General features: G+C 40.0%; 2 protein-coding genes and 2 long non-coding RNA genes across 4 annotated transcripts; 2 read left to right on the forward strand and 2 right to left on the reverse strand.

Moving 5' to 3' along the window:
- The first annotated feature begins 150,637 nt into the window (after positions 1 to 150,637).
- PRL (prolactin) lies at positions 150,638 to 156,754 on the forward strand. The gene is made up of 5 exons (XM_074892744.1): positions 150,638 to 150,665; positions 152,157 to 152,338; positions 152,750 to 152,857; positions 154,307 to 154,486; positions 156,441 to 156,754. Exons 1-5 carry the CDS (start codon positions 150,638 to 150,640, stop codon positions 156,630 to 156,632), a joined length of 690 nt encoding a protein of 229 aa, XP_074748845.1. The 3' UTR covers positions 156,633 to 156,754.
- Positions 156,755 to 198,200: 41,446 nt separating this feature from the next.
- Positions 198,201 to 459,408, reverse strand: LOC141944337 (uncharacterized). The gene is made up of 8 exons (XR_012629233.1): positions 459,004 to 459,408; positions 456,478 to 456,785; positions 379,084 to 379,163; positions 319,521 to 319,636; positions 293,130 to 293,198; positions 250,297 to 250,452; positions 241,134 to 241,289; positions 198,201 to 198,471 (listed from the first exon to the last, which is right to left on the reverse strand). It is a non-coding gene; the product is annotated as an uncharacterized LOC141944337 (long non-coding RNA).
- Positions 459,409 to 483,156: 23,748 nt separating this feature from the next.
- On the reverse strand, positions 483,157 to 488,180 carry SOX4 (SRY-box transcription factor 4). Its single transcript, XM_074870796.1, has one exon. The coding sequence runs from the start codon at positions 487,123 to 487,125 to the stop codon at positions 485,815 to 485,817; it is 1,311 nt and encodes a 436-aa protein (XP_074726897.1). The 5' UTR covers positions 487,126 to 488,180; the 3' UTR covers positions 483,157 to 485,814.
- A 26,332-nt stretch (positions 488,181 to 514,512) lies between these two features.
- On the forward strand, positions 514,513 to 534,267 carry LOC141944348 (uncharacterized). Its single transcript, XR_012629236.1, has 4 exons — positions 514,513 to 516,715; positions 529,006 to 529,057; positions 533,273 to 533,479; positions 534,077 to 534,267. It is a non-coding gene; the product is annotated as an uncharacterized LOC141944348 (long non-coding RNA).
- The last annotated feature ends 40,116 nt before the right edge of the window (positions 534,268 to 574,383 follow it).

The raw sequence follows: 574,383 nt of genomic DNA on the forward strand, positions 1-574,383 counted from the left end.
TTTGGCCTTATGCCTCCTTTTTAAGCTTTAGTTTTCCTCAGCTGTGGTGGGATTGCTGGGGTAGCAGTGGGATGCTGACCTGGAAAGAATGAAAATGGTGGAATATGCTTGCCAAGCATATTCCAAAGACAAACTTTGGAAAACCATGTTTTGTTTTTATGTCTATACATTAAATTAATCTCTCCAGTAAGCCAGGTTTGCGCAAGAATGTGATTTTGAGAAGGAGTGGCAATTAAAATTCCTTATGTACTTTCCACCCTTAGAGCTGAGGCCAATGCATCTTAAAAAATAAAAGCAAACCACAAACACATGTGCATACTGCAAGCATCTGATCACCTGACTTCAATCAATTGATATTTATTTATCTGAACCCTGTTTTTCAAAAGTCTTGACTGCCACAAGTGATCTCTCTGATCTCTTTATAGGCATGCCTACCAGACAGATAGACAGACAGACAGAGGGAGGAGGGAAACTTGCTCCTGCTCTGATGGTTACCATGTAGCTTCTCTTTTACCTATGGATCTTTTCTAAAAGCCTCCACCAGCTATTTGAAGGAGGTTCATTACTGGGGGGGAAGAGAAAAGAAACAGAGCTTTTAATGCAATGGTTAGAGAAACAAGTATGAATCTTTTCTCCAGCCTTGTGTCCAATCTATTCCTTTTATTGGCTTTTTACAGTCTTGGACTGCCTATATTCAAAATAACACTTTGAATAGGGCCCCCAGTGCCCCATGACTTTAGTCAAGAACTTAAATCAGACTTAGCCTCCCAGGGACCTTCTTTCTTTCCTGAGAGGAAAAGATTTCCACATGATATGAGGTTTAAAATGTGATTTTTTAATTTTTTTTTTTTTTTAACAGGAGCTGTCTGCTGAATCTCAGTGAGAGTCAGCCACATAACCCTCTTAGGCTCCCTTGGAAATCCCACCCTCAGCCACATAAAGCATTGTATTTTAGCTGAGGAATGAAGTTAGCATTCACATGGCTGTCTGATCCCAGGTTTTGTTATTAGAGGACAAACTTAAAGAACATGGGGACTGAACAGCAGAACAATTAACTGTGGAACATTCTCATTCTGTTAAACAAAATGATTGTGCCCAAGAACAGAGGCAAGAAAGTGAGGTCAGAGCAGAGATGAGAAGCTAAAAGCAAGCTGCTGGAATATGAGCTATTTCCTTCCCGCATTTAAAATGAAAGACCTGAATGTCCTCTTGGGTTTCAGTGAGAAATGGAAGTAGAACCAAAATGGTGGGAAGTAGAACCATGAAAAAAATGAAGGCAAAACTCTATTTTTTTTTCAGTTTTTCTTTTTTTGCACATTTTAGGAGATGATCCTATTCTGTTCTGAGAAATATGTTTTAGCTCTTATGGACTAGTTTGTTCAACACAGTTTGAAGAGGGCAGCTACAAGGTGAAAAAGTAAGACAGAAAAAAATGCAGTCATGTCTAAAAATAATTCTAAATATATAATAAATCTGCAGTCTCAGTTATAGTGTTCAGTTTTATTTAGAGAATTACAAACATGAGTTTAAGGAAACTTGTTTGTACATAAGAAGAAGTATAAATATGCTTATAAAATAAACATAACCTTTAATCTGTTGGGAATACTACTGAAAGCTGTATATGTATGTGTATATATATACACACATATGTGTGTGTGGAGGCGGGAATGATATTCAGACACAGTAATGGAGCAGTATCAGGACTTTCTTCCCTTTGTCAATAGAATCCTCTCTGGGAGGGAAGGTAGCAGCTGTTTAGCAATGTGATGTTACTAATATGAGCACCTTACACATCACAAGGACTTAGGATATGTCCAGATAGTGCAGTAAAGTGAACTTAAAGAACTAGATACAATTAACATTTGAAACTAGGTCTCCCAAAATGTGAAATTTACCTTGGAATGTGAAGAAAGACAAATACCACCTTATTTTGCTCTTTTTCATCATGAAATCCATGCTTAAAGGTTGATTCAGTAAGGATCCAGAAGCACCATCTTCTCTTGAAACTTTAACAGCCTTTTCTTCAGCATCTGGACTGTTACTAACCCAATCCAATTCTACTTAAATATTAAGGTGTAATGAGCTTGTTTGTTGGTTTTGTTTGGTTGTTTCTGTTTTGGTTTGGGTTTTTTTTAATATGGCCTAGCAAAGTAAAACAAGTTAAAGAGCTTTGGCTTAGTTGAGACCTAAGATTATCAGGCTTTAGCTGCACGCAAGCAAATTTAGCAGTGAATAGCAACTTGGCCAAGTCTGGGTTGAGGCTGGGGAAATCATATTTTGGGGAAGAGGCAATCCCCACTCCACAGCCTCTGAAGACTGCAGCTAAAATTAGGCAGTGGCTGATAGCCAGAGAAAGAAGACATATTTTCCCTGTTTTGCAATATATCCAAAAGCCATGTTTTCAGGAAGATTTGCTACTGTTGACTGTAATTTCTGTAAATCTGTCAGACATTCAAGAAAAAACATAGATCTTCCCATTCACCTGTGAACCAGAAGTTGACAACTCGGTCACAGAGATTAATATGTTCTGGCTTGGAAGAATATTTGGGAAATAAGTATCATATCATTGCTCCATTAATGTCAGCTTGAGACAAATACATGGGCAGTTTTCAGCTGTATTTAGGAACACATAGTCTGAATCTCAGGTTTCAAAGGTGGTCTGAATTTCAAGAATAATTACTAGCCAGTCTATAAAAATCAGGCCCCTTTCCACTTTCACATCCCTTGCAATAGACCTCCAAGACCTCACATCCCTTCTGAAAAACCTTAAGTTTTCAAAACCTATACCTACAGAAAGAGAGCCTAGAAATTTAGTCCTTGGTGCCCCAGGCAAGTCTCACACTTGTGGCCAAGTGTGAAAGGCAGAAGGGTGATCAGAGTTCAGACCCATTACCTTCGAGGGGCCAGAGCTCTGAGTCACCAAAACAGTGGCTGAAATAGCATATTTGCACAGTTCCTCTGACGAGAAACCTGGATGTCAGATGGGGAAAATTTTGATTCTCATGGGAAAAAAATTTGATAAACATGTTTCACATTGAGCATGGTCCACCCACACAGACAAATCCGGTTTGCAGCCCTCTGTTAGTTTTCATCCTTATTTAGTAAGAAAACATATATATAAGTGTATCTTTTTCATTTTTTTTTGGGTGAAGCCTCACTTACAGGCTTCCAAAATGACACCACTGAAGAGCAGACCCTAACCTCAATGTTTGGTAAAAAAACACAGGAAAGGCAGCACCTCCCCTGAGGAACAGAGTAGAAGCAGTGAGCAATATTTCCAAACAAGTGGACAAACAAAAACATACAAAGCAGGCCACTACAAATTCAGTGCACCTCTTCTCATTTCTTCTGGTGAATCAAAGCCAAGCCAGAGGCTCATGCAACTACAGGGAAACCGTCCAGATGTTTAGGCCATTTTCCTGTGGCATTTCAGGATGAAAAACTGCAAAGCGCCAACAGTTCTTGCTCTAAGCTCCTCAGTGTTTGTATATTGTTCCACATAAAATAGACACTGACAGCAAAGATCCAGCTGCTTTTTGTTTTGCTACTGCTATTTTGAGGAATGATAAGTCTCCATTTGGGGTGGGAGAAGAGGGATTTCTTTAAGGACAGGTGACAGTGGTGAGGCAGAGATTTTTTTTTTCCCCCACTCTTAATTCACTTTCTTTTTCAAAAGATCTGGGGGTTGTAGTATCAGTGATGGAAGCAACATGGTTGTCGAGCATTTACCAGTATTAGCTGGTATGAGAGAGCCTCCTAGCACGCTCTCAAAGGCTGGCAGCAAAGAATACTCATTATAACTTATTCCTATCCTAAAGCTGAATAACTGTTACAGAACTCTTGGGGAATGTACAAGAAATACCCATATGCAAAATGATAGGTGCCAGAGAGATCATATCCTTCTATCAAAGCTGTATTTATCTTACAATCCTCTTTTTTGATAGAAAGGTCATTTTAATTAGCAAGTGGGGGCAGGGAGTTATTGTTGGTAGCACAGCCCCATATTGATGGTTCCTATATACGTCAGTGCACGAGCATTAACATTGCTCAGATAATCTTGCTGGCAAGCAAAGAAACAACTATCATGTTACTTGAAAGAACTGAAGCTATATTGTATAGCAGTCATTAGTCTCCTTGAATCTGCTCATAATGATGAATGCATCATTCTGCCTGCCTGCAACTTGTGTAACAAACAGCACAGCCAAGTCTTTTCCAGTTCTGTTATTCTGTTTTAAAAAACACTGACATTTTCTTAAACAGACATAATTTACAATTTTAAGTAACACAACAGTGCCTTGGTGTGTAAGGGCCAGCAAGCAAACAAGACTTCTTTCACAGAGATTAAAAAAAAATAAAAAACACAGTCTCGTGCTCTCTGAGGTCACCATGGCTTAAAACTGGGGTGAGGCGGGGAGGAACTAGGACCTTTCTGTGACATATCTTTCACTTTGAAATATGTATTATGCTCCCACAGCAGAAACCCCAAGTGCAAGTAGAGTTAAACGCAATATGTAATCCCTCTGGGGACAAGCAGCTGCCTGTGTCTACACCATCCTACTAAAGCACCTCAGGCAGCAGTTCTGGGGTCTGAGCATCCATGATGTTTTGATCCCTGATTTATACTCCCAGCTTGCCTGAGTTCCCCTGACTGCAGCACCACATGGGAAACATCAGGAACACCCAGCTCTCACAGCACCCACCAAAGTGTCCCCCACACACCATCTGTCCCCCGACATCACCTTGTTGAGCACCACTGCCTGGAGCGTCTTCCACCTGCCAACCTGTATCCCACCAGTCTCCATGGGATGCCCCTCACCACTCACACTTCTAAGCAGAAATCACTTTCCCTTATAGGATGGGCTCAGTTAGGAGGCATGCTCTGCACACCCATCATCTGTGTGCTACCCACCTATACTGGAAAGCACAAGGTGATGCTCATGAACTGACCAGCAAAGTCCTGACATATGGTGAAATATTAGTAAATAACTAATTCCCTTACGATGGGCACCAAACAGAAAACACTGTCCTGCTTATGGCCCTGGCACAGCTGGGCTTCTCCACTGTCTCAGTGCTGCCTGGACAATTCAACTTGTCTCAGTCTAACAGCTGAGGATAGATCACAAGCACATGACATTGCAGACCTCCAGAATAAAAATAATGGTGTACTTGTCAACGCTGAACTGCTGCAGCACAGGTCTAGAGGAGATCAGGGTGCCAGCCAAGGAGGGGATGCACTTTCCTTTTCTGCCTTGTGCAGAAGCTGCTGTAAAGGGCCATGGAGCTGGCCTTTATGTCCAGAACTTCTTGTTCTGTTTTTCCATGTTTGGAGGACAACATGCTTCCCCCTGTGGGAGACTGTAACATGCACCATAATGTAAAACAGTTTTCTGTCACTGGGTGTTCACTGAGGGCATTAGTCTTGAATCACAGCCCCTGCATTAATATGCCTTATGGGAACCATCTTCATAGAATCATAGAACACCAGGTTGGAAGGGGCCTCAAAGACCATCTAGTCCGACCTTTCTTGGCAAAAGCACAGTCTAGACAAGATGGCCCAGCACCCTGCCCAGTTGAATCTTAAAAGTGTGTGATGTTGGGGAAACCACCACTTCTCTGGGAAGATTATTCCTGTGGCTGATTGTCTGCATTGTGAAAAATCTTCCTCTTGTGTCCAGTCGGAATCTCCTCAGGAGTAACTTGTACCCGTTACCCATTGTTGTTTCCATGTGACTCCTTGTAAAAAGGGAGTCTCCATCCCATCTCATCCCTAGTTGTCAGAGCAGTGGGTTCATTTTACCCCCAGGCAGAGCACCTGTCAGCCCACTGTTCCCTCTGTTTCCCTCCCATCTTTGCAAGTTGCACTCTGGACAAGGGAATCAGCATGGCACTGTAGGACACAAGTGATGAGAGGCAGCTGGGTGTCTATAGGATGTGTGTGATCGAGATGAATTAGGTCTGGGGCTTGTGTCTAGAAGGACTCTTCCAGAGGGCTTGTGGTACACAGATGCTTGAAGCAGCCCCTTCTAATGTGAACAAGCTTGCTTGGAGACTCATGAAAAGCTTACAGGGTGGACAGCACATACCCTACATTGCTCTGTAAGGAGGCTCCTTAGGATTAGCCTAGCAGAGTTAGCAGATACGGGCCAGAGATTTTTCACCTGAGCTTGATCCTTCTTCAGCTGAGGTCAGTGATTTACCTTCCACTGGTTTCAAGACACAGGGTCACACATTTAAAATCTAGTTTTCTTCCTTAAGAAGCCGGTGTGAAATTTTCTGAAGCTGATTCACTTTTATTATTGGTGTTCTCCTACCTCCATTCTTCCCTCTTAGAGCTTTGGCACTGGAGAAACTCGGAACAGACCTACAGTTCTTAGGTTACAGCAGTATTATGGCTTTACATAGAATACTGATTGATGTCACAGCTAAATAAACCATCCCATATATAACTGCCTCAAACAAAATAAATAAATAAAAGTCCTTCTTTCCCAGAGGCTTATCAACTCTGGGTTAGTGACATGGGGTCCAGAATCCAAAATCCATCACTAAAAATGCTGGCTCTCTATTCCACCAGCCCCTGGCACTGCAATAGGAAGGAACAGCATCTTGTCAACTGCAGCAGCCTATGACAGGTATGTGACACTACGTTAAATTCATGATGGACTGAAAAGAGCAGGTGACACACAAACTGCAACACTGGTATTGTCAAATAAGTGAGCAGAACCACTCTACAAGGGCAAATCTTCCTCACAAACTCCCAGAGCAGCTAAAGTGAGAAACACAACAGTAAGACATCCTGGAGGGCAGGGAGATGTGCATTAAATACTGTCCCAAACATCTGAGCTCTGCATTCATGACTAAGACTCACTGCATCACAACTAAAGTTTGTTTAAGTCTTGGAGCTTTTTTTGTGTTATTGACATTTAATGGATGTTGGGTCATGAAAATACTCAAAAACCAGCATTGATGGAGGGAAAAAACCCATGTGTTTACATCTCCAAATGAGATCATGAATGTCCTAAGCACTGTGACAAAGGCTGCTGTCAGGAGATGTTTTATGACTGAGCAGAAACAGGAAGCAGGGTGACTCACTCATGACAGCCCATACCTGGACAATTCCAGAAAATTTCACAAATGTGAGTAGTTCGAATAGCTTAGATAAGGATGAGGTAAGAATGCAAGTATGGGGCCTTTATCTAAAAGAAATTCAAGCTGTTAACCTTTTCCAAAACTTCTTGGTCTGGGGTACACTCCCTGTGTATGTTCAGCTTTTTGGTCATGCTTACATTTTGCTGAAGAAGCAAGTTTAATACTATTTTCTTCACTCACTCTTTCCCCATTTTCCAAAACTTCAACCCACATCAGTAAAATAACATGATCCACAGGGGAAATTGTCTTATTTTTCCATTGTCTACAGGCTAAAGAAAATTTGAAATCAAATCTGAAATTAAAAAATTGGCAGAATATGAACTGAAGTCCATATTAACTAGAAACTTCAGCACAAAGTATATTTGTCTGATCAAAGCAATATTCTATATCCCGTGGAAGCTTTTGAAGAATATTTAGAAGTAAAACAAGTGGGAATAATCTCTCTGTGCCAAATTTTGGGCTGTTTTTTAAACACACATCAAGGCAAAGCCATAAAGCAGCCAATTGCCTGTATCTTCTGCCAAAAGCAGCATTCCCTCCCGCTCTCTCCCTCACTTTTTCCCTCCTCCTCCCTCCAAATGAGTGAGATCAAGATCAAAAAAAATGTATCAGGTCCTTGAAGCACTTTTCAAGTTTTCAGGAATATTGCACTCACATGAGTGCTAACTAACACACACACACACACACACACACACACAAGTCCCTTTAGATGTTTCTGCTGCTGTCACCACCAAGGATTAACCACAGGACTGTGGAGGTAGTTAGTGGCATAAAGAGGTGACTGAGGGAAACAAGAGAATTTGGTAGCCAGTGGAAAGCTAAAAAGCAGAAGTGGGGTCACAGAGGGAGGTGAGAGAGCGGGTAGCATTTGCTCTGGATGCCAAAAATGTCTCCCTACAGCTGTGTGCTAATATTATGACTATTATTTTGGCAGAGGCTTTTTTGTTTTCTTTCCCAAGCTGATTCTGCTCCCCTCTTGTGCAGGTATTGAGGTTGTGCTGGGCCAAAAAAGCAAAAGAAACAAGGCCATCAGTTTTAGATTTGCTGTGGTCTATCCAAGATATATAGCACAGGGCAGCAGGGGAAAGCAGGAGACGGGGAGAAAAGGACCATGTTAATGGTCACAACCAGGGTAAGGATCTTTGACTTTTCTAGTAGTTTTCGTTCAGGGTGAAAGGGTGCTAGGGATGAAGAGAAAAAGTTTTAATTCCAGATTGCCTCTGATGTAAATAACTAATGCAAATAACTCAGTGTATCTGATTAGCCTGAAGCTCTCTTTAAAAAGCTTTAGTACTAGAATATTTTATTGGAGGAGGCTATGGTCAGATCCTTCTACACCTCTCTTTCACTCTTCTTTCTTCTATCAAACTACAGTACATATATCATTAAAGACCTTTTATAGCTGTCACTAGGTTACATCAGCTCCAGCCCTCTACACATCACATGCTGAATTAGCAGCCCTCCAAACAGTACTGTCCGTGACAGGCACGGATGCCCAGTGGTGGCAAGGCAGTTTTAGTATCTTAATAGCCTGAAAAATGCTTTTCATACAGTTAAACTTTTGGCCTTGAGCAAAATTATTTCTTAGATACCCCATTCCTTAGAATTATTCCCCTAAATTATTCCTTTATTCCTTAGAAAATAAAGCTCTGTACTCCGAGGTGTTTCTGCATCCCTTCTGTAATTGGTAGTCCCTGAAATATGAAGCTTTCCAAGTACATTTTCTCAAAACTCCCTAGCATAGGGAAACATGACAAAATATAAGGCAGCATGTGTACAAATAAGAGTAGAAGCTGAATTTGTGAGTATCAGGCAAGCATGTTGTGATTTAGATTATTAACATAAAGAGGAGGCATTCAGTCTTAAATTAACATTCCAGTAGCCCCTATTTCCACTTCATATTTCCTTTTTTTTCTCATTCTATTATTTGACATTTATTTTCATTACTTCCCTCTGTAAGCCTGTTACTTTTATCATACATCTTTTTCCTTCTACTTTAAAGTCCTTACAGTATTTCACATACTTCTTCCTCTTTGTAGTGTCTCTTTTCTACTAACCTCCATTTTCTTGTGTCTGAAACAGCTACACTCAATTGTCCTCTTTAGGGCTTCGATCCTGAAAACCATCTTAAATCAGAAAACACTTAAACACATGTTTAGCACTTGGATTAATTTTTACATGAAGTGCAAGGTAAGCATTTACCTGAAGTTAATCAAAGTTCAACTGCTCTGCCAAACAGGTGTAGATTTAAAATATGTATATACATACATGCATATAAGATAAATGTTTTGGTTTGAAACTGAACAGCTTTCCAGGAGGAGAACCGCTGGCTCATGAAAAGTATTTGGCAAATTATAACCTCTGTCTCTGGTACCTAAGACATATTACATTCATCACCATCACTATTCTCAGTGCCTATCAAATAAGACCCTGCACAAGACACATCCTCTCTTCATCCGTGACACACAAGTGGAGTTTCTTTACAAGCTGTTCATTCCTCTGCTTCACTGGACCTCCGTAGAGAGAAGCAGCCACTGTGGTAGGACAGCAGGGGGAAGCAAGACATCCTGGAGTTGCTCTGGTAGAGGGGCAGAGGTGGTGTATCTAGAAGACATCCACCAGCTCAGATGATGCCTGAAGCTCTGCAGAGCACCTAAGCTGACCTGCTTTTGCATGGGCTCAACAGAGATTCTTGCCAAGAACTTGTAGAGGAGGGTGGCATGGCCACAGCCCCATGGCACACCCAGAGATAACCACCCAGAGAGCTCCTTCAAATTGCAGGACGAGCACCTTTACAGCAAAGGGAGATCAGAGGAACTCTCACAGGGTTCCCATCCACTGCTACTCATTATTCTTACTGAAATTTAGGTGTACCCTCAAATACTCATTTTTCCATTCAATTCACATTGCAGCTTTCTCTCAGGTTGCACACAGACATGCCTTTAACAGGGCTTTGTTCCATCTTGACCCGGGCCTCTTGAATTTGTTGGCTGGATGGTCTAAAAGATGGGAGTATTAATTTCAGGAACAGGATAGATATGGCTTTCAAACCAGAGCTGTTTCCCATGCAGGAGGATTTGTGTCTGCTTGTGCTATTGGTCTCTGCCAGAAGTGGGGCTTGACCCACATGGTCCCTCCGCCTTTCTTCCTGGATGAGTTACTTTGCTCCATGCTCAGATCGTTGCTTTTGCTGAACCTGTTCTCAGATGCTCTATTTTCACATTGTATTGGGAGCTTGAACTGTGAATTCTGCTGGGAACAGATTGCCTAAAAATCTGGGCTTTACAAAGCCTATACCCATTTGGGGATTCAGTCGTTAAATCCATTTAGATATGCCAAGGGTACCAAATGTGTTTAGGTACTTTGCTGAACAGAGACTATATTAACGTTAATGAGAACTACTTCCAGAAGAAAGTAATTGTAAAACTGGGAGCCTTTTTGTTTTGTTTTACTTCTAATTTCAGAGCCCGCTCTCAGAGTAAGACCTTGGGTGAGGAAGTGGAAAGGCAATTACTTCCAGTGTACTGGACAAATTTGCCAAAGGAGAGAAACTGAATGTTTGATGCATTCCCCAAGGCTAATGTTCCACAATTATAAAAATATACTACCTCCCCTGTAACTGTGAATATAAAATGAAGCAACTTACCTACCATTAATTAGCTATATTTTGTAGTTTTATGGACACTGAACATGGTGTGCTAATTTACATACATTAGCATATAATTTACATGCTTACTTCAAGGTATTCAGTTTTATTGCCATTACCTTTTGTGGCCTATTTCTCTAATGACTGTAATGGAATACAAAAGAGATTTCTCATTGTGTTTACCCTGTTACCTTATACATGAGTTTCAGAATAATGTGTCACGCTGAGAAGTGGGAATTTTCATGCAAAAGGTTTTTCTTTCAAGTCTGAGCCACTTCATGACCACCCACCCTGCTGAATTTTCTAATGCTGCCTATGTTTCCTTGGCCACTGTGCTTTTTTCACCCACAAAAGGACACACAATATTTTAAAAGTCAGGTACAAGTGTAGAAATTTGCTCCATTGCCTGCACTAAAAAAAGAAAGTCAGACACAAGAATTAATGGGTCCTACTCTGTCTATCAGCACCTAAAGGCACAGAGAAAAATAATCTGCAGCTGGGGAAAGCTGAGCAGGGTCAAAGGGCAGTGCCTGCATCTGCATTCACTGGGAGGCAGAGAGGAAAAATAAAGGGTCTCTTTTTGTTGCAGCTCAGCACTATTTTAGAAAGCACAGATACTAACTTAATTACCACATCTCCCTTTTGCACTAGACCACTGCAGCAGGCTATAAATCAATACTTAAGGTCACATTGCTAAAAGCACTGAAAACCAGTCTTTTTTCTCACTATAGCATGTTGTTTGCTGTTCCTGCATCAGTGTTACGAGAGTTCAATATCGGCTAGGGAACAGGGCTAAAACAATGATTACAAAAGAAATCAGAATTGCAAAAAAGTAAGGTGTGTAAAGCAAACCAGTCCAGCTCATGACAGATACCATGATTGCATCAAACCTTCTGTCCTTTCTGAGCTGAGAGACAGGAGACACATCAGCAGGTGCCCAGGAGTATGAAATATGTTTCACTCTGTGCTGAATTCTTGTTCTGGAGGCTAAGTTGATGGGAGAAGAGAGCTGAAAAATTACAGTTATTTCTGCTGAGTATATCTTTGGCAACTTTACCATACATCTGAAATCAATGATATATGTGCATGCATGACATCTTATTTCAATAATTGTTTGGAAAGGGGATCAGGAGTTGCAAAAATAGATATTTTTTTTTTATTTGCTTTTCTATTATACCTGCTGACCCAGATATTTCACAACCTTTGGAAGAGAAAACAATTCATATGAGATTGGGAAGATATGGAAAAAGCCACTTCCAGCTGAGATACGCTTGGCACAGCACTGAATGGCTTAGCCAGAGGGAGGGGTTTTTTTGTTTGTGTTCACGCTGGCAGTACGCAGCCAATACTAATATCAGACAGATAGAGGACTTGCATCCAGGTGCCCAGGGTACTACAAGAATGAGACACAGGATCCTGTAAATGCCTAATTTAGATGCTAGATCATCTACAGCTTTGCTGCTTACAGACTGATTTTTTTGGAGCTTATAAAAAGTGTAATTGCATTGGGGGGGGGGGGGGGGGGATTAAAGAAGTTGAAATCTATCCAATATTAAAAAACAAATTTCAAGGAAATTTTTGTTTGCAAAACATAAACGGATTTTCACCTAAATTGAAATTTAATTTCCAAAACTTGCATGTTCCTTACAAGGGACTCGGATCCCAGAGGCTGGTAAGCCCATGTCACAGCACACTGCTAACCAGGGTTATTAGTTCAGGTGCGAAGTGGTGCAGATGCATTCAGTTTAGAGCTACAGCTTCAAGATTCCCTGGGTTTCAGCCCAAACACAGCCCCTGGAGGAGGTCTTTCATACAAGTGGGAGAGCATGGAAACCATGTCCAGGAGCTAATCACTTCAGGCATGAACTGTGCAGCTCATCAAGATGTCCTTTGATTTAGAAGGAGAGCCTTAGACAATGCATTTTGGACTCCACAAATCATATCTTCTGATGGGACTTTATGTGAAAAATTTCTGATAAGAAGAGCAAGAGCACGATGTCTTTTTGAGTTGATGGAGGGGATTATTTTTTAGCTTTTTGCACAAGTACAAATAGCTCCAGTAACCTGTAACATGTCTGTCCTGATAGCAAGAGTCCCCAGAGTACCAGAGCCAACTTCCTGAGACATTGTTTGATGAGGATCTGGCCTAGATTCTGACATGCAGAGGATAAAATTGTCCACGCACATCTTCATGTTTAGATGTAAAAGCTAATCTCTTTTCATTCTTTGTCAAGAAGACTCATGCATGGCTAGTGAGCATGTGCTGGATAGGAAGAAGAAGAAGATATTATTTCTCTTTTAAAAAACATTGGTATTCTGATGATAGGCATTACACCAGTTCCTAAACAGTTACAGAGACAGGGCTTCCTTTGAAGGTAGTCTCAGTTACTAATGCACTTTTGGATATATTTAGGTTGGAAAATTTTGAAAGCTTCCAGACCAAATGGATAAGTATTTGTGGTAAAATTTGACAAAGCTTTTATATTACAGTAAAAACAAGTAAAATCCCAATATTCAAAGCTATGCCCAGGGTAAATTTACTGCTTCCTAATTCATTGTTGTACTGTTGATTTGAAATCATCAATTAAGGCCTCTAAGTCCTCTATGATAAAATAATATATGATTCAACTTTTTGGAAGGCTTAAGTAGTGCTGTAGGAAGAAGGAAACCTCAATGTGCTTTAAATCATAGTGGACTAGACAATGCCTAAACATCTGACAGCACAATATTTGTAACATTATTTACTACAGTGACAGTTATGAGCATTCAGAGTGTTACTATATTTATTTAAATTTGATCATTTGCCATAGCTCATCCCAGTCTTCAAGTAACTACAGCTCAGGCCTTAAGAAACAGTTACACAGCTACAAATGGGAAAGTGGCTGGGGATAAAACATTGTGCCAAACTCCAGAAAATAACACACAGGTTTTCAGAAGAAAGCTGCAATACATTGAAAGTAAGATTTAAAGCATGACTTAGGAAAACCTTAAGTGAATATTTTCTACATGACATATAAAACTAAACTTCTTTGATAGTGACTGGTAGTTTTGCATGATACCAGTAGCATGAAAGTGAAAAAGCCAGACTCGGCCTTGATTGTTACTGTTGTCTAAAATTTGCACCATTGCATACACTGCATTTCTGCCACTGAGGAAATCTCTTTTTTTATGCAAAGAGGGGTTGTGCTGATCATTAATCACACACAGGCTTGCTCAAGCAGTGCCACCATAAATACTAAATATGCATAAATTCACAACTGAACCTACACTGACTTTTTTTTCCCCTTTCACAGACTATCATATGCAGAAGTGATGTAGAGAAAGCCAATAACACACAGAATAAAAGCAAAAAGAGCACTTCCTCATATCAAGCAGATTTTGCTTCAGGGATGCCTTAAAAGGGTACTGTTCATCTTGAAATTCTTGAATACTGTAGTTTTCATGCTTAATACAGGTGGATAGTCTTCAGCCATAGTGAGTGTATGTTTTCAGATTTAAAAGAAAAAAATAATCCTATAATTATTTCCATATTACTTGCATACTTCTTTTAAATGCAGCCTCATAAAAGTACATTTCCTTTATATTCACTGTATCATATTTAGATCTACATATGCTATCAGGCTAAAGTGCATGCAGACAGCTGAAAATGCCCTTAATTAAAAATATGGAACATATGTGTGTGTACATATATGCATACATACATATTTCTATGTCTGATATGTATACTACTGGCTTGATTCACTAATGAATAAAGAAGGAGGGAATACTGTTATTGCTAAATATCTGTCTCATCTATATTCCTTCCATGCCTTGATAATTGCACAGTATGAAATTAACAATGCTTCTGCTTACAGGTGTTACAGATGCATATAAATGTTTGTGGATTTTGAGGACTAGAACAAGCAACAAAGATTCAAATAGATAGTATCCACTCCTGGCTCTTCTGTGGATTTTCAGTGTAATCTTGAGAGAAAATCTGCTCCTTGGTTAGGTGATCCATAAAGTGGGATGAGGTTTTTAATCTATGTCATAGTGATGTTATGAGACTTAGTTACTGCAACTAAGGCACTTAAGTGTTTTGCATGATTTTGCAGGAGAGTTTCTGCATGGGATAGCCATTCTATCAGGGTATTAAGGGGTTAAAACAGCACCAAATAAACTACTCACAGGGAACCTGAATCACCAGAAGACTAATTGATTCTAAAAAGTTCAGAAACTGTGCAACGTATTCTTGAGCACCATCTACTGGTACTGCAAATGGTCAAAAACATCCATAAAACCATCAACAAATATGTCGGCCTTCAACAAGTTGAAATTGTACATAGATGTTCTCTGTGTTGTTTTAAGTTACATTGTTCTGTTCATTTGGTGTTTTGTGATTTGATTTGGTTTTCTCTGGGGGGGTGGGAGACTCGAATGTCTAAAAAAATGGAAATACCTTTGCCAAAATGCAAAATACAATGATTTGAGATGTGCTGCCGCAACATCTCCTGACATATGTGGTTGACTTACTTTGTGCCTCAGGCTCAGGTAGATACCTTGGCCCGCCTACATCTCCCACACTCCAGTCCTTCCTTTTCTTCCCTGAGTCAAACTGCAGGAGGTGTACCCTAAGCAAAAAGCACTATGCTAAAGAGGAATGAGCCAGCAGAAGCAATGTCACGTACTAGTCTAGGAAGATAGACAGGCAGACATTTTTAATCTTTGCAGAAACATTGACAGTTTAGGTGGAGGGCGCATAGCCACATATCACCACAATGTCACCCAAATGCAGTCAGACTGTGGCATCACCCACATCTAAGGGTTGGAAAGCCCATACAGTTCAGGCAAATGTAAAGTCAGATCAAACTCTGGTGCAGCATCATTTAGCGCTACAGATTATCCTTTAACCAGAGTAGCTTGTTTCACTCCAGTAGACAGTTTCACCATGCCATGTAAAGCACAGCTTTGCTGACACGGATGCATCCACAGTATGAGTGTTTCAGTAGTTTCACACACCTGTCAAGTGTGCACAGTACAAACAGAGCTGGAGGGGAAGGTGGAAAGCAGAGTCCTTATCAGCCCTGGAGGTGGGATGTGTTTGCCAGCTCACCTGAGCCAGACAAGTTGTCAGCAAGGCCAGAGAGACACTTAAGTAGGGAAGAACTGGGTGTTGCTGCAGATATATTCCTTAAGAGACTATATTCCTTTGCAGATATATTCCTTTTCTTGTGTTAACTGACAAGGCCAGTAAAAGGCAAAGCAGGATGATTTTTACTCAGTGATGCCTTCAGATATTCTGCTTTTAACAAGGGGAAGACAACAGCCCTCTGCTGACCCTCTTCTGGTAATGTTAGGCACTGGACTCTCATACTTTTGCGATATGCCTTCACAATATTTTGGGGATCTTGATTAACTCCCTTCCTCAGAGACCACTGGATTCTCCAGTGGCAGACTTGAATCTATCCAGAGAGGAGTCAGAGGAGAACCAAACAGAAAAGTCAAAAATGAGAACAGTAAGACAAGCTGGAACAAGGCTAGGGAAACAGTTAGAAGGTCTGATTATTCAAGGAGCAAGTTACCATCAGTTCAAGTAATGTGGAATTGAGGGGCTCAAAATATTCATAATATTATTATTCCTCTAGTGTACCAAAAAAGACCAACGTCAAGCAGCTGCTCTATCACTCCAGGACAGTGTATATTCAGTCCTTCATAGCTGAAAGTACAAAACAGGAAATTAGTGGGACTGTCCAGATAAAAATCATAAGTATTCCCAACTTAGTAAAAAATGACTGCCATACTTAAAACTACTTCTTGCACTCTTTATATCAACTTAATCACTCCTTAGAGCTGTAACAAAATCAAAATTCTACTCTTACTTTTGGACGTTATATTTTTCTTAAAGACAGAAAAAAAATACTGGGAAAGAAAATTGGCTTTCCTTCTTTACAAATAATCTAAAAGACCAAGATACAAAGTATTGTGTATGTTTAATAATATACTAATAATATATATGTTTTTCCCTAAAAGATCTCAATCTCTGCTTAGAAGAAACATTTTGAACATCCTGAAGCCGTCTAAAAATTTCCTGCAATCGTAGCAAATTTAGGCAGGATTACTGCAGCAGTATTCAGGCTTTTGATTCTGCTGACAAAGTTTAAATCTCTCCACCTAATATATACCTCCTGTTTCTCCAAGCCACAAGGAACGCTTTCCAAGACCAAATCTCCATAGCAATCCCTCCGGCTTTTTGGTTTAAAGGAATTTTGGCCCATGCCATCAGTTATGAGGGATGGAGAAATTGGTTTACCTGCCAAATGTCTGGCAACACGCGATGATCAGATAAGCACCCCAAAGCCTTGACTCTGATTCCTCACACCTTGAGTCTCTGCACAAGGACCAAGCTCTAATGACCCTGTGGTGAATGCCTTCAACCAGAGTAAGGGCAATTCTCATGATGATCCAGAGCACATTGGTGTAAATAGCTAGTGTTCCTGTTCAGATGCCAAACTGAGGTAAAGCCTGAGGAAAGAAGAGTCCAATTCCAAGTGAATAAAGATGCGTTGCTGTGGTTTCCCTCATTAAAAGAGAAGAAGAAGAGCAGGTTTTAGGCTTTGTAGGGTGGTTTTTTTTTCCCTTTTCCAGTTTGAATACAAATTTCATTTTTACCCTACTGCTTGGTGACTAAGACCATGATCCAGGAAAGAGATACCAGGTTACAATTCCTTCCTCTCCTTCCTGAAGATGAGTATCTTCTTATACTTCAGCATTTCTTTGAATCCATTGACATGTCCTCTCTTTCGTCTGTGGTCTTCTCTCTGTTCACAGCTAGATTCTCATCCTGCTTTCAGCTGTCCTATCAGCAGAAGAGTCTTCTTCCCCTCAGCTTTTTGCGCAGATTTACAAGAGAAATAACATAATCTGACTGTACGTAAATAAATGTTAAATACTACTCTGATAAAGCTATACTCATTTTTTGCTTACCTAGTTTCCAAAAGAGGGAATGGAGAGATGAAGGACAAGCCCAAGAATAATAACAGAAGTGGGGGAAATTTTAAAGAATGTTCTCCTATGTTCCTGCCACCATATCATGCTCATTCATACCAGCAAACATGATTCATCCAGCTTATGCAGCTGCAATTATTTGTAAAAGCATCCCTCCTTTTTCTAGTGTAAAACTCTTCTTCATTTCATCAAGGTATTATCACAGGTTGTTAGTTTGTTTCTGTTTGTTTTTTTCCTGAGTGCGTACACTATGGCTTTTTCAATAACACAGGTGTCCTACCAAGATTTTGTTTTGAAAAGGCATTGTGTACTTCATTAAAGACAAAACAAGTAACTCACCTAGAGTAACACACACGTGCACACATATACAGACACAAATAAATAAATAAATGAGAGTAAGTTTTCTGTAACAGCACCATTTTCCACTGTCTGATTAGACAGTCCAATGCTTTTATCAAGACCTTTTTCTCTCCCTTTGAGCTTTAAATAAATTCTTGTGCTAATTGCAGATAGCAGCAGAATACAGCACCAAGTGTTTTGAAACTGGCATGGATGTGAAAGAGAATAAACAAGCTATGGTAGATCAAACACTGTGGAGTGCTGGTTTTCTGCCACTGTCAGAGTGTATAGTAAAGAGTCCCATGCTATTTTACTGTTTCTGCCCTTGTAATGCATGCCGGATACGTACAATTTATGACAGAGCCATTGCTTCATGAGTTGCACTTCCTTTTAAACTGATGCTGAACTCGTTAGTGGGGGAAATGTGACAGGTTGATAGTGGTTTCTTATCTGCAGGTTAAACATTGTCAGAATAATTCATGGCCAGGCAACTGTTAGAACTGTAGTGTTTTTATAATTAGATCTGGAGTGGACTGTTCACTAAGGATTTGAGCTCCAGCAAACAAGCCCACATCACCATCAGTCTGAAGCTCGTTGCCTTCCCATCCATCAGATTTCAGGGAGGAAACATTCTGAAACTCGATCTGCTGAGCTCAAAGGAAATGTCCCCAGCACTGAAGCTACCAGCACTTTGAAAAGCCAAGGATGACCGTATTTCCAGCCATCGCCACTCAAAAATAATGAGTCAGGCTCCAGAAATAAGATTTACTTAAAAATCATAACACTTTTTTTGGGGTGCAATGTTATTGGTTTTTTATATATATTAGATATGTTTTTTGAAGCTTTTTGACTATCAAGGGCAGAATCTTGATTTCCAGTTCCTTGAGCAAAGGGTACAATTCCTTTGAAATCCTGTGACTCAAAGAGATGGAGAAGACATACTGTGAGACTCGTGACAAAAATCACACAAGCTCACTTTATAAAGGTCACAATCTAAATGAGGACTTTCTAACACAAATTTAATTGCTCTGTTGAGCTATATCAGTTTACATCAACTGAGAATCTAGTTTTGTCCCTGATTTCAACAGTGCATATACTCCAACAACCAGGCAAGTTACCTGTAAGTGGGTATTTTTCTGTGTTCCTCAAGAATAGACTGTACTCTAGTATTCAGTACAAGGGGGTAAAAGCGTATTCAGGTTTGTACAATCTGCATTACAGCTCTCTGTATGTTTGGTGAATTGCATCCCAGATAGGTTTAACCCAAAACCTCACTGTTGGAATTGCCCAGTAGCAATAAGGTCAACTGTTGTTTTAAACACTGCCCCATTTGTCTGTCCATTTACTGCCATACAAATTTCTTGTTTATGCTCTTTCACTATTTTTGTACATTCACAAGACCCATGGAAGGTTCTGGGGCCATGCCTTTAAAAAGTGACACCTACCTCTAGCTCCTGTATAATAAAATACATCATAAATCCTAATTAGAGATCATCCACAGCAACAAACTTGCCTTATATCCTTCCTTCCAACAGATGAGTTGACTTTTTTCTTTCCAAGTTTATTATAAAAATAAAAAATTCAGTGTTTTTAAAAAAGAGAAAAAAAATCACTGTAAATAAATAAGTAAGCAAACACACATGCATTTTTAATAATGCATAAACACTTATTTTAAGAATAATATTCATGGAAGAGCTATGATTGTTATATGCCTAAAATTCCCAAATGGCAAAATATAATTAAAGTAAGAACTGTTGAACAAATAAACCTGTTAAATACACAATATTACCAGGCAAAATGGCTATGCATTTATCACTTTGCCACTGTAATTACACTGACTGCTGCTCTTCATGCATATATTAATATCTCAGTAATGTTATGGAGGATGAGACATAAATTACAAAACACTGACTTAAAGGAAGATTTTTAGCCAGGCAGAGTGCAGTGGTAACAAGTATTACATACTTTTACAAAAAATCTTAACATTGAATCTGATTGTTGGTTTTATTTCAATAGTCATTTCTTGCAGTTCTGAGAAACCCCATCTCCCTAAAATAGTAATTAATGAAGTGCTGGCTTGGAAAGCCTAGCTAGAGTGGGTTTCAGATACTACAGGTCAAGAGACTCAGCCTGGGATTCTGAAAGTAGCTGAAGTGCGAAACTCACAGAAGATATTCAGTTTATCTCAAGAAAAGAAAGGAAAAACACTATGTCATTTCTGTTTTCTGTGTAAATAAAGACTACTATTTTAAGATTGTTCGGATTATTTCAGGAGGTTCTGCCTCATCATCGATTGGCTGGATGTGGCTTTGAGTGGGTGTGCTAGCTATTCACAGCAAAAAAAGGTCAGGAAATTCATTCCCATGGGATGAACTTTTCTGAACCTGGAAGTGAGCAAAGAGACTTGGAAATGACTTTTGACCATTTGGATGAATGATGCCAAAGCTGCCTTCAGCACATTGTAGTTCTTATAACATATGGAGCACTGCCTGTGTTTTGAGACTAGAAGCTGTTAAATACTGTCATTGGGCCTAAGAAATCCCTGGGAATGTGGGGTTTGGTTGAAGAAAGTTAGGGAGAGATTCTCACACAGCATGTCACCTTAAGGACCCACTTACAGAGGGCTTATTAAATGTTAATATTTGACTAGTAGCTGTTAAAACCATATTACAGGCATGAGTAATACATGTTACACAGGGTTATAGACATCTCAGAAGAAAATGTCTAGACTGTTACTATTCCAAAATATCAAGTACATTAGAAAATTTAGGCCACAAAGTCAAGCCTGTGAATATTTAACTGAGCCCTGTTGTGTGTATTTAATCACTCAGTCACATCCTATTTTCTTCATGCTCCCTGCCTCACCCAGAGTACAAGAAAGAAAATGCCTCCACAATGGGAATCAATATTCTTTCCATAGTGCCCCATACACTAACCCCAGAGCAGCAGACAGCACATAAATCTTGTTCTACATACAGCAATATCAATTTCTTCATCGATGCACAGCATTTTAATATTTTCATTGTTCCCAAGTATTAATGGTTCAATCTTTCAAACTTCTTTATGGGAAGAGAGCATAGGATTTTCCTCATTTAATAAATGCAGAGCTAAGGCATATACAGGAGATCAGATGAGTTCTTCATTTCTGAGCTGAAAAACCTAAGATCTAATTTTTCTGGTTCCTTCACTTGTTATATCATTCTATGCATTGACAACTTAAGAAAAATTAAAATTGAACTGTAAGTACTTAACACCTTGCAAAGCTGCCACTGGGTGCCTGAAACAGACACCGCGGAAAAATGGGACACACATGAACAGTTGCCCAAATGCATGTTTATATCCATGGATTTCCCAGAATTGTACAGAAATTGTATACTACTAAGAAGGGTAGAATTGCATTTTGATGGCAAGTATTATGCTGCCTTTGCCAAAAAGTCTTGCAATCTCTTCCTGCCATCTTGCCTCACCCACTATGCCCTTTCCAAATCCTCCTATCAGAGAGGCACAAATGTTCTGGTAAAATCTGTATTCACTAGTCAGTGCTGACTTGTTTCTTGAGCAGATTTATTCAGTCCTATTGAATGACACAGAAGCAATGTAAGACAACTCATGATCACATGCATAAGCAATATGAACCTGTAAAAGGACTCAAATTCAAATTGCATTGACAATTTGAGAGCTGATATCCCTGGCTTCTGACCACATGATCATGCAACCTAAATTAAAATCAAACAAAAATACAAGAAAATTAATTTTAAAATGAATACATAAAACTGCATCAAGTGGAACCATAATGAGACTGCAATCTCTGCCTCCACAACATTGTCTTCTACTGATTAAACAGAGTAACTGACAGCAATGGAAAGCAGGAGGCTGTAATCTATCTTCTGTAATCTGCCCTTAGCAATGGGATGAGGACAAAGCTTGACAGTATATTTCACAACTACTTGCTTAACAACTTGAAGTAATGCTGCAATTCAGGAACCTCATGTGTTTTTCCAAATCCATGGAATTATAAATTATAAAGTATAGAAATCTTTCTGCTCTTCTCTCTCATGGCTCTCCATGCTCCCGTCTCCCTAACATCTATACAATCCATAGTCATCCTTATAGACCTGAGACTGATCTCTGTCCCATCCTGCTCCTATAACCTGGAAGATGCAAGGGTAATTGCAGACAATAAAGCACCTAATGAATATCGAATTTCTGCCAAACTTGTTGAAATTGCAATTCTTTAGACTGAACACGTCGCTACATTTGGACAAATTTTCACATTTTAAGTGACTTCTCCAAAGCACAGAGGTGTTTCACGTCCTTCACATCAGACTTTTTTGGATGAAGCCAATCTACTTTGGTCACTATGGGTTATTCTTTTTATTGGGTTTGAGCAATAGTTGTCTACAGACCAAATGTTCTTGTCATCAAATGAGTGACACAGAGAATATCATTTCAATAATGCCTTTGTTGGGACCATTGGTAACACCTAGATAATTGGGCAGTTCCATACAATGAAGAATACAGGTTGGAAAAATAATAATTTTCTTGGTAAATTACCTGTGTGGTTTTAACAATGTCATTTTCTTTAGCAAATTATAAAGTTCAAAGAGAAAGTTTGTTTTTTTAAAAAAAAAGCCTACTTACTCTTTTTGAAATAGATTTTCATTTTCTTACACTTCATATTGTCTTACTTCAGGAGTGCTCTCACTAAAAGTTGTGAAGGAAGATACTGCATAAGAAACATTATCAAAATCTAATCCTTAATTCCTGTAGACCATTCTTCAGACATATCAGAGTACACAAGGCACCTTTAGTTATCTACAATTTACAGTAGGTTTGCCTGCTGTATGAATTTGACAAGAATACAGTAAAATTTTTGAATAAAAATGGAATTTCCAGATTTGATTTGTGTTACTGTAGATCAAAAAAGAATGTGCCTTCAAAGTCAGATCAGATATTATCTTGTAGAATATTCTGAAAAGTTCCTTCATTTCTGCTAAAATAATAAAATTCCTAGTTTGTAACAGAAAAGAACCCCTATTGTCTCATATTTCAAGCCATGGAAAAGCAGATTTTCAGCTGGCATAAGCTGCAAACATTCTCATGAACTCCAAAAAAGCTACACTGATTTACACCCCTGTGCTTAAGGATAGCCTTGCAGTTTAGAGCAATAACAATTATTATAAAATATGAAGAAAAACAATTTTTTGTAAAGGTGCTCAAAAATTAAATTTAAGGGAAAATTCTCTGGCAGAAATGACACTGTCAGAGAATAGCATAGACCACTGGAATAACAACCATGCTGTCAAAACATAGCCAAAGGAACACAGTTTGAAAAGAGTTAGAGTATCATTATCAATGACATGAAGAAAAAAAGATAAGAGCAGCTTAACTACTGCCTGTCATTGCATGCACCTAGTTCAGCACCCAGCTTAAATAGTATTCAGGCAGCTGCCTGTGGATATACCCAATATTACATGTTAATGTAAAAGTTAAGACTGCCAAGATAACACTTTTTTTCCTTGTTCATTCGCATGGAAACACCAGAGACTATGTTAAACTTCTCTGCATGGTGTGTACTATGATTACAAAATTGAATACTGAGATGTTCAGGGTGGCTCCATGACTGACAGCTGCTCCACGCTCTACAGCATAGTTGGAAAGGGAATACACCCTTCAGGACCAAGCATATGGATGGGACTTCAAGTTCTTCTTAAAAAGACTCTGACCTTTCTCAATGTTAGTCTCATCCACGTATCTTCACCTCCCAGTAGCTGAGATTTCCCACCTCTAGAATGAATATGAAGAGCACTTGTCTACTTGGATAGTACTGAGAAGTAATTTAATATCTACCTGTCACAAGGAAATTCTTGTTCAACACAGAGGGGAAAGACATTTGAAATAACGGGACTGCATTCTAGCCCTGATTTTGTGTTAAACCCATGGGGTAACAATGGGCAAATCCCTTTTATGTTTTCATCTCTTTGCTTTCCCTCCCTCATCTTGTATTGGCTACTAGAGAATTTACAGAGGGACTGTCCCTTATTGCGCACTTGCATCTGTTTCTTTTCCCATGCCTAGTACAGAGGAGTCCTTTAATGGTAACTCTGTTCAGAGCATCTGTCACTGTAATTTGAAGAATTTCTGAATGATTTCATGTAGCTGCAAAATAATTTTCTTTAATGCATTAAATATGTCAGACTGTAACCCCACAAATTCTGAACCGAATGATGAAAGAAACACAGTGTAAAACTGAAATAGATGTCAACTTGATAGGTTACCATGGCTCAAGAGAAATTACAGTCTGTCACTCCAAAAGTCAAATACACAGTGGTTAAATACTAGAAAATGTTTATGAGACAAACAGCAGTATTCAGAGTTCAGATAAAGAGGCTATTCTGAGGCCTGACACAAAATGGAATCTGTTGAAATACTTCAAGCACAGAGAAATCTGAGATAGCATTCTTTCTTTCTCAGGTATGGCAGTCTCTATCGTTTCCCTCAGTAGATGGATTAAAATGATGACAGATGAAGATCCATTGCCAAAGTAAATGAAGGATCACATTTAGATACGTAATTACTTGGTTCTGGGCCATTAAGAAATACAAAAAATGGAAGCTAAAACACAGACTCAAAGACCTAGCCTGGTAATATTAATTTGTTCTTTGACATTTTACCAACTGTCAGAAACTCAAAGTAGAAGTGCATTTCTATCAGTAAAGATCACAATTGTGGTGATGTGCTGACTCTTTCCCATAGTTTTTAGTAAATACCTATTGTATCATACAGCATTCAGCTATAACAGGTGCAAAAATTATCTTCTTCAAGAAACACTGTCTAGTGCGATGTGTGCATATTTTCCAGATCCTCAGTACAATGAAACAGGTAAGTCCTGTTGCAGTGTTGAAGACTTGGCATGAAATTCTAGCCCTACTGAAATAAATGGGATTTATTCCACAAATTTCAGTAGGGCTTGAATTTCACCTCTGGATGACAGAATAACCACTCGAAACTTTATTTGGTTCCTAACCATTCCCTCAAGTCAAATAGGACAAAATGTATTTCTATGATACTCCTCAAAGCCACTGTTTTTGTTTCAACGTGGTGACAGATGCCAGCCATATTGGAAGCTTTTCAAATTGACTCCGAGTGAGACATTAGCTTACTGCCCAGAGAATAAACTTTCCTATTCTATTCGCTGAGTGCATTAGGGAATGTTTCAGACATGTTTTGCAGGACAAACCCTTTTGTTTTGCTAATAGGGCTCATGTACACACTTCCAATGGGAAAACATCTGTTTTACAAATCTGTCTTCCTAGATATAGCTGGATTCAAGCTACAGACTTTGGAACCACATCCAAACATTCCCAAAGTTCAGCAGTGTTTGGACCAGGTGGTTGGACTGAAGTCATTATGGAGAAATAGGCCAGTTTCGAGATTTAAGCTTCCTACACTTTCAGGGACATTTTGGGATTTTGTCTTAGATCCATCTCTGGTTCTTAGTTATGAGCACAGTCATTTAATGCTGCTTTGGGCAGGCAGGCAGCACCTATCCACAGTGACATAAAACAAGTATATGTCAGTCAAAGGAACTGCTCTCATGAAAAACTGAGGCGAGATTAAAAGTGACTCCCTAACTACCTTTAGTTCATCCACCAAAGAAATTCACAAACTTCTGCCTCAGTGTACACCTCAGGCAGATGATACAACAATATTCATAACAAAATCAAGGCTTCATTTTTTATTTTATAAGAAAATGTGTGAGCTAGCATCTAAGGGCTGTCAGTTTTGACATATTGTTGGTTTTGTTTTAATATTTGACTTAGTTTTAAATTTAATAATAAATGGGGAGGTAATTATTCAGTTTTTTGAAAATCTGTAGTTTTGGTTCTGCTTTTTAATAAACTGTCATCCAATAAAAACAAACAAGAAAGAATTCAAAGAAACCTTGAAAATTTGGACCAAGGGACCTCTGTGAACTTTTAAAGTGAGGGATTAAAGTCTTCTGAAACATCTGCTGCTCTATAGTCTTTATCAGGTCAAAAGTTTCAAATGTAGAATCTATTCCTGGAAAACATATAACAGATGTTGCTGTTCATTATCTCATATACAATATGGGAGTATGTAAGAGAGGGAAAACGAAGGAGGCAAAGGCAGAAAAACATCTTCTGAAGCTACCCATGTTCCTTCTGGATACAATACCCAGATTTATGCCAGTGAAGGGCCCCCACTGAAAGTCACAGCTTCTGGTACCTAAATAATTAAAAACCCCACTAAGCAAATGGGCTGTCCAAGCAGAATCAAACAGCCTAAAACACTACCCTGAACTAAGAAATAGTCATAGCCAGTTACAGTCTACAGTCACTGAGCTCCCCAATCAACACCCTAAGAATTAAATATTGCTTCAGATCCTCATTAGGAGAGCCAATAATCAAAATAATGCAAATTATAACATCAGTTATTGTATCTGTGTGTAACACCTGACAGAAGAGAAACCAATAAAAGGTAAGCTCAGAGACCACTGAAGCTGATGAAGCCATAGTTACACAGATCTCTTTCCAAGTGAAGCAGTCTCTGTCCTACTCCCTCCTGCTGTTGATGCCCTTTCACTTCTTCCCCCATGCCACACATGCCAGTACAGCTATGTAACGGTATGGTGAACTGGAGCGGGGGGGAAATTCTGCTAAGAAATACCTTTTTTTTTTTTCCACATCATTCTTTACTCACAGGGAGGGAGAGTGTAGGAAGATGACAGCATGACAGCAAGGAGCAGGTACTGTCTAAAAGGACACCAAACACGAAATGGCAGCCTAAGACTATTTCTATAGCTGCAGTGAGATTTGGGCTGGGCCTTATCTCTGTTAGCAAAGGATTTGCCACACAGCTATCATCTCTCTTTCAGCTTAAAGGAGAGAGCCCAGCCTAGTTCCTTTCTTTACCTCTGCCAGCAGTAAGTGATGCTGTCAATGACCATCCCAGTTTTACCCCAATTTGGGGATTTTCTTCCCCAAATGTAATAGCAACTTGTACTATTTTCTGGATGACATAAAAACCTGTAAGTGGTTCAAATATTCAGGAAAATGTATATGCCATACATGCCATCTACAATGCTGTAGTTCTGTAAAGCTGGGAGAGAGAGGCACTTTGTACATTGCACAAACGAACAGTCAGTACAAGAGCATCTCACCACTGAGTGAGTGCCATTTCATTCTCTTTTAGGGAAGATATATGCTTGTGAGCAAAAGCTCCCACCATAAAAATGCTGTCATTGTAAAATACCCAGGGTATTCTGAAAACTGTGCTCAAGGGCTGGAGGCAAATGCCTCAGAGGCAGGCTAGAGGACTACACAACACATTTTAGCAGAACTACTTTGTTCTGACAAAGAGATGAAAGGAATCTAGGTTTCTTCCAACCTACACAGTAAGACGTCAGTGCTTCTCAGACTGTGGCACAATAAGGCAAGCATGTGGAGCAGGTGGTTCACCTCACTCGTCATGAGTCCAAGATAGATGAGAAGGGAGGCAGCTTTTGAGAGATCTCTTGCAGCCTGGCAGCAGTTCAGTCCGTTCCAGTGCTTCTTGTAAGGATCTGGCAGGATCTAAGCACTTCAGAAAAATCCCTCCCCTTGTCCCCAAGAAAACCCACAAAGTTTCTTTCTGTGTGGACTTTGCCCCATAACTCAAGAGGCTCTGATATATATAACCAGGAGTGAAAGCACAAGATCACTGCTGGTAGAGTTCATTCGGAGCCAGGACTGTTGGCTCATGCTCTAGAAGAAAGCACAAAGTAAGCACAATTTTAAAGAACTAGCAGTCAGGTAGATTTGTGGATGTTTTGCCTAAAAGGAAAATTAACGTAATGTGTTTTTCTTCCCTCAATATTACATGGGACGCTGACATCCCAGAGAAGCCAAGGGTCACTAAAATGTTGGTGTATAGCACCATCCTCACAAGTCTTCAGAGACAAGATAGAGGTATCCTGACTATTCCTCTTTTGATTGCCTTTAGACAGAGGTCTTTAAGTATCAGACAGGACCAGTCTTTTTACATCCCAGTATTTAACCACCTCCCTACTAATGAGAGAAGATCCAAAGAATAGAACAGTAAAAGACATATGGAAGAAATGAGGGCTCTCTCTGTCACTATAAAGGTCCTATTGATGACCTTGGGTTGGCAAGAACAAAAGCTTTCAGACCGCTGGATATTTTGCAATGTTAAAAAAAAGATCAGTGACCCACTCAACAAGTATTTATAAAAAGAAATGGAGCCCACTATCATCATGATTAAAACTAGTCAGCATTTGTGTTGGCAACAAAGAAGCTAAGAATTTAATAGATACAGAAAAGAGACAACCTTCCAGCCTAAGGGACTATACCCAAACTATATTAAATTGATATATCCTAGCCTAAGGAAAAAGGACAGAGTTTGCCCATGCAAGACTTGCACAGTATGTCACACTCAGGAATTATTATGGAAAAACATAGGAGTTTTTGATCTGTTTTTCAAACATAAAGTATGAAAAGACTTTTCTGTTGGTGATAAAAAACCTTCAACTCCATCAGTGTTGCATATTCTACCAGGACTCAAAGTAAGACACCCTGTCCCTTCCCTTTAAAGATTCCCAAGCTAAGGTAAATTGGAAAATTATAAAAACTCTTGTACCCCAGGGAAAAAAAGCAATATTTCCATGCTGTTCACAATGGTTGGGCTCTCTTTACTTAGAAGAGAGGAGAAAAATGGCTCTACCTCAAGTTGCAGGTCCCAAACTGAAAAACTGTTAGCTTGCCAAAAAAGCAGTATGGCTACTACACAGGAAAAAAAGGCATCTCTTTTTTAATGATTTAGTTTTGATTTGAAAGACACCAAAATTAATACAATCTTCCATAAATGAAAACTTCCTGGAACTTGCAGATGTTGAATGAAACTGATGTCCCATGAGTTTTATAACTGAAAATTATGAAAATTCCCAGAAATCACAGGGGAAATTAGAAGTTCCCCAAATCTGCTAATGAAAATGGTAATCTTGATATTGGCAGTGCTCGCAGGGTACTTGTTTCTCAGCCATGTCTACAAGCTATGTCTATATTAGGACTTAGTGTGGACCAATAAGATATTGTAGAAACAGTCAGTGTTGAGAACCCACAGTATAAATATTTCAAGAGTTTTTTCTTGAATACTTACTCCTCTTGTGGATTGAACTCTCATTAGTTATGGAAGGAGGTTATATGTGCTCATCAAATACATCTTTTGATTTAGTTTAATTTGAACAGAATCCAGTTACAGAGCCTGAGACCTCTGTGCAATGGAAAGCACAGCACAAGAAGTACAAGGGTGCAATCTGGAGATTTGCTTCTAGAGGGTATGCTTCAGCCAAACAAAAATGCTCATGTAGATAGCCTTCAAAGAGGATGAGGAATAATTTTGACTAGACAAGGAGGAATAAAAAAGAAGCAGGGTATCCTGGCTGTGTGGATATATGGAGAGGTTCACTTTCCCTGCAGTATTTCGGCCCTTCCATGCCCATCCAAGTGAATCTCAGGGGTACACAGTCCTGCTCAGCTGGGCAAACTCCATGTCTGCTGGAATCAAGGAACCAACAGGCTTCACTGATTTACTAATGTGAGTCTGATCTTACTTCATCACAAATAGTTCTGTAAAGCTAAAAGTAACAGCTGATTTTCCTATACATCCAATCGCATGAGTCTTCATTATGAAATATGACTACAAATATAAGTATGGCAACTGAGGCTGTCCATGTTTTCTAGGTGTTTGCTGGGAGTCCTGACAAACAAAGCAAATCATCCTATTTGATCCAGAGTAGGAATAACTAAGTAATGTAAAAGAATCACAGCTGAGGCCAAGTATTTGGGTCCAATCCAAAGCTTGCAAAATCTAAGTCAAGTCTTTCATGGACTAAGCACATTCTGCCTTTCTTCTCCTGTATCACTGGAGGATGAACAATTAATGATCAGTAGATAATTTATGACTCGATTATGAATCACTTTCTGTCTGACTTGCTCTCCTGAATCATTTCTATTGTAAACTAAACTCTTTGTGGATCATTGTCATTCATGCATTCTCTGGTAATACCAGTCTGAGGTTGATATCTACCCCTGATAACTTGCTATCTGACAAATTAAGGAAGATAACCTTTTTTTTTTTTTTTTTTCCAGACCATGAATATCTGCAGAAATTATGTTCAGTACCTGGACTGTTTTATAAAAACTGAATACATGTATCATATAACAAAATGATCAAGCAACGCAAGGACAACTGCAAAAAAAAAAAGGCATTAGTAACAGAGCCATCTTAAGGCTTCTCAGCAGTATAAGGAAAACTGAACTATGTGGCCCCAAAAGAGGACAAAACTCAGTCTGGGACATCGGCAGATCTTGGTTTTGGGTGGAAAAGTGAAGGTCTTGGGAGGTATAGTTGGAAAACCATGGCTGTGAAACTGGATTTGGATTCCACAGGATGGAGGAAAGAAGAGATGGACCAGAAGGGTCAATGGGATATGGAGGCCTGTATTATAGTTTGCGGGGGAATTTCATACTCGCCTTATCCTATAACTCTGCAGAACTTCACTCAATCTGTCCACAATAGCTGACTCTGGACATGCCAGTGACATGGGATCATAGTTATCCACCAGTGCATGGTAACTGTCATCTTCCACAGGCCCCCAGCTCTCGTCCCTTTCATCATTGCTTCCCCACCTCCCATGATAGGACAGCCAGTCAGTGTCCTTCTCTACCTTGTTGTCACTGAAGGACACACCAAGACATTTCCAAGACTTGTCTGGGCTCAGATTGGAGGAACTCTGTGGCAGAAGTCAGAGGTCATTTGGGGATCACCTCCTCTTGAAGATAGTGGGTATCCCCCCTTGGATGCTGAGTGCACTGTTCCTTGTCTGCATGACTGAAGGGGGAAGGACCAGGTAATGGACTTAGCCTCTGTTGGCAAGACTTGTGTCCTTGTGTCTGTCTTGAAGTTCCCACCATCTGCATGTTTTCGGCCATGGAGAAGAATTTAATAAAGATTCTTTCAAGAGATTACCCCACACAGGTTTTAACGATGACCACAGTGTTTTTTCACCCTGGATTCTCATTCCTTTCCTTCTGCTGAATCTTATCCCAGTTTGCAATTGGACTTCTAGGGAATACAAACTATAGCCATCTAAGGATGGCCCTAAGGGGTTCCGAAATCACTGAATTCTTAATACATGTGACAGAAATATATGCCAGGTTTCCCCTATTAAAATACAAAAGTATTTGTTTTCATCAATTTGACCAGTCTAGATTCCATCATCTGTCCAGAAATGTAATTATAAAACTGATCCTGCATTGTCCATCAGATGTACAACATGTGGCTATGAGAACACAGATGCCCTTGGACTTTCATCTTTCCACTGTCACGCATGTTGTTTTTGCTGTCACACCCCATAGTTTCCCAGACAGGCAAAGCCCAAACTACAGTGGAAATGCTACATTTCTTCTTCACATAAGAATACGCAGAGCCCATAAAGGGAGCGTCAAAATATCATTCCCTGCTGTGCAAGTGTGACAAACATATAGACAGCTTTCTCAACAAACTGAGAAAGTAAGAAAGGCATGTTCAGCATTTGCATAAATTGCAGGGCTCTGTTGACCGCAGAATTTCTTGAGAAAGCATGCAGTTGTAGGCTCGAGTGGGCACTGAATTCTGGCAATCTATATACTACCAGCAAAAATTTCAAAGATGAGAGCTACAAATATTAGAAATACTGTGTTGATGGGTAGGACTTTACACCACTGAACTATTTAATGGGCAAGATTTTGTATGATAACAGCAATGGGAGGGAAGGATAATCCACTGCATAGGATGCTCGCGTGGGATCTCACACCACTGGTCAAGTTGTGACTGGGCAGCCAGCTATCTCCAGTTACCACTGGCAACTGTACAGGTATCAGCTCAGCGTGTTCCAGCTGTAAGACTGTAACTCACCTTATAGTCTTTCCTTAGGGTTTTAATGGCCTATAAATCATGTGTCAGAATCCTAAAGCATGTTTCATCGTTCTCTCAACTAAAATTTCCTCTGTGACCTTTGACAAGATATTTCATTTCAGGCTTACCGCAGATCCACATCTACAAAAAAGGGTCAGCACATTCCTATTTTATAAGAAAGTTCTGTGAAGGTACATACCCAACACAGAACAAGGCACTCAGAAGCCACCATACTAACAGCTGGACAAACCAGGCAAGAAATGTAGCTAAGCACAAGGCAGCTAAACCAGTTTGTTAAATGTTTAGTTGCACATTAAACTTTGATTGTTCATGAGGGCAGATGCACTATGAATTAATAAACAGGTGATACCCTTGTAAGAATTTCAAAAATTGATATAATCTGAGAGTTTACATTAGGACAGACTCAGAGAGATGAGAGACAGGCATGCACACACACACACACGCCACCATGCATTTATTTGCACGTGCAAGTTCAGGTGCATGTGAACAGCTCATTTTTATTTGCAGGTGCAAATTTTTTCCAGTGTTGGGGCTTACAACTCAGGAAATTTTGTGCATTTCACGAGGGTGGAAAAAAGTTTTGATTTCATGGTAAATATTTCATGAAACAAAGACCAGATGTTTGCCTTAGCTCCTGTTTTTACTCTGCCTTACTTTCCCAGCTGGAGTTATTAATTATACCTTTTATTCTCCTACTGCAGCTCTTAACTCTAAAAGATTAAATGGCTTGATTAGCACTGTTTAGCTTTTCCTAGGTGGTTTATTGAATGTCACATTTAACATTCTGGCACCTCACAGATGAAGCTAAATTCTTGCAGCCTTGAAGAAATATGACTATTTTTTTCCCAGAGAGCGAGAGAAGGGCATTTGTTACATATTTATAAACACATCACATTGGACATTTCTATTTATTCTTTAACACACACTCACAAACACACAGCCTGTCCTAGACTGTATGTTATTTATAAATGTTGATACTTAGTTCTTTTGGAAATGCCTCCTAGAAATTTTTTCATAAAAACAATGACTGGGAGGGTTACAGACATTTGTGGAATCCTTGGAGTCAACAGAATATTCTCACATGATTTTTCTAACTCTTCTACCTTCTTGGAAGCATATAGAAAAGAATGCAATGAAGTACACAATTCTTTAGCGGAAAAAGAGCACTTAATTCTTCATCCTGGTGCAGCTTATATGGCTGTACCTATGCTCATGAGACAGAATCAATAAATCACTGTAAGAGATCTTTGACACCACTCCATTAGGGACTGGTTAACATAGTGCCAGGGTTCATGCTTTAAAATTGCCTAACACCCAAATCCTAAAGCTCTCTATTCAATTGAATCTTGAGCCAACCATCAGATGATGGCCATCCCAATGTTTTCCTTGGACTAGTATCTAAAGCCAGAAGACTGGTGTAGGATTGCTGTGAAATAAAAAGCAGCCTTAGCCTTAACAGGCTGTGAGTTAAAGTGCTTGCAAATAGCTTTCTCTCTCTCCCTCCTACCCTTAAAGTCTAGGATTAACATGGCTAGCTACCTAGCAAGCTGAAAGTGCTTTCAAAAACCCATCATTTTAGATCAATTGAATCCATGTTCTTCAACATCTTTTCAGATTCTAATGTTTTAAGGACTTTTTAGAAAATGTTTAAGATTTCTTTAATGTGTTTTCTACCTCCCAGAAAACAGAAAGATGACCAACCAGCTACTTACTCTGAAGAAAGATAGAAGAGATTATGTACACTCCAACTGTTAATAGTAGAACAATAAGAGGTAAAGATTGAACACAAATTCCACCCTATGCCAAGGCAGAGTTCCTACGTAATCACTGAAAGGTGGTCCTGAGCAGATGGAGACAATGTGAGCTTTGTTTGGTCAATTGTTATAATCATATCTTTGAATTCAGAGGCATCTGGTCTTAAAAAACAGATCTTATATTTCTTCCAATTTGCATTCACATACACACAGAGGAGGGGCTATATCTGCATCACAACAGAGTACCAGGGTGAGGGCACTGCATGGAGCTTGCCGGCTGGAGGAGCTCAAACTACGAAGCTGGGAGCAGCAAGGTCAAACTCTGAGTAAATTAGACAGAGACCCCCTTTCATTCTTTGCACCACATACCAAGTACACTGGGCACAGGTCAATAGCAGCACACCCTGTTTACATACATATGCCAGGAGCTCTGGCCATTGGCACAAGTGCAGAAGCAGTTAAGATTCAGAGAAGTTTCTAAACCTGAAATGATTTTTATCTGTCACAGATTACGCCCTCACTCCACTCCCTGCTTTGGTCTCTCATTCTTGTTGGTTTCCCATTCCATTTACTTCCAAAGTGACCACCCCAAACCCTGAACAAATAAAACCAGATGTGGGACTAAAATGCTATTTTGTGTCACTGCAGCAGCCCTTTGTTTTGCCTTGTTTGTTTAGCTCTAGTTTGTAAGAACTTTGGGGCAGAGGCTCTCAATTGGTCTTTGTTTACATCTCATCTGCAAAAGGTCCTCCTCCTTCATTGTGGGCTCTTGTACTCTACCACAATAAAGATGACTATTAATAATATGACCTTCAGCTAGTTGGAATGTATTCAGCAATTTAAGGCATTGACATTGGAGAAATCCTTCTGAATGCCTGAGATCATATAAACCTTCCATTTGTTTTCAGGCCTATCTCCAAGCTGTGGTTAAGTAGCTATCATTTCTAACATTTGCATTCCTCTTACCCCATAGTGCGTGGGGGGGATGGTACTATCATAATTATACCACATTCTTCTGGGTTCTATAACGAGCTATTATTTTGCTAATGGAATATTCAAGCAGTCTGCAGTAATTTATCAAATAGTCCCAAGTCCCATTTTCTCTGTGTGAATCTTTTTGTTCACAGGTAAATTGATGTGTGGGGGGTTATCAAGGCTTTTTTGTAATTCAAATTAACCATTCCACCCCCCTCTCTGAAAAAAGATCGTTAGACACAGAATGTTATTTTTTTTCTAATGATGTTTAGAATTAGAATTGTGCAGGCTTCCTGTGAGTGGCAATTTCTGCATTTTAATTCATTCTTACAGTGTTTTTGCATTTTAACACCTAATTTTGAAAATTTGCCTAAACTAAAGGGGAGCAAAATGTAATTCCATTTCTCCTTACAATTATTGTCTGCTCCACTGTCAGATTAAACTGCCAACAGTGTAGAGTGCCGTTGAATTGGCAATGAGAGAGAAAAAACACCATCCTCTCGATTTATTTTACTTACAGTAAAAAAAAAGCCTAAACCCAAGACCTGGATGTATACATAGACCACACCAAACACACACACACAAACACACATTTCTTCCACTGTGTATTTCTCTGTATAAGAGGAAGAGGGAAGGAGTGTGTATGTATGTGTGTGTATGCACACATGCATGCATGCAGGATAGGAGGGAGAACTGGTACCTAGTAAAAGAACAGTAAGTGCAAATGATTTCTGTGAAAGACAAGATTTCTTACCTTCTCAAAAACTGTCTCTGCCACAGTTCCTCACTAATCTCCTAACTACAGTTAGGAAATTAATGGCTGGCACTATCAGTGGAGAGTTTTGGTGTAGAATCAGAGAATTCTGAAGAGAGGTGAGAATGGAGCTCTGGAGATCGCCTAGTCCAACCCCCTGATTTGAGCAAGATCACAGGTGACAAAACTGAGAGGAGTGGCTGAGACACCTGATGATTGTCAGCAAGAGCAGCTTTCTCAGGACATTGTCTGGTTTTGAATATCATCATGGATGGAGACTCCACAACCCTTCTGGGCAACCTGTTCCAGTGTTTGACCATCCTCACTGTTAAAAAAATGGGGTTTTTTTTATGTTTAAATGGAATTTCCTTTACTTCAGTTTGTGCTCATTGCCCTTCTTCCCATCACTGGGCACCACTATGAAAAGTATGTCTCCATTTCTTTAGTCCTCCCAATCAGGTGTTTATACACATTGATAAGATCTCCCAGAACCTTCTCTCCTCTGGTCTGAACAGTCCCAGCTCTCAGCCTCTCCTTGTATGTCAGATGCTCCAAGCCTTTAATCACCTTTGTGGCATTTTGCTGGACCCACTGCAGTGTGCCCATGTCTCTCTTGCACTGGGGAACCCAGATCTGGACCCAGAACTCCAGATGCATCTCATTAGGGTGAAACAGAGGGGAAGGAACCCCTCACTTGACCTACTTGCGATCCTCTTCCCAATGCAGTCCATGACATTGTTGGCTTTCTTTGCTGCAAGAGCACATTTCTGGATTATGGTCAACTTGGTGCCTTCCAAGACCCCCAGGGCCTTTTTTCCCCAACTAATTTCCAATTGTTAGCCCCAGCCTGGCCTGGTGCATGGAATTATTCCTCCCCAGGGGCAGGACTTGACATTTCCCTTTTGTGAACTTCATGAGGTTCCATTTCTCTAGCCTATTTAGCCTCTTTCCTCCCAGTTTTTTGTCATCTGCAATCTTGCTGAGGGTATGCTCTGTCCCATCATCCAGGTCATTAATGTAGATATGAAATACTGGCTGCAGGATTGATTTCTGGGATATAGCACTAGTGACTGGCCTCCAGCTGAACTGTATCACTGATCACAAACATCTGAGCCCATCAGTTCAACCAGTTTTCAACCCACCTCAGAGTCCACTTCCTTCATTTTCCTCACCTCAGAGTCCACACTTCCTTCATTTTCTATGAAGATGTTAGGGGAAGAAGTATTGCATGCTACAGAGAAAATGAAAAAATCATATGGAGAGATTATTGCCTTTATCTACCTCTATATACATATATATGTATATATATGAGATGTTCTGTCCATCTCATCTTCTTAGATCTTGGTCTTCACCACATATATGACAAGTGGGGTTACACAACTTTTCTTGGGATCTGCCTCTATAAAGTACATTGCACAGGGAGTACTTTGTTTTTTCAAACCACAGAGTTAATTTTCCTTTGCATTTGAACACCATATACTGCCATGAGGTTACATTACACTTAGGGTGTCTAAATACAAGAACCTGTTTACTCCCTCTCTTATAGAAAAAACAGCTCCCACTCATTTATTGTGGAGAGGAAAACAGAACCAGCTAATAAACAGTTTTGAGATTCAGTCCATGAGGCATGAAACCAGAAAATCTACCAGCCATGAGGTTTTTCATCCCATCCCCCGTTATTTTGGGCCAAAATTATATCCTGTAGCCAAGCATTCCTCCCAGTAAAGGTTTATATTAAAACTGACACGTTGCTGGGGAGAGAGAGGGAGGTGCAGTTTTGTTTGTGAATAGCTGTCCTTTTCTAATGAAAATCATTTTGTCACAAAGAATTTCCAATTTGCCCCAGTAGATTATATTTCTGTAGCCTTAGCTCGGGCAGATACTGAGACAGTATTCTCTAAATGTGATGATATGTTCTAGTATCTTTATTAAAAATGCTGTTAACTTCTTAAGTGCTCTGCTAATTGAAATACATAAGAATCAACGAAAGGACTTGAACTTCATCATTTACCACCCAACCAGTCTCTCCAGCCTTTAGTTCATGCCTTCAGAATAAACTGATTCCCTCCCTCACCTGCTGGATAACCATTGCCCGCAGGGCAGCCAGTGAGCCAGCCATTCCGAGAACTTGCATAAGATTCTGCTTCCCTCAGATGTATGCATGTCTACTGCAAAGTCTCTCACAGGGGAACCTTACAGATGGGGTATCCTGACAGTACAGCATGAAAACAAGCAGGTCAAACACTCATTTTTACCTAAATCACACAAATGGTATTAACTGCACTGTGACTGGCAGAGAGAGCTGGGGAGGTGGGCAGGAATTTGCAGGTGAGTTAGGAATTCCTACCGGAAGAAGTATAGCCAACAAGGCAATGTGTAATGCGGGAATTTTAATCCTGAAGCAACATTCTGCTATAAACAAGTGAGTGAATCTCGTAACTCCCTGCATGCAGGCATTTTTTTAATGTCCTTGTTAGAACATACGTTAGATCTTACGCTATTGTAACACATTTTCTTTGAACCGTATCACTCCCATTTATAAATACGTCATCTGAAGTGGTGAAATGCCAGAAGACTGCTCTATTGCCACATCATTCATTGGACATAAATATTCTGAAGTTGAGCATCACTAGCCACATTTTTAGTTGAAGAAAGTTGTGCAATATAAGCATTTGATTAGTAAATAAATAAGGCATAAATGTCTTAGAATGCTGCCTCGGGCCAATAGCAGCTTAGGTTAAATGTGAGCTAAGCTCTCTGTGTTTCCAGTAGATTCCTGGCATTATAGTTAAACCAGAATTCACTTGTTTGCTTAGCCCATATTCTAGAGTGAAGGTTGCCATCACTGAAAACCTGCCGTCTTTCCTTAACACAAAAATCTGAAAAGGTAGTTTGTTGAGGGTTTCCCTCTGGATTTGTATTTGCTTATTCGGAAGTGTGAGGTTTGGTATTGATTTTGCTGGAGCAGACAGGTAAAGCAATGAAACAAAACTAAAGGCCTATATTTTGAAACTGGAGAAATTTAAAAACAGAGGTATGCTTTGTGCACCACAGTAACACTTGTATGAATACAGTAAGTGTCTTGCCACTGTTTTAAAAAGCTACACAAGCCATTATCTATTCTATATCCAAAAAGTTACATTTAATTTATGAATCCTGTAGATGAAGACAGATTTACAGTACATATTTTGCTGGCAAAGATCAGTTGGTCAAAGGTTTCTCCTCTTCATACTATTACCAACAAAACTGTACAAGAAAAAGTTTATATGAAGATATGCTATTAAAAGCATGCTTTGGCTAGCACAACTGCATATACTCAGGGGAGTGCTGGGGAAGCTTGAATAAGTCTTGGCAGTGCTTCAGCTCTGCCTTTGTAAAAGCACTGCAAACGTGAAGGCATTTGCCATCATAACATACTGATACAACTATTCAGACCTAGTACAGATTTGTCCTGAAATGGAACTAAAGACAAGTACAGTTTAGCAAGACAGGAAGATATTACATACAGACAGGAGACATTTGGTGATTCATGGGTGCACATAACCTACCCCAGTGCTTACCAGGGATGATCTTTGCGACATGGAAATCTGTGCACTGAAAATGATGCAAACTCATTTTGCAACAGGCTGATGAACAAAACAGCAGAAAGCAACAGCTTCCAGATCTGCCAAGTAACACTGAAACAGAGCAGCCTGCCTAGAACTGAGCATCCCATTGCTAATCCTGTGAACCAGTCCACTATTTATTTGTAGTGTGACAAAATGGAATAAGGGTTTTGGGGGAGCGGGATACAGGAAGATGATAACTTCATCAGCAATACAATTTTCTTTTTGATACTAATTTATGTTACTGTAAGAGCAAACCAGAGCATAGTATGTGCAACCTCATGATACTGCTGTTTCAGCTGAGTAGAATTCTGCTTTTCAGCAGTTCAGTGGGATCTCCCACATTGTCCAGGGATGAACCCTATCAAATTTGCTTCAATCCTAAACTGTAAATGGGCACATACTCACACTTAGAGGAAGGGTGGTCCAATGGTAAGGACACTATCCCTTGGAGACCAAAGCTACAGTTCCTGCTTTGCCACTTCTGATCTCACAAAAGTCATTAACTGGGTATGGGTGAACACAGGGAGAATAAAATTTCCCCCCCTTACCAGTGGTAGGAAAAGAAGACTAAAAATTGTCAGCTGCTCATACTTACGCATAGGTTAAACTGTTAAAGCTACACTGCCAACTTAGCATGTAATTAATCATATAGGTTTGGGGCCAGACCCAATACTCTGTATTTCTGCCATGGTTGATACAATGGCACCCTGATTTCACTTGTCTCATTCTGCCACAGAATGTATTATTGTCACTTTTACTATAACAGCACACTTTTTTGAGGCAAATAGAGTTCTGCTTCCCAGAAGTATCTCATACATACAATGAAATACGTCTCACAGGAGAGCTGGATGCTCAGCTGCAATGCTCTCTTTTCACCAGATGTTTTTGTGCAATTCCATGTCCAAAAGAAAATTTTCCAAAATAACAACACTTCCACATTGCTGTTCTATGGAATTCAAAGCCTCCCCACCTTTTTCCAGAAGATTTTCCCAGTTCAGCATATTCAGTCAAGAGTTACTCTTTCTATCTTCTATGCTGATGTGAAGTGATTTCATTAATTATTGTGGAAAGGAAGGCTGAAACTGCTTGCCCTGCTAATACCACTGCTTAGACACACAACTTTTAAGAATCCACTCCATTTTTTCAAACCAGTCAGTGGTAAAATAGGGTCAGAAAGTCTTTATTCTCTGAGTACAAGAACAAGTGGAGACCCTAAAAGCTGAAAACATAGTGCATTTTATAACAATTAGGAGCCTTTGTGATTAAGAGACCACACACTGATATATTTGCTAATTTTTGCTCTGCCTCATTGCTCGTGAAAAGGCGTAAATGCTAGCAGAAGGGGAGGGGGCAAAGGAAGGGGACAGATCGAATCTCAATCCCTTGAATGGCAGAGGCTCCACTAGCACTTCCACAGATACGTTGCACAGGCAAACACACTTGACTTCTGTGACTAGCAGGAGTGTCAACAGGGGAGGCAAATCATTTCTGAAGAGAGGCATATCACTCCAATCTTTTTCAGAGGCAGGATACTGCAACACTCAGAGGCTGCTTCCATGGCCCGTTTGTGCAGAAAACAGGACTTCTGTTTTCTGTGAGAGATGGTGAGCCAAGATGACAATCTTCACTAAAACCTACCCAGTTTAAACATTCCCCTGCCCTCCTCTCTTGCTGTTGCCATGGTCTGGTTAATGCAAAACTCAACTGAAAACACACGATACTGAGAAGAATTTAAATGCACACATGTATGCACAGTAACCACAGTTAATGTGGAGGTCTTCCACAAGGTTACTGTCCCATCAGCAATATTGTGGGACAATGGAATTTATAGCTGGTTCGGGTGCAAAAATTCACATTGCCATTTTACATTTGACATCCTAGAAAGCTCAGGAAAGGACAAAAACTTACAGCTTGCCCTTGATCCTGACAAAGAGCTTATATGAGCCCCACCACTGCAGCTGTTTCAACTGAGAAATCTGAATTTTGCTGAAAATCCTTTCCTGCCCTCTTGCCTTCAGAATCAATATGTTGTAGTGAGTTATTTCCTTAAATACTCCTCACGCTATGTACACAACTCGTCTTTGAGGACAACCTTTAGATATACCTGCTGTCTGCAGCGCAGTTAGTAAAAGGACACCTGATGTTTTGTAATGGGCATATGCCATGTGGGCTCTTCTCTAGTATTCTTCATAAAGATATGTTACAATTGCTTCCATTACAAAGGAAAAGAAAATTGTCTTTTGGTCCTTAGTGAGACATATTTGTTCCCTTCCTTCCTTCACTTCCAGGCTGACCTCTCCCCTACAGACAGACATGAAGACAACCTTAAGTGACAATGAGACAATTTTCATTTTGTTGTGAACTGCTTTTTCAATTATTTTTCTCTTCTCTATTTCTCCTGGCTGACCCATACCAGGCTGTTTCTCTGACAGGGGTCCCTAAACTCCAGATTAAAATATGCAGATTATTATCTTTCCTTTCACTTAGACCTGTGTCAGATACATTGTAATTACAAGGAAATGTTTGATTGAGGTTTATATGAAAAAACCATAGTTACTTACTTTTGTCATCTTCCTTAATAAAATAAACCCAATTTGACATGATGTAATTGATGTTCAGGTACAATATAGACCACAGAGTATTTTATATTCACTGAGACAGCTGCTGTTAAAAAAAATCAAACGACAACAACTGAAAATTTCTAACACCCACTACCTTCTACCTTCCACCTCCCACCTTTAAATTAGGATTAAATAAGTTATACTAAAACAATGGAAAGAAAAGCAGGTATAACACACCAAGTTTTGCACTCCCTACAAATAATTCACACTGAAGTATTTAGATTCATATTAATGATCATTGGCTTAAGATTTTACAAAGAAATTATTTCCAAAATCCATGGATATATTCCAGTTTTCAATCACTGTAAAGAAAAACTTGGCTGATATTTTTAAATTACAGAATTATACTACACAAAGAATGTCTCTGTGCAAAGATTTTTTTTCCCCTCCTTTCTAATTCCTCCTGTTTTTTAACTAATTCTAAAAAGCCCATTCAGTAGTATCATCATTAACAATGATTATATAACAGATATCTCTAGGTACACAGAGATTTAAAAATACATAGTGTTGAAGGAGAAATGTACATGGTCAAAGCAAGTTCTTTCCAGATTTTCCAGGGAAATTTGGAGACATGTAGCTCAAAAAAAGAAAAAAGAAAGAAAAAAATAGACTATTTACATAAGCATGAATCATTTTCTGTCCCAGGTACTGTTACAGCATAACATAATAACTGAAAAGCTGGAATTTCATAAATGCAGTCCTATATAATGGATCCAATTTTACCAACACGTGACGTGGAGGGTGCACTGCTTGAAACAAAATGCATGTGTTAGTGGGGACCTGAGTAAGAGAAAATATAGGTTGTTAGCAGTCATGGTAATCTTCCCCAAATACCTGGGGAATTCTGCATTTACAAAGAGGTCCGCTTCTAGCCTGTTACACCTTGCCAGCACTTAGCTAATAAAATAGTCATGAAAAATATGAGTATCTTCATAGGATTTCCTCATATTTCATTTCACCCACTTGTACATCTAAAAATTGAGAAGCTTTCTGAAATTTTTGTAATGTGGTAATTTTGGCAAGATATCATTAAGTGTTTCTAACCTTTCCCTAATGTATTCTAAAGGCCATTTCAAGCAGCTGAGTTGCAGCCTGTTGAGAAATTGTTCCTGCTGACAACTGCATGCTACCACTCTCAGCTGTGATGTGGGCCTGCAGTGTCAGTTCAAACCAATGATAAGTAAAAATACTGCAATGACATGTCACCAGCTCCTTTCGTTAGATTCTGAATGTGCCCATTGTATCAGCTTTTTTCACTTAAAAATTACTAACATTTAGCAGAAGGTGCAATAATTGCTTAAACCACAATGACTTAGTTGCTTGTAATTGTCTAACAAAAAATTGTCTAACGCAAAAAGAGATTCATGTGATTTCAGTGGGTTTGGAGATGAATAAGATACAGCTCAATAATTGTGCCTCTAGGAAAGGATTCAGGTCTCTGTGACAAACTCTCTGTGCAACCGTAACCACATCACATGGGGCCATCTACACAAGATTTACATTTGCCAAAAAACCCCAGCATAAACCCAACTTGGTACTTAAGCACAAATAAGCGTTCCCTAGGTTGTCCAGCTGAATGCTTGAGAGGCTGCAGGCTTTTGTGCTTTAGCCATCAAAGTAAATCACATAATTTTGTGTGTGCCCACAGGCCATTCTGGCCAAGCTGCAAATCTTGCAACCCATCTTCTCCCCATGCCTGGGACTTCACAAATTAGTCTCACGCCATGGCTGTCTTAATGTACAAAAGAACATTTTAATTTGTAATTCTCGTTTTTATCAGGCAGGTAAAACTAGATAATGCAGTTGTTGTTAGAGGAAAAAAAAAGTGAATCAGGGGTTCATACTCAAAGAAGCGAATTGAGTAATTCAGTCCAAAAAACTGTTCCAATATGAAAATCCCAGTTTCATCAACGCACCTTGCTTAGGCCCGCCAAGAAAATGTCTAAATCTGAAAAAAAAAAATTAATGCCTCTATCCTCAGTCTGTCTTTCCAGTTTAAGCAACCTCTCCTTCATGCCACGCCTAGACACATAGCATACTTGCAGTTCGCTATACAAGGAATCTCGATGTCTGGATTACCATATGTATTTGTGAACAGGGTATCCCAAGTCTTTAACCACCATGGGTGTTGCTCCCTGAAACACTCCTGTATTCCCACAATACATGTAACACATACCTTCAATTTCATGCTACAGAAACATTTCAGTAACTGGCAGCAACAAAGCCCTCTCAGTTTTTTCAGAACCTTTGAACAGAAAATAATTACACACAAAAATAATAATGATGTTGTGAGGCCAGGAGGTCACCTTATGATGCCCAAAAGAGAGACAGAACAAAATGCTGTATAACTCTACAGGGAGTTATCCCCAAACAGAGTGTGCACAACCCAGTGTATGCCACCTAACTTTGTTTTTTATTGAGTAGCTTGGGCACAATCTCAGTGATCTTCTTTGTTCTCCTTCCCTTCAATCCTCACTCTATCCACCGTGACCTTCTGGGGAGGCTGGCATTCCTTCCATGAATGATCTGTCAGATAACACCAGCTCTTTCTGCAGCATGGCCAGCTGCCCAGCTGAACCAATCCAGGACCCAGTAATTTAATGTATTTTAGCAAATAGTCAACAGATTGTAAGACTTATTCATTAAAACCACTAAGGATTACAGTCACAGTGGTAAGGTAAAGAAAAAAGATTTAGTATCCTGTTACCAATCCCTCAGCCTGCTACTTCATATAAATAATACTGCCTGGGATTTCTTATTAACTACAGCACTTCTATAAAAAAATCCTTCCTAAAAGTCTGGAAAACCAATTTTAGAGAAAATTCCAATTTAAACTTGGCTACAACTTACTTGTTAGATTAATCTTGCAAACTTTTAATAGGTATATTAATTAGACATCATTAATAACTCCAGTATCATCCATGAATTTCTGTTGTCCCTTAAACTAAATATGATTAACTTCACTCTTTCTCAAGGGTATAATTTTGCAAAAATTAGCAAGCATGAGAGTATAAGCTATTATAGTATTTAAAGTGTCATTTTGTTTATGATTTCATGTGCAGGGCCAGATCAGCCTAAGAAGTACCCAGAATCTCATGCATTTTTACACCAATATCCGTTTGGGATTGATGACAGCAGTCAAGCAGTAAATGGCTTAAAATGCCAAATTTTCAGCCACATTTCCTATATTCTAAGACAAGTTATCTGAAAGAGAACTATCTCACCTCAAATGGATCTCTTTTAAAACATAACAGTGCCTTGAGATACTGCAAAAGTCCTACTGATGCTCTAATAGAAAGTTTTACATTTACATTGTGCAGAATGCAATTGTAAAAAATGCCATTAAAGGTTTCCTTTCATTCCTATAATTTCAGCCATTTAATTAATCTTTAGACTTAAGGCATTGTGAAGACCCTGGGAAATAGAAAACTACACTGTTCCTATGGTTTTTGTCAGATTTTTGTTTTGCTGCTTCATTGAGTGTCTCTTGCTATTACTCCAGCAAATGAAGTGTGTGCTGTACACAGCAGAAGGACAACCCTTCAGCAAACAAGCATAGCCCTCAGGTACCTAGTAGCTACCCAGCCACACATGGTTTCCAGCAGTTCTCACCTCTTACTCTCTCCAAACAGTATTACCAAATAGCTTCATGACTTCTGTCTGCTCTTGAAATACTTACATGTTCTCCACAATCTAGATCACATCTTTTGCATGCTTCATTTCCCAAAGACTTACATTACAAGCACACTATAACCACAGATGCATTGGACATTCTGGGCCCAGTTCTTCTTTCACAGAACCACTTTATGTTTCAAGAAATTAAGTAATTTATGGAAAGTAAAGAAACTGCAAAATACAACATTCCCAGAGCATGAGGTTATTATGCAGGCTGGTACTCATTCAAAAGATGATAAGTCACCTGTTGCCTTTCCTACCAGCACATTCCCCACAATACAGAGAGTACCCTCTCTTTCACACACAGGGATTATTCAGTTCATGATATTGCATTAAATCCTATGCAGTCAGATTTAGAGCTAAATAATCAGGTCCCTCTGAGAGAGAGTTGCCACAACACCATGCATCTTCTCAATTGTCTACACTCCTGTCTGCTCCTTCCATATGACCTAACAGTCCCCAGTGCTTAATCAAATAAAGGTGAACACAGCCACAAAGCATTCACTACTCCCCGTCTGTACAGGACAGATGGTGAATCAAACTTGTGTCACACAACCACTCCCAAAAGGAGAAGTTTTCGGGTGATCAATTGGTGCTTCATCAAATGGACCCCTTGTCCTCCCAGCTCCAACTCTTCTAATTGTTTTTTGTTAAATATCTGAGACAAAGAACTGCTGACCTCAACTTTCAAACTTCAACTTTCAGCATTGATCAACAGAAAATAATGGGTAAACCCTTGACAATACATTTCCATGCTATATCAATTTTTCTTCAGCTGGTGTATCAAGTCACAAGGATGCAACTCTGTCCCCAGAGACCATAGAGGTCTTTGAAGTTCCTTTAAACTAAGAGCAATCCAGAACTTTATGCACTTAAATCATCTTCCCAGTGGTAGGGACACCAGACAGTTGACAGCCAATGTCTAGGAACTTTCATATAATTTTAGCCAATCCACAGCACAGCTTTCAAGCTTTCAGAAAATTAATTCATTCAGGATAATATAGTAAACTCAGAGCTGAGAAAGCAACCATCATATTTGTTGAGTGTGTTATGATTTCATATTGTATTTATATGGTGAGAAAACCAACACTGCATAGCTTTTTTTATTACATTCATTTGCATGAGAAAAGGATACTGGGGAATCAGTGGGCAAAAAGCTAAAGCTAATTTTGGATGAAGCAACATGTAAAGCAAATGCCTTTATATAAAATAAATTAGTGAATAACTAGTACAGCTGTTCAAGTATTTAAGTTGGGAATCAACTGTGAGGAGAATAGAGGGCAAGAGATATCTACATTTTTTTTATGTTGAAACTTTTTTTGTTGTCAGTATTTTTTGCATTGCACAGCTTCACCTAGTGACATCCAGCTGATTTATTATTTTAAAAAGAAGTAACTAATCTTCAAAATCAAGTACCTTCCCTGTTCAGCTCAGTTACACAGGAGAGTGGGGGATACTTCTTCGCCTTTGCTCACAGTGCAAAGCTTCATGTTTTTAGCAAGTTCTCATTTTCTGAGCACCAAAACCCAATCTCCTTGGCAGCTTTCCTTCCTGGTATGAACCTTGTTTTCAGCAGGCAAATGTCTGCCCAGTCAGAATTCACTTTTTTCTTATGCTAATACTGAACCTCTACAAGATGACAACAAGGAGCTTTTTTTGTACCTGCTACATTTTGGGGAAACATAGCCTTGTTTCATGAACCAGGGCCTCAGGCTTGCTTATATTAGTTTACATCATGGAGGAACTTGGCCTAGTAATTCCCAATGTTGGCTCATCATTGCTAAACTATAAATGGATATCTCCTCTTTGGCTGGGTGCCCAGGCAGCTTTCTTTTAAATTCTTAATCCCACTTAAACAACATGTTCTTAATAGAAACAAGTGGTTGTTTCCATACAGTATCTAAGTAACTAAATGAAGCGCAGCTACCACCAATTACCTTCTCTCCAGCATGACTCGCCAAAATGCTGAAGACCAAAGGCTATCTGGCAGTTCTGCTTCTGATGCTGCTACTCCTGCTTTTTCTAGTGAGGTCTTCAGCTTTCTCCCTCAGACAGTCCATAAGATATTCACGTCCTGCATCACCCGTCTTGGTGCAATGAACTCAGGTCAGCCTCAGCTAACCACATTAATCCCACCATTGTATGTACCCTAATCCATTTATGACTCTTGAGCATCTCGGTGCCTTTTATACATCTCCCCCAATATTCAGTTTTCCTCCATAGGTCCTATACTGCTCACCTACTTTATGGGCAGATCTTATTCTCCTTTTTATGGCTACAGAGAGTCTTGTTTTCATTATAACATGTATCCCCATTCTGTCTGCTGTTTCCATTAAAAACTATCCCAAATCTGATCTGGTTTTGTACCAGGACAAAAACAAATAGTACATCAGACAAAGTATGTAACTAGCAAGGAAGAACACAAAAGAAAGATTCTGTTCTGTAGTGGATAACTATATACATCAAGGAGGCTGAAAAACACTTGATGAGAGAAGCCAAAGTATCCCCATTATAAAAGAAATACAGTCCCCTTGTCATAGCTACACCTCCTACCAGCTTGTTCTTTCACTAATAAAGTACATAAATACATATTGGCATTTCTGAGCTACAAAAAACCCCAAAACCTCTTATCCATATTCTTCGTAGGCAATAAAATGTGGGCCCATGTTTCCCCATCTATTTTAAGACTTCCTAATGTAGTTCAGATGTGGAAGCTGGGGGAAAAGAACACACGTATCAGAAACTTTCATTCTTCTCCATAGTACAGCTTTTAGCCACAGTACAGCTTTTAGCCACATTTGTTACAAAGCCCTAACTTGTTTACAACTAAATATTTATTTGTATACTTAAACAACATGGTAAGCCTTGATCACAGTTGCACTGGTGAATTTATGCGGCTACAGCTAGCCAGTACCCCAACTACAAGTCAAGAGAGCCTGATCTGGGACGCTAATTTTCTTCAGAAAGTATAGCCCATCTTTAAACTCATGAATAAGCTTCATCTACTTCCATGGTTAATGGATTGTGTAAATACACACCCCTGAGTGATTTCTTTAATCAGGGCCTTGTTTTCTTTAGAGAGAGGCCCTGAAGCATTCCCATGCAATCAGTTTGTTTCTTTTTTCTCTCAGCTGTGAACATGAAGGACATCCAGGTTTTCTGGCCAAGCACTGCTGCTGGGACCTGGGACACTCTCTGTATAGACACAACAGGGAACATGGCAGGTTCACTGGGAAACTGCAAAAGAGCTACTGCAGGGGTAGAACACAAACTTTTTCTGTTATCTCCTAGTCCAAACAGATTGTCAGAAGCTGATCACCAAACCATAGATATGTTTTTAACAAGAACTCTTATTCCACTTCCAGCACAGTATCTACTCATTCCCTTCTTTGTTACACTAGTCACTGCCTATTGAGCATTATAAGTTGTTTTAAATAATGCAGTTAGCTATCTATTTGCCTGCAAAGAAGTAATGAAAAAAAGCCTTCAGAGATGTGATTAGCTCTAAAGGTCATGTTAAAGTTAGGAGAGAATAGAAAGAGACTTCTACCAGAATGTGGGAGAATATGTGTATATGAAGGCTGCAAATATTTCGGTCGAGTGGATTTTATTTTGCATTCTATCTGGTTTCACTTATATCATAATTGAAGGGAAATGGTGAGAGAAAATAAAGTACTTTCCCATGCTGTGTCTAAAGCTTTTTTCATCATTAAATGTCATCGTGTCTCAAGAGTACCGAAAATACTGGTGAAGGCCATCTTAATTTTGAAAAACAAATATGCATGAGAACTGGTTGTAGCTGGACACAGTTTTGAACTAGAGCAGGTCTGCCATCAGTGTAATTTTATTGTAATGTGCCCTGGAGAGTTTGCATTAGGATCTTCAGGAAAACAAAAACAAAAAAAAAACAAAAAACAAAAAACAAAAAACCCCCAACAGTAAAAGGATTTAAATCCAGCTAAAACATCCCCTCTGTATGGAAGACTGGCCATATCACTTGTTATTGTCATGAGTGAAAATACCACTAGAGGCATAACTATAACTTGCCCCCTGAGAACAGACCCAAGCTCTGCTCTCACTCCAACAGATGCACCTTTCATTTATAAGTGAAAACAGAGTTAGCCCTTAACAGGAGAAGAAAGGAAGGCAAAAAAAGTTCAGAGAAAAGTAAGCAGCTAAAGAAAGCATAAAAGGGAAAAGTGGGCCACAGAAAAACTTGTCTCACTTTTTCTCCAGCTGATGATGCCTGAAATCAGGAATTTTCTCCCATTCCTACTGACTTGTCTGTGATTGCATTAAGAACCTGTCCCCATATATTGAAACATGTCATTCTCATCCCATACGACTCACTATCCAGTCATCAAGTATCTACATCAATGTATATATTTATACCTCATGTATATATCCATATGTCCAGTCCTAATCAAAGCAGGCAGCTTTAATTGTTCTATTTCCATGTATTTTACTGTGACATTTCTATGTTCCTTTTAACTTGGTTCTGGATATTTCTTGTTTGCAATGTAGTTTCTTTTCTAGGCTTTCAAAAACTGGCCAACAGACTCGCTTTCCATAAGACATCCCAGTTCTTTCCTCTCCAGCGAGAACCTGTCAGAGAGGAATATGGGTAGTGGGAGTCAAAGTGTAGCAAAATTGTGGTATTAAAGGAAGGTGAGAGCAAAAGTCTGATAGCTATCAAACTGTAAATGTGAATTCAAACTGATTTAATGGTTCTGTCCTAAATCAGCTATTTGACTCTGCTTGGGGTTTTCAGAGAAATATATATGCCCATTGCCTCAGTTTCCTTGCGAATTGGGACAAACTTTTAGAAACAGCAAATCCTCACTGAAGTATTAAAAACTGACTTTTAAACTCCGATTGGTCACAACAAAGGCCAAGTCAGTTAAGCAATTAAGAGATCATTATTTTATTCATTTTAGAACTCAATCATAATACTCTGCAGAAGATTTTCTTCTGTCAGCACATGCATTGGGACACTATTTTATAAATTGCCACTGTGTTTGGACTTCAGAGGTCTCTATTCCCACCAGAGAAATCTCACAAGATTCCTATTATCTCATTTTCCCTTTTTTTGGCCTTGCACTTTGACCCTGGCATTCTCAAAAGGACACTTGACTTTTTATATTAGGCTTCAACCACAGACTGGTTTTCTAAACAATAAAGTACAGTAACTCCTAGTCCATACTTGTCCAGAGTCAGAGAGGCAGGCTCCACGAGCCAAATATATACAGTGGGAAAGTATAATTTAAAATGTTCCAGACTAAACATTTTAAAATCAGACAAAATAAATATTTCAAAGCACTAACCTGTAAACTATTGCTTGCTGATTCTGGAGCTTGACGTTGTTACTGCTGTAGCTCCTTGTTAAAAGATCATGAATCTTTAATGCTTTCAGACATCCTACTGATAGCAGAAGCAGTGTACATTGGCTCACAAATTATTTGCTGTCCTTCAGCACAACCTACTATATCCAGTGCTATACCATTGAAATCTGGAGTTTCAGTAGTTAATGGAAAGGCTGCCCTTGCTAGGATCAGTTTATCAGCTGATGTCCTACAATTGTGAGACACTGCAATAGTCCCATTTGCTCTGAGAAGGTAAAATAAGATTTTTTTTGCACAGAGCAGATGAGATGTTAATGTTCCAGAAACATATTCTCATCATTTTTCATGAGCTCAGGAAAACTGAACCTCAGAGGCACTAAACTGTCTTCTGGATAGCAACTGCCAGCCCAGGTTGCCTTAGGAGTACCAGGCTTCTTACACTAAGATTCTCCAGTGCCATTTATTAACACTTATGAGTTGCTTACTCCCTGAGCCCTATATGCACTCAAATTAAGAGTATTTGCCCTGTCTGATTTGGTTATTTACTTTTTTAAAGTATAACATTTTAAGCAATAAGTACTTCTAGCTATATGAAGTAAGAATATCAGGCTCAGGATAGTAGTAATAATTCATATTATAGAATTGTATGGATAAGGATGCTGAGACCTGTGGGGATAACCCTGGTATCAGGTAATCACAGAGAGCACAAGAAAGGCACCACCAGCTCAAGGCCACTTGCAGGACAGGTTCACCCTCTACAAGGCATTGCTGCTTCTCCCAGGTACTCAGATTTCCCAACCTCTATGCTTCTACCTCCTTGGACAGCCCAGACTCAGAAAGCAACATAAACATTCTCAGAATATGTATGGCATCTGCTGTATTCATTAGGCTTTCTCTCCAGAGGTTTGGGAGTTTTTTTGGAGGGATGGGAAGGTTGTTAGCTATAGGATTAAACTCAGTAGGGTATTCAGCTCTACAGGCCACTTAATAATTTAGTATCACTCAACCTTCAGCACACAGACCAGACTACATCCTATGCAGAAGTGTTCATGATATCAAATACGAAAGCATTTCAAAATTGTCTAGGGCCCGTACCCCAGGCAAATCACCTGCCTGAGCATTAAAACCCATAGTGCAGATAAGGAAGTATCAAAGCTGGATTTATTATTCCAACCAGAAAAATTAGATTTCTATTTTAAAAAGAAAGAAAAAAACTTCCAGCTCTTGGAACCCAAGGAAAGCTCTGATAAAAATACCTTGCAATTACATTACTGTAGATGTCTGTACCAGATGATTTCATGTTCCAGCAGGAAGATTATCATGCTCTCTGTGTCACAAACAAGTAAGTTGAGAGGTCGCACAAGCTATTTCTAGAGCCTTCAGAAGGATCTGAAGGAGTCAAATTTTTCCACTGACCAATGGGAAGGACATCACTATCCTTCCACTTTGCTTTATCCAGCTTACACAAGGAGAAAACATCTTCTGAAACAAGTGACTCATTAAAACATATGATACTGCTGTCAAAGAGGAACAAGCATTATACACTACTACTATTACTGTCACTTGCAAAATTAAAGACTGAGCAAAATACTTCTCTCAGACAGTAAGACATGAAAGCTTTGATTCATTTCTAGCTTTACTTTGGGATTCTGTTAGCAGGGGATTTATGTATAAAAGTACCACTTTTTTAAAGTTAAATCTGATCACTCATGTAAATTTCCCAAAGTTAAAACAGATTTGCAATTTGGATCTACTACTGTGGTTGACACATTTCTAAGAATGAAACACTCAGGGAGCAGCTGTGCTCTCTGAGTTTAAGACTCAGAGGCAGAAGAGAAGGCCATGAACATGATATCATTGCATGCTGAAGATAATAATTTTGTATCAATTTCAATTAAGTTTTAAATTGAAGCATCCAGCACAATTTGCAGTGGTAAGCCTGTGAAGCTGTGACACTGAGACAAATGCTGTCCATTTTCATGAGACAAGTTAGTAATTTTACAATATTTAATTAGATATTACTAGGGACCAGGTCATAAAGCAAAAAGAGTAGCATGTATTATGGAATTGTCTATAAGCCAACAGACAATCACAGAAGTTTATTTTAACATCCAAAACCATCCTGTAGCATCATTGCTGGGACAGGACATTTTATACTTCATTGCTAGGTGCAAGTGAATGCCATTCAATCTGTGCGCGCGTGTGTGCATGCATGTACTTTAATTTTCTCATGGTACAAAAGCTATTCATTAATGTGATGGTATATGACATGATTGTTAAGAGCCACTAGAAAAAATTATTTGCACTACCCTCATGTTTCCTGTTTTCTGAATCGAGATTTGTATTAACAGATGACATAAATTCCCAGGCTCTGTAACAAAGCAATTAGCTGATATGTGACCACATAGAGTAAGGAAGATTTTAAAAACTATATATGAAGTCTTTTTCAGCTATCAGAAGGAATCAACAACCTGACTCATGTTACCTCTTAAAGTAACTAGAGTTACTAATGTCTTCTTTTATAACAAGTCCCTCTGTGGACATTGTTTCTGGAATAAGAATATCGGCACAGAGTGTTTATACAACCCAGACTCTCACCCCTGGAAAAAGAAAAGAAAAGAAAAGAAAAGAAAAGAAAAGAAAAGAAAAGAAAAGAAAAGAAAAGAAAAGAAAAGAAAAGAAAAGAAAAGAAAAGAAAAGAAAAGAAAAGAAAAGAAAAGAAAAGAAAAGAAAAGAAAAGAAAAGAAAAGAAAAGAAAAGAAAAGAAAAGAAAAGAAAAGAAAAGAAAAGAAAAGAAAAGAAAAGAAAGGAAAAGAAAGGAAAAGAAAGGAAAAGAAAGGAAAAGAAAGGAAAAGAAAGGAAAAGAAAGGAAAAGAAAGGAAAAGAAAGGAAAAGAAAGGAAAAGAAAGGAAAAGAAAGGAAAAGAAAGGAAAAGAGAAGAGAAGAGAAGAGAAGAGAAGAGAAGAGAAGAGAAGAGAAGAGAAGAGAAGAGAAGAGAAGAGAAGAGAAGAGAAAAGAAAAGAAAAGAAAAGAAAAGAAAAGAAAAGAAAAGAAAAGAAAAGAAAAGAAAAGAAAAGAAAAGAAAAGAAAAGAAAAGAAAAGAAAAGAAAAGAAAAGAAAAGAAAATCCTAACACCTCATTGCAGCATTTATTTCAGAGCAGCTATTTTGTAGATTCCAACATATGGACAAGTTCTTGCATCCGTGTACACAGGTTAATGCAATAGACTATTGTGTTGAATGTTGCAGTTTATAAGAATAAGGTCTATGAGTGCAACCAAATAAACAATCATGTGTCGTTAAACATCAGTTTTGCGATCTAATAGTAAGATAATGATAAAAACCAATCCATTAGTTCAATGGATACTTCAGGGGATACTGGCACTTACTTCTCTTAACATACTAATACTTCTCAATAGCAAGTGCTCATGTTATCCTTCTTCCTCACTGGGAAGATTTCTAAGAAGCCCGACTACTCCTGGTGGGAGCAGAACTTACTGCATTTCTTTCTCAAATGCAAGGTATCATTTAAATTATGTATTGTAAATAACTGACAAGAAGAAACATGCTACATGAACTTGTCCATGGTTTTATAAGGAAATGACAAACATGGTTTCCCACTGCACTGCCGAAAGCAAATTAGCCATACACACACCCAGTCAGCTACTGTGGGACTTAAAACACATCCAGCACTGCACTGGAAAATCTAACCCTTAATTCAGAAAATTCCCAAAGGCAAAGGTATACAGTAATGGCTGCACAGTTCAGGAAGGGAAATGCCATCTGCTCTGCCACAAAATATAACACTGCACACCTAGTCAGGTGAAGTATTTGACCTGAATTGTCCTATATACCATGGACAATACAGAATATACGTACACCGTAGAAACAGTCAACACCAAGTCGCTTCCACCAGCATTAAATACAGAGCCTGAACTCCTAGAGGTATTGCTGCAGAGTCACTGATGTTGATTAGACATGACATGGGAATAAAATAGACACACTTTAAAATACTGAATTCTGCTCCTGAACTCATGCTGGTAAGCCTGTACAGCTGCTGTGCAATACCAAGTGAATACACCGGTCTGGATCTGCACCAAAGGAGAGATCTTAACAACATGGTCAGTCAAACAATGTAGATGCTGCAAGGCCCCTTATACTACCTCCATGGTGAAGGAACCAGGTGGAGGGGGCTTAGTTCAAGAGTAAATTATATTTACTTTTAAAAGAACCCGTTTCCACTACAAGGCCAAGAGTGGAAACAAGACTTACATTTTGAAAGATAATACATCATAACTATCTTACATGAATAAAATCACACAGGAGCAACCATACCTGGCATATTAACTTCTGATAGTTCCTTCTGTAATACTTCCACCTTTCTAAAATATTCACAATGTCAGAGGGCTAATCCACCTTTTGTACGTTCTCTCTCTAGATGGTCTGGATTTCCAGCCTGAGAATTTTTCTCCTTTTTCCCTAGAAAAACTGCATTTTAAGAATAAATTACATAATCAATTGTTTCAAAGGCAAATTATTTATTACATTTCAGTGAGATGCAGGAACATATCTGAATAAGTAAAGGATTAATATGACCATATATTCCACATGAGGTAGTAGAATTCCATTTGCTTTCAAAAGTGCTTGTGTGTCTGTTTTCCACGTTCTTCTAATGAATATTTCATATGGGATTTAATGCAATGCAAGGGTAGAGCATAATGTACGTAGGTGTAATGGTTATAGGATAGTGCGTTTCTGCTGAAAAACCAAGTAGATGTGGCCAAAGTGGAAGAAGCAGTGCCCCTGTGGAACTTAAACAGCTCTAGGAAAACTAATGGTTCAGCAAGCTTTAGTAAGTACTGTGAAATTCTCTCCTTTGTTGTTATTGTCAAAATATGCTTGCATGTTCTCTATCAGCCATTTCACTTTGTTGACTGAGATGTTTTGCAGTCCTGAATAAAAAACAAAACCAAAAACCCAACAGTTCTTGTTTATAATTTCACTGCATTCATAAGGTATTCCAGATCATCCCATCAAAACAGAGCACAGCAAACCCTCTATTCTATACACTGTAAAAACAAATTATTACAGCTTTTCAATTAAGGAGCACAAGATCTTCCCAAACTTTTCATAAATATTCAAATTAATTGTAGTTCAGGAACATTTCTTTTGGTTTGCAAAGCATTCTCTGCATCTGCCCTGCAAATCCTTTATTAAGTTGAAGTTAAGGAAAGAGAGAGCTCAAAAGTACCCACCACTGAATGGAAGATGCACAAAATTAGCTGATGTGTCATGCATTCTATTCAGCATCAATTATCTGAAGGAAAGACATTGTCCTTTGTCACTATGGCTTTCTAGGTATGTATTTATTGATCAGAGTATTGACGCCGAAAAGACAGAGACAAGAAAACAACATTGCATGCAACACACCAGGTATTCCAAGACTACAATGTCAGTTTGATGTGGAGGACATTTCATTTTGATGTCATATTTGAAGTATGGTCAGTTTCTGTCTGATTGCTAAGAATGAACTATGTTGCAATTTCAGTGAAAGCCCTCAGGCTTCAGTCATCTACAATTGTGTCTGAAGCTTTCCACAACCCAGCAGATGTTTGGTCTTCCTATTTTTTTATTTTTTTTTTTTTAAATCTGATGAAGAAAAAAAAGCTGTTTCATCTTACTCTTTTAAGGCTGCTCAAAAGTCTTGCTCGTGATATACACAAGATTGCACTAGAAAACACAAGGACAAGTGAAAGTCAAATCTATACCTCATGGATAGGGACTAGACTGTTTCTCTCAGCCATTTGCTACAGTTCACAGTCTAGAGGACTGTAAGGGATGAAGAGTAGGGTTCCTTGCACAAAGCACATGGAATCAACCTCAGCTGCCCTGCTATGAATAATGGGAAATATTGCAGTGAGGTGATGGCAACAGTGGCAATATAGTACTTTGTAGCTCCCACTCTTGAGCGAGGCAGGGAAGGAAAAAATAATTCAGACCTCAAGACATTTCTGTGCTAATATTTTTCCTCTTCTTTTTCATAGACCCAGCATAGTTATAGTAATGATCTATTTCTGCTGGTGCAGCTCACAGTGCCCAAAGCATAAGAGTCAAGTCATCAGCTATCTTAAGTGCATTTAAAAAAAAAAAAAAAAAAAAAAGAGAAAGAGAAACAGTTGCCTTCAATAGATTGTCAACCTAAAGGATTCATTATGCACAGCTTCTCAGAAGACGGTTGCTGTTATGACATTGATGGCACGCATAAACATACAGGTACAGCTAAGAGGTGATGGATGTAGTCAGAATATTGTCCTCCATCATTCCCATTCACCTTTTCTTGTTATTTTATTTATTTTTTTTTATGACAGGAAATTATTTAAAGGCACAGTCCTGTTATCATAATCAAATTATTATATTCTGCTTTCAGGCACTGTGGAGATTTCATGCAGATTCCAAGCATGTTGGTCTGTCTATGCCGAGATTTTATTTTTTTCCTCCAAGCACCCTCTGCTTCAGGACTTCCTCCTTTTCTAGATGCTTTCCTGATCAGGACCTGTACAGGTAACAGTCTATGAGATAGAAAATAATGAAAGAAGATATTCCTTGGGGTCAGATTGTCTGTGCTGTCCTTTCTCCAGAATATTGAAAATGAAGACCAGATTTTCAGTTCTAGCCAAAATTCAGACAGAGGAAGAAAAAGGCTGTGGCAGGGGTATAGACTGTACTATGCTTGCATGTTCTTTACTAACATATGTACATGGTATTTCTTCCTCCTCATTTCTCCTTCCTGTGTATACACAAAAGCAGCTCTGTCTTGCTCAAGCTAATGGGAGTAATACAGTCCTGAATTTATAACTGAGGTTCACAGCAACATCAGCATGAGAACCACTGTACTCTAGTCATAACTGAGCTCAGCTAAGCTGATTCTGCAGGAAAATTTTCCTAAGAATTCAACAGTTTGATCCAGGACTGTAGTCTGTGTCTAGAATGTCAGAGCTTTAACATTTCAGTGCACTAAATGCAGAAACGTTTAAGGTATCTCCTTGAAAAGCAAGATGCCTGCATAAAAGTACTTCACTATACCAAATATTGGAGGAACGAGAATATCAAACTTACTGAAGTTCTGGATCTCTTTGAAAATGCTTTGAAATATTTTGGGGGTTTTATGACTTTTCATACCTAGTCCTGCGATGCTCAATTTTGATCACTATGCCCTTGTAATCTTCAAAAACTGTCATTGGTATTTGAGGGACAGGGAGTAATAGCTTCAGGTTTCCAGCTGCTAGTGGTAAGATAAATTGTTATCAATACTCCTTGAACATAGTTAGGTACCAAGGAATTACAATTTCTCAGAAACCTTGTTGGTCTTATGTTCACATGACAGCCACAAACATCACCGCTATTTTTCTGACTACGCAAACACACAATGGTCAGCTTCCAAAGTCAGCATTTGCCTGTAGTTAACACACACTGGTGTTTCCCAAAACTACAGTCACTGTTTTATGAATACAGAAAAAACCCAAACAATTGTGGTACAGAAGAAATCACGTGACTGTTAAATATTTTAAAATTCACTTTTTATTCACTTGCCCATTGTTCCCCAATGGTCAAAAACATCATTAAGTGCCTACTCCCATTACCAGACTAACTTATCATCAGTTTCAAGAACCATCCAGGTTACACATCTCTTTGCAGAGTATAGTAGAGTCACAGTGAAATGCAGTAATGAACACAAATACAGCTAAAAAAGTTACTTGTATATTTAAAATCAATCACAAGGATGGTGTGTTCCATATCATTTAATCCTAATTCTTTTCTGTTGAGGAAAAAAATAGAAAAATTGTCTGCTAAATTTCTGATTTTAACTGCTTCATAGTAAAAAAAATTAAAATATTAAAAGACCCAGTCTGTATCTTTATTTGTGAGCTTACTTTTAACAGGTTTCCTTCAGAAATAATTCTGGATTATTTAAAGAAATATTGGATCATCTAGCTAAATAAGAAAACCATTTCTACAGAAAAGTTCAACCAAAAAGTTTCTGACAGCTGCAACAAAGTGATAGCAATATGTTTATAAAAATATACCTTTTTTTCTTTTAAACAACGGCAAAAGATATATTTGAACATGCTATTATGGCTTGGCTTTAGCATTCAAGATCAAGGATAACCAACAACAGAAAATTCCAACTAACAACAACAAAAAAATAGATATATACTGTAAGCTAAAAGGGCGGTGATATATTATATAGATGAGATGGTTAGTAAGAGCAGCATTAGAAAACTTCACCAGAACGTAAAAACTAATGATTGGCAAATACTAAGCACCAAAAGGACTTCATGTAAAAGAGGAAAAAACAGGACTTGTTGACAAGTGAAGAGCAGTGAGAGGAGATAAGCCGAACATATTTTTTTTTAATGAGGTGTTAAGTAGATCAGGGAGAGAGGTTGGATAATGACTGTGCTGATGAGTTGGCCAGGGGTGTGAAAAAAGTTGAATAACATGACATTTGGGAAACTCCGGAGAGCAGTGAAATGTGAGATGAGATAGCTTCTGAGAAAAAAGATTAACTACTTGGGCCACTCAGATAACTTTTAGTGATGCTAGCACTGCAAGGACTTGACATCTCGTTAAGGAACACATTAAAACAAAGCATGCACAAATTTAAAGAAAAAAATTCTGCCTTATACCAACTCCCTCACTCCCATAAAAGATTTCTGAAAATGCAAGTACTTTGTTACTCTTCCTACCTTCAGGTCTTAGTTAAGCAGCACAGCTGAATGTAGCTACTCAGCTAAACTATACTGAAGTTAATACAGAAGTGCACTGGACAGTCCTTGTAAGGAAACAGGTATTGATCTGAAAGAGTCCTGGGACAATATCAGATGGCCTAAATGCTCCACAGAAGTAGATCACAATAGCAAAGCAATAAACACGGAGGAAATTACGAGGTTTCTACCTTCTGACCTTTATCAAAATTGTTTCCTCCAGACAGTGGGGGATAGGACATTCAATTAAGCCAGTCTTCACATCATAGCTATCAGCTTCTCAACACAGAAGAATAGGATGTGCTTCTGCGGTTCATCCGTTGGATGTCTGAATACTTTCACGTACCAGGAGTAGCACTGGGCATCTCCTAGCTTTTCTTATGCAATGCCATTCTACTCTATGTCCATAACTCTTGTGTCATTGTGGAGATCTAGGGGGACAGATCTACCACCAAGGCAGTACCACACTTGTTCCCCATGTCAATGGAGCAGGGGAAGAACAAAAAGAACAGGGTGGATTTGCTTCATCGAGTATCAGAATTTAAAAAAAAAATAAAATTAAACCAACCCTGTGGGAACATTTTAATGGGAAATAGAGCAAGCAAGAGTATTGTCAGGTTGTGCAAAAATAAATTTTAAAAGTGTCTAAAATAGCTAGTGGTTGTTTGAAGGAACTTGACAGTGACAAAGGCAGAGGAAGTTTGTGGTGGGTGTTCAAGGAGGGCAAGGAACAGGATATGTTTATGTGCAGAGATGCTAAATATAAACTGCAAGGTGCAGCAGAGATGAAAGAGAGCTCATCAACAGTATCTATAGAAGGTCAGGGTGCAGTATAAAAGCAGGGAAAAAGACATAGGCCACTATTCACACAGAAGATAGCAGAAAGACATTTTATGCCACTTCCCCATGATTTTGCTGGGCCAGTATATAAAAATACATAAAAGCTACCCTTACAATCTGAAGTTTCATTTGTACCAGAGTCAACAACAACACAAGCTGAAGAACTGGTGACCCACACTGCAAAAGTATTACTCTGCATAAACAGTATTTTACAGAATAAATGTGCTATTAAAATCAGTGCAGCAGTATCTGACTCTGGCTGCTCATCAGAAGAGATGAATGGAAATACTAGGATTTCACACTTGTCATTTTTCTCCTGTGATGGAAGTGAGGATGTCTCTGAGTTCTGAGAATGTCATCAAACACTGCCACAAAATTAGAAGAAAGGGTTGTATAAATACATAACATAAAATTTCCTTTAAAACAGAGTCTGAGGTACTACTGGCATGACAACTCGCATCCTACCAAATTTAGGATTGGATATGAAGTTTTGTTTCAAAGAAATTTTTTAAAGTCTCACGGCCTGTGAGTTATACCATTAAAAAAGTATGAGATACGAATTTTCTGCCACTAAAGGGATTTACACATAAATTGTTACACAAAGAATAGGCATGGAAATTCATGAAACAATGTAAAACTACTAAAGAGGGTTCTGACCATATGACTTAGTTCTTTGTTTTCTTTCACAAATGACCAGTTGATAGGCAAAACTGTGTTTATCAGCCTCTCAGTATAGACACTTCCATTCATTACCTGATGCAACTGTGGTTTTAGCTCATCAAGCAACAGGATATTTAATTCATCAGATGATCCATTTCTGACCACAGTTCTTTCCAAGTCCATTTCCTGAGTCTTATTTTTCAGGTAAGAATCCAATGGTCCTTGTTTCAAGTGATTGTGAAAGAGAAATCCATACAGAAAGCTCAAGCATAGACAGTCTGCCCTTAACTGCTTGTTTATCTTGAGCACCACAGCCACATTTAATCTGGAATCAATTGGCATTGATTAAAAATGCAAAGTAATCTCAAAGGGGAAAAAAATAGGGTAGATGGACAGGTATAGAGCAGAGTGGGAATGATGACACACCTCAGATCTAGCTTTAAAGATGTCCTGTGAAGAAAGCGCTAACTGCACAGTGAGCTGGGGAATTGGCAGGATGAACAGACCAATTTTTGTCATTATTTCTGCTACTATACCCATACTGGCAGCTACAAAGTGTTAAAACCTGCTAAAGGAGACTTTCCCACTCTGTGTTCTGACACAGGTCTTTCCACATCAGCTGGAGCTCCAGCACAGTCATGTTCACTCTGGCTCAGGTGGTAGACAAAGGAATCAACAAATTTAAAAGAGAGTGGAGGAAGAGGGAGAGATGCCAAGGAAAAGAAAGAACAAAAACAAACAAACAAACAAACAAAAAGACAAAGAAACAATAGAAGATTTCAATTTCCATTTCAAATAGAAATACTGAATCTTTACCCAGGAAGCATGTCTTTATGGGCCACCTGAAAAGTATATATCTGTTTTATTTGTTTATTATGCTATGCAGTCACTAGGACATTATGTGGCCAGAGGAGATTGCAGCATGAAGTAGATAATGAAGTCCACTAGTTCAGTAATATTCAATCGTTTTTAGGGGTATTTTTTTTCTACTGCTTTTAATCAGAACATAGAGACCAGCAGACGGGCCACCTGCGATGAAAGGCAAGTAGAAAAATTGAGCTTGTCATTGTTCTAAAACTGTTATGCACATATCTGACAGCAACTAACTTAGATCAAAGCAGAGTACAGAGGGGATCAGAAAGCAACAGCCACCAAAGCAGGAAAAGAAGATGTGAAAAGAACTACAAGCTAACTAACCACAGGGACATAAAATTGGTATTGACCAAAGCTGTGAAACAATGGCACCCAGCAGTATCAAAGACATTGTTTTATTTCAGAACTACAGAAGAAATGGAAACGTTAAGGTGTGTCACGAACAGGTTGTAACAAAGTCTAAAGATGTAACACTGAGAGCACCTTGCACAAATACCCAACAGGGGAGATAAGACTTTTTTTGTGTTCTTACCTATATAAAAATTATTTAGCATAAACAAACAGGTTTTGGCACAATAAAAAAGTAGACCTGCCATGAGAAGCATAAGTGGAACTGGAATACCCTTTTGTTTCCCACAGGTTACTGCATTAAACTTCAGGGACTGTTAAACATTAGAAACAGGCATCCTTAACCAGTTTTGTTTTTCCCACTCCTGGCCGCTGTCATCCTAGTAGATCCATATACAGGGAGTGATGTGCATCATTATCTGTATGCCAGTCATACTCACCCCAGGCCAGACAACCCCATCTTATAGAGAGCCCAAGACAGCTGTTAATTGCAAAAACCTTCTCTTGGATATTCCTCAACACTGATCCCTCCATCAGTGGGAAAGTCAGGTAAGTCAAAGGGTTCTCCCCAGACCACCAAACTCAGGTCTAGACAAAACACTGTGGATATGCCATCTCCATGGCTCTCCGGCAGGAAATCTTTAAGGGATTGTCCTATTTTATAAACAATAAGCAAGTTTCAGTCTGGGCTTTAATCCAGCTAAGATAATCACAATTTTCATTTCCTAAACCAAATTGTTTAACTATGTGAAACATAGAAAGCAATGCACATGGTCACATGTCAATGGAAAAACATCAAAGAAAGAGCCCTTTCCTCTGACACTAAAATATAAACTTTACTAGATCAATTGGGGGGAAAAAAAAAGAAAAAATAGTGACATATTCTACTCCTCTCTCTTCTTTTCTTCAAGCTATAAACTCTCTAGCCTTCTCTTACCTCGCTTCCTGCTATCGATTTAGAGAAATTGATAGTAACTCTTCACCAATGTAAGAGGCACAGTGTCATCCGCCTGCCCCAACACACAGCAGAAACAGCATCAGCTGCCTGCTCTACCTTCTCTGCAGCTCAAACAGCAATGAGGGGGCAGCTGAAGAGCAAACAAGATGGATGGAAAATGCCTCTGTGCTGAAGTCTGCAGTACCATGTCAGGAAAAGTTCAAGCAGAGGATGTCAGGGTCAGGGTTTGCTTCTTCCCTGTTACCTGTCCTTCCAAGGGGACAGTTTGTAGTGGGTGGCTGTGTACATGTGTAACTATTAGAAACAGGTACTGTAAATTGTTTCTTTTCTGTCAGATTAATTGCTGTGTGCTTTATTTAGGAGCAACTTAATCACACAGAGCATAAATGCGTGTTCAGCAGCTCAATTTATTCTGAAGTCCTGCTCAGCCTCCTGTGAGGCTACAGTTTCAATCATGAGACGTGTTTCTCTTCAACAGATAAATTTGCCAGACATTCAGTGGAAAAAAGCTTCCATTACAGCACATAGCCAGTCTGCTGAGAACCTGGCATTTGTTGACACTGGCTTCACTGAATTCAGGGACATGGATCCCAACCTCACCAGTTCTTTTAAGACTCCAGTTTTACATTGGCTTTCAGGAAGTATTTGCCAGTAAATCTGAAGTTGAAACAGAAATAGGAAGCTATGTGCTCACAGTGAGAAAGAGGTATAAAATAAAAATGATAGGGCTTTTTAAAAGAAGCTTACACTGAAATTCTTCCCTCTGCATCATGACTACACACCAGGAGGAAAAAATAGAAAAAAAAAAAAAAAACAAAACACAACAAAAAAAACCTGGCGGTTCCCCTCCTGTATGTGAATGTGAAATATGCAGTAACAGTTCTCATTAATTTATATGTTGAGCATGAAATGGCTCCTACACACTGAAAGAATATATAAGTGTACATGACAAGCGTTTTGAAAACTATTACCAAATTATTGCTTTACTAATCAACCAGTGAACTCCAAACTCTATTTGGAGAGCTGGAAATTGCTGCATCTTTTAATTCATCCTTTCCGTACCATCAGAACACAACTGTGTTTGAACATATCCCAGTCTTCCCATCAGAAGTTGATGATGCATCTTGAAAGACCCATCGTGGAAAAATTTCTAACATTTCAACAATAAACTTATATAACTGCTTAAGAATAACACAGGAGTGACATAAAAGTATTACTGTTTATCTGGGTTTTTTTATTTTTAACGTAATTAAATGGCTGTAAACAGTTATACCACAGAAATACAGGTATGTGGTTATTATTATAATCAATTTTATTGACACCTTAAAAAAATATACATGTTGCAGATTTCTGAGAAAGAACGAACCAGTTATTAAAAAGAAAAACTCCTGTTTTAGAAAGATGTGGGCCCATGACAACAGACTCTCAACTAAAGGAATTTATCTTTTAATAAGGTCGTGTGTGCATCACCTTTTGCCACTTTGGAGAGTGTGGTCTCATGTTCCTGGAATTCTCTACATGGCAATGAGCCTCTCACCATTCCCCCATTCACAGCAGAATCAAGGGAGCTGAAGAAATAAATGGTATGTACTGTATTATGTTTAAGATTTGAGTCATTGCTCTTAAGATTTTTATATTCCTAGAGATGTTACTATATTATTAAGAAGACAGATGCTTCACAAAATGTGAAAGGACACTCTTCAAAAACACAGGTTAGAAAGATCACTGCTATTATTACTTTTGCTGAGAGCAATACTTTTCTGTTAAGGAGTGATGCAAATGAACTTTGATATATATTGGTTATTGTTTCAGAGGTATTAGTGAGAGAAGCTGAGAATTGAAACGTTCTTTTATCTTCCTCCTTTATCTTTCACTGGAGTGAAAATGGGATTGACTGGAGTGAAAGTGGGATTGAAATGGTGTTTGTAAAGACTTGAACCTAGAGGAGAGATACTAAAGCAGAGGAAGCTGTATTGTGCAAGCTGTACTGTGGGAGGGCTGATGGGTCACTGAAAATGGAGAACAGTATAAAAGAATGCAGGAAGGTAAGAGCTGAAGGTAAAAACAAATTTGCAGGCTAAAAGAAACAAGCTAGATTAATACTGATGCAATGAAAGGAGAAAGATTAGCATGTAGAGGCAGGCAAACATTGCAAATTAAAAATATGGGAAGTTTCTCCATACAAAATATTAGCTCTCAGGGGACACCTAGTTATAGACACAGATGTGAAGCCTTAATTAGGTTGGTTTCTCTTTCCTGATCCTTGTATAAAAAGTATCCTGGAGATGAAGGCCATGGCCCAATTGTACAAGACCTTAAATATCACATGGCATTCAAAATTGGTGTAAAGAGAAAGCAAAGACAGAAGAAATTAATAGAAGGAGCAAGAGAGTTTATTCCACTGTCTTTGCTCAATGAGAAGCAAGAGAGATAAAAAAGTTAAAGTCCTTTGGAATATGAAACACTGTTCACATGTTAAATATTTAATCTGATCCATTTAGTTATGTTTCCACAAGAACTCTAAAGCCTAGTTTTTAACAAAATCTTAGCTGAATCTTTGAGTGTGAAAAGTTGCATTGAACATCCACAACAAAAAATAAAAGTGTGTGTTTTAAGATTTTCTCATCTGTATGCAGAACTAAATATCTCAAAATATTTTTTTCTTTTGTGGTGTCTCTTCCTATTTGATCCCAGCTATGAAAAAAATACGTATTTATTTAATGCTAAGTTTGAATGTCAAAAAATGCTATTCTCAGGATGTGGCAGTTCATATTTTATCTGAGAAGGTTTCCCTACTTCTGAAGAATATCTGTAAACACAAAACAGAAGAGTAAGGCTAAGAATAAAACAACAGAAAGCATATATGCACCACAGCCAGTAGTACAGAGAAGAGACTTCAGATGCAATGTAGTGTGCCAATCACCAGCACAGCTTTAAAATCAAATAATGCTGCCACATCTCCAGTTCTGCCATCACTTCTCATAAAAAAATTGGTTCAGATATTTTCTATTTCATTTGTATATAGAGTTGCAGCATGAATTCCAGCCAAATGAGGAAAGCGTCATCTGCCTTCCAAGAGACAAATGAAAGCCTGAACACTTCAAAGCTGGCATGTTTTGTTCCCACACCTGAAAGCTAAGTGAAAAATCCCCTTATACAGCACAGTTGACCCACTTCTGCTCAAGGGACTTTAAGCGATAAGAAGCCCAGCATGAAAGACACACCTGTTGGGGTTCTTTTAAGTTCCTTGTCAAAATTCTGACACAGGTATGAATATGCTAAATGTATTATCAAAATATAACAAAGTGGTACAACAGAACACTCTTTTTAATAATGCTTTAAATTTATGTTTATGTTAAGCACCCTCACACACCACCCCCCCACCCCCCACCCCCCCCAAATGAAGACTGCAGTAAATAATTAAACAATGAAACCATTTTGAAGGGCAGATATGCTGTGCATCAAGGCCATGCATTTAAAGAACTAGACAGTTTATAAATCCCAAATAATAAACATCAAATGAATCTCAGTGACTGTGCTGAAGTAGCTACTACTGTCAGCTGCTATTTCATCGTCAGCAGTTCTGTGTTTCTGAGTAGGGTGGAATTTTCTTGGTACAGAATCAAAACTAAATTTTGAACTAATTCAGTGACATAATTTAGAAATACTTAATGCTTCTGGATTTCCAGCTTTTTGTTCCTGATATAACCATTTAACACATTACTTGAATCAGTTAAACACTCTCCTTAAAATGAACAATCGCATTTCTGCTTCTACTCCTGTGCCATCAGAAATCAATGACATGAAACTGAAGTTGCATTTACAAACAAAATATTTCTAAAAGGACTTCACTGCATAAATAGGTGACAGTAACAGAAGTCAGGAATAGGCATTCCGATAGGCAAGGATCTTATCACATATGTAGGACTTTGAACATGTAGACTTACTTAGACTCCTGAGAATTACAAACTAGCCAGTGTAATGCCAGCTGTATAGCTTTTATTTAGTACTATCTTGTAGTCTATTCATTTTAACCAATGCTGAATAGTTTTAGAAAAAAAACAATGGAAATTACCAGTCTCAGCATTTTCTCATCCTAATTTAGAACAAAGAATCAATTACAAATTTATAAATGATCCTATCAAATGCTTTTAGAAAGCTGTTTGAAATCAATCCATAGTCACTCTAGAAACAATATGAGAACATACTTATTCTTCGCAAAATTTGGCTTTTCTGCTTCTAGGTCTAGCAGTAATGCAGGAAGATTGGAAAAAAATAACGAAAACATTTCTTTTGTCACTCTGTGTTCTTACATATTTGAATTTGTATTTGATATACCTTTTAAGTTTGCTTTGAGTTTGCATTTTCTTGCTGCAAAGCTGATCAAGCTAAATCCTTATGTAAAACTCACTTTGACTTCAACAGGGGTTTAGCACAAAGAGAAAATTAAAAACATAGGCCTTAAAGCAGGGGGCAAGAGGTTTGTGTGTACATTATACATATATTTATATATAAATTAATTTGTGCCACTTTTCTGGACTAACACAAAGGTTTACAGGGATGGTCACTAGGCCAGACAGAAAGTGATACATTTTCATAAGCATTTTCAACCTATTAACCTCATGCAATTTTGCACTTCCCCTATAGATGCTGAAGCTATGAAAAGACATAGTGCATGCTGGATAAAGCAAACTTTCAGCATTCACACTCCATTAATTAATTCATCACCTAAAAGCTAAGTATTGATTTTTTAATGGGTCTACAAATCTGTTTAAGCTACTCTGATGTAATTAAGAAGACATGTGTTTACTGTAAATTATCTAACAAGTACAAGGGCTGTGCATTCAGCAATAACAAAAATTTTAGCTCAAAGCAGACAACAGGGAAAACGACTGTTTGAAAATGTTTTTCCTCTAATTGTATAAACTACTGTGATTATTGTCAAGCTAGATTATTAAAAGCCTCCTATAGCACTAAAAATAGAAAGATCTGATACTCCTTCCATTGAAATCAACAAGAGATCTTGTGCAAATTCAATGGTGGGGAGTCAGCTACTTAATTAACGTGGGTGTCCACAGGGGTGGTGAATTAGAAATCTCAAGTTGAGCCTTACAGAAAAGTTACTATAGTGCATGGACTCCTTATAAAATATTCTATACAAAATACTGGCAAAAAGAAGAACAAAGCCATAATTCCCACAGGTGTCATCTGATTATCCAATAAAATTATACTCAGGAAGTCAAACTAACACATGAAATTGATATTAACTTCTTCCATCAGAAGCATGAAGGCTTATGGTTAAATGTATAATGATGTGCAACATATGTCTTGTGCGAGTGTGAGAAAAGCCACAATGACATGTGGACTATATAAACAAGAGTGGGGGAACAACCTAATAAAGAGTACAGACATAGTTTGTTGCAAATACAAGTTCTTACCTTATATTTACACTGCAAAAATGAAATATTCAGAGTGTATCATTATCACTACCAGGGGGGAAAAAAAAAAAAAAAAAGGAAGAAGGAAGATGGGGCAGGGAAGGAGAGGGAGTTGTGATCACAAATATCAAAACAAAAAATTTAAGATTTAATGCTTCAGGGAAGGGGCGGGGAGCAGAAATTATACAAGATAAATCTCTTATTGATACATTAAGAAATCAGTATGGAAAGGTCCATGAGGTCTTGACCTCCAACCAACCTCTGCAACCTCTTCAACCTGAGAAGACATCCTGAAGCTATCTTTGCCTGCAAATCCCTAGCTTTTCAATTATCGTGGCCATGTATACCTCTACAGTTGAAATGCAGAATGCATATTTTATTGTACAGCAGCCTCCAGAGGGAAGGCTTCAACAGTTCTGCTGAGAATAGTTACTAGTATTACTCAGTTTTCAAATGACATCCAACTGTTAATGGGAGAAGGGAGGATATTTGAAGGTACTTATCATGCAGAGATAAAAAGACACCAGAATAATCCAGCTATGTCTTTTGATAACTAATTAGCAGTAGAACTTAGTTAGATTTTTAAAAATAAAAAATGCATCAGAATTTTATTCTTAGTAGCAAAAATGCAGAAATTTCTAAATATTTAATAGCAAAAGCATGAACATATTTTTTTCAATGTCATATTTTGGTTGAAGGAAGGACTTTCCAAATGGTATACTAATTATTTTTTTTGCTTTGCTTTGCAACTGTAATGAAATTTTGCATAATCAGCCTTTTTCACCAGCCTAATGTTCCATGTTTACTGATAGGAGCAAAAGAGGAGCTGATTTTTACATCAGTAGGGCTCACAGGGGATAGACATCTCATCAGAGTCCATTGTCTTGAAGGGTTGGGAAAGATACTAGCTAGCTAAAAAGCAGCTCCAATCTGTGACAATGGAATAGAAGAAAACATGAAGGTAATTATTTTATGCGTGCACAGTGCAAAATGTGAATCAATAATTAAAGAGTTAATTATCTCACCAGTTATGGATACAGGCTGGGGATTAATCCCTGCAAACAGGCCGAGAGACAATTATGCTCCCTGCGTGCAGCGTGAGATAACCAGCCCTTCTTCGGCTGCACAGATGGGGATTCACAAAAGGTGCTATGCTCCCATGAGGTAAATAATTTGGAAATGATCAGTGGCAGCACACTGCAATAACCAGTGGCAATGCAGTAATGTTCTACACCTCTGTACATCCAGACTGAGAATCCTCTAGTAGTGATAACAACATAGTGTTAATGCATCCTTTTGCAGAAAATCAAAATTAGTACTAAGTGTATCGTGATGGCTGTTAAGACAATTAATTTACTCTTTCATCATCATTGTATGCTGAAAGCCTTTCTTTGTGCTATAAAAAGTGAGCCATGGATTTGATCAAATTGTAATAGGTGATATGGAAAATGAGTAATTTTTAAATACTTCAGAATATACTTGTCTGCCCATTTTAAAATCCCAGTGCAAAAGCAGAAAATACAAAAGGGAAAACAGACACAAACTATAGTTGGAATACACCTCAAGAGACTAGCAACAGAAATAATTAATTAATTAATGGCTTCAACTTTTTATCCTTTGCCTGTTTTTGACAACTTCACATATATTCTATAGTGAAACTTTTAGTCTAATTTCCACATGAAATGAGATGTATATACAGCCAGCATCTCTCCCAAGTGTTTTCAACTTATTAGCCTGTTTCAGTTAGACTTGAAGAGGAAAAAAGCCTCAAAGATGATGAAGATGATATCCTCAAAGATGATGGACAAAAATCCATAAGGAAACAGAGCTCATTAGTATCATGGTTTACAGAACTGTTTACTAGAGGATAGGGTGTAGTTGTTGAGATTCAAGCTCTTCTTACTAAAGCCAGAGGCCTGGACTGTCAAACACAGTTCCTACAGCAGCAGACTAGAGCCCACAGCAGAATCTGGTTTTGGCATTATATAACCCTTGAATTAAAAAAAAAAAAAAAAAAAAAAAAAAGTTAAATACAAGCTGGTTTTGCTTTGTATGTGACATTCTATGTATTACTCACTATTGCCAACCTCAAGCTTTTGAAAACCATGAGTCAAGCCACAAAACATCATAAGATTAGCTGTAACATGAGTTACTGAAAAATAAATAAATACATTTGTGTGGTTTATTTGCCTTTTAATGCAGGGTGAGTTCAGGTCATGTTTTTGAAGCTTTACTTCACAAACACCAAGGCTACAGACTCACTTTTTTTTTCCAAGTGGATTTGATCTAAGAAACCATAAGACTTGGTAACACTAACACTTCTCAAACATCATGTGTAGTTATACTGACTGTCAGGGACTTTCACTTGCTCCTTCGCAGTGGTGGTGAAGGCTAGTTCAGTGATTACTGGGATATATAGCTACAGCAAAGCTCCCGGCACATGATGGGTCTATAGAGAGCCTCAACACCAATAGGTCTGTGGAGAGCCAAAGGATATATGAGAACCTAGTGACCAGCGTATCCTGCCACCAAACAAGTACTCACAATCATGGTTTGAACAGATGGACATGCTTATGAGACATCTCACCTCCCCACTAGCTGAGTGTTAGCCATGCAAAGAAACTGCATTAGGCCAAGGGAGTGGAATTTCAGCCACCAGGTCTCTTCCCAAAAACATTTTTCTGCAATTAATCTTCATTCTTCTCAAAATATTTGGGCATTCAGAAAGAAAACATAAGCTTTACCCCTAGAAATTAACTAGGACAAAGTCTAAATATGTAAAGGTAAATTGCATGTTATTGCATCCTGTTCAATTTGTCTGGAAAGTTCTCACCTTCTCATGCAACAAACACAAACCTTCCCTAACTCCTGTAGGCTCCTAACTCTTTTTCTTATGGCTAATTTTAATGACATCAATATACTGCACATAACAGCCAGCTTTTTATATTGCTGCTCCATACTCACACTGTTCAAACTCCACATTTAAACCTGGGACGTTCTAGATATTAACATGCATCACACGGAGCCATTTCTTATTTTCTTCCTCCTGTGCTCCTTCTTGGGTGGTATGAAATAAAAATAGTTTGGGGGGTTATTAAAATTAAAGCTACTCTACAGAGGCAGTTGGGAAATGTCTCAGAAAATTCTTTCTGGTGGGTTTTTATTTTTCTTTGATTATTTTTTGTGGGGGTAATTTCTATTCATCAGAACCAAAACTTTCTGTGGGAATGGACCGCATCTTTTCAGTTACATACAAAGCATCTGCTCAAAGTAAATGAGACTATTGCACACAGTGAGAGCAGCTATTCACACACTGCCCAGGGAAGTTATCTGGAGCATCCCATGGCAAATGTCAACTTCATTCAGAATGGGGATTTTAGCTGAGGCAACATCCTAGACACTGCTTTTTTTTCTAGCCTACAGAGTCATTTAAAATTTCAAAGTGCAACAAGGGAATCTCTGATGTTTGAAAAACTTAGCAGGATAAATTTGCCTTTTTATTTCTCACAAACAGTTGACTTGCAGATTACCAAATTAAGATATTTACCAGCTTTAGGATTTATACAGATATCAGCCATCCCTGCTTCACAAAAATTCAGTACCAAGAGACTGGGTTTTAATTTGGAATAAATATTGTCTCCAGAAACAACATTAAGAAACTGTACCTCTCATGTTGCTCTAGCTCCCAAGTTCTATAACTTGCTTTTTTACTCTCATTTAACTTCCAGTTTCAGGCTTTACCTAGAAACCTCCCATTCTAAATCTTGTAGTTCTCCATTATGTTTTACACCAGGAGTGCTTAACCTGCAGGCTAAACCCTGCATGCCAAAATTATGCAACTAGCCTTTGACACACTGCCTGGCACTCTCTCCCAAGAGCCCTGTGTCCTCTCTACCATCACAGGCATGTGCTGTTTTGTATCAAGGGTGTGTACATATAGGTGGCAGGAGTATATGAGCATGTCACACCATGTAAAAGGCATTAATCTCACTCATCTCCTGTATTTTGTTATGATAGTAAATTCGAGCAGCCCCTACACATGACTTCACATGTATGAACATTCCCATCATACAACCCGATACACTTCAGTTGGTCATGTGGTATCTGGTAATGGGATAACCACATGCTAGGTCCTGATATACTGCATCTGAGGGCTTCCAGGAAAACCAGAGAGATCTGTCAACGTTGTGTTATACAGTTTTCTTTGTGAGAGATTAATAAAATGGAAGGGATAGAAACAGGTGAAATGGATCTAACTTGTGCTTCTATAAAGTAGAATAAGGTCAGCTTATTCTAGAGTGCTTTTAGAAACACACATGCTGTCCATAGGTGAAACAGGCAACCTTCCTTTTCTCATGGGCTATGGCACACTCAGGGAGTAGGGCCTCACAACTTCGGTTACAGGAAATGCAAAGAACTAGAATAAAGCAATTTTAAGGCACTTTAGCAGCCCAGCATTAGTATCACCCATGGCCCTTGTGTTATACAACCATATTCCCTCAGTATCTCCACTACTAAACTCAAAATCTCCATCACAGGACTGCAGCATGGAGCCACCTGGTAGAAAAGGGAAATTCCAATGCGAATGGAGCCTGGGGAGCCTGAAGTGCTGCCAGGGGCACTGCCACAGACACTGAGCTCTTGCATTTTGGCACCATCTTTGTTTTCAGTGTTCCAGCTCCGCTTTTAATGTATAACTTGGTATACAGTGCTGGGTTGTTGGGATGCCATAGCAAAACGATATCAGGAAGACTGCAGAGGCTATTCTTTTAAGCTGATGCAAGCTTCTTCAAAACACCCTCTGCTAAATTCAACCCATTAAAAACACCAAATATTTCTGTTCATTATTTGAAATTAAATTCCAGTTGGTCTAAGAAACTCTATCTGCCTCTGGTTTGTATGTCCAAATCCCTGGTGCTATTGTAATTCTTGTAAACACCACAAATAGGTTTTTACCAAAGTCTGCTGCTGAAGAAATGACAAACCACTGTAGATTCGTAACATGAGTGTGTCATTGCTAACTGCAGTTGCAACACAGACGATACTAAAAAAATAACTGTGGTAAAATTGTATTTTGGAGATCAGTGCAAACAATAAAATCTCCATTTAACAAGCTTCAGTTTCATCTTATTGAGGCATTTAGCTGGACAAAAGGGGTGAGAAGGGAGGGAAGATCACCTTCAGGAAGATTTCATACATGCTAGTGTATTAACTGTATCAACTTTATGACAATTATACATGTTTTTACATGTAATGAAACAAACTGAAATTTGATAACAACAAAAAATAGGCATTTTCATATCAGTAGTTAACAACAAGTATATTGTAGTAGTTTTACACTGTTGTTTCTTACTGTCCTGAGCATTCATATTCATACAGCTGAGCTGTCACGTGTTCACAAATAGGAGCTTCAAATTTTCTTTTAGGTTTTGCATTAGCACATACAAAAGTGATGCCTCAGTATAAAATGATATGCTCCAAGAAGTCAGTGAGAGTCGAGTAGGGTAACAATTCCCTGGGGCTTTGCTACAGCTCCTCCTTTTTGGTTTAAAGCCTTTGATTTGCTTCAACCTGTTATGCATATGTTTTCATACAACTTTACTTCTTTCAGTGCCCTCTTCAGAGAAATATTTCTAGGTCTACTGGTGATTTATAGTAACTTCTTAAAATAAATGCATTTGTTTTCCTTGTTTGCCACTATATTATACTGCTGTGACGGACTCTATTATTTAGCTTCAACCAATTCTTTTTTTATTTGTCCACTTGACTATCACAACATCGCTGGATAGATTTCCTATCTAAAACATATTTCCCTCATTTATCACAGAAGTCTGAATTTAGCTGAATTAATATGGGTGATTTAGCCTTCCCTAAAGGAAATGTATAATACTTTACAGAAATAATGTGGCTTTTTATATAAAAATCCCACTATAAATCATAGAAAACTAACTTGGATATCCTGCTTACCCATGAAAAACAACTAACTCAAAATAGCTTTACCCATAAGCAAATACACATGTGCATGGGCTTCTTTGTCTTTTCTTCACCTGTTTCTGCATGAAAACAGTGTTCATGGGAAGTGCTGGAAGGTCAGACTTGGAAGCACAAATCCTGATTTTATCTACACAGTCAACAAAACAGAGACTTCCATAACTTCTGCCTTTGCAGAATGAGCTTGATGAACAAACAGGCAGTCCCTCCTGCGTGCCCTCTGCTTCCCCCTGAGCCCTCTCCCAACCACCCAGAGTCCATTGCAAGGGGAGCTGCTCACAAGCTTACCTCCAGCTGCAAAACCAGGCCAACTGGCTATTCTGCTCTGATAGCAATTTTTGACTCCTGTTAATTTAGGTTAGTCTTCTGGGGGGAACCTGAATCTTCTCTTTTTCTCTTCTTGAGCTTTCTCTCTGACATTACCCAGTGAGTAAATAGCTATACTGAATCTCAGAGTGCTTAAAACATAGGCTTCCATCTTGAGCCCAAAATACCCTGTCTTTGTTTCAAAATCATGTCAACTTCTACTTCCCTTCAGCATGAGACACCAGCCTCTATCAGCCACTTGCTTGGAAACTGAAAAAACAACAGTTTTATCTTATGCTGCCCTTCACATATTAGAGACTTCCTGTCAACACCAACAGCACTTACGCATTATCTGTTTTCAAATCTCACCTTGAAAATACTCTTTTTTATGATGTGCAAAACAAACAAAACAAAATAAAAAAACCCAAAAGCAAGACAGTTTCAGAGACAGGAAAATAAAAGGCCAGCTAATGGAACATAGAAATATTTAAAATATATAATGGCTATTTCTATTAAAAAAAAAAAAAAGTTGGATGGGCTTAGTAGAAAAGTATGGGGGAAAGAGATATCTTATCAATTTCAAAAATCTTGACTCAATCTTCTCCATCTCTTCTCTGCCCTTCACAAAATGCTAACAATTAGGCTGTATCTTCAATCTCTTTTAGAAATCTTGAATCTCTGAATTTCATGTCTTCCAGCTTTCCTTTACTATAGAAAAGGCTAAGAAGTTAATTTATTTTTCAACGAAAAGCAACATCACAGGACTCCAGGAGGGAAAACTTTAACACAGGCACCAAATACCACAAACCTCACGATGCAAGTAATCAGATTTTCTAGTGCAGGAAAATTAGAAAATGGTCTGTCTCACACTGATGCCTGAGGTAGTTGTTTGCCTCAGCTCACAGGCTCCCTAAAACAGCCTGACCTACATATTCCTCTTCTTTTTTCTAGGCCTCACTGAGAAGACAGACTACTTAGTACTATTGTGAGGTTCACTGGGAGGTTAAAAACATGGAGAGTTATCTTTAAGTATAGAAAGAGCAAAGTTTATTGTGTAAACATTTACACTGTGAACTGACCTTCTGACTTCAACTGCTAAAGAGACCAGGGGGAAATGTTTTGGGGCAGGAGTCCAGGAAGCTGAGTGGAGTGGGAAGAAAAAGAGTGGGCCACAGTTCAACAGGGCAGCAGGGAGAGAGACAGGGAGTGCTTCCTCTGGTCCGTGAAAAGCTTTGGAAAAGGACTGCATGACACTGTGCTCTGAGGTGAGCAGGGGACCAGAGTCGGCGACCCAGAAGTTCCTTCCTGTGTCCTTATCAGGATAGTTTCTTAGAAATCCAGGAAGACAGAGCACCTGGAGCGTGCAGAGATGGAGAGCATCCCAGAGGCATGAGGTAATACTTGCACTATACCATCCTTTGAACTACACACCCACAGTTGGAATCCTCTGAATGACTCCCAGTTCAGGGACCTGAATTCTCCTGAGGTTAAGCTGTGCAGTGGGATCCAGCTGCCTAAACACAGTGTCATTTCAGATGCCCAAGGGCATCTCACTGCCAACCCAGAGAACACGTGTGTGTTTGGGGGTGTGTGGGGGGGTCTTTTCTAGGTGTCACATCTCATCTGTCAGCCCCATGGGAAAGTTTCAGATGCTAGTGTGCCTCAGATGGCACCTGACATATTTACGTTTGAATCTGGAGTTGGTTACAAAGCATACTGACTCCCAGAAGGTTTTGAAAACCTATAGAGTGATATATACTAATATATAAAATACAACCTGTAATACATTAAAGAAATTATTTCTCATATTTACAGAAATCTGAACACTGAGGACCTGCTTCAGTTGTCTGCACATGGCATATAGTGCTAGGACATTTAAGATGTCACAGGGTGTCTCTGACATCCAGATAGGAATAGCATATATTACACAGGACCTGAAAAAATCTACAACAACCTAGCCAGGTAGGAAACTTTAGGGTAACATAAACCATAGTTGATACCTCTGAATGAGCAATTGACTGTTTTTTTTACTGTAGAAATTTGATGCATGTTGGTTAACTTTAACATTAACAGTGACCCCTCACCTATCCCCTAATTTCTGCATGCTTGGTGTGATGGCGTATGTGGTTTGAGATGGGGCTTGGCAAGGTTCTATGCTGGTAGTATACTAGTGGTCTGTAATTTACTGACAACTCAAATGAACTGCCAGCCCCAAACCACTGGATAATTGACATTCCCCAGTCAAAACAAGACAGCAGATTTTATGTAGGTGTGGATGTGGGAACAGTGTGTGGACAGAGGTATGTATAACTTCCCTACTTGTAAAATAAACAACATACCACCACTGTCTATTAAGGACAGTGATGATGAAATGTGTGACATAACTTCTACTTACCCTATCTTAGAATTTTTTCTGTGCACATCAAAGAAAACTCTACAGATACTTCACCGGGTAGCTATAAAAGACCCTGGAAAGTGAAGAAACAGTGAAGTTATAAGAATGCTTTGCCCAAAGCTGAGGCAATGTTGTATGTCCTCAGAGAATGAGCTTACACTGTAATATAAAATTCCAGACACCACTTCTTCACTTTTTCATTCTTGCTTGGGGTTTACATGCAGAGACACATTTTCATGTAGGAAAGAATAAAGATTTTGCTTGGGCAGATAGATTCCATGAGCTATCACACCCCTTTTAATCCCAGTTCACTATGTCTATCTGTATGCTTCATATAGGATATTGTTCCTCCAAAAAGCAGTCACTGGGAAAGAAAAAAACCAGTTACCCAGAACCAAAGTAAAAAGCATTCAGGGTAGAATTGCAGGTGCAAAAGTTCAGTTAAACTTTATTATATATTTCTGTCAACATTTATGAAATTCAGTAGTCTGGAGTCACAGAGACAGCTAGTTTGGATTTTTTTCTAAAATTAATACCTCCAGGTTTCTTTTTCTCATCTATTTTGGGAAATACAGTAGAGATCCTCTGTCAGAGAGTCAAGAATTCAAGCAGAATTACAAGGAATGGGTTTTAAGTGAAGCAAGATCAAGAAGGGAAAAAAACAACGTCATGCTCTTTTGAACTCTGACAAGACAGATGAACCTACAGCTAAGATACTTGAGAGTGAGACTGATGGCTTTCCAGGGCAGATGTCTGACTGCAAGTTCAGGCCATCCATGTCAGAACTTGATGTGAGGTTTAAAGTGCAGAATGATTGAGTTATCTAAGAAAAAGGTATTAGTGAGCCTTCAAGCAGTAAAGGCAAATAATTACAGTACTAAAGTATCCAATACCTTTAATACAGTATGAGATGCCTGCAAGACTTCATGCTTTTCAGCTGTGGAGAGGTTCCCCTCTTCTTTAACCAGACAGTTAAGGCACTACACACTCACTCTGTCATTAGAGAAATGATTTCTTATTAAAATTCCCCTCTCCCTCTCTTCTCTAAAAAAAGTTGAGAAATGTCTGTCTCCTGCTGCTACCCTACATATATCCACTCTCTCTCTCTGGGTAAATTCTTAAAGTGTCCTACATAAGGGATATGAAAAATTGTTATGAATCAGGCCCTAAAAATCTGACAGCAAATCCCATGCTGTAATCCTAGAGGCAGAGTGGAAAAGATTTCTGGAGAATAACTGGAATTTTGCCAAGAATTTTTAAGAGCTTGAATGTCTTGGGGGAATGTATAAAAACAACCTCATGATTCAGCTAACCAAAGCAGTAAAACAAGTTCCCAAAGGCAAGGATCAGCAATTTGAATATATTTGGGTGCTCCCTTTAATTCCTGTGTCTTTTTTTCCTTCTTCTGTCCTTTTTCCAGTTCCTTTCTACTTTGAAGTTAGGAAGGTAGACTTTAGAAGTTACTTTTCCTTCTCACCCAGCCAACAGGGAAGGGTCATAAGTAGGGCAGCCAGTTCCCTCTTCTTTGAAAGCTGTATGACTGTTCTACTTTAGATACACATCCTCCCGCCTAAGCTCCAGCACAGCATGAACCCTATCACAAATTTATAAGCTCCGATTCTGTCCTGTATACTACCTAGTACAGACATGTAACAGTCATCTTAATTATAACTTAAACGTAGAAAGCATGCCATTGTCATCTTCCAAGATTAAAACAGGGCAAAGCATCTATAGCAGCGTCTTATAAAACAGTGTTTAACTTCCAGTACACAAAAGACCACTACTGCACCATTTAAAAATGCTTGTATTCATTGTCTGTTCTGGAAGCAGGATCTCTCCAGTTTGAAGAAGCCTGTCTGACCTCCATGAATAATGAACTATTTAAGAACTTCAAGAAGAATCCTCAAAGAGATCAATCGAGACCAAAGGGAATGACAAGAATACAAGATTAAAGAAGAGTCTCTGATATAATCTTGACAAAGTTGATTTGAGCACCTAAAAGTTTAATAGATTTAACTGACAGTGGCTAAAGCTAACTCACACTTTATGGCTTGCGTGATCCTTCTTGGAAACATTTTAGATACATGTGAGCAGTCTCAAATCATAGCTGTAGAGGGCGATGAGGTCTCCCCTCAGCCTCCTCTTCTCCAGACTAAACAACCCCAGTTCCCTCAGCCGCTCCTCATACGACATGTGCTCCAGACCCTTCACCAGCTTCGTTGCCCTTCTCTGGACACGCTCGAGTAATTCAATGTCCTTTTTGTAGTGAGGGGCCCAAAACGGAACACAGTAATGGAGGTGCAGCCTCACCAGTGCGAGTACAAGGGTAAGATCACTTCCCTGTCCCTGCTGGCCACACTATTTCTGATACAAGCCAGGATACCACTGGCCTTCTTAGCCACCTGGGCACACTGCTGGTTCATGTTCAGCTGGCTGTCAGTCAACACCCCCAGGTCTCTCTCTGACTGGCAGCTTTCCAGCCACTCCTCCCCAAGCCTGTAGCACTCCCTGGTATCAATACAGGCTGGGAGATGAAAGGATTTAGAGCAGCCCTGCAGAGAAGGACTTGGGGGTACAGGTGGATGGAAAGCTGGACATGAGCCAACAATGTGCGCTTGCAGTGCAGAAAGCCAACTGTATCCTGGGCTGCATCAAAAGAAGCATGACCAGCAGGTCGAGGGAGGTGATTCTCCCCCTCTACTCCACTCTTGTGAGACCCCACCTGCAGTACTGTGTCCAGCTCTGGAGTTCTCAGTACAGGAAAGACATGGACCTGTTGGAGTGGGTCCAGAGGAGGGCCACAAAAATGATCAGAGGGATGGAACACCTCTCCAATGAGAAAAGGTTGAGAGAGTGGGGCTGTTCAGCCTGCAGAAGAGAAGGCTCTGGGGACACCTTGTTGTGGCCTTTCAATACTTCAAGGCTTATAAGAAAGATGGGGACAAACCTTTTAGCAGGGCCTGTTGAAATAGGACAAGGGGTAATGGTTTTAAATTAAAAGAGGGTAGATTTAGACTAGATGTAAGGAAGAAGTTTTTTACAACGAGTGTGGTGAAACACTGGAACAGGTTGCCCAGAGAGGTGGTAGATGCCCCATCCGTGGAAACATTCAAACATCTAGTTGAAGATGTCCCTGTTCATTGCAGTGGGTTCGGACTAGATGATCTTTAAATGTCCCTTCCAATGCAAACTATTCTATTATTCTAAGATTTTATGAATCCAGCACTCTGAGGAAGAAGGAAAGCTTAGCATCTGAAAATCCCACCAGTTTAGTAGTGCTCCCATGGAATGAGGAAATACAGTCAAGGAGACTTAAAATAATGACATCATCCATATGCACATGTTAATCTTATGAACAGCAGGACATATACTACTAGGCCTTGCATCCCAAATCTCTAGTTCATTTAAAATTTCTGTCCAGTGCTTGATCTCTAGCTCTCCAAAAATACTGAGCCAGCAGTCAAGAATGGAATTTAACACTGTGCCAGATATAAAGAAAAAGTATCCATGACTCAAAGTCCACAGACAAAGCATTTCTGAGTCACACTGAAAATCAGTCCCAGGAACCAACAAATGTAAACAAACTGTTCCACCAGCCATGTGATGGTCTCAGTGTACAGTAAGTTGCAAAGTGAGGACATACAGTAAAGTATGTGAAAAGTAAGCCTCCCCACTAGAGATTACGCCTCCACAGAACTAACCAAGACAGGGCTATGCACCAACTCAAAGAATTTGAAGATCATAAAACAAAGGACTTAAAATTATCCCATTGTTACCCTTCAGACCACGTTTTAACAAAAAGAACTGGCCTTTTGTCAGTGGAGACACAAATAAACTTCAAAGTGATCAAGAATATGAGAATTCTTTTACAATCAAATGTCTGCTTTATAAACAAAATGGCTAATTTCAATAGCATCTTTCCTTATTTGAGAACAATACTTCACCCCAGCAAAGCACATGAAGGAACACATACTTAACATCCTTTAAAAATACTAATAACCCCACTGGGGAAATTTGGCCTATTCACTGACTTTAAATGATGCACAAATTAAAGCACTTCACCAAATCAAGGTCCCAGTTTTCTGAACCAGACTTCCCAATTGGCAGCAAATGAGCCTGAAGTACAAACAAGAGCTTTCTGTTATCTGTATCATGAAGTGTCAGGTGTTACTTGTATATTTAAGTACAAAAGGCTTGTATTTCATAAGCCCAGCAGCAAAAGCGAGTGCTTTTAAAAAACAAAAAAAAGCAATCAGTCTCATTCTTTTCTTATTTATACCTGCATAAGAAATTGAAGCCATAGGAGTTTCACTGCCACCTGCAATCATTAATATCAGCATAGAAGAATGTTTATTACAAGAACATAATTTAGCAATGAAGTTCAATGTGAACAAAACTAGTGAACCCCAAGCCTCATCATGTGAAAAAAATAACTCTTCTGCAATATATAGTGCTTGCATGTTGTACTTTCAAAGGCACCTCTAAGTATCTTAAGTTTTTCAATTGTTAATTCAAAGAGAAAAAAAGGAGACATTAAGCATGGCAGAATACTCTTTCTCTCCCCCTCTAGGGATGTAAATTTTGACTATGTATAACACACCCTAACTGAAGTCTTCTTAATTGACTTATCAAGTAAAAGGCCCTTCCCTGAGAGTTCTTCATAGACAGGATTGCCAGTGACACCAGCAGGAGTTCCTTGTGTGACACTCTGACATATTTACCTCTCTAACCCTACCCAGAATTCTTTAAGAGACAGCAAGAATTAGACCACTGTACAACACTGGTGCTCCATGAGTGACTGGATCAAGTCCAGCAATGATTTCAAAGCTAGGTGTTTGTCAATGTAGCCTTGCTAAAAGAATGCCAGCAAAGGTATTCTCAATGTCCAACAGTATTCCTAACGTGAAACAACACATGCATTTATATACTGAGATCTCAAAGTAGGTTCTATTAACAGACACAAATATTGCATAATGACTGAAACTATTTTTCCAGTTTTGGCAATGAGGTTACTGAAGTATTCATATCAATAATGAAAGTCTTCTGTAATGCACCTACCCTTCAGTGACAAACAGATCAATGGGATCTAATGGACTGTGACAGGCAACAGGCACTGTCTCCACAAATGCCCGTGAAAAGCCAAGATCTTGCCTTTGGTGAGACATTTGTCAATCTCTTACTAAACTCCTTGAAGTGCACTAGGGAATACAGTGTAGATTAAATCAGTCTGAGATGGGTGCACAGTTGGCTGAAAGCTGTATTTAAAATGTGGTTATCAGCATTCACAGTCAAACAGGACATATTTATTAAATATGACCTCCTGAAGTCCATAGTTTCATTAACAAATGGAGTAAAGAAAACCTTTGAAAACAGCATCAAACATGGTGGGTAACAGGCACTTCTGAGAATAAGACTAGAATGGAAAAGATCTTTGTCCACTGGAGCAATACTCTGAAATACAGATGAGGTCAGAAAGGAGTAGTGCAAACTCCTGCACTTAAATCAGAATTAACAACTCTATAAATAAAATAGGGGGAAAATCCAGCTGATCAGAAGCTTTGCAGAAAAGGATCTGGGGGATTCCAAACTGCATGAGTCAGCTAAGTCAGGCTGTTTCAAAAATATACCATACACCAGTTAAAGATGTAAAAATAGGAGCATTATAAGAAAGGCAAGCTAAGGAATCCTCTCGCTTTTCCTAGCCCCAGAGCTGGGCATTGTGTGAGCTGTAGGAGTGCCCTTCTAGCAGGATGGCAGCCACTGAGTGTCCAGAGGACAACACCATGCACTGTAAAGAGAGAATGGGATTCTTTAGTCTAGAAAAGAAGGCCCTATGAAGAAACATGATTATCTTAAAATATGAGGGCTAGGAAAAAATAATAGCTTTAAACTCCAGTTGTGAAAATGCAGAATAAACATTGGGAAAATGTTTCTAATAGTAAGGTGGTTAAAAAAAAAAAAAAAAAAAAAAAAAAAGATTACATAAGTAAGGGTGAGAACACTGTAAGATCCTTCCTTAGGATCTGGGATAAACAAGTAAGATCTTACGGTCTCTTTCCACTGTTGTGTCTCTGAGTCTATGAGAACAGAATTGTCCTCTGCATCTTTTGTCAAAAAAGCTGTAGAAGAGCTCTTCTGCTAATCTTAGAAGAAGCTAAGATAAAAACTGGCAGACAGGCAGCTTCTCCAAGTCTTTGACTGACTCTGCGTGTGTGTGGTTGTGTGCACTCACATAACTTCCTGTGTGAGCATGTACATACCTCTACACATGCATGTGTGTACATGTAAAAGCCTGTGTTTATACACATTCTTGTGTGAATGAGGTGTCCTTAACTACCTGAAAGTTAGTTTTAAAAACAAAGATTTCCTTCCACTGAGCCTCAACAGCATAAAGGGCTGGAGCATGTAGGGTGGCGAGTATCCAGGAATGCTTTACTGCTGGTATTCTTGCTCATCTTTTTCATCCCAAAGTACAGCAGGTTTAGAGAGGTACAAAAGTAAATGTGAAGAGGCTTTTTTTTTTTTAAAGGGCAGTTGGCATAATTCTTGTTTCGTTTACATCTACATGTAGCACTGAATGCAGCAAAATGACAGCAGTATAAAACTGACTTGAAGAGAGAAACAGATCTTTGTACGATTATAGCAATATATGAAGAGCTATTGATCTGAAGATTTGTTCCACAAGGGTGACTAAGACTATTCAACAAGCATGCTTGATGAGATTTGCACGTAATAGCTAATGGTGAAACCAGAATATGATACAAAATAAACATCCAAGCAATACAGACTATATCTAAACCTGGTGAATGAAGGAGACAATTATCCCCAGTATTCAGACCAAATGGTTTTCATTTACACTTGGCAGATCCTTTTCTCCATTTTGGAATATCTAAGCAAAGTTTTCCTCGGTATTGCATTCCCACTCTATAGTTTCAGTGCTCTGGGTGGCTGCCCAATGAAAAGCTAATCAACTATGTTGCGTTTCACTTAATCATACCAATACATCACCTCTACTCATGACCACACAGCCCAAAGAGTGGCAGCACACAAGAAATCTGAGAGCACACTGAAGTTAGATGGGAGGACATGGAGGAAGTTAGGTAATTTTATTATGAGAACAAAGTTACTTAATTAAATCCCTTTAAAAGTTTATGAGATGGTCTAACAAGGCCAGGAAATAAAGTTTTCTTCAAATGGAATGCAGCAAAGGCAAGCCATATTACTTGCAGGAAGGAGGGAATGGGAATTTACCCAAATTATTTGCAGTATTAAAAAATCCCAGGGATAGGGTTTTTTTAAAGGGGCCCCACTCACTGGAATACCGATATGCCCTCTGTTGTTGCTTCAACAAAGATACAAGCCCAGGGATGGAGGGAGAAGAAAAATCCCAGCTTACACAAGGTCATTAGAAACTTTACATCCTCTCAGCTAAAAATCCCTGAAGATCTTCTCTGCCTTAAATGTGCTTGAGGCTCTCACCATTCCCAGTAGCGGCGATGGCTTCCTCGGCAGCACATGTGTCTCCCCCAGAGGGTGAGTGAGTATGTTCCATTCCCTCAGAGCTCCCCAGGCTCACCCAGGCTGCACATGTGCAACCTGAATGGATACACTCCAGCCCAAGGCTGCTGCAGCTGGCAGAGCCAGAATTTCTCTGTAATGGCTGGAACTGTGACCAAGAACCTGTCTCTCCACCCCTCCCAGTAATCCCCCTGCTAGCAGTATATGGCAGGAAACCATCTCATTCTAATGCAGGAGGGATAAGGGGAAAAACTGAATAGTAAAACCAGGGGAGTGGGGCACAAGAAAAACAGGCATAAAGATATGTCTAGGCAAATATATTACAAACTGGGAGAATGTGGGAAAGAAGGTGGAGAAAATTACTCTCATGAGCTAAGAGGGCTTGACGTTGGAGAAGATGCCTGGCAAGGAAATGGAGACATGACAGAAACAGTTTAGAAGAGAAAGAGAAAAAGGGATCAAGCTGAAAAGGGAATGAGTAGAAATGAGTTTGTGCCCAGCAGATAATGTGCTCCTGCAGAGCCTGAAATGAAGCACAGCATCCCACTTTATTTGACCATTACAAATGATATTATCAAAATACCTTATGCTCATCTAGTGATGATCACTCACACAGGACAACTTACAAATAATTATTCCTTAACTCAAGCAGTAGATTTTGGAGCAATTCACCTAAAACATTACAATTAACCACTCTAGAAGACCACTGGTCTCATTTTCAAAACAAGGAGAAATAGTACATGTCCACAAAGAATACTCAATGAGTATTGCTGAATTTGTAAAGTCAAACACTTAAGAAAAAGGAAATACTAGAATGAAGGTTATATTTATCTTGTCTAAGCCTCTCTTGCAGACACATTAGGACAAACGTACAAAGTTTGCAGACTGCCTTTGTCTTAAGAATCAGGATGCATTAGATCTGAACTAACACACTACTCTTCAATATTTTGGGGTTTTGGGTTTTTTTCCTGGATTTCTTGTTTCCTGCAGTTGACTGTTCTGTCCTTTTTTCTTTCGTGTTCACTGTCTGCTCTTGTAGCAAATGCAGAGGAGGGGCAGAATTCTATGAACAAATCCCTTTTCCTGTAACAGTCTTCATTAATTCCCAAAAATAGTGTGCACCTGTGTCTGTGCTACTGAAAAAAAATAAGCCAGGCACTATTCTTTGGCTGAGAGCAAGTGACAGCACCGATCAGATCTACATGGCTAAACTCTTCTCCTCACCCCCAAAACAGACAGTCTGTACTGAAATTATCTATTAGGAAATGACCTGGGTCCCCAACTTGTGTTCAGGCATTGACCACACCATTGTTCTTTGGCTTGAATAAAAGAAAACTACCAAGGGTGTCATGTTAAAAATTACAGTATGAAGGACTGTAATCCCATGCTTAAACTCATATACTTTCCCTGTTTCATTCAGTAGAATAAGTGTAGCCAATAAGATTAGAATTCCATGCAAGAAGTTTGTGTTATGTAAATAAAAAACATCATCATGTACACACAGGGCAGTATCTTCAGATCTGGTGTTTCCAAATAAATGTACTTGTATTTGGAACTTCAGTAATGTGTTTTTAGTATCATTTGTCTGTGTGTTATGTAATTCATACAGGGACATCAAGCCCTGCATAATAAGTTGGTTGGCAAATCCAGAGAGAGACCAAATAAAAATCTGAAGAAACAAAACAAAAGAAACAACTATAGGACTGGAAATCTAAGTTCTCTTACTAAATAGCATTCAGATTTTATGCCTTAGCATTGAACAAAATGCATACATTATGCACATGTATCACTAATTCCTGAAATAATATGTGCAGCATGGCATATCATTCTTCAGACAAGCAATTGGCAGGTAGTTTTTACAATAGCAAGATGAATTCACAGTATGGGATGTGTTGATTGCTCATGTCAGTCCCTTTGAAATTTTAAAGTGATAGTAATCAGAGCTATAAATCTCTCCTAAGTATAATTAGATTACTATTTATACCTACTGTTGTTAAAACCAGCCTAAGAAATTGCTTTTAGGGCACCATTACTGAAGAAATAATCTCTTTAAAACAATAATCACTGAGTTAAGTACAACTCATATACCTACTTTCTATAATGAGAACACATAATTCAAGTATTTAAGAATACGGAAAGTCTTTTCCTATTTAAAAGTTTGATAATAACATTTTCAGACCTCGAAGTTTATTCACATTATACTGCAGGTCTGGGAGCATCCTCCAATGCTGTAATGAACTGAGAAGAAGGATTAGATATAGTGTCACCTCTGCACAGAAGGCACCCATTGAGGGATGCAAGTTCTGTATTACAGAAAGTGCAGGTTATGACTACTGTAGGGCCCTGTAGGGAGTATTATGATAATGAGGCAATTATGATCAACTGACTAGAACTAGAGTTATCTCCATAGACTTTTTATCTTTTAGGAACATATTAGGAATTCCAAAAGATGGTAAATTTGTATAATCTGGTCCAGTGGTTCACTCTTGCTAATTTACATCTTATTTCCCATGGGAACTGTCTTGACTTTTTCTTGACTTTTTTTTTTTTTTTTTTCTTTTACCACAGAGAGAAGGCATAGCAAATGCAGTCAGTAAAACCTGAAAGTGTCTAGTACCATCTTCTGATTAAACAGATCTCTATAAAGATATTTACATGATTGTAAAATAAAAAGAGATATCTTTAATCCCCAGGTAAAAACATGGCATTCCAGAGCAATGGGGAATTGTTTTCTTTTTCAGAATGTCCCAAGATGTTAAGTGTTCATGGCCAGTCGCCTCACTGTGCAGCTGCAGGTTTGGGACAGAGAAGAGCTTGAAGCTTGCTGGTATTCTGCAGTGAGTACCTTCATTAAACACTAGCAATGGCATGAAGAACACTGATGACAGAAGCTACTTCCAAATCCATGTCTGGAATATCCCAGACAGATAAAAGATCAAGGGGTTATAGTACTAAAATACAAATTAGGATATATTGTTACAGGATCTAGGAGCAAAAGAGGCTATGACTCTCTTGATGGGTATAAACCTCAGCAGACTTTGCTCCTCATTTTTCCAGTGGAGGTTCATGATCTTGTAGTTTGCTTCATGCAAAACAGATTCTTGAACTCAGCAGCCCTCAGAGAGGCTTTGTCCATGACCTACCCATGTGAAGTCAGGGGCAAAACTGCCCCCAAGGTCTCACAGAATTGTAAAGTTAGTTCTCATATGGAACGTCCTCTCTTCCCCTCAAGGAGTCACTTCATTCCCCCATTAATATTTTATGACATGAATCTCAGAAATGGAAAAAGCATATGTTTGGAATGATATGTAGCAATAAGACCCCATTTTTATGTAGTTTTCCATTGCATGATCCAGCTCATGTATTTAAAACAGTTTTGATTCCATTCTCTTCCAATTTTATTTCTCTCTTAAAATATTCAGCTGAAGAATTTTTCTAATAGACGTATGTTATCTTAATTGTTAAGAGGCCTCTATTTAATTCTCTAGATATTGCAAAACATAATATTAGTGAAGTCTAACAACTTATAAAAATCAGAGTTTAAGCATAGTTCTTCAGGTAACATTATTCTCCCACAAGGCACAATCTAGTTTTCCTGTGCTATTGCGCTTTCTATTAACTCAGCATTAGTCATAAAGTAATGGGATGTACATTGAGATTTTGATTTTGTTTACTTTGTTACACATTACTGATATTTAATGGAATGTATCGATTCATGAATTTATCTCAATTATAGGTATCATTTAAACAGCGACACCACCTATTCACAGGTACTGTTTAAGATTTATAAAGGAGTAACAGGGGATGGGTCCTTCACAGTATTAGTCTTGCTCTATGATACTATGCTACTGTGACAAAACATTCTACTTCTGCGCTCATGGATAACAGTGCTGTTGACTTCAGTGTCACAAGAACAGGTATCAAGACATGGAAGACAGATGGAAGACATCTGTTCAACACCCATACCTAGAACTTTCTTTGTAATTCCTAACAATTTCATTTTTCTTAAGGATCCCAAACACAGGCTCTGCTTAAGCATATGAGTGGTCTCATTTAAGAAAATACTTACAAATATTGACCACAACCATCAAGCACATTTTAACACAAGTAACTCCTCCACCAGGTACAAAGCTCCATTCAAAACCACATTCATTAAAATAACCTATATACACTGTTCTGTATTTGCTTCTGTCTATTTGCTAGATACACCATGAATGGTACATGGGTGGAGTGTTACCAATACCCAAGCCTGTTATGCACAAATTACATAGTGCTCAAATGACTTAAAGTCCAGGAGTAAAAGAAGGAAGGGAAGAACCAGGAAAATTTTAAGATATTTCCTATTTCAGATTCACTTAGACTCAGCTGCATATATCTTTTTGGCCATGTTAGCAGCTACCAGTAAGCAACTCTGCCCAAAGGGAAAATGTATTCTAGTTAAAGATTGGCTTATGGCCTCATCAGCCAGGTTTTACAGCTCTTAAAGCACAGCAAGAGCAATGTTTATACTGAACTTGTTGCATAGGGACTTCAGATAGCAGGACAGTAATTTCTTGCATAAGTATTATATTTAGCTGGAGACAGCAGAGTTACGTTAAGAGGAAAGCAGGGACTTCTAAAAATAAAATGTCTAGAAAATAAGATGAAAACAGAGAAATGCTACACTGTCAATTTGAAGTAATACATTTTTTTCTGAAAATGTTCCCAAGACTACAAAATGTTTTATGTGTCCTTTGAGTTTTGAACACCCTAAGTACAGTAGCATATGTCTGTGCTGTTTAACCAAATCCTCCAATGATTGGAACTGCTTCTATTTTTATTTTTTTTGCTGTGTATGTGTGTGTAGAAGGGAATATTATTTATAACCATCTAAGGTCTGGCACAGCATTTTTGAATCAATGCCATTCAACACATCAATGTTACAGTTGTTCTATATTAATCTAATTGTTTTAACAACATTGGAAAGTTTGTTCTTAACTAACATATATATTTACATGTTCTGCAGTTCTAGCCTGTTGGGTAATGAGGTCCTAAAGAAGAATGTTTCAGCACTACCTTTTACACTAATATTAAAAAAAAAAAAAAAAATCACCACAAATACATACCTATTCAAGGACCTCCCAGTATTATTAAAGTTTCCAGGAAGTCTCAGTCTAGCTAAACTGATGTAGGATTTGAAGTGGTAAAACTAAGGAATGTAATTTCTGCAAAGAGAAACACCCTAGGAGATGGTAGAGAAGAAAGATTTCATAGAATTCAAAAATGAGATGGCCAAAAATATTAGAGTAGGTAAATAAAAATGTAACAGTTAAGCCAGCAGGAACTGGGACAGAGTTTACACTGTGTTTCTATTCTGGAAGGCTAGTGTCCTCGTGTCTGGTAGTACTTGCTTGTGTCTCATCAGCAATGTGTTACATCATACCCAATGACCATTTAAAAAAAAAAAAAAATCAGAAGAGACTAAGACACCAGCTGATTAGAGTTTCATTTCTGGAAGAGAGAAGCATTTTTTCAGTGAAGTCATGTTCACTGAATGTGAAGTCAGTTCTCTTCTAAGAATGTACCCCAGTACTGTACCCCTAAGAAAGCTGCACCGTTAGGTACAGAATGTATAACCTCGTGATTTAGTTTTACATGTGTGGGCATGTATGGATATATATGTATACATGTGATCCTGTGTGCATGTGCATGCTTCTTTCCTTTCCTCATTTATTTTTATTTAAAACAATGAAAATATTTGCACATCATCATATCTCTGGACTAACTTTTAGCTCCAAATAGGCGAGTAGCCTTCTGACCACCCACTAGGCTGATGTTACTGGCTTTGATAGGTATAAGATAAATTGGTGCAGCAGTAAACAATAATATTAGGAGACTTCAACAATGCCTATGTAGACTGAGGAAAATTCATATCAGGGCCTGGTGTTGAGACCAAATTTTTAGACACCGCTAATGACCTATTAATGGAGCTGCTAATGAGGAAACCCATAAGAGGGAACCAACAAGAGGAAACCCTTGAACCTGAGCAGTGCTTCAGGCACTTCTGAAACTATCACTCATCTAAGTAATATAGAGCTGCAACTGTAAAGTTTGTGGTTAAAATCAATTGCCAATGGGTTTTCAGCATGCTTCTTCACAGAAATCTGAACATTGAAACCAAAAACCTGCATCCATCTTCTCAAAACTGTTAGAGTAGATATTTAAGCTACAAATCAATAATTTCCGCAAAGGTCAAGCTGATGGCTTCACAGTGGGATTAAGGCCATCATAAAACCAGGCTCAAACTGCCATCAGAGACAAATATCTGAATTTTACTCAAGGATCTAATCACAGCCCATCTCTAATAGAAAAATGATCGAGGAAGTACAAAATGGGACATGAAATTGGACTATCCTATTGTTTCCACATAGAGGTTTCATACTGAAGTGTTAATGATTTCAAACCAACAGACCTCACCAAAGTTTGAAAGTAATAATCTATATACAAGTGTTTATGAAACAGCAACAGCTATTTCAGTTTTCTCTGTACTTCTTACTACTTTACTTCCAATGCACATATATTTTTAATTGCCTAGCTTCTCTGTGTTATCTTTTACTATTCTTAGTCTAGAAAATGTTATTGGATAAGCTTTATAAGTTTAATTGTTCTAATTTAATATTGTGCTTTTTAGCAGAAAATCTAATTTGAAATGGCAAAGGGTTAATTATGGAATTTTCCAAGGGAATGTCCCAAGGAAAAAAAAAGATATGGGCTAAAATCAGTGAAATGTTAATTTTAGAATCTAATTTCTACTTCTAATTTTTCTTTATAAGGTACTCTTATATTAACCCTACATATGGAGAAACATCTCTAAAAATAAACATATGTTTTTAATGTTCCAAATGCCATTCCACACAGAAGCAAAACAGAGCATGTGTTAAACAAGAACCCTAAGAAAACTTTTATTTAATTCAATATATTTACACACCTGATTAAACATGACTATCTAAAGACTTGCATGTGTCATTTTAATTATAAGTAGCTGTAATTATATATAACAAGCTCAAATTCTCTTTATCTTTCATAAGATCAGGCTTCTGAACTCTTCAGTTTAACTCCAGCTATTTGTTTAATAATCTCAGTTTGATGGATTCTAGTGCTTTCAGATTTTATATTAATACTGGAAAGAGGATGGTTTTAGGCAAACTAACATCATACAAGATATAAACCAAATCTCTGTTGCTCAACAAACATGCATACAGGCACAAGCACAAATCCCTGCTGGGAAATAAGTCCCAAACAAAAGTTTTTGCATGTGAAATCTGAATTCAGGACCTGGCATTTTGGGGAGATAGAGTATCAGCTGATGAGATTTGTTTTGAAGAAAACTGTGCATTTAGAGAGGAGAATATTTCAGAGACCGGTCTTTGGCTTCCAAAAGAACCAAAATCCTATTTCTGCACTGACATGCCTAGTGACTGCTGAGGTTTAGGCAGCACCACCTCCCTGGCCACTGACCCTTTCAGAAGTATTCACCAAACTACTATAGCACACAAAGCAAAAAGTGCTTAGGGGAGCACTTCAGCTAGTCTGCCTCTTTTCTCTCTAGTTCCTCATATCTAGTAATTGCTCATTGGTTGCTCTCTCAACTGGCCTATTTTGTTTGTTCAGACTGGAAAAGGAAAATCCCATCTTCTCAGGAGATTGCCAGTGCAATGTAACAATCTGCAGCATTGACTTCTCATGAGATTTTCTAAATTGAGCCAGACATTATGTCCCAGAAAGAAACATTCACTTTAAAGGGCAGTAAATCTGTACAGCAGTCCAGTACTCCTGCATCTGTATTTCTAGTCTCATATACATCTGTAGACAATTAATTTGATCGGCCATATCAACCTTTCTGTTTAGAGGGACCAGCAGGCCTCACTCAATACACAGGAATAAGACACAAGGGAATTAGCTTCATTTTCAACGTTGCCTGTTCACCATATCAGTTTGAAAAAATCAATTTGAATAAATCAGCAAACTGATCAGTTTCCAATTCTACAAAGCGGAAATTACATAATTCTGACACTTGTAAGGCACTCTCAGTTACTTGAATGAAGAGAGGCTGGTTTTAAAATTTGATTTTAAACAAATTTCAAATGGGCCTCAGGAAAATCTTCCAAAGCTTATTGCATGGCAGTGGAAGTTCAACACCTAAATACTTCCGTCATCTTTGCTGAAGTGACTTTTCCTGCCCACACATATGCATGCACTTCAGATAAACTTCTGAAGCCTCTGCACTTTGCTGGCAAGACGTTTCTCATAAAGCTATCAAACAGTCAATTTGTACTCTGTCTATTAAATACATTCGGAAAAAGAAAAGTTTACAACTGGCAAATGGAAATGAGGAATTTTATTCTTCATATATTAAATAAGATGGGAATCCTGGGTCATGTAGCTGCTACACAAATCGAATCTGTCATATGCTGCAACTGTGCAACAGGGCATATGTACTTGTCTCTTCAAGTTGTCAGCTGTCCATCAAATTTGTAAATAGACAGAACTCAGATTATAAATTATTCTACCACCTTTGATTATTTATTTACATATGTGGGGGGAAAATTCAAATTTGTCCAAACACAACTACTAATACATAGTATATGTGTTTCTGCACTATAACTCTGCTGGTAAGGAATTCATTGGGAAACATCTATTTTCTGGTATTTATATTCTTTGGAAAACCCTGCTTGTAATCATATCTTTTAACATCCATCTGTGTGCTTTACTCAACTGGAAGACTAACAATGCACTGTAGTTTATGTCTGGCCTCTAGATGATGCTACAATGCTTTTAACTCTCTGGCATTTAGTAGTATGCTATGTGCAAGCAACTTTGAACTATACTCAAACCATTCAGTACAGTAGCTTAAAAGCAACAGAAAGTGACTCTGTTTACAAAAACCAGAAGCATAGAAGGACTAAGACCTTTTTCTCTAGAAGGTTTCTACTGCAAGTGGATGCAAGAAAAATGTTATTAGAATTGGTTTGCTGCATTCCATAATGAAGACTCTCTGACATCAAGAGTAGATCAGATTTAACTCCTGCAATCTGTAGTAACAGCTCTCGAAATCCTCATCCTGCATCCTCAGATTTCTCCACCACCATAAAGTGCCCTTCATTTCACTTTGACCTTCGGATAACCACTGGTAAAATGTGATGATTATCAAAGATTTCCCTAGTTGCAGAATGTACTTTCCTGGTGAGTCAGCCTAATTGCACAGCATGTTAACTGCCGTGACATTGTCCAGGTGATCCCACCAAGAAACAAGTTCCTCTCACTTTGGGGAGCACTTGTAGCTGCTCCCATCATGCCTGAGTAGACCTTGGCTGTTTCCTAATCCTTCTGTTTCCCATTCCTCAGTGATGACTTCCTGTCCACCTGCTGCCCAGATCTATGAAAGGATACAGGAAGTCTACATTTACGGCTCCAACAGTAAAAACTTGAAAACAAGAGAGCAAGCAGATCACCAAGACAGTAAAAAAAAAAAAAATAAGTTGAGTTTGTTTGGTTTGTTATTGGAGCTTTTTTAGAAAATCAGGTGGGGTACAGCAAACTAGTGAATTTTATCTCAGATGTTTTCTCATTTGGCATCTTGGGAAAGGGCTTAATGTTGTGAGAAGGATGTAATGAAGTTCTGACAGGTGCTAGAATCTTACACTTAAAAAGCTTCCAATTTCTTTTCAAAACTTCACTAGAGCAAGTGAAATCAGTGGCAGGTTCTTTGTTTTAATCCTTAGAAAGGAAGCTACATTTCTTAAATTTATATTTTTCACCTGATGGTTGCTAGTGATTATAAAGCAGTGACTAGCCAATGGTAGTCACACTGCCATGCTCATATCATGTTACGCCACACTGTCGCACAGAAGATCCTGCGTAAATTGTTTGGCAATGGGTGAAATTGGAGACATATTCTCTTTAAGTCATTAACATATTAAGAATTCACAGATACTGCACTCCTAATAATGGATATATTCTGATTTCTTCAGGATACGGGGCTGCAAAAAAACCTATTCATCAGTGTTGTTGATTTTGCAGATGATACCATCTCCTCAAGTCCTGGCAGGAAGTTCAAAGAACTGGTCTGTTGGAAAGGCTGACTTTCAACCTCACATCCAGGTTATTGGTTATGAGGCTGCCTAGATAGCTATGCCTACTTTGCCATGTAGTCTGTTTCCTACCCCAAAGGCCAATGGAATCTCCTGGCTTACACCCTTCTACTCTCCCTGATGAGCTGACTTTTCTGTAGCACATTTCTTGATTAAACTAGCTGTCAGATACACAAACTGGGGCCCCTATAACCTGGAGAAGACAGTAAGATAATTAATTTATCGTATGCCCAAATGTGACTGTTTGTAGTTCACTTATATGAAAGAACGAATTGCCTGGAGGGCGTACTCAGCATCCTTCAGTGGCCTCCAGCCAGATTAGTCCCTGTGAACTGGGGAAGAGGTGGAAAGGAACTTTGCATCTTTTTTTTTTCTCCAGTTTTTCACTCCTAGCTGCTGCCAAAGACCTCAGCCTTTGTGGCCCACAGATAAATATGTCAGTGTCTACAGTTGCGTGGAAGATTATTTATGGGACATGGGGGGGAGGGAGTTCACATTTGCCTTGCATGAGGTAATCAGTTCCTGTGTATACCTCAGGAAACTCTTGCAATTAAGAGGAGATTATCTTATACTTTCAGGGTCTGTCTAAAGTGTCACACAACAGTTTCTCTGAGCATATGGATCTGTAGTTACACACAGTGGTTCATAGATCAGCAAGACAGCAAAGTCTTTCAAAAAGGAGGTGTGGAATAAAATAACAAGAGGACCAGCAGCTGAAGAATAGTCATAGCTACAGCTTCTGACAGCTCTTCAGGCTGGAGAGAGTGTTTCTCATGACAGCCCCTTTAACATTAACCACTTCCATGTCTTGATTAGACAGTGACAGCACATGAAGTGAGGGGAGAATTCTAGCAGGCAGCGCTGAAACAGATGGCACTGCCACAGCACTCCTCCTGCCAGCTGCCTGGGAAGAAGCTCTCTCTACCCTGTGATAAAAATGGCATGAGCTCAGGCAGATTCCCATACCACTCATTCTCTGCATCAGAGAGGAGGCACCTCAGGAACAGTGGATGGAGCATGGCACAGGAACAAGCAAACCTTCAAGCGAGAGGCTCATGAACATCCAGATTCTAGCAAACCTGAAATCCCATGTACTTACTGGAAACCCATGGTGTTTAGGTTCATTTCCAGTTAGAAATATAAAAGGAAGACATAGCAAATTATTACATATATCGGCAAAATTAAAGCCTGGTTTGAAATTGAAAGACAATATGATTTGTTTTTCTCCTTGCTAATGCTCTTCTAAGTATTTCTTTTAAATATCGGCTTATGTTTTCACAGCTGCCCTTTAGTAGATGAAAAAATAGCCCTACCATGCTAGAACAGGAAAGATTTCTGAGACAATAGCATTTGTCCATTTACAAATATTTTTGGTTTCAACATCTTTATACTTCTTTTCCCTTTCAGATATGTTTATTTTGCTTATGTTATCATAATAAAGCACAGCATAATTCAATGCAATCTTCAGGCTATAAGACTGATCACACAAAATAGTTGCCTGGGATTATCATTCAATCCTTGCCACTTTTCTCAGTTTTCAGCAGACACATGAAGAGTACTTTTGGGGTTTTCTGTGTAATATCTCTAGTAGAGGCAACTCCCACACAGTAATTACAGGACAGTAGACGTTATTGAAACACACATTAATACACAGGAGTGAACAGAGTCTACCCAGTGTAAAAGACTAAGGTGTATAAAGGCTTTTCCTGCAAGCAAATGGGGCCAGATAATGAACAGGAAGAGTTTTTCTTTTTTCCACCTGTTGTGTGGAAATGCTTGTTTCACAGAGTTCTCCCATTAAAAAAAAAAAAAAGAAAAAAATCATTCTACAGTAACAACAGCTTTCTATAATAGTGCTAGCATAGCATTTTATGCTATTGTGAAACAGGGCCATTTCATTTCTAAGAATTAGAAAGTCAAGATATACACGGTAGGGAGGTGATTTGTTTCACTTACCTTCCAGCAACATTCATTTCTCTACTCCCGATCTCCAACATTGAATAAAACATCTGAAAGAGAGCCCAAAAAATCCTTAAAGGGCTATGCCAATATGCGCAACCTTGGTTACAGTGCTCATCCTCCACAGCCATGTACAGTCATTGAAATTTTTCTAAGGACACTATGCTGTTTCGGACCATTTGAAAAGGGAATGGAGGTAACAGTTCAGCTCGGGCTTGATGCGTAATCCAGGGGGACAGTGGGCTGTGACCATCTTTACCAGGTTCGTCTTGGAGTGGAACCAACCACAACCATGGCTGCCTGCCTTGTCAGATTTTCCACTGTGGTAACTGGTTGAGGTTTAAGCAGATGCTGGTAGGGGCACAAGGCAAGAGGACCATGAAGTTTGCCAGAATGCAGTTCAGCTGGGAAATTTTTTTGAGCAACTTTGATTCAGCAACATGAGGTTAAACTGGACCAGAGCTTTGAGTCATGGGGATTTTAATCTGGGATGAGAAGCCCTAGAGTTTGTTGTATTACAGAATCATAATCTTTAGGTGAGGCAGTGAAGTTAGCAATAGGCTGAAGGTCAGAGCAGAACGTGCAGCATGTCAAATGATTTAGAGAATAAACAGACTCAGGAAGGGCAAATACACAGGCTCCAGAGGCAACACAATAGACTGACCTTCTCAACTTTCTTTCTTCAGCCTACCACGTCACCAGACGTAAACGCAGGCAAGGAGATAAAATAAATGAAGGATGGATCCCAGCAAGTGGTCAGGTTTTCAGCTACTGGCTGCTCAAGCTGCCTTGTGTAACAGAGTGAAGTGATGAACACACAAACAAGCAGAGTGTTTCTAGCCAGCTGTTTCAGCTTTAGTACCAGCCTGAAAAATATTATCAGATGTATTTTCAAAGGAAATACAAAGGAAGGCAGGGGGAAGGAAAGCTTTAACAAACATTCTGTTGCAGGTATAGATTTCATACAGTTTCTTAGAGAAGACAATGGGCAATAGATTTATTTGACTGTATTGTACAATGTAAAATAGCAATTAGAGCTAAAGAAGGCATTTCAGCTGGCTGTTATCTGCCAACAAAATATAAATCTGGATTACCCAAATTTATCACAAATACATATCAAATTGTCACAGCCAAAAACATTCCCTAAAAGCCAAAACATTTCATTTCAGAATTTTCAAACAGAATATTAAGATTCTAGTCTCAAAAGATTTTGAAAACATTTTACTTTTTATTCAACAGCAAATTAAAATGAAACCAAATGTTTAACCTGGAACAGTCCCTCACACCCTCGATTAAACCAGCAAAACAACAACAACAACAAAAAAGTCAATTATTTGCACAGCTGGACTACTAATTAGGAAATAAAGGCAATACAATTGATGTCTGGCTAGTGACTACCACATCCTACTCCAATGTGGTCTTTAAATGAAATAAAAGCAAAAAAGACTAAAGCAGCTTTGAACAACAGCTCTTTAGTTAAAGGCTGGATCTCCCAACGCAGCTCCACATTAGCTGGAGGCTTATATCGCTAAAATTCTGCTATAAAAGCTCTGTGAACACAAGAGAATTTGTGTAGGTGAAATCACCACCAAGAACTTAATAACTGTCTTTCCCTTGGAGGAATAAATTCAAGCCAAGCACACAAATATAAGAAGTTTCCTTTATATATTTGAGATCCAGAGCCAAGAGGTGCTGCATAAGGGTTTCACTACCCTTGAAAACATTCTCCAGCAATAAAAGGAAATAAAGCAAGAGGAAGGAGCTCCTCTGCCCTTATGCTTAGCTGACCCTGGACTGATGACAGCTTCATTTTCCACTTGGCACAAGATGATTTTGGAATGCCCCCAACTGTATGAGAAGTGCTCCCAAAAATCCTGTGGCCCACTTGTGACCTGAAGCAGAGTCCAGCAGTGTGGGTGAATCAGATCAGTTAGCACCTTGTCAGAATGGGAATAAAACAAAATAAAATAAAACAAAATACAAAAGAGGGAGAGGAAGAGCATGACAATCCCGCACTTTCTGGTTAAAGGATGTGATCAGAGCAGGGCAGCTCACTTGTTCCTTTCCAAACTGAAAACCAGACCCCATTCCCCAGTGGCTTCTTGCACACGGTAAGCTTTCTGTATTTTAAGCAGTATGCTCAAGTTAAAACCAGCTTGTTATTTCCAAGCAAACATTAATTTCAACTGCATAAGTGCCCAGACTGAGATCAATCCTCAGCCTGGCTCTGCTCAGTGACCAAAGCGGTGGGAAAAGGAGGGGTTGGCTGTAGCTAGATCCTGAACTAGCATAGCCTCAAAGACAGTTGGTGCAGTCCAGAATTTACTGTCATTTATGCAACAAGCTGGACTTTACAGCAGTGGTGGTTTGGCAGACCATGACTCTGTTTTGCATTCTCTCTACTGCAAAGGAGTTGTTTTTGCTGTGTTTATAATTGGGGAAGGAGTTCCCTTCTATCTGAGGACATAATGCACCAGTGAATTACATCCAGGACAAGCCCTTCTTGCACTAGAGTAGTGGCAAGGCTGCCAGGCAGAAAGAGCCACTCAGAAATTTTCTAGCACTTAAAAGCAGGAAGCCCAGATCCTATGTACAAGAAGCACTGGTCAAACTACAACACACACGTTATTCTCTTGCACAACAGGAGTGTGTGACATTTAGCAGCCAAAAGACCTTGGTTATCCCTGAAAGGTAGTAAGTAAACATCCTTCTTGCCAGAAGTGGCAAACGCCTAATTGCCGCTGTACAAATGCAGTCAGCAGAAGCTTTCCTTAAATTTGAAGTTACAAATGTATTACTGCCTGAGAGATTCTGAAAGCCTTAGTCATCAGTTTTAGGGCAAGATGCATGCAAGTGGCCTCAGGACATTACAAAGGATTACTGCATGAATAAAACTAATGTAAACTCATTCCTGAGCTGTTTGTTTCTCTCTTGATACAAGATTATTGTGTTTTGGTGTGTTATTTGTTGGATTTTCTTTTTTCTTCTTTGTTTTCATTAAATTACAATAATTTATTACTCATCTCCCTTGAAATATTCCAAATCTTGAGTGTGTTTGTGCCACTGGATGATTTCAGTATATGAGGAATTCACTGTACCAAGACGTCTTTTATCATGCATTCGGGTAGAAAATGTGTTATGGACTAATATCCAGAAAGAGTATTATGGACTAACTAGCTTCACATGCAGCCAGCTTGGGGCTAGTGGTGACAGAGCCATGGATAAACCACTAAGTCCCAACATCCCACACTTCATTCTAGGGAGTGATATACTGCTGTGCTGCATTGCTCAGCACCCCAGTTCCTGAAGTGCAATGTAAGCTCTGCCTTGCTTTTCTCTGGTGTAGTATATTAGTTTGTATTTCAGACCATACAAAATTAGCCTTAATTGCTTCTGGACTTGAAGTGGCCTGGCAAACAGACTCTTACTTTAATAGTGCTGCTCCTGTCAGATTTGAATGGGCACTCCATGTATGAGGCAAATAAGTCATAGCCCATATAAAGTGACTATTGATAATTAAGAGCTCACTACAAGTAACTGAATACACAGACATATACTGAACAGTAAAATCACAGCGACCCAACAGTATTTGCAGTGAGCACACTTAATGTCTGACATCAAGTAGTACCTGAAGCTCTGGCTCTGCTGATATTTTTGCCCAGAGTTCAATACCTTGAATGCTTTTTTGCAGACTGGCCTCAAACCTAATAATAACAGCCCTCCAGAAAACTCCTTATCTAAGGATGGTATTCAGCAGCTGAGACACAGGCATCTAATGCCACTTGTGTGTCATTGGATATCTAAGACACTTGTGGAGATCTGGCAGATAAAGCACAGGAGTGCCTACCCTCATGACCAGGCAACCAGAGGCTGGACAGGACATCTAAGGGCATCTAAAATGGCAACTTGGCCCTACTTTCGGGCACCTGCATTGCTCTCTAATACACCTCATGCACTATTATTATCATTTAGGCTGACCTTCTGCCTTGTAAAACTTCAGTAAACAACTCCTACTTCTAACCCACTTGAGCTAAAACGATATCCAGGTCTACTTTAAAGGTGTTTATAGTGACTGAGCTGCCACAGATAGATTCTATAGGTAATCTGAATTATCTCCAAAGATAATTCAGTCCTTTCCATGTGCCCCTAAATCTTGTCCTAAAAGAGGTCTTTCCCAGTGGAATTCACTATCTCCAAGGAGATACTTCACTTAAAAAAATGTATTGGGTGAAAAATTGGACACAGACTGTAATTTAGTTTCTCAGTTTGTATGTGCTGCCTGAATAGCTTTAAGATGTTACAGCAGTCAGTGTCAATTTATTCCAAAGGATTATAACCATACACTACAAGTCACAGAGATGCCACACTAAAGCCATGTTGCTGTGGGATTCAGAATATTTTGGGCTGGGGATTTACTGGTTTAGTACCTCTTTTGTTAATTTTAAAACTACTGTCATATTTTGAGTCTTACAGAGTAGTGGCTTTGCAAAGTTATGTTCCCTCATAAATTAAACTGCTTAGCAAAAGTGCTTAGTAATGATTTTACATTTTGGCTTAAGCACAAACCTTTTTAATTTGTTGTATTACAGCCTGTACTCCTTGTGGAGCTATCAGCTAATTTAATAGCCTGGTTTGCTGGCTTCCCTTTTAGTTGAGGCTTTTGTATAGTCCTTCAACAGTTTTGATTCTGCCTTCAGGGTTCACAAGAAAAAGGTCATTTTCCTCTGTCACAGAAAAAAGTGACTTTTAAAATGAACAAGGATCATTACGCAAAAAGTAGTCTCTGCACAAATTTTGTCAGATCCTACCCAAAAGGAGCTTTAAAAATAGTGTGGCCCATATGTGAATTTAATGCCCGAAATGACAGTAATACTTCTCAGGGGATTTGTGAGAACAAATTCATTAGTATTTGCACGATGCTTTCAGAACAGCCTTTCTCTTTTGCTTGTTTTGCTGGTTATCTAGAAAGAAGGCTCAGTATGAAAGCATAGGCTTGATCCCTTGGGAATGCAGTACATGTAGCATAAACAAGTGATTTTATGTGCTCAACTATTAAGACACCTTTTAGAGGGGTTTCAAGCCAGCTTTAAAAATCCAGTGTTTCAAATCTGTGTTGTGGTCTGCATATATACACAGATTAAACAAAAGAAAGAGGGGGGGAAAATGTGATTTAATTTCTGAATGTGTATTTGCAGAAAGCTACATTCTCTTAAAACTTTGTTATACCGAAGTGTTCCTACTCTGGGTGAACACTTGAAAAACAGCCTACTACTACACCTAGGGTTGTTCACAGTGTAGGTGCTACATTATTAATCTGCTGGGAGCTAGTAAAATTGATATAAGGCTGTCCTAACTGAAATCGTCCTTGTTTTTATTGGATTGCACCTGCGCTTCAACATCAACTCTATTTTTAGCATTTAATATGACATTAATACAAATAAATCATATAAGGCTTGTTCTTAACAGATTTGCAGCATGCATACATATCACACACCATAACATATTTCCAATTCACATTAATCATAGGAGGATAATACATTGGACAATAAAACACATTTTTGACAGGTTTGTGCAAGTTTAGATTTGCTCAGCCCAGATCTCCTTTTCCTAGAATCATTCTCTACCTGATTTATGTTTCAACACTTTCCTAAGACATCCCTCCATTCTGTAAGATTGTTAAGTACATTGCTGCAATCCAGCTTACTATTCCAAGTGACTGCATGTCTGAATCAAATATTAAACTCCATTTTAGGGCAATTTATGTTCCCAGAAAGCTATATAAAAGCTTTCATTTTCTCTTCATACTTATGCCCTATGAGTCTTGCCATTTTATGGCATTTAAATGAGAGTAACAGAAAATGGAATCTACTCACACAAATCATATAAGAACTGTGCACCCACACTCAAGGCAACACCCCTCTCCCCCCAAAAAAAACCAACAAAAAACCCCCACCAAATCAGCCACCTTATTGTTACAGGTCTCTTTCTCCCACAGGAACCAATTAGTGATGGACCTGATGCAGCATATTCCACAGCAAAATCCACACTTCCAAAGACTGTGTTCCTTTTTTTCCCCCCTCATCTACCTGCTACCCAGCCCACGGCCATTTGCAGAGTTTAGTTACTGCTGCCTTTCTATGTTTCTGCCCTCAAGGTGCAGATACCCAGCTTGGTGACTCAGGGTGCACTGCACAGAGGGGTGCTGAGCTGGGCCATTCACTAAAATCAAAAAATCTATTGGTGTAACATGAAATATGTTTGTTCTCCTCTTCAAGGCACACCTGTCTGTAAACAGTTTACTGTTGCTTATGTAACTGAGATTCTGTATGAGCTTCCTATTCTTTGTCTTGTACCTGTGAACATTAAAAATCAAAAACACTGGGAAGAATACTGGAAGTGTCTCATGCTGGATGTATAAGCAACTTCATATGTACTTGGATAAATCTGAGTGGGTTGGCTGACACAGCATTAAGCAACAAAAGGTTGGATCAGCTCCTAGCCAGGAAAAGTTTACCCTAGCGCCTGCAAGATTTCCTCTCACAATACCTCACCTGGTAGAATTGCTGTTCGTGGATGATAAGGGTCTTGGCTATCATACAGTATATTTTCCATGCAGCAGGATTTTTTTTTTAGCTGAATGTTTGGCTAGGCTCTAGCTTAATAGAGACAATGACCATATTGAATTATTGTTATCAGGGAGAGGAGCTTGCCTATAATTCTGGACCCAAACAGTTGTGTTCTCATCATAGCTCTGCATAGACTACTAAATTTCAATGTTGACCTATTATCAAATACCCTATACTTGGAAATTTGGGTGCTGAATATTCTGATTGAGTTCCAAGTTTTGTGGCCTAGGATTAAGGTTTCTAATGACCATCTCTAAATAAAGCTGAAATCCCGGCTATCTTTGAAGACAGACGACCCGAGTGCCAATCTAAGTACAACTCAGACTTCACTGATTAGTAATTGCCAAGAAACCCTGGCCACACTGACATCAACGACAAAACTGAAACCATAGCTTTTGGCCTCACTTTATTTTATATTTTAGGGTGATATAGAGGCATGACAGTTCAGCATGTCTTATAGGTTCATAACAGGCATCCAAATGCAAAGACCCAGCCTCATTCTTAATATAAAGAATACACTTCTATTTTTATGTGAATTCAAAAGTATTTGTATATGCTTTTTAATCCAAAAATTACTCATACAGTACTGTTGTCACTGAAAGATCATCTCTGGGTTTTAAAGTACTGACTCAGTGTTCAAAACAGGAAAGACAGCAGTCATGTATCTCATTTTGAGGCTATTACTTCATTAGTCTAGGAAGGAGGAACACTGAAGAACCAATTGTCAATCAATGTCTTCCATATCAAGGTTTTTAAAAATGAAAAAAAGTCATCATAAAAATTGAGTATATTTCAGGTTTCCTGAAATGCAGTCATACAGACCAACACAAAGAAGTTCCCCACTGCTCTGAAACAATCAATGTTTATATAAATTACTTTGTGATCCATATTACTCAACTGTATCATTTTATTTTATTGAACACATTAATGTGAAATAAAGACCCACATGTTCATTGTACACAGCCTGAAAACTCTTCCAGCAGAGGAGAAATAAAAAGTAATTAGAAGGATAGCTGACTAAAAGGATTTAAAATTTTATTGAGACCTCTGGCTTATACAAAGTCTGCCTTAAATGTTATTCATCTGAATGTTTCTCTCACCTTGTTCCTTTTTTTCAGAAACAGAATGAATGTAACAGTTTTTAAAGCATGATTAACCCTATATTATCATCAGAAAGAAAGGCAAAAAGAAGTACAATACATATGGCAGCTAAATAGGCTATCATAAAATATTGCCCCAGGACTATATCACACCAATTTAAGTCAGTCAACAGCAAACAAGAAAGTATGCCTTGGATATTTGATCTATCTTTTTCTAATTAAGATGGAGGTGACCTCATTCTTGTTTCCACACACACATGAAATGATTCTAATTTCAGAGTCAAGTAATGATCTCACAAGAGCCAAGAAATGATTGCTTAGGCTTGATATATCCAGGTCAATACACTTTAAAGCTACATGCTATGTTACTATATTATTCATTTTTTAAAATATTTAATGTTCCTTTCATTGACTTGTTATTATGTTAGCAATGTAACTGTGTAATACTATTATCCAATACAGACACGTAGCTTTCTGGAGGTCTTTTTTTTTTTTTTTTAATAAGTTTTTCTAATTATCTCTTCCTGACTTGATTTTGACATACAAGCCTTGAAAGCTTTGGGCCAAGTTTCACCAAATTTTCCCTTGCACCATTGGCTTTGCCAGTTCATATCAATAGATCTGTCAACCCTCCCCTTCCCAGTAAGAAACTGAAAACCAGGGATGTTTAGTACTTTTCAAAATCCGTTCTACAGAGAGAATTTTGTCATGAACAGTTGTATATTCTGCTCCTTTCTAATCAAGATAGGCCTGTCCAGTTTAAAACAACTGTAACTGTATGAGCTTCAATAAGGCCAAATGCCGGGTGCTGCACTTGGGCCACAACAACCCCCAGCAGCGCTACAGGCTTGGGGAGGAGTGGCTGGAGAGCTGCCAGTCAGAGAGGGACCTGGGGGTGTTGATTGACAGCCAGCTGAACATGAGCCAGCAGTGTGCCCAGGTGGCCAAGAAGGCCAGTGGCATCCTGGCTTGCATCAGAAATAGCGTGGCCAGCAGGGACTGGGAAGTGATCTTACCCCTGTACTCGGCACTGGTGAGGCCGCACCTCGATTACTGTGTTCCATTTTGGGCCCCTCACTACAAAAAGGACATTGAATTACTCGAGCGTGTCCAGAGAAGGGCAACGAAGCTGGTGAAGGGTCTGAAGCACATGTCATATGAGGAGCGGCTGAGGGAACTGGGGTTGTTTAATCTGGAGAAGAGGAGGCTGAGGGGAGACCTCATCGCCCTCTACAACTACCTGAAAGGAGGTTGCAGAGAACTGGGGATGAGTCTCTTTAACCAAGTAATGAGCGATAAAACAAGAGGTAATGGCCTCAAGTTGCACCAGGAAAGGTTTAGACTGGATATTAGGAAGCATTTCTTTACAGAACGGGTTGCTAGGTGTTGGAATGGGCTGCCCAGGGAGGTGGTGGAGTCCCCATCCCTGGAGGTGTTTAAGAGTCGGGTCGACATAGCGCTTAGGGATATGGTGTAGTTGGGAGCTGTTAATGTTGGGTTGATGGTTCGACTGGATGATCTTCAAGGTCCTTTCCAACCTAGACGATTCTGTGATTCTGTGAAATCAGCATACAGTGAGGATACTGGTCAGATAAGGTCTAAGTTACAGCAGTAGATTTGTCCTTCACTCTGAAAGAAGGTTACATGTTGACTCCTGAACTGGTAGCACTGTAATACATCACTGGTTTTCCTTGCCTTCCAGTTGAGAAGCTACAAGCCATCAATCAAGTCTCCCAAGAGGCATGGAAAGCAGGCGTACTACTGCTTCTATTTCACAAAGGGATAACTGAGGAAAAATGGTTTTCCCAAAGTCTGAGAGGCCATAACAGGGCTGACAAGAAAACCCAATTCCCAGTCTTTAAACACAGAAACTATCTTCTGATATGGTTCAAGGAAAGGCAAGAAAACAGTGTTGTTCCTAGAAACAGGGACCTTTCTGTAGATTAAGAACTAGGAAAGAACACCAGCCCTTAGAAGCACTGTCCATCTTGAAATTGTATTTGTTTCAGTGAAGAACAGGCCAAAAATATCTTGTCCCCACTACTGATAAGAAATCTTCATCATGGATTGCAAATGTTTGTTGACTTTTGCCCTAATGGTCCAAATTTTCTCATTTCAGTTTGAATCAGCTATTACACTGCCAAGAAGGCAGAATCACATAATTGTTACTTGCAGTAGGGGAAAAAAAGAAAACAAAAAACAACACAACAAAAAAAACCCACAGAAAACCTTGCACAATGAAGGATTTTGAAATGCTATTTCCCATTGTCCCATTCAACCTATTTCAGAGCCAATAGTATGAGAAAGATTTAGAGTGCTGAAGAAACAGGGAGAAGTAGGTGCTGCTTTTAAAGGTTTTTTCAAACATCAGTGTTGTAATTGGAATCAACAGTATAGTCCAGCAATGCTGTCTTGCTGATAAAAAACATGTGTGGAAATATCCTTCTCCAGGAGGACCAGATGTCCAAGCCAGTCAAGGATTTGCAAGAAATTGCCCCCATCTGCCTCTGTATCGCAATTTGCCTAACCTATTGTGCAGCAGCCATTCTCCAGCTTAGCTGTAGCACCCAGAGGAGATCTGCAGCAATTTTTAATAAAGGCCCTTAACAGCTGATGTGGACTGTGGAAAGAGCTTCTTTCTTTCTACTTCTCCATCCCTTTTTTTTTTTCTCTATCACTAGGCTTATACAACTTCCTCAGGGGTCCTTGGAGGAAATAGTTTATTTTCCATACGTTGGACCGCAACAAAATTAGTGCCATTCACACTGATGTGACATGGTTAATCAATGGTCAATCTATGTTCTCAATGAGCTGTCCTTTCACAGATCTGGCTAGAGAGGTCTAAAACACTAGTACTCCCTGATTACTGACACCATCCCTGTACTGACAATTACCATTCACTCAGCCAAGCAGCACGAATAAGCCAGCAACATACCACAGTTATCCCAGACAGCTTTGTCAGCGTGTTTTTTAATAGTGGGATTCTAATAAGAGCTTCAGATAACATTTGCCACTCATTCCAATATCCCATCACTCTCTCTTCTCTACTTGGAGCCTTATTTATGCATGTTGGTGGTGGCATAACCCATGGATAGGACTTTTTCAGCTTGAAAATGAGATACTGTCATATATGTCAGAGAAGATCAAATGAAGCTTTCCAATATACTGCCCCAGAGGTATTAACTTCTTAAAGTGGCTCTCCTTTTCCCAAAGGATTGAAATAATCTGCCCAGAAAACATGAGCCTGGCAGTCAGCTCCAACTGTTTTAGTAGAAGACTGGGGGAGATCCTGGTATTATTTAATAACTGTAGCTTCTGGCAAGGGTTTAATATGCACATTTAAGCACTGTATTTAGCTCCATTTGTCTGCATGCTAGATTGGATCTGAGAGGCACCGAAGTACGGCACAAAATGTGGTTATGTTTCCTCTGAGAAATTCTCACTCCCTCTGGGTCCAGCCTTAACTAAGAATCATTATTTCTCACCTGAGGCAGGTTCTCCTTTGCAAAGCTAACAATTTTACAGTTGTAAATAAAGAAACAGAAATAATCAGTGGTGCAAGTAATACAACAGCAATAGGCCCTTTAACTATCAAAATGTCATCTGAAGGCTGCTGTTTTCTCCACTTGTAGCTCCACAAGGCTATAATTTACTTCAGAAATTTGGTTACAACAGATGAGAGTGGAGGTTTCTCAAAACAAGCCAACTGAATCATTTTCAAATAGCAATCCTAGATACTATTCCACAGACCACATATGGCAAAGAGAACACTAACATGAAAGACAAAAAATCCAGTAACAAAAGGTTTGCCTCTATGAAGCAATTTGTCTCTACACTTAATGACTTTAGGTGTGATATAGGTTACGACTTGGAGTTCAGTAGAGTGTAATGTCATGAAGGAATTCTGTAATGCAGCTATTCCTGTGGTATGATTACCCATTTTTCCACTGTGAGTCTTGCAACAAAAAGAAACACTATTACCTTAAAATGCCCCCAAGAGAATTTTATATCACACCTACAACCTGGTTTAGAAAAGCAGAGCAATAAGTTTTCTGCATAAAACAGTATATCGCAAGTCTAGCAGCAAGAATAAACCTGATTCAGATGGAAACTGGAGTTGTCAGGAAATATCCCATTACTCCATAAATGGGCAGAAGATGACTAAAGTCACCTCTCCCTCCTATGCCTGCTTCTCTTACATGTGCACACAAACATAGAAAAAGTGCTTATGAGAGCTGCTTCAGACAGCTATAATAAATCAGCAAAACTCACTAGGCCTCCCAGCACCACAGAGGCTGATAACTGCTGATCCAGGAGTGTCACTGACAGTGTTCTGTGTACCAGGAACAACAATGCAGAGCATATTTCTAGACTCATAGAATTGCTTTTGATCTGTAGCAGAGCAGTGTTCAGAATCGCCTCACAATGGTGACATCAGTAGAAGATCTGGGCTAAGAAGGCTTCTAAGAGCACAAGAAAATGCATCAGCAACACCAGTCCCAGCTCTAGACTGTGTTCAAGAAAACAGACTTACTAAGTGCAGCCAATGAGGCACCTCTGCAGTGCATTCGTTAGCATCTCCCTGCATAGGAGGCCACAGCAAGCTGAGTGAGGGTTCTTGAGCCTCTTGCCTTTCTGAAGGCAATCAGAGAAGACCACTGGTTTTGAGACCTCCAAACAAGAAAAAAACCACCTCACCCCACCCCCAAAAAAACCCCACCTGAAAATGAAAACAACAAATACAGCTTCAACTAAGTTCCATGCTCAGCTTTGTCTTTTTGGACACTAATGCAAATGAGGAACACTAGAAGAAAGAAATGAGCTGGTTCACATAAAACACATATTACAATAGATGCATCAATAAACACAGGGAAATCATTTTGTTAAGCAAGAAGTCTGGAGAAATGTATGGGTATTGATTAAAGGGTAAGAAAAGTGCTGATCTTTATTTCATTTGTGTATGTGTTTCTTTAATAGCCTTCACACCTGAAAATGACACAAAAATGCATACTGAAAAAAATGTATGTCTGTACTAGCCACTTACTGGCATACTTACAGTTATTGTTAAGGCTCACCTCTTTATCTTCAGATTTTAAAAACAGCCTTAACTAATAAGCATGCAGATATTATTTTTAGAGAAAATGAATCTTATTTATATACAGTTAGTTGCAAATGTGAAAGAGAACATTCATTATTTTCCACATGAACTAAAGACATCTGGATTATTTTATCCTCCTGTCATTGTCTGGCTGTGATATTGTTGAATACATGAGTGTGGGAAGTGCCAGAAATTAATTCAATTCTAGAACTTGTATTATATTAACAAACTGGGAAAAAAAAAAATAAGGAACATAAATCATTATTCCCTTCCCTTTCCCCACCCCCTACTTTAATAAGTGAAATGTCAGGCTTCTTGTTCCTATATCGTTAGAAAGGGTTTAAGCCTTTTTGGTTAGAAGAATTCCACTATAGTTTTGAGGTTTTCTTGTACCCTGAGGTTGGCTGAAAAAAGATGTGTTTTGAAAGGGTTAACTTGTGGAACACACTATAAAAGGCAGCAGTAAAAGCTGCAACTCTGTTCAAAAGGAGACTAGCACTTAGAAGGGAGCAAAAAATAAATAAACCACTATAGAGTAGAAACAGAAGCTTATAGACGCCTTGAAAGAAAACTGACCAAAATATCAGGATGCTATCCTAATTAAACTACACCTTTACTTTATTATTTCCTAACTCTGGTTAGTTTATTTCACCCCAGACGTATGTTTGATTGATTGATTAGCATCAGTCACAATTCTCTCTGCTTCTCTTTGCAGTTTATACCTTCTGTGCACTGATCCTTCAGCTTGATCAGTGTATCTTCCATCAAAACAATCATGTTTAGCCCTCAGCTAATCTGAAGCCAACTTTCAAATGTTTAGCCCACAAGATTATTCCACAGCGATAATATTAGTTATATTGTTTGAACTATAAAAAAAAAAAAAACTACCTTTTTGTTTTTGTATTTTTTTTTCTAACACAGAGAAGTAACCAGATCTAACATGCTCCCTGTTTGCAATTTTCATCCAATAGTTGCTAGGCAATTTTCCTGACAATGAAGTTTTAAGAAAGTAAAGCACAAATCTGCTCAAGGTCAGGTTTATGGTTAACCTTGTCCAGTCTAGTCACAACTGCAGTGACTTTGCAGGGATAATGAAGCAGGAGTTAGCTAGAGTTACCGTTGAGGCAATCCCAAAATACAGACATTCTGACTTTATATCAGAGACAGCAGATTCCTGTGGGCAAGACTCTTCAAAATAAGCAGCAAGAAAGTAACAGCTTCAAGGGTTGGTGAAAATGTATGAAATTTGTGAATTGGTCTCCAGTTTTCTCCCTTTCCTGTGGAAAAGAATGTACAGTTGGGAACGGACTTTGACTAAACAACAGCATTTCTATGTATGTATCCATGTATGAGGGCAAATCAGGAACACTTAAATATTAAGCACTGAGAAATATTTTGCCCTTTATTCAGTACTTTGTTTTGATTTAATAAAGAAATCATCAAATGGATATGATTTAGAAGTTTGCACACCAGAGACACCAGTTTATGTGATCAAAGAAACCAGCCTGCCATGTGCAGTCAGTCCCTGCCCTCACTAGTCCCTGACTTTCCCCCTACGTGACAGGAATTGTCAACTTCTTTCACTAACAGGCATCCACATCATTTCAATGAAAGTCAGTATAGTGAGTGGCTTTAGTCCATCAAAAATTCTGCTTCAGTGTTTTCTGGGTCCAACACAACCTGCTTATTTGACATCTTCCACTTGGCTCTTCCCACAACCTTTAATGTAATCCTACCAGGCTCCTGCCATTGTTCCCTACCCACAATGGCTGCTGTTATGTGCCCATTAAGCTATTTTATTTCCCTTAAAATTCTATCTGACCCAGGAAGGAGCAAAGATAAGATTATTCTCTTTCTCAGCAAGTCTTTTTTTGACCTGCAATACATGATTTGAGAAGAGAATAATCAAAAGGTGGAAGCTGAGGCTTATATGTCAGATTTTCCAAGGTATTTGGGCATGTGAGTTTTATTTCTATTAAAATGAGACTCTCAGAGATGCTCACTCACTGTGTAATAGCTTCATTCCTAGTTTACTAAACACAAGGTTGGTTTAGTTAATTTTGTAAGCCACACCAACGGAATAAAATTGTCACATATTAATCAGCAGTAAAGAGCCAAATAGTAAAATTTCAGGTGATCCAGCCAAGCCTAGGCAGAGACTGTATGCAATTCATTGCAAGTTAGAAACATAAGGAACTTAGGAAAAAAAAAAGCCAGGGAGGAAATAACAATATTCTGAAGACCAAAAGCTAAGTCATAACAATCTGAGAGGAAAATCTGAAAAATCAGTCAGAAAAGAAAAATCTTTGGCTGAATTATTAAAATTCCAGAATTTGTGAGCACAGCAGAAATTATTTTCCTGGTATATTCTGGGCAGGGAGAAATGAAAAGTCAGAGAATGAAAAAAAGAGCAAGTGGAGAGTATGACATAACCCTGTTAGGAACAAAAGGAGCCCCAGCATCCTTGAGTGATCAAAAGTTTTTCTTCTTTGGAAATTTTTTTTAAGAAAAAACCAAAACAACATCTTTTAAGTTCTTTATCACTTTTGGACATTTGTCTTATTCAAAACCCAGACAAGAAGAGAATCCAGAGAAAGATTCTTCCTGATCAACAGAAAACAACATGAGTGTTTGTACGCCAGTGGCAGTATACTTGTAGCAGTCTGAGCTTTGAATTTGCAGAGTGTATGGGAAAGTGTTTTCTGTCCCAGTAAGTCCATGAAAGAATAAAGGAAAGGCAGAGAATTCTCATATATTCTCATTTATATTTTATCCTCACAATTCTAATACTTTTATGTTATCATTGTGAGGATCTCCAGAGCTGCAGGCATTTATTGCTAAGAATGAACAATCAAATTCAGATTATATAAAGGTAACTTGAAAGTTACCTCAATGACTGTCAAGCAGTGTTGAACTTCAGAAGATGCAGTTATTTCATGTCTGGTGGGGATTTGGTTTGTTTATTCAAACTTTTCACTTGTTTATTCAAATATTTCTTTGTGACCTAAAACTAACATCCCAAATTTCTGCAAAAATCCCTATTATACTAGTATTTCTGATTCATCCATAGCCAGGAATTGCTAGAAATCTCACTAAAGAAGAATTTTTCTCCCCTTATGCCCCACCTATGTTTTTTTCAATCAAGTCTATGGAGAACATCCATCAGAAAAGGCAATGGCCTGGAAATGCATAGTCACAAAAGATATAACACTAGTTTTTACAGCTTAGTTCTGCTCCCAGTTTTTAAAAGAATGCCTATGTTTCCTTAATGGTTTGCTCTGGGCATTAACATAGAGTACAGGGACTCAAAAGCATCTCACCTTGCATCTCTGTTGCTCATAAAACACCAGTTTTTCATAGTGACTCATTATTTACAAACCCTCCACAAATAAGTCACAGGTAAAAACCGCAGGTAAACAGACACAGGTAAAAGCAGATAACTGCATATTATGGGGTATTTTTCTAGGCAGAAATAAAATTTGTACATGCCAACAGATGTAATTCAGGAAAAGCTAGCATTATACATATAGACCCCAGTTCAAAAAGTCAGCGCCTAGTTAAAGCAAAATTGGCATGATCTGCATGTCAAAACCATGAATTTTGGAACCACTCTGAAATGGTGTCTTCACAGTGTGAATGAACTTACCTGATCTTTGTATTTAGATGCTGCTTTTCTTAACAGTGACTTATGTCAATTCTTCACATTTCAATTAAGTACAGCTTCTTTCAAAGCAAGTCTATGGTTCTGGTCTTCATTTTAGCCAAAGCTGCAGTGAACCTTAGAGCTATGTGCCCTTCAGTTTTGAGTTTAACTTCTAATCAAAAGCTGAAGAGGTATGACTGGCTCTGGGATTTGAATACAATCCACATGATATCAGTGTGTTCTGACTGAAGATTCAAGTTTTTGGTCTATTTTCCTCCTCCTTGTGCCAAAGTTTTGACACACTGACAAATATCAGGGATACACTGAGGCTCCACATATGGATGAAAACCAGGGACAGATGGGAGAAGGAGTTCCAGTACAAATTGCTGAGCAAGAAATAATGCTTAATAAAATATATTGCATTTATCTATAATAATGTTTTTTTAATTTTCATTTCAAATGAATATACATCAAAAATTGCATTTTATATTTTTCTCTTCATTTATGGTTTTGTTTCCTCACATTGGTTATGAAAATAAAAACTTAACATCGTTGGGTCTTTTTAAAAAAAAAGAGAGCCTTATTGTTGACCTAAGTCACCAATATCTGCATCCATAAGATAGAACATCATAGTAGCTGAGTAATATATATGAAGGGTGTGAGTATATTCCAAACCATTTATATGAATGTGTGTATGTGTATTTTGCATATGGAACAAAATATATCAAGATCTACTCCTTTCAGAGTGGCCATTTACTTAAGGAGCATGATTATAATGGAATAACTCCAAGGGATAAAGAGAGAGCAGAAAAAAAGCCAACTGTACTTTTCAGACTTCTTTCTAGATTTTTCCCTCTTTGGTCAGTGAACTGAATTGAGCATCTGAAATCACATTTCTATCTTTCAGCTTCCATCTAGTGTTTTTATCAAAGGAAGCAGATACTTCATATTGTCCAAAAAGAGATTATTATCTACTCACATGGAAAAATTTCTCTCTTGCTATTTCCCTCAATGTACAGAATTACCTAATTCACTATTTCCATGTCTGAACAGCCCCTTTAATATCATATCCAAGCAAATCAAAAAAGGGTATAACAATCACTCTTTACTCCTTCCCAGCTTATAAGACGCACAGCTTAACTCATTTATAGCACACTTACTTTCGTTTGCATGACATACCAGGTAGCGAGACTGCTCAGAGGGAAAAATTGAAATAAAGAGAATGGATTTGTATGAGAGAGCAGGGGGAGAACTGGCTCTCACTGAAATTCAAAAAATCAAGTACTGTGACAGCTGATGCTGTAACAGGATTGCAAACCCTGGATCGCCATGAGGTTATTCAGTGCATCTGCACTGAATTTCCTGGGTTACTGTAACATATTACAAGGATGTGCTTTGATGTGTCCCACACAAATGTCCTCACCACCACACCCTCTTCCTTTCCCTCCACTCTCCACCTACTCCTGGCCCTAGGACCCTGCGGCCCACAGCAATGTCATGCTGCATGCCTTCCTGCTCACATGAGCAGCAGTTGTCAGAGAAATGAATCCAAAAGAAACAGTCAACAAAAACAGAAACAGCTGTAACAATTTTACATGGCATGGTTCTGATTTCTGGGTATATCCTCCACACACATGCTTTCTTTTCCTCTTTTCTTCTACCTTACCCAAGTATTAAGATTTTGTATGGTATTGTGGAAAAACAGCCATTAGAAAGAGGACAATGAAGCAGAGCAGTTCTGCTCACAGATTCTGTCATTCAGAAATTGGTGTTGCTTAGACACCTTTTTTTTAAAAAAAAAAAAAAAAAAGAAGTGACAAAGGGAAATAGATGGGTAGAGAGAAGAAAAGTGATTAGTGGGTAGAATAAAAGAAGACTACAGGTTCTACAGGAAGGTACAGATTTTTGCAAGCAAGACATCTGACAATGTTTTAAAACCTGCTGTCCCCACATCCTCGATTCTACCCCACTTACACCCTTCGACAGAAGGGCAGGTTGTAGTTATTGGCACTTCTCACACTTTTTTTTTGCGTGAGAAGCATCTAAACAGACTTTACTGAGAGACTGTGCATCAGTGCTGTGTTATTTACAGCAACATAGGGAGCCTCTGAGTCATCCTACTTAGTCTTAGACAATGAACGATGGGACCTAAGCTAGGAGCCATCCTCTGTTACCACTCTTGAAAGATCACTCTCCAGTGAATATAGAAAGAGCCCAGAGCACCTGGGCTTTTAACACAGTGTCTTAGCTGAACTTAGAGGATAGAAAGAAATAGGGGTGATCCAGCTAAAGCATTTAATAAATGTACTTAGTAAACACAAAACTCCTTAAGAAGGAAATAAGTAGTAGGTTTGAAAGATATCAATTAAATACTTTGCAAATCTTGCAATTAACCTGGTGGTTTTCAGCCTAGGAAGACATCACCCTGTCATAGCAGACAGGGTGATTTCTGGATCAGTTATCACAGGCAGGATAGACTATTGGTGGCACAGATTTCAGTTCACAGCAGCCATTTCAGAAAGTACCCACAATACCTGCTCTTCTCTCCAATTGCACTGCAGACATATCGTAAAACTTTATAACTGTCTTGAGTATTTATCTGACATCAGACTGCATAGCAAACTCACAGGATTTATATAAGATCAACTCCCAGTGTAGGAATGTAAAATAAGATAAAAAGATAAATCTAAAACATCCCTACTATATTTTCAGGGTTCTAAGCTAAAGAAAAAAAAAGGTGATTGAACCTGTCTAGCTGATTTGCTTAAAGGTTTTAGCTGATGGAAAAAAAAAATAAATTAGTGAACCGATAGTGTGATAACATGCACCTGTTGTTCCTAAATGTTAAAATACTCTCAAAAGAAACAAAAGATCTAAATTCAGTTCCTCAGTCGTAAATCCACAATCCCCAGCAGACTACCCTAAATACTGTATCATGGGGCATTCTGAGAGGGTTTTTTAAAATAGCCGTTAAAATACCAACCAGCAAGGGTATCACACCTTTCAGCTGAGCACCCACTTTATATTACCCTCTGAATTAATTTTAACACAGTAATACAGCCATATCTTTCAGCCTTACCATCAAGGTACTCTTACAGGAAAGTCCCTCCTTCAAACCTGCATCCTCAACCAGTGGCAGAAAGGACCCGAACCCAGACAATACAACTTGCTTTCTTGACCCCTGGACTTCAGAGGAGAAGAAATGAAAATACCATCTCTTCTTCGGTTAGGAAGCCTTTTACTGTTATTAAAAATGCTTAGAAGCAAAATGAAAAGCTGGACTTTTAGTAGTTATTCTTAAATATATACAAAAGTTTAGTTGAAAGGTATGAGCTTAACACAGGAAGAATTAGGTAAAATGGAAGGATGCTAATATGCCCAAGGACCAGCTAGTTCATTGTAATGATTTCTCAGTGACATTAAAAATCTGTGGAACAGCGAACTGCATACATCACAGTTTGAGTTTGCATAAGTACTCCAAAAACATGGTCTAAACTTTTGTGGTCTGGAATTGTCACAGGAGCAGACTTTCTTTCAGGTCACATTCCATTTCTTTTTCAGTTAGTATCCAGAGTGCTCAAGAGAACAACAGATGAAGAACAAACCAACTCATTTCAACTCCTTCCATTAGGGTCAGTTTAACCTTTAGACAAATATGGGGAATCTCACTTTACCCAAACTTCCAGCAGTATCATTGAGAACTGTGCCTTAGCCTGAAAAAAATGAGAGAAATAAATAGGAGGGCAAGATTCTGCCCATAGATAATTAAGTCACATATGTTTGAATGAAAATGGAATTTGTGTCAATATTCCCAAAACCTGCATTTCACATTAAGTATTTTTTAAACCAAAAATGTCCCTGTTGTGTTTCTTACTTCCAAGGTTTTTTCAGCTGTGTCACTGAAGCCAAATATGGTGTCTCTCAATAAATCAGCCATATTTTAGGTTCTTATAATTGCATTACATTACTTCATCTTTCCTTAAAAATAATACTAATGTGGGCTATTTTCTGTTCAAACCATATGCATGTAGCTAACGAGTTCAATATGTCTGCACTTTGCTGCTATACCCAAGGAGTTTAACAATACAGTGTTCAGGGAGCACAAACACCTGACATGCTAAAACTGACATCTCTTCTCAGGTACTCCACGGCCAACCAGCTACCAGTTACAGATCCTGTGGTATTTACAGAAAGAGTGAGGAATAATGCTGGCATTTCAGCTAAATACTTCCTTTCCCAGTACAGTGTGTCTCAGTGGCCAGCCTATGTGAAGGCTTTGGCCAGGTGCTGAACCATGCTATGCTGGCCTCTGTCTGTTGTGATGTAGTAAATTATTTTATTGACTTATTCATGTATTAAGCAATTAAACAATATTTAATACAACAGAAGAAATTTAGAATAGGCAGTAGGAATTACCTAAAATTAACCTGGAATACAAACTCCTAGCTTAAATGCTTTGTTGATGCAACCATCAGGCACAACCTGCTCACTCGCACAGGTCAAAATAGAGAAGTGATTGCAAGGGTCCCTGGAGTTCCTTTGAACTGTGGTGTCATATTCAAGGCTGACCACAGCACGCTCTGCATCACCACCAGGAGCTCACTTCTGCCAGATGCCAAAACAGAACAAATGGAATTTCATGCTGGTTGTGCTCTGATTTAAAACCACCTCAGAACTCCACAATACAAGCATGCAATACAAGGACAGTGAGAAGAACTGGGCTGCAGGTTGCTGTGAAACATAGGCAGTGCATAAGCAATTCAGATGGGAAGAGATGTCCCAAGAGGAGAACCTAACCTCCAACTGTGGTATCCTGCACGTCTAGGCAAAACAAAGTGCTTTCACAAGGTGGCTACAGCATTCCCTTATTTTTTTTCAGGGTAGTCTCATGAGTTTGGCAGCATGAGATAGGGGACAAATTGTTAGAACAGAAATTGTCACAGATCCTACACTTACTAAGGCCACAGCACTTTTTGGCCTGCACTCTTCACACAATAGTGCAGTCTCATTGGCAGATCCTTTGTGGAGGAGCATCTCTGCAGCCAGGTGTAAATTCTAACATCCTGTGCTGGGGGCATAATTGAATGGCAGCCCTCGGGGGGTCAGTACCCCAGAACATACATTGATAAATACTGTCATACTGTCCAGGCTGTCCTTTGAAAGATATAAAACACATCTCTGGAGCACGTGGCACTAGAGGCTCAAGAAGCTAACCTGGGGATCAGGGAAGAATTTCAGTTCTGGCAAGCCATCACCAATATGACTGCTTTATTTAGCATCTACTAAAATGGAGTGGCCTTTCTCTATACAGCACACAGGTCAGAGCCCAGTAGTAACAATCAATTCCCAGGTATATAAAATGAGCAGAATTCAGCCCAATAATGAATAAGTATGGCAGTCCATGGTTATTTCTTGCACACCAAGTTTGGCAGGTGCATGATCGTACAGTCTATGCTCACTCTCTGGGCCTGGTTTGATCTTTTCTAAAATTGACTGGTGTCATGGTTTAACTTCAGCTGGCAACTAAGCACCATGCAGCTGCTCACTCACTCCCCCCACCCGGTGGGATGGCAGAGAGACTTGGAAGGGTAAAAGTGAAAAAATTAATGAGTTGAGTTAAAGGCAGTTTAATAAGTAAAGCAAAAGCCACACATGCAAGCAAAGCAAAACAAGGAACTCGCTCACCAATTCCCACTGCAGGAAGGTGTCCAGCCATCTCCAGGAAAGCAGGGCTCCATCACACATAATGGTTACTTGAGAATACAAAACACCATCACTCTGAGTGTCTCCCCCTTCCTTCTTCTTCCTTAGATTTATACACTGAGCATGATGTCATATGGTATGGAATATCCCTTGGTTAGGTGAGGTCAGCTGTGCCTACTAACTGGTGAGGTAGTATGAGAAGCAAAAAAGGCCTTGACTCCATGTAAGCACTGCTCAGCAATAACTAAAACATCCCTGTGTTATCAACACTGTTTTCAGCACAAATCCAAAACACAGCCCCATACTAGCTAAGATGAAGAAAATTAACTATCCCAGCCAAAACAGGCACAACTGGCTAAGAGCTAGCCATCCAGTTCAAGCTAGTTATCTAAGATACATCTCTATCAGATGAATGGGGGAAGCAAGAGGAATCTCCACAGAACTCAACCCAGCATGAGAGATGTCTGAGACAAACAGGATGCATTGTCCCCTGGGTGTATCTTGTGAGCATTACAGAAGATAACTAAAACTTCCTCAGACGAGATATCCAAACCCAAAGTTGAAAAAATTAATGTGTAGACAGCAAAATGAAGCTGTGATTGCAAAATAGAAAAGCATAAATTTGCACAAAATACTCTGGCTCACTTGGCTAACTGTAGCATTGAAGAGGTGGCCTTTGGCATGAGCTAGTAACCATATACACAGGTTTCAGGAGCTCTTGTACTTTGCCCATTTTGAAGCCTAGAGTAGCACTCTGACTCCACTACCTTAGTAGCTACTTTATGCCTGTCACCTCCCCAGCCGGCAATCAACACCACCTCACTTTTTAGGCACATGTTCAGGGATGCAGGGAGAAGTTTTTAGTCACTATGCTTTCTTCACAGCTTTCTTAAGCTTTATGGTCAAAACACAAATGAGTATTTTTAAGAAAACTGCTGTAGCCCTCAGTTGTTGATAATTGTGTGGATTTTTGAGCATGTATAATTTCTTAGGCTATTAACCAAAAATAAATATTTCACAGTAAAATATGGATGTTTAGGTAAAATCACGTTCTACAAATGGGTTCTTGAGGCCATCAAATAACAGAGGTTGGAAAAACAGCCTGATGGCTCATGCATGTTCAGATACTCTTTTCACATAAGAATCTAATAAAATGTGAAAGGTGACTCTGTGTATATTCCTGCAAAAGTAACAGTGGCAGGAGGAAAGAGAGATGCTTATTCCTCTCAGGGAGGGCCCCCCAATCTTTAGACTGCTTTTGACCTTAAGTGAAACCTGAGCAGATGAGATCACCGTTGCTACTCTACTGCAGAGAGGAACCAGCTCAGCCTTGGATGACTGTGTCTTACAGAGCTGTCAAGTAGTGGCACTTTGGAAGGATAGTTCAAAGTACTTGAAAAAGATTTTAAACGTCTCACTGAAACACCTTGAGGAATACTCATTAGAGAGGGAGACTTTTAGGAAAGGCCCAGAGATCGCTGTGAGAAAGTCTCCTTTTCAGCTACATGAGACTTGGCAGGTCTGAGCTCAGCTGTGCTCCTATAACTTTCACTGCCAAAGATAATAAATAAATAATATTCATTCTTCCTAAAATGGTAGAGAAATTCACTATTCAACAATGAGCTCCCTTCAAAAACTAAGGAACGACACACAGGGCAAGAAGTCTATAGCTATATTTCAAGTCTTGCTTATGTTCTTCAGGATTGTTCACAGAATCACAGAATCATCTAGGTTGGAAAGGACCTTGAAGATCATCCAGTCGAACCATCAACCCAACATTAACAGTTTCCAACTACACCATATCCCTCAGCGCTATGTCGACCCGACTCTTAAACACCTCCAGGGATGGGGACTCCACCACCTCCCTGGGCAGCCCATTCCAACACCTAGCAACCCGTTCTGTAAAGAAATACTTCCTAATATCCAGTCTAAACCTTTCCTGGTGCAACTTGAGGCCATTACCTCTTGTTTTATCGCTCATTACTTGGTTAAAGAGACTCATCCCCAGTTCTCTGCAACCTCCTTTCAGGTAGTTGTAGAGGGCGATGAGGTCTCCCCTCAGCCTCCTCTTCTCCAGATTAAACAACCCCAGTTCCCTCAGCCGCTCCTCGTATGACATGTGCTTCAGACCCTTCACCAGCTTCGTTGCCCTTCTCTGGACACGCTCGAGTAATTCAATGTCCTTTTTGTAGTGAAGGGCCCAAAATGGAACACAGTAATCGAGGTGCGGCCTCACCAGTGCCGAGTACAGGGGTAAGATCACTTCCCAGTCCCTGCTGGCCACGCTATTTCTGATGCAAGCCAGGATGCCACTGGCCTTCTTGGCCACCTGGGCACACTGCTGGCTCACGTTCAGCCGGCTGTCAATCAACACCCCCAGGTCCCTCTCTGACTGGCAGCTCTCCAGCCACTCCTCCCCAAGCCTGTAGCGCTGCTGGGGGTTGTTGTGGCCAAAGTGCAGCACCCGGCATTTGGCCTTATTGAAGCTCATACAGTTGGCCTTAGCCCATCGCTCCAGCCTGTCCAGATCTCTCTGCAGAGCCTCCCTACCCTCGAGCAGATCAACACTCCCACCCAACTTGGTGTCGTCTGCAAACTTCCTGAGGGTGCACTCGATCCCCTCGTCTAGATCATCAATAAAGATGTTAAACAGGAGTGGCCCCAAAACTGAGCCCTGGGGGACACCACTCGTGACCGGCCGCCAACTGGATTTAACTCCATTCACCACCACTCTTTGGGCCTGGCCATCCAGCCAGTTTTTTACACAGCAAAGCGTGTGCTCATCCAAGCCTCGAGCAGCCAGTTTTGCCAGGAGAATGCTGTGGGAAACAGTGTCAAAGGCCTTACTGAAGTCGAGGTAAACTACATCCACAGCCTTTCCCTCATCCAATAAGCAGGTCACCCTGTCGTAGAAGGAGATCAGGTTTGTCAAGTTCAGTAATCTTCTCTCTCTGACACTGAGAATTTCCTCTCTCCCTCATGGCCATTGAGAATTTCTGAAGTACTTTTACTAACTCTCCCAAGATTATCTATAGCTGTGCCCTGGCTCCTGACAGAATTCCCTCCATTACGCATCACATTAGCCCAAAAGTGTTTATCTTCAGGGCAAGGTATGAAGTTCATCTATTCATTCAGGTTTATGCCAGTGGAATGAATGCAAGGCCTTCACTATGGGTTTGCTTATACAAGGAAAGTAGGGTGTGAATTTACAAGCTACAGTGTGAATTTACACCATGCTGGCTGCTCCCTGCATGTGTACTTTTACATGCAGTTGAGGAAGCCACTTCATACAAAGGAACTCTTAGTGTGCACTCTCAGTGTCCATAGGGGGTTTTAGAGCAGAGCAGCTAATGTAACATCATTCCACATCTTAGTTTACTGCTGGTAATTTACCTGTATACACAAGCCTTTGCGTTGTGAATTTGCCTGATATCCAGAAAGCAATGGCCAACAGGAATACTTTAACAGGAATAAAGGTTACTCAAAGGAAAGTATTTCTTCCCTTAATTAAAAACTGTATTTTTGTTGTTATATGTATACCTAGGTAGCCACTGTTAGAAGTGAAGTTAATTTGCCATCTAAACAAGTTTTACTTAAGAATCAGTTGTTCTGTTTCCACACTTTAGGCGGTATAAAAATATCTGGAATTTCTCCTTACTTATACAGCAGTATTTCTCTACCTAAGGAAAGTGCACGTTCCAAGAATTAGCAAGCAAGCTGACACACAAGATCTCAAACTCATATTCAGTCCTCTGTGAGCTCAGAATAATTAGCTGTTGGCATATCTTAAAACATGCAGGTGCCTGTTGTACCTCTGTGGTCAGATGCCCACCTGATGTAACTTAACAGAGTTACATCTGCCTCAACATCAGTCTGCCAATTTAGATAAGTAAGAGTACAGCCTTGTTTATTTCCCAGAGGGCATAGTAAGGTAAGACATGCATGCTTTTCATGACAACATTTTCTTGCTAGAACTCAAGTAAAAAAGTCTGTTCTCTAAAACAAACTGTATCAGAAAGAAATCATCTCCCACTCCCAGTTAATTCATTCCAAGTTCTTAGTAGGTCAACATCTACTTCAGGGTCTTCCAAGTGCATGTTGTCTCATCTATGTTTGTCTTTGAAATTATAAACTCCTCAGGTTATGCTCTGTGCTTATCTGTGTCTTGTTCCATGCTGATCACATCATCAGAGATTAGCAAATAATTCTTAGTATTAACAATAATAAATAATATGTGGCAAGATGTTCTCACGTTTGCTTTTTGCCTGTGAAGCATGGCACAAGAGAAGATGGCTTGAAATGACCTGGCAAGAAGCAGACTTTTCAGGATACTGAAAGGTCAGGTCCCCAGAGAAAGGACACTTCAACACCCAATCAACACACTACAGGCAACCAAGTCTCATGTCAGCTGTTCAGTTTGGAAGAGTGATATTCGTTCCTTTCCCTGGACTCTTCTGTATGCTGGGCTTTTCCCTCTCTTCTCTGTATGTAGCAAGCCAGCCGGGGTAACTAAAGTGCAGTAAAGTAAAATAAACAGATCTGCAAAGTGCTGAGTCCAGTCATTTTCCCCAGGAGAATCTGTGCAGCTCTGAGGCTTTACTGGGGATTGTAATTAACACCTGACTGAAGCATGTTTATGAACAAAGTTAGGAGGGAGAGAGAGAGATATTTCAGCCTTGAACTGAATGGTTTTGAATTGGCTCAACTTTATGGGCTATTTTGGCAGCAGCCATGATTGAGTGTAACCCTGAAATGAAAAGGAGCTTGGGGCTTCTTGCCACCTCCTCCTCCCACCCTGATCTAGCTCCTAGTACAAAACATGTGTTTCCATTTAACACTGGATAAGAGTCAAACGATGTCTGGATTCTAATTCAAATGTTTATTCTTCTGTGGAATTATTAACATTATTATTCAGTTAGGTGTAGCTTACTTCTACCTCAGACTAATAAAATCCCTTCTTCATTTCTTATAATCACATTGCAGGTCCAGATTCTTGAGAAATGTTCTATTATCTCCTAAATTCAGGCTGTACCCTATTTCTAATTCTCTCTCCTTGTTTATAGATCAAATCCTTCAAGTTCTTCCAGAATTGAAAAGAAAAATCTTCCACTGGCATTAGCAATGAGTTTAACAACAAAAAGTGAGAACACCATGGACTTAGAATCTGTCACTGATTTCCATTATTTTCATACCAGAATGGCTCCATGAGCACACCCACTGCATTCTCTCTGTCTTCTAGGGAGACTCTATGTTTGTGTTTTCCTCTCTGTTTTTGACTGACCTTAACTCAGCTATGTAAACTCAGTCTACATCAGGATCTACTTCTAGATTAGGTTTAGGACAGAATTTGTATTTTTGCTTCAAGACTCACCAAGATGAAGTTGGAATTTAAACTCCAGAGTGCCCGTATTTTACCAGCATTCCTATAATATTTAAAATCACAGAAAACCGCTGTGATTAACAGATTGATTTCCACCATCTTCAATAACTTGCAAAACATGCCTGCTCCCTATATATCATGCTTATAAGGAGTTCCACCCACAAAATTCAGTCTGAGCTCCCCTGATATTCCATAAATTCTAGTCAAGTGTTCTGTAATAAGATGACATGTGCATTGTCTGTTCAAGTACAGCACATAATAAATACACAGCAAACACTGGTGTCAATACTGCTGTGGGAGCAGTAACTCCTATGAGTAACTTCTAAAATCCTGGCTTTAGACCTTGCAGTACACAGGGCTCCAAGTTCTTTCTCTATATGACCAGGAAAAACAAAAACTTCAAAAGAAGCAGGATGCACCACTCAAGTAACACCTGGCTCTATCTGCTTTCTGTTAACAGTTTGTCCCAAGAATACTGTGTAGTTTTGGTAGCATCCTGTTTGTTCCACAAGGCATTGTTTTATTTCCTTTCCTGAAGCTCCTTTGGTGAACTAGCTTTTGTGTCAGATGTCCTAATTTATTCAGCTATTTTCCTATAATTTTACTACAGTTTTGTGTTATTACTGAAGACAAAGTATTTTCTAAAGAAAATATGCCAAAGGACAGTAAAAGTACACAAATACTCTGCCCTTCTGCTCATCAATTTTTAATCCTAGTATATATGGCACAGCTAAATGAGTCATAACATCAAATGAATCAAAAATCTTCCTACAGTAGAAACAGACAGTGCAAAGCACTATCTGCATATAGAGCACTCATAAAAATTAAACCAATAAGAGAATAAAATGTCCTAATAATTCGATCAAATGACAATTTTACTTTAGCATTTCTCCAAGTCACTAAGATTTCCAGGCATTTGGTCAAATGACTGACAATATAATCAGAATGATGGTAAGCAGACTGCCTCTTTTATAAACATCTCTTTAGGCAATCAGTCAAATTACAGAATAATACATTCTGTTTCAAAAAACTAAGATGAAATGCTTGTGGCATTTATATGCCCATTAGCCACAGCACAGGTCTGAGTAATAGAGAACCATTTTCCTTGAGCCTGGTTAAAGGCTACCGATCTACTTGTTATAATTAGTGAGATCTTCAGTCTGGGAAGCTTGGTATTGTAAATTTGTCAAAAGCACGTTAGGCAAGTCCACTCTATCATAGCCACACAACATCAATCAACTCTTGCTTTCTCTTCTCTCTAGATGTGTGTTTCTTTCACTGGCAGTACCGAGGCAAACACATACTGGAAGACCAGCTCTTTAGGACTCTGGTAGCACATATTTTAAAGGACAATTTGCCATGATGAGAAAATCCACATGATTCTCTCACACTTCCTGAGTCTTTAGAGATCTGTTTGGGATTACTTTTGGCATCAGAGCATGGTCATGATTCATTTGAAAGGTACAAAGCCAGGGATCCACAGCTGTGTGGGTCTTCCCACCACACCACCCACACAAACATCCATGAGAAGGCTGAATTTCACACGTGCATTGCTACCTTAGGTAACAGTCTAAAGTCCCACCAGGCACTTGGAACTATTCCCTGGGCCTGCAGGGGAGAGTGTCTTCCTTATTCCCCACCACACAGCTTCTCAGTATTCAGTCCAGCTTTCCAGACTTCACTGCCAACATATTTAACCCTGTAATTCAGTCATCAAAATCACAGTTGGAGACAAAGTTAAACAGTCCACATGCAGGTTTGGTGTGTGTGTGTGTGCATGTGAATTTTGTCAGGCCTTAGTGACAAGCTACCAGCAAGACGACGACATCCTTGATGCTTTGCTTAAGGGGGAGGTGGGGTTTCTCTGTGTTTTTTGGTTTTGCTCCTTAGTACTCCTGAGAACAGTAAGGTTTTGTGAATGAATCAACTACTCCCTTCTTCTGCAGTTTTCCAAAAACACAACCAAAACCACACACCACACTCTACCTTAGTGCTGCTCCCCATGCAACTGATCATTCCTGGGAAAGATGAGGAATAAGAGGAAAAGGATGCTTGCTCAAAAACGGTTTCCTAAATGTTTTAATCTTTTGTCCTATTCATGTGTTCCTGTTACAACATCCTCCAACAGTCATAGTTTTGCTTGATTGTCTGAATCTAAACAGCACAGTGCACCCTCAACTCTGACTCTCTTAAGGGCAAGGTGACGGTCCTAAGTGACAATTCTGTGCTTCACAGATCAAGACTTCATAACTGAGTCACATTTCTCCTTTTCTTTCTTGGGCAGAGTGACTCAAGCCTATTAGGAGAGCTACAGATTTAGGAATACAATGAACACCTTCATGAGGAAATTTGGCTGCGTGGACTGAAATCTGCTTTCATTGATTTAACTTGTTAGAACCTTCAAAAGGTCTCTCGTGTTTATGAAACCTACAGCATTAAAAAAAAAGGTAAACTAAGAAACACTAGACAAAGTTACCATTTTCTTATTCAGAGTTTGTAGTCTGCCTTTACATCTACAGAAAGTGGCACAAAAAAGTAACTAAAAAATCATGACAGACTATTGAGTGTGGCTTAAGCCCCAGTTCTGCAGACTTATGTATGTGGTTAATTTTACACATACCAACTTTCTCATTGGTTTCTTCACCTAAGTTAAATCAAAGCAGCTATTTGTGGTCTTAAGTTTAAGCACCTGACTATTTACAGGACCAAATATGAGTCTACTGCTGCCACTTTACCTTTCCAGCTTCTTCTTTCCTCAGTCAATGGCTCTGTTGCCATGCTCTGTGGAACTTGGAGCGAACCTTCTCTGATGCTGGAACGGAGCCTTTATTTGTTTATGGGATGGTAGATACCTAGACAACAACAACAGTGGAAATGCTATCAAGAAACTGCACTTGTATTTTCAATTAAATTATATAAACTTTTTTGACTAAGTAGGGTGCAGAAAATAGAGTCAATGCTTGCTAGACCTTTTGGGTCAAATCCAATGGATTTCTCTAGATTTATGAAAGGAAGTGGAAAGTTGCATTTGTCCATCTCCCTCCCTCACAATATTTTCTTTTCCTCTTTTTTTTTTTTTTTCTCTACTGGTTACTTCACCAGTAGGAAAATACAGGAAAGGCAGAGGAAGAGGTGGGCGTGCAGCTCTCTCTGCTTCATGTACCGGTAAGCAAAATCAACCAGTCAGGCAGGAAATAGCCAGCTGCATTTCGCAGCCAGAGCTCCCACTCATCAGCCTGAGTCACCACAGAGCTCCTGTGAGTGCTGTGCTTCTGCCCCACAGCTCAGCCGAGATGTAAGACTTCATTTGCTCAGCCCTGCCACTGGTACGGGGTGAGAGAAAGGAGCAGAGCCACAGCCCTCGTGCTGGCTCTTTACCAGCCATTGCACACCACAGTCATGAAGCAGATCAGAATGTGCCCTGCCTGAGTACTTCTTCATCATTTAAAAATTAAAACACCTGCCACAGTGAACAATGGTATTGTCTCCTTGACATCCATACACAGTTCAAGATCATTAAAACTACTCCAGCCTCTTCATCTGTTCCCTTCTGGGACAGAAATAAATGAGGTTTACTTTAGATTATGTCTGACTAGTTCAGTTGCCAAATGTTTGGAGACTACAAGTGCCTAGCAAAGCTCAAGTATATTATGATACTGCATAGAGAAGGGAGGGTTTCTCAAGGTCTCTACTGCCCCTTTCCATTTACCTCACACTTGTCTTAAATACAATGTGAGCTGAAGGAACTCTGCACCTCCCACAAGGCACTCAGTATGGGAAAGTATGATGCCCATAGACAGTCAGCACCTAAACCTCACATGAGTTTACAGATCAAAATCAATGCTTTATGCCCTGAAGCAACTCTGTAAGCCAGGGCAGACTTTGGAAAATGAGAATAATATGCTGCCTGTGACTAGCTCGACTAAATAAGAAAGCAGCTGCATTTATAGAACCAGCTCTAAGACTTTCAGGTTTTGCAGGCAGACACCATTTTCTGACATCTGGGAGGGAAATGCGAATTCCAAGCTTGCCATATATAGGGTCCCAATCAGATCTAAGATTCAACAACAATACTTGAGTTGAGACCCATTTATTTTGGGATTGGGGTTTATTATTTTGAAAAGGACACAACTGAGTATCAGACAGCAGCACTACAAGATGAACAGAAATGTATATGTAGATTAGTGTTGGAAGGAAAGTAATTTTCCTACGAGACCTTGTGGGGGGAAAAGCAGCCACTCCGTGTATATTTACAAAAGGAAAAATAGGACAGAAGAATGGTATCTTTTGGCTAATTGCAGCATACATCTGGGAAATTGAAAAGAACTGAAAGATGTTCAGTGTCTTAAAAAACCAAAGCAATATGTTTCCCAGGTTACTAGCCTATAAAACAAAAAGCAGACGCAATAATGAACTCAGATGCTACACTACTCCATGCTGGTCTTCACTGGGTTGAAAGTGCTGAGTAGAATTTTAAAGTGATAGAGAAGGCAAAATACAGAGGAGAAGGGGAAAAAGAGAGGAGAGAGGAGGGAATTGTGTTACAAAAGACATCCCAGTAACTCCTGCACACACACACTTCCCTCACCTAGACTAAGAGCTGCTTTCAGCTGATCCCAACACTGTCTTTTCTTCCATCTCAGTTGTCACTGATCTGAGGCTTTTTGTCCACTGTCAGATGGCACATGCCATGTGTCAGACAATATTTTTTTTTTTAGATGCAATTAAACCAAACTTGAGTCCACCCAAGAGGCATCCTGCCCCAGCTGCACTTCTGCTCTGATATACACTCTGTTCCAACCCTACTGAAGACAATAAGAGAACTGACGGTGGAAAGACACCCTCTTTTTAATTAAAATCATTTGTATCATATAAAATACTCAGGACAGAAGCAAGAGGGGTTTATGAATATCAGCTGAAATCAGCCTTACAGAGCAAGGGCCAATATTTGCATTTCTATTGCTTAACATTGTTTGGGTTGGGAATTATAGCAGTTTTCCTATTAACTACCTGCAGGCATGCACCAGCCTGACCTTTTGCATGCTAAATTGCATGCACTAAATTAAATTTTCCCCTCTCTCTCACTGAGATAAACAAGGCCAGTTACATGACTCAGGCTGCCCTTTTCCTCCTGCTGTTCCATATGCAAAGTCAATCCTAGCCGGTTAATCCTCTAATTTAAGAGCAGACTTCTATATTTTATAAGTGATTACAAGGATTTTGTTTCTTTTAAGCAGTTGTGGGTCAATAATTTGTATTCAAAAATAAGTACAAGTAGCATCATAATAATGTAAATTTCCTAATAAGAGGTTTGCATGAGCACTTCAGAGGTAAGTGAATGTTATTACCTCTTTATAAATTTGATGAAACAATATAATCAGCTACAATGGCTACTTAGCACACTTCTCCAGAGAACGTGGGAGGAAAAAAAAAGAGGGAGGAGAAAAGACCCCGTTCAGCTTGTGATCAGTTGTCTTTTTGTATAGATAATAGAAACTCTTATATCAACTCCAGCTATTAACAGTTTTCAAATACTTGTAACTAATTCGAGAAATATTTCAACTGCATCATTACTCGGACATTCTCTTTATATTCTCAATTGAAATGATGCAAATCAAGGACAACTTTCCCAAAATCAGATGAAGTTATTCTGATCCCAGTCACACAGATTTAGTAGTACTTATTTCCCAACAAGTCATAAGGAAATGTAATCAATTTACAGACTACACTGCAGAATTTACACAGATGAAGACTACAGGGAAAGTAACAGGTCAGGCTGTGAAAGAAAAAAAAAAAAAAGTCCTTCTCAGTGGGAACTAAGAAAGATTTGTATCATTCTAAGATGCGTTATACTTTATTCCATGATGAAATAAGAAAATGTGGTTGCTACACTAAAACAAAGAAAGGAACTTGATGCTTTGTATCTTAGATTACATCACCTCAGAGGGGAAATACTCCTTGCTTGTCTGTGCAAAGGCAATTTCAGACCCTGGCATCTTTGAATGAGTAGAATAGGAAACAGTCATAATTTCCCAGTGGAGTACATCATGTCTGTCTACCCCACAAAGTTTACTGTTGCTGCTATTGTGCAATGAAAGCTTATGTTCTGTTGCCATACCATGGCTCGTAGAAAACACCAGGTCCCCATTCAGTCCAGCCATGGCCAGCTCAGCAGCAAACGGTACACTTGTGGCAGCTCTAATGATGACTGGCTAAGCCTCAGTTAATAGCAGTGATCCACCATCAGTTCCCAAAGCCTTGTAGTCAGAACAAAACTTTAGAAGAAAAAACACACTAACAGAGACTCCATGTTGCTCAAATTGATCAGCTCAGGACCTTTCAAAACCTTTAACAGAATGGATTCTTCTGGAAAAATGCTTTGAAAACACTGTTCACTGTCACTCTGACAAACTTGACACAAACACATATCTCCTCTCTTTTATAATAACACATAAAACAGCAATACACTTGCAGTTTACAGCAACTGTTTTCACAGAAAAGTGTTGATTGGAAAGCATTTATGTGTTTGTTGATGTTTTGATGAAGATTTTTTTTTAATTTTAAGTTAAATATTTTGTCTTTTTTTCAAATGATTGAGGCAGCCTAATTTGACTCTATACTTCATCTACCCCTTCTACAGAGGTTCTCTCAGTGAGAAACAGAACAAGAACCAGCATGATGTGACTGAATATTTCTCCTTCAGTCACAAATCACCGTTTGAAAATTTCAGCTCTGCTTACCTGACATAAACAAAAGCAGATGGTAAATTGTATATTTACCATGACTGCATTAGGATTTATAGGACATAACTATTTGCTTATATCAGTCACTGTTAAATTTTACTGGCTCTTTTTACTAGTATGTATCTGTGGGGTAAAAAGACTTCTGAACTGATCAAAAGAAACTAATTATCATGCAAGAGGATGTTTTTAATTGAAATTATTAACTGAAATTTTTAACTGAAAAAGTTCCCATTTGTTACATGGACCCTCTGCCACTTATTCAAGAACATAATGGCATATACAGTCAGTTCCTTGTTGAGTCAAGATGCATGGGCATAAATCTTCATGTTCTCTTAAGTACCACATATACAGAGATACTGTTTTTCTCTGTATAGTTTTGCAAAGACATTCTGAATGTACCTGCTGTAAGAAAAGAAACTGTTTTTCTTAATTTGGCAAATCTGAAAACAAAGCCAAATGAAAGTGTCATATTCCTATCACATACTGCACAAAGCCCAGCTATCTTGAATATGAGTTGCACTTGCTCATCCTAGAAGATAGTTTAGCCAAGAGTTTACTGCTTTGTTATCATGGCCAAGCTAGGTGTAGAGACTGTGAAGCTGGAGATAAATGATTCATCTCTCTGTTTAACAAAAGTTAGTCTCAAAAAAAGTGATGGTTTGATTTGTGTTTAGTTGTCCCACTACAGTACATATTCATAAATGTCCCTTTTTGTTAACCAGTGTACACTGAAAGCCATGCTTTGGCTTTACCTACCTGTAATTTGCATTAGCCACAGGTGTCCATAGACACCATGATGCACAAAGAGCAACAAAACCAAAACCCAGACACTGCGCACTATATTAAAAAACAGGCAAAGCAAATTTCTAGGAGATATCAGTATTGGAAATAAAAGAGAAGTTGCATTTCTCAAGGTCATATCCCTTGAGCTCAAGTTCAGATTCCACAAAACAGCCTCTGATGGGTCATATAAGCATTAGGTGAAGGGACCAGAAGGGAAAGGGACTAGCTGAGACTCAACCAAAATAATTTTAAAAGGCAAATAATTCAGACAAACCAATAGCAATCAGCATGGCTGTGAGAAAGAGATAAGATTCACTGGGGAAATTCTCCTAGATACCCATCATAATTTGTTTAGTCCATAGTTCAGTGTTCATGGTATAGTTTCACGTCATTCTGGATGGGGCTTTGACAACCTGGTCTAGTGGAAAGCATCCCTGCCCATGGCAGGGGGGTTGGAACCAGATGATCTTTAAGGTCCCTTCTAACTCAAACCATTTTATGATTCTATGATTTCCCTTCTCTGTTATACCAAGAGACAATGAAATCTGTGCCTTCTAATTTATCATTTAGAATTTTGTAAGATCTGTACTAGGTCCATATACCAGAATCATACCAAACAAAGCTCTTTGACTGGTTTTCACGTATATCTGTAGGTATGTGTGCACAAAGTAAAGCCATACACAGTTTTACAACCCATACTACTATATCTATTATTTATGCACATATAGCACATTAATTTTGAATTATGTTGTCAAATGTTTCGCAATATCCTAATTTCGGTTTGTAAACACTGAAGGAGTACTTCCCTCTATAAAGCAAGGTAACAGAACCTATAGAGGTAATTAAATAAATAGTAATATAAAAATATTTTCCTTTATATTCTGGTTGCATTACTCCTGTAATATGTTATAGCTATGTGGTACATATTTTTCTATTTGTAGGGTATATCTAAACCACTTCTAGATCTCAAAGAGAATCCCATCAGGGGCCTGGGGCACATGGTTTGTCCCAGGAACCACCCAAGAGTAGCCTTTGAGGGAGTAACAGAAACACACAGATCTTAACATCGAAGCAGGATACACACACATGTTTTTTCATGCCAGACCTCTTCTCCCACCGCTCTCACATATGCTTGCACTTCTGACCTGAGCTTCTAGCAGCTTGTGGGGAATTTGTACCGTATGCCACAATATGACTGTGTTCCCCAACAAAGCTATTGCCTGGTGCATCTCTTTTGTCTTTTTTTTTTTTTAATCCTTTTTTTTTTTTTTTTTATTTGAGGGGGGCATGGGGGGGGGTGTGCAATGGAAATAAATTATACAGGTCTCAGGTTCTGTTTCACTTTGGCTTTGTTAATTAGCCACAGGTGGGCCATGAATCCTTTCACACCAGTCTTGCAGACCCTAGGTTGAAAGTCAAAAGAGCTTTAGCCTCTTGAGTAATATCTGGATTACTTGATAGTTCCAGCAGCTGAGACATTTGTTTCCACAGTTGGCTCCTGATAGTCTTACACAAGGAGACTGAAACTGAATAAATAGAGGATGATATCTTGGGTCTATGGAACTGAATGACAAACCTCTGATTGACTCCAAATAGACAGAAATTTTAGTTTAGGATTCCAGGAAATCACAGAAGGTATGAGCAGTTCCTTCAACACCAATCAGTTTTTCCCCTTTCTCTTTTCCCTTTTCTTCCACTGAATTGCTTAGAATTGGATAGGGCAGAAGTATTTCCTTCTGTGGCACCAAGATTTATATGAAAATATTATACCAAAAGGATCTGCAAAATACTTCATATATTTCCAAGCACTGGCATATGCAATTCTGTCCTGGAAGTGAATGTGAAAAGGTGTAAGTGCCTAACTTTTGTCTCACAGGAAATATATGTCTATAGGGAATATGTACTTTTCTGGGAAGGGTAACTGTTCTTAAGCAAACAAGGTGACCAGAACTGGATCAAGGGATCAGCAGCATAGATAAAATTAACTTCTGCTGTCCCCACCATAAGGAACCAGACATTCTTAATAGAGTAAGGAAGGCTCATATGTCTATCCATCTGTAGTCATAGCTCCAAGGTAAGTGTCCACTTTTTGCCTGTGCCTAAAGACAGCCTGAGATGCAAGTAAAGCAAAGAACTGGAAGAGGATATACCAAGATCTCTTTCTACCTTCCTACCTTCTTACTCCTAATGGTCTCTTACTCTTACCTTTCCTTTTCCTCAACTTCTCCACCAGAAAAATGGGGATAATTCTGTCCACTTCCTAGGAATATTAAGAGCATGACCCTAAACAAGGTCATAATCTTTGTGTGCTAGACACTAGACCATCATACAGTGGGTGTGATCCTCAGATTAAATATTTTGCAGTTCTAATTAGCAATATAAAGGGTGACAGGAAAGAGGAATAAGCTCAATTTCTTTGCAGATAGAGAGCTGCAGCAGAAACTTAAGTAACCTGCATAGGAACATAAAGGAGTCTGTGGAAGAGTCAGGAATTTAACCTGGATCTCCAGGAAATCAGTTCAGTTCTCTCACCATGGAGCATGTTACTATGGAGAAATAACTTTTATCTCTATCGCAGACTTCTGGCATAAGACTAATAAGCAGCAAAACTCCCATTTATTCTGAAAAAGGACAGAGCACATAATACTCTCTTTCAAGAAAGAGCTGTAAGCTGCCAAGTGAAGAGCAAAAACGCAGAATTAGCATGTGAATTAGTACTATCACTGTGCTAAAAAAATTAATTCCATGCCATTTAAAGCTTTTTTTCACAGGCACATTTTTGTTTCTTACATATGGATCTTGGCAATTAAGGACTGAGTTAGTAAGTTCCAAACCAGTGAAATTTAAACTGTGCAGAGCAAGGTATATGAGGTGACGGTAGGAGTTAATAAGCCAAAGGACAAGCTAACACTGTCAAGTGTGACCTTTGACAGGAGGGTCAGAAGTCACAGAGCAAACCTAGAAACAGACTGGCTTTTAAAGCTTTCTTGCTGGGCTACAGGAGTGACCTTCTGTCTGGAAACAAAAAAAATCTTCAGTTTCGCTTAAGCTGTAATGACTGCTTCAGCTCCTGCCATAGATAGACATTAGGCCATGATAAGAAAGCTCTCGTTTATGCTACAAGGTTGGCCATGTCAAAGAAGAATTAACAAAGAAAGAAGAAATAAATGCTATATTTTACCAGTCATAACACTGAGGCTTTCACTCATTCATACACATTCTTAAATCAGTCAGCTGTCTTCAAAGGCCAGCATCCTTCACTTTCTACAAATACCTTAGTGAAAGGTTGGCAAGGGAGTAACTCTAAGCTCAAATACCTTAGTATGTACAAATACTTCTATAGCATGTTTTCAAGTATACAATTAAGCCGTAACAACCTGAATTTAAGTTTGATTTTGAGAGTCAAACACACAGGTCCAGAATAGCATCATTGCTGGTTAAATACTTGCATCACCAACAAAGGAACAGGGATGGCCTCACCTGACTCCCAAAGCTAACTAGCACAGGGGAAATTACAAATATTTTTCATGGAAATGACTGCAAATTAACTCAGAACAAGAATATTCACTCACATAACTGACAACTAATTTTGAAATAATGAATGCATTTAAGAGTAACACAGTTTTTAATTGCAAACTTATGAAGGGAAAAATAAGAAGTGCGCTGAATAAATTGTTCATTCTGAATGATTCATCCAGATCTAATAACTATCCATCTCTACAAATATTGTCATAAGGCATAATCAGCTGGTATAAAACACCAGAAACAAAAGAGCCACAGAAAAATTAAGTACTCTTACTGCAGTTTTAGTACCAAAGGACAGACTTCATAACTCTATAAACCCTCCCTAGCTGCAGATGCCCCTACAAGAGCAGAGTTTAAACTGGGTTTTGCTGCCATGCGTCATGGTTGAGACCCACACAGCTCAATTATCTTTTGACCCTAAAGGCAGCGTGAGGCGTTTATTCTCCCATCCACTAATTTTACCCTGCCTTCTCTTTAGAAACCCAGAACCAGAGGCATAGGGGGAAGTCTCTGACCCGAATTGCTGCGCAAGCAAAACCTACAGGCTAAACGCTGCTGCTATATATGGGCTGGGGGAAAAGATGATGGGCCTGTCCCAAAAAAGCCCCTAACCATCATGTCTGAGAGCTCCTCTAGGGCATCCTCAGCCTAAACATTTTATGGAGCAGGGGGTCAGAGGTCACCAACTGTCAAAACACAGCACAAGTCACACCGCGCGGGTGAGGAAACTAAGCAGACGGCAAAGGCGGAGTTCAGGGGCTGCACTTCTTAATGCACGCCACAAATGGTAAAGCTGCCCTTAAAAAGTAACAGGCTTTTTCCCCTAAATCTTTCTGATTTTTACAAGTTGAGCTCAGAGTTAAGGGGGCGTGAGTTTTAAACGATCAATGCACATGTGGAATTAGACTATTCCAAACATCTTTTTTTTTTTTTTTAATGAAGGGGAACAACCACCAAACTTTGAACCACCAAATTTAACCAGCAGCTAACTCCAAAGCACCAGGTGGTTTCATAAACCCAAAGGTTCATAAATCTTTTCTTTAAAGTTTCCAATTTCAAAAAAGAGATTGTTTTCTTTGTGGTTATTTTTCAATTCTTCTCCCTCCCCCCCCTTTCTTTCCTGCCTTTGGGCGGATGACCTGCCAACCCCTGACAGCCTTTTAAGCTCGCCGTGCCGGCTCCTGCTGACGCTGCTGGAGACAGGCTGCCTGCTCACGGGGCAGTGGGCTGCGGGCATGACTTCATCTGCCGGGAGGAATCGCTGAGAAAGGGGCTGCACAGGGGAGCTGTGGTTTCTATTTTTAAACACTGCCTGTCACATAGCTCATAAGAGTGCGAAGAGTTCAAGTGTTTGGTGAATCTGTTCTCCCCACTGCTTGGACCTTTAAAATCATAATAGTAATAATAATCAAGGCAATCAAGTCTCCTCAATCTACAGCCTGTGGGCCACATACAGTTCACCAGGGCAATTCATCTGTCCTATGAGGTAACCTGGGAGACTGCCAGGCACAAGCAGAGGAATCAGGGACAGATGAATCCCTGACGGCATTTGTTTGACGCAGGCCAAGGCACCTTCAGGAAAGATAGCAGCTGGGAATAACCTTCTGCTATAACCAGAGCAAATCACCTGTCCTGCACCTTTGCTTCTGCTGTATGTGAATTGCCACTGAGAAAGGCAGCTGTCAGGCGTAGCATGAGCTCTTCTTGTGGCCAGAGCCTGCTGGTAGCTGTTCTGTTTGCAGGAGCGTATAGGGGTTTGCTTGTGCATGTATACAGTGGACCATGTGAGCAGTATAATTCCAGGAAGCACCAAACCTTCTGTAGTTTCTGTGATGTGAGAAGAGCAGCACTACCATATGCAATCCTCCTCTAACACTAAAAGAAGTCAGCCAAAAAGGCTGGATACTGCTCATTTAGATGCTACTCTGTAATCAAGACACATGCATACATGTGGTCCTCTAATCTTCTGAAACTGCCAGAAAATAAAGCAGCAAGGATGGAAGAAATGGTCATAGACTTCTAGCTTCTTTCTTTGTTTCCTAATTAAACCTCTAAAAACATCTCACTTTCACACATGCCTCAAATCATACAATCACAAAGTCATTCAGGTTGGAAGGTCCTCAGAGGTCACCTAGTCAAATCCCTGACAGCAGTCTGCTCCCCACATTCTCCTGCAGAAAGGCAGCATGGAAAGAGCGTTGCCAAAATAGCTGTGAAGCCACTAACTCACTTTACCTAAGCCAGACAGATGGGAATCTTCAGCCCACTACCACCTCTCTTCTTTAGAAACAGCACCTAACACAGAGACCCGCATACAGCTCAGTAGAGACTGATCATGCACAGCTGCTCAACTATGTTGCAGGTTTGGGTGAGGGTAGGTTATTAAATCCCCAGCCACTTGATGGGTGAGGGTGTTGTCCAGGCAGATTTGGTACAGAAATTACATCTCCTTAAACATGACTTAGTTAATAATAACATTCCTCTGAAGCCCTCAGATAAATATCACCCAGTTATACTGATGAAGCTAATGAGGCAAAAGTGTTGTGGAATGTGACCAAGGCCACACAGGAAGCCTAGATCGCTATCAGAGCAGGGGTTACAGAGCATAGGCTTGGCCTAAGTGCTCTAGCCCCTTCTATGGTTCAGATTATTCAACTGCCCACTTCTGTGGCCTGAGCCACGCTAGCTGATGAGGTATGGCACTGGCCCAGATACATGAAGTTCAGTGAAGCAATGGTTTAGATACCAGGAAGAGTCACGCAAGCATTTGTGCCAATTCTTCAGCTGAGCAATACTCTTTCCTCTGGAAGAAACGTTCCTTACTTTTTATTGGAGCTTTCTTCTGCCCACTTTCATCCCATGTCTTTATCTACCACACATATACAAACATATACATGCTTTGCCAGAAAATCAAATAAAATGATCACTTTGTTTTTTAAAGGGAAACAAGAAGAGCTTTCATGTTTCTCATGTTTTATGCTGTTGTAACTGCATTTGATATAGTCCCATGAGCAGACTCTCCAATAATAATGACTAAATCTCCTTTTCTTCTATTTTGTAGGCTATTTAGGAGCTATTTGGAGCTGTAACCACAGTTATCCAGACAGCTCCCACCACATACATATGGTATTATTTACTCAACCTCCTGATTCATTAAATGTATTTCCAGCTCCTATGAGGTTTATTATTATTCCTCTGTGGCATCTTCATATTGATTATGATTTCAAAATTCTCTGCTGGAGATCAATGAGTATCCACTAAATTAGGTGACAGTTGATGGGTATAAAATTGAAACACTGCAACTATTTGCTGTCTACAGCCATCAAAGTAACAAAGAGATTCCATCTCTCCTCTCTCGCTCTCTAGAGCTAGCTCTGATTCTGTGTTGAACTGTAGGAAAAGAAACAGGAGAGTAGACAATTGGTAGACAACAGACCTAAAGATAGCTAGTTAACAACGGCAAATGTGGCATCTAAAATCTTCCAGCATAGTGGTCAGCATGACAAAGAAACAATTCTTTTCTACCATAGCTCCTACAAAACCCAGATCCAGTCTTCCCTTAGCTCAGGAGTGTTAGAGTATCACTCTCTTGATCCTGTATCTCTGAGAATTACAGACCTTGTTGAGAAACACCTCTCAAGCTAAACAAAAGAGATGATTTAGGGCTCATAAGCAGAAGGCAATGCTATTATTAATGAGTTGAAACCATAGACTCCTCGGTAGTAGAATTCATGCTCGAACTTTCTTAGTGGTGCCTGGCCATCAGGTTTCTCTGGATTCATTATTGCTTACACAGTTAAAAGCAATTGTCAGATACAATTTTTTCTTTCTCTTTTTTTGACTGGCCAAATTCAAAAGTGACTGGATCCAGATCTGGATTTGGCAGTAGGGGTTCATGGTTGTGCTAGTATCTTACACAGCTCTAGCTCAGATTGTCCTTAAGACTAGCTAAAAAATATTATTGAATTCCAACTGTAGCAAGCCAGTTCCCAAGCTAGAGAGTCCTCTGGGCAGAACATCACACCAGTATTTTGTATCAGCTATTTTTTTTAAGAATATGAAAATATCTAGTCCTTATCTTTTCAGCCTTAAATAGACTTGTCTAATCATATACATATGAAGAGTCCTTTCTCATTCCACCATACGCTGTGATAAAACATCTGAACAGGATCTCAGACCTGACACAATGCAGGCTGGATCTTGGTGGGACTAGGCTTGGATATGGGCCTCATTGTTTCCAGAGTCATCCAGCAACACAGAGAGCTGACACCCTGAAGGAATGATGCATGCCTCTTTCTTTTTTTTTTTTTTTTTTTTTTTTTTACAAAGCCTGTTCCAAAAAATGTCAGAGTAGCTTGTAGCAGCTTCAAGGGAATGTGACATGTAATTCTTACCCTGTCAAGAAAATATATACATTATTAAAGATTTGTCTGATTGATAGCATTTTTCAGAGTTATTAGCAGTGAGATAGATAGCTATTCTCTGATTTGCTAGATCCCTATGTTGATTTTGCCAAGATTAAAACAACACGATAAGGCAACATAATAATTCCAATAGTTAAAATTCTGAACTAAAATCACGAATTAAAGGGAGTTAAGAAGGCTTTGCCAGAGAAACAAGTATATTTCAGGTTCTCGAAAAGTGGATCAAAGTGACAGGTAAATGATTTCCCTATTACGTGCCATGTTCATGCAGGTAACATTCGTTAGCACAAAGATTTTAAATGTGGCAAAAAATACTTATCACCTTATAATTCTCTCTATTATTTCTTTGACAAACCCTATCAGTGTTGTTCAAAACAGTAGGTTTCACTACTATTTCAAAGTAAGGATCTGACAGTTGATTCGTTCCTAAACCTACAGGAGTACGCTTTAGAAGGGGAGCTGTACCAAGCTGCATCCCAGATTCCTCTAATTCAGTATCATATCAAAAATCTCCTGGGAAAGACCATAGCATTTTTGTAACACTGGCCATAGGATCCTGTATACTAACTGTATCACGACCTACTGAAAAACCTGGTCCAAGTTCACTTCACAACGTGCCAAGATTAGCTGGTCTTCCATTAATACCAAATACAGTATGAAAGTAACAAGAGTCCAAGTAATGGGGATAAGAGCAGCTAGATGACTCATTACATTGTCTGCATACAACCTTACTCTGTCAAAAGCATTACAAACCAACATGTAGTGGCATACTAATTTTTCTTGTACCTTTAACTGAGCCTGACAGCTGTTATGTGGAGCAAGCCTCTGAATTGGGCTTGCATGCACACACGCTTGTACGGGATGTTTCTAGGTATGCATATGGCTAGATGTGTCTGTGCAACAAATTTCTGGACTGATCTAGACCATGTGTCCAGAAGCAAATGTGTGTGTGTGAGTTGCATGGTACGTGCATTATTACATCTAGATACATGAACACAGGTGCCAGACTAATGGATTTTGGGAGGGTAAACAATCTTTGTCTTGTAGCAGAAAGCAGTATGCTTCTCATGTGGTGTGGGGAGGAACAGAAGGTATATAGAGTTGAGAAAGGAAAACCAAAGCGAGTACAAATGAAATAGGGTTGTATGATCTGTGAATGATTCTGCAGGATTTAAAATAGAGATGTAGAATGGAGCATATGTTTTATGTGCAGAGTTTATGCACATGACCTATGCCTTTGGATATAGGAATCATACTCCATTAAGGTTACAGAAATAGTCTCATTTCCAAAGGTATTAGAAGATACAATGTTAAAACTCTTCCAGCAGAAAGAGGGACATAATGCACTATTGATTTTATCCCAAACCTCTAGAACTGCTTCCACAATCCCTTAGATTTATCACAAAACAGAAAACATAACAAATAGAAACACCAGCAGTATATTTTTCTGAAGGGATTATACTAACTATGAATTTTTTTCTTCCACTGTCATTTTAAGGCATACATGTGTAAAGCAGTCCTGGACAATGTGAGAGCAATTGTGTCTGCTTTTATTCAGAGGCTAGCAGGCCTTTCTGACCTGACGTTCTTAGGAAAAAACCTTCAGACTAATCATATGCCTCCACAAAATCTTCAGTGGACAGCACTGAACACTGTCATGGGCTTGACAGATAAGCTAGCTGTATCTCTTGCTGATTGATTCTTTTACTTTTTTTAAAAAAACCCTGCAGATTTCCTTTCAGAAGGCAAAAGGCAATTTGAAATTCTCTCCAGATGTCAAGGATTTTTTTTGTCTTTTTTCTCCCTCCCAGAATCGTGTTCTGAATAGAAGAAATAGAGACAAAAATAAGACAGAGAAATTAAAAAAAAAAAAAAAAAAAACAAAAAAACAAACCAAAAAACTTTAAAAGACATGAGTGATCTAAATTAAAAACCTTTGTGAAGTGAAAGGTAGCTGGAGGGAATGTGCAAGAATAGTCAGTTACTGCTGGCATGTTTACAGGCTTTGAAGGTTCTTCACATCCAGCTCAGTGAGAATGGTTAACAGCAGCTCTACCTCACACCAAGGTTTTATGGGATTAATGGAATCTTTATTAAACCAAATACCTGCAGTTTCTATTATTGCCAATGTAGCTACAAAACCTTCACACTTGTCCATACATGGTAGAGAGTAAAATTGGAGCACAGCAAAAATGACTGGCTACTTTGCCTTTCCATTCTTGTGATCATCACTATTTCTAATAAGAAAATGGATTTATTTCTACTGACACTGTTTAAAATGAAAGTTGTTTGTTTCTTTAACACCCACAGATTTCTGGCTTGCATCCAACCATGAAGAAAATAAGATTTTGTGGAAGATAAACTGACTACCACAGGAAGAATTTTGGAGATTACATTATCTGATTTACCTAAAGTTGATTTATCTGCAGAACAAGTCTGGTGTAAACGGAACAAAACTTCTGCTACCTGGTCATCTATTTCAATCATTTGAGATCCTCATCTCACAGCCACCTGCAGATAATGGATCCAGCTACAGGATCTGTCTAAACACAAACTCAAGAGCCATAATGGCAAAATGTTGCAAACTGATACCACGCTGTTTGTCTCACAAAATTTTGCAGGCCAACATGGAATACCTCTTTGCTTCACTGTTATAAAGACAAGAAAGAAACATTAAAAAACTGAGAACCTCTGTTCTGCAGTCATCTTTAATTGTAACCTGGCTCTCTTTCTCCCACACACATATGAAATACTTTTTTATTATAAGATTTAGAGAGAAATCTTTAACATTATGATTGCATCCCTCACAACAAATGTGAATGTAAAAATATATTACTTTTGATATAGATGTCTTCTCCACTTTTTCAAGACTGATTTAAAGACTCATAAGGTTAAGGAGGTTGACAGGATGCATGCTCAGAAAAGCAGAATTTTTGTAGAAAATTTGTGGCAAAATGTTGGGATTTTTTTAAAGGAAAGAATATCATAATCTGAGTAAAACTTCAGCCCTTTAGTAAGAATTAGTTTTAGTCTATAATGTTAAAAAATGTAACTACCTCTATTTAGCACATTCATTTTTATGAAGGATACAAACTAGTTAATTATATTCGCTATGAACAATTGATCTTTTCTGGTGTCTACAAGGTAGGATGGTATCAATATTCTTTCACAGGTATAAAGCCAAACACTCTTGAAATATGCTCCTTGGGGAATATTAGCCCCAAGCTTTGAAACTGGAGGCAAAACAGAAAAGCTATAAGGAGAAAGTGATGCAAAGATTGTGCTGCACTCCACTCCCTCCTATTGGTTTGTTGTTGCATTTTTGGTTTTTTTTCCCAAGGAACAATGTAACAATATCGAAGCCTTCATCCCTTGGGAAGAGCTGTGTTTGAAGTAGCTCAAATAATAATTTTATAATCACACTTCAAAAACAAAAGTAAAATACATAGATTACAATGAAAAAGCATAAAGACATCAGGGATGGTTATGCGTAAGCTGCCAAGCAGTGCAGTGTCTCCCATGTCTTCAAGTTTAATGAACACACTGCACTGGATGGCACTAACAAAGGGTCTGGAGAAAAAAAGGCAACCATTCCTTTAGCTCTTCCTGCCTACGCTAAACCTATGGCTAATGTAACAAGTCACACAGCATATCTGATATTACTGCTCTTGCTCAGTCACGAAGCTATACCATGTCAGTCATTTATAATGACTGGGCACTTCCGATAATGGCAATGTCATCACATTTCCATGATGATTTTGGCCTCAGCTTTGTAAATCCCACAAGATCAGGTTACAGATTGAGGACTTAGGAAATGAGGAAGAAAGCTCTAAAGGAGAAAAGCTGTGATCAAATGCAAATATATTCATTAGAGAAGAGATTGAACAGAAATACACCTTCAATATTTTTTTAATGAATTTTTAAACATACAAATGTGCTGCAGGTGTGCAATTTAATGTATTTGACCTTTTAAGGAGTGGTTAGCAATGTTCACTATCAAAAAGTTTTCTTGACTATAGTTTTTCCTATTTCTGTTTAAAAATGTTTACTTCAAACTCTTCAGCTGTTTTAATTTTTATTAACAATAATTTATTACTTATTGGCTTATATTACTGGATGTCAAATATAGCTATCATTTGTAAGTATTTAAGGTATAAGAGAATCCTATCGGATAACTTGGGAGAGCTGACAACCTCTGCACAGAACATACTACGGGCTGTGCCTGCTGTATGTATCTGTATGCATTTCTATGCACTTTTCACATTGTGCATAGATTTCTTTTTAATAGCACAGAATATAGTCACAGAATAACTCCTTTCACATTTTCTCCCCCCAAAAAAAGATTTTACCTTTAGGAAGGAGGTGAATGCATTTTACTAAAGCAACTTCATGTGTCTTCCAAAAACCTATGTCGATATTAACTTCTAGCCTGGGTTGAATAAATATGACAAGTTTAATTAAAATATCTAAAAAATGTGGTAGATTAGAAAAATGGTTCTAATGAGATAATAAACAAGATTTGAGGTTCCAAATTTCCTATGGGTCAGGAAATGCCCAATACACATACATCTCATCCATTCAGTATTTTAAATTATTTATTTTTATTTATGTATTAGGTTTAGAGACAGAAACAAATGAAGAGAAGAAAATGCGTTAGGTTTTGGAATCAGTAAGAGAAACCTCTGACATTGAATACTTCCTTAAAGACAATTAAGTAAAGGTCACATTGTTTCAGTATCATTTCTATTCCATTATGAAATGGAGAATTTTGAGCAGCAATATGCATTCCTCCCTCTGACAAGTACACAGCTAAAAGTGAGATCCTCCCAAAGAAGCAAGAATGTCAGCATTGATCTCTGCCTGCTACTTAGCTTTCAGCTAAATACTACACCCCCCAAAAAATCTTTCTACTCACCTTTTCCTCTCCATTCAATCCTTACGTACATATCAGAAATTATCTGACCAAAGAGTATTTCACATAAGGAGGTAAAATGCATCTTCACGAAGATGCACTTTGTCTAAAGCACAGGGTGCAAAAATCTCCATTTGCCATTTCGGGATACTATATATTAGTAAAATCAAACACGGCATGCTAAAACAGAAGCATATTTACCACAACCCTTGGAAATACCTAGCTATTGAAATGCACTCAGAATGCCTGTGCACACTTCAGTGCTCTCTTCAGAGTATTTGTAATTTAAAAAAAAAAAAGTCCTCCTACTTTGACAGACTCTAGTTCCACAAAGCACTTAGAGAAATGTTTTTCCAGTGATGCGTTTATCCATAGAATAAAAAATACGCAAATATTTAAACCAGGTTCCTATTTCTCCTATTCCGCACTTGTCAGCAGGAAAATTGCAGCTTCTGATGGCAATTTGACTGTTTATTACCTTTTATTAAAAGTGTGTTACACAAATATAATACTTTAAAAAATACCAATAATTACCCAGTCCACTAGTAAATTCCACTGTGGCATGCCTACTCTAAGTAAATTCTTGAAACTCATTCTACTTTATCCTGAAGAATGATCAGCTGAAATCAGGATTTTATGAAGAATAACTTACTGATTGTAGCAGAACATTGTCAAGGAAATAAATCAGAGATAAAAGAAAATGTATGGGAAAATAAGCAAATAACATGCAAACCATTTAAACTGCTAGGTCTTCAGCCTCTGGTTCAGTATGTCTCAGAATCAAGCATACTTTTTTCTATAGCTAAGAGCATTTCAGTGATATTTTTATAGCAGTAAGTGCATCTTATAGGTCAAAGTGTGCAAATACTTACATACTTGTAATACTTCTCCAGTTGGATTGGGCTGTGACTTACTTCAGAAATCAAGCCAGCTGTGGCCCAGTATGTAATCCCATCATCCCAGAAGTAGAGTAAGACTCAAACTGGATAGACAGAAGAAGCTGTCACAACTGCTCAAATCCTCAACTGTACAGCAGTGCTCCCACAAATCCATTCTAAAGATTTTTTGGAGCATAGAGATTCCCCTTATTTGTCTTTATTTTTAAAATCACTAGTTTTCAAATTCTGAAAATGAAAATTGGATTTAAGCTATAGGATAAATAATATTGCAGACATTTGACGTAAAATGCTGAACCAGCATAGGCTCACTCTCCTGCTTCACATTTATACAAAAAGTTTTGTAGGACATCTTTGTCCTAGCAGATGTCAGATCATTAACATCCAACCTCCACCAGTCAGACAAATCTGGTATCAAGTATCAGGCCAGGATAAGTACCATAATGTGGTCTCTCAATAATTCAGCTGAAGTGCCATAATGCAGTTATGTGTGTTCCAGATCAAATTTATACTGCCAGGTTATTTGATAACACACAGATACAGCATTAGTGAACACAGAGCCACAGGCTTCAAACAACTTCAAGTATGAGGACCAATATATACTAGCTAGCTTTTACTCCGTTCTTTGCAAATTCCCCTGGTTTTTTTTGCTATCCTTAGCTGGAATTCTACTTGGGATTCACACTCAATATTTCACAGTGCACTTGGGCATATGTCATCATAGTGGCAATGTTGATAAATGACTTTTGAAACATGTTCTGCCATTTTATTTTTATGTCTACTTCTGAAATTGTATGAAACCACACTGGTACTTAAATTAAAAGTAAACTGAAAATCTCCCAAAGATTTCTACTTTTTTTCTCCATATGGAATCATTTTCCCTTATGTTCTTATCTATTTTTTACCAGCCTTCGTGCAGAGATTACACTAAAAAAGTACTCAATCCCCATTTTGCTGTTTTTTTAGAGAATGCTTTTTAAATTCTCCTGTTCCCTATATGAAGAAGACAGGGAGGAAGAGTCCTTGTTTTACAGAATCCTAGAAAATCACTTGAATTTTGCACAAAAGTTTCATGGACATTATAGGGAGTGATCAGAAAGACAAAATATTTGTCATTTGAAACTACTGAGATTGAAAAAATATTCTGTTTATATTACTCCTCAAAATGTATTTTCCACATGTTTGAAAAGATAAAGTGCTCTTAGGATTTGTTTTTGATCCAGATTAAATAGTTTTGTATCTTTCCAAAGCCAACCATTAAATGAAGTTGACTGGATAACTTTGTAAACTATTCTATAAAAGGAAGACAAGAACAACTATATTTTCAGTATGCAAAATAGGAACACACAAAACCTTTTGTTTCATTGAAGAGTCAGACAATCAGATCACATATTTTTCTGCACATTCACTTTTGCATGCTCAATCATCTGCATACAAAACTTGGGGATCATCTTTTAAAAACATAGCCAAAAATTTGACATTTCAAGCTTCTGCATGTTCTGTTACTAAATACAGATACTTCCAGGTAAGTAAAAGACAAAATTAAGTGATATTACCCAGTCTTCGACTTACCTACTTAAATAAGTTTTCTTGCCAAGAACTATTCTACTAGAAAAGATTTTTCATTCCTCTGTGGTAGCTATCAATCAGACACAACACTTTGCATATCTCAAAATCTTTAAATAAAATAAAATGGTATAGGAATATTTGATCTTCCAGTACTGATCAATAGTTCTTAATCAAAATGTGACAGTCTAACTCATGGTCTGCAACCTGATATGAGGTGGAAAGATAAGATTATTGAGAAATGAGTACTAAATGCTGTTATCAGTAATATTGATACATCACTTGTAATGCCTATGAAGCATGAGTAATGAGCTGAAAGCTATATAATAAAGTCTGCATACAGTAAGCCCTTCTTTTGGCATATTGTTTACACTGGGAGGTAACAATCTACTAATTTTACTTCCAGAAAAGCTCTTGAAGATAAAAGGAATGCGATACATTTTTTTCTGGAAAAAAAAAAAAAAAAAAAAAGTAGTAATTCAATTAAATTCCTAAGGCAAAAGTGAAAGACAAAGGGAGATGGAAGCATACTGTTAATCACAGCCGTGTTTAATTCCTCAAGTTGTTCCAGGAGCCTTCCCCTCCGTACTGATGGTTGTCCAGCTATTTACAGTGGTGTCCTGAGCTACTGTCAGAATGAGGAGGTTATTAGGGGCTAGGATCAGCTTCCTTTACCAAAGTTAACAGTCAGAGAAAACAGGATGCCAAATTCCATATTACTTCTTGGGAGGATATAAACCCAGGCCACTTCCAAGAGCCAGAGGGGAGCATTTTCAGCTACTTTCAAGTTTTTCTCAACCTTTAAATAGAACCCTAAATTCCTAATTTATAGAAGAAAATTAATATTTTGACCTATTTATTTCAGGTTATTGTAACTTTTTCTCTCCTTTCTCTTCTCTCACCTTTGTTTTCTTTCTGGTACTAGTAAGAAATTATGGTCTTCACTTAAAGTGCAGGTCTAGGAATCAGGAATTTTGGGGTTTTTTTTCCCAAAGATTTCCTGTGCAGCCACAAATAAACATCTTAACTTCTACGTCAGTTCTCACACCTGATAAAAAGACTTTACCTTTATACTTATCTACTTCACAGAGAGTTTCTTCTCTCCTTCTGCCAATGATTCTCAATTGCTGACAATTTCAATCCATTCATGTTTGTAAAGTATTTGAGGATTTCAGGATGAAAGGTGCAAGAGAAAAGCAAAAGTGTATTATTTTGTTGTAGAATGTTTTAACTAAAACATCATGCAATGGTTTCAAATAAACCACTTTCCTATGATCTACATTTAAGGTGCTTGTCTACCCTTATACAGCAAGAGAGGCTCTTCTTGAAGGTTCCTGACTTTAGCTGATGCTGTCAGGGGCCTGAGAGAAACTTCCCTCTCCAATAATGGTAAAGGGAACCTAGGGACTTTACCTGCTGCCCTTGTGAATATCTTCCTCTGTTACCTAGTCCCTAATATTAATTGTGTGCCTTATTTTGGCATCACTACCAACCCCGCAAAATGCCAAGAAAAGTAGACTAGTAAAGGAAAGAGCAAATGGTGGGTTGAGAAGTGCTCACTCCTCTTATTCACAGGGCTCTTCTAATGTTATACCAGGATTTTTCAAGCTCAGTTGCAATCTTATTGGGGAAGATTTTCAAATGAAACAATTAAATCAAGATCATAAGCCATGTGGCTGTGGTTTAGAATACAGCTGTTTTTCTACCATCCATTCTTCAGTTCTGGCTGTCGCCCTATTCTAATTTCACTGCCTTTTTCAGATTGCCACTTTTCCCCGCTGCAGGCAACAACTGCTTCATTTACTGAGCAGGGCCTCAATTTCCAAACAAGATCCAGCCTCTAAGCAGAACAAACTGTTCTAGCAATCATCCTAGAACTTAGCAGATGTAGACCACTTGCTACCGGTTCTGGTTTATTGATGAAGCATCTCCTTTTATGCCTTCCCAAGGGATGCTTTCCATGGTTTACCCCCTAAATGCTCTACCTTTCTTCTGCCTTGTTTATCATTGCTTCAAGAATCATGTCATAGTTATGAAATAATGGATTCAGGGTTACATATGTACCTGTTCCACAAGTACAGAACAAGTTGTCTAAAGGCAAGAAAATTCATTAACACTGTATACCTTATTCATTATAATCATCTAATTTGGAAAGTCTTTTCATGGGTAAATGGACCTGAGAAACAGATGAGCGATTACACATTTGCTAACATATTCATACAGATGAGCCTCACACAAAAGAAAACGGGGCCAACCTGCTGAGGCTAGTTTGTGGATTACCACAGACACATCAGACCTAGAAACAAATCCCACTGATTACGACAGCATATGATTTGTGTATGGTGGAAAAGCCCATCTTTTACGTAGAGAGTTTTCAAGTATACAAAACAGTCTCATGGTTTTGTAGAGTTTTGGGGTTTTTTTTCAATAATGTTGACTTGTTCATGAAACATTTGTGAGTAAACGATAAACATACAACTTCTTCCTCTTCGATTATTGCAAATTATTACTTTTTTAATATAAGAACTGGCCCCATTTCTCTAACCGTCTCTCAGACTGCGGATCAGTTATATCACAATTTGTCCTGTGTAATATCTTTTTTAACTGTATGGAGATATATACCCAGAATTTTGTATCTATAATTTTACAGATAGTGGCCTGTCTTTTCAGGAGCCTCCGTTCCCTTTATCTGGATAAATTTCAGTACAATTTATGCTGTTTCTCTCACTGTGGACATTGCAAAATATTTTTTGCCTCCCACAACTAGCCAGAATTTTAACATAAGCAAGATTGGATGGCTGAAGAAACAAGGAAGGATGAGAAGATGCTTTTGGGGAGGGGGGACAGCAGACTAGAAACACTGAGGTTACCTGTTTCAGAATTGACAACTGGAGCTTTCTAGGATCACTGGCATTTGCACCTCATTCAGAGCAAAATTTTGGCACTCTCTTCATCCAGCCATACTTAGGATCCCACAGCTGAACTTGTTAATGAAATTCCCTCTCACAGTTAAAAATAAAAAACCAAAAAATACTGAATATGAATGTGGAAGAAAGGCATTTTGATGTTTGTAATTATCGAGGTAAACTCCACGACCTGCTGAATGTATGCAAAATGGACCCTAGATGGTGTATATAAAAGTGGCAGGTGCAGAGAATAAGAGCAAGTACTGAGGCTTCTTTCTGGTAAGGCAAGTCATCAGACAGGACCCCTACCATGAGAAACAAGGGGGCTTCACTGAAAGGTAAGACTTTTGCCATGCACTTGCTGATAAAGTTTATATTTCTTTAAATTCAGATTGAATTAGGAAGTAACTGAAATGTAACAGCTCTAAAAACTGAGGTCTTCCAGCCAATTCTTCAGTAATAGTGAGACCTGCCTCCACCTCAAATGTTTAGTGTCCAAAGCTTGGAATTAGAAGGCAGCTGGATCCCTTTTTTACTCAGTATTTTATCTCCTAAGACTACCTTTGCATTGAGCATTGTCATAGAAAATTGGTTTGAGGGATGTGACACCTGCACCCAAAAGACTGGATCCAGACTGCTTTGCTACACCACTCAGAAGGCAATGACCAAAAGTCATTATCCACAAGTCTAGAAGTGATGTACTAATTTTGAAGTGAATGTTTTCATAACCATCTTTGACTTCTAAGACAACAAGTCTCAAGTTTTCTTATTCATAGAATTATTCCCCAGAGTACTTTCTTAACTGCAGCTTGTTCATGAGGGAGAAGGAAGGCTTACTTCAATATTCTGTAAATGCACTTTTCTTGAATTTAGAGCTAGAAAGAAAGTTATCACATGATAACATTAGGGACAGTTCTGCTGATTTACAGAGTACACTTTAATTTAGTGTTTAAAATAAGTCTAGTGAAACAATAAAGGTAGCAGGCCAATTTCCAGAACTAAAACTCTCAGAGCACAGAACAGTGTTCTTTGAATAAGTAAGTTCATTTACCAAATATTTGCTCTTGATTTTCTTCCATTGTTTTTCTGCACATATTTTATTTCACTGAATAGAAAACTTTACTCTGTTAATATTAAAAGTCTTAAACAGATGAAGTTTTGTGTTTTAGATAATGAGAAGTCCTCTACATCAGTTTCAGAAGCTCAGGAGAAAAGACAAAAGTTCTCTCTGATTTCTTAGCAGTAGACAATTTAGGGTTAAATTTTAAACAGCAAAGCAGCACAGCTGCTGGAAATCTTATGAAGGAACTCCCAGGGCAATCAAAACCTTAAGAGAGTGACCTAATCACCCTCCCACAAAATTAATTTAAACTCCAAATGTTTGCAAAGAAAAAAAGGAGGAGGAGGAGGAGAAAAAAAGAAAAAAAAGACCAATCTATTCTCCAAACTTCTATGTCTGTGCAAATATAATTATGTATCTATATTTACACTGTGAAGAAGTTTGATTTTTTTTCTTCCATTTATAACTAGGTAATAAAGTCAGGCACAATAGTAAGAGACTTCAGAATACAGTGTATGCTGCAACACAGGTTATCTTGATTCCTCAAACTCTGTAGCAGACTCTGCTATACAGTGAGGATGATGGAGGGGAGATAGGGTAATAGAATTACAGTGCTTCCTTCCACTGATTTTCAGCAGCAAGTACAGAGGGTACTCTGAGCCATGTGACATCACAGCCAAAATCACCCAGCATCTGGCTCTGACAGCTACTTCTAAATGCACATACAAGTCAATGTAATGCCATTTTGGTTTGTTTCAAACCTGAACAGGCTTGTTGCTGGTGGTCCTTCTGGTGTCCAACATGCTCCTGACAAAGGAAGGAGTGACCTCCTTGCCAATCTGCCCCAATGGATCTGTCAATTGCCAAGTTTCCCTTGGGGAACTTTTTGACCGAGCAGTTAAACTTTCACACTACATCCACTTCCTCTCTTCAGAAATATTCAATGAATTTGTAAGTACTCTGCCTTTTCCTGAGAGCAAGAAAATATAAAAATGTAATTTAATACTTTTTAAGCACAAACACACGTTAACATATGAAATCCTTCAAGAAGTAAACAAATATGACCGCTGCACAGACACTGACAATGTCAGTGGTGACCAAATCTGTGTCTAGTGCTGACCATTGTTAAGATCCCCAACACTTCTATTAAAAGACACCATTTTCCCATCATTCTTTATCTGTGAGACAAGTTTGTGTTTGCTGGGTGGCAGTTTCACTCTAAAGACTCACCAGAACCTTTTGACCTTTACAGCATAAAAACAGTGATAAAAGCAATGGAACAGCAATTAGTTAATACAGTGATTGAATTGAAGCTCTTCTTACTTCTCTGTCTCAATAATGCCTGTCCTTTCTGGTCTTCAGGATGAACGCTATGCTCAGGGCCGGGGTTTTATTACAAAAGCTGTTAATGGCTGCCACACTTCCTCCTTAACTACTCCTGAAGATAAGGAGCAAGCTCAGCAGATTCATGTAAGTCCCATTTCTAATGTCATTCAGAGTGAGATAAAGTGGGGGAGAGGGAGAAGAGGGAGGGTTAAGGAATAAAGAGGCAGCAGACACAGAGAGAGGGAAATCAGCTCAATCAGAATAAAAAGCCAGTAAGAGGAAGCTACCAAAAATCCAAGAAAAGTTGGTTTAACATTTGCTGATACTAAGTTACAGACTGTACACAATATATAAGTACCAGTAACTTTCATCTTCCCTTCCTTTTCCTGTATGTTACATTCAGTCATTGCATCTTATTTCCAGTTACAATATAACCTCATGGAGCAATGTCAGTTACCATGTTTGTACAGTACTGAGAACACTACAATCTTTGAACATTATCTTAAAGCACCTTATAGACAATTATTATATTAACAAACATAAAAATACATTGGCTATATAGTGAATACTGTATATAAGCAGAGGTAAATAGTTTTCCAGTAACTGAAAACACTGACATTACTAAACAAATGCTAAACAGATATTCTTGCTGTTACCAGTAGGCAAAAGTGGTCACACCATCATCAAAATACAGAGTCGAGTGCAAAATACTGAAAAATACTTGTGAAGAGAAATGCTACATATGTCAATTTAATAATTATAAACCTAAGGGAAGATGAAGGTAGCCTTGTTCAGCCTCTGCTCACAGATACAATTTGAAAATACTCTGGAGAAAAAAAATAAGCACGGGTGTATGAATGGGGGTGTGCCAGGGAGAAATCTTTATCGGTTTCATGGTGGTGATATCCTTGCAATCCCAGTATCGTCATCTTCCCAGTATGTCATTCAGAAATTTTATTGGGAGCAATAGAATTCACAGCCCTGGGTACATAACTAGTCTGGTTGTGTTCAGTTGTAGTGCACCTAACAAAGAAGAAATGGTTGACTACTACCATAACCATAAGCTTTATGGATTTTTTATTGCCCACAAGAAAGGACAATTTTTAAAACCAAAGAGCTATTGCTGGAAGAACCACTGTTCAAAGGGGAGGACAGATGATTTATGTAGAGGCAATAAAAGCTATTTAGGGGTTTACCATAATGTGCACCTTCCATTCAGTACTAAACTTTTTTTAAAAAAGTAATTGGATTTTAAAATTTTCATCAAAAATCAGAGAAGGAGTTCTGTTTTTTTCACAGAGGTGAAACACAGCTGTGCTTGCTAGATTTTAATGTGGAGAGGGTTTAATGATATTTTCCATTACAATACTGTAACTACTTGTGATAATATCATAAAACATGATGACAACGACAAACTTCAAAAACGCAATTGCACAGAGATATCTAAGACAGGGCTATAGGGCACATTCAGTGGTAAGTCCTGGAATAAGTTCCTAAATCACGATGTCTGAGGACATTGCTCTAAATGCCTCCTAATACTGACAGCATTTAGCCTTCTTATTTTAACTGCCTTTTCTTAATGTGGGTGAGCAGCATGAAGACCTACTGAACTTAATACTGGGAGTGCTGCGCTCCTGGAATGATCCCCTGATCCATCTGGCCTCTGAAGTACAAAGAATCAAAGAAGCTCCAGACACCATCCTCTGGAAGGCTGTAGAGATTGAAGAACAAAATAAGCGGCTTCTAGAAGGAATGGAGAAAATAGTTGGACGAGTAAGTATTAGATTCTTAACATCCTTCCAGGCTGTTGCTATAAGGAAGACACATACAGTGATAAACCTTCCCTACCTGGAACAGGAAAGGAAACAGGCGATGTGAAGGAAGAAAAAGGAGCCAAGATAGCTGAATCTGAGAACTCTTCAGCTTTCTTCTTTCAGCTTTCTTTTCTTCTGCTATCTTGCAATTTCTAAAGAGACAATCTGATGTGACTGGCATAGCATAATCCAGTGTACTCCCAGCCCTGCTTCAAAAGAAGGTGTAACCCTCAGGACTGGTAATCATCATTCTGTCTTTGAGTATTTTGAATTTACAATCCTGATTTTTTAAGGATGCGTCTGTGTTTTTTCACATGCATATATTTATATGTATGTTTTAGCATATTTATATACATCTATATACATATAGGTATTGTGTATAGTTTTCAGAAATAGATACTGTGTTTAAAATTGTTCTGGAAGTCTGGGCTATTGCAAAGATGTAGTATACAGCAAAGTAATCCTGCTATCTTTCATTTCTCTTTTCACACCATATTGGTTCCTCTGAACTCTGGCTCTGTCTTGGTTCCTCCTACGCTTGTAAGGTTAGACAACGAGGCTGTTGTCTGACAAAACCCATACTCAAATACCCTGTGTTATCAGTAACTGATTGAAAGCTTTCCTGAATAAAATCAGCTCTAGCTTGTTTATTTTTAAAGGGGCTTCTGTTAGTCCCTGAATATATCATTCTGTCAGTAAGCTAGATGTTAACGAGAGGTTCTGACTTTACTGGCTTTTACTTAGGCTCTGAACAGTTGAACAGCATTAAGAGTGCCACCATCACTGTATTGACCACTTTCTACTGGCTCACTCATGGTCTCTCTCTCTCTCTTTCAGTTAGGTGTCTCTTTACTCAGAAACCTTAGCCCATCCAGGCCACAAATGCATTTATCAGTGTAATCAAATACATCTCTATCCCATATCCACGTGTAAAAAGGGTGCAGGCAAGGATCCAAGATAACAGTAGAAGTCAGGTATTGCTACAGTTACCTTGTCACTGCCTTCTCATTCACATTATTTACAGAAGGAGGTTGAAAACAAGACTGGCAAATTCAATACTGTCAAACCACGCTTTTGAATGATAGTAGATCTATCTTTTTTTTGCCTGTTGCTTAAACTGAATGATAGAGGCTCCACAGATACTCTCCCATGTGCTTTTACAAAGTACAACTGGTGGGAAATAAGGAAGACGCACAAACACCAATAAGCACAGACTTCCCTCCTCCTATGAAAGGTAGATTTCTGTGATAAGGGAAAATTAATGATTGTCTCTTTCCAACAAGAAGACCTAAACCAATCTTCACCTCAGATACTAGCTCACTACTAGCTTCCTACACATAGCTTCCTAATGTTAGAGGTCACTGTATCACTCAGCTTTTTTTTTTTTTTAAATGGAGTCTGAGGTACAGTACATCTGAAAATTGTTGAGAGATTCATCTGGTAACATGTTCTTGAAGCTGCCTGTATCAGAGATATCACCTAAGAGATGGGCCGAAACAAAGCTGGAGATACACACAAAGAAGTTCTAGGAACAAGCACTAATAAAGATTCCAAGGTGGAGGGAACCAAAAAGAAATGTCACTGATGAGTCCATGCATGAAGGAAGGTTTGATTTCTCTGCAAAGTCAGATTCCACAGGACATTGGTTAACACACTAGTTCTCTTAAAACACTACTGACACAGTTAAGCTTTTTATATACTTTAGGGAAATAAACTGAAAAAAAATGACAAATTAATTGAAAATCTGCATGAAGATATACAACATTATACAGAATAGTGGGAACCATAACAGGAAACACTTTACAAGCCATATGCTAGAAGCTAACATTCCTCAAAGCCAGTATTTTAGATGCTCTGTTGTACATCCAGCCAGATTCACTATCATTTACTACAGTATCATTCTATGTCTTTAGGTTCATCCTGGTGAGATCGGAAATGACGTTTACTCTCAGTGGGAAGGCCTTCCATCCCTGCAACTCGCTGATGAGGACTCCAGACTCTTTGCCTTTTATAACCTGCTGCATTGCCTCCGCCGAGATTCCCACAAAATTGACAACTATCTCAAGCTTCTGAAGTGCCGCCTAATCCACGATAGCAATTGTTAAGTACTCACGGCCCTATTCACTTACTGAAATCATTCAACACGGTGGTGGTGTTGCTTTGCCACTTTGCATTGCAAACTTTATGAAAAGTCACACAGTACAGTATCGGGATCATCAGTAACCTTCAAGCATGTTTGCATGAATTCTGGCTGCAACTATTAGCACCATTTATCTTTGTGTTTTAAAACGTTATAAATTACTTGTATGACAACAATACACTTTTCTGTCTAATCTCCTCACCTAGTAGCATTTCAGTGATAACCAGATCGTGCAGAGACAAATAAAAATGTTATTAAATCCAAAAGCACATAACACTGAGTGGTATCAGTGAATGAAAAATAGCTGGTATGGTTTACCTGTAGCAGTAGTTTCTCGTTTTGGATATCAGTCTCCAGTTACTGATGACAGGATATCTTACTTCCATTGCTCTTTACCCTGCCTCCAAAAAAAAGGGGAAAAAAACTGAGGGATGCCAAAAAGCAGATTAATAACATATTACACTAAACTAGCCTAAACTAAAAGTAGTCTGAAATTCAATCTACTTGGATTGATGCTTTTATTCTATACAAAAATTGAGTAGAAGACAGAAAGGTAAAAAATCCATCCTGGCTAATGTAGCCATTGATTCCCCATGCAGTCCATGGAGAGAGAAGACACATCTGGAATTTTAAGGACAGAGATCCAAGTATATCTACATCTCTACTGACTATTTGGAAAAGAGGCATTTCCAAAGGAAGGTTCATTATGTTTGAGGTGACTATCTGAGGGTAAAGGAACCAATAGGTTTCAGTAGGTCCCAAAAGGAAATGCTAGGCATCCATATCACATCCACATGTCCTTCACATTCCTCACAAGTGATATGGTGGTTGCAGATGCTCAGAAAACTTCAAGCTATGAAAAGGCACTAACTGAACTAAGGTGTCTGCTGTCCTAAACCCAGAGTGTCTCCTCCATTCACTTTGGGTCTAACCACACTCAAAATTTTTAGGGCACTCATTTCCTACAGTTAAACATCAGAAAATTGGAGGGACCAAAACAATTGACTACTTTGGAAAACATCTGGCTTACAGTCAGTCACACAGCAAGTAAGAAGCCAAATAGCAGCTGGAGCCATATCTATCTACTGTCTTTGTAAGCCATAAACAATCTCAGCCTTGGCTCCATCACACAGCTTCAGCAAACAGAAGCTTAAATTCAAGTCAGCTCCTCATGGGTCTGCCTTCCCATTAGACAAACCTGCTGCATTGCTCCAGAGTTCAGCCAGCTTGGAGGAAGAGTGAAACACCAGAGAAGATGGGTTTGAGGATTTAAGCCTCTCATTACCATAACAGAATAGGCACAGCCATAATAGGTATTTATGTAAGAGATTAGATAATACCAAGTGTTAGAAAGGTCTCATTTTAGCCATGTCTATAAGGATGTAATGATACTTGCATTTCTAATTATGTATATATATATAATGGCCTTTTAATCTTTTCATGTCTTCAATTATTGATTGCCTCAAGCTTTATCTGGATAAGTAGATACTAAGCCTATTTTTAATATATATAAAATCACCTGTACAGCAAATAAATTCCTTGTTGGACAGTCATAACTGACAACTTTCATAAGCTCTGAAATGCACAAAACTTGGGGCATATGCAACAGCGGTTTAACAACACACAGCTGCACAACACCACAGTCAAGGAAGAAAATGGCTAAAATTTGCCAGGCAAAATGCAAGTGCCCAGACTAGAATTTAATCCGATCATAATATTCTATTTTCTGTTATAATGCCAATGGGGAAAAAAGCATTTTAAAGGGTAAAAAGAAAAAAATATCCCTTGTAATTATCACAAGTGCTTAGAATTACAGTGTGAGTTCTTATTCAAAAGAAAACATGAATAATAGGACTACTCTGTATTGAACTGCAAAAACGATTATATCTCGCTGAGTAAACTCCTACCTCAGAATCTCTTTAGAATTCAAAAGCAACTTGATTAATAGGGCAGACATTCATAATTTTACACTTACATGACTAGATCTGAAACAATGACTTTCATTAACCGCTTAAAAATTACAGAGCTAAAACAATTGTCTAAAACTTGCATGCACTGGCTTTATTATATAGCCTGGTTTAGTACAATTATGAGTTTTTAATTTCATAAAGACAGACAGAAAAGAATGACAAAAAAAGATTCTAAACTGAAAAGCTATCTGGTTTGCAGCTGTTTAGCTAAAGGGATATTTAAAAGTGATCTGGTTAATATTCTGAGTCATCACAGCTGTCAAAGAGACAGAAAGACATCAAACCCCAAGAGCACATTCAAAGCTACACCTTCATTGTCAAGTGCCCTGGCAGGGACAACGCCTTCAGACTCAATGTTCAAGCCACAATATAGGCCAATCTCTTTTTTTCAGTTGCTAATAGGAAAAATACATTCTTATCTCACAAATATTCTGTTAATTAGTGCATGTTCATAAGACCTGAGCAACTGTCTTTCATCCAATAAAAATAGTTACACAGCCAATCTCTTATATTATAGAAAACTGAATTTAGAACAAGCACATTCTTTCTAAGTGAAAGAAATTGGTATCAATAAGAGTTTTTTTCCAAGTGTATTAACTTCTGGCTACTTCAGGTTTCCAGCATTCAAGATAACTAGCTTTCTAATTATTTATTCAATACCCAAATTGGCCATATTTAAATCTCTGCTGGTTTCTTTACTTCCATTCATTTAAGATTGCTTAGTGATAGGAATGGAAAGGTCTACATGGCTGAAATATAGGCTCAGTTCTGTTCCCTTTGAAAATTATATTCAAGCTTCCATAAATGGCACTAAATTTAAGATAAGACCTTGTGACACCAAATCTAAATGGCATGAAGTTCAAATCAATTCATCACTGAGAGCATTTATCACTGAACACAACAGAACAACAGAGATATGCAAAATAAAAATCTAACTTGCTATTCATGACTTTTGTCTAGACTGTAGAACTATATCCAACCATTGGAGCAAACAGAAATAATCTTGAGGATGGTTTTAAAAGCCAGTAAGAGAAGATTTTACTGACAGTATGTAATTTGGAATCAACTGCTTAACTAGTAATGTGATAATCTCTCTACCACCCTTTTCTCTTTTTTTTCTTTTTTTAATTTTGAGATCCTACAAAAAGGTTCCAATGGTTTAACTTCTAGCAGAGGAAAAAAAAAAAAAAAAACCATAATTTAGCAACTCATCTGTACAATACAGTTTACCTTCACAATATTATTTCAAAGGCAATCCACAATTCTAATAACAAAGGATACAATGTAGAAACCACACATATCCTCTAAGTTTAATTTCTGAACAACAGAAATTCTCTGAGGGCTACATTTTAAACTGAGTCTGCTTATTATAAATGAAATGTATACAAACAACAAATTATGTCAGAGATGTAAACTCAGTAATCATACTTATGTATATATCCATACACTATAGAAATCAAATACTACAATCATGGGAATAACACCACAGGCATACACATTCCCATTGAAATTACTGGGTTTACTGATCTGTAAAGCTATTTACATATATGTATTTCTATCTCAAGCTTTTAACAACTTGTGCCTGCAAATTACTTGAAGACTGAAAAAATTACTTGAAGACTGAAAAGTCTTGAAGACTGAAGCTGAGCCTCAATGTTCAATTCAATTGAAATTTAAGACTGACTGTCCATAGATTTATATTGTGTTAAAAGGAGGTTTAAAACTATTTTTAAAACCTAATGATACCCTTTTGAAGTTCCTTATGCTCGTATCCATCTTTAGGAATGAAGCTAAATTCAAATAAACATCAGTCTTGGAAAACAGTAGGAATGTCAGCCATGGTTTTCCAACTTTTTTTCCCCAAACAACTCAATGACTATCTGATAACATTTCAACAATATCTACTATCATTGTGATTTTAAGGCTATATATAGATATATCCCCTCATAATTGAATATTTAAAAAATGTACATCTTCTCTTTTTCATTTCCTTTCATGTATTCAACTATGAGAAGGAAATGAAAACAGATGAGTAATGGTGCCTAACATCCTCTGAACTATATCTTTTTTTCCATACAGGTGAAAGCAGTACAAACTGTCCTTATCTTTAGTGAAAAAAATTTTCAGAGACTTCTCCCATTTTCTCTGATTTTTTTGTGGGTTTGGTTTTCTTTTAAAGGTCCCACAGGCAGATTCTGTGAAACACAAAGAAAATACAGTGTCATTTTAAAGGAAAATACAGAGCCCGCCTTTCAATCTATAATTTTATTGCACATCGAGGGAAAAAACAAAACCTGTTTCTTATTTTGTCACTAATTCTTTTTTGTACCACCATGTTTATGTTCTTTTAATCATCCAAGCAGCACTAGAATCTCATGCTAACATTTTGTTTATTGGGAAGAATAAGTTGTCATGGCATACTGCCTTCTAATTCATGTGTCCAAAAGAGAATTGAAGGATATAATCACTTTTTGTTCCTTTCCTCATGAAGGAGTTCTGAAGCTCTTTCACTGAGTGATAACATTTTATATCAGTATTGGCCAGTCCACATCATCTTAGTTTTCTTCCTTGGTACACAATGTTAGCGGTAACAAACTAAGTGAAAGGAGGTTATAGAAAGACTTTCAGGGTCACAGAAAGACTTGGTCTCTGGCTCAAGAAGTACTGATATATAGATAGATGAATATTCATTTCCTATTTACTATTGACACTGAGCCTCACTAAAAGTCCTAAGGAGATGTCTTGGACAGAGCCCTTTACTAGGAATTCTTATATTTCACAACCATTTAAAGAAAGATGGCATAGACACTAGTCAAAATTTGTTAAAGAACACTTTTTACAACAAACACTTCTTTACATTTTATCCAGTTTGCTACCAGAGAGTGCTTTGCCAAGCATAAAAATAAACAGTATTTACTGACAACATTTAATAGTAGTTGTCCCTCAAAAATTCACTTTTCCTGTCAAACATTACCACACTAATTATGGGAACACTTTTCCCTTTTTAATAAATGATAGGGTTCATTACACTGAAGAGTTCAGATCACTTATTAATTCACATGAGTGACAGTGTGAGTCATCAAAAATGCTAAGAGCACTCACTCTAGCATATCAAAGAAGCTATAAAACTCATATCATTTGTACCATATAATACATGTTGCAAAGGAGTTTGCAGAATACAAAATACATCACATGCATGTGCACTCAGTGAATAGGTATTAGTTTGTGCATTAAATGACTAACTCTAAAAATATTCTCATTTATTGATGGAGCTTTTTTCACTATCAAGCTGACTACGTCCCTCCAGCTTTCAGTGTCAAATAAGTCAGAAGTTAATAAAGAATATTGTATTTTTTACAGTATTATCAGAATTACTAGACCCTCACACCACAGCCATGTCACTGTTAATGTACACTAATACAGAACAAAAAAAAAGGTCTCTTCCCAGCAAGGTCCTACTCTGTTTACTTATAATTCAAACAAGTGGGAAAAGTATGCAAAGTCTGGTATATAACATAGCTTGTCTCTCTGTCTTTCTTTTCACTCTATTGCTAAGGTAGAAATAATTCCTGAAATATATATAGCTATTATTGTGTCTACCTTTACTGACTTCATGTTTGAAAGCACTGTACGTGGTTTGCAGGATTAGGCCAATAATCATACATGACAATAGGCCCTTTCTTTAGCCAGATGATTGAAATAACAATAATCTTCCCCAGGAGCCATTCTTGGGAGATTTCCAGCCTGATTTCATGGACAAAAATAGTTCATATAGCTCAAAAAAGTTTCCAAGCCTTTTGATGATTATCCAAGTCTAACTAAAGCCTCAGAACCTTTAGGATTTTCCAATATCCTGGACCTACAGCACATGTACTATAACTTAATATGACAAAAGCTACTTGAATTAATTTGATTTGCATGGTATCTTCATAAGAGCCATGCAATAGAGACCATGGGTCCTCATGTCAAAGCTAATGCAGTAAGAAACTCAGCAATTCTTTAAAGTGGCTTTTGTGTTATTTGCAAGGAATCTGTTCTTCTGTGTCCCTGTTGCATCAAAGTGAGAAAATAAGAAAAGATTCTGTTCTTTATCATCTTGTACTAGAAAATACTTCATCATATTAGAAAATTCTCTCAGGATTTCTCAAGGGCTATGTGAAGAAAGAAAGTGCAATGCACAGCCTCAGTTTATTGAGAGATTAACTTTTGATGGATGGCACCATGAAAAATGTAAAGCAAAAGCATCAGAAATGGTTTGCAAAAAGTTTAGGACACCCATTTATTTTTATTTTCACTTGAGATTCCATCTAAGTGAAAGTAAGGTTTAGGTGAATATAAGACATAAAGAGACTCATACAAAAACAAATCTTGAAGCTTTTAATACAGTGGTAGATAGTAGCATTGTTTTGCAAATATGTTTTCTGTCCCCTAGACAACCCTCCTTGTGCATGTCATAACTTAAAAAAAAAAAAAAGTTCACTACTACTCTGAAGAGGGAAAAGGTACCTGTGTAATTATTTATATCATGCACATCAACTCAGTATCAAAGCATGACATACCTGGTATAGCCTCTTTATCAAAGGGATTATGAATTCTGTCTTGGACTAAATTAAGGGTAATATTATATATCTATTGTCATGGCATAAATCTGACTGGGAACAAAACAACAGAGCAAAGCTGTAGAATGACAGTGCTGCAGACTTGAACATGCACAACACATTTTAGAGAGATGGTCAAGAAACACCACATGCTCTCCTCCAAAGTATGCACTGGATCATAGAATCACAGAATGGTTTGGGTTGGAAGGGACCTTTAAAGACCATCTAAGTCCAACCCCCCTGCCATGGGCAGGGACATCATTCACTAGATTAGGTTGCTCAAAGACTTGTCCAACCTGATCTTGAATGCTTGTGATGATAGGGCATCCACAACTTCTCTGGGCAACCTGCTCCAGTATCTCACCACCTTCATTGTAAAATATTTCTTCCTTTTATCCAATCTAAATCTACCATCTTTCAGTTTAAAATTGTTGCCCCTTGTCAATACAGGACAAGACTCTTCCTTTATATACTGAAAGACCACAAAAAGATCTGTCTGGACCCTTCTCTTCTTTAGGCTGAACAACCTCAATTCTCTCAGCCTTTCTTCATAAGAGAGGTGTTCCAGCCCTCTGATCATTTTGTGGCTTCCTCTGGACCTGCTCTAACAGGTCCATGCCTTTCTTGTACTGCGCACCCCAGAACTAGACAACTCAGAACTGGACACAGTACTCCAGGTGGCATCTCACAAGAGAAGAGGGGGAGAATCACCTTCCTCAACCTGCTGGCTACACTTCTTTTTATGAAGCATACAGACAGCTATGGTGTTTGTGCAGAGCATGACTAGATTTCTGGGCTGCAAGTGCACATTGCCGGCTCATGTCTGATTGTTCAACCACCAGTATCCCCAAACCCTTCTTCACACAATGTCCTCAATCCCTTCATTCCACAGTCTGGATTGATGCTGGGGAGTGCCCTGAACCATGTGCAGGACCTGGGCACTTGGTCTTGTTGAACTTCATGAGGATTGCATGAGCCCACTCCTCAAGCCTGTCAAGGTCCTTCTGAATGGCATCCCTTCCCTCTAGCAAATCAAAAGATTAAAAATGTTTTTTTCATGTTTCACAGATGAAAGATGGTTTTGATCAAGTTCTAATCTTAAAACCAATCAGCAAGACTTATTTATTTAATTGTAGCCAGGGCAAACTGTATTTAAACTTAGTCTTCAATGTAATAGATTTATACAGGGGAAAAAAGTGGCGCTCGTAAGTTTGTTTTGAAAGCAGAAACTTATTTTATATTAATCCATATCCATAATCAATAAGCTGACACTTCTGTTGTTGTTTGTAAAATACAAAGTATATCACATTTCAATTGTGGATGTTGAAGGCATAAGGAAAATTTAATACATACGCACATCTTTCCTAGAGCTAGTTACAAGCAGGTAGATATTCCCCAAAATATCATAAAGTTCCTACCTCTTAAGAAATGCTTACATTTCCCACTTTCTTTCAGTTAAAAAAAAAAAAACATGCAATGCAATGAACATGTAGTAGGAAAGTTGACATTTAGCAAAGAAAAGGCTCTTTCATTTGGTTTCGACTTTTCCTTCCCCACAAATATAGGGACATTCTAAATCAAACCAATCAAATGATGGTTCAGGATTTCTTCCCATGTATTGACTGAAATCAATTCCAGATTCACAATTTTCAGAAAGAAAATTAAAGTTTTCCGTGAAGTTGCCATTTTAGTAGGTAAGAAGCATGTAATTTCACCATACTCTCTCTCATGAGAAAATATTCCTTGAGTAGGGATCTCCATCAACCCACCATTTTAACAACAGTTCAAGATATATTTTTCAGTTAAAAAAGGGACCAAAAATTCAGTATGACATGGTGCATGAAAGCTTTTGAGAAATGCAATGTAGTATGAAGTATATCAATACAGAGTTCAAGATGAAAACATAAATAGCAACTGAACAAATAGCTTGATGAACATAAGAGGGTTCTTTGTGAAAATTTTTGAAAAACAGTCTGGTTTTTGTAGTCCAGAGATAGCCACAAATCAAGTAACATCTAACAAAGAAACCTGATCCAGTGACTCCGTGGGTAAAAAAGAGACTATCCCAAACCTATCCCTGTGGCCAGCAGCTACAAAGCAGAAATACACAAGGATTACATCAAAGGAAACTAGACTTTTTTTTTTTTTCTCTGCATAATAAACTCATTCCCTTTAGAAATTAGCAAATACGTCCCTATTTGCAATTAGTTATCAGTGGTTGTAAATTATCAAGATTTCTCCAGTGAGTCCCCCTCATATGGGTTATTTCATTCAAGGGAAACCCAATTTCAACCATATATTAAACATACCCTTTCCACCACACTGGACATTTTTTAAGAGCTTCCCTTTTATCATCATCAAACCTATGGACTTTGAAATCCTGATGGAATTGAACACAAACTCTAAATTACTTCTTTAAGCAGCCATTATAAGGTAGGGTGCTGAAAAATGTAAACAATGAAGGATTAAACCCATTTTAATACACCTCCAGGGTCAGAAGAAAAGGCAGCTCTGAAGCTCTTGTGCCAGCACTGGCCATTGTTCACCAAAGGGCACGATGCTCAGCAGGGCCCATCAGGGCACGTGGTGCTTAATCTGTGCGGTGCTTATCGTCCCTCCAACGCACCACAGCAACCCTTGACACCCTTACTTTCAGGACCACAGTTGTGTAGGCCTGAGGAAGCTAGTGACAGGGAGGGGGCCCAAGGCGAAATGCCTGGTTTGAAGGGGGGTTAGTGATTAATGCCGGCAGCAATGGGGAGAGGCTGGCGGGAGAGGCTGGCTGGCGAGGCAGGCCTCGGCAGCCCCACGGCCTGCTGGGGGTCACTAGGCAACTCGGGCCTACCCGCCCTCGGGGCCTTCAGTGCAGGCTGAGGGGTTTCGGGATGCTGCGGGGGTACAGGATTTTTCATCAGGCTACGGAGAGCCAGGCACGCGTATACATTATTGTAAATAAGTGGGGGGGGATAACCACAGTGTCACTGCTCCTTCTAATTCAGAACATTCAGTGGGTAGCAGGTTTTTTGTGGGTTTTTTTAATGTAACTGACAAAATCTGGCAACAATGCACAGTGTAAAAAGTGACATTTTGACTCTAAGGGAGGAATTATTTGCAATTTGTTTTGAACAGAAGCTTAGTTCATGTCAGATGTGAACCTCCAGACAATCATTAGTTTAAACTGCCTGCTATGTGTTTAAAAATTTCAGTCAATTTAGAACTGATCTGAATTGCAAATGGGATGGTAATAAGCCATTAGGGAACAACATATCTCTCTTTCACACTTGCAACCCTCTGCTTTAAGGGGCCTTGACTGCACTGAAATATGAAAATACCATTTTAGTCATGCGCATTGCCAACAAACATGGAAATGAAGGAGGTCCAGACTCGGAAAGTGGCACTCAGAGCCGCCACAGGAGCAAAGAAGCAGGTCTAGCCCTGCTTTAAACGACAGGCAGCAATCATTTTCCACAGAATAAATAGCTTGACTTGATGGCACAGTAAAACAGAGGCCTGGCATCTGATTAGCGCTTAGTTATTTTACTTTCTGAGGATCTGAGGCATTTCTTATCCTCTGTGAATCCACTTTTGTGAACAAGAGTAGACATTGTATCACCTAAGGTTTTCTGCACAGTTACCTGTATTTCCTCAAAATTAGCTGTCTAACAACCCTCTGTGTTCAAAGGAATGAAAAGATACAATTTTTTCATTCTTGAGCTTTCAGTTCAAGACAGGGCTCTGCAATACACAGATCCATTGACTAAGAAGACATCTGCACAACTAAAACAGAATAAATGTCTTTTAGATGACAGCATTAAGCATCGTAGGTCCTATCTCAAGTATCTTTTCCCACTAAAGAACATTATAAATCACCAACTGATGTTTTATAGGTATTTCATAGGTGGAAAGACTTTATTCTACAGCCCTGTAGCCACTCTATAGTCACTCTTGTGTAGCCATCACTGGTTTTTTTATGCTGCCTCACAGAATTATATACCTTATAAAACTCTTCTATTTCATGCTTTCTTGAGTCTGCAGCTGAGGCTGACTCTATATCTCAGCATAGCAGCTGATAAGAAACCTACTCTCTACATTCAAGCAGATTCCCATGCAGCTATGATGAAGGGAGAAATGCAGACTTCTGATCTGCATCTGTAAAAGCTGAATGCCGATACCTTAGTATCAACCAGTGCGGTAGATGTTCCCACACCACTGGATACTATTGCAACCCTAGAGCTGGACAGTTTCCTAATGGGATTCTGCAACTCCTTCCCCCCTGAAGCTATATGTCTAAATACAGCTCCTGGAGATTTTGTTTCTAGAGAACCTCTTTGTTGAGGGGGGACTAGCCCAGAGACACCTACAGCAGACTGCAGAGATCACCTCATGGGTTGTCCAGCTGACCCAAATGCTGCTGTGTTAGCTCACATGCTGGACTGGATTTCTGCAGAACATGCCTTCATCCTGAGGAGAGCATTAAAGTGGATAGCCCATTAATTCTTTCATGGCACATCCAATCAGAGCCCTCTGCTCTTCAGAGATAACACCTTAAAATTGCTGAATGCAGATGAATTTGGATATTATACCACATCTCAGCTTTCTTAGAATGTTCACGTCAGCTTCCGTCCAGCTGGCAATATGCTAGAAAGGGGACTGCTTGCACAGGACCTTTACTGAACTGCCATGCAGCAGAAAGGAAATGGGAAAGGTCAAACAGGTCAAAGTTAGACTGCTGAGCCAGAGCCTTTGCATAAGAAGGGAGGAGCTAAGCAAGGAAAATGCAACTCAGGTAAAACTATGGGAACAGACGAGTAGTACAAGAGCTTGATTAACCAGCTTCCCATCCAGGACTGGAAAAAGCCTTTCCGTCCAAGCCCCTCTGCCTCAAACTGTACTGGATAGCACACATCTAAACCAACCTTAACATGGGATAATTCTATTGACACAGTCTTCTAATTCTTGGTGTATATGTGCATATAAATATACATATCTATAACTTATTCCACTTCAACACTTAAAAGAAATTCTATTGCATGAATATTAAAAGCAAAGGGAAAAAGTATTTTCAATATTCAAAATTTCATGTAAAAAGACTGCAGCAATATGAATAAGCTTCAGACAAGGAATACCTGAGTTTTTGTTTTGGATTACTTCTTCAAGGACAGGTACACCTAAAACTACTTAAGCATACAAACTTTGCAGACAATTCAGCACCACCAAAAGTAAAGAATTCTGAACTCTCTATTTCCTGGGAACACAGCAGACTATTCATCTTCCTCAAAGCCACATGAAGTAAATTAATCCTTTCCAATTATCCTCGCAGGGTATATTTGGGGTAACAATTCCCTACTTTCATACATACACGTGTGGAGCTTCCACTCATTTTAGTGAGATAAAAGACATTTCCAATTTGGATCTTTGAAAAGGTCTGACATTCAGTATTTATTATTATAGCAAAGATTAAGAACAGTCCTACTGAACTCTAATATTTAAAGACTTACTCCTTTCAGAAGTGATATTATGGCACAGGACAATTAACATATTCCCAGAAGTATATCTTTCAAGAAAAAAATTTCCTGTGATAAATACAGAATTATATGTTAATTCAGATGGAAATGGAGTAGTTAAATACTTCCAGATCTAAACTCTAGCTACTTTGCAATTTCCCCAGCAACTGCAAAGTAATAATAACAAAAAAAAAGACTATTCAAGCTTTCCTATCATTACATGGGGCTTAAGCAAGACAGCACACACAATAAGATACTCAGAATCTAGCAAAATATTGTAAGGAAAAAAAAAAATATAGAAATCCTTTGTTCTCTGCTTCTTTTTTAGTGACTTTAGGCAGTTCTGTATTTTTGTGTCATTAGATAAGGTATTCAATATTCATTCCATCAACTACTCTGGCAAAGTGTGTACACGCCAAAGTGCATGCTCTAAACCTATTTAATTTTCCACACACAAATTGTTTAATTGTCATAAATGGGTTCTTGCATGTACAAATTACCCCCTGCACATACACCTGCATAATCTGGCAGTTTAAAGATATATGTTTTATATAGGGAAACCACTGAGATTTACATATCTGCTCCATTTACATTTGAAAACTGACTTCCATGTAGAGGGATCTTATCCTTATTTGACATGTGGCACAGGCCAAAGATCTGCAGTTGTATTTACTGAAAGGAAACCAACACAAACAGTGAAAGGGAATGATATGAGCAACTTGGGAGATGTGATTTCTTGGACTTTCAAGCATGTGTGTGTGTGATAGTCGTATACTTTTTGTGTCAGATACTTGGCTATCTAAATATTACTTTTCACATGACATAGTCCTGAGAGCATGTAGTATAAATTATCATATATCAGTTATGAAAAGATAGTCATGTGAATGGAATCTGAAAGGCAAACAATCATCTCTCAGCTGCAACTGAACATAATTCAAACACAGAGTAATATTTTGGTTTGGTTAAAGAAGAATGTTACAGGAATCAAAGGCTCAGACCTACATTCCTTCCTTGCGTGGATACTTCTGTTGACTTCAGTGGGATGGCTAATGTAATATGGTATAAACAGTCAATACTGTATTTTAATCCCCAAAGAATACTGACATAGGTACATGATATTCATATGTATAAAAAATACAGAAGATAATATTATTGAAAGTAACACTGACCTGACTTACTTGAAAACAGAAATGAAGAAAGTTTTGTTCTTTGCATCCCCAATTGCCTTGTATCAGCTAAGCGGGTCACAGGTTTCAACATAGAGACCAGACCACCATCTGCTAAGTAAAAATTGACATAATACAGAGTAGGTGATTCATGAGAGGAAAGCCATACATACTTTGTCAGTGCAGAATTGAGTACAGCGGGAAGCAGAATTCTCCCCTCAGAATTAATATTCTATCTCTCAATACACTCTACAGATAACCCAAAGATTGTGTGGCTGAACTGAATGTTCACAGGAAAGCCGCAGAGAAATCTGATGTATATGCTTCACTAGGAATGGATGCATTACCTATATAAGGTTCTGCACTGAGACTGTCCTCCATCTTGATACTCAGACTAGACGCTAACATAGGATTACCCTCATTCACCTTGTGCAACTCCTTTGGGCTAGTGGCAATGATATTAACTTGCCATAGAACAACAGTCTATAACATTGCCAGGAAGTACAGAACTATAGTGCAACGTTATCCTCTCAAGTAAAAGCAAGCAAAGACAGATTTAGGTGATGTACAAATCAAGCCTTGAAAAACACAGTTCTTGAGAGTAGGTCCCTGCAGGGATCTTTATACTGAAATAAATTTTAATCAACATACTCAATGCTCAAATTGTGAAAATTCAGTTCTTGACTGAATCTGTCTGTAACATTGCTAACAGATATTGAAGAGGCTTCTAACCAGTAGTTCACCTCTTCTAGAAATGTCTTTGAGTAAAAATACTATATGCGCTCACTCCATTAGAACAGTTTCATGGTCTTTTGCAAATACAGGACTTGTAAAGAAAAGCACTACGCACTGAGATGCATCCAAATTCTTCCAGAGAACAAATTCTTACCACAGTACCCCCAGAGGGAAGACAGAGAAGATTTGGAGCACAAAGTCCCACCTCTTACAGTGTTGCTGATTTTGGAGTGCCCACCTGAAGTCCATCCAAGCTGCTTCGTGGTGTCCTGTTGCTGAATCCATGCTATGCCTGCTGTGGTAGACAGAACCTGCTGTCCTTCCCGTGAAGCTGGACCTGAATGTGGTATTGCATACAAGAGGTGATGTATAAACACAGACTTGCGCAAAGTCCCATATGGTTTCCAAAAAGAAAGATGGAAAGAATCAAGATAGCTGTTTCCCACAACCACCACGTGGATGCAGGAAGGGCTTCCACCATGCACATCTACAGAATTCAAACCAGCCCTTCATTTCCCATCTTCTAAACATTGCTTTTATTCAAAGAATGAGACATGACAGAATGCATGAGGTAACATGTGCCTTAGGGCTAGTAACAGAGGGAGGTGAAGGTAACAATCCCAAATGTGAAGGTGAAGACAATGATGCAAAACGCAGTTCATCTCATGCAGACGCAAGCCTGGAATTCCTGTTATTGTGAATATAAAAAGTCTTGAACAACCCAAAAAACCCCCAGTCCTTTCCCTGATGAATCTGTGTATAATGTTCTATTCTCATTGACACAAAATAGAACATAAAGTAAGAAGTGGAAAAAATAATCACAAAAGAACTGCTTTTAAAGCTGAGCAGGTCATGCTATGGTGATGTACAGAAAGGAATGACTATTCCTGGAGAGACAGAATGCACTGTGAAGCCATAAGATCTTGCTGTATGTCATTGTGGTCACTCCTGTTCTCTCTGCTTCATTCACTTTGCTGAACTGGTGTGTGGGTGGGACTTGCTTTGAGCTGACATTTATTTCCATTCCATTTCATTAATGCACAATGTTAAACTGCCTTGTTCTTGCTAACATGTCCAAGCCTCTGAACTCTTAGTCATATACACACAGTTTTTCCCTCAATGCTATGACATGACTTAAGAAAAATGGGATTCGACACACAAATAAGGGTTTATGTAAGACCAGGTCTCATGCCCTAAAATATGTTTAAGAAGGTATGTATCTGTTTCACAGTGAAGCACCAAATTATACTGGGAGTAATTGTTCCTGTAGTGGGTTTTAACAATAAAGTCTTTTTTTTTTTTTTTTGACTTCTAATATGCTGTTATTTAAAGAGATTAAACCAAAATGAAACAAATACAATCACTATTAATAGTCCACAGAGCTACTTTGCAGTTTTTCTTTCTACTTCATAGTGACTTGGTAAAATTTATGTTTCATTCTTGAAGAACTTTTACATAGAAAAAAGAAGACATGTTATTCAGAGACTGACACCTCTCTTCCATTCCTTTCCCTCCCCGAAAAATGCAACCTGCAAGAAAGAAATGTAAAATCTCTCGTGGTATAAGAGAAAAGTTTTGCTTTGTTTCTAATACTGAAAGGTGGTGGGAGCTAGGAGTGCTGGGGTGGGGGTTTTTTGTGGGTTTGTTTGGGGTTTTTAAAAAAATAATATAGCAAAATATGAACTTTTGCAAGTGGTGAAAACTGATTTCCCTACAGCCTGAGAGGGCTACACACAGCTGAGTGCTTAGAAACTGGCCATTCTGTAGCTGGGCTACGTCTGACAAATAGAATATATCTAGGAAATGGGAAAATATTACCTGAAATATCAAGGACTTTCTCCAAGAAAATGGCTCTGAGGACAAGACATCCACTAGAGAGGCAATCCATCTGTCCATGTATCTATGTGCTTTATATGACTCTAGAAAATACTATTCCCAGATATTAAGTCTCGCCTCATCTTTAATAGCCTTATTAGGACAGGATAAGGATTCATCCACAGAGCAGTAGTACGAAAAATGGCATATCTTCACGATTCAAGGAGGTAGATAGTCAGTTGGCTCACTTCCTGGAGCAGCGGGAGAGGACTAGTTTGAGAAGTACCAGGAAGGAGGGACTTGAGCAAGGCGGTGGGCAAGCAGAAAGACAAGAGTAGACTGGATCCTTCCTGTTGAAAACAAAAATGAGAAAGATCAGCAGTTCAGAGGTAGTTATGGGGCATGTACTACCAGAAGAAAAGATTGTGGGAACAGATATGTGTTCTAAGGGTTAACCTTAAGCTGGCATATAAACCTAACATACTCAGGCAGGTGATTTATGCAATGTAGAATACAGAAGCATAAATGTCTATCTTCTGGTACTAAGTCCCTTAACATTAGAATTAGATATGTCATCTATACCCAGTATGCATTATTCTACTCATCATTCCATATTTATTCTTTTATCAGATTTTTGTTTAAATGAGCTTCACTGAACACAAAAGACCTGAATAATTTGATATGCAATAAATGTGTCCTTGTAGCCTTATTATTTCCTTAAACAGAGAAAAGAATATGGTTAGATTAGCTCAAATGACAATTCAATGTCTTATATTAAGTTCACTAGGTTACAGAGGGAAACATTCATGCACTCTCAAATGAAAGGGTTCAAAAAAATGACAGAAGGTATAGTTAATTAGTTGACTGGATTATTCAATCCTTGCATAAAGGCATGAGCTCTGCTTTAGTGAAGAAGCAAGCATTGACAGAAGTTAATGCCTTGGAGATTCTTCTTTAAACATTTTAGACTCTTGTCAAAATTATAATTGCATTCATATGAGATTTTCCATATTTAGTATAACAGGGGGTTGATCATTTTTCACCTGGTAGGAGTTTTTCAGCTAGAAAAGGGAACCGAATAAACGGAACAAAACACAAATGGATGACATGCGTAGGGAGTAATTGTGTAGGTGCTGTGCAAAACACCTTGCAAAAACATTACTTGTCTCAAAGGCACTTTTAGTATAACAGTGGGACAAAAAAATGACAAACAGAAAAAGACAGACAGATGGAAGAACAAAGAAGCAGTGACACAGTTGGTCAGTGTAATAGACAGCATTCTCAGCACATCTCTAGTCTGACAGCTGTCAAAATTTTAATAAACTTCGCAGCAAAACAGAGTTTTAAAGAGGCAGCTAAGGAAAATCTCTTACAAAAAAGTGAGGTGAGACAAGCTAAAAATCTAAAATCTGTGAAACGTTAAGCTTTTTTGCTCTGAAACCCTTTATTCCTAAAGGAATAAAGAAAATTATTTCGTTTTCTGGTGTCTGGATTCCTAGATCCATACTCCAGCATGACATGCTTTCTTCTCATTCATCAATGGTCTGTATTCTCTTAATGCAATTGAAGAAACATTTTCACTTCATATTCCCCTGCCTCTTAGAAAATTGACATGCCATCCCTATAAGAAGAAAGCTCCTTTTGCTCTGAACACATGTTTACTATCTCCAGGCACGCCAGACATTTGCAGCATGTCAGCTGTGAAGGAAACATGAATATGTTCACATGATCAACAGCTGCACTGTGAAAATGCCTGTGGGGATGGGGAAATATTCTAGACCCCTACCCATCAGCTCTACATGCTATGAAGTGATTAAAAGAATAAGCCCGAGAGTTACCAGGAAACCAAAAATTATTTAGAAAAGTAAAAAGACAGGAACCAATTTTCTATGACATTCAGAAGGGATGAGATTATATTACTACAGGACTCTTGTACAACAAGAATTCCTAACAGCACCCTTTTTTCAAAATTAATCTAAGCAGCAAGAATCAAACCTGGACTTTGAAACGGTGGTATTATGACCCATAATGTTGTCTGAAAACCTATCGATAATCCTTCCAGCTATATACAAAACCATATACATTTTTTTCTAAAGCTTGTGAACACTTTGTGAGTTACTGCTTCGTTTACTAAGCCAGAACTTTCCAAAACAAGGCTTCGCCATTTAGCTCTCTACTTTATATCCAGAACTCATTAGGACAATATTTGCAGTTAAATCATAGTCGCTTAAAATGCATATTTAAATAGTATGTTATTGTGTTGGCAAAGACCAAATATAAGGAGACTCATGTAAAACAAAGCTTGATTTACAAATGAAGAAATACTGAAATTAGCATTGCTGTTTGTTTCCCTTTAGTGTCCATACCCTCCCAACTATTCTGCATGTAAAACTGGATGAAGAACAAACATCTTGGGAAGTCTACTATTGATCTAAATCAGTAATAGGATGCCCTATAGAATAATAGAAATGCTGGGGGATGGAGACAGGAAATAAATTAAGAGAAGTAGAATTATTGATAATGGAAGCTACTCGTCTCCCTAGGATTCAGCCTCTTAGATTTATGTTTGCTTCCTCTCACTGGTCTGCCTCGTTCTATTGTTTTGTTTCTGCTATTACCCAGCAGGCTCCTGCAAAAGGGTGTAATTTGCACTGGCTTTTAAAAAATATCATATAAGTGACAGGTCTATTATTTCAAGTAATCCAGGTTGAAGTTCTGCAAATGATTTCTAAGTCAAAAAAGAAACCTTTATACAGCCTTCAGTAAGCACTGATACATTCGGTATTAAAGAGCGTCATTCCCCTCTGCACACCCAAGCTGCACAAGTAGCTGCTACTCCAAGGGTCTACAGGAGGAAAATTGGCTCACCACATTTGATGATCCTTCTCACTTACAAGAGTGGTAGTTTGGCATGTTTCAAGTTGCTGTGCTACAAGCAGCACAGACAAACTCTGGCACCTTGTCAGCAATTTCTGACCCTGTGTTGCACAGTATTACACTGGCAAGAGATCTACTCAAGTACATCAGTGGCAGAATCATTTTCCACAAGTCTCACAGGTAAGAACCAGATACTGTTCTCATAAGCTGAAGACAGCTGAACCGATAACACCCATCTCCAAAAGTTCCCCTGACATTTAAGAAGCCCCTGTTTGAGGGCTAATTTCAGCAACAGATTTTATTATTTTCCCGCATGGTTTCTCTCCTCTGTATATAAGATATCAGTTGTGTAGTTTACCAAATTGTTATGCTCCTCCACCTGGACCCAAAACCAGTCTTTTACACCACATTTCAAGAACTACAATGAAAATAGTCTCAGGTCATAGCACTGCAGAGGTTTTACTTGTTGATGTCATGCTGAGGAGTTCAAAAGGTTCCAGTCACTCTGCACTATTACCCTGCCAGCCCCTAAAATAACATCCATGAGTGGTCATACTGAAATGCATACATACTCTAAGATCTGTGCAAACATTTAATAATTAATGTTTGGATAAATTACCATGAGATTTGTTTATTAAAAAGTATTCCAGTTGAACAAGAGGTCATCATTCAGGTTTTGCTCTCTACCGGCTAGACATTCCCTTATCAATAGAACACATTAAAAACCAAAGAATTTTTGGGGCTGCAGTCCTTGAGTTTGTTGACGATAGATCCTTTCTCTCTCTATTCTTGAGACGCTGTCCTGCAGATACCCACCTAAGCATATGTTAAAAGCAAAAACATCACCAAACTTCCAGTTGGTATTATCAAATCTGCAGAAACCACTTCCCATTCAAGAATTAACCATTAGACTTGAAAAACTCAACTACCTAAGAAAAGAATCTCAGACTATCACAGAAAGATCCTCCATTTCAGTTTGCCATGAGAAAAATCAGAAATCACTATGAAAATATTTATCATAGACAACCACTGATGTAAATCATAAACAGTCTATGTCAGAGAATGTATCCTGCTTCTCATTTATACGAGGGCAGAAATGGACTTTTCCTTGTATCTAGTATGACAACTATTTATGCCCTCGATTTTACATACAGGGCAGTCATTAAAAGGAAGATATTGTCTCTGCCCTAAGGAATTTTCAGTCTAAACTGGACACTGGCAATGCAGCTCAAATATGTATTTGAGAAGACAAATTTGGGCCTTGATGGGAGAAGGAATGCTTCGCACAGGAAGTGAAGTATTGGGTCACTCTAAAGAACTATCTGGTCCATCGTCATGTTTCTAACAATGGCAAGTGGGAGATCTTCAGGAAAAGACCATTACAGACAGAGAGCTCTTTATTCTCAGGTTCTGATGGACTTTCTGGAGTGGATATTGGATGCAACCTTCACATTGAACATTACTGTGGGCCTGTTCTGCACAAACATGGATATTATTACTTTTAAACACTTAGGCTTTCATTTTCTAAAACTGCCAGCTTCAGTGAGTTCCACAGCTTGTTGTGTGACAGTGATTTCTTTTTGTTTGCTTTAGATCCTTGCTGGGCTGGAAGGATCAGAAAAAAGTCTACCAAAAAGGGGTTCAATTTGCATTCATAAGAGTTAAATAGGGTGAAGAGGAAAGGAGGAAATGTCTACCTGATAGCAATCAGGAATGGGGAATGAGGTATAAAAGCAGTAAAAATGATTCAAGAGGACAGTCAGAAAGGAATTTGTCTCATTGCTACAAATAGCATAAATTCTCCTATACGATTCTACTAATGCCACTAAAATTTTTGCTAAAAACACCAACTTGGCTTCACTGAGATATCTGTAAGAGCATATTTCATTCTCTCATTTTATTACTAACACGTAGTTTCAAGAAATAAGTACATTTATCTGACCAAAAAGAAAAATATCACCTCATTTCTCGTAAATCTAATAATATTGGAGAAGCTTGGTTTTATCTACAGAAATTAAGGTGACTGTAGATTTTTGAAATAATTGTTTAGGTGCATTTCTGTCAGCAGGCACTTCTGCAACATTAGCAGGATCGTCATGAAGTCGGTCTGCCTCACAAACTTCTATGAGTGGAATCTTCACCTTTTTTTCCAAAGAAAAAGAATTTTGACTGAAGAATCATTTTTTAATTTCAAGTCTGAATTGAAGCAAAACTCTACTCAAAACTCTTCACAGCACTTACTTGCTTGTTAGAAAGTGGCATTAGCCTGTACAAGACAGAAGATGATACAAAGCAGAAGCATATAATGCAATGGTTTCAGACTTTGCAAAGGAAGGGTTTGGGGTAAATGCATGTTGTTGCTGAGCAAACAGTGATGCTCTGTCAGTCTAATCATTGCTGCTTGTTCCATGTATGGAGATGGATAAAGGGAAATGAAATTACTGAGGTCTGGAGAGAATACTGAATGTAAAATTTTATACTGGAAGTACAGGGATAAGTTCAGAAAAGAAAATTTAATACCTTTTATAAATCAAGTCAAATTAAATTCAAGTACAACTACAAAAGATTAACCTCAGTCTTTGAGGGGAAAAAAGTGCACAATTCTATGGGATTTGCCGGAAGCACCATTTTCCCCCCCTCATCCTTCCTCCCCCCCACTTTTCTGCAATGAACTCTATAAAAGGGGAAGATGAATGATAGAGTGCACTTGGAATTTGACCTTAAAATCAAATAATGAACCCTGACACCTTCAGCACTTTAAAATTATTCAGTATATTTTTAAAGTGATGTTTTAGTTATTTTCATTGTTACAATGCAATAGCTTTTAATCTGATCCACATAATTAAATGTTCTCTTTCTGACACAAGCTGCATATCTATCACAGCCTCATTTAAACCACATAGCATGAGTTATATGAAGGCAATCAGGAATAACTGTTCAAGTTTCCACATACCTAGGGCCCAGTTTTCAGAATTCCCTCTGCTGTTCACATTGGATAAACAGAAAAATGTATTCTTCTCAATGTTCATTTAGACTCTTTTTCAGGGCCATAAACATTTTCCATAGTTCTCTCCTTCATATTTCCTTCTGGATCCCTCACTTCGTCCCCATGAACATTACGTCTGGAAGTGGTTTTTTTATCATTTCTCCCTTGCAGTGCATTATGCTCTGGATTATATAGCCTCACTGACACCCAAATGGATGCAGTTCTTCTACCTCCACATCTCATGTCAAAACTGAATTCTTTTGTGGTCACTGAAGTGTTGATGCTGTCTTAGCTGTGTTGATTAGCATTTGTGGCCATGCAATGCCTCACTAAACACAGGGGAGCTCTCTTTAGCAGACAGATTTGTTCCAGTCTAAGCTCCTAAACCAGCTTCTAGGAAATGCAGAGATAGATAAAGATGTACATCCACATGTATATAAGCTTTTTCAGTTAAATTATTAATTGCAGTAATTTGTGTTACTTCTACGGGGAATATTTCAGTTCTGAATTTCAGGAAATCTGATTTCCATTTGTATCTTTAAAATCTCTCTTTTACTGAGAATAAATGATTGAGAACATTCTTTTCAACTTATGAACTTTTATTATCTAATGTCTGGATGCCTAACTGGCCCTGGTGGTTTTGGGAAAAAACTGCTTACACAATTCTGCCTAATTAATATGTATGTCCAGACATACATCCTCCAGAGTGTATGGGGAATGGGTAGTGGTCCATTCAAATATAGGATTGAAGGATCATTAAGATTAACAGCTATTCATGAAGTACTGGAAAGAGCAATCAAAGAGGATGTGAATTATTATCTGTATCGGTTTGGGGTTGAGAAAAAAGAGAGACCTCCCATAAACTCAGTTTAGAAGGATAAAAGGATAAAAGAATCCCTTTGTTTAGCACTATATCTGAGATAAAAACAAATAGACTTACTGCTGCAAATACAGCCCCTCTACAGACATGCAGGAAACATTAGAGATCCTTCAGAGGAAGTAGTGGGAGTTTTTTACGACTACTTTTTTTTGTTTCTTTTTAACAAACCTTGGTTTACTTTTCAGATACTCTCAAGCCTCACTGAAACTTTACCTATGATAAAAAAGGAGGGCTGTTGAAGCGGGACATGTGCTTTTGGGTTGTTTGGAGGCGATATCTATTTCTCCATTTGGAGCAATTGCTCTCACTGTACCAGCTTTTATTGACCCACTTACAGGGTGTTCTGGGGGAGGAAGGGGAGGAAGGAGGTAGGTGCTTCAGTAAGGACAACAAAAGGTGGCTTGTATAAAGCAGCATGTATGCTACTATCCTCTAAGGAGAATTAGGCATTAAAACCAGAGAAAGAAAATACCCTCCAGCCCTCCAAATACAGTAATGAAAACAAACCACTTTTCCTTCACTCAAATATTTAAAATATTAAAATTTTGAAAGTTCCCCAAATGGAATCCAATTATTCTCATAACCAGAGGCTAATTTCCCCAACTCTGAGCCACTGACGCTCAGCAACCATCTGAGCAGTTTTGCACTCTAAAATACAGGGCAACTGAAAGTCAACAGATCTACTTTGCTGAGAGGATTTGCTGTTAATTTTGTCCAGCTTCTGTTTTCCAGCGCCAGTCAATGTTTTCCAAGTAAACTTATCCATGAATTCATGTAAAGACTCAACTTAAGGCCCTTAGACACTGATGGATCTATTTTTAGTGTTTTAGATGCAGTTCTAACTCAGCCAAAAGGTGGGCATTTTTTGATACAATATAGTAAACATTTATATATTGCTAAATTAATGCAACTGTGAGAGCACCTTAAAATGCTGAGGTGTTATCTCTGAATGTCTTTAGCTTAAATGACCAAAAACTGACAGCAGCAGTGTTATTTGTGAGAAAAAGTATATCAAAATCTGACCAGCACACAACAATGCCACACTGAAATTCTCTGTTCATCATTGTCTCAATGATCATTTAGGACCAGAAATCAATATACTTTCTTTGGAAAGCCAGAGAGAGTGTGGGGAGGGGAAGGGAAGAAAGGAAGGATGAAAGAGAGGGAGGAAAGTAATTTAATCCCTGACCCACCAAAGTTTTTCTGGTGCATGTGTAAGTTTAGGAACCTGAATAGTTCACTGAGGTAACACGTGCAAACACATCCACTTCAGTGTTTGCTGGCTAAAGCCGGAGTCATCAGGCAATCTTCAGAGTTGGGCTCCACACTCATACTAGTGATGTGTTGGCCACAAATACCTTGTGTGATGGTGCTTTTGTCACAACAGACATGCTTTTCTGTCAAAATGATCTTGAGATCAAATTAGTACCATGAGCAGCAATCAGCAGGCAGGTAAAAGTGTATGATGCCAGTCAACTAGGGATGGTTCAAATGCTATCCTTCTGTCAAAAGACAGACCAGGCAATGTCTCTAATGTCCTAGCTATCTTTTGTCCTATTATAAACATATATCAATTGTTGCTGGAAATATTCACTTTTAAATTAAGCCATTGTAAAATCCATAACTTCACTGTCTCATCCATACCATTTACTGATAAGCCCTGTTTACTCAAAGCTTGAAAAGCTACTGATAATATTTAAACTATCTCTCTCAAACCATATGTCAATACAGCACAGCAGTTCTGACTATTAGGGATTTGCTTGCTAAGGTATAATCTGTCCGCATACAGTCTCACTTATGCAAAACTGAAGCATTCAAATGTCTCCACTATGACTACTGAGATAATGTCCGTTATGGCACGATCTAGGTCACTGTTCTTAAAGCCGAGTCATGTCGCCAGCCATTTTTGCCAGTCATAAAAACACTGATGCTCTTCAGACAAAAGCAGCTGTGATTTCTCCTCTAAATAAGTTTTAAGGATTGTAGAAAGAAAAGTATGATACAAACATGTTGCACTCTTCCATGAAGCATCTATCGGGCAATGCATATAGTTTGTTGTGAAAGTCATTTAGTCCTTTGTCTGGAGGAAACTAGTACATTGACAGGAGCAACACAATAATTTCAGAATAGGTTCTCAGAATAAATAACAAGGCATGTCAATTAAACTCTTGAATATATGCTAGACTTCAAATAAAAATGTCTTAGACTCACTGGTTTGAAAGATTTCTTCGTTCTTTTTAAATCAGGCACCTGTTCATTTATAGCAAATGATTTCACTACTCTGTCATTAAATACGTTTAACTTTTTTTTTTTTCCTTTTTAAAAATCTGCTCATTTGAATAGCCTCAGCTTGACATCTCACTGAAATATATTTCTGCTATGGTTTAAAAAGTGGACAGGACCCACTCAGCCAGTCAATAATTAATTCAAAGTCGTGACCAGGATACAGTTCTACACAGAACATAAAATTTCTGCTAGGCAGAAAGCAGTCACAGCCCAGATTTCCAGAATGACATCTAATATTCCACATTTTACCAAAGCAAAATAAATGTCTTTTTTTTAATCCCTCATTAAGAGAGCATTTGCAATATTATCCCCAGCTCTAAGGGGACCCATGTCACACTGTGGTTATTTTTCTTGGGTTTACTTATCTATACTAAGAGGACAGCATACCCTCTTCCTATGAAAAGAACATACTGGCAACATTACACACACAGACAAGGGAAACGGCATATTTGTCATGGATAATAACCAAATATCATCCTGAAATAGAACAATTATCCCATGGTGCATACATCAGAACACATCAAAATTCCAGTATGTTCTGAGTCCAGGAAGTTTATTTAAAACAGCTTGTGATTTAAAAATTTTAAAAGTTTAGATGGAAAAGAGGTTTCACCTGACTTTTCAAGAAAAAGCCTAAAGGAGGACACTGCTCTGAATTACAGTGTGGTTAAGTGTTATGTTAGATATTTTCTTATATTTTCACTGGCCAGATTTCAAAGTGATCTTTTAAGAGTACCAAAGTAAGTTGTAACTAGTTTTAAGAGAACCAAGTGTAAGCAGTTTCACAGTTACAGCCAACTAGATAACTTGGATCCATAACCTAACTTGGTATTTCAAATTCTAAATGACCTAATTGTTTAACACATGTATTAAACACACCAAAACCAAGCAGGAAACTGAAATCCAAGCTTTTATCTTCTTACAACCCCTGTCACTGCACAGTCCCACACACAATGTATAACAGATTGCATTAATGGTGAAAAGACTATCCAGGGTCCCACAGAGAAGATTATTTTTGTGAAGAGAAGTTGAAGAAGCATTCTGATCTTGAGCAAAGGTACTCAGTAATTTCTGAAGAGTCTTTCCTTCTAGCTCCCTACAGATGGCTAATGCATTACTGAACACCTGCACAAACTTCTTCCAACTAAGTGGACAATGTTAGGATGATTCCTTCAGTAACATCTTTATCCACAATAAACCTCACTCTTAAAAATTAAAAAAATATGCTTTCTTGCAAAGTTTAAAAAATCCAAAACTCATTCAGCACTGACTGCCAGTTGCACATACTCTTGCAACAGGATACTGGCCAAAGTGAGAAACTGGCCATTTGTTTATAAGTCACGTGATTTTTGTTCCTTATTTAGTATCATGAAAATGCAAGGATTTATTTTTATCATAATTTCCACATATATTTTACCTTTGCCAAAGCCAGCTTGAGTATGCATTCTGAGTCCTTGAGGGAAAACAAAACTGAGCAGGCCAGGCATTACAAAGCAGTCAGTATCAGTGAGTTAAATTAAGTTCTGGCATACCCTTGCTGGCGAGGGTTCAGCAGGGAAGTGTTTGTGCAGGGGAAGCAGGGAAGGAGGTGGCATGTATAAGAAAGAACATACAGAAGACTGCCAAGGTGGTTTGTTCAGGGATCCCTGCAGCAGCAGTTCCAAGAATTGACAAATAAGAGTGTCAATGTAAATGCTGAAGCATTTGTCTTGAACTGGAGAACTGAACCTGAACAATTAATGTGCTCTGTGTGTACATAAACTTACTATTACACACTCTTTTGATCCCTTTTTAATCTTCAGTATGACAGAACTTTTCAGGATATCACTCCACAAAATGATGGATGCGGAACAGGAATGCTTCAGTTAGGCAGGCAAAAACCCTTGGAACCCCAAAAACTTGTTCTGCTGAACAAGGCACACTTACTACAGCAAAAATTTACAGCAGATACAAGCAACAGAGATATTTACTGGAATCACTTATATTTCTCTTAACTCATATGCTTCAAGCCCCTCTTACATACTCAGTGACCTGACACACAGAAGAGCTGGATCCCAGTCAATGTTAGTCAGCAGAGTTTCAGTGAAGTTCATGGCTATGTGTCACCCTGTGCTATCTGAGGACCCGACATGGTGCAGCCACAGAAATTCAGGCAAATGACTGCTTTCCAGGCAATTTTATCTGAATCATCCTTCTGAACTCTGGCTACAGGATTTTTCTTTAACTTAAACTTGAAGTCCTGCAACATTAAAGAACAGAACGCATCAATTTAATTGGAAACAGTTTCGCCTCAACATATCCTGCATTTGTTCAAGGACTTAAGAGAGAGGAAAAGCCTGTGCTTTGAAGCACTGTGACAACTTAAGATAAATTTCAGCATTACTTTTCTAACAGAACATAATTGAAAACATACTTCAACACAGACTCCAATCTAACTCTGGGTAGAGATATGTTTAACCCACAAGTCTGGATCTCAACATTCCCAAGTCTTGAAGAAATCCTGACTCTGACCCAAATTGTCTTCTCTTTCTATAACAAGCAAAACCAGTCTTAATACTACTGAGTTCATCACTTATTCAAAATCACTGCTTTTACCATCATTTATGTGTTCCTTTTCATTGCAGTAATGTCTAAAGTCCTCATTGCTCCCAATCCCTCTCAAAGATTAGGGTCAAATACCTGTATATTGTAGAAGGCAGTCCCTCCCCCCAAAGCCTCAATGTCTAAACAGTCAAAACTGGCAGACAGTAAGATAAAGGATGCATTGTTATCCCCATTTTCAGCTGGGAAACCATCCCTTAAGATGACTAAGAGTCAGAATCCCAAGGGAGGTCAGGGATCAGATTCTCAAATGCTCAACAACCAGCATCAGAGCCAGACTTTCATAGGAAACAGAGAAGAAAAAAACGGGGGGGAAAAAAAGAGGGGAAAAAAGCAGGGGGAGGGAAAGAAAATAAATAAGAAAAAAGGCTCCAAGCCCTGTAGTTCTTACTTTTATTGTAGATTTTCAACAGATCTTTTTGACCATCTTGAAAATCTGGCCACTTAGGCACCCATTTGAGTGCCTAAATGGGAAGCTATCTCTCTAGGAAATCTCTCTCCCAGTCTGGGTGTTACTGCCTTTTTGAAGCATGGAAGTACGTGAGTTGCCCAAGGTCACAGAGGAAGTCTCTTGTAGAGCCAGAAATTTGAACCAACATCTCCTGTGCCCTAACCACAAGTCTATCCTTCCTCTCACTAACAACACAGTGTATTTCTTTGTTAAGTTTCTTTCTAGTTAGATATAATATAATGGGCCTTTTTCTTTATTCATCCACAATGGTAATATGACATTATGAGATTGGCACTTGTCATTCACAGGGAATGCTCTTTTCCGCTTGCCCCAAAACACAAACACACTTAGCAGATTGTCGTCTGCCGATGACACTGGAATCTCTGTATTTTAGAATCTTTTTACAGTAGCCTCACAAGAGTAAATTGCCATTTATTAATATTTTTCAGGATATGAGAGGCTGACAACTTGTGGATCCCAGCTACAGAGAATTATTCCCCTTTCCCACATAACCTCCAGGTGGGAAAAAAACTTTTTGGACAAGATGATCAAGATAACAGCAGGTTGCTCATATCACATCCCTTAGCAGCTGCTGCTACCATGTGAGGGCCTAAATACTAGAGTAATATAGATCAGTAGCCACTGGCTACCATCATGTGTGTGTGAGCATCCGTAAGTGTCCCTGCAAGACATGTAGAGTAGAACTGCATCAAGTGGAAAACTCAAGTACAGCACCCTGTTTTCTTTTGCCACCTTTTCCACTTTAGAGGGACATGTGTAATAAACTCCTCAAGTTCTGAAGACTACAGGTGGATGTCACTGTACAAACCACAAGAATTATAGATATTCACTGTATCTGCACGGACAAATAAAAGAATGCATGTGAGAAATGCCTGATGTACAGAACTCCATCTCTGAGTTACTATTTTTGCATTTGTCTCCCTTGAGCTTTTTTTTTTTTCTGATTCAGTTTTTTCAAACCCTGCCCTCTTCTACATGACCTTTTTGATCAATAGTCCTTTGTTGTGTTGCGAGGCCTTGGCAGCAGAGGACAGAATGACTACAGCTAATCTTTATCTAATGTTTACCTTTAAATGCTTTGGGTCTTGGCACAGGTTTGAGACATTTGTTTTGTTTAGGTTTTATAACTCTAAATGATGAGCATTGCTTGAGAACATGGTCTCCTCCAGAGATCCTGGAGTTCTCGGCCAACATTCCCCTCTACTCCTGCAGTCAGCCCCATCTCTAGCCCACAAAGTACTTGCACTTTTCTGCTTCACCACCTCAGAAACTAGTGGATTACCTCAGCTCTTCTGATACATCTTTTGGCAAGTCAATGAAAGCCAGGTTGCCAACTATTTTCATGTGGAAAACAGGCCTCTCCCTGTCTTTTTAAGTGTAGAAGACATTTCTTGTGGGGAGGGGACTCAAAAAGTCTCTTTGTCAGATTCTGCAGTTGCCTGTCATTTTAAAAAACAACTCCAACTGTTTTTTGTCACTACAGTATCTTCTCACAGGAGCTTCACTGACAAAAATTTGTGGCCAATTTTCAAATGGCAAATCAATACAAAACTTTCTATTCTTCCTGCCCCTCCTGTCTGTTACCCTATATATTAAGATCTATTATTGTTTCAGACATTGCAGTAGAACACCACATCCCTGGCAGCTCCTAGAACAAAACCATTAGACACATGGGACCCCCCTTCCCCAGCAACTTTATCTCAACAAGTACTTAATTTAAGCAAACAGCCTAAAGCATGACTCATATCCCAGCGAGAGACAACTATTTGGAAACTTGAGGGCTGCTATAACCGACCACAGCAAGGGCAAAGGTATCAAAAATGAGCCTAAAACTACAATTGTGGATGCAAAACAGATTAATACTCCCATAGAGGGAAAGCCAGATCTGCCAGGTTGTCCGAGCCTCCACAGGAGGTTTAGCTGCTGTGGCAGCACAAGGACAGGCTGGGGCCAGACATGGAGACTGCGGCCCTTGGAGTCAGGCATATACGCATTTTAGAGGGCTGTTGATAGTGAGAAATCCTTGGGCTGAGCATTTCCGTTACCAACCTGGTCTGTCCCTTTACAAACAGTAACTTACAGTTTTCTCTGAAGTAAGTTTTCACCAGATTTGAAGGTCCTCGGTGTACTACAGAGCTGTAAAGTTAAGCTGAAAAAAGGTATTTTGTGTTGCTTTGGTTATGGTTTTGTTAGGTGTTTGGGGTTTTTTTCAATTAGCACACATACAGTTAAATGCAAAGTTAGAGCTAATCATTAAAACTACGTCTAAAGTTACTGTGAAATTGGGATCTTAAAAAAAACCAAACAAACATTGTACTCAGTCTTGAACCTTTTCCCCTCCACAACAGCAGCTGCTGAAAAGGTGCAAGTTACCAACTATTGAAATGCTACATAAATGCTCTAAAGTAAATCAAGAATTTATATCCAAGTAGATATAGCCAAGTGAAACTCACTTTCAGCTTCACATTTTGCAATAACATCTTAGTGAGTGACTGATCTATTGCTTATGAAAAGAAAAAAATACAAGAAAAAGCCTTTTCACAGTTCAATAGAAAGTTACAATATTTGAGAAATGAATAAGAAGTCATGTAATGGCCTTGCAGCTTTTGAACTTTCACATGTTTCAGATTTTTCTAATGCTTGTGCAGATTAAAGAGATTCACATCTCAATGGCTGGGGCACCTCGCATTTTTTCTGGATCAGGTTTAATGCTTTCCACACTGTAGAAATTTCACTTTGTATGAACACACCCTGAATTTAAGGAATTTTTCATACTTAGGTGTGTGTTTTCTAGTATGTTTCTTTTTATGTTAAACCTGTCAAAGGGCACAGTGTCTGGATCATAAGAATGAGCAACTCCTTCAATTTCACACATCAATACACTGGGCCTTTTTGGCATGCTTTTCTTTCCAGACCCCAAAATAAATTAAAAGCGGGGGGAAAAGTCAGGAGAAAATAAAATAGAAGACATCCATATTTTTTTTACTTCTGTGTCTTATCTCAACCTGGACCCCTGAATAAAAAGGAGAACCATTCATTTCAGTAATGTGCAAAGTTCATGGGTTTAAAGCTACAACTATACCCTTTTCATCTCTTTAAAAGACATTTCAAAGCAGGGTTGTGGGACCCAAAGAAAGAGAAGAATCTCTGATATCCATCCAGCTCACAGAGAAAAAGCCCTGCATTTTCCACCCTTTGACGTAGGATTAAGGAGTGACAAAAAGTCATTTCATCCTTTCTAAAAAAACTTGCATGTGCGTGCTTGAATATGTTCTATATTCTAGTGGCTATCAGGAAGGCGTGGGTGCTGTCTAGATTCTAGAAATAATCACAGACCTCATAAAAGCCAGCACGTATGTTAAGTCCTTATGGCTCAATGACAAGGGGAACCAAACATTTAAAAACATTTGCACACTATAGGCATGCCAACCCAAGACGTAAACCACTTGGGGCTTGTGCAGAACTGAATCTAGTGGATGAACTGAGATGGGTTTTTTTTCTGGTTGACGACCCATGGAGTAAGATAATTTCAGACAAAGCAAACAAAGGGCGTGTGAGAACAGAGAGGAAGATGACATTGGAAAGACGGAGCTTCTTTTGAACACCACTTGTAGTTATGCCCATTTGGGGTATTTCTGAAAATCAAAAAGCTCTCTAATGATTTTTGCTTACATTCAGGGAAGCAAAATTGCACACATGCTCTGTGAATAGAGCACATTGCCACAAAACTACCCCAAAAACACATTTCACTTCTATCATCAGTTTCTCATTCACATGGGAATTACTCGCCAGCTTCTGAATTCTGATCAGGCAACTTTGGCTTAAAAAGCAATATAAGTGTATAACAAAAATATACACTTTCCACCAAAAGAACAACTTTTATATACAAAAGCATAACTTTTACAAATAATAATAGAATTCTCTTTGAAAAAACTTATCCTTTCACTTTGGGAAATAATCAAGAAACTGCTCTTTGTGGGACTTCTGTGTTCCACAGGGACATTTATTACTGAATTTGCATTTATGACTATGCTCAGTTGTTTTCATTCAACCTAAGCAACTGCAACCACCAAAATAATAATAACAACAACAACAACAACAATAATAAGTAGTATTAAATAATGATAACAACAATAATAACAAGTCACATTATGGAAGACTTTTCTTCAATAATACATCAGTTCCTCGTGAATTAATGTCAGATGATGTTATTTTCTCCTAGAGCTTTTCAGATCTGCCTGTATGTGAAAATATGCTAGCGTAATTTCTTAAAATACAAATATTTTTCAGGAGAAATCCTATGTTCAGTGTTCTGATTGCTTATGTCCACTTTTCAGCCTACAATATAAAGTTTGGGGTAGAAAAAATATTTTTTGGTAATACAAAACATTAAAATAAAGACTAGTGAATACATGCTGAGTTCCTACCGCATACATCATAAATGTACATGGGAGTGTTGAGCTGACTCATCAAGGGTGAAACAAAACCCATAAAACCACATTTATTAAAAAGATTTTTCTCCCTGAGAAAACAGTGCTTTTTTTTCTATTTTGTTCTCCTCTTGATGTGATTTGCAGTGCTGCAAGCAAGCGACTGCAGCAAGCCCAGAGTTTTAACTGAATTTATCAGTCCCCATCATTATGCAGCACTGGAGTACAGGCAAAACTTCACTGCCTTGCATTTCTTCTAACTTTCTCTGCAACAGAAATGACCAACCCACCTAGAACTCAACTACAGAACACTGCTGTTGCAAAATCCTGGCTGCTTTCCATTTCTTTTGCATGATCCAAACTCCTATTAAAGTCAACGCTAATATGAGGCAGCCAGGACTACCTAAGGCTATCAAGAAGCCAAGGTTTGTGGGAGAGAGCTGGTTTAAATAAAGGCTATTACCTCTCCTTACAATCACTACCGAACTGAAAACAGTATCAGTTGGGCTGAGCAAAGAAGATAACCAACTATTGGCAGCACTTAAAACTTTGGAGAATCCCTTTGGAGAAGTGTGCAAGCAGGCACTGCACCCCGGTCAGCACAGGGCACAGCTCTCCAACAGCTCCACTAGTGCCATGCTTTCACTTGGTCTCGTAGCTCAGATGTCAGATGACCTACTGTTTGAAAACACACAACCAAGTTGATCTGCACAGCATTAGTTCCCTGTCCTGCTTCTTCAGAACATATCATAACATGAAATCAAACATCATCTGTCCACTTGGGCTCCTTGGCCTGACATTTGCTTGCTTCTTCTAAAAGAAATGAGATTACTCTCATAAAAAAGAGGGAAAAATTTCAGAGTACAGTGCTTAATCTTCATGTCTCATGTTCATCTAAACTCACATCAAATGTGAACTGACACTACAAATATAGGCATCAGAGAAGACTACTTTTCATGTTTGCAAGTATCTCTTTGCAACCACAAAAATGTTGGAACGGTGAGTATTATGCCAGGAAATCAAAGTCCAATGCAAAGACAAGTGCATTACTTCCTAACCAGTAACAGAAAACACTTGATGGAAACAAGATCTGTGACATATTGTGAAACAAGATGGAAACAAGGCTGTGACAGAGCAAATAGGGCACTGAAGTGCACTGGAATTCCGGCTCCTTTATAAAGAGGACGTATCCATGAAACTCACAAAGGCACATAATCTTACCAACCATTGGAAGGGGAGGGGCCGGGAAAGGAACGGAACTTGTGGTCTCATCTGCAAATTGTAAACAACTGTAGGTTTGAGTTTCAAAGGAGTAATATGAAGAGCTGCTGGAGATGACTTCACTAGCAATTTTAGCTCAACTAAAATGGTGTGTATGTGTGCCTGTGCATACACACACAGGAGTTGCAGGTGAGAGGAATAATACAATGCCAACATTAGAGGTCATGAACAGGAGATTTAAACTAAGATGCATCACCCATTTGTTTCAACCATAACCAAACCAAGCATGCAACACAACGCACCACCTCCTCCATTTTGCATGTTTTCTGAATGATATGAATATCGCACAAAATCTATCACCAATGTCCTCTACTAACTGCCATTATTTCAAACACCTCTAACCTTGAAATATCAAAAAAATTTTGACCTTAAAAAAGCCTAATTCCTGAATCTGTATATAACAAAGAAGAACATAGTAAAGCCACATAGAACTGAGGTATAACTACCTCCAAATGAATAACTTCAATGAATATTTGTGTGAGTAGTGTTTATGCAACACTAAAGTGTCAAAAAAAAAAAAAAAAAAGAATCCACCATTAACTTCAATGATGATAACAGTGTAAGGTGCTAGAGAGCTAGAAAGCATTTCTTTTTAAACACTGTTATGTTCTGCCTCCCTCTACATTTCTGTGAGCCCTAGCTTTGTAGGTCGAGACACAAGCCATCTCATTACCTGTTTCTGCAGCCTGTTAGCGACCGGATTCTCCTTGGCATATTGTTTTTTTCACTTGTTGTTCCATTTCATCAAAACTAAAGACATTTTATGATGAAAGCAGAAGCATACAGAAAAACATAACTATGGAGACTAACCACAACTTAACCTTATCTGCTCAGCAGTGAAGTGGTATTTCCACACGTTTTCTCATACTCAAGAGCAAATTTATAGTATATTGCTCATTTTCAGAGGAATAGAGGGGAAAAAGAAGTAGAAATAGAAACACCACACTTTGGAGAAAGAGCACAAAAAAGAAATATGTTCAGGGGAAAATACCAGAGATGAAAGCCTGGCCCCACCGAATTTGAGGATAAAACAGCCATTGGTTTCAACAGGGTCATGATCTCTGTCAAGATCTGAGTCTGGATTCACTTTCGAAGTAGGTGTGGCCTAAGAGCAGGAGGGAAGAATTAGCGATAATATAAAATATATCTCTCCCTCTTAAACAGCCCATCATGCATTTAATTTTACATTGCTATTGACTACAAAAAGGGCACGAGTGGTTATGAAACCCATTTATCTAGGTACACCCTACTTTTCACCACACTATCCTTGTTATCTTTGTATTACACAGTATCATGATTTTTTTTGTTCCTGGTGGTGAATGGTACAACAGCATTAATGCAATGGTTATGCTACATCCCAGAATTGCATGAATTTTATGATGAGCCATTTTTCATCATACATCCAGAGGCACAGGTTTTGGTACTACCCTGAGACAACTGCGATTACATTGTTGTGATTAGTGTTGTATTTGTGTAAGTTATGCTTGTGTCTTGTATGCACATTCACACACAGTACATGTATACACCATTTCTGAGTGTACAGGCACATATCAATGGATGCAGTAAAAGCATGAATGTGGGAGTCACAATAATGCTGCTCCTGACTAATAGTAGTAAGTTACAGAATTTGCTTCCATGTTAATGGATCACAGAAAAAAAATCTTGTAAGGATTACTTTAACTTGTAAAACATTTGTATTCCCTACTGTATTGCAATAAAAGGAATGTGCCAACTGCCAGTCTTTTAAGAAATATGATACAATTCCTCGTCCTTTTGATTTGAAATCAGAACTGAAACACATTTGCTGCAGAAAAACTGATCTTTATGGCCCTGGCAGGCGGTGAAGGCTGGGAGTCAACTCATTCCTTGCAGCTGTAAAACCTGCATGGGAATCTAGACGTGTCGCTCTATATCCTGCATCCTGTGATCATTTTCAGAAAAACAGAAAGTTGCAGCGACATCACAAAATACGCAACAAATCCATGACCGGCCAAAACTTCAAGGTCAGGAATACACCAAGCAGCACAGCCATCTCACAGCTGGAAATGGAGGCAGCATTCTGGGTCTTTTGCTGGGGAAAAAAAAAAAAATTATTGCCTGCATATGCTACCAGTAAATCAGCACTTGCTTAGCCACCCTAGAGCATGACACTCAGCATAATAGATCTTTCATAGCTCACAGGAGAGGTCATAGTACAAGAATGTTGAACAATACAACACAATCTTTTGTAGGTAAGCAACTTCAAGGTAGGAAATGTAAGTTGTTGCAACAATAGAAACCTCAGAGGAGATCATCAGAAAATGATTAACATGTTTTTTCAAAGGAATGTGCACAATTGACAATATTTTATACACAGACATATATTTTGAACTTCTTTGGTGTCCTGTTTCTTATGCTTTATTCACACACACAGAGCTTAGATTTTGGTTTTGTTTTATTAACTCCATATTTCTGCTACTTATAATTACCCAAAGCATTATAATCAGATTATTCACACATTCATCTATTTGGAATAATTCCCCTTAAAGAGACTTTCAGAAAAGTAACCTAATGTTGAATACAATTTCTGGTGCACTGCATTTTCTTATTTAATATGTCACTTGATGGTTTGTTAAACCATCTGATTTGATGCTTGTTATAAATGTTCACTGTGTTGAAATCCCAAACATCAAGGATACAACTCTTTTCCACAGAGTATGTGCTTTATATTGTTTGTGCTTTTCTTTGGACTTCCTCTTTCTTAGCAGGAATATACCAAAATAAGATGACACTCAAATAATTTTTCTAGAAAATAGGTTTCTGCTGAAATTAATATACTACTGCACGCTCATTTTGATTTGCTGAAGTCCAAGTTACCTAATATCCCAGGTAAACTGGATGAAACTACAACTTGCTACAACCAAACGAGGGCAGGAATCTCAGCAGACAATTGCACACAAATGTTAGCTGTTGCCTAGCATCCCAAAAGCAAAGTTGGCTTCTCCTCCCATAAGGAACTGACTTCCATGTCACTACTTCCCTTCTGTTAGCAATGAGGCTGCCCACCGGGGTACGAGCCACCAAGGAGGCACTGGGATGGGCCAGACCTGCAGTTTCTGGAGTGACCTCTAGGGACAGCCACGGAGAACACAATTATCTGGCATCAAATAGTGCCTCTCTTCACTTTCACTTCTCTAAAAAACTGTCACTCCATGGGACCATCGGGAAGGAACAGAGAAGGAGGCGGTGTGAGTTTCAGTAATGAATCAAGTCCAGGAAAGAGACGTAGGAAATCCAAATCTGTAGGTACTGAATGCTTTGCCATGGCCACAAAATGCATCCAAATGCACATCTCCATTTCCAGTTGCTTCCTCTTCATACCTTTCTGAGAAACTCCAGAGGCCAAGGCAGGGGAGCTCTGCATCCAGGGAGGCTGCTGGCTGTCCAGATAGATGTGCAGGCTGCTCACCTCCCTCCAAAAGGTATCTCGTTCATCCAAGTATTTCAAATGAAACCATTTCAGACACAAATGAGCTCACTACTTTTCAGCCCCAAGTCACATTTTTTATTTTGAAATTCCAGAGACTTTAGAGTCCCTCTTCCCCATCTCCAACCGCTTCTTACTTTGAAAATTCCCAATTCTTCAAGTGTGACATCACAATGCGTTGACATGAAAAATTAATTTAAAATTTTAAGCACTAAATTGTAACTTCTTTTCATGGTAAAGAATCACACAGAGGGGAATTGCGTTTTAAACAAAGATCTTCTATAATTAGTAATAATAACAAAGGAAATATTCATAATTACATCAAAGGATTCTTCACTGAGTATTGTTTTTATTTGCTTCCTGAGGGAGCATGGAGTTCTCTGAAAAGATAGCACTATTTTAGGCAGATGTAGATAAATAAATAAGGGCCATCTAGAGAATCCAACTTCAAACCAAAGCCTGAAAAATACTCCAAAATTCAGAAGAGGTTCTCTAATTGATCTGATTACAGGCCAGGCATCAGTTGTCTGCTAGGTATGCAGTGCTGATATGTCTGTATTATGTAAACACCTTTTCAGATGAACATGACACACAAGACTGCAGCATACCCTGGGCGCCTGTCTCTGCATATAGGAGACGTAGTCCGGGGATTAATTTCATCCACCAACATAAACATAGGACTAATTTTGTGAAGTACAGATAGCTAAAAATAGTCAAGAGTAATGTTATGCAATAAAACCTGGTATATGTTTCCCCCTTCCAGACAACAGAATCTGACATAGCTGCAAACAGAAAGAGGCGGCAGTCTGACCAGAACACAAAATATATTCATTTCATTCCCTTCCAAAGAGACAGTATTTGAATCTCCCATACATTAAAGATGCATGCCCACTGTCATATCATTTCAATGGCTTAAATACTAAACGATGATCAAAAATTCACAACACTTCTGCCCTCCCCTGGAAAAAAAATAGGTCAAAAATAAATGGAAACAAACTGTATTCTGCTCCTTTTTATGCATTTGAGAGAAAGAAAAAAAAAATGAGGCAGATAAATCTGCATAATACTGAACCGAATCTCTTTAATTCCAGTCAGCTTTTATCATTCAATCACCGAGTCTGTATGTGGAAAAATTCATGCTAATTCCCCCTAGCAACAGCCGCAGCCTATCAGGGGGAGCCCTGCACCAGGCAGCTGCCAGCCAGCAAGAATAACTCTAAGTAGGTCAGGCCTGCATTTCTAAAAATGCCACGGTCTAGTAACCCCACTGTCCCGTCTGTCTGCCCTGCCCCATAATAACCTCGATTGCTCGGTGACACAATGACATACTACCCTGTTAGAGCGCAATCAAATCACGCTGCATTATTCTGCTGCGAGCATCACTGCTGGATGAAGGACCCGTCGAGGGGCAGCATTAATCAGGCAGCCATTCATGTCCACTAGCACTTCACTCTGGAGATGGGGCCTGCATTAATGACCAGCTGTTTGAACCAACACAAACAAAATAATGTCTTCCACCCTGCTGGCTGCGCAGAATACACTATTCTAATCAGGCAGGTTATGCTCATTGACTAAACCTAAGATGTAAATTAAACAGCCCCAGACAATGCCAGCTTTTGTAACCTTCTATTAATTAAAGTAAGTATATTTAAATTATACTACACACAATTCAAAGAGCTATTGGTTTAATATACAGAGTCATCTCCTCCTACAAATTTGTGTTCACAGTCCAAAAAAAAAACCACCCCACCCCACTGTTTGCATAATGCAATCTACCTATCCTGGTAAATTAAAGAGCGACATAAACAGAGCTGAACTGCAACCGACTTCTGCTGGGAGCAGGGAACCATGCCAGGCTTCTAGCAATTGGGCAGCGTGAACACCGACAGACATGCACACTGAATATTGTGGAGGGGTATTGATAAAAGCCCTGTAAACATCTTCCAGCCACAACGCGGAGAAAGGGCAGTCGGAGCAGATTAAGCACTCCCTGCAATCTCACTGCTTAAATGCTGCTGAGTTGCCTGCACAGACCTAAAAATAATCGCAGAGGTCAGAAAGCTCCTGGCAGGGTCTGGGCATGTGCCTTTAAGAGAGCACTGCCGCACACATCACTCTTCCCTGCACAGCCCTGGGGACTTCTGCGTGGCTGCAAGATGCTGCACGAAGCCCTTTCTGTACCCCCTCGCTCTTAACCAGAGAAGCCTTAATATAAACCACGCCAGACCCCAGCGAGTCTTCTCTGGGGTGGTATTTCAGCATCAAATCTGTAACACCAGAACAGAATTTCGGCATGCTTCCTTTGTGATTAATTACACCCTTCCTTTTAAACACCTCCGTGCGGCACGCTGGTCTCTCCTTTCAGAGCATGCTTCCGTGTCACACAGCTGCCTGTACAGGATGGAGCTGGGAAAGACATTTTCTAGGACAGACGGTTCATCTGCATTTTTTTCTGAAGGATTCACACTTTCACTCAGTGGATGCGTGCCCTCTGACAAACCGATAATTCAGTCTTCACTGCTGCAGAATTCAGCAAGTCTTGTACATGTAATCCATCCACATTTGATTTAGGAACACAGCAGATTCATTAATCCATTTTGTCTTTCTTGTTTGAACCAGGCTTGATAACCAGGTTATGACTGTCTTCCTTTGCTTTGTGGCACACATCACATAGCTATTCTTGGAGAGATACAGTCACTGACGTAACCGTGGACTCCTAATTACAAGCTGCTGACATTTTGCTCGTCTCTGCAGCTTTGAAGCTGCAAGTTAAAGAGTTTCTCTTCCTCCTCCTTGCATGTTTTAAACTGCCCAAGTTAGATGCACACCACAGTTTCAGAAAGGTATAGGAGTGGCATACACTACTTTGCAGAGCCTGCTGTATTGCCAAGGTTATTTTTCTTTAAGCAAACAGAAAACTACAGTTTGGGAGTAATAAGACTCCTTTGCCCCCAGCACAAGAATGTTATCCAACAGCTGGCTAAATATAATCCAACTCACAGGCCTGCCTTTGTAGGCTGGGTAACAAATAGTGGAAGGGCCAGACAGGCGTCTTGCAGGGTAGCTCACCATGACTATTGGGAAATCCCCTCATACACATTTTAGGATGACATTATGGTCTATGGATTTGTATAAAAGGAAAAAAAAAGGAAGAAAAAAAACCTCCTCTTTCTTAGTAGGCAGCTGCTAGAAGCCATGCCAAGCCCCACTAGCTGAGTGCAGCACTTGTTTCCCCTATTTCTGCATTGTTAAGACACAGCCAAGCTGAGCTGCCTACCAAACTAAATATGCCTGTACTGTGACAAGTCTACCTGCTCTAAAAACACGGTCTCTCCCATGTGTGTTCAGCAATACACCCACATACATTTCAGAGAAATCTATTGCCAAATGTGAGCTTTGCCTTTTCTCAATAGATGAAGAATCCTTTTTTAATTAGATGCTGATTTTGAAATTCTAAAAAAAAAAAAAAAAAAAAAAAAAAAAGGAAACGTAACACTGAATATAAATGCTCAGTTGAGCATTTAGCCATCTGATGACTGTGGTAGCCAGCTGGTCTAGAAGTCATCTGGGATGCATTTATTTTGATTAGATTGATCACATTTCTATTTACAGTATAGAATTTTTCACCATACTGAATACAGCTGTGTTTATAAAGATTTTAAGATGGAGAAAATGAAACCCCACAGTTTCTCTCAGCACAGTGCAGAAGATTCAGTGCTTCAAGGTGTTAAGCGGAAAGGATCTGCTTTCACATTTCTTAAAAGAATTCTGTCTACATCTGTTTTCGCAAAGTGCCGCCTCAGTCAGGAAATGGGTGTAGAGCTATAGCTGAAAATACAAGCTGCAATCAAGTCTGACCCAGCAAAGTGACAAACTTCCTTTGTAAATTGGTCAGAAATGTCTGTCTTTCGTGTCTATACATGCTCACACACACACAAAAGCACATACATACATATATATACACACAGAGTGCGTGGTTGCTGTTTTCCCTGGGGATATCGCTGCAGCCACCTAGCTCATCAGTTCCCTCCCTGACAGCATCAGGAGTGCTCGAGCTACAATTTACAGTCCCTTCGTCCATACATTGCATTGTTAATCAAGCCATCCTCTCTGCAATGAGAATGCACAGAATCAAACGGCACATAACATTTCTTCTTCTTTTGCATTTGCATTCGCTCGCTCTCTCCTTCTCCCATGGCTTTGCCTTAACAGGCAGACGCAGCCGATACCTTATTTATCCATCTCCAGCACAACACTGAGGTGAAACCCGACTGCAGCACTGTGGCTTCCCCATGTTAATCCTCTGGAGCAGCAGAGGCTGGATTCTTGCTGCTGATGCCCTTGTCGAGCACTGGATTACTTTACACAATATTTCTTTAAGCTTTCACCCACCCCATCCTAGATTAACACCCCTCCTTTCTCCTCCATTCCCCCCCCCTCCCTCCCCCCAAAAAAAACCCCAAATCATCACAAATCGCAACCCTTTGCTTCCAGAACCAACAGAAAAAATGCGGCTCCATCGTTCTTCTTCCTTAGCAATGTGCAGACGAGCGAGTTTCGAGTCAGCCAAGACGGGGTGAAGCACAGGCAGCGAGACTGCAGCAGCCCCAGCAGCAGCAGAAACAGCAGCAGCCGCCCAGGTAAATGGGGGGAAAAGCAGGCTGTGTTGAGAGCGGTGCAGCATTGTAGCTGTAAGGAAAGACAATCTCGCTTCTTCCGAACGGTGCAGCTTTATGCCTGCAGGAACGGAGAAAAGGGAAGACCCAGAATTAAAAATAAAAGCCAAAACAGTTAAGAAGAAACAATAACTATAATAAATTATTGTAACTTTATTTTTCTGGGCTTTTGGGGTTTTCTCGAATGGGGTGGGGGGGTGTATCTTTTCCTCCCCCTTCCCCAAAGTCTCCTGTGTTGCTGGATGCTACTGTCCAAGAGTGCGGAGTCACAAAGGCTCACTCTCCAAAGCGCAGTGAGACCAGCATCACATGAGAAACCACATGACGCACCCAAATCGGATGCTGATGTGGTCCACTCTTTCACTCAGGGGGGAAAAAAATCTCAACCGAAACATGCCCCTCTCTAGTGGTGAGAAAGAATTTCCCTTTAAAAAAAAAAAAAAAAAAAAAAAAGGCCCAAAAAATAAATACCTCCCTATCTATCCATCTTCAACACCAATGCTTCAGGAGGCTGGAGAATGCTGTTCCACAGACACTAGCTGGATGGCAGCAATATTACTTCCAGGCTACGTTATTCAAAGCTGATTCCACTTAAGTGAATTCCTGAAAAGCATACCCCATGTCTTCATAACATGAACAGGCTCAGAAAACCAACTCCATTATCATTCCCTGCAATCTGTATCCAAACCTGTGTTCTGAATAATTTATTTGAGACTAATAAGCTGTTTGCCAAGACCACTCCTTTTGCCACTCAGCCCCACACTCATGAGCAACTACAGCAAGAAACAGAGCGGCATTCACCGTTTTCATAACTGATAGTTTTATTAAATGCACTGTCCTACAAAATAATCAGGAAAAAATGAGCAGAAGGGGTTCTTCCTCACGTATGGACATGACAGGGCGCTCTCTGGTTTGCAGACGGTGGCAATGTTTTCCTGACATTGCTGACTCAAAAGCTTTCAATCCAAGTCAAGAAGCAAACACTCTCGCCTGCCAGTTCCTGCAGAGGTGTTGTGCCACACTGTTTAACGCAGAAACACCTGGACACCCTTGGCAGTCCCCAGATAAGAGTGTGCAGCTCCACAACACTGTTCACTGTCAGCGCACCAAGCAGTTAACATCCTTGGCTGTCTTACCGTCTTGCCTATAGGAGCATGGAACCGAGGGACTGGTTCGCTTGAGAAACAAAAGCAAAAAAGCTGACCTTGATGATCGATGGAATTGCTGCTGCATAAAGTTATCATCCAACATACAGCTAGCAGTTTGTAGATTGTTTTACTCCTAACATTTGTTCAAGTGACAGAGCAGGTGGCACAGAGTCCTCCATCCCCTTTGTTCACAAAAGCTGGGCACCACCTCGCAACGCTGCGCTCCCTGGCACTTTACACTGAAACCGTAAATGGTGTTGGGGAAAGGTAAGAAGATAGCTGCCGTGAATCCACACAGCTGTTTTGCACAGGATCCCATTGCAAGCTCCAAAGTTATATGATAGAGATCAAGCAAAGAATTCCCCAGAAGAGAGAGAGATGCCTAGCACTCACACAGGGAAGCGCAATCGGAGCAAAACCCGAGTGCTCTTTCGTGCCGATTTCAACCTTCCCAACTGTTCACGCAATAGCAGATTGCAAAAATTTGCACAAGGCAGTTGTAGCTTGTTCTCATTGGCTCCTATCAGAAAGGGGTTTTGCAATGGGCTGCACCTAGGTGTTGCCTAAATTCCACGTAAAATCCAGTTGTAGCATTCACCCTCGGTGTGCAGTTAGTGTTCAGGAGAGCCACACAACTGCATGTACAGAAATCACAAGATTACCGCAGTCATCCAAGGGCATTTTCACCTGTGGAGTTAATAATTTCAGCATTGGCAAGTCTTTGTTGGAAACCGATATTGGTACACCCGAACTCAGACTGTAGCTAATGGATATAATAGTGTATTTTCAGACGCAGTGTCAGCTAATACAGAGAACAAAGGCTACGGATTACTTTTTCTCAGTCCAAAAGATAAAAGTTACCGAGGCAGGGACTCGGTGCAGCAAAATAAGTATCGTCAGGGCTTTGGATTACACAATAAGAGGAGCTGTCCAGGTGACCAGTCTCATTGTTCTTAACCTATAACCATTACAATAGCATGACTCAGAGTGGTTTCTTGTCCGTGAGCTGATGATCTTTCCTACTTGATACCAGTAGCTCTTTTATCTGTTCTGACTTAGAATCACAGATATATTGGTTGGAAGGGTCCTCCAGAGGTCACTTAGTGAACCCCCTGGCTACCATCAACATTACATCAAGTCAGCTGTAACTTCATCCTGAAAATCCTCAGAGATGAAGATTCCATAACCTCTCTTCCGTTGCTGCACCTCCCTCCCTGGGAAAAGAAGTGTGCAGGAAATAAATGTTCTTCCTCCATTTCTTACATACTCAGCCTTCACTGCACTGCTAGTGGGAAATACTGAATTGCATACATTTTCCTAGATCTAACGCTAAAACCAAAGAAGTGAAGGAGTCAAGGAACGAAGAGACTCTTCATACTCATTTAACCAAATTCAGTTCAAATCAGTAGCACCTCCAGATTGCCACAATCTGATGATCATTTTGATATCTAAATGCTTCCAGTTCAACCATTAACCAAACCACTAAAACCCCAGTGAACACCCTAATAATGATTCCAGTGTTCTGCCATGTGTTACCCACGAGAAACAGGAGAAAAACCAAAGACCAGATGAGTGCAAAACCTGAACTACTCTCAGAAGTCAGAATTAGGGCTGAACCAACATGGTACCTAGAGATGCTGGTTTACTCAGAATACACAATACAGGATACATTTTTCAAACAGACCTGAAAAGGGGGCCTACAGTATTTATAAACATATCCACAAACCTGTGAAAAACCTCCTCTGCAGGCATATGATGCATGTACCTTTATAGATGACCCAGAGATACACAGTCACATTAGATGCAAATGAAGGGGGAGGGATAGGAAGAGACAAGAATTACAAAGAGAAAGACCAGCCATCATTTCTTCAAAAATGTAAAAGACTTAGATGAAGAAAAGTTCTTTGTGAGAGACAGCCCTATGCACACAGCGCTTAAAAATATAATTCTAAGATCCCTTCAGATAACCTCCCCACTAAATTCTTTGATGACAGCATGGGTAACTAACTCTTTCTTCCCGTTCCAAATCTCTAACATAAGTACTTTGCACTGTTAGATACTGTTAACTCTCAAAGTAATTCATAGGCAGACTCTAAAATTACCTGTCTAAAATTTCTCAGTCCAACTCCGCAGCACATTTTTTCCCCCTCCATATAGTGAATGGAGAAGTTGTGCAAACAGAAGAGCTGAGGGTACACGTAGGAATTTCTGGTTGACATCATTACTGCCTGAGTTCACATGAAAGCTTTTAGACTGGAAGATGTGGAAAGAACTGGGCTTATTTTGGATGCTGCCTTGACAGGTCATCAATAGAAATTTTCCCAACACCAGTTTGCTGCCAGCATTTAAAGATCTGTTCTCCAACATTTGATCATAAATCCTGCTCCCTGCTACCTTAGGGATACACTAGCTACCTTGGATTTGATGTCACTGTTCACAGGGGACAAGCTTTGGAGCAAAAGATTCAGCAGCAGACTAGACTCTAGATCAACATGGAGAATTAGAGCAGCATACATAGAGCCAAAAATAAGCATAACTCATGGCCGCTTAAAGGTTACTGAATTTTGTGGAGTGACTTTCAGGTGCTTTTCTATCAGATTCAGTATACTTCTTCATATGGCTAACTACCTGCTTGGTACAGTCCTCCACTACGACATGGATCCCTGCAAGTCTAAGATTCATTGAACATCACTGGAAATGAAACTTTGGATCCCAGCTCTGAGACAGTTGGACTGTTTACAGATAAGGCCTAAATTCCTTTCAACACCAGACAAGTGTTAGGACTCAAAAGAGAAAAGCTACACAACTGCCTTCAGGGTACCAGCTTTTCCTTTTGGGAAAAGTCCCTTTTGGGTCTTACTTCCTGAAGTCAAAGGAAGCAGAACTTCATGTTGGTTGAGCATACCATGGGCATTGCAGAGATTGGACAGAAGTAAGAGAAGTTAAATCAAATGAGTATCTGGCCAATGGTTTAACATAAATTTAACTCTTTGCTTATTAGAGCCAGAAACTGCTACACCTGCGTAGCGCTAAACAGTGCTACCCAGGAAGTAGGGACTGAAAAATAGCAGAAACTTGGAGAAATGCTATAGTTTCAAAGCACTTGTGATACACTTGTGTGTATCAGTCAAATGCAGAGTTGCTAATTTTGATAGAAACACACAATAGCTAAATTCTGCAAGGAATGGCCCATTTGAATGCCTGATGATTCTCAGCAAGTATCAGGGTTTCTTTTTCAATGACCTTTCCCTTCATAATCTGCAGATAGAGAAAGCATTACCATTAGGCTTGAGGTTCAACCCAAAAGCCAGGCAAAACTTGATGTTTCACTGAACTTGAAACCTCAAAGTGAACCTCAAGTGTGCAAACCTTATGGACTCAAACCAAAACAAACATATGTCAGTGAACAAAAACCGCAGAGCTGCACATGGGTCTAAGTACTGAGCCATGCTGGCTACTGGCCAAGGCATGAAGTGCCCTACGCCTTGCACAAAATACCAGTAGATGTTTAGTGACCACAGGGTATGTCTAGACACACGCTGCCATAGTTTAGAGACACTCAGGTCAACTTCATCTGAGAGTTCAAGTCCCAGAAGCAGTTTCTCTACAGTGTGTACAGAGCTCTTCAGTAGGGTAAAATATCCTGTAAGGAGTTTGGTGTGACCACAGCTAAAACTCCTTTGGTACTTGATGGGCTTCTTCAAAGCCATCGCCTGATATTGCTACGTTGTATGGCACCTGGAATGAAGATCTAACCAGTGCCTCATACTAAAGGTATGCTTTGGTTGTCCATCAGTTAAAAAATAGCCATGATTCCACCTTTTGGTAATTTTCACTAGAATGTGCCAGAGTATGTCTAGACCATCTAAGTGAATGCATGTAAAAAAACCAGGGAAATGCTGCTTCTGCATTTTCAGCACAGAGACCATCACAAGAAACTAGTGAAGCACAGTTCTGCACTTTTCTCTTGCAGTCATCTGGAACCAGATCAATTTATTTGAATACGCTTTGAAAAATTTCCCACATTAATTCTAGGTTCTACAGATGTATGATGGACAGTTTATTGTAATTAGCCTCCCAAAGTTTCAGCTATTCCAGATGATAGCATTGACCAACATACCCTTGTATTTGCCAGCTCTTTAATCATAATATCTGAGATTCTGTTCCCAGTGTGAGTACAAATGCTATGTTTAAAATATGAGTGAAGTTTTTACAATACTCACCCATGTTTGATCGTCGTATGCTAAAAAATGCCTATGCACTTTAAAGGACTGAGTCTACATATCTTAAGCCCTGTGCTGTTGGATCACTGCAAACTGCTTGTGTGAGAAAGAAGACTTCAGCAGCAGTCCTGGAGGGGAGCATAAATAAGGGAATTCAACAGAGCAGAATTTGACACACTGATGTAAATGCAACCAAATGATAAGCTTCTTAAAGTTATTATTCCCATTATTATTCTGACTTACTGAAAACTGCTTCCTCCAGTTAAGTTAGCCCTGGAGCCAAACTCTTCTTACGGTTCAAAAGCAACTGACATGATGTATATGCCAGTGTAAAAGGGGTCAGGCCATAAGTTAATGTAGAGTATTGTAATTACTGTAATGATGTAAAAAGAAAATAAAATTTGTACAGTGGATTTGGAATTGTGCGTTAACACACATCACTTGAACACACAACCTGCAGGAAAATAGGAATGCTTCATTATCCCACTCTTCATTTGACTTCCAGTCTTCTTATCATTCCCTTCTAATTTCCTGAAAGTGTAAAATAACACTCATTTGACATAACTATGGAATATTTAATTGCTACAAAACACATCACCTAACTTGCATCACCAAAAACATGACCACTGAACTGGACCACAAATCTTCCATTAGATCTGCATTCATTTTGCATCATGACTATGATTTTGACTCCAAAACTCAAATGTTGCTTTGCTCAGTAAACCTGCACTTCAAGAAGAGAATCTAGTCTGAACACACAAATTCCTAGCGTAAATACCCCAATTTCCTTAAAAGGTCTTACAGCCACTAGAAGAAGCAATGCAAATGCCAGAAAACAAGGAATTTGTGAGATCTATTGGCTCTTCATACAAACCAGTCTACAAATCCTAATGTGTTTTACTAGACTGTGAGAAAGCTGTGTGATGAAGAGGTTACGTGGAGATTAGAGCTGCACATGCAATAGCTAGAAGTGCATGAAGGGCCCTGAACTGCTCAATATCATACGTATATAAAAAATAAATAACCAATGGTTTGGGGTTTTTTTTTAGATCATAAATTATATGCTACACAAGAAAAAACATACAGAAACACATTACAACCAACTCCTTAGTGAAACTGCTGACAACACAGTTAATATTTGGTCTTGGGCAAAGGACTGGTTTCCTTTTGTTGGCTGCCCAGTTTTAGATGGGTATTTTACATGAAACACATTACAAGTTCAAAGTGGAAGAACTATGTTTTTTCACCTGTGAGTGGTTTCAACTTAGACTTCAGCATTACTGTCAGGAAGTCAGTTTTTCCATGCTTGTTACTGTAAACAAAGATTGTATGGCATGTCTCCAAAAGTGATAGAAGGTCAAGGACCAAACTGCAAGAGCGACAGACTGCTTCCAGAAACCAATGGCACAACACTGAAGTGAGAATAACCACACATTTAAACCCTGTTTGATGTTCTCATCACTCAGTTGTTTTGGCACCACAACAAACGCATGCAAATACAACCTTGCATACTTTTTTAAATACATATATCTACATAAATATATATACTTATATATATGTATATTTATATATACTTACACATACTTTTTAAAAAAATATATATATGTGAAGTGTACATATCTGGCTGAAATAGTGAGTGAACAGGTAGGGAGAAGAGCCAGTAGCATCACTTATTATTAACATTGCCTCCCACTCACTTTTTCACAGTTGCTTTTATCTCTGTCATGCCTCAATCCCACCTCTGCTTGGTTTTATTTTACCTCACTTTGTAAAATTACAGTAAAATAACATTAGAATTTCTAAGAAGAGTCCTTCTCCCCAAACAATAACATTTCTATTGATATTTTCTTTGCAAAGCATTAGCACTTCCAAGAGCTGTAACCATAATTTATAATTTTATAAGTATTTATCTTGTTCATCACAGTGTTACTTTTTGCTGCTCCTCAGATATGAACCCAAATTTGCCAATGGTGGCACTTTTTTTTTTTTTTAACATCTGAACCTCTTTCAGAAAGCTGAATATATGAACAGAATTCACCCACTTCTGCCCTTGTGTGAGGCTTGTAACATTACCTAACTATACACAAGTTCTGTATGTACATTTTCCTCTCCAGACCCCCAAGCTGAGGTTCTGCAGATGAGTATTTACAACCACAACTGAAGTCAGTAGAAGTTGTGTCATGGTAGCACGACACAGTGCATCCCAAACTGAATATCCTAAACTAGTGGAGACTCTGCACTATCGCATCTAATGCTTCAACTCTGTGTCTGTAAAACAAGGATAATAGCATCTCATGGGAATGTGACAAAGATTAATCAGATTGTGGATCAGTAAGATAATGCACACATTAGCTGATGACAAAACACATCTCTCTGAAACAGAGCACAGTAAACAAAGACTGAAAACAAAGGGACAGGTGTGCATCGATTTGCTATATGCATCCTGCTCAGCAAAAGAAATGGAAATTTCTATGAAAAGAAAGCATATATGATCAGGCACACAGAGAGTGAATGTTCATGTACAAACATACACATTAGTGAGGGCCAATTCTACTGCTGGTGTTTCCTCATGTTTAAGTATTTGTGCCCGAAACCTTATAAACTTTCTTCTAGCTTACCTGTGTGTGTAATATAAATGGTTATTCGTGCCACAGAGAGTAACAGGGTGCATATTTCTGTTTAACTATAAGCCTTTATCTTTCAATTACTTTAACAAACGCTTCCTAATGGCAGTCCACCTCATCTCCTACTGTACTAACCAAGCAGTATTCATCGCAAAACTACAGGCTCTGAGGTGGAAAAAAAAGATTAAAAGCAAAGTTTAGGAAAAAAGGTTAGAAGACTGAGCATTATCAAGAATGAAAACAAGGTCAGAAGAACAAACTGAAGAAGAAAAGCAACATCTCAAATTTATTCAAAAGCCCTAAAATTAGATTTATTTAAGCTCATGTACTAAGCACTTGCAAACATTCTACTGTCTTCAGTATGACAAGCACATGCTTAACTGGTCTTTGCCAGTAAAGACTGTATCAGGACTGCAGCATCCAGAACACAGATGTTACGCTGGCTGAACAACATAAAAGCCTCAGACGCATGTTATTAATTTGTGGACTGCAGATATGTTTAATTGTAAACAAATAGTGAAAAACTTTGAGGAGCTCTAAAAATAATAATGGCCAACAGGATGAATGTTTCCTGGTCTTACATCCAACATCAAGAAGTTATTTGAAAATGTCTTCTGCACTTCAACTGCCATTTAAAAGTGGATTCAGTTCCTCTGACTCTGACATCCATAACTAGATTCAGCTTTGGAATATTTGGTTTTGCTCATCATTAGCATCCCATCCTGTGTTTTTAAGGATTTCAAAACATCTCAGAACAAAACCTTCTGAATTACGAGAGTGAAATATGATATATGAAAACATAACACACCACTCTGCAAAACCAGGCTAGAAAAACTTGCTCATTTGTCAGATTTGGACCCAACAAACAGGCTGTGCTCCACTGATATTGTTAAGTACTTACAATGTTAAATATTATAAGACATTGTTAAAAGACATTTTGACCAAGCTAACCATTACTGTAAGTTTAACAACAAATTAAGCTGATACTACCCATGCTATCAGTCCACATACCTTTTTTATTGCTAATGAAGGCTGACCGTCCAGATTTAGCACAGTGGAATTCCTTCTGTAAACACAAACTCTCTTTGCCCTCTGTGTATGACAAAATAACCTTCACCTGTAAGCTTACAGTCACAATAATGAGGCCCATGACCACTGCTAATGAACCTTCTCTTGATAAGCCTGAACAAGCCTCATAGAATATAATATCTGTATAAACAATGGTGCAGGTGAGAAAGCTTTCAACAGCCTGGCTGCACCGAGCAATGGTGGCTTCTGCTCTGCAGTGGTCACCCCCAACAACATACATCCCAAAACCTAATCCTATTCATAACTTTGATTGAAAGCAAACATAAAAAGTAAATTCCTATAAGAATAAAATGAAAACAATATAGAGCACCTGTAGTGTGTCCTTTGTTTTATACATTACTAGTGGGAATAATTATCCAATTGCCACAAGTCCTAAATTACATCTTTCTACCCCCAAACTATAAAGGATGATCTCCACGAAAGCAGGGTTGGGTTTTTTCCCTAAAGTATGTCTTTTTAATCCAACTATCTTCACCACACTACCTAAATAAAAAAGGTACCTTATTTATGGATGTACTTTTCCAACAAAGCATGCTCAAGTTACCTACTGCCTTTGCCCTCCTTAAGCCAACAAAAAAAACCCCAAAAAAAAGGGTTCCTGGAATGCATTGATGATAATGTCATTCTCCAAGTGATAGAGGAGCCCATGAGGAGAGGCGCTATGCTGGAGCTTGTTCTCACCAATGGTGGGGAATGAGAAGCTCAAGGGCAGCCTTGGCTGCAGTGACCATGAAATGGTGGAATTCAAGACCCTTAAGGCAGTGAGAGGGGTGCACAGCAAGTTTGCTACCCTGGTCTTCAGGAGAGCAGACTTCGGCCTCTTCAGGGATCTGCTTGGCAGAGTACCATGGGATAAAGCTCTGGAGGGAAGAGAGGCCCAAGAAAACTAGTTAATAATCAAGGATCACCTCCTCAAAGCTCGGGAGTGATGCATCCCTGCAAAGAGGACGTCAAGTAAGAATGCCAGGAGGCCTGCGTGGATGAACAAGGAGCTCCTGGACAAGCTCAAACACAAGAAAGAAGCCTACAGAGGGTGGTAGCCTGACAGGAATACAGAGAAATTGTCCAAGCAGCCAGGGATCTGGTTAGGAAACCTAAAGCCCTGATAGAATTAGGCCAGGGGTGTCAAGGGCAACAACAAAAGCTTCTATAGGTACACTGGTGATAAAAGGAAGACTAGGGAAAATGTGGGCCCTCTCTGGAAGGAAATGGGAGGCTTGGTTACCCAGAATATGGACAAGGGTGAGGTACTCAATGACTTGTTTTGCCTCAGTCTTCTCCTGCAAGTGTTCCAGCCACACCACCCAAGTCAGAGAAGGCAAAGGCGGGGACTGGAAGAATGGAGAACTACCCATCATAGGAGAAGATCAGGTTCAAGACCATCTAAGGAACCTGAATGTGCACCAAGTTCAAGGGACCTGATGAGATGCATCTGAGGGTCCTGAGGGAACTGGTGGATGAAGTGGCTAAGCTGCTATCCATCATATTTGAGAAGTCGTGGTAGTCTGGTGAAATTCCCACTGACTGTAAAAGGGGAAGCATAACCTCAATTTTTTAAAAACGGAAAAAAAGACGACCTGGGGAACTACAGGCCAGTCAGTCTCACCTCTGTGCCTGGAAAGATCATGGAGCGGATCCTCCTGGAAACTATGCTAGGGCACATGGAAATTAAGGAGGTGATTGGTGACAGCCAACATGGCTTCACTAAGGGCAAATCATGCCTGACAAATCTGGTGGACTTCTGTGATGGGCTTAGAGCCTTGGTGGATAAGGAAAGAGCAACTGATGCCATCTACCTGGACTTGCGCAAAGAATTTGACTCTGCCTCTCATGACATCCTTGTCTCTAAATTGTAGAGACATGGATTTGATGCATGGACCACTCAGTGGATAAGGAACTTGCTGGATGGTTGCCCTCAAAAGAGTTGTGGTCAGCAACTCGATGTCCAAGTGCAGAGCAGTGAGAGGTGGCATTTCTCAGGGGTTGGTGTTGGGACCAGCACTGTTTAACATCTTTATTGGTGACATGGACAGTGGGATTGAGTGCACCTTCAGCAAGTTCAACATGCTGGAGGGACAGGATGCCATCCAGGGGGACCTTGGGAGGCTTGAGAGGTGGGCCTGTGTGAACCTCATTAAGTTCAACAAGGCCAAGTGCAAGGTCCTGCATGTGGGTCAGGGCAATCCCAAGCACAAACACAGGCTGGGCAATAAGTGGATTGAGAGCAGCCCTGAGGAGAAGGACTTCAGGGTGTTGGTTGACAAGAAGCTCAACATCAGCCAGCAATGTGCATCTGCAGCCCAGAAAGCCAACCGTATCCTGGGCTGCATCAAAAGAAGCATGGCCAGCAGGTCGAGGGAGGTGATTCTCCCCATCTACTTTGCTCTCGTGAGAACCAACCTGGAGTACTGTGTTCAGCTCTGGGGCCCCCAGTATAAGGAGGACGTTGACCTGTTGAGGCGAGTCTAGAGGAGGGCCTTGAAGATGATCAGGAGGCTGCAGTACCTCTCCTATGAAGGCAAGCTGAAGGAGTTGGGATTGTTCAGCCTAGACAAGAGAAGGCTCCAGAGAGACCTTACAGTGGCCTTCCAGTACTTAAAGGGGGCCTAAAGGAAAACTGGAGACGGACTTTTTACAAGGGACTGTAGTGATAGGACAAGGGGTGATGGCTTTAAACTGAGAGAGGGTGGATTTAGATTAGCTGTAAGGAAGAAATTCTTCACTGGGAGGGTGGTGAGACACTGGAACAGGTTGCCCAGAGAAGTTGTGGATGACCCCTCCCTGGAAGTGTTCAAGGCCAGGCTGGACGGGACTTTGAGCAACCTGGTCTAGTGGAAGGTGGCCCTGCCCATGGCAGGGGGGTTGGAACTAAATGATCTTTAAGGTCCCTTCCAACTCAAACCATTCTGTGGTTCTATGAATTTCACATATGTTATCAAAACATCTGGATACATGTAATGCAAGAGCTTTTTTGCTTACACTGAAAGCAATTGCCGAGCTGGTGTTGCACTGTGTCCAAACTTGATTTATTTTAAGAGAAAAATATTACCCTCTTTCCCAACTTTTGGGAAATGAAGGGGCATTTGCTTGCAACATGAAAATATTTTCTGAACATGAAATTCTTGTCAGAGGTACCTGTCTCACAGAAGACAGACTTGTCTCAAAATGAGTAACAATGATACATCCTTTTCTTTCCTAGAATTAATTTTTTAAAAGCACTTTTACCAAAAAAACTCCAACAAAACAAACAAAAAGGAAAAAACCCACACAATTTTTTTAAAGAATGGGGAGAACGAGACACACGTCTGCATTTGCTGTGCCTGCAACAGGCCATCCTGCAGATCAGCTCTCAGCTGGACCATAGCATCCTAACACCAATTCCTTTTGTTAGGATAACCAATTTAAAATGAGTACTTCAGTTACAGAGAGTCTGGGGATAAGCTGCAACCACTAACTGTCAAACATATACATCTATGCATATTCATGCAGGTAACATGGATGTTTACCTGTGTTGCTTCAGTGTCCTTTGATTGACTAGAGACACCTTTTCAGTCCCAAAGAGCTCCACCTTCCTGTTCCAGCTTCCCATGCTAGCAAATTGAAAGCAAAGGTTATCCTCATAAAACAAGTAGCAATACTACATACCCCCTTCTCCAGCACAAGTTGGAGCTTCTCCAACTGATAGGAGTGATTTGCGTCCACAGAAACATTCACTACTGCTCTCTTAATACCATATGCCAATAATCAAATTAACTGCAAAAACATAATGACCAGTCTTTTCATGCATTATTCCTTCAAACCTAATAAGATTTCCTATTAAAGAGCAATTTTTATTCCCCTGGGTTATAGGTACATATTGAAAGAAAAACCAGCCCCCAAACAGAAAAGAGTACCATCTGCATCACCCTTAGCAAAATGCAGTACAGCAATACTTTACCTCAAGGTCAGTGCAGCTGGTAAGTACAGCCCAGATAATAAAAAAATGTAGATAAGAGGGGCTCTGGGAAGCACAGTACTGTGGCTCAGATAAACACAGATAGCTGAATGTGTTTCCTATTGGCCGACATACTGAACATTTAAGTTAATCAGACACTGTTCTTTAAAGATGGACATCCTGGTACAAAAATACTGGAGGCAGAAGTCAGAGGTTTTCATTTCCCACCCTGTAGAAGACTGTATAATTCTCACCAAAACACTTATAGTATGCATTTCAAGAGGAAAAAAGTTACAAATCCTAAGGAAATTTTCCTTTTATAAAAGACATCTGAAACAGAAAACTAAACCATCTGAACATGTCTTTCAAAAAAGGTAAAATAAGAAATAAACTAATGCATTTTTAGAAATAATTTTCTTCTAATCTGTACTTAGAGCCCATTTTATTCACTGATCACCAAGTTGTTACATCAGAGAATTGAAGTTGGTGGAGTGTGTTTTCACCTACATTTCGTATGTTTGGTTTCCTTTTAGATAAAGCTTTTCTTCTGAATTTGCTGAGTTTTTAATCACACTTGAGAAATACTCATTTTTTAATGTTTCAGCTTTTAAATTATTTATTAAGCCCATGTATACACTCAAGATTAAGTGCAGTTTAACGCCGTCCATTTTAAAGAATGTAGCAAAGGGCATCTGTAAAACATGAGTATAACTCAAGGAATACAAGTTTGCACAGCTCCGAAAGAAAGAGGCAACCAGCGTAAGATAACAAGAAGTGATTATGTTAAAGATGACTGTTCCAGGAAAACCTAAAGGACAAGCATTCTCTGCTTGGAAAATAGAGCCAGAAGGACACTATGCAGAGATAGAAATACTACATTGTATGCACGAGACTGTGAAACCCTTCCACAACAGCATACTTACAGTTTGCATGTCTATGGCACACACTGTTTCTGAGAAATGGGTATATCTTTTAATGAATAAACAAACAAACAGGAAGAGGTAAGTATAGTTCTTCTAACACACTATCCTTTCTGTTTTCTATTTTGAGGTTTGGCCAAAGTTCAAAGATACGGAAACATCCCAGTCTGTTTGGTGCACAGGGGGCCTGGTGGGAGTAGAACCCACTCTCCTGCCCACTCTGCTTTCTTCACTTACCTAAACAGGGGCTGAATTTGATCCCCTGTCTACAGTATCTGCAGAAAATACATACATCTACAAGCTACTCAGATCCTAAGTTGGCATCCAACATCAACTCATACCCATTTGCACATGTGAAATTTATACTATTTTGTAAGCATACCAAATACTTCCCTACATTCATTTCTGGTTTTACAGTACATCCATTTAAAGGTCTCTTTATCAAAAATCAATTGAAAATGTACATGGAAAAGGAGAGGAAAAAAAATGCTTGAATTAATCCTACCTAAGAGAAGATTTTAGAATGGGATACATGAATTCTTGCTGAATGAGTGGCAGTACAGTATTTGGCTGTAATTTAAATCTGTATTATATTTAATAAAACCATAGTGTGTTCTCTTGTCCTATTAAAACTGCATTCTACCTTACCAGGTCTGAATAATTTGTATAAAATTGATTGCTACAGTTCTTAGTAAGAGCTCTAATTGCATTCCTCGTATAACTTAAAATGATAACCTTATCTTAATTAGTAGCATGCTACAGAAATGCTTCTGAAAGCCGCGGAGGATTAACCTGCATTTTTAAACAGAAGCCTTGGGGCTGGGTTTTTTTTTTCTTTTTTTCATTTCATCCCCAACACATGAGCTACTGCTAATATATCATAAACAAAAAAGAGAAATAATCAACTTGAGAGAGTACAAACAACCCTGCTGCCACCTCCTCTGGTCAGCAAGAGTTTCCATGTGTAGGCTGATCTCGCTGTGCAGAAGCATGCCTGCTAACTGAGGGGCTCCTCCGCTTGGAGAGCAAAGGACGTGCTTATATGAAGCGTATGTCTCTGATAACTCCCCAGCACACGGCACATTTATCTCGACTCTCAGTGAGTTGCCAGTGCTGCAAATGAGCCAGGTGTGGGACAGGAGCGGGATGAAGACGCGAGGGCCTGAGGGAAAGCTTCACGCGGATGCACAGCCTAACTCCAGCACACGTGGCAGAAGAAAAAAATTCTGCTCTATTAAAGATTAAATTAAAATATTTGAAAAGAAACAAAACCAAATTCGAACATGACACTATCCCAAAACAAAACTAACCCAAAACATTCACATGGATAGTGTGCTCCAGACACCCCATCAACAGGTTCTCTGATGACAGAACCAGAAGTAACTCCAAATCTGCAAGTACAACTGCTTGCCGAGCTCATCAGCCAGCCAGATGTTGTCCAGCTGATGTGACTTCTGGAAGCATACACTTCACAACATGGCAAAGGAATACTGCTGCTTTGTCAGAGTCAGAAAAATTAGTACTAGTAAAATTTTGTAGCAAGTGACTAAAAGCCCTTTATGAAAATCCTGCTTTGCCTTGGGTTTGGGGGGAATTTTTTTCATTTGATAGCTTTCTTGCTATGTTTAAGCATATCCATATTGTTCTGTGAAAAAGCAACACAGTTTTCTAGCTTAATAAACAAATGTTAATTGAGTTTATTTAGATAGTAAACGGTCCAGCAGTAGCTGTAGAAGACATCGACTCACAGAAAGCAGTAGTGGAACTGGCAGTCTACAATGGGTTCCAAATGCTTCGATCTTTTGTGATATATTTTTACCATTGTCTGTGTTAAGAGTTCTGCTCATATTTACGAGTCCCATCTTACTTCATCAAAACAAACAAAAACCCCCTACAAAATGACTCCATCCCTCCCAGCAGTAATTCCCTTGGACTTCACTGCTGTCAATCACACACCATAGTACAACTATAGTGAGCTACCAAGCAGTAAAGGCCGGGATTAGGGTGCCAACAAATTACTTTTTGTAACTGTACCTTTTCCAAATTAACTTCTATTCCTAATTTTTTAGTGCTAAGGAAGTAGATCCTGCTTTTTAGCCAAGGTTCACTAGTTATATTACAGGCCCTTTAGGGCACAGAGCGCTCTGAAAGCATCTGTGTGCACACAGCACTATGGGATTCTCCATGATGTGGAGCTCCACGGTGCCAGTTATGAATATAGAAGCAATAAGGTGGTGTTTCAGAATCGATACCACGATTTTACTTAAAAATGTACACATGTAACTTGATACACATCCCTATGTATGCTGGCATCCCTGCACACATCCCTGCGTGGTCCCCTGAAATTTCACTTTCACATACACATAAAATGATTGAACTCCCCCAGAAATGGTGAGACCTCTCTCAGAGCTGTAGCATTTTTCTTATGGCAGCAATGCACTTTTGTAAGGTGAGCATGCATTCATTGACTATTCATTACACGCTTTAAAGAGAATGCCCACAAAGCAAGAATCTGCATTGCTTTTTGTTCAGTATAGCTGACAGATGTCTATGGAAGATTTTTGGCATCTTACTAAGTAATTAGCCTTTTAATAGGAGACTTTGATTCGCACCTCAGCATTTTCTTTAACTTTTAGTAATGGTATGGAGTGGAAAGAGGAGGGATTGAATGAAAACCATCAGTTATCCAAGACTGCCTGCCTAATGTTTCCGCTTATGGCAATGCACAAGCAGAACAATCAGCCTTGCCTCTGGTGTGATCCCAGCCAGTCTGTTAGCTAGTCCTTATAAATCCATCCATCACCTCTATGAAAGTCACTGCCTTCCTTTTACCAAAGATAATGTATGTTATTGGGATTATACCACTGCATGCAGAGTCATTAAAGAAAGATAGACCACAATTTATGACCAAGTCTGTGGACAGCAGGGCATTATTTTAACCATAAAATCACAATCTGCAAGGAGAGTGGCCAAACCAGAGGAGCCATTAAAGACTTATAATTAGCATCAATCAATGTGACACTACTGTTGACATCTTTATTACTTTAAATACACTAATCAAATACTTCTGCATTCAGATAGAAAGATTGATAGGCAGACAGACACAGAGAACATCCCTACAGAGAGCAATTTTAAATTATCTATTCAAAAGGTAACAAAAAAATAAGCACACCAGCATAATCCCATAGAAATGCAGTGTACTGACTGTTTTTCCTGGTTTTAGCCAGGATACTGGACTTGGGATCATCAAGCTTGCATACGAGATACACCAAATCTGCCCTGAAAAAACATATACCTGCATGCCTCAGGCATGCAGCCAACTACTGACTCTCCTAAACTGAAAGAACAAACATCCTACAGACAAACCTTGCTTTAGGGTATTTTGCATTAGAAAAAGAAATGGCTCTGTAACTCTTCACAGCACCACTCCATTTTCCATCTCTACTTTTCCTTGCACAGGAACTCAGATGGAAGGATATCATGGTATTATTTGCATACTCACCACTGTGACTGTCAATATTATCTAATTGCATCCACACGCAATTTCATACTGCACAGACTAAAATACACTGTTTCTATTGCTGCTCATACAAACATTTCAGTACTAATGAACGAGAGCTGTTTCACTTCTCTATACCACCTCTCAGGCCACATGCTCTTGTACCTTACTGAAAACATTTCTGAGGAGCAGCTCCTTTTTCCATAGGACATCGGCTTTGACATTCATGAAAGGGAAATTCTTGAACAAGGACACAGAATCAAATACATGCATGTCAGTTCTTTTCATAAAACATGTATTGGAAGGAATCAAATGACGGTGCTACCAACATTAGATAAGGTTTTAAGAATCCCTGCTTATTTGCCTTTTCTGTTGAGGATAATAATACTTTTTAAAGAACCCCAAACAACTGCATATTTATTTAGATCTTATTTAATTGTAATTAATAGCTTACTGGAATACAGAAGTTGGCTTTGAAAGGACATGCACTGCTTCCCCTTAACTGGAAATAAGCATTGCTTTTGCTTATTAAAAAAAAAAAAAAAAAAAAGAATACCTTATACTTAACATGAGAGGCTTTACCCTGTGCTTATCCTTTCGGAGAGGTCAGTGGCAGCCTGCTGATCATCTCACCCATGCAGTCAGCATGAGGATTAGCAAACCTGTGCGAGCGCACTGAAAAATGGCAACACCCCTTCAATAGCAATCCAAGTAGCCCAGAGAGCTGAGACGCGCAGCATCCCTGAGCCACCCAGCCTCCCTAGTAGCCAAACACTCAGAAAGCATCTTCAGCCAGTGATTTCAGTCATCCTTCTCAGCTCCATAAGCAGGGAACTGTACTCTCCCATATGACATGAAAGCCTTACAGAGCACTAAGTAACGAGAAAAATGCAGTAATTTGTCTACCGAAAATCCGATTAGTTTAAGCCAATATTTATCAGATCACTCTCCTTAAAACATTTTACTTCAATTTTAAGTGAGTTACACTAATTTGGATTGGACTGTCCTTCTCTAATGAAACTGCCAGGCCTTTCAGATGCTTTAATTCATTTCCAAAAACAGTGGAACCCCATAAAACAAGCAGAAAGAGGCTGCTAAATGTACGTGGGGTTCCAGTGCATTAAAACAAACTAATGTATCAAGTGACAGAACGTAATGAAAGCTTTTACAGGGGGAGGAATTCAGACTGAGGCCTGAGAGGACACATTGCAAGCTGGGCAGCCAGCCATCTGTCTACCAGGATCTCCTTCGCATCCTGCTGGAAAAGCAGCTTCTGCATCAGAGGTCTGCCCAGCTCCCCACCGTCCACTTGAGACATTCCCAGACATCGTCATTTACTGACTCAGTGGGAACACACGTACCCTAATCTGAGCAGAGGATTGTGAAAGATCCTACAATTACTTTTTTTTCAATTATTATTATTTTCTTTTCCCAGGCTGACCTTATCATTTGTGAAGAACAGCACAAATGAGCAGATAGCCACAGAAAGTTTACTAGCTCTGAGTCAGCGACGGGCCCAGTCGTGTCAAAGCCCGGGCAACGTGTCTGTAAGAAAGCAGCTGGCAGTAAACAGGAGTCGCGCGCAGGGGAAATGACAGCCATCAGGGTGCAGCCGCTTCCTGCTCCCAGCTTTTGGCCTCTGCCAAAACAAAAACAATACTTAAATCTGAGCAAACATCCTCAGTGACAAAGGGGAAGGGTACGACTCATAACGGTATTGTTCACAAATATCCAGCTCACTCAGCATCCCAGTCCAAAAGAGGCTGACGTTGTATTTTCCACAGACAGATAAAATTACATAATTAATAATACAAGCACCGGGTATCGCATGCTCACCAGTATACACCACGACATGTTCTCCACACTAATTTTTGTGTGCGTTAGACTTGTTTTGGACAATCATCTACTCAGTAAAGCTTTGCAAATGCTTTTGCCTACGTTTGAGAGAGGGGCCCAAATAGCCAGATGAGAGGCACTGGGACTGAGACAAAAGGGGACTTGAGAAGGAATGGATGCATGGTATGATGGAACAGAAAATACCAGAAGGAAAGGTGAATACACAGAGAGCAGGTGAAGATGGGAGAAAGAGGAGATAGCCAGAGCTGTCCTAGAAAACAGAATGATGAATATCAGGGATCCCATAATACCTCCATGAATTTCTCATTCATTTTCTACTCATGATTACATTTATGTACCTTGAGTGTACATCAGTCGTATTGCGGATTTATCTTTGTCATTGCACAAAGCATACCTGCTGTCCTCCCTCTAAGCTTTTGTGTGACCCTACACAGTCAGCCCAGGGACACTCTCTCCCTTGCAAAGGTACGGTTTCCAGCAAAATCTGGATGAAGTTCTGTACCTTGTCCAATCCTCCTCTTTACCTGAGGACATTGAATGGATTTTATTCATGAATCCTAGATTTTTTTTATCTCCTCATGGGAGACTTTAGGGTGCTTGTAAGTAAAAGGTGCTGGCAGAAATGCAATGCATTCATGCAGTGTGCTTTCTAGTCAAACCTGCCTGAGCGCTGACCTGACAAATGGGGAAAACATACAGAAAAAAATTATTTCTTGCATTTCTTCCTCTCTCTCGGCTCCCTTCCACCCTTCATGCCCCTCCACATTGAGATGCACATCACTACTGCCAGAGCAGCGCAAAAATGTATGCAGCTACAGCACCGGCCTTTTACAATTGTCTGAGCCAAAGGTATTAATCATCAACTGGGATTTGAAAATCATAACCAGGAGACAGCAGTCGCGACAGCTCTACAGCATAATGACAAAATATGCAGAGCAACATGGAAGAGGAGAACGTGTTCTCTGTCTTTTAGTCTCTGTGCAATTGAGAGGCATGTTAATAAGCATGTTCATTTGAATGGCTTTTATTGTAACAATAATTTTCTTGCTCCGCTGGATTTTTTTATTATATTCCTTGGAGTAATAATATTAATCAAGGCACTGTCAAAGAAAAAGCACATCCTGAGTGAGCCTACCTATAATGGAACCACTAGTGAATGCTTCAAGATATAAGACGGCTCATGAGATCACATACACCCACACATGCATGTGCACACACACACTTATTTTAACATACCTGATCAAATAGAACTGACATGGTGGAGGAGAGTAACTACTACTTTTACTTAAAGGTTTATATCAACATTTAATGCAATCAGTTGAATAACAGGACTCTCCATAAGGTAAGCTTCCTTTAAATAATACACGGGCTAGAAAGATTATACTTAACTGAAGATGTACGTGCTGGGTTTTTAGTCACTTTGTGTGACTGCAGTAAAGGTAAATTTTCAGCAGGACTTCTTTCGAGCCTGTGTGTGTGCACAGAGCATATGCATGAGCTTTCACATCAAATGCAGCTACAAGATCTTGTAGAAACGGTATTACAATTTCAGTCCCTACATCTGCACCCAGAAGCACTCTTTGGCCAGCAACAGTTCTGCAGGCTTGCACTGCCTGCAGTAGTGTCCACACACCCCAACACTTATGCACACGCTTGAAATTTTCAAAGTTTGGATGAAATACACAAATGAGAGAAGCTGGCCTTTGGAAATACAAGCCACAGCTCGCAGCACACAAGCCCGAAAGGCTGGTGTTATCCTGAGCCCACCGGCCGGAGCCCCGGGGTGGCTTGCCGGGTGTTCATCCCTGCCGCTGCCTGTGCCTCCGCTGGAGCAAGTGCCGGAGGAGTGACCTGGGAGAGTTCAGCGCCGGGAACAGCTCTGGCAGCCTCACCCTGTCCTCGCTTTACCCCTCGGGCTTGCCAGCGATGATGACAGCTTTGCTAGCTTTGAACTGTCTGACGGAGCACGAGGGCTGATTTCAGCTGGCTCCTGTGCAAGGCAGAGCGCGCCGTGCCTGCACCACAAAAATCTATGGGAGCTCAGCTATTGACTTCAAGGGCTGCAGGACCAAGTCCCTTGGAGCGACTCCTTGTATAACCAACTCAAGAAACAGTTTGTGGTTTCCTTTAAGAGCCATTAGAGAGCTTTACATAGTTTTATGTCTAGAACTTAAAATACTGGTATCTAAGACAAACCCAAACCTTAATCACAGAATACATTTGATATTTGTCCATGGTTAAAATTTGCTAAATTAAACTTTCCCGACAAACAGAACAAATATTATGCAGCACAATAACACTCAGCTGAAGACAGCATATATGCCTCCCAGCAGAGCAAAACATACATCTTATAAATGAACGGCCTCTTGAGAGATGCAAATACTTTAATTCCACATAGTCTTCCAAACAGTTGTTTCAACATGAGCTCTTTTATGGGTTATTTCATACTTACAGGGGTCACAGTACTGCTTACTGATTAAAGGCAGGGAGTCAACTTTTTATTTCTTAATTTCTATTTCGTTCCAGCTCTGCTTATTCCAGGCCAATGCATTTGGCATTAGAAGCTGTGACAATAATTTCTCGTATGCGCACACAGTTGCAGTTCTTTTCTCTATATCATACTCTTATAGCTACTTGGAAAAAAAGAAGTAGTAGCTTATTGATTGAATGTCACTTGTTCCAAAGCCATCACTACTGGATAAAAATAAAAACCCCAAACCCTAGGCACCTTCATTTTAGCATCTGGAAAACATGTGAGTCAGGAAGTTTTGACATATTCCAGAAACGATAAACAAACACTGCCAACTTCTTTCACTGGCCTACAGTAAAAGCCAGCAAAGACAAAAAAAAAAAAGCCCTGCTTTATATCCCAACTATCCCATGTAACTCAGGCTGTGAATATTTAATAGTAAGCAAAACTGTACCTCTACATCGATACTTTTGTACAGTAATAACTATCTCCAATCAAATATCTCTTATTTGTCATATATATTTGTAAAATACTAATTACATATACAACAGCTCAAAGTTTAAAACTGCAGCTGCCCATAATGCATACAAAACTGAGGCCTAAATGTGCTCCAAAGTAACAGGATAGTTTTCAAGATTCTGCCTGCCACTTTGGCCCTCTCTACTTGGAAAGATGCCTATGTGAGGATAAAGGGCCTTAGCTCTGCCTAGAGATATTTTGCAAGGGAATGATAAGCCTTAGGATTTGTTTTTCTCTTTTTAAAACACTATTTTAAACTTCAAAATATTTTTTTCTTCTTCTGGGAGCAGTTTGTTTGGACTGTTTGGTTTGGGTTTTTTTTTCTCCTGCCTGAAACAGTAAAATTGTAATTTCTTGAAACTCTTCTTCAGTAACTGCAATACCCAAGTAGAAAAGCCTCACTGTAACCTTTTGCTATCTCACTGTTAAAAACAGAGGTGGTACGTTGTTGTGGTTGGGCTTTTTAAATTGTTATTTTATTTATTCTTCTATTGTTGTGTTCAAGATGCAATGCCTGATTGGTGCAGGAAGAACTTGTGTGACATGCTGCTAAATCCATACAGGCAACCACAGCTAGGTAGACCTGGAGCATCCAGTTTAAGTACTGGTGGTGATGGCAATAGTGGTGTTGATGTAGTTCCATTTCTATGTATTTAATGCCATACAAACCATTTAGCAATCTTCAAGTTTTATTACATGTACATTGCCATGATATTTAAATGCTGCATGAAAAGAGGGAGCACAGTAAACAAGGTAAATGGCCGTAAGTTAGGAGCAGAAGTTCATCTCTGGTAAGGGAAACACAGCTGTACTAATCACCTCTTGTGAGGACCACAATAGCACATCAGCCTGGGGACTGCCACCTTGTCTTTAGACAGTATCTCACAGATATTAGGCAGAAGAAAGTGATATTGGACACTTTGTGAAAACTGTGCTGGGATACAAACATCACCCCACACTGCAAAAGGCAGGTCGGACAGCTGCTGTGGTGGCCTATCCATGCCGCTCCTCCACGGAGGCCTTCAGAATCACTCTTTAATTGTACAGATTCAGCTTTGCTTCCAACATCACCCAGAACAGAAAGTACAAATATGAACAAAGCCTCAATTTTTCTGTTTTCTTAAGCACTTTATATATCTAGTGTCAACAAAAACATGCCAGTTAGCAGACGCATGCACCTACATCTTTAGACATGCCGTATCTCTTCCATGTTAGATTTAAATCAGAATAAAACACTGTCCGAGTGGAAATAAATATTGGAATAAATCAAGCCAGGTATAAACATTATCTATATGCTGACTAACCAAGGTGTGCAGGCTTACCATTTCAGCCACTCCCCCCTGGCTGAGGGCACCCCTGTAACAGCCCGACCCCACAGCATGCCAAGCAAGCCTTGGCATGGGCCCAGCCTCACAGGTCTACGTTTCTTGGCTGACTGAAATTCGATGTGCACTTGTCTTAAGAGGATAGAGAGGACCTAAGAAGCAGGGTTAAATGGCTGCAGCATTTGGATATATAACTGAAGACTTGGTTTACCCAGTCCCAAGTGGCAGTGGAACAATTTCTGTTCTGGCAGCAACGTGAGGGCAATGCCTGCTGCCAACAGCTGCCTGCAGCCATCCCACAAGGGCCGGCTGAGCCCCACAGCCCCTCTTGCAGAAGACAGACAACAGGTAATTAAGCAAGGTAACCACAGGGTTTCAAGATGCAAGCCCCCACCTCATTACACTTATGGAATGCAGGTATGGTGTTGTCTCAGTATGTCATTTATACATCGCAATAGTTGGCCCATGACGTTTCCATTCCTTTAAAAAGCAGTTGTCTGCAGACTGTGTTAAGTGGCCTCATGACTATGGCAGTAAGTGACTGCAAGTAGAAAACTTTGTACAATCCACTTCAGAAAAAGAAGTCCCATTTTGCACCTAGAGACATTGGCCCGAACAATCCAGGCAAGAAAATGCCCTCTTTTCATCACCAACTATAGTTGCCAGACAGGAAAAAAAAAAAAAAAATTGAAGAAGTGATGTCACGAGAAAGCAATTAGAAAAAGAAAAATCAACACAAACTCAAGAACTATGGTCTAGCTCTGGCAAAAGTTGTCTTCTGCTTTTCTGCCCCAGTTCTAAAAACCTACTTTACAAAGACAAATGTTTGTTGAAAGTGTCTGGCCTCAGTCAGCAGGTATCTTCTGCAGTTATTCACAGGAAGTTTTTACAGCACCCTTTGTACCATTGACCTTGGTCTGAAAAAAAATATAGACCATACACATCCAAGTAGGCTATAAACTGTGCTAACCAACTTCACAGCTTTTATATCATATTAGTCTCCCTTATACAGTTTAAAGCCCCTCTAAGGAATTTATCCCCATGAATATACTTGTGCAACACAGAAAGATTTGTCTCAAGAAGCATTTGGTTTTTCAGTCACCTTGCAAGTTCCCTACATGTCAGTTCAGCAGTGTGACATCCAAAGATGAGTAAAATAAAAATCCTGGTATTTTAACAATAATAAATTTAGGAATTATACTGACTAATATATTGTTTTCTCAGGCCTATCGATTTATAACACATGAACACCACAATAATCTGATGTGTTCACAGAGATTCCTTAGACGTATGGAATACTCCATTGGTAGGGAGGTTATATGAACAGACATAAGATTTCAACTGAATTTAATTTTATGAGCTCTGCTTTCACATCACATACCTACAAAAGCCCTGTTCAAGGTCAATTGTTCCACAAGCATAAGCAGTAAATATGATTTTTTAAAAAATTTGTTGGGGCCCCTTTCTAAAGAAAGCTAAATTGCCCTGATTTTGCTGGGGATGGGAGGGGACAATGAAGCTTCCATGAAAGAAGTCTCACTAAAGATAGCAGAGCTGAGCTTAACAAACTCTCTTTTCAAAATTAATATAATAATAACCCAGTCCACCTCTGAATTCAGCAGTTCCAATACACATGTACGCACCTTATTAAGTGCAAGTCTGGGTTTAATTATGCCCAACTGGATCTTATTTAGTTTTAAGATTTGACAACTAACCCTTTTCTGATGGGAGTACTTTTATAGCAGATGATCTTTTTTCTATTTTCCAAACAGCCTGGATCATTAAGTAAATGTAAATTATACAACCATAAGTAGCAGAAAGAAACAAAAAGTCAGTAACGGTAAATGTACATCAGAGCAGAAATTAAATCTATCCAATTCTATACTTCAGATGTAAATAGACAGTGATTATTCAAATAGCTGTAAGTACAAGCCTTCTGTTATCATAAATACCATTACTGAATTATATTGCACATAATGAATTCATGTGCATAGACATATTTATCAATTCTTGATGAACTCCCAAAGAAGGCAAATAGAAAATAACAGAGGTAACACGTGAACAATTCATAAACAGAAAACGGTATGTTAAGTTCACATACCAGTTAAACTGTAAGACTACAAACTTGCTAACACAAAACATAGCTTGAAAAGAGTATCGTAATCACGTTGCATGGCTCCGATTTTTACAAACGGTGTTGCTGGGGAAAAGAACTGAGGCAATTTTCCAGGGTTACCTGGGATGGATACCTACCTACAGACAAATCCTGTTATAATACACACTTTAGTATCACTAATCAACTCGAAAAGTTAACTCAGGAAAAGGTAATGTGGAGCAGGGTCATCGCAAACCTTTTTCCAAGAGAAGCCACAGACTGAGAGGAAAAAGTGCCCTGGCCTGCCTGCAATGAACTTCCAAGTAGCTGGGACTTCGTGCAGAGTTGACCTTCCTGTAGAGTTCATCACACGTTTACTCTGAATTACTACACTTATTTTGCAGCAATAGGCTTAATGCTTTCCACTTAACTTAGGACTTTTGAGTCTATTTACAAACACAAAGAGTTATACTGAAATGCTTTTTTACTTTTTTTTTTTTATTATTATTATTTTGACATAAAATAAGTGGGTTTCTGTTGTCTGTGTTTGAACAAGAAGAGTATGTGGTTTGCAGACCACTCTGGTGGAGGTGTATTGCTGTACCAGGCGACATGTTGACAGAACATTACTTTACACAAGGAATAGCAGAATTCCACATCGAAACAAAAATCTGGGGCTGCCAAACAAATCATTAACACAATGTCAAGAGTCAGGGCAACAGGTTACCCTGTTTCAATCCCAGGGAGGAGGAAGTCCGTACTGAGAAAAACTATAATTTATCAGATAAAGGCATAGTAAGAGATAATGGCAAGAAACTTCACTAAAGACATTGAAACTGCAATTAAAGCATGACTTCTTAATGTAAAATGCAACTTAAGAACTGCCAGAAAAGCCTAACAAGAGTTTCCAGATCACTTTGGTTGATAAATGAACTTCAGACAAAAACTGTGGGATTTAATTTAATGCAGGAATTATTTAAATTCTCTTTTATAGACAAATCAGCCTTTTCAGAATTAACTTCCTTAGCTTAAAACACATGTAAAACAACATGCAAAATTTCTTTCTAATCTGTAGCTTTAATCAAAGATGAAGTAGTGGGGCTGCTGCTGAGGTGGTATGTCTTTAAATCTTTGGTGCTGATGTAAAAGTATGTGTTCACCGGTCTGATGTTTTTAATAATTGTCAGCACAGTGTCATTGGACTTATATACATCTTAATGAGAAATTACTAAAACAGGAACTGTGCTTCTGCTTCTTAATCTGTTGTACTCGCATCAAAGCCAAACCCTATATAAACAGGAAACTGGAATCAGCCCCATAATGTATTACCCACAGGACGGATGATGTAAAGGAGACTGGACAGACAAACAGAACTACAGCCACTTTTGCCTCTTCACTTATAAAATAGTAATTCCCCAGCAGATCATTATCCTTCATGAAGACAAGAACTATAAAGTTCCCCAGGATAGCCTGATAAAGTTAAATAGCTGTATCTAAGACCAAGTCTCAGCCATACTAAACTATACCCGTGTCAGCCTTGTTCAAAGATTAAAGGCAAAACTGTCAGAAGAACCTGAAGTCCCATTTCTAAACCTACTCAGAATCACAGAATCAACTAGGTTGGAAAGGACCTTGAAGATCATCTAGTCCAACCGTTAACCTAACACTGCCAGTTCCCATCTACACCATATCCCTCAGCGCGAAGTCGACCCTACTCTTAAACACCTCCAGGGATGGGGACTCCACCACTGCCCTGGGCAATCCATTCTACTGCCTAATAACCCGTTCTGTAAAGAAATACTTCCTGACATCTAGTCTAAACCTTCCCTGGCGCAACTTGAGGCCATTCCCTCTTGTCCTATCGCTTATTACTTGGTTAAAGAGGCTCATCCCCAGCTCTCTACAACCTCCTTTCAGGTAGCTGTAGAGGGCGATGAGGTCTCCCCTCAGCCTCCTCTTCTCCAGACTAAACAACCCCAGTTCCCTCAGCCGCTCCTCGTACGACATGTGCTCCAGACCCTTCAACAGCTTCGTTGCCCTTCTCTGGACACGCTCAAGTAATTCAATGTCCTTTTTGTAGTGAGGGGCCCAAAACTGAACACAGGAATTGAGGTGCGGCCTCACCAGTGCCGAGTACAGGGGTAAGACAAGGGTACTCAACTCCATCGACTTTAATTTTGATACCTGTCATCCAACATCATGTATTTGCTTTTGAAAATTTAATCTCTGGCCTTCTAGCTGTCCAGTAAAGTCATTGCAAAATGAGTGTCTGCAAACAGCTAATTAGTGTGACCAAAAAAGGGAATCTTGTAAGCACTCATCTCTCACTTTTTTTTAATTTGCTAATATGAACACAGTTGCAATTTTTTTTAGAAGCAACAACACACTTCAGTTGTGGTTTGAAAAAAAGCCTACAGGAAAATACCATGCAAGACAGAGCATAATGCCCTCAATTTTAAACTACGTGTTATTGGGCCTATTGGACTGCCAACAGAGTGTAATGTGTATCTGCCATCAATATTTAAAGTAATCTTCCAGAGTACCAACAGAATTTACTTGAGGATGCCAGTGAAGATATCAGAAGCTTATTATTATAACAAATACGGCAATTACTGGAAAGGAGAGTAAGTTCTGCAAACGCCATGCTGGGGACTGTCAGGGGCAGAGATGCAACAGAGAATGTGTGCTGAACTCCAGTCCTGAGGTCTTCCCTCCAGGTCAAAGAGTCCTGATTTCTAAGTACACGAACATTCAATTCAAAGTGGGGAGAAAAGAAGCCCCAAAAACATAACACTTTCCTTGTATAAGATAAACTTTATGGTATAAATAAAAAATAATATGTAGCACTGTTAATAGGGCTCTGCAGTTACCAGCATGTGAATTTCAAAAGATTACAGATGTGCTGTTGTGACTGAGACTAACTGAGCATCTAGTCAGGTGGTAGTATCTTTCACCAACTGACAAAGTCAGATTAGAGCAAAAAACCTCAAAGGAGCTTACAGGCACAAGAACTTCTCCCGAAGTATCAAACACTGAATTCTATGGATATGGTGTGCAGGTTGTCAAGAAGTGAGATTTTCTTTGCTTCACAATACAGTGAGGTTTTCAGTTGCTCTACAACTGCTTCTCCCTGTTTCAGCTGATTAATCTGTAGTTTAAAAATAATGAAGAAGCAAAGTCTTTAATTTTAACTAAAAATTGAGAAGAAATACATTGGTTAGATCTTTAGCTTTCAGTTCCTAGGTGTCTACATGGGAGTACCACATTGTTTTAGAGTATTTTAAAGTTAGGATTCTTTTTCCACTCTTCATTTACTACAGTGTATTTTAACCTATTTATAAATTTAGTATTTTACCAGCAACTTCATAAATTGGTCAAGTTTTATTTGCTTAATGAACTCATGTATATATATATAATTTTAAATTACAGGCTTCATCCAGTTGTACACCTTGATGCACGCTTAAGGATGTGTTAAAATCTGTCCTTATACAAGGCAGTGCTTGAATTTCGCAAAGCCCAAGCTTACATTTCCTGATTATAATACCAACATGGGCTACAAGTTAAAAATAATGCTGCCAGGGAATGAAATCTTCTCTTTTATGCTAGTTTTAGAAAGCCTAATGATCCAGGAGTTTCAAGCCTACTTTCCTTTATAGGAAATGTGGAATAGATACAAATCAAAGAGCCATGATACTCAGCATAAACCTTGCACTCACAGCTCCAAGTCAACACAACATCAGCTAGTAAAGGATATTCCTTCCAACCAATAAAACATACTTTGGCAATAAAATTTAGTAGGAAGCTGCAGCATCTTCCTTACCTCTACTCCAAATTAAGCGAGGGCTACCACTTTATTTACATGCTTATGCTACTTGGTCAGACACAGAGTCCTGCTCACAAACAGCTTCAGCTGTAAGTTGTAGCACAGACCACAGGCTGGAGAGAAAGAAAACTGAGGAAGGCAAGGGCTCCTCCAAGCATCTCCACCTGCCTTTGAACTATCTTTATCAGGAGGCTAATTTGTCTTTTTCTTTCTTTTCATAGTAAGACACATTGATCCAGCCTTAATTCCAGCGTCCTCAGATTTCCATGGGTTGCATTGCTCAAAGGTTTTAGGGTGAGTCTCGATAATGGAAGATTAAATAATGCCAAGACATGTTCAGTTGCATGACAGAGGAGGGCAGGAATAAACTCTATTTTGTGTCTTTTCTTAAGCACATACAAAATGTTTCCTCAGTATTTTACTTACACATTTGTTTTAATCACACTTATTTCAAAATGTGTGTAAAAAATGAGTAGAAATGTATTCCTTAACCTTGTCAATACAATAATAAAAGTAAAGAAATAAGCCAAGCCAGGTTATAGAGAACAGAATATGAAGGAATGGAATATTTGATGCAAAACTTATCTGAAGGCTTAAGAATTTTATATAGGTTTACTGCTTTATTTTCTCTTGCCGTGACACTTATACACATCTGTATCCTACATTTTCTCAGAGTGCTGACCAGCCACTTAGAAATACATTGTTATTAGGTACTTGGGCTCAGCTCAAATTACTGGATCTCCTCCAGGGACAGGACAGTATCTCAGACATATGGGTAACCATATGGTTTATTATTGACTCAAATATCCTTAGGTTTTGCTCCTGTAAGATTTTAAGTTTAATGGAAAACCCCTAAGTGCTTCCACTTCACAATTTCTATAATATCGTCCAGTCACAGCAGACTGTCTTTTACTTTACTCGCTGCCTGTTACATTTGTATCTCATTTCTTATCTCTCCTAGTATTAACTAATTAACTCATCATGATGGAAAAGCCAAAAGCAATTTAACTGACCAAAATCCCTTACTCACCCAGTTTAACAGGTTATCTGTGTGTAAAAGAGCTCTTCTTCAGCCCTAGAAATCAGAACTTTTCTAGTGTCGTGTAACACCTATGAATGCCTTCCTACTTCATGAATCTGGAAGAGGAGGTGGCTATTAAAAACATGCTCTTCTAGGACCACAGCAGGATGTGCTTTCCACTGTTCATGTCAATAATGCTCTATGAGTAGCAAGTGTATTCAAATAGTTTTCTTTGAAGGAAAAAAGAGGCATTTTTTTCAGCTGCTCTTGCTCTTGTTTTGTTGGTTATTACTGTTATTCAATAACAATGCATTTGCACTCGTATTGATCAAAATACCCCAATTCTCAGATCTTAACATACATTATAATTTGATTTGTAAAGGGCTATCAGCATGACATATACCACACTAGGCAAGATTCCTTCTTTTCAGTATATCAAATATTATAAATCAACAACAGTTACGAAACTGCCCTCAGGGTTTAAGGTATTTTACTGTCAAGATCCAGCTCTCAGAAGCATAATCAGCCTTCAGTAAGAACCAGTGTCATCTGCTTCATTTTCTCTCCTAATGCCTGTTTTGTATCCCCACATAATTACAGAAGCCTTTAAGTATCATTCAAAGGAACACAGAGAGGGACAGAAATATCCTATATTTCTGTAAGAAATTAATTCCAGGTTGAAGTAGCAGTATTTTGTACCGATGTAAAAGTGCCACTAAATACTGAGGAATACATTATTACCATATCAATTTTGGTAAGAATACAGAATCTGTCTGTAGTATGTATAGCAGTATGCTGTTCCATAATAAATATATGTGCATGCTAGGTATGTATAATTAATGAAAATAGACTGTGCACTGTGAATAATACAGTTACCAAGACACAATAAGCACAGAACAATTTTCCAGGAAATTTTTGTAACGGTATCTTTTGGAAGCAAGCAAATTCATTTTTCGATTTAAGCCTCAGTCAGTACATTTACAGCAGTAATTCACCTGCATAAGTCTCAGTTTTATGACTTCCCACTTACCAACACAGCTCTAAAAGAACAGACTGAGCTCTTCTTCTGGCTGACACATGGGGAACAAATTTATTCATTAGAATATGAATCATAAAAAAAGACAGGTTGATGTGCTAATGGCAGGCTGAGCATCAAAGGACGGAGTTAAAGGTCTTCTCTTATTTGTATACAAGTCAATGTGGAATAGTGCCATAGGCTTTGTCTAGACTAAGATTTAAAAGTGAACTGTTAACATGTCTTAGCTAACACATATGCTAAAAGTCTTTTATGGTTGTACATGTATACTTCGATGCATCTTAAGCTGATCAAAATGTAGCATGTTGGGAAATGAATCTTAATCAAGGTAAGGAGATGTACACTAGGGTGATGCAAACCAGAATTCTAAAATGCGTTAGTCAGAACTCGATAGCTGAAGGTTTTTTTCTGTGTCTCAAGTCATCAGCTAGAAAAAGCTATGAGGAGAAAGTTAAATTAAGTACTGTTTATGCAAATGATCAGCGAGAATCCCCAGTTTTATTTACATCAAAGTTAAATCCATAAGGCATCAGCCATGCCATGTTAACTTAAGCTACAATGCTCCCATTATCGCTAAAGTAATCCCATCCAGAAAGAATAGGAAATAAAACCAACTTCAATTCTATATTTGAAGCTAAAGTATACTAAGTCAAGAAAACCAACAAAACTCTTTCCACAGTTTGATAGCTCTTTTAACAAGCAAGTATGAAGTATTAAGAATGAAGTAACTTCACTGGCCCAGAAGAGTGATCTGCACTCTTCGAAAGCCAAAGGAATCATTTAAAAATACTAAAGCATCACATATTAACCATATTTCACTTTCCTGTATTAAAATCACAACAATGAGCTTTTTTGGGTAACAATGACCTGTTCTTTATGAGTTTCCTGTCAAGTAATGGTACAAGGATGGGTACTACTTGCAAGACAGTTAAGCAGTAATGAGCAAAATATTGTGGCGGACACATAAGAATGCAGAGCAGAGTTAAATCCGGGTAGAATACACAACTAAGCTAAAATGATTTGACAGATAATGACTTTATGTTCATTACCATTGTTTTCCATTGAGAATTAGTTATCCAACCAACCAAAAAGAATTATTTTCTGTTACACACACATATGTATATGTATGTGTCTCAAAACACTGGCTTTAAAAACAAGAAAAATGCTACCAGCAGCCACACCAACACATCTTTAAAATTGTGGCTGAATTTTCACCTCTTATCAATGCAGCTGTGTTATTTACTTATATCCTGCAAATCTATTAAATAAGCTATCAGTTGCATTTCTAGTATATACCCTTGGAGTGAGATGTTAGTTTACAGTGACTCAGGCAGTAGTAGGACAATTAAAAAGTGGAGGACCTCTTTCAAGAAAAGAGCCTTTTTGGTGGCACATGAGTTACAAAGAAATGCTAACGTGTTCTTCAGTGCTGACACAGCAAACAACCAAGCACAAATAATTCTTCATGTCTGAAGGTGAAAAAGGAATGCAACACCATTCTCTGGGTGGGAAGGCACATTTATTATTTCAATATGGAATTTATGCTGGTTGATAGATGTAGACCAAGAGGAGAAAAATCAATAGAGTCTTGCATGTATTCAGTTTGAGCAATGTGGATTTCACTCAAAACAAGGACAGAAAAGTGAGAAAACCTGGATTTTTATTTTTAGTATTTTAACAGTAACAGGTTATTATGAGTTTTACTCACGGAAGTTAACCAATTAACTAGAGGATGTCATCAACCAGAATCAGGATGGGAAAATATATGGTAAGGCAACTTCCCTTCTGTAAATAACTTTTACTCATTCATCTTTTATTCATTCATTTTATAACATGACCTACAGTCAGTACAAGTTTACTAGCAGGATGCATTAAGGAAAAGAAAAATACATTACATTTCCTAGCCATTGTCCATAACTTTACCTTTTCCCTATAAAGAATGAGGTAATGAAAACTCAATAAGGTTTATGAGACTCCCCTTGCAAATTCAGAACAGCAAAAATCTGCCTTTCTTATTGGCTTATACATAGCGTAATTTTTTTGCTAAGGTTCTGGTCAACAAATATTATGTTTGTTCCAGGGGAGCACCAATGCAACTTGTCTCGAGAGCTACTGCTGTGTTCCTTGGAAGATTCAGAACATGGGTAGAAAAATGTCAAGGGGGAAACCTTGCCTAAACCTAGGCCAGATAGTAAAACTCCCCAGGGGAAAATCGTATTTATTAAGTCACTCCTCTTGTTCAGTAAAGGTTAGCAAGCATTTCAACGATTTTCCTCTTGGGTCAAATAAAGCTGAAAGTGAGTGGATGTGATACCACCTGACAGGCCTTGATTTTTAGCTGGAAGCTACAGTACTATTTTGGACTCCTAGGTTCTGGATCTTGGTTTACAATAACAAAACAACATCTCCATGCCTATTTTGTCAAACAAGCTAAGAACAGTTATTTTATTTCCAGAGTATGACAGAAGTTTTTTGTTCAATGTCCCATCACTGTGTGTGAATCTAGAGCAGGCTGGCAATAACAAGTGTTTAATCACAATGGCTGCAACTGTGGGATACTGCAGAAAATTGCTTCTGATCAAGCTTTAAAAGAACCAAAACCTCTACTTATTTTCTTTCAGCCTTATGAAAGTGCATTCCTTTGAGAGGCTCATTGTGTTCCTCTTAAGGAAAATAAATCCACTGTATTTACCGAGAGATGCATTCCGCAGATGATCTAGCATCTTATTAAGATGATTCTACCTCATATTGTTCTGGCACACAGGCTCTCACAAACAACATTTTCAATACTCTGCTTTTCAGATCTCATCACAATCCTAAACTAGGTCACCTGGAATGACAGTATGGTACATAAACAAACAGATGAGATCCAACTTCTCCCTTTCTTATGTACCTGATATTTAGAGGTATTTTCCCTGCAAATGGAAGTTTAGGAACAAACAACAAACGTTTTAGATGACCCTTTACCAATACCTAGTTCCTCAAATCAAGCTCAGGTAGATAACGAGTGACAGTGACTGCCAGTCGAGGGCTGTTCAATGGGTTTTGCAACACCAAACTTCTCATTTCTAGCGGACCAGGGCACGGATTTGCACCTCAGGGGGTTGAGGAGGCTAAGGCTGGAATGGCTCTGGCATGTGAGCCATCTCTGCACCCCGAGACAGGGAAGCTCCAGGTCAGGGCTGAGGTCATTCCTGTCGGGGCGGCAGGCAGCAAGATCTATTCTTAGCACATTAGCTGACATTTGGTAAAACCATAGCAAATACAAGGGAGTTTGTGAATACTTTGCCAAGAGGCCAAGAGCCACGTCATCCTGATAACTCATATTACAGCTACAGCTTACCTCATGTTAGTTCCTGCATGCTAGCTAAGATGTAGTAAAAAATACATACATCGTCTGGTGAAGGCAAGACAGCTGAAAATTAATGATAAGGCAAACTCACTATGACATTGGCCATATTTAATTAATTTTAGGAATAAACAGATGAACCAGACTAACATTTCAAGGGACATCAAACTAATGTTAATGTTGATCAATCCATAAAAATGCAACCTCTTAACAGTTGGCATCTTAGAAAAAAATATGGGATTTTATATTGCTTTGATATTTTGCTTTCTAAAAGACACCCAAAAAATTACTTTAAATGGACAGCTGTTATCCCCAAAGGTATTTATTTTAGCTATCTCACTCTTGCTACTCAGGCAAACCCTGAGGGAGAGGAAGAGGGACAGGAAAAAAAAAGATAAAGGAAAAAACAACTAGAAGCAAAGTAAGCAATAAAATATTGAACCTCCAATCCAAGACTACAGCATAAAATTGCCAAATATGAAATTAAATTAGTGCCAGACACTGTTGGAATCATCAACACAACTTAAATTCTAAGTTCAGGTTCTGATACATGGTCTTTGAATCAAAAAAATAACTGATTTGAATTCCCTGGTCTCCACCTGTTGTAAACAGTTGCAAAACACAAACCATTTTCTTTACACCTATAGCTTCTGCCGAGTTCAGTAGTTCAAAAAGTCTCATTATTGCAGCAGATAAGACAGAATTATGACTCTGTGCTTGACATAGTGGAGTGCCTCATTACACACTGTCACAGACATCACAGGATGCACCAGAGATTTCTTTGTCAAGGAGAAATAATGAGCTGTCCTGGGTCCACAGTGTCTTTTATAGCCTCCCAGATGTTTGCATTTATTTATTTATTTATTGCACTTAAAACGTCCCCCAAACCTGTATCAACTAAGTAATGAAAAATAAACCTTTATCAGCATAAACCCGATAAAGATCAAAATACCAAGATTGCTGACAGGGCATGGTAATGGAAATAATCTGTTTATTCAGCATTCTGTTTTGATAATATGGGATGCACTCAGATTCCTTCCACAATTCCCTCCTCATTAACATCCTGTCCAGTTTGCCACAGGCCATGACGTAGTCTCCAATAATAGTTTTGGCATATGTTTCCTAAGGAAAGGCCCGGCCACCCTTCTGTTGAGCGGATGTCGATTGTGTTAATGTTGAAGATGCTTATGCACCGCCTCCTGCTGGGTCCGAGCCTCAGTGTTCATGTGACCTGTCACTATCACTTAATACCAACCACCAAACATCATACACAGATCTCCTCTACAAATGGGCAATGCATGTATGTGCATGTCTATGCATATATACATGCACACACACCAGGCATGCACTTGAAGCACAGAGCAGAAATGCACTGTATATTACGGTGGAAAAAAAAAAATCACTATCATCCCCTGAAATCTTAAAGGAAGGGCAAAAAATACCTCAGGGGAAAGGCAAGCTCTTTCAGTCCCATCATCACAGAGCCTCGTGTACAGTGGCCAGTGTTACACTTGCTTAAGGCTTCTTCTTCCCCTCCCCACCCCTGCCTTTTTTTTCCCCCAAGAGATATGCAGAAGTAGCATGGCTGTCATTTTGATGCAAAACCATAACAAAGTCTTCAGCAGTGAGAAGACAAAATGAGTTCCCAAATGCATGAGATGCACTGGTTGGAGTGCTGATCCTCAATAAACAGGATAACCAGAGATAAACAGCCAAACCTTCCTTTTTGGCCACTTCTACATCAGGAAATTAAACAGTACCAAGAAGCAATCCCCGACAGTAGACTTTAATTGTCTCTGCAGTTGAGTTATTAGACAAGTCCTTGGCACAGTTTTGGCACAGGCTTGCCAACACTCTCCCTGGCACCACAGGGGAAAAACACAGCCCAGGGATAAATCCTATATGACAGTTGGATGTGGCCACCTTCTTTTGGAGAGTAAGAGTTATATGATATGGTCATGGGCTGTCCGTATCCTCAGTGCCAGAGGATACTCCCAGGCACATTTAACTTCTTAATACAGACACAGCCTTTCTGTCCACTGTCAAAGCAAACCTCTGGTTTAATACAGGTACCAGATCTCTCTCAAATATGGAATAAGATAATAGTACCATTATTTCTGACTAGAATTTCACAACTTTCCCTACCAGTTGAAACAAACTATGTCTTAGCTCCATCATACAGCCCTGCAAGGAACATCCAACTGGACAGTATGTAGAAAAGCAAGAATTTGCCATATCCAGTGCATTCCTTACCCAACATTCTCAAAAGATGAAGTATTAACAGCAAAACCGACCCTGGAAACAACATGTAGAGGAATACAAAGACATCAAATGCACAATATCAAGCCTATGTCCTTCTCATTTAAAAGTAAGTATGGGTAGATAAGCATATACACATACATGCAACTTAAATACCTCAGCATTCACAACATTGTAGAAACTTTTGAGTTGTTGTCCATGCCTATGTAGTGACAGATAACGGACTTCTGCAGGGCCTAAAATCTCACTGGGGGAAAAGAAGATTGATTTTTAAGGTCCTAAAGCAGCGTCTAGAGGATGGAGTTCCCATCTGCTTTCATGCTGGGATTGGGATTTCTGGAACCTGTTCACCCACAGTGCACACTTCCCCTGATGACACCCAGTTGAGGAGAAGCCAGAGTTTTACTGTGCGACTATGTCTCCTGTGCACTGCTGAACCAGAAGATGCAGCAAGCCAGAGGTAGAAATTACAGAAAGTCAACAAAGAGCAGCCTAGACTTTATTTTCTAGAGGTAAGCAAAAGGAGTGAAAAATGGGACAGTTGAAGTATGCTTCAGGATTCCACATTTTTCCGAGCAGAAAAAAACCAGTACAATTTCTCACAGAAATCCAACTCTTAACTACTCCATGGCTGTGTGCTTTCAAATCCATAACTTTGAATTCTCATCTCCAATAAATACATGGTTATCTGTTTCCACAGGCCAAAAAAGGAGGTGACTTGACTGTCTCCTTCCGAAATTCTTCCTAAAGAGTTGCATATCTTCACATTCTCTTATTAAAGCAATTAAGCAATTCAATAGGGCAACATATACTAGTAAAAGTGCCAATATTGATATTGCTTCCCAATCTACAATCTTAACCTGTGTTTACAATGATTTAGTGCAGCATCAATACTAAACACAGTCAAAGTACATCCCTCTGATGTTCCTTTCTTTGCTCATCATCCTTTTCTCACCTTGCCCTTCACATGGCAGGTGAATTTGCATCACAAAACTTATTTTGACAGAGACATGGCAAGGGTTATAATCTGGCACAAAACCTTCTCAGAAAAAGCAGCAGGATGGGCATTTCTTCCTAGTACTATCCATCTTAAGATTGCAGGGTGCTAAGGGCTACTGATTTTGTTTTGTTTTTCCTAAAGCCACATTTCATATATTCCCATGTTCGGCAACACCCTTGTGATCTGCTGACCTTTCTTAAAATGGCCATAGAATATCCCCAAAGTGAAGCCCTTTTGAATGAAAATGGTTGTTCCCTCATATCTATAATTTAGAAAGGAAACAAGAGAACACAGGCAGGAAGGAAAGTATGGGGAGATACAGAAGCAAAAATGAGAAAACTATAAGTAGAGAGTCTATGTATAAATTCTAGACCAGAGCAAAAACTCCTTATTTCAAAATATGCCACTCGCAAAACTACATGTATTTTAAAGGGCAATATTCACCTGCTCTTTGCAATACTGGACTGTAAGGAATTAGAATTAGGAAATACGTTTTAGATACAATACAATATATGCTGAGAAGCCAACAAAGTAAAATATTACAGTGAGTTAGCTGCAAAGCATGCTAAAGATCTGACCTCCTTCCCCCTTCATGCATGTTGCAACATCTGTAAGGTGGTACAGAAAACTCAAGGCATAAAGCCAGGCATGAGAAATGTCACTCACCAATGTCTGTTTTGGTTACATTTCCCATCACCAAGCAGACAGGAAACGTTCTCAGGCTCACAAAGAGGCAAACAGAAGCCAGAGCTAAAAGTAGACTCTTTTTTTTTTTTTTTTTCTTTTTTCCCCCCTGCACACTATTGCTCTGAAAGAACGGAAGCCATATGGGGATTGGGTTATTATTCAGTTCCTTACTGCCTTCAGGTGGCTCCAAATTAAAAAGATTGTCAGCAGATGTACCCATCTACTCTACCTCTTCTTCATATGGCATGCTACAACATTATTACATCTATGCCCATCAGCACACTCCAGACAAAGGTATGTTGGCATTTCACTATCCAACCTTTTTTTTCTCCCTCTTCAGAAACTCACAGGTCAATAGCTGAGTTTAAAAAAAAAAAAAAAAAAAAAAAAAAGAATCACTCTGGACTTCATCACCACAATCATCTTAGGTTTTTTTAAGGAATGATCCAAAGGAGTTTCCGATTTATTTTTTTTTAAGCTGCTGCACCTGGAATGCAGCAGTTGTGGCATGGATATCTCTCCCCAAAAGCTTTGTCATCTCCCACATCACCCGTCTCTGCTGTAACCACTGCAGTAGCATGCCTGTCTTTTCTTGTCCCCAGGGTCATCCAAATGCATTTTCAATTCCATGGGTCTTAACATCCCACTAATCTTAAAGGAATTTTCAAAGGAAGCAGTCACTAAAATGAACAACTGTTCCAGGTTTTGAAGTTTAATTACATCTAGCCCAGCATCTTCTTTTTCACACTTCAGACTGTAGGTGAAATTACTGCTCAGGGAGCAGGCTGTCACTAGCAGTGAACTGCTTACATGAACAAATAGACACATGCAATAAACATGCTGAATTTAATTTATAATAATGATTAGCACTCTCTCCCATTTTGCTTTTTATTTGTGGATAGCTAGACAACAAGAGAAAGAGATGTTGTTTGCAAACAAAGTTTTCATATCAGATATGTGCACAGAAAACCACCACAGACCTCTTCAAATATATATTTTATATATATATAATATGTGATATTCAAAATATCTGAAAGACACAGAATAGTTGATGATGCAAGCCTGATCTCCCGTAGCACTTATTGGCAATTCATACCCACTTTACAATATGAAAAAATTATGTAGAAAATTATGCATGTAATATTTCAAACTCATGAACTTTTTGGGTTACTTATATCTTCATAACCTTGCATGTTGATTTGCAACTACTGTGATTTGCAAGAGCAGTAAAATAAATGTAAAAACAACCCTGCAAAATACATCCAGAACACTAACTTCAGGACACCCCAATATAAGCATTCCTCTGTTCGCTCACAGAAATACAGAGATTCGTCACCAATAACTGCTATGACTGAAAACTAGCTGAAATTTTTAAAAAAAACCTCCCATGTGTATATTTGAATTATTTGATGTTTTCTTAATATAAATAATGAAATTTTTTTCTACCTTCTATTTGTTTTCTAGCTGTGCCTCAGTGCAAACACTTTAGAATATTTTTTCCTTCTACCATAACAACAAAATTCTTTTCTTTGTGCAAAAAGAAAGAAAAGTAGTAAAGATTACATCAGATGTTGTTCATTACACAATATAATCAGAACTATGCTACAGTGAAGTGAAGATGAAGGCTCAATTTGGGAATGCAGTAAAAGAACCTTTCAGCTGTGAATATTGAGGCAGCTTCCTCTTGAATTACTACTCCTGTTATTTTTGCAGTTGCTTGTGAACTATCCAGAATTTGCTGCTGAACACAAACTAGAGAAGACTTCAGAAATATTAAAATACTATTTTTAACTACATGAAAAACAACTTAGATACAAAAAATCATGTCAATATTTCCAAGATGGACTGGTTGTTCTTATCCATTCAAATCAACTTTGAAACACTTTCCAGGCTCTATTATCCAGTCCCCAATGTTGAAGCATCCTTAAAAATCACTCAGTGCAATTGAAGAAGGTCCACATTCTCCGGCAGAAGTGTCCTTATACTAATAAGGGCTCTGAATTGATTCGGAAGGCATTATCCAAGTCAACATGCACATTGTAGTAACACAGGCTTAGTTCATGGTAGCATTACGTGAAATTAGACCAGGGCCCAGGAATGCACATATGCACTCAGGTTTCCCCACATGTGTGAATGCATTCAGATACCTTTTTTCTAAAATCCTCTTAGAGGACTTCAACAATTCATTTAAAAGGCTTGTTGAGATTTTCTGGTTTTCAATACACTTCCATCTCCCTAGTGATTATAATCGGCCCCAAAACCTACAGCAATACCTGTAGCATTCTTAAATTCCACTCACCAACTGCAAGCTTTTTATCCTAACAAGAAGTAAAAAGAACAGGTACCTAGATTTTGTGCCTGGGTTGAAAATTTTCAAGATAATTTCCAAACATATTTTAATGCTAACAAGATATTAATACATATCTAGATATCTGCATGTTAATATTGCGACTACGGTTTATAGGAATATGCTTCTAATATTCTATTTTAAACTCATAAAAATACATTCTTATTGCTATATTCCTTGTCTATCTTTGTACAGCATTTCCTTTCTAAATGGTCATTGTCATTAAAAATAAATTATACTGCAACATGTCTGCCTTTTAAGGACAACCATTTATTTGTTCACACACTTCTATATCATGCACTCCTTAAAGTGAGACTAGAAAAGAAAAGGTAGCATGCTTCAATTTTATCATGTCATTATTTACTAATTAATAAAATGCTCCCTCTGGATGCAAACACAACTTTATGCAGTCATTTTTCACTTTAAATCAGAAGCACTACTACAGTATAAACTGAACAGTTCTACACAAAGATAAAGACAAGCTGCATTTTGTGCCACAGTATGAAATGCGATTATTAACATCATCATCATCATGTTCAGTGAATGTTAGCAGTCTTAGATCTTTGGTGCACAACAGCATCCCAGATCTCTTGTTGAAGTTGCTCTGGTCCTACACTTTTAAATTAATGGACTGTAGAACAGATAATTGGGTGCAGAAGGTGACTGCAGAACGAATATTGGGTGCAGGAGGTGACTGTACTGACGAGCAGAAGGAGCGGCCATCCTGTTGCACTTCTGGACCCATGAGGTCCTGCAGTACAACTGGAGGTGTTAGAGATACTATTATATTCTGTTCCTAAAGCATCCATTTGCTACAGTACCCAGGCTGAGAACACCACAGATATTGCAGAGTCATCACTGGACATGGCCTCTCAAGGCCATCCTGCCCACCCTACTACTCCAGTGACCAGCAACTCAATGATCTTGAGCTGGCCCTTGGATAGCTCTAGATCTTCCCCCCAGAAAAATCTGTCGAGGGCACACTGTCTACCCTACCTTCCTTCCTGCTGCAACACAGCCTCTGTGCCAGGGAAATAGGTTTGCTGCTTGAATTTCCTGAGCCTCACAAGGGGTGGGGAAGCTGTCCAGGAACAGTTGGCTCTTGGACCTCTCAGAGGAAAGGAGCTAGAAGTGGGGAAACAAAGACCTCATCGATCAGACAGTCATTTTGTCTGGCTGACAATATGCAATATTCCCATAAACCCATCTTCTGCAGGACAAGACAGTCACCTGAAGAGCTAAAATCTATATGCAACACTCAGGTCACAAGCAAGGTTGAGATATCTCGGTAATATCAGAGGCACAATTACCCACAGAGAGGAAGTAGTCAGAAAGAGGATGATAAGTAACAACAATTTGCTTATATAACAACAGGGGACAAAAAGCTGTATGTCTTGAGCAAAATAACATCTCACTTCTTCCAAGAAATTGAACTATAATCCTCAGCTGACAAAATAAGAACTTTAAAGTATTATTTTAGCGTGAGGAATAATCTTACTTCCAGCATTGCTTCTCTGCTGCGTCTGCCTAGTTTTCTGATTGCTCCAGCCGGCTGTTCAGAGATGCTCAGGTGGACCGTGTTTGAGCAGGGACAGGACTGGAAAGGCTCCTGTGGCAAAACCGGTGTGAAGTACAGGTCTGTGTTCATCGCCTCCTGTAACAGAATTAATTATTGAGCTGCTCATGGCCTTTGAACCTCAAGGGTTATGATCTGAACAAGCATACACCCTGTCACTGAAGTTCACTGAAGTGCAGATGCTGAAACTATAAGGCTAATTCCCTTCCTTAAAGGGAATCAAAACACCCTGATGGCACCTGGTGAACATTAAAGTGAGCTTTGGTTTCAAAGTCAGAAGCCCTTGGGAAAAACAGAGGTCACATTTGTCAGGTCACTCTGCTCTCCAGACATTGTTTTCCTCCCTTCTTTCTTTATGTTTTCATTAACACTATCAAGCCTGACAAATATTTTTCTTCTTTTTTTTCCTTTTCTTCTCCCTATCTCCACACCCCCCTTCAGTTCTCCCACCATCTGTACCAGCCTGGTCCACCCTCACTGTGTAAAAACCTGATTAGGAGACAAGCTTATTTGTATGATAAAGTAGCGAAACAGAGCTGGTAAAACCAAGTGTGCTGTGACCCCTCCTTGACCATCACATGGTTATTCTCCTGTGCTTCAGCCTGTGGGTCAGCACCCATGCAATGTTATCCAAGTGCATGGAAAGCAGTTCCTACACCTTAAAGCAGGGCCACCACTACCCATGTGGCTCATGAGTGCGAAACAAGCAGGGACCAGCTTCTATAAGAAAGGCAAAAAAATGTAACACTGAAGCAGCTGGTCTAGGAGTTTGTTTTCGAGAGGCTGTTGGCAGAAAAGAAAAACAAAGGGGTGGAGTGGGAGAAGAGAAGACTTCTCCCGACAGGAAGATTCTTCTCAACTCTTCAGTGGTGGTGAGTTCACATCCTAAAGCAGACAGACTCAGATCCCTTTCGCATAAGTCGCACCAGCTGCACCAGCAAAAAGTTATGTAACATAACTGAAGATCGTCTCATTATCTATGTAAACTACCACTCACGGCAATATTCAATTATACACTTGCTAACTCATTACCTTTAATCACCAAACAAAACAATGTTTCAAAGCTGGAAATATCTTGTAGGAGTCAGAATTGCTCTACTGTATCTAAGAATTGTGCACAACGGAACTAAAGCCGCCTCCCTTGCTGCGTCTAGGCACCTATGTCTATTATTATCTGTAGGTGAAACAGAGCTGCATGAACACTGTTGGCATGGCAATATAACAGGAATTTGTTCCCAACTAGGCCCTTACCCTGTGATTTTTACATGTCTGTGAATACACTGAATCAGGAAGGCTTCAATACTTTAACAGATGAAAAAGTGTTGGTTTTTTTCTTAGAGAGGATTTCTATAATGATTAACCACTCTTAAATAAATCTTGCTTTCTCTTGCTTACCTGTAAAGGTAAAATAATTGGATAAATCATTTTGTTTAAAAATTAAATTCTCTGAATTTCTTCATACACTTGTTCATAAGCAAGGTTTAGACTGCAACTAGAAGGGTGGTACGCACGCGTCCTGTCTCCAAGGCACCAAGGGGGTAGAGTGCTACAGGCAGATTGAGAGATACCCTGAACTCCATTTTTGGAGACACTAAACTTTTGAAACCCCATCCCCAAATGGTGGAGATGACTCGCTGCCAACTGTCTAAGAGCATGCCCAGGACTGGAGGCACCTACCATCTCAGCATTCCTTGGATCTCCTCCTCTGCCCACTGGCATATGTCTCAAGAATAACTTGTTCCAATATGCTATATTCATTTAGCAAAATAAAGACTATGTACACAAATATCCTATTTGAAATGCCAGAAGCTGACACCAAATTGTACATATTGTACTCATACAACTCAGAGCCACTCTACTGAATTCCCAGGGGCAAATGAAGCCAGTGATGCCTTTCCACACTTACCCAGTCACAGAGGGACAGAGTTTGCCTCACACTCCGTAACAGAGGTGGTCCAAGGTGATAGGACTTGGAAAAAGCCTACAGCTACACTTGGGGAAGCACAGAGTATTTTCACTTCATACATTTAATTTCTTTACAGCTGGGTGTCGGTATACGACAAATTCTGAGACACCAAAATAAAGAGGGTTGGGTAGGGTGAGTATGCGTTTATCCTGGGTCCATCTTTGAAGGAAAGAAAACAAGGTGCAGTATTGGTGCTTAAAAGAAACCCAACACTAAACGGACATAAAAGCAGTAGCTTTGTAAGAACTTTTCCCCACAGCACAGCATCTGTCTGTACTTCAAGAACTCTCCAATCCTTGGGTCACGACTGATCTAGCCAGCTTCCCTTCTGGCTGGATATGGCCTTGGTCATCCCTTTCTCCCTCTGCAATGCTTGTAACTGATTGACAATTTTAAGAGCATGGTACTAGGCAGGTGTTTTTGTATGGCGATCCGCAATTTTTTGCAAAATCATTCTCCTCACTTTTCTTTCTCTCCGCTCTACCTCAGAGCATCTGTGAGAGGAAAAGATTGGTACCAGCGGTCTGCATGTTGGAGCTGTTATGTTTTGCATTAAAGACTACAATTTATTTCAGGAGGTAGACCTGCTGTACACAGAACATGCATCAGGCAACATGACAATCATCTGATGTCACCATGAGCTCACACACCTGCTCCAACGGCGTGAAGAGCTGAGGGTTTTCCCTGATTGATGTGTGCTTCATGAAGCTGTGTGGGTGAAGGATGTGGGCTGGCCCCGGCAGCGCACCGACCTGAACTTCCCCCTGACATTGCACAAGAAGACAGACCGAGACTCATACCTGCCCACCCACACAGACAAACCAGCAGATATTAAAACACATGGCCTTAAAAAACAGGGCACGAGCAAAGAGAGGGAAACATCTCTCCCTTACTCTTTTTCTTCCCTTTCTCAACAGCACTGTAAATAAGTTATACATGAAAATATCAACATAAAAGCAGAGGGCTGGCTTCACCTCTAGTGGAGCTCTGCTGACTCAAATCAAGATAGACAAACAAACTAGGTCGGCCTATTGCCTTCACCATGTTTGCTAACATGCTCCTATTATCACCCTCCTAGAAATTCCCTCAGATATTTCTAACTCTCTACTTGTCTATTTAATTCCAGAAAGAAAAGAGGGGGGGAAATAAAAAAATTTGCACTTCTATCTGTATGAAAAGTACAAGTTTGGCTCAAGAAAGTTTCTGGAAAGTACAGAAGGACCAACTTCTCAAGTCTACAAAAACGATGACTTCTACCACATATGCTTATGCTCACCTATCTCCTGAGAGGAAATTCACTGCTCAGAAACCTGATATTCCACATGCTCTAATTAAGGAAAAAGGAAATAGCTTTCACAGTCTCTTGTGCAAGGGCCAATGAACATAAGTCAAACACTCACCTAAAACCATGAAAACACTTTGAAAAGAAGTAAAACAAACATTCTGCTAATTTCCCAGGTGTATATCCAGTAATGTTTCTGATATAAAGGGCAGTGGGTAGCAAACGGGAAAAGAATTTAGTGATGTGGGAGAGATACGTACCTTTAGAATCCATCCTTGATCCATTTTATGCATTTGTGATGGAGGGATTTGCTCTGAGCTGCTTTAGCAGGGCTACCAGGGTGGCACAAAATGGGGGCAGTGTCACATCTCAAAAAGCTACTTTCTGAGAAGCATTATGGTTCTCTGGTCACACTTATTTCTGTAGCACCTACTAAATGCTTACTTAAAAGTTAGCAAGAGTCACGGGATACACAGCCCAGTAAGTCTTCATCCACCTCCTGAAGTTTCAGGAAGAAAGTATTCCTCCTGCAAGAGTTTAGGAAACTCCAAGACTTTTTTCACATTGAAAATACTTTCTGTCCATGGTGTAACGTGTTATTCCACCTGCTTCCAACCAGTTTAGTGATGGTGATTATTCATCACATTTGTACCAGGGAAGGGGAAAAGAAAAAGTGCTAGCCAAAAATAACGTTTACATACACGTTTCCAGTTCCACTCAGCGTCACAGTTATCTGCCTGAGTCTGGCCCCTTTGAGCTCAGCACCAGTGCTGAAAGAAGGCAGGTGAGCCCAGCAACCAGTTCTGAGATTAGAGATTGCAATCAAGAGTTTTTCACTAAGCAAGCCAGCTAACAGTTTTTTTCCAAATCTAGAGCCTGCTAAGAGCAGGCTTAAGTTTTTCAATGTAAATGCACTTTATTTTATTTGAGCCAGTGAAACTGAAAAGCAGATGCAGAGATAATACCTGAACACTGCCACTCCTGATGCAGAGACGGCCACATATTCTTATGCACCTTCTGCATAAGAGTCAGCTACAACAGTAATCAAGATGCAATGGTAAGAACAAGAAATGTAACTCTTCTTATCTATTTTCTTCTACCAATGTCAGTTAAGCACACTGCTCTTTAGATGTGGATGCTATACGAGATCTAGACTCTTCAATCTTGTTTTGCAAAATATGAGACAACTTCAAAAAAAGAAAGCAAATGCTAGTTTTCTTTTCCAGTGTGTTTTATTTGCTGATCATTTACTGGGAAAGTACTAAACAATACCGCTGAAACATATTGATCTGAAAAGATTTTACTGCTATGGGCTATGTTTCATCTTGAGTACCTGGCACTGCCAGAACTCCCTTTAACAAAGCAGAGATTTCCCTACCAGCCACAGCTGTCAAAAACTCAAGCCAATCAGTCCAACACAGCTGGATGGATTATAAGAAGGTTGTAACTAACTCAAGCATCTTCAGCCACGAGCTACACATCTATTGACTCCAGAGGTACCTCTGCAAATGGAAAAATTGTACATCCCTGTACCAGTCTGGCCACCTGCAATCTGGCTGAAGCAAGCAAGAAGAAGCTATGCTACCCTCACAAAAAAAAAGGTCTATAATTTGCAGCATGAGCTCCATAACATGGTCGTTGCATTACATTATATATCATAACGTCTTTTTCTTGTCCTTACGAAGTCTCCCATGCCAGATAGAAACTCCCAAATTTTGAGGCACCAATGGCTTGGCACTATCCAGTGTAGGATGATCAAGTGAATATAGTAACCACTCCCCATCAGCATGCCTCGCTGTACACAACCTCTTCCTAAGCCAGGCTTTTTCCTTTACATGAAAAAACATCATCAAGCTGGAGAGGAGTAAACACTGTGGTGTTTTACCTTGTGGCTAATAGCAGAAAGGTTTTCTGTAGTTGGGAATTCAAGGCAAAGGGTCTGGGAAGCAGGGAATCTTTTAAAGCTCCTCTGCCTATAGTTTGTTGAACTTCTATTTCTGAGATGAAATGTAAAGGTGGTTTCCTCATCTACTCCTCTACTGAAAATGATCAACCAACTCAAGTTCCTGAGTAACTCCAATACCTAGTAGTTTGGAAGTACTCCTTTAAAGTTTCATTGTGCATCTTCTGACAATTAACACAAGAAATCAGTTGTAAGCTTATTCAGACTCAGAAGTAAGTATCAGTTATTCAGACATGAATCTGCAATTACTGGGGGCAAGACAATAAATACCATGTAACTTTGTCTTGCTAAGCAGAAGCCAAACTGAACGGATGAAGTAATTATCTTAAATCAAGCACATAGTCATATTCCAGCTCATCTTCCTGTTCATGTCTCCACACACTCTCAACACAGAAGAAATCTCATCTCTTAAGTAAACAAACACATAAAGACACCAGCTAAATTAGAAACCCCATGGAGTTGACAGGTTATGATCTCATCACCTTTTTTTTTTTTTTTAAGAAGCATTTCCTTTCCAAACTGAGTTTAATTCACCTGAAAAATTTAAGCAGAGAGTATGCTGAACTCACAGAATGAAAGTTTCTCAGTCATGACTGCGCTACGCTTTCAGTCTGGTTTTAATTTTACTTAAAGCAATTTATTAATTTGATTTAAAGCAAACACATAAAACTGGTAAGTGGATGCAACCTTACTAAATGGGATACTATTCAAAAACAGCAAATGTAAATGCATTTTAAAGGAAAAAACTCTCCTATCTGGCTAAATGCAACGTATGAAGAGTTAAAGTTACAACCATAAACTATTACTTTTTTTTTTTTACTTTTTTTTTTTTTTTTTTTGCAAAGGCAAAACCTTGTAATTTACCCTCAGGCAAATCATCAACCTCCACATTGCTCAGTTTTCTGTTCTTGAGACATTTATGGCGAAAATAAGCCCTGTGAGGCCCCATGATGCAGGTGTGTCTATGGATATTTGTCTATTTTCTTTCAACATTTCCACCCTGTGGCTGCTTATCTAGACCACCCTCTCCTTTCCACATTAATCTCTGTTTATTCTTCTGTTCAGCAGAGAGGGAGGGAAGAACACTCACACACTCATGTTTATGGTCTTCTGGACCACTCCTGTGGAGTCAAAGCTAGTTCAGTCAAAGCTATGCTTTGACTCAACAAATTTCAGGAAAGTCAGCACTGAGAAGAAATGTGCAACTTCCCAGCCACACTGCTCTGGAAGGAAATGAGCTGTGCTCTGTAGGGAAAAGGAAATTGCTTTGTAAATCTAGACCAAACCCCTCCTTTTGCATCCCTCCTCCTGTTTCCCCCCTGAATATATTTAAGACAAAACAAAAGGAAGGTGGAGAATGAAAAGGAATCATTGGGCAGTTTCCATCTCTGTGTGTAATAAAAGCACAACTGGATGTGGATTTAAACACCGATGAAACATCAGCTAGAGGAAAGGGAGGAGAGACACAGAACTACAGAAGCACCTAAGAGACAAGGATGTTGGCAGCATCTGGTGTATCAAAATGGGAATCAGGAATGCGGTGAAAGGCAACACACTGCAGGCAGCCACTCTGATCCTCCTATCAGGTTGGATTTTCTTTAAAATGCAGAGAGCAATGCAGCTGTGGATCTAGTTGCCTAGAATTGTGCCAGTGAAAGGGAAAATCCTGCACGGTATTTAGTAAACTTGGTCTGTTTTGGGATTACCCCCAAACTGAAGACACAGTAAGAAAAGGAGCCGTGAAATAAGATTGGAACTGCAGAGAAGCTTGAAACAATCAAATGAACTCAGGTGAATTTTAAAAGAAACCCATAGAGACTCTAATGAACTAAGATGCAGGAGAGACAGGTCAGATAGATTGACCAGCATGGCCTGAATTTGGCCAGCAACAAAAATAATGGAATTAGAAAAAAATGGGGGGGAGAATACATATATAAAAAAGAAAATCAAGAGATCCCCAGATAGCTTGGTACTACTTGATTCAACTGAGGACCAGATAACACAAGAGCAAGCTAAGAGACTTTTCCGATTCAAGGAGCAAAATAGGGACCAAGGGAATGGATGAAGAAGTTTCTGGGTATTGAGAACAAATGAGCAAAGGGGGGGAGGGAAATCAGACTATAAAAACACTAAAGATTATATCAGAGGAACTTTTAAATCAAATTGGCAGGAGAGGCACCAAGGGAAGCACTCCTAAGTGGGCAAAAGCAAGAAAATACACTTGTGGGGGGGGCATTTAAACTAAACTGCAGTATATGCACAGGCACCAAGTCTCACTAACTTGCTTTATTCCCTGCATAAATGAAACGGTATATTTTGTTTGAGTGAGTTTGGTTTTGATAAGGAGCAACAAAAGGGGAGACAGTGTGAAACCATTCATCATAAACTGATTCTTTGTGCCCACCTTGGGAATTTTGCACATTCTGAGTACTCTTAATTCCTGCTGCAGAAAGAGTCATTGCAGTTTATATGACCTTTTCCCCCATCCATATAGGAAAAGGAAAGCAGAGTTACATCAAGAGAGCTGCAGGGCTACAAGATCACAACTTTCTATTTCTCATGGGCAGAGCTCAGGCAGTGCCCTTGGTCTGTCTTCTCACAGAGATGCAAAACCAATACATACGGTAGCGCTCTCAGCACCTTCTGTCCCACTCCCTAAGAAAAAAATGAAAAGGGAATACTTTGAACCACCCTTTAGCCCTTGCTGGCACACGTCTCCATATGGAGCAGGGGAGAGGAAAGGGAAGGAGCGATCGGACAACTTATCAGTCATGAGATTGCAGGGAGGAGCGCTGCAAATGCCTGCTAAAGTCACACCACTCATATCCTGAGGTTACACTGGACTACTGTGCGCCAGATCTTAACATTAGGTTTATTAGTTGTCCTACTTTCCAGACAAAAAAAAAAAAGGGTAAAAAAAAAAAAAAAGGAGAAGAGGGTTTGGTTTGGTTTAGTTTTTGACCAATTGCAGGAAAGAAGTTTTATTCCTTAAGGAAAATTCTCAGGAGTGGGAATGAATGTGAGGATTGTGTGTCTGAACCATCCTGTTAATTCCCTAAATCCCACAACATGTGGGGCTCAGATAATGTTTTCGGCTAGGCAACTTTTTTTTTAATAATTTATATTTTAAAAAAAGAAAAAAGAAAAAAAAAAAAAAAAAAAAAGAAGTGGTTTAGAGCTCCTCCCTTTCTAAATCACAGTTGGACCCAGAAAGACCAGTTTTGTTTTTAAACAAAGTTAGCAAATTGCCCTTAAGCTGGTCAATTCCAGTAATCAGCATCAGAGTAATGACAGTCACTCAGTCGGTTTCCCCTTTGCCAGACCAAAAATAACCATTCAGCTAAATTCTTCCCAAAATTGTTTTTTTCGGCTAAAGTGAGTACAGCTAGGTTGTAGGCACATCTTTCTTACAGTTGAAAAATACACACCTCTATACATAACATTGTTTCAACATACCTCTCTCCATATATTCAGAAATACCACTAGACATATTATAGATCCTAGGGAAGATACCTTCAAAATAACCAAAAACATCTCCTCCCTTCCTTGTTAGGCACAGCAGAAAGAGAATGAATTTTATCAGATGCTGCCTGTCAGTTACAGCCTTTGTGCTGTTTACAGCATGCTTGTAATGCACTACAGGAACAATCCCGATTTCTCTAGCAATCATGGAAACTTCTGCTGATTACAGGGACTAATAGATCAATATAAAAGAAACTTTCTTATTTATTTGAGCCAGATACAAAGTTTCATCCACCTAAAAAGCATAAAATCATCAAAATTACAACAAATTTTCCAGATGTTAAGTCAAAACACTCCTAGTTAACCAATCTGGAAACACCAAGCGGCAGCCACAACATTATAGCGTACTTACAGCACAGAGAGCCTGAAGTGCAGAGGTGGTGCAAAGCTTGTTCTGCCCAGTCCTTCCAAGGCACCCCATCACCAGGACACTGAGAATGTTGCTGAGAGCAAGGACTATACTGCAACATTTGCCTTGACAGCTGGTAAAGTGATCCATCTGCATCTCCTAGCAGGAAAAAAACATTACGTTTAAGAAATATGAACAATAACGATTTAGGACCACTAAGGACATAGCCACTCATGTCCCATTCCAGTCCTTCTAGTCTTGAAGAATGAGAGAACCACATCTCAGTTTCATTCCAGTCAGCATAAACCAGCATTTTTCCCAGAGACTGTAAAGGATACTGGTGCCAAGGTTGGGAGCAGGAGAATAACATGGAGTTCGCAGATATAAAATAACTGTTTCATAACTTGTGAAAAAATTTATCTGAGAAATTCTACTGGAACAAGAACATTAACTAAAAGGAGCAGATAAAAACAATTTTTCTGCCCTTGGTCACTCAGCATGAGATAGTGGAAGGAAATGACGGTGAGTCATCTCAACATCGGATGGAGCAAAATCTGAAGGAGTATTGGATACAGAACCCAAGAAACAAAGGACAGGGTAAGCTACTGATGAATCCCAATGAAGTCACAACCAAAGGGAACTGATCTTTAATCCTCTCGACTCTGAAATATTACACTTTTCTTGAATTACATAGTTTTACATTAGCTTTAAAAATGTAATAGAAGACTAAACATTTTCATTTGTTACCATTCCTATTCTAAAAATGGAGAACACGACTATGCAATTTTAATACAAATGAGTCAGTATTGTACCTGTTGTTGTATCTATGTAACTGCATTTGCGTAGGCACATATGTACGCGTACACACATAGTATAAGTCGATTCATTATCTTTACACACAAACTACATAAGGTTTGTTTCAGACCTGAGAAAGGTCTTGTGCTTCCAAAAGATATTTTCCCCCATTAATTCATCTAATAAAAGACATTTCCTCTCTGATCCTTACAGTTATACACACTACTTATGCTCTAGTAGTATTTACATACATACAACACACACTTATCCCCCCCTCTTTTTTTTTTAATTGTTTGACCTACATCTACGGACTGAAAATAATTACACACTACCGACTAATAAAGTACCCACATTTATAAAAAACATTGAGTAAGGTGTTCTTCTTACTAATACACAAGGCTTTCTAAGCTGTACTTTTAAAAATACATATTTCCCTAAAAACAAAAGGGAAGGATAAAAGGATAAAACCTTCACATCGCAAGTCTTTACAGCCCCATAATTTACACTCTGGTATCATAAAACAGCAATAAAATATTTTAGAGATAGCCATAAAACTGTGATCCAAGTTCAATCTTTTCGAAAGCTCTGCTTCAACTCAGCTGTTAGGGTCTGAGCAGGATCGTTTGTATTTGATCAATGGCAAAGTTCACATGTGGTCCAAACTTTTCCAAAGTTTGCCCATTTTCTGATGCAGCTCAGGCTCAGCCCTGTGTCTGGGAGGGGCTGGACATTTGGCTGGGAATGCTTTCATTTAAAGAGGCTTGCATCATCGAACCCAAAACACTTCATCTGAAATACATGGAAATTTGGGACAAGGCAAAGAAAGGTGGGGCTCTCACTGAACTTTCATGTGGATTTCTGGTGAGCTGTGACAGATGTGGATTTTGGTATCTGGTCTTGTAGCAGCGTTTGCCCCAGCTCTCTAGATTTCATTGCTTCCAGAACCTGCACCCCTGGGGTGTTCAAGCATTACACCAACTAAAACCAAAATTTCCCCAACATATCTGAAACATGGTAACCTGTGAAACCTCAGAGCCTTACCCCTGAACAGATCCAGGGAATCTGAGAGTGAAAACTGGAGACAGACCCCTGGGATCTGCCTTACCATTTGGGCTGCAGGAGACCACTACCCCCAAGGTCCAGAGGCGCCCAGGGCAGCCAGCACCAGCCCCATTGGGGAGGGTGACATCCCAAGCACCTCAACGGGAGGTGCTGTGTCTACCTTGCAGGCTGTGACCAAGTTCCAGCTACTTCTAGGCAGTCTTTGTACAGGAAACACATTTGTTTGGGCTATCTGGTTTTAAGTTTCAGGTCCAAATAATAAATTAAAAATGCCACTCCAGCCCAATTCAGACTGAAAACAAAACCTGAAAACATACAAGCAGCGTGTCACACACACCAGAAAACTTATTTCAACTTGTTCTCTAATAGAACAAAGTAAGAGGAAGAATAAAACAGTCCACATTCATAGCATGCTTCACCAATTGCTCACTTACAACAAACTGCGTTTAAAAATTATTTGGGGCTTGAATCTACACTCACTGCAGTCAGCTGGAGTTTTGCACTATTTCAGTGAGTATATAAAATCAAACATTGCAGAAGATGAAGCAGCAAACTATAAGTTAATATACTATTACAGAAAATGCCAAGTTTAGATCTCATAGTAAGGTATTTAGATCCAGTGCACAAGCAACACAGTGACTACGTTTATAAATAACTCACAAGCAGTGAGGGAATAGCTTTGATTCTGCAGTTAACCCACTGAACTGGAGCAAAGACAGTCTCCTAATAAATACATGATAAATTGTTTATCAGTAAGGTATTACAATAAGTAAGTCGGTATTATATACACCAGAAAATAAGTGGGGGAAAGTGGCGCACATTGTTACATAAAAAAACAAGGCAAAAACTTGGATTTTGGTTCTCCTAATACTTACTTCTTTACTTGACCACAGGCATCAGGCTACAAAATACCACCTTGTACAGTGAGAAGTATTACAGTCAGGAGGTGTATAACAACTCACTCTTATTGCTTCTATCTACAGAGAATAAATTCATTTTACCAAATATTTCTCTTTTTTTAAATTCCATTTCCAGAAAACTAGGCTTGTGTAATTTCTTTTAATTTATTTATTAATTAAAGGTTACAAAAATGTAAACAGTTTGCTAGAATTTCTTCAGCTAGACAAGCGTCAGTGATGACCAGGAAACAGATTTTAGAAGGCTTTCCTGCATGCTTCACAGTAATGTGGCTTGGTTTTGTTTTTCAGTTGTAGGTTATACTCAGCCTGGAAATCAGCAAAGTCAGTATTTCAGGATATTCAAGATTCCTGGAATCCTCTAAGAACCGTAACATGTCAGGCCCTGATTAGAGAACACGCTTACCTGTTTAACCTCAAGCACAAGACCTCACATCTTTATTATACAAAAGTTTAATCAAGCATTTCACTTTGAACATGTATTGAAGTGCTTTGCTGAATCAGGAAGGATCTGGACCTTTTTAAAAAGCAGCATTGTTAATTTACTGCAAAGATGTTACACCCTGCAACTGGGCTCCTAATGAGCCATGCCTGCTGGCAAGCCACTCTGGTAGTGCACAGCAGCCAGATGGTCTTCTGCAGCAGGGCACCAGGACCGTTGCATTATCATGGGGTAACCCCCCCCCCCCCTACAAATAACGTAGTACAGGTTGCTGCTTGTGCCGCTACGCATACCTGGCCGCTAGTGACAATAAATCATAAAAAACCTCTCCATTTTAAAGTAATCTATAAACTAACACTGAAGTGATTTACTTAAATGATAAGTTTTATGGTGGAAGAATATACAAGGCAATAAAATGTCTTTTACAGCTGGTTAAGCACTGAAACAAAGCTGAGGCATTTGGTAACTGCAGAGGATTTTTGCTGGTGAGGATATTCTAGTGCAGTGAACATTCACATAAAGAGGAGATTAAAAAATTCAGACATCATGATTGTTTCCTTCATGTTGTTTCATCTTTCAGAAGTGCATGGAATTGCAGTCATTGCTTGTCTCAGACTCTGCAGAAGCTGATACCAAGGACATGTGGTTTGGGTACAAACTGAACAAAGGAAGGTTTTGAAAAGTGTAGATCTGTTTGAGACCAAGTAAGTAAATAATTGATCAAAGCCACATCCTCAGTGGAAAGGGAATGCTATGATTAGGAAATACATTTCCAAAACAGTCGCCTTAGTATCTTCAGCAACCCAACTTTGAAAAACTGAAGAGATCACACTCGGCCATGATGCAGGCACATGCAAATAATTTGACTTCAAAGAAGTTAAACCCACTACAGCAGCTCTGAATTTGTCCTAAGTGTTCAACTATCCCTTTTGTGCATGTAAATATTGCTGTGCAACATTACAGATATTATTCTGAGAAGCTCAACTGTCTGCTTAAGAAAAGGCTGCTCCACGGTGTCAATAAAGACTTTAACGGTGTTTGTTAAGGGAACATTTGCTATTTCTAGGCTGTGATTGAGTGAAATTCTTCTCTTCTCATAAACTACTGTATTACAGTGCCTTAAAGTAAAAGAATCTTCAAATTCTGCATCTGCTTTAGGTTACTCCAGCTTAAAAACCAAGCTTCTCACGCCCCTCTCCTCAAATAAAAAAGCAAAATCAGAGGAATTTAAGCAAACCTCCATATGATTTTATATTAAATGTAGCAAAATCAACTTAGCATTATTCCTACCCCTTCCTCCCCAAACTCTTAATATAGCTACTTAATACAACTTTCTTGGGTCAGATTTTAACTACGTTCACTCTCTGTGCTCTCTCTCCATACACTGCACTCTGCTTTTGTACAATATCAAACACCATGGGCCCCCACTTTCAGCTGGAACTTTTATGTAGTGTTGCTTACTTTGGATGGGTAATTGATCTATAATCTCTGGTTACAAATTCTTATACAACTTAGATAAAATGCAAAGGATAGTTTAAAAAAAAAAGTTTGAGCATGTACTGTGTGAAAATACTTTTCCAAACTGTTCTGAAAACCATGGGTCAAATTCTGGAGTCACTATTACTAATTGTTAATTTTACTTATTACTAGTCCCTAATTTACTAGTTGCTAATTTTGAACATACTTCTGATGCACAAGGTTAGCTGTAATCTACAGCTGAAAAGGTTGGTCAGACTTCAGCACAAACTGTACAGTTTTGACATGTTTTTTGTTACCTTAATTGTGACATCTTGAATAAGGCCATTGCTGTTTAGAATAGTTTCTTTTGTGTTTGAAAAATACTTGTAGAAAATTCACAATTAATGGGACACACTAGAAGACTATTGTATTTGACATGATTTTCTTTTGTCCTTGTGGAGGATGGAGTTACTTTGGGTACACTGGCAGAATCTCTTAAGTAAGACATGACAAGGTGGCACATGTCCTCTTAATGTCAGCTTATTCAAAACTGTAAACCAAGTTTCATGTTCTTCTTGATGATTTTCAGTAGTATTTTACACTGCAGAAGAACAGTGTAGCTTTCTGGTTCTTCAACCATCTTCACTGTCCTGTAAATGACATCTGAAGGATGGAAAGAGTGTCAGCTCTTCTATCACCACAATATTTGGATTCCCACTCACACTTTCAAACAAATTTTGAGAGACTGAATTTAAACCAAGCCTGAGCACTTGTGGTTTTCTTAGCCCACAACCAACTTCCCAGACTTTCAGTTTGCAAAAGTCATCGGAACATTAATAATTCTTCTCCCCTGAACCACAGATACTCCTTTCCCATTTATTCGTCTTCCTGTAAACACATTTTTTGCTTCAACTCAAAGCAGTTGCATCCTACACATCTAATCAGCATGACCACAGTACTTCAAACTCACCTTTAATCAAAACTATAGTGTCCAAACTATTCCTATGTGCAGCTACCACAAGTATGTACCCACAGGAGTTTCTTTGCCTTTTTAAGTTGCAGTGGGGAGACCTGCATTTTTCACACATCCCTTTCTACTTAGCAATGAATAATTTATCTCTATAAATTTAACCTTCAAATATACCCAATACCCGAGACATAGAAACAATGGACACAGATGAGGCATGATGGAAGTAGCTCATTCTGACATGACAGTGTTTATATCATGTCCCCATTTAAACATGATCCCCAGGTTTAACATGCTCCCCTTCTTCCTCTGCCCAGGAGGATTCAAATCTGGGGTAACATGCCTGATTCCAGCATGTTTAAAAGCATCTGCTCTTTTTTGTGTGTGTTTTAGGCTACAGATAAATTCTTCCCACCTTGATGCTTTCCCTGTTCTTCTCTACTCAATTCAGATCCTTTCTTAGAGGTTGTTTTTCCCTCATTGAGACTCCAGTGGGTTTTGTGCACAGGGCTGCAGACATACCTTGATTTAAACACAGCATTACTTGGGGGTGGAGGGAGTATCACAAAGAGATGATCATAAAGGTACCAGTATTTCAAGTAAGATTGTTTCCTTTTTTTTTTTTCCACTACCCTGTAAAGCAAGTGTCCCCTTTCTCCCTCACCCAGTCTGTTTCTGTGCTGCTCTCTCGACATTACCGCAAGTCTCATGACTCAAAAGACAGAGTTCCCAAAGAGAAATGCTCAAGTGAGAATGTCATGACCAGTTGACCACAAATGCTACCATTATTCATCGTTAGGCTGAATTATTCCTGCCCACCATAGATCACATCATTATGCAAAGGAATGAGCTAAGAATATGGGGAAAGACTGGCAAAAGGCCTCTTTAAGAAGCATGCCAAATTTCACCAATTCATTTCATGAACAAAGCATGTCTATCGAGGCAATCTTTATATATTCTAAGTGCTTTAATGTTAAAAGGAGTCCAGGTGTTTATTTCTGAACTTCACAGCACACATTTGCCTGACTTACATTTTCAAAAGAGGGGACTAGATATTATAGCAACAACAACATCATGAAAAAAGAGATTCAGCTCTGTTTTTTCCATAGCTTCATTCACCACTGCGGTCATTTCTCTTGGCAGTGACATTTTAAAAGCTGCAAGAAAAGACCAGAAACAAGGTTGACTTTCAGATTTTTTTTATCTTTTACTTTTTTTAAACTTGAATGTTGTTGGCCTCATGTTTAGAGGGAATATTTAATCTTTGTCAGTCCACTGCTTTTTTCTAGGACCTAAACAGGAAAGTAAGTTTATAATTCAGAAAACAATATATAGTGACAAAATTACATGAGGAAAAACCTCCCTCAAGGGAAGACTTCTTTTCAATTAAACAGGACACTAATCAAAGAGAAAATGACAGCAACTCATTTTCAGGGCACCCCCCCATGAAGACCCAGTTAGCAATTACAAACGTACGTGACGATAAGCCACGCGCGGCTTGAATATGCTGGAGCTGGACCCACATGGTATTGCAGCTCAGTGATTTCATGGCAATGACCTCACCCTGCTGCCTGGGATCATGTAGGGAGGGAGGATAATTGTGGTCGGCTTTGGCACACACGCACGATTGGGAATCTTGCAGGACTGTCATCACCTTAGTATTACCATTACTGACACAACCGAGGGCAAGTAGAGGTGACACAAATGGGTACAGCAAGGTGCAAAGAGGCCACAGCTCGAGACATGTCTGTGCACCCATATAAGCAGCATCACAGGATTCTGAGATAAAGAAGTTACATGCACTTGGTTTCTCACAGAAGTATAGGATTTGAAACAAAGCTGTCAGGAACCCCAGTTGTGAGCATGATTGGATCCAACTTCAAACTGACCAAGCACAAAACCTCCTGAAAACGCTAGTTTGCTTTGCCAAAGAACAGCACAAGCAGCACGAGCTTTGCTCCTCCTGTTTCTGCCTTCACTGCCTGTGTCCTTGACATGTCCCCTGGGGGATGAGGCACAGAGCAGGGTGGCTGCGGGAAACGCAGCGGGGAGGCAGTGGCAGCCACAGTGCAGCTCCCAGTCAGCTCAGGGCTTCACTGTGCACTGGCGCTCAATTTCCCTTCGGCAAGTTGTTAAACAACCGCCTGACTCCAGCCAGCCCAGCTCAGGGGTCAAGTCTAAGTGTGTTATTGCACATTTATGCAAGGCAGGACGCAGATTTGAAAGTATTTTTACATAATAAAAGGTATCTTTAATTTACAGCACTTTGAGATAAAGTGCATATAGTTTCAGATAAATAACAACTCCCAAAGAAATAGCTTAATGCTTAACACATTTTGACACTATGGCATGCTGCCCACAGGCCCCCCAGGTTGCTTGGAAAGCAAAAGGAGGAGAAACAAATGTATAGCAAAGATTTGGCTAACTTGTCCATCTTACCTACACCAGCTAGTGTGGTTTGATTCAGCAATCTCAGGAAAGATAGCAGGAGGTACAGAGAGGAAGCACCGCCTTTAAAACTGCACTGATTTGGTGCATTATTCACGGTTTTACCATGCTCAGATTTCTAGTCCTTTAGCCGTGCTAAACTTTTGCCAGTTAAACACACTCAGCAGCGTCCACGACAAAGAAACCGGTCCTCTTTACAGCAGCTGTAAACGTGATTTGTCTCCTCCCTCTGAAGGCCGCATTCGGGGGCCAGGGGCTCTCCCAGCTGCACTGCGTCTTCAGCACACACAGAGAACTCTGGGAGGGGGCAGGGGGGGAGGAGAGGGGGTCTGAAAGTAGTAGCTGCTCCCCCTAACCTGGGCACAGAAGAAATGAATAATTGTGCACACCGTGAAGGCAGGCTGCCTACACAGCATGTCTGGAAATTAATGTTTTAGGGTAGCGAAAGGCCACACTGTTATGAGGTTGTCTAAAGGCCACCCACAGGTCTAACAAATAAGGGACTTAGGGAGAGATGGAAGAAGTTGCTTATGCCAAAGGAAAGGAAAAATGTGTTTTAGAGGGAAAATAAAAGCCTCTCCCCTCCTATCCCATTTTCATTTTGCTGCAAAGAAAAAGCCTCACATTTGGTAATCCTGCTACAAGATTCCCAGCAGAAAGGGAACGACAAGTATAGGGGAATTCCATTTACCCCAAAGGTTGGATTTTGTTTTATTTCATTTCTCTTTAGCCCCCCTCTCCCGGCTCTCAACTTTTTTTAAATAAAAAAATGTTGCAGGAAAAACAACAGAAATCATGTCCAGGTTTAATCCCTATGTCAAAGCTCTCCACTCCTGCGCTTCACACCCTGCTCCTTTGGTGCATGCCTTGCTCACCCAGAGCTCCTCCATACCGCCCCACTGAGACCCGGGGTGAGGGAATAAGAAATGACCCAAGCACCTCCCAACTAATATTACAACGATTATTCATTTCCATTGTTATTCTGAGACCAAAAAAGCAAAATTATCAAACTACAGCAAAAGAGTAATATTTGGGAGTGGGGCAAAATGGTTGATTTTTCACACTTCATTGGCCATTTTCGCTCCCTGTGTGATTTATTTCTTCCTCCCTTCTCCTGCAAGCCACCATCCCTCTTCTCACTACACCTCCCTCTTAGGAGAGCTTGCAACAGACCCGAGGGCAGCACAGGGCAGATGCCGGCGTGCGACCTCTATATGTCCGTAGCCCTGCGAGATGTGTGAATGAGGTTTGGTGCCGGTTTCCATGGCAATGCAACCACACAGTAAATGCATGCCTCGCATAGCGTTGGTTTTGTTTTGTTTTTTTGCAGGGGTACACAAAACAATAGAGCTAAGCTTAGGACATACAGCTAAGCTTAAGGTGCATAAAGAGTTACCACCGTCATGTAAAGGCAGAGCATTTCTCAGTGTTTTCCCATGACTACCTCTTTTTTTTTCCTGCAGCAATCTGTCCTTTCTAAGCAAGCATTGAAGAGCACCACTTTCAACAGCTCATACATACATGTGGGTGTATAGAGTATAGTTGTACATACATGCAGACAAGAGAGACCACACCATCTATATATGGTCTAACAGTATTTCCAGTGACCCCTCTTTACCCTCTTATGTCTGAGAGAGTTTCTTAAGGGCTTTCCTCAGAACCACAAAGCCGGAGCCTTAATTCCTGACCTATTTCCAAAGCTCAGCGAAAGCCAGCACAGATGTATGTTCACCACAGAAACATCCTGTGATTTTGCAAAGCAATTTAAAAAAAAAAAAAATCTGAACTTGCAAGGCTAAGCACTCTGAAAGCTCTTAGATCAAAAAAGTCATTAAGAAAAAAAATAAGTTTTTTTATAGATATGTATTTTTCTTTTTAAAAGAAAGTGATTTTCATTAAATGAAAGTGTTTAATGGTTTGAACAAAAAATCTAAGGGTTTCAAACCTCCAGCATGGGTGTAGCATCTGATAGCTAATCATTTCCTAAGCTCATGGAAGGGCAGAAAACTCACTTTGCACGGGACATCCCTCAGCTCCACCACCTTCCTGCCTCTCTCCTGCCAAGAGTTAAGCATGCTTCTCAAACAGGCGAGAAGGCATGGCTGCTGTCAACGGGGCTCGAGACATCCCTTGGAGACAAGCACAGGTTTCTAAATTTAGGGCATGCAGTATTTTGTGCAAAAGCTTGCAACCCTGTACGCTGCACAGCAAGTTGCCATTCTTCAAGACCCATTTTTGGACTGGCCATTGTGGACTCCCTCAGGATCAGGCAAAGAATTGATACAACATTTTCTTGAGTCAAAAAAATTTGCCTGTCTTGCCAATATTGGACTGTAAAGAGCCTTTGCCAGAGCTGAATATCTTACTCAACCCTGCAGCTAACAAACATACTTTTCAGGGCTTTTCAGCACTTTCATATAACTGTCTTCCACAAATGCCAGACATCAAAGACTAATGTTGCCTGACGAGCCATAATTGACACAATGACAACCAAGTATCTCATATCATCGTATAATCTTTTTTTAAGCAGTGTGGCAACCTTTCCAGCTACCACACTTCCTTTAAACATTTCACTTTAAATGCAATGAAATGAACTTTAAAATTGGCAGTTTAGTATAATGAAGCATTTGCAAGAGCTGTAATGTCTTTTTCTCATTTTGCTCCTAATCGGCACCCATAATTTGCACTTAATTCAGATTATCAATGTACCACTACTATAAAGGATGGAAATTGCACGGTTGATGGTAAAAAGAAAAGATTAAAAATACTGCTCGAAACCTAGCAGGTATAATATGAATGCTCAAAATACAATAACAGTAAACTTTTCACACCTGGGGTGAGAAAGTGGACATAAATGTATGGAAAGTTTCTAAAAAACCTTCTTCTCTTCCTTTGAGGTGCTGTATGAAGAGCATGGCAAACCCCAAAGAAACATTCCCCCACTTTGGAGGGGGGAGAAGTAAACCACATGTTTTCCATACATGGTGCTCTCCTCCCTTAAATAAACCCTCTGCAGACAGCCTGCGACTATATTACAGTTTAAATATTTTGCTAACCTTATGCTATATTCTCAGGAAAGCAAAAAGCAACACTGAAAAACATCTGTCCCCAAATAAGTTATATGCAGGTATGCTTAAAAGGCGTCTTTTCATCTGTTTAGAAAAAGGGGTGCCCTCACTAGGAATGCAGCCCGATTCATCCTAGGTCATCTGGAATGGCTCGGCTCAAAGGTCCCGCTATTTATCCACAGCTAAGAAACTGCCCAGCTACACTGCCTTTATAATGAAGCTGGCTCACCCCTGCACAAGGGGAAAAAAAAGAGAATAGCATCAAAAGAAAGACTTACTGGGGTTTTTAAATGAGAAATCATGTGAGCAAGCCACTATCTGAGGAAAGAGGAGGTTTCTTCGGACAGATTATACTGTTTAATTAATTAAGGCACATACCAGAAGCAATTTGAGTGCAAAGACACAACTCGACTGAAAAGAACAGGCTGGTCCAAAGCCCCTTACCAGACTCTGGTCGCATCTGGGAAAACATGGGCATCATGAAAGGCTGCATTCGGTCTGCTACAGAAAATGCAGACATCTTCTCCCGTTAAACCTTGCATTTCCTCACGATACCCTCAGCCACAGAGCAGAGCAAAAACCAAAGGATGTTGATAAGAAATCAGCTCCCAGCCCTCCTCTAACTCTGACCCCCAAAGGTGAGTGAATTAGCACTTTGCATGTATGGACAGGCCACACTGGAGCCTATACATCAGGAGATAGATAGATAGATAGATAGATAGATAGATAGATAGATAGATAGATAGATAGATAGATAGATAGATACGTGTATGTGTGTTTGTGTGTGTGTATATATATATCTATCTCTATCTATCTCCTCCTTTAGCCCCTAATCAAAAAACCATCAAGCCTTGCTTTTAAAACCTGGGCAATGGGGACATTACGAGGGCAACTACACTGAGCCTTACATTCAGTGTATGAATTCTGGGTTGGAAAAAGCAGACTGTGAGTAACACAGTGTGAAAAGGCAGAAGCTGAGATAATCAGATAGGTCACCAAAAAAAAGGAAAAAGATCCCCACCTCTGAATGACTAAATTAAAATAGCAGAAACTGTCATCTTCTAATCTGTCTGTATCATAGTCGCAGCTATCAACAATCAAGCTTGCTTAAAAATTGTGGTGTTTAAAATAATTCTCTCAACTCCTTACTAGCATTGGAGGAGGGTTCAACTATATAATACACATAGATCATACCTTCAGTATTCTCCTCCCCCAGAAATGGCTAGAAAGTTACTACAAAAAAAAAAAAGCTGAGCCATAGTTGATGATATTATAACAGAAATGTAGCTTAAAATTTTAAAATAAAAACCCACCCACCAAAAAAACCCAAAACCAACCAACAAAAAAAAACCCCAACAAACCAAAAAAAAACCAAAAACCAAAAACAAAACACCAAACACACCACACAAATAAAGACCCCTGCAAATACTGCTGTCAAATTATCTTTTACAAGTTGACCATCCTGGTATAAGTTTTGGGGGGAAAATTGCCAGTAAGTGGAGTAATGACTCCACTCCACTGATGTCAGTTGTGCCTTTAGACACATATAAGGGCAGAAAAAGGCTTTTATCATAGCTTTATCTACAATCATGCTCAACTATTACAATAACTATATTGACCCAAGAACAATAGGAAGAAATATTCAAAATGTCGAGGTAACTGTTAAAAGTGCAGAGTGCAGAAACAAAACCACACCGCACGCCCAGTGACCTGGCTCTCCCTGGGCTATCTCAGATTTCTAAAATCCAGCCGCCTGCCTGGGCTCCCACCAAATTTGTCTTCATGGGTTACAAAGAAGAACAACAATAATTTTCACTTTGTTCTAGAAATGTTTCAGTCAGGGTTACAAATGATGTCATTCCCCTCTACCTTCTTCACCAATATCCCCAAAAAAGAGGGTAAGGATGTTTAAAACATCACCTAATAAAATAGCTATTTGGAGATCAGGAATGTGTTGACTTTGCTAGAGCTGACTGTGATCTGAGCTCATTCTTTGCATTTCCAGCCAGAGGTCTACACTGGTACCTGCTGTGGCTGCACAAATCTTGCCCAAAGGAAAAGGCATTCCTGGTTTCCTCATTCAAAGGCTCCAATTGCCCCCTGTGAAATGACCTTAGTCTTCCTTTAAAAAAAATAAAAATCAATGTTTCAGTGTGCTCTTGATGCATGCTGCTAAGGCAGACCCAATAACAGACCCAGAAGGGCACACTGCAAGTCAAATTCTTCATACATTTTAATTACAGTTTACACAAAATGAAAGACAGGTTAATAAGCTCAGTTCATTAAAAATTAATAAGAAATGGCATTTTTGTACAGAGGTCAGGGGACTTAGCCTTCAGAGGGCTGATCAGAAAAATATATTACATGCAAAAGTCACCTATAGTCCTCAGCTGGGAAAGAGGAGGGAGCAAAAGGGGCAGGGGATGCAGAGAGGAACAAGGGATTTTATCTAATAAAAACTTTTCGAAGAGAAGTGTTTCTCATTAAGTTGGTCCCTCTATACCAGAGCTGCAGATTCAAAAGGTTTTCTCCCATGTGATGTTATACAAGACCATTGAAGGCACACAACTCCACAGACACAGGAAGCAGAAGAAAACTATTCTGAGCAGCAAAGCTGGAAAGGCAGACAACAGTTGCCACCTCCAGATAGTGAGAAAGCGCGCTTTCCCCAGGGACCCGTGGCCACCCATATTTAATGTGGATAAGTGAGAACACGTTCCGCTCTGGCCGATACGAGACCCACTACTGCAGCTGCTTGCTCAAAGCACTGGGTGGCCCTTTGCTTCAGCCGCCCTGAATGCTTTTAAATGGAAAACATAAGCGCAGAGATCTGGGTGGTGTTCTGAGTACAGTGGCCTGAAAGGGAGGGGGAGGTGGGATGTCCCCTGCCAAACACTGAGTCACAGCCAGGGAATCCCATGCAGAGAAACCCTCACCAAGGTGCAGAGCTGAGCTGGGCTGCGCATCAAGGAAACACCACCCCGAACCTCCCCGTAACACCACCAAAATTACCCGAGCATATGCTTTAGCTAGACCTTTCTTACATCATGTTTTGGTTATCTCATATACGACAGTAGTGTTTTCAGTAAGCAGAGAGCATGAAAAAGGCGCGGCATGCCAGGGCTTGCTCTACACCCCCTTTCTCACACCATCTTCATAGCTCCATGTCCAGGGTTACACCTTGTAGCTCCCCACCTGTCTCTTGGAGGCGGCTGTGGCTCTAATTCCTCATACTAAACTTATTTCTGAATGTGCAGTGGGGACTATTAACACATGATTTGCAATATGATTAAAAAGGGATTTTTTTCTCCCCCCCAAACGGGGTGAAAGGGAAATTATAAAGTTGCATCCAGAATATCATTTCCAAGTTAGATGCCTTCAGTTTTAAAAAAACCCTACAAGGTTCTAATTTATTAATGAATAGCTGCTGTCTTTGTAATTTTGCCGTACTTATTCCATTACTGTCTGACACTTCCTATTGTCACTGCTTGAATTTTTAAACACTTCCGCATGACTAGTGCTAATCTCCACATTTCGTGGAGGGCTGCTAATAAAAGGAGAGACACGCATGGGTGTATAAGAATGATTATAGCTAAACACATGCTCTAAAGCCCACTCTTAACATCTCTCAATTTCTAGCATCTCTGCCTTCCTCCTAACTCCCAGCTTCTGAAAGGAAAACAAAAATGGAAAGACAGATTCAAGATTCCCCCCACCTCACCCCCCGCTTTTATTTTGACTTGAGCTGGATTTACTACTGATCAAGAGAGAGAATGGGAGCCCCCTTCTCAAAGCAAAAGGACTCCCAGCACAGGGTGCAAAGATGCAGGACTTGTGTGAAACAAACGCTGGCAAGAAAACAGCAAGCTTCATATCTTGATTTTCTTTCAGAAAATCTTGTAGAACTGGTACAACAAGCTATTGTGAACAGCTGCTTTGAGGATATAACCTCGTAATAAACAATTTCTGATTTACACACGAGACTACATACACCTAGACAGTCTTTTATTTGTTTACTCCTAAGGATTTCAACACTTTGACCATGTAACACAGATTTTCAGCAGGTAAGGGCAAAGATCTTACTCATTTGAAAGCGCTGTTAAAGGACCTTTTTTAATTCATATTTTCTTAAATACCTACTATCCACACCTTGAAAGAACAGCCAAACAACTCCTCTACAGCCTTATACATTTCACTGGCACAAAAGCCAAGAGCAACAACTTGTCTAGTGTACTCCCATCTTACTCCCCAGCAGAAACATCTACCACACTACTTCCACACAGAAACAATCTCCTCACAGCCTTTGCTGGGAGCAAGTGGTTATACCCATCCCATGCAGCACTCGCACCAGGGGTGTTGGTGACTTCTAGCTGCAGCAAACAAATCAAGCTGGGTGACTTCTGTGTAGCTCAAAGCTACACCACTGTGCACCAATTTGCTGCTGGAAGCAAAAATGGCCCTGAAAACATCAGAAGGAAAAGGTTTGGCATGAATAGCTTGGACACTGTTTTCAAAAGTAGGCTACAACACTGTGATTGCTGAATAGAGTGAGCTGCAACAGCCTCTCAGAATTACAGAATCACAGAATTGTCTAGGTTGGAAAAGACCTTGAAGATCATCCAGTCCAACCACAGAATCACAGATCAGTACTGACACTAAATAACACATGTTCAGCCCAGGGTATTTATTTACAAGGTTTTACATTTTATTGAGATTCTGACTGTTGTTTTAGAGCATGATCCAAGTCTTCACTGGGGCTCCTATGTTTGCCCAGGAAGTGTCTGCATAACTTCATGCCCCTCCTTTGGGCAGGGGACTCTATCCCACCACTTCATGTCCCCTGTGTGCTTCTTCCCTCCCTCCAGGTTGCACAGGACCCCTTCCTCCTCCCGACTGCTGCAGCTCTTAGTCCTGCCTCCATGCTGATCTTCCCTCCTAACACTCCTGGGGAGGCAGTCTCTGCCTCCTCATCCCTTTTCATGCCCTCCTGTCCTTTCCAGCAGCAGCACTGCTCCCAACGATCATGAATGAGCTTCCTTTCCCTCCCTGGGAACAACACTGACTCTCCACTTGCCCCACAACCTGCTGCATCAGGTCTGTTTCCTCTCCCCAGGGGAGCTGCTTATTACTGGCCTATGTAATGTCACACACACACCACCTTAAAAAATAGCTTAAATGCATAAATATGAGCAGGAAGCAGTAGTGGGGGGAGTACAAGAGTCTTTCCTTTTCTTAAAATGCTGTGAAATGTAAAGACCACTGTAAAGATCATCATGGTAAATAGGGACAAATGACCCTGACTGCTGCTTAAAAACATTTATTTTGTGCAAGCAGTGTTTTTCACCAGCTCATTCCAATAGCAGTTTCTCCATGCTGTAGGTGCACTGTGGACATCTACCTACAGATAGGGTTGGTTTACATCATGCCACCAGCACCTTGTGGCTCTAGTGGTGGAAAGGACATGCGGCCAACATTTCCTTGTGTCCCAGCTACCACTGACCTCTGTAACTCTGGCACTGTGATTTATAGTAGCTCAACTGTCTCAGTAACAGCAGTGCATGCCTCAGTGCTTGACAGAAAGCTGTTGCTTCCACGCTACTGGTTCCTTAGATGCAATGCCCCAGCACCCCCAGTTGTTACTAGGAACAAAGCATTCTTGCCGTTAGAAACCATGTATCTAGCTGAATTTGTCACTTCTTCCACTACCAGCCAAAAATGCAGTAGAATCAACACAGTTCATTGCACTGGGCACCAGCAAGCAGAGTAGGTATGTAGCCAGCTCAGCCGGACTCATAGCTGGGTAACCATATCATATGGGAAGTCTGAGGTCAGTCACTTGCAGTTAACAGCGATCAAATAAAGTTGAAACTTTTATCTCATCAGCCAAGGCCACTCACCAGAGATTCCTTAATACCCAACATTGTTCACCTGGGAAGCCCTTGACCCCTTTAAGGATTTGTAAGTAGCTCTTGCACGTAGTGTGTTGGGTGGTGAAATATCCTGCTTTATTGTGGTCCCCCATATTCATGTAAACAGCTTATTTTGTATTTCTGTCTTAGCAAATAAAGAGGGTCTGCATTGTAGCAGCTCTGCTTTAAACAAAATGAAAAGAGGCAATAGCAAGCATCACTCCTAATCAGTCAAAGACACACCAAGAGAGCTTACTGATGTCTGAAAGCGCTGACAGACTTGCATGGCAGACTGCTTCAAAGAGAACGGCTAACGCAGCTGGCTAAAACACACTGCTTAGTTGTTTGCATAATAATTTAAGAGAAATCCTGAGGTGAAAACAGTTCATAAGAAATAAAGAGGATAGGTTTTCTACAGTTTCCACAACTCCTCCCATCCCAAATCCAAACTCATAGTCCATCCACTTGGCATCTACTCTTACTTCCAAAAAGAGTAAGTGGCATTTCTAATGTTACTCCTACAACTAAAAGTGCTGCATATAAGCCAGATCTGTCCAATTTTAATGTAACTGGCATATGCGTTGGCAATTTAACAGCAGCCCTAAAGCTATGCCTAGCTTGCATATACACACTTATTTACATGAATTGTTACAAAAAGAAATTCAAACCATCGTGAGAGCTGATTGTTCTCGTGATTTCCCTTCAACATTAATGAAAAGCCTGCAAGCAAACAACGTTCTCCTCACCTTGAAATGACAAGGAAAGTGAACATGCAGGCCAGGCTTTGAGGGCTACGCACAGCTTTTAAGGTTCAATCTGGACCTCCTAAACAAAGTTTTCTAAACTCACAGGCCCTCAGATCTCATCTACTGAGCTCTTTCAAATACAAGACAAAGTCTAAAATGTACTACTCCTCTCACTACAAAGAAAGAAATACACCCAATCCTCCAGGCAATGCTTTGAAAATTTATTCCTTTGTGCCTTTATATTTAAATAATGACATTTGTCAAAAACTTACAATGATTGCATTTAAGAACTTTTGATTTGCTTTAGGTAACTGGATCCCACTACTGATGATATCTGTACTCTTCACTACGAATCCCTCAGTAAACTGTCAGAATGGACAGAAAACCCTGAAAGTCATGAAGCAACATTATCTACTTGTCCAGGGATGAAATGAGAGACCTTCTCATCATCTCCCTTGTGCAGGTCCAGCTATCAATGTGAATCAATTTTCTGAATGCAGGGATTGATCATAAAACTGCTTGCACTGGCACAATGACACAGTATAACATAAAACATTAACTGCTTACTTTCTAACCCCCTCTATTTCCCTGAGAAGAGGAATAAAAGAAGCAAAGTTACAGATAAAGTTTTTCCAGAGAAGATATCTAATTGCCTACTGCAGTCTCAGATCAAGCAGGTATTTGCATGCTTTAATTTATGTCTACAAAGTTACTTCTGGGCACAAAATAAGAGCTAGACCAAAGCCAGCTTAACTAGTTTTTGACAGCCAAGTATATACAAACCAACCTTACTGTGTATTTTGCATCCGAAATTTAGTGTTGGTTCCTGATTTTAAAAAAATAAAACAAAATGATGCAGTCGTGACAGAACTGTGTCTTTATCAGGTTAAACATAATTTGAAACATATCTGTTCATTCAATTCAGCAACATGTTAGGATACCAGGTTCATTATGCTATCTACCACAATAAGAACACATGCACAAGGTAGAGGAGCGTGTGAATTCACAGGCCAGCAGGTACTCCTGGGAATTGCCCAGATACACACTTCTGGTGCATGGGAACTACCTCACACTACTTCACATTAGCATAGGTCAAAAGCATGTACTGAGGCAGCAACCAACACTATGAATTTACAATGAACTCGTCCCACAGTAATTTGTTTGTATACCCACAGTTACGGGTACCAGAGCTGGGCTGGCTCCTTACCTTCTGTTATTTTAACATTCACGTCCTTCCACCTGTTCATATTTGTCCTATGGGGTGAAAACATATTTCACAGCTGTAAGGAAACTTTGTCACATTTGCCTTCTTATATTTTGACAGTGACAACAACATAGAATAATCCTACATAACAAATACCACTGTTGCACTAACTGCACAGAGGTCTGCCAGCATCCTTACCCTCCTGCAAGGCTACACTGAGAAACAGTAAAAGCACACTGCCCTTGCTTGATTAAAGCCAACAATAAATAAACCTGTAATATTGACAACTGGGATTGTTATACAAACTCTGTGAAGTGACATTTATATACCTCTCAGCAAGTTTGAGTATCTGTAATTCTCAAACTGTTTTAAGCTTGTAACACTTTCCTGAACTCAAAGATTAATATCTATTCTACATTTCTTCATTTGATTTGACTTTTTGAAATATCAGAGTTCATAGGATTGCCTATTAGTCCACATATAAGCAACAGAAACATTCTTCGTACCCCAAATGACAGTTAGTGCAGTCTACAGCATACTGTATTTTATCAGAACTTTTATACTTAATTTTTGCCCTTTATTCCTTCACCTTTTCCATAATCCCTGTTTACTTTCTACTTTGTCTTCACTTTCTACTCTTTTTTGTCCCCCTCCCATGGTATTTCTGTTCTTTTTTCAGAAACCTGTGGTCTGTTTCCATCTCCCACATCTGTATTAGTGTGTCTTTCACTAAGCAGGGCTGAGTAGTCAAGACAGAGTTAAGATTTAGAGGTAACATTGTCCAAATGGGTTTCATAATTTTTCTATCACTAATAGTAACATTGTATAGAATACACACAATTAGGGAATTTTGTTGGAAGGGAAAAAAAAGTGGGTTTTCTCTGTGTAGAGGACATCCTTATGCTAGACTATGCTTTTAAGTGAATATTGAGATGTTAAACATAATGCAATTTCAAAGAGATTTCTTAAAACTAGCTATTCTTAATCATGTGTGTCACCTTTTTTTAGCTGTATAATAGTTAACATTTTCCCTCCTTCATTTACTAGAAAAGGTAAGGCATTACATCACCTAGTACCAGTTTGCACTTGTATGCAATTTAAGATGCAAGTTTATATTTCAATTTCCTGATCTGTTGCCAGCAATATTTCTTCCTTGGGCTGTTGAAGCAAGATGCTGGATCTTCAGGGTGTTCCATGTGAAATACCATTATCTATAAAAATGCTTAATTCTTTTAACAAATCAAGGGGTTGGAGCAAGCACAGAATCACAAAACACAAAACTAGAAGTCTGTCAAAGGGTGGCCTGCTGCATGAACAGTAAACTAAACTGTTCAATAACTGTGTCTGGATTCCCAGATTCCTCTGCATCAGAAATATAAAGAAATGTAAAAATGTTGCCTTCATCTGCAAATTTGGATACCAAAATATTTTAATTGGGTGCTCAAATATGGAGTAAGATGGTTGTTGGCGAAGAAGCTTTTAGAATTTGTTTGGAAGTTTTATATTCTCTTAGTAATTTTGGGAAAATGCCTGGGAAAATAATGATTTTTAAAGAAGACTGTGCTCTTGTAGATGCCAAATGTATTTCTTGGAACCACAGAGAACCATCTGGTCAACTGGGTTTCATATTGCCATGATGTGCTGTGATATTATTCAACTGCTTAGCTTGATGCATCAGAAGGATACAGATCTGAGGTAGATCTAAATGTCCCCCGTATACACATACTTCTGATGTCCGACTAACTATGTAATGCTTTGGGTTGAAAGCTTAAGGATTAATTTCACAAAGAGTGAAACCAAGGCAAAATTACCTCAGTCCAACTACTTCTGAAGCAACAAAGCCAGATTTGGAATTGATCTTCAGATTTTTTTCCCCACCCAAAAAAATAATTAAAACCCCTTAACGAAACTTTGTTCAAATGCATCTGTCTACTTCTACTGAAATTCCTCCATCTCTCTCTTACACACAAAGCTCATGTAATCCCCTCTTCTCAAAACACAAGTTCCAATTAGCTATCAAACAGTGTATTGCTCCTAGAAATAAGTTTTTTTACAGTAAAAACAATCATTCACTGGCACAACCTCCCCATGGACATAGTAGAGTCCCCATTGCTGGAGATTTGCAAGATGCAAGTGGACAGGGTGCTAGGTAATTTCATCTAGGTTCCCTTTCCCATGAAAGATTGGACCAGATGATCTTTCAAGGTCCCTTCCAACCTGGGCTGTTCTATGGTTCTACGACTCTGTATGAGGGCAGTATAAACAGAAGATCTTAATCTCAAAACAGATCTAAATCAGAAAAATGTAAATAAAATTGTCAGTAAGTGAGATTTGCTTCAGAAGAAGGAAGGCTGTTGCGCTTGCCTAAACAGCACTCTATTCCATACATACACATTTGAGGGACTGTCTTTTAGTACTCTGAAATTGCTTTTAGCGGGATTCATTCTTAAGTATTTATACCATTTATTTTGGGACTATTTTAAGCTCAGTTAAAATTTGTGACACCAGCCTTTCTTCACTGACTTAATATTCCTAAGTTTGGACTTCAGAAATAACAGCTACATCTAATACCTAAAGTAGCCAGTAAGAGCACCCTTCACAATATTTTGTGTTTTAGAAATCATCAGAAAACAGAGGAACAGTATCCAAGTGGAGAGAGTTGAAAACATACTTCAGAGAACTGTTTTGCAGACACAAGGTTTTTTCCACCAGATTCACTATGGAGCAACAGGCAAAAGAGGATTAAATATTTGAAGAATAACATGTTTTTAAGCTGCAAGAATTAAATCACCTATAATATATACACCTCCAAGGAAAATTCTACTATAAAAGATAGTAATTGTTGATTACTGTTGCTGTGCTATTTCTAAATGTTCCTCTCCCAAAGGTAAGCATAAAAAATAGTTCAAGATGGTGGCAAGCAGTGATTTGAAGCTAACTTTGTACTTCCATCTCCTTTTCCTCTACTCACCTTGTTTTCACCCAAAGTCAAATTTTTCTGGAAGAAAATCAGTTCTTGCCTAGAAAACATATTGTAAAAATCTTTAAAAAGGGTATGTCAGTCCATGACCATGAGCCAAATCAGAAGGAGAAAGAACAGAAAGCATCTCACAGTCCCAACTAATGTCAATGTGCTCCTGAACCAATGCCAAGGTTATGACATATGTCAGAAAACATACGTTAAGTTCTTTTGATATTTAAAAAAATAGTTTGTGTCAAACACGCTGAAAACAACAGTTATTTTCTTTCTCCCATGTTACTACTTGTCTACATCATTGTCACATCATTGTGTCATTTTGATATATGAGAAGTATAATAAGTTTAAATTAAGAGTTCTGTTTCTTGCAGACAAGACAATGATTTTCTTAGAAAGAATTTATTCCAGTGAAGAAGCTAGGATGTTGATCTCAGTGCTGCAACTCCTCATCTGCCCCTTTCACTCTGCCCCACTTGAGGAGAGAGGAGCACGTGGGGAAGAGAAAAAGTTTGTCTTTGAACAACTCAGTGAGGGTGGGGACAAAACTACCAAAGATAAATATGAAATAAAGTAGAAACAAAGAACATGGAATTTTGAAGTTATTACTGCAAATAAGTAGAGGGAAACATTAAGAGGTCAGCAGCTAAAACCAACTGACATACTAATTAATATCAGAGTTATGGTTACCAGGGCAACCACAGCTACCCTAACTTTTGTTCTTTTAATGTATTTATTTTTGCACTGAAAATTCTTTCTTGTTAATAGATTGAAAACTTAAACATCTCTATAGGTACAGATAGAGCACCTTGGAGCACAGGCGGCTTCTCTGAGAATCCCCTACGTTCAGCATGCAGTTGTTAGACTCACTACATACACTTTTACCTCCTCAGGGTTTACAATGTTAAAATGTTTTAAAAGGTAGAACTCTGTTTCTTTCTTTCTAACATTCATTGCATGCTTGCTCTCTCAAGAATTGTCCCATTTCAGGACCCAAACATCTGACAGAAGGGCACATACTTCCACTGTACAGTCACCCTTGAAATCAATGAGCAATGCAATGCTTTCTCCCTGTGGAGGTTAAGTAAACCACGCGAGTTTGTTCAGACCAAGCCTGGGAACAGAAACCAGGTCTTTTGCATGACTGCACGATGCATTACTGAAAGGGTATTGTGCTGACCTTTGGTCTTGGTCACAAAACATTACTGATAATCCTCATTTTGATTAATATTTTTTGTTTAGGTTTTACTTTTAGGTTTGGCTTGCCGCTTATTTAAATAATTCTCAGATACTCACGCTATTGTACTCACCAGTGCCTATTTGTACTGTTTGGTGAGGCAGAGTTATTGCACTAAATCTCAGAGGAGATACAATCTTTAGAGTTATCTTAGGCTGAAAAATGAATTAACTAGACAAGCACAGCAACTGCTATGCTCCTTGGCTGATTTACAAAATAACCTGCAGAAATGCAGAAAAGTACATTACAGCTAGGATCAACAAAACATGTCAGGGGCATGGGGAGAAGGGGGACAGAGAGAGGGCAAGCATGTGCATAGTGGTCTCTTTCACTTGAGGAATGCTCGAGTGGAATGAAGTTATGCTAATTGTAAGGCTATGAAATATGTACTGCCCAGCTAGAAGCAGAAATCAGAGCACTGCTGTTACTGATTTGAGTGCAAAGAGAAAAAACCTAGGTAACCATTCTGAAAATTTCTTGAGAATTTCACATCATGCAATCACACAAAGAACTAATACTTGCTAATACTGGTAGTCTTAAATTTTGTCATTTAAATAAATTACCCCAATAGAATCTTAGGGCTCTACTGATTATTACAGAACCATTTCAGACTTCATCCAAAGGCCATTTTGGGGAAATATTAAGATTTTTTTCTATTGCCCTTCTGTGGAGTCATACTATAGCCAGGATTATGATCTGAATATCGTCACAAGTTCACATTCAGACAAACAAATCTGAACTAAAGATTTTATATACATGAACATATTAATTAAAAAGACCTCTTTCAAAAAGATAAAAAATACTGACAGCTTTCCTACAGCATCAGAAACACGCTTGCACCAATACTTTCCAAGAACTGCATAATGGCTAGCAATGCAACAGCCAGTTACCATCATAAACATGACCTCAGTCATAAAGGTACATGTTACATATGTCGTTTCTTTAAATTAGCTGACATTAAGGACAGATTTCAGGGCTGAGGAAACTAATCTGGCTTTAAAGAGTTGCAACATTTCACCAGAAGCTGTTTTGATTCTTACCACTGGGATACTAGATAAGTTCTAATCTCACCATCAATTATGAAAGATTCTTATGACAACCTTGATTTTACAAAATTGGGTTATCTTCCAGCCTGTGGACATTTTCCTATTGCATTCTGGGTTAATCTACGTGTACAGCTCACTTCTGTCAGAATGACAAAAGACAATTGATTTTGTTTCATGGTGTATTCTTATCAATGCTCTCCTCTGCTCTCAGACAGTCTTTGACTGATAGGGTGTTAGAGGAAAGGTCCATTAATTGATTTGTAAATAATTACAGCTAAGTCTTCACTTTTGACTAGCTATCAATAAAGGCCTATCCTTTTTTCACTGGTGAATGCTTTCAAATCAGCTTCACTGTCCAACTTTCTGCCACAAAATTCATTAAAATCATTAGGTCCTTTTAGAGTAGCACCCACTGGTGATGGCAGAGGTAAGAGTGTGTCAGCATTTCTCTTACACCACTTGCGAGGATGGATTAGAGAGAAGCAAAATAAATAAACAACATGCCTGGAAAAAAAAAAAAAAAGGCAAATCAATAATTTCTTAAAGTGGGATTTAATTTCCAGACCATCAGTTGTACAGAGAAAAAAAGCACAGGAAGTACTTGGTACGTGTGTTCCTACACACGCAAAGCCTATGGGTTCATTACCTGTATGCATACGTGTATACAGGTAGTTTGTCCACCCACGTTCCCAGCAATTTTTGAACCTGACTAAATTCAGACATTTGACAGAGGATTAAGAGTCTCAAAGCTACTAAGTTCCTACAGATTTTGTGAAAATATGCAGCTGGGTACATGCAAGAGACCCCTATTTAGTGCCCTGATGGAGCAGAAGGCTGCAGAATGTGCTCCGCAGCATTAGACACTTAAGAATTACACCCATATGGGGGAAACAAGAGATAGCCAAGGAGGCTAGAAAGCAGACACCCACACCCTGTTTTGTAGGTCCCCAAGTGAGGGGAAAAAGTAGCAGTCAGACTCATGTGTCAATCAGCACCTGTCCTTGGAAACCCAGGTTTCATTGGTTTTAATGGTTCTGAGTTTCAGGTTCTCATCTTCTCCTTAGCATCTCATGCAGAACAGAAAACCCTACACACAAATTTAAGTTTTCAGAGGAAAGTACAAACTCAAGTCTGGAAAGTAGCTATACTACTTAGGCAACCCTTTCATATGCTGTTAATATGTTGAAGATGTAATAAGAACATATTGAAGTTGTCATGCGCTACTTTGAGTACCGTTAATCCAAGTAACTGCATCATATTTTGAGATTGCATATTAAGCAGCCAGCACAAGGCAAGGCAAGTTATATTTAACTCCTTGTACATAATGCCAACAAACAAGGTATAGAGGCGTATCAAAGAACTGCCTGTTCAGCATTATAGAACAATTGACCAGAAAGCCTTCTTTATTGCTGCTTTTCAGCAATAGCCACCTGCTTCACATTAACAAGCACATAAGCTTTCCACCTAGTTCAATACAAGAGAAAGGTACTCCTACAACAACTATGCAACAATTTATTGTATTATTTTTGTTGTTAATATCTGCTCCATTTGTCAATCCATGCTTTATACCTGACAAATAACTATGAGCCTTGCAGTTCCCCCTGCCTTCACTACCAACTTTCCAGGAAGAGCTTAAGCTGCAATGCACATAACTAAGGTGGTGTATGTCAGCACACCAGCAGGTCCACGCACAAAACACAGAAATAGCAAAGGTTTGTGGGTTATGGTCTCTCTCCTGTGACGTTTCCCATTAAATGCTCAACCAGCATATGTTGAGCACCCACACGTTGAGCCATCCCCACTTGCTCACAGAGTAAAGGTATGAGTCATGGTCACACCATGTTGGCCCTATGCCAAGAAGCAAATATTCCCCTCACAGCAGAAAGAGTTTGAAAGTTCAAAGATTCCCAGTCATGTGGATCCAGGTGAAACATTGCTGAGGACAGCAAAATTATGGCTTTATGTGGGAGAGACACTTCTCCAAGTTTCCCAAAAATGGCCAGGTCTCCTCATCCAGCCTATAGCCCTTCAGCACCTACGGACACCATTCTACTACCAAGGGAAAAGGTCATAAAAGATGGAGCAAGCAAAGCAAGCAGGAGGCAGCCAGAAGGTTACAGCCTGGCCACGATGCATGGTGCTTGCACCCTTGGCCCAACAGGAGTCGCTGGGTTGCCTCAGCAAGATTTGGGAAATGGGCTCGTGTATTAAGTAGCTTTATTCCATCTGAAACATAATCTGTTGGTCAGTAGCATCTGACATCATCCATGCACATGAGGAATGTTTTCTGAGGAATACTTTGTCAGGGACAGCAGTATGACCTCCTGCCCATGGAGCAAATGAACCTCATATCTAATGAATGTTTCTCCTAGGCTCAATCACAGCATGATTCTTGCATATTCTTAAGGACTTAATGGGAGACCCAAATGTAACTTATATAAACACATTGCAAGGAAAGAAAACGTGGCAATGTGTTTCTATTAAAACCTCTCTAACCTAAGAATCTGTCTTTAAGCCATTCAGAGAAGCCTGTAAAATCTGATAATCACTTAATAATATTTCACACTTACTGCTCAACATGAACCTCAGCTATAGCTTTTGTAAACTGTGGCACCATTCTTGTTCCAGATGGCATGCAAAATAATTTATAAACAACAAAGTTCAGCAGGTTTATAGCAGCTGTTCAATTCCAGCACTTTGGCCACCCACTTCAGCACAACTGAGAGCTTTCAATCAGCTCTGGCCTCTCACAGGGCCTTCGAACTGCACCAGAGCATGTGTTCAATATGCTCTCAGAAAACAGCCAGCCAAATAGGGAGGGATAGTCATCCAGACAATCCTGTAGCACACCTGCAGCACACTCACACTGTCTTTTTCTTTTTTCTTTTTTTTAATGCATGAACCTAGGTGAGAACAAGCGGTAAAATGTTTCAGAGTCTAAAAAACACCTTTGTTAAAAAATACGGTTCCTACAAAACAATTCCAGTTTGCCATAGCTCGAATGCAGAATACAATCTTCCCAGCAGGAACATACTGCAAATGCAAACATAACATCTCTCGGGGTCAGAAAGGCTCTTTTTACTGTTGTACCTAAACGCATGGTAAGTGTTGTAAGAAATAGAGTATGTCAAAAAGGGCCTTCTCTGTACCTGACACATTTCCATTGCTATTTCTGTTTCTTCCTCTCCTCTTTCCTTCCTGGTGCTTACTTTGGCTCTACTTTTCTTGTGTCCCTTCAAAACCTCCTTGTCCCGGATTGGCCTTTGGGGCACAGAGGAAAAAGGAAGAGATATTGCTTCACAGTCTCTTTAAAGGTCACGCAGTCTGAACTGGACAGAGACAAATTCAGAGTCACTTTAAGCTCCTCTGATTACAGGCATATCCACACAAAGTATTCTGGAAACTGCACAACCACATTAAGGTGGCATTAAGCCTGATAAAATATACCCTGCCTGTCAACATAGCTGATTAGCCCAGGCTCGGTGCCCTGTGAGTCACAGACATACGGTTTCCAAGAGGCTCAGGATAAGCAAAGCAGTATGGGGACATGCCCTAAGTACTAAATATGTCTGGAGTACACAAAAGGTGTCAGGGCATCAGCACACTCAATTGATCCAGGACAGCAGCCCTTGGTGTATCTCATCATTTCAGTTGGCAAGAAAGAGGCAACTTGTCTCCTGAGGAGCCTAGTCCTAGCTTGGTAAGCTTTTTACAAATTAGGGCTGACTTGAGCTTGTTTGCTGGCCATTGCCAATCAGGTGTGGTACACTGTGCTCATGGTCTGTGGACTTGTTTGCTCACTTCACCTAACACCAGCACGCTGAGCCTGAAGGGATGATTAGCAAGAATAAGGTGCTTATGGTGGAGGAGGCCACACCTAGGCAAGCATGCAACTGAGAAAAGTGTTCCTTAAAAAACATTCCATAGCCCATGCCTCCTGAAGCAACAAATGAAGCCAGTCTGACCCCGAGGTTTCTGTACCACAGAACCATAGAATGGTTTGGGTTGGAAGGAACCTGAAAGATCATCTAGTTCCAACCCCCCTGCCATGGGCAGGGACACCTTCCACTAGACCAGGTTGCTCAAAGCCCCGTCCAACCTGGCCTTGAACACTGCCAGGGAGGGGGCAGCCACAAATTCTCTGGGCAACCTGTTCCAGTGTCTCACCACCCTCACAGTAAAGAATTTCTTCCTTATATCTAACCTAAATCTACCCTCTTTCAGTTCAAAACTATTACCCCTCATCTTATCATTACAATCCCTTACAAAGAAGCCCTCCTCATCTTTCCTCTAGGCCCCCTTTAAATACTGGAAGGCCACTGTAAGGTCTCCCCAGAGCCTTCTCAATAACCAACAGCCAGTTAGTGCTGGATTATTCTCCAAGGCATCTTCTGCCTCCTACAAATCCTGTGGTTTCCACAGCATATACAAATTTGTCAAAATGAAAATAGCACAGTTTTGCATTACCCTATTGTGTAAACATAATTTGTATTGAGCTATTGTATAAACATTGGTTAAGAACTAATTCGGGGCTTTTAATGAGTTTATGTCCTGCTCACAATTGCCAGGAAATATCAGAGTGCTGAGGGGAAAAAGGATTCCTTTAGTTTTGAGACACAGCAGGTTTTTAAGTAAAGTAGACAACTGAAACCATCACTGTTTGGTATGGGGACATGATTATAACTGACAACAAGAAGTAAGAATCGAGGCAAGATTTTTTTCAAACTACACAAATTAAAACTAAGACATTCTTCTCTGCTTACAATGGCAACATGTTCTGACTACAGAGATTACATTCTGGCCATTACCACTGCTCTGAAGAGGATTTGAGTTGTTAAAGTTAGAAATAAGTCAGAACCTAATTTTCTAGAAAAGTTTTTACTGGAGACCGCATTTACTTTTCTAAACTGAATAACTGCTCCAAGAGAAAAGATCTCTGGTATTTGCAAGGAAGCTTTCAGTACAGCAAGTGTCTGATGCCTGTTTCAGTAGCACCCAGGAACCTTAAAAAAACCCCACAGGCAACAAGATCTGCCAGCAAGAGCACACTGCAATTAAACAGTGTTGCAGAAGCTGGAGGGCAACGTAAGAAGGTATCAAGACATAGAGGGATCCCAGATGGCAGAAGCAACTCTTCAAGCTTGCGGAAACAGCCCAAAGGTCTCCGTGACACTTGCTGTTCCTTTGGTGTGCTCACATGGAGAGCATGCATCATCAAGACTTTCCCACACCACATCAATAGCCGACTGCAGGTTTGGACAATGGGGGCAATTTGGAGCTGGCCAAATTGAAGAAGCCAAAAGCTTCTCTGGCATATACTCATAGTTTGACGAGCTGTATTTAACAGCCTTAGGATCCAGAGAGTAATTAATAAGATACAAATAAAAAAAGGAAAGAGAGGAAGGGCAGAAGGAATGATTACGCAAACATTCATAGCTCTCAGGAGCTCACTGAGCCCTGGGAAGACTTTATAATGGGACAGTGAGGGCAACAGAATACATCACCGTCAGGCACTCTGGGATTTTCATTCTACTACTGCTTGATAGGCATAACGTTAACTTCCTTTTCTCAGGTGCAAATTCTGTTTTAACCTTTTCCCCTGGAAAGATAAATTCCTTTCTATTCATAATGTAATTAAACCACAAAATGCAAAAGTATCTAGGGATATATAAAACAAAAAGCTGCCTAGGTTTAAACAAAAAAAAGTCCATTTAGTAAGGGGTCAATGAAAAATCAGGGTGGTTGTTTAGCATCTTCTATAGTAAGGTCAAAACCAACAATTCTGGTGTTATCTAGATAGCAATAAGAGTTAAATCCACACTTGTGGGACAGTAGTCAGGATTTTTAAGCACAGTTGCCACTCTAATTGCAGGCTTGGACTTTTGCTAGAAAATTATTCCTGATCAGCAGATTTTCAGTCTGACATCTAAAATTACACAGAACACAATTTTGTTGTCATAGTGGTTTTCTTCCCCCCTTTTTGCCCAAACTGAGAAGGCCGAATTCAACCTTTTGCACAGCACTAATTATGAAGGGGTAGAATTTTTTTTGAAGGAAGGGAGAAAGAAAGGGATAGGGAGAAGAAAATTACGAAGTAACCCCCTCCCCAGTTCTGTAGCAGCCTTTCACTTTCTCCTCCTCACCCTTCTGGGAGATGCCAGACACAATGGCAGTCCTTGTCTTGAGGTTGCAAAGAGTTAACAAATGCAACACACGGCCATATAGGTTGGACTACATTCTGGTTGACCAGCATCTCCCACAGCAGCACGCCAGAGGTGGGCTCTCTGACATGTCATACATTAAAACACTCCTTAGTCCTCTGCAAACAACAAGCATAAGAGGGCCGAGCAGGAGAGTGATGCCTTGAGTGCAACGCCAGGCATGCAGCTGAAGGCAGACAGCTTGCAACCACAGAAGTAGCTCGGGTATCCAGTAAATCAATATTTGCATGTTATTATTCTCATATACATCCCGTTTGCTGATCCAACACTTGTTCCCGCAGAAACAGGATCCAAGAGGTGGCCAGCAGGCGAGCACAGCCTGCTCCCCCTGGAGCCTGACTCCAGAAAGCTGGACTAGTGACCCCCTGATTTATCATGCCATTCTCCTTTGCCTTAAATTTCCAAAGCAGCAGCAGGCTACCAAGCCCAGACTTTGCCACTGCACTGGTTACCCCTTCTCATAGTGAGAATTCAGCATCCACTCTTCTGTCAGGGCACCCCTTCAAAAATCCCTGTGTTACAAACAGTCAAGTACCTTAAGGTGTAGAAATACTTTGTACATTCATACCACTGCCTGGATTAAATAACCAAGCAAATAACGTCATGCTGTTAACACTAGTTTGAATCCAGATACGCACATGTCAGAGACCTGGCATAGCAGCCTTCCTTAGAGCCCGAGGTTCCTGGAAAGCCTGCACACCCGGGTTGCCAGCACAACCAAAACCCATGTTGATGCATCTATATTGCTACAAGAACCCATGCTTGCTAAATGAAATATATCTACATGTTCTGCAAGTACGCCTTTTGTTGCAATGAACCCATCTGCTGTACCTTCAGCCTGGAGAAGCTGTGCCAGACCTGTGCATTTAAGTCTTCTGCGTTACAGACTCCTACAAGGTTTTTCCTCAAGTGCATCTGTCTGAAGTTAAAGATAGGTACATTCCACACAGAGCACATGATATCCACTTACTTCTTACATTCAACATCCATTTCCTCTCCTTGCCTTTCCTAGATACAGTTTTAGAACACAGCTGTCACTTGCAGCCCTTATTAACTGAGACTTTGCAAGGATGAAATCAATGTTTCTGTTGAACAAATAACTTAAAGAGCAGACCATTCAAAACTTGCAGCCTCAATACAGATAAAGGATTAAGGCAAGAATGAAACGGGTCCTGGATGTCTGCTATATTTACCCTTCACATGTTTTCTATTTGATAGTGAAGAACAGGTAGAAGGTGGCCTGCCCTGACCACAGGAGTGCAGCTTTTAATCATACAAACAGGGCAGCAGCACTCCATCATTGTATGGTTACGCAAAGGGAAGCTATGGATGCTGTTACATTACCAAAAAGAAAACAGTGTAGAAACTTGCCATGCCCTCCACATTCCCAACTATATACTTGTAATTTTTGTACAAAATTTAAAAAAAAATTCATGTGCTCAAAATCTGCACAAGATAAAACAAATACTGACACCAAGTAATCCATCTGGAATCCAGCCCATTAGGAAAGCTCATGTCAGGATTATCAGATTAGATCTGACAGAAAAATCTTCCAGAGAATACATACATGGATGACCAACTTCTAGAAGCTTTTGTCAGCCCTGCAGAAAATTCCTCCTGTAGGCCCAACATACCAGCCTTCTTTCCCTTCCTTATCTCACCCAGCAAATGGATGTTATTAAACACACAAATTTCTTTCAGCAGGCTATGCAAACAGAAATACACACAGTTAATTAATACTGCAGTAATTTCTTTGATCTTCCAATGAAAACAAAATTTAAAAGTCATACTATTTCAGCCTAGAAGCTTAAAGTTAAAAAGCTTAGGAACTCATCCGGGACTTTGAATCCAAGAATCGTTTGGCTGATGTCATTAAAAGAGCTGAATTAGACTTGTAATTATTCCCTTATGAGTCCTGCTGTCTATCTGAGAAAGAAGGGTATTCATTTCTGTCCTCAAAATTGATTTATTTTGGTGAAAAAACAGAAGGGTTGGAGACAGCAGGGACTTAGTTTTACTGTGTATCTGATAGAATACAAGAAAATAAGTCTCGATAGTGAACAACATCCCTCCCAGTCAATAGGAGCTGTACCTTCTGTTTACATTGCATGGCAGTTTCCTTGAGATCCTCAGGATAAATCCTATCTCCGCAGTTCCGGCTGGCTATCCACTGCTTAGTGCAGTAACACTTCATTAACATGCAAATGCTTGACAGTTATTGGGCTTAAGTACATCTGCATATTTATAAACACTGTTCCAAACCACATCCCCACTTAAGCAAACTGTTTAATGACACTGAACTTAAAGTCTCTCTCATATCCATTGAAAAATATGTTGCAGTCAGATTCACTCACTTTATATAGTACTTTTTAAAATACTATTTACACAGTTAGGTCAAAAAATGCCTCAACTTTTTCCTTAGGTTTTTTAGTTGTTCTTTTGTGGCAATCAACCTTTTCCCTTTTTCTTTTTTTAACCTATTTTTCCACTGAAAAGGCAAAAAAACCCCAGAAAGAATGATGCTTTGGATATCAAGACAAGATAAACCTACAGCAATGCAAAACAAACATCAAATAAACCATATTTAAGCAGAAATCTGTAAAATATTCAGTCAAATTATGCAACCTCTGTATTTTCAAAGCAAAGGATTGAGAAACCCCAAACAATGCACAGGATTAAAAATTGCCCAAAAATCTACAGATTTACTTTCTTTGCTCACAACAGTAATTCCGCTCACCTCGAGACGACTTCTATTTGTTCTCCAATGTCACATTCTAGAAAGCACATACCAAACCAACGTAGGCAACTGCTACTTCTTGTAGCACATTCTACCCAGAGCATCTGGAATATCACAAATTTGGCCATGAATTTGCATGTCTCCAAAATTTTCATGCAAATTATATTTAGCAATAAATATTTTTTTAAAAATCAGGAAAAAATGTTAATGGACTAAAAGATGCAAAAAGCAAAATATAACAAAGTTATTAACTAATAACTTAATGTTTTGTTGAACATACTGGTTTTCTACTGCTTGAAGGCCAATATAAGAGCACATTAATGTAGAAAAGAATGGGAACAGCTGAATCAAGTTAAGCAATAGTTAAGAGGATTGCACGCAATCATCCTGGAAAAGCAGAGTCATTTCTGTTTCCCACCCTTTACTCCTTTAGCACACCAGAGTAGAAGTTGCATATCCTTCCTCAACAACCATTTAAGATGCATTATCTTTCTATTTGGGGTGGGTGGGAAAGTCGTAAGTTACCAATTTATATAAGTTACCAGTGATTTTCTTTGAATCTATGGGACTTTGTCCAGCCGAAAAGTGATTTATGTTATACACGCTCACAGGTAAAATATATTATCTCAAAGCTGCATTGTTCCTGTAGGGCTTAGTCAGTAACCTCCAGCATAGTATGATTCAGGATTATTTATTTTGTCCTGCTGCACAAGTGCCAATACTTAACTATGGGCCTCTTGCCTTATTTCTGTCAATCTGGATAGCAACCAAACACTTTATGGCTAGCCAGCCATAAAGTATCAAAGAGACCTATACAGACAGTTTGTGAACATGAACTGTAAAACTCCATAGCCATATATTTCATTATAGACAAAAGATGAACATGAGCTGTACTTGCACATTTAAAGAAAGAACAGGGCTGAAAGCCAAATATCTTTTCTGTAGAGGCTTAATCCAGAAGATCCCTGCTATATAGATTACATAAAAAGCTTTGTTGCATCTCCTGCTTGCTAGCCCGCTGTCTACAGAAACTATTTTAACGGTATCTGTGATGAGGAGAAATTGAATTATCTGAAATATTAGCACAATATCTCAAAGTGTTATGTAAATACCACAGTAAAATACAGAAGCATAACCACTGCCAGTTTCATTTTGGTCATATTTGGCTATACATATATATCATTGTATCAGAGACAAGTATGTTCTCGTGTCTCTTTGGACTTTTATAAGACACATCAAAGCAATGAGAAGTGACGTCCTGGGACAGAGAAGATACGTCATAACAACTACTGGTGCACAAGAAAACAAATTAATTTACTAGGACAAAAATACAACCATTTGAGACACCGAGGCTAAGAAATCATGGTGGGGTTTTTTTAGGTTAAGAAAACCAAAAATGGCAGGTATGAACAAAATTCTAAACAGCACTCATTAAAAACTAAATATTTTTCATTTACAGGAGCTAAATTTGCCTGCGTATTTCCCATTCTAAGTGTAGAAAATATTACAGTAAATATAATTCCTAGAGCCATGCAGACACATTTTCAACAACACATGTGACACTGAAGCTAAATTATATGATAATTCTATATATCATTCACATTACATACTGTGATAATTCTCAAGATTAAAAAAAAAGTGAAGATAAGACAGTTTTACGTGAAGATGTCTGTATTGGTTTTGCGTATGTAATACAAGCCTTGTGCTTTCCCCACACTTCAGATTCACGTTTCCTAGCCTCCATCTAAACTAAAAGTAGGAATCCACACAGTTAGGACTACATTCCTTTGTTCCCATTGCCTAAAATTTGGCCTCATTATAGCACGTAAAGATCGAAGGTAGCATTTTCAAAATTCACAAAACATTTTAGCTTTTAAGACCCTCCTGCAGAACTAAGTTCAGAAACATTTGTCTGACTGGAAGTCAGTGATGCAGCCTTCAATGACCAAACTTTTTCTAAAACATTAGCCCTAGAAGTCTTTAATCAATTTGTCATTTCTGAAAGTTTCACACACACACACACCCAGCCTAGAATTTTTTATTTTGGTTTATCTTCCTATAAAAACAATCAAAAGGACTGCTTTTATTGAACAAATAAATCAAAAAGACAATAATAGAAAGTATGGGGGTTTGTGTTGTTTGTTTTATGATAAATTAGTTTGTATTTTTTTTTCATTTGCATGTTTTGACTTGTGCTGTGTACCACTTTGGCACTATTTTCATGCCTTATTGTACAAGTGATGATATAGCTGATCAAATACAGACCCTATTGGAGGTCATATACAAATGACAACTCATCATCAGGACAATTTAACCTTGTGACAGCTTACTGCTATGATAAGAAAGAGGAGTTGGCTCTTGTATAGTCCTTTTATGGTGCTTACCTTTCCACCTCAAGTGCCGAATGAGTGAAATGTTGCCTACATGAGATTTAGTATCATCGTGAGAATCACAACTTCACATAAGCAATTAACACAGTCTACCAAAATGAGACCAGCAAAATGGTTTTGGCAGATACAATATCACATCACTGAGTTTCTTCTGTATCTCTGCATGTGCTTACAACTGAATTCTCTCTGCTCCATTATCTTCTCTTACCTTACCAAAGAGATTGCAAAAAGACAACCTTCCCTCTTGCAGATGGGATGTATACTCACCTCTCAGTCATGTAATGACATGTGCCCAGTATGAGAGAAAAAGAAAGGAGGCTGAGTGGATTTTTTTGAAGTATGTTATGTTTTTTTAAGAGTGCCAGGCAGGGAGATGCTTGGGAGCAGTCCCTTCTAAGAGAGACTGAGCTATATCTGCTCCTTTCAAGATTCATCACTTAGCTTAAGGTTGATACCAAGGCTTTAGAAGACAGATGAAGCTCAAAAAAGTGAAATATTTTCTCCAAAGAAATACTCCTTCATTTCTTCTTTTGATCTTAAGTGTTAGCCAAAGTTTAGGGTCTTTGAAAAGTGCTCTGAAAAACCCTGAAATCCCTATTGACAAGGCTAGCTTTGAAGACCACTGAGTAAACAATCTCATTTTTAAAATGAACTCTTCCAGTGCCTTAGTATAATTTCTAGTTTGTTTCTGTTACTGAACACCATAAAAAAGAAAAGTGTGATTATATAAGGCACACACAGGAATCTGAAATACAGAAGGCAGGTCAGACCCAAGGCATATCTGTAAATCCTCCCACCAGATGGAGAGCTCAGGACCCAGCACAACCCAAGCCAGGTTTCACAGCACAGCCTCACTCCTTCTACCCCATGCTGCCATAACTGATGTCTGTAGCCAGCATACTCTTACCAGGACAGCACAGCTAATTATGTCTACTACATGCAGAATATTTTGAACATGCTAACAACATGACATTTTGAAGAAAAATCAAAGCTTTAATACACTTTTGCAGCCTTGTACAAAACCAGTACCCACATTACCAAGTGGGACAGATATTTTTAGTTACAAAGACCCCGTTTCTATCAAAAATAAACTGTTTGGGATGAAATTTTCCTTTCCTATAAACATAAACTTTAGTTTTCACAAACAAATGAATGGAATGATACACACATTGTAAAATCCTGGTGGCCTTTCCTTTGGGAAGCTTTAAGAACACACTTGCTTTGGATCAGGAACTGGCAACGTGTCAATAAGAGTTCTGTCAGTTGTAAACATGTCTGCTTTTTCTTTTTTTTCTTCAGAATTTCCTCAGATCTGTCTACCTGGTAGAACATAAAAATCCGTGCGCACACACTTTGTGAAAATAACTTAAAATTTAATACATAAATTCTCTAAGTTTATGCTGACAGGGCTTCCCTTGCAATTCCAACTAAAAAGCCGTTGTTAGGTTATACAGAATCTCTCTGCTCCTCAATTGCTGAAGTACCACAGAGAATTGCAGGAAAAAATTAATTATTTTGCCCTCATATCAGGGCTGGAACAGCATATAGTTAGTGCAGCTTGTTCATATACTGCATAAAGAGAAAACAAAACATCAAATAGCTTGTCAGTTTAAAGAGCACGTTCTGTTTGAGGGGAGGGAGAGGTGAGAAGGGATGTTTATGTAAATGAGGCAGAGAAACTACAGAGAAAAAAGATGCAAGCATATAATTAAAATCTGTATCATAATGCCTACATACAACACACCAGCTGAGATTACAGGACCAATATTGATTCTAGCATCAAACTTTTCAGTGTTACATTTTACAATTCAGTAACATTCTTTTAAAATATGCTTTTCATGTGTAATCTCTATTATAGCACAATGGGCTCAAGATGATTTTTCAAACAAAGATAGACTTTTATCAAAAAAAAAGTGGAAACTTTCTTTAAACTCTGATCCCAGCTGTTTGATGTAATCCAAGCAGTTGAACGTCTGAAGCCACATAGTTTCATATAAGCTTGCACAAAACCAGAAGTCCTTCTGCATGTTATGTTACAGTTTGAGAGCTACAAGGCCAGGTGTTAAAAGACATTCACATCTGGGTTGGACCTTGGTAAGTTTTGTAATTTTAAGGTGACACGTCTGAAGATATTTACTTCTCTATTCAAAGGCAATGAAAATAAGGGAAATGGTCCTCTTCTATGGGGAAGATAACTATTCCCCAAGTGTTTTTACCTGTGTTTTGCTTTACCAATAAAATCAGGAGTTTTGATTTGGTAAGAAAGAGGTTTCTTCACAAAAAGGAAAAGTTGCATCTTCACTAAATCAAAACAGATTCACACACTTGTCATTCTCCCAAACTGCAGATTATGAGGCCTAAGACAAGAAGCATAAGCAGGGCTTAGCAATTTTTTTTTTTTTTTAAAGGCTCCGGCTGTCTCATATGTCAGACAGGCATGTGTATTATGCACATCCAGCAGGGGACAAAGATCAGAAATTTAAAGGAGCTGTTTGTGATTTTGGATGGGATGTGGCACACAGATGAAAGAGCAAACATTTTTCCCCTTGGTTTAATGCTAGCACTAGATTCCTAAATTAAGCCCAGCAGGAAACAAACATCCACCACAGATTTCAAAAGATATCTCACATCTTTGTATTAAAATGTGTTATTTTAAGAGTCCCAAATGCTGCATGTCTGATTTTTATTAAGTCCAGAGCCAACATAGGAAGTTTTATTTGATTTATTTTAAAAGAACGCAGAAAATATTAATGGACAATGGGATGTAAATTGCAGGAAGTCAGAAGAAAAATCAGGGAGTAGGAGATAATGGGCCTGATGTTATTATCTATAAGAATACTAAGGCCACAGGCTTCAAAAAATTACTTTGATAACCTTGAGAGCTTGCTCAGACTAAAGAATATAAAGTTAGTGGATTTTCCTGGGGGGTGGAAGGAGGACAGTCTCCATCTTTCTTTTCCAAATGGACTGGGGAGATGTTTCTGATATGCACTTTTGATTTCTTTCTACCCCAAAGAGCTACAATGTTGTATTCCCATGGAGGGCAAAATTAGACATCACCCCGCATGTTCCTCACACATTTCATGTGTGATTCTTGGTGAAATGAACAAGAATTCTAGATCCATATACAAATGCAGTTCAAATGTTCAACCCTGAAAATTCTTTTCTTCTAACACTCCATCTTTCTTTATACAAAATGTAAGAGTAACCAGAACAGGATTTTGCCCAGCTCAATCACTACACATTGAGCTTTTATTTTGGAAGTTGCAGATATTTTTTTTTTCTTCTTTCCCACTGACTTTGATGATGTTTTGGGATTAAAACAAGGAGCAGGCAGTTCCCATGAGATGAAAGACATAACTGCAAAGGACACTTACTTAGAAGATTTAAAAAAAAGTCTTGGAGTTTGAGATGCTGTTATGTATTTATTTAAAGAAACACTCCCTTGAAGGGGCTTAGACTTCAATATTTTAAATAAGTTTCTGCTTTTATCAGCTCTAGATGGAAATAAAATGGTTTTTTTTTTAATTGCCAAGCTGATAGAAATTATAACAATACGTTCCCAAGTAGACTAAATGTATTATTACAGACAGAAAGAACAGCTCCGAGTTCTTCTGTAAACAGTGCCAGTAATAAAGCCTAAGTTTCATTCTAATTTATGGTCAATTATAATTCCCAGACACCCTTACCCCAGTGACACCATTTCAAAAACGTTCACCACATTCCTTCCCCTTCAGCTAACTCCTGGCTGGGCACAGAGGCAGCCCCTGCTATGGCAAGTCCAGAGCTGTGGTTCAAGAGGTTCAGCCAACCTCTCAGGCCAAACAGAGTAGAGACCTGGTAGGCTCACACATCTCTCAAAGGACTAAATTTATCTTCCTCCTCTAGCTAGCCCCTTATTTCATAACATTTTTTGTGCTTCCACTTCCAGCCCTGCCCAACTCTCCTGTAATTTGCCAAGACAATGAAAGGTGAAGAGATGAGGTAGAAGAGGTAGGGGTGAGGGGGAAGCAAAAGTCTTGTTTTCTTTGGGAAGTACACTAAAGACAGAGCACAGAAGTACTTTTGACAGCAGGCAGAATTCTGCATGCGTGAATGAGCTTTCTCACACTGTTGGGTCAGCTGAGCAAGAGGAGAAAGGAGACCTTTGGTTTCTCTTACTGACACTACTTCTGCATGCAGTGCAAGCCGTTGATTTATGTTTCCGTTCATGCAGGCCTAAAATAAACACATAGTAGCTTACATAGTCCCTTGCAATGTGAAAGAAGTCAGTAGTTTCTAACTCAGGCCCTGACTGGCATCAGAAGACAGAGGTGCACGCACTACTTCATGTATCTAAATTCACTACTTTCTGAGCTTCAGATCTCATCATAAGTTATTTCCAATACCTCCAAACTTTTGGCTCCAACTTTTGAAATCCACCTTTGACTGTGAGATTGATGAAGTACTGGATTCACTATGAACTCAGATTAAAAGGGCCCTAAGAAAATACCGACAGAGACAGAAGCAAACATCAGTTAACATCCAAAACTCATCTCTTGTGGAAGGCCAGTGAAACTACACTTAGAACTCCCTGGATGTTTCCATCTTCAGGCATAATAATTTGGCCCGTCTTTGCAAAAGACAAGTTCATCATCTGAAAGTTTTGTATTTGATATAGAATAGAAAGGATTACGTACTCTAAAGTAAAAAATATAAAAGGTGTGTTTACTGTTCTTCGTCAGCTTTGGAACCTAGGAAGGGAATTCTCCTCCTTTCATTACATTTTTCAGCTTGCTAATGTACTTAAGGTTCATATTTTTCAACAATCCTAAAATGCAAATTTATCCTTTTATATTGCATCCTGTATTTTCTTCCAATCACTCAGCTATTCTGCAGGGCTTTTCATCAAAATTTGCCCTCATGTTCTGAAGTACCAGCATTTTGTTAAATTGTTCCAGAAGCATCAAATGCAAAATTGCTTTTCTAACATGATTTGGTTTTAAACAGGGATGTGTCACAACTGCTATTTCTCATACTTAGCAGTGGTATTGTATCACCAAGGGCTGTGGCTGTCTCCTGGACACGTTTGTGCTCAGTGGTCTTGCACTGAAATTGTGAAGCCAAAGAGGGAAGAGCATGGGACAGGACCCACAAAAGAAGAAAAACTATCTGCTTTTGTTAGTTTTGTGAAGTCTTGTACAACAGCGATTCCCAATTCATGAATTTCACACAAATACACAACATTCTTAAAGCACATCTACACTTGAGTACATGGTCATTCCAGTTTGGTTTAAATATTCATGCAGCTTACATTAATACTTATCTAAATAGAAGGGATATCTTAAAACAGAAATAAATAGAATATATTTACAAACTTCACTGGGAATGTCAATAAATTCATAAGGGGTAGTAGTCTCAAAAAAACCAAAAAAAAAAGCTCTAAGACTCAGTCTGCCCCCAAAGGCCCAAAGACATTACGGCATGGTTAGACTCCAGTATTTCTGAAAAACTAGACCCTAAGAGACTTTCTCCCAGCTACAGAGTTCTTAAGTGCATTGATACTGGTTATGATCGCTCGATGAAGAGCTTTATGGAAGCACCCAATGGGTGTCAGTGACCACTCAAATCACATTGTGGACTCATCACATCTTGTTAAACATGTACATTCAAAATCTGGAACAAGATTTTTTTCTGGAAATAAACATAAAATTGAGCTGACACACATTTTTGCTAAATTAAATGAACAGCTCAGCACCTTAGTGTTTTTTTAATACAAAATTCATCTTTAGGGACTGATAAATAGGACTGAAGACTGTTCACTTCAAGAGAAAAAGATGAAGCCCTCAATTTTAAACTATAAATCACCATTCCGCAAAAGCTACTTCAAAAACAGTTAAAAGGTTTAAAAAATGGCAAACGTAAAGCACAACTGTTTTCATGGAAATGCTGGTTTATCTTTAATGCTGCACTGTCAATAGCTTTATTGCCACTGGAAGCAGTGAAATGCAAGAAGTTTGGTATAATTGCCTCAGTGTATTCAGTACTTTAAATTGATCAAATTACGTGAATTGATTTTTAAAGATTTAGCTTAGGGAAGTAGGGAGGGGATGCCTGGGAAAAAACCATCAGTTCCATCTGCAGAGTGGAACTGATTATATGTTATGGATGGCTTACGCTCTAGGACTATAAAAAATTGCAGGTGACTTTGGTTACTAGAGGAGCTATCAGTCAGCCTGAATTATTGACATATTTTTGTGTAGTGCAGCTTCAAATATCTCCCTCGGTTTTCTTTTTCACCCTCAAAGTGTAAACATTCAGAGCTATCATCCAAAGGAAAGTCACAAGGTTGAACATAGGAACAAGCTATTCCAGTACCTGTGATTCCATCAAAACTAAAGTCTTATCTAGTACACAGGGAAAAGTTTAACCTTTCTCTTCCATTAGCTTCTTTTAAGATCGTTTCATACCAAGAGATAAAATCCAAACTAAAAAACTATATCCAGAGTCTGTTCCACAGTGATCAGAGGGGGCGTTACACCCTTCATTTGATGCTTAAGCACCAATGACCAGAAGGATTCACTGGGTGGCAGGAAACTATGAAAATAGAATTTAAAAAAAAAGATTAGGATTCCCAAATACTATCACGTCATTGTAAGGGAAGACCTATAGACTTAAAATCAGGAAATTCAGAAAGCCTAACACACTTCATCTTTGTTCCAAAATACACATCATAACTAATACTGAAGGTTACTGGGAGAAAGAAAAAATCCAACAGAATAAAAGAAACTATTTCATCTTTATTATCCTTTCCAATCATACAGTAACATACAATCCCTTAGGACATGACCACACTCTTTCCACAGGATCCCACTCCCTTTCAATACTCTGAATGGACAGTGATAATTGAACAAGTGATCATTAATTATTTGGCCTTACTCTTACTATTCAGTGTGAAGTCCCATGTCTTGTTTACTGTATACTATTGAGAGGCCGATTTGAACAATGAATTATTCATTTGCTTGTGGGTTTTCCTACAGTGCTCATCACAACAACATCTGAATGCATTACAAATATTAAGTGATTCATTTTCACATCATCTTTGTGTGATGAAGTGAATGGTATCATTGTATGCACATTACAGAAAGGGGACATGACACTGGGATATTAAAGCACCTGTTAATTCCAAGTGTGCAAATGGAGGCTCGCAGGACCAAGTTTCTTCAAAATACTTACTTTTGTCACACATTCAAGTCAGCTTCAGTAGCACATGTGGATTATATGCACAGGTCTCAGAGCAGGTCCCTAGAAAATGAGGAGCACAATCATGATCCCTGATCACCTGAAAACATTTTGGTTTTAAACTATATTGCACATAGAATGTGATGAGACAAAAATGATGACAGTGGAAGCAAAGAAATTCTCAGAACAAGCAGTTACATTGCAGAGGTGTAAAAGAAGGTAAACAGCAAAAACCCAGATACAATAGCAGAGGCACTGAAGCACAGTAAGGGTTTGTGCCATGCTGCCTTCAGAGAACACCACATTTCAGAGAATATCCATTCTTTATTGGATATGGGGGGAAACATAGTGACAAAGGATGAGGAAAAGGCTGAGGTACTTAATACCTTCTTTGCCTCAGTCTTTAATAGTAAGACCAGTTGTCCTTGGGTAACCAGTCCCTTGAGCTGGAAGACAGAGACAGGGAGCAGAACGAAGCCCCCATAATCCAAGGGGAAATGGTTAGTGACCTGTTATACCACTTATGAGGCCGGATGGAATCCACCCAAGGGTGCTGAGGGAGCTGGCAGAAGTGCTCACCAAGCCACTTGCCATCATTTATCAGCAGTCCTGGCTAACCAGGAAGAACTCAGTAAACTGGAAGTTAGCAAATGTGATGCCCATCTACAAGAAGCGTCAGAAGGAGGATCCAGGGAACTACAGGTTTTTTAGTCTGATCTCAGTGCCAAGGAAAAATCATGGAGCAGCCATCATGTGGCACATACAGGACAACCAGGTGATCAGCCCAGTCAGCATGGCGTTATGAAAGGCAGGTCGTGCTCGACTAACCTGATCTCCCACGACAAGGTGACCTGCTTAGTGGATGAGGGAAAGGCTTGTGGATGTTGTTTACCTAGACTTTAGTAAAGCCTTTGACATAGTTTCCCACAGCATTGTCCTGCAGAAACTGGCTGCTCATGGCTTGGACGGGTGTACACTTTGCTGGGTAAAAAACTGGCTGGATGGCCGGGCCCAAAGATTTGTGGTGAATGCAGTTAAATCTAGTTGGCAGCCGGTCACAAGTGGTGCTCCCCAGGGCTCAGTATTGTAGCCAGTTCTGTTTAATATCTGTATCAACGATCTGGATGAGGGGATTGAATGCACCCTCAAAGTTTGCAGATGATACCAAGTTGGGTGGGAGTGTTGATCTGCTTGAGGGTAGAAAGGCTCTACAGACTTGGGGAAGAGTGGCCGGAAAGCTGCCTGGTAGAAAAGGACCTGGGGGTGTTGGTCAACAGCCGGCTAAATATAAGCCAGCAGTGTGCCCAGGTGGCCTAGAAGGCCAATAGCATCCTGGCTTGTACCACAAATAGTGTGGCCAGCAGGACAAGGGAAGTCATTGTCACTTTGTACTCTGCAGTGGCGAGACCACAGCTTGAATACTGTGTTCGGTTTTGGCCCCCTCATTACAATAAAGACATTGAGGTGCTGGAGTGTGTCCAAAGAAGGGCAACGAAGCTGGTGAAGTGTCTAGAAAACAAGTATTACAAGGAATGGCTGAGGGAACTGGGGATGTTTAGTCTGGAGAAAAGGAGGCTGAGGTACCTGATCATTCTCTACAGCTACCTGAAAAGAAGTTGTAGGAAGGTGGGTGTTGGCTTCTTCTCCCAAGTAACAAGTGATAGGACAAGAGTTAACAGCCTCAAGTTACACCAGGGGAGGTTTAGATTGGATATTAGGAAAACTTTCTTCACCAAAAGGGTTATCAAGCACTGCACCAGACTGTCCAGGGAAAGTGGTTGAGTCACCATCCCTGGAGGTATTTAAAAAAATGTGCAGATGTCACACTTAGGGACATGGGTTAGTGGTGGATGTGGTAGTGATAGGTTAATGATCAGACTCAATGATCTTAAGGGTCTTTTTCACCTAAATGATTCTATGATTTGCTGTCTCCACCACTAGTACACTACGATATCTTGGTTTATATCTCTCACCTTCCTCAGCTAGGTGAGCTGGTGCAGTGAAAGGAAGAAGAAATAACACCATGTGCTTGTTTCACACCTCAATCCAAGTGGGAGAGATCTCAGAAGGGGTAGAACACAAAGCGACAGTAGATGGCTGAAGGTGAGCATGCTCCAGGGACCCTCCTCACTGCAGAGCTGGAAGTGCACCAAGAGAGCATGCCATCAGAGATTAAAAAAGGCTTGGAACTGTGTGCATTTAAGCAACGGGGACCACCTTTAATCTTTCCCTGTTATATGTAATTCACTCAAGTACATCTGACCTCATTTAAAAATAATTTTAAACCTCTACATGTTAGTTGTATGTATTTATACAGTTTCTATTATGACAAGTCCTTCCACAGTTTGATCCTTTCCCCAGTGTCTAAAACTGACAAAGTCATACACGCAGATTGTCTGGCATCATACTTAGCCTTCCAATAAATGGCTATCCCTACACAAGTGAAAACAGTTCCAAACTGTGTTAAACCTTCCTAAGGGGCAGGCACAGAGACAGAGCCGCTGCAGTGGAAAAAAAATCCTTTCAGAATTACAGTACTGCAAAAAAGGGGTTTCTGCTTCCATTCCAGTATCTGCAGTATTTCCATGAGAAATACAGCTGGATATAGCCTTACCATATGCAGGGCAGCACACATGTTGTGTTCAAGCAGCTGTAACCAAACAGGCTGCTCGTTATAGTCCAACACTGACCTATTTATCAAAAGTGACCCAGAATCTGTTCCCAGTTCTGCAAAAGGTATGTTCACAGTCTGTAAGAGGTTATTGGAAGATGCCTTCCTCCATGCCTTCAAAAATCTGATCCAGTTGCTGCAACCCTATTCAAATTATAAAGCAAGGACAAGAGGGTCCACCCTCTACTCAGACTTGCAGTGCCTTTCATTCCTCGACACGAGTTTTTCTCCGTGGCTTTCTAGGCAGTCTGGGAAAGCCCCCTCTAAACTCAGTAATCCCCTTGCATTGGTTGCAAACTCAGGTGCTCATCTGGTCTTTGCAGGACTTCCCTTACTCATTGTTCAGAAAAATGGGATTCATCACTAGCAGCAGTGGTACAGTGAAGCTCAGGCTTCCTTCTCATTGCCAAGGTGCTACCACACCAGAAAGAGGCTACTTCGGTTTTGTAGTTCTCCGAGGAAGATGCCTGAAACTATCTGGAGTTTTTGTCATATAGCTGACAGTACCAGTGGATATATGTATAAAATAAGCCTGAATCAAGGTTTGGCAGGAGGTGTTTTCCCCTGTGGGTAGGCAGAATGCTTGGGAGGAGAGGTTGTAAGGAACTGAGCAGGGAGACACATAAGCCAGTCTCCTGGCCTTTATTTGTTATCATTTGATTGACTCTGATGCTTCAATTTCTATCAGTCAATGGGTTTAAAAAGCTTATAACCACTGTTGAGCTTACAGGCCAGCCGTCAGATTACACTGATGCCAAACCTGCTGGAGAACAGACAACATGGAAGAGAAACACCCACATGGTCCTTTCTGCTCAGAACTTCAGGCTCATGTCCGAGACTTAATAATTCATAACACTTATAGTAGCTGTATCTGCACCTATAATGTTCTACCCTGTTTCTCCTCATTACATATTACAATAAAAGACGCTTTGGCTGAAATAGTTAAAAAAAGAATATTTGCTCGGGGAAATAAACTTATCTCAAAAATTCAGCTCAGCCTGATTTTAACATAACACATGAGTCTGATCCCTCTACAAGCTTTAGGCTTGTTAGGAGACTGTGGAGATATTTCAAAAAACGATTTTTATGTTTGTTTCAGAAACAGAGTAACCTTGACATGCATTACCTTTGAGCAGACTCAGAAAGAAACCCAAGTCTGAGCATCTCCCACCCATAAGAACAATGTGGAAGCTAACACAGCAAAAATGAGTTGAGGGTTTTATGAAAAGACAGATTCCAAAGACTACCGACCATGCTTAAGCTTGAGAGAGAAAGGCAAAGCAGTTCTAGACTCAGAGTGTAAGCTGGTAACACAAGGGTCACCAGTAGGTAGTTTTAACTGGAACAAATGAGGGCACAGACAAAAAGCATGTTAGCAAATACCAGTTTCACTGTAGCTGTCTATGAAACGTCAACCAGTTTAGTACATTCAGACAGAAAAACTGTAGCACAGGCATTTGATAGCTGTAAGTCATGTAAAAATTGTTCACATTTGTGCTGAAATCTGCATTTGCTGTTACTTTATAACCACCTGCATGACAATATTTGTACACTAAAGAAGATTGCTTAAAAGAAGTCAAACATCTGGTATGCTGGGATAATTCATAATTTTGTAAATACTGAGGATAGTTCATTGCTTTACTATGCACTGGTATTCAACATTAAAAAAACATTTTCTAACTTAGTATTACCCTGACAATAGCATCATCCAATTTAAACATATATATTATATATACATATTTTCTCTTCAATGTGAGTTTTATATGCCTACGTTGATTAGGCTATGGCTTATGTTGTACCATCATATAATTCAAGTCAACTTGTGTTTACTGAGATAACTAGAGAATATAGAAATAAAAAAGGATCTTTTCTTTTTATCTACTTTAACTAAAAATCTATATTTGAAAAAACATTAGAATATTTATTTTCTACTTTTTCATTTAAACTGATCAACAAGAAAAAAATTCTATACTGGGCTATTAATTGAAAAATGTTATAGGCAGTTAAAATATGATAAATAATATCTCATTTTTAATAAACTACTTGGAAAACTCTTATATAATATTATGTAAATTTATATCTGAAGTGTTACTGATTCTGAAACTGTGTTTTAACCTGGAGTGCAGGTCCCACAGCTATTAGAGACTGAGGGCACTAGGGAAACTTTACTCTTCCCCTTCCCCTCTTCAGCTTCTATAAGATCACTCCCTCAGGCTGGGTTTGAGGAGCAACATCAACACACTGTAGAAACGGCTGCAAAATTTGATACCTTCTTTTGTAGCCTATTTCCGTCAGGCCAAACTGCAGAGCTTTCACATGAAGGGGGAAAGGGAATAAAAAGGAGACTTTGAGAAGTATGTCTGCCCTGCACAAATAAAAAGTATTTCCACTGTCCCACAATAGAGAAAAACACACCCCTGTCCCATCACTTTCAAGACTGTGGCCCTACTGAGTAAAGCCCTGGAGGAAGAACCTACCTTTTCATTAGTGTGAATGTGTAGTGGCACTGCTAATCCATGAACATTCAAACCACACCAACAAAACAGGAATGAGATTAGTCTGAAAATCTTGCATTTTTAAAAAATAGGTTTGCTTGGGTTTTTTAACCTTCTGTCTCCTCAAGCTTCAAAATAAAATTCTACCTTATTGTCAACCCTTTTTTCACCCCACTCCCTAAAACTAGAAGTGTTCAAAAGAAACGGCTTTTTGTAACAAGAAGTTACAAGATTTCACAGAATTCTTCTCCAGGACCAAAAAGTTACAAATATCACCCAATCTCTAGAGACTCCAATCTCAGACTGAAGCTGTATTAAGTGCCTCTGCAAAATACTTCATATTTTAAATCAAATTTTTAAAAAAGCCAGCCAGTGACTGATTAGAAAGCTGGTAATGTGCCAGGTACTCTATTGAAAACACCTTGACACAAAACTACACTACTGTCTATATTTGGAAACTGTAAAAAAGTTGCAAAACTAAAACCATATACATGTAAAATATATGTTCAGCCTTCATTGTTTTCAAAGGAAAGAAGTACAGATAAACTACAAGGATAACATATGGTTTGGATATGAATGTGGTTTACATCTGTTAGTGGTTAATTAGTTCAAACTTCACCCACAGTGGAGTTTCGAAGACACAGGGACATGAGTTAAATAAATGAACCGTATTTTAGAATGCTGAACAGATCTAAAAATCCCAAAATCCAACCAGTAGGTCTTTCAGCTTTGCAGAAGCGCCTTTCTTGGCTGGAGCACTTCTCAGTGGATTAGGCATGAACAACACTGTCAGGAGAGCTCAGTTCTTACCCCAGTTTCCATGAGTTTGCTCTTATCTCAAGTCAGTCACCTAGACACAGTCTCAGTTCTGTCACCAGGAAAACACACTTGATGGCACAGACTTGCTTAAGTAACTGATATAACCAAAGCCAGAGACAAGACTAATTCTGTATTTCTTGACCTAGCCTTTATTTACTCCCAGTAGTCACAATGACCTTCATACACACGTCTTTCAAAATCAGCAAATGGAATTTTCCCAAAGTAGTCTCCCCACTTTTCAGTTAAGTGTTAAAGAGCCGTTTCTTTTCTCAAAAAAATTAGTCCATCTGTTTTATCATCATTACGAAGGCAAAACCAGTAAAACTGTGTTAAAACAAACTTTCAAAATGGTTATGTCCTAACTTTGGCTATTTCTTTTTATTATAGTTGAGAAGTTAAAGCTAACATTAATGCATACTGAGCAAAGGACATGCTTGCTACCTAGTCACAGATTAGCTTGTGTTAATGATCATTAAGGCCATAACTTTGCATCTCCAAAACTTAATTTTCCATTTTTAGCATACGTAAAAACTAATAGCTATAAAATAGCAATAAGACAATCAAAACAATGTGTCATCACAATCACCTGTGAAGGCATCTCCTTAAATCTCATTCATATACATCTCAATTTTTAAAAGAAAAAGCAAAGTTGATGATAAAAGATGCTTCATAGTAACAGACAACTTTTTTAAATTATCTTGGGGTTCTTCAGAGATGCTAAATCTGAAGCATGCTATTTAACCCTAAGAAAATCTTCCATCAGCTATTCCAGTTTGTATTGAACATTACTGAAAAATCAGTTGGGAAAAACACAAGTTCCCAATACTTGCAAGAGCATTCTGGAGAGCTGACTATAGGACACTACATTTTATTGATCTCCTTTTACAACAGTACCACATCTACATTTCAGAATTGTATCAGGGAGAAACTGTAGAGGGTTTCAGGAAAAAAAAACAAACAAACAAAAAAACAAAAAAAGAACAACAAAAATTGAGTCAGTCAAGAATGACTGATGCTATTCCCAGTTTTTCTAAAAGCTCTCAACACATGCTTTTTTGAAAGATATTTTAGCTCCATTTTTTATTTTATTTTCATTTGTTACTTTTTTCCTTTTTTTTTATACTTGCTGTTTTAAATTTGTGATTCATATTGACATCAACACTCTCCCCTTTTAAGGAGGAAGCTACTTTCCTCCCCCAACTTACCCTCATGTAGTCCCCCAGCTGAGTTATGAAATCCTGCTAAAGTAGGATGTCATTTAAATAAGACATAAATCAATAGGAAAAAAAATCAGCTTCTTTCCTGCACAGGTGTCGCCTCTATTTATTTTGAGTGCAAAACCCAGCGATCACAAGTTCAGAATATTTATATTGCAACCCAATCCTCATGGTCCGTTGACCACTGATATTTCCTTGTTAAATAAAACAAAGCCCCTTATTAGGCCCGTCAGGTCTTGACAGTTTTACAGGACTCCTAGCAAGATTTTCCCGCAACAGGATGCAAGCTGATGTGATTGCAAGCTTTGTGGTATACTTCAGTGATCTCTCTGAGCTTCAGGAGGTCAGACAATTCTGAGCACTCTGGTTTCCAAGAGATCTCCAGGCATACCTGGATCACCTATAAAAGGAATGATTTGAGTGCAGATGAAAACAGCCACTTACCTAACTTAGCCATACGGATGCCATGTTGCACCTCAGCCAAGGAGAAGCATTACCTACCACTAACTTCCAATATAACACTCAGTAAGCAAGCGTCATCCTACCAGACTTTATTTTGCTGTATTCATAGATTATGAAGGCTCAACAGTGTTAGTAACAGGGAGTCACAGGCAGAGTAGTCAAATTAACTGGGGAAAAAACCCACAAACTTACATGTCTCCAGCAGGTATGACTAGGCACCAAGTCACAGATGTGCCTGCCATGCTGTAATACAATGTTAGATACACAGCCTGATGAGCAAGAAGAGAGGAGGAACACAAAGTCCCAAGTCACAGCAGCCAGGCAGGTGTACCTATAAACCTTGCAATGCTTCTTGTTACTGCTTCAGTCAAAGGCAAGATATTTGTCCCACAGTGTTCTAAGTCTTTGATCTGAACAGAGATAATCTAATGCATCATTTGCACAATTAAGTTATTTCCGCCCCCTCTCCTTGCTCCCTCCCTCCCAGCAAATCAAAAAATACATATCCTATCTCACTAGAAGAACACATATCTATATGGATGCAATGTTTATTCAAAATCTCAGCTGTAAAATTCAAAGAAAAAGGGTAAGGAAAATACTGGCAATTGAGCAGCATTTGCTTTAAAAAAAAAAAATCAGCACCTTTCTCTGATGATAACTTTGTTCATAACAAGACTGTGACAGTCCAGGTACGAGAAAGCTCCTCCCCTTGCTGTTCTTTGCAGCTCTGGTACCTACAGCAGGGCTACAGAAGAACCATGCTAGCAAGCGAGTTCTGCGCTCCTCACACTCATAAATGCTTTACAGACTCAGGATAAAGGTGATGCAGTAACAGAATGGTTTTCTTTCCACACAGAAAATACACACCAAGTATGCAAGAGCATATCACAAGTATACTAACAGTGAAATGAATAAAATAGTAGTTTTGATCACTAGTACTGGAAATCTTACTCTCGTCCCAAAACAATGTGTTTCTGCCAAAATCTTTCTGAATCTGAATGGTACTTGCTGAAGTACCATTAATATGCTTCCATACAGTAGCACAGGAAATGAATCGTACCTGGTCTGCATGGAAGTCTTTAAAATATGCACATATTTATCAGTCCCATTCTACATGCATAAATCTACCTTTACAATTTCTGGAAAACACTGATAAACACTGCTTAGGAGACAAGAAATGTACAAAGAAAGAAAAGGAATTAATTTACATGGGAATTTACTGTGTCTGCAGGTCATACAAATGAACCCCATTTTTTCCCACAATTAAGTCTATGATGTTATCAAGACAATCAGTTTATTTTAAGACTGTCAACCCAATATATAAATTTCCTTTTGTGCTTGAAATGCCCTTATCAGATAAGATAGCTTTTGTTTAAACTGCTATTTTCAGCCTTTGCTTTGGGGGTTTTGAATATACACAGTGAAGTAACTTGAGATTTCCTACCCTGTTTAAAAATGTGTTTCTTCTGTCTGTTTGTATTTTGTAATTTCCTGTCAAATAACCTCACCATAACTAAGTTTCCTTGCTCCAACCTACTACTTTTTTTTTTTTTTTACAGCCATTCCCACTTCGTGAGGATGGTAATAAAACACTGATTACATTCGGCTGTTATCTGCCTTTTCTTCCCCTCCTTTTCCCCTCTCTCGCTCCCTTTGTCAAAGCCAGCACTCAGGTTTCAGCTCTTCATGGACTGAGAAAGGCACCTAACCAGGAGAGGAAGCAAATCAGACTGCAGGAATCCAGATTCATTAGAGTTTATTGGGTCAATCAGCATTTGGACCAGAGCCAGACAATTAGGTTGTGCAGCAACTTGAAGTCTGGATGCATTCGTTGCTCTCCTTCCAGAGCCAAGCAAACTCTGCAGCAGCCACCCTGACACCGGCACACGTCAGCACCCTGCTCTGCAGTCTGCCCTGGCCATGGGGGTGAAAAGAGGAAAAGGAAAGCAGCAGCATGCTGCTGCTTCAAGTCAGTTACAACTAACTGAAAAGGTCGTTTGGCTGATTCCTTTTTCATTAAGCATGAAGCTGTTCGTTTTTCCAACTGAATTCTCCCATTGGTCTTTGCTAATTCCTACCAAAAAAAACTGGTTATCAACATACTATTCGTATGTACTTTTCTCCATCTGAGATTCTTTAACCCCTTCCATTTGTCTTCAACTGCACGTTTCTGTTTCAGCCAAGATTAGTCCCTACTTACCCCACTATCTTCTCATTCTGTCCCCACTTTCTGCTGTCCACAAGATGACAGTCCTACCTATTCCAGCAGTTACTCCTTTTCTCCCTTCCCTTATCTATAAACTTGTTGCGAGCGTAGGCTGAAGCCAATGCACTCACTTGCTCTCTACACTGGATCACGTCCAGCCCAGCTTCCGCTGTTTCCCTTTGAATGAAAGTGCTCTCACCAGCGTCATTCACGATCTCTTCCCAGACAAGTCTCAAGGACCTTCCCCTAACCCCCTCCTTGCTTGGCCTTTCTGCTTCTTCTGATACTGCTAATCATCAGCCTTGCTCAGACATCTCATCCTCACTGAGGTTGCAAATCAGTCACTATTTTTCCTGTCAATGATTATTCTCTGTTCTGGGCAGCCCATCGCATCAGTGGGCACTTCTGAAAGCTCTGCCACTACCATGCTTGGGTGATCCTTTAGCTCAGCTCACAACTTTAGCACTCACCTCTGCATTGATGGTTCAGATGCCATGTCAAGACTGCCAAAGCAGTCTGAGGTGATCTGACACAAAGGCCATGGCAGGAATGCGTGGTAAGGGACAGGAGAAGGGTATAGGCCAGGAGCCTTACATCAGATCAAGCAGCTCATGAAACCATGTTGTCAGACACATCTTTTCCCGTTCTAAGCCATCTCCTTGCACTTAGACAGATGCCTCATTTCACTTTCCAGATTTTCAAGTTTTGTCACCAACGTAAATCAATTTACCTTGATACTAAATGCCTTCCCTACAAAACTTCCTCCTCTCCCTACAACTGATGCCAACACTGGGATTTTAATGCTTACAACAGCAAATGCAAAGTCATCTGTGGTATTTCCTTCTCTCCTTCTGAGTATCAAATCCAGCCACTCCCTTTCAGCCCCTTTCTTCCAGTCTCAGCAGCTTAAATCTCTCACTCTGTACTTTATCCTCACCAGTTTGACAAAATTCTCTCTTTGAGTGTCCCAAATATATTCCACTGCTTTCTGCCAGGGCACAAAAGGTACAACTACTGAAATCATCTTCCCTTCTCTGTTCAGTCAGAAAACCCCCAAAATAAACTCTTCAAGTGGTTTCCTAACATAGCATCACATTAAAGTTCTTCTCACACCCTCTTCTTCAACTTTTTTCTAAGGTTTATATACATTAAAGCTTCCTGAATTGACATAATGACCCTCAAGAACCACAAGGCCAAGTGGTGTGACAATGCAAAACTACTCCTGTTCCAGATGGCTGAGTCAATTAAGCAGGAAGCATAGAGCCCAGAAGCGGACAGTGGGTGTTGAAGGATTTGCTAAAAATGCTTGCAGTTGTACCTTCAATTTTTAAGTGAGCAGTTATAAAGATTAGCTATTTCTATGCAATACAGGAGCACTGCGATGATATTCAAGCTTTGCTTCCATTACATCCAGATTTTTCTATCCTGATGGTCACCACTAGGGTTTCTTTCAGGGGATGTGCTGTGGGGTTGTTTGTTTTATACTGAGACTAATCTAAATTATGCTTAATCCCTGCACAAACAGCACCATTACACAGCAGTCCTCCTGCTGTTTAGAAGTTATTTGTATGGCTCAATATCTTTTTTTCTATGTGTCTAAACATTACTTGCTAGCTGCCATTCAGCCTGAATTCTGGCAACTCTAATTTTCACCCTTTCCTGATAACTTTTTCTCCTTCCTTGGGGCACAAAACCCAGACTGTTGGAATACTTGCAAAAACTCCCAATTTCTGCACTATTCAAGTCCCTGAGCTCTGCAGTGCAGCTGACTTGCCTTGCTAGCAGTTTGACAAACTCAAGTTTGCTATCTTTCAAAGACAACTTTTAATTAAGGACATACTTTTAATCCTCCTTCATTTTAATTAAATCAATTCCTGATCACTTGATCTGAAGTTACTTCCCATGTCTAGCTCTTCCATGATATCATTAGCTGCTAAAACCAGAATAGATACTCTTTTATTCAGTATGCCCTTTCCTGTTCTATTTTTCTGTGTGTTTTGTTGGGGGTTTTTTTAATGATCTTTCCCATTGTTAACACTCACAGACAGCCTTCTCTTTCTGTTCTTCCTCAACAGAACAACCAAGTACTACTTTTCCAGCAGGAATATTATTCTGCTACACATCTATTGTCCTCTACAACATTTGTTTTCTCAGGTATTTTAGATTCCTCTGGTATTTAAGTACAAACCTGGTATATTTAAGTACAAACCTGTTCCTTGTTTCTAACTGACCACAACCAATTGCCTTGTCAGGTTAGGTACAAATCTTTAACTGTCCTGTTGATCCAAATAACGCCCCTATCGTTTCCATCACTTTCTTTTTTCTTGCTGTCCTTCCAATATCCTTTATTGTATCTTCTCTCTTCTCCACTTCCTGCACACTAAAGCCAAGCATGAATATTATATAAGCACCTTCAGACATTTTCCCATCATTTCTTGATGTATTCAACTGCTGTAACAGACTCAGTATCAAAGACTACTACCCGACAGAGTGATGCAGACCATCCCTTCAGAAAAAAATCTCTTTTCTTGAATGGATCCTAGTAGAAACACAAGTCCCAGCTTTCCTCCCATCTGCCCACCTCACCTATGGGCCTTTTCTAGGGACCAGATGAATTCTGATCATGAGTCCAAATTTTCTGTAGAAATCATGGCAAAAGTAGAACTGGGGAGAGATCTGCATATCCTGATGGATTTCTCCTAAGAAAGAGCAAAAGCACTGAAACACCACTTTAAAATGTAGCAAATAAGTGAGGGAGGTAGGCGCCATGGACTGATGGAGAGCAGAAGTCAGTCTCCAAAAACTGTGCAAATTACAGCTAGAATAGAGGTAGAATGTTCAGTGCTTTTAAAATGAAGTTGATTTTTCTTTAAGGTAGTGAAAAGTAAAAGGGAAATCTAGAGAGAAAAGGATAAAGTTAAAGGTGATATGATTGGAAGACCTTTTGTAGGAGCAGTCTAGACGTCTATTAACAAGACAAGAGAGCACATGCCAAAATTAGAAAAAGTAACATGGCAGAGACAGAGAGAATCGTGTGATGAGAGGCTGGGCAAGAGCTTTAGCAGTACATACAGATGAGAAATGCCTTTTCTTCAGAAGGCCACAAGTAACCGAAGGTTTTAGATAACTTTTTTCAAGAGAAGCTAAAAGAAAAGTCAAACCAAAGGTGATATGGACAGAATTCCCATCTGCAACATAAGTATAGAAAAAAAAAGGTGAGACCACCACTAGGAAACATGACATACTTTCCTCAGACATGACTCAAGTACAAACATATCTGAGTCATCAGAATAGAAGGCATAGAGAGTAAAGGGAAACCTGCAGGATTATTCCTATGCTGAAAGCCACATGTAGAATATCCTACCAGGCACAGAGAGCGTTAGAAGGTAACTAAAAAGTCATAAAATTTTAGGGAAAATATGCCTGCTTTCAAAATAATAAAGCATGGTGACTACTGAAGATAACTAACAGATTCTCAATGGTCCTTAATTATTGAATGAAATACTCATACATCCACTGATATGACTTCCCCCCCACCCCCCAATCAACCTTGCCACAGCTTTTGCTGACATCCTACGTAACAGATCTGACCATTTGAAACCTCCTTGGAGACTCACTACTGCCATGCTACAATTCATCCAAGTTATATTGATTTGTCTATGAAGTGCATAGACTTTGCTTATACCCCTGCATCCCAACACCTGTGGACATCTGTCCAACTGAGTTCTCTATAGGGAAACAGCTGCTAAATATTTCTTATATTTACCATTGGAAACAGTCTCTGTAATACCAGTTAGAATATTTACTGACAGAATAAACATACAGAAGATTCAGCACTTGCACTCTGTAACAAAGCACAATGTATCACAGTAGAGACATCAGCTCAGTGCTTAACTCCACTTGAAGAAAGACTACGTAATTTTACCTTATTTCTAAAGAGGGAACCTCTGTATTTCCCTATAGAGTAAATCTATGAGGACTAAATAAATTCCCCGAAGAAAGCTGTAGATTATTTCAAATCACCAGCTGTCAACCAATAGCCTGGATAATGGAAATCCAGTTTCCTGGCTTCCTGCACACTTCCTTGCAGGCTTCAGAGTAGTGGTTTCTCTCTTACTTACATACACTCACTATGATTTCCTTTCTCTTTGCTTCAAGAAAATTTTTTTTTTTTTTTTACATCATCTGTAGGGGATGACAAGAGGGATTAACACTAACAGAGACTTTGCATATGACCTCTTTTTTTATGGGCACCATTTGTCACAGACGTTCATTAGACTTGTGTTTCCTAAACTTACTTCAGTCAAGGAATGAACTTTTAAGAGGATGAACACTCACAGCATAGCTGCCTTAAACAAAACCACCCCAGTTTGTAAATAAGTAGTGATTAGAGAAATTCACTGCAGAAATCAGTCACATTAATCAGCTGGTTATAGCAGATTGATGTGCAGCCACTAGAGCTGTCTAAACAATTTTGTTAACCTCTAACAAAAATGTGAAGGAATACGCTGCAAAATGGTTCAGCTTTAAATGGATAGGACGTACTCCTTTTAGGAGAAAAGTCAAGTCACAAGATTATTACTGTATTCAAATTTTGCCACAAAAAATGGCCCAAAAAGAGCGATTTATAGCTACAGCACTCCTTTCCACAAGTTCATCCCAGGCTGTGAACAACAATGGCCCATGGCAGGACACAGAGTGTTTATTCAAAGGCAGATTGTAGCTGGGGACTCACAGAGGGAGGCTGATGCTAAGGCAATGTATAAAGCAAAATGAATCATCAGAAAGCCTCCAAGGATTTCTTCCAGCACTGCTTTCCCTCCTATGTTACCACCAGCTTTTTTTGTACCCAAAATCACAGTGAAATTGCAGAATAGTCTGTGAAACATGGTGCAGGCCAGCAAGGTCACAAGGGACTGCAAGGGTCCCAGCAGATGGCTGTCAGCAAGCTCTCTCGCACCCCAGGGCTGTGCCTCCTTGATGAGGCTCATGCAGAGCTGGCTGGTGTGACAACATCTCAAGGACCATGGCAGAAGAAAGCCAGCTGAAGAGTGGCCGGTGTGGCTGCACTGTCAAACAACCAAGTTTGGTACATGTCCTCGCAGTGGCCAGTCCCATCATCTGTAAGGCACCAGCTGCACATGTGCCAGCCATGAAATCAGTGCTGCTTATAGCCCAGGAAGGGATGGAATGGTTCCACACCTGCAGCAGTGGCCACACACACTTCAAAATAACAAATCTGAACATAAAACACCCTCCCACTCCCCCAAGACTAACTTAAAACTAACACTTAAAAGATACATTCTTCCTTTTTATTTTGCTTTCTCATTTTTGAGTTTGAGGAAGCATTTGATTCACATTTCCATGTTTTCACCCACAACCACCAGAAATAGAAAGATGACTTAAAAGGTGAAGGAGAGCAAGAGAAGAGAAACCCAACAAGTAGTCTTTTTTTTTTTTCTTCCAAGAGATACAGTTTTCAGAGGAACACTAGAGTAGACACAGATAATATCACACTCACTTCAATCATAGTATGTTTCATAATACCTGGAAGCTCTGAAGTCAACACTTTCAGAAGAAAACCTTACAAAAATGATCCTGGGCTATCTTTAACTTAATTCTGCCCACGCTAAACACAAATTCATCCTTTCCGTGGCCAATAAAGACCTATTGTTTTGGATGCAGGATGCTAGACGCAAGCACTAGAGCTTCTAAAGCAGGACGTGCATGTTATCAGATGCAGGGAATTTAGACAAATTCAAGGGATTGTCTTATTTTTCTTGATATACATCTACTTCTAATACTTATCAACGCTGGTTTACACAGATAAAGCAAGATTAAGTTTGGAGTCAACTCTTACTGAAGTCTGATTCAGATTTTAGGGAGTTACAAGCTTAGAAGGTGTGTGATAAACTCCTCTATTACAATAGCATCTCTCAGTTATACTCAGCAGGGACATTTGTTTAAGCAACAAAAGAATTTGGTGTCATTCCCTCTTGCTGGGTAAGCTACACTTGATCTGTACAGCCAATGAATAATAAATCAATGCAAATTACACCGCTTTATCACTAACAACCATTTTCTGGTCAGCTACACCACAGACTACAGTCTCTCCCACAGGAGACAAATAACCCCCAGTGACTTAAAATAGGAGTTATTTATAGCCTGCAGGGGAACAATTGGGCTCTAACATATAATTTGCACCACTTTATAGTTGCAGTGAATTTGTCCCTTGAAATCTTTGGCTACAGTGAAGGCACAAACTACTTTCATCATTAGTGCATGACTCTGCAAATTATTTTAATTGATATATTAATATTTAGCTGCTAGGCAGCTCCTCACACCCCACAAGAAATGCCTTACACTTGACAAGCAGGTCACTCTTTCTTACCCTGTTTCTTAATGACCTGTAGCTTTCCTGAGTAACAATTTTTGATAGAGATTGCAGCTCTCTTAAAGTATGAACTATTGAAGATAAAATAAAGCTCCACGTTGGGATTGCAGACATCTTGAGAGGGGAAGGTTTATAACTCACTCTCTATTAGCACAGTATAAAGTCATTCCTCTTTTGAAAGATGGATGTGTTTAGCCCCTCAGAGGTGCCAGGCAGCTGTGCGGATCTAGAGAAAGAGGCCTTGAGGGCACAAACAGCCAGTCAGGGCCCCACCTTTTACCAAGAAGATCGATGCTCTTCTCATAGCATCATTTTCATGAGTGTTTATCTAGAACTCATCGTTGAGCACTAGAGGAAAATATCACATGGATGCAAACCAAAGCTAACTTCACCTATTCGAAAGACTTACAAGGGCACAGAATAATACAAGACGCTACCATAACGTCATGCAAATCATCCACAGTTCACTTACCCACAACAGTTCAGCCCTGATGCGCAAACATCAATCTGAAGTAAAACTCTCGTCATGCAAACATTAACAGACAGCTTTGATGACACAGCCGATCATTAACCACAGCAGTTCTCTAATGAATGCAGAGACCAACCGTCCAGATACAAACCCACGCTGTACAGTGCTTTGGATACTGTTCAACAAACAAGCTTCACGCAGGTAATGGCACATGAAGTCTTGCAAACATTTGAGCCCCACTAAGGGCGACAAACACTAGGCAGCACCCCATGGTGAAAGCATGCACAGAAAAGGCATAGGATGGAGGGAGGGGAAGAAATAAGGAGGCCTGTGAGCTGCCTCCAAGCCTGGTAGCACCCACCCAGCACTCCTGCTGCAGTAAAACCCCAGCCTACGCCAGGCTGGGCAGCAAGGTCAGCTCCCCAACAGCACCAGCAGCACAGCCAGATCCATACCGGCTGCAGTGCAAGGGCAGGTATGGCAGTCACTGGGAGACCTGCCCACTGCCCCTCTCACACCACTCCAAATTAAGCTGACCTCAGCTGCTGCAGGGTCTGAGGCTATCAGGGCACAGATCTCTGCAAACAAAGAAATACAAACTGTGGGCATCTGGTCAGGCTCATCTCTCTTTGTGACCAAGAAGCTGCTTTTAGGGCTGGCTTGACTTGCCCCGAAGGCTTCCCAGAGCGCTGTATAATAAAGATGATTGAAACGCAGACTATGTCAACAGACACTTCCTTTGAGAGAGGTAAACAGGAGGACAGCACCTCACTCATCAAAAACAACCAGACATACCTACAGGGCATGCAGAGCCAGCCAAGATCCTTTGGGGTTTTCTCTTTCCTTTTAAAAAGAAAACATTTATTAATTTTTTTTCCCAAATTTAATATTAAAAGAAGAAAATGCTGGCAACACCCACGGTGATGTTATGTCAGCTGCTTATGTCAGGTCAAATACAGTGCGACAGGAAGCAGGGACTCCACGTGAATATGACCCCATCAACTTGGTGTCATTCTGCTCCTCTGTCTAAAACACAGACTAAATGATGCTCAACGGAGAGAACATGTCCAGACCAGCAGCTTTCTGCCCAACCTGCCCAAGAGAAAAGCACCCTTGTAGAAGGGAAAAGGTAGTTACATGTCAGACTGCACCTCTTTTGATAGCTCCCATATGATGAAGTTCTCCTGTCCCAGAAAGGAATCAAATTGGGCATTCTTCCTTGGTCTAGATGTGGTGATGGAAACAGCAGAGGGTAGCATAGTAAATAAGTATTTGGAAGGAAGACATTTTCAGCCATCCAACTCATAAAGGTAAGCAGAAGACAGTAACCTGGCACAGCACTTGAGTAGCCATCAGGATAGCCAAAGTAAATGAACACAGTGACTGAGAAAGTAAAAACTGGAACTCATTCAGAAAACTATACATTTTCCAGGTTTCTATTTCTCTAGTTGTAAGATATGCAAAGCCATTCTCTAATGCCTTTATTAAAATGCATATTTCTTCATCTTGCCATCCTTGTTATCCGAGTTTCCAGTTTTTCCCACCATGTCAGACTGATGGAAGCAATGCACCGGGGCAAAGGCAACAGCAAGGCTCTTTTGAGCCTTGTCAAGTACCTTTCCCCCACACAGCCTAGCAGAAAGCAGGATGTGACCAGAACTTCTTACAGTACAAGACAGATCTTAGCTCCTCCACTATACAGCATTAGTCCCATTTTCTCTTAAGCTATTTAGTAATTTTCCTGCTACAAAGTGCCATAGGTGACGCCTTAACAAGATGTATGGCAGACAGGGGCCAGGCTGCTACAGCTGCTATGCAGGCGCCCTTGTTTGTGCTACCTGGCTTCTCTGTGCCTCTCCTCCCGCCACCAGGAAGTCTTAACATGACTGAAATTTACAGCAGTTATAACAAACCGCTGCTAACTGAAAATTTTAATTACAGCATTTGCCTCTGGTGTAATGCAGTAATAAGGAGAAAATGGGTGTCTGCTTTCTTCTAAGGATCTCTGTATGCAGGCAGGTACAGACAGACCTGAGCTTGCTCTGCTTGTGCTCCAAGCTGGCTCCTGGTTGAAAGCTGTATATCGCTTTGTATTGTAGGCACAGTATGGTGTGCACAAGCAAACAGACCTGGCCACTCAACACACCTAAGCTTGCCTAGATGACTGCAAACAGAAATAAGAATTGTGCCCCTGTAGCAAGGAGAAAGGAAAAAAAAAAAAAAGAAAGAAAGAAAAAAAAGATGGCTTTTCTTTACATTCAACACTTGTTCACACTTGTCTTAAGAAAAACAAGTTTGCCAGTATTGCCCTTGTCTTCTCATAGGAGTACGTTTTTAGAGTTTTTTCTGGCTTGCTGTTCATTACATCTAGGTCATTTACAAGTATTAAGCTATCATCTGCACAGAGATGATAGCAAGTATAACAGAAGAGTAATATTCGGGGGGAATAAACCACAGTGGGTAGTGGATTATAACAAAGAACCAGTGAAGTCTGGCTGACCCTTATCAGAGTGAGCCAGCTCTAACACCTCTAAATTAGGGTTTACCACTTTTGTTTTACTCTGGCTATTTTAAAAAAGAATCACAGCGAAATAACGGAACATGAACAGGGACATAAAAAAAAGGGTGTAAACCCAATAAAAGTGGTTATTCTTTTTATTAGGAGATTTATCAAGTGCCTAACCAGTCAACAATCAAGCCACTAAGACAACATAATAAAAATCACTTTTTGAAGACACTGGAAGTTTTAGTACTGAGCATCCTATACTCCTGTTTTATGCCAATGATCTTTTTCAGATGCTGTTATTGAAAAGGAAAACAAGAAATGTCTAAGAATAGCAGGGTTCTCAAAAGCAGAGTAAGCACAGGAGAACTGACTCCTCTCCAGCACCCCAGAACCACATGAAGGCACCCATCTTCAGGCAGGATAACAGACTCTTCTCCTTGCTGTTTTTTACTACCTGCACAGGAGCCAGGTGATTTCCAGCTCTAGCCTGGGGGCAAGTAGCCTTCCCTGCCCTCCCACAGTTTTCCTAGCCCGCCAGGAGGGTTGCTCTTCCCAGCAGGGGAGCTACCTAGCAGGAACTAATGACTTCAACCTTCAGCAGGACCCAGCAAGTCCTTCCTCACCATCATTCCCCACCTCCCATCTCTGCAGCAGCAGGTTCCTGGAAGTGCTTTGGAGGGTCTAGTCCCAGAGGCAGCCCCAGCTGACAGATACGCTCCATCATCAGTGTGACTACTTGGGTAAGCTGCACAACTTTGCTTTTATGTTTGATTTCTGGAACCCATCTGTCCTGCAGAACACTAAAGAGCTGCCTTTGCTCACTCTTCACTTTCCTGCTTTCAGGCTCAAATTTAACAAATAACAGCCCATTACACATAGTATTGACTCACTGTTCTGTGCCATCATTACTGGTACTGAGGAAAACACTACAGACAAATAGATAAATATTAGGGAAGAAGAACATGTACTACTCCAGTAAATTCATCAGTTAATATGAATTAATTCAGGAAGCCCACATTAAAAAAAAAAAATCTCCTTCATTTATGGCAAAACCAAGAGAATATAAACCCTAAATATCTTCTTCTCTTTTTCCCTTGCCAGCAAGACTGGGAGAATGCAGGTCAAGCAACATGCTGTCAGGCTGCTATACAAAAAACAAGACAAAATATGAACGTTAACCTGATTTCAAGTGGATCTGGGAAAGCCTTAATGCTGAAGTTTGCATGCCAGATCTCAGACCAACCCTTGTTTTTGAGTACTGACCTAGATTAGCAAGTCACCTGAAAGTTTACAGTAGGAAAACCATATGGGCATGTTCCTGTAGCTACATGTGTACAGTAATTATGGCATAGGTAAGCAATAACACATGCCCAAGGCATCATACTTGGTGAGGCACGAGGCTTACGTGCATATCTGCTATTATGACTTCAGACTTCAAAGTACCTTATTGCTCAGACAAAATTGGTAGCCTACTTCCTTGCAAAACACACATAAGGATCTACTGCTATAAAACACATATAGGTGTTGCTATAACATGAGACTTAAAGTGTGGGTACTAGAGCTGTGAAAGGCAGAGGATCTTACTTAAAATATTTTCCTATGTTGTTTTAAAGTGAGTGCACTTTAAAGTAGCAGGCAAAAGTAAGTATCACTTAAATTCTAAAACTGCCAGAGCTTCAAGCCGATGCCCAAAGTCTGGTTACTTGGCAGGCACCACTTCAAGCTCATGTTCCCCTCTAAGAAACGGGGTCCCTTCTAATACATCATCCACTAGATTGCTTTCAGACCTCTAATCAATCAAGAAATCCCATCACAATCACGTGATTAGTGGCTGTGGGCTGACATTCATGCATGGCAATTTATAACAAAAATCAATAATAAGTGTTTCCCTTTTACATGGCTTTTTCAAAATAGGGCCACATTTCACAAAAGTACATTTTTCTGAAGATTGGTCTCTAAATTAATAGCACCAACTTCAAAGCAAATGTTTCTGTGAGGGCTGTTATAACATTCGAGTTCTTACATGATCTTCAAGGCTGCAGAGTGACCTAGGAGGCAGCCATAATGAGACACAGACAGTGAATAAAGCACTGATTTAATTATGTTGTTTGATATATGATGACCTCATCCAGTGGTGTTTATACTAATATAGTGCTTGAAATGCTTTATTGACATATGGGAAGGCACAGTCTCCAGCCTGAAGAGCTTACAGTCTCAAAGACAGAAAACAGATGAAGGGTGTTCTCTTCCTGTAGCTTATTGTACATTTTGAAGCTTTACTCATTTCCATCAGGTCTTAAATACGGTCTGAATGCTGGAGAGCGGGTTGCTGAGCGAGTAGTCTAAGCTTGCTGGACAAAATATCTACTGCATGGTTGCCTTTGATTACAGAAGAGAACTTCCTATATGGGAAGTCTATGTTCCTAGGTACAACCAATGACAGGAAGATGCAAACACTGGTATGGTGGAGGGAAGCTGTAGCTGTTTACATCTCCACCAAATTCCTTCAGTTTTGAAGATAACTTGTGCCCTAGCGTGAGCTCTGAACCACTGTTGTCTGCTACTACAAAAAGAGGAGTGGAGGACAGTTAGTACAACCTGCTAGTTCCTCCACTAAAGATTCCATCAAGATGACTGTGCTGTAACCATGCCCTCCAGAAAATTAAGAATCGAGGCCCAGAGTCTGGTTAAATATACACATATATCTTACTTTACACTCCTGATTAAGGTTCCCTGAAAATATGCAGTAAAGTAACTCTTTATAGTGTTAATGCCATGAAAAACTTCATGAGGAAACAAGTAGTTCTGTATTCAGTGCATCACCTGCAAACCACACAGTAAATAAGGCCATACAAGAAGTGGTGAGAAACAAAACATCAACAACCTACCCACTCATTAAGCACTAGCCATGCTGTGCACTGAACAATATGAAGGCCTTGTAGAAGAAAAAAAAAAATGGAAGCAATCCTCTAATTAAAGGCAATCAAAATGAGTATTTACCAAGAGGATGAACAAATAGCTTTAGTTGTAGAATTTTCTAGCCTCTGATTGCTTGGTTTTGTAACCTTGATATTCAGACCTGTTCAGTAATCTAAAGGCCTAACTTAAGGCATTATTTATCTTATTTTACTTATATATGGGAAACCCATAAAACACATGCAGTTGAAACTTTTATCTGTATTAGTTACACGCACATGTACAAGACCATAGCTTTCACTGACATCTATCACAGCAATCAGACAAAAAGAAAGGTTAAAGAGGAGATACACCAGCACTATTTTGTTTCAAGGTAATTCTGGAATTGAAACAGGGCTTCAGTACATCCTTTTTCTTATATTGAGTTTTTCCTCAGCAACACTAGCTTTTAAAACCTCTAGTAAAAACAAAAAAATCCAGGGAGTCCTGCTAGCAAGGATAAAAGATCAAAAGAGTATAAATTAAATACATTAGTAGTGAAGAAAATGTATATATACACACATATGTATTTGGAAACCTTTAAAATGGTACACAGAAGTTAACCAATTAGAAAGCATTTGCCCAGCAGAGCTGAAAAATAGCTGAGAGAGACTAACAATAACGTGTTTTCATTTTCTTTTCAAACTCTGGTACAAATTCAGCTAATATCACTTTGTATGATCTCATGCCGGGATAGGAGCCAAAAGTTTCACTTGAAATCTTTGCAGTTATCAGATCTGGAAAGCTTTTCAATCACTTAAGTTTGAGAAGCATTAAAAAAAAAAAAAGAAGAAAAAAAAAGACCAGAGATAAAAGGCCAGGGGCTTGAAACACTTATCACTTCATCATACTCCTCCATTTGATGCTAGGTCAGCATCTTTACAGCTACAGTGGAATGCTTGCTTTACCTATATTTTGAGAGGTTTTGAAAAAAATATAGAATTAATGAATGTACAGGGTTAGAAACAGGCACAGAGCAACAACGCCAGGCAATCCATATGGAAGACAAGCTTCTTAGCTAGCACATCCAGGAAAGGAAACACTCCTAGGCATAAAAGGAGGTTTCCAATACTTACTTCCAGCAGTAAGCTGCAAACACACAGCCACGTTGCCTTGGTGTCAGCCTCACAAGCATCAGCCCTGCCACTTAGAGGGGATGGCAATGAGGTAGCACATACAGGGTAAGTGTGATGCTCCCTGAAAGGCCAGGATTGCTACAGCTGGACAAGCTCTACCCTCCGCTGTGCTATGACACCAGGGATCCCAGGCCTGCCCATGCTACAGCTCTGTCATCAGCACCTCCCTCTTACCACTACCAGGGGCCTCTGAAAGTTCACAAAGCCCTCAGACTGACCCAGACAAGGCTGAAAGAGGAAGACAATGGGATGTCCGGGAAAATGTAATGCCCTGCTGGAAGCAAACGTTATCAACATATTTAAGCAATTGCTAAAATAGGAGACTTCCAGCTCCATTTGACACCATGTAGGGATGGCATTAGGACAGATCAAGGTAACAAGTACTTTTCTAGCATGTATTTGGCACCTCCAGTCTCCTCCTGATAAAACCAATATACCACGAACACTATGCAAGCACAGTTCTAGCCAAAGGAAAAGCAAAGGTGGCACAAGGTAAAACTCAATACAGCCACAAGCACAGAGCGCTCTATACCTTGCCAAGCTGATGGCTGTTTTGATAGACTATGCCAGTTTATGAGCTATTAGGGCAGCTTCAGACCTGCTCTGGTTTCAGGCAGGAGCCACATCTCACCAAGTGACAGCCCACCTACCCACTACAGGACAAATGCTACTCATGTAAAGCCCAAATCTTTAAAACATTCACAACCGTTTTAATCTTAACATCAGCAGTGAATATGCAGGCCATAACTAGACTTCCCTATGACAAACATTATTTTGAAGTTTTAAAACATTTTTTCTAAGCAAGCAAGTATATGAAAGATAGGAAAAAACAGCACATTTTTAGAAAGCACCACAAGACACTCAGGTGTGGGTTTGCAGGCTCATGGTTAGCTGTGTGACCTTAGAAAAATAGAAAGTGTAGCTCTTAGAAAAATAGAAAATACAGAAAGTACTATCAGAATGTTTCTATTGCTTTCCCACACTCACATTAAAGCATTCTTTGTGCATGCAAGCAAATCTACTGAGCTTTTTCATTTCCTTGCTGAGGAAAGTTGATTTTTCCTCTCTCCAATAAGAGCTGCCATTCACATTATATTGGTGAACAAAAATGAGAAACCTATAAATTGAATTGCATCTTTCCTGATGCAGATCCCTGCTCCCCCATCACCTTCCAAAACTCCCCCTCAAAACACTTGTTTTCTCATTATTGCCTAAGTATTTCTCACCCCCTTTCTACTTTCTTCTTATTCAGAAATGTCTTATTTCTGGTTCCCCGACTTTGTCTTCACCTTTTCTCTCTCACCAACTGCAGCGGAGACCTCTTTCATACTTGCTCTCAAGTACAGCCCACCAAGTAACATCTCTGAAGGAAAAAAAATGTTTTGTGTACATGGTTCAACAGAAATATTCCCACCCACTTCACTCTACTGCATCCTTTCATCCCGCTCTTTGTTCTGGAGAAGCCACACAAGTTACTACTCCCATGTTTCCCTCCTTCACCCACTGAGCTCCAGACGCTTTGACACACCACTGACACCCACTTTGCTCTGCTTGCTGCCTATCCTTCTCCACCACCAAGTGCCAGGACACTCCCTGTACCTCACAGCAGCCTGCTTCACCTCACCATGTACCTCCCCTTCCTCTCCAGCATACACTAGCACCTGCTGCAGATTTCTGCTTCAGGCAAGGCCTCAGACTTCCTCCCTGACATCTTCAATGCAATAATGTCATCTGTCTTTTCTTCCTACACCAACCGAGGCATTTTCCCTTGGGCTGTAGAGTTGTAGGCAGCATGACAACATCTCAGTTCTGGCCCTCTGAAGATGACAGAGTCCTGTCCAGATGCACTTCTTTTTTGGCATTGCCTGCCCACATGCGGATAAGGAAAAGACTCAAGAGGTCATCTCAAGCTGTCCTGGATGGCACAGCCTCCATTTTCAGTCCTGCACATGGCTTAAATAGACAAAATTAATCTAAGCTACAAGAAGGTTTAAATTAATAGAAAGATACTGTCGCTACTCTGCCAGTGTTAGACCTCATTTTCACTAGTTCTTACCTATTTCTGTCACAGCTTGGTGCAAGAGCTGCCTGTTCAGCAATACCTGCAACCAAAAGCTCATCCTGTTATGCACTGCTCAGCATTGGTAACTACACAGGACCACGTGCATGCTCCTCATGGGCCTGTATAGATGCAGAAGTGAGAACCCCCTGACAAATGCCAGGGCTCCAACACCTTGTGCTTTTCCAACAGGAATTAGATCTACTTTGAATAGATCGTACTAAGATGCATAAATCTTATTCACTGGTCAGTACCTGAAGGTAATATATGTTAGGTACTCCCAAAGTCAGAATAAATAGAATGTCAGGAGTTAACTTCCACAAAAGGACCATGTGCTCTTTTCTAATGATGGCCACATATATCTACAGTCAGAGACAAAGGAAAACAACCTGAAGTGAACTCCCATCCATCCCCCTACTGGGTTTGGCCCTAGTTTCTCTCTTTCCCTCTAAGGGTAGGGAAGTAGCAAGGGAGAGAAGCAGGAAGATACCCAAGGTGGGTTTGCAGCTGCTGGAACTCACTCACACATCACGTCCACCCTAACAGGCTTTGCAAACAGCCCAGATGTGGTATGGACATATCTGGTGCTGAAGCTGACCTGTCTGTTTCACTAACAAATACATGCAAGGGTCTAATAAAGCTCCACCTTGAGCTCTTCTCCGGTGGAAGACTTACTCAGAACTCCTTCAAGAATGACTAAATTCATTTTTTCAGTTCAAATTTCGTTGATATTGGACAAAAAGCTTCCAAATATAAAACATTCTACATTGGGGGGATTTAAAGAAGACTCACACCACTTCTTATGGAAACCCTCTTGTTGCTAAACAGGAACAGAAAACTCTGAAGGCTGATGTTGTAATTAAGAGGTGTATGTGTAGTATCTGAAATTTCTTCCATTCTTCCATACAGCCATCTGAACTGTATCTTCCTGTTTTGACTAAAGACCTTCTAAAGTAAGGACTGAGTTAATTACAAATTATTCCGTAATTCACTCACCTGTCTCTCCTGGAACAGGAAGGAGGGGAGTTCAGAATCCTCCCTGTAAATACTGCAATCCCATTCACCCTCCTACTTCAGATGTGTAAATCTTCATGCTGCTCTGTGACTCAAGCCTGAAAAAGAAAAGAACAACAGGATGGGAACACTCTAGTAACTTTATGTAATGCACTGATAAAAAAACTATAATAGGTGCTTTAAAACAACTAGTTCATACTATATTATGTCTTGCAGACACTCAAGTCAAAGACATAGCTGTAATTCAAGGTCAAATGACTGTAAGACAACAGAAAAGACTTTTATACAACTACATAGTCCTGTATTTCAGGATTTTTCCTGTTCAGTTACAATAAATCCCAGTTAGGCACCACAAGCTCTTCAGTTACTGGAAGAAGTCCAAAATCTCTGTCACGATGCTTCCTTACTAAAAACTTTCTCGAGCAGAAACACAAGCTGGAATGTGCTCTTAAAACACAGCCTTGAGAAATAAAATTTATTGGACTTTCACACTACAAAAAGGAAGCCAAATTGTGTCAACGGAAGATACATTCACCCTCAGAAGCACATTTTCTTGTTCTCTGCAGTCGCTATGTTTCAGTGGCTTGCTTTGATTTATTTTACCAAATCAGCTTCAAATGCAGGTCAAAGGTGCTGGGCAGCATCAGTGGGCGATGTCCCAGTAACACTGCAGAACACTGGAGGCAGTTTTCCAGCACACCCCTCGCATCCCACCTTCTGCCACTACCCAAGACATACACAATAACTCCATTCCATCTTGGAAACACAGGCTACAGCGGGATGGCAATTGCAGTTTTAGCAGCCAAAAGGGAAGACCAAGACTTAAGTCTTACTAAGTAAACAGTAATAAAAGATCCAACACAGTAGCTAAGATTAAGTACAGAAAACTCCATATTTGCACATCGCTCGTGTAAGCATTCTCATGAAAATCTGTTCTCATGTCCTTTATTTCTTATTCCTACATTTATACTTAATTTTTATAAAGCATTATTATAAATACTAGTTTTCTCAATTATACCCTTCATTTGTGTGTGCATGTGTATATCAATGCACATGTCTGTAGCATCCACTTCTATAACCCTGAAACAAAATCAACATAAGCAGGTATTCCAGTCTGAAATCACTAAGTTTTAAAGTACACGTCTGTGACACTGAACCACGCAGCGTGAACTAAAGACACTGAGGCCTGGCAGATTCGCAACATCCACAGAGTCAACCCTGTGAAGAGCACTAGAGATTCTTCCAACACTCAGCAAGTCAAATAAAAGCCCACTTCTGCAAAACATTCTGAAAATCCTGAGGAGGGTAAAAGAAAGAACCTTTTGTCAGCAATAAACTTTTGTTATACCTAAGAATGTTAAGTGCACTGTCGCTTTTTTTAACAGTATGAATAAAACACATTCCAAGTCAGGAAAAGTTCAAGTCTTAGCCACCTAGATAGTATGATCCTTGTCCAAATTAAAAGCTTAAGAGTTAAAATAAAGGAAATTACAAGCCTTCATGGGGGAAAAAAAAAAAAAAGGGGGGGGGGGGGGGGGGGGGACGGGACACGGACACATGGGGCAGGCATGATTAACACCCAGTTTTGAATCAAGGCTTCACAGCCAAAGCAGCCAACAGTCTCCAGGTCTTATGGAGAGGTTCTATAGCACATGCTAAGAAACACTCTCAAAAGCCCAGATACAGCATTTTGACCACTGTAGTATATCAGAAAGATCCCATGCTACACATGCACGCACAGTGCTGTAAGGGTTGCAGCTGACGTCACTAGTTTGACAATCCAGCAGTTTTCTCTTTATGGAAATAGGTCGTTCAGGAACTTGCAATCAATTTTTGTATAATCATGATGTACGTACAGTGTAATATTCTCTGCATGTGCAGGGAATGTGTCCAGAATAACTGTGCAGGGCTGGGACAGCTTTGCCTTCACGGACTTCTGGTGGTTCAGTTTACACCTGGAGCAGATACAGCATCTACAAACACAAATCTCTTCCTATTACATTTATTTACCTATTATTTATCTGATTGTATGTGACTAAATCTGCCTGACAAACCTGATCTCCTTAAAGGCAAGATGACCTGACTATTGGACAAGGGTAAAGCTATGGATATCATCTACCTGCATTTTTGAAAAGCATTCGACACAGTTCCCCATAGGATTCTCATAGAAAAACTGGCTGCCCATGGCCTGGGTGAGCGAACGGTCTGCTGGGTCAAGCACTGGCTGGATGGACGGTCCCAGAGAGTGGTGGTCAATGGAGCTAAATCCAGCTGGCGGCCGCTCACAAGTGGTGTTCCTCAGGGCTCCGTGTTGGGACCATTTCTGTTCAACATCTTTATTGATGATCTTGATAAGGACATAGAGTGTATTATCAGTAAATTCGCAGATGACACCAAGTTAAGCGGGAGTGTCAATCTGCATGAAGATAGGGAGGCTCTACAGAGAGACTTGGATAGATTGGATCGGTTGGCCAACGTTAATGGGATGAGCTTCAACAAGGACAAGTGCCAGGTCCTGCACTTGGGCCACAACAACCCCATGCATCGCTACAGGCTTGGGGAGGTGTGGCTGGAGAGCTGCCTGGAAGAGAAGGATCTGGGGGTTCTAATTGACAAACAGCTGAACATGAGCCAGCAGTGTGCCCAGGTGGCCAAGAAAGCCAACGGCATCCTGGCTTGTATTAGGAAGAGTGTGACCAGCAGAAGTACGGAGGTGATAGTCCCCCTGTACTCTGCACTGGTGAGGCCACACCTGGCGTATTGTGTCCAGTTTTGGGCACCTCAATATGAGAAAGATATCGAGGTGCTGGAGCGAGTGCAGAGGAGGGCAACAAAGCTGGTGAAGGGCCTGGAGAATAAATCCTGTGAAGAGCGACTGAAGGAGCTGGGACTGTTCAGTTTGAGGAAGAGAAGGCTAAGGGGAGACCTCATCACTCTCTACAACTACCTGAAAGGACATTGTAGAGAGGTTGGTGCTGGTCTCTTCTCACAGGTGATTAGTGACAGAACAAGGGGGAACGGCTTTAAACTCCAACAGGGGAGGTTTAGACTGGACATTAGGAAAAAATTTTTCACTGAAAGAGTGGTCAGACAGTGGAACAGGCTGCCCAGGGAGGTGGTGGAGTCACCATCCCTGGATGCGTTTAAGGGTCGTTTAGATGAGATGTTGGGGGATATGGTGTAGGGGAGAACTTTGTAGAGTAGGGCTGATGGTTGGACTCGATGATCCCAAGGGTCTTTTCCAACCTGAATGATTCTGTGATTTTGTAAACTTAAAATGCTGCATTCAGTTACCTTGCTGAGGAATGTACTGCACATTAAGCTAGTAATGGAGAAGAGATCACTGAACTTCATAATTGGAAAGTCCTACCTTCAAAACGTACAGCCTTGTGTTTTCTAACTTAGGAAATTAAAACTGCAAAAAAGGAAAGATACCCACAGAAGCCTCTGGGGGGTGGAAATCACATGAGTTTGGACAGCTCTGGCAGTCACAGGGAAAAGATGAAACCTAAATTTGATTGATTAATCAAACCTAGCATCATAAAAAAATTTGCTCAGATCCTTGACTTTAATGACTTTTTGTGGACCATGAGGAAGTCCTGTAGCTTCCTCAGCTCAAACATAAGGGCTCATTATTAGAAGTTGCAAGAAGCAAGTATGGTGTGTGAATGTTCATGACGACTCCCTCCCCATGCACTTTGGGCTGTCTGCAAACAACATTGCAAAGCCAGTATCTATGATAGCTTTTTCAAACACACAGGGACACACACCTTAAAATCTGCTGACAGACATTGAGGCTCATTCTCAAGCTTGGACCCACTGAAACCAAAGGACACCTGGATTTCTTGTATTGGCCCTAAATTCTAACAGCAAACTACAGACCACAGTATTTGCCTTATTTTTGTGCAAGCAAACCTGCACACACAAATTAAACGTATTACATTTCCTTATATACTTTTACAAGACAGGGAGAACACAGGAATTCATAAAAATACATTAGATAATTGCCATGTATCTTTGAAAATTTGGGTCTGAAAGTCTGCCTGATTTCAGGTATCTATTTCTGAACGATCTGATTTAAGGTTTACATAATCTCTGCAAAATAGGAAAAGAAAATTCTGTTCTTTTTAACACATTCAAAACAATACCATCTTTATTTAAGATTCAAGATGGCCAGATAGAATACTTCACTTTATTTTTTATGCAACCATGTGCTTGTATTTCATGAAGGAGCTAACTGAATAATTAAACCAAGATACATGGCTGAGATACTGAAGAGTAAATCCCCTTCTCTCCATAAGCTCTACTACCCAGGCAACCAACAGTAAGTATCTTTTAATACTTTTATCTACAAGAAAAAAATGAAAATAGAATAGTCACAGAAGCTCAATCCTTCTTTTCAAAAGCCTGCCAAAGTCATCTGAAACACATTTGTCAAACATACATAGCAAAGAAAAATGCAGGACCTTCCTAGCATTTGGGAGAACATGAGGGAAGAGAGGAGGAGAGAAACTGCTCAAATAAAACTCAACAGAATAAATCAGACCAGTTAAATGCATACATCATCTTCTACAGGATCTTCCTACAAAATGTTCATCCAAGACCATGTATGCACACACACGGGTGTGTACTTGTGAAGGGGTGGGATCCAGCCCTGCCAAAGTAGACCTGGCTACGCATCACGCAGGCTAGGCAGTATAATGAAATTCCCCTTTTTCCCTCTGTGATGGTTTAGCCCCTGCCGGGGTCTGAGACCACGCGGCCGCTGCCCCTCCCCCACAAAGGGAGTGAAATACAAAGTCCCGAGACTGAGATAAGGAAAGGTTTAATACAACAGAGCAACAGCAACACAACAAACAATAACAATAACAGTGATAACAATTAACAGAGCAAAGTATATACCGATACAGCAGTAAGAGAACCGGCTGCGCCAACCCACTCGATCACCAATTCTTCCCGCGCTCGCACCAGGATGTGACGTCAGCATAATATATGAATAACCCGGCTAGAGCTTCCCCCCCACTGCTGGGGAAACTTAACCCTATCCTGTTTAAACCAGGACACCCTCCTTTAGTGCAAGCAAACCAAAAAAAGTACAGATCCTGCCCACCCTGGGCCCACAGCTGAAGGCACTTTATAACACAACACACTTGCAGAAACACCCATGTGCATGCACACACACACACAGAAGGGAGAGGGGGGTGTAGAGCACTATCTATACTCTAAAACCACTGGGAAACAAGACAAGTTAAAGATCAACTGGTTGTGAGTTTTTTCTGGAAATACAAATATACTTCCAGAAATTAGTCTTGATGTTCTCTCCTCCAAAAAGTGTTATGCCTGTCCCCGCAACCAGAAGGTTTCCTGAAAGACTACTTTCACAACCATCAATACCATTAATGATCTTTTGACTGTTATTTTAACAAATAAAATCATATCACTTTGTCAACACAGTGCTGATATGACCTAGAGTTTGGCTGTATTGCTTCCAAGAATATTATCAAAGAAGTGGTAAATTGAGGCTCAGGACCTTAGAAAAGTAATTCATATTTGCTTATGCCTATTTCAATCCTATCATTTTTCGGAGGGGGCACGGGTGGAGGTTTTGGGACTTGCTTTCTTAATAAAGACCATACGTAATGCGAGCCAGAGATCTCCCCTCTCACCTCACCATCAAGAAACACAATAGGGGAGGAGGCAAACCATACAAATCTGGGTCACATCAATCCAAAGCCCATATATACTGTGACAGTCACCCCCACTGTCCTACTTCATGCTGTGACCCCTATCATACCCCACTGGAGCAGAAGAGGAGGAAGAACAACAGCAGCAGGAATCCTTTCATTCCCTATCGCAGAGAAAAAGTAGCATCACGATTACCTTGTTGTGCCATCTCACACAGGAGCAAAGAGAAGATGCCTGTTATTTATGTCCTTAGCTCAGAGCCCAACATAAAATGAGGGTTCAGGATGAACAAGAAAGCCTAAGGGCCCACAAGGAGTGGGGCTGGATAAGGGCTGCCCCAGGCAAGGTGCCGGGAAAACAGGGCTGGCAAGAAACTCCTCATTTGAGCCACGGCTGGGGGACCTGGTCTAGGGCTCAGTGCAAAGTTCAGGTTAGAGATAGGGTTAGGGTTGAGAAAAAGATAAAGCATAGGGGCCCACATAGAGTGGAGGCTCACCTCTGCCTCCACAAGTGAGTATGGGCTGCAAGACTTATCTCCCACTGAGCTCATCTCCTGCATGCAGGCAAGTTGAAAGCTGTAATTTGCCCAGCTGCCACTAAGTTTGCAAATACCTTCAAGGCAGACATCCTAAACTTCATTACACCTGACTAGCCTCAGGTTTTTAGCACAGCATCCCAAAACATTACCCCCTCCTGCCCCCCACCCCCACTTTCAAAGTGGGGGGGAACAACATATATTCCAACAACACTTCATAACTTTCAGAAGCGCATTCCTACATGTGTGCTGTACCCTAACCTAGCCCAAAGCACACGGGCCACAGCTGCTACAGGTACCCAGGGGCCCTGCTTGCAAACACCTGTATGTGAAACCAAGCCTTGAGATGATCCCATCCTGGGGCATTCCCCCCACCCCATGCAGGGGCCTCCAGACCTCCTGGCCATCACTGCTGCAGTCACACTTGATTCAACTCCACTGCTGCAGGAAGAGTGTTTCTTCTCCTGGGCTCCTCCACAGGAAGCTTAAGGCTGAAAGAAAGGCATGCATGCCCAACAGGCTGATTTCTTAGTAGCTCACTGTTTTTAAGTAGGCCTGTTATGCAGATATAAGTGCATGACTTGGGTTATCTGCCACTTAATTGCTGGTCACAGCCCTGAATTGCCAATCTGATCTCTTAGACACAAAAATTTTGTGTTAATTAGCTGTGCATCAGAATCAACTCGAAGTGGAATACGGTAATCCATTTTCTTCTTGCTCATTTTCTTCTTGGTATAAAAATGTCATTTCTTTTTTCTAATACAACCACAATACACATGAAAACACACACATTCCCTGAAAAGTAACTGTAAAGCTAGTCATTAACTGTAAAGCAAGCCAGCTACCTGAAATTTCATTTAAATTACAAAAAGACTGGAAAATATTTTAAATGTATCTTCACATGAAAGTTCACCAAATGCAGGGCACTAAATCCATCAGAATAGAAATCTGGGAGTAAAACTTGGAAGTTTGTTCCTTTCAAATTAAAAACTAGCATGTCTGTGTCTGGGGAAAAGTTGCACAGCCTCCACAACTTGCCAGCTAAACATCTGTTGTGGTTTTTGTTCTGTTTTAAAATATAAGATATTCTAGGTATAATCTGAATAATGACTACCAATGAACAAGGCACATGATAAAGGAAATACTATTTTATCCCTGATGATGATAGCACAACACATCCAAGAATGTCCACATTTTTAAATCCTTCCACTGATCACCAAGTGTAAAAATGGCCTCAAAACTGACACTACTTTGATTCTGCCTTGTTTTATCAAGTGGTAGTTTAGCACGGGCTAGTGGAACATCTTGCTCCAAAGTGGTCAGAGAATGAGCCTCATTTATAACATATATAATTTAATCTTCTACATTAATTTTTAACACTGAAAGAAAACCAAAGCAAAAAAATTATGAAACTAATCTATTGTAGTTTTGCAGTATTCATTCTTTTAAAAAAAATTAATTATGTGCACCAAAAAATACAATGACCATAGGAACAAAGCTTCGGTACATCAGCTTCCAGGTTTCCAGACATTATTGGCGGTTTCAAGTGGTCGGATTTAAAAAAGGAAACAGCTTCCTATGCTTCCACCACTTCCTTTTAGCTATGTACTTTCCTAATATGTGTAATTAATTCTGGCAACAAATGAGTCCAATTTGAGTCCAAATGAGTAATATTTAATGCAAGACAGAACTGCAAGCTGTATTTTTTTTAAATGCATAGCCCTCAAAGAAAGAATTAGCAACTACTCAGGAAAAAAGCTAAAATGACAATCTTAATTGCCCTCATTTGGGGAAGAAGAATAAATCTAGCTTATCTTCAACTATCATTCTTTTAAAATATAAAAATCATTAAAACATCTTGAACTCAGGAAGACACCATCAGCTTCAGAAGAGCAAATGAGTTTTGGGTATAACCTTTTACCACAGCCAACCTAGTATATGGGATAGAAGTCAAAAACATGCAAGCAGGAACATGTTCCACATTTTGACACTTTTAAGGAAGTTGCCCTGCATTACTCAAAACTTCTCATCCAATATTTAGTAGATCATTTATCTATAATATTTGATATAAAATATTCAGTAAAATTGCAGCATACTAAGACTCCAGCCTTGTGCACTGTAGACATAAAAACTAAGGAAATTTCATTTTATTCCCACTAAATACCATGACAATTGAAACAAGCTCTCTACAATGTCTCTTGCATTACTTAATATATCAAATTCTACTTAACCTATGTCATCCTGAATCTCACCTTCTGCTATAAGTTCCATAGCTAGAGTAGAAGTTATCAGAGATTTTCACTGGTGAGAAGCTTGTAACTCCTGAGACTGGACCAGACACTATATTATTACAAAAATAGACACTATTTGGATCTTTATCACTTCTCACCAGAGAAATAGTTAATATAAAATACCAAATATTAAATACCAAGCATTTCTGTCTCAGAATCCAGCACTACACAGATGAAAGGGGCAGTTTACACTTCTCTGACCCATAGCAAAAGAAATCAAGACTTGCATTCAGATCATGCTTGGAAATTTTCTCTGGTATTGTTATAAAAATATATTTCTATTTAACTCCTTTCCCAACTCTAATGTTTTCTTGTATTTTCTGACAAGAATCTCATTCATCAAAAAAAAAAGTCTTCATCAGCTGAACAAAAATGTTTCATGAGAACACAACAGATTCAAATGGCTGGTGAGGAAATACAGACTCTAGTGCTCTGGTTCTCACTAGCTTCCCTAGCAAGCCAAGGAGGGACCCAACCTCCCCAGCCTGGAAGGCCTGCATCAACTCTTGGGTCTGCAGCAGGCAGCTCCCCCAATCACGCTGATGCATGGCCTGGGGAGAATACAACCAAGGGGATTTAGAGACAGACATCCCTAGTTTGCGAGACACAACGTGCTGCAGACATAAATCATGTGCCAAGCAGCTTGTTTCAGCAACAGTGGCATGGGCAGCAGCAGGACAGCAGGCATCTGTTTGTGGTACGCCAAAACCACAGATGTCTACAGATGGAGAGGTGGAGAACCAGCATGTTGCAGCTCCACGTGGGGCAGGTTAGAGGTTAGTATCAAACGTGACTCGATTTTTGAGTGGGCAGTAAGTGACTTGGCTCCAGGACTGCTAACAGCCACGTCAACTCTGCACTGCTTGAGCTGTGGTACAGTCCCACTTCTGGGACCCGACCTGGTATTTTATTTCTACCTTACACTACATAAAAGCACCAAGGTGATGGGGAGACAGGTCCTAAATTCTCCATAAACCTTTCCTTGCAAACCTTGCCACACCAGAAGATATAGGTATCTGTGTTTTGGGAGTGCTTCCGAGTCCATGTAAGCACCCTATGCCATGGTCCCAGTGCTGCACGGGTGCCAGATTGGAGCACACCAGCATTGCTGAAAGGCCAAGGGAGCAGATGAACACCAGAAGAGATGAAGATCTACAAGAGATGACATCCTCGGAGGTCAGTGCAGGCAGAGCTTAATGTATACTACATCAGGAGAAGCTATTCCAACCACCAAGGCAGGAGCAGTTAGTTCTGAGGTTCTTGCTTATCAGTCGGTTGTTTAGGGAGCAAAGGGAAGAGAGATACAAGGACCAGACCCATACCATAGAGAGGTCGGCTGCCTCCCTGGGGCTCGAGTTAGAGATATTAAAAGGAAGGTCACTGCTCTGGTGCAGCCCTCTGATTACTACCCTTTGTTGGTTATCCAAGCAGGTAACAATGAGGTGGTAGAGAGAAGTCTTAAGTCACTCAAAAAGAACTTCAAGGCACTGGGGTGGCTAACTGAAGGCTCGGGAGCTCAGGTCGTGTTTTCATCAATCCCTCAAGTGGAAGGGAGAACCACTGAAAGAGGGTGGAAAACATATCTGATTAACACATGGCTCAGAGACTGGTGCCACCATCGGCATTTTGGGTTCTTTGATCATGGTGAGGTTTATAAGGCACCTGGCCTGCTGGTGACAAATGAGACAGGCAGGATGCAGCTGTCCCAGAGGGGGAAAAGGATTCTGGGGCAGGAGTTAGCAGGGCTTATTGACAGGGCTTTAAACTAGATATGAAGGGGGAGGGTGTGATAACTGGGCCTGTTAGGAATAAGCTCAAGGGAAGCATGCCAAAGCTTGAAGGATGGTGGACTGGTGAGGGCTCTCCCTCTGCCACTTCATTTGAGAGAAGAAAGGATAGATGTTTAGAAACCGTGGAAGCACCTGAGAAGGGTCTGGTAGGGAATGAGGCCCACACTCACAAAAAAGTGTTGGATTCATTAGCTCATCTCAACTGCATCTATACCAATGCACGCAGTATGAGCAACAAACAGGGGGAGCTTGAAGCCATGATGCAGCACAAGAACTATGACATAGTAGCTATAACAGAAACGTGGTGGGATGCCTCACATGACTGGAGTGCTGCAATCCATGGCTACAAGCTCTTCAGGAGGCATAGACAGGGAAGCAGAGGTGGTGGAGTGGCCCTGTATGTAAGAGAATGCTATGACAGCTCAGAAATCAAGTATAGTGATAACGGGGTTGAGAGTGTTTGGATTAGGTTAAGGGCCAATAAAGCAGATCTGGCTGTGGGAGTCTGCTATAGACCTCCCAACCAAAGCAGTGAGGTGGATGAAGCTTTCTGTAAACAGCTGGGAGAAATCTTGTGGTCACTTGCCACTGTTCTTGTGGGGGACTTTAACCTCCCGGGTATCTGCTGGGATCACAACACAGCAGAGAGGGAACAAGCCAGGAGGTTCCTGGAATGTGTGGAGGATAACTTCCTCACACAGCTGGTGAGTGAGCTGACCAGGGAAGGTGCCCTCCTGGACCTGCTTCTTGTGAACAGGGAAGAGCTTGTGGGAGAAGTAAAGGTTGGAGGCTGTCTAGGGTGCAGTGATCATGAGATGATTGAGTTTTCCATCCTTGGAGACACAAAGAGAAGGGTTAGTAAAACTGCCACCTTAGACTTCTGCAGGGCAGACTTTGACATGTTCAAAAGACTGAGTAACAAAATCCCTTGGGAGGCTGCCTTGAAAGATATGGGAGTCCAGGAAGGCTGGACATACTTCAAGAGAGAAGTCTTAAAGGCACAGGAGCAGGCTGTTCCCACGTGCCGAAAAACAAGCAGATGGGGAAGGAGACCAGCCTGGCTAAACAGGGACCTTTGGCTGGATCTCAAGAACAAAAGGAGAATCTATGGCCTGTGGAAGAGGGGACAGGTCTCTCATGAAGACTATAAAGTTGTAGTGAAGTTATGCAGGGAGAACATTAGGAGAGCCAAAGCACAGCTAGAGATCAACCTGGCTGCAGCTGTTAAAGATAATAAAAAATGTTTCTATAAATTCGTTAACAGCAAAAGGAGGATTAGGGAAAATCTCCCTCCTTTATTGGATGCAGAGGGAAACATGGTAACAAAGGATGAGGAAAAGGCTGAGGTGCTCAACGCCTACTTTGCCTCAGTCTTTAGCAGTGGAACTGGCTGTTCCCTGGACACCCAGCTTCATGAGCTGGGAGATGGGGAGGGGAAGCAGAGTAAGGTCAGCACAGTTGAAGAGGAGGTGGTCAGAGACCTGCTACACCACTTGGATGCACACAAGTCTGTGGGACCGGATGGGTTACACCCAAGGGTGCTGAAAGAATTGGCAGATGTGCTCGCCAAGCTGCTTTCCATGATTTACCTGAAATCATGGGTAACTGGGGAGGTCCCATTGGACTGGAGGGTGGCAAATGTGACACCCATCTACAAGAAAGGCAGAAAGGACAAGCCAGGAAACTATAGACCTGTCAGTCTGACCTCGGTGCCAGGGCAGGTCATGGAGCAGGTCATCTCAAGTGCCATTAAAAGTCATATAATGGACAACCAGGGGATTAGGCCCAATCAGCTGGGTTTATGAAAGGCAGGTCCTGACTGACAAAACTGATCTCCTATGACAAAATGACCCGACTATTGGACAAGGGTAAAGCTATGGATATCATCTACCTGCATTTTTGAAAAGCATTCGACACAGTTCCCCATAGGATTCTCATAGAAAAACTGGCTGCCCATGGCCTGGGTGAGCGAACGGTCTGCTGGGTCAAGCACTGGCTGGATGGACGGTCCCAGAGAGTGGTGGTCAATGGAGCTAAATCCAGCTGGCGGCCGCTCACAAGTGGTGTTCCTCAGGGCTCCGTGTTGGGACCATTTCTGTTCAACATCTTTATTGATGATCTTGATAAGGACATAGAGTGTATTATCAATAAATTCGCAGATGACACCAAGTTAAGCGGGAGTGTCGATCTGCATGAAGATAGGGAGGCTCTACAGAGAGACTTGGATAGATTGGATCGGTTGGCCAACGTTAATGGGATGAGCTTCAACAAGGACAAGTGCCAGGTCCTGCACTTGGGCCACAACAACCCCATGCATCGCTACAGGCTTGGGGAGGTGTGGCTGGAGAGCTGCCTGGAAGAGAAGGATCTGGGGGTTCTAATTGACAAACAGCTGAACATGAGCCAGCAGTGTGCCCAGGTGGCCAAGAAAGCCAACGGCATCCTGGCTTGTATTAGGAAGAGTGTGACCAGCAGAAGTACGGAGGTGATAGTCCCCCTGTACTCTGCACTGGTGAGGCCACACCTGGAGTATTGTGTCCAGTTTTGGGCACCTCAATATGAGAAAGATATCGAGGTGCTGGAGCGAGTGCAGAGGAGGGCAACAAAGCTGGTGAAGGGCCTGGAGAATAAATCCTGTGAAGAGCGACTGAAGGAGCTGGGACTGTTCAGTTTGAGGAAGAGAAGGCTAAGGGGAGACCTCATCACTCTCTACAACTACCTGAAAGGACATTGTAGAGAGGTTGGTGCTGGTCTCTTCTCACAGGTGATTAGTGACAGAACAAGGGGGAACGGCTTTAAACTCCAACAGGGGAGGTTTAGACTGGACATTAGGAAAAAATTTTTCACAGAAAGAGTGGTCAGACAGTGGAACAGGCTGCCCAGGGAGGTGGTGGAGTCACCATCCCTGGATGTGTTTAAGGGTCGTTTAGATGAGATGTTGGGGGATATGGTGTAGGGGAGAACTTTGTAGAGTAGGGCTGATGGTTGGACTCAATGATCCCAAGGGTCTTTTCCAACCTGAATGATTCTGTGATTCTAAGGACAGGGAAAGAAAGGGGGTTTTTAGTGGGCCCAGTGTTAGGTCCTCCACAGTTCACATTTCAGAAAAAAGCACCATGGTACTTTGCCAAGATGACCAATATTTCTGAAGGAGTTGTTTTTGAAATTGTTTTAATGAAGTGAGCTTAAAAGCATGTGTATATTCAGAACTGACACTGGCTCTTGATATTAAAACCCTATCTCCCTTACCCCCCCCCCCCCTTTCCGACCCACTATTAAATACAATTAACTCCCATTTTCCTTCCAATGCGTTATGCTTTCTTGGCAAAGACCAGGCTACAAAGCCTATCAGAAAGCAGAGAATGGAGGAAGGAAGGATGAAACACAGCAGGGGAGCTGTGCACAAAGCTGATGATTTGAACACAATTTAGCTTACAGTTAACTCACAGCAGGACTTTCGTAATGTCCTTTATCACATATGAAGCCATTTCCTCATTACTCATTATCATTACACAAAACAAGACAACGAAAGATGTTTCTGCATAAAACGGAAAACCATTAGCATAGAATCACAAATCAGCAAAAGTTCAATGAATTTTAGGAAATAAACCAATTTTTGCTTCTGTTCACTGGAGAAAAGAAATAATATTACATCCCACTGAAACCCTGAACATCCTGTGCAAAACTTCCACTGGACTCAACAGAGCTCCTCTCAAAGGGAAACCAAGGAACCCCATCCAGCCTGCAACCTCCAGTTCTCACTCTTGTGTCACACACAGCACACATTTATAGTCTCTGTATGCCCTGTTACATTTAAATATAGGGAAGTCATCTATGAAGACTAAGAGAAATAAGTGTAAAACACATTTCAAATTTGGTCCTCCCTGGAATCCACTGCCAATGTATTTCAGCCACAAAACGTACCAGAAACTTAACTTACTGACATTTTTTCAAGCCACAGACAGCAGAATAATTCTTAGTCAGAGTCATAGGGATCTTCCATAGCATCCATTTGTACTAACACATGATGGAAAAATTGGTTTCACCATCGCAGACAAGAAATCTGCCTCATTAGATAAAGACAACTCACTCATGAAGTCAAGAGTCAAAAATATTTCAGATAGAACCACAGGTCAACATGACATTTCCTCTATCTGATCTTGGACTCTGCTTGTACATGGTGAAGGAAAAACAAGCCGATAACATTTGTGGTGTATTACTTTTGAAACAGAGTTTGTGAGCACCTGCAAGAGCAACAAGCAGATTGCAAACCATTAGCCATCTTTGCCAACTTAAGGTATTTTCTTTTTCAATGAATGGAAGTCTGAAAAGAACTACCTCTATGGAGAATGGTAGAACCTCACCAGGTCAGAGGTATGTGGGAAAGATAACACACAAGGAATCAGACTTTCTGTATTTCTACAAAATAACACTTTGAGCTTCAGAGACAAAACCAAACTTCTGAATATTGATGTCAAAACAAAGAGGATTTACCTACATGTAAGTAACAACCTCACGGCAAAACCTGGCCATTAAGCTTCATCCCTTCTTCTAATCCCCTACACTATTCACTTCTTTTAACTGACTGTTTCTTCTCATTTGACCTGTTTAACCTCACTGTTTAAGCTTTCTACTCCCAGACCACTTCTGCTGCTCTCTCAGCTCACAGACAGACTTCCATAAGAGCTATTCTCAGCCTGAAGGAATGTTAATTGTTGTAGAAATCACACTGTAAAAATGAATGTCATAAAAAAAGAGCTGAGCAACAGGAACTCCAACACATTCAGCTCTGTTTCTATCACTGAAAAAACACTAAAGACAAATCAAAACAGAAGTTTTGTTTTCAGGTAGGAAAAAAGGAAAAATGTAACACAACTGAAACAAAAAGTTGAACACGGCAAAAAAAAACTTCTGTGGAGATGAAGTGGCACCATGTAAGCACAGGAGGAAACCACAAACAGAAATCTTGGCACAGATTAAACTCCAAAAGACACAGATATGATTGTTTCAAAAAAATATACCCCATCTGAACACAAGAGGTTTATTTTTCCTCATTGTGTTATAAGGCATTTGCCCCAGCACCTTCTTACATATACACACACTATGTAAAGACCCATTAGCAATAAAAAACTAAAACAAAACCACACCCAATATTTATGTCCGGACATGACTCAATAATTAAAACGTGTCTCTATGTAAAAAAAAGTACATTTTTATAGTATAGTTCTGGTAACTTCATTCAGTGGACCTTCATGAACTTCAGTTAAACACACATGTAAGTGGCCAAGAACACTATTCTAGTCATACAATCACTGCATGAGTTGTGAAGACAGGCGCTACTGGGAAAAGTCACCAAGTACTCAGAGACAAGACAGCGATGCCAAGAGGACTGCTGGAGTCAGCAAACGAGACTCAGAGAGTCTCACCAAGGTTTCCACAGGAAAAAACAACAAGAAGTACTAAAGCAGTTTCTACTAGGAGACCCAGTAGTTAAGAGGCAAATCTTTTTTAAGCTCAGTGGAAAAGACCCACACATACGGCACCAGTAAATTACAGAAGCCATTACATCAACCTGCCACAGCTGCAATGTTGTGGCCTCTTCACTGGGCTGAATCCCCCACTTCTGCCTTCACCTCCTCCCACCACAAAATCCTTTCACGAAATGCTGGATGAGTTCATGGCCTCACCACAGTCCAACTAGAAGTAATTTGCTCTCCAGCTACAAATAGTACACTAGAGTTTTACACTGCCCTGAAGTCTGAGAAAAAAAGGAGCTCCCACCCTAGATGGTAAATCTGCTGCTGCAACCCAGAAGCTGGAACAGATCAGGAGGGTCAGATCTGCAGCTCTGACTCGAATGCAAGACTCTTAGAAAGACACTTGCAACACCAGCATCAGTGAAAAAGCAGAACATGCCACTAAGCTTGGCCTTTCCTATAACCTTATAATGAATGATGCCTCAGACAAAAATTAATGTCTTGTCAGCAGAGGCACCATTTCCCAATTTCTTCCTTTCAGAGGAGGCTTTATTTTAGTATTCTCTTTTAACTGCTTAATGGGAAACCAGTATATCTGCTATACTTCAGTCCTCTAGATTTCCCTTGGATACAGCAGCACCTCCCTGCACAGGACACACTGCACACCTTATTCAGGACCTGACATGTTGGTATTTTGGTGGGTTTTGACAGAGTTGAACTTTTTCATTTTCTTCCTCTGAAGTCTTAAAAGAAATACATCTATCATCTTTTCACCATAAATACAGACAAGTTCTACAGGTAATAGGTTGACGCCCAGCTATAGGTTTTCTAGCAAACTTGATGCTCTACGGACAGGACAGTATTTCCTGCCTGAATCCATGTGGGGCTAATCAGTGCTAATTCCACAGACCCATTCCTTCTTCATTGGCAATTCACCCTGACACTATTTTGATCCCAGTGCATAAGCAACTGTATAAACTTACCCTCCCAAAGTAATTTTTGCCCTGCTACTGTTTCATCAATCACAGAGTGAGAGAATGCATGTGTATGTGTGTGCATGCACAGGAGGTTTAAATCCCCCCCATCCCACCCCTAAGTCTTTTATTAGTACTTTAAAGTCAGAGTATCATCCAGGCTGTTTCTTTCATCACATCACTTGCAGACAATCAGTTGTACCCGATAACAAGCTGTCATAGCTTCTCCTTTCAGAATGATATTGGTTGTCTCGTCACTACCCTCTCGAAGACTGTCCAGCCTAACCTTGAAGGGGGAAGATAAAATAAATGGCATCTCTGTTAGGGTTTGCCTTCAAACAGAAGACACAGAGAGGAAATGGCTGGGAACTGATGCACCAAGACCTGAAAACATGAAGCGAGGTATTTCAAACCTCTTCCCAGATAGGTTCATAAGAGATGATTTCAGACTTGAAAGCACTGTCTAGATTAAGCTACCTCCACTGAAAAACAAAAAAAGTTACTTCAATCAAATCAAGCCACTGTGGAAACCTCTTTTACATACCACTGCCTGCAATCTCACCAAGTCCCAGGCACAGTTCCCAAAGACTTCAATAAAACCTTTGTCTGGGATAAGGAGTGCCAGATTTGGCCCACTTTAATACATTAAGTCTGTGGTAGGTGAAAAACTGAAACACAGCAGTTGTGAAACTACCCTCATAGCCAAGGAGATAAGAGAAAACAGCACTCGTCCTTCCCCACAGCAGGAGCATACAGGGGGTGGACAGGAAAGTTAAAGAGGAGGAGGGAGCAGGAGTTTTAGGCTAAAAAGTATTTAATATCCTCCCAGCGTGGGCTGGAAAGGATTGCAGTATGCTTGTTAGAGAAGTTGGCTGGAGTGGAAGGCTGAGAAAGCGTTTAAGGATGCGTGTATGTGTGCGTGAGTGTGGTACGGGCCAGGCCTATGCAAGTTCACAAAGTTTAGTCAATTCTCCTGCCAACTCTTCCAGGCTTGAGGCAAATACAGATAACCTTGGCTTAACCCAACTCCAAGTAAACCTTCCCTTCTCACCCCCGCCCTCAATTAGCAAGCTTCAATCCAAAATGCCTAAAAATAAACTATGAAATCACTTCAGTTACAGCTCCAGTAATGCACTTTTTCATAAACTTCTCCGTATCACTGAAATGCTCTAAATCTCATTTGTTACAGACCCAAGTTGTTCAAAAGCAAATAAATGTATGGGAGGTGTGATGTGGCTTAGCTTCCAGCAGATTTTTACTCTTGCATCAGTGTTTCTACCCCCACATTAAGCAAGGTACTCCTGACTGCATTACTGTTACCTGTTGCAGCTCTTAGATAAGCAATGCTAAAATAGCTAGTTGAATTACCTTTCAAATAAGATAGGTTTCTCGCACAGCAAAATGAAGGACCAATAGACTTACTTCAGAATTTTGGGATCTTTTTTCTCTCCTGTACCTCAGCTGTCAACACTCATCCTCATGGCATCAAGACCACCCATATTCATCTTCGTCCCCCAACCATCTGCCTCTGCTGCACAGAGATAAAAATCTAGACAGAGCCTTTATTATTATTTTATCCATAACTTGTCTAAACCTTCACCTGCAAAACACTGACTCACTCTGTCCTTAAGCACCTGAAGAATGTAAAGGAAGAGAAATTAACTCACGGGCATGGAAGCTAAACAGGCAACAGCACAAACTTGCAAGTCAAACAATAAAAATCAGAGCAACAACAGAATAAGTTTTTTAAGCAGATGAAAATTCAGGTCCTAAAACTAGAAGCCAGAGGAAGCTTGGCTGATCTATTGCTTTTTACCATATTGCTAGTTTATCATCAGATGATAGCAATATTTACCTTTACTAATGCCTCATCAACCCCAAATTAATAGCTTTGAATACTGAATAATCACCAACTTGAAAATGTTAATACCCCTCCCTGGCCTGCAGCAAGAGGGAAAAAAAAACCCACCACACAATTTTAGGCAAGAGTCCCCTTAAGAAAAGATACTGGCAAATAGACAACTCTTCCACCTGAGGTCTTAGTAGGGAAGAAAGCTGATGTAAGCTACAATGTTGCAAAACATTCCCAAGTCTTTGTAACAAGCTGGTGGATCGCTAAAACTCACCACTTAAAACTTATCAAACTAACTTTAATGCTACAGCATGCTCACTTTTCCCCTCATGACTGCTGCATCAGCCCCCATTGCCAAAGCTACCTTAATGACAAACTGGGACATCTCTCTTTTGGGTATAATTGCATGGTCAGGGTCACAAATGATTCTGTTGAGCGTTAAGAAATAGGAAGCAAAAACCACTGGCTTTCATTTTGACAATTAGTATCTTATCTACGGAACAGCCTTCTGCCTGAGCATATTAGCAGATCGCATCTTAACACTTGCTGCCTTGTTCAGTGGAATACGTTAATGGTGGCAACATACAAAGGTTTTCTGCTGCAATGGAAGCCAGCAACGCTGTCCCACTAAGAGACCGATGTCAGACATTTGAAAAGACAGAGAAACCTCTTAAAAATATGCATTAAAAAAACCACACACAACCCTTCAGATTACAGGAAAACCCTCACCCATCAATCTGATACTTCACACATCAGTATAAGATTATCATACCAGAATGAATATACTACATTAGAACACTGGAAGTGGACACTTGAACTCTTCCAGACCTCTAACGTCATTGAAATTTAGCACCAGAAATAATTACCATGCTTTGAATGTTCTAAGAGTCAAAATGTTTCAACTTGCATCATCATAAATGATAATGTAGCATCAAAAGGCTAGTGTATGTACCTTGACTACATGAAGTACTTTACAGGGTTATTTACAGAACTATTTGTGCTGAATTTTCATTGAATAGGAAATTTAGTCCCACAAGCCCCACTCCCAATTTGAGTAAGAGAAAACAGCACTGTCATTACCAGAGGGCAGATGCTCCAAGCCATGATCACCCCCAGGCTCCAGTTTCAGGGGAAAGCAAAACAAAACAAAACATATTCAGCAGGGGTGAACCAGGAATTCTCTGGCATTGTCCTCAGCAATAGAAATGTAATTTGCTTTTTTGTGATTCAGACTGTCATGAGAGGGTCACCGTTAAAAATCCACTGTAAATCCATGCTACACAAGGCACTTATGATAATAAGGTAGTACAATGAAGTCTTCAGTTTATGCACTGCTCTCCACACTTAATTTACCTTCCAGTAAAACTTTAGTGCTTCATATCAACGCTGCTTTTGCAAGTGGATAACTAACACAAGGTCATTAATTTGTGGTACTTTGGTGAGGGAGTGAAAGGAGGGGAAAGGAGAGGTAAAGCACAGTCTTCAGTGTCATGTTTTCTCAGCGAGTTTCACCTCTGCTATTCAGTCTTCTGCAGAAAATGGATGTGGTTTAAAGTGTTTGGAATAACAATATCTCCACATGTAAATGACAAATGCTGATTTCTTTCGACAGAAAAGGGACACACTTCTATCATCATTTTCTCAAGGAAGTGAAGTCATCAGCTACATTAGGTAAAGCAAGGATAGTATTTAACATATTCCTGCTTGTAACACGACATACACATACAACAGGATCTACTGCAACCCTGAATCCAAACCAAACATTCAGGAAAAGGTGAATATTGGTTTTAATTACTTTTTCCCCCCAGTAATTACATACTTGGACACTGTGTCTTTTCTATATGCACTGTCCTTGTATTTATGAGTTTGTATTTTACGAGGAGAAAATACAAAACTATTCAGAATGATTCTCTGAAATTATTTGTTATCATTACAGGAATAAAGAAATATTTTCAACTGATTAGAAAACCTCAGTGAAATCAACTTATTTTATTAATTCTTCTTTCAGTTTAAGTAAATAAGTAGGCTTCATGTGAAGTTAGCTCCAGGGTTTATTCAAGTCACATCTGACATTAATGTTTTAACCAAGCCCATTATGCAGTGATTTTCATGGCCTTCCTCAGGAAAAAAAAAAAAAAAGGCAACCTCAAAAGATTTGGTAAAGGCAGACTGTGTGTTTTCATAATCCTGGGAAAAGCTTGGGGTTGTCCCACAATGCAATTAAAAAAGCTGACACTCCCTCTAGGAGTGATGCAGGATTCCCAGCCCCCTAGACCTCGCCTGAGCAGAGAGAGCCAGTCCAGATGGCACCCAGATTTTCTGCTAGTTCTCAGGCCCTAACTAAGCCCAAAACCGGAAAAAAATACAGCAGGCCTACTACATACAGATTTCAGCCCTGGGCTATGTGCTGCTGTAGCTGCTCCTCATACAGTCAAGGTGATCAAAGACCTGTTAACACACAAAAAAACCAGCACATCTATCACTGAAAGTATTCCCCTACAGAAGAAATGAGTACTTTGGGAAAGTGGGGAGAAAACAGAGAAAGCAAACACATTGTAATTATAAAAATCTTACTGTGAAAAGTAATATTTTCACAAACTGTTTCAATAAGTGGAAAGACAGGTTTGCAGGAATTTAAAATCTTTCACCTGCTAAGAGCCCAAACAAAAGAGTACTGTTCTGCGAGGGCAGGAAAAAAGCCATAAAACAGATCCAGTCAAATTTCTTAATCCAAGCTGCCTGACAGGGTAAAGGTAAGCCAGCAGGTAAAATGATTTAGTATACTACTTGAAAATATTTCGTTTTAATAAGCCAAAAGAATTTTCAATAAAGAATTTTAATAATGAATATATATTTTAAGATTTAAAGCTATATCGGTGTAAGCGTCCTGCCTGAAACAAAACCCAGCTTTAGTGGAAATGTTCCTACAGAGGCATCATGTGTTTGTCCAGGGCTTACCATAATTGCAACACACTGAAAAGCCTTCTACAACACAATTTCTATTCCATTTCCTACTTGTCATGAACTTTGAGAAAACTGACTGTTCTGATCTTCGCTCTCTCTATTGGTTCCAACTTCTTTACGGCCCACCAAAAACACTGCAAAAAGGTCTTTTGTTACACTGCTTTAAAGGCTAATTTCTCATAGCAGAAATAGGAACAGTAGCGTGGAAAATCCATAAGACACAGTAGCTTCCTTCCCAGTCTACAAATGGTGAAAACAATTGGGAAATAGAGATTAAAATAGGATGGGCAGAAAAAGACTTTTGTCTCTTTTAACAGAAAAGTGAGCTTCTTTGTAAGCAATGGTTTTTAAAAGATACATTTGTTTTATATGAAAAATTTCAGTTTTTCTTTTAGACATTGAAGAACCCCCACAACAGTATTTTAACCAGAACCCAAAATGTTCGCATTTAAAATTTCATGCTTTTGTCCTTCTACCAAGTATCAGTCCATTCTTTTTCACAGCCTAGGCTCCCCTCTCATACGTTAGAGCCTCATACGCACTATTTCCCTTACCAGGGGGATGAAACGCAATGCTTCACTGAAGGTGTAGTCTGATCAGCATCCTAATCTACAGAGAAAAAGTGAGCTACACTCCCATGGGGCACAGCTGCAGTATCTTGCAAATCTGAGTTTGTAAACATACTGCGGAATTTAAACAACATAACACCACAAACAATGTCAAGTTAGAGACATTTGAAAGCTGAATTCCCCAAGGGAACTTCTTGCAGGTCAACCAAAATGGACCCCAATACAGAAGGGAACATACAGCTGCCCTTCACACTCTCCTCTTTCAATCATTTCTCTCTTGTAATGCCAGGGTGTCACCTTTGGCTTTGTCCTCTGTCTGCCTCCATGCCTCAGGACTGGTTCAAAATCCTGCCTGCTTTAGCATCTTTAGCACCTTGCCTTCCCTTTCTATTCATAAAACCAAAACACTCATCCAGGTCCTCATTATTGTTGCTGAGATGCAAGATAATCTCCTTCCTTTTGGCCATGACAGAAGCAATCTTGCCCCCTGAAATCCATTCAAAATGCAAATTCAAAACTCATCTTTCTGGATTACTGCCTCAAGCACATTCCCCCTATTTCACCCTGCCAGTCCTCCTACTGGCTCCCCCTTTTTCTACTACATTAAGCACAAATTGCTTGCCTTCATTTTAAAAGTTGTTCTTAGACGGTGACAACTGATCCAAACGCCCTCCACATCTACTTAAAACCCAGGTAATGAAGCCTAATAACTATGTACAAAATCTCTTATGTAAGGAGTAGAAAGCACTTGGTGCCATGCACTTTAGTAACCAATTCAGTGGAGTATACCTTCTCACAAGGAAAGCTGTGACACACGGCTGACGTACTCTACATCATCTTTTTGCAGGTTGAGCCCAGCGCAGGCTTTTAAAACAGCTGCCCTTCTGAACCATTTTACAACAGACTATTGGGCTTCCAACAAAACCATTCTGGTGTGCAGGAAGTGCTGTGGGATCTTTTTCGTAAGAAAAGAGCATTCACGGCTAACCTCACAAAAATTGCAGTTTGGTGTTTCAAGTCCTCTTTCCCCCCTCAGAGAGAGACTCCCCAGGAAAAACTTCCATCTCCTGTGATGCACTGCCTCTGCTTATCAAGCTGGTATAATTTCAAAGAGGTAATTCAGGCTCCAGGAGAATCAGTGGCCTATTGCATTTCAACACGACAGCCATGAGGTTTCATTCCACAATAAGCAAGGGCCCCTGCCTGTAGGTATTTAAGCATTTTTTGCACCATCCTCTAGACCCTCTGCACCTAATGCCAAGAAAAAGGGGAATAAGAGTGCAGATAAACAACCTTTAATTCCAGTTTATCTCCAAACTAAGGAACCAAGAACAATTTGATTTTCAGGGTCTGCACACCCATCACACCTGTAGTCCAACCCTCTGGCTGGTCAAGCCCCAAGCACAGATCAGCTCCCCAAAACTTAAGACCTACCTGACCTGGCTTGCATGGAAAGGAAATCCAAAGTGTTCAGACCAAAAGAGAGTTGGGGCATGTTCTAACATTCTTTCCAGAGGTCATTTTAGGAGTTGCCATAGTCTCTTTGGAAAAGTCCAAGTATATACGCTAACCCTCACTTTTATTAAATGGGCTCAAGAAATTCCCAAGCAACTAACAGTCCTTTATTATGTACATGAAGGAAAGCTGAAAGATAAAAAAAGAAAAAAGAAACCCCCAGGCAAGCATATGAGCATGTGTACACTGCACTCCAAAGAAAAGCTTGCACCCAGGAACTGTTTTAGAAGACAGCACCACACATCTCACCAGTAGACTAAATTTCACGTGAGCAGAGAACATGGAAGTTTCCCCAGGGTGAGGGAGCCAAAAACCCAACTACACAGACCAAAAATTCAGGACGATGCATACTCCAGCCCTGTAACAAAAGTAATTTATATGCTGAATTTTAGAAAAAATAATCTCTCTTTTGTTAAAGATAGTTGGCCATAAGAACGGTTTGCCAAGGATGGCTGGCAAATTACTGTTAGTGAAGGTTTTTAAGAACAGGTTAGACAAACATCTGTCAGGAATGACACAGGGGTGATTCCAGCTCAGGCACAGCAAAGGACATGCCAGCCTATTTTCCATGATCCAGTGCTGCACTCCAAATTTCTGTCAATGTGCACCAAAACCTAGGGAAGTCTTAAGTCTCCCCAATATCAAAACAAGATGACAAAAAGGTTGACCTCACTGGATCAGGACGATATTCACATGTCTGCCCAGCCTAGGAGCACTCTGCAAAGCTTAGTGGGGATTCTGCAGAGGCTACCGTCACCTCCTCCTCCTGTAGAGGAGGTCTCTTCCTCTACACCGCTCCAAGGTCTATGGTACATGCCTTGTAGCTTTCTGCCCTATTAGGATCCAAGATGCTCACAAGGTCAGGCAGGCTACTTGCTTTGTCTGAAAAGCACAATGAACCTTTTTGGACTCTCCCTGTGCATTTCCTGCCCCTTGCAATAGTGGTGTAGGAAACGAGTTGCTATCCTGCTGCCTGCTTCCCCTTCCCACTGAAGTATATCATGAGATCCAAGTGGTACTCCTATCTTGTCCTTCTGTCCAAGTCCTGCATATGTTACTCTCCCCAGCCCAGTATAAACCAAAGATGACATTCTGTTTCTTTCCAAATGTTTGATCAGAGTACATGGATATGGAAATTTTTAAAAAGGAACCAAAGTTTTACTTCGAACCTCCAGACACTTTCTTCTTCCATCAAGACTACTGCAGATGACCTTGCACTCAAATTACCCTTTTCCAATTTACTTCATCCCTGCTGCTATTTTTTTTGTGTCACACATTACCCAGAAGCTTTCAGGATTATTTTGCCCACCAGTGCTTCTGGGAAAGTGCCAACCTGCAGCATCCAGTCCTTGCTCACATTCCACTTAGCAGAGTTAGAAAAGCCAAAGCCCACCTGAACTTGAAACTGGCAAGAAGAGTGAAGGGAACAAGGATAACTACTACAAAAGTACCAGCAACACAATGAAGATGAGGGAAAATGTGGGCCCTTTGCATGAATGGGCCAGGGGACCTGGTGACAAAGGACATGAGGTACTTTTCTGATAAGATTTGCCTTCAGAAATCCCAGGTCCCTGAGACCAACAGGAAAGTCTGGAGAAAGGAAGATTTACTGTTGGTGGCAAAGGATCAGGTTAGGATCAGATTTTAACAAACTCTACATACTCAAGTCCTTGGGGCCCAATGGGATGTACCCAAAGTGCTGAGGGAAGTGGTCAATACCATTTTGAGGTTCCTCTCTATAACCTATGAAAGATCATGGCAACTGGGAGAGGTTCTCAAGGACCAGAAGAAAGAAAATGTCACTTCAAGAAAGAGAATCTGGGCAACTACAGGTCAGTCAGCCCCCACTTCAATCCCTGGGAAGGTGATGGAGCAAGTAATCCTGGAAAACATTTCAGAGGGATCTCAGCATGTTGGAGAAGGAGGCGGCAGGAGTCTCATGAAGTTCAAAGGGAAGTGCCAAGTCCTGCCCTGGGCACCTCTGTCATAAGAGGAAAGACCAAGAGAGCTGGTACTGTTCAGCCTGGAGAAAAGACAACTCAGGGGGATCTCATCAGCAGCATTGCACCAGGGAAGGCAACATGTGAAGAGTAAGGAAGGCAGGCAGGAAGGCTGACACAAATTTCAAGACAGTTCTAAGTAACAATTGTGGATCTCCTACTAGAAGTGCAAGAAAAGCAGAAAGCTGTAGGGTTTAGGATGAGGGGGTTTCCCTATCAAAAATTAAAGTTGTCAGTTTATTATTAGTGAAACTAAAGTATAATTGCAATGACTGCAAATAGAAGGGTAATATATTTTACTAGTTTAGTTTTTTTCTAATCACACCAAATACATGATTTATGAAGACAGCAGTTACATTAATATAACTTAACTGTGTTTCATACCATCTTATATTGTCCTTGTTCTAAAGAATCCAATTCCCTTATCTCAACATTTCTACAAAACTAACGTCATGGAATGACATCCATCGGTATGAAATGGATTGGAATGATGAAGGAGGGATGCTATTTTATACCAGCTTGAAGAATTTCAGTTTAACATAAGGTTACACGTTTAATACAATGTCAAAACAGAAAGGAAAGGAGTCAGTCTACAAAGAACACCACCAAACTAGTATCTTTCTTCTAACTTGTCTCCCACATGACCGCAGAATAATCCCTATACAGGAATCTGGGGGTGAAGTACAGGGCATTCGTCTCAGGCAGTGGAAAAGAACAGTGTTTCCTATACACATGGTAGAGATATATAATTCATTGACAATACACAAGACAAGAGAACGTTTTCACAGATAAACATCTCCTGCTGATTAGAATAAATGCTTTGATAAATCCAGGTGTTTATTCTAGCAGCAGGGAGTGACAATCATAACATTCCCTCCTCACTCTCAAGCATAACAAATTTTTAAAAAAAACCCACCATGCTCCACTACAGAAGACAGTTGTGAGCATTTTCTTTCTATATACAAGCAAAGACTACACTCACTAAAATAGATGAATGCATTTATGGGGGTACTCTCCCAGGGACCAACAATGCACATGGTGGAAATCAAGGATCATCCTTTACATTCTTTGGTGATGATCAAAGTCAAATAATACATCTAATTGTGGAAAATGTCACAGAAAAGACGACAGCGGAACCTCTTAGAAAAGCTATTGTAGTCCTTGATGTTTGCACTTACTTTCCTTGAAAGATATTTGAAAACAAGAACAACTAATCACCCGGTCAGCACTGACGCAAAAATGTGTTAGAGGCACCGCTACTATCCTAGCAAATAAATTCATGCCTGCTGAAAAACACAAGCAGAGAAAACAAACATGGTATAAGAAGTTTTGTTACTTTCTTAGACCTTGATTCTTGAGCACTTTCAGAAGTCAAATAGAACAGCATGCAAAAATAATTTGTAAAATTATGGGTGTAAAAGGTGACAGCACTCCCGTTCACATAAACTCTGCAGTCTTTCACTTGGAAAAAATAAAAAATAAATAAAATAATGCTGCCCCTTACTTCACATCTCAGGAATCTGGCTGAAAGAGGCATCTGTTTAGGAATTAAGACCCCTTCCATCCTTTTTGATCCCCTACCATTGTTGAAAAAAAGGTGTTACAAACAGTAGTTCCCCAGAACCTGCATGTGTAAAGCAAATGCCAAAATGAGAGTTGTCAAAATCAAAATATAATGGAAAGAAAATATCCTGTCACAGATCTCACTGAATGCCCTCATTTGCATGCATCAATTAAAGTCCCTGGAGTGGATAAAAGGCCTTCACTGAAGTCAGAGATAAAATCATAAAGTACATGATTGGAGACATGTCTGGTTTAATTAATTTATTGGGGGGGGGGGGGTGCGGGTTGGTTTGTGGTTTTGTTTGTTGGTGGGGGGGAGGGCGGTGGGTGGGGTTTTGTTTTGTTTTGTTTTTTAAGGTATCCAGAACATAGGCTGAGATTATTGTTTTTCGACCCTAGATATCTAGGCAGGTTTCTTTTCCAAGCTGTAAGCCAAGGAAACAAGCCAAGGAAAATGGAAATTCCTGAAGATTCTGAACTTGTTGGGTGGTAGTTAAATATTTACATGTTGCTTTCCTCCTTCCTAGCCATGATTTCTTTTTTCCATCATTTCACTGGATTTAATTTTTTTCCTACAGAGTGATTTATGAAAAACAACAGCTAGCCAGCAGCAGAAGCAGCAACAGCATGAGCTCCAGGTGTTAGGAAAAATCACTACATAATTAATTTTCTCTTTGATACACTATCACATCCCCAAAAATATTATGCTTGAAGATTCAAAGATCTATCACATCCCAGCGTAGTTTTATTCCATGTATAACATTTTCCTTTGTCTTGGGTGAGAAGGTATTTCCCAGAAAATACAGATAGAAGGATTCAAGAATGGATTGTTCTGTGGCAACTAAAAATATATCAAGCAGAGCTTTGAGATTGACACAGTCTGTTGATGTTGTTTTACGGCAGGATCTAGTAAAACAGATGGCATCGGATTTCAAACTCCTTTGTCAACTCAGTTCACCAATGAGCTGAACATTGATTTTTCCACTGTTTTTGACTACCTCCAAGAAGTTACAAAAATTCAAATCTAATTTCAACTTTAAAGGACATTTTAGACCCCTTGGTACTATTGACAGTTTGAATGTGTTTGTGTAACTGAGCATATAATTCTGCAAGCTGACTCACAGTGACTATAGCAGCATCTGAAGTTGGGATATTTTCTCCGAGCAAAACGTTCTTATGTTGCAACCTGAAGTCCATAACTGGAATAGGTTTATTTTTCTAAATGGTGATACACACTTCTCCTAAACTGGTATTCTGGTATTACATACCCACAATTTACTGTCTGCAAAATGGCACCTCTTCCAGAAATATGGAAGCACTTTAAACAAGATTATCAGCTGCCAAAAGTTAACTGGGGCAGGGAATTTTCATCTCACTCTGAATATGAATCCAGAAAAGAAATGAACAAAGTGCAATTCAAACAAACAAGATGGGGTACCTGAGGATAACTTGGCACTGCAGTAAACGATGAGCTGGAAACAACCATGCCAAGAGATCCCTGGAGCCTCAGAATGGATACTTAAAGATGGTCTCAAAAGCAGAAAGAGACACCTAGAAAGCTTTTGTAAAGTTGTAACGTATTTAAATGACGGGGAATAGCAACAGATACTTCTTTAAAAATTGAATTCAAATTCAAAAGTCTAAATATTTTCTTTCCTCTCTGCTTTCTTCTAACCAAGGAATTCCCAAAATGTGGTACACAAGCTACTTCAAACGTATATGCAGAGCAAGAACCTTACATCTCTCTCTTGCTCTCCAAAAGAGAGCCAGGAGCTGACATCCTGACATGCAGGTCTGGGGGCTGCATGCAACCAACCCCAGACCTGCATTGGAATAAGGTCTGCAACACCATCCCTTGCAAAATGAGGAACAAATGCACCTGCCTATGCCACCCATAATCCACACCCCAAGTGTACCTGGAAACTTCTGTTCTAACCTCAAAAACCCCATATATACAATTCTGAGTGTGCCCTCTGCCCCAATATTGCCACAATATTTTGGTAGAGTTTTTTCCCTTGTCTCTCCAGTAAAAACTTTTGGAATATCATCAATATGTGACATTGTAGTGAAAAACAGAAGCTTTCCTCTCCTGCTCTTTTTGAAGAGCAAAGTTAAAAGAGTATCTCTAGTTTAAATAAAATGCATGAGGCAACAAAGACTGACAGAGCAGAAGTCCAGTTTCCGAAATTTGTCACTGAATGCATTTACATAAGCTCTGAAGAGCTATATAATTATGTCCTTATCACTGGAATAAGTGTTTCAAAGAACAGGCAGAACATTCTGCTTTACGGATAAAAAGAGAGAGAGAGAAGAAAAACACCTTCTTCCTTTAATCTAACTTAATTTTGGAAAGCCTGCAGATATTTCATTTGCAGCTTTCTCTTGAAGAGTGATCAAGTTGGAGAGATGCTGCTGGCAGCAGCTCTGAAAGAATGAAGAACATCAACAAACAGCATATCTTCTTTTTTTAATCCTAACATTTTCAAATTGAAGGAATTAAGATTCTATTATCCCCCCTCTGAATCTAAACAAGGATGCTTTGAAGCAAGAAGACAGCTCATTTAATATCTTAAGCATTCTGTGTATAAGAGATTGCTTTCTGTGTTCCTGAAGGGAAAAAAAAAAAAAAGTCTCTAAAGGACAGGAACTGGCAGAATAACGTAACAGTATCCAATGACATACTAAAAATTAAGATTCAATGTATGCCACACATGTTCACAACTGCACCTTCAAGACATCAACGTACAATACTTCACAGTAACCAGAGAGTTTAATTTATGTCTTAGTCTTTCCTATGCCTAACCTGTCCTCGTGGAAGATCTGACCATCTCCTGACCCCCACTGAGGAAACACTGTCAATGCCACCACGCAAAGGAGTGGCAAAGGAACAGAAAGCCCCTTGCTGAGGGGCAAATTGAAGAGCTTTCATTAAATTTTACATCATATCCCAAACCACTGACAATATTCCTTCCTCTTTAAAAGAAAGATATTAAGACTTCTTTTAATTTTGTCACCAGCTGAGGAATATTTCAAAGCTAAATGAAAACCAGCAAGCACAGCATTACCCTCCTCCACCCCCCGTAACAGATACAACTGTTTAAGGACAGCATTATACTACAGTGCTTCCCGTTCCCCCTCCTCCACCCCCCCCCCCCCCCCCACACACACTTTTTACCATACAAGAAGTTTGGAGATTGGGGAGAAAAAAGGGGTAGCTTTGGCCTGAAAATAAATAAAAAACCCTGCCATAAAGCACACAAAATCTTCCTAAATTGATGTACAGAGTACATATGGCCTAGCGTGGAGGCAGCCACATGCTGAAAATCTGACTAGGCAATTTTTCACTGAATAAAGTCTTTTAAAATGTAATAATAATAATAGGAAAGGGGGGAAAGGGAGGTAGGAAATCAAACTATGCTTAAGCACTGCAGTCCTAAGCATGACTTCATTCAAAAGACAAACTGGGCTGCAATGTGTATTTTTAGCTCATAAGTGGGTGCTCATATGCCATATGTAGCTTTTTACCACAAAGTGTTGTATCCTAAATATAGGTTCGTGCTCCTGTTCACAGTATAATTGTGGAAATCCATGCTCCAGCTTGAAGCCACAAGGGAAGCAGCAGGTCTTAGCAGCAATGACTCTGAGGTTAGAAATCCTTCCCAAAACCCCATCCAACTTTCTTGGAGACTTCTATTAAGTTAAAACTTAAAGGGTTTTAAGGATCCTTTATTCAGTGCCCAGATACACTTTAATCACAGCTCATTTGCTTCCCTGCCAACACTTCCTAAGTTCTCTCTCCCGGGTCTTTTCTCCTAAGATATCTCTGTGAAGGCTGTCTCCGGTGTGTTTTTCAGGGAAGGGGGGGTAAAGGAGACATGGCACTTTAAACAGTTCACAGAACTGTAACAGCACAATAATACAAAGGACGTCTCAGAGAAAAAAAACTTAACTAGCTTTTAACACAAGGATGGAGCAAGAATGGATCACTAGGACTGGAATGAGGTCGAGGAGTCTGGCAAACTCAACCCTTCAGAAGGGGAAGGGCTCGATTTGGAGCAGAGATGCAGCCATTGGCAACATCCTCCCTTTTTTTTTTTAAGTAGGCTTAAAATCACAGGGTAGAGAGAGGAAGCAAATAAAAGAGCTGGCTTGAAGGTTAGACCACCAACATCAGTGAAAGAAAAGACGTCTACTTGTCTACAGTTTCCTTTCAGTTGCCTACATTTTTACATAAAAAGTATAAACAACCCTTACTTAACTGCTTGCTTGCAAAGCAATATTCACCTCTGCAGCTCCCCAGAGCTGCTTCAGCACTGTAGGAAAGCCTTGAGAAAGGCTATGAAGGGGCGGGGGGGGGTGCGCAGAGGAGGAGGAAATGGCACAGAGCAGCATGGAAGCTCCAGATGTGAAATGTTCTTGACTGTCACCCCTCCCACTCAGGCTGTCTGGAAGAGCCCGGCTCTGCCCAGCTTTGCAGCAGCATGACCTTCAGGCCCTCTGTAGTTCCTCAAATTGCACCTGCGTGGGATTAAGTATCCTGATAGTGAGTGATAGTCTTGCCTGCTCAGTCTGAAACAGCTTTCACCAGATCAAACAGCAGGAGGAGGAGGAGGAGAAGGAAGAAAAAGAGCAGAAAGAACAGCAGAGCAGTGCCTTCCGCCTGGACAGAATAAGCAATAATATTGATTTAGGTTGCCGGATTTGTCCAAGACACCACCTGCAAAAATCTGTGCTTGAGATTCTTATGTATGTTTGTGTCAGTGTTGGTTGCAGCTCACCCATAACTACAGCCTGTCAGAGACACAGATCTAGCCTGAAATGCAGAAACACTCCCTAAGAGCCCATTGCATTTTGTACTGACTTTTTCACCTCCTTTTGAATCAGAATATGGTCACTGGTCATTTGAAATTCAGAAGTATATGGGCAGAGGAGATCTAGCACTAAGAATGTCTCTAAGGCATTAGTCAAGCTGCTTGCTTCAAGTTTTGCTAGTCTTAAAAAAAATTCATAACATTACAGCATGCAAAATATTCCTGAGCAGTCACGTGAGTTGAGATAGCAATGATTTTTTTAGTCCAGAAATACAGCTCCTACAACCATGCAAGGGGCTACCGCATCAGTTTAAAAGTCACTTCTGGTCAATTGAGGGAGATGGATTATAGAAAGGGAGTTTTTATTAAGAAGAAATGGAAGAAAAATATTGCAATAACCATTTTCCAATGTGTTTCTACTTAAACAAGCAAATTCATTCTACTTAAAGGCTTTGTTTGGAAATAGAGTTTCCCAACTTTCAGAAAAAAATGACGTTACTGCTAGATTAGAGAGCCTTAAAGTGTGAGAAAGTCCAACTAATCCCAAACTTCAAGAGGTTTTCTTTTTTATGTGCCCTTCCACTGTCCTTTATTAAGAGTAAACTATCACTTCTTAGAATTTCTATTTCCACCTAAATGTATTAAATATTGACTGATTTGACATGCATGTCATGGAATATTGGTATGTTAACAAAATAACCTTGAAATGCATTGATAATCTTACAATACACCAGCACTGGGTAGAAAAACACTGTAGTATTCATACATTGACCTAGATTTAAGAGGAACAGGTGGATGGAAACCTGATCATTTCCACAAAGCTACCTCTTACTTTCCCCACCCAATTCCACCCATCCACATCTATCCATCCCCCCAAATACACACTCCTATTCCCTAAACTTGCAATCATAGCATGCGAGGCTTAAAAGCTAGCTTAAATCTCCCACCTATTTCATTAGCATTTAATTCAGAGAAGAGTCAGCTGCTCACATACAAGTGTTAAAGGAAAAAAAGCAAATAGGAGGGCACAGGTGCACGTTTCTGCATGGTGAGGCATAATATTGCCAGACTCAAGAAAAGGCCTAGATGTCCTCCATCACATAAAAAGTGCAATAATTCCCTAAAAATGTGCTGCTATGAAATGGAATTTATACAAACAAATAAGGAAAGCTGATTTGTTCATTTACTGGGTAGAGTGACATCAGTATGACATCAGCAGCAGCCAATCACAGTGCTCCATATGTATCTAGTTTTCTTGCTCTATTTCATATTTATGGATAAACACCAGGAGGGTGTTAACCTTAAGCTGTGTTTTTCTTCTCCATCATATTCTAAATAAAACAGCTGCTTCCATTCAGCATCAGACCTGACCAAATAAAATAAAATAAAGCAGCATCTCATCTCAGCGTGTTTTCTGACAAATCCAGAAACAATATATGGAAAGGGGGGGAAGAGCAGCTGGAGCTACGTGTCACTGCTTCCTGAAAACCTGTAGGCAGCCCAGAGCTTCAGCTCAGCTCTTCCTTGGCTAGAAGATGCAGAAACAAGAGAAAAAAGCACATAGGTCAAACAGGGGGTCAAGGCTTTTGTTGTCACTGAAAACATGAATGCCATTGTTATTTCCATCTAAGGCATTTTAAACTGTCTGAACAAGTGAAGTACTGTTCCTCTTCCTCCAACATCACCATCTCTGACATCTTTTGGGGGGAAGAGATTTTTTTTTTTTTTAAAGCAAGAGGTGAAGTCTATTGCTCACTGGCATGACACACAATCCCAGGCGGGCGTGGCATGAACAGTTCAGGCAGACCATGCTCTGGCTCCCCACACCAGCACCCAGCTTTCACAGCTGGTCCGGGGAGCAGAGCAAAGGGTGAATGACCCGCACACCTCTAATCATCACAGCCTACATGCGTCTAAGCTGGGTGTCACTGAAGGTTGGGCCTTTGGCAGCCTGCTGCTCTGGCAAAGCCAACAGCACAGCAGGGGTGATGTGGAGGTTTTTCATCACCAATCAGCAGTAGTATTCTTCCAAAAGAAAAATTTGCGAAGCTTCTTACAGCACCAAGAAAAACCAAAACCAACTTGCCACTGTTCTTTCCCATAAACACACTTTAGCCCATGAACTGACCGCCCTAAGGTACGTGTGTTTATGAAGCCATGTGCATAGACACACTCTCTAGATATACACAAGTGTCATAACAGACTCCTTTTTCAACTTTCAAACCTTCACCACAAGAGCAGGATTTTTGATGCAGCAGCCTTAGCTGGAAGCAAACACAAGGCTGAGTTCAGCACCTTGGCTTTCAGGTGAACTGCACCTCTCAGACTGATGTCCCATTCTCACCAAAAGTAGCAAATTTTCAAAAGAAAAAAAAAAATGGCCAAAGCTAACTTCAAATATATCTCCTCCAGGTACTTTGAAACCATTTCTCTGCTCATGCAAAATCCATGTATAAGCATTCTGATTATGTTATGCACCACCTTATAATTAACATGGCTCAAAGGAGCAGAGGGTGCGATATAAATATAAAGCTAATGAGCTGACTTAAAAGGTGGAATGTATAATGCAAAACCACGGTTTTTATTGGCCAGTACCATATCCTGGTACCATTTAATCAAGCCCAGCTCATTTTATTTGTACTATATTGCTCAGAGCTAAAGCCTGGTAAGCTGGCTCTGCTGTTTAACTTTTTGTTCAGCTATGTCTATTCCCCAGCTATGATAATACATATATTCATTACATGTACATAGCACCACATTATAACCAAATACAACTGAACAGCATCATGTTAGAATTTTTATATATATATATATATTAGTGCCAAAGATGTATTTGCCTCCTTTCTGCCAAGACATTCTCTGCTAGCCCAAGAGCTTTCATTATAGCCTGTTAAGGTAGCTTTATTGCTGCAGGAAAGGAAATTCCAGACTCTTGACAGGCTTTTGCTATATATCCTTTGTGGGAACTATTCATGGAGGTACAGAAACTGTACATAACTGTGTCTGCAACTCAGATGGCCACTCAGCACCATACACAGAGTATTACAGAATAAACAGGAATACTTTTGCAGAAGCAGCTAGGGGGAAAAAAAAAATGCATGTCAGGTGATAGGCCTACAGTTACAGTCTAAACCTCATGAGGGAGATTTTAGGTATCTGACACAGCATGGAAATTTGCTGGAAGAAGGGAATTTGTTTGTAAAGGCACACTGGAATACAGTATAAGCCTGCTTTCCATCATGGACTCTACTTCCAAAGGATACAGCTATTTTCTCAGAAGTCACCAGCTCATCTCCAGGGGGATGCCTTAGCAACAAGGTCCACTAGTACAGGGAGGAATTAAGACCAAACAGTTGAGATGATTTATGAGATGGGTTAGGGAACATCATCCAGAGATACTATTTTCACCACATTCACAGCACCACTCTGTCTATTCTTGTTCTCAGCATCTGAAAACCAGACTATGAAAATTCTAAAACTGTTTTGCTTGTTATTAACCACTACCGGCCAATAATTATCCAGCTTTTGTATTTTTTCACAAGAGAAAAAAATATTTTCAGTAATTAGAACTGTGTTCGGTATGCACTTACAGCTAAAACCACTTTAAAAGCCAAGGGCAATGTCTTTTACCTCAGCATTTTATAATTCTTCATATTTTATACTACCTTATAAATGTTGGCAAATAAGAAATCTCACAGTATCCCTCACATATCATCATGTCCCAGTCCAGAATTTTCTTACGGTTAAGTGATCTTGCTAGCACCACTATCTGAAGGGTGAATAGCAAGTACACTGTAGTTATAACTTAGGTAACAACTTAGAACATGGAAAAAGAAATAAACATACTTCTCATTCCCTGCCTTACTGATCAGAACAACTTCCACCAGAAAGCCACAGTCTTGCACTCATCACTCCAACTTATGTGTCTTCCAGAACCGTCAAGGTATTTACAAATCCCAAACACATCCAGTAAGTTACAACTAGAACACTTGGGCTACCATTATCTAACAGTGAAATAAACTTAATAACTAGCTGAAACACAGGACTTTTCACTAATATAGTAATTACAGTCACTCAGCAAGATAACCCCCAATAAAGAGGGCATGGCTCTCCTGACGGGGGGGTGGGGCACTTTGGTTCTCTTTTTTTTTTTTGAGAGTGAGTTCTACAGTTCTCAGAACCTGCAAAATATGGAAAGAGTGATGTAGCTTATGCATTCAAACTTCTCTGTAAAACCCTCCAGTTTCCACATTTCATATTATTTACTTCAACAGAAAAACAGTAGTTAATATTTGGTGGACCAGATTTTTACAGAAAGGCTCTTCAGTCTTTGGATGACCAGAAAACTTTTGTAATATGCTAAATCTAGACACTATAGACCAGTGACCTGGGCAGAATAATTAGAAGACTGAAACCTCAGGAAGGGTCCAAATTTAAGTAAGGAAATATGTAACAGCTGTACTTCAACTGCACAATAACAAACTTTCTCAATGACAAAGACCCTTTTTGTGCATTTTGCCATTTCCTGAACAAGCCTTCAGAAGAGACAGGAAGCCTGGCCATAAGGTTGGGCAGTTCCTCTGACACTGGAAAGAATGAAGAATCGCGGTCATTATTATTTTAAGTTATACTACCACAGCAGAATCTTAGTTCTTTTATTTATAATTATTTGAACCAGCTTCTATAAACTTTTATTGAAAGTGCCTCTGATTTAAATCACGTGGTAAAATAAGATTCTGCCAGCAAGCCTGCTTTCTCCCCCCTCACATGCACACACACCCCAAAGACACCAATACAAGAAGGGAGTGGTCATAGCTTCAAATGCTTGCTGTGTTGGAGGAGAAAGAAGGACAAGACTGCACAAGAGAAGTTCTGGGTTGTACCATGAACACCCACTCTAATACAGAAAGCAATATGAAAGGTAGCAAGTATTCCCATTCTTAGAAAAATATGTCTGAGGTCATTTAAAAGCACTAATAAATCTTCTCATCCTTTTACTCAATCATTTTCTAATATTAGCTAGGCCAATTCGAAGACATGCGTTACAGTATCAGCATTCAGAGGCAGGAAAAAAAATAAGCAATTTATCCAGCTGTTTATTCATAGCTGGTCCCTGAAGGACAGCTACTGCACCAGCACTGGCAAGCCCCGCCAGAGGCAGGCCAGCAGCAAGAACCTCTCCACCCACCACGTCAGAGGTTCAGTAGCACCCACAAGCTCTGGCACCGCTGTGCCAGAGGCCGGTGACACACACACACAACATCTCGCATGGCTTCGCACCAGGCTGACTGCACAGCAGCTAGGGAAGGCACCCAAAAATCAGACAGTGTTACTTGGGCAGATGCTCTGGAGGAGGAAGGAAGTCTCTGATGGTTGCCTCGGGACTCAGGCCAGGAGAGGCAGATGCACTCAACCTTCCTGTTGTTCCCCAGCCACCCAGTGACTCACCAGCCAGCTCCCTTGCCCTGCCTTCAGCCTGGCAGCGGTGGAATAAGTGACTCGGTGGCTGGCCTTGCTGGTTTGCTGTAACTAGCATTCACAGAGCTGGCCTCGGACAGAATAAGCACTAGCTTTTCATCCTGTAAGCCCCTTTCTACCAAAAAAAAGAGTTAAAATAAAAGTGACAAACCATTGACATATACACCTCTAATGCAGTTCATTCTCGTAAGCAAAACTCATCTTCAACAGACTCAAAATACAAATTTGCTGTTACATGTTAGTTACTAGAATTCAACTCTATAAGAGGAAACACTGGCAATTCTGCTGGTCAGTTTACGTCCCTGTTCAGATTCAAATCAATGTTTTGTTATTGTAATCAACAGTTAAGTATGTTGGGTGTTGAAGATTTGACCCTTTGACTTCCAAGATTGAGCATTATTTAGTACATCTTTAAAGGCAAATTACTGTGACAAATAAAAACCACCTGCTTTCCTCACTAAATACTTTTTGGGGTTTTTTTAAATCTCTTTCCTTCCCAACATCTTTTCTGCTTCCATTTCTTACTTCACATGTAGCATCATAGTTGGTGAGATATGCAAGATGAGCTGCACAGATCCAGGTTTACTCAAGAATAGCTTAGCCAGTTAACTCCCAAACACTGCAGCAGCCCAAATCCTGCTACTTTTAGGAGGAAAGGGCTATCTTCCCATTAAGGCCTCCCTGCAAGGGTGACAAGAAAAGATGACCATTAACACCAAGTGCTCTGGCAACAGTCTGTGTGGATAGATACCTGCCCATGGGTAATTAGACAGGAGAAATTTACCCCGTATCAGGTGGTTGCTGGGTGACCTAAATTACCTCAGTAAGAACAGGATCCTGCTTGTCTCAACTTCATCTGCCCAGAAATGAGGCATCTCCCCAGTGATGACAGATGAGCAAGACAGTCTGTCTGGCACAGGTCACCAGCTGAAAACACTTCTTCAGGGACAGCAGACAGAGGCCTCCCTGCCTGCATCTTGCCCAGGGACACCCCATCCTGCTTTGTCCAACTGGAGTAGGTTTGAAGCATTCAGCATCCTGCACCCAAGAGCCTGGACTATTCAGTCTCCTGATCTCTATACAGTGTTCTTTTATTTTTCTTAAGGCATATGATCTACATTCAGTTGGCTTAATGTATAAAATTTTTAAGGAATTTGTTTTGCAGTAGTAGAGCTGTGCAATAAATGACCTACTGAAATCCATTCTAAGAGATATCATGAAAGTATTATCAAGGAAGTGCTTTGTTTTCTTAATTTTCTTTATTAGTCCATTCAATCTCCTGTTCCAAAATACCTAAAGTCCACAATGAAGGCTAACATATAAAATAAGTAAATTAATTCGGGTTTTGATTGCAATAATGCTGTCTTACTAATCATTAGACTAATGGTTTTCATTGCATTCCTTTGCCTTAGAAAGTTATTTTAAAGGGGGGAAAAAAGTTTGCTCCAGGCTTAGTCCTTGTATGCCAAGTTTCAGTCAGCAGTGAATTTTAATTGCAGAGTTATAAACCCTTGAAAGCAAAAATTTATAATGGAAATGCTGACACAGTAACAGCTATAGCTAGTAGCACAGGTGACACTCCTCTAATATACTGATTCTCCCCTTTTAACCTATTCCTAGGAGCTTCAGATTTTGCGCACTTAGAAGCCTGACAAAAAGGACTTCTGTGATTGTATTCACACAGGTTGGAAGTCAAAGGCTTTACATATGTACAGCCATTCCCATTTTGTCAAGAACCTGAAGTATCTGATTAGTAGGATGCCCCAGGTTTGGGATTTTTATTGTTTGGTTTGGGTTTTTTTTAGCAGGTTGACTATTTTGGAAAAGTACAGGGAAGAAGATGAGGACCTAACCAAGGCACATGTACAGGAAATGAGATAAAGAAGAATGAAGACACAGCTTGAAGAATGCAAGAAATAGGAGGAGAGGAGAAACAGGGAAAAGCAAAATGGATTTTAAGAGAGAAAGGAATTGTAGCTCTAGCAGGAGGTAGAAAAGAAGATCCATATTAATGAACAGGAAAAGTGCACAATAGAACAAGAGCACAGGAGAAAGCAGAGCAAACAGACAAAATGAAAGAACTGTAAAAGAGAAGGAAGAAAGTATTTTTAATACAAACCTAACACAAACTCATCGCTTAGACAGCAAGGAGAGGACAGGCAGCATAAAGAGCAAAGAATCAGACTCAAAAGCCTACTAGTAATGTTTGTTTTGCTGGGTTTGTTTGGTTTTTTTTAACTGTATGCTTCTTCATACATTCAGTTGTGCTCTGTTTCTCTGGCAGAAGTCCAAAAAGTCTGTCAATGCCAGGAAGGAGGTGACCAAAACATTTCACACTTTCAGCTGAAGTCAAACAGCTGCTTGTTTTGGGGTTAAGTCCTGAAATTAATAAAGGACTTTTTTAATCTGCCTGTCTCAATTGCAAGAAAACATTGCTTGTATTGTGTTAATAAATGCCACCACCATCCAAAAAGGCTATTTAAATGATGCTAGGGTGCTTTCAAAGCAAGATGGAGAGATTCACAAATAATCAAAATACTCTGCATGAGTCATTTTCTGAACATATGCTCACAAAAAATACAGCATATGAAACTGAAGCTCCAGATGCTTACAGGTAAGCATAGTATTGTAAGCAGTGTAGTAAGAGGGCTTTTTTTGTTTTGTTTTTAATAAACAGCATACGAACCAAAGAACAACACATACATTGGAATTAAGAAAAAGAAAAGTGTAAGTGATCTGAAGGAATTCAAATCAATCTGGGGACTTGGCTGTGAAGGCCAGCACAAAGCAAGCTCCATCTGCAGAACTATGAGGCTTTGAAAGCATCAAGAGGTCAAAACTGGATCCTGAGGTTCTCCTGGACGCTCCACATTCCCAGCTATTTTTATACATTACCCAGAACTATGGAAGCCCCATACTTCAAGCAGAAGCCTTTTCTTTTTCCGTAAGTTAATGAGGCATTATTTTAAGAAAAAGAAAAAAGTCCCTTCCCTTCCCTCCTCCCCAGCCAATGCATTCTCTTTAAGGATATGTTAGTCTGAAGATAATAGCTCTGACAGTCCACCAGGCCAAACAGTCACAAGCAGCAGTAATTCCTGAGCAGCTCTGAAGCTCAGTCTTAAATACCACCGGCGTCCAGCGTGCTAAACCCTCCCTCCTGGTGGGGCTTATCCCCTGCTCTCTCCACCATTAGCCTTCTGCTTCGGCGCAAAGTGTTGCAGGGTAGGGTCAGGCAGTAAGTATGTAAAGCCTGAATTAAGTTTTAATACTGCTGAATGGCTATGCTATTTCCTCTTAAAAAGATAGGGAAAAAAAAAAAACAACAACATTGGTGAATTTTGACTACACTGGGCATAAATATTAGATGACAGAAAAATTATTATCTTTAATCTCTGGAAAAATAAATGGCACACAGGTTTCTGCTGGTGTGCTACTGTAACATTTGGCACAATCTCATTGGAAGGATTGTGTCATGCTGACAGATTAATGAGCTCTAAGAGAAATGAACAGATAAATACAGAATAAGCAAGCGACCTGCACTGACAGAGTTACTGCAAGTAAAGGCTGCATGTCTCGCCTGTATTTGTCTGTGCTCAGCAGACTCAACAGATGAGAAAACATAAATGGAACAAAGCCAGAATATAACTTTAGAGGCAGAGACAATTTTGTAAAAATGATGCTTCATGCCACCAATTAAACAGGTTTCATATACAGAGAGAAAGTCAATCCCAAAATACACGGGGGGGAAAAAAAAAAACCAAAAAAACCAAAAACAGACTTCATGAGGATTTCTTTTCCTTACAACATTTTTTCCCTTCTTTCCATTCCTTAAACAATAACTTTGACTTAACAGCACTTTAAATCACTTTAGATTAGTGATTCAACCTACCAAATTATAACATACATTCTCCCTTCTGTAAGAAACTAAAAAGAAAATATTTTAAGCTTCTTATGTAAGTTTAACCAGTTGTTTATTTTCTAACATTTTGTCTATGCAAATAAAAAGCACTGGATTAAACAGAGTGAGTATTAAATTCTGGTTCCGATAGGATGCTTTGTGTTTATGATCCATTTCTGAACTATGTTAACTGACCAAAAATAACCTATTCTAAAACCAAGTAAGAAATTCTAAGGCTTACAAAACTTTCTAAACTAGTTAACAAAACCAGGAAAGCAATCTGAAGTTCTGTCTACACTAGAAAACTGGAGCAAGTGATCAAGCTCAAGACTTTCTATTAAGAATAAAAAAAAAAAAAAAGGAAAACGCTGAAGTATTTCAGAAAGAATGAGAAAGATTTAAATTCCTGTCTCTTCCTAACCATTCAAAGACAGCAAATCCCAAAAGCATAAATTTCTGTCAGTTCAAAGAATGTGAAAGAGCATGGTTTGCTTCTTACTTCAGCCAAACTTGCTTGCTCATCTCTAAAATCAATATTTTTTAGGATTCTTTGAAGAAAGCATTAAAAATGGCATGCAAAAAAAAATGAACTCTACTTGCAAAGTATTGGCATTTCCAAACATGCAGTGCAGCTGTGATTTGTTTGTGTTTTCTTTTTCAGGACAACTACAAAGTTTCAAAACATTGTGTTCCCGTGAGGAGATGCTGAAGGCAGTTGCAGCTGAACCCGGGCAGTACCAATGCAGAAGACTGCCACGGCTATTCCCTTGACATAGCTCATCCTCGCTTCAGGCAACTGCCCACCCAGAGGCAGGCTGGGTTAGTCTGCTCTGAACATAAAACCACTGGTTTGGGTTTGCTGTGCTGAGCTGTGAGCTACTGTAATAAAGGAGAGGTTTCACAGGGGTGTTTCCCAGCTGAAAAGGAAGCCTTCCCAAGGAAGAGGAAGGCCTAACAGCATCAGGAGTCAACCATTTCAGCCACCTGAGTTTAACTCTGCTGTGATCCTGAGCTGACATGAGGCAGACAGCAAACAAAGCTTACTGTAACAATAACAGCATGCAGCAGGCAACACAGAGGCAACAGGAATTATGCCAACCATGATCTTAACTAACCATTTATCCAACAAGATAAATGCAGGAAAGCAACAGTTAGAGATAACCACCACTGAACACTGCCCCACACCATCAACATCTCCCTGAACTTTTGGGGACGTTCAGATCCAGAAGTTCAGAGCTCCTCCACATCTTGCAACCCTCAATTTTTGACCTCTAGCAACAGAAGTACCTGGAGATCACCCCTGTCACCTTTGCATTTGGTGGTATTAAATGCAAAAGAAATGAGAACATTCAAAGACTGAATTCAAGCAAGAGCAATGGACAATGAAATAGTTGTGTTGGCTTACATAAAGCAGCCTTTCACCTCTGCAGAGGTGCAGACAAGCATCTCTAAAATAATGCACTAAGGCAAAATAACAACACACCACCACCGTCACCAGAGGCCTAAAATAGGAGCCTCAACAGTTATTGTAACTAGATGTTCGTTATTTCTTCTATTATGCAGTCAGAAGATTTCCATTTCAGATTTCTTTCTGTTTATACTTTAAAAGATCATTAACATCAACAAGCTATTCTCAGTTTAGGTAGCAGCAGCAACTTCTTTGTCACTAACAGAAAATCCTGGTAATTGAGAAATGAAAAATTCAGGCAAGATTGCCTCAGCAGTTCTTGGGTGCTTGGGAACTATTTTAACATATTCTTCCACAATGCTATTACTATGATAAGAGATTGTGATTGTTAAATAAAGAACAGTCAACATAAGTATACACGTAAGACACAGCTGATAATCATTGTGAAGTTACTTGCTTTTACTTAGAAAACCTTATGTTTGGGAGCTGCGTGTACAGCAAGTGATAATACAACAATAGGTAAAGCAAGGTAAAGACAAAAAACACTGCAATGAAACCTCTGAGTTTGAGAGCCTTTGAGTTGCATTTAATATTAAACATTTCAATATTGCAACAGATTATCCCATATTTTTACATCATACTTTCACAGCAACAGCAGATCACCCTTTCAAGGCAATGTAGGGAGGAAGGAAAAGAAAAGGGATTGCTTATGACATTTTGTTTTATTCTGTGAGAGCTTTTTTAAGTTCTAAGGCTTCTTAAATGAGAAGGATGCAGGAAATTTATAGTGCATGCTATTACAGAAAAACGTTTAGTACGTCACTGGGTGATCTACTATATTTGGCAACGGAAAGTTTAGGCTCCTTTGGCCATGCTCTGTGGTTTTGCTTTGTACACAGTATATAACAAAAGGGACCCTGATCTTTAATTTGCACATATACAGACCACTGCAGTTATTAATAAAATAGTGTCTGAGCAGCATGACATTTTTAAGTTTTTTACCTACTTAAATGCATTTAGCTGCACGCTGCTTGTTCAGTAGTCGTCAAGTCTTGGGACATCCTTCCCCATGTTGCAAAACCAATGGAAGCAGAGCATATAGGGGAACAGGGAGGGGTCAAGAACTGGAGTAATGCCCACTTTGCCTGAAAATTATGCAGTAGATTTCTTCATAGATAAAAGCGACACCAACAGAATATACTCAGATACTTCCTGTGTTGTTCTAGAATAGGACATATGGGGTGAGAGGTGGAGATGGAGGGAAAAGCAAACTCTGAGGCCATGTGCACCAGTGCACACCATCCAGGTGCCCACAGGAGAATGCACCACAGCCACAACCAAAATCTACCCCTGGTCTGCTATGAAGAGCCCGTCATACACAGTGGGATCCCTATGCCATAAACTCCGTGCATCGCACAGGTCAGAGTCCCTCCCTTCCCATTTCAGCAGGGGTATTCCCTGCACACCAGGCAGCCAAGCCTTGAGGCATCTGCAGGCAGCACAAAGTCCTTACAAGTTTACTGGCAGAGGTCAAAACTTCTAGCCAGAAGATTATTTTTTCTGGATCCCCTATTACTTCAAATCTCCCGGTCTCTTCCCTTTTTGGGGGACACTGCTTTGAGGGACAGTGTTTCTCTGGGAAGGGTGTTTGAGATTTTTTTTAAAGGTCTTTGTTGATTCCTTTAAGTCTTCTCCAGGCAACATTTTTTTCTAGTTACTTTCAAATACAACACAGGTTTTGTTTGTCAGCTTTTGGAGGAAACTGGCTTTAAAATGGTCTAGGTATATTCTCTTCTCCAAGCTGTGTCTTGTTGAGGGTACTGCCTGAGGATGTATTGAGTTTCCAGGGGCAGTCTATTAAGGATTTAGGCATTAGAATAAGGAAAGGCAGGCTGCTTTTGCTCCATCTTTCATTGCCATTAGACTTAGCAACTAGTTTTAAGTCAAAGATGTGTTTGACAGCCCAAGAGAGTTATTCTAACTTGTTTTTCTACCATCACTGTCTATCTTTTCCAAACAGTGTCTTCCCAAGCAGTACAGGCTTCCATGTTTCTTATTAGTTGATGAAGATTTAAAGTGAACCCAAAGTTCCCAACAGAAAAATTGAAGTATGCATCCAGTATTTCCTTGGTCTCACAATTAAACAAAGTCTGGAGAATAAATCAGTCATCCCCATTTTGATCAAGTGTCTTCAGACAGTGAGGGACAGGATCTCCAGCAAGCCCACTGAATTTTCTCCTTTCTTCCCTTCATCACAGCAGAGTCTCCTCTTTGAATTTAAGCGACAGTAAACGTCTCCTTCATGGTCCATGAAGCAAAGATAACAGGGAAAAAAAAAAAGCCAGCTTTTGGCAACTGTGGCAGACAGTATCTACTGGTAACACAACTACATTTTTAGCAATGTTTTTGAAGGCTGGGCAGAGCAATGATTGCCTTGCTATCACAGTGATGCTACCCACAGCTACTAAAATACTGAGAAGGTGGAAGTCAAACAAATTCATCCTTATCACTTTGTTCCTACTCTAACCGATATATCATGGGACAAAAATATGCATCAAGGGACAGTACTGACACATGCTCAGGATTTTATCAGAAGTCTCCTGATTGGAGTTTTCTGATGTACTTAAACACCTAGCTCGGCAATCATATGAACTAATTACATGAGAAACTCAGCCTTCCCAAGCCTCTTATTTGTGGAGAAGAGTTCTTATAATAAAGATCTCCAGTACCACATCACTGATTGATCAAAGTTTTGCTGGAGGCATTCAGAAGTGATGCTCCTAACAAGCACACGTAGAAAACGGACCGAACTCTTTTCAGACACACGATCCTGAAACCAATGGTGACTTCACAGGCCCTCCTCTGACAAAAATAAACACCCTACTAAAAACATATAGCCTCAGATCCTGTTCACAGCAAGAGAATAAACTGTTTGTGAAGAGCGGATTATCCCTGTGTGCCAGTGAAAATACCATGAAGTGGAAGAGAGCTCGCAGAATTTGTCATTAGGCACCCACATGCCACATCCCTGCATTAAGATATATTAAAATAAGATGGGAAAAGCATTACAATGACTACTCGATAACGCTTCCTAGCCTTGTATATTGTTACTGCCATCTGTTTCTGGGTTTGAGAGGATTTTTAATTTTTATTTTTGCCAGTTTTCAATTTCAGTAAGTGTGCCAACTTTCACAGGCTACTCAATTAAAATGGTATTTTAAGTAAGATTTCACAATAAAATATTATGTTTCTCCCCCCAAAATCAAGTCATATTATATAAACTGCAGTCTACTACTACTACCAATACTATTAATTTTGACAAAAAAAGGCTTCCCAGTTTTTCTGGCCCGATTTCCACATTTACTTAACTAAACTGTTTAAGACCCGTGATTCTGTTACCCAGATACATAGTTTCTTACTCATGTTTCTGTTATTCAGATACACACAGTTTCTATTTTTAGATCTATTACTTTATTCATTGGTATATGTGTTTACATGGGGACTAAAACCGGGGCTCACCGACCAGCAGTTCCTGGTTGCCCTTCCTCAGCCTGTTTGAGTGGGAGGACAACAGATGACCTTTTCTTCTGGTTTCTCTGCCCAACTCACTATTTATTTCACAACTCATCCAACACAGTGGCCAGTAGCGTTTGAAATTCATTCATATAATCTTCCCAAACCCTTCAGATCTAGATCATTTGAGCCCACTGATTAATACAGCAGCTCTAATTTTTCAAACAGCACTCTTAAAATCCTTTCTATGAGCAGCCCTCGCCTGGACCTTGCACTCTCTCATTGGCAGTGTTTTGAATTCACTCTTTACTGCCACATGACTCCTGCAGCCATCAAACAGTACAGAGCATGTGAACTAACACATGCATGCACACACAAGGTCCCTTTCTTATTTGGAAGAGGTTAGAGAAAAACATTGACTAGCTCAAGCATGTTATTTTTCCCATTTACAAGCAGTCAGCTCTAGAATAGTTGGAGAAGTCCTACTCTCCAGTCCTACTGTGCGTACTTCAGAAAAAAAAAAAGACTATTAAGTTTTGATGACTGGTTTACATATCTGCAGTTTGAACAGCTTATTGCATAAAAATGCACTTCCACTAAAATCAAAAGAGTGGTGGTGGTTTTTGTTAAATGATCCACCACTACCAGTTGCATGTATACGGGGAACACCACATGGTTCTGGACAGCATACCCCAAGACAGACTAACAAACAGCTCCAAAGGGAAGTTTTCAATTATCCCACTCCAAGTACATTATTCCTACTGGAAGGATATTGCAATCTGCAGATTAACCACAAATTAAATTTATATTAAAAAATAATATCCTGCATTTTACATCCTAAATTAAAACAGATGTAATTAAAGCCTTTGAAAGTAATTTTGGCTAGTACTTCATTTATATCTACAACTAAAGCAGACACTTTCTCAGGCATTTGTGCCAAATTTGACTAATTCTTCTGCTCTGTGTTTTAATTACTGTATATGCTTTCCTGTGAATACACATTACACACTTGAACAGCCAACACTATGAGAAAGTGTGCGCTTTTTTTAAGCCTAGTGGTGTTTCACATCATTATGTGATAATGGCAAAGCTCTATAGCTCGCAGATGCTTCTGTTGTATACTGTTATAAGATAGTCTATACACACACACCCCTCGTGACCCACATCTGACCTTGGCTGCACCAACACACAGCACATCCAGAGCAACCTTATAGATGCAAAAGAAGCTACACAGCATCATGTTCAAGCCAATGTTATGCTTAAATACCACTGCACTTCTGCTATGGCACCTATGTTAAAGCCAAGTTCAATAAACATTTTCTCCTCGAAAAGACTGATTTGTTTGGGGTTAGATTCCTTGCATCCCCATCCCTCCTGTGCAAACGCACAAAAAGCAATTCTGCCAAGAACAAAGTTTGTACAGCATAGCCCTGTACCAGCATTCCCAGAGAAGCCCAGCCTCCTAATATATAGGTTGAATTTCAGAGACTTGATAGCAGTTATCTTTAAGTTCAAAAATCCATGTCAGACAAGAAGGTCTGGAGATCACCCCTTCTAGTGCAAGTTAAAAGTGGACTGGAAACTTAAAAAGTTAAACAGGGGGACTTTCAAGTGCAAAAACCCTGTAAACTTCTACAATCGTCTTGGCTTTGCTTGGCTTAACTGCTGAGTTACCTCCCCAGGCAGCCAGATGCAAACTGGTAGTGGAACTGGACTTTTAGATAACTGCATTTAGTGAGATCTTCCTGCAAAAAGCCTTGTTCTCCTCCTTGGCTTTGTAGACCAAACCACACTATGAAGTCCCTTCTAAACATATGTATCACATACTGTAGGTATGCGAGTACATACACATTGTCTATGGTTAACACCAAAAGATCAGTGAGCATGTTCCCCTTGAATTAAATCAACAATGTCTAGACCAACTGCTTCAGTCAGTCTAAATTTCAAGAAAAAGGGAACAGCTGCAAGCAGGAGGCAATCACAGCTGTCTTAAAACTTAAATTACATGGGAGGATTTGCAGATAAAAAAATGAAGTGTATTTAAAATAGTAATTTTTGAGTATTGAAAATTTGATATTTTAAAGAAGAATAAAACGTATACTTTTTGCATAGCTATGGGTCAGTCTCCTCAGTTATACAAGCAACAATTTGAACTCATTGCAGAGAAATCAGCAGAACTGTTTGTTACACCTCTGTGGATTTGAAAAAGTAGAACTTGGACAAAAACTCTTTTCTAAGAGGAAAAATATGTCTTTGCATGTTAACTAGTGAAAATAAGACAATCTATATATATATAAAATGCTCATGTCCGTTCCACCATCATTTACATGGTAAATATTATCTTCATTTCAATAAAACACGAAAGAACTGTATGTGATAATGTAAACTACTTTATTATTACCTTAATACAGATAATATCAAAAGGACCTAATCCAGACTTGTTTTTGTCCTATGAAAGTATTCAAGTTCAGGTTGGACAAGGCTTTGAACAACCTGATCTAGCGAAAGATGTCCCTGTCCATGGCAGGGAGGTTGGACTAGATGATCTTTAAAGGTCTCTTCCAACCCAAACCATTCTACGAATAAAGAGAAGAATGCACCTTTGTACTCAAGAGTGCATGTTATGGTGTTTCTTATGAACAGTCTCTACACACACAAAAAAAAAAAAAAAGACAAGAACATTTTATGCCATTTGGGGGGGATTTTTCAATAAGAACTGACAAAACAAAGCAAGCAAAGGGTTAACCAGAGTTTGAAAGCTATTCAAAGCAAGTCTGAAATTATGAGACACTTCCCTAATAAACAAGTCACACACATGTTCTGCCCACACTAAGATTTACCACAAATGCTTGCAGCTTTGCTGCAGAGATTCAGACACATCGAGGTCTAGATCCCTGCTCAGAGCATAAAATCAAGGGAGTTCCCAGCCCCATGCCAGGAGACCAGCACCGCAGGAAGGACCCGCACCCACAAGTTCAGGAACTGGTTTCAGATACAGGACCCACGCACCTTGGCCTTTTTTCTTTATGGTGGTAAAACATTATAGGGTTTATCTGTACTGAAATTTAGTGTTTGCCAATACAAAGAGACCAAGCTGGGCAGCGGTCCCCTCCGAACAAATGAAAACACACATGCTATGTTTTGTACTCCTTTTCCAAAGCTTTGGCCAAATTCTCAATTGCCAAAGCATCAAAAACCTCATTTTTTCTTATTTTTCAGACTCTTCCTCAAAGTGCAGCATGTGAATCAAAAACTCTCCACTTTGCCTGCCATTTGGGGATTTTTAATAGATCTTGGGGTAGGAAGTACTCCACTTGTCCTTATGACAACGGCTCTATTTTGAAAAATAGAAGGCTCAAAACTTGCAACACAGTCCCCAGAGAAAGAAGAAAGTTTTAAAGCAATGTGCATTTGGGAAGCTCTGAGAAGTCAGCACTCTCCATCTCTGATGCATATTCCTATTTTTATTGTATTCGTTCCCTAGAAGAAACACCTACCATCACTGCATTCCTTTTTCCACCAGCTTATCAGTGCGCACCCTTGACCACAGTACAAAAACCAGCATTTACCAATACTCCATAGGTGAAAGACTATTCTTCTGTATAAATTATACATCTTAAGAACTCAGCTTTTGTTTAACACTGAAAACCTATTCAAGCCTTTCCACATCTGTGGGCTAAGTGGTTTGCTCCAGCCAGGGGGGCCGACAAATGCTGATATTTCAAGAAACCTAATCCCTTAATGATTGGGATCAGACGAAGGGTATGGCCATGAAAGAGACAGCTTGAAACAGGCCTAATCTCCGGCATATCTGAACCTACAGATGGCAGAGACACAGCATTGCCACCAACATAGCTTTGACTGACTGCAATCTGCCTACCCAAGGGTGGTCCGACCAGAGCTATTGAATTGCACGTGGAAATCTCTCACGCCAATGCTTCTGTCCTGGGAAAGTACAGCAAGGCTGGCTAGGCTGGGCGCTGGCGGGAGCCAAGCAGGCACCATCTCCATCATACAATGGCAACATGAACCTGCTGACAAGACAATATTCCTGCTCAGTACTGGTTTGATCATGGCAAAATTCCCATTTCTTGGTTTCAAGAGGGCCAGTTTCCCCGGGTCTGCCACCTCATTGGTGCCTCTGTGCCTGAAGATTTCCTGGCTGTGCAGCCCTGTGCTGCCTTTCCCAGTTTATGGTCACAGACAGACTGTTACTTTTTAGAGAGGCACTGAATGTTTTCGAATTCACTACCCCTAACAGCTAAATACAACGCTAATCAGCACTGGGGCACACAGCGGATGCTTAGCTTTTCCAATCAGCCCACTCAGGGCAGTGATACATAAGGGTACATCCCCCCTCCCTCTCCTCCAACAGAGCCCCAGTCATCTACCCTGCGGCAATAAGCCACCATCCTCTTCCAATCCTTGCAAAATACAAGTATTTCCACCTCAGCTTAACCTCTCCCTGCAAGAAAGTCTATGTGCTAATTGTGACCCCAAAAAAATTATTTAAAAACTTTGAGTTGTAAGCATCCTAAAATAAGTTTAAACTTTCAAGTTGAGTTTTCAGTTGATACATAAACTAAACCGATGAGTCACCATATGTACCCAATGTCCAAAAACAATGGCATGCAATCTGCAACACAGCCCTCCTACACTGATCCCTGAAATAAGAAAAGAGACCGCCCTGACTGTATACAGAGCAGCAACATAACCAGAATTAATCATTTCTGAGAGGGCCGAGACGCCATCATGCAGCTGACCCAAGGAGCGTTCATCGCCTGGGAGAGGGCCGTACTCCCCGGGACAGAGCACATCTGCAAAGCAGGATGTTTTCCAAGCTAAGAGCTGATGTGTTTTTCTGGCAGAGGAAACAAGAGCCAGGAGGATTCTGGTTACTTTCGAGGGCCCTGGGAAGGTGGGGGAGGGAGGTCAGGCACCCAGGGCACATTCGCACAATTATCCAGGCACCAAAAAAAAGTGCTTTTCTGATCCCTCCTTCAGCAGAACAGCAGCAGTATTCAGCAAGCTGTGAATTTACTGTGTGGGAGTTGCTTCAACTCTCTCATCGAGCTTTTTCTGCCTATACTGGGTTATGTGTCTGGTGTGTTTTTTATTAACTTATAGGGCATGTGCATAAGGAGGAGACACTTGGGGGCTGGGGAAGTGACAAAGCAAGGGTGATTAACAGATTGGCATTTCAGGAGTTAAACATTTTTTCCAAAGTACTCATCAACATAAACTATTTAATAACTGAAAAAAGTGAGTTAAGACTATCCCTCCCCATTAAACTTGATATAACAGGTTAAAGGATGACCAGTCAATTTTTAAATAACCCAGGACAGAAAGACCTATTACTAAAGTTTCTAACACCAAAGCCCATTCTGGATGGCAGAATATTTATGCCTATGGTTAAAGCGAACATTACAAAGGAAAGACCAGTGCAGAAACCACTGAACATAAAATCAACATGGTAAAATTAGTTCCATGATCCTATTAGAAATCCACCCTAAATATCCTACAGTTGACAAAAGAATCAACACCTAGTTGTAACCTTGCAAAAATATACCCATTCAAGTGTAGAGTTTAGGCAGATTGGGTCAAAAGTCTCAAAACAACAAATTTCTGGATACTCCAATAACTGAGTCTTCATTTAAATAGCTCTGATAGAAATAGATGCTTATTTTTCAAAAATTTGACATTTAAAAATTTAACTGAAAGTATAAGCCCAAAGACAGCATGGAAGAGAACAAACCTGAACCAGTAGCTTCAATGACAGGCTGAAATGACAAGGAAAGCATCACAGAAACAGAAGCTTGCCATTTTCAAGGAAGTTTCAATTACTTCATTTCACCTAAAACTTCTTGCACATTGACTGTCATGTTCCCACAACATTTGCAATGGTACTCACTACCTGCTGCCAATACCAAAGCATGCATTGCTCTGTAGTTTCTGAATCTGAAGTTTACTTTACCTGTTTCAAGCAATTCCATTTTAGTAGTTTGCCATGTATCAAGAGGCCTGAAAATTCAGAACCCATGGTTTTCCCTGGAAAACAAGCCCCAACATTTTTCATTGACAGATGCCCTTGACATGGTTATGAAGTTTGTGACTCACTCAGGGACATGTCAGAAGGATGCCACACAGTAAGATTCCTGTCAGGACAACAGCAAGTTGGACCGAAATCTGGTGGCTGATTTAAAGAAAACAGTCTCTCCTGTTCTGAAGACATAAACTGGCAACATATAACAATTTTCTTTAAAGTTCTGGTATTAGATTCTGCTTTTCATGGCAGATCAATGCAGCTTTAAGATAGTTGTTTCACTCTGTGGTGCAGCAGATACGTTCTGATTAATTTTTAGAAGTGAAAGTGGTTGTTATGGGAATTCTGTACTTATTGACCAAATCTTAAATCCCAAGATACTTAAATCTGAAGAAAACCATATATATAGTACTATTTGTCAACAAGAAGTATTCTCCAACAACAGGAAAAGTTTGGCTTATGCCACAGGCACCTTACTTTTACCCAGCAGCTGGCAGTTGTACTGAAGCAGTGTCTGAATAGCACTCAGGAGCTCCTGCAAGGGACGATCTTGCAGGCGACCAAATTAAGTTTATGACAGGCAATGAAGACAGTTTCTACAGTCCTCTACAAGATCAGAGAGTTGTGATGTTACAAAGGAGGTTCAGAGTTAGGGAATTCACTTAAAATATATATTAAAGGGCAAGAGAGGACAATGGCAACCTCTGCCAGATCTGCTGGCAGTTCTGTTGTCACCCTCTGTCTGCTGCTGCCCTGTAGCTTTCAGAGTCAGACACTTTGTCACTGGGAAGACCCATCCATTTAACAATAGAAACAAAGATGATTCACGAATGGACATGAATTGATATTTTCCCTGGAACAGAAGAGACCAAGAGAAACCAATTCTAAAAATGAAAAGTTTCTTATAATGTTTTACAGAAACACTCACACTGATTGTCCTTGGCAAAAAAACACAGTCTTTAAGGCAGAGCATGCCTGTGTACAAGCCAACAGGCAAGCACATGACTTTCTTGAAAAACATGAGTCAAGAAGTAAAACCCCACAATTTGCTGTTTAGCAACATCACCATCACCACCAGTAGTCTTTCCTTAAGTTAACAGACATAACAGCACTAATTTAGAGGAAAGCACTTGACAATTTGTTTCTACCCTTTCCATCCTAGGTATAAATCCCATCCCCTTAGACAACTGGGTTCTGGTTTAAACTACTGTAGCCCACAGCTTGAATAGAGCTGATCAAAAAGTTTATTTAAAATCTGTGTTTTGTTTAACAGTTTTCTTGGGAGAAGAGTTTCTGAAAACTTCCAATATTTTCAACCTGAACTGTGGGACAGGAGGAGTGCCCCAGAGGGCTCTGCTTTCACGTCCCCACACAGCACTTGCCAGCTGTGCTGCTCTGTTCCTGAATTACGACCCTGTCTTGCCAGGATCAGGGCAAACAGTTGAAAAACAGCTCTTTCACCAAGGACTGCTTCATCCAGCTGATCACTGATCAGGCCAAAATAAATGCATGTGATAATTATGAAGAAGTGCAATGCATGTGCATGATGGAAAGAAAATTAAAATTTAAGACCTAAATTTGATAGCCCTCTGTATGCCCCCTCACAGATTCTGGTAAGATTCAAGAAGCATTTCTGATGGTTTTCACTACCATTTCTCTAACAGCTGCACCACTTGAGCTATTCAGTCTCAGAGTTTTAAACTAATAACTGAAGTGTATTTTTCTACTATTTTCTTCTCATTATAAAGGAAATGCCCAATCCATATTCACTTAATACCACAGAGAAAAGAGGAACAAAGAAGAAAAGGGAAGAAAGGTCACTGTCAGGCCAAGATCAAGTCTGGAAAATTTCAACTTGAGACATGAGCATTTCAGGAAGTTATAAGCAACTGTAATAATAATGGAATTATAATTGAAACACTGCAAGAATTTTAACTATAGCTCGTTATGCTAACCAAGTATTATTTAATGTATTTCAACAGCATTCAGAAACTCCTCTTGGCTGAGATACAAATGGTCTGTGCTTTCAAGATCACTCCCACCCCCTCCTTGAAAAGGCAGAAGAAAGGGATAGGTGGTGTTGGTCACAACTGCAACTGATGGAGATCAGCACAGCTCCTTTGCTTTCAGTGGCATCAGTGAGTCACAGGAAAAGCAACAAAAGGGAGCAAAACCAAAATCCCCCAACTTGAAACAGCTCATCTAGTTTACTTCTGTATTGCTTCCTCCCCATCACAGAAGTGCCATGTTGGCCAGCCTCTCACCAGGTCAGCTAATTGAAACATGGCCTGTTCTGATACCTCCCGCAAGGGTATACAGAAGCAAAGAGAAATATTTCTCCAATTTTAGAGAATTTAGTGTTCAAATCACAAGCTCAACATTTTTGTTCTCATCTCCTCCTAGCACATTCCCCTCAACTCCTTGCCCTGCTCCTCACAGGAGGACCACGAGTCAAATGAAGCCTAATCAAAGTTCTCTCTGCCCCTCTCCTGAACAGACTTACAATTGTGAACAGACTAAATGCACTTTTTTCCTCCCTTCACTGCTCTAAAGGAACACAGGATCTAGAAAGGCATCTTGTAATTGCTGAATTCCTGTTGAAATAATCCTAGAACAACTATTCTTCCAAACAGTGCTCTGTTAAAAAAATTCAGACATCCTATGAAAATTCTGCATGCCAACCCAGACATTTAAATGTCTATGTCTCCTGCAAAACCCCCCAATGTTTCAAGTTCACTCCACTTGACTCCACTTAGCAAGTATTTGCAGAGTGTAGGAATGCCTAAATACACCGAGTTTCTAATGCAATGCTCTAGAGGCACTGCCACCAGCGTCTTCTTTAAGTTCTTTCCACACACTGTGATACTGTGTTTCAGTCAGAAACTAGGTCATAAACTTCTCTATTGGAAAGCGTTTATAGCTGTTTGGACTGGATTATTCTGTTCAAGAGGTTATAATAATAAAGGAAGCTTGGAAGTGTACTTTTTCCAAACTCTTGGTATGTTGTTGCCAGTTTGAGAAATTGGCTCGTTACTTATCCTTGACTGGCTCCTCCATTCTCAATTTCTGGTTCACTTTGACCTCTTTCTGGACAAATACAAAACTTACTGTTTCACTTAATTAACATGAGGGAGAATATAGAAAACTCTCATTTATTTCAGTTCCAGAATCAGTTTTACAAAAACATTGTCAGAGTTTCAAGAAGCATTCAGATGTTAAGAGTCCTGCCAGAGTTTACAATCTAGTTATATCCTGCTACAGAAAAAAACAACAGCTCTGTTTTTTCAATTTTATACAAGTCTCTGGCAAGAAACAATCCACCTCCATATATTCACATGCATCCAGATGATCTGTGGATAAACCTTATTCTCTTTAGTCTAATCAAATTGGCCAACTCACTTTCTCCCCTTCCAAACACTCGCATTTTTCTCAGCCACTCCTTCCTGCACAGGCAAGCAAAGCAGCAGATTTGTTCCTCTCCCAACCACCACTCCTTTTTGAAGGCTTAAAACAGTGAGCAACAGTTCAACTACAACTCTAGTATTGCAAAGTTTTTTCATTTGAGGTTCCTCCTCTCTTTTCTCCATTATATAGCTGGTCATTTTGTACCACAGGCAAGTTCATTGTCCATCAGCCTCCCACAAGGGATTCAGGGGAAAACCTTTACCCATTTTCTGAGGACTTGAGGAACAAGGCACCTGACAGTTTCCTTTAAGTGAGAAAGCTGGTTTGGCAGTCTTTTACTTGTTTCTCCACGAGCCATCAGAACAAACACAGTAGAGTCATCTCCAACTGAAAAAGCCTTAAATGATATGCTACGTCCAACTTAACTTGTATCTCAAGGATTCAGCTGAAGGCCTTGCACATCAAGGCAATCCTTTGTAAGAGCTGCTTTATCACTTTCTGCCCTCAATATAGGTGCAGAAGGGAAAATGAGGGCAGATGGGATGGAAATAAGTGTACAACATTAAATTGGTTCTGTAATCAGGAACAGATATTAAGTCCAAAACACAGTGAAGATCTTGAAGAAAAACAAAAAAAGAGCAAAATTAAACCCAACTTCTACCCAGCTGCATAAATTGTCTCCCAAATATTCTCTGCCAACAAGGAGAATCAGTATAATTAAATTATTCTCCTTCAACTGGCTCTAAAATTTTAGCTAAGAGCTCGTTTTAGTTCTGCTTGTTTTTACAGTATTTTAAAAGCCTTTACTCTTAAAAGTGTAGTTCTCTGTATTCTGTACTTAGCACATCCACGGTGTCAAGTTTACCCTTTTCCAAGAGGCTCACCTTCAGCAAAGCCATAGCCTTTTCCAGTCCAGCAATCCTACCACAATGGTTATCATCACATACATTGCATAGTGCATTTCTGTAACTCCATCTAAATCAGGTAGATTTATGCAATATTTACATTTCCTTCCATAGCATTGACACATTAGCCGGAATATGTGCAGTCAGATCCTCAGTGCAACGATTTTGCTGCAAAGGTATTGGGTAATTCCTTTTTGCTTTTTAATGCATCTAAAAATTCTGTGAACCCAAAAGCAATGTTTTAAATGTACAAAAGAAAAAAATATAGTTCAATTCTAATTAATGGTCCTATATTTTAATGTGTCGCTGGTAGGCTCAACCCACTGAATGTGTCCCCCCAGGATATTTTAAGCTTATGATGGATTCTTCCACACGATCTTGAATTGTCAGGAAAAAAAATGGCCAGGACAACTGCCTCACAGCTCAGGAGACATAGTATCTTCTCTGTTGCTTTCTGGAACTCAAGGAGGTACAGAACATAAAGGCCACACAAATTCCAAATTATTGTGAAAAAATGAGAAATGAGCTCAAAGAGAAAGGCAAGACACGTCTGAGCAACTGCCTCAAACCTACACATTAGGAAGGCACCAGCAGTGGGAGAGCCACAGAAGCCCTGCAGTTTCATTTCACTTCAGGGAGATTTTAGTCTAGCTACTTAAATGGTGCCTCTTTTAGAGCTTAGCACCCATCACTCTTTCCCACCACCCCACTGGAGCAGAAAGAGCACAGTTCAACTCCTGACTCTCCTGGCATGTCATCCTAGTGCCCAGGTTAAATGAAGTTAGCAAGTAGGAGGTTCAAAACTAACTTCAGGGAGTGCTCCCTCCCTCCTGCCAGCATTCAGCTGGGGAAATCTGAACAGTGTGAAGCTGTAGAGCCTAAAAATTCACCTGGGTTCAAAACATCACTGGACAAATTCACAGAAGGGGAGAGTATACCCAAGACTACTCAACACAGAAGCCACCATTGACTCAGAGGTCCTTCATCTGCAGATCTGGGAAGCAACCACATGCTGGGCTTGCTCCACTTGCCTCTCTTGACATCAGCTTCCAGTCACTCCCTAGGACAGAAGACTACTATGACTTCCTTAAATGTCTAGGCTTAACCTGGTCCCTTGATCTGACAGATATTGACATTTTGATGCCTTTGCTGTGTTTATGCTCTTACAGCCTGCAAGTTGCAGAATAAAGTAAACTTCAGGGTCATCCATTTGTATATTTTGTGCCCTTGCCTTAAGACACCCCTTTAACAGTGCATCTGTATTAGATACACAGCTGGCTCCCACCTGAACACAATGCAGTCTTCACCATATTTATCTTCACAGTACTCTTAGAAAGGAAGACAAGAGGGCGACTGGAAGCCGAGAGATACTAAAAGCCCATGCATGTACCAAGACACCATCTACATGTAAGACCAAGTCATTTAATCTTGCTGAAATGTACATTTGGCAGTGAGCACCTTCACTTCTGAGCACTGGCTGCCTAGCAGCTCTATATTACCAACAAGAGGTGATCCTCATGCACAGAAAGCTCGATATAGCCCTGGGCATATCAGAGTTGTGCAAAAAAAGTACTCTGGACACACTATCTCCTCTACCAGAAATGCAAGCACGTAGGTATGTAAGCACTTACCTCCCACTGATACGGGGACTAAAGAATTTGTCCACGGTTTCCCAGGAAGCTTGTGACAGAGCAAGAATTGAATCAAGACCAACTTTTGCTTGCCTTTGTGTAGGCTTTAAAGGCTTGGGTTAACTTCCAAGGGCATCAACAACTTGACAACTATATCCTGAATTGGCACAGCCTCAAAGAACAAGTTACTTAAACCACTCAAGAAATGCCAAATTTGTCCTTATATTCAGGCCTACAGTTGTAACTGCTAATGTGAAATAAATTTCAAAAGTTAAGGAAATGCTTTTATACAGTGGCAAGGGTAAAGACTATAATAGCAGCAGCTTGTTTGTTCCCACCATTCTAATCAATTACATAGGATAATTATGTATTACTAATAATCTTACAGTTCATCAACATCAGCTAACTCTTGTACAAGATGACTGAGGAAGAAAGTTCACTGCTTTGTGCAAAGAAACATGCATGCGCTGGCACACATTCTCTTTTTATTTTACTTCCATCACAATCATATCTTTGATAGAAGTGGATTTATTGAGAAAAATTAATCTCACAAAGTCTCTATTTAACAGAGACACACGGAGTCACAGCAGAAACCTGCATCAGACTAGTCACAACCACTACAGATCTAAATGCAAAATTTGAGTGAATGAAATTGGATCACAGGAGCAGAAGAACAGAACTCACTGGAGAGCCAGCATCTCCCCCATGGGATATGGCTGGGATTCACTACAAATACACAAAAAAGTGTTTTGTTTTCCTCTTCATGGTAGATATTGTTACCAAAGTATTAGCAGACTAACTGGTAAAAAGTTTACTACAGGGCAAGCTTCAAAAATTTTTTAGCAGGCCAAGTGTGGTTTAGAGAAGTAAAGCCTTCTGGACTAGATCCTCCAATCTGGTATAACTTGAAGTAGAGGGAACCAATTCCTGCAGGAGCAGGTGGGTTGATGGAAGAATTAGAAAAGACAGACCGTATTTTGTAATAATCTTTTGATCATTAAAACCCAGTTTAACATGCAACGTCATCTGTTGTCAGAGTTACCAAATCTAGGAGAAAAACCAAAAACCTGCTCACAATGATTTACAGACATATGTAGACATTCACGCAGAGATTTATACTTTATATTCAGTGAATTTTGATGCTGTAATGTAAGACTGCTACTATTGAAGCTTAACTGAAACAATGTGAGGAAAGTTAATGAACAACCATACCAAATGGCATACATCTGATTTCTTACCTGAAGTGTGTTCATCAATCATTGCTGTTGTCCCAGGATAATGCTTCAGCATCCACATAACAAAAAGATCTGATGAACTCCTAAATGTTTAAAGAGAAATATAAGCATGTTACACAATACAAAAGTCACCAAATCCACAGCAAGTACAAAAATAATACTCCAGAGTTCAGTCTTATGCCGCACTTGCAAGGAATTCTTTGTTCAGATGATTCTTTTCTTAATTTTTTTTTTTTATTTATTTAACTTGTTCTCCATTCATTCAAAATGAAGTTGTGGTACATTCATCTGAGGCAGAACTAGAACCACAAGAAACAAAATTACTAACAAGACTAATTATAGATGGAAAAATCAACACGATATGTAAAAGTATCAAAAGAGAAGCAGTCATCCCTAGTTGGTTTAGTGTTTTGGCAAGTATGCTGTATCCACATATTCACTTGTTGATATTAATTCACACTGTATACAGAGAAGTTTTTCAGTTCTCACAGGAAAAGAAACAGCATTTCCAAATTATGGCTATAATTTGCAAAAAGGAAGACTTATGCTAAATGTGAAACATGTCTCGCCTTAACGTTTTTTCCTTTATTTTCAATTTCAGTTGGAAAGCTCTACATTTCTTAAGTGTCCAGGTATAAAGAATGCTTTAAAATTCTGGACACAGCATTCTTCAGAGCTGCATTTTGAGTTTACAGCTACAACACAAGTACATTAAAAGGCTCTGCAACTTACATTAGTTATACTGTATCTCTGCAAAGCCTTCTCTTTCTAATCAAATACCTCATTGGAAAAAACATGCACTGTTAATGTTGCATGCATCTGCTTGATTAACAGAGAGTAACTATGCAGTAAACTAGCTAGCAAATTAACCTTTCAGATTTCGTGTACTGCAATTAACTCCCATGTCTGCAAGCATATCACCATAAACTCCATGGGCAAAACATGCTTTCTAGGACCCGAGAAAAGTACTTCTTTATAGCAGTATGCCAACAGGTCTGCTTTTATGAAGGACCCACATTTTATTGTGAATTACACCTATACCACGTTTTCTCCCTTATACACATTATAAAATTATCTTAATCAAATCTAAAGTACAAGATGCAATCCCTCAGTAGGTTCCACACAATTTCTAATAATCCTTAACACATGGAAGAACACTGCAGTTTCTGCTGCTTCAATACAGCTACTTTTCATGGCCAGCTCAGCTGCCTACTACAGTAAGGACTGCAAAGCATCACTAATGGCTACAATTATGTTTCACTATACTTATTATGAGACTAAGCTTACAAAAGCCACATGCAATACCCATCTACAGAATTTAAAATGGCTTACCTAATACTAGTATATGCACATAAATGCTTTCATAAAAGTTAGAAGTTAACTTATGCAAGGAAAAAGATATTTGCAATCATTTTTCTAATTTGCATCCTTTCACATCACCAGTTTCACGTAACTCTTAAAAGTCTATGGAACCTCGCCACCTACTACACAGTAGAAGCTTCAGTGCAGCTCTATGTTAAGAAATAAGTTGAAAAATGGCATGATCAGGTGATATTGTTTCATTACTGACTCTTCTCATATTTATTTAATTTGTAAGCAGAGCAAATAAGAAAATCAATTCATTAGCTCACAGATCAAACTAGCCTTTAAAAAAAAAAAAGTTGTGCTCCCTCTGCTATCACTTTATAGTAGCAACAACAACCCATCTTGGCTATTATACCTTCCTTTACATCCACACAACCTGCTCAGCCTTCAGTGACACAGCCCAGACATAATGGAGGAAGGTTTCAGGGCAATGAGTTGTTACCAAGGCATAGCTTAGAGTACACAACATGGTTGAGTACAATCTCTGGATGAGATGTGAAGAAGAAAGAACCCAAATCGCCTTTCCAAGTGGAGAGTAACTTAGCAGCATTTTTCAGCTACAGAATACAGAACATTTGAATTGTTAATGTAAATTAGCTTTATCCAGAATGAATCTTACAAACTTGGTGTGCATTCAAGCTATTAAGTAGATTTTCCAAGGGTGGGGGGAATCCTAAATTGCAGTTCCCTGACCATGTTTAAATCCTGTTAGTGTAAACTTTCAATTAACATACACCAATAGAGAAGACTGGACGGTTATACCATTTCCTGCAGTGGCTTTGGTCTAATGTTTTCACCTTACAACACTGTCTGGAAATCCAGGCCACTCAGGAATACCACACTGCTTCCACAAAACGTACTTTTAAAACTCAAGTCTCTTCCAACAGTCTCTGCAATTTCTGCAAAGTGACCTCTTTCACGAAGTCATCAAAGAACATAGGAAAAACAGAGAACACCTCTAAAGCACAGGCTGCTTACCTGAACATACAGCCACAAAATTCAAACCAACCAGTGATAAAATGAAGTTGGTAAAAGAGCATGACTGATTTATCTGACTGCAATTAGTTCCTACCTTTAGAAGACACTTGACACTTGTGCCTAATTAAAGCCAAATTGAGTATTAAACAAGAGACCATCAGAAACATTTGGTTCAGAGTGCTGGAGCAAGGGTACGATGAAGAACAAAAGTTTCATGTGGAATTCTATGCAGACTGCGGCTCCTCAGTCATCTTTATGGACTGCTGGTGGTCCCTACAGTTTCAGAAGGTGGTCCACGAAATAATCGTGACAAGGAAAAATTGAAACCACATTCCTGAGCATGCCAGCAAGAAAACAACAGGAGAGAAATAAAAAGAGTGGGTCAACATTCAAAGTTTAGTGTGATTCTCATCTGGTCACAAATGAAAACCATTGTTGAAATGCAGCACAGTGCTGTCCATAGATTTTTCTTTCTCTGAAAAAAACTATTAGGTGGTCTTTTGATGAAACAAAGATTGAGGAATACTTTCACAAGTTATATTTCTTTGCAAATATATACGAGATACATAAACACGTCTCAAAGGGGCAAAGTCTTTGAAGTAAAAATAAGGAACAGAAAAGCATATGACAGAACCCAAAATGCTTCCCAGCTCTTGGTGCTAAGTATATGCTCAAGCAGAACGTCGGACCATTATCGGGGAGCGCTGTTCATGCACCAGACTTCGTGCCTTGACTTCAACACCAGCAGCTCCTGGCAGTCAACCCAGATGGGCACTATGACATTTTCTAGCCAGAGGTTCAAGAAGGTCACCAACCTACCAACCAGGACCCACTGACCACCTCCAAAGCCCAAATGAAGCAAAAGACAAAGCTAATATTGATCTTTAACCTTTAAAATTAGATGACTCTTGTCTGTTTGATTTCTTACACCAAGCAGCACCAGTTGCATTTGTCAATTTTAATTACTTGGATCCATTTCCTTGGGAAGGAAAAGAAGTATTTGACTACTCAGATAATAGTGCTGCCTGAGGCTGGCAATCCTAAAATGCTGGGGAAAGAATCAAGATTGCTATGATCAAACTCCTTCCATTCTCCCCTCACATCTCCATTGGAAACAGGAGAGCGCTCAAGGATCAGACTATCGCCCTGAGTAGTGGCTGGGCCCTTCACACCGCTTGTTCAAGTGGAAAGGGACCATACACCAGCCATCAACAGCCAACAGAGATACCAGTGAGTGAAGAAGCCCCCTGACAGCAGCCCCCTCTGCCCTCCCTCGCTCCTGGGTAGAGGTGCGGCTTGGAGATGAGACAATGAGCTCTACACAGGCAGCTGAAGAGAGTCACCCTGGAAATCATCCCTTGCTGCCAGGAATCATTATAATCAGTTTGTGTTAGCCGTGTAAAATGTACATGCTCTTCTCGAACAATAAGATGCATCGCCTGGGCATTGCTGGCTGTCAGGCTCAGTCCCAGCATAACTATCTACACAATGCCCCTTCTTCCTTTGCACCAAGGAAAGTTTTAGGGCAGAAGACTGCGTGAAATGCATCAGAAAACATTGTTTCCTTCAAAAATACCATCATTGCCTCCTAAAAGAACTAGACTAGGAATTATTTTTCAAGAAAAAGATCATTTGTAGGCCAGAGACTAAAGTACTACCATGAACTAGGTCAATCCCATCCTTTGTTACTGTTCCAAAAGTACAATAACAGCAGGAAGGGGGGTCAGGGTGGAATAATCATTTGTTAACAATTTTCATAGTAAAGCTTTATTGGTTTTCCCTATGGATTCTCATAGTCATTATGGTGAAATTAAGCGTTTTTCCTCCAAGTGAACTCTTGTTAATCCTTTTATTTAGGTTCAGAGTTACAGTACATGACCCTGCAAGAACATTCATCTACAGTCACAGCTGGAGCTGCAGACTCTCTGGCTTGAAGGAATTAATTTCTTTGCAAGGCAGAAGCAACTGAAAGGCCAAAGGCTTATCTACAAGAAAATCTGAATTTCACCAACTCATACAAGGAACAGGACAAAACCAAAACATATAATCAGACACCTCATCAAAAAGCAGATGTGAAAAAAAACCAACTCTGGCACATTAGAGAAATACAGTTTAGGGGAGAAAAAAAAATTCTAAAGTTCTGTCATACTACAATACAAGCTTTTGTTCTTAAAAAAAAAAATCTGACTTTTAAAACCAGATTAAATTCAACTCCAATGAACTGCCATAAAGAGAGCAAACTTAACAGTGCCCAACCCCAACTACCCAGCCTTTCTATTATCTCATACCTTTGACAGTCACTTACTTGCAAAATTTATCTAAAGCCAGTTATAACAGTACTAAGTGAAAAGCCTGTTCTTACTTCAGCTTGGTGGTCAACTTCTCAGTCCCTTTTCTTCCATGTAAGTAAATGACAAAAATGTGAAGAATGCTGCAAAGTGAGATTGTCTGGGCATAATGGAAAAGTTTGCCACAAACAAAAATAAAAAATACAAAGCAGAACTGTGGCAATCAGGTCAACAAGTGCAGAAGGATATTGAAACAACTCACAAGCAGGCAGAACTTAAAACATGAGTGACAACCAGCACTTGGAAGCTAAAATCTGGATCTTCCACTTTCGATGGTTTTCAAGAAAATACTTCAAAAGCCATTTTTAATAGTTTAATAGTTTCATTTTATCAGTATTAAAAAAGAAAATTCCTAAGGCAGTGTTCATATTCAACACTTCTTAGAACAAGCCTTAGATAAGTACTCACTAGATGCATCACACTGCTGTTTTACACAGAATGCATTTAGAGACTTATATTAACTTGATCATGCGTACGCAAATTCATCGCCTTTTAAATGGTATGAAAGTTTGACCCATTAATCTGATCAGAAATATTTGTATATCCACAAACATTCACAGTAATTTATTTTGAGCATATTGCACTGAAATGTTTCCTTATGTTTTCTAAAAGCTGAGCTTCCCTGACACTTTGGAGACCTCAATATCTTGAATTTTTCAAATCATTGCCTTCCTAATCAAGGAATAAAGGGACATAAAAGCTTCATTTAATGAAAATAACTCAGAAGCAGATTTTTTTGCAAGGACAGTCTAAGCACAGAAAAGTCAGTGTACTTTTAAATCTTGCCCCCATTTTAATTTAAGTATGCAACTTGCTTACATTTTCAAAAGAGATGTGCAGCACATTCTATATGAGAAAATATTGCAGCCACACTGGAACTCTTACAAACCTTTATCTGATACAGCACAAGCAGCTCTCTACTAGAATTGTTAGTAAGTAGCAACTGTCAAAAAAAAATATTTTCAATTCATCTCATTTAGATCTAGGATTTTTACCCATCTGAAGTGAAAATACATTTAATTAAATCACGCCAACGATGAAGCATTCTCCCTTTGCCATTTCACTATCCATTTATTCTATCCTACTAGTCCATTTAGCACAGTTGCCCTTAACACTGTGTTCCCAAAGAGACTCATCGTAGAAGAAGATTCAGGTCAGACTTCACTGATTAAAATTATTCTATCTCACTGGCATAGGGCATCCACTAAGGAATCCATATGCAGGAAAGAGCAAGAGCTGTTCAGCCTTTGGAGGTTTCCCTGCTGCTATTCTCTTGGGTGAGGAGGTCAAGATTTCAGTAGGAAAGGCCAAAGAGAGGAGCACAGAGCCCTTCCACAGTAGTGCTGGAGAGGGGGCTGGAGATGCCAGAGCTACACAGATCCTTCCTCCCACTATACAGTTAGGTTACTTTTAAGTACCACTTGCTAAACAGCTTTTTTCTTAAAAGATATCAATATAAATTCACATTAAACTAACGTTGTCATGCATATTGCGATCATCACCTGATAAAGAATGATGCAATGATGGTATGCTGATGTTTTTCCTTATCTAGTTTTTCTTAATAGTGCTAATTCCCCAAAAGGAACAAATTCCATGAGCAGGACCTACCAGGTTACACAGATTAGAGTGGTCTTTGAAGATGAGCTATGCCAACAGCACTCACAAGGTAGTAAGTACGTGAGCAATGAAACCAGAACTTCACACAGAAATATTAAGGATCCCCAGCAGTAACCTGGCTGACCTAGTTGCGTCACATTGCCAAACAAAGCGAGAACATTCATTCTATGTTTCTTTCCAAAGTACCAAAATAACAAAGTCTTGTTATTTAAAAGCTGACTTAATCCACTTACAAAAGTCACCAGGAGCTATAATGGCACCACCTCCTCCTCCTTTTTAATTTTGTTCTTTTCATTATCATTATCCCAGGTGGCTTTCAGGAAGTCCCTGCAAACTAGTCACTATTATGAAGATGGCCTATTTTAATCACAGTCCCTTGACAAGAATAGCTAATTATCTAACTTTTCTGTCTGAACTACCAGATGGCTTTAGTTCTATACTTAACTTGCTTTTAGTTTTTAGTAAGTAGTGACATTTGCATATTAGAAAATGTCTGGGATGACACAGACCAGAAATAATATGAGTACCAACACCAGTACCTCAGATTCAGGCAGAATGGAAACACATGCATCTACTGCATTCTTCCACTAAAATAATAAAGTCAGTTAAGATGGTAGGCATCTTTCAGATTTTCTTTTGTGATTGGACTCCCCAAAGGCATGCCAGCTTTCCCTTTTGCTGACAGGCCAGTGCCTTCTCCTCTGAAGCTGCAGACCTCCCAGTGCTGGGAGGCAGAGCTGAAACCTGCGGGGGGGGGGGGGGGCAGGGGGTGGGGAGGTGGCCATGCAGGGTTTTGTTGTTATTTTTTCTTTAAACACTAACATCCATTTCAAGGAAAGCAAGAGGGAGTTCCCCTGTTTTGTTCTAACCAACCCCTTTCAGGCTTTCACAAGCCTTCTCCTCCTGAGACCCCAGTTTTGGGTGCATCTACCCACCCGAGACAGCGGGCAGCATGGCCACGCGCTGTGCACACACCTCAGTGCTGAGCGCTCGGAAAGCACTGAAGCACGGTGTCTCACGGGACTACACAAACACTCGAGCTCAGGGGGACAGTACTGCAAGACTGTCATCACTGACAGCGCAGCTGGCAAGTACAGCTTGTGTGTGCTTGCCGGGACATGTACTAAAGCAGTCAGGTTTTGGCTAGTTCCAGAACCGTGAGTTTAGATGGGGTTTGAGAGTACACGTTGCCACATGGCGTGGTGCACTGCAGACACAAAGCAGTGAGGGAACGTGGCCTGACTGCACTGAGGCAGCATTTACCCCTGGTATACACTATACACAGCTGCCTCTGACTGAAGACAGTGAAGATCAACCAAAAACAAGTCAAGGCCAAAGGTCAGCCAAGTGAAATGAAAGAGTTTTGTGAACAGACATAGGACATTGTATTTCAGGCAGACAAAAAGCACTGCATATTAACCACAGCAAACATACCCTGTACGAGTCACACTCATAAAAAATGCAGGCATTTTCCTCTTATATCCTTCTCACTATACTTAAAATTCCAGAGTTTATTACGCATATATGTTCTATACTGCCAAATATCTTTTTTCCAAAAAATAGCAGCAGTGCAAACATTGACTTATTTTTCCTATGCATTACTATTCCTGTGAATAACTGTAATCATTCAATGCTGTTGCAACATCCACTACAAAATAATTGAAGAACCCAGACTTGAGAAAATTCCCATGTCAACACAGAAGGAGTTATAATCTCATTTCTACTTTTTTTTTTTAAAGTGGCATCTATTGCCTCAATACACAAACAAATGGAAAAGCACACAACAAATAGGGAATATTATATTCAAGTTCCTAAAAGGGTACCACAACAAATGTCAAATAAGATGCCAAACAGTAATTTTTATGGGTTTTTGTCTGTGTATCTTTAGACAGTCACTCACTTTTAGCCACCTTTTCTAAAAGGTTTAGGCTGTTTTTCTCGAACAAAGAAAATATCTTCATAATCAGAAATCCAACTTCTAGTCATATTAACACTAAGAATACATATACTTAATTAAATTATACTGGTAGCAAATTCAGAAGGGGGAATCATTGCCTTTTTTTAAAAGCTAATATTCTAATCCCAGATAAAATCAGTTACTTTCACCGAAGAACTAGAAACAGCAACATTATCATATTACCATAGTTTATACTATAGCAAGCATCATCAGATAAGTGTCCCCTGGTACCATCACAGCAGCATAAGGATGCCTAAGAACAAATAATAATCAGAACATTCTCAGTTTTACAGCAGTGACTCTCAGGCAGGGCAGCAGGAAATAAAGGCTGACTGAACACGTGCCTGCCACTCCAGAGACAAAAATAATTTTTGCTAGTGTAATGGCCATCACAGCTTCCATTTGTAAGGCTTCTCATCTCTGAATGTATTGTGGCAAGGATGCTCACTGAATTAATGGAACACCTTTAGACTGACAAACTTGGTAAAGTTCTCAGGTTTGGGTTTGGTTTCCAAAACTGCTTTGATCTCCTTGTCCCTTAGTGGAAGTTATATCAGGTTTCATCTTCTGCCACTATAGTCCAACTGAAGTCAGTTCTTGGAATAAGTACTACAATAGAAACCCAAAGCAAATAAAAAATCCACCCTACCCACCCCCCTTAATATTTGTTTGAAGGTATTTATATAGGATTTAGAAAAGCAAACCTTCCCAAATGGCACTGTAATTTACATTCATAGGATCTATAACATTAATCTTCCAACAATCAAAAGACTGTACTATCTATTTTTAGTAATCTACAGTGGTTTTGGAGCAGACTTAAGAGTCAGTGCTGAGCATAAGAGGTCTTGGGAAGCTGACTTGAGTAGGACTTGTAATGACAATCTCTAGTTATATTTCACAGAGCCCTAGATCATCCTGAAATGGAAAACAAGGGTAACTATTGCCAAGAAAACTAAGTTTGCTTGATTTTTCCCATGTAGTGCTGTTTAATGTTCTGTTAACCAGCTTGGGTTCTGACCAGTTTGCAACACTGCAGTGTCTGCTGCCACTCCTCACTTTCATTAAATCAGTGGGTGAGTGACTACAAGTTACGATTTTAAATGAAGTTTCCTAGATTGGTCAGCTTCTGTCACATAGTCATTTGACCAACCAGCAGCAGCATGGGTGAGGTCTCAGCTGCCTGCCCTGTCCTGGCTGCCCAGGCAGCCTTGGGCAAGTCAGCTTTAGGCTACATCCCATTACTGAGCTCAGATGCACATCATCTCACTTGCAGGAGCCCCTAGCTACATCTCAACACCAGGACAGGACAAAACCCCTGTCTTTTCCTTACATCCTGGTTTCCACAGACCCAGACAGAGCTCAAAAACACACCTAACAGGGTTAGGGCACTGGGGTGTTCTGCAGCATGCCCCTGATCACAAACTGAGACACTGCTTGAATGTCCAGCAACTTCAGTTCCCCACTTAAACAAAAAGTTCCTTCACCACAAAAGCGACGTAAAGTTCAACCTATTAATGAACATAAAGAACACAAGCAGTAATGCCTACGTAGGCAAATATTGACAAAGGGTAACGATTTCAAAGAAGTCACTCAAGTACACCAAGTCCTCCTGAGTCATTCCTCTGTGGGATTTATGCTCCATGGTGACTTTGAAAGAAAGTCTTGACTATCCCACAGCATCTCCTTATGCATATGTATGCTGCTTGTGTCCATTCTACAATCCAAATCACTTCTTGTGTGCAACTTCATTAATGGCAAGCTTCTTAAAAAGAGGAGTGAGGGGGCTGGGTGGTGGTAATCTAAAAGCAAAAATAAAAATTTACAGCTAGAAAGCACACAGATAAGATTTTTTTCTTGATCAAGACCACCAGGTATTTCAAACATAACAGATAACACCACTAACAGCATATATAAGCGACTGCACATTAATACTAAACATTTCCTTTCTTCATGAAAAAAGTCAATTGATTGAATGGAACAAGAAATAAATTCTTCCTTTTATTTTCATCCATCCTTAGGATATATCAGCGCACAATTCTTTAAGTGCCAATAGTCTGACATGTATATAAAGACCTGTGTTCCTGCAGACATCCGTAATATTGTGTTAGAATTCTGATTTACAGCCATATCTCAACATCATCTAATAAAATGACTAACATGGGTGATATACAACAAAATCACAAGCCCTCCAGATACAGACCAGCCTGGGCAAGCCACATGAGTGTGTTATCTTTAATACTGGAAGGAAATGATGAGGTAATTCCTTCAGTAACTTATCAAAAAAAATATACAGCTTTAAATCCTAGCTCACACTTTATCCCACACAGCAGCAGGAGGGTCTTACTAATTGGAATCTGCAGAACATATGGACTGGAATACACCCCATCATCCAGCACCTTGAACTATACACATTAAGTCTCTAAGCTTCAGCACACTATTTACAATTTGCCTTATGAATGTATCACTGTATTTTGCATTACTGAAGCATACATGTAAAGAAAAAACAGGAAGCTTTATTGATGGCAACTAACACAAACATCAAAGACATGTAGTGCAAAGAAATCCATTACTATACTGCCTTTCCCCATTTTATATAAAACAGATTCAGAATTTTTTTCCTGCCTTCCCATTTCCTGACTGCATCCTTGTGTAAGGAAGCCTGTGAGCCTTTGAAGCCTCCACCCAAAACAAACATGAATCTTTATAACTCTTGCAATCTTCTGCTTTTTGGCCACCCAGTGAGAATCTAACAGGATCCCTTGTTTGAAGGCCACCACAGAATAATAGTAGCAGGGGAAAAAAAGAAAAGAAAAAAGATGATGAGGTCCAAATATAATAATTACATAATACTTTTGTAATGAAATATAAAGCTGCTTTAATCTAAACAATATGTTATGATCTTTATTAAACAACTTCGAAGAACAGGCAATATTTATCAATTTAGCAGAGTGAAACCAAAACAAGCAGAAAATCTTTTTCAGTGTTTAGACAAGAATTCTCCAAGTGACACATTTCTCAGATAAACGGGTGGTACTATCTTAATTTTGACACCTCTCCTAAAAATACATTCCCTGGAGACATACCAACCTGTGAACGACAAGGCTGTTCCTAAAAACGATCAAGTCATGTTACCTAGAGCATGCTGTATACAGGGCCAGGGTGTTGAAACCCCAGAGAACCAGGACTAACCGCTGAGGAGCAGCTACCTAAAGTTTCTGGAATCCCAGAAACATGTTTTGGGAAGCTCCTCTCACCCCAGCCTCCATTTAGCAGATACAAAAGAACAGTACAGCAAGTGCCATTGTACAGGTGACAACTCAGTGCCAAAAGGATGCTTCCATCCTGTAATAGAGTATGTCTCCCCATAACTTTAAACATCTTCACTCTAAATCAGGCATGGATTTACCACTACAGCTAAAAAGCTATTAGCTGCCCCCTCATCATGATCCAATACTGTGATGGGCTCCTCTTTATCTCACATAGTCATGATATACAACTTCATGGCCCCTTTTTACCTCCCCTCCACTCATTTCTGTGAGCATTTTAATTTCTAGTTTACAAGGAAGTTTTCATTCTGAAGGATCCTAAAGTACAGTGTAGTTTATTTTTAAAGAAAACCTGGATGTAATTCCAGTCTAATTTCTTTTTACTATGAAGTTATGCAACCTTAGGAAATCCTTCAAATACAAGCATTAGACTGTTGTTATTTTTCTTATTGAAAACTTTTAGGTATTTCAAACTCTCACATATAGTTGTCTTATAGTCATTTATCAACATTTACATTTATCAGCCCACAATTGTATTTCAAAATCATTTTTAAAAGAACACTCAAAAGTACACTACTACAATATATCATAACAGCTTTATATTAGTTACAATCATTAATTGAAGACCCTGAAATAATGCTCATGCTGAAGCATTCTCATGAAAGAAACAGGAAGAAACAGTGATCAAGTCATATGGATACATATCAATCTTACATTGGCAGCTTTGTCTTTTCTTTACATTCATATAAAAGTTGCAAAGCACGTTTCTGCCATTAGTCTCAAAAAAAAAAAAATTACAGAAGAAAAATAGATCGATACATGGAACTCTATGGTCCACCTATAGTGCTCCTCTCTAGCTCACAGGCTGCCAAAATAATAAAGGAAAGATGAGGAAAAAAATTGAACTGTAAAAGTGATCTAAAACTTTTCAGAAAATTAAAGAAGGGCACGTCCTAAAGAGGAAACACCCTAGATCAAGGCCTTTTAAAAACACTCTCCTTTTCTTAGGCCTTCTGATTTGATACCATCTCTTCACCATATGAAATCCTTTGATCTCCATTTACTGCAGCACCTGCATCCTAGGGCTGGGTTTTGTTTATTTGTGGTTTTTACAAAAAACCTACTACAGAGATACACACTAGTCCTGTCCTCCAAAGCTCACAAGCAAAGCAGTGCTGTTGAGAAAGCTCAGTTGCCTGCTCTGTTTTGCTCCAACCTTGCTACTAGATTTTCACCTATACAAGCAGTGTCTTCCACATATTTAAAAACAGCAAGTGTCTGCTGTGAAAGCAGTTCTGTGTCTCGTGTCAGCAGGCATAGTGGCAGCATATATCCCAAAAGAATTGCAGAAATGTCCATATAATCTCTTAAGGCACAGAAAACCAAGGTTCTTGAAGAGAGGAGGAGAAATAGGCTGTTAGACATACCATTTCTGCAATGAAACTGTATGATATGCACATATAATACCCTTCCATCAAAAGTGGAAGTAGTGATGTAAAATAGCTGCACAGAAATGAATGCTATAGTCAAAGAACACATTTTGCACATCAGGGCAATGAATATTTGATCCATAGTGACAACCCTATATGATTTGTTTAAAGTGTGAGAACAATAATGGTATTTCATGTAAGAAGGTTGTTAAATGCGCCAAAGGTACGAAATTGCATGTAGGAAGTGTACTGCAATGCCCTGACTCAAGTAGCCAACCATATCAGGATCCAGACTCTTTGAGTCCACCGACAGCAGGAAAGCGTGCATCTGCAAAATAAATCCAGGACTACTTGTACACACTAAGCTCAAAATATCATCTAGAGGAAACATTCTCTGTGGAGTGCAACTAGGTTTGCAACAGGCTACAAGGCAAACTGGTACAACATTTTATATCCTCATCCACCATCGCTCAGTGCTACAAGATCACTTGATAGAAACTTATTCACACATTTAACAATAATATTCAAAGCATTAGTAGAAAAATAAATAAGGCTTGTATACATTTTAAGCATAAATATATCTTGAACTCTTTCATGATGCTTAGTTTTTCTTGAAAATAACATATTTTTTGTAAATACAGGACGTTGTAACATATAGTAAGCACTTTACTGTGTGAGCAGACAAGGTACTGGGAAAACACTACTGTCATTTTTTTTCCCCTACACTACCACTGCCATTCTTGTGGAACCAGGCATTGATCTCGCTTTAAGGCAGTGTTGCTTACAGATCCCTAGTTAGCATATGGAAAGAGAAAAACTTTCCTAAAGGAAACATCTTGAGTACATGTTAACTGCTGAGAATTTAAGAAAAATACCCAGAATTACCAGTTTTATTAACACCAGAAAACACAGAATGTGCACACAGCAAGGAAAGAAGGGGCTAAGCTTGTCCATTTCTCACTAAATCTCCATTTTTTAAAATTCTGTATAAAGAATGGGGAATTCAGTTTGACCCACTTTGCTGCTGCCTCAATCTTCCCTCCATCACGCAAACAGTTCAAGTGAAAATAATCCCTCCTCACTCACTACATATTCTCTGTAAAGCAGTAGATCAGCTGAACAATGGACATCATCTCAATGAAGATATTTGATGGTCATCTTTCAAACTGATACTTTTTTCTGCTACTAACTTCTATGCTGCTTGATACCAATTGCATGGGGTAGGGAAAAGTACCACCTACATTTCATGAATAAGGAAGTCCTTATGTGAGGTTTCGGCTATTCAAAGGCATTCCTTCCCTTAACAGTAACTGCAATGTAGAAGTAATCCTCCTCCTCTGAAAATTTTATTGGGATTTTTTTTTTTTCAAATTCATTTAAAATAACTAAATCAACCAACCGATCTAAAATAAGTAAATTCCCACTTACAAATGCAATCTGGCCATGGTGAAACATTTGGTATTTTTATTTGCAGAAGATCAAAAGTAAAGATCAGAGTAAAGCACTTTTTCAAAGGCCCTTCGTGCAAGCTCAATTTATTAAAACTCAGCACTGACAACATTAATATATTCCTTTCTGTGAGATCCAGTTCTGCATTCCCCATAGAAAGTACATCAACCTCTTAAATACGCAACCCATATAGGCTTGCTTCCAGCTGCTTGTAAGCAGATGAGACTGAAAATACTTCAAACCTGGAGGCTGGAACCAGCTGCTGTCTTTAAAAAAAAAGCATTTGTTTCATCCCAACATCTTGTCGATATGAGAAAAATAAATATTCTCACAATTTGAAAAAGTCTTTTCCTTTCCTGAGTCACAGAAAAAGAATTAACCTTTTATTTGCAGGAAAGCATTCTCCAGTCTTAAAGACCAGGATAGTAATAAGAAAAATCCATAAGACACCAACAAAATTAATATGGATTAAATGTGCAGCTCAAAAAGGAGTGGTAGGTCTTCGGTATTTCCGAAAACCTTCTTGAAATAGAAGAACTTGTCTTCTGGGGGTCATATAACATTGTGATATTGAAATTAAAAAAAAAAAACTGTCATACTTGAGATTCACAAAACAGTAAACTTCTTTGAAAGGTAAATGCATCCATCTTCTCTACCCCCGTGCAGGATTTAAAAATAGACCATATATGGAACATCCCATGTATTTTGACCACCAGAAATGTTCATTTCTACACGAGAAGTCACCTAGCTATCAGTACCAGGGGGAGTAGGAGTAAGTATTAATCCATCACCAAAGCACATAAATCATAATTCATTAAAATGAAAAAAGTGGCAAGGACCCTCCTGAAAGAGCTACCAGGGACCACTTCTCCACAGCCTTGATGTCTTTGGGAATTCTTCCTCCCACTCACAAATAAGTAGCAGGACTGCAGTAGACAGCACTTGCTTACTTAGAAGTTTAAAAAAAAAAAAAAGCAGCATTCAGTGCATTTTTAGCTGCTTTTCGCATGATTTGATCTCTGGCAAGAAGCCTAACAGCAGCTGCCACAGTGTGTCAGCTCCCCACAGACGTGAAGTGATCTATGGGATCATGGTTTGGGAATCTTCAGACCAGGTCATTAGGAAGCGCCATTAATAAGAGTGACGAACCCCAGTCAGTGATGCTGTGCAGCTTTAAGCAAAAACATCCTTTCTAATTAAAGCTATGTTTGCACTCCAGCTAAACACTGACATTTAATAAGTCTCACACAAGAGGATCCCAAAGAAAAACATGCACTAAATATTTATTTTAATTTAAATACGGTGTGACTCAGCTTTGGGTAGGCCTCATAGCCTCTGACTACAACTCCCGGCTGGCAGCCAGGTCAGGGTTCAGCGATGAGAACGGCTGAGCTTGGCGGATGGTCCCACCACAGGGACAGCCCAGCGCCTCTCCTTCCCACATGGACTCCCTCGGCCCGTGAGAACAGTTTGGGCTGGCCTGGCTTTACGCTAGCTCATGCTCAAATCAGCATAAAATCACCACTGAAAAGGCTGCTGTGTACCAGGGGGAGGCATGCCGCCTCTTCCCCCATCCCCCAGGCAGACGCCTCTGCCCTCTCTATATTCTTCACAGCACAGCGACATGCTGCAAGTATGAAGCTGTCTACACTAACAATGAGAACAGAGCAACGATCTCCCTGGACTGAATCCATTTTATGTGAACTATGAGAACTTGGATTTCTTTCAGTAATGGAAAGAAATGCAAGGAGTAAGAGGAGGTTTTCCACACAGGCATTTACATCTCCAAGGAAAGAAAGGGGAGAAAACCCACACAAAGACATTTCTGATGCATGTCATGGGCCAAATTTCTAAACTCACTTCAACCTTCTTGTATTTCCAACTTTGTGCACTTAATAGTATTGCTCTTACTGATTTTACATACTGCTGTTATTGTGCTCTTTTATTATGCCTAGATAAGTCTCGTGCTTGGCACAGAACAAACATCTTCACAGAGGAAACGTACGCTCAGGTTTGAATGCATACACAGAGATAATGAAAATGGACACTGGGAAAGAGTTGGCACAGTTTATGGTCACAGTTTTATTAACAAGCTACTATGCCCCAGATGCAAGCCGCATCCAGTGGTGTTAGCGTATTAAGCTTAGCCCTAAAATTACGGGGTTAAAATAAATATGGGATATTGACTTTCCTGAAAAATAATGCATTTAAGGCATGGATAACCTTTGTCCACATGAGAAAGAGGGAGGTACTCACTAAGGAAGCACAAAAATTATTCCGTAGCACATACCTCTTCTGTGATACCATTTCTCTCCTCTCTTCTCTCCAACTCTTCAGCCTAGGAATTGGCAAAAGGCATTCCCTAGTCCTCAGGCAGGCTACCAACTCTGAATGCAAAAGCCTGATAGAAACTGTTGTGGAGATCCCTGTAATCCACCAAAAGGTGGTACACCAGGCACACAGAGGTCTAGGCTAACCTGTAGCCTCTTTTAATACTGAGTGAGTTCAGCCCTGCTGCAACTAGTAAGGTGAGTGGGTACATACAAGTTGGAAATGCAAAGGATTTCACTGAACAATAATTACATCTGTATGGGACAAATGCAATCTTTCTCCATTTCTGACACTACAGTACGTTGCTTTTTTCACCTTGTTTGATAAATGTTGCCCAAAAAGTCTGAGAGGTTGTTTTTTTCCTATTGTTGATGAGATTATTTTCATAAACAAGAAAAGACATGAGATTAATCTATTTAGCCATTGCCTTAGTGAGAAGCAAAGACTGGATAGAAAAGCTGACTGTCAAAAATTGCTGCATATGTCACAATTTAGTGAGAAGAATCAAGGAGACAAAAATAAATGCAATGGAAACTTTAGGACCTCAGAATGGTAAATTTTGAGAAACCAGAGAAATTAGTGAGGTTATGCTCAAACACTTTAGCTCAAACACAGAAATATCTTATTTGAAAAATACAAATGCTATTCACACTCCCATTCCAAGCAAGAGGGAAAAAATGGTAGGGAAAGATTGGAGACTTGCTTGGATGAATAAACACTTTAAACAGGATATTGAGAGAAAGTGCAGACTCTACAAAGAATGAAAAGATTAATTAGGAAAGAAGACAATGTCTGAGGAGTAAGAAGTGTGGAAACTGGAAAAGAGCACAGAAGCTCAGCCAAACAGAACCTGACCCAAGCAACCAAAAATGAGTTTGACACACAAGTACGACTTCCAGAATTTCACTTTGGCTGCCGACTGACTCAGGAGTGCTGGCAGCCAGGTACAGGGGCAGCACAATGCAGGAGGAGAGACCCCCTCCCCAGACACTGCCAGCCCAGAATAATCTAGATTTATATCTACACAGGCTATTAATTCAATTAAGCAATTACTCTAGATATATTTTGGAGGGAAGTCCAGCTGCCCTAGACTGAAGTGTTTCACACAGTGCTAAGCAGTCAAGCAGGCTGAAGCACTGTAAATGACACAGACAGACTCTTTTAGAAGTGGAGAGGAAAGGTGAAAGACGACCACTGCCTAACTACTTCTATCATCACACAAACGATGCAGGCTGAAGCAGTCAAGCTGAAAGCCTCAGTAGGTCACAGGCTCAGTGTGGCGACTACCAGGGTATTTCTGATGCTCGCAGTGGGCTCTGGCTACTCCTCTGAACAAAACAATCTGCTGCATCTTCTCCCACGCATTTCCTGCCAAGCACGAGGCCACAGGGCCCAGAGAAAGTTACTCTATATAGATTTTTTCCATAAACATAAGTCATAACTTCTCTTCTTCACAGAGTACTATGAAACAAGGGAAACAAAAATACACTAGTAGCCTCTTTGGAGCAATAGCTTCTTCCACTATCCTCTCTTTTATTATAGTTGCAGTAGCCATAACATTTATCTCTACACTCCATAACCAAAACTTAATAGTTTGTTAGACAAATCTAGATTTAGAAACATGCTTATTTCATCCTCCACGTATGCATCCATCTACAGAAATACATTCCATCGAAAATTTTGCTTTACCAAGCTCTCTAAATGGGGGGGGGGATTCTGGGGTTTTTTAAAGGCATGTCAGACTAAAGCCAGCGGTGGGAGATAAGCTTGCAGGTGGGAGGGCCTTTTTTTAAATAAGAGCTTCTGATGTTAAGAAAGCACACAAGTACAAGAAATTAGAATTACTCAAACTTAATTTTAAACAGTTTTGATTCAGTTTTTGAGAATTAAGATTAGGAACAGTTCCTTGTTACTAACCAAAACATTCCTGTAATCCTTATGCAGTAATACCTGACACAGAGCACAATACAAATCCAGCTGCTAACTGGCAGAAGTTAACAGGGATTTAGTTCGGAAATGGGGGGCAAAAAAGATAAAGTATTTTTGTCTGTGCTAGTTTGGTCAGGTCAACAGGCCCCAAAATAAAGAGATACATTTGCATATTCACTACATATGGTTACTCAAACTTTTCAAGGATTAAAACGGAAGCTCAAAGTGAACTTGAAGACCTAAAGAGAAGTGCAATATCCTGGTTCAAAACAACCATACATCTAATTTCTTTAATGCATTTGAATGCTTTTATGTGAATACAAAACTGAAATTGAAGTCCAATGTTGCTATGGGTGTAAGTTAACTTTCAAGGTCTGTGACCTCTGATCAAACTACATCTCATTTTATTAATTTCAGCTTGGATTTGATATTCTCAGATTTTCCTAAAATAACAACTTGGTAATCAGTGAATCAAAAACATTTTGGAAAAGATTCATTTACAGAAATTCATTCCTTCAGGGTCTAAGAGCATGCCTGCCATGACCAATGTGCATGTGTAAAAATTACTGCAAAAAACACATCCATGCATCAATCAAACCAGTGTGAGTGGTGCTCCCAGAAACTCAAAAGTCTGAGACACACTATACACCCTCCAGGAAATGGGCTTTGCAGTAGGCCATGAAGGCCAATAAACTTATGCTCTCCCCAAGCCTAAGAAAAAAAGTAAATTCAAGAACACGACATCCACACCAAAACCATGCTACCTCCAGCTGAAACAGGCTCTCATACACTGAAGCTAAACATAATAAACTTGTAGCAAGAGAGGCAGAGAAAAGGGAGAACAATTTTAAAATCTACCTTGAATGGCACTCAGAAGTAGACAGAAAAAAAAACACCTGCCCATACACTTGTAAATAAATAGCACATTTTACAGTAGCATCAGCTCCTATGGACATCATGGCAAGTAACCCCAGATGGAGTGCATTAATGCAATACCAAATAGCGAAGCTGACAACTGCATCAAGGCTTGTAAAGAAGCTAAATCAGCTTAGCCTCTTCACCAGGGAAGGACTAGAAAAACACAGTAATAGACCCTGTGCTATTGAAGCACCTTCACAGCACAATGGTCCAAGCAGTGCACCTGTAGATGGAAAACTGTGGGGTGGGAGGAGGAGGAGATGCAGAAGAAGTAGGAAAAAAGTTGACATTTCTCTGCCTAATTTCCTATGAGTCAGCCAGTATCATCTTTATCTTTACCAAATGAAGTTCAGCTACTTGACTCCGACAAACTCTAGCCCTGCCCAGACTGCAAGAAAGACCAAACAGCTGCAAAATCAGCTGTTCTTGTGCTAAGAAACACAGGACAGGTGGTGGAGTCCCAAACAGCCTTGGCTCTCTGCTGAATACCACTAGCACATTGCAAAGATGTTGGTTTTACCAGTTCTGGACTTTGCTCCCTCAGAAATTGCCTACTTTCCTAAACAGCCAAAATTAGGGTCAGGAACAGTGATAAAGGTAGAAGAGCTTGCCAACAGATGAGCACAACCATGGAGGTTGCATTGGAGCAGACTCTTCCATACAGGGCACCAGTTCTGGACCTCTCTTCCAGGCTTAGTGCATCAGAGCATATATTTGTTAATCTCTTAAATAACTGCAAAGCTGACACTGATTTCTATGTGTTTCACTGGAAACCTGAGGGAAGGTTAATGGTTTTATTGTTGTTTCCTTCTACAATTATTGATCTGGGCATCCAGAATGAGTTATCCGAGCATTTTATTTTTGTTTTCTCATCCTCTTGTATGTCCTCTAAAAGCTAGTGATATACAACTTATCTACAAAGGGATATTTTTAAAAAATTAAAGTTTTGCAAAAAGGTGTCCTGCAGAAATAGGGACAGAGGAACTAATACATAAATTCTTCTTCAGGAGTTTTTTCAGGATTAGAGTCAGCTGAACACAACCCAAGTTTTTCTACTGTGATGAGCAGCATCCATCTGTAGTTGTGTTCTGCTCTCCCCATAATTTTACTTCACCATAACTAAAAAAAAAGAAAAAGGTTACTCTCAAAGTCTATGTATCAGACCTGCACTAGTCCATTAGTAGTAGGATTTAGTCATGAAACCTGTATAAAATTCAACAGAGAGGTAGATTAAAAATTTCTAAAAACTCAAGCCTATATATTTAAGTTACTGAACTAGAACTACAAGAGATGATGATAAACAGTCACATCTAAATAATCCTCAGATATTTCAGCCACTCTAGCAAATATCTGCTGTTTCTATAAATCTCCTCTCAGCACCTGTCAAGAGTACAGCAACATGGGGGAATAAATACATTCAGGAGGCACAGATTTCCAATAAATCCAGTGAATTTGGGAGCTCACTAATTCCCCACTTCAAGTAAAAGAAAAAAATTACAAAAAACCTTAATCTCCTATGTGCTGATACAGCACTTCACAGCTCCAAATCACACTGCGTTTCCCCCAGCTGCCAGCCCTGAGGTCAGCGGGGAGCACAGCAGGGGAGCAGGGGCAGGAGCAGGACTCATGGAGCAGTAACACACAACACTGAGGCTGAAGGTTAATAGTGAAAGGCAACAGGCACGCCATAGGGGAAGGAGGAAAAGGAAGAAACGCATCAAATCAGAGCAGCCAGGCATTTATTGAGGAGTCAAACTGGTTTGGTTTTCCCCTCCTATCCATCATTTTAACATGCTTTTTTCCTGGGTTGCATCCTTCACATTTTTTTGGTTGCTTGCTTTCTCCGTTATTTACTTATTTATTCTGCTGGTATTTTAGGCTCTACAAAACTCATGCTGTTGAAAGATGATACATTTCTTCAACTGAGCCCAGCAGTGTCAAAACTCACACAGGGGACCTGAACTGCTACTGTAGAGCAAGCCATATTCAACAACAATCATTAAAGGAGACACAGATAAAGCCCTGTAGGTGTTTACAACTATGTTACAGTGGCATTAACATGTCTCCTGCACCTCTGAAGCCTAATACCATTTGTGTCTACAAGCAGCTATACTGACCCAGAGCCAGAGCGCTCAACAGGGCTGCTAAACCCGGATGAGGGGGAAATCTTTTGAGTAAGTAACTGTGTAACAATTACAAAGAAACCTGAAGGTTGCAAGATTTGTCTGCTTTTCCATGAAGGAAAAGCAGTATTTTCTTGGTTCGATTGGACATGCTGCTTTCTTCCCTTAACCTGAACTCCAAATCTCTACGGCACAGAGCCCAGGCATTGACCACATTCCACTGCAAAAATTAGTGGGGAATGGTGGCAGCATGCGGTACTGTCAAAAGTTGCCTATTCTTGCTACTCCAGAAGTTGTGAGCTGCCTCAGGGGAAGGGAGTGGAATCAAATTAGCATGGCCTGAAAATGGCCAGTCATTGCTACGTGCTATGACTATAAAACAAAGGGAGTGCAGTGTGTGTCAGTGTTCGACCCCCCGCCACTGGTGTATTTGCATCCTTTCCAGTCACACTTCCTCATTCCGTGGCCGTCCCGCTACAAACGGCCTTTGTGTCTGTTCGTCATCTCTGCTGAGCTGAGCTCACACTCTTATCAAAGAAAAACATTTCGAGAGGAAGGAGGGTTTAGCTGTTGGTTATTCATCTCTGGGACTCAGGAAAGCCTACAGGCAAATTCTCTCTCCCACCCACAGGTTTTCTTGAATGCTTTGCGCAAGCCTCTTAAGCCAAGGCACTGGAAAAACACTTCAGAAAGCCCCAAAGGATGGGCCAGTGCACCTCGAATGGAGCTCGGGCAGAATTCAAAGGCCTGACGGGTGTCCCACATACCTCCCACCCTGTGCCAGCTGTGCCTGGAAGCCCACAGACACTCATGCTTCCACCATTAACTTCCACTCAGCACACACTGAGAAAACAGAAGGACTGACCACAGGCATGGCTGCAGACGCATCGCTGCCTGCTGCTGAGAGGAGAAAGGCCCCTTCACTTTTTCCTCCTCTCCCCAAACCGGCAGCTCTGTTCCCCTGCTCTGCTCTCACCCTTCTCACCCCCAGCTCTCACCACGGGCCCTCCCTGCCATCACACCGCCCAGCTGTTTCACGAGGCACCAACTCACTAAAGCAGCAGAAGAAACACTGAGCTATTTTTTCCCCTGATTGCTTTTCCGAATGTTTCACACTGGAAGGCAGCTGGAAGAGGGCATGAGAAGCGCTGGTCAAAGTGAAGCTGCAGGAGCCTGCGGTCAGGAGCGGGAAGGGGGAAAATGGAAACTCCTCGTCAGCAGCAAGCTGTAAAACTGTTCAACACATGCTGTTGAGCCATACCTGGAGCTTCAAGGAAACTATGGCAGCAACTTGAATCATTTTCACTAAAAACAACCCTCCTCAAAAAAAAGACCCCAAACAAAAAAAAAAACCTACCACCACAAACCAAAAAGCCCCACACAAACAGTCCCACCAACAGGGAGAAAGGCTAGGTGTGCACTGTGGGTTGCCTGTGGCTCCCAGGTGCCATGTAAGCCTCTCAACCCCACAGTCCTCCCCCCCGAGGGACATCAGACCCACAAAAATAGATCCAAGTGACACTTTTTGATGTTGTGTCATTTTACAGAATAGCACCCAGAACTAACTCAGAGAAAAACATTCTGGTTTATCAGGTCAGGACACTCCCTAGGAGGAAGACAACATGGTTTCCACTATAAAACTGCATATAGATTTTAATCCAGTGATAGTTAATTGTAAAAATATAGAAACTAACCTGAGGGAAGGAACAAAACCCTTGGGACAAGTACTTCTTCACTACATGTCTGGGCTAAATGTAAAACTGGCACCCTAGCAGTTTTACATCCACTTCACAATCAACCACCGTGTCAGCGAACCCACATTTGGTAGGAAACAAGTCTCACATGAAATCCTCACATTATGTTTGGCCACAGGAAGTTAGAAGAGTTAAAGATGAAGCCATGCATTAGTGTGATATTACTCAGGGTGTTACTTGTTCCACGCGGTTGCCCATAAGACAGCAAGGGTTAGAAGTCAATGAACAGTAGCATCCTGTTCTCAATTTTTTTAAAAAATATAATCATTTTAATGTGTGTATATATATATATATATATAAAAACACACACTTCTTTTAACAGTTCAGGTATTTCATTAACAAGTCTTGTTGCATCAAGTAGTAAGAGTAATAAGTAATAATGATTTTGATTGTATAATTTTACTATAACAATATACCACCACAAAAAAAAAAAAAAAAAAAAAAAATCACAAAACCAAGACCAAAACAGCCTACAAATCTGATTGAGATGATTGTATACATTACTTGCAACCCCCCAGACTGAAAACATTCAAATGTGAATTTGGCAACAGCTTTTCCAGTACATCTCGTTTATAAGCTTTGACAAGCCAAGTTCTGTAGGTGAGAGATTTGTTGAAATTCTCCTCTTCTAATGTTCCTTCCAGCTGACAACACAGCTACATGAACGAATTCTCTCTCACGTTTAATCGGATGTACTTCACTTTTAAAGGAGGAAGATATTGGAAAATAAATCAATAGTAGCATCAACTGGCTTCCTCAGGGCATTCCCAGCTGCTCTCCAGGATTTCCCATGGAGATGGCAGAAGTGTGTCATGTACACTTGGTGATACATGGCAGAGAAGAAACACAAACTCAAAAAGCCAGCCTTCTTTCACCTGTGTATGCTAAACACAGGGCAAACAAAACACGACCCTCAAACAAAAGTATTGCTCAAGATGAGTGAAAGATTTTTAGCAGTAAGATCTCCACGAAATCTTTTGTTCTATGTATACACATTTCTACAGGCCATATCTCACTAGTCATACGACCTTTTTCCTAATATTACTAACAGGACATTGCAAAAATTTAGTAAACTGTATACATATTAAGATTTCTATATTACTGTTATTAGAATTGCTGGAAAGAATAGCTGGAGTCCCACAGTTGAAATATTTTTTATGTATACAAAAACCTCTACTGCCGTGAAGTATCACCCAATCCCAGATATATAGCTGAACTGAGAAAAACCATGGACAGACTTGCTAAACAGAACTGAGAATAGCTTCCTGAGCCATTCTCACAGCAAATCCCTCCCTCACATACCTTTGTCAGAATTATGTCACTTCTAGAAAAATATTTAAATTAATATTCAACCATCATTTAAGAACCACCTGTCGGGTTCCTAGGTAATAAGCAATGCAAATTCTAATCTGGAGGTCAACATTGGGTCTTCAATATATAAATAGGTAGTACAGAAAAAATAAGGAGAAAAAATACAAAGTAAGGAAGAGGAAATTAGTACCATTTTACAAGTGAGGAATTAAGGCACAAAAAGGTGCAAGAAGGGATGAAGGCCTCATAAAACACACCCTAAATTAAATCTGAATAAGCAGCAGGAAAAAAAAAATAGAGCAGGAATTTGACAAAAGCAATTTTTAAAATAAGAATCTCCTACTTTTAAAGAGCTCTTCCTAGCATATGTCATCCATCAAAATGAATTTAGTGCAACAGGGAAAAATGTCATCAAGCTATAGTAATTATCTCTACCTGTAGCATTCTATGGATAAATTCTGTGCTACAGACTACTATAAAATCAATTAAAAAAAATCACTGTTATGGTAAGTATTGCTACATTGAAATGACACACTAAGTTCAACACTATACTAAACTTCAAGGGGGTTTGGGGTGAGGGGGGGACAGGGATGGGACACAACGGACACATAGACAACTTGTCCCCCACTGAGGAAGTCTCACTCCTTTCCTACTGCATTCTCATATAAAAATAACAGCTGAAGTAGATTTTTTTTTTTGCCTATACAGATTTCAATGCATTGCCTATAGGCACTCAGACTCACAGAATCAGCAAACTATGGAAAAGAGATGTTGCAACCAGAGTTTACTTAAAAAGAAAACTTGTTTTTTTACAAAGTATTAGACTATTCTAGAGGTCACACCTTTTCCCTCCCTCCACTGGTCTGCAGATTCTTCAGAGTAAAGCATATTTCAAGCTTCATTAACAGTTACACTTCTGACCATGTTCTTCTGCTATTAGTCTACATTAACTTTAGAAAAAATGTTGAAGGTTCCTTTTCTTTTCTAAAGCAGCTTTGAATGCAGCACAGGTCTCAAAGAAGATAAGCTGCTTTATCTCACTTTTCCAGGCACCGAAAAGAATAAGGACAAAAAAGCTGACAGGACATATCTGGGTAAGTTGCATACACACACCACTTGGAAACATAGCAGAATCTGGCCATGCAAACACGCATCAGTACTTCGCTTAATAGCATTAAAACATCATTCCTTTAAAAAAAGGGAAGGAGAAGAGACAGAGCTCACTGATAACACTGTTAATATATGAGGCTGCATAATCTTACCACAGTCAACACATGTATCTAAACACTGCACATTAATATGCAGGGAAACTCCATTTATTATATAATTTGTCTTTTTGCCTAGAGATTCAAGGCTTTTCTTAAAAATAAATGAAGAGCAATGACTTCTGGTGAACTTTCCCTACTTTGTAGCCAGTTAATTTCCTCCTCCTGGTGAAAGTCTGTTGCATGCCTGCATGCCACACATCCTGCTTCAGGCTATCACTGATACAGGAAAATTGTGGTTCCTTTCTTCCTATTACAGAGTTTAAAACCAGGAAATACATCCGTTATGAAATTTTTAAGAGTAAAACAAATGTTAAAGACATTGGCTAAACACTGGAAGAAAATTCCCAAGACTATAATCACACACACGAGGAAAGAAACATTTAAAAATATATTAACAGATACAATGCCTTCAAATTTATCAGGAAATACTGCTGGAAGTAACACCACAGACAGCTGAACAACATTAAAAAAAAAATCAAAAATTCAGCATGTGGAAAAAGGGGGCACCAGGAAAATGCACTTCCAATTAAGTTTTTTGTTGCAGACCTGTAGTCCCAAGGTACACCTGATCCTATTCTTCCTCTTCCATCCTTCCCTTGGGGGGAGGAAGAGTTCCTCAATTATCACATGATCCTACAAAAGGTCCTTAAAAGCCTTCCAATTTGAAAATAGCTTTTAAAAACTATCCTGAAATCAGGAGAGTGCTTTAGCTACAGCCTAATACACACAACTTCTTCATAGCTACTCACATGAAAAATAGCAGCAGTTCTTCACAAGCCCATTAAGAAAAACTGGAACAATTTGGAATTTAAGCCCCGCAGTCTCAGTGCAGGAAGCTTGGCAAGAGAAGGCAGTGATTCACACTTCAGCTTCTCACATCCTGATACAGAGCCTCTCACTGGGAAGACTCCCAAAGCATTTTACAAGCAAACTATCAGTGCAAACCCCATTCATCACTGAAACACAGTCCTTTGCAGCAAGTCAGAAGTTTCTCAACAACACAGGGGAACAGCTCAGAGAAGTTCAGGACAAGAAGCAAGATGACTACAGCATGACACAGGTGGGACTCAAAGGAGAGATCAGGGAGCCACACTCCCCTCCTCAAGCAGGACTGACCCTGTCAGACAAGAAGATCTGGGCAGACTAACTGCTGCTGGCAGCTTCAAGCAATCTTTTATTGACAAGTGGTCATAAGCACAAGTGGAGAGGCCACCTCAGCACCATAATGGATTTTGGAGTCAGTGGTGACCACATGGAACAGCCCCCCACTGAACTGCCCATACCACTCAGGAGACCAGGGTATACACCCCTCTAAAGGATAGATTACTCCAACTATGCTTAACTTCACACACTACAACACAGCTTCTGTAAGGGGAGGTGTCCTGGTTCCAGCTGGGATAGAGTTAATTTTTCTTCTTAGTAACTAGGAGAGTGCTGTGGTGTAGATTCAGTATGGGATTTGGTATGAGAAGAATGCTGATAACGCACTGATGTTTTTAGTTGTTGCTAAGAAATCAAGGGCTTTACAACTTCCCACATCCTGCCCATGCGCAGGTGCACAAGACGCCGGGAGGGAGCACAATCAGAGCAACAGACCCAAGTTGGTCAATGTAATGTTCCATATCATAACATGCCATGCTCAGTATATAGAGAAGGGTCAGCCAGGAAGGGGGTGCCTCTCTCTCTCGCTTCCAGGATTGTGGTTTCAGGATCTTGGCTTCTCTGGGATCGCTAGCCAGGAACTGGCTGGTCAGCAGGTGGTGAGCAATCGCATTGGGCATTACCCATTACCCATTTGTATTTTCTATTATTATTATTGTTGGTTTATTTTATTTCAATTATTAAACTGGTTTGTCTCAGCCTATGAGTCTCCTTATCTTTACCCCTCCAATTCTCTCCCCCAACCCTGGGGCAGGGGGAGGGTGAGTGAGCGGCTGTGTGGTGTTTGGCTGCCAGATGGGTTAAAACCATGACAGAAGGCCAAACACTTCTTATAACATGCTATAAAATTAGCTTTCCCCTATACAAATTGCCAAAGCAATTTATTCCCTAGAGTTACACACACACACTTCAAAATTAAAAAGTGAGCTAAATGATCGCAGACAATCCTCCCAACTACATACATTACACAGGACCACAGACCTGTTCAGGCTGGAGGGGACCTTCAGGGTCAGGTTCAACCTCCTGCTCAAAGCAGGGCCAGTCATGGGATCAATTTGCTCTGGTCTTTATCCAACTGGATCTTGAAAACCTCAAAATGTAGAGATGGCACAGTCTCCCTGGGCTTGCATAGGCTGAGCTCTCAAGTAATCCATGACTCTGTCCTTGGACTGTGGTGAGAGACTCCTCGAACCCCTTCTCTACGTAGAGAGACCCGTGAGGCCTTATCGGTGAAAACTGAGGTGCAAGATGCACAAGTACTTCAGCTTTACCTGTGCCCACTGTCACTAATTCACCTACCCCACTCAGCAGCAGGCCCATACTTTCCTCATTCAGCCTTCTCCTACTAGTATAAGTGGTAGAAACTCTTCTTGGGGCCCTTAACACCACTTGAATACATCAACACCAGTTGAGGTTTTGTGACACCAGCCCCGCATGCTTGGACAACGTTTCTAAATTCCTCTTTCACTGCTCCCTCCTATCCCTGTATATGGCCTTTTTACATTGGAGTTCCATCATGTGCTTCCTGCCTAGCCATTCTGATCTCCCAATACATCTGCTTGTTTTCCCAAGTAATGACTGCTCCTGCACTTAGAAGAAATTGTCCTTCAAGACCTGTCCAGTTTTTCATGAGCGCTTTTGCATTTTAGGGTTTCAATGTTATCTGATACCAGTTGCCCGAATAAGCCGAATCCTGCTTTCCTGAAGTCCAGGGTCTGTCACCCTGATACTTGCATTTCTCACTCCTCTAAGGATCTTGAATTCCTCTATTTCATGGTGGCTACAGCCAAGGCTCCCATTATCACTCTCCTAATCACTTCCACCTTCTTTGTGAATAGCAGATACAATCATGTTTACACCTGCATCAGAAGGTTAATCCTGATACTCCCAAGAAACATCCTGGCTAATCTGCATCCAGCCATGTCACTCTTCTAGCAGATGTCAAAGAACTTCAAGTCACCCATAAAGAGCCACAGGCTGTGAGCCAGAGACTTCCTCAAATTGGCTGAAGACTTTGCTTCCTCATCATTAGGTGATCGGTAAGAAACACCCATCATGATGTCCCCTTTACACACCTATTCCAGATCATGATGCACAAATGCTCTACCTACCTGTCATCTCTCTCATAGAAGAGCTCTATGCATTCAAACTGCTCTTTCACTTAGAGGAAAACTCCCTCAGTCCTCATCTTCCCTTCCTATTTGTCCTGAAGAACCCGCATCTGCCCACTATAGCACCCTAGTCCTGCATGCTGTCCCACCACACTGCAGTTAATTCAGCAGAGTCGCAGCCATTAGCACACACGCAGTGCTAGCTCCTGCTTGTTTCCCAGGCTGCATGTGTTTCTGTATGTGCCCTGGAGGTGACAATTCCCTTTCTTATATATGTCTTAACACTCTCCTTACTGTGCTGGCCAGCTTGTTGGACAGTATGCTTTTGTGCCACCATTGTCAGGTGGGAATACAACACTGACTGACCACAAGATCCCTGTTGTCCTATAGACAGGACAATGAACACTCCCTGCCCCAGAGAGCTGGCAAAACAGGCAAGGAAGGGGAGAATCATGATCACCTCTGCTCCATAAGGGAACATAGAAGCACAGGAGATTGAGACAAACAGGAAGTTTATAGCAGTGAAACCAGATCTCCTGACATGGGCCCGGTGCCTTGACCACCAAAACTTTTCCTTCTCCTTCTGACATAACTGTCTAGTAATTTGTGACCACACACAGTGGTTTTGAAAGGGCTAAGGAGCATTTACAATCCCACTTTCTAAATGAGCTTTGCTCTGCCTGCTTTAGCCCTCTCTGGTCACTCCCTTTAACATTCAGCCCACATCTGGCTATGGTCTTCGTTTGGTGACAAAGAAGTGGCAGAGTGGCCACCTTGCACATCACATACTTCAGGCCTCCAGCTTTGGTCCTGTGAAGCACTCTGTACAGGAGACAGTCCTACCGATCATGGTAGAGAGAGAGAGAGAGGTGTTTCAACATGGGAAACCCACAGCACTTAAGGCACATGAGCCACCAACTCACAGGCACACCGCTCATTGCAGTGGCCTGTGTTTTTAAGAGCTTTTGACATGCGCTCACTTAAACAGCTGTAGTAGTTTAAGGCTTCAATATCTCTCCCACCCTCCTCTTCATTTCTTGCCTGTTACCGTTTGCCAGACCACCAAGCCAAGCCCTGGAAGCAGCTGCATGTGTGCTTTGTCACCACCAGCTGCTGTTCAAGCTAAAGGCACTGGACATTGCACTGAAGCAGTTCAGATGCATTCACAAGCCCTGGTCTCTCTGTAGGTACCCTGGAAGAAGGGTGTAACAATCACCAGCACCTAGCAGCTTCTAAATCTGCATCAGCTGGTTGACATTCTCTGGTGTTATACCATCACCCAAGCCACTGCCTCAAGTTGGGGCAGGAAGAATGTGGTGACAACTTTACTGACGAGAAATGCAGCAAAATGTGATGCTTAACTGTTGATTCTCTTCACAACTCTTAGTGCATACAATCAATCACCATTTAGGGAGTCCCTTCCACTAGTAAATTTAAATTAAAAAAAAAACTCTGCAATACATTTCCCATTTAAAGAGTGGTGTTGACATTGCCACCTTGTTAAGCACACCTAAAACACATTCTTTCAGTAGCTCCCAAAGTCTAGAGTATACCAAAAAAAAAAAAAAAAATCACTTCTCACTATTTGAATTTAACACAGGAATGCACTAAACCAACATTCACCCTACTACAGCAACTAAGTACATATATTACTTGTTAGAAAAAAATGCTTAGGTGAGTAGCACGAATACTGAAATACATTCATCACATATTGATCACTGCTTGATGTCACTGCAGACCAGAGTTAAGTTCCTGTGAGTTCCTGTAGCAAAGAGGCTTTTCATTTTTGGAGTGTTGCGAGGCGGGTTTTTTTTAAACCTAAACCTGTCTACATTTCCTTAGAAGTACAGACTTGCTACCCAATTTTCTGAGTTTGTACTACGTAATGTAGGGAAAATTGTAACGTGAAGAGGAGACTGTTGTATGGTCATTTTTAACAATTAGCATTTATCTTAAAACAATCTTAGTATAAATTCCAAAACAAAACACTACATTAAGTTAATACCCAGAAACCCAAGTGAATAAACCAGTTGTGAATATGTATCACTGAATACAGACTGACACTTCTACGGCTAGCAGAACAGTGACCATCACTTCTTTTTTCACTGCAATAGCATAACTCTTACAGTTAAGACTCTCGCTCTGACACCACACTGCACATTGTACATGCTGTGCAGTAAGGACATTCCAAGTGTGCATTGTTTTATCTTATTATAGAAGGCCTTGTGTGTCCCTCTACTAATGACACTAAATATTCAATAGTATTCAAGTCAGCTATAACAGAAGATTTTTTTTCTTTACCTAATAGCACACTTTTATATTAAAAGTATAGCTATTCCTTTGCTAATGCTGCAATATGATTTTTATTTAAACCCAGATCAACAGAAAATTGATTTGCTATTAAAGGAAACAGACCGACCACTAACTTCTGCAGTCTAAAAGCCTCAAGCAAACAAAACAGTGTCTTACTTATCTGCTCTATATTTACATCACAAACAATATTAACACACATAAGCTAATTCCAGGACTGTGATTAAATTTGACCAGCAAGGCCATACCCATGCCCTTTTATTTTAAAGAAAGTGAAATAAAGTCAGGATCTCTGCTACTATAAGGATGTCAAGTTTTAAGAGTTCCTGAGAAGGCGTCACTTGCACAGATCACTGTGGGTGACACTTCCAAATCTCCATCAGATAGAAAGAAGGGCCTCTGGTGCTTTAAATTACATGACAGCCTGGAGCTCCAGGTATATCAACCCTTCTGTGCTTTTTGTTCAATGAATTTTTCACTCCTGTGGTCCTGAGCACTCACTCACCCCTACCCCAACACCTTAGCTATCTCAAATGGAGACAAAAAACGCCACCACACACCACAGCCTCCAACAAGCTAGTTTGAGAAAGAATAAGGATCACAGAATAGCTGCCAACCATCCCACACACCAGAATGAAAAGGGTGAAAGAAGTCAAGGCAAGTTGAAGCTGAGGGTTTAAATTAAATGCTTGCTGATCAGGAAGGCAAGAGAAGGTGTCAGCATCCCAGAATGAAAGGAAAAAGAAAGAAAAAGAAGAAAAAAAAACCAACACCCACCAAACACCACCAGTTGCTGCTTTGCAGAGAGAGGTCAGAGGGAAGGAGGAGTCTTTGATACTCTACTCCAACCTCAGATTTCTGGATGCTATTGTGCAGCTGCTGGATGTCACATCTGGTAGCAATATACTAACACACACCACCCAGTTTCATCTCCCCTTGTTAGCAAGCACACCCAACTCATCATGAAAATATCAACAGAACAGCAAGAGATCTGTGTCCATGTGGAAAGAAGCTAGCACAAGAGAAGTCACACTGATAAGAACAGAGGAAACACTTGGAGAACCAGCCCAAAAAATCAGCCTTCCCCCTCAATCTAAGACATGTACTGCATTCATCACATCAGTATGAAACCTTGGGTTTTATTTGATTAAGGTTCCTGGCAAGGCTAACAATGTCCTGGCAACAGTAAGTTTCTCCTGTCTCCAGCTTGCCAGGAAATGACGTGCCACTGTGGTTACTACTGAGAGGGACAGAGTGAAAGCAGCAGAAGCTCCAGCTTATGTGTGAATACTCACCAAATAGGAAGCCCCACAAAGAGCATGTCAGTAGGTGCAGCATATACTTCCACTGCCTCCCAGACTAGCTCAAGGATCCAGTCTTAGCCTTCAGGGATTTCCAGAGGTTAGGGTCTAAACACATCAAAATCTCCTTCCATTCATGAGCCACATAGGTACTCCTGGGAAAGTGCAGCTATCACCACTGAAGGTAATGATAGCCAACAAATACTTCATGCTCCCCACAGCAACACTGAAAAAGAGAAACAAAGCTAGGACTGGAAAACCCAAGCTTCGCAATGGACTGTGCTCAGAGCCTCTTATTTAATTATATCTAAATTTCAGACTCTAGGCAGACATTACCTTTTTGCATAACAACACACAAATGCAACTGCCTTGACTGCGCATAGACTAGCCCACATCTTACAAGCTAATATATTCTTAAAGTGAAGGGGAAAAGTGCCTGCAGACATTTATCACTTGCATTTCTAGCTCTTCTGGAAATAGAAGCAAAAACATCTAGCTCCATTTTTAATTATTTTAGTACCTCTACGGGATTTTATTTTGTCAAGACAACTGATGGCATAAAGGAGGAAGTGTTCTCTCTGTGTCTATCTCAAGTTATATCAGGTCTCTAAATAACAACCAATAAAATTACTTAAAATTTTGATAAAGGCATGTTCTTGTTAAGTGCCATATGCTTCATTTCTCACTATTAAGAAATTAATTGCTCTCAGAAGATAGAATATGAACTTTAAGTCCATAAAGTAATTTTTTCATCATCTTAATATTCTGCCAGGAAAGACATGCATAGGCTGACAGAGGAAATAACAGATTTTACAGGCAATTTTATATTTACCTGGCATATTTATAAACACCACACATACCCTTATGTTGTTTCTGCTGCTGCTTCTTAATAAAGAAAAGCAATCCCCTATTCACATGCAGGCTGTATAACCAATGTATACTATCACCTTGATCCATTAACTGAAATTGTTTAAGTTGTCACTATAGCCTCAGATAAAATTCATTTTTGATAGACACTCTGATCTTCCTTGTGAATGAAAGTAGATGTTACCCAGTATTTCATTAGGCCATTAGCAGCACCTTTTGCGATAACTGTGTATGTAGTTCATTTGCCAGAAACTACAAAACCATTAAACTGTATATTTTCTCCCTTCCAGAAGACCCTTAGAGATCTTAAAATTTTTGAGAGGAGGGCTACCCATTTAAATTGCTTTGTAGACCTAAAAAGTATGAATATCTATTAGAAGATCGAGCTCGCTTGGACTAAGCAAAGTGTTTCTTAAATATCTTCACAGAATGTTGCAATCTTTAAATCCCCAAAAGTCTACTCAGAAGCTTAGTACACAATGAAAATGACTGCCTACCAATCATGTAGGTAGTACCAAAAAAATCCAATATTCAGAACTCAAGAAGAAACTGCTACTTTCAACTGACATTGTACTAAATAAACTGAGAAAATACTATTCTTTACAGCTTTAGAGAGTGCATGAAAAATAAGAAAAACAAACAAGTTTGGTCAATTTATCCACAGCCTGTAAAAATCAAGCGGTCATTCATCAGCTCTTGAAAATGCTTATTACATTGCTCCCTTTCAACACACTGGCATTGTATTTCAAGTGGGTCAAAGACACAACGTTTGCAGTCTTTCAGACATGGAGGAAACTCATGTCACTAATTTCTTATTAGCACAATATACTGATTTACTACAGTTTCTGTTTAACTTCTACCAAAGTCACCCCCCACTACAAGCCAGTGTAGTTATGCATCAAAGTACTGATGAAACTTCCATGAGGAAGCTTTTTGCCTCTTTAGCAGGTCTGTCTCAGAATGGAGGCTTTGGATGCAAAAAGCTATTTGCCTCCAAGCACAGAAATCTGAAGCTATGATAAAACACTTGTCAAGGCAAAAAAGAATATGTGATTAATTGTTTTCTGCTTGATGAAAGAAGATAAATGGGAATTATGTTTCCGAGACTAACATTTCATCATAAAGCCAAGGCAAAGCCAGTAAGGCCGATGCTGCATCTCAGCAGGCTTGTTCCCTCTCTTCTAACAGCGGTTAGCTGCATTCAACAGCTAAAGCATGTACTTAAGTTTCACTGAAGTTAATACTAGCATGATTACATCATGAGATAAGCAGTCATAATAACATGGGGTTTTTCTCCACAGCTATAATTGTCCCCTAATTTTAACAGATAACACTGAAAATGATTAGAGGTTTGCAAAAGCAGTCTAACAAACAAATTCAAATTTAAATTAGAACATGTTAAAAATCAGACAGTGACAGAACAAGCAAGCATCAAGATAAAGTGTTCAATAACCGTGAAGGCATTCAGTAAATAGCACCCTACACCTCATGCACTGAGCCACAGACACTACTTAGTAGTGCTCGAGACTGCAAGCCCTTAAGTGCTAATATTTTTCCTAGGAGACATTTTAACTACTCCAGAGTCCTATAAACCTGATGTATTTGGAGTTGTTAAAGGGAAATCTCTCAATTCTGAACTCAAATGCCAGTCACTTACCACACAGTACATTCAGTTCCTGAGTGGCACAAGCTTGGGTCATTTTTGGTGTGACTGACCACAGACCCCCTTCCCTCATGCTATTTCACAAGGGAATAAAGCACAGGGCTGTCTCTCTCTCTCCTCTTAAAATTCACACCTTAGTTATTAAAGAGTTGGAAAGCAAGATTAAAGAGCAGATCGGGAATCTGTGTGCAACAGGAAAATCCTTGAAGAACTGAGTTTACTTTTGGGAAAGCAAGATGACCTTCCAGTTGTATTTGGCAGAGTAAGTCATAAGGTCACCCCCAGAAGGAATTTAAGATACATCTTCAGCCTGACCTTGTCCTTAAAGAAAAGGTATAAAAAAGCAAACCAGCATCAACCAGTAGGCCTGGGACTCAATAGATCTCTGTGGTGAGACTACAGCCACAAAAAGGCTTATGTACTACAACAGTTGGCTTGGAGAAGTCTAGCAAGTTATAAAAGGATGAAGGAGAGGTCTCATCTGAAAATCATGTCTTTAACAGAGTAACAAGCACAAAGGAGACCCTTGATAAAGCCAGTATCACTGAATCTTATGAGAGACTGAACAAAAACTACAGCAGTGCAAGACATGTTACTGACAGGGGTGATCCGCAAGAGAGTTAAAAGATACTAGTCCTGCATCCATGCAACATACAGTCAGAGATCTTTGGAACCAGAGTCTCCCGGCACTGTCCTGAACTGTCTCTTACAAAGCCTCTTCTGCTTTCATGAGATGATTTCATGGGTTACATCGCTTTACTCAACAGTGTTGAGCCACTGTTGATGGCAGTCAACCAACCTGCACCCAAGCTATCAGGTGTAATAACCAAGGATGGGGATGCACTCCTTGCACTTAGAACTAAGATACTTTGTCAGTCCAAGGGTACAGTGTGGAGCACGGTGACTGAACAAAGTTGCCTGAACCACTGGAAAAGGAAGTATGGGCCCTCATCCACACCTGTAAAAGCTAAAGTAAAGCCTGCCCAACAGCATCACTAACAGACAAGCACATAACCCAGGAGTCCCAGACTGTGTTTGCAGAAATGCAGACCTCTGTTTTGCATTTTGTTTGCCATGCAGAGGGCCTGGAAGCTGTTAACTAGGATTCAGCCACATTTCCTATGAACCAAATCATGTCTGAACAGTTTGAATTCCGCTTGTCCGTAGTTCACAAGGACTCCTATTAGTAAAGACAGAAAGGACACTATCCTAGACTGCTTGCAAATATTATATGGTCAGAATGAGGTAGATATGGGTTCTTTGTCTCCTTAAAAGTGCTGCCATCAGAGTAAGGTATTTAGAGTCATGAAGAGCTGAAAAGGCCCTTTGCATTTTCATTATTACAGTTTGTGATTCTTAATTTCTAGGTTTCACTATTTAGAAGCTTCAAACCACTTTTAAGACTGGAGAGATGAAATAACACTGGCAGCACCACCAACCTGAATCAGCATTAATTCTCCTGTTTCAGAAGAACAGATTTTCCCTAGACAATGACACAGTCACCCTTCTCAAGTAACAAAGCTTCATTAATTTAAAAAACCTGAGCACATATGGCATAAATTAATCGAGAACAGGGCTAAACTACACCTGCAGACAAAGAGAGCTGGACTTACTGGATCCCTACTGTGGCATGAAAATGATGAAAGAAATTAGATGTTATAACAATATACTCAAGTTCTTTCCTCCAAAAAGACAGAAGAATTACAGTTGTGACATTAAAAAGACAATATCATCACTGTCTTCATTACAAACCACTGGTCTAAGGACTATAAAACAAGTCTTTCCAGGCTGAACTTTGACACAAGTTCTCAATGTGAGATAGCATCTCTATCTTTGAAAGGTTAGTGCAGTTGGGTAAGAGTGAGGGGGAATGGTTTGTCACATAATGTTCACTTTCCAAAGTGAACATTTCAGTTTCCAAAGAAAATACAAGCATTTGCATAAAATTAATGCTGGTTGATTTTTATGTATTTTCACAAATATGTTTAAGATATGTGGGTTCGTGGTATTTTGTTTTTAAATGAGAAGTACATAATCAGTGGGGGAGTGGAACAGAAGTTAAGAATATCTTAAGACACTGAACAAAAGCTATCTCTATTTTTTTTTTTAGTTTTACTCTGGAAAACAACAGCCCTCTGCATGATTAATCTGTTTCACTGCTTTACTGACAGCTACTTGCATTTGCCTCCTAATGCATTAGCATAGGACAACGTTTTCATATTGTTGTAATGTAGCAAGTCCCAAACAAGGGGTCATGACCCCCAAGTAGGGTCACAGCAGTTATGACTGGGGTCACGAGCCAAACAGAAGTACCCTTGTTTATAATGGTATCTGGAGTCACAAGACCAACAAAAAACAAAGCTCATAATCAGAAGGCTTTTAAACTGCTGATGTAAGAAAGCATTCAAGGCAGGCTTTGCATGAGTCTTACCTGATACCAAAGCAAGATAAATGCTAACTATGCTTAAGTGTTTATTAATAATGAATATTTGGTGCTTTATCTGCATTACTGTAGCAGCTATGGTATTAAATTTTAAACTACCCAATTTAGTAATGAACTTTTTTAAAGCCAGAAGTAAAACACATTATATCCACCTTCACAGAAGAGAAGCCAGCTGGCAACTGCCAAAATTCACTGAGAGGAGCTCCAGAAACCTCACAGTCTAGTGATTTCAAATAAAAGTGTTATTTAATTTAAATATTGTTACTCAAAACCAAAGGAGTATTCCAAGTGAGGCACTGATACAACTTGACAAAAATCTCCATAAAGTATAGAAACAAAAACTTGCAGAGAGTTCATCCAAGCTAGGAGAAGAAATCCCAATCTTTACTGCTCCTCTTATTCTATTTCTAGGCCACGCAGAAGGCCTCCTGGCTACACCTACATTACCATGTCAGGTTGCCCACTAGAAGCAGATGATAGAACAACACAGTTGGTATTAAGGACTCAACGTTTGCACAATGCACATTTCAGGAGTTTTATTTCAGATCAGCTCCAATACGTCCCTATGATGGAGAGGGGCCTGGGAGGTCAAGTGCTGTAAGTACGCTCCGGGTTTGAATCTTCTGACTTGGTCTTATCTGAAATGAATCTAATTTGTGCTCTCAGGACTGCTCCACAACATGTGGGCATGATCAGCCCTGACTCCCCGTGCCCTGACTGCACTCCAAAACTGAGCTCCTGCACCAAAATTAAAATGTTAACATGACAGTGAACTTCAACTGCAAAGCACTGCATCCACTGTGGATCATTATAGGATAAATCCAAGATACTTTGATGAACTGAAAAAGTGACACTCATTTTAGCCAAACACAAGAAGTAAAACTAAATATCCAGTGCCTCAACTAAGAGGAAATACATAAATCTGGATCCCTTCTTCCCTCCTGCCCTCAAACACTGCTGGGAATTATCTTCCTACGGTGGAAACCACACTTCATGCTAATATCCACTAGCATATGAAAAATGTGGGTTGCTAGAAAACGGAAAGAAAAGCCTATGCCTTCTGTCACACGTTGTTAAATAAAATATGTTCACACTTAGAATTTAAAGATGTTACAAAAAAAAAAGTTGGTAAAAGCATGAGCAAACTATTGGGAGCTGGTCTAATTTTCACTCTGCCTTCATTTTTCACATTTAGGAGCATCAGCCTACGCAATACTTTTTGCTTTGGGGCTTAGAAGAGAATGATTTTTTTTCCTTTTTAACTAGAAAGCACATATATTATGGGCTTACATATTTAATTTTAAGAAATCATAAGTACGTCTCACTATGCAATACGGCTACAGAAAAGTTTAGCAACCAAAGTTCAGCAGCTTCTTTTGGGACCTCCACGGAGATGATTGTCGATGCTCAAACTCAAATTTTCAAATAGGAATGACAAGTTCTCCCCTACTCTCATAATCAGCTAAGCATCCTGACCTCATATTAGGACACTAGGGATATTTAGCAATTATTTTAGTGGGAAAGAATGCGTTTTCTTCATTAACTAGACCATGAAAAATGAAAATGCTCCTTTATAGTACTGAGAAAAAAATTAAGTAATAAATTAGTGTCTTTTTAAAGCAGTAAGATATGGAAGATATAAAAATAGCAGACTGTTAATAGCAGGATGGCCATGCACTAGGTTCTCACTAGATGTATCACCCCCATGAGTCAACCACCTTTCCTTGAATACAACAAAACCTCAAGAAACCGATTTTAAAATCAGTAATAGAAAAATTACCACAGCAATAGTTTATCTGAAGAGAAACAAGACCATAACTCTGATGCTTCCAATTACACACACACAGACACACAATACACATGCAGACTCAAAGACCACAAAATCATACAAAAAGTTACTCATTTAACTTTAGGGCGATATAAGCAACTTTGACACCCCGTGACTTCTACTTCCCCAGGCAGAAAAATCTCGTACATTGCACTCAGAGTTGGAGGCAACTTTAAAATAACAGATAACTGCAAACCAATAAAGTTGTATTCCTGGGGCTGCAAGCTGAAGCAATCAGCTGAGGTATGAGCTGCCTTAGCCATCTCGGTCATTAAAATTCACCACACTCCAAAGTACCTTTCAAAGTCTCTACAACTGTCAAAACACAATTTACCTTTTTCCGAGTTGCCAAAGTATGTAGATTTCCCCTAATAATTTATACAAAACAGTGAGCTGTCAATATGAACGGCTGCAGTATACCATGGTTAAGATATGGAAACACCGTCAAATATGTGGAAATTAAAGATGTATCTTACACTACATTGAAACTATAGTGCCAACTGTTTGGCAAAACAGAATAGGAAAAAAAGGCGAGTTTGGCCAAGAAAGAAAAAAAAAAAAAGAGTATCTGTCATCTGTGAAGGCCTTTGTACCACAGATCCAGCCTACCACAGGAGTGTAAATCCGTATTATCTGTTGAGCATCATTATTATTTTTCAGTAAAAATAGCTTTGCATTGATTGATTTCGCAAAGCGATTTGAAAGGCAGAAACTATAATGGGAAACAGAATATGCAAGAATTCAGACTGGTTAACACTGGTGCTGTGCTTGGTCCAGGAATCGAGAGCAGAGGTAGGAAACAAGCTGAATAAAGTGCAGCCAAGTCTCAAAGCAAAAACAAATGTCACCCATATAATTTGTCCTCTTCAGGTAAAAAGGTTCAGACGCAAGTCTACAGCAAAGAATGCAAAACCTCTATGGGAACATAATGTGCTCAGGCACGCTCAGGTCTGCTCGTTCCTCAGCTCTCGCTCTACATCTGCAGGAAAGCCCTTTCAAAACACGCTTAGTGTACATAAAACACCTATGACCCAAAATTAAAACCAAAGTTTTAAAATAGTTTTTATATAACTCTTAGTGAACTCATCCTCAGAGAAAAAGAAATGAAATAAAACTGAAGACTTAGTCTCAAGTTATGGCCCATATTAGACAAAGGTACTGGTCCTCCACCCCCTCACACCAGACTGAAGGGTTTCTTAGTTCAGAAACTTATCACCTCACGTTCACACCTTGTCTTGCCTCCTCATCTCTCTCACACCCTCTTCTCCTGCCCCATTACCTGGACATTTTAGAGCATGGCCTCTTAAAAACATGTGGAGGTAACAGATGTTTTATGCCACATGAAAATTTTGTTATCATACTTCTAGAAGAAAAAGGTAACCTTCTCATTTTTATAATAACCATTCTAGCAGCTGAGTTTAAAAATGGGTCACAAACAAGTTGGGTAGCAGGAAGAAAAGTAATGGTATAATCAAAGTAATCTTACTCCGTATGCTATTAGTTCTTCTCTATGTGCTACATACATACATGGCTTTATTTACCTACTAAGGCTGAAAATCAGTTTAAAGATGCCATAGTGACATGAAAAGAAATATATTCTCTACCTTTGTGAAAGAGAAGTTTCAGCTGAACAAGCAGTCAAGGCTTAACACATTTCCATTATGTAGCTCCTCAGTCTGCAGGCCTTTCTCAAAATGTAACTAGAATACACAATAGGTACCAGCAAGTGCTCTGAAACAAATACTGATTCTTGGGATAACACAGCCTACTTTGCTTTGTTTATATAGGGCTTTTTTTCCCCACCCCTTAAATCCTCTTAATCTATTTTTAAAGATAAAAACAAAAAAAGCATTGTTTCCACAGAATGGTATCTGTTATCCTCTAACACTATGAAGAGCACTGCTGCTAGTGATGAACTGGAACTATTGTTGAGTTCCTGTAATATGAAGACTTCTCCCATCCCCTTGAAGAAACAGTTCACAAATCCCTCCGAAGGGATATGTAATATTTATATTACCATTAGTAATATAAATATGATCTAGTCATATTTCCACATGGAAGTTGTGTAACCGTGTGTCATCCACTCAGATGACCAGAATCAGAACAGGTAAGTTACATGTAGTTTTAGATAGAAAACGAGTATTTTGGTCTCTGTTTCTAGCTTAAGACAGAAGTTTAAGTGTGTCACAAATACCCACCATACACGTGCCTCATGGCAGCAACTGTGATAGACATAAAACTTGTGCTGCTGCCACCCTGCAAACTTCTGCCAGCTCTCCCCAAGCCTGAAATTGAGACTCTCTCCTCCTGAAGCTGCAGAAAAAAAAAAAAAGCAGCACTGGAAACTCAAAAGGACAAGGGACTGCAAGTCCCATGGCTGTTGTAAGTCAGAGAAAGCACTGTGAACGGCTAAAAAATAAGTCATGCCACCCTCCCTGTGATGTGCTGCAGGTAGGCCCGCCTTGGCAGTACAGCCGCCCTCCTGCAAACTGGGAAACTGTGGCATCCCACAACTTAGGAGGCAGCAAGGCTTTACGCTTGGTTGCAAATTTTTGAGTGCACTGTGTCAAAAGAAGCTATTTCCTGGCCCTTGTAACAAACAAAGACAGAAACAAACTAGCAAAAAAAAACATAGTAGAAAGTTTAAAATAAGCACTAATTTTGATTAGGATTTTGCATTATTCATTGTGTACTGGTTGCTTTCTGGGGGGGGGAAAGGGGCAGGGGCATTGCTACAGTAACATTGGCTTGCATAGAAGTGTGTGTGAGCTGAGCATGGTATTTGTAGAAAGCTAGATTTTCCAAGAAGCTCCTCTGCGTAACACAAAATAACCCCTTCCTGGCAAGTTCCTAAGTAGTTGCAAATGCAGCAACAATATTTACACTGTAAACTCTGTGGGGCAAGAGTTACCTTTAAGTTTGCAAAGATCTAGCAAAATCACATCTCTGCCCATGACAGGCTCCCAATGCCTATAAAAAATGATCAAGATCACAAACAAGTTTGAGTTTACCAATTTAAAGATTTATAGTTCGCTAACAGAACATTTCTGTAGAAGTAAAACTGAACACATGTAGAGCTAAAATTAAACGCAGAATCAGGGCCCTACTCACTTTGGCCAAAGCAGATTTCCTGAAATCCAGTTATCACTACATTAATCTGGCATAAAAGACAGAAACAAACCTGGCACTCATGTCAACCTCTATCACTGAAATACACTACACTAAAATAATAGGAGTGACTGAAATAGATATGAATTACCATAATCAGCTAGAAGGAAAAAAAAAAAAAAAAAAAAAAACAGGAAGAAAGATGAAACCACAAACTCATGCTTAAAAATCCTTGAATAATTAATGAAGGAACTAAAATCGATCACTGATCGGTCAGTCACAAGCAATATGCCCACATCAGACTCAGCACCTTTTCGGGAAGCTGCACCATCAGGAAAATGCACAATTACATTGTTTGCCACTCTCTACACGTCCAGGCACAAAACCATTGTTATGGGCTTCCTGTTTCAGAAGACTAATATGTAAAATAAAAATAAGTCTCTCCTAGAAATAACATGCAGACAATGCAGTTTTGCAGGGAATTTCTAAGACAAGGCAAGTTAAATCTCCAGGTAGTATCTCAAAACATGAAATATTCTTCAAATCTAATCCTGGTGACTTTTATATTGACTATTCAAAGGCATTACTGATTAAGAGTGGCATCATTCCTTTTTAGACTATGGCAAAGAGGCGAGAAGTTTACACTGACAAGCCATTAAATAAACATACACACACACCCCCCACAAACACACAACATCAAGGCTACTGAAGGAGGAATAAATCACTAAACAGACAAAAAGCTTGTTGGGGCAAGCTTGAGCCCCAAGATGAATATTCAGCCTGTAGTGCCTTCCCCTCTCCCTTTCAGGGGGCTGATGGAGGTACAGGGTACCCATCAGGAAACAAGAGTGTGCAAGTTCCTTCTGGCATAGACCTGCTTTTCCACCTCCTGTGGCCACACTACAGATTGTGAGCTCTCTATAAAGGCAAGAATGATAAGTTTTTAGATAACATACACAAATATTTTCAGGCATAAAAAGGAGGCAGAACTTCCAGGAAGCACTCTCTGGGAACATCCTTTCCAAAGACAAGCAGTCAAAGGTCTGAAAGACACAATGCTCCCCTATGTCCTCCCCATTCTTGCTGTCCCAATAACAAAAGATCATCTCATCTCAGCCCTCTTCACTCTGGCTGTGGTACATCCCTAGTCAGGCCTTCCCCCTCCTCTGCAGATACTCACAAGCTGGTCTCAGACCCAGGGCAGAGGATCAAGTAGTGCAAGCAGAGCCCTCAGCATCACCATCTGCACTGCTGTTCACAATTCAACCAGGCAACATGTTCATGAGGTATCTTACACACACACAAACATACAAGCCCAAAGATGCTCATACTTTTCTAGTGGCACAACACCAGCAGATAAACCAGATGATGGTTTTTAGAATCCATGACATGATTTTTTAATAAAAGTTTTACAATATAGGTTCTGTTTCTGAAGCTGATGAATTGCATTGTCATTCAGTATATATAAAAATCAATACATGATATAGAAGGATATTTCAGATGCACTTCAGTGCCTTCCGAAGGAACAAAGTTAGTATGACATGTCTTTCAGTGATCAGTAATTTCTGAAAAACTATCACAATCTTGATAGACTCCAAGTCTGATGATGTAGGGAAAACAATCCGTGTAAAGAGTTAATAAAAGCATTTCAATCACACCTGATCTTATGAGCAAAAAAATCATGTGACATCCCTATTCAGCACATTACCAAACGAGAACATCTTATTGCAACAAGAAAAACTCAGGAAGTTTTGTTTTGGAGGCAGCACAATGACTAAAACCATGCCTGGGTACAGATTCTTATGCTTATATTCTTCTGCTGTGTTTTCTTAGTGCCCTATAGATGGAAAATTCAACACATTCTTCTATAATGGTAGAATTTGGACAGAAATGCTTACAGGAGGCAGGAGAATATCTCCAGGCAGTCATTTTCAAGGCTTGGAGAGAAGACCCATGTGAAAGACCTTCATTTCTGTTCCTTGTACACCCCTTGTTCTTCCTTGTTCTTCACAGGTGAGGGTCATCATCACCATCAGAACAAGAGTGGAATTTCTCAGCTAAAAAGCAAAGCATGCTTGTTCGCAAAAAAAAAAAAGTGTGCAGACCAGGATGAACACTGGCAGAGAAATCAACTGAGCTGCGATAAACACTGGGGGTGGGTGGGGGGGTGGGGGGTGTGCTTGCCACACCATCACTGCCTTGCTTCTGCTGCAACAGCATCATCTAGCTGATCTCACTACAGAGCTGAATTGAATAAACTGAACAGGAAGTATAAGGGAAAAAAGAACAGACAAGATATGATTTATTATGTACTATAAAAGAACCACTGGTTTAACTGTCTGCATTTCAGTACATCCTGACAAATAGAGGAAAAAAATATATCAATATTTATCATAAAGCAACGGTTCTTAAAAAAAAAAGCGAAAGAACGAAAAACCAAGCTGTACTTGCTGCTCAGTTAAAAACCAAATGGAAGCACATTTTGGGAGAAGTAATATGAAGGCCCCAGTAGATCTTACAAAGTTCCAAGTTTGTTGCTAAAATATTTAGATAAGATAGACCATCTTTTAAATGTTACGAGAATAGCACATGTCCCCCTCTAATGAGTGGCAAGACTAATAAATCATGAACAGTGAAATCATGAGCTCCAAGGGGGGTCTACCTCTTCATCTGTGACAATTAATGTGTCACCCTCACAGAAGCCCAGAGGCAAATTCCTTATGCTATTTTTTATGCATGTATTGTTTCAAAACATATCTCTTCCAAAATTACACTTGACATTTCTTTAATGGAGTGACTTGCACTCCAGCCAACCAACATCATAGATTTAAAAACATCAGATGTGATAAAGATCTTATAAAATTCACCTAATACTTTATTTTCCTCCCAATATAGAAGGATATCTTCTCCCCCCAGAAAAGGCATTGAAATACCTTTTTTACTTACTACCAATAACGCTCACTACAGAGGGAGACATCTTTCTCAAGGTTTATCATGAATTTTTCATGATTAAATGTCATGCAAAATAGTCTACGGTTGTGACCTATATTCACAAAACAAGAGAATGTAAACGTAAACAAAGGAATAACAAGGGAATGATGAAACATAAATACCCAATTCCACAGCATGCACAGAAATCAAAAGGCTCACCTTAGGGTAAACTTCTACTGTGCCTAATTTTTAGGTTAGCCCCTGATAAAGATCACAGCCTGCATCATTTGCCCAGCACTTTAAAGTTACACCGCTGAAATTTTCTTTAATACCTTTGCACACTGCTTCTGTGTAAATAGATTTCAACTTATGCTATTTCCCTGGGTTTTTTCCTCTCTTACTTTCATCATATATTTTGTGACATCTGCAGACAAGCAGCACTACTCGCATAAGTTGTCTTACTAAAAAAATCAGTTGGATCATTCAGCAGACAAAGCCTGAAAGCTTGTCTCTCCCTATAAATGAGAGGAGAGGAAGAGGTTTATAGCAGTAAATGAGGACTTCGACAAGGAAGCTGCAGCAGTTTTCTGCCAGGGGGCAGGACACCATCCTCTCCCAGCCCACTCCTGCCCAAGGACTGCCATCTGGGTAGCTGAGACGGCAGAAGAGGACGCGTGTCCTTGCCGCACACGCCACCGTTCACCCTCAGCATATTAATTTAAACCAGCAACGAGAGCACCACAATGCTAAGTCCTAGGATGGATAATAATTGCCTGGATTTTATATTGAATCCCCTTACAGGAAATAATTACTATCAATGACATTTTTTAATGTAACAACACATAAAAACAACTGTGGGTTTTTTTGTATCTCACTTTAAAAGCTGGCAATCTACAGGCTTTGCCGGGCCAACCTACACTCATAGGCATGCTACTGAAAAACAGTCTTTCTTCTGCAGGTACTATCCAAAGCAGAAGGTGAAAAGAAGTCAAGAATTTTTCAACACCAGGGTTTTGCAACATTGGTATCTCTACCACCATACACCCAAGCCAGATGATGCACAAAATGAGAGCAGGGTCTTGGTCCTGTGAGCTCTGGGAGCCAGCATACCCCTCCTCCTCCTCCTCCTCCTCAGCTGCTGTTAAGAGGTCAGGAATGAAGATTAAATAAGAATTCACAACCTGACTCTGGCGTCCTACCCAAAGGCTTCAAACTCCAGCTCTTTCACAGCAGAAATAATTTTGCTGCCTCAGTGACAGCAATCTCCGCAGGTACTGAGCGATGAGGGAAAAAAAAAAATCTGTGGTAAATGACTACAAGATCTTCAGCTATCACACAAATTAATTAGGACTTTAAATCAATATTTGAGATATACATCCTGGAGTTCTGAATCAAAAGAAAAAAAAAAACTACTTTCAAAGACAGGGAAAGAGGGAAAAGCGTCTCCGTATATGTTTCAAACTCTCACTACGATTCGTAATGTGTTAGAAAATTCACAAGCACATCTCTTCTTGCATCAGGCTCTGCAGCTGTTTCTTTCATTCCAGTGACTAGAAGTGACTAACACCGTAGGCATGCGAATGCCACACCACAGCACGACCAGTGCCTACATGCTGGGACCTGAAAGACTTTGGCACCTACCGGAAAATGAGGTGGTGAGAATTGCATTTGCATGTCAGAGGCTGCTATCTAGGTTTTGGGGGCTGCTCATACACTTTTCCAAAGCCCTCTAAGAGTACTAGGAACTTATTGCTGGCTACTCCTTCAAACCATGGAAATCTGGCACTCACTGGAGAAGAGACAGCTGCCCTGCAGAGACTGCAAGCCCAGGAGGATAGATACTTGCCACAGAAAGCAAGATCTTATTTTTCACATCCCCTGCTACTCCAGCAGCAGGCCACCTGGCACCAGCTGGTCATGCGCTCTCAAGCAGCACAGCAAGAATATCATTTCACCGAGTTGCCGGCTGCCGCCAGTCCCCTGCCTGACACCCAGATCCTTGTTGCACAGGTACAGTAACGTTCATGCGATTCCAGAAGGCTTCCTATTACAGCCTAAAAGAAGAAAAGGTGACAGAAAACCCTGGTGAGGATCCTGTGGAACAGATGCAAGCTGAGGGAACAGAAGAGATCATTACAATTTTTATTTCTTCATAGTTACACTAGAGAACTCTAGTGGACTACACAAAATTAATGAGGACCTGTATTAAGTATGTAGCCACTCCCTCTATATAATGAATACATAGGCATTAAAAACCCCTGCTGCTCTACTCAAAGCAGATGGGGTAATGCTCAGCAGCCCTGGTTCTGAATGCATCTGGTAGTCAAATGTCATCTTTCACAAAGCTCCCTCCCAGCCTCTAGACAGAGGCTGCTGGTGTGGCTCCTCAAGCTACAACCGACACAATGCCAGCCTCCACATAACCATCGCAAAATGGAGCCCTAACACACTTAAAACCTTCGCAACAGTTAAAACATGGTTTCTCATACTGCCTTGCAATAAGAAAACAAGATAACTTGGACTGGATTTGCAAAACTGCTGAACAAGCTTACTGAAAGAAATTATGTGATGTGAGCCATGTACCTGCAAATACACCAGAGATCAGCAAAATAAATAGGACTCGTGACCAGAAAAGTCTGGATTTCATCGAAATGCTTGCTTCATCACCGGCGGAAAAAATAATCACTGCCACAACACCCAAGGACAGTTTTAAGTATGCATAACTTCACAAGGAATATTTTGCATGATTCTGTCCACTCTGACTTAAGGCTTTTCTATACATTAACTGTTTGTTTGGGTTTTTTTTTTTTAAAAAAAAAAAAAAAAAAGGACAATTATTCTCGGTATATCGTTTATTCCACAGAAATAGCGGCGACTAAGAATTCTGCCCAAGAAATGTTTGTGAAACAAGGCACGTTAATGAATACCTAGGGACTCTTCATTACACGAATCCGTAACAGTTAGCACAAACGCATTTTTCAAGGCCCTTTCACATGCATGTGGCCGCACTGACAATGGGGCCGAGGGGCCAGCCCAGCCCCAGGCCGGCTGGGGGGATCCTTTGTCCACCAGCTCGGCCCCGGGAAGCGAACGCTGGGGCAGCCACGCAGCACAAGGGCCGCCTCGGCGCTGCCGTCCACCGCATCAGGCGTGTCCGTGGGGTTCGGGCCGCGCACCCGCGCAAGGCCCAAACACCCGGGTGCGTGTGCGAGGCTGGGAGAGCTCCCATAAAACGGGGAGCAGGCTCACCAGACGTGTAAGGCAGGGAGCGGGGGGCTGCGCAGCTGCAGCGCTCCAAGATCCTCACGGTCAACTTGGATGTATTTGTGCGTGCAGGTACCACGACAGAGGGATGGAAACGCGGCCACTCTGTGCCGAGAAACACTAACATTTCAAAATGGCAGCCGCATCCCCCCTACGATTTGACCCAGAAAGCGGCAATAAGGCAAGTTTGCACTTGAAATTAAATACATTCAAAACCGGGAGCATTTTTCGCTAGGCTCCCAGCTGCCACAAAAAGGCTTCTTGGACAAAAAACAAAGCAAGTGACCACCGTGAGAACACATCAAGACCCAACGTGCAGGAAAGGCCGTCAAAGGTGCCCATTAAACTAGCAAAAATTTAGAGTAAAGTATTTTGTTCCTCATCTTACTTTGGAATAACAGATACACTGCAAAGTGAGAGGAGGTTTAAATGCTTTGTTATGTAAACAGAGGCAAAACTGTAATTTTCACTTGACTGCATTCCTTTAAAACACCAATTTCAGCACACCGTTCTATAACAAACTTGTTCAGATTATGATCTAAATCCATACCACAAATGCTTCCCATGATCAAAATAGTGTTTATCAAACACGCACAAATCCTTAAAAGAAAATGTAATGGCTTTAAGGGATAAATGCAACTAAAAAAGACCCCCGATTTTACAAATGTATTGCCCTCAATTTGCACTTGCAAAACATTACTGACTTCAAAATCTTCAAAACACAATACAATCCATTAATCACCTACCTCAACCCTCAACATGTAATATGTGCTTTAATTTCATGCCACCTTGCATTGGTCAAAAAAAAAAAAAAAGATTCTTTGAAATATTAAATAATTAAAATACATGACTTGCCACTGAGATCCAAATAAGATGTTTGTATCAAATTCTTCAAGTTTATTGCTTTATCAGTTGGTTACGAACATGGATAAAGCTTTCAAAAAGGTTCTTTAAAGTGTTTTATTATCCAGTGGTTATATTATTCAGCAGTTTTCTGAAACTATTAAGTTACACTCCCATTTCCCACCCCCTCACAAATTGTAGGTCTTTGTTAAACATTCTTTAAGCTTTTACCATGGCAAAGAAAAAAGCGATGAATTGTGGGATGCCTCTTACTCCGGGGGAGAGGTTTTGAATAGAACAGCTGTCCAGAGGCCAGACAAAAACACACTCCCCTCTGAGAATAAGGAGCTTTTTGTGGAGAAGGAATAGGAATTCAGAAGAAGAATTTATGGAATTAGGTAGATACAATAGGAGGTTAAAGAGAAGACTTCAGTCAGAAGGAAGGAGGGAAAAAAAAGGTACTGCAAAAAGAGAAGGGAGACATCACCAGCCAGACCAGCAGGGAGAAAAAGCTGAAACAGTTGTTCGATAAAAATATATAAACAGTTGTTGGACTAAGAAGAGGAGGAATTCGTGGTAGCTTTGGCCCCGCAAGCACCCCGAGCACAGGCCTGTGCCATGGCAGGGACTCCCTCTCATTCTCCTTTCTGCAGGCTGACGCCACCTCAGCAAAACAAAACCCCCCACAAAAACAAACTGTGTGACCAGGTGGGTAAGGCACTCTCTGGGAAGGTGGGAAATGGGGGCTTGACTGTTTCTGTAGTGAAAGAGAGCAGCAAACCCAGCATTCACTTCAAAAGGGCCTATAGAGAAAAATGGAGGCCACAGCTCAGCGTGGTCCAGTACTGCAGACCTGTGCTGGGCACACTTTGGGTCCTATCAACTGCAAGATGTTAAAACCAAGCTTTCATCAAATCACATCACACTTGCCACTTATATGCATCTTTCTTGCCTCAAAGAGGGGGGAAAAAAAAAAAAAAAAAAAGAGAAAAGGTAGTCAGACAATGAATACCTGCATTTCTGAGCTATACAACAAGCAGGTCTCACACTTGCAAGAGGTGTTATTAACAAATAACACCAAAAAAATCCTGTGTTGCAATGCTTTTGAGTGGGTATCCTTGTTTAAGGGTTATTTAACGCTTATCAACATAAGATGCAGGACAGTGTCCTGGCAGAAGGTACTTCACTCTTAACCCATTTCCTTGCCCAGGAGCCCAGCAGCTGCTTACATGCCACAAAGAAGCGCAGCATCCTGCACAGAAGGCTTGCATGCCTCTATAGCTAACCATAAAAACAACAAATTTTCAGAAGTTTACCTCAATGTCATGTCCTCGTCACAAATACTTTATTCTATATGTTGTAATAGAAATTACAAAATGTTAATGCAGAAGTTATACAGGTACAAGCCTGCACCTTTGCGTAACTGTGCACTGTGATTAAAAACGTAGTTTTCAGTTAGACTTCATGTTTCTCAGTCAAAACAGAAGTAAAAGGAAGTGACAGATACTGGAGCTTATAAACTTCCTTAAATCTGAGCTATGAGGTTGGTTAAGCACACAGTGCTCAAACGCCTGAAACTGGATTTTTTGTGTGTGTGTGTGGTGGTGGAAGGTTACCCAGCACTCACCGATTCAGAGAGGGTATTTTTTTCCCCACGCTGCATTAACAGTGGGACTAAGAATGCAGCACCTCAGACAGAAAGTGAATGTTCTGCTACAAAAAACACCAAAACAAACAAAACAAAAAAAAATAATCACATAAAAACCCCAAACAAACAAAAAACCACCAACAAAACAAACACCCACCACACATAACCTGAGGCCCTGATTCATTGAAGCATTTCCACACCACTGAAGTTTTATATTATTTAAGCATGTATTTTCCATACTTCACTGGAACAAGGCTGGTACGCAGTCCATCCAAAATACTGAGCAGCAGAAATGAAGCTTGTTACCACACGCGTAACTGGTACTCAAAGACCTGACCCAGCAAGAGTGCTGCAAGATCAACCCCCAGCTCTCCAATCTTCCAAAACAGGCACTGGATTGTACAGCAGAGAATTAGTTTCACTGCACCTGCACTGCACAGACAGGAGATAATTTACAATAATTTGTCAGGATTAACCTTTTGATAAGGCATACATTTTTCTAGATTTAAAGCACTTTATGAAGGTGCAAAGGTTCATTTATATTAAGCAAATGCTGCATCAGCAGTTTGACAGTAGCAAAAATTCTGATGCCAAGAATAACTACTACTCTGCTGGCCTTAATCTCTATCGCAATAAAATGAAGCTTGGCATTTCAGCATGGCAAGGTATGATTCATAACTAACCATCATTCTTATTTAGCTTTGGAAATGTCAAACAGCATAATTAATAGGAGACACTCGTGGGTTCACACATTCCAGATGTAGAGATTTATGCGGATTCTGCATCACCAAACACTGACAAGTTATTTGTAGCCACGTGTTTTAAAACTGCCTTTGAAGTTTCATCATAGTCAGTGCAGCCAAACAGAATGAGTCAGATCTGAATGGTGCAGTTAGTGCTCCTGACCTTATCCAAGATAATGAATAAAACACAACATAGATTCATTATCTTTTTACATTCCAAATCCAGCTGTTTATAAACATATCAATAAAAAATAAGTTCTATGGCCTGTCATTCACATGCAACTTTTATTCTTTCTCAAAAAACAGCCTCTAGAAGCCTACGGCAAACGCTACACTGTTCTCAGCCATTCACACCACCTACATTTGTATTTACAGAGCTTTTCTTCACTCTACTGAAGTAGGCAGGTATTTTTAGCCATGCCATGATGCATGTTTAAAAATGATTAAAATAAATACTCCTACAGCATTTCCATTTGAAGACTACACATCTCACATGCTCTTCCGCTGCACCAAACCACACATAATATGGTGCCAAAATATTTTCTTGCAAAGCAGACACCCGACCAGAAGCTACCCTGATACTTTGCCAGGAGCCCAAAGCAGAAACTAGTAACTATGAAATATAGTCATCTGCCTCACTAATACAGAGGGGAAGCCCTTCCACACAGAAGGCACAGGCCCTGGGTGCAACACTGTACCACACTGTGAATCCGTATTCATCACAGGCCATACCTATATAATAGAGACCTAAGAAGCAGGATTGCTTGGCAGATTATCATGTGCTTCATTAAACCTACTCTGGTTCTCACTTTGTGATAAAGAAAAATCTACTGAGGAACAATTTGACACCTGAAAAGCAACTTAATATTTTCGGTTTAACTTGCCAGCAACAAATATTTTCATCATTTCAACAGCACTGAAACATTTTAACAGCATCCAGACTCACACATAAGAATATGCCTAATTACTAACAATATTAGGTTTACCAGCCTTCAAACTTACTGCTGTGTCTATTCAAAACAAAATTATTTCCAGTACTTTTCCTTTTGAATGACTACCTTGCTCCCTTCTTTGGGGCATGCAGAATACCTAAATACGTATCAAACTGTTAGAATCACATTTGCAATCAGTAAAGTATCAGAAATACAGTCTCTGAACAGAGTATACATTCATCTACCGGCTATGACTAGTGCCAGATACTTTGCATCCCATACTCCAATTCAGGAAAGTGCTTTTTATTCAGAACAAAATCTAAACCTTGGTATTTGCCTTAGTAGGAATGCATGCAACCACACATTTAAATATTTTGTTAAAACTAGGGTCTTGATACTTGTCACCAGTGCATAGACAGGTCTGCCATCATGCAGCAAGGCAGTGGATTCAGAAATTAAGGTGTATATCTTTTCTCTTGGGGGAGTGGGGGGGGCAGGACGGGGACGGGACACGACACGACGGGGGGGAGGGGGTACAGGGGGACACGGAGCAGGACAGGACACAGGACAGGATGGGACAGGAGGAGGGTTTGATTTCGTTTGACCTTTTGGGTTGTGAAGGGAAGGAAAAAAAGAGCAAAGTAGAAGACAGGAAAAGAGACCGTCTAGGGGTTTTGTTGGGAGAATCCAGTTTTTCATCCTCTGTTCTTAAACAAAACTTTTCTTATAAACTGTCACCTTCTGTTTACTGTTTCTGTCCTTGAACCACAGAAAACTAAACAGCCATTCAAAAGAAAATACCCCACTAATTGAAAATCATAGATAAAATGCTGCTAAACAAAAAGAAAGTTCTTTATTGACAAAGTGGAAGCGAAGGAAATCCACCCCATACACCCCCCAGAAAGCATTCATTCCTCAGATGACAACTTAGACACCAGATTCATCACTGTGTTGCCCAACAGAAAAATTTCTAAGCAAAGAGAAAATTATGTTCATATCCTTCAAATATTTGTACAGATCCTTAACTCCTACCCTATTATTAATGCCACTAAGTTCACAAGCTTCTACAAGCAATTACAAAATACTTTAAGATACACATTTTGTTCATCTCTGCACCCTTTAAAATGGGTCTCTAACTTGAAGGGGAAGAAGATAAAAGGCAGCTAAAGACAATGAAAGAAATAGTGCTTATCCATAGCCTTACGTAATTTTTTTCAATACTTATAAAAATAAATAAAAAGGAAATGCCCTTCATAGACTCTTACTTTGATCACATTATTTTAATCAAGGGACTTAAAACCAACTGTTTTAATCACCAGTTCCATCAATCTAAAAAAAATAATTCAAGTTTGCTTTGTATTTATGCTTAGTTATTTTCCTTAAGAAAAAAAAAAATCTCATATTAGTGACTTTCAAGACATTTTCATTTGATATTAGTTATTATCCTCACAATAACTCCAGCACTTTGCCAGAAATTCTATTTATATTTAGTTAATGTGATTGACTCTGTGGTTGACCATGCTCCACAGTGTTTAGAATTAGTAGATTTTCACCCACTACACCAGCTGCTGTCTTACACCAGAAGATGAAAAACAAGCTCTCCTGTCTTCTCTTCCAATTTGTTCTTAATTCTGAATGGAATAGCTACTATACTGAAGTAAATGGAAAGAAAATATTCCCTCCATATGAGCAGACTGCCTTTGTCAAATGCTCACACCTCAGGCATAAATCCAGCAGCCTCCTGCCACTCAGATGATTTTTCTCTAAGTTTCATAGTAAATTTATGATTTTTTTTTTTTTACTTACTGTAATTTCCTCAAGCCTAAATAAACTCGTCTCACTTTCCAGTCAGTTTTAAACTCAATGTTATTTCAAGAAAATATTGAACTGTTACATGTGTTTTTTCAAAATAAAAATATTTTCATCAACTCGGTCTTTCAGAAAGGGGCCTTTGTAAATGATAGTTTTCATTTTTATTTCTAAATAAAAGTGTAAGTATGTGTTTTAAAGCTTTTATCTCCCTGGTCATACAATCAACTGTTGTGATTTTATTTGTGCATTCGGATATTGAAAAGAAACAGGAAGAAAGTGAAGCCTACCCAACCATTTTGTACAAAACCCACCCAAACCTCAGAACTGAATTACCAACAATTCCTTGTCCTGTTTCTCTACTTAACATTTCTTCCTACTTCTATACCAATTTAGCCTTTTTTTTTTAATGCAGAAACATTTTCTTAAGTGACATCAATTGAAACAAAACTGGTTTTATACTGACAAACAAAAACTAGCCAAACACAAAACTAATGGAAGTAACAAAAACGTAGAGTAGCTGCATTTACATACTACAGAAGGTGAACACAGAATAGATAATGCCATCCTACCCGTATCTCCATGACAGCACAAACACACTTAATATCTTGACTTCACTGCTAACACTGAAATCCTCCCTTGGGACCATTTCCACTACAGACATTGTATATGTATCCTTATTTGTCTGTAGACATGGTAAAACTAGGCTTTCAGTTACTTGATCACAAGAAAAAAAAAAAAAACACACAAATGCCTGTGAACAACAGCCTGGAAGGGAACAAGGAAAGGCTTCACGTGCTGCTCTGCAGGATTTTTATTTCAAGGTCTGCATGAAAAAGAATCACCAAATCGAATGAATAAGAAGTTTACTAGGTCCTATAGCTCACGTTTCGGTGAGAAAACAGATAATGTGGAACTGGGGTCTGTTCTTCTCCAGCCAGAGTAGGCACAGGCAGTTGCCCATCTTTAATGTCCCCCAGACCAGCCTCTTGTAATGTGCCCCGCAGTAGAGCACAGTACAGAAATGGGACTCAAAAGGCACTAAAGCCTACAGGACAGATTAGATAGCACACAAAATGCTGACAACTCATCCTAACCCCACTCCCACTAGGGAGTGGAGGAGCAGAGCCTGACACTGGCCAACCTCGGGGGTAGCAGCAGCTCTAAAGGCTCCAGTGCTCCCCAGGGCAGCCCCCATCTGCACCATACAGCCTGCTGTGGCCCGGCACTCTCCTACACCAGTCCAGTCACTGCCAGCTCCTTCACTGCAGATTTAAACACCTAACCTGGTTAAAAATCAGTTAGGAGATCTCCCCCTTGTACCAAGATTGAAATCATCACACCATGATTTAAAAAAAAATAAGCCTCCTCCTTTTATGGCAGAGCAGTAGGTGACAGCAGGATTACTGTGGCATGCAGAAACCACATGAAAGGACAGCTATTTTAAAGAAAAGAACAAACCCCTCCTTCAAACTCTAAGACATTTCTTCACCTTCTACTGAGGAATTTTTCCCATCATGCAAGAACACACAATAAAGACCACTAAATTTAGAAAAAGTCACTCAGTTTGAGCTAGATAATTTTGTTAGACAACACTGAGAACCAGAGTCTGACTCATCTTCTAAATAGCTTAAATTACTCCCATTTACATTATTTTTAGCTCAAGTAAATTAATAAATTCCTAAATTCTCCAGAAATACATTCTTTTGCCCAAGTTAGCATATACCAGAGGACCTATTTTATTCTTCATACATAGGAAAGAAGAAAGATCTCCACTTTAAGTGCCAGATCTAGCTGTAGAGATGCAAGATTAATAACACCATGTCATAATTTCTAATCTCAGACACATGTCAATATGTAAAGGCTCCACCTAGATATAGATTAGTGTTGGAAACAGAGGACAGACTTCATTTCAATTTAAACGGGCTTGCTTGCAAAGTATATTGTTCTTCTCAGACAAGGGAAAGGAATGACAAGTAGCAATACCCTCCTAGATTATTTAAGCATTAACCGCAAAGTTGAGAAATAAAGCATTGTATTCATACAAAAGATAGAGATAGTGATGAAAGTATGATCACTTTCTGGGATAGCACAAAGATGCACGTGTTAAAGCACTGGACCAGAACACACCAGTCAACCAGTATGTCACGACTATCAAAAAATAAGCTTCTGATTTGGACTCCTTTAAAGGTACATCAATTTTTTTTTTTTTTTTTTTTTTTTTAAGACCTACATAAATCTCCACTAGGTACTTTTAACTGGATAGAGACATGAACTAAGACTCTCTCAAGAAATACCTTTTTAAAAAATGCTTCAACTAATATCTCTGCATTTCTTCACTGAAGAGAAATTAGAAAAAAAATATTATTCTCTCAACTGATCCATTTCTTCAGAAACACCACCTTTCAAAATGCAGTTCTGATATCTTTGGATTCAAAAAGACTGTTATCAACAGAATATCCTTTATTCAACACAAGAAGAATCATTCTTTAATATTCACTGAATAAGAAAAGAGCTCCTAATAAATATGATATTTATGCAATATTCAACTCCCATCTGATACCATGGACAAGACCCGATTCATCAGGCATGTTTGGTACTATCTGCATTTCAGCAAGTTTAGCAAGTACTGTTTGAACAGTTAGGGCTCTAGATTATTCTCATTTTCTTCTTTCAGCATTGCTCCAGTGATCCAGCACACAAAGGTTTCTGTACAGCTATCAAGTGCTGACAACTCCCCAGAAGCCCTCTCCTTCCCAGGCTCACTCTGAAGGGAAAAAAGGGCATCTTGCAGCAAAGCCATCTATCACTTTCCTTAACAAAAATTTTGAATGCAGCCACTTCTCTCAGGCAGGCCCCCAACACAGATAGCCTGGAGTATGCTGTTCACACTCAGAGCCAAGCACTATAGCAAAAGGGCCACATGTTTGTGACTTGCTCTTCCATTTTGAGATCAGAGAGGAAAAAAAGAAGGAAAGAAAGAAAAACAGTGCAACAAGCATAGGTAAGCTGTTCTTCCAAAATCCATCAACCTAAAACAGAGAAATTTTTCTGGCAACCCAAACCCCGGTGTAACATGAGCCATAGAGATTTTGATCCCCTTGCCCTCTTATTTGAGGCTACTGGCTACAGAACAGTGAACAGAAAAATGTAGAAACTAAAGACGTGTGGGAATGATTCCTGCTACTCAACACACTGCCTTACGAAGAAGCCCAGTTTTGCATCTCACGCCAAATAAACTGTGCACACAGAATTTGCAAAGTGGCTGCCAGAGGATGATGCCTTTGGGGGCATTGCAACCTCACTTGCCCAAACTGAAGGGCATCCTACAGAGGACAAAGGGCTTGCCATTCAAAAACCTGCTTGACAGAAGAGAAAGGCACACCACTCTGTTAGCACTGCAAAACATAATTAATTCTGAGAAGCTTGTGCCAAAGTCAGTATAGTTCCCCGCATCAGTCTGGTCAAGCCAAACACAAATACTCAACCATCATCACTGACAGACATCTTCCAGTCCTTCTAACCAGACAACCAATGGTTTTAGTTTTGAGGTACCCTAGAAATAAACAGACTCCTGCATCTCCTACAGGAGATCAGCATCACTGGTACCACACAACAGAAGTCCACTAGTTCTCTCTCTTTCCCTTCACAGTTTGATACAGTCATTGCCCAAGGCCTTCTTGGGCAAAATGGCTGAATTAAGTAAGTGCTCTTTCTCTCCTGCTGTTTTAGAATTCAGAGAGGTGATGCCTATTTTCCTAAATTGATACAGACATGTTAGAAAGTAAGTCTTAAAAGACCCCGTGTTGCATCTTGGAAACTAAAGTTTCCATTTAGAGCCAGGCAAAGTTATCAATTTCATCATGCAGTGAAACACCCAAGAACTGGATTTTTGTTTTGCCTTACTTTTCTCGTTACACCTCTACAAGCCCCTGGTGACTGACATCAGTTTTTAACAGGACAGAGTTTCCTCTGTCACTTCTTGAAGAGCGTGTCAGCAGGTAACAACCCATGCACTGTTGATGCTGTTCAGTAATTTAACATGGCTAATACAGAACAATCTGATTCCACAACCTTTTTAATAGGTACCTTCTAGTTTTGACACAGGTGCACCAACCCATTAGATGTGGCTACTGAAGGCTAGTCATTGCATATTTTAATTCACAGTGCCTGAAACTCAAGTTCACTGAACTTATAAGACCAATTGTACACATTATCATCAGCTATAGCAACTCTACAGGGGAAAAAACATTTTTAGTAACACCAATTTAACTAATTCATGTCTACTTTGCTCAAAAGGCTCAGTTTTCCCCTATACAACCAAGATGAGCTCTTTGGCATGATTTGTGTTTTAGTTCTGGGATATGCAAAATTAATAGCTTCTTCAGCCACCCCATTCCTCTGGGACAGTTTAGAAGAGCTCTCATCTTCCTCTTACCTTTTTGATCCTAAGTGACTGTCACAGCACTCCCTCAAAAAGTTTAACAACTTCAGAATCACAATTCAAATGCCTTTAATCAAAATCCTGCCTAGAATGGACATAGTTGAAGTGGCAATACAGGATAGGAATACATTGTCTGGCTGTCCTCTGTACAACTCTCTGAAGTAGCTCTAGTGATTGAAGTCCACATTTAACCAAACAAGAAGTGCAATTTTTAATTTTTTCTTTTAAACAGTAGAACATACAACTTGACTTTTTTTTTAATTTAGTTACAAATCATAGAAAACACATGTGCAACTACCAGATATCACCCGGGTCTGTATGCAATCTGCAAATCATACATTGAAAGTGACAATAAAAATACTTCCAATATCTGTAATACATAAGGGGATGCTCCCTGTTCTGAATGTTTCTCCTCTCAGCCACTACATCACAGTTCCCATTAATCCCTGAACCCTTCCTTGTCTGTCGAGTCTGTATCCAGGCATAGTGACAGCAGCCTCCATCTTATTGTGCTGTACCTATACATCTTGCTCAGCAGAGAAGAAATAAGGTATTTTCACTGACTTTGGCACAGTTTTAGGACAGCACCACTAGCTCTTTCCAAATGCACTTGAAGCACCTAGTTGTTTGCTTTCTTCCTTGTCCTCAGACTATATAATCTACATGAAAGATTTAGATTGATTGTATCATGAGAGTTATTTTGCATTTTTCCTGTTAAACTATCAGGAGCTAAAAATAAATCTATGTCTGTCAGAGAAATAACTTTTTTAAAAAAATAAAAGTGTAGCAGCAAACATGCAAAAAGCCACACGCTAAGTTTCTGCTACAAATACTTGTCAAAATGTTAATGATGCAATAATCAAAAGATTTGCTTAAAATCCTCTGTTCCAGCAATACCTCTAAGTAGTAAACAATATTCCTTTGTGTCCAGTTATACTAGATACAAAAATAAAAAACAGTTTCTGTATTTTTAGCCTACAATAAGGACAGACTATCCCTACTCTACTGATTCTTGTACTTGGTATCTGACTCCCAGAGGAATGAGCCTTTCCAGATCTTCTTTGGCCTGCACTGTCAGCTGGGACAGCTCTAGAAGGACTACAGCTTTTCAGCTTTATTCTGATGAGTGTTTCTTTAACCTCTGAAAAAAAAAAAATTCAGCATCTTCAGTATCTACAGCATTTAAGTTACAGGTGAAATTGATTTAAAAAATAAAACACACATGTGGAGTTGGTAGGACAACAGGGAACACCTAGTATTCCCTTTACATAGACAGCCATGAGTTCTGCCAGTAAGGAACAAAGTTTTGGGGCAACAATAGATTATTTTAATAGATAGTTTAATGCTCTATAGCAGTCCAAAAGGAAAATAAAAAGGAAACAGAATACTACCAATTATTATTATGGAATACATACAGAAGAAAAAAAACCTGTCTCACTACATAAACCTGGTTTCTTCTCTCAACAGGACACAACAACTAGAAAACAAGGAATGAAGGGCGAAATAATCAAAGGTAAGCTCCTACGTGTGGCTCCTTTAGCCTCAGAACCTCTTTAAAGAGACCACTGTGGGGAAACAATTCAGAGTTCTGTAAGATCCCACCTGGCAGGGGAAAGCAAGCAGGAAACAATTACCTTCCCTGTTACAACAGCAGAGGGGCATTGGAGAAACCCAGCTCATAGCAGGTTCAAACCAAACAAAAGTGGATTTCTTCACACGAAGTCCATTGTGGAATTCGATGCCACTGGGTGTAGGGAATACTACCAGTCCCAGTCATTCAAAAAGCAGTGGGAATAAAAATCCTCGGATGATTATTAACTACAAAGGCACTTTCACTCAGACAAGTCCAAGGCTCACAAGCCATAAATCACTGGAAACTGTGAAAGCATAAATACAAACTCGCCCTGTTCTCGCACTCTTCCTGAAGTGCCCACAACAGCTCAGTGAGGATCTTGAGCATATCAGTCTTTTATCAAACCATTTATACCCACTACAATAAAGCTCCCGAGCTACCAATTACATTGTTATTGTCTTTGTGCATACTTTTGTACTTGATGTGCCACCAAAAAAACCCCCAAATGTTCTAATGCATTTATTCCTTTTTTCCCAAAAAAGACAAAACTTTGTTTGACTAAGTATCACCATTCCTGTTCCTGAGCTCTTCCCCCTTGTTACCAATACTGTAAATCCTTCCTTTTATAGGTAGGTGAAATATCATTTTCATCATCATCAGAGCAGTCATAAATACAAATAACCATGTAAAGATTATTGTGGAGTAGACAATGCAATCTCCAGCCAGTGCAGATGTTCACTGAAACTTCCCCTCACAAAGGACAGGGGAAGGTGGGGAGAACTGATACCTCACTCCTCCCAGGTACCGACTGTGCAGACTTCACTCACAGCAAACCAGAGACCTTCAAGGATTCCTGTTCCAACAATGATATTACAAGGAGAAAGAAAAAAAAAAAAAAAACACACACAAACACTAAACACAAACCACAAAACAAAAAGCAACCAAAATAACATACCACACACAACACCCAGAAATCCTGACCACAGAGTACACAAGTTGAGATCTAGACCCTGCCAAAGTACCCAACCTGAAACTAAAAATCCCTGCATAATGATTAAACAGCTCCCACATAGAAATGATACACAAGAGAGGACTGTCTAATACCTCTTAGAGCAAAATGATCAGAACTGAAGAAAAAAAAACAAATTCCCATCACACAGGCAGGAACGAAAAACCTCAAAGAGAGATGTAACACTCTATAGAAGCAGACCCCCATATGCCATTCACATTCCAACTGACACAACTGGTGTGGAGGGAGGGAGGGTCAGTCCTTACTGGGACCTCACTGCCCTGCATTTCAGAAGCATCTCTTAGTCCAGACAACACAGGAAGGCCTGAGCAGTGCTGAAAGTAAAGCAAACCTTCTTACCTGTGATATACTCAGGGAAAGGGTGTCCATTTCCTACAGCCACAAAAAAGCAACCTATATCCACTATAACCCAACCAGGGATAGGTGCCATCAACTGAGCATGTTTCAAATAAATTGCAGCTTTAATTATCACAAGGATCACAGGCCCATGGACTGGTGTGTCCAGTTTAACTACTTCCTAACATGGTCTTCCTCTACTGTGGTAATACTCCTCCACTGTGCAACCAAAGTCCCACCACAGAGAGATTCTATGCCAAAGCTTCCCAAAATACCATCCGCATTTTAAGTTGAATGTTTGCCCTCAAAATTATTAAAATACATTGGGTTAGATTTATTGCATCCAGGCCTGGACCAGGCAACCTCAAGAAACTAATCAAGTCACCTGTAGTATCACAGCACTCATCAGTGGTATTGCCAGATGCTGAAAAGAGCTTATGATGGGGTTTGATGGGATTATCCCATCAGAGTCCTTAGGAAAATGAGATACACGGACCATCTCTCAATTGGATTAAACTGCTGTGGAGGGGTCTGTTTTTCCAACTGCGTTCCAAAAAAAAAAAAAAAAAAATATTTCTTGAAACCAAGAACAGAGCAAGAGCATCTGCTCACCCTGCCCCTCTTCAACATAATCAGAGCCATGGTCTGGGACACTCTAACAAATACTAAAATAGGTCCCACAGAAGAACTATGTTGTATGTGGATGATACCCTGACTCTAGTCTCCAACCCTCAAAGGTCAATACCCAAATTATAAGAACTCATTGAAAACCTTGGGCACTTGCCCAGATGTGTGAATTTCCTGGAACAAGTCCCAGGCATTAGGATTAATTAAATGCACATAAATCAGGACTTGCTTATTCACTGTAGTTTCTAAGAGCAGTCCCTGGTATTAAAACATCTAGGAATTCTAATCCCCAGAGATTACAAGCAAATAGTTAAACTTGGACCCAGTCATCCACAAATCACTAATGACCTGGGAAGTGGAAAGTGCGGAGACTCCCTAAACCTTTGGACAAAAAGAAACCTGAAAATGCAGATACCACACAAATAAATGGCTGTACTCCAGGGACTCCCAGGCCTTATATTCCAGTATTATTTTCAGAATGGGGGGGGGGGGGGGGGGTGTTTAGTTTTTAAATGAGAAATGGGCACACAATTACTTTAAGAGTCTCTGACAAGGTCAAGAATAGGAAAAGGGAGAGAGAAAAGGTTAGTAAAATAGCAACACACTACTTTTGTAATAAATCAAGCCACGTAGCATGAGCTAATTGTGAACAAAATCCAGTAAGCAAGAAAGGTATTTCCCCGTCTTCTACATACAGCGCTCTGCACTGGGTTCTTACTACCAAAATAAACCAAATCCTACCTCATACACACAGACAGTTAGGTAAATGCCTAACTTTATATACTGAAACAATTCCCTATCTCACCTCAGAGGCCTCAGTACAGTAAAATCCAGTTGCAAATGAACAGAAACAGAGCCAGAGAGAATATAACACCAGAGAAAACCGGCTGGAGGGCAACACACCAAAGACATCCAGTTAAGAAACCAAAAAACACAGAACCATGTTTACTCCTTATACACAAAAGCAGACTACAATACTGACACACTACACTTAACTCTATAGAAACCAAAATAAACCCATTTTTCTCCTAAACATCAAAACATCTCAAAAAACCTAGAGAATACTACAATTTACTGAGCTAAGGAGCTACTTTGTAATGCAAACTTCTCATGACCCTTCAGAGAGGTAGTACAAGTCTGATGAAGCAAGAATGGAACAGAGAACTGGCAAAATACCTAACAGCTAAAGCAAAAAGAGCAATAACGAAAATTAAAGAGAACACCATGCTCAGCTTCCAGTGACACTTCTACCAATAAAATTATCTTTAAGGTGCTCAGATGTGCATGTGTTTTAGAACATGTAAGTGCTTCCCAATGATCAATGTTAGAGACAAGAGAAAAGAAAAACAAGAGCACATGTATTATTACAAGCTTTTGGGATTATATGAAAATCAAAGTTAATGAGATCCTTGTAGCTTCACTTGTTCCTTAAGCAAGTAACCTACACTTTTGAATTTGTATTTAGCAAGCAGTCACTCATTATATTCAAAGGATGGCTCTCAGAAGCAGCTTTAGGAGATGAAATTTTGCTACGTTGGAAATAAAATGTTCATCCTTTTTCACCTACATCTGGCTCTTTCTTATCTTCACCCCCATGAAACAAGGCAAAAAAAAAAAATGACAAAGGTTTCTATAGTGCACTAGAAAATCTATTTGCAAACAGAAGAAACCCAGACAATTGACAGAAAACCCCCGAAAGATAAGTAACACCAAAAGAATTTCCCAAAGCTCATCAACTCAGGATCCCTGCAGAAAATGTGAATAAAAGGTCAAAGACAAATACACCAATTTCCTTTAAGGCCCCCTGCCCCCCTCCCTCACCCCACAATGCATACATACATACACAAAGGTGCTCTTCCTTTTGCTTGGATTTCTACTTTATTTTGTGGAAATATATAATACATACCATAAAATCCTATGCTAAAAATAGCGTTTAATGCAATGTAAGATTTGTCAAAAAATCCATGCTCTCTTAATTCTAATCTATAGAATTTTTGTATGTATCCTATGTATTGGCACTTAGAATTTGAGATTTGAAACATGCAATAAATGTTTAAAAAAAAACCCAGAACAAACCACCTCCAAACTGCTTTCATGTATGACATTCAACCAAACCAAGCCACATACCCTCAAAACTTCACCAGGTAAGCAAACGAAAAAGCACTACAAAAAAATGTACGTTTCTCTTATTTTACACACTTGTATTTAATCACATGTTGTTTGACATAATCTGCAATATATTACATAACTCAAGAATTTAGGAGATAAGAATCAGAAGTGCTTCATTTTATTATAGGGTAAAATCACGGATCCTCCCACTTTCAAGAAGATTCAAGTGTGACATTAAACTAGTCAACAAAAGTTGCACTAAATTTCTTCAGAAACATAGCGAAGATTCATTTCAGTCTGATACACTTTGCTGACATGGACATGACAAACAGCAGTAGTTTAAAGAAGTGCAGCTGTTTATTTGCAGACTTGGGTCTATTCTGTAGCCCTCAAAAACACTGATGCTTCACATTATACCATGGAGATACTACTCTGACAGCAGCCTGGTGAACCTGATACACTCAAAGTGATAGTAATAGCATAGTTTTTCCTACACCAGTTGTAAATCAGACAGGATCACAAGACTTCCACACAGGCACACTCAAGCCATCTCCTGCATCCACATAAGTTGGCCAAACAAATAAAAGGAAACCTTAATTCTCACCAGACCTGTTACCTTCTTTTACTACTTGTTTCAATATATTTAGTGTATCAAGGTTACTGTATTCCTTCCCCAATTCTAATGTACTTTACTGAGTATTTCAGGAGATGCACCCAATTAAAAAAAAAATAATCATACATTAAATACAATCCATATTCACATGAATTTGCATATGGATTTCTAGTTATTAATAAGCACAGTGAGATTACCAGCAAGTGCATTACTACTCTGCATGCATCAAAGATGCATCTTTGTCTGCCTTTTTCTTCTGCTTATCTACCCTGTTTGGCATGTTAAACTTCTGTGCTATGTAAATGAAAATATTTAATTATGCAAAGCAAAGGGGAAAGGTTTACATTATTATAATTGAGTTAAATTCTTTCTGCTTTAAGCTCAAATACTGAGAACATAGCTGAGCATCTGTTAAGAATTTCAAAGTCTTAAACTGCTGCTTTATAAATTTTAAGAGCTACACGTGAACAATTTGAAGCCTTTTGATGTTAATAAAATTACTGTAATATATTCAGTTTTCATGGTTAAAATTAAAGGAGGTCTGAAAGCTTAATGCAAATCCAAGGTGAGAAGCAAATTCAGAAAGAAGTCGCTTGTTTGCTACAATTTTTCAACTCTTGTGGTAACCAGAATTTATAATTGCAAATGAATGAATGAGCAAATGGGTAAGGATGCTAAAAGTAAAACCATCTCAGGAAAACAGCACCTTAAGAACAACCTGTTCATAGAAAGATATCTCCCCTTCAGTTAAAGGAAAACCTAATGTTCATAGTTACATACACAATAGCAAATATCTCATTTAAAGGCCAGTGTGTCACATTGAAGATTGTAGCCACTTCAAAAGGATAGTTGTCTTATGTCTTCACCTAACTACTCTGCGATACAAAGTGACAGTTGTCTTATATCATACCTAACTATGCCCAGACACTCAACAAATAGGCCAGTGCTATGGGCAGTAAAGCAGGATACCAAAGAATGGTACATATTTATGAACAAAACTTCATTGAATCTTCACACTAAAATAACCACCAGCTCCACTTTTTATTGGGGTAGAGAAGTACAAATAGTCCAAAGCAGCTTAAATGCTCACACAATTGGAAAGGAGGCAGAAGAACACTCTTGTCCTTCCATCAGCTCCACCTCCTGCAAAGCTGCCATTTCTCAAACCTGAAACACTGAATTTAGCAGGATACTTAAGATTAAAGAGGTAACCTAGTTTCTTCTGATGTTCAGACTCTGAGATGACAGAACATGTCAGCTGTTTACTTGCATTTCATTATAAGATGGTAACCCTTTTGTTACTCAGATCAACCTCATCATGTTTACCTGGCCACAAAGCTACAGTAATCTGCTTCACACGGAAACAAACCCACATCTATTTGGTTTATGATTTCTGATATGCACTGGTAAGTGCCCTCTGAAGTTTCAGACATTCTCTGCCACATACTGGAGGAACTGCCTTGCTCCTGTGCCATGTAAGTGCTTATGGCCTTCCTCAGAGAGGATTTAAACATTTTCACGTTTACATTTCTGATGCGAAGTCCTTGTCTCTTAACCATGCCTGCCTGTGCTGTTCAAGTGAAACTCCACCGACCCTCGAGACCTTCCACTTACCAGGCTTCCTCAAGCAGAGAAAGCCACAGCACTCTCAAATGCTTATTCAATTGCTCATCGCCATTCAGATGCTGATGGTTTAAATAAATAATTAAATAAATAAACAAACAAACATGGGCAGCATCTTTTGGTTAAAGTCCGATCAGACTAACTTGCCTTGCCTGTCCCATATGTACGCTGGAATACCTGTAACAGCCCTGCAGGATGCCAGGACTCAGGCAGGCTCACAGCTGTGTTGGCAGCACCACACCATCACTTCCTCTGAGAGGCTGGAGGATTATCTTGAGAAAAAGGATTAAGGAGTCACACTAACCACTCCACAATTACGACTGAAATTTGCCTTCCACTGTAGGCCCAGTTCTAATGCTTCTCTCAGGGCAGAGATGGATGAAACTACTTAGCTAAATACAAGCATGCATACTTGTAAATGTTTAGCTGTGTTGTTAATACCAAATTACTGGAGTTCTGAATATATGCAGAGCTTTTTTACCACTGTTTTTGTATGCTTTCTTTGGGTAACCCAACACTGGACAGATTTTTTCAAGGCTTAAATAGGTGTTACAGCATCCAGCTCTAACTCCAGTCTGAGCCAGCATTTGTACTGGGTTTCTCACTTGGCACAGGCTATGCTGTACACTGTACTTCATAATCCGAGAGCTCTGCCTCACTTGCTTATCCTCCCCTCCTCACTCCCCCAAGAAAAAAAAAACCTCACACCACTGAAAGCATTAAAATGCATTAAGCTGGATGGCTGCAAAATGTCATGAGTCCTTACTGACTCCACGGTTTAAGTGTGGGTTTTAATAGAGGTAATATTTCTTCATTGCTAGCCAGTGCAAGATTTGTTACCTACACAATGACTCAACTATGACATCTTTTATGAGTGATATGTTAAACTAATTAACATTAACCTAGCAGAAGAATCAAGCATAAATTAGAGACCATTTCAGTTAAATTTAGAGAGCTTCTATGCTGATAATTTTCCCCAAACAAAAGACTGACCCTTGAAGTATGAGATCTCATTTTAGAATTAGTATTAACCGATTCAGAATCCTTATAGTCAATTTTTTTCAAATACAATTCCTACTTATTTCAATTTCAACATAAAATAATAAGGCATGTGCCGCTAGAGTAGCAATTCTAAACCCAAGAACTGGGAAAACCAAGACAGGAACCATACAAAAATTAAGAGAACTTAAGTATTCTATTATGCTTAATGAATTGTTTGTTCCCCTTCCGACTTGTGAAAACAAAAATAAGACAGCCCGTAATGCCTATAGATTTTGCCGGCTCTGCTATACAGCAAGTATGGCCCTACATCCAAACGCAGGCAGCAAATGTTCACAGCAACATTCTTCAGAGTTGAGGAATATCACTCAGACAAGAGGCGGATTAAGTCAAAATTCACTAAAAATACATATGACAACATTTGTTGTCCAACAGATATGATAATATTTTTCCAATGAGTGCACCCTGGTTCTCTTTACAGACACACACTAAGTGGCTGCATCTCCCTCAAAAGCTAACTACCATCAAGTATCTTTCTGGCAAGTGGTTATTATACTACATTCAACCCCTGCCTCTCCACAGAGATTCTCTTTTTGGTTTTAGTAGAAGAAATTGATCCTACCTAAACAGAACTAGAGATACCCTCTTTCACTTACTGTGTTTTGCAGTGACGGCAGTATATGATCCATAACAAGTTTTTGTCAAGAAGCTAATCCAGGCACTGACCTGAAATAACAGGGTCTACTTCATAGCTCTCTTCAGCCTGGAAGCATTCAAAATAAAAATAACAATAAAGACACCCTACTCCTCTTACACAAATCGTGGCCATAAACCACTACCCACGGTAGAAAACCACAAGGGAAAATGTTATATGCAAAAAGGCAATTCCTGGGCTGTTTGCACAGCGCTACTAACACTAAGGAACCAGAAGCCTAGAAGATAACACTGCTTTAATTCAGCAACTCTCACTCAGATACACCATTTCTGACATAGTAGGGCAACAAACCAGAGAGCTCCCCTCCCCTTCATGTTCAGAAACTATCCACCAGACTACAGTGTGTCTGCAAATTCTTATTTTTAATAATGCTACAGACATTTTTCAACGTCTAGAATATGCCCGCCTACACAGTTAACAGATAGCCCATCTATGCTTCACGGACTGTACCAACACCTTAAGAAATGACTGAAAATGCATAGCCCTGGGCAACAGCCTCAAACACACAAGCCTGCAAAAGAATTCTTGTTCTGCCTCTTTTCTGTCCTACTTTGATACGTCATATCTGAACTGACTGCCTTTTGCAACAATGTTCAGAGCAAAAAACTATTTCAACTGCAACACGCAATCCAAGGTCAAAGCAGTAGATTGATTGCAAATGCAAAGAAATCAATCTGGAAATGGTTCTGGTCTTCCTTTGCAAACATCCTTTCACTTGTCTCCAACAGAGCTACTAATACATCCACGCTGCATGAAGTCAACGAGTAACATTCCATAGTTTTGGTGGCACTCAAGAATTCTTACTGAAGATGTTAAGATATGAAAAAAAAAAATCTCCCCTAGCCAACCTCAAGTATTACACTGTGCACAATTTAAAGCAATGAATCCCACCAAACCAACATATAGAGGTGTGTACATACACATATACATTGTACATACACACATTAAAAAGTTAGGCCAGATTGATTACCAGTTGAAAAAATTCTTTTTAGTGCTTGTCAAAGCTCCACTTCAGATATGCCTTGCTATTTCCCAGTGGTGTTTTTTGGGGGTTATATTTTACAATTGATTACAGTGAATTGTTTTGTTATATGCCTGATCACTACTAATTCAATAGACACTTTTCCATTATATGTTATTGACTGATCAGAATTTACATGCAGGATGTATTTTAAGAAACAAACTGGTAAATTGGAACAGGGCGCATATTTCATTTTGAGTAGTTAAAACCAAATCAAAAATGGAACACAGCATAGAAGACCACTGACACAAGACGACAGAAGCGAGGTTTAGGAATGCACTAGACACTGCTTCAAACGAGGGGAAAAAAAACACCTGTCTCCATCATGAAACGACCTCTGTTTTGGACTCTATGGTGTGAACACGTACACATCTATACATATATATTTATATCTAAGTATGTAATGTACGCATACACAAACACGCGCGCGCTCTGGTGTCTGACTTGCTTTTCCAAAAACCCCAGCAGCCTGTATCACCACTGAAGTCAATAGCAACTATTATTTGGCTCTGCTGAAAATCGACCCAGCTGACTGGACTGAAAACACAGCAGCTCAAACGTTGGTGGCTAAACAGGAAAATAGGTGCTTCGGGTAACTCAAATTGGCTGATGAAAATATTTCCGGTATTAGCTTTAAGCTACTATACACTAAAATGCATACAAGGAAGGTGTTAGGTATGTTTAAATGAGACATTTAAAATAAAATAGCATCTAATTAATCTCACATCTAGATGCACTGCGTGGTCCAAAACCAATCTCAACAGACATTAAGCGAATTGTCCGTTTATTTCTTTGGGGAGAGAGAGCAACTTTATCTTATTGTTGCCTTAAAACTTCCTTTCTGGTCCTACTACTAGGTGAACTGCTGTCATGATCACATACCAGGTTATAGCCCCCTTCCTCCATTGCCCAAGTGCTGGAATTCCCGCAGGAGATCAAACTCTCTCTAGCTAACTCCCATAGCTGATGTACAGAGTAACTAAGTTGACAATATAGATTTTTACAGGGATAGCTAAATTGTTTTTGCAAGCTGTGTTCCTATTTACGCTTTAAAAGCAATAATCACTCAACTTTTCTCTCAATTTACACAAAGTTTTTCGCAACACATTCAAATCATCAACTAAATTAGGCTAGAAATGCTCATGCATCAAAGTCTCCTGAAGATGGATGATAATATTATAATATCAGGTGTTGATACCATGGAAAATAAGCTATTTGAAAGGAAGAAATGGCAGTTAATCCAAATCTGATAAACCAAGCCATGATCTAGGACAGATTTTAACCATATGCAAAAGGAAAGCTTTAAACTGATAAAGTCACATAACGCATAGATTTAAGACTGTAAAAATAATGTATACAAATCCTGAAGCTGAAAGGTATCTATGTGATAAAAAGAACAAGCTTTTGGGTTTAGAATTACATTTCTTTCATTCGTTCTTTTGCAAGTGTGATGAATTTCAATAAACAAAGAAAAAGCAAGGCAATGAAAACATGAAGTTGTGAACCAGAACCACCCTTCCTTCCAATGCCTGTTTTTCAGTAAAGACCCATGCCTAAACACGTTCCATAGGTCCAGTCCAGGAGCTTGAATGCATAAAGCTACTGCCTATGTTGCATCATAAAACTTAGAATATGGCAACCTTAAGCCCCAAGATAGCACAGCTTTCATCATCTATCTTACCTTCTGGTTTTTACCAACAAGGCTACACATTTTCTGTAAGGGGAAGAGCATCTCTTCCAAAACCTTTTCAGTTTCCAACACTTGAAGCCCAAAGGCTTTAAACAACAGCCTCTCTACAAAGCACAACTGAGCCCATGTTCACACCCCACAAGAGAGCCCATGGAAGAGCCCCCTGAGCTACCACCAGCTCAGGTCAGCTCTAGCACCAGCAGAGCTGAAGCCATATCGTCTGCAAGCTCAGCTGAGAAGCAACAATTAACAGATCAAGTCCCATAGCACCATAATACAGTTAAAGTAGCTTACAGGCCTAAATTAGCACCCTGTGTGGCACTACACCAGCCTGCACAAAAGCAGTGAGTTGCTTAGATACACCTCAGTGTTTGCTGCATAATCTAGGGTACCTTCTTAGGTATTCTGGAGTGATCACAACTTTTACTATTTTCAAAGCATATGCACAGAGGAACACTGATACCAACCAAAAATCCATTTGCAAATTCTGAAAGATAACTAAATGAGCAACCACACAAAGTCTCACCTCTGAGATAATCTCAAAACAACATATGCAATTCCTGAACCACTTACCTAAATGAATTTTTGCCTTGCACCGTATTGCAAAGCCAAACAGAAGCAGCTAACTTGTATGCTCAACTGAAGACTGGAGTTATTCTGGGAGCAAATTTAATTCAAAACATGCAAAGCTAAAGTTAACTTTGCTTCTTCGTACAATTTTATCATACACCAAAAAGATGCCAATACTCCTGACTGGGATATTTATAACCTATGATACAGCCATTTAAAGATTTCACTACATTTTCCCATTAGAAATGCTCTGATGGCACAGGCCTCCAGACACATAAATTATGACAAACAGCTTCTCATCCATTCCCACAAATCCACCTCTCCTTTCTCTATCACATCAATCTCTAGTGACTAGCCCTCATTTTCAAGATGCCTCACCACTTCCTTTCCTCACCGATCATCATTGGCTCACAACTAAGTCAGAATCCATCCTTATCAGCCCAGAATACCCGCTCCCATTGCCCACTTATTAAGTTTTATGACCACTGCATGCCTTCCCCCTCCACTCCCACCCACCTCCCGTGACTGTGAGGAATCCCATGCAAACATTTGTCATTCTACCTCACTGCTCTCCCTTATCTCTGAAGGGGAAGTAATGCTGACACCCAGAGCAACATCACACTCATCTCCCCCTGCAGAACTTAAGGCAACTCATTTAATCTACAAAATGCTTTAGGAACAGTTAAAAAAAAATAATAAAAATACCTACACACAGAAAAGTGACAGAAAAATTGATACTGCAACATTTAAAATGTATCAAAATGCAGCATATTTCATAAGGTGGCAACGCTGTTCCTAAATAGAAATGTGGCTTCTTTTTAATCTTTAAGTATAAAAAAATGTAATCATTTTGCTATTTTTAGCAGGAGCATACAGATTTAGATTATGTATGAGCATTTTTCTCTTCTTTCTTCTCTGTACAGAATTAAATGCAGTATGTTCTCACTAGTCTACAACATTCATATATATGAACATAGAATTTACACTTGCAGCAGTCTCATAACCTTTCGGAAGTACTGTCCCTGTCCTCACACAAAGACCACAATTAATTTTGTGTTAAAATATTCTTAATCCCCCTAGTTTATACACTTCCCCCTACCAAAACCCAAACACATCTACGCATTTTAATCAAGGAAAGGTCAAGGTATCAAGCACAATAGCACCCTATGTCAGGCTTCAAATAGTTTGTGACAAATTTCATGTTATGACAATGCAAGTAAAAACAAGAATCAAAATAGAATCTGTTAGTGAGTTGGAAAGCTTCTTGCTACATAAAATAAATCCAATCAAGAGAAAGAAAACTATTCCAGACACCATATGCCTCTGTCCTGACATAACTGATAGCATTTTACAGAAAGCAGCTCACATGTTGGAAGCTTCCTTTTCATTGTAAGTTTTCATGCAAGTATTTCTCAATCATAACTCTAAAAGAATGGACAGGTGTGTGTATAAATCCCCCATCACATCCCCCAGATTTCAAGTGACAACTCTCTCCTTCCAGTCTTGGTCAACTTCCTTCTACCTCTCTTAACAATATTTGTTCACACAAGCTAAAGAGAAACAAACCATACTTCAATGCTTACATTGATTCTGTAAGAGTATTGTACCTCAAGTTACCTGATAAGGTGACAACCAAGTGAAAGCAGAGAAATAAAAAAAGAAAATATCATATTTGCAATTTGGATTTCTACTACCTGAAGCTATATGATTAAGCACATGAGGTTCAGCTCTGCTCTACAAATATGCCCTGTCCTACAGCTTCTACCTCACCTTCCCCGTGAGGAGCACGAAGTCACTACTTGCCATGCCATCCTCCTCATAATTGCACAATACTCTTTGGGCTGTTAGGGAACCCTTTCAGGGACTAACAATCATATTTCCAAAAGCCTTCTCACAAAATTTTACTCAAGAGTCAAACTGTACCTCTGCATCCCAAGGAGAACGCTCTGGTAAAGCCTCCAGAGAAGAAAGCTCCTTTGTCCTGCACTGCCAGGAGCAGGGCCTCCCACTGGAGGGGTGAAAGGCAGCAGGCCCTCAGGAAAGCATCCCTGTCTCCACTGTGTATCACAAACCAGTGGGGCACACATGGCTCTACAGAAATTTCTACCTCACTTGTGAATTCTGGAGTTCACGCCCAGCAAAAAAACACTTCAACTAAAGGGAAGGAACAATCAAAGAAATAAAGTCCTTATTGCATTTTCCTTTCTACTTTCCCAGATGTTCACTGATCGGAAGTTACTCCATATAGCACCTCCTCCATCTGCTACCTAAAAATCCAGAAGTTACACAACCCGCCCTTTTCTGCCCATTCCTCACAACACACAACTCCACCCACCCACAACACACTGTACAACCACTTCTTGCAGTCTGTTAAATCTCTTCCGTACCTGTGCTCCCTTGGCCTGACACAACCCCACGGTTACTCTCACCTCAGTTACATGGAACAAGACACTTTCTCATGTAACAAAGTACATTGGTTAGAAGACCTTCTTAACTAAGTGCACAGTTCAAAGGAAGAACTGCTGCTCAGACTGTCTGGATTTGGCTTAATCTGGTTTAGGTGTAAATTCTGCTACCAGCTTAACAATGACATATCCCAGGGTAGGCTTGTGAGGGGAGTTCAGAGCTCACACCCAAGCCCCTACTGCCCAGGATACCTGCAAGGACTTCCATCGCCTTCCAGGACAGCCACAAACAAAGCAAGCAGTGGCCCCATCCTAACCAGAGACAAACCACAAGAACAACACTTTTTCATACATTTTAGAACTACAGCATTAGGGCTCACATACCTGAAACCCTCCTCTCAAGCAGGAGTTCCTACACTCCTCACAGCCAGCCCCCACCAAAGGCATCAGGGCTGCTTTCTGCCCCAGTTAAGGCAGGTGCTCCCCATCACCCAGGTGCTGCTCTTTCCCCACAGCACTCAGCCTCCATCCACCCCTTGCCTCACCTGCTGTTGCTGCCCCTTTTGCTGGGACTGCTCCCAGGAGAAAGGTACAGGGACACTCCAGCCAGGGCCTACAAAAAGCATTTTCCCCATCTCTGTGCAAGTCCCACAAGGGTCTCACCTCCTGCCAATGCAGCACACCTACCAGCTGGGAACTACCGCAATAAACGTTTCCTAGCTGGCTCTACTTTTCCTCTCTGCAGATCTTATCTCTGAATATGAGAATGCTTCTTTTTGTTTTATTGGAAATAGTCCAAAGAAAATTGAAGGCAGATAAATTCCCCCTCTTTAAATCTTAACAGTTTTGTCACCAATTTGTTAACGTTTGAAATGTTCCAGGTATAAACAAACACAAATATATCTAATAATTTGCCTAATATATCCTGAATCCTATGGTAATGATGAAATTCAATCTACACAAACTCTCAGATTAAGCAAAGATAAGGAGTTGTCTCCATTTACCTTAACTGTAAGTAAAAATTCACTTCAGTTTTCAGTGTTGATGAAAATGCATGGCTTCCATGCAGATAAATGAAGTGTACCTTTTCTATCCAGTTTAGTTTTCCTAAAGAGCAGCAAGTGCCTGAGAATAAACTGAACAAGAAGAAAATCTGCACAGAAAGAAAAAAGAATCGCGGTTTTGGTTTCCTTTAAATACAGAAATGTAATGACTGGCCTTCTTTTCCAAGATGACACTAAATAGCAGCTCTAAATATTTTTATTCAGCACAATCCATTTATTATTCCTTTTCTCCTCTTTCCACAAACAGCCTAAGACTTTCCTTTTCTGAGACTTCAAAATAAAGACTTTCATATGGCTAACAAGTCAAAGTTCAAAAATAGTATAAATGCAGAACAATATTAAGAATGGAAATCTAAATGTACATTAATTGTGTTCAGTACATAAGAAAAAGCTTATCCTCAATAATCAGTAAAATTAAGAGTAGGTCTTTATTAAAACACAGTCAGAACCAGGAAATTAGGATTGTATTGCTTCTTGTATCTCTGTTTACAACTGGAAAGGATAACAAGTGATTATTCGTTCAGATTTCTATTTTGCTCTAAAGTAGGCCAGCCAGCTCAGCACTTTTCTTAAGATTATGAATACTAGTCTGCCCTACATATGGTATAGGCTGGAACCAATCAGAAGAGCTGTAATATGCAGCAAAACCAACTATTTTAATGTAATTCATTTTCAGCTATAAATGACAAGCGCACAAAACGGGTTTAAAAGGATCAGATTTTAAATAGTTTTAAAATTTGCTTTGCAATTTTCATAGCTCACTAAGAGGCTCAATGATTTCCTCACCATTGGATTAACACTTAATCTAGACTCAAAAATAATTTGTTATTCATTAATAACTCCTTAACAGTGTGTTTTCTCCACTAGTTTTTGTTTCATTTTTGCACATCGGTTATCTCATACAATAACAAGAAAACTGAGCACTGTCCACATTCAATAGACTTTCACAGTACTAGGACATTCAGGATGCAGACACGCTCCACAAGAAGCCTTAAATCAAAACTTTAAAAACATATGAAACAAAATAATTCCTTGAATTTTTAAGTGAAATACTTCTATTTGCTCTCTCCCCCATACAAGCCATTCATAAGGTTTTTGTTGCTATTTGGAAGAAGAGAGGTTAAATAATAGAAGGTTGTTTTCTTGAGCTCAACTCAAAACTTAGTAATGTGTCTTTAAACAAAGTCGTCTGTTTGGAAGATCGTAATTGTGGAAAATGCTTTAAGTTGTTTTTAACTTATTTTTCTTAAAAGTTAACTAGTCTGATTTTCTAGAGCTGCTAAGCACTCCTAGACCAAATGAAGTCATTGCTTTGAAAATATCAGTTAACTCGGAAAACAAAAATACTTTCATGTTCAGTTTTTCCTTCTACATTTAAGATATAAACATTGCCAAACCATTAGCAAGGCATTTCTGTCAGATTACACCACTCAAAACTATTGGTAGGCATCAGCAGCAAGGCAAAGACAAAAAAAAAAAAGGTTACAGTGCAAGTTTGTTTAAAACGAAGGCGATGCCCTTGGTATTTTGATGTACGAGACATAGTATTTTTTGTAACGGGGAGAAGCATACCTTTCATCAGCTGCAGGACCTTGATGTCATACTTGGCGATATAATCCAAATGGGTCTCAGGAGCATCTTCCACAATATCCTCAAGTTTCAGCAAGAGGCTTTTCCACTTCTTCCAGGAGTCCATTAAGTTATGTATGAATCCAAATGGTTAAGACGTTCAGCAGCTGTACAGTACAGTTTATACCACGTTAACCACCCTTGAAGAATCCCAAGCTGTATTCCACCACTCAAAGAACAATGCAATATGGCACCCATCACAGACTGACATTTTGGCAACCATCCCATTCTCCCGACGACCATGTTTTGACCTGTTCACATAAGAGGAAGAAGTGTGTTAGTTCAGCACAGTAACTCTGCCGCACCACTCAGGGACTAACATACAAATATAAAGTTACATTCTTCTGAATAATTTCAAACACATATTTCTTCACAGATTTAGAGACATCCTAAACTCAAAGCCGGTGACGGCATTTCGCTTTAACATCACCAGGCTGGAGTGTAACAGAAGATTCAAGCTGGATGCTGTCGCTCTTGAACTTTCAATATTTTAAGAAAAAGGCTTTCATATTTCTCTACACATTGTCTTAGATTACAGAAAGCACTGAAGTGACAGGAAAGGAAGGTAATATAAAGGTTCTTCAACTGCCCTGGCAGGTATTTCAAAACTCATGAAAAGACTAAGTCAGTAAAAAGGCCTCAGGTAGCAAAAATAAAATTCATCAACCCTTCTGAAGGAAACATATCAGGATGGTGGAGGAGAACTTAATGGTGATCTTTCCTCCCCCCTTAGCCCCGGCTCAGTGTCCCCCCACAGCACCTCCACCAGCAGGCATGTTACTGCAGCCGAGGGGCTTGGGCGAAGAGCAGCACTGTTGACACTTGGCCCAGCAAGGGGAAAGCCAAAGCAGCCAAACTTGTGCCTGTCTACATTGGTACTCCTGCTGTGCCATTGCTTCAGAAGTACCAACAGCAAATTTTTGCTTAGGTTGGGAAGGGGAATACAAAGAATGGAGAGAAGAGTTTGAGTACTCCGCACAGGAGGGAATAACGATGTGAAGAACAGCGTCGGGTCTGTTGAGCTGGAGTGGGGGAAAAGGGAAAGAACAAACTTCCACACCAAGGATGAGGGAGAGGAACTAGAAGAAGCTTTTAGAGACTGGAAGATGCATGTGCACAGAGATAAAAGAAGAAAGGAGAAGGTGAATATTGGTGAATTCACAAGAATTTCTGCTGGAAGGTCTGTCTGCATAACTGAGTAACGTGCATGTAGGGCAGACCACCGAAGAATAATTTTAGAAGAGGGAACAAGAAGAAGCTCTTGTGTTTGCTTCGTATCAGGAGAAACATGAGCATATCTACATATGCACGAAAAGAAAGAAACTTCATGGGAAATGCAAGCAAGCATATAGGTGGAAAGGGACCAGGAAGAAGGAGAATGAGTGACAATACAAAGTGGAAAAGTAGAGACTTCAGAAATTCTGAAATGGATAGATCTAAGGAGGGAGAGGGACAACTGGCAAATTAGCACGAGCAAATAACAAGGGAAAGGGAAAGTAGTGGACTGGGATAAAAAAAAAGAGGAAAAGCAGTTGTTACATAGCATAGAAAAACGAAGGGGAAAAAATAAGACGCTAAATTAATCAAGATAATTAAGAAAAGTACAAAGAGCACATGAGTAAGTTTTCTGAAGTTGTGATGCTTGCTCTAGAAAGCACAAATACCAAAAAGAGTGGAACAAAACCCAAGGCAACTATTGCTTTTCCAACGGGACGAAGAGGACCGCACTGGGCAGGGGAAGATAAGCCGAGGAAAGGCCAGCCTAGACTGACCCTTACCACTCTCCCCCTCCGCTATGACCAATGCAAACGGAAGAACAAAGTCCTCCCTCTGGTGTGTGTCGTGTCCCCCCCCCCGTCACCCCCCCCCCCCCAAATTGTCCCTCCGCACTTCTGCGCACCTTGCTTCCCTGGGATGGTCCCACAGCAGCAGTGGGACCCTCTGTGGTGTCCCCGGCCCAGGCTGGCACCCAGCGGAGCCCCCACGTTGCCCCTGTTGCACGCTGCCCTGCCCAGCCCCACAGCCCCCACTCCTTGGCCAGGGCCCCCAGGACTCCCTACAATCCCAATAAGTTTTCCCCGTCTTCAGCTTCCCTCTGTCCCAACTCTTAAAAACACAGCCCGACCCAGAAAGCTCTCTGAGCCTACTTCCCTCCCCGCCCCCCCCCCCCAATAAATTAAACCAGTACAACAAAATACAAAGCAGGCACAAGGAGGAGGCAAGACCCCCCCCCCCCCCCCAAGCAGTGCCCCCCGCCTGCATTACCGGAGCTAGGGCAGAATGACTGCCTTACCCTCCCCAAAAATACCTGCATGTGCTCCCGAAAAGTACAAAGAAAGGGCTGGGCTGGCCCGCAGCCGCCTCCTCTGCGCACTGCCAGCCCAGAGCGCAGCTTGCGGGGCGGGGGGGGACGGGGGGGCCGCGACGAGGCAGCCGAGAAAGAACAATACACCCGAAGTCCAAACGTACCTTCTCCTTTCTTTAAACTGTGAAACCAGATTTCCTTACGAGCCTACCGCGGGGCTGTTTGCTTTTAAGCGGCGGGAGAGCTCGGAGAAAGTTGAGTAAATCTCTCCGGATAAAGTTGCCGAAGATGAGATAACCCGGGAGACGAGAGGAGAGGAGAGGGAGAGATGGAGAGTTCATCCGAGTTTCTCCTTTTGTTCAAGTTGCCCGAGCAGACAAAGAGCCGGCAGCGGCGGCAGGTCCCCCGCGCCCCCGCTCCCCCCGCGGCCCGGGCGCAGCCGGGGTCCCTCACTGCCCTCGCCCCCCGCCTCCCGCCCCCCCCCCTCCCCCGCAACTTTCCGTCTTCTCCATCCCTCCTCAGCCCCGACCCCGTCGCCTGCGCAAAACTTCCCTCGAACTGAACCTCCCAGAAAAAAAAAAAAAAAACACCACAATTTAATTCAAGGCGGGGGGGGGGGGGGGAGTAGGGGGTGGAAAGGGAGAGAAACATCTCTCAAATCATTATTTCCGGTAGATGCACCTCTTTGTTTGGATTCCCCCGACTGTCAGTGAGGACAAGCCTCTGGGTATCTGGTTTCGGTCAGTTTGATCTCCCGGAACGAGACGGGCAAACGCAGGACATAAAGAAAAGTAAGTTTAAAAGAAAGAAAAAAAGAAAAACAAAAAACAAAACAAAAAAAAACCTCCGGAGTTGCGAAACGAACCCTTTTTGCACGGACACGGGAAGTACATAAATAAACAACTTCAGAGGAATTTGGGAAGACTGTTGCTTCTCCTCCCCCTCCCCTTTGCGCTTTTCCAGAGACCGTAAGAAAAAAGCCCCCCGAAAGCTCCTGCCCGCGGCTCCGTGCCACCCCGCTGCGGCCAGCCCCTGGCATCCCTACCTGTTGCGTAAAGCGCAAAGACGGGCCCGACCGCATCCGCCCCAGAGAAACCAACGGGGAAGGAGCGGCCGCCCGCGGCCCCGCGGCCCCTTCACCTGCCCTCCGGCCGCCCCACGGGGACGCCCGCCGCCACGGCGCGGCCCCGGGCGGAAACCGCGGCTGCCCCCGCACCCTGCCCGGCACCGGCACCGGCCCCGGCCCCAGCCCGCGGCGGCCGTCGGGGCGCCGAGGTCCCCGCCGAAAGTTTGGCGGGGCGGGGCGGGGGTGCGCGGCGGCCTCGCACCGAGACAAAAGAAGCGCGGAGCAGAGCGGCAACTCACCTTGGAGGGAGGGAGGGAGGCAGGCTGGAGAGACACCTTCCGCCTCAGTCCTCCTCCTCCTCCTTCCCACCCCCCGGCCCTGTGGCGACGGCGGGGCCGCGGGACAGGCTCCTGCTGCGGGCCGGGGCGTGGGCGCGAGTGGGTGCGAGTGCGTGCGCGCCCGCCTCGGCCCCGCCAAGGGTCCGCTCCCCGGCGCGGAACAAAGGCGCGGGGGAGCGGCCCCTCCGCCCCGGTACATAACTTTCTGGTGCCCACCCCTCATCCCGGCGCCCCGGCCCCGCGCTCGGGGAAGGGCAGGGGGAAGCGGGGCGGCCCCGCCCGGAGCGGGACCCCCACGTCGGGGCGGCAGGGCCGGGGCTGCCGGCAGGGCGGGAGCGCGGGGGGGGGGGGAGAGGGTGGGCACGGATCTGCCGCCCTTTGTCTGCACGTGTGTGTGTGTGTGTGTACGTTGAGGGTGCTGGTGCGTGTGTGCAGTGCGGGCGTGCACAGCACGTGTGCGTGGTGTGTGTGAGGCGACTGTGCGCACGGTGCGTGCGTGTGCCCGGTGGGTGGGGGTGGACGGTGCATGTGCCGGCACCGGCTCGGGTGCTGTCCCCCTCCCAGAGCCCCCAGTCCTCCCTCAGGCCCTGCTGGAGCAGGCTGACCAGGCCTGAAAGATGCCCCAATTGCAGCTTGCTTTTTTTTTTTTTTTCCCTCCCCTCTTAAAAAACAAAAGAAACCGTGAAGAAGTTACCAAGACTTGGTAATTAATAGCAGCCCACACCCGACATGGTAGGGCTAGTTTTTCAAAGTCAGAAAACAGAGGATGATCCTGAGATGTGTTTTTTTAGAAGAAGGAAAAACAGGATGGGAAGGGCACCGTATTTAGCCTTTGTTGTCCTGTTGCCACCTCCTACTGCCCCTGCTCACCTACGTCCCTTCCTATTTCCCTTCAGTTCATGCTAGCATGAATTTCATGGTAGCAATGCAACTTGTCCTTCTTCCAGCTCCTTTCCCCCTGCCCATCTTCCCTAGTTTTGAGGTTCATTCAAACTATTCCCTCCTACCCAATGCTGTCAGCCTCACAGTCTTGTTCTTCAAAACGTTTTTTAACTCCCCACCTACAATCAACCTTTTTATCCTCCTGCCCCAGAGAAACTGCACCCAGATCTTCCATCACTGCATGCGATGTATGTTGCTCTCAAATGTTGTCTTCCTACATTCTGCTGCAACGCACTTTGCTGTTTTTCATTCTAGAATTCTGAGGTGAAATGGTAATACATAACAGAGTATAACACCAGGCGTGTGAAATGCCTCCTTATAGTCATTCTTCTCTAGCCTTCCTTTCACTTCCTTCTGCCCTTCTGCATTGTGTGCCCTGGAGCAACTATCATAATACTTCTACAATTTCGTCCTGAATTATTTTCTACAGGCTGTTTCTCCTTTCCCTCCATTTCTGACTTTTTCACCAAGCCTAGATTTCTTTTCTTTCCATCTACACTATTTCCATGGCTGGTTTATCCATCTTTCTTTTACCACCTCCTTTCTTTTTCCACCTCCTCGCTTTTGTTTTCTTAATCCTTCTGTTTCATGGGGGGAAGAAAAATGTTGACTGCACCATAGCCCTTTCATTACTTCCATCCTTATTTTCTCTGCTGTTCACATGCACTCTTTCAGTAATGCACATTGATGCCCAACCAACATGTACTCTTCTGCTAACGCATATATAGTTTTTTGCCAGGTCTCTTTCCCAGACGGCCCCAAATCCAGCAGAAGGCTGTGCATTTGTGGCACAATCAGCAAACATCTTATAAAGGACTACTCTTAGCAGCATTTTCTGGAAAAGCACAAATTGTACAAATAGCTCCTGGTTTCATGGGGGGTTGGTTTTGGGGGACATCCAAGACACTTTGCATAAAGGTATCGCTTGCTGAGAATTTGTGAGGATGGTGAGCTGCCCCATGGCCTGCCAGCTGAGTTGGAGTGGGGGCAGGTAAACAGGATCACCCATGTTCACTTCTCCTCCTGCCCTTGGAAGTTTGACGCCAAAAGTGTCTAAAAAAAATAATCATATCTTGTAATTCTCTAGTACAAACTATATTTAAACAAGGTATGTCTCTACCTTATTACTTCATTACGAGCGATAGATTAACTAATCGTTGGACCAGAGGCCACCAATTGCCTAGGGTCCCACAATCGTGACCTGATTACATTCATTAGACACAAACGGAAGACAGTCATAGCTTGTAATACGTAGCTGAAGAGCTAACTGAGCGAGGATGAGAAAAATCAGCAAAATTGATCAAAAGGGCAAAAATATCACAAACAGTTTAACAAAAGTTACTGTGTCTTCTATAAGAGTTTAATTGATGGATAAAAGGCCATCTGCAGTCAAGACAATAAAATTTGGTTAAAATCCCTTTGTGGTTCATTGGCCAGGTAAAGACAAACATTAAACAGTAAAAATGAAAACATAAGAAGCAAGAAAAAGGAAGTAATTTATTATAATTAACATGAAATAGTACTTGTATAGTGTAGAAAATTATTTGCAAAAGTCAAAAACATTACAGAAAAATCCACATCTGGAATGGATGGAATTCAAATAATTTAACAGTAAGTGAGGAATGAAATATCTTCTAACAATGCTCATACACCTCTCAGCAGATATAGTAACATTTTTAATTATGAAACAAAATGTACTAATAATGATACCTGGGTTCTATAAGTGGAAACATAAATTCTTCACACAGATCATGACCTACTCTTTTGCCTTTGGGCAGCACCTAGCTCCAATAAATATTAAATCCTTAGCCCCAGATGCCTTGCACCCTAGCATCAGATAATACTTGGTACTTTATGTCACAGTGATGTTCAGTTTAATAAATCCTGGAATGTCATGGAAATTATAGGAATCTATTGCCAGTGTTGTGCCAATATGAAAAAAGGGCAAACAGAATAACCCAGATCACAACATTCCATTTTGCCTGACATTTGTCCCTTAAAAAATAGTGGAAAGGCTGACAGGATTAAACTCAAAGAGAACTAAGGATAAGAATAATGATTCTAATACAACATTCGTTCATCTTTAATTCTTCTTTTCGCCTTTATTTAGGTTTCACTGTGGCTGTAGAAGGGGTGTGAGTGCAGATCTACCGACAGCTCCACATACTGATGTCCGGTTTGAAGAAAGCCACAACAGTGAAGAAATTGCCCACAGAGTGCCAACATTTAAACATTTCCAAATGGCAGTGACCTAGTCTCTTCTGGCTCACAAATAATGGGGACAAGTGGCCTAAACTATCTGTGTTTAGTTTTTAAATCCCTGATTCCCCCACTGCACAACCACATTCTTCTTAATTCTTTCAGTCTTAATATCTGATCTCTTTCTGTCTCCATGTGACTTTTATTCTGCTTCCCAAGCCTCTTTGAGGAAAGGCTTCTGTGAAATTCACTCTAGACAGAAATTCAGGACTTTTAAGATCAGAAAAGGTCATTAAATCTTCATATAAAAGGTCAAACTGGACAGAAAATGTAATCCAGTTTCACCTGTATTTATCCTGGTTGGCCTTATTCTTCTGTAGTCTAACGTCCAGAAAGGTTTTCCATTTTGCTAAAACATTCTGTGATACACAGTCAACCACTTCCCTTAAAAACTAAGTCATCTATAACCCTTGCCGTTAAAAAGAACAACAAAAGCTGTACTTCACTTTAAAACAAAATTTGTTTGGCTTTAGCTTCTAGTTACTTTTTAAAATGTATTTCATGTCTCGCCACCACATTAAATTAGCGTACAGCTAATTTTATAAATGGGGGCCTGAAAGCAAGACTGGCTGCACAGGGCAGGAAACCTTCCTGCAGAGATAATGCACTTACAGGATTGTTTTAATCTCTTTGAGGGATTACTTGTTAATTTAACTTGTTTAGGTTCCATTACATTTACCAAGAAAACATACAATTGCTTGAAGTTCACCAGCTGTGAAGGCCATTTTGAAGCACATGTCAGTGCCATAGCGGTGATGTGAAGACTGGCACCCCCAAAGCCCAGAATTTCATGCAGATGCTGTAAGCACCTACTACGCAGATCAACGCGAAGGCCAGCCCAGCCTGCAGCGGAGAACTGGGGTGCTGATTACGTCTCACTCCCATTATTCATCCTACATGTGGCTTTTTGACCTCCTCTATAAGTTTTGTTATGCTGGAAATGGGGGGGGGAGTCCAAAAGCACATCACCTGCAGACTTCTCCAGACTAAACAGCCGGTGGCCATTTACCTGAGGTTTTCAAGAGGCTGGATTTGAAGACACATACGATCCCTTCTGATCTTTGTTCCTGGCTGTGTAGAAGAAATTCAGATTGTGCGAGATCCACTAGACCACTACCACAGAGCGCCCCAGTAGAGGAGGATTGTTTTTCTGTTTTAATAAATGCCACAGGGGATGCCAAACTTCAAAGAGGGAACTCACAGAAAAGTCAGCATACATCAGCTACAGTAACTGTCTTTGCTTTTACTGTGAGAAAAGACTGCACAAAAAGTTATTTAGTGTTGTTTGAGCCCGCTTCCCTGAGAAGTGAACTACCACTCATCTTCCAAGAGCATCTGAACGTTTTGACTTGCTCATGAGCTTTTGGATGTTGCCTTGTATAGGAAGATGGGCAATACAGCAGAAGACTGGCAAAAGGTGGTCTTTTAGCAGATAATTCAGGGCACCTTCTGGGTTTTGCTGTCCTGGCAACTTTTTGCTTCTCTTTCTGTTTTATTCTTCTATATGCAGAGGCTGATTTCACCATTACTCTCTTTTGTAGAAGTATGAATCAAATCATTATGTCAATCCACTCCTGTAAACGTAAAGACCAAGACAGACAAGCCTGCAAATGAAAGAATTGTTTTGGCATGGATGTATTCTTGTCTGGAGACACGCAACCAGCAAATTCATAGAATGTTTATTTTGGAAATGCATATATTGGAAACATTTGCTTACAAAAACAAACAAACAAATCAACCAAAACCAAACCTAAATCCCAAACTACGTAGAAAAACATGAGCTTTCAAGCATTGCAGTCTTTTGAATCACCTAAAGGTTGTTCACAACATCTGTACTCTAGAGAAATAAAATACAATTTGTAATTGATTCTCAACTACCTGCATTTTCCTTCTGTTTTCTCCTAAGACAAAAAAAAGGGTAGTGAAATCTTCTCTGATCTTCTTTTCCATCAAGTGTCCATCTTGGTCAAACCAAGGACAGTCTTAGCTCAGAGACCCCTTTAACGTAACTTCTTTTTTTTTAGATATGTACACCAGAGCCTATTTGTCACCTCCCTTTCTATCTTGCCTTTTTTTTTTTTTTTTTTTTTTCTTGGTCCCATTCAATCCACCCTTTTTACTTGGCAAATCAGTAACTTGACACAGACCTGGTTCCATTTTAAGTGTTTCTGCCACTTTTCCCTCCAGAGTCTATGGTTATTCTAACAGGTCTCGTACAAGAATCCCTAGAGAAATAGATAATTCCCAAACAAATTCAAAGAAGGTTTTAGTTCAGCAATATGTTTGTATATGGTTGTTATTGCAGTCGCTACTCCTCCTAAATGAAAATTTATATTATGAAGAATGAAAGCTCCATTGCAAGCTGAACAAATGAACGGGCCCATTTTATGTTATTCTTAATAGACAGGGGCAAAAAAATTACTTTTCTGTATTCTTGTTCCCATTTACTCTATACACAGTTATGAGTACTACTCAAATAGAAGATTATTATAGTCAATTTTTATTATTATAAAATAAGACTAAGTTTGGGGAGTTCTGGTTTCAGCCTTACTTTCTTCTTCCCTAAAATTTTAAAACATTAACTTAGACTTCTTCCTTCCTGAAAATTTTGGTCTATTTCAGACATATTAAGTCTAAATATTGCTACAAAAATGAGATGCTGTGTAAAGATTATCTAATGTACATATACCTTCAAAATTGTTAGAAAAATATGGCAGTTTGTTTTGAACATTTCAGACTAACGTTCTGAATATATTGTTTGATAATATCCATTCTTCTCACCTGTTCAAGTTATTTCTAGTTGCTTTTCAACTGATTTAATTAATTATCCTCCTCTCTGGCTTATATTGAAAACATCAGCCTTTCTAGCTCATCACTTCTTTTAAGAAATCACCCCAGAGTACTGACAAAGGTGCTGGACTAGAATCATAGTCAGTATGATCTCTTTGGTTCATAAATCTGTTTGAGCATAGAGACTGTAAAATCCTTGTCTTGAATTCCCTCATATAGAGAATATACAGGACAATGCCAGGAAAAGCATTTGAGTCCTACTTACAATCTTGACCTGGCTTAACAGGGCTTTGTGCACCTTATTACCATATGAAATACTTGTTTGTAGCTTAATAATACATCTTTTTGCCTTCGTAATATGACCGGACAGATAGACAGACAGATAATAGGGTTTTGGCAGCTGGCCCAAAATCTAATTTGGGACTTCCCCATCTCTGTGGCTGTAGGCAGTCCTCTGAAAACATGCACTTCTGCTTCATGCGGCATGGGTGCGGTTACACAGTCTGCAGCCCTCAAAGAAAAAGAAAAATTTTAAAAAAATCAGTCTACAACACAGCACATGCTTCCCCCGCACGCACGAAGGGAGAGGCGAAAGAATCAACCCAGAGAGAGCAAAGCTCCTCCTCTCCTTCTGGCTCTGGGTATCCTCAGGTGCCAGCAAGGACCAGGGCACCCAGAGGGCTCGGAAAAGCACCAGATGAATGAGGGAGCAAGCGAGCAGCGGAGGAAAGGGAAGAGGATGAAGGACAGACTTTTCTCCACCATCCTGTCAGAGGTCGTGCAAGCAGTCAAAGTCTCCTCCAAGCACCAGGATGCCAGGGCCACCATGGGGGCTGCCCTGCAAATTCAGCCCACACCAGCACAACTGGGGTTTTTTTCACTCTGCACAATAGCACGTTTTCCTGGCCACAGATCCAGCAAGCCAGCCCAGCCTCCCTGCTTTGATTTTGGCCTGTGTGAATACTGACCTCCTATATCTTTAGGTCTTATGAGTTTGACCCTTTTCACACAGAAATAGGTATGGCAAAAATGCAGACATATACCTGCCATTGTGAAGGACAACGGAGTATAATTTGTTTTTGCAAGAAATATCAAGGTCACCCCCTAAGCACAGAAATACTACACCAGCTCTGGTAAAACCAGCATAGTAAATATAGACATGAGATAAACTAACTGTCTGGTTTTCCATTTGCCTGTGACCTCTATTACTGTTCTTTGTTCCTTTGCCTATAACCTCTGTAATTGCCTTTTTGGTCCTTCGGGTCAACATGATTATCAGTCTCAACACTGCCACTGCTCTCAAATTTTTCAAATGAAACCTCATCTGGAAAGTTACAACCATATTCTGTGACTTATTCAAAAAATTGTGCCTTTGAATAATACAGAATATTTTTTCTCAGTAATAGGTCCATATTCATAAAAGGGTAGCTATTCAGTCTTACCAATTTATTTTCCTTTTGTCACTGTTTACACAAAATAATTTACCTACCCTAACATTTTTTAAAGCATACCCTTGTTTTAATAAGCACTTAATAAAATACAAAATGTACGCTGAAAACCAGCATCCAGAGAAATCCCAGTCTTGAATAAGGTTACTTGGCATGAATGAAATACATGTAATAAAGGTTAGTCCGATAAAAGTTGATTTTATCTCTATATTTAATGAGTAAGAAGATAGACTATATTCAGAGTCTCAATAGCTATTGCTTATGCTCCCTCAAGAAAGTTAAGGTGTATCTTAGTCAATATTGGTAAAACAGTGGATCATTTTCCTGAAACCCATGATTTCTAAGTACAGATTCAATCCAGCTGTCAGTGGAATGACTGAAAAAATGTCATGGACACCAATATTGATAATACCCGCCCCAATGCAAACCCAAACATAATATACCATTAATATATAAAGAAAAGCATGCCTTCTCCAGCCCCACTCTTGCAATCTCCCATGCAAGCAACTTTATGCATATGTGTCTGACTAGTGCACGAAAGCTGTATTTTGAGAGCCCCAGTCAAGCACATGACAAGTTCCAAAGACAACAGCTTGAAACATTAAAACTTAACCCCAGCCTCTTTTTTTCCCCCATCTTTTCTCTGCCTAGTGTTATTTTTAAGAAAATGTGTCAAATTAAAAAATAATAAAGCTTAAATAAGCCTATTCTCTTCAAATTTGGTGCTTCACACAATGCCAGAGGTGTCATGAACAGAAAATGTCATCCATAATATGTGACTGTTTGGAATCAGATTAGAGAGAGCCATAATCTGTCAGTAACCTCTGCCTGTAAGGGCAAATTACAAATTCTGTATTTATTACACATAAACACACTATGTTTCCAGATTCTGCCTCCACAGACCCTGGGTAATTTATGGGGTCCATCAGTCAATAGCTATTTTATATTAGACTCCAACTATACATACATAAATATTTTCAATAATACATTCAGAGGGACAGCGATCAATTTTTAAATTTTTTTTTTTACAAAGTGAAATAAAGTGTGTGAGGGGGTAAAGAGAGGCTGCTTCCTCAGTGCTGACAGGAAAAGCCTGGAGAAACCACTGTATGCATAAAAAGAGGCAAATATTTACTAGATAAAAGCCAGGCAGAGGAGAAATTACTACCTAAAGGCTGCAGCTGGTTGTCTCTGAAGATTTAAAGGATCAGCTACCGAGACTGTAATTCTAAGAAAATCTCCTATTAATGGATAAAACTCAACTGCGCACTGTTCAGTGCAGGCTGGGCAGCGAGAAAAAACATATTCCTTAAGGAAAAGAAAAACTCTGGTTTCTCTAGTTGCAGGCTACTAAATTTGCTTCACCGGTGTGATCCATAGCCACATCCTAGTGGCAACTGGTGGCTCCTGTCACCAGTTCATTTCATAGGTCACCAATCCACCATCAGATTGTAATGACTTCTGGCTATTTCTAACTGGGATTTAAATCAGTGACCTGAAGTAAAGACACTCATCCTATTACGAGCCTCCTGAGCCATGTAAATTCCAGTGGAGCATTTTTTTTTAATTCTTCTTAAGCTTACTTCACACAGATATAAATGCTCACAGAAGATCTGAGTTGAAGAGTCAGGCCCTAAATATTGATAGAAACCCTCATTTCTCTTTTCTGTAGTGAAAACTCTAGAAACCTCTGGTTTGCATTATTCATTCACTAAGCCACCTATGTATGCAATGTGCACGAGAGCAGTTTCAGCAATTTATCAGCTTTAGTGATGGCTGAATATGCAGATTTTATATTCTAACACATATATCAGAAACACCTGGATACAGATATCAAAACCACTTAGAATATTCCTTGTAGTGGTTTGTTTCACACAGACATACTGTACTGAAAAGGTCAGTTTAAAAGCACTGGAAGGACTTCTGGGAAATTTCCTTTGCTCTTAAATCATCTACCGTTACATCAATAACACAGTCAATGAGGTTTGCACTTCCATTGCACAGACACTTTAAAAAAAAAAAAAGAAAAAAAAAATCAGTGTAACCCATCTTCATTGAAAAACAGAAACTGAAAGTTCCACTCCAGAAAAAAAAGTTTCTGCTACTTCAGAATATGAATTGCAGGGAAACCAAGTCATTTTAAAAAAAAAGCTCACAGACAACTGCACATGAAAACTTTAGGTCATTATATTTAATCACATAAAATGAACAAACAGCTGTGAAAAACTGAAATTCCTGGAAATCATGTCCATAGCTAACCACAATCAGAGGCTGTACAGCAATTATTAACCTACTGTTGCTGAGCTTCCAGCCACCACAGGATCACCAGACTATTTTTTTAAAACTAATTTAGTTACAAAATGTGTCTAGTTACATTGTTTGCTTCCTACATTTCTTTCTGAAAATCACATAGACAACATCTTTGTGATTTATACTATAGTATAAATCAAGTTATTTTCCTAATAAAGAATTATAAGAAAAATTAAAATTCTGAAGTTAAAATCAGTGTGAAAATAGGTACTTTGTGGCTTTATCAAGGAAAGAATAACAAATGTTCTAATGTCATAAAATTTTTAAATATTCAAAAGTGAAAAATACTCTTGATTTAAGCTAATAATAAATATATCCAGTGAGGAAAATGTCCTTTGAAGTGACCACAGACAACATGGCTTTCTAAATACCAGAAACGGGAGATATTTTACATCATAAGACTAAACACCCAGTTCGATGACAGACAGCAAATAAACTGTAGACAGAGTAGATCCTTAGCCAGGCCTGTGCTGATCTCCATATATGAAGTCTTACAAACACACACCAGACAGTCACGGAACATAGAAATAATTTTGTGTGAAGAGTTATCAGAACTTACAAGGCAGAGAAGTGTTTAGACATAACTGTAGCCCAAAAAACTCAGACTTCTCAAATTATCTCCAAATTCAGAAACAGAATTATTGAGAGAGGACAAAAGAGTAGCATGAAGTGATGTTGTGATTAATTTGCCTTGGCCAATTTTTTTCCGCTGTGAAAAGCTGCTGTTACCTTTAGGTACCTAGAGGAGGGTCCCCATTGGGAGAGGCATTCTGAGAACAAGACATGAGAGAAATGGGATTTACTGGCAAACATCTGAAACCCGTCATGCCCATCCTTTTTAGCAGTCAAGACTGCTTATTCAAGACTTTCTGCATTAGAGAGGGCTCACACATGACTTTCTTCACTGCCCCCCCCATCACACAGTGAACATTGTGAAGCCTGTCCAGACCTTTGTAGAACCAGAACACCAGCTCAGCCAATCGAGTGCTTCCCTGTAAGCACCTGGCTCTCTGGTCAGGCAACGTACAGGCACTCTGAGCCCACACGACACCTTCACTCATGGAGAGGACAGATGACCTTGGAGGACGAGGAACAACAGTGGCCTGTCACAGCCTGCAGCTGATGCTGTAGGATCTCCCCAGCCTGCAGTCATGGTCCTACCATCATGGTCGCCATTCACATTAATTCTGTGCATGGGTGCACAGAGCTGATCAGCTGGCAGAAACTGGATATTATTGCAGATTACTATAACGCTTCATTGTATTTAATTTTAAAAGATAATGACTAGGATTCTTGGAGTCATGGGATTGTGACCTGCTCCTGTCTGCCAGAGGTACAACCACCTACTGCAGTGGCTAAAATTATGCAATAGGATCTATTAAAAAGAAGAAAAAATAATCAAGATTTCCGTTTCTGAACACTCCTGCACTTCCTAGCTTTAGCATGTACATCGCTCTCTTTCCTACTGATTCACACAGCCCTATCTAGAACTGTCAGGTGGCTTATATTTACATCCTGCAAGTCCTCCAGGAGGCTCTTCTCGTATTAAATTATTCCGCAGTTTTCCAATCATTTGTGAAGAGGATTATCTCAGCTTTTACTGACAAAAAAATTTTCTTTAAAATCAGGACATGCATGTATAGACAAGGCCTATTGAACAATGTAGTCAAGTTCAGAAATGGAAGAGAATTATTTCAGAAGGGGAATATCCGAGTAGAAAAAGTTACTTCAGCTCCCACTATGGGCATATTCCAAAACGGATTTAAATCACTGGTGCCTTTTCCGCTTGGGTTCAATGCACTTTGCATCAAATGTTACAAAATGTCACTTCAGGTGTTCTCATTATAAAAGTATGAAACATTAAAAGCCAACCAGAAACACCAAGGCATATTTTTACAGTCTTAGGGTGCATTGTGAATGATAAGGTGAAGCTGGTTAATTAACATGTGAGCCAATCTTCATTTTCTCATCTCTGGTGTTGCTATTTAAGCAATTTCTGGGTATCATGGTGCCTCAGCTAAAGTGCAGAATAGAACAAATAGAGCAAAAAAGGCCTTTAGCTCTGCAGGAAGGACACCGTAGAGTTGGGACAGGGATTGCTCCTCGCTTCCTCCTAGGCACAGGAGCCTTCTTCAGGCAGAGGCGCTCCTCCCTCAAAGCAGGGGATTCGGATTTTTTTTTCATAAATTATGCCATTTCAAAAAGCTACTGTCAACTCAAACCCAGCTTCAAGCCAGCATAAGATGACAGGGCTAGAATACAAAAATTCATTGCTTTGTGAGGTTCTTGTTCTTTCTCTCTGCTGTTGCCTTTGTTATTGAATCGAAAAGGTTAGTTTGGGCTCGTGTGTGTTTGAGAAATTTGCATTGTTTCCCTTATTTAACAAGACTTCTATAACAGAACCAAAAGTAGCCTCTTTTCCTTCTTAATTAAGGGCAGCATGATTTTGTTTACTTTCCATAATAAGCAATTTGAATAGTTCAGAACCCTTTATTCTGGGAATGCAGTTTCTCAGACATACTTATATTCCACTGAACTATGACAAGCGACATTTTATCACAGTAAATAATTTCTGTGGTATCATCAGAGACAACACATTATCCAATTTAACACTTTATTACTATAGAATAATATATTAATTCATCCTTTAATCTGAATGGCTACTTTTTAGAAAAAATTATTTGCACAGAGGATCAAATTAAATCTAATCCCTGACAAGACATTCAGTAAAATGGACAAGACCTAAAGCAACTTATATCCTCTTTCATCTCCTATATTATTACATATGGCGGGAAACCTTAGAGTACTGTTTATCAGCTGTTAATCAGAACTCACTCTACAAGCAGGGCACTCAGCATTTTAAACATTTCCTATCTTCTATTTGTGCACGTATTAAAGGAATTTATATTCCACCTGTGCAGAAGATCTTGTGAAATCCAATCCTTACAACTCGTACACACTGGGTACATTAATTTGTTGTGGAGAAATATTTGGGGCCAACTTTGAACTAAAGAGAGTGAGAGGAAAAGAAACACTGTTAGTGTGAGAGCTCTGAGGTGTTGCTCACAAAGATATGCAGGGTTGGAGATAAATCAAGATCTTGAGCAAAAAGGCAAGAAATTCTCTAAGAGTAGCTATTTAAGGATCAGAGGAAAGGGATGTTTTGAAGTAAAGAGGACTATGTTTATTTCTCTGTGAAGTATAAATATAATGGGCTTTGCTGGAGGAAGGGAGCTAATTTTTCAGCTTTGTAAGACACAATGGACACAATTATGCAATGTCTTTATTAAAACAAACCCCCACATATAAATTAAAATCTTAATTTAAAAACTAATGACTTCAAATCTAGTATTAAGGCCACCAAACATCCAAAGTACAGAATCACCATCCTCAAATTTGAGAGATATAGTCAAGGCTATGATGCATCAAGACAGTCTCATTAACGTAATTTTTATTACCATATAAAGTGGAATTTTGTCTTGTTTTCTTAGGTTGTTTTCTATGTGTCTCTTTCTACATTTGCATACTCCTATATATTTGAGATTGAAGGGTCAGGCATTACATGTCCCTGCCTTTACAGAGATAAGGCACTGCCAGATGCTTGGAACCAGTGACAGAAATGCTAAAATAAATATGTGAAATTAGTAGCTCGTTCTGCAAGTGCTGAATTAATAGTTCTTTAATTTCAATTTACACAGTTGGCTTTGTTAAATGATTAGTGCCTTTAAACCTGAGAAACTAATTATGAGCATGGATGGCCAGATAAGACTGAGATTAGATAGGATTTAATTGGTACTTTGTTGTTTCCTAGGTTTGACTGTCACATCAAAATTTTTAAGAAAAAAATCAGACTTACTTAAGCAGAAATCAAGAGGTAGATTTAACAGTCTTTTACTAAAAGAAAACTCAACCAACCAACCAAAAAAACAAACAAAAAACCCAGCCACCCAACCAAAACAAACAAACAAGTTTCTGGCAATTTGTTAACTTCTTCATGTTTAAAACTACTTTGGCCATGCAGAATAAGAGGACCAAGAGATTTCAGAAAGATCATTTTAGGGAAAGCTTCAAACAGCTACTATTTAAGCTTGTTCTTTTACAATTCAAACCATCTACTTTGCACACATCTTACATGTTTTGGAATATACTTAGGGCACCTTTGCTGTGTTTAGTTTTATCACATATAGAGATGTATGTGCAACACTGAGCGTCACACAGACCTTCCAAATATTTTAATTCAAAACTCCCTACAGCCACAGTAGCTTCACTACCTAAAGGAACACTTGGTGATGAAACAGTCTACACTCACAAATAATCTTTTGTCATCAAGATGAAAGGTTAAAGAATTAAACATTTCTTGATTGTCTAGTTGATTAAACCAATATGTTCAAGATATCCCAGTTAGCAAAGGAAGAACTATATCTTCCTCATCATACCATACCCAAAAGACTATTAAAGACCCTGTAAAACATTTAAATCTAAAAAAAGAAGTATTACAAACCTTTGTTGCATTTTTGCTGATTAATAAATATAAATGCCTTCTTCGGTGTCAAAAATGAAATAAATTATACTTCCCAGTACAGCAAATCAAGAGCCTTCTCCAACAACCAGGTCTTCTAGGAGAGCATCACGGTGGTGCCAAGACACACAAAGCAAACAACAGGGATTAAAAGTAGAATGGTCCATTTTTCCTGTTCAATTAGGCTAAAATATGTTCTGAGACACCAAAATCTGTTTCTAAAATATTGGAGACACAGTGACAGTTCAGCTCACCAACCACAGACCATCCAGGTAATCTCACAATGAGTTATGACATACTCTGCAGAAGCACTTTGGCACTAAATTCCATGATGGTGCAGGGGTAGAAATAACCCACTTTGGTCAAAACCGCTGTTACAAGCTGTCTCCAGCAAGCTCTGAATGAGGATGCTTTGTCTTTCTCCTGAAGACTCAGAACAGCTGATGGCTTCTCCTCTTTCCCACACTCTCCACTGACACCATCTTGGATGGAGAAGCTGCCATTGACCTTGCAGAAGCTCCTGTCCTTTGTGTCTTCCTCTTCTTTCTCCTGGCCTAGACCTCAGTTTCACCACACATTCCTCAGACTCTGAAAGATGTCTGGTGAAGGTTTTAGCAACATAGACCTACCTGGCTGGGTGACACAGGCAACTAATGACCCACTAATCATAGCTACAAGTCTGAAGTCCACAGCAGATCTAGCCCTTGCTTTTTAAAAGAAATGCATTCTAACAACCCTACTTTTTATCTACCCAGCATATTTTAACTAACACCCCCCTTCCCCTCCAGATTTTATGTATTTTTAACGAAAGTCTAATTACCATCCAAATACAGTTTGAAGCAATGCATGGGGAAAAGTAAACATAATTTAGAAAGTCAGAAAATATTCATTAATTATTTTTCTAGAATGATAAAAGTGTATAAATTAAGAATCTGTGTAAATATATGTTAAATTACTTAAATATATACAGATATAGTATGTACATAATCCTCACGGTTAGCAAAAGGAAATACTGAATTACACCAGCCAATGAAAATCAACCTTTATTTAGAAAAATACTTAGGAAGCACAAATGCAAAACAAGATGAAAATCAATTATTTAAATCAAGGTTTCCAACTTGACAATTTAAATCATGATTAAAATTGGCAATTTAAATGACTTTGATCTAAATCTATCCCCTTGATGCGAAATCAGCCCATTTTGGTTTTCATCATTATTGTTCTCAGAGCACCCTGATGAAAAAAATTATTTGTAAATGTGCACATGTGGATATTTCTTTATAAATGTACTTTGCTCTATGTGTCTGTAATTCATTTATGACAAGAACATTAACTACACTTTAGCATACCTATGACACAACTCTATTTACCAAGAAATATTATTAAATGGGAATTTTATTTTGTAAGTGATACTATTTCCTATTCTGCCATAATATTAGCATAATTACAGGACAATTTAGAATTGACGGAGTTTCAGATCACCAAGAGACCTGCCAGTCACAAAGAGAGCCCCAAAAGCTTTAGACCTGCCATTTAGCATCCAGCATCCTTCAGAGAAGACTACAAAAACCACATCTGATCTGTAAGGCCACAGGACACCAGCTCCTAGGTGCCACCCAGAGTAGCACAAGCACAGCTCTCAAATGCCTCTATAGCCCATTTCACCAAATGGAGATGGCTATAGGCAAAAGACTCTTTGGACTTGCCTTTTTAACCTGCCTCTTAAAGATGTGTCACACATCTATCTTCATTCATCTATCCATCTCCATCTATAATTTTTACAGAGAAGCTGAGGTCCCATCCCAAAGACACTACATTTCTACAGACTTTGGAAAGGGAGATGACCAGGAGAAAGGATAGAGGCCCAAGCCTCAGCTTAAATGAGGTCCTGCAAGGTGGGTGAGTCCCAGGTGGGGCTGGCTAGGGGAACAGAGTTAGTGCACTCCGGGCCCTGCCAGAGAGGTTGCAGCAGGGAGCAATGTACTAATTAGACATTGGAATCCACCCAACAGAGCTCTCCTGAGATATGGATCTCTAGAAATCAGGTTCCATTGGCTCACACAATGATTTGCTGACAGAAGAAATTTAAACATCAGCCTTTGTCTCTAACATTGCCTGTGGATAATAAGCCACCCAGGTTGTATGCTCTGCCTGAATTAAAGAAAGATAGAATTTTCCATCTCTACTAGGCTCTTAAAGCCTTCCTCCTACCTCTTTTTCAATTACTGCCATAAGATGATCATTTCTTGTTAGTTATCAGTAATAATTCTGCTTTAATATCCAGACTATGCTTTAATGCTACCGTTTTTTTTCTAAACATCTCAAAGTTCACATCACCTTGTGTCCCAGCTACTGCAGTAGTTGTTTCCCTTTCTTCCCATGCATCCAGTCTTTCTGATTCAATGACCATTTTGTGGCCCACGGGCTTGACCACGATAACCTGATCCATGCTCTTCTTCCCTGGCCCTCTTTCACAAGTAAGCCTATGTCAGGGTCCTTCCAGCACCACCACAAGCTTATCAAGTGTCTTACTGTTCCCATACAGCAGCAATGAGTTGGCTACGATCACCTCACGATCCCAGCTCCTTAACCATTTGCTTGTTATGTTTTGTATTTTCTCTCATCCTGAGAAATACTTTGCAAGGGGTCCCTGCTCACTGGTGCAAATTTATGTGTGTTGTCTTCCAAATCCCTCATTAATACCTGTCTTCATTTGTGATACCTGCAAAGAACAAAAGAGCAGCTATCTCAGGCTGCTTCTGTAGTGAGATCCAAAGTGAACAGTAATATTACTTTGTTTTCTGCTCATGCCCGTGGCTGCTTTTCTGTCCTACACTTAAACTATAAACAGTCTGAAGTGGATCTTCTCTTTCTGTCCTATATTTGTAGTGCACCAAGGACATGAGCTGCTGATCTATGATTAAGGGCATCAACAACTACATAACAACAATAATATAATATAATAGAAGAGGAGAAGACACTATGATTTCATTTCTGTGTAAGCCTGGAACTATTTGTTAATGGAATTAGGAAGCTTCCTTTATGTAATTATCAGTGAGTACGTCAGCCAAGTCTAACCCACAGTGTGTATCTTTCACTGTGATAATACAGTATTTTGGAACTACATGAAATACACCATTTAGATAAGCTGAGCTGCAATTTATGACCCTCCATTTGCAACCAGGTCCAGAGGACTAATCTGCATTTTCAATTTGAGGTAAGGAAGCAAAGAACTCTGTTTATAAAGCTTCATGTCTGAGTTCTTAAAAGCAAGGAGAGAGGTCAAGCAAAGAAAATCTTCACACTTCTTTTCCCCCAAAGCTGATCCAAGAGAACAAACCTGAAGATTTTTAAAATATCCAGGTTTCTTCCTTTTTTTGAATGAGCATGTAAAAGTTTATTCTTATTCTGTTCCATTACTCTGTTTTCTAGAAACATAAGCATTTTGAGTTTGTTAATTAAAAACCCTTCACACCTGGTGAAACAATTATGTTTCAATATGTCTGCTTTTACATATAGCTCATATTTCACTGCATGAGAAGCTGATCCAAAGGAAAGCAGCATAACAAGATTTTCCAAATCATGTTGATTTTCTGGAACAACTGAATATTTACAGAAAATATGTCCCTTCCTGAAAATTAAGCCCTAAATTTATGTACAATTAGAGTACTTAAGTACTTATATGTAAACAAGACCTACCTCACATAATGTTAAATTGTTCTGCCTTTCTTGGTACCCTGAGTAAATCTGAATCAGTGACTTTACACAAGGACCCATATCTCAAGTGTCACATTTCTGAATCATACCAGTCCCTAGCATAAATTCTGCAGAGCCTGAAGACATCTGAATATGTTTTTATAGAAGTAAATCCAGATGTAGGTGTTCAAGTCTGGAAAAATGCCCAGATTCCCTTTTAAACAGCCATTCCCTTTGCCACTCACCGAGTCCCACACTGCCCTGTGTAACCCGCGAGTCACTTTATGTCTGGTCAATATACCCTCATTAGCGACCATCCCACTGCAGCAGTTACAACTTCAGCAGTTCCGAGCTCCTGGAAAGATTCGGATGTTTGTTTCACTTTCTTGAGAGGGGCAGATCACAAGCTGCATGTTGCATGTGGTCACAAACTTTCAGCAGGCTCCTAAGGCAAAAAGGCACTATTATGTTTTCTCCGACACATCAAGAATTTGTCCATTTGAAAGATGTGGGTGGGCTTTACCCGGAGTATACAGGTTTCGGTGATGCTGATGCAGTCAGATCTTGTCTGGTTTCATAGCAATCCCACTTGTTCAAAACAGCCAACCTGTGCAACAGCCTTTTAAATTATTCAGCTAGATACCAGCTGTTTTCATTTAGCTTTCAGAAATGCAGTCACAGTTTGAACCCAGCTTGGTGCTAGTTTTAAGGCAGACAACGTGCAGAGATACCCTCATCTGAGAGCCTTGGACTAAGCTCAGGATGATAACGTAGCATGGGTACATCTTGGATACAACTTTAATTAGATTTCTTTTTGTTCTACTGCCACACATTCAGCAATGTGCCTTTTGCAAGGGGAGGAGATGAATGCTGAAACAGAAGAAAAAGGGAGTCTGGGAAACAGGAAAGACATAATATTCCGGGTCCACTGAATGGAAATTTGCATCTCTAACATAATATTAGCAAAACTTCTCTTGGAGAAGTTTAGGAAGATATTTGGGAAGAAGCAAGGGGGTCACATGGGACACACAGGGGTGCATGAAGAGACTGGTCAGCATTTGTTAGCTGTCAACAAATGGCATCTAGGCCAGGTTATGGACAGCTAACCTACTCTGTCAGAAACCAGCGAACGTCATCCCTCCAGCAGCCACTGCTATATTGCCCCTTGCTTCAAATAAACTCACTTAAAAGGGAACATTTAACAGGAGCCATTTGGAGCTTGGGGATAATCTTCTGCCACTGGGAGAATTAAGCTTTGTTTGCAAAAAACATGGAGGAGCTAGTATAGGGGGAGAAAGAATACTAGGAGTTAGTGTATTTGTAGGAAAAAAGGCATAGGAAGTGACTCAGAATAGTATAATCTAGCCAAAGAGGTAGTATTAGGAAATGTTGCATAGCCATGCTGATGAGTTATGCCTAAATCACACTCCAGGGGATTTAATTTGTTGGTGGTCTATAGGTTGGTTACTATAGGTTCAGTAAATGCCGCTCCTTGCCTTGAGATGTTTATGTACAATGCACAAAACAGAGCAGTCACCGACCAGGTAATCACTAAATCCTAAATAAGTCGCCTTTTGTGCCATGGGATACGCATCTTGGAGACAACCACATTTATTTTCCTCATGTTGATGACAAAAATCATAGCTGACGTTTACAGCTCATTCGAGGACCCTGGAGAGGAGAGGTTGAAATGGTGGGAGGTGGATAATCATTTTTGAACTCTGGTATATTGAGATGATCACAACATGTGTAGACCCAGGAGGTCACATTGTAATACATTGTTAATGTCTTCAAAGCTTTTCAGGGACCTTTATGGAGTTATTCTATATGAAAAATTAACCCTAATATATACATCCAAAAACTAGATCCAAAATGCAGAATAATGAGCCCTTGAGAGGAGGGTTAAACTCTAATCTGCTACTTTTTCCACTTTCTCATGGAAACAGATGTGGCAGCAGAGGGGCCAGCCAGCGTGAGGACTCTGCACTCATATGGCTGCTACTGTGTCATGTGTCATGTATCATGTAAGTGTATGTCATGACAGCTAATGGGGAGGCTGGGGAGACCTCTACCTCAATACTGTCCTTTCTGCTCAGTCAGGCCATTTCTGCTGGAAGTGTAACATGGGAGTACAAAGCATTGCTGACTCCCAGGGAACCCTACTTTGGTGTTGGAAAAGAAAGAAAATACAATACGGTCTATGCATGCAGTCACATCACATACTGCTTCACGAGGAAGGGAAGGAAATTAAATGGTACACAGGGGAGGCAGCCCTGATTACTGAAAATTATATATACACTCTTGAGGTGAACAGCCTTCATCTAATTTGCAGGTAAATTAATGATTTACAAAGAAGCATGGCCTATTAAAAATAAATTTTAGCAACAGACATATGTGGGCTATTATGGTGATTTTTCATTTGAATCTTCAATTCTTTTCTGTTTCTCTGTGCGTTATGAGATGAGCTGATGGAGAAATGGCAAAGAGCTATAAAAATGAGCAGCTTGGCATAAGATGAAGAAGAGACAAAATTGTCACTGTATAAGAATGGACAAAATCATCTATATCAAAGTTAAAATAGAAAATAGAAACTTAATTTTTTCACTCGACACACGATTCACTCAGCATTACCACAAGATGTTGTGGAGGCCACAGGCAAGAAGCGGACGCTGTGGAGGATAGAATAAATTAGTGGAGTGGGATTCACTGGTGACAATGACCCTGTGTGGCTGTAGAAGTCCCTAAAATGCTGATTACCAGGGTGAAGGCACCCCAGGGAAGGAGCAATTTTGCTCTGCCTTCTTTGCTCGAGCATGGTTGCAGCTTCCAGGCGCAGGGCTGGGGCCACTCAGGCCAGCTGGGGCAGAGGCCCCCGGGCAGCTGGAGGAAACGACCGCTACAGCCCGCTCGAGTGGGAGATTTCACGATGCTGTGGAAATGCACCTCTTCATAGGCACCCACCACTCTGGCCCACGTCCAAGAGAGGATCCGGTGTTAGGCAAGCCTACAGTCAGACACCAGTTGCGATTCCTAAAATCTAGTTTTCTTTTACATAGATCTTCATTTAAAAACCTTTGCAATAAATTTGCTAGATTTCACATTTGCTAAAGAGCTACCACTTTTTCTTCCAAAACAATAATGTTAGAAATATGGTCTATAAAAAAAAAAATAAAAAGAGTAGATTTGGGGATATATCCTTGTGTGCCTTAGTTCTGGGTACTTTCTCCAGTGAGAGGCTTGCCTTGCTCCGTATTGCGTATACATATAAATATCCCATTTATGCGTATACGCACATATATAATATTGTGTGCCTAATATATATATATTTTAGCCAGACTTGCACTGAGCTGTCTGGAGGCAACAGCTTGTGCCACCAAAGAATCCTCCAGAGAAACAATCCGTTTGGCAGCGCTGGACCTCATTATCCTTGAGACCAGAAAACAACGTTCGCAGGAAACCATAAAACCCCTCCGGTTAACTGTAGCCAACGGCAAGCGGGCCCGGAGCGGCAGCGGCGAGCCGGGCTCGGGCGGGGCTCACTCCGAGCTGCAGTTTGAGGGTGTCACCCGGCCCGTCGCCACCCCTGGCCGTTTGCTCCCCTGATTTTGACCCGCGCTGAGTCCCAAGAGCTAATTTACCGATAAGCACAGCACCTGCGCACAGCGACGTGCTCAAGCCAGCAGGATTTGGGCGCACCCCTCCAGGGGGTGCCTCCCCGCGCCCCGCCCGGGTGGGGGTGCCCCGACGCCCGGGCGGCGAGTCCCGGGGGTGCGGCGGAGGCCGGCGGCAGAGGCATCTGATCTGCAAATGGCCTTGGCGAGGAAAGGCGCTGAATGCAAAGGGGCTCAGCGGGAAACCTCCCGGGCAACGGGTGCCGGGGAGCTGCGGGCGGGGGGTTTTTGCATGGCAAATAGCACACGGGAATTCAGGGGATGAAGCAGGGCAAACATTAACCTCCTGTGCCGGTGGCTTTGCGAAATAGCCGGTACAACGCCTCTTTTCGTTTGCCGCTCCTTTTTCATGGAAAAGAGTTTATGGCTCAAAGCCAGCTGTAAATTAACAGCTAAGTGAAACCATTATGTCGGTGGGATGCTTTAATCGGTTTACAAAACACTGTTCGAGGTACGATGCATATCCGTAGGCCGGAGGGGAACGCAGGCGGGTACCCGGGAGGCCGAGGTCGAAACCCACGGGGGTCACCGGCCCCGGCGGCCAGGGGGAAGTGGGGGCAAGGACCCCCTCGGGCCCTCGCCCCGCGCATTCGCCCGGCTAACGGCGCTGATGGCCCGGCGTTTGCAAACGCTTTGCATTAGAAAGGCTTCATTACGGGTGCCCCGGAGAAACTGTGCTGGATGGGGGGGTGGGCGGCTGGGCCCCGCTGCCGCCCGGGCCCAGTGGCTCGCTCGCTCCTACCGTTCTCACCCGAAACGGCAGGGTAGAAGGGGGGGGGGGAAAGAAAAAAAAAAAAAAAGAAAATATCCTAAAAGGGAAAATAATCCCAAGTGGTGGCGCCGGGGCGCGCTGCCTGCCAGCTACCGCCCCGCCGGCCGCCCGGGAGCAGCCGGCCCCGCACCGCCGGCCCCGCCGCACAGCTGCGGTTCCTCCCGCCCCCTTCACCCGGCGCCGCCCGCCCGCCACCGCACGAAGCCGCCGAGCCCCGCGGCCCCCGCCTGGGACGGCGCTTCCCGGCGGCCGCGGCCACTCCCCAGCCGGGCCCCGGCGGCCCCCGGACCCAGAGCTGGCGGGGGAGAGCGGGGAGGGCGGTTCGGCGGCGCGGCCGCCCCTCCCCTGGCCCCTCCCGGCGGGGGCGGTGGCTCCGCGCAGCCACCGGGGCCGGGCCGGGCCGGGCCGCCGCTCCGCGGGCACCGCTACCGGACGGGAGGGAGGGGGAGAAAAACCCGGCCGGAGGGGGCCGGGGGTGTAGCAATGATGACAAGAGCAGCCCAGTGTTAGGGTTCAGTTCCAGCTGATTTTATTTCCTTCCCGAAGAAAAAAAACAAACAAAAAAAACAAACAAAAAAAACCCACAAAAAAAAGAGAGGTTATTTACAGAAGGTATATCAACAATCTGACAGGCAGTGAACTTGACATGGTTAGCTGGCATGATCTTTTTTTTTTCCTCTTCTTTCCCAACGTTGCGTCGTGGGTGATCGTTAAGACCAAAAAAAAAAAAAAAAAAATTCTACACAGCATATTGCACAGGATGGATGACCAAAAAAATAACAAAAAGAACAAAAAAAGTTAAACCCTTAACGGAACCACCTCATTAGGCAGACGTCCTAGTGCCTGTCATGTTATATTAACATACATAAACACACAATCTTCTTTTTGCTTATTATAATACAGACTTAAATGTACAAAGATGTTTTCACTTTCTTCATCTTAAACACAACAGCTATAAACCTGAATACATATGCTATCATCATGCCATAAGAGACTAAAACAATTATATTTAGCGACAAGTAGAAAGGATTAAATAGTCAAATACAAGAATGAAAAACGCAGTACATAGTGTCGCGAACTCAAACCGGCATTTAGATAGATCCAGTGGTTTAAACGGCACGTTTTTGCTTCTAAAAAAAGTGCAAAAGATGTGGTTTACAAGTTAAAGGTACAGGATCCCTTCTGTGTAAATGCACCAGTTGCTTTTACTTCATTTCGGGATAGGTTTCTCCCCAAAACGGTAGCATACAGTGTATACGCCTTAAGTCTTTCCCTTCCCCTCTGGCTCCCCCGGCCCCCTCCCGCCCCCCCCCCCCCCCGAAAGGCAGGGGGCTGCAGAGCGGGCACTGGCGGCGGTGAGGGATGCTGTCACTTTAAGATGCCTGCAGATTGGAGTGTAAACATGGACAAAATAGGGGCTGATTCGTGGGTGTGTGAGAGTGTGAGTGAGCGTGAGCGCGCACACGCGTGTGAGATACTAACCAGCGGCCCTGTTGTTAAAATCAGGAAATCCAAACAGCGATTTACACCGATTTACACCCCCTTTATATATTTTTTACAAAAATACACTGAGAAAATAATCAAACGTTTTCATCTCTCTTCTCTTTTTGTTTTTAAAAGTGTCAAAAGTCTACATTTAAATATAAAAAATTAAAAGTTAAAACTCTAGCCCTTCAGTGAAGGAGACATAAAAATGGTGCGGGTAACAACGAGAACTACCAAAAAAGGACAAAGAAATACAAGTCAAAAATGTTTGGCCAGTATAAATACGTCCACTTATAAAATGGCATCCGATTACATTTACAAGGAAAAAAAAACAATACGAGGATGGAGCATCGGTGAGAAAAAACAGTCTTTTCATTTACAGCTATAAGGAACAAACACATACATACTCTGAGAAAAAATTTGGTCCTGAATTTTCTTTTTTAAAGTCCAGCACAGATTTGAGTTGCGTTTGAATCCTTTAAAGAGTTAAGAATGAAAAAAAGCTGGTGATATTTTTGTAGGAATCAAACATAGCGCCATCTATCTGCTTTTATATTATCCTAACACTATTTTTTTTTAAACTGTTCAACAGTCTTACAGAAATCTTAAAAAGATAGACAGGATAACATGCTATATTAAACCCCACCAGTGAAATAATCCAACACCATCACGATTCTGAGTAAGAAGAAAAAAACTACTTTTTTTTTTTAGTATTTTCGGATTTTTTCTGCAAAAGCCATCGCCCTCCATTTCCCCTGTACCACATCATGACAGAAACTGTTCCCATTCGGTCTCTGTTTCAAAAGAAGTTTTCAGTGTTCCTGAAGTTTCGTCCTTATTTTTCGCTCTAGATATGACATAAGGTGACTGAGAAAAGCGCTGCCGCCACCTCATCCGTACGTGCAAATCCGTTTCAGTTTATTATTATCTTCCCCCCACCGTATTTCCAAGACAGCTCTCAAGTGTAAGTCTGGCTCTTCTCCGCTTAACTAGGATCTCAGTCCAGCTCCCAGCTCCATCCGCCTCCTCCTCCTCCTCCCATCATCGTCGCCCCTCACCGCAGAAGAAACCGGGACAGGATTTCTCCCCCCAAACGTGAACCGTGCAAGGGCTTGGGTGGATTTTTTGTCTCCTCTTTTTTTTTTTTTTTTCTTCCAAGCAGTTCTGATCGCTCTTTCACACGAAAGGGCGAATGCTCAAGACATCCAGTGTGCGCTCAGCACAATGCATCGCTCCCCCTCCTCTTTATTCGTATCAAGTGGGCAATAACAAAGAACCCAGAGGTGTGTGTGGTTCCCCCCCCCCCCCCCTTCCTGTGTCTCTCTTTTCAGGAAATAAAAAGGAAAAGGAAAAAGACAGCGTTTCGCTCCCGCCAGTCTCTGAAAAAGCAACGTCAGGCTCGTCTCCCGGAGGGGGGTGTGTGCGGGTCCGTCTCCAGCCGGAGGAAGGGGGCTGCTGGCCTTTCTGCAAGGAGAGGGCGATCCCACTCCCGCCGCCGCTCTCCCCCAGCACAAGAAGCAGTCTCGCCAGCCCCTTCCCAGGGAAAATTTAAAAAAAAAAAAAAAAAAAAAAAAAGGGGGAAAAAAAAAAAAAAAAGAATCAAAAGCGCCCCGGCGGGGTGGGCGAGTCCTGCCGCCAACGCGCCTCTGTGCCTCCTCCAGCAGGGCCCGGCTCTCGCCTCAGTAAGTGAAGACCAGGTTGGAAATGCTGGACTCCAGCCAGTCCCCCGAGATCATCTCACTTACCTCCGGCGTGCAGTAGTCCGGGAACTCGAAGTGCGAGCCCGAGCCGGGCTCGAAGTTAAAATCCAGGTCCCGGTCGAGCACCGAGGAGCTGAAGCTGCCCAGGGACATGCTCTCAAAGCCGGGGCTGGGGTTCAGGTCCAAGAGGTCGTCCTCGAACTCGTCGTCCGACGAAGAGGAGCCGGAGGAGGAAGAGGAGGAGGAGTGGGAGGACGCGGAGGAGGAATGCGCCGTCGAGGGGGCCGGGGAGGAGGCGCGCAGGCTGGTGTAGCTGCGGTGATCCGAGGGCGAGCCCGAGCCGGAGGGCGAGGGGCAGGCGGCGCCACCGCAGTCCCCGTCGGGCCGGCCCGCCCCGCCGCCCCCCTCCTCGTAGAGGCTCAGGGGGTCGCCGGCCTCCGCCGGGCTGCTCAGCGTGGGGCTGCCGGGCACGGCGCCGCCGGGGGAGGCGGAGGCGGCCGCCGCCTGCCCGCTCCCGAAGATGTAGACCCGCTTCAGCTTCTTCTCGGCCAGCGCCTTGCCGGGGCCCGAGGGTGCGCCCGCCGCCCCCCGCGGCTTGTAGAGCGCCTGGTGCTCGGGCGGCAGCAGCGCGGCCGGCGGCTCCCCGGGGAACGGGGCGGCCTTGCCGCCCGCCGCCGCCTTGCCGTGGGGCTTGCCGCCCGCGCCCGCGCCGCCGCCGCCCGCGGGGGAGGGCTTGGAGCCGCCGCCGCCGCCGCCCTTCTTCGGGGCGGGCTTGGCGGGGGCCGCGGGGCCACCGGGGCCGCCGCCCGCGCTGCCCCCGCCGGCGCCGCCCCCCCCGCCGGCCTTGTCCGCCTTCTCGCCGGGCTTGGCGGAGCTGTTGCCCGACTTCACCTTCTTCCTGGGCCGGTACTTGTAGTCGGGGTAGTCCGCCATGTGCTTGAGGCGCAGCCGCTCCGCCTCCCGGATGAAGGGGATCTTGTCGCTGTCCTTGAGCAGCTTCCAGCGCTTGCCCAGGCGCTTGGAGATCTCGGCGTTGTGCATGTCGGGGGACTGCTCCATGATCTTCCGCCGCTCGATCTGCGACCACACCATGAAGGCGTTCATGGGCCGCTTGATGTGCCCGCTGGGCGTCTTGCACCAGCTCGGGTCGTCCGCCTTGCCCCCCGTGGAGGCGGTGGAGCCCGGCGTGGGGGAGGAGGCGATGCCCAGCTCGATGCCGGCCCCGGAGTCGGAGGTCTCGGCGGCCAGCAGCGCCTCCGTGTTCTCCGCCGTGTTGGTCTGCTGCACCATCGCGGCGGCGGCGGCGGCGGCGGGGGGCTCGCCGGGGCTCAGCGCCGCTCCGGCGCGGGGCAGGGCGCGCAACTTCTCACAGCGGCACCGGGGCGGCACAGCCGGTCGCGCAGCCCCCCGCGGCCGCGCCCCCACTCCCCGCACCACTTGTACTTCCACACCGGCGCCTCGTCCCCGGCGGCGTGGTCCTCTCCCCCTCGAGGCGGCGGCGGCAGCGGCGGGGCCGCCCGCGGTCAGACAGAGTTTCTGCAAAAGCAGTGCCGCGAGCCGCCCGTCCAAGTTTGCTTTTTTTTTTTTTTCTTGGGGTGTTTTGGGCTTTTTTTTTTTTCTTTTTTTTTTTTTGGAGGGGGGGTGTCGGTCTGCTTTTTTTTCCTCAGCACCTCGGGTCTCCCCCCTCCCCGAAGCAGCTGGTCCAGTTCAGTTCACAAGTGCTTTTCGCCTGCCCCCGGCGTTTCAGGAGAGCAGCGCGCCCGCCGCCGAAAGTCTCTGAGCGCTGGGCACGGCCAGCGTGCACCGCCGCGGGGGAGGGGGGAGGCGGCGCGCCCCCAAAGCCCCGAAAACCCCGGCTCCAGGACTCGTGGTGGCGGCGGAGTTTGTGCAGGTAGGATTTGGCAGTTGCGAGGTACCGAGCGAAAAGAAAACCCCTCAGGAGAAAAAAAAAAAAAAAAGGAAAAAATAATAATTGAAAAAAAATCTCCGTGAAAAAAAGAGAAAAAAAAAAGCGCTCGTGCATGAACGAGTGTGTACGTCCCCGGCAGGAAGAGCGGCGAGCCGGGCGCCCAGCCCCGTCCTCTCCTCCTCCTCCTCCTCCTCCGGTGGTGGTGGTGCTGCTCCGCGCGCGCGGAGCCCCGCGGAGCCGCCGCCGCCCCCCGCCGACCCTCCCGCCGGGCGCTGCCCCGCGCCCCCCGCACGCCGCGCTCCGCCGGCTGCAGCCGAGAGCGGACCCCGCGCCCGCCCCGCGCCGCTTTATCCGTTCGCCGCCCGCCCCGCCGCCAATCGGGCGCTGTATCCAACGCCTCCGCGTGCCAAGCCCCGCCCCCCATCCGGCGATTGGCGGCCGCCGCCGCGCGGTAATAATCGCCGCGTGCAATGAGAAGCGGCGGCGCTGACCTCATTCCCGGCGGCGGGGCGAACTTTTTAAAAGGGGCAGGAGGGCAGCCCCGCGCGCCGCCCCGCGCCCCGCCGCGCACGTGCCCGCGGACCCCCCCCCCCCCACCCCACCCCCCGCCGCGCTCCGCCCCACCCCCCTCCCTGCTGGGGGAAAATCAGGAAATCAGCAAAAATCATCATAATACAAATAATTCTAAAAAAATAAATAAATAAAGGGGGTGTGTGTGAACCGGCGGTGCCCGCGGGAGGACCCCGCACCTGTGACCCGGGGCGCCGCGGGGACGGGGCGGCCGCGGGTGGGCGGCGAGCGGGGACACCTGCCCGCACAAAGGGAGGGACGGCCGCCGCCGCGGAGTGGGGGGGGATGCCGCAGCGGCCCCCACGCCCACACGCGGCGTGTGACCGAGGGGCCGTCACCCCTCCAGAGGTGCCGGCGCGGCGCTGCCGTCACGCCCCCTCCGCCGCCACGGAGTTGGAGCCGAGCGGCGCCGGGGGTGGGGCGCGACGGGCCGGGCCGGGCCGGGACTCCCGCACGGCCGGCACCGCCCGCGGAGCGACGAGCCTCACGCTGCCGCCGCCGGCGTTAATTACTCGCTGCCACCCCCCGCATCTCCCCGGCGCGGCGGGAGGAAGCGGTGCTGCCCGGCCCGCCCCTCCACGCCCCCCTCTCCGCGCCGCCGGCCCCAGCCCCGCCGCCCGACCCCCGGCGAGGGGGGGGGGGAAGCTGGGCTGCGGCGGAGGGGCCCGGCCTGGCCCCGCCGGGTCTCCCGGGAACGGGAGGGGCCGCGGGGGGGAAAAAAGCAGTGCAGGTACCGGCCTCCCGGGGTCTGCCCCCCCCCCGCCCCGCCCCGCAGGGTCCCCCGGCTTCGGGGCCCTTCCTGGGGCGCAAGGTGCGTTTCGGGGACTGCCCTTCCGTCTCCTTTCTCCCTCCCTCCGCCCTGCGGTGGTCAATCGCCAGGAAAAACGGCAGCGGCCATATGCGCGGGGAAGGGCCCCTTAAGGCCTCGCGGCATCAAAAAACCCCAATGCGCAGGTGAAGGGGACGGTAAGGCCGTAAAAAAACGGCAGCAGTACTCCCCAAAGATTCCTCACATCATTCATCAGCCCGGGGACCAAAAAGGCTGTTAGACAAAACAGCTGTGAAAATTGTTGTTTCACACACCACCAGTTAAAAACACTTTTTAAATCAGAAAAAAAAAAAAAAAAAAAAAGATGGTTGGAAACAGCTGAAATGTCTAAGAAAGAGGTCTGAAAGTAAGTTATGCATTTTTGCAAGAAAATTGATGGTAGGATCCTTTAGCGGGGTTTCTGGCTGGCTTGAGAACAGGCTTTGAATATTAAGATCATGCAATTGGACTCACACGATTACACTGTCATGAAGTGCTGAGAAAAATCCTCAATTCTTACTACCTTCCTGAGTAGGTCACCTGCATTACTGAGAGTGTTTACAAAGATACAACCTAAATCATTGCTTTCCTTGCAAATATAATACATTGTTTCATCTTTCAGCCTCTGGTAAGCACTGCATAAAATACCGCTTTCTGCTGGGTTGACAACACCCAGTGACATCAGTAGAGTGTCTCACCTTTACACTTTCTGAGTAGTAAATCACACTGTGTTTTCCCCCCACAACCCCAAAGCTAACATCCAATCTGTTCGATCATATACCACCACCGTTTACAGAAATGGAGGCTGGCAGTGGTTTTGGTGTCAGGGATAAGTACTGGGTTTATTTACACTCTGGGTATTCGCGTGTAGCAGTGTGAAAAACTGGGACTGAGAGCAACCAGTAGCTCCTGGCTGCTCCACCTGTTAGCGTGGTATCCAAAAGGATTTCAGCCCCCACCTATCATATTTTACATATAAATATCAATTTGTTTAAACTACAAAGCAAGTAAAATATTTTCATGTTTCTAGACACAGGTTAAAGCACAACAAGTAAACGGAGAGGCAGAGACATAGAAAGAAAAAAGCATTGGAGAAGCTTTTCACCCAGTTGTGTTACAGTGTGCAAGGTCTTGACTGCCATGAATAAAAATTATCTCCAGGTGAGCTAAGTGTTATCTTGATGAAAGCAGTCACGTCGATTTAATCTTGGTCCAAAAAGTGTGTATGTGAGATGGACAGTAGAGGATTATTTCCTGAATGAAAACTTTACAAAAGCACAATTTAGAACTGCTTAATAAAGCAATTGTAAGAACACAATGTGAAACTCTATAAAAGCATCTTGCTACAATTTCTTGGCCGTTTCTTTGAAGTTAATTGCTTCCACCCCTAATCCTCCAGTGCTGGACTGAAAGTGCCTTCCAGCTCCCCAAATTTTTAAGACTAGGTGTAAAGCGTGAGCATTCAGCTCCCATCTAAAACGCAGTTTTAAGAGCACTGGCAAGATTCCTCCACGTTTTACAACTTAAAAAGCCTCGAAACTTCCTCGAAATTTCCTGCAGGCTTTGTAAGGCCGGGGGTGCGGCAAGGGACGCGAGGTGGCAGCGCTGAGCCTCTTCTGCTTTTCTGTGGGAAAACGCGGAGCTGCCGAACCCGGGATTTTTTTTTTTTTTAATTATTATTCTCATTCTTCTCCCCCCTCCCCCCCCCCACCCCCCCACCCCCCGGTTTTACTGAGCAGCATAGCGCTGCAAGTTTCTAACTGAAATTCAGTAGGTTTGCATAAAAGAGCGGCGATGCCGACACATTCACCTGCCCGCCCTTGCGACTGACCATAGACCTCACCCGGGGGATTTAAGGGCACGGACACTAGTAACACCATTCGCACACGTACGGCTGCGACCTGGAACCTGCATTTTGCCTCGCACGTGGGGCAAGAGAGCTGGTTCTGAGAGAGCTGGTTCTGAGACAAAGCTTCTGGATAAAAAAACTGCAGCTGCGCTGGACGCTACAAGCATCAATTCCAGGCTTTCTGTGCCAATCAGACCGCGGTCCCCACCGGTTCAAATGTCTTAAGAACGCGCAGATTTAGCGCCGCCGCCTATTTTACCCCCTCTCCCTCTTAAACTGAGGATTAACCACCGTTCAGGCTTATTTACCTGCGGCCCTCGAGATTTTTTTCACAGCCCCAGCTCTGTAGGCTGTGAGAAATGCTCCGGAGCTGACCCGGACCGAGCTTTGGGGAGGCAACACCTTCCCTCCCTCCCGCTCGCCCTGCTCCTGCGCGCCCCCGTCGGCACGGCGCGCTCCCGGCGCGGCCGCGTTCTGCCCGGGCAGCGCGGGCAGGGCCGAGGGGGCCCCGCGGCTGCCGCTGCCCCAGCCCCCTTTTACCCTCCGCGGCCTGCTGCGCTGCGCTCCGGGCGCGGCTCCCCAGCCCCCCGCAAGCTCACCCCTCCGCCTGGGGGGGGATACGGGTTAATTAACACGCACGTTAATTCCACGCTGTTAACCTGAGCAGCCACCCTCACCGCGCTGCGCGCAAAGCGCACCCCCTCTCTTTAAACACCCGCCCTCGCCCAGCGCAGCTCCGACCCCCCGGCACTTCCCTCCGCTCCCGGCACCTCCGCGCCCGCGCAGCGCGGCCCTGCCCACGCACGGTGCTAAACGCGGGCGGGCGCAACCCTCCCCGCGCCGCCGTAGCCCCCTCGAGCCGCGCAACCACCAACCCTCCCCTCGCAGGGGACGCGCGGGCGCGGAGCCCGCCTGCCTCCCGCGGCCGCGCAGCGCGGGCGGGGGGGCGGGCGGGGCGGTGCCGGGCAGCGCGCGGCTCTCCGCGCCCCCCCGCGGAAGGGGCGGGGGCAGGTGGCGGCGCCCCCGCGGGACTGAACCCGCGTGGGGCGTGTTCGGCCGCAGGGAGCGGGCGGGGCCGGCGGCCGGGCGCGGCGCGGGCGTCCCACCGGCAGGGCGCTGAGAGACCCGGGGAGCCGCGGCGATTCCCGGGGGACATCGTGCTTCCCGTCACGCCGGGACACGCACCACACGGCGGGGAAAGGCGGCATCTGATTTTCCTTAAAAACCAAACAGCCCCTGTGCCTCTTGACCGCCTTTCTGTCCGCGACTGAAGTTCACCCTTGTAACCCGTATTTTGCCTTGACGTTCCGTCCGCGTTTTAAACAGGCCCAGCGGGGTGATGTCAGCCGCCTCGGATTGCGAATGACAAGGCCACGGCTGCTAAAGAACACCTTCCCCACCACCTTTCCGTTGCCTATTTTGATCCAAGGAAAACAAAGTTGATGAGATACTTGCCACTAAGGGGAGAAAGGGCCCTGGCTCTTAAAATAACATGATGATAGCGGATATTCGCGATCAAAGAAGAGCCTGCTTAAGGATCAGAGGTGTAAACTGAGACATGAAAGTGGGCCCTCCTTCTTCGTCCGGTTTGCAAGAAGAAAACCCCATTGTGCAATCGCGTCACTCCGATGCATAGAGTACCTTTATTCAACGTGATTCATAAACGCTTTGAACTCTCCCCGATAGCTATGTAGAGAAGAACTTTTATGACTGGGAAGTGTTTTATAGAGGATATTATTTACTTAGAAGTGAAAATCTGTTGCCTAAAGTTGTATGGTGTTGTTTCCTTCAAAACTGTATATTCACTTACATTTTACTTGAATACAAGCCTTCACGTAGATACTCAGTGCTCTTGGTATGAGAATGCCAAGACATTGCCAGCTCATTTAATACCATAAGTAGGTAAGAAGCCATTTGCGTATACATATTTATATTAGTTCAGATATTAATCACTTATATGGAAATGTTTGGTTTGGGAAGGCAGAAACACCTCTCCAGAGATTTTTAATAAGAAAATATGATAATACATTCTATCCTTTATCCACTTTCACGACTTTTTAAGTTTAAACTTGTTCTCTAAGAATAACACAAGTTCAAAAAGCTCTGTTGAAAAAATAAAAAAGAAACTTGGAAAACACATTGTTTGCGTTTACTTAAAAGAATTGTAACCCCTATCCCATCCTGTAAGATTTAGTAAACTTTTTTTTTTTTAAGCTTCGAGTAAGAAAAGCTTTTACTTCTTCTTTTAAAGCTGTTTTGGCAAGCCTTTTCTACAAAGTGAAAAGCAACATAGCCACAAGGTTGAAGAGGAATTACCAGTCTGCTGCATATGTAGCAACAGATTGCATATTCATGAGCTGCAGCTGCCATGAAGGCCACCCCACGAAGGGCAGCCCACGAGGAGAGCCCGTGGAGGGGAGCAGCGGCTGGCGCGTGCCCGCAGCCAGTCCTCTGGCCAGGCTGAGCCCTTCTCCCTGCAGGAGGATCAGGGAAGGAGTCTTTTGAATGTGCTCCTCTGTTCTGCCCCTTACACTCCCTCCCAGCCATCGCTACTCATCCTTCCTGCTTGCTCTCATCTTCCCGTGCCTTCTCCTACAAGCTTATCGCTACCACTCTTGTAACGTTCAGCTCATCTTTTCCTGCCATCTCTACAAACAAGCAAACAGCTGGGAGAAGGCACTTCAGCAGAAGCCCACATAGTACCAAGAATGAAGTAATATTTCCACCCACTTCCACAACATCATGTCGTCACCCAGACTTTAGCACTGTTGATAAGATGGAGCTACAAAACCATGGTGAATTGAATTAAATTTGGGTTGTTTTTAAAGATCATTTAGTAGGATGTTGGATGCTATTTAATTCAGTGTATGAATGACTTCTTGTGTTAAGCAAAATGGTGCTTACACTTCGTATTCCTGGAAAGGAGGCATAAGGTAATCCCTGTGCACACAGGAAAAAGGGTTCTTCTAAAATTTAAGTCTTAGCATTTCTAACTTGTTTCTTGCAAGACCATTTACTGAGTGATATATCAAGGTAATTATTTTTTTTTTTTTTTTTTAAATCTTGCATAGGATTTAGTTGTGATCATTGTCTTTTTTTTTTAAACTCTGGGTTATTCATGGGTGCTTATTCACAGGAGCCAACTCTAAGATGAGAAAATTCCTTTGGCAACCAGCGGACAGTTGGGGTTATCCATGTGCTCTAAGATGGTTCTGGCAGAGCTGGAGAAACTCTGGAGCAGCACCCAGCTTTTGACTCACTAGAAAACTGTCACCCAGGCAGGTTGGCGTGTAAGCTTTCTGGAGGCTTTCTGCAGAGACTCCAGAAGACCTTGTCATCAAATAATGCTGTTTACTGTTCAGAACAGAATGGTGGAGGTAATAACTGTGGCTATTTTAAATGTCTTTAATTTTAGAATCTCCTGAGGCATGGAAATAACTGTGACTAAAACCAGCAACGTCACACCATTAAGACTGGTTTTAAGAGTGGACTATCATTTTCTGATATTTCGACTTTAGACAATGTTTAGTATTTTTTAGCATAAAATTGCCTTTATACTAAAAAATTCATCCCCTTCATTCAGCCCTTGTAGTCTTCAGATGTAATGGATTAATTTCTGTCAAACATATTTTACTTAATTTTTCTGACTTGGTGATTCTGATGCACAGGTCAAAAAAACAACAGCAGGTTCTGGAGGGAAAAGGCAAAATACATTTTAATCTAAAATGAATGAGAGAAAAAGTAGTTTTCTTACTTTTTTTTTTCCCTTTTGTGCTCAGGACAAATACAAGTCTGGCTTTCTTCCTGGTTTCCTTCCATATAATTGTTCTTAATGATGGTGGCGGTGTGACAATTAGTAAGTAGATTTTTTTTTTTTTTTATCTTTTCTGAATAGATTGCTCAAATGACACCATTCTGCACTTGCCAAGGTCTGTTCTACAATCTCTGTCACTTACCTTGCTTATGCTGCTTGTGCAGAATAAGGTTACTGGTTTAATATTAAATACGAATATTTATTTCAAAAATAAATATATTTTCAAAACCTTGTTTTCTCTAAGAGTTGTACCTTTTTGAACAGAATGTCAGAAAAAGGTTGTATAGTTCTACACTACCCTAAGTAATCCTGATCTAGCTGTCACACTCAAGAAGCTTATATATGAGTAATCTCAATGTGCAGGTGTGCTCAAGTGAGGCAGGATGTCTGAATTTGCATTGCTTTATAGAGTCTGTATTTAAGTTTGATTAATTGCTATCAGAAATAACAAATTGTCTGTATGAAACCTCAGGAAGCTAGGATATTATATGTTGTTTCATAGCACAAGAATCAGGCATTTTCCACATATTATTCCAAAATTTTAATCCTCAGCTCATGTGTTTCACCAATACACAAAGTCTGGTGTCTAATCTAAGTATCAGAAATATGAAAAAAACCTGAACTGTTGAGTTTTGCTTTATAAAACTACTGATTTATTGAAAATTGTGTAAGAGGATGCTAGTGTGTAGTAATTTTGTGGATTCTAAACACAGCAGTTGAAAAATGTGAAAAATATTGCACTCCTGCTAATCAAAGCTCTTCCGCAGAAAAACTATCCGCTGGACAGCCCTTAGTTTTGTTTATTGGGACTGCCTTTGAAATTTGAAGTGTAAATCTTGTTGATATAGCAGAAAATATCCCTGTATTCAGGAAAGACTATGCACATCCAGTTAGTCTATTCTTACTCCCATTTCAAAGAAAACAATCCTTATTTTAATGCCTGCCTGTGGGATGACTTCCCCAAGTTAATAGTCTGCTCAGAATTATTGTTATACAATTAGATACCAACCAAGATGCTTTAAAATGACCTTACAACCCAAGTATCTCCCAGATAATACAGAAAGCTGGCTTTTAGACCGACTTTGCTCAGACTTCCTTGCACCTGTTTCCACCACGAGCCCGAGATCTACTCCTTCATGCACTCCTCCTGGTAACTGGTCTTTGCGGAGACTCAGAGGTAGAAGGTAACGGTGCTGGTGGGTGGGTGGTTGCTACAACATACCCACACACTGACTGTTTTAACCTCAGGGCTGGAATAAACAGCAGCTGCCCACGTGTGCCCCAATGCGGGGGTGTGAGGCACTTTGTCTCGGCGCAGATCTTATGGTTTTCCTCATGCTTTCACTGCTGTGACACAAAGTACCCCCCCGTGCCTCTGCCAGCGTGGCACGGAAGTTACGTGGTTCCCAGTGTAGATGTTTCACACGGGGTGGAAGTAACCAGGATACAAGACTGCATCTTGTGTATCTTACACCTGGTGTGTAAGCAATGCTCATTCTGGAGGTGTGCGACTGTCAAGGAACATATCTAAGGCACCACCAGCATGTTGCTAATACGAGCACAGGCGTATGCACAAGCACTGTAGCGAAGACTTCTGTGTATGACCTTTTCTCACTGTATATATAAAAGTGAAAAAAAAAAAAAAATCACTGGCAGAAACAAGTAGTGAGACCACTGGGGAAAAAACAATATTTAGACTACAGAGCTAAAAAAGACAGAAGAATATCAAGTTCCTATAGAAACAGACACTGGAGACATTTGCTTTTTAGGACAGATGTACACTGCAGACTGTGGTGTAGTGTAAAAATACCTGAGCTAGCTGTAAATGAGCCATCTTAGGTACCAGAAACAATAGTAGGTGCTTTTAGGTTTTCACCCTTGATTTATGTGTCCCATCAGCTGTGATTCAAAGGTAGCTCCAGTTCTCTGAGCTATTTATACAGCAGCTGGGAAGGGGCTGTGGTACAGGTATGCTCTGCCTTGCTCTCTAGCTCTTGTCCCCCTGCTCCTCCGTGCACAGCTCTGCTCCCAGCTCCTTCTGGGGGTGAAGGCTCCGCAAGGCAGGTGCCAGCAGGCTTTTGGCTCCTTTGCATAGCTTCACCAGCCCACAGCTTTTCAGGTCTTGAACTTTCTGCTTCCCTGCTCTCAGCCTCAGTGTTGCTCTAATATAACTTCTGCACTAATTTGTTTTTAATCACATAAAGGAAATTTAAACAACCTTCACCAAGCACGTAACTCGCATTCAGTCCAAGCTTGCAAAAATTTACCTATGGGAAGTTTATTGATTTCATCTTCAGAATCATATGGAGCAAGTGAGCAGATAAACTGCCCACCTACTGATGAAGATAAAAATCATCCATCATTAAACTTTCTCAAGTAATCTATTTTTGTTTTTCCATTTTCTTATCCTAGAAATATAATACCATCTTTACTGCTGTAAATGGAAGAAGCTCTGCTGTTCTTACATAGATACATGCTGATGTATTTTGTAATCTTACATACTTTGTATCTATATTCAGTAACTGAGGTTTCAAAATGCATGCTGCTGTACATCGTGGTGTTAAATGGGCTTGAAGCTGCTTCTCAGAAAAGCTCAACATGTTAATGCCAAAATTATTGCACACTAGGGGAGCAGAAGCGGTGTCTGACTGCTCTTTGGATTGTTCACAGATTTCTAAGCAAATCCAGCCATGAAAGGATATCTGACACTCGACTATCTCAGAGCCATGGTGAGCTTTCAACTCAGACATTTGATTGTATTTACAATTTTTTGCCTGCGATTGTTCTTCTCTTGGAACGCAGGGCAACAGCACTATATTAAGCACACGCTGACAGGAGCAGTGGAATCTGTTGTTTAATGAGGGCTGTAATATTGCATGCGTACATAAACTGGCTGCATGTGATATGCCATTACTTAAACGAGAGGCTTACATAGCTGACGCGGCCATTTGTAACAAGGACAAATTATAGCAGAGGTACATTTTCAGCAAGATGGTAGAGCAGTTTTTCAGGTTTAGTTAATACGATAGAGGATAGTATCTCGCTGGAGTAAAAAAAAATCAAACCCCCATATTCAGAGAGCTCCTTATTTACCATTCTGATTTCTGATTCTTCAAATCGACTTGCAAGCATGCAGTCTGGTTGCACATGTGGAAAGTTTACCCAGGGCTGGTGATCCTTCAGACAGACGCCTCTCAGGCAGCACTGCTCAGTTGCATCTTCCCACGATAAAGCAGGAAAACTTCCTGCTGGGCTGGGGAGTGGTACCCTGCTGTCCTGCACCCGGGAATGGCTCAGGGCACTGCCTTGCCGCAGATGTGTGGGTGCTTGACAGCTGCTTCCCAGCCCTCTGTGTGCTCCCTGGGCCAAAACAGGTTTGCCACCGCACAAGATGATCTGCTGCCCTCCCTGGGGAGACTCCAACCCCAGCAGTGATGTAGGGAGCAGGAGAGCAGCTCTGGGCAGGGGGGGGCCGCTCATTTTTGGGAGAGTGCCAGAAGTTTTGCGCACCTTGGTCTGTGTGACAGCCCCACACCGCTCTTCACAACTGCCTTCTGCTTCCCAGCATTTTGACGCCTGCTCACGAGTAGACAAAACAGCATCTGAACACTGAGCATGCGATGAGCCTTCTCTTTTTTGTGTGGTTTTCCTAGCCTAAAAATAAAGGGAGCTGCTACTCAGGAGCTGTTGATGACTCCCTCAAGGGGAAAAAAGTGACTGCTGTAGCTGTTGGTATATTAACTTATATTTATATTGTATTTTTGTTCAAAACCATAGCAAGTCTTGCAAGACCTTTGCAGTCCTGAAGGTAATTTCATTACAGAGTGCTTTTCCTCTCTCTCTCCATCTGAAACAAACACATTTAGATGACTTGTTTTGTCCACACTGGTGAGATACAATATCATTTATTCAACTTACTCCTTCTCTCTTTCAAAGCAGGAAAACACCGGGGCAAACTTTACACAAACTAGAGAAACAAATCCACTGCATACATTTTTTTCCTTATTATTTCCTCTATTATTTACTAAAGGAAGACAAAACCAACCAAACACCAACAACAGTTACTCTGCATTTATCACAGTGACTAGTAGAAAGCATGTGATTCTTATGGTAAGCAGCAATTTACAGATGGCCAGGTGCAATCAACATATCTAATCTTATCATGCATTTGTTTTATTCGCAGCTGCAACAGTTGGTGTCAGTTAATAGGTTACCAACCATGAAGTATATTTATTTCCTTTTATCCTGCTTCAGGGCTACAGAAGTGATTTATAAACTGTCCTAGCTATTGAATTTACATTTAATTTTTTTGTGTGTGGCTTTTTTGTTATTTAGTTTGTGCCACTTAGGAAGCAAATGTCTTTCGGAGAATCTGTTTTGTTTTCATTTGATCCATTTTTTACTCTATGGATTTAGAAACTTTAAAACTGTGTGTTTGCTCTCTGTATTCCTAATCTAAAGTAGAACACAAGTTAATTGTCAAGCATAAATTTTTGTGGGGTTTTTTTTTGTTTGTTTTGTTTTTGTTTTTTAAGAATGATCTATTGTTAATGGGGGCTCAGTTTTGCCTGTTTAGTTCCATCAAGTCATGTGGTGCATTCACTATTAGCCCTTCCAAATAATCAAACACAATCCGTATAAGCTGAGTTTTAAATAGTGGTCATAAAAAAATAAGTATTAAATTATCTTGTTAGCTTTATGGTTCACAATGTGGACACCGGGATGTATAGATATATACACAGCAGTAAAGCAACCACATAACCTCCAAAGCTCTCCATATTCTGGTACAAAATTAAAGAGCTTGTTTGAAATAAATGTATTTAGTCCTTACCAATGAGTCTTTTCCAGTTTTTGTAATGGAGTGACAGTCTCAGGTGTGTCAGTTTTTTGCTTTTACTTACATCAAGACCACTTTGTGTTAGATAAAGAGCAATACAGTAATAATTCCTCTATAACTTCCATGCTTATGTATGTTTTGCTCACATGTATCTTCAAATCTGCTTCCTGATGAAAGAAGTTTTAACAGTAAAGAGTACAGCTATTAGCATGTCAATGTGTCTAAGTCAGGTATTCTGAAAAGAAGTTGCAGATGTAAGCGAGTTTAACAAAAAAGAGAAATAAAGAGAAAAGAATATCAGATTTTGATCCTGATTATAGTTTTAAAATGCATGGCCAGCAGTGTCTTATCATTGGCATAGAGCAGCATATATGCATAGTAATTGGCAACTGTTAGATGTATGAATTTAATGGACCTGAACAAATAATTGCAGGGAATAATTTGCCTATTCAGATTATCTCCTTTCTCTGCACACGTTGTTTTGAGGTGGATGGGAATTCCCTCTGACTTTTTATTCTGAATTATATTTTCACTTTTTAACACATTTTTGTTGATCTAACACTTAATCCTAGCACTATATTTGCACTGCTGTATAAAACACTGAAAATAAGACCTTTGTTTAAAAAGCCTATTAGTAGTTCTTCATAGACTGAGAATCTAAGATGAAGGCTTTAAAACATTTTGTAATTTTAATATAAATAATGACTGGATGCATGCCAAGATTTTGCACAAACTGACCTGACTTTGAAGGCTCTGGTGTTCATGATCCTTCTTATTGCTCATCATATTATTGAAGGTGGGAAGACTTCTTCAGGTAAGGCTAAAATCTTTACAGATATATGTACATCAGTTACTCTGTCACTGGGGTTGGAGACAGGATTATCCAGACTGATAAATGTAAAAATGGATGGATTTACAGTTAGGCAAATAAGGCCATAATAGCAATTTTTAAGCTTCCAGTTTAAGGAGCTTTTGTTGTGGAAGGTGAAGTTACTGCCTTACCTGATTTACTTGCTAAATCTGAACTTAACTTTCAGAGATTGAATATTGGGATAGTTGACTGCTTATGCCTGGTTACACATGCTAATTCCAGTCTAAAGCAGAAGATACTAATGCATTTATGCATGTCTACCTGTTGTAATGTTTCATACTTCATACTAAGTGAGTTCACTCACTGTCTGCACCGCAGCGTGGGGATGGGGGTGCATTTGGCCTCACATCACGAGCCTGGGGCTTGACTCCTGCGTAGCCTGCCTAGGGTTTGGTGCCAGCCACAGTGGTACTGCCCACAAGCGCCTGCACACTGAGAGCAAGCGTTACCCCGGGACGGCTGCTGGCCCCAGTACTAGCAAGGGTGAACATGTTGGCCAAAATGACGAACACCCTTCTGGTTCATGGAGGAAAGCGTTAGGAGTGGCTCTTGTGGCACGTATTTCCACAGCTTTTTTTAAGACATTTATTCTAATGGTCCTTTCTACACAGGACCTGTAGAATAGCGGAAACATTTGAAATAAACTTTCAGTAGCAATGTGTTAGTGACAATAATGATTTTTAACAGGTTTGTTTTTTCACTCTGTGTGTGTGTACTGGGGCCACAGTAACCCGCTGAGGCCCAGCTGACTGTTTTGGATGGTGCTGCCCTTGGGGCTCTAGACAAGGCACCTTTTGCAGCCTTTCATCCTGTCTTATTCATTAAGAAGTGGAGAAATGGGTGTAGTCCTGATGGTTTTAAAGGAAACTCTGAAAAGCTGGGGGAAAAAGCCTGAATCTTCTCCTTAGTGAAGCCTGCCGATATCAGCAGTGAGGGCTAGAATGCGCTTTTCTTATCTCTGGCTCTATCTCCAGTGCCCATCAATGTGATTTCAGTGTTGATAATAACTAATGGTTTTACTGCTGAGCAAAGCAAAGAAGCACCAGCATAGGAGCAGTGTCCCATTTTGTGGCAGGAGGACGTTTAGGCAAATGCTGCTGTTCCCTGCCCAGGACAGTCCATGGAGCGGTACGTCCCAGGGAGAAGCTCAGGGCACTGGAGGCTTCCATCAGTCACGCACTGAAGGGAAACCAACTGCAAGAGCACAGGAGTGCTACAACTCCCAGCCAGGCTGTTTCCCACTGGAGATCCCCCTCTTCTCTGGGGGCTGGGGCAAGATGTTGGATTCTCCCAATTCTCATGACATCTGCTTGCTGACCAAGGCACACATCTCAGTGTCTTTAACACTTGGGTCATGTTTTCACTTTTTTTCTTTTTCTCCCTAAGCAAGGAGAGCGAGAACCTTTTGGCTGTTTGTCAAGAAAACACTGAGCTTCACGTACCATCACAGGTCTCTGGGAATCAGGATTCTACACACTTGCTTATTATATTACTATTTTTGACTGAAGCAGTCTGAAGACTTAGTAAAAAGTAATACACTGAAGGAAGATTTAATCTTAGGAAGTGCAGGGTTCATACAATTTTCTTTAGAAACATAGGTGAGTGCACAGCTGAAATGGGTGCAACATTGGAGGAAAGTGCTGCTCTCTGCGTCCCCACGCCGGTTCTAAGCGCAGAACAAAGTACCAGGTACTGAACTGCTTATCATCCCCTTTGTGTCTATCCATTCATACTACTTGAATGTGGGCAACTTTCTAATGTGAGGCAATACTTCATAAGACTGCCTAATCTGATGTATTCTCTAGGAAGTGTTTTGTTTTTACCTTTTGTAGTGCAGAGCATGGCCTGACTCCTAGTACCATGTAGTCAGTCCTCAGAGCCCATACTTCATTGCAGCAGCAGCAGTGACCTTGAATTCACCTGGCTTTCCTGTGCCACAAGACTTTTGGCTTTTGCCCTTTTACTGTAGGTACACAGGGGTGTTTTGGCCCTGGGAGTTCATCAGTTCAGAACTTACATTACTTATATTCAGTAATCTTCTCAAGTCAATCCAAGGGCTTTCTGCAAATTTGCCAGTTTAGAACGTTGTCCTGGTTTAGCCAGGATAGGGTTAAGTTTCCCCAGCAGTGGGGGGGGAGCTCTAGCCGGGTTATTCAGATACCACTCCGACAGACTTCACATCCTGGCGCCTAAGCGAGATGGGTCGGTTAACACGTGTGTTATGCCATCGCACTTCTCACTGCTGTATTGGTAGATATTTTGCTCTGTTCATTGTTATTACTGTTATTCTTATTGTTATTGTTGTTGTTTGCTGCGTTGCTGTTGCACTGCTGTATTAAACCTGTCCTTATGTCAGCCTGGGGCTTTGCATTTCACTCCCTTTGTGGGGGAGGGGCAGCGGCCGCGTGGTCTCAGACCCCAGCAGGGGCTAAACCACCACAAACGTGAAATGGAATTGGATTAATTTTGCTTTTTAATGACTAAGCACACCATTATTTTAATAATGACAGTTCAGACACCCAAGTAGTAATTATTCCTGACAGTCTACAGGTGAGCATATCCAGCTCAGAATACATTACTAAACACATATTCTGGCAGACTTCAGAGCAAGCAAACACAGCTGACTTTTTTGTACCCTCATGGAATATTATTTGCTATTATGGACTATTTTGTTGAAGTACAGCATTTAGATTTGAGAAGTAATCTTTTGTCTCTTGGATTGGGGGGGAGGTTTATGAAGAGGGGTAAGAAAAGATCTTTCCTTCCTTAATCTATGAAGAGATACCTAGATTTCAAGACTTCAGAAGACTGTTACCAGTCTCAGATGCTCTGAAGCAAATGGGCATGAATTTAAGCATTAGCCTCAGCTGAGGAAAGTGAATACTGTCATTTGAAGGACACAGGAACTTCACTTTCCATTCACGGCAAACTTGTTAGAGGGAGACCGTTCCTCCCGGACTCTGCACCATTTGTTGCCCAAGGTAACATGTAAGAGAAAATGTGGTTCTCCCTGATCTATAAAATATAACAAACCTCACAGGTATCCCACAGCAGGGACTCTTCTGTTTGTGTTCCAGACTTCAGACTTCAGATTGTCAGCAAAAGTCCTTGCTGGAAATAGGCTCAGGCATGAAAAGACAAGATGAGCCATCCGACCCAGGAAGCAACCTTCAGTTTTGGCACTTACAGGTCTAACCTGTGACACACTGAAGGGACAGATGATACCATTGGTACTGTTGGTATTATTAATTACAACAGAGTTTTCTGAACAAAATTAGATCAGAGTGGTAAAAAGAAATGTCTTTGATCCTCATCAGTTCAGGCAGTATAATGCACAGATGGAAGTAAATGGTAGATGGGACAAATACTCTCTTGGCTTTACAAAAGGTGTATTGTGGTGGCATAACTCAAAAGCTGCATTGGATAAGATAAAAAATTCCCTAGAAAAACAAAAAGAAGTCTTTAGAGGTAAATTAAGTATTTGATATAGTGCCGCATAGGAAATACTAATTAAACTGGGTAAGATGGGGAATTTTACAGTGTTTGTGAGGTTAGTGAGGCATGGGGTCAGGGAGATCAGCTCTGGGGGATGCTGAAAAGGGAAGGCTGAGGCTGGAGGGAAGCTCGTAGTGAAGTCATACAAGGATTGGTCTTGGCATTGTTTTTATTTAGTATTTTCGTTAATGATTTGGAAGCACATTAAGGAAATCTGCTCATAACAAAGAGGCACTGCTAATAGAGAGGAGGATTGGGAGAACCAGATTACTGTATGAACGGGGCAGGAGAAATGGGATGAGGAAGTACAAAGTACAAATCCAAGCTGGTACAGATTACCAGTAATAATTGTTGCTGTGGGATAAGTGTGCAGTGGTTATAAATGACAAAGGCAGATGGAGCAGTCTGGATATACAAGTCTGTCATAGCAAGATTATCATATATCAAGGTGCTGCAGCCACAGAAAGCCATAAATTTAATCATTTAATAAATCATAATGATTCCAAGATCAGTTTAGTTTTTTTCAACAGAGGTTGTGGAAACCATGAATACTGTTACACAAGGCCCTGGCAAGATACTAGTGAAAAACCTGGGATACCCATCATCCATTTTCAGGAAAGATGAATTCAGACTAGTAGAGGTTTAGAGAATAGTTATTCTCCAAGGGAGTGGAGAAATCTGATGTATGTATGGAGGCTAAAAAAGGCTGAGTTCTTTATCTTGGCAGACTAAAGGTGGACAGGGGATTGGACTTCTGCCTCATTAAAATAAACAGCAAATAGGCAAAACAGTTCTAAACCAGCTAAGCTAAGAATGGGGTTAGCAAAAGATTAAATGGCTATAAAACAGCTACAAGCAAATTGAGAATTAATTATTAAATCCAAAGTTCCATATGATGAAATTATGTGGAGAGAGCAGGACTATTTATAATATAATTTAAAATGTCGGCCCAGCAGCCTTTGGACTATATTAGTAAAACATCTCTTCTATTTTAACCTTAAGCTTGTCATTCTGTAAAAACACTTTTTGCACATATTTACTTACATTTTTCATATCTAAGAAAAAACGATTTTCTCTTGCCAGACAGTATGGCACTGTTCTTGGTATTGCAGCAGCCTTCAATGGTTGAGGAGTGCAAATACAGGGAAATGCTGTAGCCCCAGGGCTGGATCGTGCTTCCTCAGCATGTTGTGTGCATTGGCCAGCCACAGCTGCAAGAGGACGAGACGCTATCGGTCACTCTGGAAGTGGAACAAGCAGAGCCTGGTGGGCAGCTCCTAATTTTCAAAAACATTGAATGCCAGATCTTAAACCCCAAACACACGTGAACTTCAGTATTTCAGAAATTCATAACTTGGTCACGTTATGGCAAACTTTCACAGTGATGCATCTGTTTGGGCTATCAGATTTCTAGTCCATGCTTCAACAAAGCAGCTTCCCAACAGAGCTGCTTGTAAAACATGGTGGTGCTGCTAATGTGGACAAGACAGGTTCTTCCTTGGTCACAATATCAAAATGGACTTAACCAAAACTTTTCAATAAAATGCCAGCCTTAGCTAGATGTGTGCCATGAAACATTTCAGCCTAAATAGTTTTAAGGTTTGCAACAATAAAATTAAGAGAAACAGTATCTCACATTAGGAGAAGAGTTGTTAATTACTTATTTTTACACAGATAAAGATTAATTTCATAATACCATTCAGAAGCATTGGTATCGGATTTTTATATGTATTATGATTAATTTTGTAATATGGTAAATATATACAATTTGGTTTATACTTTCATAGATTCCCATTATATTTCAAACCTAGAATTTCGGTCTCTAATTCGACACATTCAATTGCTTAAACTTACTACCAAATAAATAATAACCATACAGCAAACTCACTGACCAAAAACTTGCTCTAGGCCCATGGAACTAAGAAGATCACACTGGAAAACAAAAAATCCATTCCATTTTCAAATGTTCGAAGTCTTGCATCAGCAATCCCTGCCTCTCTGGGACCCCTGATCTATGCAAATGTGCCAGCCTGTGCGGCACTGGGGCTGCAGTTGTAACTGTCGCGTTTCAGCCATTGGGGAATTAGTCCATTGATAGCAGAAACAAGATCATGTGCTTGATGAATAATAAGATGGAGAACTTTCATGAAGATTGTTAACAGAGATCAAAGTGTTTTAAGACATATTTTAAGCATATGCTTAAACATGTTAAAAGGATTTTTTAAAAAATTTTGTGAATTGAGGCTTCTGTTACTTTTGAAGAAATTTAGTTCCATTTTTAAACTATTCCAGAAAGGAAAAGGGGCTAAATTCAAGATGAATATTAATTTCATCTGAAAGCTCAACTAGAAGAACTGGTTGAACTTCATTTGCTGATTTTTTAAAAAAATCATTAATTATATTTTTGTTTAGCATAACAGCTCTTTGTAGTTTCAGATAAGATCAGAGATACACTACATTTTGTGTTGTGTCAAAGACACACAGAACCACGATTCCCATCCTCAGACTGTAGAGCAAAGGAAATACGGCACATAAAATCCTGGCCCTGTTAAGTCAATGGCAAAAGATAACAACTATCATTCTTTCTAGGTTTCAAAACAGAACAAGACATTTTATTTCCCCCAAAAAGAGATTTAAATTCAGTTTTCTTTTTGATTGAGCTATATTTGATTTACAGATAGAAGGAGAAACAAGTAATTTTCAAGGGCCATATAAAACTACAGAAATCATTAAATAGAATGATATTGAATATTTAAAGCAAGGAAGTCTGTAAACTGTGTGTGACTGTGAAGCACTTTCACATGGCTCATGAAAGAGCTGTGGATTTAAATGCACATCTGCTAAGTGACATGTGCTTGCTATGTACTTAATATAATTGCATTAGAGTTCCTCTGAGTGGGTGAGAGTCCATCACGCATAGTTTCCTGCTTCCCAACAGCAGATGCCGATGAAAAACAAAGCACGAGAAACTGGGTAAATCTAGGATGGTATTTCCACAGATTCATCCCCCTAGACCTAGCAATTGGCAGTTTGCTTGTCCTACATGGAGAGTGGTGAGTTTGCCTGCTTGCCTCTGTGTCTTAGTATCAAATGTAAATGTGGTTTACCCCCACCAAAAAAGGTGGAAAGTTCCTGGGTGAACGATGTAATAGAGACTGAAGGTCATTGGGTGTATGGTCCTTATCTGCACAGCAGCCTCCAGTGCTCTGGGCACTCAAGTCTGAACTTGTTCACGTCTGCACTGTTACCCACAAACCCTGTGTGGGATAGGCCTATCAAAAATCCATGTACATGTATGGAAGATGGTCCTCTAGATGTTACCTTCTCGTGCATTTGCACAAAAGAAGTGTTTATTCCATTATACAGGAGCTTATGCACACCATCTTCTCTTAAGCATATGAAATTTAAAAACTAAATCATAGTGGTTGCTTTCAGCACCTATATTGAAACCAGTTTTAATAATCTTATTAATTCTGAGTAATAATACTTTATTCTGCGAGTAACTTCACAGCTTCACAAGAGTGAACTATGCTGTATGTAGTATAAAAGTGCAAGTACTCTTACAGTTCAGCAGCAAAACAAGCTACAAATCTCCATTAAGCTAGTGAACAAACTGATGATTTGGTTGATTCTAACTAAGCGACTGCATTGCCGCAGCTTCACAGATCCCATCAGACCAAACATGAAACCTGCATTACATTGTGAGTTATTGCCCTACTTATTCTAGAATGTCATAAAGATTATTTGCAGAGAAAGCTTGCTAGACCTCATTAAAAATATGTATTTTAGTGTTAGGAAAGCTAAGCTGACACCCAGGGTATGGGAAGCCATGTGTCCAGAGAGGAGGACTGTGCAGGAGGCTCTAACAGGTTTGCCTGCAGACAAGCTGGGCTCCCAGGACATTTTCTTTTGACCCTTTGGCCTTTTCCTCAGAGGAGATGTGGATCAGCTCCTTGCTGCCTCCCTCGCAGCTAGGTGCTTCTTTTGATGCTCTGCAAGGCAGGGTATTTAGACCCTGAACCTTGCACTGCACACATGTAGGAGAACTTCAAGCTTGGACTTGCTAAATCAATGCACCTGTATGGGTGGGACACAAAGCTGAGCTCTTTCCCCTCTAGGTAGGAGAGGTCAGACCAAGTTGCAGCTGTGCCTGAGAACAGGAAAGTGAAATGGGCCGTGTGGCTGCCAGAGTTGTGGCACAAGGGAGGGAAAGGTAAGAAATATGCAAGTTAAAATGAGAAGAAATACAGTAGCTTTTTAAGTGCTTATTTAATAACTGAATGGGAACAGAAAAAAATTAAATAACTGTGTTAATCAATTATTTAGTTACATTACACTAGCCCACATGATATTTTCCAAATATTCCTATGCAGATTTTTTTTTCAGTAATTTTACAGAAAACCCCAGATGCTGATATTCTTTTGGGTATTTGGTACAATATTAAGCAGTTTTGTTTCACACAGGGCCTGACTGTAGACACACCATGGGTGAGGGCTGGCATGGGAGTAGAAGTCAGAATGGCAGATCCCCCAAGGCTGTTTGATTGAAATAGTTCAGTTTTACTACTGACCATAAGATGGGAAGGGAGTCTTTGTCTGTGGCTCTACTATCACTTCAGCTTGGATCAAGAGGGTACTTTTGAAGCACATCTTTCAGTTGTTTCCATTTACACTGCTGACGGTCACATCACAGAGCCCCTTTCCAGCACGCACACTGGCTTCCTTTTGGATTACCCTGACCTGGAAGACGTGCTCCAAAGCACACCTAACATCCATCTGCTCCCATGGGGCCAGAGTAGTGCTAGTACCAAGTAAAGCCCCAGAAATTTATCCAGGGCCAGTATCAGGTGCTTGGCATCAAACTGTTTTGCTCTTATCACTCAGCTGCCAGTGGGCTGCATCACTCACTAACGCCCAGGAGTCCAGTCTTCGCCCGTCACAGCCTGTATGTCATACACTGCCCTCTATAAACCTATCAAGTTCCATCCTGAGGGATAATAGGGTTTTTTTTAGCCCAAGTTCTTCTGACTTCAAGCCTCTTTCGGACTCCCACTGCTCCACTGATTAGGAACACTCCACCACCATTTCAGGAGCCTGCTTCCTTAGAGATAGGTTTTAAAACTTAGTGCAGAGCTTGTAGAAAATTAAGTCAATACCTCTGTTTCTTCCCATTTTTAGGTGAGTGAAAATAGAAGTCTGGAATGACTCTAAAGAAAACCACTAGTAACAGCTATGAGTCCATGACCACCCAGTAGTGGAAAGGGGAGGGGGTGTGAATGTGGGGAGGCTGTTTTAAATCTGGAACTGATTGCATTCACTTTAGCACTTCCCTGCATGTTTGTTTCCATTTGCAATTTTTAATTTTAATTTTTATTTTTAGCTGGGTGTATTTTAATGGTTTAAATGAACAAATTGATTTATTTTCTAATTGCAAGCAACAGTGATCATTAGAACTATATCTATTAGGAGCATGGCAATTTTAAATAAAGTCATGACATATCAAACACACAAAAATACATTGTAAACATTGTTGAGAGCTTGGGGTTCTGGATATAGGTGTGAATTGTTTTTATTAGAGGATTAGGGTCCTGAAAGTTTGGAGAGAATTTCAGGTTTCTGGGTGGGCTGCAGCACACTGACGGCTTTTTATCTGCAGACTGCTGCATTTGGCCAATATGTTAAGTGCACTCACTCAGTTTTGTCCTTTTATAGAGGTTCCCCTACTTTATGCCATATTTTTCACTTTTTATTTCTCTCCAGGATTGTTTCCTCATTCATCCCTGGCACTACTGCAGTCTTTCTCAGCAAACAGAAATACCAACCGAAGCACAAACAAAAGCTGAAAAAACAGAGGCCCCAAATGGGTAATCTCATAGATTATTCCTCGATTAATTATCCCAGATTTATCCAATGCCACATCCAAATAAGGTCAAACATATAATTGCAATCTTCTTCAAGACACACAACCACCCCTTTGTACAAGCCTTGGTTTCTATCAGAGAAAGTTTAAACTGACTTCCATTAATAACAATAGAAAAAAGAAGTAATGTTGATACATCCTGAGCTATGTATTCAACATGTCAAGGAGATCATTAGTGACTGACACCCATGATGTGCCACAGACAACAAGATGTCTCTTTTGTGCCTGTCCTTTACTGACATTCCTGTCGCATCCTATTCACCAACCTCATGCAGTGATTCTCTCACGCTTTGGATCAAAAAATTTCCATGTTATCGTTAGTGGTTTATGCATATCGCCATTTTGTTCTGTTTTTCACAGTTAGTTTTGTTTGTATTTTAATCAGTTGAATGAAAAAGGTTATTCATAGCAGAATAATCAGCATTGCAATATGTATATATATTCATCTGTACCTGGTTGAATATCATCTTTTTAATAGGTTATAAACCCTCAGTCCCAGAGGGAGACTCAAAAATTCACTTCATTTCCCTGATTTCACATTTAGGTCTCCACATTAGCTATAAATGTGTAAAACCACATGGAGGTAGTTCCTATTTACTACATAGCTGAGGAGGCACACAGCTCTTTTTTCTTTCACCATATGGCTGAAGGAACTCGCACACAAGCAATTTATTCTGATTCAGCTGTTTCAGCAGGAAGGATTTGCAGAAGCAGGATTGGGAAATACACAGGATTCTCTTTCACTTCTGTGACAAGAGTTATATTTTTAATTAGCCCTTGTTGGTCCTTCGAGGGCAGCTTGTGAAAGTTTAATTCCCTATCTCAAGTTTGACTTCTATTTGATAAGGCCATTTTTAATGTGTATTTAGAGACCAGTTCTGAAAGCATTTTCAGGTTTTTAAAAATGTCAGTTCCTTGGCAAATTCTGTTGAAGAAAAGTAAGAGTTTTGGATTTTCTTTTCTCCCAGTAGACTTGACTTACATGAAGCTTATTGAAGATATAGGGAGCAGGGGGTGGTGGTCAATACGCTACTGCACTGAAATCTTAAGAGAACCAGCTGTTGGTAAGATCTTATACAATATGTGTATGTTATTTTAAATACCTGAAGGTCCAAGGTTGTACATTGGGAATAAATAAAAAACTAGGTCAACTAATAATGCACAGGAAAAACCTGTAGATTAATGTATTCCCTGTTACCTGGTTACACATCACTATTGTTAAAATCAAAGTAACTGGATTTACTAAAATCTGTCAAGTAAAAAGAAAAAACCTGAAAAGGTCCATAAATATTAGTTGATTAAAAAAACAGCATTTAAGTATATGCATTGACTAAAAACTATAACCAACATAAGAAACAGAGAAAAAGCATAGAATGTTAACACAGCCTTATTAATTTGCAGCAATGCTCTGAGATTTTAAAATAACATCAGCTGAATGAACATGGTGTTGCACATGTTTAGGAAGGGGGAACACAACATCCAAAGGACTTGTAAAATATTTTGAGTTTGTAATTTAACATAATATGTGGGATATATTTGGTGATGCCTTAAATATTCAGCTCTAATACAGTATCCTGTCAGCAGCGCTACGGTTAAGAGCCTGTGAGAGAGCGTCCCTTTAATGTCATTGGCCCTTCAGCTTTCAGTTTAATATTTAAGCTGTTTCTTATTGTGTTCAGCTAAAACTTGGCATCCAGTTTATGGGCTTGGATGCAATTTCATTTCAGCAAAAAAGAAAAGGGGAGAAAAGAGGCAAATTTTTAATCTATTTTCTGTTCCCGGAGTTATTAAATGGTAAACGAGGTAAAAGTTTCAATGTTTTAGTCACTTTTCCCAAATTTGTCCAAGTGTGGTTGCTTACCCCAAACATAATGTAATATAATGTGTAATATAGCACACACATACAAATACATAGCAAATAACTAATCAAAACACACAACTTTGAACTTTCTGTGACAGGCTTTAAGAAAACCAAATTAGGATCTTGTTCATGGGGGGAGATATGTGTGTTAATGACTAGAAAAGTTCTGCACATGTTTCAGAAAATGGCATTAGCCTTCATCAACACCAGAAAACTAAAGTGAAAAGTCAGTCTCGGAAACCCTAATGTCGGTTTTAGGAGAGCTCCTCACCTGTTGTCAGTGGATATGCCCCATCCTGCGTTTCACACATCACTGACTGTCCAGGGCATTGCTGCCAGAGCCAGCTGGCTTCCCTCACCCTTTCCTCAGCAAAGGTTGCAAGATACATACTCCAGCCTTGCACGGCTTTGGGGGAATAAAATGCCTCTGCCTATCCCCAAAGAGAAAACGAGATTACAGAGAAAAAACTCAGGAGAAACTTTCAGTTTGTAATTTTTACAGCTGTAGCTGGCCCCACAGAGTTGATGGCTGGGGAAGAGGTCAGAAGTACTCCCTCCTGCCCTGTCCCCTCCCACGGCTGTAATGGCGGAAACGCATCTTCTGCCATCTGCAGACCATCTTGTGCTTAGGAAGAGCTGCTGCTTGAAAGACCCCTGTTGGAGGAAGAGCCATCCAGCTTCTCTTGAAGCCAGAAAGTGAGGCCATGGAGAAGAGCTCAGCAGAAAAAGAGACTTCATGAGCACAGTCAAGACAACACAAGTCATCCAGCAAATCCTTTAAGGCAGGAAAACTGGCATCCTTGGCTTTTCTGGAGTTTTCCAAGACTTTATGTTTCTTCCTGGCTTCTATCAGAGATCCCAGAATAGCACATAAAAAGATATTCTTAAATATCAAGCGTATGGGGCTGTGGAGGCACTGCCTGTGTGGTTGGTTGGTTCTAAGGGGGAGGAGGAGGGTGCAGGCATCTCCCCACTAGAGTCTGTGCTGATTTTGCTGATTGCAGGAATAGTGGCCTTTGGGGCATCTAATAAAAAATGATTAAGGAAGAGACAGGACTGTGGCTATATTACTCGTCCATTAACTGGCTATGGATGAGAAAAGACATTTCTCCCCCTGAAGCAATATAGCAATGGATGTACAGTCTTTGCATGGGTGCTCTGCTCTTTGTGTTGTCTGAGAGAATTGCACCTTAAAGATACAGCACAGCTTTTACCATTTCTATGGCTTTATTACAGTTTGTTTGGGTTTTGGTGCAAAGTGCTGTGTATTATGTCCACTTTAACGCTGATGTAATCTAGCATGAGTAGTTATTGCAGGGAATACCAACCTAGCGTCTAATGCTTGCTTCCTTTCTTGACTGTTCCTGAATTTCAGGCTAAGACATTCTGAGTACTTTACAATGACCTTATAATGTGTGTTACTGAAATGCACGATCTGCATTAGTAACTGTGAGAACCAATTTAGTTTTGGCCTGAGCAACTACAGCACATCTGCTGAGATGAGTGCAAGATGATCTGTCCTAGGCCAAAGGTAATGCAATATAATACAAATTCTTTCAGTAAGTGATTGGCAAGTTGATTTATGGCAGTTTCTGATGGAGCTGCTCTAGCTTTAGGGATAATTTAAGTAGGTAGACACATGGTGAAGTTTTTCAAGAGTGTACCTCATGTATCCCAAGGGAACTTTCAAAGTCCCAGGTGGCAGTGGGGCAATTGACTCCTGTTGACTCTGAACTTTAATCAGTTCCCATATTTGCCAGCTGTAACTTTTAAAGTTCTCCCCTCTGATTTCCCAGAGGCATGAGCAAGCAAATGTTCCCAGTGAATTTAGTTGGGAGCTACAGAGAGCTGTGAAAATCAGTCTAGGTAGTTAGATGCCACAATGAGAACTCAGAAATGCGCTCTTGCCAATTAGGACTTGCCTTTCAGGGGTGTTCACCTGATTATTCTCTCTCTCCTGGAGCATGTCCATAGTCCCAGGGAAGGTGGGAGTTAATCAAAACCCACCAGGTTTTCTTGTAGATGTGTGGTTTACAAGCAATACTTTTAAAATAGTTTACCTAACCACTGTTACTCATGGTAACTGTTGTCACCAGCTGTCCCTGACCATATTGACTATTTCATGATAGAAGGAAAACTGATCAATAAATGACAAGTTCTATTTTGTAAAGAAGAAGGAAAGAAGGAAGGGAAAAGAGACCGTTAAAGACCCGCACACTCCTGATGATAATGCTGTACATCACCCCAAAATCACTTGCAGGTGTACACAAGTCTCGCCGCTCCTCCTAGCCCAATTTTTGTATGCAAGGTCATCCTCCTGGTGCTACCTTAGAAACTGGCCTTATTCTATAGAGGACATTGAATGATAACACTGCGAGTCAGCTGACTGCTGTGTCACAGAGCTGCTGCTTTCTACATTATCGCAACTGCCAGAGCTCTTACTGCTGCAGTTTTCTAGTCGCAGTGCGGCAAAGCAGACGCATAGAACCAGGCACAAAGCAGCATAGATTTTTTTATTCTTGTCTTTTTCATACGAGGGAAATTTTCCTGGTGTTAGCGTAGGAACAGACACACAGCCTGGATGTGTTGGCTTCAGCCTGGCAGCGTTTTCAGCTGAGCAGGGACTGCTCGGAGCTCTGTACCCAAATTGCCTCTGAGGAAGAACGTCTGGCTTCCCACTTTGTGTACTAAGAGGGGTTTTTTCATGCCACGGTGATATACCTGCAGCAATAGGACAAAGGAGATGGTACTTGTCACTGTTTGTCCGACTGAGGCCTTTGCAGGCACTCCACTGCCGAAGCTGTGCCAGCGTCCCAGGGTCATATAGATTGGTAACACAGATTGACGCAATTTCTTACATCAGTTAGAGCAAAGCTCAAACAAGAAACCAGACTCTCTGACCTAAATCAATCCCAGTCCTTCTGGATACAGGGCAGCAGTCGACTAGCAATGACACAACCAGCCATCAAGTGGAGAGTCTCTGGGATTGCAATCTGTATCAGTTGGAGTCTGAGAGAATGAAACCCTTTCGGTTATCCAGTCGCTTCTTCTACTAATACTACAATTACTACAACTACAACTACTACTACTTCTGTTTTTCTTGCCTGTAAGAAGCTATTAATTTTGCTTGGTCTCTGAGTGTATATTTGTGTGGATTAGTCTGTCTATAATGCAGTCCTTATCTGCTCCTGCTGGAAATCAGGGCACGAAGTCAGCCTGCTTTAACAGTTGTTTCTTTCTGCGTGATGCTATGCAACTAGAATGGGTTACACTGACAACAAAGGAACAAGCACAAAGCACCACTTTCTTTGCTGGACTGTACAGGAGCATAACTCTTCTTCGATATGATGCCCTGATCTCTTCTCTTTGCTGTTTTGTTGTTTTTGTTTTTTTTTAATTCATCTGATCGAAGAGCCTAACAGACACCATCGTGGATGTGGTTTTTAATGATTTGGAAAAGACAGCCTGTGGAGACTGCGATTTGAGACAGCAACACATTTAGGTTATTGCCAATTTGAAATACTTGGTTTGTGAAGCACAGCCCTAAGGGACGAGCTCAGTAACTGAGAAAGAGATTGTAGATAAAGAAATAAAAATGACAAGCGTAATGGAGGCTCTGCAAAAGAGACTGTCAGAGAATCAGTTCATGGATGGCAATTTCACCAGTCTGAATCTGAATAATTCATAGATTGAAATTACCCTGCTTTCACCTTTCCATTTAAACCGGCATGATCTGAATCTCTAATAAATTTTCAAGATAAAGTAAAATGCCAATTTGAATCTGAAGAGCTTTTAAAACCAGATGCTACACCCTGAATCTTTCGATACCTTTCACAATTATCCTGTGAGAACTGCACTTCATCACGAAGCACCATTACCAGTGAAAATTACTGTGATTACAATAGCAACAATAGAATACCATCAAATGATCTCTAATTTACCTAATTTACCAAGGCTGACTGTGTGCCCATTGTGTTTCACTACGTCTGGCATTGGATCAATACCACAGTGGAACAAAAATGCCTTAGTGTGTGCTTCCTTTTGGTACCTTTAACTTTGACAGCACAGGAAAAATCTATCTACTGTTAAATGTTTTTACAGCCAGTCTACATGCCTGCTGTAGGATCTGATTGATTCTCCATGATTTTCCTTAGTTCTTGGGTATTGGATGTCATTGTGTTACTAATTTGTTTATAACGTATAGTCATGCACAAAGACTGCAGCAAACGAATACCAGCAGAGAGACCCTGCACTGCTGCTGCAGTAGCAGAGCTCTCGCAGGGGAAGCCAAAACGAGTTCGGTGCCTTATGTGAATAATTACTCGGGTCTGAGTTAGAAATGCTTTCTAGCATCACCGGTCTTGGTTGTACTACATGAAAAATGTATGCAAAAGCCATGGTCAAGAAAAACGATCGCGTGTAATACTAACAAGATTTTTTCCCCTATTCAGCAATTAGCATGTGGTTGTGAGAGACAGGCTGTGACTCCTTCTGTAGATGTGTGTATGTAGGTACGCATGCACATACATAAATGTAAAGATACTGTGCTTTGTGAATACATGCCGATCACTGAAAGTAACAACTTTTTCTGACAAGCCAGGCACAGTGTTTTGCCACAATCTGCTCGGTTGTAACAAATCCCTGTTTGGAGGTGTAAATTTCCTATAAGATGATGTATGACTTCTGGAATAGTAAGTACCATTTATGCAATATGTTGGTGCCTATAGCTATGCTACAGAATAGTATTTTAAGCATAGTTTGAGTCCTTGTGGCATAACTACAATGTGGAGAAGTGAGAAACATGTACAGAAGGCTAGAAACAGGCATTCTTCATGGAGATGACTGTATCTGCTGTCTGTATGTGTGTGAGTTGTACACTTCAGGCTTGTTTTTCGTTTTATAACCAGATTTACTCTGCCTTCAGGAAATATTTTCTAAGGAAGGAAGGTAAGCAGTATTTCTTCTTATTTATATGACTGTGTTGTATTTCTTTTGGGGAAAATGCATGTTTACAGCACATAGTTATATAATACAGCATGATCTCATGACATCTATTTAAGAGTTTCAGTACCTGTTCACGTTAAAACTGGACAAGAAAGCATATTTAAAATATGGCTTTTTATTCAAAATACACTTGTAGAAATGCTACACAAAAAAGAATTTAAAGATTGGGTTTGTATTCAGCTTTGACTCTTCAATGTTATTAAATAAGAGCTTATGCTACCTAAATAATAATGTTCTTGAAACCTTTGGATTTTAGATATTTTGTCGTAAAACACAATTTACTGTACTTCTAAATTTCCTGTATAAGAGTGGAGACTGTTCTCTAGAGGTAGAAGAGGCAAAAGGTTTTACAGCTTGAGCTGTGATAACAAAGGAATTTGAAAGGGCGCAAAATAAGATTATATAAAAATCTTGAATTTTAAATGATTCAGTAATGTGATTTAGCAAGCTGTTTTCTTAGACAACATACTATCAAGTTACTACACTATCTGGAATTAATTAGTCCATTCAGTGCTATATTTATGTTCTTCATTTTCACATGGTATTCAAAACTTAACAAAGAAAAATCCTTGTGCAGAGCAAAGACTGAAACTCTGGTGAAAGTGTAAAACCTACATTATGTTACTGTGGTAATAAAATCAAGAGATTCAGACCAAACTTTGCTGAAGAGAACTAGGTGTTTTGGTTTAACTGCTTTATGATGAGTTTTTTATGGTTTTGTGTACACAAATATAACATATACTGATATAACTACTATACTGCAAGGGTCATGCAAACAGGAATGTGAATGTTTTTCAAAATAGCAAACAAATACCTGCTAGCATTTACATTATTATTATTACTACCACAATCTTCTAGTATCATATACTGTTTTGAAATCATGCTCTGTTAACCATTTTGATTCTATGGAGTATTTGCAATCAGAATTTTTTTATCAGTCTTATCTGCTGTGACAGTCTGTAGAGAGTAGCTGGTCATGGGGTGCTAGATGTCCTCATTAGCAAGAGCAGAGCAGATCTAACATAGAGTTTGCATGCCCTTGATTGCTTCATTTAAGGGCGTGATCCAAATTGCTCTGCAGATCCACGCTGGTGTCCTCTAACTTACTTTGTGTTTGTATCATTGAATTTTTAATGTGCCACCTATTTTCTTCCAGTGCCCCATACTAGCCCCACATTTCAAAATATGAAATGCTGGTCAGGCCTAATGCTGTTTCTCAGTGTAAGTCACTGCAGTAGTTGCCAGAGGATGTTATGACAGTGCCCTCAGGAGGTGAGGTTATCTGTGAGACTGTTACAAAGTACTCTGAAAAAAGTTTGAAAACCTCAGGAAGTAAACTCTGCCTTTTCGGCTGGTGTGTTTTTCAAAGAAGGCAGGATTGCAGTCTGCCAGCAGGATAGATTGCACATGCAAAGGGGGAAAAAAGCATTAAAACCTTTTCAGCCACAGGATCATAAGGGGAATATTAGCAATATTACTCATAAAAAGCATTAAAATATAGTCAACTGTATCATCCATGTATTTCCTGTTATGGGTATAGCTAATCAGGTGCAGCTACAGCTGAAGTGTTTAAGATGTTTAACTGTATGTGCTGAAATAAATGGCATATGGTGCAATATTAAACTTCTAACATAAACCACTAATTTTAGCAATAGCAATTCAACAGTTAATCTACGTTATATCACAAGATGTATTAGTTTGTTTTTGCGCTTATGTTTTTCACTGTGTTACACTTGTCTATAAATGAATCTGTAATGGCAAAGTAAGGGCCAAAACACTTCCTTATACGAGTTCCCAATTAAACGTAAATATTCACTTGAGTAAAATTCCATCTATGCGTTTGGTGGACCCATGCCCTCATCTGCAGCTAGACAGTGATCATGATGCACATGTGAAAAACATAGTGGAGCCCATTCTACTACCACTGAATTTAATAGCAGAACTCCCTGTGCCATCAACATAAAAGATAGATTAATTAATTTCCTTCCATTACAGCCTTCTTATGAAAGTTGTTGCTGGTTTTTTTTTTTCTTGATTGCAAGAGTCCAGTATAGTTGACACAACGCTGAACAGAAGATGCTTTTTGTTCACCAGGACACATGACCTGAGCTAAACACACTGAAACCAGCAACTCAGGATAGGTTTGTTTACAAACTGAAGGGACCTTCTTGCCTGTAGTTTTGTTGATAATATTTCTGCTCACTCACTTGTCAATTCTGCATTCTTATCAGGTGCTATAAAACACACAAGTTCTGATCTGTAATGGTTGTATCTCTTTGGACAAGAGCCCTGAGGATAGGAGGATCCTGCTGTGGGTTTGTTTGGTTTTTTTTTTCACCTTGCAGTTGCTTTGAATTAATTGCAACTGACTACGGAAATATGATCCCCCAAGAATGTAGCTAAATGCATTATTGATAGGTATGTATAAAGTATCTCTATATTCCTCTGCACTCTGGCTGCTATGAATTTCACACCATTATTCCCAGACAAAAATGTTAGGAGGAAAGTAAGACTGAAGTAACTTGAAAGGATAACAGCAGCATTTCCAAACCAACCATTCTGATGCAGGAAATTCAGAGTTAAACAGAAGAAAATCCAAATGGCTTCATAGATACAATTAAAATACCTAAGCAGTTTGCTCCCTTTTTGATGCCATGTGATAACTGTAGGATGTGATAGAGGTAAACAATTCTGCCATTTCAGTTTATATTATATAGATATGATCAAAAACCACCTTTGGCTTTAAAAGTATTTGCATCATGTTTCACAGTATCAGTTCAGTTTCTTTATGGACTATAAACATGTACCAGCTTTATGCTTTTAGCTGCATAACTGCAATGTAACTGAAAGTTCTGAAAATTGAATGATTTCTGATCAGCCGAAAGGGGGAAATGAATTCCTAAGTGGGAACTGCAGTGGAGTCAACAGGTTTCCCAGGTCTCAAGCCAACAAGATCTTCTTGTGGGTTTTCTAGATCATGTTAAACTCCTCATTGTGTTAGAATTTGTCCTAATGAACACAAAGTTAAAAATGAGCAGAAATTCGAAATACAGCCATATTTGTCCCTGAGAACTTGTGCTTTTTTTTCCTAACTACATTTGATACTATTTCTGCCACAGGTCTTGTCTCAAGGTTTACCAGGGAATTGTATCCAAAAGCATATTTGCAACAATATACCTCATTTGTAGCTAGTCATGCATAGCCACAATCAATTAGTAGCTATGGAAAATGTTAAACTGGGAAATGCTGTTAAAATGGAAAAAAAAAAATTACAGACTGTAGGATTGCCATCGTATTGTTCACTTATACTCAGTATTTCGCAGAGATTGTGCAGAAATGAATGTACATTTAAATCATATGCAGTTATACTCAGTGAAAAGTTCAATAGAAAAGCCTTTTCTCATACCCATTTCTGTCTCTTCTGCCTCCTACACTCATTCAAAAACCATCTCCAATGGTGCAACAGCAACAGCAACCTGCAGGTAGTAAGCGATGGTAAGAAGCTTCACTGAGATGGGAAACGGATGAGATCCCACAACCTCTGCTCGTAACGGCAACATCCTGGTTGGTGGGGCTATGGGAGAGGGAGATATGCAGAAGGGCCTTGAGGATGGGAGATTAGCTATGTGCTACATACTTCTGAATCCTATACTAAAGCTAAAGTTGAAAAAAGTCATTATTAAGTAATTAAAGAGGAGTAGGAACATCTTTAGTTTCTATGTCTTCACAGGCAGCTCTTCTGTAAACTTGTCATATTTATACCTAGCATGAGCATCATGTATCGAAACTCCAAGTCACCCAGAAAATTTAACTTGTCAATCAACATTGCGAGTGAGGAAAAAATTTCCATAACCCAATACACTACAATAATGTTTACTCACACACATATGCACAGTCCCAGCATTACTCTTCAAAAACAGCTTTAAGGCCTTTTTACCCTGCATGTTAATGAAGCTACCTATGCCACTGCATCCGTAATATCTATAAATTGACCATATATTTCATATTAGTTTAAGCAGCTATATCCCATTTAAATTGGCATTTTTGGTAATGGTATTTTTGCCTCTCCTTTGAGTGATATAGCATGGCCTGTATTATGCACAGAATTAGCATGGATTATTGCAATTCCTTTTCTAGAAAGGAATTATTTTCTTCAAAGCTTGTCTGTATTAAACTTACCACCTACCTTTTCATGAGGGGCTGTCTCTGTCTTTGGCAAGCTGATGGGCTTGATCTGGTTATGAATTGCTTACAGTGTCTGCTTTTTCAGTATTCTGTGTTTGTTTCATTATATTTAGGAGTCAGAGTGCAACCTTTCCTCTGCCACAGAACTTGATGCTAGGCAATGACTTAAAACAAACTTTTTAATAATATGCGCTTCACCTTCTGCATGACGGTCATGTGTGACTTGCTGAATTGCTGAGCTCTCGCGACAGTATCTGGAGTCCATGGGAGTATGCGTAGGATGGATTCCTCTGTAAAGGAATAAAAAAACGTAACTTTCTGGTGCTTCAGATTGTTTGCTCCAATTTAGACACCACTTGTGACCTTAATCTCTGGGTCTTTATTTTATTAAATAAGTCTCTCTAAACACAATTCTTTCACTTTATAGGGTACTTTATGAAAATAATTTAATTAACAAATGTGACTCAGATAATGAATAGGTAAGTGTTAGGGGAAAACCCTGCTAGAAATTAGTGCTCCCATCACCAGTGCTGTGTGTGGTAAATTAGGAGTAGACTCTTCAGGAAATGAGGACAAAAAGACTGAATTGCTTCTCACTGAGAGTTTGTCTTGAGCACAGAGTAAGTGTTTCACCCCATGCTGTTGGTTCTTCTGTTCATCTCAGAATTTTCCCATTTTGGAAAGCAACCTTCTTGTCACAATCTCTCTGCTCACTCAAGCCACCTATCCCTGGGCTTCCAACTCCTTTCCTAACAGCTCTGCATTCCTACCACTTCCCACTGTAGGTCCCAGTCTTTGGCTAGTCAATCCTAATCCTCTCCAAATAGACTTTTTTTTTTGCTGTCCCACTTTACACTCCCCTTCCTGCCCTCCAGTTGAGCTTTTGTTTCCAGTTGCTTGGCATCAGGCTGGTTCTTTATTGTTCCAGTCTGGTCTTCAAAGTCTAGGCAGCTCCAAGCACCCAAATGTGGGTGGATTTTCACAGAGAGAGCAACAGGCACGTCTCCCAGGGAGAATGTGTCCTTCATTGTTCTCCATCTCTACTGAGTTCTTCAGGGCACATAGGCACAAGAACATTTCCCATATTTTTAAACAGGGTAAGGCCAAGAGCTTACAAATAATGGGATAAAACCAATAATCAATAACAACAACAACAGAAACAAGGAGGGAAAAAAAATCTCCTGATGAAAATGCCCTGTGTGGAAAATACCAGCCGAGTGGTTAAAATCTGACAGGATTGTAAGCATCAGAGAACAAGGTCATGTAAATGAAAAGTTCTGAGAAGCTTTACCAGTTACCTGCGTATACTTCCCATGCCTATGCCACATACAGATTTGTGTATACCTTCATATAACTGGGAAAACAATGACTTTATTATGCATAGCTTTTTTAAAGAGCAATAACAACATCCCAATTCTGTATTTGGGAAATACATATACATAACTTGGGGGAATTTTGAGGAGGACCTGGAGGACCCAGGGACTCTTGGTAGGTACATATTTCTGAACAGATAGTTTATCTTATTTGCAGACGAGTAGTCCACTTTCTTCCACAATTTCTGCGCATTCATTACAATAGGCTGAAAAATATTTGCATTACTATATATTTAGTCACAACACCTATCAAGAAAAAACAATGTCACTGTGCAAAGCACTGTATGAAGGGAAAACAAAAGATCTACACTTTGGAGTTGATTTTTATCTGACAGAAGAACAGTCACTAACCATTTGAGAAAGCAATGTGCCATTTTGAGATATTCAGAGAAGATCATTTTTAGAAAACAGAAAAAATAAAGCTGTAAACTGTAAGCTGAAGATTCACATTATATATGCAACCCAGTTTTTGAACAACCTCATTGCAATTCTCTTATCTATTTTTATCAAAAATGCAAATATGCTTGTAGTGATGAATTGATGATTGCATTTAAAAGAAAGTTTATTTCTCCCCCCAGAAATATAACTGTGGTGTCAGGCCCTGATTAGGTGTTAGAAAAATTAAAGACTTTAAAAATAATAATAATAATAATAAAATCTAACCAATCACTCTTGGAGCATTCCTAACTTTGCATGTAGCAGAATGTAATTTAATTTACATATAAGTCTTGAACAGACTCCCATCTGCTAGCACCATTTTTTAAAGCTCCTTGTGTTTTCTACAAACATTGAAGAACTTATCAGGCCTCGGTTGGAGTGACTTCCAGAAATGAGGTAGCCAATATTATGTATATTTATCAGTGGTCACTTAAGTATGATGCAAAGCAACCTTTCATGCTCATGTAACAACATACCATGTGTACAGAGAAGTTTCTGAATTTTAATTTAAACAACTCATAGGAAGTTGCTAATTTTCATTACCCACAGAGAGAACATTGCATTTTTAAGAGACAGATTTGAAATAAGAAAATCTAGAAAATAAACTAATGTATCTTGGAATATCAGAAGTAGAGAAACTTGGTGGTTTAGACAGACATACAATTTACACCATAAAAATTTGTGGATATTCCTATTATATGTGTTTGTTTTTTTAAATTATTGTAACTGTAAAGGTTGGGATGGTTTTTTGTTTTGTTTTTTTAAAAAGGTGATTTTAAACTGCACCGGGGCTGTGAGCTCATTTAAATTCCTTCACAATCCAGGTTTAGTCAATATTGCTGTATCTGCCTTAGAAAACTATTTAAATGAGTGATCTGAAACTGAAGTTAGATGAAGGAACATGGTGGATTTTATACAATTAGGAATTCAGTTTTCAATGATGATGGACAAATATCTAGTTATTTTAGAGGCTGCCACTGAGTTTCTTAATAGTATGATATAGTTACTCTTTTCCCCTACTTTAAAGATGTATTGCCATTTGCAAAGAATTTTCATTTAATATTCCTCCCTACTCCCAAATATGTTTATTCCATTTTCTGACAATTAATCTATATAGACACTACAGAGGCTATTGAAACTGTATCTAACAGCTTCCCAAATATTGTTATTTTCCTGTTGCATTAAAATGTAGTCCACTTACTTCAAAAATCAGCACATCCAAATGACAGACAGAAGAAGGACCTGACAGAAATTCAGACTAGTCTGACACAAAGATATATCAGAAATCATGGGTTATTGCCTCTTTTTCATTATATTTTTCATTATATTTTCATGATATTTTCAACATTGATGGCCACTAGAGCCTTCCTAATAATTTCATTTTTTGAAGCTCAGTTTCCTAGTTAAATCATGAATCCTTTCAGTGTTGGAAAACTACTTGAAGCATAACTTTTGATCTTGCCCATCCTTTTGCATCACAGCAGAGACATGAGAAGGTCTTAAGTAAAACCTGGAGATTATAAATTTAGATAAAAATCTTAACTATAGTAAAGGGAGTGGAGCATGGGGTGCAGGATTGAGGCATGAAGCAGAAGTTAGAAGGGATGGGACTAAAATCTGATTTTCTTCATTGCTTCTGAAGAATAATCCTTGGCAGGGTACTCTACCTACTATAAATCAAATGATCTCTTTGAATTCCTGACATCTTCTAGTTTCTGCTCATGACCTCTTCACCATCAGCAAAGGTGTAGAACTTCACCGAGAGACACCTTTGCTTTCATCTACCTGAGCTCTACTGAGCACTGATTGTACCCAATGTGTTAAATTTCTTCCCATATTGCAGCTTCATTTTCATTGTGCATAACCTTCAGAAACACACAATAACCTGGCACACAGAGTAATTTTTCTTTGTTTTTCCTCCCTGGAAATTGTAGTTTCACTTTCAAAAGCTAAATCAAGAGCTATTCATTTACAAGAGATAGTAAAACTTTACCAAGTCCCACCTGCTGACTGGGTGCTATTGGGATGGGCAGACTGGACTTCACAGAGGGAAAACACATTCCTCAGCAGTCCCTTGTCACTTGTTCAACAGGCAAGTCATGGTGTCCTCCTAAGAGCTACATATGAGGAGAAATAACAATTCCTTATCAGAAATGTGTCCTTCTAAACCAGACCGTAACACTATTAAAAAACTTGTTTGTACACCCCAAGCAGAAGTAAAAAAGTAAAGGAAAAAAGTGAAAATTGGCAGCTGTCTCATAAGTGTCATGGCTAGTATCTGAGTGGCAACTTCAGACATAAAGAATTTGAAATTGTTTTCTTAATGATGTGAGCTCCTTTTATTCTTAAAAACTTACTGAGGTCTTCAGGCTTGCAGCTTCAGTTAGCTGTTAGTTGCAAAAGCTACTGAATACAGTAGCTAGTAACTATAAGTAAGAAGGTGCTAAAAAGGAAGACAGAAAAGCAGTTTCATACAAAAATGAATTAAAGTGACTTAAAGGATGAATTAAAGTATGAAAACTGACTTTCATACTTTTAACTATTTCTCATTATTTTTACTACATCTTTGCACAACTTGATTTTGGTCAGCAACAAAACTGGGAAAATATGGAAATGGTTATGTTTTCCTGTTTATCTAAATTTCTCCAATTTGCTTCTGTGGCCATTAGGACTATTGTATTTTTTCAGCAAATGGAGTGAGGCCTGTTACAGCCAGCCCACATAATGGTGCTTCTCCTTGAGGAGCAAGGAGGGGAGGTTGTATGTGCCCTTTTCCTCTACATGGTACAGCCAGAATTCTCCAGTTTCTGGTCAAGTACAGTTACCTATGTGATTTCTCATATACTGTTATGTTTTGACATATTTTCATAATATTTGATGAGCAAGTACCAACTATAAACTAATGCCTATGCATACTGCAGTTGATAATACAGTTTCTTCCATAATAAATCTTTTGTAAGTGGGCTTACAGAGAATACAAATAATAAATAACTTATGATAAAAAATACATTTACAATTACATACATATGTGTACACATCCACTTGCAAATAATAATTTTTAACATTACTTTAAACTATGCATATGCAATCACTTTGTTTTCAACAGGGTTCTGTCACTGTTTACGTTTTAACACTGATAGGGGAATACCTCTATTTTGCCTTTGCAATGTTTTGTGTTTCTTTCTGTTGCTTGGCTTTGCTGATGAGGGAATGTAGATTAGTTTTTAAATAACTGTAATTCTTCAGATGGCATAATGGTATACCACAGACCTGAATTTCAAGAGCCACTACAGTGTTGGGTGAACCATATTTATTAGCTATTAATAGTGAGACTATTACAGGCATCAGAAGCTGCACAAGAAAACCCTAAGAACTGCTTTAATGTTGGGTCTCTAGGCTAAACTCCTGACTGCAATCTCAGCAAATTCTTTCTGTGTTTGTGGAAATTAGTTTCATAACATTTTCCTTATTTTCTTTGGACACCCTTCCTAAATTTTAAGTTACTCTTCTAACTCAAATATGTTTGTTTCATGTTTGCTTCTTTCTATCTGATATTCAGATTCCATCTTTCCATGGTGATCATTAGGTTTTTTTTCTTTTTCCTAACACTGTTTTAGACTAATAGCAAATGCTCATCTGAGGAACTCAGGAGACAAATTTGGCTAGGTTGGTATAAACAAATAGACAGACATTATTTTCCAGCTGTCTCCCATTGCTGTCCACACATGTTGATAACTAGAACTTTAAAGACTAAAAGAAGACAAAATAAAAGTAGTAGAAAGATACACTACAAAACCCAAGAAAATTAGCATGTGACAAATTGCATCTTTCCATTAAAAAGAACTAGCTTCCAACCACTGAAGTACAATGTGATACCTATTTATCAAGTTAAATTGTTTTCTTATTGCAAAGCACAAACTTAATTACAGAGATCATTTACATATGGATGGCATTTGCTTAAGCAACATTTCTAACACCGTATGCATAAATATGATTTAATTTCTATTTTTTTTAACCCCATGCTTTCAGAAAATAGGCAAACATAATGCTGGAAACAATCTCCTGGATGATCAAAATGCAGTCCTTTACTTACCCAGGGAACCATGTCTGTAGCATTTTCCATGAACTTCACAATCTTCATCATTAAATAGCTTGAATTGTTACGATTTTGTCCCCAGCTTTTTTATTAAAATCCTACTCTAGAACCTAACCATCTAATTTCCAGCTTAAATTGGCCAAATTGCACCCATTTGTTCTTGACTGCTAGAGTAACTAATTCTCTTCCTTGCCTACTGTTTACCACTCTATTGTGTTTTTAGATGATAATTATTTCCTGTATCAGATTTTGTTTCTGCTAGACTAAACAAGCAAAAATTTTGTAGCCTTGCTCTTAAAATGACTTTTCTCTGGTAGTCTCTGCAGCTCTTTTCTTTACCTGTTTCTTCTTCCATGAACATGATGAAAAAAATCTGTGTGAGATCTCTCAAGTGCCTTAAGCAATAGCACATATATTTTCCTTTTCCCTGTTAAGAAATAGTTTAACAGGTTCCTTCTCAGATGGCATTTGCTTTTTCATGGTTGTATCCCACTGGCAACTTATAATAACCTTGCAGTCAGCTAATACGCATACGTAGATCCATCTCCTATGATGTTTACAACTGACATGCTCCTAGTTTACAGCAGACTTTTTTATTAATCCTCAAATGCATGTCCCCACTGCCAACACTACATGTTTAAGAGTGAATTTAGCAGTGTGTATTTTTAATGTGCTTTTTCCAAGGGTAACACATGCTTTGGATAAATTGATGGCAAAGATAACAGAAAAATAAAAAGGAATAATGTTGGGAGACAAAGGGAGGTACTCGGCACACTGACAGCACCAGGCACAATGTATTAAGGAATAAATTTTCACAAGTGTTTCAGTGTAATATGATAGAACATAAAGGTTTGAGTGTGGTATGGTGTGTGCAGTACCTTAGGAAATTCTGTTTTGGTCTTGTATACTCACAGCTGCTTGAATATTGCATTTTAGTTGGGGAAAAGATTTCTTGGATGCATTAGAGCAGGAGCTCCCAAAGGCACCTACAGAATCTTTCAAGGTGGCATGAAATGAGCATGGGGTGATGTGCAGCCCACCACCTCCTCCCCGGAGAAGCTGGGGAAAAGGTTTCTGGGTTGCATTTGCTGCCCAAGCAGCCGAATGTCTTTTCTGGTGTGTATCTGGAGCTCTGCACGCAGCTGGCAGCTACTGTGTCTACCACAGTAACAGAAAAGAAAACAATGGTGCAATCTAAAGCAAATTATTTTGGACAATCTCTGTATTAGAGTGCTCTGTATTGGTATTATTATTCACAAGCCACTCGCTAGAAATCACACCACTGTAGACCTGTCTTTTTACTTGGTTTTGCTTATTTTTTAAAGTTGGCATAACAATTAAAGACTTGAGACTTTACAGAGTCCGTATCTTTGAAGTAGCGGTGCAATATTTTCTTTACACGAGCATTTCAAAATAATTAACATTATTACATCAATACTTGTAGAGCTGTTCACAGTAAAAAAGCTTTGGTGCTACCTGGTTGTAAAGGTTACATTTAAGGGTTATACATTTTGGAATGAAGAATATGTAACTCTGAGGTTTTAAAAGACATTGACAATTTCAGAAGCATGTTAACCATTTTGGACTGAAAGTTCAACTAGCTAGGAATTTGGAAACTTTCAATCCTTAAGAAAAGGATTGAAATTTCCTTATTTTGCCGTGGAAGCCAGCAATTTATAAAACACTTTTACTTGTACAATTACAGAGAGCAGAAGACTAGTGTATTCCCACACATGCTAGCAAGAGCTTCCCCATTTGTTAGAAAGATGAACTGGGTTTTTGAGGGATTTTTTTAGAGGAAGAGAGATTATTTAAAAATCATATGATAGATTTTTTTTTTAAATATTTTGCATAAGAGTGTTGGGATGAGAAAATTTATTCAAAAGAGTTATCTGCTAGGGCATGCAGCTTTACAGAATTCTTGAGAGATCTTTTTGTCAGTTTGAAATTTGACAGGAATCTGCTTATTGGGAGGGGAATCTGCATCTATTCAGGATTATTTTATTAAGTTATTAGAAGGTAGTTTTACTTAATGTGCCCTCCTTGACTATTGCTATATAATACCTTCTTTGATGTTGAAGTGAACGTATTAACTTTTTGGTGCATTATTAGTTATGTTTAATATGTTGTATTCTGTTTAGGGCATCCGTGTGGAGCTGATAGCTGTGGACTAATGACTGCTGTACTAAGCAGGTAAGCTTTGAACATTTTTCAGTGGTAACATAATGGCTTTCACCAAAGGAGGAAGAAGTCTTGATATTTTTTATTTTAAGCTGAGGTTGGAGGGCTTTGATTTTATAAATCCCAAGATCTGCAACTTAAGTAAACCTAGCATATGCAAATAGTGGTTTCAAAAAGTAAATTAATTGATATTTCTGTCAAAGAGTTTATTTCTCTTGACCCATAATTCACTATCTTTTTAGAAATATTTGAGACATGTTCAGACATCAGAAACTCACAGGCCTCCACTGCAGTAGGGTGCAACCAAATGATCATTCTGACTTGACAAGATTAATTTCAAAGAGGTTCTTTCCCCTAACTCACCTCTTTCATTTTTGCTAGTTGTAGTTAGTAAATGTCTTTGTCAAACTGGAACAAAGCTTTGTCATTAGTCTCTTCTCTTTAGACAATGACAGACTTATTGTGTTGCTAAAGGAAAGGGATTTGCAAAGTACCTTACAAAGAGAAACATGTCACAGAAAGTAAAACATGTAGTGGATGGTAATACTATCCTACTGATTTTAATCTGGTAGAGGTGTTAGGCTAATTAAGAAAGAATTAAACTACACATGACGGATACCAGTCACATTGCTTAATATATTGCTCGAGGACACACAGAACCACAAAGGTGATGAAAGCATTGCAAGAGCATATATAGAAGAGAAATGAAATACAATCCCTGCATGCAAGTATAGTGGGTTTTGCAGGTAAACATGGTATACTGGTTTGACAAGATATTCTTTTACACACTATAATTTTGCCATTAATAAAGATTCTATATAGAAAATACCTGTTATTTAAAATAGTGGGGGGGGGGGGGGGGAGGTCAGTGAAGGGCAAGGGATCATCCTTCAGCAGTTATTTATATGGGAAATGTTTTCATTATTCTCTTAATATAAAATAATGATTTTTCCTTTTGTGCAGTACCTTCTGGTGCCATTAAAAAATTAAAATCAATAAGTTTGTTTCTATGAGAAGCTGGCCTTATCAATAAGTTAATATAAAATACTGTTTGGCATCTCCATGAAGAAGCATTCAGAAAATACTTCCTATGTAAAATGAAGAGAAATTTTTTTCTCAGTTATTTTATCTCCATTTCTTGTGTTGGGTTCCTTTCCATTAGATTTCTTGGAGCTCTGACTCAGGGTGAAATAGGTATGTTGTTTCCTAAAATAAGATTTATTAGTATGGAGACATAGAGAAAAAATTGTGTTTAGGCATACAAATTTTTGGTTGTCTCCTCTGTATTTTTATACTATTTTCTTTATACACTCAAGTCACATAAATCTATTAGACCACCTAACTAGATACCTCAGTACTGTAACACTGGTGAGATTAATCTAAGAGAAGAGGGTTAAGGTGTATGTACAGCAGAAGGATATTGTAAGTTTCAATTTCCCATTGTAAGGAGCTCCATTTTGATTCAAAAGCAAAAGTAGAAAAAAATTCACTCTGGGAATTAGGGGCTGTGGGATGCTGCTGTACCACACAGGCTAACGCAGGCAGGGGGCAGCTGGAGGGACAGTCCCCTGCACCTCGCTTCAGCTCTGGCTTCTGCTTCCCCTTTGGTCTGAGATGGGAGTCGGTTACAATAATAGAGTCTACAATATAAGGCTTTTGGCAACTTGTTTCTGCTTCAAAGTAGTTTAATACTTAGTGCAACTCTATAGCTGGTGAGGATTTTCCTGTCTTTCAAGTAACTCCTTAAAATCAGGTGTTTCAGGGCATATCTTAACTTGTGTAGATGACTAGAGTGTTGTATGTGATTAGTGGTTGACTTGTGGATTAAGAAAAGGCAGTATGTGTATTGTGCACAGTACATGTACGTGACTATTGAAATGATACAGCGGGTCACAAATATGCTCCCCAAACCACTACCCACACATTTTGCGCTTCTTCACACACAGAACTACAATAGGCAGGGCTGGTTTAGGAGGCTGTTTGGGAGCAAGTAATCCCAGGTGGAGCTGGGAAGTGAAGGAAACTGTACCAACTGGAGCCAAACAGCAGTAATGAAGGAGCAATGGGGAGATGCTGCAGCTCATGAAGGCTTATAATATCATAGGTTAATGTAATTATTAAAGAAACAGGAAATAAATAATCAGTTCTTCCCTTACAAGCACTTTATATAAGTATATGAGACATCTGCAAAATGGTGGAGTTGAAAGGGAGATAAGGCTGTTCACGCTCTGTGCTTGAGCTGGATGTGGGTTACTCCCTCTCAGGTGTGTGGTCTAAGCTTCAGGTGATGGGAGTGGTTCCATGGTTTTTGAAGTTTTACTTTTTCTTCTTTTTTCATCTTCCTCCTGGCGTATCACTCTGCATTCTCATGAACAGTGTCACTAGTAGCGCATTAACAGGATGTCTCAGCAGGGCTGTTTTCATTTTGTTACCACAGTATGTACTTACCCTGTGTCACTATGCTTGCTTTTGCATTACATGTTTTCCTCTCTATCTGAGCTTCAGTTGAACTATCAAAAACAAGAGAGAAGAAAAAACTTACCCTTACAAATCACTTGCAAGTTCACCTCCAAATTGGAAGTTGCTCTTTCTTTTTTTCCAATCCTGTGACTTTATTTTCAGCTCTGTTGAGCCTTTGGAGGCTTTATGTCACTTCCAGAGTCCTGGAAAGTGGATTACTATAAGTAAGAATAGACTCTTAGCGGCTTTCAGTGTGAGTATCCAAGTTGAAAGTCCTTTTAACAAATTTAATCAGTTTAATTAAGAAAAAAAGAATCTTCCAAACCCTTCTGCCTTTAGTAGCAGCTCAAAAAAAAAGGTTCTCAAACAAAAGTAAAATAGCAAATCCACTTATTACTTAAAAGTATAAAATGTTAACAGAAAAGATACTTGTTAAGTAATATGTGTAAGTGCTATACACATGAACGTTGAATATATATTCCCTTAAAAACATCTAGTAAGGAAATAAAATATCCATTTGCATTTCATTCTTGCATATAGGTTTATTAAGATAATATATGTATCTTTTTGTATGCTGAGCCATTGCTTTGTCTCTGTCTCAGCCTGTCCAAGGTGTATGAATATTGACTGTTTAATGTACACCCCATGGTGTATTATTGCTTACTTAAAGCATAATACTGCATGACCTTGTTTTTTCTGTTAATTATATTTTTCCCTTGTAGGAAAGTAAGTTTACTCATTCTGAATCGTGCCAAACCGCATAATCTGGGAAGGAATATTGTGGCTCTACTTGGAAAGTACTAATTGGGCTTCAGCCATCACCGGGAAAGCTGTATAGTCTTTTATTATTTTAACTGGCCAAATGCCCTTTGTTACCACATTAACAGTCTCCCTATGGTGCCTGTAACTTTGATATTATTTTCACTTTTTACGCTAAATTTGACCAGATGAAAGACACAAACCCTCCAATTTTGAAATAAAAAAATAGCATGTTTTGTTAATCATGTATTTCAGAGGGAAAGCCTGTGAAAATGATAACCTATGTCTGCTGGCCAAAGTTTTTGTTCAGTAAACCCACCCTGCCAGCTGTTCTCACTGGCAAGAGAAAAGATAATATTTTGGTATCTTTAATTTCTCTATTTCAGAGCAGAAGTTTTGCTTGTGTCATCATTTAAATCATGCATGTTAACATCAGCTTGGCAAACAATACTGCATTTTATAAAGACCTCAGTTTGGATGGTATCACTGCAATGTTGCAATAAAGCTGCTTTAGACTATTAAATACAACTTAGGTCACACACCACGAACTATTGCAGGTGCTCTGGACTGTGCTGCTGAAGAACTGCTCTGAAAGTCCTAAAGACACTGAAGCAGATATGCAGGTGTATTTTAGTCTGATGTCACTAAAACTAAAGACAGAAAATACCTCAAAAGTTTGGGCTCTCACTCACATGCCTTTGGTCCTCATCTCATAAGGCAGACCAGACAAAGATCAGCAAATGGTAACTTAGGTCCAGCAAATGAGGAGAGATGGCCTCTGGCAGGAGACAGGAACACCGGTATTTCTAAGAGACAAAAAGCAGTCACCCAAAGCTCTAGGCTTAGCCAGATACACCTCCCGCACAGAGAATATACAATTCAAAATGTGTACAAGGAATGTTCTCTCTCCCACTCGATCTTTGACTGCAAGCTTTAATTTCTGCTGAAACAGAAAGGGTGCTCTCATCATGTTTAAGAACATTTAAGAATGTCTTTCTCAATTTCCAGGTAACCTGAAGCCTGAGTGGTTACAGGCGTATTGGATCCTACACCTTGGCAGAGGATTATTTCTGCATATGTTCCAGGACAGCTCAGCACTAAAGACTTACATGGAAAAAAAAAAAATCTTGATTCTGCAACAATTTTCTTGGATCCCTTGAAGTTTTCAAGGATTTCTTAAAGTCCTCAAGGGGCAAGACAAGCAAATTGATCAGGGTAAAGCTAGTTTTCAAGTCTTTGCTTGTCTAGACTCTTTCACTAAAATGGAGCATGGGGGAAGACAAGGAAGTCTTTTAAAACAAGAATTTCATTCATTTGTGCATTACTGTAATTATACTACTATCTTAAATGCTCTGAGGTTGATGGTGTTTGTGACCTTCCCAGTATGTTTCACAAGGGGGACAGTATAACCTTGCACTGCCCCAGAACAGATCTGAGCCCTTCCATCTATTAAAGCTGTCTTAGGCAATTCAGTGAACACCATAATGGCTCCTTTATAGTCCTCTAACTTGTATTTGATAATGTAGCACACATTCCAAGGAAAATTGGGATAGTCCCTGCGTTTTGCCTACTTACTGTTGTTGTAACAGCTTGATGTAAAAGCTGATAACAAAATAGATGGTGCATTTTGTTAGCTGGGCCCAGACCAACAAACATACTAATGATATTGTAATTATACTGGGGATACAAGTTTGCTCTTAAATACATTTCACTGGCATCTCCAATATGTGAGTTTAAAAAAAAAAGTGTTTTTTCACCTTTGAATTTCCTCCAGAAGCATGTAATAATTCACTGCGTTTTCCTCTCCTTCAGGTTAGCTCTCATTGCTGCAGATATAGCTACACGTACGTATCTTCTGGCTGAAGTTTTCTTTCCTGCCGAACAGTCAGAGCCATTCAGGGTACGTTACAGGTAAGGTAAAACCATTAATCAAGCACAAAGGCACTAGGGAAATAGATTTTAAAATCACAAATACATTTTGGCAGCACTCTCACAAGTTACATTCCTGAATTTGGCTTTTTTGCAGTTAGCATGCCTCATGCAATGGCCTGCCCAGTTCCCATATGTCACTAGGTCATTATTAATATGTACTGCAGTTTCACCAAGGAGTTCTGGATGGTACTTGTCCCAGAGAGCTTGGTCAGAGGTACCTCAGTCTCTCTGGAAGGCCGGTGTTCCTACACTCCTGTTTCAAAATACTGCAGTGAGTGGCTGAGCACCCCATCCATACATCGTCCCATGCAGGACGCAACACAACAGCTGCTGAGGCACTGCCGGGCGATGCACTAGTCTCTGCCCTGTGGGTTAAGTTATGGACACTTGCCAGCTGCTAATTGTGTGGAAGAAGTTGAACACCTTCCTCTTATCTTAGAAAAGACAAATACTGTAAATCGTAACAATTATACCAATAAACAAAGGTAACACATTAAGAGATAAAGTAACATCTTCCATTTTTAAACTTTGTTCAAAACAACTTGAAAAATGTAGACAATTGCATCATCTTAAATGAAAGGAAAAATAATTGGGAAAAAAACCATCCACACCCATAGTATTTGAAGCAGGCCATTTGAGTCCTTCTGTATCAAAGAGCTATGTTAACAGTAACAGTAATGAAATTAGACTTATGCATACATGAGCAATAAAAAACCACCCCAACAAACAAGAAATCCAGTATGGTAGTGATCAAGTTTAAGAAAAAGGAAGTGAAAACTTGTAAAAGACATATCAAAAGTGACAACCTCAAGAGGAAGATACTTCCCAGCAGCTTGAAGTCTCAGAGTAACTACTTTAGAAAAATCTGCCATGGTTAAACAGAAGAAGGTTATTAAAAAAGATTACATCCCTCAAGAAGTTAAGGGTGAATATAGGACATAAAACATAAACACATGTTATGCCCAAAAAGACATTTATGGCCATCAAAAACTTGTAGTTAATCCTTTCCTGTAGCAAGCAGGACACTTGACAAAGAGTTAGCAGGAGCCGTAGATTGCTAAGATATAAAAGGAGCACACAGGAGAGATAAGGCCATGGCAGTGAACTGCATGACTTCTTTGCATCCCTGTTTGCTATAAACTCAAGGAGGTTCCCTTCTTGGAAGCCTTCTTTATATAGCATAAATTGGAGCAATCACTGAAAATTATATATCAGTAGGTTTCTAAGATACAGAGAAACTAAGCAGTAACAATTTCAAAGAACAACCAAAACTAGCATGGAAAAGGGAAGATAAAGAAGTGAGCTCTCTAAAATCATAAGTAGCAAAGACAGGTCAAATAGGGAATGGAAGTTTTTGTATCATGAAAGGCAGTGAACAAGGACGCATCAAATTATTAGCTGATTCAAAACAAAACCAGAAGTATTTCCTCATATAGCATGTTCGTAACTTTGAATTTCCTTGCCACAACATGTTGTGGTTTACAGAATTTGACATGAGTTAAAGATCTCTTGGACAAACTCATCCATCAGGACCTGTTAAATAAAAAGTCATATCACCAGAAGTTGGGAATATAAGGCAGGTAGCTATCACTACATGGTTGTCATTTTATAAAAATCTTTAGTAATCATGCTCCACTTTTGACCACTTTTCATCACTTGTGGAGCCAGGATACTGAGCTAGATGGATCTCTTTTAGACTGAGCTGGGACCGCCCTTCTTACATCCTGCTTTTACGTATCTCCTGCAGTTTGTAGAGAGTCTTCCGTGGATTCATTTGAGTCAACCTGAACAACAAGGGTCAGGACTCCAAACAGAACTAAGACTGAAAATCCTAGGAAGAGGTAGCTAAGAGAGCAGGATCAGCAAGTAATGTACAGAAAATGTGAAGCAGAATTAAACTTGCGTGTAGTCTTTTACTCTTAAAGTAAAAAGTGGCACCACACATGAGATGACAGAAAATAATTCTTCATCCCTGAAAAGAAAAAAATACTCTCTTCCTCCCAGCAGATGAAATGACAAGAAAATTGCAATGTGTCCTTAAACTGAAAGAAGCTTAATTCTCAGATCAAATCTGTATCAACACAATTAAAAAAAAAGAGAGCTCTGCAAGTGGATGAATAAGTATGCATAGAAAATTAAGGACATATTAATATACAGATGTGCAAAAATAATAGAAACTTACCATTATCTATCTATTTTTTAAACTAACTGATGTAATCCCATAGCTACATAACCCATATAAAAATGGTCTTGGTCATGTCAGTCTTCTGTCATGAAGAATGATTGAATATAAAATGTTCTTTCATATTTGTTCTATAAGTGAAATCCTCACATAGTATGAATTGCTCAAGGTTCACTGGCTTCCACAAAACTATGACAAGTCACAGCAGCTGAGGATCTGCCCAGCTTGTACCATGTTGGCTGACACAGCAAAGTTGTAAATCCAGCCTTGAAGAAATCACAGTTTTCAACAAGCTCACTGCACGTGAGACTGTTAACTGACTATTTACTGAGATTCTCATACACCAACCTCTATAGGCAGAGGGGGACGAGAATAGAAAAGCAATGGTACAGAGCCTGAAGTTTTCCTTTCCTGCAGCCCTTTGCTCAAAGGGGGCCTCTGAAGACCTACACAATAAAGCGATAAAGTAAGCCAATGCAGCTGTGGGATCTGCAGCTTTCATCTTCATGGATACCAGTACACTATTCAGCCACCACTATCTTGGGGCTGAAGTTACCCAAAGCCTCTCTGAACCTAAGCTGGGAAGGAAGGAGTTTCTCCCACTGCCAGCACCTGTGAATGAACATTGTAAAGCCCCACCATCAAACTCCTCCTTAGTGAAATGCTGGAAGATTTATTCACTGTTAAATGCAGATGTTTTCTAAATTGACTGTCATCATAAAATTATCTCAGCCAACAGCAAAGATAGGACTGAGCTATTGTCCAGTGACTTTCCCTCTCAGGTACCTTCAGAGGTTCTTCCACCTGACAGGATGCTTTCATGAAATTCACCTTTTGCTTCGAAGTAACCAGACCTCAGGCCCATGTCAATTTTAGAGTCCCCTAAGAAAGTCATCCTCTAATTGTCATTCTCAGTTTACCCAAGAACTTGTGACTTCTGTATGAATTCCTTGGCCAAATTCAGCAACCTTGTAAATCTCAACCCCCATATTTCTGTTTCTTTCAACTTCTGCTAGCAAAAATTCTCACAGTGCTCTTTCCCAGGTAGGACAGAAACCTTCTGTTCCCTTTTTCCCATACACTCAAGAAAATATCCCTGACCACACATGCTTCTACATTTCTTCCCAGTGAAAGCCCTGATGAGACTTAAATAACTCACTTCCAGTTGTCCATCTAAATTTTCCTTCACTCTAATTTCTAGGTCAAATAAGTGCATAAAATAATTTAAATGTTATAATTTATAGGAAAAGTTTTGCTTTGAAATAAAATGCAAATATTTTTTGCATTTTCAACCACAGAAGCAGAATTGTAGTCATTTAACAGACATCATAACTTGATGTTAACCAGTATTTTTTTTCAGGACATAGAGCTAGAGAGAATTTTTCCATTGTAATGCAATTCCCTAATGAACCATAGCTAACATACTAGGTTGCTTCCTGTGTAACCTTGAAAAAAACACAAAAGGTATTTCATTATTTTATGAAAGAGATATGTAAACATGCAAATGTTTCCTGTTGTTATAAGTTTTAAGGAGTTACTTCTGTAAGCATTTATCTATAGTACATCTACATTAAACGGCCCTGCTAGAAGGAAGAGAAAACATTTTGTATTCATTTAGTCATTAAACAGAATCAGGAACAGTTGCTAAAATAATGGATCCCGATTATTCATTACCATTATGCTTTACTTGTTGGAATAGATACCTGATAAGAATCGTACCAGAACTATAGCTGCTAATGAATGATTAAAGGCTAGGGAACAGATGCAAAGGGGAAGTAGAACAACAATACCTCATTTGTTTTTTTCTGGGGATGCTTATGTTGTTCTCCTTCACTCTCATCTACTGAGTTTTGCTTTCAGATCTCTATAATATAATCGACTGAACTAGGACTGGATTTGGACTCTTTCCCACCTTGTGGAAAGCTCTCTTTCTTGAACTGTGACAAAAAAATTCAAAACCTTGAACTAAAAGTAACAATAATAATAATTTAGGTGATTTTAAAAACATTTCAACTGTACTAGAATTAGCTTATGTTTTGTAACTGAAAGCCGTTTTACAGAAAATCAAACTCTTTAATATGAAGTGTCAAAATCCTGGTTTTTCGAATTTTTTTTTTTTTTTCAGGGCCTTGAAATCTGATTTGACTGATTTCCCACAAAGTTCTGGCTTAGATAAATAGAGGCATTTTTGGATGAAACTCATTTTGTCAAAAAGCTCCAAGTTAGCTTTGCTGTCCATGGTAGTCCATACAAATACCCCAGGAAACTTCTGGTATATGCAATGGCTTAATCAGCTGGAACCTGAATAACACACAGACACGTATCTAACTGATCCCCAGATAACTAGGAAATCTGTGTCCCATATGCTGTTTAAAAAGAGAGGTCTTAAAACTTAATTAGACAGGAGAAAGAAACAAAGCTTGGTTGGTTTCTTTTTTTTAAATCATAATTCTATTTTTTTTCACTTTATATATCTATTTAAACCCCATATACTCATCTAATCCACAGATTGCTCCAAAACTGCTTACAAGCTTTGTCATACACTACCTAAATTCACCTAGAATTTTGTTTTATTAACATCCCAAGAATTCAGGTCACAGAGAAACCAAGTTGAGAACCCAAGAGATGAGTAAAACCATCATGGACAAACATACATGCTTGCCTGCATGGGAAATTAGCATGCAGTCATTTATAGCACAAATGTATACTTCACTAAATCAACACCTTTCAGTCTATATCAGTCTGCAGGCTCCTAGTTTTATTTTTCTTCCCAGTGGAACTGCAGAACTTTTTGTAACAAATCAAAGCTCCCTGACTCTTCATAGGTAAATTTTCACAGACCTCTTATAAAAAAACTCACAGAACTTCAGAATCCATGGACTACCTGTGGAAAGCAACACCAGCATCAGCACTCCAAACTTGTTCCCATATAAAAGCTCTTTACACTGCTTACAAAAACCCCATTTTTCAAGTCCAACTAATTTCTAGTTACACATAAAGACATGTGTTTCTTGGTGACTTGTCCAGGTGACAAGGGGAGATCTATGGACTATCATTAGAAAGCTATTATAAAGCTATTATATAGACCCATAGTCCTGTGTTTTCTTGTTCTAATTCAGGGGATTTTACTCAACAGTTTAAGACAATTTCCCTCCTGCTCAGTAAAGAATTGCACTTGTGGTATGAAATAGAAATGTTACTACATTTCTTGGGCATAATGAAGTGCTCATGGCACCAGCAGAGACTTTGGCTTTATACATAAGCCTTATTAAGACTTAGTTACCTTTTAAGGTGATAGAAAGCAAGCATTGAGCATGAAGTGCTTTGCCAGAGCAGCTTTATCAAACTCTACAGTGGCAGTTCAGGGGATTACCAGCCGCAGCTGTCTGCCTTCTGCAGAGGGGGATGCCAGCCCCCAGCTGCTTCCATTGCTCTCCTGACCGCAGAGCGTATCCAAACGCGGTTGGGTCTCCTTATGACACCCGCACATAAAAAGCAAGAGGAAAATTCAGTGCCTGGAAAAGACCATCTCCCTGATCACAGTGCACAGTTAGTTCTCTAGCAAATCTGGCCGCAGTCATCCCTGCATTGAACTGGTTGTGCGAGTCAGTTCAGGTTAAAAATAATCAGAGCTTTTTTAGGGGTGTGGAAAGGCAGAGTTTGGATCCAGGTTGTTGCAAGGCCTCATAAACAATTTTACAAGAACAAGTGAAGTAGGTCATTGGTTGGGAATGAGCAGCTGGAGGCTGTTAAGATGGCGTTGTCAGTGAATGGCACCACTTCCCTGAATTTTCACTGAAACAGAGCTTGAGCGTTCAGATAATCAGCCACGACATCTGAGATATGGGAGCGGTACCAAGCAGATGGGCCAATACCTGCTTAAAGTGCTCTAGCTCGAGTCACCGAAAAGGACATCTGTCTGCTCTCAGACTGGGTGCCTCAGTGACCCCGCCGCAGCTGGGCAGCACGAACTCTTCTGTGTGTTTATGAGCGGGTATTTTTCAGAAGCCTGTACTCTGAGTGGTATTTTGAATTAATTTTCTCAAGGCAGCCAAAAAAACTCCTGCTGTCAGATGTGCTGAATATCAAGTCCTTGTTGCAACACACGGAGGTACTACAGCTCTTCAGCAAAACAGTTGTATTTAAGATGCCAAAAGCAGCAACCTTTTCCCTTAGTCTTGTTCAACAAAACAATTTTATCTGAAACTTTTCACTCTGAGGTACACAATAGTTTTGGAGATTTCAGCCCCTGGAAGGAAAGTTTAGCGCAGTTAATGGTGTCTGAAAGTAGAATTCCTGAAGGCAAATGCTGGACACCTGCAGGTACATTATCCTTTAGTCTAAAAAGTTACCATGTCTCTCCTTTCCTCTTTTCTTGTACCAAACCCCAGACCATCATATTTTTCTCAGCAACACTCAGGCCAGTATGCAACACTAAAAGCATATAGAAATGACTAATATGAAAAGGCTGAGTAAAAGGCATCTAAAAATAAAACAGAAATAAATCATTACTTAAGAATAATTGTTTTGTTTGCTTGTCATTAGACATCTGTTCATAGACACTGCTAAACGTTCCACTTTGTGTCTGGGTTTAATAGTAACAACTTTGCAGGGATGCCTTCTTCTTCCTCATTGTTTTCACTTGGTTTCTAGGGCAAACAAACACATTTTTTTTCAGCCCTTTAATAAATTAAAGCTGTTATAGAGTTAGAAGTAAATAACTGCATAGTATGGAAACTTAAATCCAGCAAGCCTCAGAACATATCAAAGGTCATTATATGCACAGTATCAAACTCTTTCTCTCTCCCTTTCCACTGGTAATCCCCAGGACCACTCTGTGGTGACTGAGTAGAATTCAGGGCAAAACTTGATCTGAAAAATGTGGAGCTAGTCCTCCTCTTCCTCCCCTCTCCCTGTCATCTGCTAACATTTCCAGACAACAAATAGTGTATTGAATCCAAACTGTTTATTTTGGTGGGAATGCCATCTGCGTGGGGGCAGCTGGGGCGGGAAAGAAGGCACACAGACAAATGAACAGCAATAAATATACACAGCAGACAAAATTAGGAGAAGTTCTGCTGCTTTCCAGTGTTTTGGATCTTTGCATGCTTCCATTAAGTGGATACAGCTCTTCTTAAACTGGTGTTTGAACATCTGGATTATTTAGCAAGACAGCAAATTCAGAACATTTGAACAGAGATGTCAAGCCAGTTTGGGCAAAATGCTAAGACTACTGAAAATGCTGAAGTCATTTATGGTTATATTCCACTTTTAACATATTACAGTATACTGGAACTAGCAACGGGGAAAAAAGAAGATGAGAGTAAGTATTGTCAAAAGGAATATGTCATAAATCACCAAAAATGAAAAATCAGTGGAGATCTGGAGAGAATGTTTCTTGCAGACCAAAGACAAAATCAACATCCAGATCATTGACAACTGAACATGAATTCTACAATGGAATTGCTGGCATTACATTTTAATTTCCCATTGCTATTCAAAAGGACCTCTTGCATTTGAATCATACCTTTTTACTGTATTACAGAAAGGATAATTCAAGAATTAAAACCCCATCTTAACGTCTTCAGTTCTGTAAATAAGATGATGAAAGAGGGCATTTTAAAGATTTTTAGAGAAATTTAGAGTCAGGTCCAACCTCTGCTCAAAGCAGGATCTGCAAGGCAGTAGGTTGCTCAGGGCCATGTCCATTTGCATTTTGAATTATCTCCAAAGACACAGACTCCACAACCTCTCTGGGCAAACTCTTCCAGTGTTTGACCAAACTGATGGGAAAAAAGTTTATTTTTCTGTTTAAATGGAATTTCCTTTGTTTCAGTTTGTGCCCATTGCCTGGATACAAGTGAGAAAAGCCTGGTTCTGTCTTCTTTGCTCCCTCCTATCAGGTTTTATACACATGGATAAGATCCCCCTGAAGCCTTCTATTCTCAAGGATAATATATTAACAAATATTAGTAAAATATTAATAAAATATTTAAATATATATATATTTACTTACTTTGGAAGCACTTCAGAAGTATCTTCCCAGATTTGTCGGTAGTTTTCATATTAAATACAACTCCCAAGACACTTTTTAGGCACGTGCTGTTAGGAGTTTCATCAACTGCAGCAGGAGGCCTTACTTCAGCAATGTTGTATGCTTCCAAACTATACCTAGGCAAGTCATTCAATAAGACATTCTCCTCTTCCCTTAAGTGTTTAATTAGAATAGACATGCATTTCAACCTATTTTATCTCACTCTTAGGGTTTTTCTAAAGTTCGTTAAATTTAACAGCAATCAATGACAAGAAGTGAGCTCAGTCCTTGAGCAAGTCTACAGCTGCACTACACCTGAAGGAACTAAACCACACAGAAGCCTTTTAATGCACATTAATTTATGGAAGTTGGATTCACATCCCTAACTTGATTTGCCTTAACTTTCTTGGCTGTCCTTATTTAGAAGTGCCTGGAAGTAAAGGTTTCATGTCCAGGGCTGCAGTTCTCTATGTGTAAGACTTAAAGAGAAGGAAAGGACAGGCCATACCAGTAAACAAACTTAGTTGATGTTGGTCCACTTCAACAAAATCTATGTAATCAAAAGTGTAAAACTACATACACGTCAGTTATAATAAGCTTGTCACTCTATCATCTCTTTAGATATCCTAAAATATAGTTCTATGTTGCAGTAATATTTGCTGGTAATGCAAGATAAGACTTTCTATGTCATGATAATGCATAGACATATTTTCATTTAAGCATTAAATCTTTCAAGGCTGAAACCCCATGCTGATAAACAGGTTTCTCAACAGACAGCACAAAGTTCATAACACCAGCAGCACATATCTAAGCTGGGTGTGGAAAACCACACAGTAGCTACCCCTACAAGGTTGCGGTTCCATGACCCCCTTCAGGTGACTTAACTGCTAGGTGACAAGCCAGCTCCCTCCTCCCTACTGGTAGAGTTGTCCCACCTTCATCTTTGCACCAGCTTCAACACTTGTTGTTGAGACATTTCTGCATGGTTGCCTACCAGAAAACCACTAGGTCTCTCTCTGGTGGGCCAGATTTCTGCTGGCTTAGCACACTTGAAACAGTTCAGTGACCATGGTCAGGCAGCACTGAGCCAAGCCACAGTGTCAAATTGTGATCATCTTTGCACTCTGGATGACACCCCTGGAATATTCCTGGAGTATTGGGAAAGTGAATGGGAAGTGCCTTGGTTCAAAATTGGGTCCCAAATACTCAGAGAGCCAGCTGAAACAAGAGGATGGCATGTTAACAAATGAGCTAATTGTAAGCATCAGTCAGTTCATAAACACTCTGCAGTGTTAGAGTAATTTCAAAGGATCTGTTTATTTGAAATACAAGCCACTGATAGATTTTTATATGTTTTGAAGGCTCATTTCTGAAAGTAAATCATACTTCCAGAATATCCTAAATTTATACTATTATGCATAATTCTGCTCTACAGTGCTCATGATGGATGGGTAAACAAATGTGAGCTAACATGCATCACATAAAAATGAAGAATAATCAACACTGTCAGTCTTCTATGGGAGATATATTACAGCCATTCAGCTAATTCCCTTGGGCTCAATTTCTGGCCTTGGTGGAGCAATTCTCTTTGTCCTTTGCAGTTTACCTTAAAATCTTCCAATTTGATTAATAACTTCTTAGAATTTTTCTTGAGGAAGAACCTAGAACTACAGGTCATCTGCAATAAAAAGGAAAAAGGTTTTCCATCAGCTGCAGTGAGCAGCTCACAGAACAGCAAATAAAGCACAAGCAGATTATTATGATAGCTTAAAAATCACATTGTTTTGCACAAATTTTTACAGAAATTAAGGTCTCAAGTAAGCATCTGAATTCCATTTAAATAAAATAAAACTTAAAAAATCCAATTGTGTTCTTAGTCTCATAATTTTTCAGATATCTTGAGATTTAAGACCTCTCCCCTCCCCACTGGAAAGTTCAAAATTTAAAGTTCATTGTCCCATTTAAGGTTATGTAAGAAAAGGGAGAATATAAACAATTCTTGATGTGTAACTAAGGGAGAACCATTCATGTGAAGTAGTTCTTCAACGGTTCACAGAGTTCCTATACTCCCAATAATGAAAATTGATTCAATGCAATGCATGAGGATCAGATTTTGATAATCCAATGCCATTTACATCATATCAGAGATCTTTAGCAAGCAGTTACACTAACTCTGCAGTTACCTTCAATACTTTAATTTCAAATTTGCAGCAGAAAAGCTGCAATGACAAAGCAAGAGTACTATATGTATCCTAGTTTTCTTGAACTCTTTTCTGACACAAAAACTTTTGTCCTCACATATCTTGGTGTTTGTGGATTTATTTTTTTTAAAGTGCCAGGTAACTACACATCTGTTTTGCTCTTAAAGAAATATTTGCCAGTTCAGAAATGGAGCAATGGTTGAGCTGGGCAGCTAGTTTAATAAACAAGTGGATTTGGTAACAAAGCAAGTTACTGAAATTGCCACAGAGATTTTTGTGAAGGTCCCAATGGACTTTGGAAGTGCCTCCTCTCCTGGAAGAACCTCTGGTGGATGGTCCAGTTTCCACCTCAACCATCTAAAGTTAATTACTTCTAACTAAAATGGTGTATGCGGTGGTTAACCAGGAGAATAATAATCTCAAAAAGAGGCAAATTGCAATTTTATTTCTGAAGAACAAACCTATTTTTAAACATCTTAGGCAAGCAGTATAGCACTGCTTCTTACACAGCATACCCTCCTCACCAGAATTTTCTGTACTGGAGGAAAATAAAGCAGCATTATTCATTTTGTGTTGTAGACAGAGATCTTTTTTTAAAAAAAAAAAACTAAGAAAAAACCCCCAAACCGGCAGCCATTCTTGCCATGAGAAAGATCTTGGAGACAATGTCACTTTCCTGGAAGAAAATCTGCAAGAGCTCAGGATTTCCATAAGTATTTTGGATTCCTGGGAAAGGAGGAGGAAAGCTGTTGGCTTTGTTATGGTTATAAGCACCCCAGAGCAGGAATGCTGATTTCCTAGCACTCTTCCCCAAACTTTGGAGAATATTCCCTCCCATACACTTGCGGGCATGACACGGAGTAAGGAGCAGGATGACAGTCTGTCTCCCTTCTGCTAGTGGTGCTTGAGAAGTGGCCACAGAGGACAGGCATGTGTCCTGGGGTGGGCTACACAGGTACATGGTAGCACAGCAGCCACTGCAGCCATGCAGGAAAAAACCAGTACATTACAACTGAATGCCTCAGCCAGGCTCTTGCTGGCCTTCCTGGCCCTGAACTGTGTGTGTAAAGTGCAGCCCTACACAAAGCAGTTTTTCATACTAAGGGAATCCATTAGAGATGGATTTGAATGTTCGTTCATCCTCTTGCCATTGACGTGCCTTGTAATTGCCAGGCACAAACAAGTCCACTTGTCTGCATTTTCTTCCTTCATGAGTCAGAAAGCACATATCATGTGCTAGTAGTAGTTTAGAAGTGGTCAAATTAGTGAATGAATAAGCTTTTAATGTAATGAATAAGCCATCACTCAAAGACTGATTTTTTAATCAAGTCAGGTATACCAGAAACTAGTTTATACTAGAAATTACTTCCAAACTGAATTTACCACTTCATCAGGGGGTCACAAGTTTACAGAGAAAGCAGATAAATTGTCTGAAAGAGAAAAGATGGCAGTATGAACAACGACAGTGAAAAAAACCAACAGTGAAACATAAATTCTGTGGTTCAAATGAGTTTCTCTGTTGTTCTCTTGGGAGAACATTCACCGAACCTGGCAGAGGTGCCTTCGTTTTGCCCACTAAATGTCTTCTGAGGTTTCCCCTCTAGCATGTGGAGAGAAACGGAATTCTCCGAGAAGCAGTGAGAGCAAAAGACTGGGGTAGGTGTGCCAAACACTGCCTGAAGAAACCTTCCTCTTCATACACTGCTGAAAATTAGGACCCTGCCTGGCTAAGTGAAGTATGTCACATTGGGTGTTCCACATTAAAAAGATTCGTTAGCATTTTAAAAGGGAAGATAGAAGTGTTATCTGAGAATAATTATTACAGAATCTTGGAAATTCAAATTCTTGTTTTTACACATATTCATTCATGCAAATGTGCAACCTGACCCACAAATTTTATTCAGGTGACTAATCTGCCTTTGACTTCAGCAGGATTCTGCTATATATGAACAAAGCAATTAAGTCAGGTTTTGCATTTGCACAGTAGCCTCCATTTGTCTTCAAGTGGGACTGTTATGTTGTAAAAACTCCCAAATCATGTCAATTTGTCCAGACAAGATTTCAAATCTCCTTTTTAATATTCAGTTTCAGCAACATGAAAAGCAACGGTGCCAAATACTCCATAACCATTCTACTGTGATTACTCACATTTTGATTAGAAAATTCTCATAAATGCCATTTCACATGGGTGTTGTCACCTGCCCTGTGCTAGATACATCATCTCCTCTGTGTAATTAATTACACAAACATTGAAAAATGAGTTTATGACCTGGAATGGAGTTTTGACAAACTCTTCTGAAGACATACCTGAAACACAGCCCAGGAGAACCCTCAACAGATACAAATGATTTATGCATAGACAATAGCACACACAGCCTCCAAACAAGCTAAAGACCTGCCAGGAGCAGCAGTAATTCAATATCTGCTTTGAAATGAAGCATGTAAAAGAGCCCATAACTGAGGAATTAGGCACTCCAGAGGGGGAAAGGTAAGGAGAACACTAATAATTTAGGGGATTTACAACATCCCTGTACTTCCTGATGGGCAAAAAGGCAAGGAAGGAACACAGAACAAGAATGGTTTGGGCAACAGACATGGAAAGCTGCACAACGGACAGTGCTCTGCTGTTTCCTGATTTAGGTAATTAGTGCTTGGTCTTCTGAGCCACAGTTCCAACTCACCCACCACATGAGCTACACTGCTACAATAAGAGTGACCATAACACATCCCCTTTTTGCCTCCTCTTCCGCACAGGCTGTCTGCTGACTGTCCCGCTACCTCGGCTGTGCACTACCACTGTGCTCGGGTCAACACTCCAGCTCACCTGCCACTGAGGCTGTGGCTTCAAATTGCAGCAAAGCTGACATAGCAACCACCTGCTATGATAAAGGGGTGTCCCCGCATGTCCCCTCTTGCATGTCATCACCACCTCCCTAGCTCCAGCAGTGGCCCTTGTCTGGCACCAGGGTGAACTGGTTCAGGGAGAGGGACGGCAACAAACCAACCCTCCCCAAAGAGGCAGTTCTCAGTGTGGTGTTGTCTGAGTCAAGTTGGTCATTAAACAGCAGCAAGCACAAGCAATTACTAATAGCTATCTGAGTGTTTTTTCACATGTGGGCTAGAAAAGCAAGAGGCTGTGGTATTGCTGTAGGAACCAAGAGACCCAAAACACCCAGCATGGTGAGTACCATTCTGAAAAGATCATATATTCTCTTATTCCTTGGAGCAAATCATTGGGTGCCTCATATTGAAAAAGAAATACACTAAACAAACCAAAACAGTAGGTTAGGAGCTGGAAAACAAAACCAGCTAAACACAAATAAATCATGGATGTCTCATAACATAGTAAAATTCTTGGGCATTGTCATCTGTTGCTTATTACAGTTCCATTTACATCAGAATTTTCTTTGTTTCCCTACAACTTTTGTGTATCCAAATAATTACAATTTTATTACTGTATTATTTTAAATCTAGTCAGTAAAGTGAATAGAAGAGCCTATCTCTGCATTATTCTGGCCAATATTACATTCTATTACATAAGAAATGGGAATTAAATCAATTTTAATGCACCACTTTAATAAGACAACAGCCACAGTTCTAGATTGCAATTATGGAGATAATTACAATTTCATTGGTACTGTTTAAGATTAAGAATACAAAATTTCCCTTGGATGAAGAGTTCATTATCTAAGATGGACCCAAGCTATTTTTCTTCTAAATCATATCTTGGCTTGTTTTATTTCTTAACTTCGACTCCTTAATAAGGGCATAAAGAATTTTACAGGTAGAGTATAGCAAAACAGGCTAGCTGGTTCAATGTCAAATTCCTGTACTGTGATTTGAGAAAAAACATTAATTTTGAAACAGCTCTGGAGGCTGAGTATAAAGATTATTAAACACAAGTTTTATATATGCAGAAAAATTGCTTTTGCATGAATTCACTTTTAAAATGTTAATATATGCATAAGAAAATTGTGTTTCTTAATCTCTGAAGAAACACTTATCACTAGGAACCGCTTAATTCTTTTCCTGTGCTTGATTTATTAGCTTATGAAATTATGCTAATAGTTTGCATGTTAATGGTTTTGGGGCTCAAATGACCTGATTTTAATAATGAAGTAATTTATGCAGTAAATGTAATCAGCTTCTATGAATCTCACTTAAAAGAACATATCAGTGATTACCTATGCTAAAAACAAATGACTGTCAGCATGGTACACACTATATGTTATGACAGGGAGCTGGGATGTGTTCAGCTCAGCACACCCTTTAGGCGGGCTGAGTCCCACTTCGATGAACCACACTAAAGCCTGCAACTCCAGCTCTAACAACTGTTTACAGACCTTCAGTTGCAGACTGACTTCCTCGCATGGTCATCTTCTAAGGAAAAAGACAAGGGCAGGAGATCCACTGCAACAGAACTGAAGTCTAATCTGGAGCCAGTAGGAGTTGCTCCATGAATAGAAGACCTCTATGGCACAGAGACCTCATGCACTTGGACGAAGGGGGTTGCAGGAAAAACGGAAAGTGTTCGCTCAGGGAAGAAGTTGTAAGTTTTACAAATTACAAGAAAACCGACACTTTTATTAAGGATTTGACCTGCACAGCATATAAAAGATGCAGCCCCCTACAACATTTAGGAAGCCTATGTGAAACAGATCCTTCACAAAGATTCTTTCCTAAAACATCTTTATTTACAGGCCTGATCACTGTCAGTGTGTATTTGAACTGTGCTTCTGTTCCCCTGCATTGTTTACTGTGCTGTTCCCCAAGATGAGAAGAAATTCAAGACCGAGCTTGAAAAGTACACAGCAATACTTTCCTAGCAGTAATGTAAGCTTGTGTTTTGATAACCTGCTGACACTGATACTCATTTTGGTATAAAAAATTCAAAATTGTATTACTAGCTGCCAAAGATGATCTAACTGTTCAAACACCCAGACAGAAGCTGAAGAAGGTCAAATTGGACATTAGCCAACATGTATAAAGTCAGTGGAAGAAAACGCATTGATTCAGCAGAGCTGGATCATTTCTTCCCCAAGAAATGCCTAAAGGCCAGAGGTCCTCTCCCCTTACAAAGACCAAAACTGAACAGCTATATTTTGTAATTAATAAATACCTTGTTTGCAGCATCTCAAGCATATGATACAAAACCTTTTTCAAACACCATTTCCAGAGTTGTTCATTTCACAAAGCAAAAAGGTGATATGTTCTGGAGTGTGGCTAATGCTCTTTATTCCAGACTTCAGGCTATTAGCTTTATGCAATTTATTTCATATCTTAAAGAAGAAAAGAAGCATATGTACCAGATACTTCAGCATTTTTTATGTTTTATCCCAGCCATAAACAGACTGTAAGCCCAAGGCACGTATGGATCATGCAAAAATAACTCAATAGAAGCTGTTCAAACCCTGCTCCCTCCATGGACCAGAGAGGCCTCGCTGCGCATTCAGGTGCATAGAGTGCTAGAGTGGGGTCTCTGAGAACCCCATTAAAGGGGTTGTGGTAGAGAAGGCAACCTAAAGCCCTGGCTGCTGCCTGCACATAGCTTCAGAGGATAGTGAAGCTGACCCCCTGCCTCAGCCCTGGATAGGGACTGGGCACAGCAACAAGAAGCCTGATGAAAGTGTCCCTACAGAGGCAGAGACAGGGCTTATTCTGCAAGCTGCAAAGTCCCAGTCTCCCGAGGAGCCCAGGCTGGGCTGAACTCCACTAGTATAATAAGAGCAAACTTGATCAAAGCTTGTGTGTTTGCTTTAGATGTGGATGCCATACACGCTGTTACCATAGAGCTGTGACAGCTTAATGAGCTATCACCCGTCAACCGAGTTGCAGTTACTATGTGCACACTCCTCCCCTGCCCCCTCTCTCCAGAGAAATGATCTTCAGTCTCAGGGAGAGTCTCTCAGACGAGTCCTAGCCGCACGGAGCTGCCTGCTGCAGTCCCTCTCACAGATCCAGACATCCTCGTCTTGCCAAACAGGATTTCTGGAGGTGAAAATTCCCCTCCTCCATTTCCCTGTGTTGTGCCTGGAGGACATTCCCCTGACAAGAGGGACCTGCTGTCGGCAGAGGCAGGGTCAGGAAGGCAGAAAATAAAAGGAGAAATTTCAAAGTTCAGACAGTTTTCTTGGCACACTACAACAGCTCAAAGGGGTAAGTATCTGTCTGCTGTTTACTTGGAAACCTGACAAGAATAACTTACCGCTGACAAAGTAGGCTCACAAATGCCACAAACGCAAGCCACAGAGCCTGGAGTGCTGGTGCACGCTTCCCACCAGACACACAGAAACACCCGGATAGCCGGCATCTGCGTTTCAAAAGCAAACAGGAAAATCCCAGCATGCTCTCTCTACCCCACTTGTGGGAATCTCAGCCTCCCTGCCTGGGTCAAGACCTGGGGCCCTGTGGTTTCCCTGGCCATGAGAGGAAAGGGAGCGCTGCCATAGCTGCCTCCTGCTCCCTTCGGCTCTCTTGCAACACGAGGGTGCCGTCCCAGCCCCGTCTGCAGAAGCACTGGGATGGTTGTTGGCGTTATGAGACACATGTTCGTCTTGCTGTGCTGCATTCACTCCGGCTGAGAGCTTTATGCAAGGGGGAGGAGGTGAATGGAGGCTCATGTTTGGTGGGGGAAGAGTGTGAAATCTGGAGTCAAGAGCCAGGGAAACTGTCGTGCTTCCTCATCTGCTGTGGCTCGGGAAGGGAGGCACAAGGAGGAGGCGTGTAACCGTGGCTACGTCACTATAGCACCGAGGGAGGTTCCATACTGACATTTAAGGTCCCAAAAAAGAATTGACACACTGAAACACAGTATTTACAAATGGACTAACCTGCCCTGGGTATAACTCAAACACCCTAACTCCAGAAATCAGCTTGGTAGAACCATTCTTGTATTTACTTATCTGCATTAAAGCAGAACAGAAACATAACACACACAAAATGTTAGATGATTTGAAGCTATCAAATTGTTCATTAGCTGGCTTAAATAACAGCAGACTGTTAGCACAGCCATCTTCATTTCATGCTACTCTTGTTTCTTACATTGTGTCTTGATTTAATATTAGGTTTTAGATACTTCTGGGCAAGGATTTGTTTCCCTATATACTCGTTCTACCCCTAGTAAATAGGCCTATGTTCCAACTAATGCCTGCAGTTTCTAAAATGCAACCAGCAATAATATTTATTGCTTTTTTGTGTGCCCATCCAGAAAAAGAAAACTGTTACCAGAATAACACTCAGAACAATAACAGGATGCAAATGTGCACCCTATTCTTCCAGCTTGCATGCTTTACTCCAGAATCACACCAATTCATGTGGAAGTCAGTGGGAAACCTGACCAAATGAGGACTTCTGATTTGTGTCCCAGGCATCTTTTTGCTGGATTTATCACAGTTAATACCCTTTTGTTTGTCTCTCTTCACATGCTAGGAATGTAAGTAGGCCATAATGGCGAATCTGCACATTTGGTCAAAAAAGTTGTTGTGGTTTCAAAAATAGGTGTGAAAAACACCATGTTGCAAGCTGGGAGGAGACTAAAAATATAGGATTCAATGGATTCATTATTTTTAGAAACAAAAAGAAAAAAAAACCCAACTTCCAGTAACACCATGGAGTCTTTCCTGAGTCTCATCACTCTTTATTTTAATTCCTGGAATCTCAACAGCCCAATATTTCTGTATCAGTTTGCACTCCCACAGAAAACCCTGATCCTGCCTAGGAATGGTTAACCATAAGGATATGGGTTTTGCACATCTCTCCCTCTTTCTCTCCTCCTTCCCTGCTCCTGAATCAAACGCTTCCTGCCTCCCTCAGTGATGCTTCACGGCTCTTTGACTTCTCTCCTCGTCTGTGGCCTGCTCCTTAGAGGGTCTTTTGTGCTCCCTCCTCCCCAGGAGAGCAGCCCCCAACCAGGGTGACCTCTCCCTCGGGATCCTTTGTCTTGTGGTCTCTGACAGTGTGGAGTGACAGGGGACAGGATCCCCACCCCAGTGCTTCCCTAATCAAGCAGTGCTCACACAGCTCACATGCCTGCCTGCAGGCTTCTCTCTTTAATGTGACATTGATCATCATGACACAAAATGGTCACAGATATCATTTCCTAAAATTCAGGAATGTGACAGCTAGAGACAGACTCGCTCGTCTATGGCCTGAAGACTATATGGATTATTCAGGTCAGCATAAATCAGGATGGATATTTGCCCTACTTCCATATTCTAGCTATTAATAACCAAAAGCACGCCAGATTGTGGCTTGTTCTGTGTGACTGCACAAGGGAGCAGCACTCCCTCCCCCACACATTCACATTCACATGCACAGACTAATATTTTTGGCTAACGTCTGAAAGCCGTTCGCAAAACCAGCCTCTGAGCTCAGAGTCAAGCCCCAAGCATGTGGAGGCCCTCCTTCACCAGGCAAGAAAGGGAAGCCAAGGCAGGCTGTAAAAAGATATGGGAGATTGCTCCTGGTCTACTGCCCCAGAAACCCTAAAGAATACAAGCTGCTGCTCTCCCCTGTTTTCTTCAAGCCACAAGCACAGCTCAGTCAGTCAGGGCTCACCCCCTTTGCCAAGGGGGCAAACGTCCTTCTGGGGAGACCTGGTAGAGAAGCTGTGATGGATAGCCACACTGCTCCTGGAAAGCTTTCTGTCCATCGCACCTATACAGGATTTCAGTATGATGAAGCAGCACTTCCTCCCCAGTACTGGAACAGAGAGATCATACAGTTAGAGAATTAAATGAAGTTGCATCTTCTCTAGCTTTAAAATAGCAAATAAATTATCCTCCGTATCAAGTCAGCACTCACCTTTTAGGAGGATTCAAGACAGAAATTGTACAGTGTCTCTTGGCAGAATACTAGCTTTTATGAGCCATCATAAATTTTGGAAGATTAAGCCCTCAGAAGCCTGAAGCTCTTCTACTTTTAAAACAGTCTTTCAGAAGCCGGCTTTTGCTTTTGGTTTCAAAGGGAAAAATAGAGATATTTTTCAGTCCACTCACATGGAAGAAGAACTGCCCTGACAGCTGAGACATCTTCCCTGAATAGGATCCCTTTGCTCTTGGGAGTTGGAAAGCTATTCTCTTGCCATCCCTTTTGGGTCACTTATGCAATCTGCTCTAGCAACTGGTGCCAGTTCTGCTCAGCTACAAACCAGACTCTCTGTCTAAATGCCATTCCCTGGATTTGCCTAGGAATAAAGCCTTTATACTTCCCTCAACCACCACATTCATGGCCTGTTACTGTAAAGCATTACTGCAAAGCATTACTGCTAGCTCCAGTCCATAAAATGCCACCAGTTCCCATTTTAATTTCAAAAAGATAGCTCTTATATGGCAACTGCATCAAACAGCAGTTAGGTAGTAGTTGAACTCTCTTGTCTGTGTTTCTAGACACTACTCCATATTTTATTTATCAGCTAAAAGCCAAGCAAAATAACAATAACAAGAGTAGGTCGAGTGCCAAGAGCAGCATACGAGCCTCAACAACATTCGTCTCCCCTCTTCTGCTTCTCCTGCACTGCTCTGTCCACTGTTGACTCTGATCTTAGCTGACATGAGGCCTCAGTGATTGCAGTGCATAATCCCCACGTCTTTCGTCCTCTGCTGAGCATAGTGCTAGTTTTTCTAAGCAGTTTCAAACAGGCTCTTCCTGCTCAGCTCATTTAATAACTAGATTTGCTAGATCTCTAGCCATTATTTGGCAGAGGGCATAAGAAGTACTTGCCAAGTCCTATCTTGTGTTACTCTTGCAGAGATTCTTTAGGCTGGGGAAATAAAAAGCGTCCTTCACTTTGTTTCAGTAAGAAAACCTATTTTTTTCTGCTTCCTTTGATTCTAATCATAATATTATCCTGGACAGAGACATATTCAAATAAATACTGGTTGGAGGTTTCCTAAGGACCTAAACTGAGAGTATGGTAATAAAATAACAGAAAGCTCACTCTAGTCTCCCCCCCCCTGCATTGGATTGTCCAGCTAAAGTAACTATACTTTTGCTCATGAAGGCAAAAGTTGGACCAAATTGTCCACAGCAGTCCAGGAATCTGGATGTGATGATAATTGTTCAGAATCATATTCTGATTAACACAGGTACCTCCATTCCAGGAGTACTGGAGCCTCCTCACTGAAAACAAGAAGAAGAAAAAATCTCCAGGCTTGTTACATTAAAAGTTCAGTGAGGAAATGACAGGTAACTTGGGGAGAGAAAAAAAGAAGTGTAGCACTCCCACATTACAAACATAATTTTAACTGGACTTTCAAGGAGGTAAGAGAATGAAAAAATGAATATTTCCTTCTCTTTGCATTGCTGCTAACAGCATAAACAACAATCTGGGTTGCTGACCCTTCTAAATTCAGGGACTGAAATATATCATTAAGGATGGCAGAGGGAACAGCCCCTCAGAGGAAGTACAGAGAAAAGGCATAGACAGCCCAAGGAAGTAGATGGAGTTCAAAGGTTTTGAGAAGGAGATTTCTCTCCTTATTGCCTGTCTCTATCAGTCAAAATCTGAAGCAGGAGATCTGATGTACCCCTCCAACACTGACCCTCAACATCTCACTCAAATAGACTGTGGCTTAACAGCTATGATAGGGCCTGACACTCCTAATGGGGCAAGTTTCAGACGTAAACTACATGAGTTAAGAATGACTGCTGGGCCGACAGCTGAAACTGTAACAGGGAGTGAAAAATTTTGAAAAGAGAATAAAGAAAAATAGGATCATGCCCACCTAGAAGTGAGATTCAAACATGGAAAAAGCTTACTCTTGAGCTACAGTCAGCCTCTATTCACTGTAGATGCTTATTGCTGTATTGGATCCCACATTTTAATTAGCAAATGAAGCATCAAATGATGAACATCTGATTTCGTTTGCAAACATATATATACACAAGATGATGTCTTGTCAATGCAAAATACAAAGGCTTAACAAATTGTGTAATTATACATTTCCTGCAGATTTTCTCCTACTTCTCATATAGTATTTGAACATTGTTCACCATGTTATCAACAGCTTTCGTTATTTAAATATTTAAGCATCTGATTACCATATTTCTGCATTACACAACTATGAAATTTGGTGCTCTCATATAAAAGGTACAAATATAAAATTGACATTGTATGTGAGGGCCTTTTGTTCAAATATAAAATGTGTTTCTCTATAATCACTACTTATTTTCATTATTCCCTTCATTATACAACATGTGATAATATTTAGGGAGGCCTGCTGGAGCTCTTAAGGAGTTATTTTTTCCTGCCTGATGTTACCAGTGTTATTTTCCTCAATACATACTTCAGAGAATCACTAGTCCAATAAAAACCTTACTTCCTATGGGAAATTCCCTTGCAGAACACTCTCAGCAAGAACTGATACCAGACAAACAGCAGGAAGACACATCAGAGTCAACTTCCCAAACAAATCTAAACTCACTCTCATGTTCCTCTACTTAATAAGGCAACAGCTCTAAGCGTGACCGATGTGAACAAGAGATGTAAATGTACTAATACATTTCCTGGAAGGCTACTGGGAGACAAAAACCAGTTTTGCAGCAGAATGCTATAGACTTACCAAATATATACACATATTTATTACAGCAATATTAAAACAACAGACTTCTGCTTCCACATGTCTGTGTAGCTTGTGCACAATGGGAGTCTCTTTCTGTTCAGTGTCTCTGGGCATTACTCCTTGATCCAAAAAAAAGAAGCAATAGCCTCTCCCTCTTTCTCCCCTCCCATGAGTATTTGAGAATCACATGGTTTTGTTTGCTTCACTGAGAAATGGAAAAAAGACTAAAAGGACGGTCAGACACAAGTCTACTTTTCTTGTTCTTATGAAGGGGTGATATTTACCTATCTAAAATAATTTTATTTACTCATATAGCAGAAGGTAGGAAGGACTTTGGACACAGAACATAAAGTTAAATCTGGTTTTGCAGAGGCAATCAAAAAAGGTTCTCAGAAGATAATTCTGAGAGATCAAAAGTCAGTTTAGCTCTTGGACACAACTTGGGTGTTCTTACTAACAAACATTGCCACCTAATTCCTGGGAGGATTTCATCAGCATTACAAAGGACAGCAATAATCCCACTTAAAATGCCTTCCACAAAAAGACTTATTTCACCAAGGAATTGATTCACTAGGGAAGTCTCATTTCTCTAACCAGCACCAAAAATCCAAACTCATACTTGTCTCTCATATATGTCTATAAAAGATATATATCTGACACGCACTTATTACTTGTAGCTGCCTATATATGCTAATCTAGGAATAATTTATATTTCTATTGGACCAAACAGGAAATCAAGGACTCTAAGAGAAATCCAGATTGTACAACCATTATTGGGTAGCCTTTGGACCCTGCCTAGGACATTATGTATTCTTCAACATTTAAACATGAGAATGTTCAGTGAACAAATCTCTTATAAGAGCAAAAAATTGAGAAGATTATTAAACATCAGCCATGTCTTGAGAGTTTGTCACACATTTTGACAGCAACTCACCAGGCCCAAGTAAAATATTTTATTTAACTACCTCTGCTTTGAAGCTGTAAGCAGTAAAAATATTCTTCTTAAATGACTGATGAAGAACCTATTTTGGTCACAGCATGATGCCAAGCCAGCATGGCAAACCAGCAAAAGCATCAGCTACCGTTGTGTACTGGGGTGCCCAAGAAACTACAACTGGATTTACAAGGTGAGTTAAAAGCTTGGGATATGTTCCATATAGAAATGAAACGCAGTATCTCCAGGTACGTGGTGGGATTTTGTTGAGGGATTTTCTTTTTGACCACACCAATCACTAGGAATTCAACCATCAATATCTAGTGACTAAATCACTAGGGAATATGAAGCAGAAGTAGTAATATATTTTTGGACACTAGAGGAAGGCCCTCATGAATCTGGAAGTTTAGAGATGGACTGGGTACAGCAGAGAGGTTTATTAAACTACTTCTCTACATCTTTTCCTCCTTCTCTGCCCCACACAGCATGCAGCAGGCTAGTAAAAAAAGCAAATAATAACCAAACCTCCAGGCAAACAACCTCAGCCTTCGGGACTGCTGTGGGCTAGAAAAATAATCTTATACCAAGTATGCAGACAGACGTTCTTGATGAGACATCTTGCATTGGGAAAGAGACCATACCTTACACCATGAAGCCATCTCTTAAACAGCTGATAAAACAACTGTCTCTGTATCAGCTGGCCTATCATCCTGGGAGGCAAACTAGGGAATATGAATGGGAAGTCAGAAAAAACCCCACCTATTCTTCGACCACTATTGCCTTGCAAGTAAGCACACCTGGCCTTTGAACTGCTTAAGCTTTTTGGTCCAGCTATGCTCCAATTCAAGGGCTTAACAGTGCTTTGGAGATGCAGTTATGGGCCACCCACCTTACAAACTGTAATGATGCTGTAATGAGCACAGTTCATTCTTAGTTCCAGTGCAGAAAGAGATAGACGGGGATAACATCCCATACATTGATGAAAGAACTAGAGAACAGTAACAATAACATCTTGCTGTAAAATCTGCTTTGGCTCTCCTTCTTCTGGTGGGACAAGATTCAGAGGCACATAACTCACCAAGTTGAAAAACCATTAGGACTTCCATGTTAACCCTGGTATATGGACACTATGTGGCATGCCATGTGCTAAGCACGAAAAGCCTCCTTCTGAGCAAAATGAGCTTCATTTTCAAAACAGAGGTTTGGAGGTTCACCCAAGCAGGAATAAAATCATCAAACCAAGGCCAGTGATGTCATTCAGGACAGCCTCAAACCACAAAGCACAGGCAGTTCTAGCTTCTCTTAAAGTTTAGGAGTGCCTGGAAGTGCTTGGTGCCCAAGCTGGTGTTTGGACTTTCTTCTAGAGGTAAATTTCAACCACAGATGTGAAAATGAGGTCAAATATACAGTGAAACGGATATTCTGGAAAGAGAAGGGAAGAGGGAGGAAAAGACGACAATATTACTAGCACATTGGAGAGCAGGGAGAGCGGACACCAGAGAAAGCACACAAGGTAGGGCAGAGAGCCTCCATGACTTTAAACTTTGAAGTTGGGCACCCCGAGAAGGCCTGGATCTCTTGCCTCTGTCTGGTAATCTAAGCTAAAATCTTCAGCAATGGAAATAAAATGGAAACCCAACCTCTTACTCCTCAGCTGTAATTTCCTGAAGTTTGGCTCAGGATATTTAAAGGGGCAGGAGTCAAACTTGTATGATTTTAGGCTTTTTTAACCTGAGGCATAAAAGCTGGCCAAGGCTCTTGGTGGTTGTACAAAAGATTGCACCACTCTGTGCGCCACAAAAACATCTGGTGAGCTGCAGTGCAGTTTGCAGCATCTATCCTGCAGACATCCAAGATGATAACAGCAGAGGCTGCTGAACGATGGCAATAGGTGTCTTAGGAATAGCAAAGGAGGTGTAGGTACCATCTGCCTCTTCTTGTGTTAAGTTTAACCCAGTTACTATCAGTTCATCAGTTTTATGAAACTTTATTACATCTACCCACAAAACCAAGGAATTAAAAAGAAAAAGGAGGGGAAAAAAATTCTCTCTTGTTCAAACACTGAAGATGGAACAAGAACAAGCCTAGTACAAACATTTCAGTCAAATAAACAGGAGAATTCAGTAGATGCCAAGAAATTTATATTAAAGAGTCTCACTTAGGAGATTGTAACAGCCTGCATAGTAGGCTTTAGCATAGTATTTTCATATGACATACTAACAACAAAAAGTGATGAAATTTCACATTGTTCACAGTGAAAAGAAAACATTCGTTCTTTTTCCACTGTTTTTGCTTTGGTTTAATCTTGCCCTGGTGTATTTTAACTTAAGCCAATTTGGGATCTTAACAGCGTACAAATATGCTTTTCTTGTGAGCTGCCAGGGAAGGATTTTTTGAGTTGAAATTGTGTTAAGCTGATTACTTCTTTTAATTTCTTCTTAATAATAGAGCATTTTTAATTGTTTGAATTCTAATAGCTGATATAGCTGTTTAGAGACTCAGAGAATGCAAATGAAGGCTGAGAAAATCTTTCAATATAAAATCAGAACTCTATGCCATGGCAACAGCAATTTTTCATTAAATTATAGATTCCTCAGGGTTGCTTTTTCCATATTGACAAGATCATTTCATAGGGAGAGGAGGTAACGGAAAAAAAAGATCTTACTGAAGAAACAGAATTGTTATGACGAGCAATTAACAACATATATCCCAGCATGTCACAGTGGGTCTTCTCCTTTCATTCCGTGAAATAGACTGATTATAAAAATGCTTCCCATTTGAGTGCCTCAACCCTAATGCAGTTTGCATCAGGCTGCATTTTCCCTCAGGCTGAAAAATACTGACATCGACAGGAACACTGGATGTGTTGAACCTGCCATCATCAGACTGAAAAACCTCTGTCCTCACTATTGCTTATACCTGCTAGTGAACTGCCTGCTTGCACAGATGGGGCTAACACAGTTCCCCTAAGGAGCCTGCTGTCACATGGATTCACACTTTGCCATTTCTCCCAAATATCTGCATTTTTTCATATGCTGTTTTTTTAATGTCAGCTCTTCCCTTTAAAAATCCATGCAAACCAGTTACACCAAAAGCAGCCCAGAAGCCTGCAGAACCTCCACTCCACAGGCACTTTAGGTAAATGATCCATAATGAGTGGTAATAATGTAAAGGCACATTTACACGACTACATTGTCTGCATTTGCAGATCACAACAAAGGTGGTATTGACAGAGCTGTGACAAAATGTGTCTTGGTACATACATGACATTAAGTTTTCCCTGTTTTTTTTCTTATCTTCATTGCTTATAGGAACTGTTGTGTCTTCCTCTCTGAATATCACTACACAGTTTCTTAATGGAAAACTAAATGGGTCTTCGTTCTTCCCTCTCCTTTTCTGAAATTCCACTCCTGGCCATAAAGAGTTATCCTTTATACCAATTAGTTAGAGGGTGAAGGTGTTTCTCTTTTAATCACATATCCCAGAGTAAGAAACAATACTGAGCACTAAATCACAGCTTAGTAGTAGGCTTTCTAAAGGAGTTGTGTCTAAACTGAATGTTAGGCAATGTAATCCTGGAGCGCTAATGGTGGCCCACGGTCTGGATTTGAGCAATGAACCTGGGTACAGCTACAATTTGTACTACTGGGAGGCTTTAACTGGAGAAAAAAGTTTGCACAGACTCTAGTGTATTACTGCCTAAGCTTCTGTCTGCACTGAAGTTCTCTGTCTAGACCTCAGTTCCAGAAGGCTTTCCTGTGAGGAAATGGAAAAAATTAACCCACATAGTCTTCTCTACTTCCAGACTCCATGGGTATCTTCCACCTTTGAAATCATGGCTTCTTCATGGCAGCTTAGACAGCTGCAAAATGTTTGTACAAAAAACAGAGTGCCAAAAGAAAACCTAACTCAGAATTTTTCTCATTCTGATTTCTCTTCAAATTTTAAAAACATTTAAATGGCAGAAACCTGGAAGTGTTACAGAAAGCAGTAATGGAAAGGAGAGCATAACCACTTATTTTTTGGTCTAGAAAATCAACCCTATTTCCAAAATTAAAACTTTAACAAGACTTCATCTTTTATTGGACTTAGTATCTGAATACACTGAAAGAAAACAGGCCATACTCCTGATATTGTTGAGAACATGGTAAAAGGAAATCCATACAATGATGATTTATACTTCACATATCAGGATTCCCAAAAACTAAAGGTGCTTAAGAGAAAGCAGAAAAATAGGATGGAAGGTGCAATTTGATTTTCTGTTTGCAGTGTTCAGATTCTAGTAATGAGCCTCAGTGACTGGATGATGCTAAAGGCCTTAAACATCCAATGTAGAAACAGTATTTTGAAGTCCATAACTGACAGCTAAACTAAGTTTTCCTTCTTCTCTTTTTTTCTTAAGATTACCATAGAAAAAAAGGCCCCATCTTCAAAAGACATTTATCAGAGATTTGACTATAAAAGCTGTATCTTCGACAGTCACATTTGTACATACTGAAATGGTACCTCTTTGTGCACAGAAAGACACCTGTGAGCAATGGGCTTCCTAGTATAAGCAAGTGCTGGCCTGAGATTATAACGTATGCACACACAGCCAGCCAGCAAGAGATATTAAATCTGATGTTTCCAAATATTTACAGAGGATTAAATTTAGTTATAATGTTAGGCACTCCTTTTTGATATTACCCTGCCCTGGCCTCCCCTACCTTTAAAGCCCCTGCTTACAAAATCAGATTGGGGACTTCCCTGCCACAGTACCTTAAGTCCAGCCTTTATCACAGCACATGGACTCCTTCCTCTCATAATACTTGTGTAGGGTTTATTTTGGGTTTTTTGTTGTTTGTTTTTGGTGTTTTTTTGGAAGGGAGTGGTGGTGTTTGTTTTTTAAGACTCCCATCAACCTGACCTATTCAGAAACTTGGTAAAAATTCCAGAAAATGCTAGCACAGTGATCTTGCCCCTACGTTTGCTAGCTTCATGATACATCTACTTCTCTCCTGGGAGTACCTGGGAGATGAGTGCTTCCTGCTGCCAGTCAGTCCTGCACAGGCCAGGGCAGAGCATCAGAGTACCAAATCACAGCTGGTTTCTGGTTAGCAAAACCCAATCTTCTGCTCTGATTTTGGGGAGAAGGGAGGAAGGACAATACGCTGCTATAATTTTCCTACAAATTCCTACAAATTATGCATAGCAAGGAAAATAACACTTGCAACATTCTTCGCTCTTCCCTGTGTTTTCCATATGCATTTCTTCCGCATTTTCTAACCAAGCATACAACTAAAACCAGTTTACTAATGATGGAGGATTTACTCACGTGTTCAGAAAGTATGCACTTGTCACAGAATGAATTCCCCTCTGTATTTTGCATCCAGCGAGTCAATTGTTTTATTTGAAGGCTTGAATTGACTTCAGGCAGAAGCACACAAGGGCACAACCTCAGATGAAGTAGTGGCTTTGCCTCATTTTATAGGTCAATCAGCCAGTACTTCAGCCTAACACCTACTTGAAATGATGAATTCCATTTCTGCTTCAGGTTATATTTGCTCTGTTATTTTTACAGAGCCACCTACAAAGTTTCTGGAAGCACCAAGTTTGGTGGCTGTCTACTCTAACAGTATGTATATATGTAAATGAGCTGTTTAGCACATAAACTGTTCTCAGGAAGATTCACTGACTAGAGATGTAAGATAAGAGCAATACAAAATAGTTGTTATTTAGACAAGAAAAAATGGCAGGAGATCTTTGCTAAAAGGTCACTTCTAAAAACTGTTTTCTAAGCATCCCGCTTACCCAGAGTACAGGCGTTTTGGCTGCCTGTTGGCACTGAAGGTTGTATTTAATGCTTCAGAAAAGTAAGGAAAGGAAAAACACAAGCTTGTGCTCCTCTATGGATTTATTCATCATGGAGAAAAGCCACTGAAAATGGGGTGTGTTTTTCCCAGACTATTTTACATTCAAAACAACAGCCCTGTCTGCACTGGAAAATTCCACAGTATGTGGAGACCTACAGAGGGACTGAGCGAAGGGACTTGGAGAAAAAGGTACATGTTTTAATTAGACTGAATAAGGGTAACTATGCTCACAGTAAACCTCACCCAGACCTTCTGAAGTTCCTCCAGAAAAATCAAAAAAGCCATATTCTAATTTGTCTGATGTTTCTAAAATGAATAATATTGCCAACAAGCCAAAAACCCCCACATGGTTCTTCACCTGTCATTTACCTCTTTTCAGATGTTCTTGTATAGGAAAAACAAGTTTTAGAATGGAGAAGTTGCATAGTTTTAAACAATCTTTCATGGTGGTCAGTGATTTCAGTGCAAGTTGATTGTGCCCAGCTCCCTACAAAAATCAGTGTCTGTGCTGAACGATATACATACATACACAGACACAGACGCACACACTTTAACAAAGATACAGATGTATCTTTGCCCTGTTTATCAGGTGTTCATAAACTCTTCAGTGCTAGTTCAAGCTGTATTTCTGTGAAATCATAAGCAACCTGATAAAGGGTTTTATATGAAGTATATGTGCATTCAGTACTCTAATGTTTTCCATAAAACACATTTAGCATAACACATGCACGTAAACACAAACCGTCCACGCGGGAAACATATTCACTATGGTTATTCAGAAAACTCATTAAAAATTACAAGGCATGTATTACTGTATCTAAATCTCTAGTTGTTCTTATAATTCAGATGCTAGCAGAGCTGGGAAAAACCCCTGAGAGCTGTAAGAGCATTCTGGGAACTAGACTGAAAGCTAACCAGAGCTTCCACTTTGCCTCTAGAATAGCCATGTTATAAAAATTTTACTCTGAGTAAAAGAGCCTTTCCAGATGTAGCTAGATAATACTGAACTCTGTTTCCACTAAGAGCTTTAGGAATAGTATTAGCTCACATGGAAATAATTTTTTAACTAGCTGGGAGTGGTTCCCTAACAGTTCCTGAAGCTGTTCCCCCATGCTCATATCCCCTCCTCTCTGGCTCATTTTAGGAGCTACACCCAGTGTGCAAAATGACCTCTGCACCTAAAGAGGCACAAACTATTTTATGCACGGAAAGAAAGGAATATCGTGACTGTCTAAAAACACCATAAGAGCCAAAGCAGAGCTTTGTACAGTTTTTACCTGATAAAAGCCAACAAGATTAATCTGCTTAATGATACTGTAATGAAATATGATGACTTTAGCTTTACAGGGTCCTGGAACATTATGACAAATGCAGCTTCCCATATGATGATGTAAGAAGCTGAGAAGCTTGGTAAAACTGGACTTGTATTTTCTTGAAGTCTCTAAATTTGAAAGGTCCTCTTCATATAGTCTGAGGTCAGAAAAACAGAGGATTATTTAAAAATCAGTGATGGTGGAAGAAGAGTCAATTAGAATTAGACATGACAGCAAAGATTCAGTGCTTCAGCCCATGTATACTGAACCACCAGGATCACTTTTCAATCATCTTTCTCTCACCTTGTCTCTTAGTAGATTTTTGGCCTGTTGACTTGATTTTTTTCTACCATTCATCTGGGTAGATTTCTGAGATAGTAGACCCCAAAATATCACAGCAGTCAGAATAGTTTATTCTGGGAATACTTTACGAAGTATGAAATACATGCAAGATGGGGAGAGATCAAGACCTTGGAACTCCAGTGGAGGACAGCAGGTGGATGACAATTGCAATGCTGCAAAAAAAAAAGGAGAAGTGAGTAAGGAGATAAACCAGAAAGAATAACTTTCTGCAGAAGAGTAAATATATAGAATTATTTGCCAAGGAAAAGACTACTCAGGTAGATCATACTGACTGGTCAGAAGAACAGAGCAAATTAAATAATACAAGGAAGAAAGAAAATGGGACCACATTCTCTCTTCAGTTTAGGAATTTCTTAACCACTGTAAGATATGGATCCTCAGCTTGCCAGTCACACACCAACCCATTTCACTCATCTGTGAACTCTGGGTTTTATTGCTGCAATGCAGTGCACCAAGCATCTTTCACCCTGCTTTGCCATTAAGTTCAGAAGGTATAAGAGGCATAGTAACTGCTCCTGACTCCTATGTTGGTATAAGAAGAATACTTGAATAATTCTGGCAACCTTGTGCTACCAAGATGTTTTACAGACTTCTGCGGATGCCCCAGTGAACTGAGAGAGCTGTGCTTGCCCTAGGCACAAGCAGGAATGGGCATGCCAAAAGTGGTAGGAAGGCAGTTTTAACCACACTCTTCTCTACTTAGGATATGGCTCATTACATGAAGCCATATACCTTGAGGAACCACATCCACTTACCTTGTGAGCTCCTTTGTCTCTGCTCTGCACCACTATAATGGAATTGGGGGTTCTACACTGATATTTTGAGGAAGGTCTACAGGAAGGACCATCATTGTGTGGCCATGGTCTTCCACAATATCTGTGTTTCACTATAAAAACAAACCTATCACGAATTGTAGGACATGCAGCAGACAGAGCCTACCTTGCCTTGCATTATCTATTAGTACTGTGACTAACACCAAGCAGCAGCCACAGCACTGACTGACATGTATTTCTCCAGCTTAGATTCCCTTGAACACGTTTCTATACGCAAAATAAACTGACACGAAAGAATGAAGTTATTCCTCCTACAGGCTGGAAAGGAAGAAAACAAACCAGTTGTTATAACTATTGTTAAATATTTAGGAGTAAGTCCCCCACTTTCAGGATGAATGAATGGATAGAGATATTCAGCACAGTTATGTTATTAATAATTTACACTGTCTTTCAAACTGCATTAAATCTGCCCAATGCATACCTTCTACTCAGGATTTAAAATACCAAATTAGTCTATTGATTAACTTAATTTTCTGCTGGATACAGCACCTGCTTTGCATTTCAGAATGAGGCTTCATTACATTTGTATCTTTGCTGTTTATCTTCTACCAGAAAACTGACCCCAGAAATTTCATTATTCTGTAATAATATATAGCACTATTTTAGTCACAATCCTCAGAATGCAAATACAGGAGCTGACACGGTGATTTAATTGAATTTTACATGCCAGTTTGGAGTCACTTTCATTTAGTCCAACTTAGATGTGGCTGACAGTTTGAATATCACTACGCAGTAAGCCAAGGAGACAAACCAGTCAACCACGGCACTGCTAACTATATGGATTTTCCATTTTGCTAATGCAATTCCCTTCAGTTCACATGTCTTGTAAGCAGTATCTTTGGAAGTAAATAACTGCAGGAAGAAAACACCAGATTCAAAGATGGCTTGACTTGTTCCCATTGAAGGAGGTGGCCACGTGAGATCAGGGGCCATGCTCTGGGGACAGCAGAGCTGGCAGGCACAAGGTCTTTATTATATCTGGACCCACTGCTTATTTCCCTGTGAGCTGCTCAAGCATACTTAGCTCCAAAGCAAATAAATACAAGCTAGTGCACCCTGCTGCCCTGAAACTGTACAAGCCAATGACAATGTGTATGGTGGATGACACATACACCTCAGTCCCCCAGGGAGTCTTTGCTTCTCCGTGTCAGAGTGGTTTAATTTGAATATTGATCATATGCAGCCTGTTAAAAAACCCATGCAGTTCTTACCACCACACACCAGGGCATTAACTGCCCCTTCAGAACTACATGTACTGGAACAACCTCCACTATCAGTCCCACTTTTTGCCCTCTTTCCCTCTCTTTATGTTCAAAACTTTAATTTTTACTATTTACTTTAGTGTATGAAACAGCTGCTTCATAGTAAGACAAACTTGGCAAGCCCAAGGCATCAAAGCCTGACCAAGTTTTGCAAGGTATGATTTATAGTTGCCTCTTTCTTGTACAGTATGCGGGGAAGCCAAGAGTGAATAATCCTTTTGGGTATCAGGAATCCAAAAGCCTTGTATCCTAGCGATAACCAGCATAAGGCAACTGGTCTAAACATATTTTTGTTAGATTTTGTCAATACTGTTTCTTATCAGGTTTCATCTAAACCTGTAGAGATTATAGTATATTCCTACTTCATATAAAGTGGCCTATATCATACAGTAGGTATAGGTAGTTCACAAAAATTACAGAATGCCACCAATGCAACAGATGAAGAACATTTTTTAAAGAGAAACCTATTTATTTTTAAAATTAAACCTAAAAATAGCAACTCCCATGTACACTTGATTTTAGAAGCAGGAGGAAACATACTCATTTGGAGTAGTTTTGCACAGCCACATAGCTTACATTTTATTAGCTGGTTAGATTTCATTATAAAAAAAAGGTTGGATTTTGTAAAAGCACTACCTTTACAAGTGTTCATTCATGTTGACTCACAGGTCCCAACCCAGCAACCAAACTTTTTGCTTGCTTTATTTTTAACAACTATGTCCTTGCTTACTTCTTTTTTTGTGCTTGTCAGAAGCAATGCAAAGCAATTCCAGCTGATTTTGGCCAAAGAGATTGAATACATATTGTATTCTATTTCCACATACCAGAAAATGGTTTATTTTAAAACCAAACTAAGCAAAACAAATCAGCAACTCCAGTACAAAAATACCAAAGAACCAGAATCTGAAGTCTGAAGCGGTGCTAATGATTGGTTTTGGCATCTGGTGACAAATTTATTTCAAAAAGGGCTGTAAATCACAGGAGTCATTCTCAGACTCCACCAATGCCAAACTTGGTACTGATGTCAATGGCTCATCATTGCTAGTCTCGTTGCTGAAACATGACCCACCTTGTGGACAGTACAGCAAAAACACAGTTCTTGGTGAAAATAAATACATTAAAAGAGTTACTGAGCTGAACCCCATTCTGCAAATATCTGAGCATGTACGGCACAGAAAATTCACCTGTGTCTGTGGTGTCAAGGGCATCCACTGCTGAGCTCACCAAGAAGTGTGGCACGTTGCTCAAAGGACTGTCTGCAAATCTGTGTGGGACACACAAGCAAAGTTATTCTCTGCAGATTCCCAATCAGTGAAGTAGGAAATAATTTCTTACAACTCAGGGTGTTGGGACTGATTTTAATGTCCCATTCTTTTGAATTTTGAAAGGTACACCTTATATGCAGACCTCACCTTTTTACCTGCATCCATGTGGAGCTCCTGAAAAAGCAACATGATTTTCAGTGTGGATGGAAGGAAATTTCATGCCACTGGAACAAAAACCTTCATGTTGATCTTTTGTAAGTAGCGATTCCAAAAGTAACCCTGTATTGCCATCAACAAGGAGAGGGATGACACCTGGAAGTCAGACATTCGGATGTGAATTAAGAGCGAGGAAAAGAGCAGCAAAGACTTTTCACAGTTGCCAGAGAGTGAGCAGATTCATGGGAAGAAAAATGTAAATGTGGTGTGTCTGTGTGGATGTCTGTAAACATTCTGTCATCTCAGTTGAGAAAAAAATAATTTAAAAAAATCAGCTTTTACAGGACAGGGTTCCTGCTCTGTCTCTATGGCAATAAGACCTGTAAGGACAAAGCTGCACCAGCCAGGGCAGATACATAAACCTGAGGTGGCTGTGTGGACACTAAAGCCTGATATTTTTTTCTGATTTCCAAGTTACCCACTCAGCACTTGATAATATCAAATTAGAATAAACATTCTTATAAATCAAGCCCCTTGTAAGGTAGAAAAACTTTAAAAAATACCATTTTCTCTACTCTCTCCAGTAAAATGAATTTTGCTTAGAAACTCAGACTTCATGATGAGATAAAAGCAGTGGGATGGGGAGGAAATGTAAAATCTGGTCACTAGGGAAATTTGCTTTTAGGTCTTGATTTTCACTGTCATGAATAAGGTTTTACACTCTTCTCCGCCAAACATTTAGCAGGTAAGTTGGCACAACTACAATAGACACGGTCTCTCCATCTGAACCTGCAAGAAGCACCTGATCATAAAGTATATGAAAAAAACAGTGTGGAAGTCCACAAATAAGACATGGTGCACTTGACAGAAAATAAAAGACTCTCCCACTCCCCCCTACACACACACACTTTGGTTAATAATTGTGAAAATAATCAGTCTTTATATCACAAAACTAAGCCAATTTCTTGATCAAAAAAAGGATCATTTCTATGGGAAAGGTGGGTAGACTATGAAAAAATAAATGAAAGAGAAAAAAAAGAAAAATATCTAGTTAATTAAAAAAGAAAACTAGAAAGACCAGGATCAGGAAATAACAGTTTGTATCAATCTATTTAACTGATGGATAACAAGCTCCAGAGGGAGAAATTAAACTAGTTGTATGAGCCTTCAGGTCTCAGAAGAGAATTAAAAAGCATAATGCCTCATGTTGGGAAGATTGAATCTTTCATTTGGTTTAGACAAAATAAAATTTATAGCTTTGTTTGGCAGCAATAAGTATTTTTTTAAAGACTAAAATACACATTTAGATTTCATATTTGCAGTTTTCATAAAAGCAAACTTTGTGTTTCAGCTGATGGGAATACTTCAAGGAACAATATTGCCCTTTATTCTGCAGGTACACAGACAAACATACAACTGCAAGATCAGCAGCTGCCCATTTTTCTCAGACTTCTGAGACCACAGCCATTGAAGCTGCCTTACAAAACCACATAATTGAGAAACTTTTTTAAAAAAATGACACCCAGACAACCAAGAAAAACAAAACTGCTCCAGAGAAAGATGCAGACGTAGAATACAACCTTTCCCCCTTTATATGGTGGCCTAAATGTATAAAATGTCACAAATCCACCCTGTCTAAACACAATTAATGGATATATTGATGCTAGATCTCCTTAGGCTGTGACAGGAGATAGTAGTAGCAGTAAACAAATTTTACTCTTAATTTAAGGCCCTTTTTAGCAGAACAGTGTGAAGCAGACTTGGTGCAAATGAGAAGGCCAGTGAAATCAGACACACTTCACTCCTCCTGAGCCAAATCACTGCTGAGAATTCATCAACAATCCATAATATGCGAAGAATGATGGAAGTGATTCTATACCATCTATGATGTACAGGTGTCTTTAATTATATTTTCCAGGCACGAGAAACAGCAGTCACTGGCTAGATACCATTAAAAAGAAGTAAGAAAAGAAAAGGTTAGAACACAAGAACAACTGACATTTGGCAACAAAGAACTCTTGTGTTCCCAAAGAAAGAGGCACATTTCTTCTTAGTACTGCCTGGAGAAGTATGTCCTCTTTCACTTAGGGTAGGGTGGGAGGGAGGGTGAATGAACTGCTCTTTTGCACAAGCTTTTCCAGACGCCCCTGATTATCACCCCAGATGTGAGGAATGCATCTCTCTGATGTGAAGAAGGATGAAAATCAGGAGGTTCTGTAAAACCTCACGGAACTCTGCCACTGGATGAACAGATTTGTGCCTAAATTTATCATCTGTAAAAAAAAGATATTTACTTTTTATTAAGTATCTGGATAGCAAATAATGAACAAGATGCTATTAATAAACAAACACTGTTTACAACATTTTCCTGTCGTAAACCCAGAAATTAAAAATGCAACTTACAGAAGGACCAAACATTTTTTGCTGATAAGGGAAAGCAGATTTTCCTTCAGTGACTTGAATGTATTCCAGCTACAGAAATCAATAGCTTCAGAGGTCAACAATGCAGAGGTGCTGAGGCTGAATCCTGTAGTGAACAGGCAGCTAATACTGGAAAAATGCCAAAGCTACATTGAAATTATTGGTGGCACCCTGACCTCACACAGCAAACAGAGGAGGAGATGTTGGTTAAGATTTCAGTAAAAATGTCTGCAGTACTGGAAAAAATGCAGAGCAGTAGCAGGAAAACCAAGATATTATTAGCACTTGCAGTCAAAATGGGATCTGTCAGGGCAACACAACTGCTACAGTTACAAAGAGCAAGCATTGCTTTTCCTGGCTGATACAATCTGTGAAGTGGAGAACCAAAAAGTACCCGGTAGTAGTTAAGAATTTTTAGCTACAAACTTACTAAAAAACAGCTGGGTCAAAGAGCTGACAAGCAAACCCCATTTGAAAGGGTGCATTTATTCAGGAAAATTAAAAACTGGTGGATCATGGCAAGATGGGCAGCTGAAAATGGAAGCAATAGAAATTACCAGAATTAGAGGGGGAATAAGTCCTTCCTTTGTTGTGGGACTCCTTGACTAAGTAGACAGCAAGGTGTCAGAGCGTGGCTGTGTGCCACTCCATTTTTACAGTGCTCTGCAGAAGGGACATGCTATCCTACTCATTTGGGACCAAGTGTCCTGCTAGAAGATTCTCTCAGCAACCTAATTTCTGAGGCCAATTATCATGCCAAACAACTATCCCTGTAGGATGGTAGTACCAAGCTGTTTAATTCTAGGCAGGTTCCTTACTTCCACTGAGAACATGGAGAAGGACAGTGCCACAGTCCTTTTCCCATGCCATGACAAGACCCTTGCACCTGCATGCTGTGGCTTTTCTGAACATCCACCGGGTCACCAGCCTTGGTCAGAAAGCCCAACCAAGCACGTGTGTGTGGAAACTGCAGGGCAACCAGCTCCTTACCCAGAAGTTGCCCAAGAACAAGGGGAAGGCCTCAGTTGCTGTAAGCAAAAGAGTAATTAATGCTCTTTCCTTTAGCCACAACCTTTGCAGTTGCTCATGAGACCTACATGAGGAACGTGAATTGCCTCCTTTCAGCTGGGATCCTTCCCAAGCTCACTTCACCCCAGCATAACTTGCTGAATGTCCCTCAAACAGTAAGGGAAGGAGTCTCCAGGAGGAGGGTGGTGGTTAGAGAGGTGCTCACTTTCACGGAAACAATCTATTTTATTAGACTATGGAAAGAAGGGAGGAATAAATTACCCTAATAGGCCAGAGTGATCACATAGGACATAAACTTGGCGCTCCTGCTGTAGAAGGTGTCTTCAATTAAGAATGAAACTTAGGAAAAGATGCTTTTGCCATCTCAGTTAAACTGAGCAATACCTTTGTAGATCTGTTGATTTCACCAGGATTTCTCCAGAGAACAGATAATACTTAGCATCAGGAAGACTGAAAGAGTCGACTAGGACATCACAGCCATTTGGACTGCAATATTTATGGACGCCTCATAGATCAAAGCCACATTACACTAGGCATTAAGCAAACAAACCACACAGCTCACCCAATGAGCTGCTACTTGCACATTTGCAGAAAGTCTGGGAAATACAGATGCCTGGGTAGACCATTGGTAGTAACAAATTTGCAGGATAAGCAGCAGCCACAACACGCACTTGTTAGATCATGATCAAATATTTTTGCGTTTATCTTAATAGAGAAAAATTTAATCATCCCTAATTTCCTTTAAATACATATCAGTACAACTCTTTTTTTCCATTTTCAGCTAGTGCTTAATGCATTCCTCTCCCAACACATCCTCCTTATCTTGAACCCTCTTTTTTTCCATTCCTCCTCACCTCCCCCCCCCCCAGCAAGAATATATCTTTTTTTTTTTTTTTTTTTTAAATAACGTGCTAAGGTTTGAAATTTTATTTCTGGTTCCCCCCATTAACGTGCAGGACCTCCTCAGAGTGCAGCTCCATTTCAGAATCTGACATTAACCCCTACCAAATCACAGTCACAGTAACTTGGTATTTATTTCGTTGCTAAAAATACAAAATTCGTCCTATATAACATGACAAAAGGTTTCCTCTGTTAATAAAAGAGACACTGTTGCTACTGAATAAGCAAAGTCTTATTTTCTGACTTTAAAACTCAGTACAATTAAACAGAGAGGTTAATATCGGATTCTTAAGTAACATCGCTCTGCTAATGTCAATTATTCTTTACAAACACAGTACGAGTTTTGCTTAATGAAACAAATCAGTTCAACCCGCACCAGTGCATAAGCCCATTGTACTTATATGACCTTGAGATGACTGACTGCATGCTCCTTTCCCCAAAGGGTATTTTCAGTTTTTTACTTTCTTGTTCAGCCTTTTCATAACCACGGACTGCAGAGAGTCAGTCGGAACAGTAACCCTGAAAAAGAAAAAAAAAAAAAAAAGCACACAGATGGCTTTTAGCTTATGCATCAGGACTCATACTTCACTAGAAAAATTAATGTTCCTGAAGCAAAGTCCTGAATGTCAAAGAAGAAAATAATGTATCCTCCAGACTAAGATGCAAAGTGGGAGGCAATGGGGCACAGACACCTGTTGGTCCTCCTGAAGCCTTCAGACTCTCTGATTATCTTCTCTGATCCTATTTCTGCTTTCCCTAGGGAAGTCAGTGCTTCATGTGTATTAAATTCATCACAGAGCTTTTACTGCACAAATGGGCCTTGCTGCTAAAGTGCCTCTAGCAATAGTTTGAGGTAGGTTGCTACATCCTGGCAACATTTTCAGCGTTACCCTACTGAGTAGGAAAGGGCAACATCCATTCTTTTTTTCAGAGGCTATCAGGAGACTATAGCACTATGCTACAGAAATTATATGTATCTTACACATATGGCACATCAGATATAAAAGAGATGCTTTTACTGGGGACATCAGGTTTTTCTACATTGAGCTCCCATCAAAGTAATGTCACAATGAGGCAGAAGAGGTCCTTAATTTGATTTCTTCAACAAAGACCAAGAAAAGTCTAAAAGCCTTAAAAACCAGATTATTTTTTCTCACCAAGTAGTCATAATTAATTTGGACAAAAGAAGCTCACTTGTATAACAGAGTTTATTTAGCACTGAGTTTTAAAATAAGCCAAGTGCCATACCACCCATCTGCTAATCATGGCTACTTGAAGAGTAATATACATTCTGGGACTGACTTGTTATATAGGACACAGGGCTGATAGGATTACCTGGCACTATTCAAACGCATGTAACCTTATTGAACTTTTCCATGTTTCATAAAGCTGAATTTATTTGAGTAGTCCAGCCAGAACAGTTCAGCAATCTTTGGAAAAGTGCTAAGGAAAACCACTCCAGCCTTGCTGCTTTCCCATTTCTCTGGGAGAAGGGAGTGGAACACTCACACTGGTACTGCACAGCCAGTGCACTGGCTGACAGATTTAATTCAGCAATACAAATTTAATTCAGTTCAGGAATAGGCCCAAGATCATATTTCCATTTGATTAGCCAAAACACATGGAGTTTATGCTTGCTGGAGGAAGACAGACAACAACTCGATCTGATAGTAAGGCAAGCAGTCAAAATACTAACCCCTCAACATTTTGGAACAGATTTGAAGTGCTAGTGTGAGTTCATACCGTGTCAGCACTCTGCATTATGTGGCCAAGGCATTTTTGATCTAGAGACCGTGAAATCAGACTTACTGCCAAAACACAGACCCATACTGCACCCCTGCTGCTATTGCTCTTAACCATCTCTTATCAATTTCTGGCTTG

This window comes from Strix uralensis, chromosome 1 (genome assembly GCF_047716275.1).
Source record: "Strix uralensis isolate ZFMK-TIS-50842 chromosome 1, bStrUra1, whole genome shotgun sequence".
NCBI classification, from domain to species: Eukaryota; Metazoa; Chordata; class Aves; order Strigiformes; family Strigidae; genus Strix; species Strix uralensis.

Bases quoted from the DNA above. Each gene is read 5' to 3' on its own strand.
- PRL (XM_074892744.1), top strand. From the start codon at position 150,638: ATGAGAAACAAGGGGGCTTCACTGAAAG. The intron at 150,666-152,156 runs GTAAGACTTTTG...AAACCTGAACAG, and splicing joins CAAGGGGGCTTCACTGAAAG to GCTTGTTGCTGGTGGTCCTT. The intron at 154,487-156,440 runs GTAAGTATTAGA...CTATGTCTTTAG, and splicing joins TGGAGAAAATAGTTGGACGA to GTTCATCCTGGTGAGATCGG.
- SOX4 (XM_074870796.1), bottom strand. From the start codon at position 487,125: ATGGTGCAGCAGACCAACACGGCGGAGAACACGGAGGCGCTGCTGGCC.